The sequence below is a fragment of the Rhodnius prolixus genome, unplaced genomic scaffold (assembly GCF_049639745.1).
Source record: "Rhodnius prolixus isolate KJV_2025 unplaced genomic scaffold, Rpr scaffold_8, whole genome shotgun sequence".
NCBI lineage: Eukaryota > Metazoa > Arthropoda > Insecta > Hemiptera > Reduviidae > Rhodnius > Rhodnius prolixus.
In genome coordinates, this window is record NW_027411593.1 from 25,922,331 (window position 1) to 26,469,585 (window position 547,255).

Below are 547,255 nucleotides of genomic sequence, written 5' to 3' on the forward strand. Positions count from 1 at the left end.
AAATATACATTTATAGAAATGTATCAACCTAGTAAAAATAATTATTGCGAACATTTCATGTCGATATCGAAGTTTTATCAGTGCACACAATACTGTGCAATACCTGTACCTATTTCAAAAACTCTTTACTTCTTGCAGCCAGTCATTTATAGGTTCAATTGAAAAGAGCGTGCGAAAGATTTACATATTTAATAATAAATGAATCACAGCAATCCCAATCAATCAAGCAATCAATCAAAACCGATGTATCCCAGAACCTGAAGCGAAACCTTACAATTACGACTCTCTAACAGTTGGACATTAGTGAAGTGCAACTGGATATACAAAACTGAAATATATCTGAATTTTTGTGCAACGTCCTGTTACGTATTACTTTAGAGATGCCTAACTGTTGAAGATGGGAACTTATGGAATTTCGCTTCAGGTTCTGGGATAACGTACACGTTTTGATTGATTGAAATTGCTGCTATCTATAAATAGTAAGCTTAATAAAAAAAATTCTAATTTCTTATAAACTCTTCTCAAATCAAGCGATTTTATTGATTTCACTTGTATACAATTCAATTCGATTTTTTAAAACCAACAATTATGAGTTATAATATCATGTAGATGCAGGTATTGCACATTATTGTGGTCACTGATAAACTTCGATATTCACAAGAAATGTTACCAATAAATATTTTTTCATAGTTTTACATTTCAATTGAAATATAAATGCATTTAACCAGAAATCAATGTAAACCTAAGAAAAAATGTCAATCAAAAGATAATGGTTTCAAAATTAACCCACCTCTGGTTGACATGGAGATCACCTCAGTCTCAAAAACAAAACGAAAAAGAAATAAAGAAGCCGGCTCTCCCAAAATCCATGAAATATTAGGTTTAAGCTGTCTTCTTTTTACGAACAAAGTTAACTATTGATGAACCTGATTGGGTGAGCAAAGATCGAAAAAATCAATAAGATGATTTGCTAGCTATGTTTCGGATTTTATTCCATAATTCTTTCTGTTTTCTGTAACTCAACCAACCCGCATAGCCATATATCAGCAATATATTGGTCGAAACGTCGGCAAAAAGACGACTTGTTGTTTTTTTTTTGGACTGATTCTTCGCCAATTAGAATCCTTAATATAATATTTTTACGGTCACTAAAACCAATATAAATTCATATTTATTCCATAATCAGAGATCTTGGATCATCAGGGTATTGAATTGTATAACCTTCTTCACATAACTCACATGCTTGCAATAAATGCATAAGACATCGTTTTTTTTTACATCTGTAAACTCCGATCAAAATCCGGAATCCGGATTCTGGAATCAGAATCCTCTCAAGAGATAAAGGAAATTTCGCTTGTTGGAACACGAACTCTTATTAAGAAACGTTGAGACAAATTAAAAGCAACTACGAAAAGAGTACGAACGCGAAATCAAGTCAGACACCTTATAACTGATTTAAAGCAAATAATACAGGAACTTTTGGGAGTGGAAGTTAAATATATTATGCTCATCTCAAGATATGGAGGAGTATCAGAAACCGGCCAGAATTAAAGAAAATAAGCAAGCTAAGTTGGTAATTCACTCACATACACAACCGCCATTTCGTCAATAAAGCATTTGTGATTAGAAATTATTATGATTCCACTTATCAGTTGGTACTAAGTTAGATTTAAGTATTTCAAATATCAGGAATAATTTATAATTTATTTAGTAACAGGTTCAGTTATAAATTTTGTCTGTTACGAAAGAACACTTTTTGAGGTCGAAGTACGCCGAAAAAGGCTCCGGTTAGGGACCATCCATCAGAAAATTTAACTTTTATAGAAAAAGAGAAAAAAATTGTCAAAATTGTTTTTCAACGTTACGCTTTTTCGTGCCCTTTTTGATGATCAACCCTTATACAACTGCCCTACCGGAGAGTTTTAATATCTAACTATACTGTTGCTTGAATCTTGACAAGCCACATTTTGAGCATCTCTTCGTGAATTCCAGCCTAAAGCACACAATAACATGTACTGGTATCTTTTATACTCTCACAATAGTTGTATGTGCTTAGGTAGTTGCAGTGAATACATCGATTTAGGGAAGTCACTGATGAACTCTATTCATTTGTCTTCATTCCAACTCTCCATTTTATTTTCCAAATGATAATATAAGAAAATTTTATAGTTAAAATATCGGAATTTCTAAAGATTGGACAGAATGATGGAACCGTTAAGAAGTGGACAAATTATTTTGTCCCCATTAGGTAGAGTACCATTGTTCTAAAGAATATAAAGTACAACGATTTCTAATGAACAAAAAATTAGAAGTTTAGATATTGTAAAATTGTTTTGCTTCCCGAAATGAAATTATATTTTAGTATTGTGAAATAGTAATGCTTTATATGCGAGAGTTAAACGCTGTGCTTTGTAAAATTTTACTCTTCGGACTGACCTAGAGCCCAAGGTTCAATTAAAAATGTTAGTAGGAGATCTCCTTTGAAAAAGTCCTGCTTTAATTATGAAAAACAAATTAGCCATCAGCTAAGATGATTGTTGAATTATTATTATTCTAAATGATGTGCTTATTTGTTTTTAAATACGCTTTTTTAATCTTTCTACTGAAATTAGCATAACATAGACTTCACGAGACTCCTTTTAGAAGTATTCAGTTTGGCGAGTAATTAATTATTAAAAATAAATCTTTTTATATTCTAAGGAACTCGCTAAGCCTAAAATACTGCATTACAGAGTCGCCCATAAATGTTCTTCAAACATTGTGTTCCTCTGACAAGATCATATTAATTAAAAAGTAACTTTTTACCTGCAGAGCCTCCAGATGGTGTGATCTTTCTACTAAGACGAATCTCTGTTCGTTCTACTTTTGAAGGACATTGGAGTCCTTCAAAGTTAGTGAACTCTGAGTGTCAACAAAGCATTCGTTTTTCGGCCCAAAATAGATTTGTTTATACCAATTATTTGTTTGATCTCGTTCATCTCTTTCTTTCAACGATTACCCAAAATAACAATGCCTTACTACCCTAGCACGATGCTCGTTTAGACTGATTCATGCTCTCTACGTGTTTCTTTGGAAATATATGCACCTTGTTCATGTAGTTAGCAGTTACAGACCGGGAAATTTGGCGTGAACAATCATGACAACAATAACGACTTGAATAATCATGTGCCCACATCTAATTGGCTACAAAATTTGTTAAGATAGCTCCACTAAAATTCCATAGTCAAAGTCAGGAGCAGAAACTAAAGTTGTTTCAGTGAGGGTATTTGAATGAACTCATTGTATCGTCAGATTAGTAGCCTGAACAGTGCTGAAGAATATCTGACTTGGCCTGTTAATTAAAAATACATCTGATTTGCCTTGCCGAAAATAATAAGCAATCACTTATTTACATTCTTTGATTTTTAAATTTTTAAGATATTTTATTTAAGGCGCGTCAACATCTAAGGTTATTGGCGCCCGGAGCTTTATTTTAGTGCACTGCCGGCCTCCGGACAGTATTCTCTCGTTACAGACAACACTGCCCATCACCGGACTAGGAAGAGAAAAATCTAAGGGCCAGCAGCTGGGTTTGAGCCTGGGATCTCCGTGTTGGAATCCAGATTATCACTTCTCTTTTTTAAGATTTCCTGTTACACGAAACTTAGTCAAAAAAAAAAAAATTTGTTTCCGGTTTCAAGGGGCCTCAAAACTTACATTTTTCGGTGAAAAATGAAATTCGAAAATTAGCCCAAGATCAGAACTTTTCTTTATTAGTGAAAATCAAAAAATAACTATCAGAACATTACCTTGGAAATCGTTACTATTTTAGTTGTTCGCATGAATATCAAGTTTATAAAATGAAAAGTTTATTAAATCAAAATATGAACTTATTTAAAATATTACACATTTGACCCACGTAGTCATAGTTATCAATAAAGTACTAAGCATAAATATCTGAAATAATATATGTCGTGACCATGACTAAATTATCACATTCCTATGTTACAGGATTTTCAGAATAACATGGGAAAAACCGTCACAAACGGAAGTTATTTATAAATAAATTTTCTTAAATAGATAGCGTCACAAAGTTATTTATAATGTAACATGTTTACTATTTATTACACCATTCTATGCGACAAATAGAACAGTATTGCACACTAAGGCGACAGTTATTGCTAATGTACGCCGGAAATAACTGTACCACATTGTGTAAACGTTGCTAACTATTGTCGTCATAATTTTATCAATGGTGATAAAGTTGTCAAATAATTTTTATTCTCTTATCTCATAATTTACACGATAATTTGTGAAAAGGAAATATTTGGATCGCCACCTGTTTTGAAATTGTAATTTTTACTATAAAAACATTAATATACAATTAGTCAACGTAGTCCGCTACCTTGGGTTTTACCATGACAGAAGACTTACATGGAACCCTCATACTCGACTTAAGAGAACAGAACTCAACAGACGCTTCCGACAACTGAAAAGACTACTCGATAACAGATCAAAACTCACTCTGGACAACAAAAGATTTATGTATGTAAGAATATTAAAGCCAGTCTGGGCTTATAGCATCGAACTGTGGGGTTCAACCAAACGCTCAAATCTGCAAAGGATCCAGTCCTTGCAATCTAAATTTCTTTGCTCTATATAAACGCTCCTTTCTACGTCACCAATCAAACAAAGACTTGAACATTCCTTTCACACAAGTAGCAAAAACACGTTACTGAAAATTCCATCTTAACATTCAAACACATCACAATCCACTTGTACAACATCTATCTTCAAGAACATTTCCAGATAACACTTCCAGACGTCTTAAAAGACAGTGGCCTCGCGATCTCCTCTCTGATGAAGAGAGTCAGTAGAATTTAGAATGTTTTTGGAGTGTTACCGCTGGGTAACTTCTCCACTCTGATATGAGTGAATGTTATTTATTGTTATCATTGTTGTTTATAACGCAAAATGCGTTGATTGTAACTAAATAAATGATTAAAAAAAAATGTTTACAAAGATAACGAGTGATGAATTTGTGAGGAAACGGAAATATATCAAAAAAGAGTAATCGATGATGCTCACAGAAATTGATATTTCGATTGTATAATCCCTTGATAGAGGAGGTGACAGATTTCAAAATTTTTGCGGAGCAATTGCAGGGTGAAACTGGGGTTAATTAGCCATAGTAAGGACTGCATTATTTAGCTGAAAAACCAAAATCCACCCAAAATATGGAATAAAAGTTAAGTAATACGCTACGCTTTTCACGAAGCACCAAATTTGTTTATTTACTTACCAAAAAATGCGGATCAAGTTACAGAAAATGATCCATTTACAAAAAAAAAATAAGTAAAATAAACATGTGACAACTGACACTTATGTTGCATAAGTTATGCACAAATTACTCATACAAAAGAAAACAATGTATTTATATACATGCAGGAGTGAAATTTACACAATCAAAATAAATCAGGCTCATTTGCGAATGAAGTCAGATTGCAGTATACGATTAATTGCTGCAAAAGACTGTTTATTTTTAATACATTTTTTTCGCCCTAACTATACCCAAACTGAGAAAATTGACTTCAATCTTAGATTGGAATATCTGAATGATTCGTATGAAGCCTATCTACACAGCTTTCAGTTCGTATGTCCACATAAGTTTGATTATCGTATTTTATTTTAGTCTATACAAACTTCTCGCTAGACTACTTGACTAACGTTCGAAACTTAATCTACATAACTGAAGACTCTCATACCATCTGTTACTGCGACCTATTTGGTCATACGGCATCGAAGATGGGGTTCGACTAAGCGTTTCAACTCACTACGCCTCCAGACATTACAGTCAAAAATATTACGAAAACTTCTTAAACGCTCCGTTCTATGTATCTAACCTCACTATCCACAATGACCTCAAAATCTCTTTCGTTAAAGATCTTGGTAAATCTCGTTTCCTCAAAATTCATTCCTCTGCAGCAGCTCATTCTAACCCTCTCATAGAACACCTATCCTCTTCCATATTACCAGGAGATTGAAGAGAAGATGGCCCCGCGATCTACTCTCCTCATAAGAGCAGTATAGTGCATCTATTCACGTTAATGGAGTGTCGTCACTGGGTGCCTTCTCCTATCTTCATTCACGACATTATATTATATCACATTTGCTTGTTGCAACAAGCAAATTTCAATAACGATTTTTTTAATTCCATAGGTAATTTGTATCATCGTCCAAAAAAGTTTATATACATGTTTGGCACGTTAAATCATTTCAAGTCTTGTACGTGGGTAGGATATTGTAGTACAGAGAAAAATTACACTCATTAAAAACTTGAATAGAAGTTAAAATACATGTGAAAGAATTAAGTTCACACAATGCGGACAGTAATGCCTTTGAAAATCAAAATATATATTAAATAAAAAAAAATAAGTTTTTCAATTATCATAACGAAGTTGCATTCTTCATTCACCGACCTTCTCCGCATGACAGGAAATCCATCTTCATTATTATGGATAGAATGAAAAGGGGCCAGCCCAGAATTACCAAGTGGGTAGATGAGATGCAAATCAGCATCAGTTGCTGTCTATAGGCCTGCTCTTTCATTAAAGTGAAACGTTAAATCGAACCCAGAAATTCTATTAGTTAAATACGCAAAATATTAGTCATAGATTCAAATGAATTTTCTATATTATCAAGCCTCAATTTAAATAATATATGGTGAACTATTTGCACGACGTTTTCCTGCTAGAATTATCCAAGTTCTGACTTGGACCCTACAATATGGAAATTTAGTTCTCATCCCTATCATATCTCCTTAACAAAAACTTACAGTTTAAAATGTTAAGTACAAGGGTTGATTAAACGCCAAAAGGTACACAAATCAGCAAGTACCCATCATTTCATTTATACTTCATTGATATTATTTAAGTAATTTTACATTTTGCATTAACTTTTCCTTCACATTTTTAAAATTTATTAGATATCACAGACCCTTATGCTGGCTGGCCATTTTCATGCATAAAATATTTGTTCAAGACCATAGACTGTAGATTGTTATTTGGGTAGGGCAAACTCCCCTCCTTATGAGGCATGGCATCGAGACTTTTAAAGTACAAATCTATACAAAATTTCGATTCGAATGACACTTCATTCATTAAAATCGATTCACGAAACGATTGCTATACTTCCTCTTAACAAGTGTAAGAGCAGATCGTCGCTTTATTGTTACGTAGGGAAGCCCTAACCCTATCATCCTACCAAATTTTATCAAAATCGGGCCAAGATTTATTGAGAAATTAGTAATAGTAATTTTGGAGGGGGCCTTACATAAAGGGGGCTAACTCCTCCCCCATTCAATGTACAGCGTAGAGACCCCCAAAAGGCACATCTACATAAAATTCCGAATCGAATGACACCTCATTCATGAAAATCGGTTCTCGCGTTTAGGCGCTACTTAGTTTACAAAAAAGGTAACAAGAAGAAGAAGAAGAAGAAGAAGAAGAAGAACAAGAACATTTTTTAAAATGCGGTTATTGCTCATTTTCGGCACCTTTTTTCTCAAAATCTATTATATCCATGTTGTTGCAAAAAAATTACAGGCATAAAGGAGGATTTGCCCTATATTATAAAGAAAATTTGGGAATTTTATCTTTTATAGAAAAAGAGAAAAAAATTGTCAAAGTTGGGTGTTTTTCAACGTTACACTTTTTCGTGCAGTTTTTTACGATCAACCCTTATACAACTGTCCTACCGGACAGTTTTAATTATTATTTAAAAAAAAATAAATAAAATCTAATACCGTAGCTTCACCAGTTTTACATAAAATTAATTTTAACAAAAGCTACCAAACTGTTGTTTACATAGCCAGAAGTACATTTTGACGTGGACGCTCTATTGATTTGTTCTAACACGAATATACGTGCGCTGGTGAGTAATTTCTAGTGCCAATTTAGAGCAAGTTCTGAAATGGTGTAATTAATATAAATAATGGCCGGTTTCTAATCGGGCAATATAGTTTTGGGTACATCTGGGTTGGTTTAGAAACCTTTTTATAATTAATAATAAATAATTCAGGTGCAGCATTTCAAGTACATCCAGATGACCAAAACCCTATACCTTGCTTGCTCCCATGCAACTAAGAGGGAATAACAATGGCGTTGGGGCAACCTTTTACATGAGTTCCACGTCTTTAACTTTGCTTAATCGGCTGTATTTGATAATGCAGTCAGACCTGTTGCTTTTATTCTGTTAATTTATTGATTTTTCAGTAAAATTTGATCTAAGAAAGTTCCTTAGGAAGGATTGAACTAGGCTGTAAAGAAAAATTGTAATTATCTTCGTGTAAACAAAAAAACATTCGCTGCAAGAACGTTTTAAGAACATCTATAGGAAATCCGTTTACATCTAAAGAACATGAATTATAGTTTCTGCTATTTCTCCTTGTTTTACACTATAGTTCATTTTGTGTTAACTTAAGAGTTATCTTATCACAGGCCCCAATTTTTAATTCAAAATAAATAAAACTTCAAGTTTAGAAGTTTAGTGACGAACAATAAGCTTAGGAAGATCAAAACTGTCGTCAAAGAGCTTGGGACTCTTCATCGCGGGATAACCGCAGGGAAGAGGTAATAGTCACTCGCCTAAGGATCGGCCATACCCGGCTAACCCACGGTTACCTGGATAACCCTCTCATATAAAGTTCATGTAATGAACCCTTGACTGTACAACATGTTCTTGTGGAGTGTTTGAAATATGATCAATGTAGACAACGTCACAGTATTCCGGATTCTCTAGAAGAAGCCTTGGCAAATGACCCAAATAGAATAGATTATGTAATAAAGTTCTTAAAAGAAATTAATATATAGAAATGTAAATAAAAAATTTTTAAAATGTATATCCTATCCTCGCAGTACGCTCACTACAGTCCTACCTTCACTCAATAGAACCTTGGTTAGAAAACTGGCGTATAAAAATTAACCCAACTAAGTCTAAATACATAGTTTTCACACTCAAACGTCAAACTCCACCACCTGTCTTCTTACATCATACACCTATCTCACCAGCCGACCATGTGCGGTACCTTGGAATGTACCTAGACAAGAGACTTACCTGGAACCCACATACGAGACTTAAACGTATCGAACTAAACAAACGATACAAACTTCTAGCCAGGCTACTTGACAAACGCTCAAAACTCTCACTACAGAACAAACGACGACTCTATACAGCTCTTCTCACACCAATATGGACTTACGGACTCGGAACTTTACGGAACAGCTAAAAAATCCAATATCAATAGACTGCAAACACTCCAATCCAAAATACTCCGCCGCATAGTAGACGCTCCATTCTACATATGTTAGCAACCAAACAATACATACAGATCTCCAAATTCCACTCATCTCCGAACTTGCCAAAATCCGATATAACAATTTTCATCAAAAACTCTCATTTCATCCCAACCCTTTAGCTGCAAACTTGTCTTCAACTACGCTACCCTCCAATCCTCGAAGACGCCGTTGGCCCCGTGACCAACTGGGTGATTAATGCGGCCATCACTGGATGACCATCATTCACGTTTCACACGTTATTTATTTATACACTTATCGCATTTACTTATTGTACCCTGTAGGTTCAGGTGTGAATTACAATAAACGGATAAATAAAAAAAAAAATGTATATATAACTGTATATACGAGGGTCGTTTGAAAAGTCCGTGCAAAAATAAAAACTACTTAATTTTTTGGGGTAAACCCTTTTTATTTTTCAACATAGTCTCCTTTTAGGCTTATACACTTCGTCCAACGCTGCTCTAGTTTGTTGATCCCTTCCGAGTAATAGGATTTGTCCAAGTCTGTAAAATAGCCATTCGTTTCTGCAATCACCTCCTCGTTTGAATAAAATCTTTTTCCCGCAAGCCATTTCTTCATATTGGGGAACAAATAGTAGTCCGAGGGAGCCAAGTCTGGAGAATAGGGGGGATGTGAAACGAGTTGGAACCCTATTTCCATTAATTTTGCGACCACAACTGCTGAGGTGTTAGCTGGTGCGTTGTCGTGATGGAAAAGGACTTTTTTGTGGGCCAATCGTGGGCGTTTTTCTTGCAGCTCGGTTTTCAAACGGTCCAATAACGATGAATAATATGCACCTGTAATAGTTTTACCCTTTTCCAGATAGTCGATGAGGATTATTCCTTGCGAATCCCAAAAGACAGTCGCCATAATCTTTCCGGCCGAAGGAACGGTCTTCGCCTTTTTTGGCGCAGATTCCCCCTTGGTCTCAGGAGTGTAGTGATGTATCCATGTTTCATCCACAGTGACGAAACGACGCTTAAAGTCCTGCAGATTCTTCTGGAACAGCTGCATACCGTCCTTGCAACACTTCACACGATTTCGTTTTTGGTCAAGCGTGAGCAATCGCGGCACCCATCTTGCGGATAGCTTTGTCATGTCCAAATGTTGATGCAAAATATTATGTACCCGTTCATTCGAAATGCCCACAGCACTAGCAATCTCACGCACCTTCACTCTTCTGTCATCCATCACCATATCATGGATTTTATCAATGATTTCTGGAGTAGTAACCTCAACAGGGCGTCCAGAACGTTCAGCGTCACTTGTGCCCATATGGCCACTCCGAAAATTTTGAAACCACTTATAAACTGTTCTAATCGAAGGTGCAGAGTCACCATAATGTTTATCAAGCTTCTCTTTAGTCTCCTGAGGCGTTTTGCCTTTCATAAAGTAGTGTTTAATCAACACACGAAATTCTTTTTCGTCCATTTTTTGAAAATCACTCGACTTCCTCGATTCAAACGAATGCCAAACACAAAGAAATAGACCGATCTGGCTGAAACTTGGTGTGTGTTCTTCCAAGAGATGCTACTAATTAAACATAACCTCGATACGCGCCAGTGGTGCTATCTCTCTGACTTTGCACGGACTTTTCAAACGACCCTCGTAATTGTATAAAGGTAATTATACAATAAAGGTATAATTTATGGTGTGAATGAATTTTAACTTTAAGTATATAGTTTTAAGACGTGGTTCCATAAGTGTGGTCCTTTAGTAAAAGGTTGTGAAGTTGGCATATGCACTGCCTCAGAACAGCAAAGGGCATAACAACCAATAGGTTCATTGCCTTGAAAAAAAAGAAGCAAAATTAGCAAATTTTTCGAAGTAAAAGGGTATACTGGTTCTAAAATTGTTTTTCAAGTATTAACTGATATAGAATTTCTAATTACATTATCTAATTATCTTTGTTGTTACGACAAATTCAGTCATAAAAGAAGAAATGCCATTTAATTGTAAAGAAAATTTGGGAATTTTATCTTTTATAGAAAAAGAGAAAAAAATTGTCAAAGTTGGGTGTTTTTCAACGTTACGCTTTTTCGTGCAGTTTTTGACGATCAACCCTTATACAATCGTCCTACCGGACTGTCTTAATGTGGGCCTTTGCACATGGAGGCTGGCTGAGGTCCATAATCAATACTGTATACAAACCATGGCCCCAGATCTTTCCGTGATAACTTGCATGATTAAAAATAATAATAATAAAGAGTGAATCGTGATGAATTGGTGCAAGGTTACCAAAGCAGACAGATGAGACACAAACACTATAACAGTTTTTGTGTAATACGTACATTAGGTATCTTGAATTACTTGCTCATAATTAATTATAAAATAAACCCAGAAACCTAAAGAAGAAGAAACAAGATACAAAATAAATGATGCTGGGCACGAGCAATTTTATCAGAAGTTTGGGGTAAGGAGACTATTACAATGTGGCAATACTCGGTATTAGGAGTGAATGGTCATATAACTGGCTAGGAGCTACCCGTAGGAGCTCTAACTTCACTGGGATCAGGAAGTGTTTGCTGTCAAAATAACAAAACAGCCACATTCTAGGATACTACATTAAAACATTAATTATAATCGATCTATTATTATTGCTAATGTTTTTCATGGACTGTTAATGTACGAGTAAATGTCGATGTGATTTGTTGACTTATTCTTCAAATTCTTTTGTGCTTTCGGATTGATATTAAGTTCGGGTAAAGCTCATTCTATTTAAACTACGAACATAAATCAATTATACCAAAAAACTAAACATTGAAACTGTGAACGTTTCTTGAACTGTTTGCCAGAATGCAGAATAGTTTCTCCATTACGTTGTCCTATCCCATAAAAATGGCTGCTTTGTTTCATATTCCACATAATGTTTCAGAGTATAAATTTTCTAGATATTGATACATTTCCTAAACCAAAGATAAAATAAATTAATATTTCTAGTACAGTGGTTTAGAAAATGAAAAAAATCATAGTGCATACAAAAATGCAAGAATATAACCTTAACCCTCAGACGTATTACTAGCCTCCTGTTTATCTAAATCAATCTCCATTTCTTTGCGATTTCTTTGCGCCAACTCTGTGCCAATACGACGGATTTTACATTGACCATTAACTGACGTGGTATCCGTATACAAGACTCAAACGACAGGAACTTAAGAAAATGTTATCACTTCCTAGCCCGACTTGACAGATGTTCAAAACTGAGCCTGACCAACAATTTAAGGATATAAAACGCACTACCGAAACCGATTTTAATATTGATGTAATTTTCGTAAATGGCTCATATAAACAATGCCTTCACAAACTCATCTTGCATATCTTCTTCTTCTTTTTCATGGCTTCAATCATCAGGATTATATCGCCTTTAACCTGTGTGGTCTGTTCTATGTAAAGTAAAGTACTGTGTAAAGCAGTGATGGCGAACCTATGACCCGCGGGTCAGACACTGACCCGCGCAAGCTTTTTCACTGACCCACAATGGCTAGGCAACCATTTGTTTGTTTACGCGGATTTGATTTAGATTTTCTAATTGTGGTGGATAATTTATATTCTATCTGTATTTTTTTTTGTCAATCACGCATTGGACACTAAAGCAATTTAAATGCTATCTATAAACTTTAGTTTGATCATTACAGTTCTAAAACGCAAATGGCGAAAAATGCTTTTGTAGTATTTGAAATAAAGTAAAAGTGTTTACAAAATATCAAATAAAATGTATAATTTTACACATATTTTGTTTGTTAAAAAAATCGACTACCCAAAGCAAATAACCATATTTAGATTTTTCTTCAGATAAAACACACTTTCGTAAGGATGTTATGTTTGTAAAAAGAGACTTCTATAGCACTTGTTTCGTCCCGTTTTACCCGTTAAGCCAACTGAATTTTAAAGCTGTTTAGTTTTGAAAATATTCAGTTTAAAATTTTTAAACTTAACTCTTGTGCAAATGACCCAAGAGCTAGTACTAAAAAAAAAAAAATGAACAAAATTTGACCCTCGTCTCAAAAAGGTTCGCCATCCCTGGTGTAAAGTAATGATTATGTAAAGTAAAGTCATTAAAGATTTCTACTGATCCACTTCTATTTATCAGAGCATGCTGAAACTCCGCATGTGTTTTAAGTCTTTATAGGTTACTTGCCAATTTGCAACTTAGAACTGATAACGGACTTGATTTCACAGGTGCTAAAGTGGTGATAATGGACCCAGTGGAATACAGAGCAGTCAAGTTCCTTTACATGAAAGGCTGCACACTAAAGAAAGACGTTCGATGAGATGAAAGAGGATTATGGTGATGGTGTAGTCAAGAACTGGCATCATCAGTTCAAATGTAGTCTGGGCTCGGGGCAAACTGCTTCCATTCCAGGGCGACCCACACTCTGCTATTGATGAACACATCGTCAATAGCGGAGGTCACCATTTTGGAAAATCGCCCCGCACAACCCAGAACTAAGAGACATGGCCTGCTCACCAAAGGTGTCCGTCCACCTTCTACAAGACAATACACCAGTTCACAATTCACATGTTGCCCAAATGGAAGAAGCATCCTCCATTGGCTTATACCACCCAACCTTGCACCATCGGACTTCCACTTCTTTCAAACAATGAAGTTATTTTTGAAGGGCAAGCATTTGCCAGATGATGAGACTCTGACTTCCAAAATTCACAACGTGGCTTTTAGAGCAATCTGTCGACTTCAAGCGAAGTAACTAGCTTAAAGAGATGAGAGAAGTGTCCCTTGGTGCCACCTATGTAAAGAAGGTCTATTAACTCGGCCAAGTTTCATTGTTCTCAGTCCACAGGATGTGGATCAGGGGCAATCTGTAATGAATGTCTCTCGTATGTCTGTTTGCCGGTTAAATCAAGTTGTTAAGGTTAATAGTTTTGAGGAAATCAAAGATGGTTTCTGTATGACTTAAGTCATCTTACAGAAGTTCGATCACAATGCAGGGCAGCTCTATGAAGTTCTAAGCGAGTCGTTAGAAAGGCAAACTGCAAAAATGTGTCTCCAGGTAAGCATAACACGTTTATCTAATTTATCTAATTTACTATTACTACATCTAATTGTAATATCTGATTTATTTGGAACAATTTTTTTTTATTTATTTATTTATTTGTCTAAAGTAAATGCATACTTATGACAAGGAGTCTTGCTTGAACAGAGATTACATAAAATATTCAAAAAAAAAAAAAAAAAAAAAAACTTACATAAAAAGATTAATATTATATAGCTTATGAAAAATATAATATAAAAGTACAAAGTATTAATTTATGTATATAAAAATAAAAATAATAATATTTATTTAATGGAAATCTTTTAACTTAAATTATTTCTCTCTTTTAGAAATGCAAATTATTACATATGCAGAATAAAACAAAATATAAATAAACAAAATACTTGATGAGAAACTATCCATGATAAATATCCTTAGAGGATTCAGAGAAAGTATCTGAAAAACTAATAAAAATATTATAAAATAAAAAATAAACTATAAAATAAAAATAAAAATAATAATACTAATAAAAAATATATATATAAAAATAAAAATAGTGATAGAATTACCAAAAAAAAAAAAAAAAAAAAAAAAAAAAAAAATTGCCCATCCATTACAAATAAACCTTTCAAAGCCACTATTTATACAATCGACTGTTGGTTTAAACAATCATTTCTCAGTTTTAAACATTCCTTAGTATAAATAAATAAATCCTTAATTTTCTGGAAGGATTCAACCATCAATAGCTTTTCCCATTTCACTTCAGGTGGGAATTGTAAATGATCTCCAATATGTTTGTTAATATATTTGGTTCGTAAATCAGCATACAATCTACAGCATAAATAAAAATGTATTAAGTTATCAGTCTCTCTCATACACAATGGGCAAACATCTGCAGAGTTAAATACATACTTTTTATCTTTTATATAGAATCTGATATATTTCTCTCCCGCCAATCCTAATTGAATAACAAACTGTAAAAATGTTAGATTACATTTAATTTGTAAAATTGGGTTTTTCAAATTGTAATTACATATTACTCTATATAGAGGGTTATATTGAGAATTTATTACCTTCTCTATGTCCCGGCTATGTAAGTGATTATTCATTTTAATTACTAAGTTATTCATTTCACTTTTTATAAGATTAGAATTCTGTGAGTCCCAAATATCCATAGCACCGATAGTATATAGAAAGTTCTTAAGAGAATCAACCCAATTGAAAGGAATATTATTATTATAAGAAAATTCACACAATCTTTTGTAGCAAATATTTGGCAATCGGTTTTCCTCCATTTCCAAGATATGTAGCCACCAGGAGAGAGCCTGCTTAAAGACTTGTACCTGAATATGATTTCTCCCCATTTCCAATCTGACATAATAGTCAGGAGTAGAGCGCGAGAGTAAAAAGAGAGATTTAAAAAAATATAATTGTACCCTCTCAATTTTTTCCACATAATTAAGCGCCCATATCTCGCAACAGTACAACACAATGCTCCTAACAAGGGCATCAAATAGGCGACATCTGCTTTCCCAGGTCTCCGGTTTCCCCATGTAAATCAATTTTCTCACTTGGGGAATAGCCATCATTCCTCTACAGTGCAATGTATCAGCAGCTTTTCTAAACTTGGCTGAAGATGCGAAGGTTACACCTAAATAATTAAAGGAATTTGTCAGTGGCAGTTTACATTTATTGTAACAAAAATCATGCAGATTACCCAGCTTACCTCTGTGAAAGGGGACTACCATAGTTTTAGAGATATTTACTTCCAACAAATTTTCACTACAATACTTCTCCAAAATGTTCAATTTCTTTTGAGCATCCGACCATGACCAGGCTAAAATTACTAAATCGTCCGCATAGAGAAGGAGATTTATCTCTCTATCCGAGCTTATGCTTAAACCCTTCGCACCGTTCCTCTCAAAATATTCAGTAATATCTGAAATGAAGAGCGCAAATAAGAGCGGGCTCAATTTATCCCCTTGGAGAACCCCCTGGCTAACTTTAATTTCATTTGAGGTCCATCCACCAATATCAACCTTAAAGTAAGCCTTCTCATAAAGATCTCGAATACTCCTCATGCACTTACCATCAAATCCAAATGAGTGCAATTTTGCCCACAATTTTGGGTGTGACACAGAGTCAAACGCCCGGCGGAAATCTACAAAAATACAAAAAACTTTTCTCCTTTTTAATCTCAATTGTAGATTAATCGTTGCAGAAAGAGTAAAAATGGCATCTCTACACCCCCTTCCCGGTCGAAACCCCATTTGCTCCTCTGGGAGCAGCATTTGATCTTGTGCCCATTTACTCAGCCTATTGTAAATAATTTGCGTAAATATTTTAACTACGGAGTTAATTAATGAAATACCTCTATAATTGAGGGGATCGGAAGGATCACCTTTCTTGAAGAGCATCTTTAACTTTATCTTTCCCCAACTATTCGGTATACTTTCTTCTTCTAAAATTTTATTAAAAATATTCAACAAATAATGTGTCCATTTTGAAGGCAAGTATTTGAGGGATTCATTTATAATGCTATCACAACCCGGGGCCTTATTGGTTTTGCTCATTTTGATACTTAGCATTAAATCTTCTATTGTTATGGGAGCGTCCAATTCCTGATGTGACACTGTAAAATATTTAATTTCTGGCGAAACTGGAAGAACCTGGATATTTCTTATAAACTTTTCCCATTCTTTAAGAGAAATGTGGTTAATTATTCGACTGGATCCCCTAAGACTTTTAATGGTCTCCCAAAAATCCTTACTATTATTAATATTATTTAATTTAAGCTTTTGAGTTTCAAAATAATTTGTTTTGGAGGAATTTATTATTTTCCTAAAATTTTGTTTAGCTTTAAGAAAATCAGTTAACCTGTCCCCGATAAAGTGAGATTTTTTGGCTTTCTTGTAGCACTCTTTTACTTCTTTATTAGCCCTGTAACAATTCCCATTAAACCAGGGTTTATTTGAAGTTTTTTTCTTAGTGACATCGACAATAGAAGATTTAATAATCCCACTCTTCTCCATACCCATGTTAATTATATTCACAAAGTTCTCATACAATTCATCCGTGGAATCACTGTGAAAATATATAGAAGGAGATTCATTTACAAACCCATGAAATTGGAAAAAATTTGCTTCATTTCTATTAAATTTTGTTAACAAATTATATCTATCACTAACATACAAACTGCTATCAACTACATTATTACCAACATTAATATCCAGATATAAAACTATTAAAAGGTGATCAGAATGGGCAGACACAAATTTAACTTCAAATTCTAAGCAAGCATTAATTAATAAAGAATTTATCCAAATTAAATCTATTACACTACAACCTAACTTACCAATGAATGTGAATCTAGCTGGGAGATCCTTATTAAATCTGCCATTACAAACTATAAAGCCCACATCTTCCATTATTTTTAATAATCTTTCACCTTTTTTATTAAGCACTTTATCATAAGATTCTCTTATTCCACTAAGTTTTGAATTTTCAAACATTACATCCTCATCAAACGAGTTCAAAGAAGAAATCCTACAATTAAAGTCACCGCCTACAATAAATTTTGTATTCATATTATTTAAATAAAGATCGGTAAGCTCTTGTTTAAATAAATCTATAATAGAACTATCGACATTGGGTTTCCAATAAACACTAACTATAATATGTGATTCATGATTAATTTTTACTTTAATAAACATCCACCAGCTAGTTGAACTTAGAACCTCAATGTTTGTAACTACAGATCTCTTTAAAAATATCATTAATCCACCACTTGGTCTACCAATAGATTGCTCTCTAGTGGCCGGTGTTGAAATTACATCAAATATATCCAATGCTTTAGGCAAATAAAATTTCGTAGTTGCGAGCCAAGTTTCACATAAACATAAAATATCTAACTGATTAATCAATTCAAATTCCTCATTATTCATAGAAACAATACTATTATTATAACCATTACAATTCCAATAACCGATTTTTACACTATTTACCAAAAATGCTGGATCCTTTATTCTCTCTTCCCTATTTCCTCTCTTCTTGTGCGCTTTGTTCTGAGGGTCGAAAAAACCGCTGAATAGAGCCAGCTTGTGGTCGAGTTCTTGAAAACACCTTAACTTTCCTCTTTTTTCCAGACTTCAGAATTTGACCACTTCTCACGGATGAATCGGTGTCAATCTCTTCATATTCGGAATGATCATCGCCCGTAAAACATTGTTCAGTAATTTTACTGAGGTCTTCGGTATTGTCAATAATATGAGAAGGAGAATTCTCTTTAACTCTGACAAACAACTTATTATTTCTAAACCATGCATATCGCAAAACGTTATTTCGTACCAATTCTCTTGACATATTATATAACTTCGCATAATGCGGGGACATATTTTCAGTTATGAAAATTTTTTTATTTGGAGAAACATCAGAAAATAGATTTGAATTGAGTACCTCATGTTTCAATTTTTTTAATCTCAAAAATTCAATTTTATCGTGATTCTTCATAAATTTTAGAATAATAGGAGGGGGATTGCTATCGTTTCGTCTGTTCAATCTAAAACATGTAGCTATAAAGTCTTTATTAAGATTAAACTGTATCACTTCACTCAGTTTTGAGATTATATCTAACAAATTTTCATTTTCGGTGACTGGGATATTTAGGATTCTAATACCATTAAAATAAAACAATTGCTGCATCTGATTTATTTTAGAATTTAAATTGGTACATTCACCTTTCAGAGACAAGTTCTCCTTTTTAACTGCCAATATTTCCTTGTTGTTATCAATCAGATTTCTTTTCATTTCTATAATTTGTTGCTTTAAAGTTTCTTCACAATTTGAAACAGCCTTTATGACACTTTTATTTTCGTTTTTAGCCGAACTTACTTCGGATCTTAGACTACTTATATCTGATCCAATACGTGACAATTGAGCTTGAAGATTTGCTAATACATTATTGATACTATCAGAGCCCCCTCCACACCGCTCTACACTACGATCTTCAATACTTCTATCGTATGTACTTTGACTTTGTTGAGCCAATGCATTATTACTAGTTTTTTCCATTTTAAATCAGCTTTACTTTCCTTTTTTTATTCAAAATAAATTATAAGAACTCACTTTTTTATAGTTAAATACTTCCACAATAGATCACCTAACTTTTAGATAGAGAAAAACTATAAAATCTACACTTCAAACTACTTAAAAACCAAATCAAATAGCTCACACAAATAAACGTCCGTTCACTGTGACTGCTCGAGTGGATCCGATGTATCCATGTGCCCCCTCCTTACTGACTTATTTAAAACAAGGATATGATTGAAATTATATATTGAAGCAAACATTAATTTATTTGGAACAATGCGGAAATTATTCAAAATTAAAGTATTGATCCAAAATAGTGGCCTGTAAAGAATGTTCTAAGGCCGATGCAGCTGTGACTAAGATAGCTGCACAATGAGATCAAAGGCATATTATAAACTGCACTCAACTGCAATTACATCTTCCTTTGCTCATATCTATCTATTCAGGTGGTTTTTTTCCAATATTGTTGCTAATATTTACAATAATTTTTTTACGGAGAATTCCGTTAACCCTAATAATTAATCCTTATAATCCAGCATCTTATGATTTAGTATTTTTAGCTTATAACTTAACTAACATCAATGTTTAAAAATATCTTGATGTTCCTTTTAGTAAATAGATTGCAACTAAAATTTGTAAAAAAAAAAAAAATTGGATATGCGAGGTGTGTTCAAAAAGTAACGGGAATTTTTAAATTTCGCGGGTCTAGAGAGTCTGATTGTAAAATTTTTTTTTTTATTATGTTGGTACACATGCCCCTGAAGTACGATAAAATTTTCAGTAATATTCATTGTTTACTTCTTAAGTGGCAGCCGTTAAGGTTAGACGTGTTTTTCGAGCTTGGCGATTTTTGTTTGTTAAAAAAAATGGATCAAAGAATTTGTATTAAATTTTGCGTAAAAAATGAAATAAAGTGTGTGAAATGTTAATAAAGGCATACGGTGAGTCTGCTATGAGTAAAACAAGGATTTACGAGTGGTATAAGCGTTTCCAAGATGGCCGCGAAAACGTTGAAGATGACGAACGACCTGGACGTCCAAGCACATCAACAACCGATGAAAACGTGAAAAAAGTGAAAGAAATGGTTATGAACGATCGCCGAATCACAATCAGAGAAGTCGCTGATGATGTTGCCATATCAATTGGCTCATGCCATGAAATTTTTTCGGATGTTTTGGGTATGAAACGTGTGGCAGCAAAATTTGTTCCAAAATTGTTGAATTTCGAACAAAAACAGCGGAGAATGGAAGTTGCTCAAGAGTCACTCAATGAAGTCGACAACGATGCGGATCTACTGAAACGTGTTATAACAGGTGACGAAACATGGGTTTACGGATATGATGTCGAAACTAAGGCTCAATCGTCCCAGTGGAGGCATTCTGGATCGCCAAGACCGAAAAAGGCTCGACAAGTGCGGTCGAATGTGAAGGTTATGCTCACTGTGTTCTTCGATTTTAATGGCATAGTGCATCATGAATTCTTGCCACAAGGTCAAACAATCAATAAGGAGTACTACCTACAAGTTCAACGCCGTTTGCGTGAAGCAATCCGAAAAAAACGCCCGGATTTGTGGCAAAACAATTCATGGATTTTGCACCACGATAATGCACCTGCTCACACTTCATTGCTTGTTCGTGAATTTTTGGCCAAAAACAAAACTTTAACGATGCCCCAGCCTCCATATTCGCCAGACATGGCTCCATGTGACTTTTTTCTATTTCCAAACATAAAGAGAACATTAAAAGACCGTCGTTTTACAAGCATAGATGACATTAAAAGCGAATCGCTGAAAGAGCTGAAAGCTATCACAAAGATCGAGTTTCAGAAGTGTTTCGAGGATTGGAAAAAGTGCTGGCACAAGTGTATTGTATGCGAAGGGGACTACTTTGAAGGCGACAATATTAATGTAGATGAATAAATAAATATTTTTTTCAAAAAACGAAAATTCCCGTTACTTTTTGAACACACCTCGTATACCTGCCTCGACTCAATCTAAAGTTTTGGAAAATCCTTTAAAAAAATTTAAATCCTTAAAAGACCAAATAACCATTAGCTCTTTCAAATAAAGTTTATTTTTTCAAAAAATTCCTTAAAGCTAAATTATAATAACAAATTTTTTATTAATGCCCGAATGTACAAGATGTAGATAGCGAAATATTAAAAAGGAAGTATTGAGGTGGACCGCAATGAAACACTTTTGCTACCAAATATTTCTTATCAAAGTGTTTTGGTTAATTTGTTCCGTCCATTTTATCTTCCACTGGTTTATTTCTTGAAAAGAGAAATAACTTAAGTTACAAAACAATTCACTACATAATATTTAGAACTTTGACATTATAAGAGTTAAGGTTATGATGTCAAAAGCGCAAAATGATAATGTTATTGAGGAAGAAATAATTCTGAGACAATAGGATTAAAAAAAGGAATAGTTCTGAAAAGAACAGTTGGGAGGATTGCCAGTATCACCGACTGAGTAGAATCTCTTAAGAGCAATGTATGTCCGAAATACGTTTTCAACAACACGTTTTATAGTGCTGTGATTCAGCTCTAAGAAAACGGCTGTTATTTAAAATCAGCGCGTTGGCGCTATAAGTTAGTGATAAGAGAGTAACAAATGATAAGGTAACGAGAGGAGAAGTTACCCAGTGGTAACACTCCAAAACATTAGACTGTTAGTCACTCTCTTCACTTGAGAGGAGATCACGAGGCCACTGTCTTTTAAGACGTCTTGTCGGGTTATCAGGAAGAGTTCTTGAAGAAAGATTTTGAGCTAGAGGATTTATATAAGACTGCAGATTGAAGTGGAATTTTCTGTATCGTGCTTTAGCAACTTGTGGTTCAAAGTATTTTAGATTGAAGAGATTGAATCCTTTGGAGATTGGAGCGTTTGGTTGAATCCCACAGCTCTATTCCATACGCCCAGATGGGTTTTATAAGTTAGCTTTACAATGATAGCATTGGAGCTGAAAAAAGAGCGTGGGTGGGATACTATGTACTTTTGCTTCCCAAGAAGGAGAATAAAGTTCACTTGAAACTTTCAAGTTTACTTTCATCAACCGAAGTACTTTATGGCACCGAATGGCAAGGATGAGAACTATAGAATTTTAATATTGAGTTACACATCATCACAGTTAAGAATATATTCTCCTAGATCATACCTCAAATGAATTATCGTAGCCCCTCATCTCGGGCTAGTTAAAAGTGACAATGCTAGCAGTTTGACTCTGTATCTTGTTTGCACATCAAGGGGAACGTCTAAAGCATCAAGCTATCATTTCCCAATCATACTCTTCTCCATTAAATTTAAAAAATATACTTTACCTGTAAGGTGATAAATTCTTGCAAATATGAAGTCAAACATTGTTTTATTAATTGGCTCTACAAGAATATGTTATTAGGATACTGAGGCGCCACGGTAGCCGAGCGGTTAGAGCCGAGACTTAATATGCTAATATGTATTGTGGTACTGGGTTCGATTCCGGTTTAGGCCTTGAAAGAAATTTACAGTTAAGTATGTTTGCTATTCGCCTCCATCCACGACACCTAATTGGTAGTTGGACGTGAAGCGCGCCTGAAAAAATAGGCATTACTTTACTTTTACTAGGATATTGTCGATGCACTGATTGAAGCATTGACTCGGCCTTAAATTAAGTCTAGAGGGATCTAACTCCAGTGCCTAGAAATTCCACATTTACGATGAAATGCCGGTGTCCAAAACAGCAAATCATAATCGCTCCTTACTAGCTTTTAAATTTCAATGGGCCGCCGTGGTTGAACTACTAATACCATTCTTGGCTACATTAGAGCTTAGCAATCTCATCTATGGATTGCCTGCGACATAGGCCACAAAAATGAACATCTTTAGACGCTATACGACGGTTAATTGTTTACATTAACATCCTTTGTTTTTTAAAGTTACATATGCAATCCACTCTAATGAAGATGAAACCTCAATCTTACACTTGATTTAAGCAGTTATTTATTAAATGACGGTGTACTAGATGCCTTCCACAGATCAGTAACTCCATATCGAAGAACAGAATTTTTCCGTTTCAAATGAGCGTACAGTTCTCGGAAAAAGATACTAGCATCATGGTAAATCGTCTACGAGCCCCCTCTCGAAGACGATTAACCGCATGTAAGGTGTCTTCTGGCAATTCTGGTCAGAAGTTCAATGCTCTATTCTTCCGTAAAATTCTAAACAAAGACTGATTGTTTTTAGACTAAAACGTAATTTGTTTGCTAACCAATGTGATATTCATACCATAAACCTCTATACTTGTCATTTTTCCTCCAATGTAATCATTTACCTCTTCTTTTGTAATCTGTACCTTTACTTTTTCTGAATGTTTTCTTGAGCAGGACACATAATTGAAGTTTGAATAAAACGTGACTCTAATTCAATGTTAGGAAACCAATAATGTTACAGCATCTGATAGATGTTGAAGATACATTTCTGGAGGCAATAAATGTTGAAGAGGTTGTTACTTGGAGGAAGCGGGGCAAGTAATACTTAAAGAACTGCCCTGTTACAGAGCGGTGAGTCACCTGATGTGTCTGTCTACAAGAGGGGCTCATCTCCAGGGCTGCTACACCCCTGTCTTGTTGCCATGGACACCGTCTACTCTCCTCCTTGCATGTAATTCTCTTGCAACACCTAAACTACATTCACTGGATTTTATCTCTTTTTATTACTTTGGTTTTTCCTTAAAGTAAGCGTCTATTTTGAAGAGATTGCTTAACTTTAAATGTCCTCTTGTTCTGCCAGAAGAAGCATCGCGAATGGTTAGATTTGTTAAAATGTGCAGTGCACCATAAACGCTTGTTTATGCTACTAAGCAAGTAAATTTAGTTTCTTAAAGTTTTCTATAATTAATTTTAGAACGTTTCTAAATGTCTGAAATTATAGACTAAAATATGAATGAAATGTTGGGTACTTAGGACAGATTCCAGTAGGGCGGCCTTATAGTCCTACACCACCGCGACCCAATGGATCTATTGTGGCTCCCACTTCTCTAGAGCTCACTCTCCAGACCTGTTCCTTTAATCAGACTCTTAATTCTGGAGAGCGGATCGGGGGTAAAGCCTTGATTTTTTCCTCCCCGAGGAGAGACACCTTTAGCCAGACAAGCCTGATAGAACCTACAAAGGATATCATTTGCCAGGCCCATGAGATGCATGTGCTTTCTGAACCTGCAGTGGGCTAGTTAATAGGTCTACAATTATCCTGATACCGCACGGCCTTAGCGGATTAATTCTGCAGTCAGCCTTGGCGAATAGCCCATAATGAACTTCTGGAGCACTCTGGAGACCTACTCTGCACCCATAGTTTGATAGCCGTCCTCTAAAGGCTCTTGGATACCCCAAAATAGGGCTCCAGACTAATGGTCTCCCGCAGCGCCTTCACGGGCAGCTTCATTTCCCCTATACAGGGTGTCCCAAGCTATATGGATAACGACTTTTTCTCGGAAACTAAGATATCTAGAAAAAAACTAAAAAATACGTGTTCCCTTAGTTTTTTTGTTAGAAATCCAAATTTAGTTTGTAAATTTTTTTCGGTGCTTCCAGAAGCGAGATACAGGCACCAGCTTCATTTTTTCGAACGGTTTTTTTCTGTGAGAGACATTTTACAAGTGAATGAAAACATGATTCTTATAAGAAATGTCAAAATGATAATATTATAACGGTTTTTTGATTGAATAAGAAGAAAAGTACTATTTTATTATAAATTTTACTCCTCATTAATATTACAGATCATGCTCGAACTGGCCTCCACCATTAGAGATGCATAGACATGCTCTTTCCCGCCAATTGTCCCTTACTGCCAAATAAATAGATTCGGCTTTAACCGAGTTACAGGCATCTATTATTCTTTGCTTTAGTTCATCTACAGATGCAATCCCGGCTTGATTCTGATACACCTAGATTTAGAAATGCTTTTAGGTAAGCAGAAATAAGAATAGAAAGAAAAAAGTTATGAATAATCACCTTGTTTTTCAGGAATTCCCAAAGGAAATAGTCCATAGGTGTCAAATCCGGTGAACGAGGTGGCCACTGAATCGCCCCCCGTGTCAATATAACACGCCCATCAAATTTCCTATCGAGATATTTCTTTACATGCCTGATGGTGTTGTATCGACACGGAGCATGATCTGTAATATTAATGAGTAGTAAAATTTATAATAAAATAGTACTTTTCTTCTTATTCAATCGAAAAACCGTTATAATATTATCATTTTGACATTTCTTATAAGAATCATGTTTTCATTCCTAACTTGTAAAATATCGCTCACACAAAAAAACCGTTCAAGTAAATTTTTCTTTAAAAAAAATATAGGAATCAATTTCTGAAATAAAAACCGCACCTCCCCATTTGAAAAAATGAAGTTGGTGCCTGTATCTCGCTTCTGGAAGCACCGAAAAAAATTTACAAATTAAATTTGGATTCCTAACAAAAAACTAAGGGAACACGTATTTTTTAGTTTTTTTCTAGCTATCTTAGTTTCCGAGAAAAAGTCGTTAACCATATAGCTTGGGATACCCTGTATATCCTGAATGACCGTTACCCAAAGAAGAAAAACCTTGTTTAGGTTACTGATTTCCGCCAGGGCATCCAGACAATCCCATACCAGCTTTAAATTAACCTGGTAAAAAGCAATGGCTCTTAGAGGAGCCTGGCTGTCCGAGAAGATTACTATCCTAGAATTAGCTATTCTTCGTCTGACAATCTTGGTAGTACAGAAGCTAAATGCAGCTAGCTCAGCCTGAATGACTGTAGCTGGTTTTCCTAGGCTATCCTAAAAGCTATATTTCGGCTCCGTACACTCCTGCTTCCACACCCTCCTCTGTCTTGAAGTCATCTGTGTTCCATGTTGGGTAATTGCTGATTTGTCGTTTAATCAACCCTTATACTTAACTTTTTAAATTGTAAGTTTTTGTTAAGTTGATCCTATACTTTATATTTGTGCCAAATTTGGAGCCAAAATTTCCACAAATATCTTTCTTTCTGCTGAATCTTTTTATAAAAACTGCTCATCTACACCACTCGCGCTAGATAACAGAGATTCATCTCCAAATTGGCTTAGCCTCGCGACTTTCTCCGAGAATAATCACAGTCTGGATATGCAGCTTCTTATTTTCGAACCCAGTTCCACGATACATCTCTTAGCTTTGCGGGCCTCTACTCTAACTGCTTAGCTATCGTGGCACCTTTTGAGAATACTCATCGGAATCACCGCTTTACTATTTAGATTTTTCAATTTGTTGCAATTTTCTCGGTTATAGCGTCTAAGTTTAAGGAATAACATTAAACATTTTGTCACAGAATAAGTCCTTCTGTGGAAGGGATAGGTTACCTCTTACTCTAAAAGAGTGCTTGTAGTGGAAAAATGGTTCTATCATTTATTTAATATTAACATCGAAGGAATGAGTCACTCAAATTCCAAATTTGAAGGAAAAAAGGGTGAGAAAATTTGGTAATTTTCTGAATTAATTTTTTATTTTCTCAAAAAACCTATCGTACTTAAGTCGGAGGCTTAAATTGCGTCATTGTTTCAGCCCATAAAGTTTGTATTAATGAAGAGATTTACAAATATGAAACCGAATGATTCAAAAATAAAATTAAAAAATTTAGTTTATGACTAAAACAGGTTACATATTGTAAAGTTTTTCCAAAATAACTTTACTTACACAACTAATGCCTGCCACTAGTTATTAAATATGTGGGTTTGATTAAATAATAAAACTCGCTAAAGTTGTAAGTAATAACCTGATTTATTCACACATTAACATTAACTAACATGAACATTTACTAGCAACTAACGCTATTCATTACAGTCACCATTTACAACAGTCACAACAGTTTACTGTTACTTACTCACTACGTCACGCCACAAAACTGTTCCCCGACTGACCACTGGTCCGCACTGCACCGAATTGCACTAGTCTCAGCTACACTAACACCGCTCTACTCATCAACTGACTAATTGCCCAACTAGCTACCACTGAAGCACTCCGCAACACTGACTCTCCAAGACTAACTCATAAACTTGACTAATAACTATAAACTCTAATAACTCCTTAAAACTTGCTTAAAAACTCGATTGAAACTGCTTAACAACTGACTTCTCCAGCGGTGTCGGCCTCCTTTTAACTGCGTGCCTCCCTCCAACTGGAACTGCCCTCCTCCAACTCTCTGAGCATAAGTTTCCACGCCCTCCTGATGTTCATTGGCTGGAGAAAACATACTGCCACCACCTCAGCTGTGAGCCGCCTCCTCCCATTCTCCGTCTCTCTCCAACTCCGTCTGTCTCCCTCTCACCTGTCAATCACAGGCTGGGAAACACATATGCCACCACCCCAACTGAGGCCTTTCTCTTAGCTGGCTTTTACACAGGTCACTAACTCCTTGAACAATCTAGCCCTTTCCTTTCTAGTTCAATAAAGACCGGCCCTTTTGTCTACACAGTGGTGGCCTGTTACCGGCTTTAGTCGCTTAACCCCTAGAACAATCTAGGCCTTTCTTTTCTGCCACAAGTAGATACCGCCCCTTTTGTTTATGCAGTGGCGGCCTGTTACTGACTTTGGTCGTTCAACCTCTAGAACAACCTAGGCCTTTCTTCTCCGCCCAGGTCAACTTCGTTACACTGCCCCCCTCTTAGAACTGTTCGTCCCGAACAGAAGTCTCCTTCGTGACGTGCGGCAGCAATTGGTCCAAGTGCACCACCTTCATCTTGGATCTGGGCGTAGGTTGGATCTCGAACACCAGGTCGTTGAGCAGTGAGACAGTGGTGTAAGATCCTACCCAGCAACCTAGGAGGTTTTCCCTTTTTGCGGACACGTTTAAATGACCACACTTTTTCATCTCTCTGGAAAGTTCTTCCAATGACCCGCCTGTCACACGATATCCTCGTCCGGTCGCTGTCCAGTCTCCTCCTGCCGCGCACCCCTTCACGTACAGCTCTCAACTTACGGCGAAGTTTCGCAGCACAGCTATCCACATCCGACTCTTCCGCTTCCAGGCTGCCAAATAAAACGTCACTGGGTAGTGGAAGCTCCCTACCGAACACAACGCTAGCAGGTGTCCGGCCAGTGGTCTCCTGAACTGCCGATCGGTTCGCCATCGTCATGGGAGGTGTGTACTTAGCCCAGTCCTCCTGTTGATCTTTCCTCAAAGTCATCTGATGGCCTCCTAGAGTCCTGTAGCTTCGCTCCACCATGCCGTCAGAGTGAGGGTGTAGCGGCGTCGTCCTTGTCCTCCTTACGCCGAGGATCTGGTAGACCGTCGATGCTGCAGCCGCCATTGACGCGTCTTGATCTGCTACGACGTGGGTCTCTGCCCACTTACTGAAGTGGTCCATCGCAACCAGTTTAAAGCGCCTTCTTCTTCTGTACTCAGGAGAAGGTCCTGCCATATCGAAAGCTATCCTCTTCAGCGGTAACACCAACTTGTCCTGCCGCAGGGCGCCGTTGGTTCCTCGGCTGGTTCTCTTCATTGCTACCCACTCGGTGCTACGACTACCCCAGTCTACACCGTCCTCGTGGTAGCCTACCAAAGAGAACCGCCGCCTCTGCTTGGCCCTTGCCCTCTTCACTGCAGGATGGATCCCGGTATTACCTCCGTGGATGTCCGATAGCCCTTCTTCCCTTTTCGATCCTGGCAGGAGTACTTTATCTCCCTCTTCTTTCCTCGCTGTCCTCGCTTCAAGGCTCTCTTCCACAACTGGTATAACAAAAGTTCCCTTACCTTGCTCTTTCTCTTCCTGTCCGCTGCAGTTTTCTATGCTTTCTTCTTCCCTTGCAGCTTCCTGAACTTCTACACAGCTACGTCTCCCTTTATCCTGGTCACCTTTTAAGTCTGACCTGCTGTCTGTATCATCCTGGCTGCCTTCGTCTTCTTCTTGGATGTTGTTTGTTTCTGTTACGCCCTCAATTTCTTCTGGCATCTCGTTTACTTCCCTTTTTATTTTCCTTATTATTTCTTCTTTCATCTCAATTTGGCCTTTTCTAATGTTTTTCACTTTTTCTATCATCTCTAACTGGCCCTGCTTCAGGTTTTCATTCATCTCCTTCATCAGTGCTATTAACTCCTCCATGCTGGGCATCTTAGTACTCACGGGCATATAATACTCGTCAGTTCTCTACAACTTTCCGGCAATTCACTCGAACTAATAAAATCAGCACTTACTCGTCTAGCGGTTTTACTATATCCCACTTCTGACACCAATGTAAAGTTTTTCCAAAATAACTTTACTTACACAACTAATGCCTGCCACTAGTTATTAAATATGTGGGTTTGATTAAATAATAAAACTCGCTAAAGTTGTAAGTAATAACCTGATTTATTCACACATTAACATTAACTAACATGAACATTTACTAGCAACTAACGCTATTCATTACAGTCACCATTTACAACAGTCACAACAGTTTACTGTTACTTACTCACTACGTCACGCCACAAAACTGTTCCCCGACTGACCACTGGTCCGCACTGCACCGAATTGCACTAGTCTCAGCTACACTAACACCGCTCTACTCATCAACTGACTAATTGCCCAACTAGCTACCACTGAAGCACTCCGCAACACTGACTCTCCAAGACTAACTCATAAACTTGACTAATAACTATAAACTCTAATAACTCCTTAAAACTTGCTTAAAAACTCGATTGAAACTGCTTAACAACTGACTTCTCCAGCGGTGTCGGCCTCCTTTTAACTGCGTGCCTCCCTCCAACTGGAACTGCCCTCCTCCAACTCTCTGAGCATAAGTTTCCACGCCCTCCTGATGTTCATTGGCTGGAGAAAACATACTGCCACCACCTCAGCTGTGAGCCGCCTCCTCCCATTCTCCGTCTCTCTCCAACTCCGTCTGTCTCCCTCTCACCTGTCAATCACAGGCTGGGAAACACATATGCCACCACCCCAACTGAGGCCTTTCTCTTAGCTGGCTTTTACACAGGTCACTAACTCCTTGAACAATCTAGCCCTTTCCTTTCTAGTTCAATAAAGACCGGCCCTTTTGTCTACACAGTGGTGGCCTGTTACCGGCTTTAGTCGCTTAACCCCTAGAACAATCTAGGCCTTTCTTTTCTGCCACAAGTAGATACCGCCCCTTTTGTTTATGCAGTGGCGGCCTGTTACTGACTTTGGTCGTTCAACCTCTAGAACAACCTAGGCCTTTCTTCTCCGCCCAGGTCAACTTCGTTACAATATCCATTAACAAAGTTAACACACTTCCATTTTAAAATAGTAACGCAAGTAGAAACAAAAAATTAATTAAATAGTCAAAGATAAAAATATATATATAGAATGAATAAATTTAAGAAAACCTTGAAAACTTCACATTTTAAGTGATTAGACATTTTAAGGTGAAAGCAGTTAAACATGAAATGTCATGTAGTATACTAACAATTATTTTGAAGGTAACATTAATGCCTAATAGAGGCTTAGAAGTATAAAGGCCACACTTACATTATCAATTATTATTAATTTCAAATATAATGCAATCATTGTATAAAAATAGTAACTTACTAAAAAAAAATAACGTTTGATTTTAAAGCAAAATTCCATTGCGTTTCACTAGGCCTGTGAACCAATAAATATTCAAATTTTGTTCCCAATTTAATCCAAACATCATAATTCAACTTTCTCTTTATATTAAATTGGTCTATACTATAATCGTCATAGCTTTCCTACACAGAGTTCTCGTCGTCGGAGATTCCAGTTTTCTATGAATTGGGATATTAAGAAGGATAATATACGGTTCTGGTGCAGCTCAGATTCACTTTAGCCCAGCGTTTTCCAAATTGTGGGGCGATGGCAGGAGAGAGAGCGTAGTTTTGATCAAAAATATCTTCTTTTTGGTTGTAAAAACAAGATACAAATTTATTATTGGATGATGTAGTTGCTTCTTAAAGCCGCGAAATAAGCAAGGATGTAATGTGGTAAAGGTATTTGTAAATATTTTTTATTCTATTCGTGTTTATTGCATCCCTGATCGTTTTAGGACTTTCCTCTAGCCTGCAAATAGATGTAGACTAATCAGTTTGGTGAAGATATTTCAACTTCACCTATTTTACTATCGTCTGTGTTACTCCGTATTGTTTTTAGTTCTATTATATTAATTTTTAGTAAATTTTCCCAATATCTGTGATAGCATTTCCGTCATTAAGAATAGTTGCGCATTCAAAGGATCCAGTCCTTGCAGTCTAAAATTCTTTGCTCTACAGTTCACGCTCCTTTCTACGTCACCAATCAAACTATTTACACAGAACTAAACATTCCTTTCGTCATACAAGTTGCTAAAACACGTTCCGACGGAAAATTCCATCTTAACAGACAGGCTCTCATCACAATCAACTGATACAATACCTTTCTTCCAGGACAATTACAGATAACACTCCTAGACAGTGGCCCCGCGATCTCCTCTCTGACGACGAGAGTTCGTAAATAGTAAAATGTTGTCAGAGTATTCCCACAGGGTAACTTTTTCACTCTGAGAGAGTTGTGGACGTAGTATATTGTCCTTGTAGCTTATAATAATCTATCATCATCATAATCTATTCTCTTCTGCCGCCTAGGCCTTTCATAATCTTTTCCATTCACTCCTATCCCTGGCCAGCTCCTTCCCCTTCCACCATTCTACTCCCTTCTCCAACAGGTTCTCTCTCATCTCTTCTTCCCATGTCCTTCGAGGGCAGCCGCGTCGTCTTCTTCCTTCTGTACGTGCTTCGTTTCATTTTCAATTAAGAAAATATACACCAGTTTGCTCGCAGCGAGGTTGAAGTCCTGGGTGGGTCAGAAGCGTTTGATTTGTGAGGAGCAGGCCGGGTTTAGAGAAGGTTACTCCACAGTAGATAATATTTTCATCCTTATAAATTTAATTGAATTGAAGTGGCATGAAGGTGTAAAGAAAATCTACTGCTTTTTTGTTGACTTTAAATCCGCTTTTGAATCCGTCGATAGAAGTGCATTAATGTTTAAACTCGCGCAGTTAGGCGTTTCTACAAAATTTATTTATGCGGTATCCGGCCTCTACACAAACACCAAATTATCGGTTTGGAGTAAACAGGGACGGTCTGCGCCATTTGAAACGTTCTCTGGGGTTCAGCAGGGTTGCAATCTCAGCCCACTCTTATTTATTCTATTTATAAATGACCTTAAGGAAAGCCTACATGGAGGAATGTGGATTAAGGGTTATAGAATAAAGCTGTTATTATTCGCAGACGACATAGTATTATTGGCAGATAGCCCGATGGCTCTGCAAATTATGATGAATAACTTGAAAATTATGTTAAAAGGTGGAACTTGACCGTAAACCTTTCTAAGTCAAACATCATGGTGTTTAGGAAGAGCGGAGGGAGACTTAGTAAAAATGAGTCCTGGTGGTTTGATGGCCAGCTGGTTAAAGTAGTCAATCGTTATAAATATCTAGGGATTATGCTGGCCCCTTCACTGTCTCTCGCTTCGCATTTTTCGGACTGTGCTCGCCATGCCTTGTTGGGTCTTAACACTGTCTGGTCAAATCTATTTTCAAATGATAGCATCCCTCTTTCGGCGAAGTTCGATATTTTCAGATCTGTGTCACGGTCTGTCCTCACTTATGGTTGCCAGGCCTGGGGGTATCAGCATGTGGAAATCATTGAAAAAGTGCAGAGGACATTCATCAAAAAATTATTAAGACTTCCAAAAAATACTCCTGACTATATGATCTACCTAGAGACCAAATGTTTGCCTATCCACGTCTTCACTTTCTCTCTTCATTTTAACTACGTGTTAAAGACCTTAAATTTTGAAGATTTTCGACTTACCAAATTGATAGCTCAGGAAGTAATCCAAAAGAAAATTTTGTGGTTTAATGATTGGATCAATTGGTCTAAGCAAAGAAATTGTGAATTTGGGCAAGTTTTCGTGTCCATAGAGCAATGGAGGAAGGAGCTGAATACCCTGAAAAGTAATCTAACCGTTGGTTATCGGTCGGATTACCGAGATAAAGCTTTGAAAGGGGTATTTCATAATATTTACAAGCAACTTTCCCTGGATGTAGACCATATAAATTTGGGTATGCGTGTCTCCAATATCAGTAATATATTCAAAATAAGAGGAGAACTTATTAATTTAAATTATAAACCTTTCATCCAGGGAAAAGACTACTCCTGCTCTATGTGTAACCTTCGTGAGGACGAGGATGTGTACCATTTCTTAGGTCGCTGTAGGGTTCTTGCGGGAATAAGGAAAAAGTGTTTGGGTGGCCTCACCTTAACGAGAGACGAAATGATAGCATGGTGCAGATTGGGCAGCTCTGACCAGATACCTAAACGAAGCTACACTTTATCGGTCATATTTAGTTGAAAATTTCAATTTTTAATTATACAACCTAAAATAAAAAATGTAAAATAAACAAAAAATGTATTTGTTAATTATTTTTTCTTTTATATAGAATTTATTCACAGTTTTCCTTCTTTGTGAAAATGTAAAGTTTTATTTTCTTAGGTAAACTTTCTTTTTCTTTTTCTTTTCTTATTTGTTGTATTAACAGCACTCCTGACAGACAGCCGTTGCTATGTCAGTACAAATATTTTTATGTAGAGTTCTTTTTTCTTTCTTAAATGAATTGTAAATATTTTCAATAAAAAAAAATAATAATAAATACGTGCTTCGTACACTACCCTAGAAATTCTATTATCTGCCATTCTCAAAACATGACCGAACCATCTGAGTTGATTCCTTTTAATAATCTCTATGGCCGGTTCACAATGTCCAGGTCTCTTCTCACTGTTACATTCCTGATTCTATCTCTCTTCGTTTACCCTAAAATCTTTCTTGAATAGCGCATTTCCATCGCTTGGAGATGGCTCCGATGTCTCTTAGTTAGAGTCCACGATTCACTAGAGTAAGATATAGTCAGAGTATTCCCACAGGGTAACTTTTCCACTCCGAGGAAGTTGTGGACGTAGTATATTATCATTGTTGCTTATAACGCAATAAAATGCGTCGATTCTAACAAAATAAACGGGGAAAAAATGACAGCTCAATAACATTCAGTCATAGCAAAGTGGCTGTCGTCTAAAGACAATCAGATCTTATATCAGCCATAAACTAAGAACGATTACGATAATTGGGCCACTTATATTGGACAGGTCACCAGGAAAGCGTAATGAAAGTGTCCCGGGTAGCAGGAAGCCACGAGAAAGACCTAGGTTGCGGTGGTTTGACCGATACAGCAGATAAATTGTAACGGATTAGGATTAGACAGTGTGGAAGAAGAGCAGGTGACAGGGAATCCTGGCACTCTTACTGAAGAAGGCCAATATCCACTTTAGTCTTTAGAGCCGCAGAAAGAATAATAGAAAGATAAAATTGTCCAGGAAAAAGGAAAAAAAAAAAAGCAGAAAGCAAAATAAAAAGTTCCCTTGACTTCACTTTGATGTGGCAAGAATGATTTAATAATGTAATTCATTAGCTAGCTGTGGCCACACTACCTGTTCTTAATTACCTTCCTCTAAACAAGGTTTAGTCATTAAAAAGTTTGTTAAATGTAATAAATCTGCGCAGCTAATTTGTCACTTAAATAAATAAATGAGAGAAAATTAAATTGAATGCCCTTCACACTTGGCTGGATCGCCCCACCTGTCCGCGTTTATACATTTTAGGCTTTTAATGCTTGGTGTTTTATATACAAATATTATTCCGCACTGGTTATTTTTTAGAAATACTTAGGCAATTAAAGTTGAGGGTCTGCTTAGAAATTTATAGTTATTGAATTTTAAATTTTAGAAAAGGTCATGTAATTTTAGATGATATTAAATCCCAATTCAATTCAAACTATTCATATCTGGACTTAAATGAGCAAAAGATGGAACTGCAACTGAGTAAGTATGGAATAAGTTCACTTTAGGCGTCCAATACCAATTTCTGCAAGCTGTCCTTTATAATTTGGTCACTAACAATTGTTTGGCTACATTTTCGGTCACAAAATTTAATTTCGAAACAAAATCTAAAATTCAACTGATTGCTTTAATATCCTTGTTTAAAGCACGCACTCCTGCAGTCGATAATACTGTAATAATTATTCGCACTACAAGAAAGCGCATTTCTTAATATTTAATTTATTCTCTTCTAGTGTCTTCTGGTCTTCTCAGGCCTTGAGATGGGTATTTTGGAATGTTTTCACAAGTTAATATGTCCAAGCACTTTCTTCAAGCAATTTACCGACAAATTTAATCTTGGACATCTAATGGAAAGTTAAGGAAGAAAGACTGGGACTGGTGTATTCTGCACTGTTCCCTTTAATTCGATATATTAGGGCCCTCGCTAGGGCCAGATGTGACCTTGCTGCAGTCTCGGGAGATGAAACAAGAAGCGAGGAACTCTAAGAATGATTCATGAGGAAAGAGAGAGCCGCTTAAGTAAGGATAAATATTCCTTGGAGCCAATCACTCCTCTAGCTCATTGCTGTCCATTAATATTATGAAGAAAAATCCACCAGGAGGCTTCCAAGTAGGGTATATACCTCTGCAACAACTGAGGTTCTCCAGGAAGCGTGGGTTCATTCCACCCAGTTGTAAGAACGGCTTCCCCAGATTTAAAAGTAAGTAAGCTCTTCAAAGAGGTTTTAGGAAAAAAATGGGAGTCGGTGTTTAATAACAAAATCTCTATGGACCCATGCTTCTTTTCCTGCAAAGCCATACCCCTAATATTCCCCTAAAATCGGCTATAAATTTAAAATTTGGAAGTTTTCTAAAAGATGAAGTAACCAATCCTCGAGTCCGCCCTGGCTTTCTAAGGAAAAACCCAGCGATCAGAGACCTATCAGAAAGAACTCTTAAACTTCTTTCCCCTTCAGAGAAAGAATACTCTCCTTCACCATTGAACATGTATGAAGGCTTTCCCTGGAAGGCCAAATACAGAAATTCAAATCAGAAAGGCGTAAAAGAGAACCTCTTAGTTGACCCAAGATAATTCTCTCATAGCCTTCTTCTATCGGATGTCTGGGACCTCAGAAATGGTTCACTTTATTTCTGTGGGCAAGTCTATTGGATCTTCTGCTAAATTCATCAACAACTTTTGAAGATTCAAGCTTCAATGATCTCAAACTCTGGATATCTTTAGCTATATATCATCGTTATGCCTAGAACAGAAATTAAGAATTTCCAGAATCGGATTGCAATGAGATCTACCAAAAAAGCATAAGATAAAAAAGATGTTTTCTCTTTAAAATTTAAAAAATAAAAATTTTGAATTAAGTTATTTTGATGGAATACTTCTGTGTTGTTCTAACAAAGGACCGCTTTTTCTAATCTGAAATTGACTCTAATAAAAAAAAAAGTCTTAAGCAATATTCATGAATTACAGACTACAGTTGTTGCTTCATCTAAAGACTAAATAAAAATGGTTACATCTGTTCTAACTACAGAACAAGAATGCAATTTACCTTACTGCAACGAATGGATTTAAACATACCTTTACAAAATATTCTTTCTATATTTTAATGATATAACCTTCCAAAACATGTCGACTGCGGAGGTAGCTTCAATTTATAAAAAGTCATTTGTAGGCTTCTTCTCGAATTTTATTTTTTTTAATTAATAATTTTCTTGTTAATTTAAATAATAATTACATTTTTATACATATTTCGGTAATTAATGTCAGTAATAGCACGTTCAACAAGAGGCTTTCAGTAATAACAAGTTAAGTAGTGTATAAAACTAAATGAGAAAGACAGAAAGATGGATACTGAATGTTGCGCCATTAGTTTTTTGCCAGAAAACCAGTTCCTCTTGTAGCTAATATACGAGTACAAGTAGTCAGCAAGCTTACTGTGTAACTAACTACTTTCAAGCAACACGGCTTCTTATTCAACTATCTTAAATCTTTTAAGGTTGCTATAAACACTTTAATTTTCTATATGAAAGTTAGTTTACATCAGCTTTATATTATTATTATTATGTACGCCTTAATTAAAATATTTATTAAAAATAAATATTTATTGTAATAAATAAACTATATCTGATGATTAAGTGTAAACTTGGGTAAACTAATTATCTTTAATTAGTTAATTCAGTTTATTTTAAACAATGTTCTGGTCCAAACTAAACCATTATCTATTCCTAAACTTTGCAAAACCTAAACCGTTATCCTTAAGAATTGAGGAATCCGAAAGAAAATACGATGTTTTCTAGAATTATCTTTCGATAAATTAATTGAAAAATTAGCTAAACATTTGATGATTTTCAAATTTGTTTGCATTTTTTAAGAGAAAGGATATCTTGAGTCCGTGATTGGACAATTCTCGTAAAAGTACCAGGGTGTCTAGTTGAATCTTTTGCATATTAACGCACGACAAATTGGCATCTTACTTTGGAGGACTTAATTGGTAAGTAAGGTTGAATTTTTCGATTAGTCTTGTTGTGAACAGGGTGAATCAACTTCAGATTTGTTCTTATAATTAAATGAACTAGCTCATTGCATTTTAATGTAGCTCTGTTTGTTTTTGGGTTTTTTTGAAGTTTCCCTTTCAACTTTGTGAAGAAACTTCAATTCTGCCTGGAGATAACTAAAATCTGATTCTTTTACTGGCAATGATTCGCTTCTATAAGTGAGACGGATACTGGAACGGTAGACTGCCATTTTCGTTTCTGCGTCTTCTTACTGGGGGACTTTCTTTTGATATCGAAGAACAACTTCCGCCTTCACCAATATCAACCCTAAGAACCTGCTCGATCTCCTTTCCTTGACCACTTAAAGGAAAACAACTAAGATAAAAGGTTTAATTGAAGTGATCTTGAAGGGAAATTTTTAATAATTTCGCGAATCTTTATTTTTTCACAACGATAAACTTCACAATGAGGTGATAAAAGTATGTTTATTCAAAACGAGGGGTATGAAATAATATGTAGAATGATTAAAGACCAGAAAGCGTCAAAGATCTCGGCCGCAAATATGCTTACCATATCCTAACTCGGTGCTACTTTATAGTAACGACGATTTCGGAAGGATGAGACACCTCAATCAAACAACAGAACTCCAATCTTCTGCAAGAAGTGCTTAGTGTACACCTTTTTCTAAAATCATTTTATTGAAACTAATTTGTATTTTATTAATTTATTTAATTTAAGACGCGCTAACATCAGAAGTCATTTAAGCCATGAACTTTTTCCAGTATTCTGCTGGCTCCAGACAATGTTCTCTCTAATTTTTATTAATTAATGTATTATGAGACTAATTTATAGCGAATTAATAGGTGAAGCGTCTCTAAAACTACATTCTACTACTTGGCGGTAGTTTTTAAGCCTAACCGATTTAAAGATAAATGAAGCTATCTTCGATAATAGAATTTTTACATAAACGCAGTGGACAATGTGCAGTTCAAACATACGAAGAAGCTGAGCACACATCTTTCTATCTGCTTATGCTACCATTAAAAGAGAGCCTCAATATATCTTTAAATCCAATGTCGCTTCACAGCCAAGCAGTAGATGAGGTTTTAAAATCATTCCATCTAGAAATCCTACAATTGTTTCGAGTACAGAATGAGTTTAAAATTCACATTGTTCACTGCATTTTATCTACAAAGGGTAACATCGGAGATGGTTACAAAAGATCGTTAAATCGATTTGGATTTACAGGCACGTAGTAGATGCTGTAAATCACTTCTTCAAGCACTTCTTGCAGTGTAAATCAACCCTTATACAACTGTCCTACCGGACAGTTTTAATATACTAAATCTATTAGGAATAATCGCTAACTAAAATAGTTTACAACGTTCTCAGTAGATCCAATTTGGTCTTAGTTTCATTCGTTTCTTAAGCAGGATACTCGCAAGGATGCCTAGTCCCGGAAGAATTGGTTATCAACTACATCATCCAAAGTATTTAATTTGGAAAACTATCCAGGAGTAAAGATTGACCTTTCCTTCGAACGGTTTTGAAGACTTCTTCTGAAGTCAAGGATAAATTACTTTTTAAAATATTTACCAATTAATCTTCTTCTTTCTTTTTTTGTGTCTATCATCTTCCACAAGTACGTGTTACCTTGAAGTTTTAATTACAGTAAAGAATATGGCTAAGGAAAGCTTCCATCAGCTACCAACTCCCAGGGCGGCCCACCCAGAGCTGTGCGATACTGGTTTGTCTACAGGTGTAACTCTACAATTACCACCTCACAAATTGCACAGCTTTCTGCAGTAATTTCTACAGCTATTTCAATTTCTTGTTAATTATTATTTTATTAAGTTATATAACTTCTTAATATACATAAAATGGCCTTCTAAACCTACTGTATACTATTTATTTAGTTAGTTTTAGTGAGTTTAATGACCGTTTTATTTAATGGGCTGGTAAAAACCATGATATTAACTTTTAATTTTACTTTTGCCGACTAAATAACTGGCATCAGCGATTTCTAATACTTTGTTTAATTGTTAACACCTTACTAATACAAATCATACATTTTGCAAAATGTATCTCCAGTAAATTTACGACTCTAAAGAAAATTTGGGCTGCACAATTCAATTCGTCGTTACTCCGAATAAAAAATTTAATTTAGCACTATTTCTGAAAGAAACTGATTTAGGTTAATGCAATTTTTTTTATTTTTTAACTTTCCAATACAGCAACAACTTACTTCAAAACATTATGACCATTTCTGCAAATGGTCGCAGAAGTGTAGTAAACATCCAGAGTTGTAGGTATTTAGAGGACATTTCGGCTAATTTATTGCCTTCTTCAGAGTTAAATTATTTCTTTAGAGAATTTGACATTAAATTACAACATCATAACTAATGTAATTTCAATAACACCATAGTTATAACACAAAAAACACCAATTTTACCTTGAATAAAGCCGTCATGTCAGTATTCTCTTTTTTAAATCTATGATCCCTCCTCAATATCTGGAAAAATTATTATGGTCAATAACAGAGACATCAATAATAATAATAATGATAAAAGGGATTAGCTCGAAAGTTATCATACAAGACTCCCCACGCGGAGGTCCCAGGTTCGAATCCAGCTGATGGCTATTAGTTTTTCTAGTTCTGGGAGCTTCTTACTACAGTACCCTGATAAAACCGGTAGTGCTTTATGGAAGCAAATGCTGGGTTCTGACTCAAGAGAGCCAGACATTCTTGAGAGTAAAGGAAAGTATTGAGAAAGATATATGGTCCTGTAAACGAGAGAAAAGGATGGAGAATCCGCACCAACTTCTTGGAACTGCAAACTCTTTATGGAGAAGCAGACATCGTTCTTAAAAAAGGAAGAAATTGAGTTGGTTGACATGTGGAAAGGATGGTGGGTAACAGAATCACCAAACGTCTTTTATATGGAAGGCCCGAAGGTGTCAGAAGAAGAGGTAGGCTACGCGCTGAGATGGCTTGATGACCTCGAAGGGGATTTAAGGAAAATGAGTGTGCGAAGTTGGCGATTAAAGGCTCTTGATAGAGCTCAGTGGAGAGCCTTGATGGAGGAGGCCTTGGTCCTTTCAGGACTGTAGCGCCGAAGAAGAAGAACAAGGGAGCTTCTTACGGCTTAGTGTCCGATGATGGACACTGTTGTCTGTAACGAGAGAACACTCTCCGGAGGCCAGCAGTGCAATTAAAAAAAAAAACTCAGGGCGCAAATTTACCTCAGATGTTGACGTACCTTAAATTTAAAAAAGGATGATAATAAATACAAAATGCCCGGAATTAAAAAAGGCTCTGTAAGACCTGCAAAGCAGTTTGTAACTATTTGGAATTTGTAAACCCAAAGGGAACTCCAACTGAATCAATTATACTATTCATCGCCCGCCCACAGATGACTGTACTCAACACGATTGTCATTGAGGGGCGTTTCTACGAACGTTGCTTAGTATTCTCATCAAAGTCCAGGCGCCTCACCGTCATTATCTCAACCAAAAAAATTCCCAAAGAAGTGGAGAGTCCATTACACACAAATTTAAAAATAAGCGACCATCCCAATCAAATAAATTGAATTGGAACTTCTTTTTTAATCGATGAATTTTAAAAATCGATGCAGCGCTACCCCCTCTAACAAAGAAGTTAGTATGTAATTGTAAACTTGTTTACTACAATTTCAAAATTACTCACTACGCAGCGCAACAGTCGAAAGTAGAACCTAATGAATGGTTTTCCTGTGTCGATTCCAGCGCCTTTCAGTGAACTTGCCATTAATTAATCAGCGCCCTGCTTCACCCACAGCATCTGTCTTCAACAAACTAGCTCTATCCATCAGAGTTGCCAAGCAACCAAAGCCTCTCTGCTGTAATCGAACAAACAGTTCCTTCCTATTGCATGTCTGCGATTCAGCTTGGGAACCTACGTTATTAATCACGACCACTGATTTAATATAACCAATTTACAACGTAATTTATAGCGCGTGTTTTATTCAATTAAAATGAATTTAAAATTTGAATTTCATTTTTGTTTAAGCGATCTGTTGAACCAAAATTTTTTAGCGCTTTGGCGCTATGAGAAACAATGATAACAGAGTAACAAATGAAGCAAACGAGTGGAGAAGTTACCCAGTGGTAACACTCCAAAAACATCAGACTGTTAGTCACTCTCTTCACTGGAGAGGAGATCACGAGGCCACTGTCTTTTAAGAGTTCTAGAAGAAAGATTTTGAGCTAGAGGATTCGCCTGTGATTGCAGGTTAAAGTGGAGTTTCCTGAATCGTGTTTTGGCAACTTGGTTTACAAAAGAAATGTTAAGATCTGTATATACGGTTAGAAACGTAAAATGGAGCGTTTACTATAAGTTCGAAGTATTTTAGATTGTAGTGATTAAATTCTTTGGAGATTAGTGCATTTGGTTGTACTCACAGCTCTATTCCGTAATAATTAGGTTCAATTATATTTGTAGTTTAGAGAAAATCGTAGAAATCATTTTTTGGGCAAAACGGAAAAAGTTGAAAGTCGATTCTTAAAATTTGGCACTCTCGATTGATCGATTCTATTAAAATCTTGTCATCTGGTTTTAACAGAAGTTTTCACTATCTAAAAAAAGGCTTCTTTTCTCTAGGGTTTTCCACAACTCGTGGTTCCCTTCAGCCATCGCTAGTAAATGCTTTCTTCCAACGGTCCTCTGCCTGTTCCTCTGTCAGACTATATCCCGCCATCATCTCCTTCATCTGATCTCTCCACCCACTTTTGGGTCTTCCTCTCTTCCTCCGGCCATCCACCTCGCTGTCCATCACCACCTTAGGCAATCACTCTGGACCCATCCTCCTCACATGTCCATACCAAGTGAGTGCCTTAGCCTCTCTAATCTCCAGGACGTCTCTCTCCACTCCCATCCTTTCCCTGATATTAACATTCCTCTCTTTGTCGCGCCTCGAACATCCTGCAGTCTCCTCCAAAAATCTAAAAGAAGTACCAAATTTTTCGGCGATTTTCAGAACCAAAATCATTTAGAATTACAGATGAAGTTGTAAAAACCACTTATTGTTAATATACGAAAAACGAATATACGAAACATTCTTAACCAATATTTATTCTTTGAAATTTCAAAATAAAAAAAATGTGTACGATTGCATTACATCCTCTTAGGGTAGGTAGAGAAAAAAAAAAAAAAAATATTTATTTTCAATCTGGCATAAAACTAGACAACTTCCAAAAATATATGCTGATGTTATACAGGTTCATTGGTATTAATGAGACGAAAATTAGACAGCCTTTTATTTAAATTTATTTAAACTATGATAGTTGCCAGTGCATTTTGTTGATTTTCTTACCGAAATAAAAAAGATAAAATCTATTTTATTCTTTATGAAATCAGTACAGCTCATTAAATAAATATGAGCTAGCGATTGTGGTACACAATTTATCTTCCCATTGATCTTCTTTGAATTACAAAATATGTGTAAAACAAAGCTAACATGTGATAAATATACTCCACCTCCACCGTTTGCTAGTCCAAACAGCTCCATACAACTAAGGCGCAAGTAAGAAAAGAACACATGAATTTATAATATTATTATTTACATATACAAATAAAATTTAACAGTTCTGTCAACGATTGTAAACAAGTCAGATTTCATTTAACACATTCACAAATCAAACAAATATGTATGTAATAACTATGCACGAGTATATAGTTATTTCTCTTATTCGTGAAAATATAATACCATTTATCAAAAATATATCGATGAAATCATCACAAAATAGCCTTACAATCTTATCATTAAATTAAGAATAATTTAAACTAATTTCGAATTAAATATTCATTCCTTCAACCATTATACTTAGTTTAAAAAAAGGTTTTATATTATGACTGGTCCAACTGCATCAATTGTTTGAAGTAGGATAATAATTTTAATCGTAGTTTTGTAACAGTAAAGTTCTCTTCAGATCAATTTTGGATTAGTTTACACATGAAACTGTGTGGGTATTAGGACCCCAGTAAAGCTTGATGAATGTTGGAGCAGTAGAGAATATGCCCTACCTTAGGGACATGTCGGCTTTTCTCTCTATTCTAGGGATTAGCCCAAAGAGCCTAGATGGGTTTCCATGCATAGAGGCCAGGGATATGGGCCATACACTGGCTCAAGCGTGTGGTTTATCCCAAAAGCGCCGGCTCGCGCCGTTCCTTGGTATATTTCTTAGAGAGCCTTAGCAGTTACAAATTTTGGAGGGTGAATACTGGGTAGTTGGTTAGCGTCGAATAACTATGATTAGAACGAATTATAAAAGCGTAATTCAATAATAACACTTAGGCGCCATGGTAGCCGAGTGGTTAGAGGCGAGACCTGCGAAGCTAATATGTATTGTGGTACTGGGTTCGATTTCCGGTCTTAGGACTTGGATTTTATTTAATGGTAAATAAGAGAACTTCACAGTAAAGTATGTTTGCTAGTCGCCTCCGTCCACGACACCTAATTGGTAGTTGGATGTTAAGCCCCGCCTAAAAAAATAGGCGATTACTTTTTACTTTTTCTCAATAATAACACTTCTTAAATAGCCATTTCAATATACATACGTCCAATTTGAGAGACTGGCTCGTTTCTGTAAATTTGAATACTCCAGTTTGCAGATGACATTGCTGAATACACTCGAGAAGGGAATCCATAGCAAATAACGTAGAAATAATGGGACAAGCCATCCATGATCTAAATGTCTGGTGCAGAAACTTGGGACAGAAGCTCAGTTAATGTTTAGCAGAAAACATCAACTTTTACTGACACTGTTCAGTTGGGGGGGGGGGCCGTTCAAAGTCTTGCAGTCGACAATAGTAAAGGTCTTAGGATTATTATGTTGATCACAAATTAACTTGGAAACCTCACATTAAGAGAACAATCCAACGAAGGATTGTTGAATTAAAGGTTGCGAAAAAAGCAATTAATATAATTAGATATGTCGCAAATATCACATATGGTACCGATCCAAAAATAGCCCTCCTGCTTTATAGAAAACTTAATTTTATCAAAAATAAACTATCAAATTGCGGAGTACGAGGGTCGTTTGAAAAGTCCGTGCAAGTCAGAGAGATAGCACCACTGGCGCGTATCGAGGTTATGATTAGTTAGTAGCATCTCTTGGAAAAACACACACCAAGTTTCAGCCAGATCGTTCTATTTCTTTGTGTTTGGCATTCGTTTGAATCGAGGAAGTCGAGTGATTTTCAAAAAATGGACGAAAAAGAATTTCGTGTGCTGATTAAACACTACTTTATGAAAGGCAAAACGCCTCAGGAGACTAAAGAGAAGCTTGATAAACATTATGGTGACTCTGCACCTTCGATTAGAACAGTTTATAAGTGGTTTCAAAATTTTCGGAGTGGCCATATAGGCACAAGTGACGCTGAACGTTCTGGACGCCCTGTTGAGGTTACTACTCCAGAAATCATTGATAAAATCCATGATATGGTGATGGATGACAGAAGAGTGAAGGTGCGTGAGATTGCTAGTGCTGTGAGCATCTCGAATGAACGGGTACATAATATTTTGCATCAACATTTGGACATGACAAAGCTATCCGCAAGATGGGTGCCGCGATTGCTCACGCTTGACCAAAAACGAAATCGTGTGAAGTGTTGCAAGGACGGTTTGCAGCTGTTCCAGAAGAATCCGCAGGACTTTAAGCGTCGTTTCGTCACTGTGGATGAAACATGGATACATCACTACACTCCTGAGACCAATGATCAATCTAAACAATGGGTTACCAAGGGGGAATCTGCGCCAAAAAAGGCGAAGACCGTTCCTTCGGCCGGAAAGATTATGGCGACTGTCTTTTGGGATTCGCAAGGAATAATCCTCATCGACTATCTGGAAAAGAGTAAAACTATTACAGGTGCATATTATTCATCGTTATTGGACCGTTTGAAAACCGAGCTGCAAGAAAAACGCCCACGATTGGCCCACAAAAAAAGTCCTTTTCCATCACGACAACGCACCAGCTCACACCTCAGCAGTTGTGGTCGCAAAATTAATGGAAATAGGATTCCAACTCGTTTCACATCCCCCCTATTTTCCAGACTTGGCTCACTCGGACTACTATTTGTTCCCCAATATGAAGAAATGGCTGGCGGGAAAAAGATTTTATTCATACGAGGAGGTGATTGCAGAAACGAATGGCTATTTTTCAGACTTGGACAAATCCTATTATTCGGAAGGGATCAACAAACTAGAGCAGCCTAAAAGGAGACTATGTTGAAAAATAAAAAAGGTTTACCCCAAAAAATTAAGTAGTTTTTATTTTTGCACGGACTAATCAAACGACCCTCGTATTTACGAAAATGCTGACCAGTGTCAGTGAAAATGCATTTGTCTGGGAACTATGAGATCAACATCCACGAATCTTCTGCTTGTGGAGGCTAAAAAATTAAACCTCTGCACGTATGTCAAGAATTATTGTTTGGGAAAGTTTTTAAGCAAGATATTAATTAAGTTTAAACAGATTTCCTTGTTGAGAATCTCAGAGCTCGCGGAAATGGTGCGCTCGCTCAGGTTTTGGTTAAAAAAGAAAACGCCAGTAAGGTGAGGAAATGTTAGGGATTACGGTAAAATTTATAATCTTACCTAGTGGTATTGTACGCGATTCTTCTTCATTATGATGAATTTTGTTAGAAGTATCCGTTTAAATAACGTTCAAAACGAGGTGAAACAGAATAAAGAATTAATTTTAAATCCAATTAAATAACATTATTGATTTTTTAAACTACACTAGTATGAATATAAAATAAATATATAAACCATTATCGTATTATTCGACTTGCGATTGATAATAATATATCGACAAATTGAAATAATAAATTATATTTACGTTGGCTCTGTGTTTATCGCTAGAACAACTAGAGTAAAACGAGAATTGTTGGCAACAAACTATCTTCATACTGAAAACATGTACCTATTTATTTCTCAAGGTCGAATATTTTATACTCTGCATTATATTCTTCTCAATGTTAGTAATTTTCATTTTATTTTTCAACTGAAATTTATGTTTCTTGCTACATCTATTCTTAAAATTACAATTTTATGTTCAAGGCTGAAATGCTGTGTTTAAAATGTGAAGTTAAGTTAAATTTATCTAAACAATAAATGAACATAATGAACTTAAATGCACAATTAAAGAAACTTTTGTAGCATAGTGAACTTAGAACATGATACTCGGCTTTAATTTAACTTTCAAAATTATCACAATATATCTTCAAGAAAGCAATATTCTTGACGAACGAGCTTTCTTACTGGGTAGGTACAACTTCTTTAATTCAAAATGAAAAAATAACCTTGAAAAGAAACTAGATAATTGCAGTTTCTGCGCATGTGTAGGAGGCTCAAAACATATTCAACCTTTGCTTTTAGTTTGCGAATGTTCGAACTTTGTTTCAAACTTTGTCCAGCGTAAATGACGTTTGATATTAAGCTTCATTTGGTGTTGGAAATGTTCAGCAAAAAAAGTTGCTCTTTTTTGAAAAATATTTTGATATGATGTGGTAGAGAACAATGGATGCCCTGAAAAATAAGGAGAATTACAATGGAAACTAGGTAAAAAAAAAAAGTCAAAGGACAAATTTCCTTCAATGTATTTCTTCTAACGCTGGCGTTCCTAAATTTTGTCCAAGACAATTACAATCGTTTACTTCAAAAACCTCGTGCTTCAAAGTATAAACCTCGCGCTTCAAAGTATAAACCTCGTGCTTCAAAGTATAAACCTCGTGCTTCAAAGTATAAACCTCGCGCTTCAAAGTATAAACCTCGTGCTTCAAAGTATAAACCTCGTTTCAAAGTATAAACCTCGTGCTTCAAAGTATTATTTTTTCATTTGTGTTTAAATAAAACTATCACTTTAACTGGATTAACGTATTGGACAAATAATGACTTATTTTCTTAATAAGACCTAACAAACTAAGCAAATGAAACTGCAACTACAAAAACTATAACTACAAATGAAAGACTCAATATTATTTGTAAATTGAATTTGAACACTGACCGCAAACACTTATTGAGTTATTCAGGATTGAAATTAAAGGTTCATTTGTACACTTCTAGTCCTACTGGATATTAGGAACTGATTCATCATTTATTTTAAATAACCCAAATTTGTTCATTAAGCTGCCAACTCAAGATTAGTGGCACTCAGTTTACTGTACGTAGAGAAGATTTCGTATAGAATTGAAGCGAAACATCCCTTTAAATAATAATAATAATCGTCCAAAAATTGTTTGTTTCGTTCCTTCGAAAGAACATTGATCTTATGGAACTATTTTCTGATTGAATCCTGTTGAACTTAGAAAGATTATTGTTTCAGTTTTGAAATCTGATGCAATTCATTATCTCCGCTTACTTATTAAAGTTATTTTATTTAATAGAGCCGATACCGATACCTCTAGTGATTGTAACTTTTTCAAACTATAAATAAAAGATATGAAAGACATTACTCGATATTATTTATTTACTTCTTTCTGTATGTGGTGCAACTTCCTTAGTTTTGCATTTTACTTTATTATTGCTTAGCTTTTAATTTGATCTAAGTAAGGATCTTTACTTTTTTGTTATATATGACCAATCTCCGGCATACGATTTAACCATGCGTAAGCTTTTTTTGAATGTCCCTACTTGCTTCATGTGCAAAATAATAAATTTTAACATTATTTCTTTGTTTGATGCTATTAAGAGCCTTATACGAGGGTCGTTTGAAAAGTCCATGCAAAAATAAAAACTACTTAATTTTTGGGGGTAAACCTTTTTTATTTTACAACATAGTCTCCTTTTAGGCTTATACACTTCGTCCAACGCTGCTCTAGTTTGTTGATCCCTTCCGAATAATAGGATTTGTCCAAGTCTGAAAAATAGCCATTCGTTTCTGCAATCACCTCCTCGTTTGAATAAAATCTTTTTTCCGCCAGCCATTTCTTCATATTGGGGAACAAATAGTAGTCCGAGGGAGCCGAGTCTGGAGAATAGGGGGGATGTGAAACGAGTTGGAACCCTATTTCCATTAATTTTGCGACCACAACTGCTGAGGTGTGAGCTGGTGCGTTGTCGTGATGGAAAAGGACTTTTTTGTGGGCCAATCGTAGGCGTTTTTCTTGCAGCTCGGTTTTCAAACGGTCCAATAACGATGAATAATATGCACCTGTAATAGTTTTACCCTTTTCCAGATAGTCGATGAGGATTATTCCTTGCGAATCCCAAAAGACAGTCGCCATAATCTTTCCGGCCGAAGGAACAGTCTTCGCCTTTATTGGCGCAGATACCCCCTTGGTAACCCATTGTTTAGATTGTTCTTTGGTCTCAGGAGTGTAGTGATGTATCCATGTTTCATCCACAGTGACGAAACGACGCTTAAAGTCCTGCGGATTCTTTTGGAACAGCTGCAAACCGTCCTTGCAACACTTCACACGACTTCGTTTTTGGTCAAGCGTGAGCAATCGCGGCACCCATCTTGCGGATAGCTTTGTCATGTCCAAATGTTGATGCAAAATATTTTGTACCCGTTCATTCGAGATGCCCACAGCACTAGCAATCTCACGCACCTTCACTCTTCTGTCATCCATCACCATATCATGGATTTTATCAATGATTTCTGGAGTAGTAACCTCAACAGGGCGTCCAGAACGTTCAGCGTCACTTGTGCCCATATGACCATTCCGAAAATTTTGAAACCACTTATAAACTGTTCTAATCGAAGATGCAGAGTCACCATAATGTTTATCAAGCTTCTCTTTAGTCTCCTCAGGCGTTTTGCCTTTCATAAAGTAGTGTTTAATCAACACACGAAATTCTTTTTCGTCCATTTTTTGAAAATCACTCGACTTGCTCGATTCAAACGAATGCCAAACAGAAAGAAATAGACCGATCTAGCTGAAACTTGGTGTGTTTTCTTCCAAGAGATGCTACTAACTAAACATAACCTCGATACGCGCCAGTGGTGCTATCTCTCTGACTTTTCAAACGACCCTCGTAAATGTTCGAACGTCGCTTCTACAATTTTCTGATAACTTCTTATGAGTTTCTAAAAACATAGTTCTATAACTTTTGTAGGGCATTCTGTCATGTTGCTGAATAGTGCTGTACTAAGGCGCCATTGTAGCCGAGCGGTTAGAGGCGAGTCTTGCAAAGCTAATATGTATTTTGGTAGTACATACTAGATTCGATTCCTGGTCTTTAGAGTTTATTTAATGTTTTATAAAAAGAATTGGTAGTAAAGTACGTTTACTAGTCACCTTCGTCCATGACATCTGATTCAGTAGTTGTACGTACAAAGCTAGCCTAATAAAATAGGCATTACTTGACATTTAGTGCTGTTTTACAATGAGGATAACGTTAGTAAGAATGAAATTCGTTTAAAATCACATTTAGAAAATAAAAACTGCGAGTTCCAACCTTGAGCATTGTTGTCGGAGAAAATTGTGTGAATTTTTACTTCACATTTCTTTTCATAGTTTTATAGTTTTTTAAATTAATTAATTGGCATGTTTCTTATATATTTTTTCTTAATCCGTGCAAAGAAAAATGGTTTTTCTTATTGGAATACAATAAAAACCTTTGTTAAACTTTTAATATTCCATTTTAATACTATCCGTTTTGTCCTTCCTTATTAAATTAATCTAAATAAAAAATTTGCTAGTGTATAAGACTTAAAACTTTAAATGAATCATAAAATGAACTATTCGCACATGAATTTGGCGCGCATTTGAAGATAAGAAGATTATTAATGCAGTGTTTTACAATTGGCCATTGTATCGAACATGTGGTGAATAGACTATAGAGCTCTCAAACATTATTGGCCTTCATTAATATCGCTTTTATATTATTATTTATATAATCTACTTCTCAATATTTAATGTTATTAGGTTTATCGCTTATTGTTATAAACATATTGAACATTACTTTATCTTTCAAGGTTTTCTTTTATATAATAAAATTTTATTACACTGTATAATCATTTTTAAAAATAAATGTTCCAGATAACAATGATAACTTTATCAAAGTGGCATTTTTATAATACCTTGATATAAAGCTACAGAAAATTAACTAGTAATTTTTATTAAAGCAGTGAACCTTTTTGTGTGGCGCTCGGTACGAAATTTAATTAAAACGTTATTAGTAAATAATTTCTTTATAAGTAAGAATAAGTAAATGATAAACATTTAACTTAAAACGTATTCTTAAGTCTGATTTTACTCTCGTATTCATTCATGTTATACTAAATACAATTCGGCTCGATTACTCATTAAAATCAGCTGCAAATTTTGATTCAGAAGCCTCTGTTTGATGCATTGACACCATGTGCAATGAACATCTTCAGATTAGTCTTTTCTTGAAGTTTATACTCTTGAGTCTGCACAGAACGACTTAGTCAATGTCAAGGAAGATGTAGAAGTCGATAGCTAAGTGACTAGCAAGCTCAGGTCCGAATATACCTTGCAACAGGCTACAGAAATGTATATAATTTGTTGTATAACTCGGGACATACTCAGATAGATCGGTGACGGTCCATTCTACGAGTACGTGACTAACCTTACTCAGAAACGACCTTAACATCCCATTCAATAACTAGCCAAGACGATATATATCACAAGTTCCATTCTGCTCTCTCTAACTGCTATAATTAATCTGCACAGTCTATCTCGTATCCATACGGCCATTCCTAACAATCCACCCCGCCAGTGGGCCTTTGAGACTTCCTTGAGGTGTGAAGATCAACATTATCATCGTCGATGTCCTGTAGAGAGTGCTATCTCTGGGTAGTTTCTTATTTCCAGCTCTTCACGTACCATTTACATCTTCTGTACGCAGGCAATAGATAGTGAATGAGATGAAGGTATTTACTTGTAAACTTCAGGAAAATGAGAGTAATTAGTAGAATAATAGCTCTTAGAGTTATTAGAGAGCGATATTTTACATGTTTACAAAGAATTATAAATCTATATTATTCCATCAATAGATCTTTTGGCCTTCAGTAGGTCTCTGGGATATAGTAGGAAGGGAGTTCTTGAATTAAGGGATTGTAATGAAGAAAAAGGTAGTTGTGAACTTAACTATACCGCGATGTTCCAAATAGGAACGTTGATATCGTTGTGGATAGCCTGATTTGATACGTAAAATAGGAGCATTGATGACTCTGCGCAGAATTTTGGATTGGAGTTTTGAGAGTGCTTGGTAGAGCCCCACACTTCTATTCCGTAGATCCGTAAAGGTTTCAGTACATAGTCGTAGATGAACACTTTATTGTCTAGAGCAGAGATCACCAAACTACGCCCGCGACGCCAGTTTCTTAGGTCCTTCGAGGGTACTTGAATTTGCTTATTTTTTTTAGTAAATAAATAAATATGTTAGTTGTCCTTGGTTTTTCGTCTTTTTCCCAGAGCTTTCGTTCCAAGTATTGTTGCAAATATTGTACAAAATGTAATTTAAATAATTGCTATCCGGCCCACAGTGTAAAAAAGTTTGGTGACCTTTGGTCTATAGTAAGATGGAAACATTTCTGGAGTAATCTTGAAAGTAGTTTGTAACTTAGGTTTAGTTTCTGTTTCTTGAGTTTAATAAGTAGATTCCAAGTGAGTCTTTTGTCAAGATAGAGTCCCCAGTAGTCTGTCTTTATCAAAAGGAAGGATTGTACCATACAAGAACACTAGAGGACAAGTCCAAAAACAACATTTTTGTAATAACCCACTTAAGATTAAAGAATCAAGCTGATTTTTAATATAAAGTAAAGTAATGCCTATTTTTTCAGGCGGGGCTTAACATCCAACTACCAAATTTGGTGTCGTGGACGGAGGCGACTAGCAAACATACTTTACTGTAAATTTCTTTTATTAACCATTAAATAAACCCAACCTAGACTGGGAATCGAACCCAGTACCACAATACATATTAGCTTTGCAGGTTTCGCCTCTAACCGCTCGGCTACCTTGGCGCCTCTATAAAGTTAATATTACCCAAAAGAAATATTTTTAATTTGAAAAATAAGCTCCGTGATGTATATAATTCCGTAGAAGTAATTCATTTCTAACTTAAGGCTGCTTACCTTATAGATTGTAGGTAAAAAAAATAAACCTAAAGTAATCGTTGAACAAAAGTGAGAAAGTATAGTGACGTAACCACCTTAATGAGATGTCCTTGACGTTTCAGAATACCAAATAGACTTGCAATGTTAATTACTGTTAAACAGTTGAAAAAACTAAAATAAAATAAACTAATTTTACGTTGAGAATTTTTTTATTTTATTTTGTTTTTAAATTTACCAAACTAGGCTTACTTACTTACCAGGTTTACTTACTGTCGTAAGTGTTTGGAATTACTTCGTCTAAGTATTAAATATAAAATGTAGGCGTTGCAATTTTGTTAGTTGTTTTTAATCCCAGTGAAGACTCCGGTGGAAATCCCAGTCTAACAAGATGAACAACACTTTCAGTGACACCACAAACCCAAATTCTAGGGCCCCACAATAGGGCCGGCGAAGATATATACTCGTATGTGCCCTAAAACAAAACCTATCCACCCACTTACTTAGTCACACATTATAAGATTTGCATCAGTTCACTGTAATAAAAAAACCTTAGATGTTGACGCGTCTTAAAAAAAATTAATAATTGTCTTTATATTTGCAAAATATTTACATTTATGTTATAGCAAAACCATAAATATTTAAATTATTACCATTACATAGCACTCACCATTACATAGCACTCACCATTACATAGCACTCACCATTACATAGCACTCACCATTACATAGCACTCACCATTACATAGCACTCACCATTACATAGCACTCACCATTACATAGCACTCACCATTACATAGCACTCACCATTACATAGCACTCACCATTACATAGCACTCACCATTACATAGCACTCACCATTAAATATTAATTAAATACTAATACAAGTAAATAAAATCAAAAATGATATTTAAGATTAACCAATTGTTTTTTTTTTTTTGAAAAACCTAAATTTTCTAATTTATTGTTGTATGTAAAATGTAGCAACATCGTGTCTTCGTACCTCCAGAAGAGATGAGTGAAACAACTAGTTTGGGCATAGAAAATAGACTAAAATGTCTAGGTTGAATAGAAGTTAAAGAAATAGAAGATAAAGTAATGATTATTTTCTCAGGCGGGCTTTAACGTCCAAATACCGAAGTAGATGTCCTGGTCGGGGGCGACTAGCAAACGTACTTTGCTATAAATTTCTCATATTAACCAAATAGATAAAATCCAAGGTCTAAGACTGGGAATCAAACCCAATACCACAAATAGATATTACCTTTGTGGGCCTCGCCTCTAACCGCTCGGCTGAATAGATAGTTAATTCAGGACAAATTCATTAATGAAATGCTGAGAATCTATTACACAGTTATTTAGTAGATAATAAAGAACAATTACATCATTAATTGTTTGTCTTCTAGTTTCTAATGAGTGGATATTAGACTTCAAATAGAGTTCCTGTTATGGAACATTGTTGCAGTCAAATCCTGAATAAATACCCACTTTTCCCAATAATCTTTGGAATAAAGTAAGTAAACTAGTAATCGCCTATTTTTTTAGGCAAGGCCTAACGTCCAACTACCAATTAGGTGTCGCGGACGAAGGCGACTAGCAAACATACTTTACTGTAAATTTCTTTTATTAACCATTAAATAAAATCCAAGGCCTAAGATTGGGAATCGAACCCAGTACCACAATACATATAAGCTTTACTGGTCTCGCCTCTAACCGCTCGGCTACCGTGGCGCCTTAATCTTGGGAATATTTCCTCTTATTTTTATAACAATTATGATAAAGAGACCAGTAATATTCTAGAATGGATCAAACAATAGAACTGAAAAGTATAAGTAAAATAGAAAACTTAATGGATCATTTACCAATCATGGATCATGAACCCAAATAATTTAGAGGACTTAATACAAATATTTTCAAAAGGGATTTGAAAGTTAAAAATTTCATACTGATTCTAATATAAATGATTCGTTTAACAAGGGAAGAGAGGTTAAAAGAGATTATGACGCGAAGTGAGTTGAAAAGGTATTAAAAGACTTATTGTGGATCATATAGTCACCAGCAAGGTGATATCCAGATATATTTTGGTAATAGGTGTTCTCTAGAACAATTTGGTATCACTTATGTTTGAATTTTTTTAGTTTTACTTGGGAGGGCCTGCTTAAAACGCGTGAAGACACTGGATATCGAGACATTTTTAGCAAAATCAAATTAATACGTTCATTGAAAAAAGTAAAATAAAGAGACTTTAACGATAAAAATAATAGAAAAATCATTGGATGAAAAAATAAATATCTGCTTTCATTTGCTGATCTTCTGTCTAGAAACTCGCGATTTGATTAAACAAGTTAGTGTGTAATTCACTTTTTGTTTTATTTAAGTAACTAGTGAAAACAAAAACAAAAAATAAAATGAAATCAAGGTAACTTTTTTTAAAAAACAAAATAAAATAAAAAAATTATTAGCTTCGAAACAAGAACTTGTACATTACCAAGGTAAACGACGGCGTTAATTTCAACTAAGAGGCCATCAGACGGGCGCCTTCGAGTATTTCACATTCTTGCCGACAGAGCAGACGGACGGTCGACAAAGAACTGCATAACAATTAGGGAGAACACTTGACACTAGATTCTTTACTGAAAGAAGAATAAGAAAAAGGAAAAAAAATCAAAAATTGACTTTAAAAAGACCTCCCGTGATTCTGCTCACACTTTAAATTGCTCCACGCTTTCTGTAGCGTACTCTATTAGACACGGTTTGATCGTCTTTCTATGAAGCTGCGCTTAACAATCTCCTTTAATATATTTGGAACGGATGAGTTCTTAACGTTGAATATGTACCTCTTGTAATATAATTGGCATCCAATAGCACTGCGGAAGTGCAGCTACAAAATTAAGAAAGATGTTTACTACAAATAACTTTTTTTTTTAACTTTCTTTATTTAATTTACAACTACAAATTGGCAACAAGTAAGTCGTATAACAACATATATAAATAAAAATGGCTTGATAGATTTGAATGAGGGCCATCCAACGATAACCATCATGTATCAGCTAACACAAGATGCCGTTGAAGTGAATGCAAAGGATGCCCTTTTCTATCATGCGATCAGGTGATCGCGAAGCCATTGACGCTTCAGTCTTCGGCGAGGACTTGAGGGAAGAGTAGTTTGGGATAGGTTGTTTATGAGCGGGTTGAAGTGTTGGGAAAGTTTGAAATGAAATTTAGTGTAACGGGATTTGGCTAGGTCAAGAGCAAAAGGGATTTTTAGGTCAGTGTGGATGGTGTGATTGTAGAAAGGAGCGTTAAAGGTGCGTAGGATTTTCGATTGAAGGGATTGGATGCGGTTGAGATTGGAACGCTTTGCAGAACTGTACAGTTCAAGTCCGTATGACCAGGGCTAGTAGAGCTGTGTAGATTTTTCTTTTTGTTGGTAATAAACAATTTGGAGCGTTGTCGAGGAATTTTTTGGTCATTCGGTAACGTAAGTAAAGTTCCTGTCGCTTGAGTCGCGTATGGAGGTTCCAAGTAAGGCGCTTGTCGAGAAAAAGTCCAGGATAACGCACCTTATCAGCCGGATGAATAGGAATATGGTTCAGATAGATTGGCGGGAGTAAGGGTAAAGGTTATGTAATGAGATTTAGATTCGTTAACCTTTATTCTCCATTTGCGAAACCATGGTTCGAGGATATGAAGATGAGACTGGATGGATCGGATTGTGTTCCCTGGATCTGAATTATGGATGGCCGTATCATCGGCATACGAATAAATTGTAGTGTTCGGATGGAGCAGAAGATCAGCCGTATACAGGGTATAGAGGAGTGGAGCGAAAATACTTCCTTGAAGGACTCCTGCTAGGATAGGATAAATGGAGGAGGAGGAAGAGCGTTGGATAACTTGAAAGAAGCGGTCTGATAGGTAGGACTTAAGAATGAGGTAGTAGGAGCTAGGAAGAATAGATTTGAGCTTAGCTAGAAGGCCTTGATACCACACTTTGCCAAATGCCTGGGAGACATCCAGAAAAACTCCTGGGCCAAATAACTAAATTACAAAACATTATTTGATAAATATTAGGGCACGTTGATATCAAACGGAGTAGAGCCTAGAACGAGAATAAGACTTTCTATCTCATCTTCGTTTATTTTAAACGGCGTTCCTTTAGTAGTCTTTAGAACATTCTTGCGGCAAATGCAGAGATACCGATAAAGTTTTGGAATATATGTTGGAAAGATGCCGTTAAAGTTGAAGGTACTATAGTTTGAAATTACTGCAAATCTTCCACACTATTTTTTCTGACCAAAGAATTTTGGAAATTTGATTCCTACAGCAGGAAAAGTAAAAATAAAAATGTACTGATAAACATGTTAAAAAAAAAATCATACAAATACTGGTTAGAATGCTCTTATAAATTCTATGCCGGGCGAGCGCTGAAGAACGTATTAAGAAAACATGATACTTTATCACGGTTACCGTTTTACAACCAACCGAGGGAACATTCCAAAAACTTTACTTGAATGTTCGGTAAGGTGAAATAATGAGGGGTATGGCTTACTGGTAAAGTTACAACAAGCATTCTTACAGACCAGTGGTTCCCCACCTGTGGTCCGGAAGAACTAAAATACGAGGTGTGTTCAAAAAGTAACGGGAATTTTCGTTTTTTGAAAAAAATATTTATTTATTCATCTACATTAATATTGTCGCCTTCAAAGTAGTCCCCTTCGCATACAATACACTTGTGCCAGCGCTTTTTCCAATCCTCGAAACACTTCTGAAACTCGATCTTTGTGATAGCTTTCAGCGATTCGCTTTTAATGTCATCTATGCTTGTAAAACGACGGCCTTTTAATGTTCTCTTTATGTTTGGAAATAGAAAAAAGTCACATGGAGCCATGTCTGGCGAATATGGAGGCTGGGGCATCGTTAAAGTTTTGTTTTTGGCCAAAAATTCACGAACAAGCAATGAAGTGTGAGCAGGTGCATTATCGTGGTGCAAAATCCATGAATTGTTTTGCCACAAATCCGGGCGTTTTTTTCGGATTGCTTCACGCAAACGGCGTTGAACTTGTAGGTAGTACTCCTTATTGATTGTTTGACCTTGTGGCAAGAATTCATGATGCACTATGCCATTAAAATCGAAGAACACAGTGAGCATAACCTTCACATTCGACCGCACTTGTCGAGCCTTTTTCGGTCTTGGCGATCCAGAATGCCTCCACTGGGACGATTGAGCCTTAGTTTCGACATCATATCCGTAAACCCATGTTTCGTCACCTGTTATAACACGTTTCAGTAGATCCTCATCGTTGTCGACTTCATTGAGTGACTCTTGAGCAACTTCCATTCTCCGCTGTTTTTGTTCGAAATTCAACAATTTTGGAACAAATTTTGCTGCCACACGTTTCATACCCAAAACATCCGAAAAAATTTCATGGCATGAGCCAATTGATATGGCAACATCATCAGCGACTTCTCTGATTGTGATTCGGCGATCGTTCATAACCATTTCTTTCACTTTTTTCACGTTTTCATCGGTTGTTGATGTGCTTGGACGTCCAGGTCGTTCGTCATCTTCAACGTTTTCGCGATCATCTTGGAAACGCTTATACCACTCGTAAATCCTTGTTTTACTCATAGCAGACTCACCATATGCCTTTATTAACATTTCACACACTTTATTTCATTTATTACGCAAAATTTAATACAAATTCTTTGATCCATTTTTTTTAACAAACAAAAATCGCCAAGCTCGAAAAACACGTCTAACCTTAACGGCTGCCACTTAAGAAGTAAACAATGAATATTACTGAAAATTTTATCGTACTTCAAGGGCATGTGTACCAACATAATAAAAAAAAAATTTTACAATCAGACTCTCCAGACCCGCGAAATTTAAAAATTCCCGTTACTTTTTGAACACACCTCGTATGGTACGCGAAACACTTAACATTTTTAAAATTTATTTGACATTCAGCAGCGTGTGCGGCGACGGCGCGGTGAGTGGGTCGTCAAGCGAGTATAGAGCGCTTAAAAACAAGTCCAGGAGACGACAAAAAGCAAATGATGATGTGCGTGTCGCTTTGAGCAATCTCATCAATCCCAGGATTACCCATCTTGTTAAGAAAATGCAAGCTCAAAAAACACATTAATATAACTGAAAACATAATCACGTTAATTATAATTTATTTTTAAAATCTAATAGTAGTTATTATTATGGTGATATTGAACCTTGTGGTCCCTGCTAACAACAAAAATATTAAAATGGTCCCTGGTCACAAAAAGGTTGGGAACAACTGTTATAGACAAACGCAATAAGGAGCTACAAAGTTTACTTACCAAGCCTACTCGAGTGAAGATATGAAGAAGTAATGTGGTAGATTCTTCAGACGTCAAATAATCCCTTAACAGCTAACCATTCCCGAAGATGTTAGTACCTCAGTATGTAAGAGCGAGACAAATGAATGGTCCAAGATCTTTTGTGAAGGACTACACCAGATGTGACTTCGAAAACAAGGCACAGAAAAGACGAAACGTCTCCATAAAACAGTTAGGAATTGTAACAACATTCCATTAAGCTGTTATTTAACTGGCTACAATATAACGAAATATTAAAAGTATTTGCCTTGAGTAAAACATACCAAGATGTGATTTTGGCAAGAGGGAGAGATTATCCTTAATTATTGGCTTCCTGCTCTTCCTGGGGTTCTATAGAGCCTAGGTGGTTACATGTTATTGGCAAAGAACCGAAGCCGTTGGTGAAGACGTATTTTGACACCAGCGATCTCTATTAGCCGATTCCTTTCCTTCCTGAGGGTTTCCTACTAACTCTGGGTTGTTACCAGGTATATGCACTTCCTAGCAACCCATTCCAGTTTATTTAAATTCGGTCAGTCTCCTTTAGAAGATCTGAGAAGGGCATTCGATGGAAGAGCTGCCATTAAGGAGTAGACCGTCTGCTTCCTCAACTCTTTTCCTTGAATTTCCCTAGTGAAGATGAATGGCTGTTCATTGTGTGGCATCAGCGGCAAAGACCTGTTTTGGATACCAGCACAGTTATTTTAGCAACCTAAGGCACTCAACCATTCGGTCGCAATGTCAGGCAGCCAACTGAACTTCTACCAAATATTTTTTTTTTCTTTAGCTATTGTGATTCATTTTTACAAGCCCTACCTATCATTTAAATATTCACAAATCACAGCGACTTTATTATGCCCTTTTTGAGATCTAAATCCAATTTTTCCTTTTTGTAATCCAGTTTCCGCGAATCAACCTTCAAGTTAATAGAAAATAGGTGAAAAATCTTTTAATCAATCTACCAACGCGTATCCACGTTCACCAGTAATTCGCTGCAGTGAGAATTGTGAATGATATCATGAAGAATAAAGACGTAACGTCAGAACGTTAAAGCTAATTAGAATGCTAATTGAACGTTGTGACGTCCAAACGTCCCGCCAATAAGAATGCACGATCTTCTGACGTTAAACTAAGTAACTCTCGATTTCCTGGTTCTTTTGAAGGAAGTAATTCTTTGCCGTTCGGATCCAAGATCAAAGAAAGCCAAAGAACTGTTTTGATACTCTGAAACAGAGATAATATTTTATGGACAAGATTTCAAAAGGAAACTCTTCATGATTGGGATTTTCCAAATTACGATTGCGCACTGAATCTAGGTGACCAATTGTCATCACAGCCATTAAGGGCCTTTACTCTGCTCAACTAATCTCTTTCGCTTCTTTCTTTCCTACGCCATTCTTACCCCCCGTTGAACTTCTAACACCCCAGTGTCCTGTTCAACATCGCTCAGCCATCGCAACCAAGGTCTTCCACTTTTCCTTCTCACTACCGAGTGGCTTGTGAACCTGCTGTCTAGTATAAGAGGTGTGGCTATTAAATAACGAGACTATAGTTGTAAAACATTTTATTTTAAATTTATACATATTCAGTTATTATCACATTCAATATACACCCCTCCCCTATCCCTACAACGCTCCATGCGAATTTGCCATTGTTCGAAACAGTGCTGGAAGCCTTTTACTGTGAGCTCCTGCATGACACGTGCCGCTTTTTCTTTCACAGCTTCAATGGTCTGAAATCGTGTTCCTTTTAATGCAGATTTGACTTTCGGGAACAGATAAAAGTCACATGGGGCCAGGTCAGGCGAATAAGGCGGATGGCCTAAAACTGGGATGTTGTACTTGGCTAGAAACGTCTTGACAGGCAATGCAATGTGAGCCGGCGCGATGTCTTGATGGAGAACCCATCCATGACTTGTTCTTCCCCAAATCGGGTCGTTTTTTCCTTACTCTTTCACAGAGTTGAGCAAGCACCTCACTGTAGTAATTTTGATTAATTATAATCGATATTTTCATCCGTTTTTTCATCTGTTGTGGAAGGGCGACCCGGGCGGTTATCATCTCCGACGTCTTGGAAACGCTTGAACCTCTCAAAAACTCTCGCACGTGATAAACATTCATAACCATAAACTTCTTTTAATAAAAGATAAGTTTCAGTAGCGGTTTTACCCAGTTTCATGTGAAATTTCACGACAATTCGTTGCTCTACTACATGTGTAGTATCATGTTTTCGGCAAAACGAAACTAACACCTCTTACACAAACGACGGTTCCAGTCAGACAGATTTCTCTACAAACACGTGAGTCGCTGCAATCGAAAGAGAAGGCTTTACGCTACACAGCTGTCGGTCGTTAGGACTGGGCGCATGCATATGTTAGTTCTTGTGTAGCAGCATCAGTCTCTTTATTTAATAGCCACACCTCGTACTCATCTCCTCCATTTTCTCCAAGTGAACCAACCATCTTAGTCTCCTAAAATAACCTGCATTTTACATAGTTAATAGACTTTGTTGAAAAACCTCATCCTCTATCTATCACCAGCTTTCATCGAACCAATTATCTTTCTCAAATTTTACTTTCCCTGATGCCCAGCAGACGAGCGTTCCTCTTAGATAGCTTCCACATTATTCGCTACCGTTAGCGACAAACGCCTGTTTTAATGATGCTACCAACTTGGCTTTCCTGGACAACTCTTTAAAACGCATTAAGTGCAGCAACACCAGAGGCATTAATTGCCCATTGATATTCTAACTTCTATATCTACATTGACTTCTTGGTAGCAGCTCACTAAAAATTCATGAAAAAATTGGGCTAATTCAAAGTTCTGGTCAGTTAGTTGTATTACTTCTCGGTTGATTTTTCCAGCAGTCATTTATTATTTAGTTTCGACTACAATTAACTATAGCACCAGTTGATTAGCTACCCCTATGAATTCTTCGATTTTAATTTCTGGGCAACTGATTAATTCATTTTCGTTTCTAACCAAACAGTACGATTAAAGATTATTTTTCTTCTGACTTTAATAATAAAACTAACTGAATACAAGATAAATAATGTTCTTATTATTTATTGCTTTGTTTAAAAATAAATTTAAGTATATAATTAAACTTAACGGCTTCGTAGTATGAAATCTAATTATATAGAAACTTGTGTTTATAAAATACTCTTTTGAAATTAATTGTGCGCTCCTTCTAAGGTATAAAGATAATGCGGGCTTACAAGAAATCAAATGTAATAGAACTCTCAACTGATAGGGAACATGAATATTATAATAGAAAAGTAAATTTAACTTACATTTATAAATTGGAGTTATAAATAACAACAATGGAATCCAAACTTGATTATTTTACATAAATTTATGTTTGCAAAGTACTAAATTAAATCCATTTTTTGGCTGTATTTTCTGTCGGAATTGATTGTTTATTAAATAATGAAAATACTTCTAGTATGGAAGCAATAATTTTTTATGTTTTAGTTCTTTAAATAATAAATAATTTATTTTTAACCTTCTTTTTAATAACCAGTTGCGGACTAGGGGATGGCGCTAGTCAAAATAAACGTTTTACCACACTCTAATAATAGACATCGGTTCTTAAAATAGCGACACTGGTTTTAGTCGCATCTTTTAAAACAGTTCTAGTTTGGGGGCTTGGTCTGCTCTCAAAAGTTACCAAATAGCCTGTACTTGTTTTTTGCAATAACTTTTATTACATTATTTATAGATTTTTTCCATTTTTATAAAAAAGAAAGTTTTCCGAATTTGTGCACTTTTCTCAAAGACATCTTCAACGATTTACATTCATTTTAATTAACCAATGAATATTTGTAAAAAAAAAAAATGTGGCTAGTCTAAGTAAAGTAAATAATCGATTTCTGCAGAATGTAACGTGATAAATAGAATTGCTGTGATGTGCAGATAAAATAACTTGAAAAATAATAATGACTTTGTTTGATAGCAATGTTGCCAAATCTATTCATCAGTAATTATAGTTTATTTAATGAAATCTGATCTGAATATTAACATTGAACAGTAATGCATTTAGTTCAATTACTGTTTAGTTTTCTATTCGTGATTTCAAATGTAATGTCATCAAAAACTGTTGACAAGTTAAAATCAACAGAGTATATTCTCAAAATTTCTCTTACACAAGTAACAATGTAAAGTAATGCCAATTTTTCTGGCCGCATTATGACGAATTACCAAATTAGGTACCGCATACGGAGGCAACTAGCAAACATGCTTTACAACAAAGTTCTCACATTAACCATTAAATAAAATCCAATGCCTAGACCGGGAATCGAACCCAGTACCACAATATATATTAGTTTTGCGAGCCTTAACTTATAACCGCTCAGCTACCTTTAGTACTTAAGTTCATTTATTTTATGTGGCATGTTTTATTGCATACGAGGTGTGTTCAAAAAGTAACGGGAATTTTTAAATTTCGCGGGTTTGGAGAGTCTGATTGTAAAATTTTTTTTTTTTATTAAGTTGGTACACATGCCCCTGAAGTACGATAAAATTTTCAGTAACATTCATTGTTTACTTCTTAAGTGGCAGCCGTTAAGGTTAGACGTGTTTTTCGAGCTTGGCGATTTTTGTTTGTTAAAAAAAATGGATCAAAGAATTTGTATTAAATTTTGCGTAAAAAATGAAATAAAGTGTAATAAAGTGTGTGAAATGTTAATAAAGGCATATGGTGAGTCTGCTATGAGTAAAACAAGGATTTACGAGTGGTATAAGCGTTTCCAAGATGGCCGCGAAAACGTTGAAGATGACGAACGACCTGGACGTCCAAGCACATCAACAACCGATGAAAACGTGAAAAAAGTGAAAGAAATGGTTATGAACGATCGCCGAATCACAATCAGAGAAGTCGCTGATGATGTTGCCATATCAATTGGCTCATGCCATGAAATTTTTTCGGATGTTTTGGGTATGAAACGTGTGGCAGCAAAATTTGTTCCAAAATTGTTGAATTTCGAACAAAAACAGCGGAGAATGGAAGTTGCTCAAGAGTCACTCAATGAAGTCGACAACGATGCGGATCTACTGAAACGTGTTATAACAGGTGACGAAACATGGGTTTACGGATATGATGTCGAAACTAAGGTTTAATCGTCCCAGTGGAGGCATTCTGGATCGCCAAGACCGAAAAAGGCTCGACAAGTGCGGTCGAATGTGAAGGTTATGCTCACTGTGTTCTTCGATTTTAATGGCATAGTGCATCATGAATTCTTGCCACAAGGTCAAACAATCAATAAGGAGTACTACCTACAAGTTCAACGCCGTTAGCGTGAAGCAATCCGAAAATAACGCCCGGATTTGTGGCAAAACAATTCATGGATTTTGCACCACGATAATGCACCTGCTCACACTTCATTGCTTGTTCGTGAATTTTTGGCCAAAAACAAAACTTTAACGATGCCCCAGCCTCCATATTCACCAGACATGGCTCCATGTGACTTTTTTCTATTTCCAAACATAAAGAGAACATTAAAAGGCCGTCGTTTTACAAGCATAGATGACATTAAAAGCGAATCGCTGAAAGCTATCACAAAGATCGAGTTTCAGAAGTGTTTCGAGGATTGGTAAAAACGCTGGCACAAGTGTATTGTATGCGAAGGGGACTACTTTGAAGGCGACAATATTAATGTAGATGAATAAATAAATATTTTTTTCAAAAAACGAAAATTCCCGTTACTTTTTGAACACACCTCGTATATGGGTAAAAAATGTGGTAACCAGTTTTTGTCTTATCTTTTATAGAGAAAACATTTGTTTCATTTACTATAACAAGGTTGCAAGGTACTTATTTCCTTAGTTATGTTTATTTGTGAACCTTTAAAATCAATTTGAAAATAATGTTAGAAAGTATTTCCTGAAAAGAATCAAATGGCACAGAAAACAAAAAAATTCAAGAATGTAGAACAATTAACATGGTTTTTTGAATCATTGAACATTGATTATACAAAACATGAGTGGACAATAACGGCCCAAAAAAATCAATAGTTCAAAAAAATAAATTAAATATATACAAACGCAAAGATATCAAGTCCTTGTAAGAACCTTTTCGAACTAACACAGGATCTATCCAGGACACTGGACGTGTCTATTTCGTTTTCTTTTGACAGATAGTGTTGGTGGTATGCATCTGTGATAGTGGCACAAACCAATGCTGCGAACTCCGACGTGTTATTAAAACACAATCTTGGAACGTCCATATAAATATTTTGTTTTGCAAATCAATATTAATTTAATATCTTCTTTAGAAAGATTACAAGTGACTTTTGGATCTGCAAGTGTTTGTATTAATATTTTCAATTTGATTATTTCATTAAAATTGAGAAACTTGTGTCATTTTCTAGCTGAACTATTTATTTTAATTTGTACTGGTTTGTTTTTTAAATTATTTTTCATTTTTAATTTCTAGTTGAAAAGATTTTAAAAGAAATGGAGATAAGAAAAACGATAGATCAAAAGGAACAGAAAGAAAGCTGAGATTGTACGGGCATATCCGTAGGGTGGGCCCAGACAAGTGGCCTGAGAGGATTCGGAGTTGGATCTCCCCAGAAAGAAGTCGAAGAAGAAGACCAGCGCTGTCAGTGGCAGGAGGAGATCGAGGAGGAGATGATGGGGAGGGATTTCAAAGATGGAGATTGGAACAACAGGAAATTATGGAAAGAATAGCTGCCTTGAGGCGAACTCATTGAGGGAAACGTCGTAAAAGTAAGTAGTAGTTCTTTTTTAATTTCATTTTAAATATTCATCTCGCGTCTGGCACCGGGGATTACTTGCTAAACTCAAGAGCATCCTACCAACTACATATTATCTCATCCTCCAATCTTACCTTACTGGATGCTTCTTTAGTGTCGTCTGTGGAAATTCCTACTCTCTTTTCCTAGTTCGTGCAGGTGTTCCCCAGGGAAGTATCCTCGGGCCTCTACACCACATACACTGCTGATATTCCTACTAATCCCCATACCCGGAACCTTGCCTATCGCTGCCTTCAATCTTATATAGAATCTCTTGAGCCTTGGCTAAAGAAATGGAGAATTAAAATTAATGAAAACTAATGTCATTACATTACATTCTCCCTAAGGCGAACTATCCTTCCACCCGTTTACCTAAACCACAATCCTCTTCCCACAACAGATTGTGTAAAGTACCTAGGGTTGGTCATCGACAATCGTCTAAGCTGGAATCCACATACTAAACTCAAACGGAAAGAACTAAACAGACGGTACAAACTTCTCTCTAGACTTCTTGACAAACGATCTAAACTTTCACTAAACAATAAACGACTTATCTACACACTGATACTCAAACCTGTCTGGACTTATGGAATGGAACTTTGGGGCTCAGCCAAGGCTACCAATATCTATAGAATCCAATCCTTCCAGTCAAAAACTCGAATCGCAAATGCTCCTTACTATGTCCTTAACTCTACCTTACACCGACATCTCCTTGTTCTTTATGTTTCAGAAGCTGCAAGATCCCGTTACATTGAATTCCACACATAAATCCACCTCATATTCTAATCCACTTGTATCCCAACTTTCTGCATGGCCTGGAAATACTCCAAGACGGTTGAAGCGCCGGTGGCCACGCGATCTACTCTATGAAGTAAGTGCCAGTAGATGGTAGTGAACTGTTTTTCTTTGGGAGTTCCACCAATGGGTGAATTCTCCCTTCAATTCATGTTTGTATAATGTATCATATTGTATCAGCCTCACTTTTTACAGAAATATACTGCAGTTGTGAAAATAAATAAAGTAAAAATAAATAAATATTCATCTTTATTTGTAAATACTTGTTTTTTTACTTATTTATATTAGCTGTAGTTTACAAGCATGTATTACTGCAGCATGTGGCACATGTACTTTATTATTGTAATAAAAAAGAATCATCCATCTTATGAATTTCCTCCCTTATACCTGTTAAATTTTACTTCTTCTCTTGTAAACTCTATAAAATGTTCAGCTCCCCATCGTAGTTTGGAAGTGGACATCATCCATGTACAGAAGAACGATTTAATAAAATGTGAAAGGCAAAAACGGAGCCAGACCACAGTAAATGCGGATTCTTGTGTATAATTAGAACAAAGCATTAAATGTATAGCTGAAAGAGAAAGAGAAAGAGAAAATTAAATTGAAAAGAGAAAAACGTCAGCGAGAATTGAGCAAGGCACAAGTTGAAAAACAACCGTGTTACGCTCTGGTCTCATGCAATCCCTCTCTTGTGCATACCTTGGTGTTGGTTAGAGTTGGTGGCTCATCGATTGCAAGTGTACAGTCGTGGCTAAAAATAAAACTAGCTAGAAGTGAGGGCGTGTACGCTCACAAACTTGGGCCCCCACCCACGTAAAAAAGAGAGAACTTGAATAATATCAGACTGTACCCTAATGGGATCTTCTACCCACCCGTCCTATCATAGCTGGAGTGCCTTATACAGCAGCAGCCCAACACTAGTACACAGAACACAACAACAACACATACGCACGCACAAACACACACAAACAAACGCCCTACCGCACAACATTTTACACGACAAGCACGAGTGTGTTAGTTAGTAAAGTTAGGTATAAACAAACTGCTGTCTCCCACACGCGTACAAACGCAACCGTATATATACGTATGTACAAAAGGGGAAAGGATCTTTTGTATGGAAATGCTAAGGGCGTGACCATGGGCCACACATACACTAACGCACCAATTTATGATATAAACATACAACACACTGACAAACAAGCACGCACTACCCATCGTTAATGTTTAGAAGTAGGATCACTTCCAGGCTTACATGCGTTAGTCACACAGACTAACGCACAGCGTTTGTGCGTGTTTGTTTGTGAGCGCGCGTGCGTGCGTGCGTATGAGCGGTTTGTAAGAGAAGTAGAACTCATTAGCGTCACAGTCTAAATCTCTACGTGACAGTAAAACGTTTGGATATACTATTAATCATACATAATAAATTTTTAGGGCCTCACATATTTTTTGTTTTCTCCTACCATATTTTCGTTTAAAATTTTATAATGTTTGCACTTTTCTAATGATTAATTATTGATTAATGATTAATTATGATTAATAATTAGTAACGTTTATGTTGTTGTCAACAGAAATAATTTGCAACACTGATGATGTCAGAAATAACTTGTCATTCTTGGTTTACTGGTTCCCTGGATAATTGTCAGCAAGGCGAAGGTTTATAGAAGATGTCCTGGCCTCTGATGGGAAAAATCTCAATCTCAATGACCCTCCATCTTACAGGATTTCCTACCCAGATCGCTGGTTCGGCTTCCTGTCTCTCCACTCCACTTCCCAACAATGATATCGCATTGTAGTCGCCACCACTTCAGGCTCTTGACTGGAAATAATTCTGTACGGATGAGTTTCTCGATATCGCCCAGCCCTTTGATCGCATATGGTACTCAGGATTATTGTGGATGCCGAACAATATACTTTCCTTTATATTCTATTCTTCTTATCTGACCTCCCTTTTTGGATGAGCTTCCTCCACAATTTCTATTTTTCAAATTCTGGTTGGAAAGTGGTTAGGAGAGTCACAACGATGTTTTTTAGCTCCTCTCCTTTTCTGCTACTTTACTGCAGGACACATCCTGAAACGATCCTTTTTACCTATGCGGATGAATTAGTTTCGTAGCTCCAAAATTCAAACTCTGTCTTCCCCTTGGAGCTCTTCAGACCCATATGATGTCCACAGAAGATTAACTAACAAAATGGTTAACTCCAAACTTAAGTTAACACTACGCCGTGCCATTCTATCTAACATCCTCCTCCGTGAGACCATAATACCGATAGAAGACCAAGTGCAACATTTAGGACTGTACTTAGACAAACAACCAAGACGGAACCTCGAAACTACTTGAAAGACGCTGAGTAAGGACAAATTCTCAAGCTTAGAGGCTCCTTCACGAAGCATTTCGACTAGGGTACCGAAGAATTTGTTCTGGAACTCGATGGCACCTGTAGATGCTGTGTTTTGATGAAAGTCCGTCCAGTACACCGACTAACTGACAGCAATGTCACAAGCCAAGAAAGATTTAGACATCTGGAAACCTACAAGCTACACCCTATCATAGAACCCTCCCTGACTCTAGAATTTCTTAGATAACAAATAGTAACCGATAGGTTACTTTTACCAAAAACTAATTTCGTGTTTTCGGTGTGGTGAATTCTGTTCCCCACACTTAATTTATTGCAAACAAGACCAAATAGAAACGTAAAAGTGCTTATTCCTCGTTGAACTTCTACTAGTAGGATTTGCCCTGTGGTCTGCTCACAATCCTGAAGATTTGTAAAAAAGTAAGCTATAATTATTTAGATTAAAAAGAATGTTGTAAACTGTTGGTAAAAGTGCGAATAACTAGTTAATTATTATATATTTCGTGTAATTCTTCCACAAAGTCAGTTTTGAGGATAAAGCTAATTGTGCTAAACAATTCGTATAAAAATAATGAAAAATCCACTAGAAGCCTAATGTTTAATATAAACCTCAGGCTTTTCAGCAGCTAATTTCAAAAAACCTTTATAAAGTGAATCGTATTTTTTATTGCAAGAACACCCACCTCAAATTTCCATTAAAATGAATTCAGGGATGTGGAAGCTATAGCTGTTTCCTAAAAGCCATTTTTTTTTTTTTTTTTGTAATTTTTCGACCAAAACCAAACATTTTGCCCCTGCAGCCCATTCATATCACTTTATTTTACATTTTGGAATAACCAGTCAATCTTGAACAAAATTAAACCAACTACAATCTCCCGTTGTTAGAGCTATGACTAGATCATCACTTTCGCCATTCTTCGAATAAAAGAAAGATTAATATGGCCATTTTATCAATCGAGAAATAGAAACGAAATGATTGATTATGAAACATAATTGATGATTTTTGTATCACTAAAGGCAAGAAATAGGATAAGTACGAGCATTTGATTACCCATTAATTTTTTTATTACATAAGGCGTTTATAAAAATATAATTCATATAATGGTTTTAATAGTTTTCCTTTATTTAAACTTATCTTATTCAATTATGAGTTTTGTGCAATAATAATTAACCTATTTTTCAGACTTGTAATCATATAATGATATATAATTTATATTTATCTGTATGGGCATTATTTACTCTTGTGCACCAGGTGAAATTCCGTCTGAATCCGGCTCTAGGACAAACCTACAGATTTCTTAGTTATCCTGCAAAATCTTTATTCAAAAATTTTAATATTTATTTCTGTGTAGTCTAACTTATTTGGTTCATGTATTTAATTTAAATTTTTATAATTTGAATTATTCATTATTATTGAGAGAATCGGTCCTTTAAATATCTAAAAAACTAAGAATTTATAAATTAGCTATACAAATAATCGCACAGAATTTACCTTTGTTAAATTAAGAACGTCTGTCTATCAAAACTATCTTGCTAATAATTTTGTATAATATATTATTTATTTTTTAAGAAATAAATTACAGAACAATAAATCATTACTAAGATATTTAATTTAAAAAAACTGTATATTTTGCCTAAATAAAGTTGTGAAAATAACACATATTTTACGAGTTAAAGGATTGGATCATTGACAAATTGGTAAATTTCCAAGTTAGTTATATCTAAGTATTTAATACAGCAATCAAAGATTTCTTTGTAGTTTTTTTTTTTTTTTTTTCTTAAATACTAAAAATAACAGACGATTTTAAAGAAGCATCAGTTTAAATAAACTGTACGTTTTGAAATAAAGGAACATCAAAAACAATCAACTACGTGTAATTTTACAAAATAAGTTGGTGATAATATCTGGTACAAAGACAACGCTCGCGGACGCGCCCACTTGGAGTTCGAGCCAAAGAGCTCTTAGACACGGAAGGAGTTCAATTGTGTTCGGTGATGGATTGGGGCTTCTCGCTTTCCCCACCATGGACATTACCTTCCGCATGCGTGGGATGGACCTGGCAATATTTAAAAAAGATAAAACACCACCCGTTGTTTACAGACAAAGACTTCTAGAGCTTTTAAACTTTTATTATGACTTCCAACCGATCTTTACAGACGGCTCGAAGGTAAACGACGGAGTTGGAAGTGCCTTATACACGGAGGGAGTCACCCTCAGTTGGACACTCCCGCATTTTGCGACCGTGTACACGGCTGAGATTTATGCTATTTGCCAGGCCATAGAGTTCATTAAAAGAAATTATTGCACAAAAGCATTAATACTTACCTACTCCTTAAGTGCAATAATGGCTCTCCGGGATAGATTCTCGACAGACCCAATGGTCATGAAGATATACTATTTATTGTCCGAGCTAAGCACACATGGTCGAAGGGTGGTGTTCGCCTGGGTGCCGGGCCACATTGGCGTGTCCGGAAACTAACCATACCATCCTTGTTCGGCCCACTGACTTACAAATATATATGAAAAATATTATAAATAGAAAGTGGCAAAGTCAGTGGGATAATATTGATGAAAAACTTAAAGAATTTAAACCATGTGTGCGAAATGCTAAAGTCGAGAACTACCCGCGGCATGAATCAGTAATTTTAACGAGGCTAAGGATTGGACATACACGTGTGACACATGGGTACCTCCTCATTGCCGAAAGAAGGCCGAGGTGCCCACGATGCCGAGAAAAGCTGACAGTGTCGCACGTGTTGGAAGGGTGTCAGGCACTGCGAACACAGAGAGAAACAGCAGGCCTGCCACATGACCAGCGCGCAATTCTCCAAGAGGGTTCTCCTTATGTAAGGAGGCTATTTGATTTCTTAAAAAAATATAAATTGTTTATTAATAGTTAAAGCAAAACCCAAAGTACTTTTAATTGCCTGAATTTTGGAAAAACGTCAGCTTATGAAAATAAGGGATGGTACCATAGGCGAAACCGCATTCCCCCTCGTCGGCTAGACCGATGATGTAAGAGGGGAGTGCGGTCTGCTTCTGTTTGCCTAAGCTCCACCCTGCCTTGCTGAGCAAGATATGTGTGTGGCAGCCCGATAGGACAATAGGGTACCATCCCAGCTCTAGTGGCCTTTATGTGAGAAAAGAAACTGTGTAGTAGGCGCTAATGGCCACAGACGTCGATGCGCCGGAGAAAAAAAAAAAAAAGTATCTGGAACAAAATTAGAAGTTTCTGTCTAACTGTGATAATTAGTATTATCTAAATTAGATTTTATTCTTCCTTTTGGAGTTGACGGTTTCGTACTATTTTTTTTAAAAAAAGTAAAGTAATCACCTATTTTTTTAGACGGGCTTATAGTCCCACTACCAAAATAGGTGACGTTGTCGGAGGCGGAAACACATACCTCCATTATTAACCTTTTTTTCCAAACAAAGAGTAGCTAAACGCAGGATTCGAACTGGGGATCTACCACTTACAAAGCCACGTTTCATAAACACCAACTTCTGCCTCCTACTTAAACGAGCATCAGAACTTGCTAGGGAGTTAATGGATCCTCATCTTGAGCTTGAACCAGCCCTTTGATTTCTTGAATAAAGTAAACGCCCTTTAACTTCTGGGCTGGGTTTGGGGAAACGGCTAAGGTTCTTTCTCTTATTGCCGTAAGTTTTTCTTAAGTAGGGTTTGTCTTTTGTCATCACAGTTGGTAAAGCATCGAGGATCAGTCAATAACGACCTTAGACGAGAATCAAAGCCAACCAACTTCTTGGTTTCATAATAATTATTTAGTTATAACTAATTGAAAGTACTGATTAGAATTTAACTAAATTGTCAATGATTCAGTTCTTTAACTCATAAAATAGGCCTTTATTTTCACTACTTTATTTAGGCAATATTTACAGCTTGTATTAAAACTTGTATTAATAATTTATTATTTTTATGATAGATTTCTTTAAAAAGAATAATAAATTATGTCCAATTATTAGTAAGATAATTAGTTAGACCTTGTTCAAGTAACCAGCGTAAAACCTACGCCATTTTTCTCAAAAGCCAATGTATCAACTCTTTGTTTTCTAGTTATCCTACTCAATAAAATTCTAATAAAATTACGGACCTATTCTCAAAAAAACCTTGTTTTCTAATTCATAATTATTTGGTTTATTCTTGACACAATTTGTATTTGATGCTTTGACAAGGTTATACGACAAGTTGGTACTTGTTCTGAAGAAGTACGTTATTTTTTTTACGATCTTGGTGTCACCACTGTATTTCACCGTCAGACATTCATCCATCCAACTTTTATTTAAGAGACATTTTGCCAGTTCTGCAGGAAGATGTTCCTCTACAACGTCGGCTAGATATCTATTTTCAACAAGATGGTTGCCCGACACATAATGAGAGAGTGTTCGACGTTACCTAGACAGAAATTTCCATTAAAAGTGCTTAGGGACTCATTGTCCCATCCAATGGCCACCTCGATCCCCGGACTTATCCCAAATGGACTATTTTTTGTGGGGGTACCTAAAAAAATAAAGTGTAAAGTATCCTTAATCACGTGCTTCAGTCGATGATCTGAAAAGTCGAATAACTCTAGCCTGCCTAGATCTTGACTTCGCCACCACAAGTGTTGCTACAGGCAAAGTGTGAGAGTCCTGAGTTTTGGCTTGCCTATCCGTTGGTTGTGCCCAGTTTGAATAGATTCTTTTAAAAAAAATGTAATTTTGACAGTAAACTGTTTGTTTTTCATATTTTAAATTACCATAACTTTTGAAAAACCTAACCGATTTCAAAAAAAATTTTTTTGTTGTTTTTAGGAGCTCAAATACTACAAAAAATATAAAGTTCCATTTGAAAAACAAAAGTTGGATGCTGTATATCGAGATACAAGGGTTTAAAAAAATGGGTCAATCACTGAAAATAGACTAGACTAAAAATGATTAAATACGTGTTTTTTATTTTTTCGAAATTTCCCGCCGTTAAAAAAAAAAGTGGGTGGAGCATATAACTCTGGTCACCCTATATATTATGGTATGTTATGACGTGTATACTCGTTGTGAAAACTATAAAATTGCCATTAACTATAAAAACTCGAAATTTTAATAAAATACAATAAAAATACTATTAAGGTGGGATGTTTCCTTTATCTTACCAATAGAACTGCCAAGTATTTTATACGGAGTGGGTGGTGGGAGTCAGCCAAATGATAAGTGGTTGGTACATGTTTGGTCTCCGCATTAGAGATTGGGAATTACGTAAACGAATAGAAGCTCTCAACCCTTGTGCAATGCCCTTTTTACCTTAGATAGAGGTTCAGGACCTCAGTACGAGCATGATTTCATTTTGCACAGAATTCAAAGCTCTTTTCTTCCTTGTAAAGTGGTGCTAGATTTTGAATGAGCATAGAATGCTCTGTAATCTCAAGCCCCAGAAATTGCAGAAAAAGTGCTTGCAGTGACTATTAGAACGTTGTAAACTTTTGGTTGTTTTGCCCTGCGTTCGACGTGTATACACGTCATTGTCTGATTTTAATTCCGCACACTTTTGGGGGTTTTTAAAACTAAATTCCACGCTTAACTGGTTTGATCCAATTTATTTTACATCATTTTTAATAAAATTTAATAATAATTAAACGAGAGGTTCCAGGCACTAATGGCAATTGATCTAAACAAAGTAATAATAAAAACTTTTACGAAGAAACAATTATGACTTTTATGTTTTAAAGAACTTCATTCATTCGACTTAAATAGCAAGATTAAAAATACTTCGTCCTGGGTTATCATATAATTTTTGCTTTCGTCACGTTAGCAATTATAACGCCACAATTGCTTACGCCACTGTATTTGCCGTTAAATGTTTTTAAATATTTTAATTTGGGTAATTTGTAGTGAAGTAAAAGTAATCTCCTATTTTTACAGACGGGGCTTAACGTCCAACTACCAAATTAGGTGTCGTGGACGGAGACAACTAGCAAACATACTTTACTATAAATCTCTTTTATTAACCATTAAATAAAATCCAAGGGAATCGAACCCAGTACCACAATACATATTAGCTTCGCAGGTCTCGCTCGGCTACCGTGGCGCCTACTTGTAGCAAAGTATGTTTGTTATGCACCACTGCATAGTCGCTCAGTAAGGCGTAAGTTTAAGGCATTTGATAGAACTAGTGCTCAAAAGTTTAATTTACTTTCTTTAAGAGAAGGCCTTGTTATCGAATATAATCATGAAAGCTATGTTCACTCAGGAAGTGCGTGTTACGAAGTTTCGTGAGCAAAAATAAAAATAATAATAATGAAAAATGTAAACAACAAAACTAAAGAGATAGACTATACGAGATTGTAATGAGTTAGACAATCCTAAAACGAACATTTGGCAGCTAAATCTAAAAAAAAGTACGTAGTTACGTAGGATAAAATGTATTCTTGTTTCTATAAACGTTCCGTAACGTAAATCACACTTAACTTCATTTTGATTTTTGAATTTTTGGATTGGTCATAAATAAGTTCATGTCACAGCATCTCATCAGTGATATTTGTAACTATTGGTTCTGGAAAAGTGATACATACTTTTATTTGATCAATGAAAATTGAGGTATTTTGAGTTATAACATCTTTTTATTAAAATTTTATCAATATTTATTTTATTCAACACAAGTATTTGGCGATATAATCTTGTCCATTAAAATTGAATTTTGTCTTAATTATTTTCTAAGAGTCCATTTTGTGAAAATAATAATAAGGTATACAGGGTGACCAGAGTGATATGCTCCACCCACTTTTTTTTTTATTGCAGGCTAGAGTTATTCGACGTTTCAGATCATCGACTGAAGCTATGGGATTAAGGATACTGCACACTTAGATATCTTCCACAAAAAATAGTCCATTGGGGTTAAGTTCAGAGATCGAGGTGGCCAGTGAATGGAACAATGAGTCCTTAAGCACTTTTCATGGAAATTTCTGTCTAGGTACGTAACCATCTTGTTGAAAATACATAACTAGCCGACGTTGTAGAGGAACACCTTCAAGCAAAACTGGCAAAATGTATTTAAAAAAAAAGCTATGATACCTTGCACCAGTTAAGTTCTCTCTGTAGAAGTATGGGGCCGATTAGTTGATTTCCTAAAACTCCACACCAAACGTTTGTAGAAAAAAACAACCTGAACGTCGAATAACTGCCTAGCCTGCCTAGATCTTGACTTTGCCACCATAAATGCTGCTACAAGCCGAGCGTGGGAGTCCAGAGTTTTGTCTTGCCTATCCGTTGATTGTGCCCAGTTTGAACAGATTGTTTAAAAAAAATAACGTAATTTTGACAATAAACTGAAATTTGTTTTTCATATTTTAAATTACCATAACGTTTGAAAAACCTAACCGATTTCAAAAAAAAATTTTTTAGGAGCTCAAATACCATAAAAATATGCAAGAAAAAATTATAACGTTCCATTTGAAAAAACAAAGTTGGATGCTGTATCTCGAGATTCAGGGGTTTAAAAAAATGGGTCAATCACTAAAAATAAACTAGACTAAAAATGATTAAATATGTGTTTTTTATTTTTTTCGAAATTTCCCGCCGTTTAAAAAAAAAAGTGGGTGGAGCATATAACTTTGGTCACCCTGTATTTGTGTAAAAAATATTAAAGTACGAAATTGTGACGTGTTTAGAAAACCATAGAAATTTTTTTTATTTCAATATTTGTTTGTCTGTGACAATATGTTACTTGACATAATTCGGGCTTTAGAAACAGATAAGTTTCGTTCCTTACCGGAGAATATGTCGAACATCCCCACGAAGTGAACAGTTACGTAAACAAAAAATAAACAAAAAAAATCGTTACCACCCAGTTGTGCTATGATTTACAGTTTTTGAGTATCTCACTTACGCAGACAAATTTGTAAAACTATTTTTTATCTAACAGGGATGACCTTAAAATGAATATTTTTAAAGAAAATTAATGCACGATTGCAAAACCTTCCCATATTTAGTAGATTAGATCCAAATAAAAAAGCAAGAAATCAATTAAAAACAGAAGAAAAAAAAATCAGATTCCTTCAAGTGTAAGCAATTAATAGGGAAAGATTTATTAAAGGGAAAGAAAGAGGCAAACCACCCCCAAATAGGGTTAGGAAGAAATAGAAGGGCTTGGAAATGGGCGTAGGGTTATTCAGTCTTGACTGTCGGGGCTTGTATTCCTGGCGTACCCACTCTGCCGTCAGACCCCTATCCGGAGGGCCTGTCCCCTACAGCACCAGTCCAGTGTACCAGGCCGAGTGGGGGCACTAAATATAAACGAGCCTTCACGTGGGCTACTGCCGCCAATCATACCTAAATGATTACTGGGTACTAAAACACTTAAACACTGTTATTAGTTAGAATCTTTTCCTTATTTTTATTGATACGAATAAATTTGCATCACGATGTAGTTTCATGTTTTCCCCTCCAACCACCAAGAATATCACTTATTATACACAGATTGAAATTACAAAAATCAAAATAAAGAAAAATGAAAGCGACTATATCAAGTTAATGATTAACTGTAACAATTATGTCTTAAAGTTGATAGCCCTTTAGCTAGCAAAACCTGCAATTTACAGCGCGCAAGTCTACTAGCGATCTCTAATCTGCGATGGAGATAACGTATCTCAACTGTACTCACGACAGAGTTCATGTGTAACATGTTTTACTCATTTTTCATTAATTTATTAATAATACCAAAGTTTAGAGTTAGTTTCCTGCGAGATCTTCATCAACTCTCTCTAATGTCCAGACATATAACCCTATAACTTCGCTTGATTTCGTGTAGGAACATTTTTAAAAAAATAAACTGACGGCATGAGCACTTAGGCCTACTATGTGTAGTACAACTAAAGTGGAGTTCAATGACGTATTGGCCAACTTCATTTTTTCCACTATTCTTGAGTGACATCACTTAATTTTTTTTTTCTGAAAACATTACTTTTTTGTAATAAAAATGTTATTACTCAGAAAGTTTTAGTCCGAATACGATTCTAATGACACGGTTAGAAAGGCAGATAAATTTTCTAAAAATTGACACCATTTTGAAGCATATGTTATTCTCTAAACAGCCTCAATCTTTATCCGAATGCTGGAAAAGTAATCGAAATTTTTAAGAAAACTCATTAGGCCCTTATGTGATGATTATCAGACCTAGGTGCTGGGCGCTTTTTATAAAAGTTTTCTTGCCTAATGGGCTTTCTAACGGTATATCATTTTCCAAGATTCCTTTTATCTTCGTATGAGAAATTACGTTTGATTTACAAGAAAACGTGTTCAGAAGCACTCAACAGTGTTAGTTATCAAGTTGTTTAATTCATTGAAAACTCTTTTAAATGGACCAGTGGTCAATTTTAAAGTGCAATTTGTAACCTTTGACTTCCTTATTTTAAGACAGTCTATTTTAAAATTGACTACTGGAAAAATCGATCTTTTTTTTTTAAATTGTTACAGTTTTTTTTGGTAATCCAAAATTACTCAATTTAGAAGATACTTTAAACAATATTTAAGTACATCGTAATGATGTTTTTTGATCCGTAGTGTCGCGCATGTTGATTTATTTATTTTTATTTATTTGTTTCTTTGACCAATTTCTTACATTCACCTATAATCAGAAGTTGATAATTCTGCTTGGTGTTGCATCCAAGTCCGAAATCGGTCAGGGATGTGCGTGCTATAATGCCGATTTCAATATTTAAATAATTTGTATTCTAACATTTAGCTTGGGGGTAAAGTTGTTCGCCCGCTCGTGGAGCCCCCTGCTTAATCTAAATGGTCTGCAGTGAACACCAGTCTGAATAGGTCCAGGCCACCAGACTGTCTCAGGAAGTAGGTGATTAACCCGCTTACAAAACTCCTGAAGTGCTCAGGGCAAGTGTAGAGGCCTAAAGGAGCCAAATCTCTTCATTATACTAGGGAACTGTGGGCCAATCATCCACATCTCCGAAATCAAACAGATTACAAGAAACAGAAAAAGGAAAAGCCGGACTCTGTCCGGACTCTCTGAGGACGAAAAGGTAAGGAAAAAGAATCTCCACACCGCAATGTAGATGAAGTAAGTAACATTCTGTTTTATTAGGCATGAAATTATTGAACAAAACCGTGATATTAACTTGGTTTTATGTTATTTACCTTAAAATACAAAGACAACTAATGCTGAATTGTAGAATTCCCATCCCTATCATACATTATAAATATACATTAGTAACTAGCGCAGTTTGGAAACCTTGTTATTTTGTGTAATACCTAGTTACCAAAAACCGGGTCTCTAAACTAATTACTCCATGAAATGAACAAATCGCTTAATATCCCACTACTTTTTCCGTTATTTGTTACTTTACTACAACTTTTGTTACTTCCATTTATATTTGCAATACGTTCCAACTCTTGGAGACAGTTATTAAATCAATTTTATGGAACATCTGCCTACACATATACTCGTATACTGATATTCCCTTGTAACACTTGCCTTTGCTGTATATCTGTTTACTCTATAGCAAAAACCGAATGTTTTTATTTGCAACCAATCAATTAAATGGTTTTTACAAAACAAACAAAATCTTTATTTGCACTGATATGGACAAGTGTTTACTCGTAACAGCCAAACATTAGATCCAAACATCCATAACGTATTACGCCCTCCCTATGTATCTGATCAATATCTCTTTTGTAGGCTCTTTTAAGTAACATAAAATTGAATCAATGAAATGTAATATTTTATTTATTTATTTTTTAATTTATTAAAATTGATTCTAAATATTTGTTTGTTTAAACTTGACTATATGTATTTTATGCGTAAATTATTAAAAAGATCCTGATCGGATCTGGCATTGTGCTTGCTCAGGAAGCTTAATATCATCCTCTTATTCACTTACTTCTTTATCCTTAATCCCCGTCTGTCCAGTAGATATTACTGAGCAGCAAAAGATTCTTCCACCTCTTCCTTCAATCCAACAGAGGCTGGTGAGTCCTCAGAAGTGTATGGAAGGTCCTGTTCTAAGTATTTAGTAACAGTACCGCCTTTCATATCCACCTAAGCAGATACAGTAATCCTGGCCGCTCACAAACATCTAGGTTCAATAAATCTAAAATACAATTTTTCGTTCTTCGAATATGTCTCCAAAAATGGAGATTTAGGCTAATCAAACAGAAATGGGAAATCAACCTGTGCTTATCCATATACTCTTAAAGAATTACCTCTGCAAATGTTGTCCGCTACCTTGGGCTGTACCTGGACAAACGCCTGACTTGGAATTCTCAAAACAGACTGAAACCACGAGAAGAGAATAATCGCTTTAGACTGCTTAAAAGGCGTAGATAACAGATCCGAACTGAAATTGCTAAATAATCGATCAGTTCTTAATTTAATCTTAAATCCAGGCCTAAGCCAAAGGAATAAAATTTCAGGGTCCAGCTTTAATCCACAATCCAAAAATCATTCGTCCCATTGATTATCATTCCATATCTGTTCCCTCCTTACTCTATATCCTGGACGATCTTAAAACTCAATTTATTAACACTGGGAAGGGATAAACTACGCGGTTGTCTTACTGGATTCCAACGCGGAGATCGCAGGTACAAATTCATCTGCTGGTCCTTAGATTTTCTCTTCCGAGGAGCTTCTAACAGCTCATTGTCCGGTGATGAACAATGTTGTCTGTAACGAGAGAACACTGCCCGGAGGCCGGGAGTGCACTGAAAAAAACTCCGGGCGCCAATAACCTCAGATGTTAAAGCGCCCTAAATAAAAAAAAGTTAACTCTGCCATTTCTTCTTCAAACACAAATCTCCAAAAATCTTCAAAACCTCTCCTAGCCAGTCTCCTCTCTGCCCGAACCCTTTCGCCATCTTAAGCCGCAAAACCTCACTATCTCCTTTGAAGAAGTGTCAGCGAGTGACTGAGGGAGCTACCATTTAGTTCTTTCACTTTATTATCATTTTGTTTTTTGAGCAAGTCACCTTTCGGTTATTACACTCTCTTAAAATTGTTGATGAACAATATCGCATGGTAAATTATAATAAAATATATAAGTCGCAATCAGATTAAAGATAAAGGCCTGACTTAACTTATTTATTTGCAGGAACTAATTATATTTACGCAGACCTTGGAACTAATTTAAAGTGATTTTGGAGATTTATCTGGTACTAAGTAAAGCAGATCATTAATTTAAATATTTCGCATTTTCAATCATTCCTGTCCATAATCAATTTTAATGATTTAGTTAATTAAAAAACATATATGTATTCATAATGTAGCAAAGAGTTAGTTAGTCTGTGCGCGTGGATGATATTTTGTGTAGATACGTTAGCTGCTAAGTTTTATATAACCTCGTAACCTTTTCCTCAATGCGTTCGTTCAGTCCTCAGTGAAAGGTAGATGACCTATTTAATGTTGTTCCGCACTCTGCAAAAGGTTTCATGAATTTGCGGTTTTATCTTGCATAATCGTTTTGTTTTTTTTTTCATTTTACTTTGTATATTCTTGTACTAACAAATGTTTACTCATTCACTCAAATAAACATTAGACCCAAACTTGTATAAAGTTATTTTATAAAATAAGAAGTATAAAAATGAAATCATAGCTGGTAAGTCTTTGTTTTACACTTGCTACTAGCTTTTATTTTACCATCATTGTATCGAGAATTGATATCGATCATTCAATCGATAACCAAACTTTTTATTAATTATTACAGTTTAATAAATAAACTGAAAATAGATAAAAATCCAAATTCAATAAGAATTTATGTTCTGGTTTCTTATTTTAGAAGGCAGAAATTGCCAATTAAGAATTAAGTGTAACCTATAGAAGCATCGGTCCGAAAGTGCCGGTAAATTCGATAATTCCCTTCCCATAATTCAATTTATCAGTATTACCAACTATTAAATACGGTTCCATTGAATCTCTAATCCTAAATAACTGATTAGTTTAATAGTTCCACTCCCATAATCCACTTTGCTAACTGCATCGTTCTGTATTATTGTACTTGCAGAATAATTGGCAGCACCAAGGGAGATCTGAACGCAATCTTTCTTTTAAAAAACTTGAAGGAAAACTCTTGAGTTATTTCCGCTTATCTTAAGTTATATTTTTTTCCGTTTATTTCTGAAGGTAATTAAAAAATGCAGTTTATTTTTGGGTTCGTTATTATATAGTTTAACTGAATAATGATTAAAGAGTCTTTATAATTACAACCTTCCCTGGTAAAATGATCATACTAAGCTTCTGAATGGGAAAAGAAAAATACTCTATCCAGAACTGAAGAATCAATAAATGATGAAAGCCTAAATTCTGTTAGAATTAACGATTTAAATTAACACTTTTTTTTTTCTGGTTCCTTACTTCAGGAGGCAGGAAAATGGATCGAGAAAAATTCTCTTCTTGTCAACACGGAGAGAAAAACACCAGTCAATCGAGATTGCTGGAACTGCAGCAAGTTCTTCACTTCTTTTTACACAGGGTGTACCAGTAACTAATGTCCATAGGTTTACTGTGTATAGTACATCTGAAGTGGAGTTCAATGACGTATTGGCCAACTTCATATTTTCCCCTGTACTTGAGTGACGTCACTTTAATTTTTTTTTCTAAAATCATTACTTTTTTTTGCAATAAAAATGTTATTATTCAGAAAGTTTTAGTCCGAATTCGATTCTGATGACACCGTTAGAAAGACAGATAAATTTTTTAAAAATTGACACCATTTTGAAGCATAAGCCATTCTCTAAACAGCCTCAATCTTCCTCCGAATGCTGGAAAAATAAAAGTAATCGAAATATTTAAGAAAACTTATTAGGCCCTTATGTGATCATTATCAGACCTAGGTGCTGGCCGCTTTTAATAAAAGTTTCCTTGACTAATGGGCTTTCATTTTTAGTTTCTACTTATTAAAATAGTTTGGCATCCTTGACGAAAACTCCAAATAGTTGAAAGCAAGCTCTCACTGCGGAAGCCATGCGGGAATTTGTATGCCGGAATGTGAGTTTATAGTTCTTTATACTCACAGAAAATTGTCTAAGTGTTTTCGAAAGATAAGAAATCGAGAACAGTTTATTTGGTCGCTGTCCAGGGGTTTTCCACTCAAGAAGTTGGCGTTTAGAGTAGTCTAGGTCTTGCGCAAAGGGAGTAAAATTTCAAATATAAACCCTTTTTTTTAGTCACTACTTATTAAGTAGTTTGGCATACTTGGCGAACAATCCAAAATTTATAATTATAGCAAAAATGTATTGCACAGTCTAAAATTGAGTACAGTTGACGACGATAATTTATTTTAATTCCCATACAAAGATAAATAAGATCTTTTAAAAATGTTTTGAGATCTGTCTATAGCAATATTTTTACTATTTGAAGAATATTCAGAAGCAAAGAATAGCATTGGAAACAAGGACAAAAAACTTTTCCCTATATCTAAAGCATGACATTCTTTGAAAATAAATGTATTATATATTATTGTACTTTTCATGTTTATTATAAAGTTCTAAGTATTCTTTTACTTCGCAAACTTTTGAATGAAGCAGAGGAGCGTTAGCAGATAATAAAGCCATATGAGGATAACCCTGAAGAATGGAATGTCGAGTGTATACAGCGGTTGGACAAAGAGATGCACAGTGAGCTGAGTGGAAGGTAGTACAAGTAGTAGCGCAAAACATCAGTGTTCATCAGACTGTAGATAATTGAAAAATCCCCTATATGGTCCAGATGAGTGTAAAGATATAGTGTACCACTCCCTCTGTTATGCGCCCAGCATCAAGTAGCGCCCGTATATGTAATTTCCTCGTGAATCAACTTCGACATTTTCTCCGTGTCAGGTAGAGAGTTATGATGGTATAATACTACTTATCAAATTACACACTCCCACTTCTCTGTCAGCAAAAAGTTTTTATTAAAAAGCAATTTAATTGAAAAAGGAAAAAAAAGAAAATAATGTAATTTTTATCTCTCTTTACATTTTTATGTAATTAAAAACTTAGTTACCGACAAACTCAAAGAAATGATGCATCATCTTTTATATCTTTGATTACTGAGAGGCATTTTTCTAAGTAAAATTTATCCTTGGCTCAAAACATATTCACTTGAGGCTTTGTTTAACCTACAGGTCACTACTAGCCGAGTCAAATAAGGATTTAACCTCTTATGTTATATATTTACAGGGTGTTCATTTTATGACTGCTCAAATGCATTTCATGCTTAAACGGTTGATCTGAGCGAAAAATGGTAGAGGAAAAATTTGTTGCCCATCACCTCTAGTTTCAGAATATGTGACTTGATTTTAGATTCCTACCCGCATATGCGGCTGACGCGCGACCAAAAGTGAGGGTTCACAGTTGACCTCCTCAGATACAGAGAACAGTTGATAACCTCCTGGCTAACCTGGCTTGCGAGCCAGAGGAGGCACCTTTGAAGGCACAGTACATGCTTTACAAGTTGAGTAAAGTGCATTATTTGATAAATTTAAGGAATAAGTTTGATCCTTTACATGAAATAGGTATTGATCACTTAATTATGTGGCTGGAGGTTTCCAATTATTTTGGTAATTAAACGCAACTCTCCCAAAATTAGCAAACCTTCTTGTTTGTAACAGATGTAAAATTATTTTTTAGCCGTTTTTTGCAAGCTTGAGAACATCTAAAGCTCTTAGCATTTGATTTTTCCTAGAAAAATCACTCGGAAAACGACTTATTTCCTGATATTAAGAAACATACTAGCTTTACTGCCTTGGCAATATTTTCAGAAGAAAGGGGATGAAAAAATACATAAAATTGACCTATCGCGTGCTCTTCTTTCTCTTTGATAACAAGTTAAAAAATTGAAATATGATTAATAAATACCAGATTTTGAAATGGCCTAGCACCTTCAATTTTAAAGATATCGAATTGCGGTTTCTGGTTTCTTTCATCACTTTTTATACTCTTTAAAAGTGTATAAATGAAAATGGGGGTCAACTGCGAACTCTTACTTTTGGTCGCGCGTCAGCCGCGTATGCGTGCAGAAATCTAAAATCAAGTCACATATTCTGAAACTAGAGGTGACGCGCAACAAATTTTTCCTCTACCATTTTTTGCTCAGATCAACCGTTTAAGCATGAAATGCATTTGAGCCGTCTTAAAATGAACACTCTGTATATTTTGTCCCCTTTGCTCTAAATGACATTTAAAATTATTAAAAAAGTTGTAGAGCAAAAAATTCTCTACAAATTGATCGCATGCAATTTTTCATACAATCAACCGATAGAGCGCGAAGAGTTGCGGTGGCGTAGGCCTTTAAGGTCGCTCTACTAGAATCTATTACACAGCCAACTGTATATTACGTTTTATAAAGGTACAAAAAATATTATAATTATTAGCTGTACCCGACCACGATTTGCTGTGGCTCAGTCTGGTTAAATGGAAATATAGAAAATGTGCATAGTTGTTAACGCTTAAATTAAAATTTTTTCTATCTCCATGAAATCCTCTTTACCTATTCTACTAAAGAGGGGATATAGAAATTAAATTGCGATTACAACACTTCTCCCTAAAAAGGCAAAGAGAACATAAACTAACGAATACGCCACGATTGCAATACCTTCCCTTTCTTACTTCCACAGATCTTCATTTAACGTCTTGTGACTTCGCTGCATAATGCATTATGCTTGCGTAAAATTGAAATGCTTCTTGCTTCTCATTGTATTTGCTACTTCACTGAACCGAGTTAAAAGTAGTAATCACCTGCCTCCATCACTATTAAAAAAGGTTACAAATATTTTTGTAAAAAATGTTCCTATAATTAAGAATTGTTTAATGATTCACGACTTTTTCCCATCAAAAAATTGGCCTCCTCTCCTAAGAGGATGGGGTTATAGGAAATTTAATTGAACCAATCAAAAGTACATTAAATGTTTTCTTACGTTATTTTATCAAAATAACTTTGTGGTCTTAAAAGAGACCATAACATCTAATAATAAGCAAAATGACCTCATTATCTTACTGAAAATAGTAATAATAATAATAATAAAATTAAAAAAAGAGGGAATGGATTAATGTGGTTAGTGTACTGGACTCCCACGCGGAGGTCCCGGGTTCGAATCCAGCTGCTGACCCTTAGATTTTCTCTTCCTAGGAGCTTCTTACAGCTCACTGTCCGGTGATGGACAGTGATGTCTGTAATGAGAGAACACTGTCCGGAGGCCTACAGTGCAATGAAAAACATAACTCCGATCGCCAATAACCTCAGGTATTGATGCGCCATAAATATATACAAAATAATAAAATTGTTGTTCAATAAATAATAATAATAATAAAATTGTTCTTAATTACATTTTTCTTGAAGTTCTAGTTATGCTGGAAAATGTGACCAAAAACACAGCTCCTAGTTGTACCAAATTAAGTTGGTGAACAGAAAAATGTTTAATTTGTTTAGTTTTTGGAGCTCATTTACATAATAATTAGCTATATTAATAATCAATTGTGCTAAGTGTGATGTGTTGGAAGTAATTATGATGAATTTCCTTCAATAGGTCTCACACATATTGAACGTAGTTATTTTCTGCAAATTAGCAACAGGTATCTTGACAGCATCAATGGTAAACCTTAAGAACATGTTTTGCACCCTTTACAATTTCTTTAAGTGAGTCTCGCAGGTTCCATAAGTCAATACAAGACTAACTGCTCTAGATTTTCAGGCTTTATTTCAGAGCTTTACGTCCAACTACCTAATTTGTTGTTGGAGGCGAATGGTAAAGGCAATTTTGCTACAAAGTTCTCATATTAATTACTAGTATAATTGAATAGAGCTACAGCTAAAATTTATTGCATTTCAGATTGCGAGAATGTGGTTTTTGCGAATTAGCCTAAACCCGAAGGAGATGCAGCACTTTTATGGGATAGAAAATACTAAATGTTTTACTTATATGTGTTATTGTGTTTGTTTCTAACTGTTGAGTATTTTAGAGTTATTAAAATCGTATAATCTCAGAAATTTCTAGTTTGTGGCAGGTTGTAAGCAAACTGATATTAATCGTGCGAATAGTTACGATTATAATAGTTACGAGTACTAACTTCTTTTTGTCTTATACCATCCCACATATTCATTTCACATTTACATATTACTAATACAATGTAGTCGTTGCATAAACAATGACATACATGGAAGGCTGTTCTAATGGAATTGATTTATAACCTCCATTCTACGTTCTATCTGTTCTGTGATGCATATCAGTTTTAGTATTTTATAACTAAGTTAAGTTGAAGCAACGTCGCTAAAAGGCAGGGATGTCCTTTTTCACATCAGGATTGTGCAAAAAAAAAAAAAATACCCAAAAGGTAAATTTCAATTCTGCTAAGAAAAAATAGCCAATTACAGCTCACAACGATGGCAGTTACTGATGATTAATTGTGTTTGCGAACAACAGCTGGATTCTCAAAAAAGATTTAATACTACATCGAAAGAGATTAGCTGGGTCTTCTCCTCTTTGCGTGGATTGCGATGAGGAGGAGGATTTCAAACATATAATAATGACATGTCCACGTTATGTAGTAGAAAGGAATCAAATGTTTGACGCCTTTCGCTACGAAGACATAATATTTTCCTCCAACATCTTTGTGCTTGAATCTGTAGCAGAGCTAGCAAAGAAATATGAGTGTATTTAAAAGTTATAGCCAATTGGAATGAATGGAAGAAAATGATTAGAGAAGGGTTACGTGATTTTAATTCAGGTTAAGCTATAAGGGTGGCAGAAATATAGAGTACTGATCTATCCATTAATTGTAAGTTTGTATGTAAATAGTTGTATATAGTAGAGGGATGAATGTGTGAAGCGAATGTACGAGTATTTGTAAGTAAGAATGGAGAGTGAGTGATAATCTAGTGATAAGCACCTAGACGATGCTGGCTGTATGGCGAAAGCCAATTCCAGAAAAAAGGAAAAAAAGAGATTAGCTGGAATCCTGACTTTGCGTCATTTGAAATCTGAAGAGTAGAGATTTCTGAAGAGGAGGAATAGTGATTGCGGTAATGTTACAAATAACAATCTGCAATAAGTGAGTTCAATCAAATATTTAATGTAACACAGTAGGCGCCAAAATGATGATATATTAAGGCTTCAGGATTGTATTTCAACTTTTTGAAAAAGGGTATGGAGATGTTGTAAAGGCAACAAGAGTCAGGATTTGAAAACCCCACCAATACAGCAAGAGCCATCTATCGATAGTCCTACCTCTTTAAGGTGCCCTTTGAATCGACAATGCCTCATGAACAAACTCTTGAAAACGTTCTTAACATAGTCTCTTTTAAAGACATAAAAAGTATAAGAGATATTAATAAGTATTGACAAAATCAAAATCTAATAGATAGCGAGAGAATTAGTTGAGTGCTTAGCATTCTAGATTCCCACGCGGAGATCCCGGCTTCGAATCCAGTAGTTGGCCCTTACATTTTCTTTTCCTAGAAGCTTCTTACAGCTCACTAGCGGTGTCTTACCTATAATGGAAAAAAACACAATCTGGAGACAGGCAGTGCACTGACAAAAGCTATGAGTCCCCGTGTCTTCAGATATTGACGCGCTTGGGTCTTAAGTTAATCAGCAGCTATATTTACCTACTTAGTCCCCTCATCTACCTAGCGGTGTTGATGCTGCTCAGTAATATCTATTGGACATACAGGAATTAAGGTTAAGAACTAAGTGAATAAGAGGATGATATTTAGCTTCCTGAGCAAGCACAATGCCAGATCCGATCAGGATCTTTTTAATAATTTACGCATAAAATACATATAGTCAAGTTTAAACAAACAAATATTTAGAATCAATTTTGATAAATTAAAAAAATAAATAAATAAAATGTTACATTTCATTGATAAAAATTTATACTTTGAAAGTAATTGCAATTTTTTGTTACTTAAAAGAGCCTACAAAAGAGATATTGATCAGATACATAGGGCGTAATACGTTATGGATGTTTGGATCTAATGTTTGGCTGTTACGAGTAAACACTTGTCCATATCAGTGCAAATAAAGATTTTGTTTGTTTTGTAAAAACCATTTAATTGATTGGTTGCAAATAAAAACATTCGGGTTTTTGCTATAGAGTAAACAGATATACAGCAAAGGCAAGTGTTACAAGGGAATATCAGTATACGAGTATATGTGTAGGCAGATGTTCCGTAAAATTGATTTAATAACTGTCTCCAAGAGTTGGAACGTAATGCAAATATAAATGGAAGTAACAAAAGTTGTAGTAAAGTAACAAATAACGGAAAAAGTACTGGGATATTAAGCGATTTGTTCATTTCATGGAGTAATTAGTTTAGAGACCCGGTTTTTGGTAACTAGGTATTACACAAAATAACAAGGTTTCCAAACTGCGCTGGTTACTAATGTATATTTATTATGTCTGATAGGGATGGGAATTCTACAATTCAGCATTAGTTGTCTTTGTATTTTAAGGTAAATAACATAAAACCAAGTTAATATCACGGTTTTGTTCAATAATTTTATGCCTAATAAAACAGAATGTTACTTACTTCATCTACATTGCGGTGTGGAGATTCTTTTTCCTTACCTTTTCGTCCTCAGAGAGTCCGGACAGAGTCCGGCTTTTCCTTTTTCTGTTTCTTGTAATCTGTTTGATTTCGGAGATGTGGATGATTGGCCCACAGTTCCCTAGTATAATGAAGAGATTTGTCTCCTTTAGGCCTCTACACTTGCCCTGAGCACCTTCAGGAGTTTGGTAAGCGGCTAAACACCTACTTCCTGAGACGGTCTGATGGTCTGACCAATCCAGGTTAGTGTTCCCTGTTGATCGTTTAGATTACGCAGGGGGCACCACGAGCGGGCGATCAACTTCACCGCCCCAGCTTGATTTTCCGTCAGGTAAAGTGCAAAGCGCTTCTTCACACATTACATTCAGACATGACGTACAGTAAAGATGAGACTTAAAAAAGTTCAAGACAGGATCTAAATGTTAAGGCAGCTGAAATGGTAATCAAAGAGATATAGCTAAACTGTTTCGGGCCGGAGTTTAAGTTACCCAATGAATGAATTGCAAGGGGTATTGAGGAAGATCTAGGTTGCAGTGGCGTTGCAGGAATGAAGAAAGACGAGGGATCGAAAGCCCATAGATGAGGTTAATAGAATCGAAAAAAATAACTTTTAATAGTTCAAAAAAATCAGTATTTCTTCCGCAGGAATACTACATAGTAATGACAAAAGTTCGAACTATAAATAAAATTATTACAGCTTTTGTTACTTGAATAATTTACTTTATGTATTCCTTAATTGAAGTTATCTTAGATTAATTACAAAATAACAATAGGAAATTGTCTTTGTATCAAGAATTAATTAATTAAAAATGCATTCCATCGCTTGCTAGCAAATTGTTTAATATTCTTAGCGTGCAGAATAAAGTTTAGATTTGCTATAGATCTTCCTATTCTATATTCCTAGCCAATTGCTAATTTATTACGTGCAATGATTGGCAATTTACTTTTATAATTTAGAAAAAAAGTTTTACATTAAATTAAGGTCGTTTTTGTAGGTCTAATATCATCACAAAGCAAGTACGCTTTTTTGCAACAAAAACCGGGATTTTAAAGAAGAAATATCCTTTTACATTGCCAAAAAAAAAAATACCTAATTAATGATTGAAGAGAAAATATTTCTAGTTATTATGAACAATAGAGTGATGCACTATGCGCAGACAAGAGGCGTTAATGAACAATCAGTAATTACAAAGAATATGATTGGCTAAGCGGTTGTCTCTTGCAGAAGTCTCGTATTCCGAATAGAGCTTGCTGCCCTTACAGTTTTTGCAGCCATTACAGTGTGTGGCGATGGGCAGATGGATTTATCCGCAACACGTCCAAAGGCCGGGTTTGGGCTAAAAAGCCACCTGAGGTGTCATGATATAGACTTCGAATGATGTATGTCTGGAAAAAATTATTAATTTTTTCTTCTAAAAATGTTAAATGGCTGTAAATAGGTTTATAAATCTTTAAAATAATGTTTAAAAGAAATTGTTGGAGCCATTTTCGAAAAACTGGTAAAAAAAACTAACTGTAAATGGATTTTCATTTATTCTCAACTTTCATTAATAATAATAATTTCATAAGAATAGAATAAGAATAAGAATAATTTCATTTAAAACTCTCTAAGTGTTATAAAGCACACTCATTTCAACTAGAAGCCATTGCCATCAGATAGAAGAGGGCACGGCTATAGGCGTGGTCGTCGTGAAAGATTCAGTTTCTGATTGGCCAGACCATTCACTCATATTTTCCACATCTATCTCTGCATTCTGATTAGTTGTTTATAATTGAATGGAAAAATATAGTTTAGATTAAATTAATTTTTAGGTATTTGATAAATTATAAATAAATATTTAGCTGAAAGGATGATTGGTAGTTTAATGCTGGATAAGGATCAATCCAAGTAATGGTAACCTTATCGGGATGAACCCGAAATTCTGCAACATAGCTATCTGACCAGAGACCTTGAAACTGATTTTCTCGCATCCCGTAGCTTTTTAGTTCTATCTGGTAGCCACCTTCTATTCACAGACTCTAAAATAAAAAGTCTGGTTTGAGCTCAATCACAGAGAAAAATGTCAAATACAACCATAACCGCCTCAGCAAGGAAACCAATCAGGACTCTGAAAAATGCCCGTGAAAGAAAGCCATTTTCTAACAATCAAAATATTGTATTGCAATATTATTGCATTATTGACTGCATTGGCAACCAGACAAAAAGTATGGAAGATACGATAAACATCTAAAAAAGTACCATGTTACTCTGCTTTCTGAAAATTATTATCAACAAACAATAAAAAGTTTGTTTTAAATATTTAATTAATTAATTATACAGGGGACCAGAGTTATATGCTCCACCCACTTTTTTTTTAACGGCGGGAAATTTAATAATTATTAAATAACACGTATTTAATAATTTTTAGTCTAGTTTATTTTCAGTGATTGACCCATTTTTTTAAACCCTTGTATCTCGAGATACAGCATCCAACTTTTGTTTTTCAAATGGAACGTTATATTTTTTGTTGCATATTTTTGTAGCATTTGAGCTCCTAAAAACAACAAAAATTTTTTAAAATCGGTTAGGTTTTTCAAAAGTTATGGTAATTTAAAATATGAAAAACAAATTTCAGTTTACTGTCAAAATTACGTTATTTTTTTTAAAGAATCTGTTCAAACTGGGCACAATCAACGGATAGGCCAGCCGAAACTCTGGACTCCCACGCTTTTCTTGTAGGCAGCACGTATGTGGCGAAGTCAAGATCTAGGCAGGCTAGAGTTATTCGACTTTTTAGAACATCGACTGAAGCCACGGGATTAAGGATACTTTACACTTTATTTTTTTAGGTATCCCCACAAAATATAGTCCATTTGGGTTAAGTCCGGAGATCGAAGTGGCCATTAGATGGGACAATGAGTCCCTAAGCACTTTTCATGGAAATTTCTGTCCAGGTAACCTCGAACTATTCTCGCATTATGTGTCGGGCAACCATTTTGTTGAAAATACATATCTAGCCGACGTTGTAGATGAACATCTTCTAGCAGAACTGGCAAAATGTCTCTTAAAAAAAAGTTGGATACCTTGCGCACCAGTTAAGTTCTCTCTGTAGAAATATGGGCCGATTAGTTGATTTCCTATAACTCCACACCAAACGTTTGTAGAAAAAACAACCTGATCGTCGAATAACTTTAGCCTGCCAAGATCTTGACTTCGCCACCACAATTGCTGCTAAAAGCAAAGCGTGGGAGTCCAGAGTTTTGGCTTGCCTATCCGTTGATTGTGCCCAGTTTGAACAGATTTTTTAAGAAAAATAACGTAATTTTGACAGTAAACTGAAATTTGTTTTTTAGATTTTAAATTACCATAACTTTTGAATAACCTAACCGATTTCAAAAAAAATTTTTTTGTTGTTTTTAGGAGCTCAAATGCTACAAAAATATGCAACAAAAAATATAACGTTCCATTTGAAAAACAAAAGTTGGATGCTGTATCTCGAGATACAAGGGTTTAAAAAAATGGGTCAATCACTGAAAATAAACTAGACTAAAAATGATTAAATACGTATTTTTTATTTTTTCGAAATTTCCCGCCGTTAAGAAAAAAAGTGGGTGGAGCATATAACTCTGGTCACCCTGTATTTAAATTAATTATCAATTTAAACAATCTTATACTAACTAAATTTAAAACTAACAAATTAAAGTTTCAATCTAGAAAATGTTAATGCCAATAAATTTTAAAATGACGTCACCCAAGGTTGGTTTTCTAATATCAATGAAATGTCACATCTTGTACGATGAAAGCAACAGGTTACACCTCTAGAGCAACAGGTTTGCAAGATTCTCCTGCTACGTCAGAGCCAATCTTCTTTTTTTTATTCAGACAACTTATTTACTTTACGGATAACTTGCTTTTGTAAACCTCTTTCAATGGATCTCATCTAAACTGTTAAAGAAGTACTGGTGTCAGAAATATATAAGACAGAATGGATAGTGGAGCCAATACTGGAGTTTTGCCAGGTTATTTTATCCTATTATAAGGGTGTTTGCTGGTGAAGTTCCCCCAAATTGTAGTGGCCCTTTTATGATGAAGAGGTATCTAAGTCCCGCTGAAGTATAATTATCTGGGGAAGAAAATGAAAGACGTAAGGTAGTCTGTTATTTTCCTTTTGAGGTGTGCAATGAAATAAAACAAAAAAACAAGTGTTATATTATCTAAGACCGTAATTTGAAAACTTGAAGTTACAATCAAATAGTCTAGTGATATGTTGCAAATAATCAGTGAAGTTCCCAATTCTTAGACAGCTCGTAAATATTTATAATAAAATCTAAATCGAATATCGTCAAAAAAAATATAAAAGTAATTTATTAAAGTTTATTAAGATTTCCGTTGATTATAGTTTGACTCGATTTCTGTTAGCACTATTGTGATTGAATCATTAGTAAGTTTTTAATTGATTGGTGCACTTCAAATTATGGCATCTAAATGAAATCATGCTTTATTTAGGCGGTAAATACCTGTCCAACATTCTCCATTCCTCTCAGTGGCGAAAGTCAAGAAGCAGTAAGTATTTAAATTACATTTCTAGGCTGGGATACATGGCTACATGAAGTTAGGCTACTATCGATGGCCTCTTGTTGGACATCCTGTGTTGAGCGAGGCAACGTAACCATAGTAGCAAAAACCTGACCATTATTCTTTAAATCCTAGCAACGTCTCTAAAATACTGGAAACATCTTTTAAGCCCTAGGAATATCTTTTAAACTCTGGAAACGTCATTTAAACCTTGTAGGTCTGCATTGCAATCGAACGAGCAAACCTGTGAAAAAAGAAGGATTTGCATATTAATGATTGTTAATTAATTGTTGCTTTATCTATTTCTGAGAACTGGCGTGATTTAGACTCTAAATTCTCTGCTTTGATGCTCCTTTATTAACACTTTTTTGCTCCTACTTGCTCTTCTACTTTTTACTGGATAACTACAATGCTAAGTTATAAATATAATCACCGGGAATCACTGCAGGATTTCACCTTGTGGAGCGGATTATTTTGGTTGCTAGGCTGAGATGCCTGCAGGGATGCAAAGATATTTGATGAAGTGGCCAAACAACTTCCCACCACTTTTTGATTTAAAAAAAAAATATAAGGCAATAAAAAAAAGAAGATTTATGGAATTAATCAAATATGAAATGAGTTCTAGAATTAAAAAGAATATAAGGTGTTAGCATAATTTAAAAAGTAGCTTAACAACAATAAACTAGTTGGTGGAAAGTACGAACGAGACAAGGAAGTGTTGTTTAGTTAAAGAAAATATAGTATTTCTTGGCATAATAGTTTACGATGATTACAGTAGTTGTAATAATGGAACTAGTTCTGTAATTCATTCTATAACACTTACACTGGAACACGTTTTATTCATTTCTTATTGCCTTCTCCTCTTTCATTCACTTCTTATGTAAGGTCGTTCTCTCCATTAATAAAGATCTCATTCCGTTCTCAGAGCGATCCCTCCTCCTTTTACAATCGTATTACAACCCATTAGCTATTATCTTTCTAATACACTGTCTTTATTGTCTTACATATCTTATTGTGTTCACTCCGGGATTGTGTTTTGTTTCACCAGAGAGTAACGACACAGCATTACTTATCTTGTAGTCCCACGGCTTTTCTATTGAATAAATACAACTATAACTGGGAGAATTTCATACAGATTTATAAAAGTAAGTAGTAAAGTAAAGTAATGCCTATTTTTATAGGCAGACTTTACGTTCAACTACCAAATTAGGTGTCATGGACGGAGGCGACTAGCATGCATACTTCACAATTAAATTCTCATATTAACTATTATCCAGTTAAGTGTGTTCGACGTGTATACTCGTTGTAAAAAATATAAAATTGCCATTAACTATAAAAACGCGAAATTTTAATAAAATACAATAAGAATATTAATTGGCGGGATGTTTCCTTTATCTTACCAATAGAACTGCGGTGGGAATCAGCCAAATGATAAGTGGTTGGTAGATGTTTGGTCTCCGCATTAGAGATTGGGAATTACGCACACAAATAGTATCTCTCAACCCTTGTGCAATGTCGTTTTTACCTTTTAGATAGAGATTCAGACCGAGCATGATTTCATTTTGCACAGAATTCAAAGCTCTTTTCTTCCTTGTAAAAAAGCTCTTGCGTCCCTAGTTAACTAGAGGCAATGCATACGTGAAGCGGTGCAAGATTTTGAAATACACAGAATGCTCTATAATCTCAAGCCCTAGAGATTGTAGAAAAAGTCGCTTGCAGTAACTATTATGACGTTGTAAACTTTTGGTTGTTTTGCCCTGCGTTCGACGTGTTTACACGTCATTGTCTGATTTTGATTCCTCACACTGTGAGGGGTGTTTTTAAAAAGTAAATTCCACGCTTAACTGGTTAAATAAAATCCAAGCCTTAGACTGGGGAATTGAACCCAGTACCACAATACTTCATAGCTTTGTGTGACCTCGCCTATAACCGCTCGGCTACTGTGGCGCCTTACAGTTTTATGGGTGTACCAATCAATTTGCGTCATTTCTTTTATTCTAACCAATCAAGTGAGCATTACATTAATAATTTCCTTTATAAACGCAACTTCCAATTGATTTCCACCATTTGAATTATTTTTAACCAATCAAAGAGCGAATTTCTAATCTATAAACTAAACTGTCATCCAATTTCCACCATTTTAATTATGTCAACTAATCTGGTGAGAATAAGGAATTTAGTAGATTTTTGTTCTTGTTGATTTTTAGGTTTAAAGTTTTAAAGTATGAAATCCTCCATTAGCATCTAACCTAAGTAAAAAAATTAAGCGTTTCGAGATGGTTCACAATATCACCACCTTTTCGGATTCAAAGGACGTAAAAATGGTGTTCAAATATTTTCTCTTATTACAGTAGAATAAGAGAAAATAAATAAGAACAAACACAAATAACGTTGGTCCATTTTTCGCCGAATAATTGTAGAGTCTTCGGAAAACTAGACTATCTTTTCCCAAGAGAGGGTGGAGGGATTGTGTCACAGCGCAGCCTCCTCACCCTCCTCACTCTCAGACGCGCACACGAAGCACACATGCGCACAGCTCGTGTGTGTGTGTGTATGTGTAATAGAAAGAGTGTTGTAGTGTAAGAGACCAAAAGCAATAAGAGGGAATCTTGCCAAGCCCTTAGAGCTGTCATTATATGTTAATAGGAGCCAACCCACGCCACTTCCGTTATTTCATTGTATTCCACTTCCGTTTTGCCTGTCTTACCAGCTGTGCATGAATTTGTCAGCAAAGAGATGTGTCCACTCATTATCGCCGTACATTTCCCCTATTCCCACTCTTTGTAACTTCAAGCTAATTTTAGATAGCTAAATTTTAAAAATATTTAGTTTATTTCCGTTTAAATAAAGTGTGTTACTGCACTAAACTTTAACCATTATTATCGCTAACAGTAAAAGCAGAAATTAATTTAATGAATATTACGCAACAGGAAATAGCAATGCACCAAATGAATTTTTCATTTTTGACCTTCTCTAACTCTATTAAGTATCAGAGAGGGGGGAATTGTTTTCAAAGATTTTTTTATTTTGAGTTGTTATCGAAAATATTCATTTGGAGAATCGAAAAAATTGTATCTCCAAATTGATATCTCACTCTCAATCTTTCTCCCCCACTCGGTACAATTTGGTTACTAGCTTAAGTTCTAACAGAGGGTGCCACCATAAGGTTTTGGTTACCCGAAAGTATCATTTTATGAAACAGATGATTTTATGATTTTTACCGTAATAACATCCTTTTTATTATTATTTTTAACTTAGCGAGCTAATCGTACCTACATCGATCTATAACTTTTGTCTAAAACGGTTATACAGAAACAAAAAAATCGATTAAGGGTAATTCTATGAGAAAGGCGGGTAGGTTTCCCCTTAGAGAAGGGCTCTTCAACCTTTTACACTTTCAGGAACCCTTCGAGCTCATGGTCTTTCTTGAAGGAACCTCATGTTTAAGTAGCAGATAAAATAGTTTATCAAGGCTTTTTTCTACTCAAATTTGCTAAATTATTTTCCTGCCATCCTTATAGCTTAACCGAAAGTAAAATCACGTAATCCTTCTCTAATCATTTTCTTGCATTCATTCTAATCGGCTGTAACTTTTAAATACATTCATATTTCTTTGCTAGCTCTGCTAAAGATTTAAGCGCATAGATTTATTTTATTTATTTTCTAGAATACATTTTATGAATAATTAACTATTAAATTTTATAATAATTAATGCGTCTTGATTGGTATATTTGAAGCACGTGACTTTTACCGAATTTCAAAATTTTATTTTATCTAGAGAATATTTATTTTTTACAATCAACTCTTTTTTTATATCCAATTTGTATTAATATTGTAATTTTTACTTAAATATTATATTAATCTAATATATTAATCTAATATTTTAATAAGGCAGTCCACTTCTCCGTTCTTATATGAAAAATTCCTTGTATAGATGATTTCCATTTCACGTGCGTTTTGGGTGAGCAAATAGTGATCACTTGCGGAACCCCTGTCTATTCCAGGGAACCCTAGGGTTCCGCGGAACTCAGGTTGAAGATCCTTGTTTCAGATGTTTGCTGCCAGTATAATAATTTAAAAAAAAAAGAAGTAACAAATTGAGACTGAATTTCCAAATTTTATAAAAATCAGCTAGCCAAAAGAACCACTCTACGAGGGTCGTTTGAAAAGTCCGTGCAAAAATAAAAACTACTTAATTTTTTGGGGTAAACCTTTTTTATTTTTCAACATAGTCTCCTTTTAGGCTTATACACTTCGTCCAACGCTGCTCTAGTTTGTTGATCCCTTCCGAATAATAGGATTTGTCCAAGTCTGAAAAATAGCCATTCGTTTCTGCAATTACCTCCTCGTTTGAATAAAATCTTTTTCCCGCCAGCCATTTCTTCATATTGGGGAACAAATAGTAGTCCGAGGGAGCCGAGTCTGGAGAATAGGGGGGATGTGAAACGAGTTGGAACCCTATTTCCATTAATTTTGCGACTACAGCTGCTGAGGTGTGAGCTGGTGCGTTGTCGTGATGGAAAAGGACTTTTTTGTGGGCCAATCGTGGGCGTTTTTCTTGCGGCTCGGTTTTCAAACGGTCCAATAACGATGAATAATATGCACCTGTAATAGTTTTACCCTTTTCCAGATAGTCGATGAGGATTATTCCTTGCGAATCCCAAAAGACAGTCGCCATAATCTTTCCGGCCGAAAGAACGGTCTTCGCCTTTTTTGGCGCAGATTCCCCCTTGGTCTCAGGAGTGTAGTGATGTATCCATGTTTCATCCACAGTGACGAAACGACGCTTAAAGTCCTGCGGATTCTTCTGGAACAGCTGCAAACCGTACTTGCAACACTTCACACGATTTCGTTTTTGGTCAAGCGTGAGCAATCGCGGCACCCATCTTGCGGATAGCTTTGTCATGTCCAAATGTTGATGCAAAATATTATGTACCCGTTCATTCGAGATGCCCACAGCACTAGCAATTTCACGCACCTTCACTCTTCTGTCATCCATCACCATATCATGGATTTTATCAATGATTTCTGGAGTAGTAACCTCAACAGGGCGTCCAGAACGTTCAGCGTCACTTCTGCCCATATGGCCGCTCCGAAAATTTTGAAACCACTTATAAACTGTTCTAATCGAAGGTGCAGAGTCACCATAATGTTTATCAAACTTCTCTTTAGTCTCCTGAGGCGTTTTGCCTTTCATAAAGTAGTGTTTAATCAACACACGAAATTCTTTTTCGTCCATTTTTTGAAAATCACTCGACTTCCTCGATTCAAACGAATGCCAAACACAAAGAAATAGACCGATCTGGCTGAAACTTGGTGTGCGTTCTTCCAAGAGATGCTACTAACTAAACATAACCTCGATACGCGCCAGTGGTGCTATCTCTCTGACTTTGCACGGACTTTTCAAACGACCCTCGTACAGAACCAATTTTACCGTCGGCTTCTGCAATTTCTTTAAACTCCCAAAGTAATTACAAACTTATTATTCTACAATTTATAACATGTAACATTTTTTCAGAAAATTTGGGGGAGTTAGATTTCTCGTAAATGGCTCCGACTATTTTATATGAACTTTCTTTCTAGAATACATGCTGATAGATCTATAATTTGATCAGAATAAAATTCCAAAATTTTAATCCGTGCAGAACTCGTGAAAGAAGCTAGATTTTCCTATAACCTATAAGCTATTATTTCAGAATAATGTACAGTTTTAAGTTTCAAAAATTTCGGAATTTTAAAAAATATTCAAGTCAGAAGTTTAAGAATTATAGTAACAAAAAGTCACATCACACTTTTTTAGTTAATGCATAGTAACTTCAAACCACACTATTTTAGTATTCTTTTCTCGTTTCATTTCATTGTAAAGATTGAATGCAATTTCTTAATCAGCTCCAAGTCCTTCTTCATATTTTACGAAATCAAGATCTATGTTTTCAATCTATTTGAAGTCTTCTTCGGAGTTGATCTTATCTATTAGAAGCCAGTTCTACTTTCTTTTACCATATTGGTTTATCTGTTTGATCGTCACAGTAATCTGTTGCCTTCCACTGCAAAAACCTGTATTCCTTGTTCTTCTTCAGCTGATCTTCATTTAGTGATATCTGTTATCATATTATTTATACTATGCATAAACAATTTCTTTAGTATCTGAGAGTAATTTTCTATTTTTCCATTTTACATTTCTAAAAGAACTTGGTATTTTTTCCTCTTAATAATTTTGATCACATTCCAAAAGCTCATTTGTTTCTTTCTTTTTGCATCTATCCTACAGATAATTCCAAAAAACGCCCCAATTTTCCTTTGTAGTTCTCTGTCTATTTAGCTTTATTTCTAAGTCTAACATTGTCTTATTTATTCTTCTGTCTTATGAAGAATAAAGTCCTATGACAGCTTTTTTTTTCACTTATTTGTCCTTCCAATCAGAACTCTTCCATTTGGCGTTTACCATCTTGGTGAGCTTCATATTTCTTTTACAGTATTCAGAATGACTGATACCTTCCCAGATGCTATCTGAATCTGCAAACACATTCAGTTTTGGTATTGTTTCGCAAGAGCTAATTGGCATTTGTTCCTTTTATCTATTGATCTTAGATTCTTTTTTTTACTTTCGAATCATTGAACTCCGCTCCTCTAATTACATTAGTTCCATTATAGTTGGTGGGTTTTGCTCTCGTAAATAAAATAATCTAAAAACATTATTCTCTTATTAAATCGGCGAGGAAAGAAATTTTATTTTTCAGCTTATGGTTATAGGAAAAAATTATCTATTTCGGACCATTTTTAGCAATAGGAGTTTCTACTTCATCATCGCTCCTTGAACATTTCAAAAATCACTTCCAATTCTAGCATTAAAGTCGCTACAGTTTTTTAACTTTCATTTCCCTTTTAGTTCTATAGCTTAATACCGTTCAACATATAAACTTTTCCTTTGCTTTATAAGCATCTTCTATAGATGATTAAATTGGCATCAGCCCAATTTTAGCTGAAAATAGTTCTACATTATTGACTATGATCCTGGATAGTATGCTAGTCTTGTACCTTCAGGGAAGTCCACCAATGCCTTTCTTTGCCCTCGTAACTAAACCCACGCCTCTTTATTCTATCCAATGATTCTTATTCAATCTCATTCACACAAAGGATCTAAAGACCCTTTTTGCCACACTTCCTGTATTCTTAATATTCGCTGAGAGACCAGAGGAAGAGACTAATGGCCAACAATTGTTAAGAAAAACCTTCAGCCTCCTGAAAACGAGAAGTTTATCTTTCTAAAAGCAACAATAGTTAGTACAATAAGCCTGTATTAGATTACATTGAGAATAAGGCCAATCTTATTGGAAGGACTTTGATTTTAAGGACCTGTTTTTGGTGCTCCGTTTGATGCGATCGCGGTATTACGCAGTAATTTTATTTTCCGTGTCATGATTTTTAAGTTTATCCCGTTTTTGCTTCCTTTTACTTTAAAAAGTTAAAAAAGAAGTTTTCATTTTCTATTTTGACTTTTCACGGCAAATATTCGTCTTGAGGACACGTTCTGGGTTCCAAAAAGTGGTATTTTTGTCTGTTTGTATCTATGTGATCCATTTTAACACTAAAATTAAAAGTCGCAGAAAATACAAATTTGATATTTATTTTAAGTGCCAGCAGAGATGCTTACAGGAAGGTTTGGTTCAAAATCGGTCCACCTTTTCACTGATTGTGAAACATTTACTAAATTTTAGTTATTTAGGATTGTTTTAAAAACAGCTCACACAATTTTATTGAAACTTAGTGTGCTAATTGTGCGTATATAGATTAATAACTTATAATTGAAATATTTGTCTGAGATGATTCGCTAAGGCTGGAAACATAGTGGAGCGGCGAGCTAAGCGGCGATGATAGCTGCTTCAGATCAAAGAGTCGCATGCACATAGTGACGAGTTTAGTCGCGTTCTTCTTTCGACGAGACAAGATGGAGAAATTATTTCTATATGAAAATTCTTCCTTGAAAATTTGGTATTTACAGCAGCTTAGAAGCAGGAGCTGCAATGTTCATGATATAAACATGGCTAGACATGAACTTGGTGAATTCCATCACTTGTACTAACAACTTCGGGAGCATCCTGGCAAGTTTTATGCGTATTTTCGAATGTCTATTTCTACATTTAATTTCATACTAACCTGAGTTGAAGGCATGTTAATCAAGAAAAGGACGAATTTCAATGTTAGCCCCATTAATCCTGTCCCATTTCTTACCCAACACAAATCGGTTGTGTTGTAGAAGATCCTTTTGGTCCCACAGAGGTTTCTTTAAAAAAAAAACTACCCAATAAATGCAGCAAGATCCATTTTAACTAGAAAATTGAGGGCGATGAGAGCTAAGAAATCAAACATGTCACAACGCGTTGCTCTACGCACTCTTGGTTAGCGTTGCTCTATCTTCGCTTTGCTCCCACTATTCGCGGTCCCATATGCTAACTTGTGTTTGTTTTCGCCGCTTTGCTCTTCGCTATCGCTTTGCTCGCCGCTCCATTATGTTTCCAGCCTAAAAGAGGCGAGGTTAGACTCCACCAATGAGTCATTACTGTTTCTTTCTTCTAGCTTCACACTCGTATAATATTAATAAGTAAAAAATTTAGAAACTAATTTTTACTAAATGTTGATGAAAACCAGCTAATCGAAACCACTTTGCCTCCTAACCAAATACAATTTTCCGTATTTTAAGAATATCTTGCAGCAAGGGAGAATATCTTGCAGCAAGGGAGAATATCTTGCAGCAAGGGAGAATATCTTGCAGCAAGGGAGAATATCTTGCAGCAAGGGAGAATATCTTGCAGAACGATTTTATTTAAACTTCAATTATGTTTAAAAACAACTTGAAACTACCACTTTTACTGAAAACTTTTTCCCAAAAATTTAATTAAACGTACGATTCCTTTTAAATAAATCACAAATATTCGTATTTTGAAGGTAATTTGTGAGTTGGAACGTAGTGAGAGAATGTCAGTTCGTATCAGATTTGAAAAAAATGAAACATTTTGACGCTGAATCGCACTTATTGCTCGCTTTGTTAATTTTCTCACGGTATCCTTAAGATCATTTTTTGCAGCATTACAATGCTACAGTCCCTAAGACCTTTCAGTGATAATCAGTCATCAACTATTGAGTAATCTGTTTCACTAAGTCTTAGTAGTTAAACGTCCGCCTAATATTTATACTTGTAAAAAAACAGCCTCAAACATCTAAACTGATTCAAATATTATTATAGAATCAGTTTTACAACTTACGTAATTGTTAGAGTCTTCACATAACAGCGATACTAACATTTTTAATGAAAACATTACATGCAACGTATATTGTACATCCTAATTCTTGAATCGTTTTAAAAAAATATGATCTATTTAATGAGTAAGTGAAAGAATTATGCAAAATTAATAACCACATAATTTTATAATAATCACTTCAAGAATGTAGTAGTAATTACCGCGTTACTAAAGAATGATTATCGGTTATAATTACGATATTTAGACTGTTAATTAATCCAAGAGAAATCCAATCTGAACCATCTAACATTAAACCATGTAAAGCTATAGCCCATTTTCTTCGCCATATTGAATTTAGGACTTCCCTGATGAGTCATATCCTTTACAAGAGTTACCGTAACATATAAAACAGTACCCTGTATGTGGACGAACTCTAAAGTGGTTACCAACTGAATTGTTTGTTTTTATAACATTCAACGATATAAAAAACAAACAGAATTACGAGTCCATTTATTATAAATTTATGGACACTACCATACAGTTATTGATTTTTCTAGTTTTGTTTGTTTGTTTGCTTTTTTGGTATTATTATTGTTATTCTCGTTTTCCACAATTTTTGTATGTCTCTTGAGATTACTTCTCTATTGTAATGCTTTCTATTGTTGCCTTGTACAAGCATATCTTTAACATGAATGTTTAATTGACCTAATTTTATTATTTTATGAACCTTTTTTGGCGGAAAAACAGGGACCGCATCCCTTTTAGACACCTTATTACATTATCTTTATTGACATATACAACACATTGGAAAACAAAATGGAATCTTAGCCATCAATCAATGATGAAACTAAATTGGACTGTGTATATATGTATTTATATTTGTATATAAATTTATTAAGCTTTTTCAATTTTGTAAAAAAGAGTTCTTATTTTTGTTTTATATGTATTTAGAACTTTGTTTTATAACTTTTGTTTTTGTATGTTTTATTTACTCTTGTGTTAAAAAAAATTATTTATGCCTTGTTTTTTGTACTGACTAAGCTATGTATAAATCATTTTTGTCAAACTCTTGCTATGAGTCTTTATAAGATAAATAAATACTATACAATTTTATCTTTCCCTTCCTTTTGACACTTCGAACTTTGAACCCCCAGCAGTAAGAAACCTTAAAATGGAAACCAACTTCGTAAAAGCAAATCTACATAAACATTAAAGCGAGTTACATGAACAGGTAGGCTCAAAACAGACAGATGGTATCTTTATAGAATTTGAAGGAAATTGGAGTAGTGGTTTCTAAAACCAGAAGTGGTTTCAGTGAATTTGAAACTGGACATTTCCGCCCAAGATCCATCGAATAATTAAATTCATATCTATTGGAAAAATTGAAATAATAAAGTATGTGCTACAGATGGACAGTCAATAATACTCAGAGAGAATTAATTGACGGATCAAGGACAAATAGCTTTATCCGTTCTACTACGCATAGGTGGCTTCCTGTACCCGCTGATCATGCGCAAACTTAGGTAATATTCGTTGAAACAGTCGATTTCATTTTACATGGTTATTATATCGTGAAATTACCTGGCATCTTACGTCGATGATATTTAAATCAGCAAATTATAAAATTTAAGCTTAAAACATAATTTTAAAACACAGTTTCATTGTCTTTATTTTCGTATTTTTGTTTAAGCAACCGTTTATTATTTTTTCTGATATATTCACCAATGGCAAAAAGGAACTTACCTTAGTAATTTTTTTTAGGTAAAAACAGTATTATTCATTGAAAATAGTTTACTATTCAGTACGCGATTCCGATTTGAAAGAACAACAGCGGACAACAACGAGATTTATTGAAATCCTGATTTAAAAAAGTCGTTTTTTTACACACTATTTTAAGTTCTGTTCGAAAATACGCGATCTTCATGAAGCCTAATACATTATGTCTGGTTTTATCAATAACCTATTTTATACAGACTTAGTTAAATATAGTTTTGGAAGGGATGATGATGCAGTAAAGTTCATGGCGGTGATGATTTCTGCTTGGAGAACAGAGTTCACTATGCGTTCGATTGTATAACTCCCAATGGTGTGCCTTTTTTTGAGGGTTAACTAAAAAAAATTGAAAGTTTGCGATGCCCAATAAATTTATTATTGAACTAGTCTAGATTAGTTAGTTGCTTAACAACATTAGGAGAAGATAATATTTGAAAGTTAGCTGTCTAGTGTTGGCCTTATTGTGACGGACAGTCTTTAAAAGAGAAGTGAGTCGAACACGTGGCTAGCACCGCTGAGATCAGGTGCTGAATAGAGATGCAATCTCCACCCACTCTTCAGATCCGCTCCACTACTCTATCCTTCATCTAGATACTCAGCCTGTCTACTCCCTTGCTGCTCTGTCGCCGTGTACACACCCACTTCATTATGTAAACATAACACATATCCTTTATTTAGAGGTACCTGAATTAGTTAACCATTACATTAATAATGCATTTACATCCAAAAATAGAAGAACAGGGACAATTTTGCTGTTATTGCATTCTCATACTATGCTATTAAGAGAAGTTATTGTATTCATTTCCCAGAAAATATCCATTTTCAGGTTCCCTTAGTTCGAAAACTTGTGATAGTGTCCACCGTAACTAAAAAACAATAGATCGCAGAACTTTCAAATTAGATATTTCACTAAGTTGCCAACAAAGTTGACATATTAAGTTTTTGATCAAAATAGTCCGACACAAATACTACTTTACTGAATAGGCTCCCACGGAAACCATGAGGTTAGAGTCGAGGATCTCGAAGCTAAGATGTACGTATGATGGTACTAGGTAGGATTCTCTGTCTAGGCCTTTGTGTTTTCATTTAATGATTAATATCAGAGATTTACAATAAATTATGTTTGCTAGTTGCCTTCGTCCAGGACATCTAATCGACAGTTGGACGTAAAGTCTTCCTGAAATTCTTCATTCTTTACTTCTATTGTGTTGAACAGTTTTTCAGTTAGTTATTTATTTTTTATTTTTTTCTAAATTAGCTCCGATTTTGTTAACTGATGTACTAATTGATTACAAGTGGTTCTATAACTTTTGTCAAAATCATTTTGTCAGGACGATTCGACTAAGGAATCTTCTCTGAAGAGGATGGAAAGATTTCTTCTGAAGTGATTAGGATTAAATATAACTCAAATCTTTGGAGTTAAAAGAAAATTTGTGGGATTAAACTTTGTGAATTGCAGTTAAGAGAGTGGTGATATTCAGACGTTATTTTATTTTTTTGGTAATTTTCAAAGAAAAAGGAAGCTCATTATGTACTGTTTGGGATTTAATATCATGTTCTGATTGAGATAGCTTTTATATTGTTACGATATAGAATTTAGGTGGTTTTCCTAAACGGTTGCCATTCATTATTGCTCGGATTGGCGTTTACCCAGCATTAATTTACCAATCTCCTCTTTAATATGTCCATTCTAAAGTATCGGAATCCAGTTCTGATTAAAATGCTATCCACCAAATTAACATTACAACATGGTAGACTTAATTTAATTCTTCTGATCTACAAATGAACAAATTTTGTTTTGTCGTTCGTTTTCCCTAAAATCATTCAAAAATCTATCAAATTTTCTTTTTTCCTTAAACTTAAATTAGATAAATTATTAAATATTACATTTGAATAGGTACTTTCATTATAAAATTTGTATTGCACATTAGGATAATTTATCAAATATCTACGAGGGAAAAATTACCAAAAAAATGTCTAAACTATATTTTTCTATGAAATAAATAATTGACCAATCAGAATGCAATGGTAGAGGTGGAATATATGGGCGTTTGTACTGGCCAATCAGATGTTGAAACCTACATGGAAACCACCTCTATAGCCACGCCCACTCTTACCGAAAGGCAATGGCTGCTAGTTTAAATGTACAAGATAATGATTTTTTATGTGTTTGTCTCTGATTTAAGTATCTTTTTGTCTGAGAAATCGAAAGTGAGATGATTTTCTGGGTAGTGGTGTTCTTTTTTTTAGTTTTGTGTTGTAAGAGTGTTGGTACAGTCTTTTTCTTTCAAGTACTGTGATGTTTCGCCTATAATATTTTTTGTGTCATGCTTTGCATTCTATTTTGCAGATTAGATTTGATTGTTGTTATCATTTTCAGTCCGGTCTTTCAGATACAAGAAAAGTTTTCATAATGCGTTTTAATGATTAGTGTGTTGAGTTTTACAGTACTTAATGTTTTTAATTAGTTTGTGACTGTACAATTGGTAAAGAGACGTATTACTTTGGTTATGTTGGTAGGTGTCGTGCGATTGTTTGTTTTTCTTTGTGTGAAGGGATCACATAGTTGATATGTGGAAACTCCAGAATTGACAATAATCTTCTTCGTTCACCTCCCTTTTGAAACAATGAATCATTCACTAAAAACGATGAACACTATTCTACAACCTAACGTACATTGTTGTTGTAAGCATCAGGTGACTCTGACGTATTACTAAATTGTATACTCACTGTATATTTAATTCAGTCTGTTGTATTAATTGAGTAAATAACCTTGGCCCGAGCTGAACCAAGTGAATTTATTTTGGCGGCCAAAATGTATGCAAAGCACACATACAATACTACACAGGTTCAGAGTGGTGGGGGAAAGAACAGCGACTTGGTAATGGGCAAGACAACCTTGTACGTTCAATAGTGGCTCGTGTAAGCTACGCTAAAAGTTAGAAAGAATTAAATAAAATAAAACAAGTTATCATAAAAATGCCAACTTCTTATCTTTCTAAAGTACTCGAACAAGTCGATTGTTGCAAGAGTTCAACAGCCAGCCTCGATGACCTAGTCAAGTGATGTATATGGTATGATTTTTGGTCGATTTAATTCTGCTTTCATTAAACGTCCCCTCTTTAAAATTAATTTTTTTTAATTAAACACTTTCATGCTTGTCACACTTCTTAAGAAAACATCCCGAAAGGGAGCGAAAACTGGAAATCGACTAAATTGGGCGGTCTGTCACGTGCAAACAAGGGCACAATCTTTGTACACCAAAAGGTGCGATAAATAACTTATTCCAATAGAATGTGGTGCGTCACCTTGCGTGCTTTTAAAAGCGCCGAATATATTATTAATGTATTTAAATTGTACAAGAGATAGAAGTTACAATGTAGTTTTTTTTTGTTTCAGCTGACATAAATGAAGACGGTTGCCAAATGGAGGCGCCACGAGTGATAAATCATGGGTTACGCTCTAGGTGTGAACAACGTCAGAGATCATTTAGCCCCGCTAACGAGCACTAATTCCATCACGTGTCTTGTTTAAGCTGGACTTTTATATGGGTTGTTAGGTATTTATTTATAGTAAGAAATATTGCCAATTTCAGTATTAATTTTTTATTTATTTATTGTTTTTAATTAATTTTATTGTAATTATTATCAAAGCGTTTTTTGGAAATTCAAAAATATCATTAAAAATCACAATTATGCCTACTAAGTCAGTCAAGAAGGTGGTAATCATGACTGGAAAACGTAAAGGGACGGACAGCGGATTGGTCTCTACCAGTAGAAGCATGTTGGGCGAACCGGATATGAAGGTAGCTATGAAACTGACTCAGGTAAGCACCAACCAAGAAGGAAGCAAGGTAAGTGATGAACAAATTTACACAAATGTGACGAACAAAAATACAAATGCGTACCATATAAATATGGAATACCAAAGTACAGATTTGGGACCCTTTTACGTTATTGTGGAAAGCACTAATAAGGACAAAAAGGGGCTTTCGAGGGTGCACCCAATGTCAGTTGGAAAATTACTACACCAAAATATCGACGGAATTAAAAAGCTTGGCATAAACAGATTGAGAGTAGAGATGACCAACAGATTATTGAGTTCCGTAATTCTAAAGGAAAAGGGTTTCAAAGTCTACGTACCCAGGATATTTATTGCAGAGAAGGGGTGTAATTAGGGGTGTAGATACGGATCTGAAAGAAGAGGATTATTTTTGTTTGCCAAGCTTTCGATCTAGAAACTGTATTATATATTCACGGCTTGTGCTTATTTAGCAGTTATAATATTTTTTAAATTTGTAACAGCAACGGTTGGTGAGTCTTCTGCCCTGACTGTTTAGGTACTCAATGATGGCTGAAATTGTCAATAATACTTCAATCCTTTTGGACTAATGAATCAGTCATCTCAAGTATGAAGAACAATAATCTATAATATCTCTTTTTGGATTAATTTAAGTACGGATAAGACTAATTTAGCTCCACCTAGATCAGTGCCTTCAATTACAAAATACTGATCAATGTTCTGTTCACCACTTACAATAATTACTCTTGAACTTCCTCGTATCATCCTAGTCCAGTACGCTGATGTAGTGGCTTTGCACAAATCATCATGGAGAATCAAAACTATTACTAGCAAAACTGACAAAATACTGAGGTGCCACGGTAGCCGAGCGGTTAAAGGCGAGATTTGCAAAGCTGATATGTATTGTGGTACTGGGTTCGATTCCCGGTCTTAGGCCTTGTATTTTATTTAATTGTTAATATGAGAAATTTACAGTAAAGTATCTTTGCTAGTCGCCTCCGTCCCCGGCACCTAATTTGGTAGTTAGGTTTAAAGCTGGCCTGAAAATAATAGACATTACATTACTTTACCTCTTTACTTTACTGACAAAATACTGCACTAGATGGAAAATCAAATTAAACCTTAAGAAGCCTAACGCCATATTCTTTAATAAACGCTAAACCTTTCTCAACAGAAAAATAGTTTGATTTCTTGGATCAACTGTTTCATGTTTATCATCTTTTCTCCTGAACCTACACACGTGAAGGACAACGTTGAATCTAAGTAAACTTACCGCAAGACAGGTTAACTCTCAAAAGATAACCGTAGAAAACAAAACTCCTTCTCTACAAAGCGGCCATCAGGCCAACGTTACTCTACGTCGGCTCTACCTGGAGCTTTATCTGTCATTCAGTTTTCAGTCAAGAAACTCCAATATAAATTAAATATAAAACAAATATCTTACAATTAAAACTCCTCAACGTAATAGAATTGATTCCTTAGATATCTTCCATAATCCCAGGATATAAGTGGATCTAAAACCGTCTACTTGAAGGTCTTCTCCAAACTAGATTGTTGTGCTAACCCCGTTCTGCAGCGAATAGCAACTTAAAATCCTTTCATTTCCTAAAAAACACAAAAAAAGTCAACATATCCTTCTTTCTCTAACATTCTGCACTATCTGCAGGATTCTCCCAAATATTTCTACAAATTGCAGTTTCCTGGAGAAGAATTGCTACATTATTTAATAGTTTTTGATTGGTTCCTCTCTCTAAATTTCTTTTTAGATGTACATATAGCCTAGATTATTTGTACATTTTTATGGATTTCGGTTTTTTTCTTCATTAATCTTAAAATACGTTTTGTTACTGATACAAAATGCAATTTGTTCAGCGAAAAATTAGCACAAAACATAAGCGAATATCTACTCTACCACATAACACAGCAAGGATACTGAAAATAAAGTTTCCTTACGGATATCCATGGTAACTGAAATGTACCGACGCTGGAGTGTAATCAATGGATGGATAGCTTCTGCACTTACGCCAACCGAGTCAACAGTCTCATGAATTACAATGGTAATTATAGCATTTATCACAGATTTTACTTATAACATACAATAGATTTCAAAAACCTTTGTGTTATATATTGTCTAATTATATCGTTTTATATCACTGTGTAGAAGTAGTGTTCAGTCGAACTCATCTTTTCGCGGCGCCCCTCCTTTTAAATTTTCGCTCCATGCTTTTCCCGCGTTTTGGTTCCCGCCAAACTTCTGTAGGCTCGCATCTTGTAACCTTCATAGTGTTTTCACTTCTCTTCTTTCCAGGCTACAGAGCATCTCGTTCATCGGCAAGAAGAAGGAGCAACAACCGCCATCCTGTATCCTTTACATTACACTTCTCTTCAGCATCAGTTTTTCTCCATGTTCAAACTGCAGGGTTGTCTCGGTGTCTTTTGTTTGCCCTCTTTATGGCCCTGGCCCTTCAGGCCTTGACCCCAATTGGTGTCCAACCTTGTCGAAATTGTGGGGCTTACGCATTAAGAACACTAGAGATTAACCCTCTCTAAAACTCTCGCGTTTTCCACTTCTGGGTGTAGGCGTCTTCGCGCGCCTACAAGTAGTTTTATTTCTTTTATTTCATACGTTATTTCTTTTACTTTGGGTAGAAGATTAGTTTAGTAAAATAGGCTTTTATTCTTTTAATTATCACTTTTATTTCCTTAAAAGGCGCCACAGTAGTCGAGCGGTTAGAGGCGAGACCTGCGAAGCTAATATGTATTGTGGTACTGGGTTTGATTCCCGGACTTAGGCCTTGGATTTTATTTAATGGTGAATAAAAGAAATTAACGGTAAAGTATGATCTTCCACCTCCGTCCACAACCACTTAATTGGTAGTTGGACGTAAAGCTCGCCTGAAAAAATAGGCGATTACTTTACTTTGCTTTGCTTAAATTTAATCAAATTAAATTTATAATTTTGTTAGTTATTTTATTAGCAATGCAAGAAACAAAATGTCTAAAATGTTATGGTCTCCTCCGGCATTCATTGACTACGCTTCGGTTTTTCACTTTGTTCAGTTCATGAAAATTGTTACTTAATTTATTTTCAGCAATAAATGAATTATGACGTCAAAAAGAAATAGTGATATTGATTAAAAATAATTTAGGTAACTACGCCTCTACTGCTACGTCATTAGTGACCAGTATTTAAACAGTATTTCTTTGAATAATTCAAAATTTATCGACACCCTAGAATTCTTTTGAATAGATAAGTACCATTACCAACCTAATGCTCCTGGTGAACAATATTTCCCGAAAGTATAACTTCTGTTCGTGTAGTAAATAATATGAACAAAAAATAAAACTGAAATTTTCTTTACAATTGTTACGCTTAAGATAGGCTTTGAATCAGATAATGAAAAGTGTCAACTGTGGTGCGATGATGCTGTCAATCTATGCGCACAGATCTATCCACACTCTCTATTGTGGGTGGGGGTGGGGGTCTATTGTCCTTTCATTGAAACCTAGAACCGTACATTATCCTTTCAAGGACATTTCCATTCAACTTATTTATGTGCTTCATTACTTTGTCCCTATACTAAATTCTATTCACGCAATGAAACCACTGATCTAGTTTACTATTTTTGGTATTTAAAAGTATTGCATTAGTAATAGAAACGTCCACCAACGATTTTTCTTTAAACATAATATAATAACTCTTCTCACGCTAGTTTGTAATTTTCATTTGATAGTTTTTCCCAAGAAAATACGAATAAGGCACTTGCGGGGAAGGAACTTTACACTTTCCCCTAAGTTCTATTTCAGTAGAATAAACAGCGAATTTTCCAATAATGTACCTAATGATCTTTATCTTTTTCTGTTCCATTGTTCTGGAATAGATTTCTAACAATTATTATTTATTTTTTTACTTTATTTATTTTCACAACTGCAGCATTTTTCTGCAATAAACATGAGTAACGTGAGGGGACAATTAACCCATTGGTGGAACTCCCAAAGAAAACCAGTTCACTATCGTCCACTAGAACTTACTTCATAGAGAAGATCACGTGGCCACCGGCGCTTCAGCCGTCTTGGAGTATTTCCAGGCAATGCAGAAAGTTGGAGATACTAGTGGATTAGAATGTGAGGTGATTGATGTATGGAATTTGACATAACGGGATCTTGCAGCTTCTGAAACATAAGGAACAAGGAGATTTCGGTGGAAGGTAGAGTTAGAAACAAAGTAAGGAGCATTAGCGATTCGACGGAGTGTTTTTGACTGGAAGGATTGGATTCTTGTAGATATTGGAAGCTTTGGCTGAGCCCCAAAGTTCCATTCCGTAAGTCCAGGCAGGTTTCAGTATCATAGTGTAGATAAGTCGTTTATTGTTTAGTGAGAGAGTTTAGATAGTTTGTCGAGAAGTCTAGAGAGAAGTTTGAATTGTCTGTTTAGTTCTTTCCGTTTCAATCAAATTCCAAAATTTGACGGTATACTAACAATAAGATAAGTTTAAAAGTATTTTATTTATCCATAATACACTGTGTAAAATAGTTTGTTATTTTCAATATAAAATAAAATAATATGTACTACAAAACCATTGTTTATTAAGGGATTAATTACAAGTTAATAATAAGAATACTTTTAATGAGAAATTTGAGCTTGATGTTTTTTGATAATTCCGTTTATATTTGGTGGTATAAATGATAATGCTACTCTCATATCGTCTTCTACATTTAATATTTTTAATTTTTATTGTATGCATTTCTAAAATTTGGCGGCACACTTCAAAACTTTCGCAGCACTTTTACATGCCGCGACACAGTGCTTGAGAATCACTGGTCTAGTATGTGGATTCCAGCTTAGGGTACGTTTACAACGGAGCTGTGAGTATAGATGATAGCAGAGATGATAACTGATAGAGTAAAATATAATCGCTGATTAGTGTGCACAACAGAGCTGTGATACATGCAACATGTCCGAGAATTGAAGAAGAGTTTTTATGTTCACCAGCAACAAAATGGAATATTTTAAAGAAAAAACGCTTTAGAAAATATCATTTACGAGGGTCGTTTGAAAAGTCCGTGCAAAAATAAAAACTACTTAATTTTTTGGGGTAAACCTTTTTTATTTTTCAACATAGTCTCCTTTTAGGCTTATTCACTTCGTCCAACGCTGCTCTAGTTTGTTGATCCCTTCCGAATAATAGGATTTGACCAAGTCTGAAAAATAGCCATTCGTTTCTGCAATCACCTCCTCGTTTGAATAAAATCTTTTTCCCGCCAGCCATTTCTTCATATTGGGGAACAAATAGTAGTCCGAGGGAGCCAAGTCTGGAGAATAGGGGGGATGTGAAACGAGTTGGAACCCTATTTCCATTAATTTTGCGACCACAACTGCTGAGGTGTGAGCTGGTGCGTTGTCGTGATGGAAAAGGACTTTTTTGTGGGCCAATCGTGGGCGTTTTTCTTGCAGCTCGGTTTTTGAATAATATGCACCTGTAATAGTTTTACCCTTTTCCAGATAGTCGATGAGGATTATTCCTTGCGAATCCCAAAAGACAGTCGCCATAATCTTTCCGGCCGAAGGAACGGTCTTCGCCTTTTAGGCGCAGATTCCCCCTTGGTAACCAATTGTTTAGATTGTTCTTTGGTCTCAGGAGTGTAGTGATGTATCCATGTTTCATCCACAGTGACGAAACGACGCTTAAAGTCCTGTGGATTCTTCTGGAACAGATGCAAACCGTCCTTGCAACACTTCACACGATTTCGTTTTTGGTCAAGCGTGAGCAATCGCGGCACCCATCTTGCGAATAGCTTTGTCATGTCCAAATGTTGATGCAAAATATTATGTACCCGTCCATTCGAGATGCCCAGAGCCCTAGCAATCTCACGCACCTTCACTCTTCTGTCATCCATCACCATTTTATCAATGATTTCTGGAGTAGTAACCTCAACAGGGCGTCCAGAACGTTCAGCGTCACTTGTGCCCATATGGCCACTCCGAAAATTTTGAAACCACTTATAAACTGTTCTAATCGAAGGTGCAGAGTCACCATAATGTTTATCAAGCTTCTCTTTAGTCTCCTGAGGCGTTTTGCCTTTCATAAAGTAGTGTTTAATCAATACACGAAATTCTTTTTCGTCCATTTTTTGAAAATCACTCGACTTCCTCGATTCAAACGAATGCCAAACACAAAGAAATAGACCGATCTGGCTGAAACTTGGTGTGTGTTCTTCCAAGAGATGCTACTAACTAAACATAACCTCGATACGCGCCAGTGGTGCTATCTCTCTGACTTTGCACGGACTTTTCAAACGACCCTCGTACATCCCATAAATAAAAAACGAAGTACTTTGAATGAATTTCACTATTTATATAAGGAACTTAGAAATTATCCAGATCGTTTTTTTGAATATGTGAGGATGGGTCCACCCACATTCGACTATATTTTAGAAAAAATAAGGTCAAAATTAAGAAAACTTTGGAAAAATTGTCATGGAAATCCTATAACCATAGAAGAAAAACTGGTGATTACTCTTAGGTTAGTAATGATTTTATCGAAAAAAAAAACCAAATAAATACACATGAAAATAAATGTAAGCACGATTTAAAAAACAAAATATTGTTTAAAAGTAAATGATAAAATAATAACCAAAAATAATGAGTAAAGACAGCACTAAATAATTTTTCGACGTCCATTTTGAAGCTCCGATACTGGAGTTCAGCTAGCAGAAAAATGAAAAATTCAATTCTATCATCTATGCTCGTTTATAGCAGCGCGTATGTGTCACTAGTCGAAGCTTCGTTGTGCACGCTCACATAAGAATGTACTAGGTTATTCTATAAGCGCTGATGCATCACTGCTATCATCTATGTTCACAGCTCCGTAGTGAACGTACCCTTAGACGATTGTCGCTGACCAACCCTAGGTACTAACCACAGTCTGTTGTGAGAAGAGGAGTGCGGTTTAGGTAAACAGGTGGAAGGTTAGTTTCGCCTTAGGGAGAAGGTAATGTAATTACATTTGTTTTCATTTATTTTAACTCTCCATTTCTTTAGCCAAGGTTCAAGAGATTCTCCCTATCGCTCCCTTCAATCCCAACAATTATTTAAAACAAAATACTAACTCAACGGATTTATTTGAGAATATTTTGGCTGTCTTAACAAAAGATGAAATTAAAGAGCATATTTCTGTTGCATTACTAGTAGTAGAAAATTATGGAATCAATGAATATAATCCCCTGGGTCCAAAAATATGGTGTTTTTAAATAACCTATTTGTTCTGCACATCCAGATTCTTTTAAATAATTTAAAATGAACTAGTAAAGTGCATTCAGTAAATAGGTAAATCAACTAAAGATCGAAGAAAATCTAAAAAATTGTTTAAAATCTTAAAAACCAATGAAAATCGTTAAAAGCATTTTTGACTTGATATAATCTATGGCTATTTATTGATTATTCAAAGATTCATTGAACCCGTTTTTCGAATCACACTACCATTAAACCAGGTTTTGATTGAAAACATGGCAATAAGTAATTATTTAGCCGAAACAGAAAGCAAAATACCTACCTACTTATATTTAGTTAATTTTTATAAAATAATAATTTGATACAGAATTTTGTTCAAATGTTTCAAATAAATATCTTTTGTCTATTTATTCAGTTACAGTAGAACGAGAAACAAATATGTCCAAGGTCGAACCAGACAGTGACAGAGTTGAACATCGATCGCTTAGTAGACATGAGGGAGAACTCTTTAACTTGCTACATCATTTAACTTCAAACGCCCACACGTACAATTGACAATCTATCGATTTATTCTTCAAAACTTTCGATACAACATTTTGCATTTATAGAAATTATAAAAAAAACTAAACCTGTTTTTATGATAAGTGTCGCATTAATAGTAAGAATATTAATATTTATGAAGTGCTACTGCTGGCACAAATTAAGAATGGGAACGAACTCGTATTCATGTTCTACATCAATTTTATCGAAAGGTCCTTCGATAGAGTTTCGCGATAGTGGTTACTTAACAATATTCGTGATTTTATACAAAAATAAGCTTTCTACGTCGCACATACTAATAATTTTAAAAACGTATTGCTAACTTTTCTTAACATTCAGTCAGCACATTATTCAGCGGCAGTACTGTCCACTAAAATGGCACGATAGAGGACAGTCTACATGTTTCGCGTTCAGAAGAGGACTTAATCGATTTTATTCCTGAAAATAAAAATATTTAACAAAAAAGTTGTTGAATTATAGATGTGTTACCACATTAAAATAAGTTTAAAAATAGGAAAAATGCAGGCATTTTTCAAGAAGAACATAAACATTGAAAATTCAGTAGTATTTTTATTGAAATTATTTTGTCTCATTCTCGGTAGCTTCTGAGCAAAATATTTGAACTTCCTTCGATTTATCATTTGTGAGATACGATCAACAATATACACAAATCAATTTGTAATAAAAAGCCATTTCTATTTAAAATACACATATTTTCTGTAAGTTTAAACCTTCCAGTACCTTTCAGTAACTCTGATTATGGGCCCTGCAATACATTGTTCTATAACTTCGCTAATTTCCAGTCGAAATACTCCATTCACAAGATATTCCACACGTCTCATACTAAAGTCGTCCAACACTTAGCAATTCCTAACCAGTATCAGTCTCTGATCAATGTTGGTTACGTTCTAGTAGTTACCATAAATCGCGTTGGTTATTATAGTCCTGCACAATATGGTGTGACACGCTTTGCATAAATGATTACAGGAATATATATCAACTGGCACATTTGTTGAATTCTCTACCAGTCTAAGGCCCACCCATTCGAGCAATGCCTGCCAACTAGAGTGAGTTATTGGCCTTTCAAAGTACAGTAACATTCTGGGAAAGTAAAGGTACTAGGTAGGTCAGCAATGGAGTTCTTTTCAAACCAAACTTATTTAATAAATTTGTCCTGCTAATTTATTATTAATTTTGGCACATTTAAACTGAAGATTTGTTTTCTCTTAGTTCGGTTTAAGATCATTGATTCTATAATTCATTCTGAGAAACTGATGATGTACCAGTGGATTGTGATGAGATTAAATGTTAACATGGAATTTTCTGTATCGTGTTTTTGCAACTTGGTGTGATGAAAGGAATGTTTAAGTTTGTTTAAATGGTTTTGATTGGTGACATAGAAAGGAGCGTCAAACTATAGAACGGAGAGTTTTAAATGGACTGGATCCTTCGGAGATTTTAAGCGTTTAGTAGAATCCCTCAGTTCGGTGCCGTTCACCAAGACAGGCCAAAAAAAAATATAACCCTCTGCCCACAAGTGTGGGGTCGGTTACGACCCAGCTCTTACATTTCTGTGAACTACGCACGTGATACCGTTTTGGCGCCAAAATGTACTCAGGTATCCTTTCTCCCAATATTGATAAACACGTTCAGTAGGGAGGTTATGATTATAGTATTCTTTTAACCGAGTTCTAATATCATTTTTACAAAAGTTTGTCTCTTGGGGTCGGATAAGACCCCATCTTGTTTGTAAAGTGCGAACTTTTTTTGATATACAAGTCTTCCAAGACAACTAAATTGTTTTTTAGTCAAATATAATGAGTAAAAAAAATATTTTTATCACTGTGGATGAACTAAGGGAGAAGTTTTTAAGTCAAAAGACTGAATCTGACGGCGAATCTGTGGAAGAAACATGCTCTGAGGAAGAGGGTACGGTTTATCAAATGATGATAATCAGGACGATGTTTTCGATGCAGGAGGTGAGGGACGTAATGTATAGTTGTGATGACGAAGATAGAGAGGAAAGAAATTTTATTTAAGGAAAGAATTTGGAAACTCTATGGTCTGACAAACCTCTTAAATCAAAATTCTCCAAAACTCCTAAAAGAAATATTGTTACACATCTCCCAGGGCCAAAGGGTGAAGCCAGGGAGCTTTTTGGAAGGAGGAGAATTATTCTCGTTGTTTATAACAGACGAAATGATTGGCACCTTAGTCAGCTGTAGAAATAAAGAAATAGAAATGAGATGTCAAGACTATTCAGTGGAATACAGCAACCACAAACTATACCCACAAACTAACATTGATCACTATTAGTTAATATTTACTCATAAGTAATATTAGTACATATGTGTGTGTGTGTGTGTTTATTGATGCTACAATCAGCGCCTTAGCGCTATAAGTAACAGTGATAACAGAGTAACAAATGATAAGGTAACGAGTGGAGAAGTTACCCAGTGGTAACTCTCCAAAACAGATGGTTAGTCACTCTCTTCACTTGGGAGGAGACCACGAGGCCGCTGCCTTTTAAGACGTCTTGTCGGGTTGTCAGGAAGAGTTCTAGAAGAAAGATTTCGGAGCTAGAGGATTTATATGAGATTGCAGGTTGAAGTGGAGTTTTCTGTATCGTGTTTTAGCAATTTCGGTGATAAAAAGAATGTTAAGGTCAGTGTGTATAGTCCAGGTTGGAGACATAAAATGGAGTGTGTACAATAGTTCGAAGTATTTTAGATTGAAGAGATTGAATCCTTTGGTGATTGGAGCGTTTGGTTGAACCTCACAGCTCTATTCCATACGCCCAGATGGGTTTCAAAATAGAAGTATAAATCAGTCTTTTGTTGTCTAGAGAGAGTTTTGATCTATCTTCTAAAAGTCTTTTAAGTAGTCGATAGCGTCTGTTTAGTTCTGCTCTTTTAAGTCTAGTGTGGGAAAGATTTACTTTAAAAAAGCAAAATGAAAAGTAGGCGAAATAAAAAAATGTACAGGGTCGGATCCGATCTCACCCTGTGAAAAAGTGAACGTCGATTTACCTTGTGGGCAGAGGGTTTTAAAGCTAAAAAGTGTTCACATTTACTTGTTCTAGTCAGTTATTCCAGAGTCCTCTAGCTGTAACAAATAATAATAATAATAATATACTGGACTCCCACGCGGAGGTCCCGGGTTCGAATCCAGCAGCTAGCCCTTAGATTTTCTCTTCCTAGGAGCTTCTTACAGCTCACTGTCCGGTGATGGACAGTGTTGTCTGTAGCGAGAGAACACTGTCCGGAGGCCGGCAGTGCACTGGAAAAAGCTCCGGGCGCTAATAACCTCAGCTGTTGATGCGCCAAAAAATAATAATAATAATAATAATAGTAATTTTGGTATTTGTCAGTCATTTGAGATTGTAAGTAGAGTCTGGTCTCGTAAGTTCTGATAGTTTGTAAGTCAATTGAAAAACTGTAAACCTGTAAACAATCCAGAAGTGACCTATACGGCCAAGACCAATATTTTCGAGACTCGAGAATTTAGAATGAGAAATTCAGAAAAATGTCAGTTACAAAAATATCTGGCTCTTGCTATAGATACTACCTTATTCAGAATTAAATGAAAATGAAATAACTATTTTGGTTTGTTGTGGGACAAAGTCGAATAGTGGATGAATTATTTATCGTAACATGAACTTCTAATAGTTACAGTTGACGCACGACATTTCCTGTAGCTGTACTTTACCTTTTGCTGGCTGTTAATTCCCACGATATCCACTAGTGCATAGCCTCTTAGGTAAGTATGTTTAGGATTTTGTCATTCCGTGTCAAGTGACAGTAATTTGTGCTTCATTCATGTAAAATTAGCATTTTGTTTCATGGCTTGTTTGTTACTTCTTGTAAATTAGTAAATTACAATGAGGTTAATAATTTTTGTTTTTACTTATGCTTACTAGACAAGGAAAAATTTCTCAAATTTTCAATTCGAGTTGTAACCAAAAATATGGTGAGGTTATTCTCCAAGATGAGGTCTTTTCTCAGACGGAATAAGTGGTTTATAGAAAATTGTCAGTTCTCAAAAAACGAATAATCACAAAAAAGCTGACACATTATATTTCCACTAAGAATGCTACGAATAGAATAGAAAAGAAATAGAATAAATATTTATTGTAATAAATATATACATAAAATAAATATAGAAGTATAAATGTATTATACATTTCAACCTTCTTAACTAAGTGAAGTAAGAGAAAAGTTAGGTGAGGAGGATTGGAATGCAGGGAAAAAAGGAGGAAAAACCTGCAGCTAGTGTAGAGAGTAGGATATGCTTTAGTCTTCTGTGTCTGTATGTTGTAGAAGAATCGTAGGAGGCTATGTCGCGGCAGAGTGGATTGGGATGGCAGTCTAGGATGGAAAGGAGTTTGAGCAGACGATTTTGGATAAAGGAGTGTACGAGAATAATGGACGCAGTCTTGTAGAGTGAGTCAATTCTAGTGCGTCGTGGAGAGTCTGTTGCGAGTCTGAGAAATTTGTTTTGGGTTATCTGAAGCTTCTTGATGTTGCTACTACAAGTGAGGGCTCCAGGCGGAGCTGACGTAGAGTGACATCGGCCGAAATGACCACTTAGAAAAAGGAGAGCTTTGTTTGTCACAGCCATTTTGGAGTCACGTGAGAGTAGAGGTTATAATAGTCTTGTAGTCCAGTTTGCCTGAGTTCACTTTGTCCTGAACGTGCGTAGTGAAAGTCAGTTTGTAGTGTTTGGTGAAGAGTATAGCGTTTGTCTTGTCGTGGTTAATTTTAATTTTCCATTTGCTGCAGAATTTTGTTAGTCTGTCTATTGCAAGAGAAAGTCTGTTGGTGATGGTGTCCATTCTCCAAGATGACGTGTAAAAGGCCACGTCATCAGCGTAGAAGGCAAGATTGACATGAGGAGGTTTGGGTAGAGGATTTACGTAGGTGATAAACAGGATAGGACCTATGATGGAACCTTGGGGAACGCCTGCTGCGATTGGATAGGGATATGAAAAGGCAGAATTTAGGTGGATGACAAGACTTTCTGTTGGAGAGGTAAGAGTGAAGATAGTTTAATGAGGTATGCAGGGAAAGTGGTATTCAATTAAGTGCATGAAGCTAAAACAGAAAATCATGGAAAGTGAATTTTGTTATTTCTTATGGTGACATCCTAAGATCTGGGATTAAGGACTCCAAGGAATCTTTCTTTTAACTACACCCTGGTTACATGGCATTCTGGTACATCTTTAACTACATTAGAAGACCAGATACATGTTTATTTAGGTAGTCATGTAGGAGAGTTAGATTTAACTTCCCTTTAAGGATTTAATTTAAATTCAAAGATTTACAATTTGAAATTGCGTAATTTCAAATTTCAAATTGTAATTAAGAAAATCCACTTCTTGGCCCAGGGTTCTGTAGATGAGACGAAGCTGTTGTCCGAGTTAAAAGATACGAGGTGTGGCTATTAAATAACGAGACTGATGCTGCTACAGAAGAATTATGCATGCGCCAAATCCTAACGACCGGCAGCTGTGCAGCGTAAAGCCTTCTCTTTCGATTGCAGCGTCTCACGTGTTTGTAGAGAAATCAGTCTGATCGGAACCGTCGTTTGTGTAAGAGGTGTCAGTTTCGTTTTGCCGAAATCATGATACTACACATGTCGCAGAGCAACGAATTGTCGTGAAATTTCAGATGAAACTGGGTAAAACCGCTACTGAAACTTATCTTTTATTAAAGATAAGGTGAATGTTTATCACGTGCGCAAGTTTTTGAGTGGTTCAAGCGTTTCCAAGATGGCCGAGAAGAAGTCGGACATGATGACCGCCCGGGTCGCCCTTCCACGTCCAAAACGGATGAAAATATCGATTATAATTAATCAACATTACTACCGTGAGGTGCTTGCTCAACTCCGTGAAAGAGTAAGGAAAAATCGACCCGATTTGTTGAAGAACAAGTCATGGGTTCTCCATCAAGACAACACGCCGGCTCACACTGCATTGTCTGCCAAGACGTTTCTAGCCAAGTACTAACCAAATATCCCAGTTTTAGGCCATCCGCCTTATTCGCCTGACCTGGCCCCATGTGACTTTTATCTGTTCCCCAAAGTCAAATCTGCATTAAAAGGAACACGATTTCAGTCCATTGAAGCTGTGAAAGAAAAAGCGGCACGCGTCATGCAGGAACTCACAGAAAAAGACTTCCAGCACTGTTTGGAACAATGGTAAATTCGCATGGAGCGTTGTAGGTATAGGGGAGGGGTGTATATTGAAGTTGATAATAACTAAATACGTATAAATTTAAAATAAAATGTCTTACAACAATAGTCTCGTTATTTAATAGCCACATCTCGTAGAATAGCAGTATCTTCAGCGTAAGTGCAGAGCAGTATTAGTTGGTAGGTCAGATGTGTACTCATTATAGAGAAGCGGTCCGAGAATACTACCTTGAGGTACTACAGCCTGTGCTAGAGAGAAGTCGAAAGAGGCAGATCCACAACTTATCTTAAAGAAGCGGTCGGTAAGAAATGATAGTATAATTAAGTAATAAGTTGATTGAAGACCTCTCTTTAGTTACAAAATAATCCTGGGTGCAACACTCGACCAAAAGCCTGAGCCACATCGATAAAAGTATAAAATACGCAGCAGGGCGCGACAATCAATTCAGAACATGTAATGGAGCAATACGTACATACATTTATGAAGCTTTTGGATTAAAGAATTTCAATATCATTATAAAAAATAAAATAAATTTCGCTGGAAGGGCGTACATATTATGAGACGCAAATGGGCCGGCCATTTGGCAAGACAGAGTGAAGCTATTTGGGGCTAAAATATTTTGCTGAATGGAATCGCAGGAGAAGGGAAATGGATTGGCCAGCTCTCGTTACACGGAGGGTCCAGCAGCCAGCTGCTGCAAGCGGTAAGTTCTCTAATGTTACAAGTATCGTTGATGAATGGAATGTACATGTTACTGACAGAATGTGCAAATTGAGCATTTTATCTATAGCCCAGTTACTTTATAAAATGCCTTACTAAATCAGACGGTTTAAGAAATGAGAGTAATTCTAAAACTGTTATTCAAAGTCTACAGCGATAAAGTGATTTATTAAATGATTGATTGCATATTTTTGTAAAACATCCATTCTGTTTAGAAAATAGCAATATTAGTTGAAATAATCTCCACACGAAACAGAACTCTGGGGTTTCCCAAAAACTTTCCACATTTAGAGCAAACCCTTCCATCCAACAAAAGACCTTTGTCACATTGTTAACGCTTTATGTTTTTAATTTAATATTTATCTAAACATCACAGTGTTCCAAAAATAAGCGAATAATAAGATGTATTAACTAGGATTTTAAGAATTTAATTGAATCTCATAAAGTAACCAGGTCATTAGTCAATTAAATCCATCTAAATTGCAAAATGAAGGATATTTTTCATTGTTTTAATTAGTTTTTAATTATAATTTAAGGAAATTAGAACAATTTAATGGCTTAAGATAGTTTTAGGGATTTTTTTCTATAGGCACGACAATATCTGAGTTCAACACGTTCCATCACCGAACATTGAGGTTTAAGAAGCTCCTAGTAAGGGAAAATCTAAGGGCCAGCAGTTGGATTCGAACCCATGAACTCCGCATTGGAATCCAGTATTCTCTAACCACTCAGCTAATCCTCTTTGTTTCATTTTACAGTGGTAACTCATTATTTCTGCGAGGAGAGACATAACCTTCTATGTCAAAGAAAGCTACATAAAAATAGAAAAATTAATAAAACTAATTTGTATTTATTAGATAATAATATCGTGTTTAAAACGATAAAATAAGGAAAACAGTTTTCACTTTCGTCATGAATACAATTGTGTTAGATGTATATTGATGTATCTAGGCGCTAGCTATTCCATTATACATTCCACTGGCCATTAGTCGTAACTCACCTGAGTAAATACGCTACACGTGTCTCCTCTTTTAACAACACTTGTTCTACCAACCATTTATTTTCTCTACAATTATATATTATTTTGTTTTTCTTTTTTTACGAATTAATTAAGCAAGTTTACTACGACCGAATTATTTTTATTTTTACAGTTGTTTTATGAAATGTGACATCATTAATAGAATCTATTTTAGCATTGTGATTCATGGTTAGATCCGTAATGTTGGATAGTATCAGTTATTTCGTCCGTCATAGTATGCCTGTTTTTCTGTTCGTTTTCGGATTTTAATTCATCTTCAGATATTGAATAATCACGTTGTATCCAGATTAGTTGACTAATATAGGGAAGTTTATAGTGATAAAGTGTACTTTTAATCCTTCGATCATCAAGCTATTTCGTATCTCCTTTACTATTGCGGGATAACCTCGACAAACCACAATATTTTAAATTGTCCTCTTTAATTAGACAGTTCCAATAATATACTAAATTCTGAGTTAATTAGAATTAATAGCATTAATATTAAGGCAAATAACAGCTTACAACTATTCCATTGGGTATTTGCGCTCCCCATATAATGTACTATAACTTGATAGACACGTAAACCGAAACATGATGAAGAAATATTTGGCAAAATTGAATGATATTGCCTCCAGACTTGGTGTTAACCTGTATTGTAAGTAAAATAACATTAAAAGTGACATTCTCTTCAAATTTTTATCATTTTGTGCAGTGACTCGCTTCAAGTTTAACATGAAGTTAATCAAACGGGTTCAGAGTCAACAGTGTGTAATTGGAGAGTATATGAAAGCCGGCTTCATTAGTAATAACAACCCCATTAAAGTTACACAAGACTAAAAAGGCAATGGTTTTTTTCGAAAAGTATTTTAGGCAAACTCAGCCTTGAGCCTAAAGCAAAGCTATGCCTTATGTAGAGAATATAGACAGTAAAAGTTTTTAACTTAATTACATTTTAGAAATCCAATTATTGATTCAAGATATTATTCACAGCTTTTTGGTCGTTCCTCCACTGAGAAAGAAGTTACTCTATTTGATTGGCATTGCCTGAAACATGGCAGACACTGGGTCGTCTTATTCCTATGGGAAATCTCCACGCAGGGACAGACCTAATGTAACTAAACTTTAACTTTGTTTCAGCAGTGGAGACGGTGTGGTTGATTCTAGATCAAATGTGTGACTAGAATATAAAGTAGGCAGGACCGAATTCATCCTATAATATTCCTTGTATGGTTTACAAATTGGAATCGCCCAACCAATTGCTATAAATCCAATATTTCTTTGTAAACACCAGGGCCTTTCTTGTTACTTCCATTTAAAGTTAATTTGCAGACAATTGGAACATACTTTAAAGATTGTTTCTTAGTAGCCTGCTTCAGTTTTTAGTTCAATTAAAAGCCTTTATCTTTAGTCAGCATTTTTTCTGTTTAAATTGTTTTTAAACTCTATTCTAATCTCAATATCTGTTTTAAGGACCCCTCAGTCTGACAAAAGTGGATTTGACCAAACAGCTGTGGGTACTTGAGAACATTTAGCTGAAAAACGAAAAATTAGCAAGCTCAAACTTCGTTTGATTTCACCTGGTTAATAGAACTATACGATACTTTATCACTTAATAGAATCATCCAAAACTTGCTTCAGCCTATATGGACCTATGGATTAGAGATGCTGAATTCCGCTAAGCGTTCCAACCTTTACCGAACACCATCCTTACAATCCAAAATCCTTCGAAAAATCACTAGTACTTCTTCTTATACCTCCAATAAAACCCCACCGGACGATCTAGCCATTCCCTTCGTGATAAAATGCTTACCAAGGTTCCCCAACTCGTTTTCCCAATACTCAGACGACTGAAACCCTAGAGGCATCGTGTTCATCTTCTTCTTAACTGGCGCTACAACTCGTGTAAGTCTTGGCCTCCTCAAGACGTGCCCGCCAGGCGTCTCTTTCCTGCGCAGCCGCCCTCCAGTTTAGGAATCTAAACATACGAGTAGATGCAGCATCCTTTGCCACATTATCCTCCCAGCGCAGCTTTGGTCTGCTTACCCTCCTGGATCCTTGAATGTTTTCTTCCAGCACTTTCTTAGGAATCTCATCTTCACTCATCCTAGCTACGTGTCCTGAAGCTTTATTAGTGTTCATCTTTACTAATTCCAATGCCACCAAATGTTACCACTGGGTATCTTCTCCAAATGTTACTCTTGTCATTTCATTATAAGTCCACATTTGCTTGCAAATTTTAAAGTTGCAAATAAATAAAAGGATGAAAAAGGTGAAACCATATTTTTAAAAAAAGCGCTGAAAGCTAAAACATATTTTCATTAAAATGGCCGTTCATGTCGGCCTATTTTCTTCGGATTTGAAATTCCGATTTCCCATTTAATCAGTGATAGTTCTTACAGTACATTAAAACTGATTAATGATAATTTAGAGTGATGTTCAACTACTTCTTCTCAAAAGTCTTTTTAATGGAATATTCTCGGCAATAACATTTTAAATAAAACTTTTAGAATAGAAAACAAAAAACTGAAAAATTCCATAATTAGAGTGGTACCTCTAGTTCTTTGTCACTTTCTCTGGTAACCACTAAGATAAATATCAAGTAGAACTTCTGTACGGCACAGAAATACATACAAATACTGATCATAGAGATGAAATCGTAATAACCACTATTTTATTTTCAGTTCAAACTGCCTTAGGACCCAGTAAACGGAGCTTTTCTTAGTGAACTATGATTTTTGGTGAATATCGAGGTGCGTTCTTAAATAAAAACAACTTTTTTGTTTTATACCAACGTTTCGGTAATTTTTACTACCTTCTTCAGGGTCTGTACAAAAGGAATATTACACTAATATAGAATTATATAAAATTAAATAAATAAAGATTATTTCTAAAATATAAAATTAAATAGATAGATAAATATAATTTGGAAAGACTTACATTATAAAAAAAAGTTTGTGAAGTTCAATGTAGAGCTACGAGTATATCATCACAACTGTTGAGGATTGACGGAAAAGCGGGTTTATATAGAGGTAAGGGAGGGGTGAAAATAGGGCTGGAAAACCTAAGGTATGTGGTGAGTAATTTGTTAATTTACTGTTTGAAGAACGTTATTGTAAAAATTAGAAAGATTGTTCGTGTCTGTCCTAAAGTTGATGGATTTTTGTTGTTTTTTAATGTGTATCATTTCTAATATGTTCCTCTTGCTTCTGTTGGTGTTAGTCGCAAGTATGGAAGTGTTGTCAAAGTCAAATTCGTGTTGTCAAAGTCTAGATGGTGTTTAGTTAGAGCAGATACGGTATCATTAGGTTTTTTAGTTATTACCGAAATTACCGAAACGTTGGTATAAAGCAAATAAGTGGTATTTATTGATGACCGCACCTCGATATTCCTCAAAAATCATCCATCAACAACGGTCGTAATAAACCAAAAACTATGTTGTGAACTATGTTTTGAACTTTGGTTCATTGAAGTGTAGATCTTGAATATTGGTCTAACTCTTCTTAATTCCATTTGATACATACGAGGGTCGTTTGAAAAGTCCGTGCAAAGTCAGAGAGATAGCACTACTGGCGCGTATCGAGGTTATGTTTAGTTAGTAGCATCTCTTGGAAGAACACACACCAAGTTTCAGCCAGATCGGCCTATTTCTTTGTGTTTGGCATTCGTTTGAATCGAGGAAGTCGAGTGATTTTCAAAAAATGGACGAAAAAGAATTTCGTGTGTTGATTAAACACTACTTTATGAAAGGCAAAAAGCCTCAGGAGACTAAAGAGAAGCTTGATAAACATTATGGTGGTGACTCTGCACCTTCGATTAGAACAGTTTATAAGTGGTTTCAAAATTTTCGGAGTGGCCATATGGGCACAAGTGACGCTGAACGTTCTGGACGCCCTGTTGAGGTTACTACACCAGAAATCATTGATAAAATCCATGATATGGTAATGGATGACAGAAGAGTGAAGGTGCGTGAGATTGCTAATGCTGTGGGCAACTCGAATGAACGGGTACATAATATTTTGCATCAACATTTGGACATGACAAAGCTATCCGCAAGATGGGTGCCGCGATTGCTCACGCTTGGCCAAAAACGAAATCGTGTGTAAAGTGTTGCAAGGACGGTTTGCAGCTGTTCCAGAAGAATCCGCAGGACTTTAAGCGTCGTTTCGTCACTGTGGATGAAACATGGATACATCACTACACTCCTGAGACTAAAGAACAATCTAAACAATGGGTTACCAAGGGGAAATCTGCGCCAAAAAAGGCGAAGACCGTTCCTTCGGCCGGAAAGATTATGGCGACTGTCTTTTGGGATTCGCAAGGAATAATCCTCATCGACTATCTGGAAAAGGGTAAAACTATTACAGGTGCATATTATTCATCGTTATTGGACCGTTTGAAAACCGAGCTGCAAGAAAAACGCCCACGATTAGCCCACAAAAAAGTCCTTTTCCATCACGACAACGCACCAGCTTACACCTCAGCAGTTGTGGTCGCAAAATTAATGGAAATAGGGTTCCAACTCGTTTCACATCCCCGCTATTCTCCAGACTTGGCTCCCTCGGACTACTATTTGTTCCCCAATATGAAGAAATGGCTGGCGGGAAAAAGATTTTATTCAAACGAGGAGGTGATTGCAGAAACGAATGGCTATTTTTCAGACTTGGACAAATCCTATTATTCGGAAGGGATCAACAAACTAGAGCAGCGTTGGACGAAGTGTATAAGCCTAAAAGGAGACTATGTTGAAAAATAAAAAAGGTTTACCCCAAAAAATTAAGTAGTTTTTATTTTTGCACGGACTTTTCAAACGACCCTCGTATATGACTTGGATTTCGGCATTTATTTTTATGGACACTTTTTTGGTTAATACCTTAATTAGAGAAAGGTTTTTATATTGGTAAGAACTTTTAGGTAATACATTTCCGATTTATTTTTATATTTTATATGAGATAAGATCAGAATTTTGTTTTCTATCTTATTTTTAAAGTTCAAGGAAGAACACAGCTGCGTGCTGTTGTTTGACGTGAATGAGCAAGGCAAGTTAGTAGTGTTAGTGAACAGAGGGGAGACTTGTGTAATCAAGAGAGCCGGAGAGGATTGTACAAACAAACAGGAGAGAATTGAGTTTGGTTATCTCTTCTCTCTCTCCGAGAGTACTAGATCTAGAGAAATGCGGCAAGCAACTATCTCTTTTAAGTTGATCTCACTAACTCAACTAGCGATTATTTCGATAGTACATTTTTTTTTTCCAGTCTCTCTCCTCTCTAAATAAAAGAGAAGAATGGTGGAGAGAAATGAGAGTATTAGAAGGATACACCAAGAGCATGTTGAGAGTGGCTTGGAGTAAGCAGAGAGGCGATAAATTGTGCGGCCCCCTGTTAGGCAACAAGCACAGAGATAAACTAAACCCTCCCAGTTGAGGTAGCATTGATATGTCCAACCTTACCTCGCACAGATTTGATTTTATACACACCAACCCCATTAGACCTAATTTTTCTGGTCTATTTAATCTTCATTTTAACAAAACAAGAAAATAACAGTAATAATTTGAGCAGTGAAGTAAAAAATGAAGCAAATTATAGATTAGTCGTCAATATTCACGAATTTACATAAGAGGTTAATAAAAAAGGGTGACCAAACGTTAGCGTTTTAAAGGTGCAGCATCAGACTAGGCAGATCATTTTATCCTAGATATATGATAAAAATCAAAACATTAAATATGTAAGCTGAACACTGTAAAAAAAAATAAATTATTGAGTTCTTTTAAGCCAGCGAGACCCTACTGCACATGTTGAACTGATAATCTCAACAATGAATAAAATGTGGTTCGAAGCAAGGAGTAGAGTGCTTGAATTAGCAGTAAAAACTTCAAAAACTGTGAACTTTTTTTTTTTTAATTCAAAGCAATTGTTAAGGTAGGTCTACACGGAGACACTTAGAGCAGCTAGAGCGTCTAGCTAGAGCAAGTGTCGCAATGTGGGCGGTTCCTAGAGCAGTCTCCTAGATCGAGTTGCATCCCCACCACCAATTCCGAGGAGTGTCGGCTTTTGCCTAGAGTACACAGGTGTAGACAGTGACCAGTAATTGTTTGACATTAGTGTCTCCTAGTTTCAACCAGGTGAAACTTTTCCCTAGAGCAATTTGGAATTATTCAAACAAAAATGCCACCACCAGCATCAATTTCGATCCGGCAGTGGACGAAAGAGGAATCAGAGCTTTTCATCTCGGTGCTTGAAGTCCTACCAGATTTGTGGGTTGCGTATGTACAAGGACCACAACTGAAAAGCAGATGTTGTTGCCCAACTCGCAACAGAGTTTACAAATACCCAAATACCAAATACTCAAAACTAATTTGTTCTGTCTAGTTGGAACTATCATTTTGTTGATTGTTTTTGGTGACTGATTCATGAACCCCGTGGGAAGAGAAGAATATTTCCAATTTCTGTCACTATTTCTTTATTTTGCCGAGCTTTCGACTTTGGAACTAGGTTATCTCCAAGGTTGTAGGGACATATTTTACAGTGGAATTTTAGATTGTACCTTAATTTGTATAAAATTAATTATGCTATTGACAATAACAATATTTTTTACCCAATTATATGCAAAAAAAAAAAAAAAATATTGTAATTTGTCAAAAACGTAAGCTCTGGAGGTGAATTAGCCCATAGGCCGAAAGCTCCGCAAAAATAAAAAATATTAATATTTGGTTTAAAAGAAAAAGACCATGAGTATCGGTCTTTTTCTGAGTTAGTTAAAAAATTGCATGTCCATAAAGTTCTTTATTATCAGTACTTCCAGTTCTTTGAAGATTTGTTTAAACCACTGGACTGCCAAAGCGATGCGCAGCATTTTATTTTGGAGAAACTAGCGAATTATTCAGTGTTTACCAGTTTTCGCTAGCACTCATGTTTTTGGGGGCAAACGTAGATTTATTAACCTCTTGCGCTATTTTGGCGTGCAATGTACGTCTTTGATTATTTTCTGCTATAATGAAAAATAACGTGCATCGCACGTCTACTAAATTTTTGTGAGATACTGTACTACTTGCTACATTTTGCTATTTTTCGAGTTGGTAATACTGTACTTGACTCTTAACTAAACACCGTTATTCAAATGTGAAATTAGTGCAATTACACAGAACTGCCTTTTTTATTTAGTCGTACATATTAGATTTATAACGGTATAATAAATTAAAACCTGGTCAGTATAAACTATAGTTTCATTGTTATTTTTAGTAAGTATTATCCTTATTCAGATCCCTAAAATGGATAATGATAGTGAAGGCAGTGATATTATTCGACCACTCTCAAAATGAAAGCGCGGATGAGGAGACTGGTAGTGAATCTAGCGATATTGTTTGTTCATTTCGGGGAAAAATCTAGAATTTCAGACGAAGTAGATGGAACAGTTTGGGTGTGGAAAAATGGACCAAATAATAATCAAGTATGGCATTTCTCGAGAATATCCGGTATAGAGAAATCAACGCTTGAAGTTATGGGACAAAATGTTGCACCGTTACAAGTAGTCAATGCTATATTGAAAGCATATTTTGCTTTTTTTTACCAGTGGGATGGGCACACATTTTTGCTGATTAATTAATAGTGCAAGAGGTTAAAGGTCTCTAGACAAGGGCAGTTAGTTACTGCAGAAGTGTAAACTAATTAGAGGATAGAGCTGTTCGAAACTTTGTTGGATCTGTCTTAATTTCAGTGGGATATGACTTTGTTAAGTCCAATTTCGTGTGGGGTAACTAAAAATTGTTTCTTTTTGGAAACTAGTCCGTTATTTGGTCTTTTCAATTATTGGTTTAAAGCGCAGTTGGCTTCTTTTTGTTTTAAACCAAAATGAGAACAATATATTTATGGTAAGTAAGTCTGTTAATTGGCTTTAAGCTATCTCTCTGCACATCTCGATTAACTCCATAAAAAAAATGGAGAAATGCGATGAAATAATGTAGGTACATTGTTTTTTTAAAATTCCGTTTGAAATATAAATTCAAATAAATTTACCATTATATTTACAATTCTGAATTTGAATTGTATTATTTTAACGATTTACATTAGAGCACGGAGTTAATCAAAATAGCTTCTGAAATAAATTATTTATTATTCAATGGCCAAAAATTGTTTGTCGTTTAATGGTGCTAATCTTTATTATTTGGAAAATTAATCTAACCAACGCTTTGACATTTAAATTTAAGATATTTCAAAAAGTGGAGTTGATCGAGTTGTGCAGTGAACGGTTCCATATACTGTGAAAATCCATTGCCAAATTTGTACTTTATTAGAAATTTATTTTTTATTTTTACAAATTCTTTAAAGAGCAAGTCCTGTGACATCTCTTTTCCATCAACAGCGATCCTACGTATAATGAGACTAAATAACATTTAGTACAATTTTGATGAGTATGGTAAGGGAATCTTTCGCGTTGAAGAAGAGTCGCGGAAAGAGTTACTTCTCATGCAGTAGTTGGTTCCTCACTAAATTGGAATCTAGGTTCGATAAATGGTTTTTCATTGGCGCTCTGAATCTCCAGCGTCCTGGAAAGATGAACTCCATTCTTTAGCAATGTACAGCAACATCGCCTAATTGATTTTTAACTTAAAATAAAACTAAATTATTATTTTTGATAAAAAAAAAATAGCCTCCATCAATCTCATTATGTTTATTACTGTATTATTGTTTCAAGTATATTGATACCGGAAAAAATATAAATTTAAACTTCTACATTAACAAAAAAAATTTTTTGGGGAATGGTTAAAATTTATCGTACATCACTGATTTGTCTTTTTGAACCGAAAATTTTTATTAATTGCTGTTCATATGAGGAAATATTTCTTTGCATTATTTGCATGCAAGGGCCTAATAACCTTTCAAATGCATCCACATCTAGATATGCAGTTTTAACATTTCCAATAGCGTAAACAGATGCAGCTCTAGGTTTGTGCGTTACTAAGGCTAGTTCGCCAAAATAATCACCAGGTTGTAAACGTTTGATTTCTATATCTTCTTCATCTTCATTTAAGATGGTGACCTGTACTTCGCCACTCTCTATGAAGTACATGCCATCGGCTGAATCTCCCTAAAACAATCAACATAAGTTTTAACACCTCCCGAGCAGAATTAGTTAGACCAACCTTCATGAAAGCAATAAAAAATAAACTATTTTTTCTGCGGTTGCTTAGAATGGACCTCTATTATTCAAAATTTTGGGCGAGAAGTTTGTTTTGAAGGAAAATTATGGTTTCAATCATTGTTCAGTTCACCATTGCTTACTTAATCAGTAGTAATCGCCTATTTCTTCAGGCGGGGCTTAACGTCCAACTACCAATTAGGTGTCGTGGACGGAAGTGGAAGCTCATAAACAATTTTTTCCTACAAATAAAAAGTAGCCATACGCGGGATTCGAACTGGGGATCTCCCACTTACAAGGACACGCTCTTGACCACTAGACCAACAAACGCTCCTGTGTACTTAATTAGTAAGTTTTTATTTCTACTTTTTCTTACTCTGCTTTGAGATGTTATTGTAATCGTGCAAATTTTTGATTTCGAGTTTTTAGGGTCCCTGAGTCCGAAAAAATGGCCAAAAATATTTTGTGGTTTCTTTATTTGGGAAATTTAATATACGAGTATATATAAAAAGCTATGACTGAACCAAGAGCTTTTACACTGAAATTTTAAGATATTTCAAAAAGTGGAGTTAATCAATTTGGGTAGTAAATTGCTCTTATGAAGGTTTCCAACTTTTATTATAAACCTTCTTTTCATGAAAATTTGATTAAGAGCACTATGAAGGAATACCTCAGTTTCCTGGTTCCCTGGGTACCGCAGGATTCTGGGGAACGAGTATGCCGATAAGTACGAGGTGTGGCTATTAAATAAAGAGGGTGATGCTGCTACAGAAGAACTATGCATGCGCCAAATCCTAACGACCGACAGCTCTGCAGCGTAAAGCCTTTTCTTTCCATTGCAGCGTCTCACGTGTTTGTAGAAAAATCTGTCTGACCGGAACCGTCGTTTGTGTTTTTGAGTGATTCAAGCGTTTCCAAGATGACCGAGAAGACGTCGGAAATGATGACCGGCTCGGGTCGCCCTTCCACGTCCAAAACGGATGAAAATATAGATTTTAATTAATCAACATTACTACCGTGAGGTGCTTGCTCAACTCCGTGAAAGAGTAAGGAAAAAAAACGACCCGATTTGTGAAAGAACAAGTCATGGGTTCTCCATCAAGACAACGCGCCAGCTCACTCTGCATTGTCTGTCAAGACGTTTCTAGCAAAGTAAAACATCCCAGTTTTAGGCCATCCGCCTCATTCGCCTGACCTGGCCCCGTGTGACTTTTATCTGTTCCCCAAAGTCAAATCTGCATTAAAAGGACCACGATTTCAGTCCTTTGAAGCTGTAAAAGAAAAAGCGGCACTCGTCATGCAGGAGCTCACAGAAAAAGACTTCCAGCACTGTTTGGAACAATGGTAAATTCGCATGGAGCGTTGTAGGTATAGAGGAGGGGTGTATATTGTAGGTGATAATAACTAAATATGTATAAATTTAAAATAAAATTTAAAAAAACGAGTATGTTTTGTTAGTGACAATGATTAGAGCGTTTTTTCTCTGCATCCTACATTGCAGAATGGAGGAAGATCAATGAAGGAACACAGAAATTGGTGAAGATACCACGCCATCATAGTCAGGGCAGGATAACGCTTCGTCTGAATATGATGGCTCTTCTTTATTTTAGAAGGTACCCCCAGATCCACCAGCTAATCCAGATATTTTCAGTCATCAACTTGTGGAAAGTCTAGTGAAACTTCACGCCACTTCCAGAAACTGTCCAAGACTGGTAAATTAAACTTACTAAGTGGATTCAAAGCATCGGAAGACTAAACTACCATATCTCCTAATTTATGTGGCAAAATACTTTCACTAATATGAGGTATTTTATAATCCTCCAGCTTCTCCTCATTGGCTAACCCCCCGAGAAGGGGATCGGGAAGAATTGATGGGCCAGCATTCCTTTTTCGAAATGGAGTCGTCCTTATGCAGTACACTGTATGGCACAACACTATACTACAAATACCAATTAAAACCGCAGGAAGCATAGATTTTGAAATTCGTTAGTACCGCCATGAACTGACGGTTATTTAGCGTAGAAACTTTTTAAACCGAACTAATTTAAAATGCTATTCTTTATTTTTATAATTTATCGATAAATTTTCAGACACGACCCCAACAAATCTTCTTTTTATTTAAACTAGCCATACGATATTGCTCACTTAAAGTTATGGGGTACTTAATTTGATTTTCTTTTTTCAGGACAATTCAATTATGGGTACTTTTTGATCGAAGCTGTGCACCTCTTGCCAATGCCTCGCGCGCCTAATAGTTTGAAAAACGCTCTAAGCAACTACGGTGACTTGAAAATGAAGGTCAAAAGCTGTCACCATTAAAAGTTAAAACTGGTTTTGGGTGAGTTAAACAAAACAAAATTAGCAATACATTACACGGAGTAACAAAACGTCAGAACGGAACTACTCAATCACACTGTTACTGCGTTAGAGCTCCATTGTAAATTCTAACTCAGTTTCAAATTTACCTGCTTAACTATAACTTCACCGTTGCTATATTGCTTTGGCACAAGTGCATCGGCCAGATTCAATCTTTCGTATGGTTTAAGCGACTCCAACATAGGCACTTTTGAAATTAAACTTTCATACATTTTTCTCTTTTTAAACGCTCTCTGCAATACAATTCTTCTAAATGTTTGTCTAGACATTGCCCATAATTTGCCACCAGTAACTGCTATAACAGTGGCTGCTCGTGGTTGGTTATATAAAAGCGCTAGTTCTCCAAAGCTGCCTGCATGATAATAAGTATAGATCTTCTTCTCCTCTCCGTCCACATTTTTGAACACATTGTATATACCGCTTTCAATGACGTAGAAATTATCACCATCATCCCCTTCTCTGATTACCTCTTCACCTTTGCGCACCTCTTTGGAAAATGTAGCATTTATCACATCGTCCCACTGCTCTTGATCCAATGATCTTAAACAATTAAAAAAAAAAACGAACAGTCAGTCATTAGAATTTTTACCTCCTCGTTCCCCAACTTAGTAAGAGAAGATATTCTAATCAAGCAGATTTTCTGTTATAATTTTACATTGAAAATACCCCTTTTTGCTATCCTCTGTGCCCAAAAAAGTGGTTTTTACGACATGGTCTTTATCTATGTTTATCCGTAAGTATCCACCACAACTCAAACACGAAAAATCGAATAAGGTCTCAATTTGATATCTAGCTTAGATGATAGAAGAAGGTTTCACATTAAATTTGGGGCAAAATTGGTTTAACTTTACAAAATCAGTTTTTTAAGGTTTTCCTCAAGAATGGTTGCTACAATTTTGTTTGAACTTAGGGTCCATTTTAGACCTATAACTTTTAACTGACCGGTAGTGCTTTATGGGGGCGAATGCTGGGTTCTGACCAAAGAGAGCCAGACAGCTTTGAGAGTGTGGAAAAAGAAAGTATTGAGGAAAAGATATGGTCCTGTGAACGAGGGAGGAAGATGGAGAATCCACACCAACTTGGAACTGCAAACTCTCTATGGAGAAGCAGACATCGTTCAATGCGTTTAAAAAAAGGAAGATTGAGTCGGTTAGGACATTTGGAAAGGATGGTGGATAATAGAATCCCCAAAAGTCTTTTATATAGAAGGCGCAGAGCCGTCAGAATAAGAGGTAGGCCAAGGCTTAGATGGCTTGGTGACATCGAGAGGGATTTGAGGAAAACAGGTGTGCGAAGTTGGCGATTAAAGGTTCTTGATAGAGCTCAGTGGAAAGCCTTGATTGAGGAGGCCCTGGTCCTTTTAGGACTATAGCGCCGAAGAGGAAGGAAGGAAGGGACTTTTAACTGAAACCTTGTTACATAAAAATTCGTTGAAGAACCTTTTCTAAGAGAAGGATTTAGACATTTCTCTAACCTTCCATTAGAGGTTATTGACTGTTATGCCACTTATAATAATATTAATAAGCAATACAGCAGATGAGATAACAGAAACACTTATCTTATTCTCACTAAATTAACAAATTTTCTCAAATTTTAAAATTTTTATTCTTATTGTCGAGTTAGCTGGCATTATATAATGGAAGAGGCATTATATAATGCCAGCATTCATAAAGGCAAGAAGAATTGAATGGTTGGGCCATTTAGTGCGAATGCCGAACAATGGGATGCCAAAAAAAAACTACTTTTCTCCAAAATGGAGGGTACAAGAGGTAGAGGGCGGCCATGAAGTCGTTGGATGCAGGATGTGGAGGCTGACTTGCGGAAGCTGGGTGTGAGTGATTGGAAGAGGAAGGCGCTGGACAGAGAGAGGTGGTTCGAGGTTGTCAGGGAGGCCAAGGTTCGATCAGAGCTGTAGAGCTATTTAGTAAAGTAAAGTAAAGTATTCTATAATGCCAAATTTCTCAACATTTGTCTTTCTTTATCTGACTTTGGATAATACTCTGGAGCAACATCATTATCCTCTTCTGGATTATATGGTTCAGCAGAAATGGATTTACGTCTCTGTAAGTCTCAGATTTAAGTGATTAGTTCAGTCCTATTGAGGGGGGGGGATAATTGCCAGAAATTGTTCTATTATCTCTCATTTTGTCTTAAAATAAAGCCGCTAACTATCTCTTTGCATCCAGATATGTTTTTTAACTCGACAAAACGCTAAATTTTCAATATTTCCTGATTTATTAAAGGCGAGTGTAAGTAAAAAATTAAATCTCAAAGATGATTCGCAAGAGGTTAAAAGCTGTCTAGACAAATGGAGCAATAATTCTAAAAGGAAAACCACCTCCAAGTTCGTCTAACACTGGTCTAGCTAATAAATTCTATCATAGTTTCAAGATTTCCTGCTTAATTATGATTAAGTATACATTACCTAAAGATAAATATATTCTGGCAAGCATTTCTCAACATTTGTCTTTCTTTATCTGTCTTTGGATAATACTCTGGAGCTACATCTTCGTCTTCTTCTGGATTATATGCTTCAGCAGAAATAGATTTACGTCTCTGTCTAAGATTTCCTTGCGGTGGTAAAGCATCATCTTCTAATGCTGAATCTGATGGAGAATCAATATGGTTGGCGTCTTCAATATCTCTTTCGGCCGATCTTAATCTAAATTAAAAGAATTAGAAGTTACAGTGGGCGACAAACATTCTAATCTTCCTATATATCAGCAGTAACGCCATTGTAACATTACTTGCTGTGTATAGCTGGATTAAGATAAAATGGTGAGAACGTTTAACTCCAGTTTCTTTCTCTTTGTGGGACCGCAGAAGTTTCAGTCGGCAACAGATCAATTGATTAAGTTATGTAATGTTCCTATAGTGAACACACCAGATGGGAAAGATGGAAGACAAAAAAGTTGCCCAACAAATAGGCCGATCTTGTAAAACATTGCTTCCCAAAATAGACGATATCGCTCAGGTAATCTAGACTTTCGACAAAATAAAGGGAGGGCGAAAGCGTAGAAGAGCTATAAAGAAACAAACAAAATGAAATTTGGCTTCAAAATTGGACAAAAAATGAAACTTTGAAGCTTAAAAAAACTATCTAACTTCTAAAGAACTCCTAATCGTAACAGTTTGTCATTTAAGAGTACAACTAAGCATGTTTTTGTGTTAATGAAAGGATTAAATACTTTGTAGCCTTCTCACAGAAGTCAGCTGATTGTCAAACCTTTCCATTTGAATCGATATTAACCTCACTTCATATTGGTGCTGCTACAGTACTTATAAAATAAAAACAAGACGATGCTACGTTTTTTGGGAGACTTTTGTAGTCTTTTAGTAGATTGTCAATACTATTATTGATTTATTACAGCGTTTTCGTACGCTAGTTGCTGATTGGCGGTTCACGAAAAATAATCAATAATGGCGGACACAAAAAATAAAAAGTAAAAAATTAAAGCATAAAAATATCATAGAAACGTTTTTTCTCATAATTCATAAAAATTATTTTAATTATTAATATTATACAGTAAAGTTGTTAATATGTACAGCAGGGGACCCTAAACTTTTTACACAGGGGGCCAGTTCACTGTCCCTCAGACCGTTGGAGGGCCGGACTATAAAACAAACTATTTTAAAGTAAAAAAAACGGGAACAAATAGAATATTTCAAATAAAGAACAAGTAAATTTAAATCACCAAACTGCCCAGTATTTCTGTGGGAACTATGGACCTGCTTTTGGCTAATGAGATGGTCAATGTCCGGTTTGGTTATAGTGCTTTGCCTTTCTTCCTACTTCTACTGTTATTTCACACTGTATTAGTACTGTACATGAGCGACGCAGCGCTTTGCGGCACCACCACAAATAGTGCTCCTCTCACTGACCACCAGTGAAAGAGATGCCCCTTCCGGAAGTGCGGCGGGGGCCAGATAAATGTCCTCAGGGGGCAGCATTTGGCTCGCGGGCCGTAGTCTGGGGACCCCTGATGTACAGTAATAAGTTAGTCTGTCTGAAGATATACGAGAAAATATAATAGCACATTTAACGGGATTAAAATTGTCTTTCATGGAGTATTTTCCAAAACACAAAGGATAATTGGGTTTCAATCCCCTTCTATAAAGAAAATTTAGGAAAAGCTACATCATTATCGATAAAAGATAAAGAAAAGTTAATAGAATTATCATGTGACAGAACTTAAATGATAACTAAGTTAAAATCTGCTTAAAGAGACTGGATTGTAATGAGTAAGCTCTCTCCAAGCAACATTAAATTTAATTGTTACCTACAGGTAGTTGAATGCATAAAAGAAATTAATTTAGAAGATTGAGATAAAACGCTGATTTATAGCATTTCAGCTTTCCTTAAAAATACAGGACAAAACTTATTTTGTGTTTAAATAGTTTGCTTGCTTTCTTTAGTTTGTGTTAACGTATCAGTTATTAACTGATTGCAACAAACTGCCAATTCACACAGCTTACTGATAGATTATCTGTTTATAATCAACTATTATCTTATAAATTAATAAAAATCTAAACAAAAATTGCAAAAACTAAACCTCTGGAAATATTCGGCCGCAAAAGCTACAGGATCTTGTGGTTGTTCCAGCAAAAATGTTACTGTAAATTCTAGCATCATTTGACGAAATTCATTACTGACAGCTATTTTCCCAATGTGTGGACGTTGCATTGTAGTGTTGTTTTCAGATTCCTTGCTGCATATACTAAAAAATTAATATTTATGAAGAGAATAAAATATTGAAAATTAAAATATTAAATCCATAAAATTATTTTTACAGAAAAAGAACTCACATGTTTAATTTTGTTATTTTAAATTAAGAATTGGATAAATGTTCTGCGAAACAACAGCTGACGATTAAATTCATTTTTTATGTAAAAGGTAATCTTTTTTTTTTTTTGTTATTACATATTTCATGAATTTAATAATTATAATTAATTTATAAAATATTATTTTAAATATTTTTTTGGTAATTGTTTAGATAAATTCGATTAAAGTTATTTACTTGATATCATTTTTAGCCATTGTTATTGGCATAAAAAATTGCCTTGTACATTAATCTAGCACTGTCAATTGTTATTTTGTGCAGTTTGCCACTATTTAATACTTAATAAATTAAGCCCTATAAGCCTTCTTCCAATCTTAGGAAAACTCCTTGAGAAACTGCTCCTAAAACGAATTTATCCTCTTCTAGAATCACAGGAAATACTTCCGTCCCATCAATTTGGTTTCCGCCCTCATCACTCTACAGTCCAACAATGTCATCGTGTTGTGGATGTAATCTCAACCTCTCTTGAGAATGGACAGTATTGTCCGGGAGTTTTTCTCGACGTTGCTCAAGCTTTCGATCGCGTCTGGCACCGGGGATTGCTTGCCAAACTCAAGAGCATCCTACCAACTACATATTTTCTCATCCTTCAATCTTACCTTACTGGACGCTTATTTAGTGTCGTCTGTGGAAATTCCTACTCTCCTTGTTACCCAGTTCGAGCAGGTGTTCCCCAGGGAAGTGTCCTTGGGCCTGTACTCTACACCATATACACTGCTGATATTCCTACCAATCCTCGTACCTTCCTTTTTACTTATGCCGATGATACGGCCATCCTCTCTCCTCATGAAGACCCGGTCCTTGCCTACCGCTTCCTCCAATCCCATATAGAATCTCTTGAGCCTTGGCTAAAGAAATGGAGAATTAAAATTAATGAAAATAAATGTAATTACATTACATTCTCCCTAAGGCGAACTATCCTTCCACCCGTTTACCTAAACCTCACTCCTCTTCCCACAACAGATTGTGTTAAGTATCTAGGACTCTTCATGGACAAACGCCTAACCTGAAATCCACATACTAGACTCAAACGGAAAGAACTGAACAGACGATACAAACTTCTCTCTAGACTTCTTGACAAGCGATCTAAACTCTCTCTACAGAATAAACGACTTATCTATACTATGATACTAAAACCTGCCTGGACTTACGGAATGGAACTTTGGGGCTCAGCCAAAGCTTCCAATATCTACAGAATCCAATCCTTCCAGTCAAAAACTCTCCATAGAATCGCTAATGCTCCTTACTTTGTTTCCAATCATACCTTGCACCGAGATTTCCTTGTTCCCTATGTTTCTGAAGCTGTAAGATCCCGATACTTTAAATTCCACACATCAATCACCTCACATCCCAATCCTCTAGTAGCTCAACTTACCACTCTACCAGGAAATCCTCCCAGGCGGTTGAAGCGCAGATGGCCACGCGATCTTCTAAATGAAGTAAGAGCCAATGTACAATAGTGAAGTGTACCACTTTGGGAGTTTCACCAATGGGTGAATTCTCCCCTCATGTATTCATGTATGTATTCTATGTATCATGTTGTATCAGCTTCACTTGATGCAGAATTATTCTGCAGTTGTGAAAATAAATAAATTAAAAAAAAAAAAAAAAAAAATTAAGGAATTTTACTTATGTATCACTTACCTCAAAAAAATTCCTTTTCTGTTATCTAATTATTATCTTCTAGAAGCTATGAGAATTATCGCAGGTAATAGAAGGTTCTAGTCCTTACAGAAAGTGTTGCGCTTTAGAACACTATCGAGAGAAGCCGAAATTCAGGCTTATTTTGCGACCTATTGTGGTGTACGGGAGCGAAAAGTGGGCTCTTACTAAGGAGGATGAACGCTTTCTCAGTGTCTGGGAGAGAAAAAATTTTGAAAAGAATATAGGGCCCCCATTCTGGTGGGGAACAGGTGAAGGATAAGGACCAACAAGGAAGTCAGAGATCTTTATGCTGATCAGGACCTAGTGGGCCTTAACAAACAAGGAAGGATTAGATGGTAAGAGTAACTTGGAACGAATGTGGGGAGGAAAGAATAGCCAAGAAACTATTTCTTGGACATCCAGGAAGGGCTATAAGAAGAGGGAGGCCCCGGGTGAGATGGCACGACAGTGTTGTGCAGGATCTAAGAGATTTGGGAGTAAGAAGATGGAGAACAGCAACCGAAGCGAGGGATGAATGGCACAGCATTATTGAGGCGGCCAAGGTCCTTCGTGGATCCTGTAGTGCCAAGCAAGAAGAACAAATTAGGTTATTTCATCCTAAATCTAGCCCTAATTTTTGTAATTTTCACAACTTTGTAAATTCGTATTTCCTTAAAATTTTTAACTAAATTATCCTGGACATTTTATAGATATTATTTTATAGTTTTATTATTTTTTTGTAAACGATACTAATGATTTTCTTTAAACATTGCGTACACACTACTTATACAGGGTGAACCAGTAAGTATTGTCCATAGGCCTACTGTGTGAAGTACATCTAAAGTGGAGTTCAATGACGTATTGGCCAACTTCATATTTTCCACCATCAAAGTCATCAAATTGGCTAGAGTCCTATGTTCGATGATATACAATAAAATTGATGATTCTTCCCGGAAACAGTCTACCCAGGTAAATTAATCACGCTACGACTCCCAAACAATAGGTAAAGCTAGCAAATGCAGAGGAAGGTAGCATTCAATCTAGGCTGCAAATCTAACGTAACGAGATAAAAGAATATTTTCTGTATTGATTACATTATTACAGTGTAAAATTAGTATTTGATATTTTCTTCTCTTTCGTATATTGTGGACAAAATACTCTAAGACGTGTTTCCCCCTCCCCCTATTTAAGCCTGTCTAAATAATTCAAATATAACCTGACAGAGAAACTCAAGTTAGATAACCACATAGTGACTGGCACTTTTACAACACTGAAATTGCCACATCTTTGTGATCCCCACTATAATTTTACATTTTTTTTTTATTCTTAGACACAACTTGTTTCATCATATAGACAGAAATGTACTTACAACACTCATTTCCAGACAGCAATCTTGGGAAATCTGTTACAGGCTAGCAACCAATTGCAACATTATTTTACTAAATATCATTTTTTATTAATACCATTATCTTTATTATAGTTTTATAGTTATATCTAATGTGGTGATGCCCACATCGTCATGTTTTATTAAGCATGTTTAAGCAATTTCACTGTTTTCTCATTTTCCAAAAATACATAAAACTATAATTACATTAAATGAAAGCAGTGAATTAAAATTAATAATAATAAAAATTCGTATACCTTATCACTTATTTTCCTAGAGAGAACCGATTCTTCCAAATTTTCTCCTATCTTCTTCTTAACTGGCGCTACAACTCGCTTGCGCGAATCTCGGCCTCCTCTATCAAAGTTTGCCAGTTGTCCCGGTCCAATGCTGCCACCATCCAGTTTCGGACACCAAGGAGAGTTCTTGCATCCTTCGAAACACCATCTTTCCATCGCTGCCTCAATCTGCCCACTCGTCGCGTGCCATTTATATTTTCTTCAATTATCTTATATGGTATTTCCTCGGGATTCATTCTGCCTACGTGTACTGCCGAACGAAGCCGTCCAAGCTTCACCAAATTCACCACGTCAACGTCCCTGTACAAACTCCTTAGTTCTGCATTACTTCTCCGTCTCCATGTTTTGCCATCCAAAATGGCTCCATAGATCCTTCGAAGAATTTTTCTTTCGAACCTAACGAGAACAAGCTCGTGATTTTTGGTGGTGACCCAGCACTCTGAGGCGTACGTTAAGACGGGTCAGATAAGGGTCTTATAAAGTAAAAAAGAAGTAAAGTAATCGCCTATTTTTTCAGACATCCAACTACCAATTAGGTGTCGTAGACGGAGGCGACTAGCAAACATACTTTACTGTAAATTTCTTTTATTAATCATTAAATAAAATCCAAGGCCTAAGACCGGGAATCGAACCCAGTACCACAATACATATTAGCTTCGCAGGTCTCGCCTCTAACCTCTCGGCTACCGAGGTGCCCGGGTCTTATAAAGCCTTATCTTAGTCGACCTGGAGAGTAACTGACTTTTAAAATGATGTTGCAAGCCGAAGTATTTCCAGTTAGCCAGCAGTATTCTTCTATTAATTTCACTGTGCACGTTGTTGTCGGAGCTCACCTGCGTGCCTAGATAAATAAAATTATCCACCCACTCGAAGGTGTAATTCTTGGAGGGAGCTGCTCCGCTTTGTTTTTGCTTGATTCACCTCAAGACCTATTTCTGTTGCAGCTCTCTCCAAGTCGATGAACGCATTTTCGACCGCACCTCTTGATCGACCAATCAGATCTACATTGTCAGCATACGCCAACAGCTGAATGGTTCTCTATAGAATGGTGCCATTTGTCTGTATGCCAGACCTTCATACAACCCACTCTCCTATACTTTTTTTCTGTATACCACATCAATTTTAATTCGACCTACAGTAAAATCTGGAATACAAAGCTCATAGAATTATTCTAATTACTGTTAGTTATCATTTTGTTGGTTCAGTTTGTCTTAGCAATAAATGTGTGTGGATTAACGCGCGTTTTAGGATCTACCAGAGTTCATTAACTGTAAAGCGTCATACATGTTTTATGATATGCATATAAAATGAAGTAACATCTATTTTTACTGAGGGCTTAACGTCGAACTACCAATTTAGATGCCGTGAACAGAAGGCGCAAAAGCACGTAGTTCATTATCTTTTTTTTTTCTTTTTCCTCAAAAATAAAAACTTAGTTACGGATTGTAAACGAAGTGGAGATCACAAACCTATTAATCTGTGATCATAACTTCTACCCAAACTCCTCTACTTTGCATCAAAATGTCTTGTTTTTATGAATACATTAACAGAATGAAAGTTAGTTTAATGATGGCTTTTCTCTTTTTTTGATGCGGTAAATAAAAGGTCTTGCAGTTCAAAAGCTTATATAATTACTCGCTCGAAATATATCTTTTTACTCGAATCATTTTTTCTCAAACGGAGACGACCCATTGTCTTAATAATATATCGAGTTATTTTGTCGTTTTTCAAGCAAAGTGATTCAATACTTTAATAACTAAATTAAGATAATTTAAATTTTGAATAAATCACTATAGACACCATGTAACCTCCCTCACTCTTTTAGCAAGCTTAGTGCGACACGATAACTTAAGCGAAGTCGAAATCTCTACACCAAACTTATCAATCTACCTCCGTTGATCGATAAAACAATGAAACAGGTCAGGGTTACAATAAACATACGCTCTACGGCGGATAAAACAAAAAAATATTACCCATCAGTGCAAATCTAACCACATTTTTCAAAAATTTAGTAAGTAATACATTCTCTTTTTTAACAAAACTGGAAAACAGAAGTTCATCAAAAGGCCAACGTTCAGCGCCACAGTATATTATATTTAAGAGTTGTGATGATGTCATCTAATAATGGAGCCCTCTTTCAATGTACGAAAACTAAAGGGTGGAGAAAATGGGCAAATGCAAGCGATTTTAAAATTGCATGCATGACAATGTTTTTTTTAAGTACGACAAATAGCTGCGCTCAAGTTAGCAGCACTGTGCAGGCGTGAGATTTATTGACTTAAATTCAAACTGATAAGTAAAACATTTTTTTTTTGGTTAAGTTTTTTCTTAACTTAGCGCGTTAAGTTGTAAGAATTAGTATGGATTGGTGCTTTATTTTGTAGTATTGATCATTTCTAGTATACTAAAATTAACGCTATAAAAAGTAATAATTGAACAATTACTAGAAAAACCATTCCGAATTCTCATAATGTGAAGAATAAGCATGTTGTCTCGCAGCGCTGTATTAAAATTAATCTTGTTTTTCACTGTATTATAGACACAATAGTATTATATATTATAGACAATATAATATTATAGATATAATAGTATTATATTATGTTATAGATAATATAACTCTAACAATTTCAATTTGTATGGCGCGTAGTCTAGTTCGTCGGCACTAACTGTTTATTTTTAGATAGGAACGTGATTATTAAAATAATGTGTCTGCGATTGTCACAATTATATATCATCAATTTTATTGTTTTAAATTTTGAATACATTAATAACAAATGAACATCAATATCTTTTGATTAAGATAATATACCAAAACAATGACTAATACTATAAGAAATGTATTGCCTTATTCTTTGAGTAAATGTTATTTTTTTTATTTTCTTTTCAAACTGAAACTAAAATCTTAATACGAACAAGACACTTTGTTTGGCAAAGTGGGCGAACAGGCTGTATCCAGCATACATCTGCACCATAGCTGTAGATCAGTGATGACCCTAATTGATAATGTTCAACTAACGGCCACCTACTTAACATGGATCTTGAAGAACCAAAAAAAATCTATCCACTTTCAGTGGGCGTATCTCTTTGAAAAAACCAAATTAATAATAGTAGGGAATCCTAGTTTTGTGGAAAGTAACTGGAAGTGGGAGATAGTATTATGTTTTCAGCATGTTTAATATAAATGCAAAGAGTCCCAGCTCACGTTAATCGTAGAACAAGAATATTTAGAAAGCTGGAGTGAATGCAGTAGTAAAGAGCGTCTGATACGTTAGTAGATTAAATTGGAGTGTGCGCTGAACATGTATTTCACATGAGGCGGCGAGTTGCCGGCTTGAGGTGCACGGTGGCTTGCTGTTTGGGTAGTAGTTCCACTGAAAGTGTCTGTGACACAACATGACTGAAGAAATTACGTTAAGTTTAAATCTCCATGCATTCGACACTTTCATTTAAATCTTGCACTTCATTACTTAACTCAAGTACTTATTTATAATAACGCGTGTTTCAGGTTTTCAGGAACAAAACAGAAAACTGTAGGCTTTGTATTCAAGGGAATTATTGCTACTAAAAGTGTTTGGCATTTCATTTTCAAAATATTATCACATTATATCTCCTTAACAAGTACAGCTACAAAGTGGAAATTCTGCACAATTGTAGCAGTAAATGAGTTCTTTAGTTGAGCATATTCTCGCAGGGATTACACGAACAGGACATGTGATACAGCAGTTTGAAATTAGAAGGAAATGTAAAACCACTAAAGATTATCACTTTATATCTCCTTAACAAGTACAGCTACAAAGTGGAAATTCTGCACAATTGTAGCAGTAAATGACTACTTTAGTTGAGTATGTTCTCGCAGGGATTACAACAACAGGACCTGAGATACAGCAGTTTGAAATTTGAAGGAAACGTAAAACCAGTAAACTTTATCAACTTAAGTATATCTCCTCAATAAATGCAGCTACAAAGCGGGAATTCTGCACAATTGTAGAAGTAAATGAGTTCTTTAGTTGAGCATATTCTCGCGGGGATTACACTAATAGGAGATGATATACAGCAGTTTGAAATTTAAAGGAAATTTAAAACCACTAAACTTTATCACCTTATATTTCCTTAATAAGTACAGCTACAATGCGGGAATTCTGCACAATTGTAGAAGTAAATGAGTTCTTTAGTTGAGCATATTCTCGCGGGGATTACACTAATAGGAGATGATATACAGCAGTTTGAAATTTAAAGGAAATTTAAAACCACTAAACTTTATCACCTTATATTTCCTTAATAAGTACAGCTACAAAGCGGGAATTCTGCACAATTGTAGAAGTAAATGAGTTCTTTAGTTGAGCATATTCTCGCGGGGATTACACTAATAGGAGATGATATACAGCAGTTTGAAATTTAAAGGAAATTTAAAACCACTAAACTTTATCACCTTATATTTCCTTAATAAGTACAGCTACAATGCGGGAATTCTGCACAATTGTAGCTGTAAATTAGTACTATAATTGACCATATTCTCGCGGTGATTGCGCAAACAGGACATAAGATACAGCAGTTTGAATTTTGAAGAAAACGTAAAACCAGTAAACTTTATCTACTTATATCTCCTCAATAAGTACAGCTACAATGCGGGAATTCTGCACAATTGTAGCTGTAAATTAGTACTATAATTGACCATATTCTCGCGGTGATTGCGCAAACAGGACATAAGATACAGCAGTTTGAATTTTGAAGAAAACGTAAAACCAGTAAACTTTATCTACTTATATCTCCTCAATAAGTACAGCTACAAAGCGGGAATTCTGCACAATTGTAGTAGTAAATTAGTACTATAATTGACCATATTCTCGCGGTGATTGCGCAAACAGGACATAAGATACAGCAGTTTGAATTTTGAAGAAAACGTAAAACCAGTAAACTTTATCTACTTATATCTCCTCAATAAGTACAGCTACAAAGCGGGAATTCTGCACAATTGTAGTAGTAAATTAGTACTATAATTGACCATATTCTCGCGGTGATTGCGCAAACAGGACATAAGATACAGCAGTTTGAATTTTGAAGAAAACGTAAAACCAGTAAACTTTATCTACTTATATCTCCTCAATAAATACAGCTACAAAGTGGGAATTCTGCACAATTGTAGAAGTAAATGAGTTCTTTAGTTGAGCATATTCTCGCGGGGATTACACTAATAGGAGATGATATACAGCAGTTTGAAATTTAAAGGAAATTTATAACCACTAAACTTTATCACCTTATATTTCCTTAATAAGTACAGCTACAATGCGGGAATTCTGCACAATTGTAGCAGTAAATTAGTACTATAATTGACCATATTCTCGCGGTGATTGCGCAAACAGGACATAAGATACAGCAGTTTGAATTTTGAAGAAAACGTAAAACTAGTAAACTTTATCAACTTATATCTCCTCAATAAATACAGCTACAAAGCGGGAATTCTGCACAATTGTAGTAGTAAATGACTACTTTAGTTGAGTATATTCTCACAGGGATTACACTCACAGGACCTGAGATACACCAGTTTGAATTTTGAAGAAAACGTAAAACCAGTAAATTTTATCTACTTATATCTCCTCAATAAGTACAGCTACAAAGCGGGAATTCTGCACAATTGTAGTAGTAAATTAGTACTATAATTGACCATATTCTCGCGGTGATTGCGCAAACAGGACATAAGATACAGCAGTTTGAATTTTGAAGAAAACGTAAAACCAGTAAACTTTATCTACCTTATATCTCCTCAATAAATACAGCTACAAAGTGGGAATTCTGCACAATTGTAGAAGTAAATGAGTTCTTTAGTTGAGCATATTCTCGCGGGGATTATACTAATAGGAGATGATATACAGCAGTTTGAAATTTAAAGGAAATTTAAAACCACTAAACTTTATCACCTTATATTTCCTTAATAAGTACAGCTACAATGCGGGAATTCTGCACAATTGTAGCTGTAAATTAGTACTATAATTGACCATATTCTCACAGGGATTACACTAACAGGACCTGAGATACAGCAGTTTGAAATTTGAAGGAAACGTAAAACCACTAAACTTTATCAACTTAAGTATATCTCCCTAATAAATATAGCTACAAAGCGGGAATTCTGCACAATTGTAGCAGTAAATTAGTACTATAATTGACCATATTCTCGCGGTGATTGCGCAAACAGGACATAAGATACAGCAGTTTGAATTTTGAAGAAAACGTAAAACTAGTAAACTTTATCAACTTATATCTCCTCAATAAATACAGCTACAAAGCGGGAATTCTGCACAATTGTAGTAGTAAATGACTACTTTAGTTGAGTATATTCTCACAGGGATTACACTCACAGGACCTGAGATACACCAGTTTGAAATTTGAAGGAAACGTAAAACCATTAAACTTTATCACCTTCTACACGTTCAATTAATAATCTGATGGATGTGGAGATATTGATGTTAAAATTTGTGGTATGTTTGGCTCAATTACAAGTTTATGTTCCCGTATCTCTTAAATTAAAAACTTCTTTAGAGTTAATCGGCTAGCGGTACATGGGAATTGATAAAGTACTTACGTGTTTACATAGGGGTTATTTTTGAAGCATTGAAAGCTTAGGTTCCACAATCTCACTAACTGGTGTGTTTCTTTGTTTGAAATTCGGTATTTTAAGGAGGACTGTAGTATGTTTTTTGTGTTTAGTTAAACTATAGCATTACAGCTGCATCCATTATACTGAAGTAAGTTTCGTTACTGAGTTAAGACAGTTTGGAATCGTGATTCAACCATCTCTATGTACTGGCCTCTGCACTATCTTCCTGACAGTCTCATTAAGCTCTAGCCATAAAATTTCGAACGGAAACTTTTTATAGAAAGATTTCATAACAGATTAATCTTGGTTAATTAATAATGTGTATAAATGTGGTTGGCAAGATTCTCAGTTGGTGTACCTATTTATTTGTATGAGCTTCCGTCGCCCATCCACGACTCTTAATTAATTTTTAGTTGCTAAATTATGAATTAGCAGATAATCAATCTCTATTGATGAATGAAAACCCAAAACCGGTCGGGAATACAAGAAAAAAAATGCTTGCTAGAACAGTTAAACTCAGCGATTTGATCAGTGTTTTTTAAAACTTATTAACGATTCTAACTAGCATGGCGGGCGACGGAAGTGGGCGAGACTAGCCACTTTTTCAAAAATTGTATTAATTCGAACTAGTTTTTAATCTGTTTTGGCCTTAAATGAGAAGGTGACAATAGTTATTTGTTCTTCGACAGTACAGTGGTACAGTACTTTATAGTACAATTACAGTGATTAAAATTACTGTACGTACATTCATGTACTCAAATCTTGAGAGAAAAATGATTTATAATAATTTTTATTTGTTTAAGAACTGTATTATAATTTACAATTTCAGTTGCAAAATCTCCACTCTAAAAAATCTACCTATATCTGGATTAATACTATTAAATATAAAATAAAATACTGAAACAATCTGGCACGAATGTGGACAAGCGAGAGATGAAAAGAATGTTTGGTTTTAGTTAGGGAAGAGCAGTTAGCGATACCAATTTGTATGGAAGTAAAGCGCCTTACACAGGCTGCTGGGATCGGTAATTGTGCTCTAATTGTTGCCCACAAGCGCCGAACACTGCCACCTACGCTCAAACAGCTGACCTTATAGTACGCTCACATTGTTCATTGTATACATTTCCTTTCGACATCTTATAATACACACATTATTCTCATCTATACTTTCCCTAGTAACGTAACAGCTATTAAAGAAGTATAGAATTCAAAAGCAGTTGCAAACCTAATAAATTTCTCTTATTACGAAGAAAAAAAGAAAAATATAAGGCACTCTCAGACAGTTTAGACAGTCAAAAAGCGGGTTTTGATAAATATAACAGCACTTTAAGCCAATTCTAAATTTTTCAACGGAGATAGACCTAATTCATTTCACAATGCGAAAAACCAATGAAAAATTAAAATGTATTGGATAGTTTTGAGCGGATAAAATTGATTTCAGATATAGATAAATGCCATACAGGACAGCAATAAATATAACAACACGGCTAGGTATTATTCATTTCACAAATATTTGTAATATAGACAACAGCCATTTAGGCAAGTATTAAATATAACAAAAGGGATGGACACTAATCAGAACAAGCATTACGAAAAACAAAGGAAAATTTAAGAAATATTGGATGGCTTAATCTACAAAAAGTTGTCTTCAAATAATAACATCTTTTTAGACCTGCCCTAAATATAACTAGGATAAAACTTGTTCATTTCACACAATGCGAAAAACCTAGGAAAAGTTAAGATGTATCTGATAGTTGTGATAGGATAAGATTTTATAGAGATATAGACAACCGCAATTTTAGGCCAGCTCTAAATATGACTCCTTAACAAAAACTTACAGTTTTAAAAGTTAAGTATAAGGGTTGATTAAACGCCAAAAGGTACACAAATCAGCAGTTCCCAACATTTCATTAATACTTCATTGATATAATTTAAGTAATTTTACTGCATTAACTTTTCCTTCACATTTTTTAGAATTTATTAGATGTCACAGACCCTTATGCTGGCCATTTTCGTCTACAAAATATTTACTCAAGTAGCACACCATTTAACTTAGATTGACTGTAATATCTATTTATCTATAATAATCAAACTATTAATCACAGGTGAAAAAGAAAACGTTATAAAAAATATAAAAAAAATAAGAGGCTAAAAAATTCATAAACTTTTTTTACATCAATGATTTTATGCATTTATTTTTATTTTTAAATAAAAATCATTGGTTTAAGTTCATTCTTCGATTAAAGTAATTGTTATTTTATGTTGTAGTCAAACGTTTGTAATAATAAGTAATAAATAATCTGGCTTTATCGCAAATAATATAGTTTTCTTCAATTACATTCTCAATCTAGGTGTTCTTCCCACAATGTTATATATATGTAATATAAAATAAAGAAAATAAAGATATGCATATTTTTAGGACAGCTAATTATTCCAGTATTTTACCATAAGTAAAATTAGGGGGACTAAATTAAATTACAATTGAGAAATGAGTAAATATTGTTGAATAATCTACTTGTTATTAAATGTATGTTATTTGTGCTCACGAATATTTCGGTAAGACGAATTTAAGACTGAAATATTGTTTTGAATCCTCCGTGATTGAAATTTAAAAAGTGGCCGACTCTAACTTTGTTTTTTTCTACTTTAACATGCATGTATATGTGACTACTCAGAATAATTCATCACTCATTTTATCATAATTATAATAAAAAAATATTATGAATGAACTGGCCAGCATAAGGGTCTGTGACATCTAATAAATTCTAAAAAATGTGAAGGAAAAGTTAATGCAGTAAAATTACTTAAATTATATCAATGAAGTATTAATGAAATGTTGGGAACTGCTGATTTGTGTACCTTTTGGCGTTTAATCAACCCTTATACTTAACTTTTAAAACTGTAAGTTTTTGTTAAGGAGATTTTTGTACCTTTTGGATAGATTTTCCTTTTTGTCTATTTGCAAAGTTACGTCTGCTTTACAGATTTTTTAAAATTTGGAATAAGCTATTCTATCATTATAACCTGATAAGGTGTTAAATCGGAACCGTAACTACCACTGGAGAGATCTTTTTAAAGAATGATTATAGTTACGGTCCCCAAACCATCCTCAATAACCATTTTTTTGAGAAAGCGTTTTGAATAAAATAGGAAGGTATTTGTACGTAAATAGCAAAATTAAACTGCGATTTCAGTACTTCCTTTTAAGAGGAGCAAGAAAAATAAACTGCGATTACAGTACTTCTCCCTAAAAGGCAAAGATTTTGAATCGAACGACAATTCATTGATGTAAATCGGTTCACTCATTGATAATTTTAACGATTGCAGTACTTCCTCTTAGTAGGTGTAAGAGCATGATGGCACTTCACAGCCACGTAGAGGAGCTTTAACCACTTTATTTGAGCTAAATTTTATCAAAATCGGACTAAGCTTTGTAGAAATATTGGTAATAATAGTTTTAGAAAGGGCCTTATTTGGGTGGGGCGAACTCCCCTCCTTATGAGGCATAGCGTCGAGACTTTTAAAGTACAAATCTGTACAAAATTTCGATTCGAATGACACTTCATTCATGAAAATCGGTTCACGTGTCGATAATTTGAAACGATTGCTATACTTCCCCTTAACAAGTGTAAGAGCAGATCGTCGCTTTATTGTTAGGTAGGGGAGCCCTAACCCTATCATCCTACCAAATTTTATCAAAATCGGGCCAAGATTTACAGAGTAATTAGTAATAATAATTTTGGAGGGGGCCTTACATAAAGGGGGCTAACTCCTCTCCCATTCGATGTACAGGGCCGAGAACCCCAAAAGGCACATCTACATAAAATTCCGAATCGAATGACACCTCATTCATGAAAATCGGTTCACGCGTTTAGGCGCTACGTTGTTTACAAAAAAGGTAACAAGAAGAAGAAGAAGAAGAAGAAGAAGAAGAAGAAGAACAAGAACAAGAACATTTTTTGAAAAAGCCGTTTTTGCTCATTTTCGGCAACTTTTTTCTCGAAACCTATTAGATCTGGGTGGTTGCAAAAAAATTACAGTTATAAAGGAGGATTTGCCCTATATTATAAAGAAAATTTGGGAATTTTATCTTTTATAGAAAAATAGAAAAAAATTGTCAAAGTTGGGTGTTTTTCAACGTTACACTTTTTCGTGCAGTTTTTGATGGTCAACCCTTATACAACTGTCCTACCGGACAGTTTTAATAACAGGGATAAATATTATACATTTCATCAGTGCAAAGGAATATTTAAAACATATTGGCTAGTTTAGTCAGGAAAAGGTTGTTTTCAAATAAATACAAAAAATATTTAGAACATCAGTGATGTCCTAAACATTATTCGTTTTACACATTGCGAAAAACCAAGGGAAAATTAGGATGTATCCCATTGTTGTGATAGGATAAGATTCATTACAGATATAGACAACTGCTATATAGCACAGCACATAACCAATCATCAGGAGTAAGTACTATTAATTACACACATTGTCAGAGACAAAGAAATATTAAGAATACCTACTAGTTCAGACGAAAAAGATTTTTTTTAAAAATAAAGACAACAAATGTTTAAGATACCTCCAACTCCAAACAAGAATGGACATTATTCATTTTACATTACAAAAAACAAAGGTAAATTAAGAAATATCGGCAAGTTGATACAGAAAAACATAATTTTGAGATAAACACAACTGCTATTAAGACCTGTCCTAAAAGTTACAAGGGGAGACATTAATCGCTTCACACATCACACGCAGGTGGTGACTATGAAGTATTTTGAGAATAAAATAGCATTAATTCATTATTCAATAATAACAAAGTTGTTTTATTTTCTACTTTAATTAAAACATTATAGTCTAGATTAATTTTTGGAATGTTTTGAATTTCGTAAGATTGACGACTAATTTAGAATAGTAGTAACAAGAGCAACGATTAATTTAGGAGTTTGTTGGATACTTTAGTTGCCTCATTTAATAATCACTAGCCTTTGTCGAGATTCTTGTTGGTGACTCACTAGACTTATGTAGAACCATATTGGTGGCACATTAGACCTATATAGAACCACCTAATACTTACATTTAACCATATTAGTGACTCATTCGACCTATGTAGTACCACCTTACGCTCATTTTAACCATACTGGTGACACAATAGACCCGTATAGAACCACCTTAAACTCATATTTAACCACTGCTGGTGGCACACAACAGTTATATAAGTCAACATTACAGCCAAATTTAACCAAGTTATTGACTCACCAGACTTTGACACATTTGGCCTATATAGAACCACCTAATACTTATATTTAACCATGTTAGTGACTCATTAGACCTATGTAGTACCATCTTACGCTCATTTTAACCACATTGGTGACACATTAGACCCTTATAGAACCACCTTACAGTTATACTTAATCATGTTAGTGACAAATTGGACCTATATAGAACCACCTAAAACTTATTATATAGCTTTACCATAAGCTCATATTTAACCATTTTGGTTACACATTAAACCTATTTAGAACCACCATTTATTTATCGTGTAATTGTGTCTTTTAAAGTCTTTCGTAATTATTAATTGCACATAATTTGGGTAATAAAAAATAGAGAAAATAGGTAACAGAAATGATTTCGAGATTGTTATGAAAAATGCATTTTTTACAAATATTAAATAGGTATATCTCTTAGTTACATAAAAGGAATGAAAATTCTGTCCGGCGTCTAAAAACTATGAAATAATATAAATAAAAGTAAATACTTTGAAAGTTCTCTAAATGTTAATACAATAGTTCACCGCGCAATAAATATTGTAATAATAAATTGAAAAAACTAAAATAATTACATTCACAAAAATGGTTATTACTATTATTTCTGCTGCAGCTGTGAAACTCTTAATAGGTGGGAATTTGCTTTTAAAACTACTCGGGTCTCGAAACTTTTATGAGATAGTTTACTACATTTTGGTCATGATAAAAAATATCATGTCGTGAGCGTGACTAAAAATTTTGCCTAAATCTGCTTTAGAACTGAAAGGAGTAATATGCAGCATACGATACCTTATTGCGTGTAAAAAATAATTCCCTATACTTGTTACCTAATTAAAAATTTACTGAGCGGCTACAATAGTGCGCATGTCTCATATAGTTGGAGGTCACCTCCACTGCTTCAGTTCTACAAGAGCACTCGTGGTGTAGGTATAGACTAAATGGGTGTCATGTTATTTTTACTGTAATTAAAAAATTAAAAATTGTTATTGGCAACGATACATTAGTTTGGTGCCTTAGGCGCTAATGACCTTAGCAATTGATGCCCTAAAAAAAAGAAAAAAGTTTATATAATGAGTCACTTTTCTATGTCCAAAAGGATAATAAATATTCTTGTAATTTTTTTTAAAGGATTGAACGAAATAAAACTATCTGAACAACTTGACGCTCGGGCTTTTGCTTTAAAGAAAGAAATCTCACATTGGCTTTCACAAGAATAATAATTGATTTAATAAACACAACAATTTGAAAAACTTGATGCTTGAACTTTTGCTTTAAAGAAAGCTTGGCTTTTACAAGAATTATTGATTTAATAAACACAACAATTTGAAAAACTTGATGCTTGAACTTTTGCTTTAAAGAAAGCTTGGCTTTTACAAGAATAATAATTGATTTAATAAACACAACAATTTGAAAAACTTGATGCTTGGGCTTTTGCTTTAAAGAAAGCTTGGCTTTTACAAGACTAATAATTGATTTAATAAACACAACAATTTGAAAAACTTGATGCTTGGGCTTTTGCTTTAAAGAAAGCTTGGCTTTTACAAGAATAATAATTGATTTAATAAACACAACAATTTGAAAAACTTGATGCTTGGGCTTTTGCTTTAAAGAAAGCTTGGCTTTCACAAGAATAATAATTGATTTAATAAACACAACAATTTGAAAAACTTGATGCTTGGGCTTTTGCTTTAAAGAAAGCTTGGCTTTTACAAGAATAATAATTGATTTAATAAACACAACAATTTGAAAAACTTGATGCTTGGGCTTTTGCTTTAAAGAAAGCTTGGCTTTCACAAGAATAATAATTGATTTAATAAACTCAACAATTTGATAAACTTGATGCTTGGGCTTTTTGCTTTAATAAGAGAAAGCTCTGAATGATCGTGGCAGAGAGAAACTAAAATTAAGGAATAGACGAATTAAAAAGATCAATTAGATTTCGAAAAAAAAAACTTGATTAGAGGTTTGAAAATTTATTTTTCTGAGCCATGAATTGACTTTGTATTGTGATTGTATGAAAGTATATTACCAAAAAATATGTTAGATTTTAGTTATATTTCTTTAGAATACAACTCTGTATTCCAGCGTCTCGAATTATTTTTAGTTTATCATCAGGGCCAGAAAATAAAACGAAAAATAATCGTGATAAAGAAATAAAAATAGTTTGAAACCGCGGCCATAGAGTTGTTTCTGTAATACATTAAAAAATGAATAAAAGAATATATTCTCATAAATTATTTCGTTTTTGCTTGAGAAACGCTTTGAACTTCCTTTAAGTTTGAACAAAAGGAGTAGAAAATAAGTCTTACGAGTGTACAATAAAATAGTCAATAACTTTTAGAAATACAATTTCTTTTTTCCCATCTTACAGGATTTTAAAGAGAAAAGTTGTCGTTAAATAGCAAATTTGGTAGAATTTGTCCCAGTAAGTTGTCCGTAAATTTTAATATTAGGCAAGTTTGCCCAACAGCATGTAGTGCTTATCGTTTTTAAACAGTAATAAGTGCTTGATAAACTTAATTTAAGGCATATTTTGTTATCTATTTTGAAGGTTGAGTTAATATAGGCTACTAAGGCATTTTGCCAGGTGTTATTAAACATACTTGCTTTATATATATTTTGAAAATTTTTGTATTTATAAATAAATGATGGTTTTATAAGAGTATCATTATTTAATAATCTGTAAAAAAAAAAATAGTAATTAGGAAAGTGATTATTCATAATTAAGTCGAATTAAAATTTTAAAAACTAATTAAAGCTTATAATTTATACAGAAGTAAATATCCAGCATAAGCAGTGACCCGCTAGACTTTAAAAAATTGCTCTCTTTTCAAAAGAGTTCTTTATTTGATAAACTGACAGAACCAAAAGATTCTTTTTAAAAAAGCCATATTAACAACTGGCAAAGAACTGTCACGATTTGACATCCCCTCAGTTTAATTCGACTAATTTATTTCTGTAGAAATTATTCAGTAAGATTTTAATCGACTAAATTTAGTTAACTTAATATTTATTATTTGTGTGAACTAACAATATTACAATTTGAGCAGTTTAATTTGTATGTAAGTTAATAATGAATCTCACCTCATTTATTAATTGTTACATAATTGTGATGTTTTTAAAGGTAAGATTGAAGAGTGTAGAGTATGTGATATTTTGATTTTGTTTAACATAGAAAATATTCGTGCATAAATGTTCTCTGAAACGATTGTTATCTTTAAAAAAAAAAAAAAAAAAAAAAATGGGAACATTCAACAAAATATTCAGAGAGGAATCAGCTCCTAAAAATTAGCTTTTAATATTTTAATAAGATTGAGTAGGCTATATTAGGCTTTCCACTTTCCCAGAAAGCAACTATTGTTTTGTTAGCCTCAATGAAACCTCCCCACGCAACGAGGGAATTATGCTTCAACTCTGGTCTACCGCAAGGCCCGTCTAGTGTAGAGAATGTGCAATACTGTTTGCAACCAACCTAACGGAGAGAGGCCAGGCTTTCAATATTTGGTGATGACGTCTGCCCACTCACTACCTCATTATCTCCGCTGCTGTTGCAACCTATATTGATAAAACACTCTATTAATAACCATATAGCGCTCTATTTGTCTGTTTTTCAGCAGCTCAAAACTCAGACTGTATAGTACTAGATGAAAGTAATTTTTCGTAAGATAGTACAGATTGTCGTATGTTTTTACCGCTTACTTACGAATGCGTAAAGTCCTTCTGTGCAATATGAACTTATTTACCACTATGATATCAATTTGTTTATTAATAACACTTTAAAATTAAATTACCTTCCCATATTGTATAATGAACTGTTTGGTTCAATTCAGCTTATTTATGTCAATAGAAATTTACACACAGAGTTGGAGTTTTAATTAATTAATTTTTAGCTATAAAAGCAAAACCTTTGATTAAACTAACCTTTACTGCTTGTTTAAATTATTTTATTGTCATAATTTGAATAATTTTGTTTTGTTAATAAACTCGTTTTCTGAGTTATTAGATTTGTATATATTTTACACCCAACTCGTTTTAAAAAAATACGATAGATACATTGCTTAGAAAACCGAGCAAAAAAGAATCGTGTAAAATGAAAAAACTCTAAACGTTTTCCTTAAAAAACGTGCAAAAAAAGTAATCATGAAATCCATATTACATATTTATAAAACAAAAACAATTTATATAAAAAAAAAAAAAATTAAAATTAGTGTACAGTGAAAATTCAGTCCATAAGTGCATATACAAATTGAAATTAGGAATAAAAATCAATAGCTACTTGGTAACATAGTGTGCACGTTTATTAAGAACTGGATCAAAAATGCTATCATCAGTAGATATGTAATATACTGAACACTTTCAACACTGAATAACGAAATGCTGTGTTCCAAGCTGAAGTAAAACGAGATAAAGAAAAAAATGATAATAAAATTCGGGTATTTCCCCCCCCCAAAACCTCCGGAATTCAAAGTAAACAAGCCATGAAGTCGTGTGATGTCAACAAGATCAAGTCACTAATACATTTGTGGGCATAATTCTTCTGACCACACTGTCAAAATTAGAATTAAAAAAATTATTTGGAGGGGATTCGTGCTAGAACAAAAAATTTTGCGTCAAAAAAGTGTATTTGTTCTTATTGGTGAACCGTATTATTTCAAAATCGGGTAAAAAAGTGTTGGGTGTAGATATATTTTTTAAGGTCATTAGCGCCCAGAGCTTTTTTTTAGTGCATTGCCGACCTGTCATCTGATTGGCCATCTCCGGAGCTCTATGAAGCTCCCTAGAAGGGAGAAAGAGCCAGCAGCAGGTTTTCGAACCAGGGATCCCCGCACGGGAATCTAGAATACCCTAACAACTGAGCTCCTGAAACTAAAGGCTTTACAATTGATGGCCAGCATTATTGTAGCAACGAAATGCTCACTTTATTGATGGTTATTTTTTTTTATTTCAATAACTAATTAAACTGCGCATTTATGCACGTCTTTAGGGAAATGTGAAGTTGCATTCAGCACCCAATAACTGCCTCCTTTCCTAGATTTATTTATTAAAATGTAGTAGTCATCAGTTACGGCGATTTTGAATCAGTTAATGGAGTAGTGCTAGATATTTAAATAATGAATGTAACAAACACATGCCTCTTACGTCATCTTGCATTACCCCTCCGTTAGTTGTTACATTACATCAAATTTTCATAATAATCCATGTTCCATTTGTTCCTAGCTCTCATCTCTGGAGGGTTGTTACTGAATTTGTGGTATACTTGAAACGAAAGGTGTCATTAAGAGGAATTAGTGTCCTAAGCGAGGGAGAATGCAAGAGAGGGAATATAACTACATATAAATTCTGCAGGTTTGAACATGAAACATGGGGAAACAGCGATCAGATCGTTAAGCGCCATTCATTATTCTGTTTTAGTGTAACACACCACCTCATTGTGTTTTATAGGTTATCACATAAGCTTTCAGTTTTCGGCAATGTAATGGACTGTGGTTATTTCATAAATCTAATTACCGAACATAATGGATTATCTACCTTTATTTTATGAAATAAATTATTTATTTAAATTTGTATTATCTTTATTAAGTAAAAAAAGATATTGTTATTGGGCAGATTTTCGATTTAGTGTTACTACAAAATGGTTTGTGCCTATGTACGAGGTGTGTTCAAAAAGTAACGGGAATTTTCGTTTTTTGAAAAAAATATTTATTTATTCATCTACATTAATATTGTCGCCTTCAAAGTAGTCCCCTTCGCATACAATACACTTGTGCCAGCGCTTTTTCCAATCCTCGAAACACTTCTGAAACTCGATCTTTGTGATAGCTTTCAGCTCTTTCAGCGATTCGCTTTTAATGTCATCTATGCTAGTAAAACGACGGCCTTTTAATGTTCTCTTTATGTTTGGAAATAGAAAAAAGTCACATGGGGCCATGTCTGGCGAATATGGAGGCTGGGACATCGTTAAAGTTTTGTTTTTGGCCAAAAATTCACGAACAAGCAATGAAGTGTGAGCAGGTGCATTATCGTGGTACAAAATCCATGAATTGTTTTGCCACAAATCCGGGCGTTTTTTTCGGATTGCTTCACGCAAACGGCGTTGAACTTGTAGGTAGTACTCCTTATTGATTGTTTGACCTTGTGGCAAGAATTCATGATGCACCATGCCATTAAAATCGAAGAACACAGTGAGCATAACCTTCACATTCGACCGCACTTGTCGAGCCTTTTTCGGTCTTGGCGATCCAGAATGCCTCCACTGGGACGATTGAGCCTTAGTTTCGACATCATATCCGTAAACCCATGTTTCGTCACCTGTTATAACACGTTTCAGTAGATCCGCATCGTTGTCGACTTCATTGAGTGACTCTTGAGCATCTTCCATTCTCCGCTGTTTTTGTTCGAAATTCAACAATTTTGGAACAAATTTTGCTGCCACACGTTTCATACCCAAAACATCCGAAAAAATTTCATGGCATGAGCCAATTGATATGGCAACATCATCAGCGACTTCTCTGATTGGGATTCGGCGATCGTTCATAACCATTTCTTTCACTTTTTTCACGTTTTCATCGGTTGTTGATGTGCTTGGACGTCCAGGTCGTTCGTCATCTTCAACGTTTTCGCGGCCATCTTGGAAACGCTTATACCACTCGTAAATCCTTGTTTTACTCATAGCAGACTCACCATATGCCTTTATTAACATTTCACACACTTTATTACACTTTATTTCATTTTTTACGCAAAATTTAATACAAATTCTTTGATCCATTTTTTTTAACAAACAAAAATCGCCAAGCTCGAAAAACACGTCTAACCTTAACGGCTGCCACTTAAGAAGTAAACAATGAATATTACTGAAAATTTTATCGTACTTCAGGGGCATGTGTACCAACATAATAAAAAAAAAATTTTACAATCAGACTCTCCAAACCCGCGAAATTTAAAAATTCCCGTTACTTTTTGAACACACCTCGTATGTCTGTGACAACTCAAAAACGAAATCTCGCCGAAGGTTAAATTTAGATTTTTCGCTTAGATGTCGAAAAAAGGATGCCACAATAAGTTTCTAGGAAAATCGGTCAACGCTATGAACCAATCGAAAAACTTTTCAGTTTTGCTTTTTTAGATTACCTGAATAACAGCTTTCATTATTATCTCTAAACTTGGTGAATTCATTTTATATGTTTAGATTTATAAATTTTATTTTGTAAAATTTGAATTAAAGCGCTTCTAGGACAGAGAGTTGTTTAAGGTTTTCTCTGAAAGGCTGAAGATATATTTCAGTCGTATGTGGCTGAAATATTCTGAGTCTGACAAATATTTTTGATAGAATTTTGAGAATAGCAGTGAAAAAAGGAGTCGTTTGAGTATTGATTAATAATCGAAAAATTAATTAATTTTTTCTTTTCCAAAATAAAATATTTTTTACTTAGTTAAACGATAGTTTCGGAAGTCTAATCAGTTAAGCGATAAACTGGTCTATCTGAAGTATAATTATGACTTTAAAAAACTGTGTGAGTTAAAGAAAAGCCAGTTTAATGATAAGATATTAAATCAGATAAATAATAGCTATAATAGTAAAGAGTTTTGGCAGGCGGTGAGATCTCTTAAGGGTACGAATTACAAATCTCATAGTATATCATTGGATGAATGGACTAAGTATTTTCAAGATCTATATAACCCCACTTTGAGTATGAGTAGAATGCAGTATGCTGCGCCTTTTATACAAAATACAAAATATGATGCGCCATTTACTATGTCAGAGTTGGTAGTGGTACTATCTAGGGCTCGATGTGGAAAAACGCCTGGCCTTGATGGTGTTCCATATGAACATTTTAAAAACGCACCTCTCACTTTTCTAAAATTATTACTAGATGTATTTAATGAAATATTTGATTTTGGTAAAGTTGCATCTAGCTTTAGAAAATCAGTTGTTTTTCCTCTTTTAAAAAAAGGAAACTGTAATGAGGTTTCAAATTACAGAGGAATTTCTTTTAATAATGTTGTTGGCAAAGTATATGCTGGTCTAATTCTAGAAAGGCTAACAGAGTGGGCTAACAACGGTATTCTAAATGAGTTTCAAGCAGGATTCCGGAAAAATTACTCCACTATTGACAATATTTTCACATTGGTTAACCTAGTAAAGCTGAAGCTAAGTGCTAAGAGGCAGAAAATCTACGCCTTTTTTGTTGATTTCGCTGCTGCCTTTGATCCTGTTGACCGATATGCTTTATTTTTTAAACTTAATAATTTGGGTCTGTCCACAAAGATTATCCGATGTGTTGAGGCACTTCTCCCAGATACGGTAGGCTGCGTTTGGGGTCCGGAGGGAAGAGGCTCTGAGTTCAATTTTACTTAGTTAAACGATAGATTAAATATGTGCTGCGGGCTCCGAATGAACAAAACAGATGTTTATATGAATGTTGGAAGAGTTGAAATAAGATTTGTGCGAATCACTGTCTGTCATACGGTTGCCCGTGTAACCGTAGATCGCCAGTTTACATCCCCAGTTAAGCTGCATAAGAGACAATCTGCAAGATACTGATTCATAACATGTTATACAGTAGAAAGCCAGCGTTTAAATTTTTAAAAGCAAGTTGTTGACGACTAGAGTTATCAGTTCTGAGGTTAAAAATAAACTGTTTTTGGACGAAGCAATTTGAGAGAAATACACGTGACTTATCACTATTGTTCATTGTTTTTTATGACTGATTCATTAATCCAGAAGGAACAAAGAATATTGCCAATTTCAGTCATTATTTATTATCTTAAGGATTCAAATAAAAACAACTCGTCTTTTTGCCAACGTTTCGACCAATATATTGTCTTCTTCAGGGCCTGGATAATACAAATACAAAAATACAAACAATTTAGAGAATCAGTAATATAAAAATGAAAATAAATAAATTAAATACAATCAATTTTTTATAATTATTGAAACTTACGTGGCTATGCGGGTTGGTTGAGTTACAGAAAACTAAGAGCCATAACTGGAGATTAAATCGCATTTTCTGGTGGAAAATTAATATCGAAAACCGTTCACGAGTAGATAAAATAGTAAGTTTGATCTTAAATATCTTAACTAATATTAGGGATATCGAAACAGGGTCAACGTCATTTTACACAGTTTCTTATTTAGTTTTCATAATCTTTGTCAAAACCAGTGGTCTTTATGAAAGCTCAGTTTTTTGGTAACTCCGCCAAAAATTTGAAAACTAGACCAAAAAAAACATATAGTTTACTTCGTGGGTTTTTTCGAAATTCTGCTTTCCTAGAAAGTTATTAGCGATTGGTGCGTTTTAAATGGATCACCCTGTATATACAGAAATAGCGGGACTTACACGGGAATTTTGGTAATGACAATAAAGAGATGGGACAGATTCAATAGACTAATTACAATGTTCAATTTAACAAAAGAGTTAATAAAATAGATATTGGGAAATTTCTTTTTAATCACAAACGTTAAAGACAAACAGACAAAAACCAAAAACCCTTATGAACTAAATACGTATGAACCAAATGATCAGAAGTAAATTTAAAAAACAGCAATAATTTTGTACAGAAGTTGGATATCTTTTTATTTTTTAATGATAAAGTTAACTGTGTTGTTCTGTTTTACTATGTGGCACATGTCTATAAAATTTCGTTTGTACTTTTTTTTCCCCTATCGAGTACGGTCACATTCTGGAAGTCAAAATTATTTTTGTTGTCAATGTGGTGTCTAAGGGGCGCGATGAATTGTCGTCTTACAATCATATTGATGCTGGTACAACCTTACCTTAAGATACTGACTTGTCTCCCCTATTATCGGCTACCCAGCGCGAAAAATAAACACCTAAAATACAAGAACTGTAATAATTTGATGTGACTGAAAAATTGTTCTGGATAATTAAGATTTTCTTACAAATTTGTAAACCTTAAAAGTTTTTCTTCACCATTCTGTCCCCTTAAAGTGGGAATATTGCCAGAAGCAAGGCTATTATATTAAGTTATTATAATTAGTTTGAACTTAGCCATTAGAGCGCGTTGGTTTGTAGAAGTTTGTGGAAGCTCAATAACTTATGAGTTTGTTGAACGTGGTTGAGCGGCTATAAATGAGAAGACAAATTCAAATAGTAGACCGGCCACGATAAGGGTTAGTTAAGTTTGTTTTGTACCAACAATGAAGCAAGTTCCAGGGCGAAGGGTTTTGGCTGGGTTGGTTTGAGGGTGTTTAGTTGTGCGAAGGCAAAAGTGGCATAGGCGCCTTATAAAGTATTTGTGAGTGTAATCACAAAGTGAGAGAACAATTTCACAAAACCTAGGGGTCGGTATTCTCGATTGCCTAAAGTGGGTATAGGGTGAGACAGCTCCCCTTTTGAAAGGATTATACAAAGCGAGCCCTCTCTCCAAATTATACGGCCCTTTACTACATGTTTATAATCCCTGTTACATTACTCCTCCTCCACTTCCTACTCTGCCCCCAAAACCGTCGTAAAATTTTCACCATCATCCAATGTAATCACAATCTAATTGATTGATTTACGATGAACGAAATCACAAGAGGCCATGTTTAAATGAACTTGTTGTTTACGTTCCAAACAACGGTGTTAAATTTGAAAGCAGAAATCGTTTGTACTGACTACATCGCTACTAAAGCACTTTCTTCACAATTGTAATGGTCTATTGCCTTTTATTAAATACTTATTTTTCCCTTTCTTTCTTCGGCATAAGTATTTCGTCTGATATCCAATTTTTTTCGACAATCTGGACTTGGAAGCGAATAGTTTAGACGCTAGACGTTTTGTTTCTGTATTGTGTCAGCGCGAAGAACTGGTATGGCTCAGGAATCGGTTCTTTCGAAAAGAAAAATTTATTATCACAATCATTACCTCGTCTACCGCTTACTGCTGTAAGGCTTAAACAAATACCCATCAACCTTTACACCCTCATCAGAATCCTGCCTAATTAAACGGTACTAGAGGAGATGCGTGTACTAGATGTTATGAAGCGTGTTTTTTTAAGTGGGGATCCCCAGTTCGAATCACATAAAGTAGCTACTTTTTATTTGTCAGAAAAAGTGTTAACAGTAAAGTGAGTGCTTCAGCCTCCAACCACATACCTGATTTGGTAAAAAGACGTCAAAATCCATCTGGCGAAATAGAAGATTACTTTACTTTGATTAAACCTATTAGGTAGGAAAGTTGTAAAACACCTAACTTTGACAATTTTTTGCTCTTTTTGAATAAAAGATAAAATTCCCAAATTTTCTTTAAAATATAGGGCAAATCTTCCTTTATAATTGTAATTTTTTCAACATTGCCGATCCAATAGATTTTGAGAAAAAATCTATATAATTTATTTGACACTTAAAGCAGCAAGAATTTGCCTTTTTGTAATTAAGCTGTTTTGAATTCAAGAATCGACGAGGGAAGAAATGGATCCAGAAGCAGCAGATTTATTGTAATAATTTTGTCGCCAAAATATTCACTCGAACAAATGAAGAGGCTATTGGCGCTTAGGACGTCTAGAAGAATTTTTTGGCAAAGAGTGGCGACGGACTATGAGGTTACTGCACAAGCTATTGAGGGATTTCTGGTAGCTGGTTGAGGTTACTGGTCGGTTAGGAAAGGAATATTGTGGTAATTGTGAATGTTCTGATATAATACGTAACAGAGAGCACATATGTTAGTAGATTGTATGCAATGTATAAATGCATACATTTTTCCAGATAAAAAGTGTATTTCAGTCGCACTCTTCTGCAACTCTTGAAAGCAAACTTTCACGCAGAGAACTGAGCATCTGGTATTTTTTGTGGGGAAATGATACTCGCTACACCAACGGTGCACTTTCAAACTGCTGAAAGCTAAATTTTTCTATTTCTTCAGACAGTGGCTGGCTATATGATGTCATCTCCAGGAGTTCGCCGGAGTATGTATCAACATAAAGCGCTCGTACTCTTCGTAAAGCAGAAAGTTCTATCCCCTCATTATGCCCCAGCAAGAATAGTTCGACTCTAGGGCGCCCATTTTGACTGTAAAGGAAGTTTTCTTTCTGTTATTCCTTCTATAGTTTTTTATTTCTTTCACTATATCGGTTACTATCAAATTTTCATCTGTAATGTCCTTTTCGAAGTCATATGGGTCCAATAAAATTTTACAAAGATAAAAGACTTGTTTGATAGTGGTAAGACTTCGGAGTCAAAACCATGTCTTTTTTTTGTCTGACAGCCCCATCTTTTTGGTTATACGACAATGAGATCGGGCAGATCGCTTGGCTCTTTTTGTGAACTTGCTCAATAACTTGCAGTCGGTGCACAACAGGTGACAGAAGTGGTGTGGGAAACCTCTTGCCAAAAGCAGGGTGTTATTGGCCCAAACTGACTTCAACATAATTAAAACAGGTACAATGTATTGGATATTTAGCGAATTTATTATTTTGGATTTTGCCTAAGGAGGCTCCAATAATTTCCTTAAAAATTGAATACGAATTACAGATAGTTAGCCATAACTACGAGGGGGTACCCAAAAAAAACCGGAATTGCGTTGCCGCGCATGGAGCTTATGTAGTACGCATTTCTGACGCTAGACGTGTATAGCGCAATTCCTTGCCAGTTCAGTCCTGCCTGTGTTGTCTGCCTGGCTTGTTCTGTTCATCTGCAGTGATTGTTTTTACCAGCGCTGTTTTGTTCTTTTTTCGTTTTTTATGATGGCAAGTTTAAGTGAACAACGTGCAGCTCTGAAATTTTGTTTTCTACTCGGCAAAAATGCTGCTGAAAGTGTTTTAATGTTGAAAACAGCTTACAAAGATGACGCTATGGGAAAAACTCAAGTATACGAGTGGTTTACTCGGTTTAAAAATGGCAACATGTCGATTGATGACAAACCTCGTTCTGGACGTCCATCAACTGCCCGAATCGACGAAAATGTTGAAAAAATTCGAGAGCTGGTGTTCACAGACCGTCGACAGACAATTGATCAACTGTCAGAGAGTAGTGGGTTATCTTGGAGCTCGGTTCAGCGAATTTTAACGGAAGATTTGGGGATGAAAAGGGTTGCTGCCAAGTTTGTTCCTCGAGTTCTGACTGACAATCAAAAAGAACATCGAGTTGAAACATGTCGTGCTTTGAAACAACAGCTTGAAACTGATCCAGACTTTCTGTCAAAGGTCATTACTGGTGATGAGTCATGGTGCTATGGTTATGACCCAGAAACAAAGCAACAGTCGAGCCAATGGAAGACGTCATCTTCACCCCGACCAAAAAAATGTCGTCAAGTCAAGTCAAACATCAAAACAATGCTGATTTGCTTTTTTGATGCCAAAGGCGTAGTCCATTCAGAGTTTGTCCCCCCAGGTCAGACCGTCAATCAAACCTTGTATTTGGAAGTTTTGAAAAGATTGCGCAATAGTGTTCGCCAAAAAAGACCCGATTTGTGGCAAACCGGAGACTGGTTCTTCCACCACGACAATGCACCTGCACACACAGCCATCTCTGTTACACAGTTTTTGGCTAAAAATGGCATGGTTCCGCTGCCCCACGCACCTTACTCGCCTGACCTGGCTCCATGCGACTTTTTCTTATTTCCACGTATGAAAAAGGGCATGAAAGGTCACCGATTTGACAACATTGAAGAGGTCAAGAAAAAAACGAAGAAGGAGCTGTCAGCCATTTTTAAAGATGACTACAAAAAATGTTTCGAACAGTGGAAGCACCGGTGGGACAAATGTATTAGTTGTAATGGAGAGTATTTTGAAGGGGATAAGGTTGTTCTGCAAAAAATTTGTAAATAAATAGCTTTTAAAAAATAATTCCGGTTTTTTTTGGGTACCCCCTCGTATATGCAGAATAACTGAATTGGATATAGGCCGTTAGGAATGAAATCCTTTTTGGGAGACGAATATTATAAAAAGATGATGCAGTGGCAGGCAATGCAATAGGCCAAAAACAGTTTCTTGTATTGTAACTATATCAGCTCATTATTGCGCCCATTATATCCCCCAGTTTTAGAAACAAATTTTGGGTGCAGTGGGCTCCCCCCTCTTCAGAGAGCTGGAAAAAGATAAAATATCATGCACCTTGTATTTTCCAAAAATCTAGGTAAACCAAGAAATCAAGAAACAGACAATTCAGTGAAGACAACCCTCAATTTGGGCTAAACATTTTCTTTTTCTTTAAACAACTTAGAACTAGCATTAAGGGCATAAAAAGAAAATAACAGTATGCTTTGCTTGCTTTATTAGTTAACCTTTAAAGTTCGTTAAAAAAGAGAAGAAATCTAGGTTAGCAGAAAGGTAACAAAGGGGTTGCTACCAGTTGTCAAACAAGATTAAATATGTCGTAGTTATACCACTGTCACAAATAAGGAGAAAGGACCTAAATAAAAGGGTGTCTATGTTAAATAAAGGGTACAATACTAGTGTATATTACTTGCCCAAGGTACCTAGTCCCAAGAACGGGTATTCTAACCCTCGACATCCGTTCCCAGTTCATAATCTCACCTGGATGTCCTATATACCGATATTTGCACTAAGTTAAATATTTCTCATGTTACTAGCAGCTACGCAATCGTTTAACTAACTATAGATTTCTAGTTTTACTTTATGCTCGTATGTATCGAGGTAATTTTTAGTTATCGAGCAACAAATTTTTGTTTATTTTTACCCATCCTCTTCGAGAAGTTACAGAGAAGAGAGAAAATGGTTGAAGATGATCTGAATCGCTGATGCGGCAGAGAGCCTGAAAAACCAGCCCACGTTCTAGTTCTTAGAACATGATCAGGGGTGGGAAACTCAGGTTTCCCATTAATTTTAAGGCAACAAAGTAAATTCTAAATCTGTCTTTATCTGCAGCTACTTTGAATTAATAAATATTGTTAATAATTATCCATGTTCTTTTAATTCCCCTGGATGTGAGTTTTTTGGCCCTTTAAATAATTATTGTTGTAGGTAGATAAGCCGTATATCTATATTTCAGTACGAGGTGTACTCAGCGAACTATTGATAGATGATAGAAGTAAGTCATGTTATTCTTTCATGATCAATTTTCTTGGCCCAAAAAAACGCAAAAGAGAAATATTGAAATCAAATTATCAGCCATACTGTGCATTTTTATAACAACTTTTTCATACTTACGAACAAATAGTACAACTTATACACTGCAGTTGATAACAAAAATTAAATTGCATTTTAAGTTAGTAAAAAGCTATCTTGAAAAAGTGTCGGAAAATAGAATTTTTTAGGTACCGCATGTACGGAATGCTGCTATCAAAAGTTGGGTCTGGAAATTTATTTTCTTCATGAGCTTGTATCTCGAAAACTTAATATGTGATTTAAAAAATAATATATTTTACTTATCTAACCATACCTCGCTGGAATGCACCTTATACTGAAGCACAGTGTATAAACATAGTATGCATTTCACACCCCTTCTTCCCCCTTAGACTATCCCTATGATCAACAAGTCGATCGCGACACACTTTTAAGATAAAAAGTAGATCTTATATACAGAAAAGTTGGCCATCCCTGCTCTCTCTGATCACTCGACACCACCATGTGGTTAAAAAAAAAGAAATCACTGATTTTCTATTTGAGAAAGATTTAGCAATGTTTCGAAGAAGAATACGGGCTGGGTCAAATAAGGGTTTATCGAAGTTGGGAGTCGTAATTTCCATTAAGAGCAGCGGCAAGGTGTCTGGGATCATTGGACCATCAGTTCACTAAGAATCTAAGATTCACTAAGAATCTAAGATTCACTAAGAATCTAAGATTCACTAAGCATCACTAAGATAGAAACAAAAACCAATAAATGTCCATCTAGAAAAAAAAGAAAATTTGACGGCGATTGCTATAAAACAACAGTCGAGGCCCTCTTTCGTCCATAATAAAATGGAAGAGCTGTATTTTTCATTTTTCTACTTTTTATTACATTCGATGAACGAAAATATTTAGTTTAAATATTATGCTTAATTAAATGAAATGTTAGAAAGAAAATCTAAGGGATTTCTAGTAAATTAGTCAAAATTTGGCCTTTTTTCTGAAACACTTCTCATAAAACTAGCCGATCTAATGTCTATGATTAAGCTCTGGCGAAAGGATAGATTTTAAGAAAAGAAAATAAGGAAATTCTAGTAAAAATAGTGTAATTTACAATTTTTACTATTTTTCTGAACCTCTACATCTAAAACTAGCCGACTTACGGCGTATTATCCAATTCTGGGATAGAAATAAAAAGTTAGAACGAGAAAATAAGGAACTATTAGTGAATCTAGTGAATATTTTGTAATATTTCCCTTTTACTCAGAACATCTACATCGAAAACTAGTAGTTGTAAGATGTATTATCTAACTCAAGAATTGAAAAAGGAGATTAGAATGGGAAACAAAGGTATTTCAAGTTAAACCTAACAAAACATAAGTTGAGAAAAACCTCGCTGAGAAAATTATTACAAATTGTCCACTTTTCCTAGGAGCTTTTTACAACTCATTGACGAGTGACGATGTCTGTGATCAGAGAACACCATCCGGAAACGTGCAGTGCACTCAAAAAAGGCTACGGGCGCTAATTACGTTTAAAATTGACGCGCCTTAGATTAATATAAAAAATGTCTGGCTTGAAAATTCACACTACTATTCTTAAAGCTCAAATTTTGAGATTTCTCAGAGAAGTAGAAGTTTGCGAGAAAACTCAAAGAGGCATTTCAGGGCTGCCAATTTTCATCAAATTTGTAAATTCAGACTCACATTTGATTCTTATTCTCTTTGCTTCATACGGTTTGCTGTCTCGCGACGGTAATAGTAGTCTGTAATGACAGAACACTGTCCGGAGGACGGCAGTGCACTATATATGATCATAGGACTTACTTATTTTATTTATTTAAACTAACAGTATGTACAGAGTAACGTAGAGGTTGATTTCATCCCACATACTGTTTGGTTTGTTATTATCAATGGGTTACATAACAAGCCATGATAAATTACTGTATAAAATCCTGTTTTAAATGGTACGTTGCGTGTGTAGGAAACGAAAGCTATTTCTACGATACACTAAACGCTGTATACAGTTGACAAGAGTGAAGGGAAACGAAGAGGTTTTGTAGTGTTATCAGCGTCAAACAGGAAGTGGACCGAGTCGAGGGTTCTGTACTTGCCGGATGTAGATAATCTATTCAGTTGGCCTATCCAGCGCTTCTCGCCTTCCAGTATTCTATGTGCTCTTAAATAATCTACATCCACGTCATGCACATTATTGCATCATTTCTATTAAATTTATCGTTAGATATTTTTTGCGCAAATTATTAACAATTTAACTAATTAATGGTAGTTCCACAAAACTCTGATTCACTGATTAACTATCCAAACTAAAACTATTTACGTTTATCACGAAATAGTAGAGAAAAACTAATTAGAAGTAGAGAGAAAGATATGAGCATTGGTAATGATTGAAGAAGCGGCTTTTTTTAAGTGGAGCGTGAAGAGGCATGACTGGTAAGGAGTCCCCAGAAGAAGTGGAAGGCAGGCTTTGTTTCGATCTATCGAAGAACAGAACGGAATTAGTATTGGAGAGATTGAAGAACTTAGGAAGGTCTCTTACGATGGTGACGTTATTCCGGACAGACTCAGTATGATGCCACTTATGAGCGGATGTTGAGAGCATCACTATGAGAGCAGTATTTCAAAGATATAACTTAGAAAATAATTCATCAGAATTTAGTTAATTTTCGAGATGACCCAATAATCGAAAATGGGGAATCATAGAGTGGAAAAGAAGTGGAAGTGAGGAATGCTGGTGGATAGACAGGGAAGGATAGACTGTTTGAATATTAGAGCAACATGGTACTTCGGAGATACAAGTTGATCCAATGCAATAGAATTTGGAGCCCTTTGAAAGGCAGTAATCCCATTATTAAACCATATAGTGTTATTCAAAAACAATGAAAATTTTTAAGGAAATAAAATAAGTAATTCCAGACTTATTTACAAAACCATGCTGTCTTCAAAAATAAAATTGCTCGATTAGAGAAAAAACATCACCAGCCTCGAACAGTTACTTGATAAAAGAATGAGTTAAGTTCTAAGTAAAAGTTGAAGGAATCACGCAGACGTTGCTGGAACATGAAGAGATCTTGGTTGAAATACTTGGATATCGGTTGATACTTCAATATCGGCTCTACCCTAATGATTTCCAGATGCACTTTACATTTCCTTCCATAGACCTGCAACATGACTTTTCAAAACTTTCAGTATGAACTAATTTGCTTCAAGGTTTAGGCTGATTAAACTTCTAAATTAAACATAGCCTAAAACAAATGTTATACCGATCGGTTTTAAATACTCGTAGTTAAAGATGATAGTTTTGGTTTTCGACCATTGTTAAATTGATGATTTGGGGGAATATTGACGTGCGGTCAATCAATAAATTCAGTGTAAAGTGTTTGAATTTATTGATTGACCGCATCTTAATATTCCCCAAAATCATAGTTGAAAATATTAACGTTACATGTACCGTTTTTTTATCAACTTCCGATTCATTTTCCATCAGTAATCTTGCGATTGCACTGGAGCTACGTATATCTTGGGAGTACCAATTCTAATAGGGCGCCACGGTAGCCGAGCGGTTAGAGGCGAGACCTGCGAAGCTAATATGTATTGTGGTACTGGGTTCGATTCCCGGTCTTTAGGCCTTGGATTTTATTTAATGGTTACTAAAAGAAATTCACTGTAAAGTATGTTTGCTAGTCGCCTCCGTCCACGACACCTAATTGGTAGATGGACGTTAAGCCTCGCCTAAAAAAATTGGCGATTACTTTACTACTTTTTACTTTTTTTTACTTTACTCTAATAGTCAAACAGTAAAAGAAGCGGTAACTCTCCTAACAGATCTATACTACTCTAGCAAAGTAAAAAAGTAGAGTAAAGTAAAGTAATCGTCTATTTTTTCTCTAATCCCTGTTAGAAGAAATATCGGGAAAAGAACTTAAAAAAGTAGCTTTCCTAACAGCTAAATACTACTCAAGTAAGTCTGAATTAGAATGATTTTTTATGAAGTATTGTTCATTGTTTTTGGTGACTAATTCATTAATCCAAAGAGAAGTACCTTTAAAGTTACCCCCCTCTCTAATGTCGTACATCATTGGCGCTCTGCCATTAGACGTCTCGCAGCCCAATTATATTTTAGCTCTTGAAAAGAGCTCGTCAGTATATGTCACAGTCAAATGGGACAGGGCTTCGAATGCAAAAAAGATGATCTCTTGTCATGGACCCGTCCTCGCAAAACACACAGTTCGGGTTGCCAACCACCCTGATCCTAAATAAGTGTGGCTGCAGGTAACCATCTCCGGTAATCAAGTGAAAACAGGCCACCGCTACGCCCCAAGGCAGGTTATTTAGCAGCACATTGTCCCTCAAGACAGTCCATCGTTTTTGGGTGCAGCACCGACGATCTCTTTTTAGCTTTTGCCCAGCAGATTCGTCTTGTGGTCTCAAAAGGAATGGACTCTTCAGGCTGTGTCATATTTGCTGACAGCTTAGCGAGCCTGTCAGCTTCCTCATTCCCGCTGAGGCCGCAATGGCTGGGGATCCATTGTAAAACCACCTTCCTCTCGATGAGGTGGTTAATTGTTTTAAGACATTGAATTATATCGTAAGAGTCGGTCGCATCCCAAAGTAGTCAGTACCATTATTGCGGCCTGCAAATCGATAAAAAGGACTACATTCTTAATCGTCATATTCACAATGCTTTTTAGGGCTAAAAGGACCTTTAAAGTATAAAAAAATGTAAAAGAAATTGTAACTGTTAATAAGTATGAGGTAAATAATTTTTTTGCAAACTATTTTTTATAGTTTTAATCTATTACAACAAAATAATATGTTCCACATCCCTGAAGCTGACATAGTCCTTATGTCGAAAGATTGGTTATATGTCTGAAATTGGCAATAATCTTTCTGGATTAATAGACTAACAAAATTTCATCCATATTAAATCAACGAATTAAAAGCGAAAAGTAAATTGTTCTACTAATAAAAAAGTAAATTCTAAATTTAATGCATTAGTTTAACAATACGGTAACCACTAAATAGCTGCACATCCGATGTAGATATGAGATTAAAAGAATTAGATAAATAAATAGATATAAAGTATGCAAGATAAATTGAAGATTGAAATCCAAGGAAGAGATGAATGTATGCGAAATGCACGTCTGATCATGCAGTGAATAAATTAATATATTATTCAACTATTAAGTGTTTCTCATCTTGAAGCACAAGTTATTTATTTTTATTTATCAATAATCTAATGTTTTCTGATACAAGTATTTATTACTACAAGTCTTTGCTAGAAATAAAAGTCCTGTTAGTAATTTTTCAAATGAGTAATCGGTATTAATAGTTTTTAAAAGGAAATATAAATTTTGTCAGTGGAGGGTAGTGATTTTTTTATTTAAAAAATATCTCAAAAAACAAAGAGACGCTCTGAGCTCAAACTATATTCTATGATCAAATAACCATTGACCAAAATCCAACAATTGGAAGTGACTCGTATTTATATCTTTTACGTTACACTTTTCAGTAGAAAATAATGTCCACAACGTATAATTTAGTGGTAAAGTGAACATTTAAATTACAATAAATTGGAAAGTAACGGAAGTGAAGTAACTGCGGGTGGCAACTATAGTTGAGGTTTTAGAAAGTAGGAAGATATGACGTCATCACTGCATTCACAACTTTCTTTTATCTCACTGCTGTTATCGTTCGAACGTTTAGAATTTAGACATTATTTCCATTAGAATAGTTGGTTCAGCTTTAAGTCAATTTTCACATCCTTCATCAACTTCATTCAAGTTGATAGACACACTTACATAAAATAGAATCCTGGGCAAAGAAATGGCGGATCAAAATGAACTCACAGAAATGCCACCCGCCACGTTCAATCTCCGGCGGGGCTCCTGTCCACCTGTTCTCTTCAACTGCAATCCTCTTCCTTATACAGATCTGGTGCGCTACCTTGGGGCTCTTTATGGACAAACGACTCACGTGGAACCCTACTCACTAGATTTAAAAAACAAGCAATGACAAAACTTGCGAAACTGCTTTACAGACTTTTTGGACGTCGCTCTAAATTGCCCATAGAACTAAAACGATTACTATACAGTACTATCCTCAAACCTATGTGGACTTACGGGACTAGAGCTGTGGGTTCAGCCAAACCTACAAACATATGGACTGTACAAACATTTCAGTCAAAACTCCTCCGACAGATAGCTGACGCTCCTTTCTACGGTGACTAATCTCACTCCTCACACCGACCTCAAAATTCCCTTCATAGACCAACTCGCTAAGACTAAATACCAAAAGTTCCATACTGCTCTCTCGACTAGCTCTAATCCTCTTGTACTGTCTCTCGCTTCCTCTGACATCCCTAACAATCCTCGCCGACTGAATCGCCAGTGACCCCACGACTTCCTTGAGGCCTGCAGGCCTAAACGCCATTATTCTCCTATCTCTCCTCTCTCCTCCTCGTACTCTCCTCCACACATTCTCCTCTCTCCTATAGAGAGTGCAACCGCTGGGTAGTTTCTCTCCTCCTGCTCTTCCCGCACCAGTTCATCACTCTCTCCATATTTACTTATTGTGTACAATGTATAGATTGTAAATTACAAAATGAATTAAAAAAAAAAGTCAATCTTCAATCTTATTTAAATCAAAACATATCAAAAAATGAACATGATGAAAATGAAAATGATGAATTGGAGGCTACGACTGGTTTTCTGAACCCTATTTGAATAAATCATCACACACAAGTAAATTCATGATTTTTTAAAACTGTCCGCTAGGACAGTTGTATAAGGGTTGATCGTCAAAAACTGCACGAAAAACCGTAACGTTGAAAAACACCCAACTTTGACAATTTTTTTCTCTTTTTCTATAAAAGATAAAATTCCCAAATTTTCTTTAAAATAAAGGGCAAACCTTCCTTTATATATAATATTATTATTACGCTGAAAACTTCTAGTTAAAGAGGGTGAACAAAAATTAAAGAATGGTATAAAAGTGACGCCTATTTTTAAGTGCTTGAATTGGGTGTGGTTTTGGATTTAATGTATTATATATATATTTGTAATACAAGATGGGGAAAGAAGGGCAGGTGGGGGAGACAGATGGATACTTTATAGCCGTGGCAAAGGGTGAACGCCATTGTTAACATCATTTCCCCTCCTAATGTAGGACTAATACTTTGGGATGTAGGTACTTGCCCTCTATTGGGCTGTCGCTCGCCACTCAGACAACAGTCTCAACTTCCCCGTTTAGCTGGGCCACTAAAACCAACTACGCAGTCAACTAGTTAATTACACTATATAATATATTATACCTGCGCAGATTCTTAATCATTCTGCAGCATGCTAAATATGGCTCTTCTAATTAATTGTTAATCCTTATATTATTGAGGAGAATAATGCGGACATTAGGAATTATCGAAATTTACTCATTGCTTCACTGCTCCCTTATAAAATAACTTAAACAAAATAAAATTCAAAATTACTTCAAAATTGGTTTGATTGACTTTAAAAGATTTTTTTAAATTTCTTATTTAAATCGTAAATACGATGTTAAGGCAGAATAAGAAAGCTGGTTAATTTCGTTGAGTTAAAATAAAAGTATAATTTAAATTATTTAAAGATTTATTTGGAAGCTATTTATCTATTTTATATGTTTATTTTGCTTTATTTAAGGTTAAATAAAAAAGAATTTTTCTATTTCTATTTTACAGAAAAGAAATAGGTATGTAAATTAATTGTAAACAATGAAGTTTATCATTTGCCGTCAATGCATCGAAATACAACAAAATAATTCATCATCGGTAGTATGTTACAGCAAAGTAATTTATAAAATTAACCAAAAAATACATTAATAATTCACTGAAATTCCTCCCATAATCAGTCTTCTATACAATAAAGCTGCCTTTAAATATTTAGCTAAGTGGTCCCAATTTTTCCCATTAAGAAAAAGAACGACATCCTCCTGTGCTAACTTTTTCCCTACCAGATATTGCAATCTATAAGGAGCCAGGATAGGGCATATCCCAATAAAGTGGAAAACATCTTCAATCTCAGATAGATTACACAGGGTACACTCTTGCCTAGACTCCGTACCTGTAATTAAAAAGGTCTGTAGTTAAGGTACAACGATTCAGATCTGGCTTGCATGATTAGTTGTGCCTCAGAAAATGTCCTTGTTAACGAAATAAGATTCATGTAAAACGCAAGTGGCTGGATTTAAAAAGATTACTTTTCAAAGGAAATTGGGAAGGCCAGTTTTCCATTCATTTACAAGTTCAATGAGCAGTTCAGTGAGATTAATCTTAAGGAAATCAAACCTTGTGGTGGAGTTTTAATAGTTTTCTGATAATTCCAGAAAAGACCCGCACAACCTATTTCTTTGACAATACGAAGTATGAACTTTCATCGCCTTTTCAGGAAACTTAATATGGCTAGATTGTGCTAGCCATGGAAATATGGCAAGTATGACGAAATCACCTACTTTAAGCACGTGTAGACTAACGGACACGTTGAGCCCTAGCTCAAATTTTGGTACTTTCAGTCGCATTGAGGAAGTTGGAGAGAACCTACCTTGTCAGGTGCACAAATCCGGTTTTTTTAGCTTCAGAGAATAGAAGTCTGCACATAATTCAATGACAACAAGATACCAAATGACTAGAGGCTGAACGAAGCTGGTGTGGTGCTTATAAAAACAGTCAAAAGACTGTAAAAGAAAAATGTTATGAAAGATTGCCGGAGATGCGTGTGCATTACCTCATTTCTACTGTAGTGTAAATATATTTCCTACAGCAATTGCAGCGCTGCAGCGTGCATGCATAGTTAAAAAAAAAAAACCATGCATGTGCACCAAGCCAAAAGCATAATGCAGCTTCATCCCCTCATAGAATTTTTTTGTCTTAAGAATAGGTTCATTTTACTGTATAGAATATTTTGCAAGGCTATAAAGATTGTAGAAGCCTCTGAGATGTCCTGTACATCAGGCTAATGGCGGCAAACGTTTTGAACATAGTGTGTCAAAATTTTTTTAAAAAAAGCTAGTATTACTCCAGGTACCGTGTAACTTCTAGAACATACTTATATGATATTTTTCTAGTCCTAGAAGAAAAAAAGGAGATTTATTTTATATTTATTTATAAATATGAAGTTTTATTAGCTTTTAGTGACTGTAAAAATATTATATTAAGGATTCAAAGGGAAGGGATTAGCTATGAGGTTAGCATACTGGACTCCCACGCGGAGGTCCCGGGTTCGAATCCAGCTGCTGACCCTTAGATTTTCTCTTCCTAGGAGCTTCTTACAGCTCACTGTCCGGTGATGGACAGTGTTGTCTGTAACGAGAGAACACTGTTCGGAGGCCGGCAGTGCACTGAAAAAAGCTCCGGGCGCCAATAACCTTAGATGTTCAAGCGCCTTAAATCATAAAAAAATAAAAATAAAAAAATTAAGGATTCAAATTAGCGAGGATTCGGTCTAAATATTCCTCACTAATTTGAATCCTAAATATTTATTTATAAAATTAGAAAGCCTCTGACCCTATCCTCGCAGTACGCTCACTACAGTCCCACCTTCACTCAATAGAACCTTGGTTAGTAAACTGGCGAATAAAAATTAACCCAACTAAGTCTAAATACATAGTCTTCACACTCAAACGTCAAACTCCACCACCTGTCTTCTTACATCATACACCTATCCCACCAGCCAACCATGTGCGGTACCTTGGAATGTACCTAGATACCCCCATACGAGACTTAAACGTACCAAACTAAACAAACGATACAAACATCTAGCCAGACTATTCGACAAACGCTCAAAACTCTCACTACAGAACAAACGACGACTACAGCTGTATACATACAGCTCTTCTCACACCAATATGGACTTACGGACTCGAACTTTACGGAACAGCTAAAAAAATCCAACATCATAGACTGCAAACACTCCAATCCAAAATACTCCGCCGCATAGTAGACGCTCCATTCTATGTTAGCAACCACACAATACATACAGATCTCCAAATTCCGAACACTCATCTCCGAACTTGCCAAAATTCGATATAAAAATTTTCACCAAAAACTCTCACTTCATCCCAACCTTTTAGCTGCAAACTTGTCTTCAACTACGCTACCCTCCAATCCTCGAAGACGGCTAAGGCGCCGTTGGCCCCGTGGCCAACTGGGTGACTAATGGCGGCCATCACTGGATGACCGTCATTCACGTCTGACACGCTATTGATTTACACCTATCGCATTTACCTATTGTACCCTGTAGGTACAGGTGTAAATCTCATTAAAAGGATAAATAAAAAAAAAATAATAATAATTAGAAAGAATTAAATCTTTTCTTGTTATTGCATTAAATTGGCGAAATCTTTAGTTAAAGGTTTTATTTCGAGTTCTTGAAGCCCACTGAAGCGCTACTGAATTCTTCTGTCAATCAACTTTCGTCAATTGATTTAAATATTATTTAACGACCAAAATAAGTTCTCAAAAAATAGTGGGTAGAGGGAAAAATTGTTAACAAAGTTATGTCTAGATTTGTCTGGGTTCAAACAAAAATGGACTTTAAATGGGCAACTTCACATTTCCTGCTTGAGTACAACTCTTTTCAGATTTTCAGATGTTTTCTTTCAAATTTCTGAAATTTGGACAACGAGGCGACAAATACTTGAGCCTAATTGTTGTCTTTGAAATTCAGCTAATTGCAATCAGTTACTACTACATTAGAATAATTATATTAATTAACTGCATCAGGCTTCTAAATTTAGTAAATGTTTCGCCATACTGATCTAGTAAGTTAATATTAGGTTGTAAAAAAAATTGCAAGAGATCCATTTTATTTTAGATAGTTCGAAGCTGGACTTTTCGAAATGCTTTTTAACTCGAGACAAATACTTATTACATTACGCTCTAATCAATGGTTAACTGTCGTGTTGTCTTAATGGTTGTGGCTGTTAGGGTATTATTGGGTATTAGATTATGTAATTAATCAGCCTGTACGGGTGTTGGTCTAGTGGTCAAGAGGGTGGCTTTGTAAGCGGAAGATCGCCAGATCGAATCCCGCGTATGACTACTTTTTATTTGATACAAAAAAATTGTTTATTGTAAAGTATGTGCTTCCGCCCCCTGTTCACGATGCCTGATTGGTAGTTGGACGTTTAAGCGTTACCTGAAAAAAAAAAAAATAGGCGATTACTTCACTAAATTAATCAGCTTAAACTCTGAAGTTGAGTGCCAAGATAGAAAAAAAAAACGGCTAAAATGAAAAAGTAAAAATTAAATTTGCTGCGATCTCTTTTCTCCTTTACCAAAATAAATGTATTTTATTTTTTTTACCCGTACGTAAATTCAAGGCTAGCCATTCAGAGTCTATGCTCAAGCGATGTTCACAGCTCTAAAGATTCTGCCGCAATGATCAGGCGGTAAATCAGAAACACAACCCACAACCCAGCAGAAACCTAAAGGCGACCTTTACAATAGCTTCGTTGAATCTCGTAAAATGTTCGTCAATATTCGACAACAAAAACTATATATTGTAAAATCAGAAAACATAGTATTCGCTGTATAAAACACATTTAGTCCTATATAATCAGTACAGACAGTAGACTCCCCTAAGCAAGGTTTTTACCCCTCCATAGGAGAAATGTTATGAGAGAGAAAGAGACAGTAGGATGGTTTAACTGAAAGAAGAGAAGAAAGAGAGAGAGAATGTGTGTTAGAGTGTGAAAGAGAAGAGAGAAGTTGGGTAGTACACAATGCTACCGGTTTGTGCCGGAGAAAGAGAGAGCTGCTGTTTCTGTCTGATACTCCAACAACGTGGTACATCACGCTCTATTCTACTGGCGTGGTTTGTTGGCTCACTTCTAACACACATACACACGCGCGTGCGTGCACACACACACACACAGAAATACTCCCCGTTTTTATACAATCACACGGGCGTACACATTTCACTGTGGACAAAAACTGGCACATCTGCACCAAGTGAGATCTGACGGTTGCCTGTTTTTAGACAAATCATTTTACACGGTAGATTCACAAAAAAGAAAAAGAAGAAAGAATGCTAAATTTATTCTGCTTTAAAACACAATTTCAAATTTAGTAATAAAGGCAACGAAAAGATTTGAATAGATTTTGACTGTGTTTAAAGAAATAAGTCATGAAAGAAGTACCATAAATCAACTTTGGCAGGCAATTAGATCAGAAATGTTGATAACATTTTCTAGCTGACATGATAAATACCGCGGTAAAACCTTCTCTTTGTAAAACAAATTAGAGTACATTCTTCACTTTTATTTTTATTCATACAGGCAATCACCTATTAAAAATGAATAAGAATAATTAATAACAGTAGAAAAATGTCACAGACAGTAATAATTATCTGCAGAGAATAATATAATTATAAAATGTAAACAAATAATTATTTATAATAGTGATTTAACTACAAATAAAATCAATTTAAGAAATCACAAATAAAATTCTACGAATTGCTACTTTAATACAGTTTTATTAGTTGATTGGTTTTCATTCATAAGTTGATTTCATTTCTAAACTTGTTTCAATTTGTTACAGAAACTTATCTAAATAAAGAAATTTTACAAAACCACAACACACAACACTGTTCATCACCGGATAATGTGCTGAAGGCAATCGAAGGTCAACAAGCTTGGATTTTATTTCGGGGCCTACGGCTCAATCAATCAATCGCACAACTATCAATCAATCTACAATATTTATGACCAGTATTTCATTAGAAGTTATTGGGGTGAGTTAAAAAAATGCCGTTTCAAGGGTTAAAATGATTTTTTTTTTTTTTCTTACATCAAATATCTTCTAACTTTCGAAGTACAGTCCGTTATGTTCTATGGTTAGTTGCCATCTAGAAGCCAGGCTGTTCGATTCCCTGCCGGTACCGCTCTTTGGGTTTCGACTGGAAAAAGTCTTCTACTCCAGTTTTTACCTCCTCCAATGTCTTTAATGTTTTCGCCCTTAAGAAAGTGAGCCATTGCTCGGCAAAGATAGAAGTCCGAAGGTGCCAAGATCAGGGCTGTAGGCTGGGTGCGGTAGAAGTTCGATGGCATCCATTTCAGCAAGTTATTTTGCTTCCTGTGCAACCGGGCGTTGTCTTGCTGCAGCAAAACATTCTTCCTATTCACCAAAGCCGGGTATTGCCTCTCCTAAAACTTCGTGCATTCGTTGCAGCTGTTTTCAATAAAGCTAAGAATCGACAGAACGTCCTTGGGGAACAAAGTCATAGTGGATGCCGACAGCATTTTCTTCCTTTCAAATTTACATCACCTTGCGACCGGTAGAGCGGGCTGGCCTCGATCTATCCACTGTCCTGACAAGTTAGGATTGCGCCAGTAAATCAACTTTTAAGGAAACGTTCGCCATTTGGAGTTTGAAGGAGCAAACGGCATGTTTCCAGGCGACGTTCGGCTTGCTACAAGATGAGCTCATGTGGAACTTCTCTACATACTCTCTTCTCGTTACTTAATATCTGTAAGTGGCGATTCACACTTGACTGTGACAAACCAAGTTCGGAGGATAGCTGCCGAGTTCTTTATACTGGAATCATCTTCAATAGCGTGTCGTAGAGCCGCGCCTTCCACAACAGACGGTCGCCATGAGCCTGTCTGCCATTCCAAGCTTGTATCGCCACTTACACAAATTTGGCGGACCACCTCCACAAAGTCCGCTCATTAAGGTTAGATTCCTCTTCAACTTCCCGTATCAAACGCGTGGTTTTGGCGACTATAAATTATCTTTCCCAGTAATGTCGCAAAATTACTCGAATTTCATATCACAACGTCATTTTGATTGAAAGAATGCCAAACAATTGCTGAACCTCACAGAGCGACATTATGTTTACAAAAATGATTTAGTGTAGTATTAGGATTAAAAAGATGCCAATAACAACAACATAGGAGTTGACAGAATGAGAAAGAAAGGTCAATCAATAAACATTGACTAATTAAAAACGGTCATTTTTTTTACTCATCCCAAAATATCTAACTAAATTTATTCGTTTTGGTTACTGCCATTTGTAGCCCGTCGCGCAGACACTAGATAAAATTAATACTTATTTATTTTTGCCGGAATTCTTACATTTAATGTTAATAGTCGAATTAAATTATTCAAAAAACCACCGCAGTCTTAATGTAAGCTCCATTAAGCCTCATTAGCCAATTACGCCGATAGAATTACGCAGTGAACTTTCCAGTGAACAATTGAGAGCGGCCGGCGCACTAAAGACTCCTTTAGGTCAACCAGAAAGAAATTTAGTCAAGCTATTCTCTCAAAAATGTGGCCATACATATTTGGCACTTTTTGTGATCTAAAAGAACATTGATGCAAGATTATAAAAGGTATACAATTCGATTAAATTTTTGATTTCAATTAAAGCCAAGATCTCTGCCGTTCATAAATAAATATTGTAATAACTCTATATAAATTGATTTTCATCTTCCACCAGACCATAAATCACACCCTACAGTTACGCTCTAATAAAACCTGAAACCAGGGAAACGCTATTCAGGAATTAACAAACTAATTTTCTAACTGAACACTGGACAGTAACAGATAATTTAAATTTTTCAAAATGATAGTGTGAATAAAGGACTGTCTTATCTTAACGAGAACTCCCGAAGGAAGCCGAAAGGATATCTTGGGCACCCAATAAAATTAGAAAAAAACCAAAGCCTAATTTTTCAGGCGGGGCTTAAAGTTCAACTACCAATTAGTTATCGTAGATGGGGCGGAAGCTCATACTTTACTATAAACTATTTTATTTAACAAATAAAAAGTAGTATACGCGGGAATCGCACTGGCGATCTTCTATTTACAAATCCACTAACACCCGCCCTTAAGCTCATTCATTTCTAACAGTAAATACAAAACATCTGCGCAAGTGCAGTTGGCTACAAAATATTCCAGCCTTTAATACAATTCGTTCGTGCTCCATTATTAGAAGAGTACGTGAATCAAAATGATATTTACCTATGTATGTATAATATGTATATGCAGGGTGATTCATTTAAAACGCACCAATCGCTAATAACTTTTTAGGAAAGCGGAAATCCGGAAAAAACCCATTAGATAAACTATTTCTTTTGGTCTAGTTTTAAAATTTTCCACCCCTGATGCTGTATCTTCATTTTTGGCGGAGTTAAGATCAGAAAACTGATCAAGGTTTCATAAGGACCACTGGTTTTGACAATGATTATGAAAACTACATAAAAAACTGTGACGTTAATCCCGTTTCGATATCCCTAATATTTGTCGAGATATTTAAGATCAAAGTTACAATTCGTGAACGGTTTCCAGTATTAATTTTCCACCAGAAATACACGTTTTGGGAGGTCCTCTGACTGCAAAAAATGTTATTTGTGACGCAATGAACAAAAATAATAATAATTGAAGATTTTAAAGAATGTAGTGTAATGTAATGGTTGTGGGTGAATCAGGATAAATTTGTTTTATCATCAAATAAAAGCAACTACCACATCATGTTAATGTACCCCGTATGCAGGAATTCTTGACCTATGATTACGGTAAGAATATCTTTCCAGGGTGTTGGTCTAGTGGTCAAGAGCGTGGCTTTGTAAGTGGGATATCCCTAGTTCGAATCCCGCGTGTGCATTCGTAATACTTAATACATCATAATACTTTTTTTTAATGAAATGTAGTCATACGCGGGATTCAAACTGGGGATCTTTTTTTGAAAAATCATTTGGTAGACAGCCTTAAAGCATAGAGAGAAGTTTGGGCACTGTATTTCCTGTAACAATCCAATTTCACGAGTACGAGTTAATTCTCCTTATCGGCAGCAAAGGAAAGAAATTATTGATCTACTAAAAGATTACTTAAACTATCAAAAAGCAATAAATTTAATGTATATTGGAGTAGTCTGGAAGTTACTGTGATACTCGGAGGGTGGTAGTTATTACTCGGAGTTCAAGTGGGTGTCATTAGTAGTCTGTTTGAGGGGCGCAGAGCTGTAACAACACCAGGGAGCACTTCACGGCGGTACTCGGAGTCTGCTCCGCTTCACACTTCAAATCTCCTCGGCTGTTAATTATCTTTAATAAACATAAAACACTTTCTCAGATGCCTTTAATTAGTTTATAACACTTTCTGTTCACTCAGAAATGAGTTGGTTACGTCACATTTACTTATAAAGGTATTCATAAATTTTTCTTCACTCACAAAAATTACTGTTCAGGTGCGCGCCCAGAGCGTTATAAATTTTATCCTAGAATAAATCTTTTTTCTAAGTGCGCTCCTAAAATGACGATCAGGCCAAACAAAATTTCGTTGATTTTATCCGTAGTAGGACACGTTATTTATTTTTTCGTACCAGTTCCGGATTTTCATTTATCAAGAGACGGTTGTTTTACATTTAAATCTGCACCTGCTGACCATTTTGAGACAGGAAAAACAATGGAAATCAAAAATTCTTTACTCTAAACTGATAACAAATGAATTCCAAAAAATTAATAATATTATCGGGGAGGATGTTGGTCTAGTGGACAAAAGCGTGGTTTTGTAAGTGGGAGATGCCAGTTCGAATCCCGCATACTGCTACGTTTTATTTGTTAGAAGAAAAATGTTAATAGAAATAATGTATGAGCTTCCGCCCCATCTACGATAACTAATTGGTAGTTGAACTTTAAGCCCCGCCTGAAAAATTAGGCATTTGATTTTTTCTAATTTTATTGGGTGCCAAAGATAGTCTTTCGGCTTCCTTCGGGAGTTATCGTTAAGATAAGACCGTCTTTAATTACACTGTCATTTTGAAAAATTTAAATTCTCTGTTACTGTCCAGTGTTCAGTTAGAAAATTAGTTTGTTAATTCCTGAATAGCGTTTCCCTGCTTTCAGGTTTTATCAGAGAGTAGCTGTAGGGTGTGATTTATGGTCTGGTGGAAGATGAAAATCAATTTTTATCAAATTATTACATTATTTATGAACGGCAGAGATCTTGGCTTTAATTGAAATCAAAAATTTAATCGAATTGTATACCTTTTATAATCTTGCATCAATGTTCTTTTAGATCACAAAAAGTGCCTAATATGTATGGCCACATTTTGGAGAGAATAGCTTGACAAAATTTCCTTTTGAGTACCTAAAGGAGTTTTTAGTCTTTACTTACTTTACTAATATTATCCAGCAGTGATAACCCAACTACACGTTTAATAATGGAACCATATTTTTTAAATTGTAAATCTTAATAATTGAAACGCTAAGTACTTCATTTAAAATTACATAAACAATAAAACGCTAACTGCTAAGTTTGGATGACTACTTATCGCCTACGTTTGATAGTCTAATGGTTTTATTATCATTATTTTAATAGTAATGGTGCAATCCAGCGATTTTAGTTTTAATTACTAAATATTTTGCAAAATAAAAAAAATGAAATTTTATATAAACACTTTTCCGATTGGGCATCCAAACACGAAAAAAACGACTGTAAACTCGATTTTAAAAAGTTCAAATGAGGAAGAAATTAGCTAAGTGATTAGTATTATGGATTCTCAAATGGATTTGAATCCAGCTGCTGAGATTTTATTTTTCTTGAAGCTACTTTGAGCTCCGTGTCCGGAGGCTAGAATGCACTTAGCAGGGCGCCAATGCCCTCAGATATTGACAAGCTTTAAATTTAAAAATATTGTGTCAATTCCAAGCGCATCAGATGAATTGTTTTTTTCTAAACAAATAATAACTTAGTTAAGAAATACAACGAGCGAAGACAGACTCAATTATATCTGTATTTTATATTAAGTAATCTTAAATCTTTAAACTGTGAGGCAATAATTAACAAATTTGTCTTTCAAAACAATTTAAAAATAAGTTTGTTTATTAATTTATACTATCTGTGGGGAGAGCGTAAAATGTTGTAAGAAAATCAACTAAATGTATCAACAACAGTCAGTTTTATTCAATCAGTTACATATAGCTAAATTAGATAAAATTTAAATATTTTAGTTTTTACGCTGATGAATGATGTGATACGCTGTTGTATGCGATACCCATTAAAAAGGGAATAACTAATACTGTCAACTAATTAGTGTTTTAATTAAATACTTAATGAGAGGTTTTTATTTTCTCTTTCAATACTAGTTTATTTTTTCTTTGACGCATTGACTACAATAGTCATTAGCGCCATTTCGACGATAGTCTACGACAGTGGTCGGCAAAGTGCGGCTGCAGAACCGCATGTGGCTCTTTGGCTCTTTAAGTGCGGCTCTGGCACAAATATCCACGGAAGGCGCAATAATATTTTCATTTAAAAAAAAACTTGGTAAGAAAAAAATTACATCTTATTTTGATAAATTAAAATTCTTCTATAAATCGAGAACATGTATAATTTTTTGTTTAAGTTAAAAGATAGATAGGTAATTAAAACTTTATATTGTTGTAAAAATACGTAACGAACATCGAGTTTAATTTTATTAGTTTTCGTAAACGTAAACACAAACCATGTACAAGCTACCGGCTGAGATTGTTCGTATGTTATAGCAGGTTTCAGGAATTTAAAAACAGCAGAGCAACTTTAGCATTTGTCAAAAATCCTCTTAATGCTACGATAACCGAGTTGAAATTTTCTCCTTTTGAAATTGACATTGGTAGCTTTGAAATACAATTGCTGGATTTAAAAAACAAGGAGATATGGCGCTCTAAATTCGAACGTCTTTGTGTTGAATTGGAAACATTGGAGAAGAAAAAATGTGATCTTAGTTCACAACACAAGTGGTCTGCTTTGAATGACCTGAAGAAGGAAGACATGATCATTTTCAACGTTTGGAATAGTATTCCTGACTCTTACGATCAGCTGAAAAAGCTCGCGTTTGCTGTTCTTTCCCTTTTCGGTTCTACATATATATGCGAACAATCTTTTTCAAGCATGAACATTATCAAGGGTAAACTGAGAAGTCGTCTTATTGATGAGAACTTGGAATCATGCCTAAAATTAAAAACAACCACATACAAACCTGACTTACTCAAACTTTCCAAAGAGATGCAAGCACATTGTTCGCATTAATAAATATTTATTAAGTATGATATTTAGTATTATTTAGTGTACTACTTATTTAGTGTAATAAAAGTTTACTAAACAAGCCGATTTGGCTCCCAATTTTTTTTAAATTGTTGTAATTTTCATATTTGGCTCTTTGGCTAATAAGTTTGCCGACCACTAGTCTACGAGATCGTGATGAGTTTTAACTCTACCATTAATGGTGGTATGAATGTGCGAGTAATGCGTTACATTCTAGATCTTGTATTTAGTTGTAATAATTCAATGTGAAAATTAAGTAAGGTATGTTTATCCTTAGTTACTCACTTTATTGAAAAAAAAGAAAATATAAATGGAAAAAAGGTAGCGTAATTTATAAAAGCATCAATCGAACTGTGAAAATAAAATTCTGTATAAAAACTAATTGTCAGTGAATAATTAGTCTGGTGGGTGTTGTCGGCTTTGTTCGAGTAAGATCGACACTGTTCGGTAACTCCCTCATGTAGTTCCATCACTGAGTGGCCCATTTCAATTCTTAACATTTTGTTCAGTAGAAAGTTTATGTACTAGCTAAAAGTTTATTTTTTTTTTTTTTTTTTTTTTGGCGCATCAACAGCTGAGGTCATTAGCGCCCGGAGCTTTTTCCAGTGCACTGCCGGCCTCCGGACAGTGTTCTCTCGTTACAGACAACACTGTCCATCACCGGACAGTGAGCTGTAAGAAGCTCCTAGGAAGAGAAAATCTAAGGGTCAGCTGCTGGATTCGAACCCGGGACCTCCGCGTGGGAGTCCAGTATGCTAACCTCATAGCTAATCCCTTCCCTGCTAAAAGTTTATTGTTAGCAGTTTTAGTTTAAATATTGTTGTACTATAAAACTATTTAACAGTACTCATCAGCGTTTTATTGATAGAACACAACATAGCTTACAACTTGTTAAAGTACTCCTTTAACCTGTACTATTATGTTACAGCTTATAAATAAAACTTATTATGTGTGTTTTTCAGTGTTGATTTTCAACTGTTCGACTGAATTGGACACTAGATGGCCTGTTATTGTCATATTTAATATCATAATACAAGGAGTATTTGAAGCGTCTTTAGTGGGGCTGTTAGACAGGAGTTTCGTCACGTCACCGTGTGATTACTGATATGAGGATTTGTAAAGTGCAATGGGTTAAAGAGAGTTTCACTGGTCAGCTAAAATTGATTGTAATGGTGTAACAAGATGATATGTTTCATTCCTCAGATACAGAGAGCAGTTGATAACCTCCTGGCTTGCGAGCCAGAGGAGGCACCTTTGAAGGCACAGTACATGCTGTACAAGCTGCAAAAAGTGCATTACTTGATAAATTAAGGAATAAGTTTGATCCTTTACATGAAAGATATTGATCACTTAAATATGTGGCAGGAGGTTTCCAATTTTTGTTGGTAATTAAACGCAACTCTTCCAAAATTACCTTATAATAATTATTAAACCTTCTTGTTTGTAATAGATGTAAAATTAATTTTTAGCTTGAGAACATCTAAAGCTCTTAACATTTGTTTTTTCTTAGAAAAATCACTCGGAAAACGACTTATTTCCCGATATTAAGAAAAATACTAGCTTTACTGCCTTGGCAATATTTTTAGTAGAAAGGGGATGAGAAAATACATAAAAATGGCCTATCTCGTGCTCTTCTTTCTCTTTGATAACAAGTTAAAAAAATGAAATATGATTAATAAATACCAGATTTTTGAAATGGCCTAGCACCTTCAATTTTGAAGATATCGAATAGCGGTTTCCGGTTTCTTTCATAACTTTTTATATTCTTTTAAAAACTGTGTACATGAAAATGGGGGGTCAACTACGAACCCTCACTTTTGGTCGCGCGTCAGCCGCGTATGCGGGCAGGAATCTAAAATCAAGTCACATATTCTGAAACTAGAGGTGACGGGCAACAAATTTTCCCTCTACCATTTTTTGCTCAGATTAACCGTTTAAGCATGAAATGCATTTGAGCCGTCTTAAAATGAACACCCTGTATAATAATAATAATTATTATTATTATACAGGGTGTTCATTATTATAATAATTAAAGAAGAATGTTTTGGAGACTTTCCATTTCGCAAGTGACCAGCGATTTTGATTTTCAAAAATCAGTTGACCTTTTTTTGACCTTGAATGTATACCAAGAATGAACGTCTGCGAGCAGCATTCTAAAAAAACAAAATATATATCTTTTTCGCTCTCTTTCTGTTTTTATATATATAAAGTTAGGGGAAACTAAAGAAAGTGGAACCCTTTGTAACGCAGTGTTCTTGACAGGATAACTGGCGGCATGTTTAGTTGTTGTGGATATACGGTGGGGGAAGTAATGTAGTTAGTATTCTTGTAGGGGAACTTAGCTGGAGGTATTCACTCCCAGAAACCAAATGATCCTTACAGAATATTGGATCAGGAACTTTAGGTTCTTTGCTATGTGTAACAGGTACAAATTTGGTGGTCGAAATGCGTTAAACAGCCATAATTGTCCGGTTTTGTAAGGATTGTCGTTTTAAGTATTTTGTCCTTAAAACGCTCTCATAATCTATTTTATAAACTTTTTATTGCTAAATATTTTTATTCGAAACTCTAAGGATACATTCTACTATAAGTTTCGAACTATCATCCAATTTTAAATTCCTAATTGAAGAAGAGCCTGGTGCAAAAAGGAGTTATCTACAGTTTTTTAAAATTTTTAGTAGGGACAAAAAACTAAATATGCTTTAAGATGTATTCCTTATGTTGTGTCTGCTGTAAGGATTAGTTATTATATTGTGATGGGGGTCATTTGGGGCTCGATTTGAACTTTCTAGGGTATTTTTTTAAGCTTGCTATAAGCAAAAGTTATTTTGCAGCTAATTCTTTTTTTGCACCAAAATCATAATTTTCAGTAAAACTTGAGTACATATTAAGTACTTTAGTCAACAGATTTCTTGTTTTTGAGCTTTTAAGTGGCATTTTGTGTCTTGTCGAAGCGAATGTTAGATATATTATTATGCCTGTCAAAAAGAAAAATAATAATAACTACCTAATATAAACATTAAATAAACCTAATATTTTTTTTTTTTTCCAAGGAATGTAAAAGGAAGTTATCTGCAGTAGAAAACTCATTTTTGCTCCAAATTTAACTTAGGTTAGAGAATAAGTAATAATAAACGAGTCTGCATAAAGACTCGTTTATGCACCAAAAGATGTAGAATTGAACATACAATAGGGGGGCGCCACTAAACACATTTTCTGAAAAAAATGTAGATAACTCCTTCTTGCACCAAGCTCTTCAATTAACAGTGTACTTAATATGTTAAACTTTACATTTAGCGAAGTGTTTAAATCTTTTAATAAGATACCCTGCTGAAAGAAATTAGCGACCAAAATAATACTTCTGAATACAAAATTGAAAAAAGTTATCCCACGTTTGACGGCAAGCGACTACTCTATTCACTAACTGCTGGCTTCCGCTTCAGTAACTGCTGCAATGGTAGACGTAGGTTTTGTTTTAGCCAACATTGAGAGAAGATATCCGATATTTAAAATTGGGTAAGGGACAACTTCTGCAAAAGTGAAATTTTAGTGACATTCTTGAAGACGTGAAATACCATTCTTGCAGTTTTAGTTATTTTTTATTTTTGAATGAAATACAAGTGATGCTGGTTAACTCTGTAGTTATACTTTAGATAAAGTATGTTAACTTACAATTATGATTACCTTCGATTGCCTGTTCACGGTAAATACCGCTTTTCTTTGAAGGTTCCCCTTCAGCAGAAGCAACAGAGGATCCCAGTAGCGATGATATTTAAAAATTTTTGTAGGTTGCACCTAAAATACGTTTTCTTTTTTGCGTAGCCAATTTTTTACTAATTAAAACCAGTATTTTCAAAGTAGATCTCTTTCGATACAAAACGAAAACTTTTCTATTGAAATTTAAAGTCCAGAACCACAAAGACCCGCAATAAGAAAATCAGCTAATATTAGAAATGAGAGAGAGAAGTTCATAGGACCAGTAGCGATTCTCCAAACGTAACGTTTAATTACAGACCTCTATCTGCCAAGGAACTGTAGCTGACAACGCCAATCAAGACTTCGAGAAAGTTGGCTGGGAAGAATATGAGATGAGAGCTAATGGATTAATGGGTTAGGATGTTCAGAGAGATGGGAATGAAACTGAAGCGAGATGATACGAACACCTTGATGGATAGTGCAGTTGGATGATGCAGTAAGGGGCATTAATTATTCAGCAAAGGATTTTGAATTGTAATGATTAGAGACGAAAGAAATGCTTAGCTAGTTCCCATATTTGGAGTTAACTCAGTATGGAAAATGATCAGTTAAAATTGTGTCGTCCTTACTTTATAATATTACTTTAAAAAAACACTGGAAAAAGTGAGAATTCCGGCCTAGAACGTCCGAAAAAGTGATTAATAATATAGATATAATGTTTTATATTTTTCAGGCGGGCTTTACGTCCAACTACTAATTAGGTGTCGTGGACGGATGCGACTAAATATAAACTTTGTTAGTTTTAATCGTCTGTCAAGTAGTAGATTTTCTTTGTGCTTTGTTGTATGAGGATTCAACGTCTGACGTTTGTCAATGTGAAGTCCTAGGTAACTGAAATTGTTGGCGCAAGGAAGTGCAGCCTAATTTAGATAAAGTGAAGGACAAGTTGTTAATTTTTTTTAAATTGATTTAAGGCGCGTTAACATCTAAAGTTATTGGCGCCCGGAGCTTTTTTCAGTGCACTGCCGGTTACAGACAACACTGTCCATCACCGGACAGTGAGCTGTAAGAAGCTCCTAGGAAGAGAAAATCTAAGGGTCAGCAGCTGGATTCGAACCCGGGACCTCCGCGTATAGCTAATCCCTTCCCTAGTTGCTAATTTAAGGAAGATAGTTATATTCTTGCATTTTTATGCATTAATTTTGATTCACCATGTTTTCCGTACCATTATTTATTAAAAATTTAGGTGTTGCGCTGCAAAAGTGAGTTGATTCTGTTGCGTCACAATGAGGAGAGAATGAGGTATGGAGAAATTATAATTATAATAAATTAATAAATGAAAAAAAAAACAAACTGAAAAGTACTTTAAAATAATTAATTAAATAATTTTTTTACTGCAAAGAGAATAATAGATTATTATTATAAAAGTCTGTTTTTAAAGGAGTAGGATTTTTGTACATTTCCAGCTTGGCAATGGTAGGGTATCAGAATTAACAGCCAGCTGCAGAAAAAGACTTTTGACATGTAGTTTATAATGAGTTTGGTTAAGTCAGTTTTTAGTCAGCCGTTTTGTAACACTAGATTTGTGAGTAATTCAGTAAGGCAAGAAGAACGAGTAAGAAGGAAGATTGTATGGAAAAGTGTGAAACACATTATAATATTCTATTGTCCCTTTTAAGCAACAGAGAGAGCTAAAGTATGGAGAAATATGATGGTCTTTCTTCAGATGATATATAAAACGGTACGCATGCATTTAAAGTTTTTTGTGGTGTTAGTGTCCTGTTCACCAGTGAGGTCGTTTGCTCCAGAGGGTCTAGAATATTCCCTTGTGTCTGACCAGCTTCCGGGCCACGAAGGAGATAAAGAGGCTCCAATCATTACCTGAGAGTATCTATCAGAGAAATTACACAGCATTTAGAAATTGAAAAATACAATTAAACTAAAACTAATATGGAAAATTAAAATAGAATATTTCAGAATCGAAACATCTAATAAACTTATACTCGTACAGTCATACAGTAAAGTTAGAGTATTCACCCTTCGAAACATTAAAATAATAAATAGGAAGGGGATTAGCTATGTGGTTAGCGCATTGGATTCCCACGCGGAGATCCCGGGTTCAAATCCAGCTGCTAGCCATTAGATTTTTCTCTTCCTAGGAGCTTTTTACTGCTCACTGTCCGGTGTTTAACAGTTCTGTCTGCAACGTGTCCAGAGGCCGGCAGTGCACTGAAAAAAGCTCCGGGCGCCAATAGCCTTGGCTGTTAACGCGCCTTAATTCATAAAATAAAATAAAATTAAAATTAAAATAACAATAGGCAAGACCAATCTATTTTAAAAATATGTAAAATATAACTCACCATCAATAAATTAATACAAAGTTTTGCAATTGAAAAATAGAAGGCATTGAAGTAGAAAAAGGGACTTTAAAGGATTAGGTAGATTTCTGTAAGATCATGAAAAGAGAAAAAAGGGACCGACGTTTTTGAAAAGGACAGCACTTTGTCAAGAACATCAGCTATGCATAAATCATGCCAAGTGGTACTTGTAGCAGTTAATTGAGTAGGAGAATAGGGAGGGAACGAAACAAAGCCCCCACAGCTACAACAAAGGCTACGAATGCAAGAGCTGTCATGGAAGATTTGCAACTGATCAGCATTGAAGTCACCAATTATTGCATTATAATAATAATAATAATAATAATACTTTATTTAATAAATAGAAAATACAAGGGTATAAAAGTACCATACGGCATGGAATTATTGCATTATTAACTTAGTCAGGGAGAAAGTGAATTAAAGTATGTTTAAAATGTAACAGAAAACTATGTATATAGTAAGAATAGTCCTTATTTCATAATATAAGTTCAGAAAACAGCAAAAAAATCGGAATTTCGAGCAAGATCGTACGAAAAATGCTATTGTTAATCTCAAATAACTATTTATTAGAACAATGCTAAATTTTACAGTTAGTGTCGTTCTTATTTCATAATGTAAGTTCAAAATAAAGTGGAAAAAATCGAAATTCCTGACTTAGATCTTACGATAAATGTTATTTTTAATATCAAGTAACCATTTAGTAAAGCAAGGCCAAGGAAGTTAAAATTGTGTCGTCCTTACTTCATAATATTGCTTTAAAAAAAACACTGGTAAAAGTGAGTATTCCGGCCTAGAACATCCGAAAAAGTGATTAATATTATAGATATAATGTTCTATATTTTTCTGGCGAGCTTTACGTCCAACTACTAGGTATCGTGGACGGAGGCGACTAGCAAACATACTTAACAGTAAATTTCTTTAATTAACCATTAAATAAAATCCAAGGCCTAAGACCGGGAATCGAACCCAGTACCACAATACATATTAGCTTCACAGGTCTCGCCTCTAACCGCTCGGCTACCGTGGCGCTTTAATATTTTATATCAATGTTTTATTAAGCAATCGTAGCAGGATGAGGTAGGTCAACAAGAATATGATTCTTATTTTCAAAAAATATGTTCAATCTTTAAAATAAATCATGCCACCTTAAAGCCAAGTCCCACTACTATAAATAACAAAAATTAATCAGATATTCAAGAATAAACAAAAAAAATATCTAATATCCGTTAAACAAAACTGAATAGAAATATAATTTTCAATGCTAATTAGAAATCAAGTCCAAATAATCTATTCAAATCATTAAACACATTTAAATCCCTCATAAACGGACACCAAGAAATTAATTGGAATTAACCAAAACAAAATTACGAAGCGAAATTGAACTAAGTTAAAACTTGTTTTCTCGATATGTGGGTGAAACACTAAAGTGTACGTTGCGTTCCCTGTATAACTACGCAATCCCAAAATTATGAATGGCAGTTACTATGGCAACAGACAGTCAAATAAATAAAAGTTTTTTTTTTTTTTTTTTTTTTTTAATTTATTTGTTAAGTTACACCAGCGCTAGATGCACTATTAGTAACAATGTCAATAGAAATAAAAGTTAACTGCAGAATTTCCAATAATGTCAACAACCAATCATAGTGCACGCAGCTGTTATACTGTTTCACCAGCCTCACAATGAAAATTCAGATTTTCTGCTAATGTTAAGTAAATTTCCTCAATTATCCTTAATGATTAAGTTGTACATTTAATTTTTTTTTTTTTTTTTTTTTTTTTTTTTTTTTATCATTTATTTAGTTACAATCAACGCATACATTTAATTTAAGTTACATTTAATTTTTTTAGTTGATGGTTGAGGAACAATGCAATCTAAGCAAATGCTATAATTGATCGATAGCTAACTATACAGTTACCAAATCTTTCAATTTCCCGTCAATTTCTTCAGAGATATTTTGAGATGACATTGCTAATAGTTGAAACTGTCAAAACGGTTTGCCAATGAACAGGCCCCATTATTTGGTGCGATTGAAAATGGACGTGAATGGTTGAAAGAGATGCTGTTGATTTTGGGCGAAATTATAGCAAATACCCGATTCTAGATTGTCTAGGTTCTGTTTTTTTTTAATATGGTCAGAAGGGTAGCGGGGACAATTGATAATAATTGGGCTTTACAATTGAGATCGCTATTCATAATGGTTGGTGCTGACTGGGTTTGGCTACTGTTCAGTTCAACCTTTCTGTCTTGGTACTGAGAATGAGGAAACATTGTCTGTTACTGGATTTTACATCTTGCTCTTAATTACCATACAATACACTCTACAGGGCTGCACTAGGTAGATCAGAAAGTTATCTTCCATTTACGAGGTGTACGGGGTTATGCCGAAATGTAGGTTTTCGGTTAGCCTAGGAAAACTAGCTACGTTTTTTCAGGCTGAGCTAGTTGCAATTAGGTTGTGTGCTGCCTAGATTGTTGGACGAGGAATAACTAATTCTAAGGATATGATTCTTTCGGACAGCCAGACGACTCTGCGAGCTATCGGTTCATACCAAGTCAATTCAAGGCCTGGTATGGGACTGTCTGGGTGCCCTAAAGAAAATTAGTGACCAAAATAAGGTCTTTCTAGTATGGTTGCCTGGTCCTTCAGGAAATAATGGAAACGAAGCGGCAGAAGTGGCAGTGGCCAGGGAAGGCTCTGTGGGACACTTAGTTGGGCCGGAGCCCTATTTTGGGTTCTCCAAGTGTCTTAAGACTGCGGCCATTAAACTAAGCATGCAGACTAGGACTCAGGTGGCGTAGGCCTTAAGGACCGCCCTATTAGAATCTTATATTCCACTTAAAACTAATTTTTAAAAAAATCAGCTTTATCTACCAAATCAGGGTATCTTCAGATAACTTGTTAAGGTTCCCGATCTCTGGTAGATACTACTCTGATAGATATTATGGCTAGTGAAATCTGTACGTCATAGAGAACCAGAATCGTTTAATCATACTTCATTTGCTTGCCCTCCCTTGAATCATTTAAGATTGATTCACTTACCGATCTATAAATGCTCTGTTAGTTTACGGTTAAGCTTTTCTTCTTCATATTCTAAAACGGAATCATGTTTATAACTATTTCCTGTACACAATGTCCCTAAGGGATCTCATAAATTAATATCTACGTAAATCGTTTTATTGACCCATCCTAAGTATTCATTTTTAGTCTATTTTGATGTAAATATATATTTTTTTTTGTTTTCTTTTTTTGGCATTGGCTTTCGCCATACAGCCAGCATCGTCTAGGTGCATATCACTAGAATATCACTCACTGTCCATTCTTACTTATAAATACATTCGCTTCACACATTTATCCCTCTACTATATACAACTATTTACATAAACCTTACAACTAATGGATAGATCAGTACTCTATATTCCTGCCATCCTTATAGCTTAACCTAAATGAAAATCTCGTAATCCTTCTCTAATCATTTTCTTGCATTCATTCTATAACTTTTAAATACATTCATATTTCATTGCTAGCTCTGCTGTAGATTTAAGCACATAGATGTTGGTGGAGAATATTATGTCTTCGTAGCGAAATGGTGCATCTAAATACCTGTATATGTCGTCAAACATTCGTTTCCTTTCTACTAGATAACGTGGACATATCATTATTACATGTTTGAAATCCTTCTCCTCATTGCAATCTACGCAAAAGAGGAGAGGATTATATTTATTTTCTTAGCATTATCCAAAATTTGTCTTCAGTTTCTTTTTGTTTCTTTATTTATTGAACTTATTTAATAATATTTATTATTTAATTCATACTTATTTTTTAATTTTGTAACGAAAGTAGTTTTATTTAATTATGTAAACTAAATGTGTTATATTTTATTTTTCTGTTGATCTATTGGCATTCTTCGTATTATTTTCATTATTATGAGCTGTATTACTGACCTTACTCCATTAGTAATAAGTAAAGTTTAAACATAAAATCAATTATTATTATTATTATTATTTTTTTTTTTTTTTTTTTTTTTGGCGCATCAACAGCTGAGGTTATTAGCGCCCGGAGCTTTTTCCAGTGCACTGCCGGCCTCCGGACAGTGTTCTCTCGTTACAGACAACACTGTCCATCACCGGACAGTGAGCTGTAAGAAGCTCCTAGGAAGAGAAAATCTAAGGGTCAGCTGCTGGATTCGAACCCGGGACCTCCGCGTGGGAGTCCAGTATGCTAACCTCATAGCTAATCCCTTCCCTTTTATTATTATTATTATAGCTAATGGATAAAATCTATATTTTATCTGTCGCTATCCAGTTCAAAAAGTCGGTACCTTAAAAGAAAAAAAAAAAAATTGCAATTCATTAAAAGTACAAGTTAAAATCAATTTATGATACAAGGATTATTTAAATTAAGATGATTGATTGTATCTAATGAGATACGATTTTTTATTTAAAAAAAAAAACTATTTCGTTCAGAATGGAAATGGTAGAGAATAAAGTAGTAATGCCATAAAAGGCGAGGTCACAGCTAGGTAGTATGGCTGTCAGGTTAATAAAGTCCTTTTATCGATATTCCATGTGCGTGCCACAAGCCGGCTGTCAGGCCCAACTGCTGCAGCGGCCATTATACTACCTGCTCAAGGTCACACTGCCTTCTATATTTGATCTCCTTTATTATTATACTTGTGTTTTCCTCTCAACAGCAGCACTACCAGCTGATATCTGTCCAGGATGCAAGATAAAAAAAAAAAAAGAAGCCGCTCCCCTTTTTCGGACATGGTCTACAAAATGCATGCAACACAAATATTCTATTTTAGAGTGACGTTTTAGAAATTCTGTCTTACTAGAACGTCCATTTTACACCTACCATTTATATTAATGACGTCAGGTTTTAAAGCCATCATCATTTTAATTATTTAATTTTTAAAATCTAACCTACTGTGACGTATTTGGGCTTCTATGAGACTTTTTTCGATAATATAGTTCAGCCTTACTGGGAGTAAGTCCATTACAATTAGGCACGACCAGTGGTCCACCTTGGATATGTCCTGCAGCCAGCCAGTACATCCCCTGCTGTCCTTCCGACACGTTTCCCAGACCCGATACACTCGAACCTAAGAGTAAATCGGTGATATTTTAAAACATTATTATCTTTATGTTCAAAATACAAGCAATTAACCGAAATTTCAGCAGAAGTTGCCAGCAGAAACCCACTCCATTCCTCCTTATCGTTGAGTTCGTTGAATGGTCCGATGTAATCAAAATGCTACTTTCAAACTTAGGATTTTGCCATGTCTTCCACAGTCATCTCTCAGATTCTAGATCGGATTCCTAGCTAGACGCTGCGATTTTACCAAGGTATCCCCTACCTGTTGTAGCTTTTATCAGATTATTTTTTTGTGGTAGAATCTGAGATGAAGGCTAATCCCATTGATCTGTAACTGCGTGAGAAGATCCTGATACAAGGTCTCTGGCCATATAGTAGTGCTGCAGAATTGGCAGTATTTTCCTAATAAGGTTACCATCCTATCGTTGTTTATTACTAGGATGGGTCATTTTCCAGCGTTGCACCTCTTCAACTACATGTTCATTCAATAATATTTGGGAAACGTTTTCATTTAAAGGCAACCCGCAATTTTTTAAACTAATTTTCCGCCGTAGGTAGTTGATAAATTACCAGATTATGCTATGAAAAATTCTCTTTGGAAATATAGAATATATATTCAAATTTAGTCAATCATATTTAATGATTTCAACTTCTCATGACGAACTCCTCCCAATATAGGACTCATCTGAATCGTGGTCACAAAATACAGATCATGAGATGATGATGGTTGGTGCATCAACGTAAAGCAGGTTCAGAACTTTCTCACACTAGACTTAAAAGAATAGAACTAATCAGACGCTATCGACTACTTAAAAGACTCTTAGACGATAGATCAAAACTCTCTCTGGACAACAAAAGACTGATTTATACTTTTATTTTGAAACCCATCTGGGCGTATGGAATAGAGCTGTGGGGTTCAACCAAACGCTCCAAAATCTCCAAAAAATTCAGTCTAAAATACTTCGATCTATAGTAAACGATCCATCTTATGTCTCCAACCTGACTAATACACACTGACCTTAACATTCCTTTTGTCACACAAGTGAAGCTAAAACCCGATACAGAAAACTCCACTTCAGCCTGCAATCTCATATAAATCCTCTAGTTCAAAAGGTTTATTCTAGAACTCTTCCTGAAAACCCGACAAGACGCCTTAAGAGACAGTGGCCTCTTGATCTCCTCTCAAGTGAAGAGAGTGACTAATAGTCTGTTTTGGAGTGTTACCACTGGGTTACACTGTTATCATTGTTACTTTTAGCGCCAACGCGCTGATTGTAGCACAAATAAACCCAGAAAAAAAAGAAGAGCTTCAGAACTAGGGCTTCGAGGAAGGAGACGACCTATTTTACTATTGAAATTCTCGTATTAAACAACAAATAGAATCCTAGGCCAAGAACGGGAATCGAACCTAGTTCCAAAATACAGTCTAGCTTTGCGGATCTCACCTCTAACCGCTCGGCTACCGTGGCTTCTACATTTCTTACAGTAATTCTTAATTACTGCTGCATTTTAATGTAAAAGAGTTTATCGTTTAAATGTAACTGTGGGGTTACGTTTTTGTCTAAGATTATTGAATGGATCTAATTCACGCGGCACGCCCTTTCATCATCACCTGTTTTTGGAAATCTCCTACTCTATCAAACCTTCTACACTCAGTGAATAAAGTTAAGGACAGTTGAATAGAGCATTAAACCGCTATAATAGCAGAAAACAAAATAACCCTAAATAGAGAAAAAAAAATTGCACATTAATATGAAAAATTATATCTGTGCTTTGATTTAATTAAAGAGAAACAATAATTACTGTTTAGGGAAGGGATTAGCTATGCGGTTAGCGTATTGGATTCCCACGCGGAGGTCTTGGGTTCAAATCCAGTTGCTGTCCCTTAGATTTTCTCTTCCTAACAGCTTCTTTCAGCTGTAACGAGCTGTTTACAGCTGTTGTCTGTAACGAGAGAATATACTGTCCGGAGTCCGGCAGTGCACTGAAAAAAGCTCCGGGCGCCAATAACCTTAAATGTTGACGCGCTTTAATTCATAAAAAAAATAGAATAAAATATAATAAAAATAAATAATTGCTGTTTATTTGGCAGAAAGGTAACTCAGAGACAAATTAGATTTTTTTTTTTTTTTACAATTGTATGAATGGTCCCTGAATTGTAGAGTAACAGTAAATATTTGTCAAGAAATTAAGAGATTACAATAAAAACTAATGTTAAAATTTTAACCAAATAAATGACTAAATTTGTAAGGATAGAAGTCGTATTATTTTACGTGCATGGCATTGCACAGCGTGTTTTGGCAAGTGAACGGGGCCGTAGTGTGCGTTTACGTGAGGAGGAAGAAGTGAGAGAGAGGGAGCACGAGATGTGAAAGACAACGAGGGAAATCGGAATGTATGTCAACTAGTGGAGTTCGATCAACTTGCGAGATCGTTGTGCACGGAGTGCGCAGACTCGTTGCAGTCTATATAAAGCTTGGTACCAACATATTTAGCTTCACAGCCGGTTCTATCTTGGCTGCACGCTGCTGGCAGAGTTTTCTAATTTTTTTGTTTAACATAATTTTTTTCAAATTTATTAGAAAAATAGGTTCATTGTTTTTAAAATTGAATTAAGACGTTAAGAGTAAAAGAATTAGTTTTAAGACGTTAAGACTACTACAGAAGACAAGCGGTTTGAAGCAAGGCTCGCAAAGCTAAGATGTAATGTGGAACTAGGAATTCTATTCCGGACTGGACTTAGATTCTATTTTAATGTTATTATAAAAACTCATAGAAAAGAGCATTTGCTGAACATCTCCGTCCAACCACACCTAAACAGCTAGTTGGACATTACGTCCGCCTTAAGGGGAGAACCAAACTGATAAATCTTATTCTGATAAAAAAAATGAACAATCCAAAACCGGTAAAAAATAAAGAAGAACCATTCTTGCTGTAATGGAATCAAATCTCCGAGGTAGACCCTGTGTTTTCGTTTGAAGATATTTGCCCTTTTATCACACTTTTTGTTTTATGCTTCACCAAAAAGAAAATCTCACATCGATCTAAATTCAACAAAAGATAAGGAAAGCATTCAAAACTAATCTATTCTGTAAAATTACACTTCTTTATATGTATAGCAATTCCAGCAATGTATAAAATGATTTAAATTTGACGGATCAGTAAATTTTTTTGATGAGTGAATTAGTTGTGCAGAACATTCAAGTTTTACGAGAATCATCAATTTTTCTGAGACAAAAATTTCAAATCAAAATAATATGCATTTAGATGGGTAAATAGTGTTCGAAGTTTGCTGAAAATCAAACTTAAAAATTAAATAAATAAACAAGTTTTGGAAAATATGTGAATTAATTTCGGCCCAAATTTACTATCGCGATGAAATTATCAAAACGGGGTACCAAATTTGTGCTATCTTTCTTTTGGTTTTTGGGGTATTAAATTTGCGCTCTTACCCAAACTATACTCAATAAATATATTGAAATAAAAACATTTCTCAAGTCAAAAAGAGAAAAGATTGAAAGAAATCTGGCCATAATTGTACTCATTATACGAGGGTCGTTTGAAAAGTCCGTGCAAAAATAAAAACTACTTAATTTTTTGGGGTAAACCTTTTTTATTTTTCAACATAGTCTCCTTTTAGGGTTATACACTTCGTCCAACGCTGCTCTAGTTTGTTGATCCCTTCCGAATAATAGGATTTGTCCAAGTCTGAAAAATAGCCATTCGTTTCTGCAATCACCTCCTCGTTTGAATAAAATCTTTTTCCCGCCAGCCATTTCTTCATATTGGGGAACAAATAGTAGTCCGAGGGAGCCAAGTCTGGAGAATAGGGGGGATGTGAAACGAGTTGGAACCCTATTTCCATTAATTTTGCGGTCACAACTGCTGAGGTGTGAGCTGGTGCGTTGTCGTGATGGAAAAGGACTTTTTTGTGGGCCAATCGTGGGCGTTTTTCTTGCGGCTCGGTTTTCAAACTCCAATAACGATGAATAATATGCACCTGTAATAGTTTTACCCTTTTCCAGATAGTCGATGAGGATTATTCCTTGCGAATCCCAAAAGACAGTCGCCATAATCTTTCCGGCCGAAGGAACGGTCTTCGCCTTTTTTGGCGCAGATTCCCCCTTGGTAACCCATTGTTTAGATTGTTCTTTGGTCTCAGGAGTGTAGTGATGTATCCATGTTTCATCCACAGTGACGAAACGACGCTTAAAGTCCTGCGGATTCTTCTGGAACAGCTGCAAACCGTCCTTGCAACACTTCACACGATTTCGTTTTTGGTCAAGCGTGAGCAATCGCGGCACCCATCTTGCGGATAGCTTTGTCATGTCCAAATGTTGATGCAAAATATTATGTACCCGTTCATTCGAGATGCCCACAGCACTAGCAATCTCACGCACCTTCACTCTTCTGTCATCCATCACCATATCATGGATTTTATCAATGATTTCTAAAGTAGTAACCTCAACAGGGCGTCCAGAACGTTCAGCGTCACTTGTGCCCATATGGCCACTCCGAAAATTTTGAAACCACTTATAAACTGTTCTAATCGAAGGTGCAGAGTCACCATAATGTTTATCAAGCTTCTCTTTAGTCTCCTCAGGCGTTTTGCCTTTCATAAAGTAGTGTTTAATCAACACACGAAATTCTTTTTCGCCCATTTTTTGAAAATCACTCGACTTCCTCGATTCAAACGAATGCCAAACACAAAGAAATAGACCGATCTGGCTGAAACTTGGTGTGTGTTCTTCCAAGAGATGCTACTAAATAACCTCGATTCGCACCAGTGGTGCTATCTCTCTGACTTTGCACGGACTTTTCAAACGACCCTCGTACAATAACTAACTCTTTCTACGATTCTATATCGAATAGTCTATAGATCGAACAACACAATGTTTTTACAAGTGGATGTGAAAACTCTTTTTTTTTTGTTAATTATGGTTATTGTGAAGTAAAAAAGTTTTATAGTTCAGTTTTTTTTACTTATCACTCAAAATTAACTACAATTTCAGAAAAAGAAAAGAAAAAAGTCGTATTTATCCGTCTACAACTTTATCCAGAAGTTTCCTTACTTTGTTCCGTGAAGTCAAACATTTCTGCTGCGGATTCTGAGGTTATGCGTCAAAAATTGGATGATATAACGGGAAATTGGTCAAAAATTCACTGGCGGAATTTTAATGTAAAGGAAGTTTTTATATTTCTGTTAGCTGCCTGCATAATTTTTTTTTTTCTATTACTGCACCTGCGAGAAATGGTTCTAAATGCTTCAAAAATTTAAGGAATTCAGACATTACCTGAAAACAGAAGCCTTTGGAAAAATGATAGATTTATCTATTAAAAAATAAATCCTTGAGAATAATGGTACTCTTAAATGCTCAAGTTAATTACAAAAATTTTGACTTTTTATAATAAAAATAAAGAATCAAATTCATTTTGTATTCTTTTTGCTCAATATTTTTTTTTTTCGTTTATTTATGCTACAATCAGCGCGTTGGCGCTGTAACAGTGATAACCGAGAAACAAATGATAAAGTAGCGTGTGGAGAAGTTACCCAGTGGTAACACTCCCAAATATTAGATGGTTAGTCACTCTCTTCACTGGAGAGGAGATCACGAGGCCACTGTCTTTTAAGGCGTCTTGTCTGGTTGTCAGGAAGAGTTCTAGAAGAAAGATTTTGAGCAAGAGGATTTATATGAGATAGCAGGCTGAAGTGAAGTTTTCTGTATCGTGTTTTAGCAACTTGGGTGACAAAAAGAATGTTAAGGTCAGTGTGTATAGTCCAGGTTGGAGAAATAAAATGGAGCGTTTACGATAGTTCGAAGTATTTTAGATTGTAGCGATTGAATCCTTTGGAGATTGAAGCGTTTGGTTGAACCCCACAGCTCTATTCCATACGTCCCAGATGGATTTCAAAATAGAAGTATAAATCAGTCTATTATTGTCCAGAGAGATTTGCTCAATTTAATAATAATTTTTAATAGATAATGCAAATAAAATTAATAACCAATCGTAACCATTAAAAATGGTGTCTAATTATGCCTAAAAATTTGGTGGTACAATTAAGTAAGACGTTTATTGAATATTTGCAAAAACTTTTAGTCAACAAGTGCAAGACTGACTTGCGCAGATGAGCACAATAAGGGCCAATTCTCTAATAGGGGGTACATCCTGTCTGCTCGAGGCAATCAATTCTTCACTGAATAACAAGTCTTTGAAATCATATTCTTGCATGAGTCTCTACTCCCAACAATTTCGTAAATTAATATTAACATGATACATATAAATTTTTTTAATTTAAGGTGGGTAAACATCAAAGTCCACTGGCTCCCAGAGCTTTTTACAGTTCCTTTGCCATCCTCTGGACAGTGATCTCTCTTTTATAGACATCACCGGACAATGAGCTGTAAGAAGCTCCATGGAAGAGAATATCTAGAGGCCAGCAACTGGATTTGAACCCAGAACCTCCGCATTAGGAATCTAGTACGCTTACCACTAGCCTAATCTACTGAGTAGGCTCCACACGAAACAACCGTCATTTCTCCATACAAAACATTAAAAGAAAATAAAAATGTAATTTACAATATTCGAACGGGGAAGCAAATAAAATCGATTTGCTGATAGAATTTAGTTGAACCCACACATACATTAGGGACTGATGGAAACATGATTGGTTGAAGAAGACCAGTCATCAAATTGGACTGGACTACATAGAAGGAGTTTAGGGTGTAGCACTGGCAATGACTCACAACTTCCAGCTACCCTTATCTCCATTATATTGGTGCAACTACTGGGGGATCAGCAAGGCTTTAGGGTTGACACAGTTGGGGGTATTTAATTTACCCTACATGACCGTAGATTCCCAGTCCTGTAGTCTAAACTTGGTTCCAAGTAATGTATTCAAATAGTTTTAGGGAAGTTATTGATCCCAGGCGATATTAGCAAGCCTAGCCCACTGTCCTTTTTGTTATGGCCGTCTCAAAAAATTTATTATTTTGACCCATTTAAGGAATTAGAATAATTCCACCATAGAAGTTTACAAAATTAATAAAAGTATGCATTACTTTTTCAAAATTTAGTCTTTCAAACTGTAGCACGGTACAATTTTCAACTTCAGCAGTTTCAAAAAATACCGACATAAATCTTTGGAAAACTCGAAGCTAAATTTGTATCGAGAATCTCAATTTTTTGATACTCTGAGTTTCTGCTTAAGAAAAAGATTTTGATAGTTTCAAATTAAGTCGCTCCAAAAATGTACCGTAAAGTCCGTAAATGGTAAGATAGAATTTCGTACGGATAGAACTTTTTTTTGAGAACAATTCTTTTATCTCCACGTTTTCGGGTATCATTGGTGACCATCATGAGATGCTTCTTTACGGATTGGCAGATCTGCATGTTATAACCGCACAGAAATCGGCTGTTGTAGGATTACGGATAAGTTAAATAGAGCAATCATTTCGCCCAACACTACGATAAGCAGCACACATCTTTTTATAAAAGTTACTGGAAGAATATGTTAAATGGCGTTTTATCTGATGCTAGTTTCTGTTTAAAATTTCTTGCCGATTTAGGTGATTTAATGCGATGTTTATTATTCTGTAACTTTAACCAGTTAAGCGTGGAATTTAATTTAAAAAAAAAACCACAGTGTGCGGAATTAAAATCAGACAATGACGTGTATACACCGTCGAACGCAGGGCAAAACAACCAAAAGTTTACAACGTCATAATAGACACTGTAAGCACTCTTTCTGCAATCTCTGAGGCTTGAGTTTACAGAGCATTCTGTGCTCATTAAAAATCTTGCACCGCTTTACGTATGCATTGCTCTAGTTAACTAGAGACGCAAGAGCTTTTACAAGGTAGAAAAGAGCTTTGAATTCTGTGCAAAATGAAATCTCGCTCGAACTGAGGTCTGAACTTCTATCTAAGGTAAAAACGGAATTGCACAAGGGTTGAGAGCTTCTATTTGTGTGCCTAATTCCCAATCTCTAATGCGGAGGCCAAACATGTACCAACCACTTATCATTTGGCTGACTCCTACCACCCACTCCGTATAAAATGTTTAAAATGTTAAGTATAAGGGTTGATTAAACGCCAAAAGGTACACAAATCAGCAAGTACCCAACATTTCATTAATACTTCATTAATATTTAAGTAATTCTACTGCATTAATTTTCATTAATAAGTTATTTTTTAGAATTTATTAGATGTCACAGACCGTTATGCTGGCCATTTTCGTCTACAAAATATATGTTCAATTAGCACTGTAGATTGACTGTAATATCTAGTTATTTATAATAATCAAACTATTAATTACAGTTTAAAAAGAAAACGTTATAAAAAATAAAAAAAAATTATGAGGCTAAAAAATTCAAAACCTTTTTTTAAAAAAAACTTACACCAACATACATCAATGATTTTGTTTATTTTATTTATTTATTTTTATTTTTAAAGAAAAATCGTCGGTTTAAGTTCATTCTTCGATTAAAGTAATTGTCATTTTATGAAGTAGTCAAACGCAAGTCACATATGTGATTTATCATAATTATAACAAAAAAATATTATAAATGAAGTGGCCAGCATAAGGGTCTGTGACATCTAATAAATTCTAAAAAATAACTTATTAATGAAAATTAATGCAGTAGAATTACTTAAATATTAATGAAGTATTAATGAAATGTTGGGTACTTGCTGATTTGTGTACCTTTTGGCGTTTAATCAACCCTTATACTTAACATTTTAAACTGTTTTTGTTAAGGAGATTTTTGTATCTTTTGGATAGATTTTCCTTTTTATCTATTTTACAAAGTTACATATCTGCTTTACAGATTTTTTTAAAATTTGGAATAAGCAATTCTATCATTATTACCTGATAAGGTGTTAAGTCAGAACCGTAACTACCACTGGAGAGATCTTTTTAAAGAATGATTATAGTTGCGGTCCCCCAAACCATCCTCAATAACAATTGTTTTGAAAAAGCGTTTTGAATAACATAGGAAGGTATTTGTACGTAAATAGCAAAATTAAACTGCGATTTCAGTACTTCCTTTTAAGAGGAGTAAGAAAAATAAACTACGATTGCAGTACTTCTCCCTAAAAGGCAAAGAGGCAAAGATTTTTTAATCGAACGACAATTCATTGATTTAAATCGGTTCACTCATTGATAATTTAAACGATTGCAGTACTTACTCTTAGTAGGAGCAAGAGAATCAGCAACGTAGAGGAGCTTTAACCACTTATTCGAGCTGAATTTTATCAAAATCGGACTAAGCGTTATAGAAATATTGGTAATAATAGTTTTAGAAAGGGCCTTATTTGGGTGGGGCAAACTTCCCTCCTTATGAGGCATAGCGTGGAGACTTTTAAAGTGCAAATCTGTACAAAATTTCCATTCGAATGACACTTCATTCATGAAAATCGGTTCACGTTTCGATAACTTGAAACGATTGCTATGGGAAGTGTAAGAGCTGATCGTCGCTTTAATTTTACGTAGGGGAGCCCTAACCCTATCATCCTACCAAATTTTAACAAAATCGGGCCAAGATTTACAGAGTAATTAGTAATAATAATTTTGGAGGGGGCCTTACATAAAGGGAGCTAACTCCTCTCCCATTCGATGTACAGCAACGAGACCCCCAAAAGGCACATCTACATAAAATTCCGAATCGAATGACACCTCATTCATGAAAATCGGTTCGCGCGTTTAGGCGCTACGTTGTTTACAAAAAAGGTAACAAGAAGATGAAGAAGAACAACAACAAGAACATTTTTTGAAAAAGCCGTTTTTGCTCATTTTTGGCAACTTTTTTCTCGAAACCTATTAGATCTGGGTTGTTGCAAAAAAATTACAGCTATAAAGGAGGGTTTGCCCTTTATTTTAAAGAAAATTTGGGAATTTTATCTTTTATAGGAAAAGAGAAAAAAATTGTCAAAGTGCTTTTCAACGTTACGCTTTTTCGTGCAGTTTTTGACGATCAACCCTTTATACAACTGTCCTACCGGACAGTTTTAATACTTGGCAGTTCTGTTGGTAAGTTAAAGGAAACATCCCACCAAATAATATTCTTATTGTATTTTCGTAAAAGTTCGAGTTTTTATAGTTAATGGCAATTTTATATTCTTAAGAACGAGTATACACGTCAAACGCGCTTAACTGGTCATATCCCTCTTTCTCTAAAGTACTATTTGAGTATAGTTTACGGAACTAATACATTTAATATCAAGAAGAATTTAATTTTGTAGCAAAACAAAAAAATAATGTGGAATAAAATGGTTATTCGGAGTTTCTTCAGTTTTTTTTGTTTGCGATCTTGTTGGAAACGATGAAACGATTTTCTTTAAACTGTAAATACGCACTAAACACATGTAGCCCTATCACTTTTATTTAAACAAACTAGAAAAGTAGTTACTAGTAAAGTAGTATAAAGTTTTATAAGGGATGTTAAGTAACAGATAACGTTAGATTTGAGCGGACGAACGACCAAAGTGCGGCCGCTACACCATTAAAATGTCACCACTGATCATCCTACTGATTCGCATTGTACAAATTCGAAACTTATAATATGTTAAAATTGGCCACTGCACTGGGATAACACAGATGTGAAACTAAGTGACAGAATCACGACTAATGAGTGCCTCTTATCGAGAATTACACGCGGAATGAATCAGCGATTTTGACGAAGTGAAGGTTACAGCCACTTGTTTATCTCCTAATCGCCCAAAGAAGATATAGATAGAGATAGATTTTTGATAGATAGAAGAAGATAGATTTGAGCTTCCTTGATGGTGAGATGGGCCGAGAATAATGCAGCTCTTTGAGGAATATCGGATACTGCGATCTCAGACAGAAATGGCAGTTGACTAGCGCGCTATTCTTTTTAAGAAGGGTTTTCAGAAACTAATGGTTTCTTTGATAAAAATATAATTATTCGCAAGTCTTCTTGGGTATTAGATATAAAGTTTTAACAATCCACTTAATGTTTAATTTTATACGAATAATAGACTCAGTAACTAACATTTTAGGTAGCTAATTGAATTATTTAAAGTAGCAAGTCTTGAAATTAAATGGCAGTACAGATTAAAATAAAACAAATATCATTCAAAAAAGTAAAATTTATGAAGATTGGAAAATACTCTTTTAGATATTACATTGTTTAAAAAACTAAAGTAACAAGAACGAGAACCATTTCTGAAATGAGCAAAAACTAGCTCATTTTTGGCAACTATTTCTCTGGAAATCTATTAATCCATGTTGATGCAAAAGAAATTTAGTTACAAAGGAGGTTTTATTCTTTATTTTAAAGAAAATTTGGGAATTTTATCTTTTATAGAAAAAGAGGAGAATTAAAACAATTTCTCTGCTTAGTTACTGTACATTTCACAAGAAATAAAACTGATTTTTTATAATTAATCACATTGCATCACATAATTTACGTGCGTTTCTGTAAATTTCTCAAACGCCCTCAAAGATGAGGAGTTTTCGCATACTTGGAGGCACTGTTGTACACTTTTATGACAATTATAAGAAATTTCTACATTAGAATTGCAAAAGAAATGGTGATGGATTGATTTACACTCTTTTTTTTGTAGTTGCAGTCAGTTGGAGATCTATAAACTTGAATGATATCATAGGATACGAATAATAATCAAATAAAAATGAACGTTAATATTAAAAGTTGCTGAGTAATGGGTAAATTTCTAGTCCGAGAGTAATTCAATATACATTTTCCCGAGCACGTAATTAGCAATATGATGAGTAAAGGAGCTGGCTGCCAAAGTGGAACAGTACTCTATTTATAAGGAGCGAACAGTGTCGGCGAAGTAATCAACTGTAACAAGAACTAGAGGAAGTGCTTAGTGTGGATGTAAGGGCGGGCACCTGCTTTCAAACCACTTCCGGTGACCCCGGCTCACAGTTAGTTAACTTCTCTGCCGACACCAGGCGGCCTACCGCTCTCCAGAACTTCGTGTATACTCCTACCGCCTGTTCGTACTTCTGCCCTATAATCAACTACAGCCTCCACGGCATTCTTTCTATGCTCCTCAACTTTTTTCCATTTATTATATTATCAACATTAGTTGGCACTCGACTATTTTTATTAACAAATATGTACTATTATCGTATGTCCTTTGGATTATTGGTAGAATTAAAAGGAACTGCAATGACTCTATTAGACCTGACCTGATCAACCGTATTCCAATTATATAACATCCATTTACAATGGTTTCTCTTTGGAATCTAAAGCTGAGCCTAGCCAAAATATGTTTTCGAAAATCGAAACACTGTTACATTTTTTTTGCGTTTATATGTGCTACAATCAGCGCGTTGGCGCTATAAGTAACATGGTTTACAAAAACCAATGAAGCAAACGAGTGGAGAAGTTCCCCATAAAAACATTTGAAGGTTAGTCACTCTCTTCACTTGAGAGGAGATCACGAGACCACTGCCTCTTAAGGCGTCTTGTCAGGAAGAGTTCTTGAAAAAAGATTTTGAGCTAGAGGATTTATACGAGATTGCAGACTAAAGTGGAGTTTTCTGAATCGTATTTTAGCAACTTGTGCGATAAAAAAAAAAATGTTAGGTCAGTGAGTATAATCAGGTTGTAGACATAAAATGGAGCCTTGACAATAGTTCGAAGTACGAGGTGTGGCTATTAAATAACGAGACTGATGCTGCTACAGAAGGAACTATGCATGCGCCAAATCCTAACGACCGACAGCTGTGCAGCGTAAAGCCTTCTCTTTCGATTGCAGCGTCTCACGTGCTAGTAGAGAAATCTGTCTGACCGGAACCGTCGTTTGTGTTAGAGGTGTTAGTATCGTTTTGCAGAAAAAATGATACTACACATGTAGTAGAGCAACGAATTTTCGTGAAATTTCACATCAAAACTTGATAAAACCGCTACTGAAACTTATCTTTTATTAAAAGAAGTTTATGGTGATGAATGTTAATCACGTGCGCGAGTTTTTCAGTGATTCAAGCGTTTCCAAGATGGCCGAGAAGACGTCGGAGATGATGACCGCCCGGGTTGCCTTTCCACGTCCAAATGGATGAAAATATCGATTACAATTAATCAACATTGCTACCGTGAGGTGCTTGCTCAACTCCGTGAAAGTGCAAGGAAAAAACGACCCGATTTGTGGAAGAATAAGTCATGGGTTCTCCATCAAGACAACACGCCGGCTTACACTGCATTGTCTGTCAAGACGTTACTACAACAACATTCCAGTATTTGGCCATCCGCCTTATTCGCCTAACATGGCTCCATGTGACTTTTATCTGTTTCCGAAAGTCAAATCTGCATTAAAAGGATCACGATTTCAGTCCGTTGATGCTGTGAAAGAAAAAGCGGCACGCGTCATGCAGGAGCTGACAGAAAAAGACTTCCAGCACTGTTTCGGACAATGGTAAATTCGCATGGAGCGTTGTAGGAATAGGGGAGGGGTGTATATTGAAGGTGATAATAACTAAATATGTATAAATTTAAAATAAAACTTTTTATAGCAATAGTCTCGTTATTTAATAGCCACACCTCGTATTTTAGACTGATGAGATTGAATCCTTTGGAGATTGGAGCGTTTGGTTGAATCCCACAGCACTATTCCATACGCCCAGATGGCTTTTAAAATACTACTATTTTATTTATACAACTATTTTAAAACCCATCTGTTAAAATTATACAAATTTTAAATATTAAACTTTTGTAACTGCTTATACTTAGCATACAGTTCCAGCTAAAAATTAAAAATAATATTAATAATTTTAAATTACCAGCTCTCAAAAACCAAACTAAACATAATCGAGAATTATGCCAATGGGTGGCGCTTTTTGCAGCCTCCAAATTTGAGAAGTGGTCCACTATTCCAGTTGGGATGATCACTGCTGGATCAATTAATGCGAATTCCTTATGAACATTAATGACAAGATTTTTATGATTAAGTTTTTTATGGTTTTTAGTGGCAGAAAAAGATTCAAGATGGGAATTGATTTGATCAGCGAAGATGCGAAGGAAGATCAGCAGAATATAAGTAAATTGTGTATAAAATTGGCCCCAGGATAGTTCTCCGCGGAACTCCTGTTTTCCCAAGAAAATTAGGAAGACACAGGAAGAATAAAGGTGGAAAACAATAGAAGATACACGGACGCAACAATGAGGCATCCTGTAGAGAGGTAAAACGATTGAAAGGTTAGAAAACAATGTTTTGGAATGTAACCAGTGGTACATTAGTGTGTAGAGTTAGGTTGTTGCATTGTACAACACTTAGGCTAGATGACCTTGGGTAATGCATTTATTACAACAATATTTGCACCTTGTTTTGTCATCGCCTTTATACCCGGCAGTCCGAAAACTTGTCCTGGACGCCAAGGTTATTTGCTAGTTCTTTAATGAATCACCTTTCAACGAGTCGGTTACGACATCTGATTTCTGAAGGTGGAAAGTACAAAAAAAAATGGATTCAGCACGTTACTTTCAAAAAAAAAAAAAAAAAAAAAGAAACCGATAAAAACTGACATGGAACCCTCATACTCAAACGAACACCGATGCAGATTTAAAAGACCAAAAGACAACAAATTAGGACTATCGCTGCAGAACCAAATATTTTCTTACAACTCTTCACCAATGTGGACGAACCGAGTCGAAGTATTGAGTTCTGCCGAACGTCCAGCTCCTTCTAAAATTCCTCCTCAAAACGTTCGCTATTATTTATTCATAATTCATAATGACCTTGATACTGTTCCCTAACCGACAGAACCTTAACCGGCTGAAAGGAATAAGGAATTCTATCTTATTTTATCTCCGCAACATAATTCCGTAAAATGTCTTTTCTCTTTTCTGTGCAATTCCTTACAATTCCTTCCAAACATCTTAAATAGCCATGGTTTTCTCGAGTGAATTCTTTATCTTTATAGTTATTAAATGTATTGCACAGAATGTTATCATCTTAGGTGATTCTTGTTGTTTTATAACCAGCTGAAACAATATCAAAAAATCTTTGTCGGTTTAGCACTAGCTGAATAGGAAAATCTTTGACGTTTTAGTTTTCAAATCAATTTTTTCAAAAAAGTTGATAAATCATACCGATGGGCAACAGCTTTCCTTAAGGAGGAAATTTTAATATCTGCCGCAAATAATTGGTCCAAAATTGGACTTTTTCCAATCCCCATGATAAAATTATTCTCTAAGAATAATTGGTAATTCTTGACACAATACTGCCAGTTCCGTATTCACGCCATCCAACCGCTTATCACCTGGCTATTTTAAAGTGTTATAAAAAAAAGAAAGTATTTACATCCGTAATATTTTGTTTCTGAGTTGTAAAATAAAAGTCTAAACAATAACTCGCCTTGGAGCAAAACTAAAGGAACAACCATTTTTTTTAAATATAATATTAATTTTAATGAAATATTCGCATAAAAACTGAACATTTAGCGCAAACACAATCTAGTGTGGCAGTCACTACTACTCACGCAATTCTAACTCGCAAATTTTCTAGAAATTTCGAACAATAGTCATTGATTCAACTCTTACCATTAAACAGTTTTTTAACGAGACAGAAATCAGAAGCCCCAGTTAGTAATTATAAAAAATGGTTAATACCAAATTTATAACTACATCGAAATCTTATTTGATACCAACAAATAGCTTCTTTCCATAAAATATAGTATTTATTAATAATTCGGCCAAAACAGGTGTTACAGAAAGTTCCTTAGCTACTAATTCGAAGTAATGGATCCGAACAATTCATCGTAAACACCGTCCGTTTGAATGGACCAAACATTATTGTGATATATGGTGCACATTGTGTGCACGGTGTGATGTATTATATTGTGCCAGATGCCAGTTCCTATTGCCGTATAATCCGGTACAGGTGATTCTGATTAATGAGGTTTCATTATGCAAATTGATTAAGCAATTAAGAAATCTTTATTTCTCTCAGAGATTACTAATCATATAATCTATTTTTTATTCACTACAATCTATGTATTAGTTTTATATCAGTTTCTAATTAAGTTTTCGCAAAAATAGTCTATTTTTTCGAGATACCCTTATTCAGGAAAGTGAAAAATTAAATTGACTCTCGGGAAATATAAATTATTTGATGTAACATCTGTTTTTTTTTTGTTTTTTTTTATAAAATTATTTTTTAAAAAGCTCACGTGGAACCCACACAAGACAAGCAATGACAAAACGTGCGGAACAGACTTCTTGGACGATGCTCCAAATTACCCATTGAACTCAAACGCTTAATATACAGTACTATCCTCAAACCTATGTGGACTTACGGGACTAGAGCTGTGGGGTTCAGCCAAACCTACAAACATACGTATAGTACAGGACATTTCAATTAAAACTCCTCCGACAGATAGCTGACGCTCCTTTCTACGGTGACTAACCTCACTCATCACTACGACCTCAACATTCCCTTCAAAGACCAACACGCTAAGACTAAATACCAAAAATTCCATACTACTCTTTCGACCAGCTCTAATCCTCTTGTACAGTCTCTCGCCTCCTCTGACATCCCTAATACTCCTCGCCGACTGAATCGCCAATGGCCTCGCGACTTCCTCGCAGTCTGAAGACCTAAACGTCAATCTTGTCCTATAGAGAGTGCTACCGCTGGGTAGTTTCTCTCCTCCTGCTCTTCCCCAGCACCACTTCATCATATTTATCATATTTATTGATTGTATACAATGTATACAGATTGTAAATTACAAAATAATAATAAAAAAAAAAAATTAAAAGTTACATTATTGGACAGAATGTTGAGAAATTTCCCGATGATCTGCGCTGGAAAAATTCAAATGCATGTGTGCAGGCCGGTCGGTGTACTTTCGTATTCGTTCTTGGAAATCTTTTGTATCGAGTTTTCCCGAAAAATGCATGTTTTAAGGTACCTTGTTTTTTTCAAAAAACGTGATTTTTAGAAATTTGTTTCGTAATGCGAACCCTCTACTCAAATATGAAAATTAACAACAAGCTTACACTTTATAATACGATTATGTATTCCCTTGGAACGTTGGAAACTAATTTAGCTATAAAAATCCCTCAAACAGTTGTACTACTGACGGAATAAATATTTCGCACAATATTCTGGAAATTGGTTCTAATTAATTAACACAATTACAGATCTACAACATTGATATACTATTCAATGAAAATGCAATTGAGTGCACTTTTAAGGTTCTAGTTCTACGACACTTGAATGAATTGCAAAAATCTCCTAGATTGAAATAGAGTAAACGGAAGTGATCACTTTTCTGACAATTTTTTTTCAAAACATAAGCTGTACTATTTAAAATTTACTAAATTTGTTGTAATACTAACTACTTGTCAGTTTTGCTAGTAAATTGTTTGATTGATGGAAAGAAGTATCCGTTTTTAGATGCCGTACAAACAAATTAAGATTAATGACTCATGAAAAAAATGTTCGACCTTTTTTTCACTTGTGGCTTGGGAGGCTATTGCGCTTGAAAAAAATTCGACAGCATTTTTTCTGTTCAACTGTCCAGAATTTGGTTACCTTCTCTTTTAAGTGAGAAAGAAACAACTGATTTTGTTAGACTTTACATTGTTGAGTAAAGTCAACTTTTTAAATTTTATTCGCTTATTTGTTAATTAAACTTTAATCAAACGAGTGCTAGCAAGATCTGTAATGAAAGGGATTTTGAGGTCATTATGGATAGTGAGGTTAGAAATACAGAATGGAGCGTTAAGTAGTTTTCGTAATATTTTTGATTGTAAAGTCTGAATGCGTAAAGAGTTGGAACGCTTAGTCGATTCCCATACTTCGATGCCGTTTGACCAAATAGGTCGCAGAAGCAGAAATATTTATTTTTTTATTATTTATTTATTAATGTTTATTAACAGGAATATTTTTACATAGGTGTATATATACAATAATTTAACATTATTATTGCTTTGGATATTATCCGCCAGCAGAGTTGCAAATGCGAAGTTACATTTTAAGAATCAATATAAATATAATAATTAAAAATAATAATAAAAAACAAGAAAAAACACTTATTAAAGAATAAAAACTCTGTTTTTTGATGAATATTAATTATAATTAAATTCTCTAACTAATAGAGATCTATAATATAATGCCTCTTTCAAAAATCCGACTAAGGCAGTCCAGTTTTGGCCGTTCAGAAGGTTTAGCAGCTCATTTTCTGATAAGGAATATTTATTAAAATATCTATATCTATATGGCTTCAATATGGGACAAATAGCGATCAAGTGCTTTACATTTTCTATTTCCCTGCAGTTACAGAGAGAACAAAGCTGACATTCTTCAGGCCTAAATGGTCTATAATTTAAATTTAACAGCTCACACCGAGCCTTCAATATTAGCTTAACCTCATTTAATGGCCAACAATCTATATAACTAGAACGATTATAATCTAACAAGGGGTATAATCCATCAGAAGCAGAAGTATAAGAGTCTATTGTTATGTAGGTTAAGTTTCAAACGTTTGTCCAAGTAGTCTTGCGAGAAGTTTTGTAGCGTTGCGTTAGTTTCTTGTCTTTTCAGTCTAGTATGGGGGGATTCCATGTCAACCGTTTGTCTAGATGCAGTCCAAGGTAGCGTACTTTGTCCACAGTTGGTATAGGAGTTTGGTACAAGATGATAGGAGGTAGGATTTTCCGTCTGAGAGTAAATACTATATATTTTGATTTCGTAACGTTAGTTTTGATTTGACATTTGATAAGCCAGTCCTGTAAGTGGTTGATGTGTGTTTGGAGGATCGGAATGAAGAGATAAGATTGCAGAAGCGTCAGCAAAGGTGGAAAGAATGGTATTTGGATGTTGAGGTATATCTGTTGTATATAAGGAGTAAAGAAGAGGACCTAGGACACTGCCACACAGTTGACTCTGAAATATCGATCTAGTAGGTAGGATTTGAGGATAAGGTATTATCTATGAGGAAGAATCACCCTCAGTTTAAACAGTAATAATTAAAAAGATTCATCATTTGTATTGTAGCCTTGTAGACAAAATAAATATTTAAGCGACGTATTAATCTAACAATTCGGTTTATTTTAGCGAGCAGCATCACAACGTTAACTCAATAGCAATACCAGACGACTATTCGGCGTTGTTTAATGTCTTCTGCATTATTACGAATTTAATATCCACCTTTTTGCCATAAAAATATACTTAGAGTATCCATTTCTAGTATTTTGGAGCGATTTCCAACTTTTCCAAACAAAATGAAAAAGATTAATATTTCAGAATGGAAATATAAAAGACTTGAAGAAATAAGAGAAAATGTCGTTCGATGGTCGGAGCATGAAGACTGAGCGTGTAGAGTTGGCGATGCCCTTGTAGTGTCCCCTGGAGATTGTCGGCGCTGTGTAAGTGAATGAAGAACTGGGTGGCTACAGTGTGTTGGTGTGTTGATGATGAGTCACTGCAGTAACAACACCGCCGGCTCACAATAGCCAGGGATCCTCTACTCAGTGCAGCCGTTCGATAGAGGGGAATTTTGGCTATGTTATTCTCTCCGTCTGTGCGCTACGGCCAACCACATCATCACTTCAACTCATCCCCTCTCGCATCACTACTAGCCTACACCACCACATAAATGAGAACACAACCTTTTATACTACCTAACTCAATAAATAGACTTTTTTTTTTATTTTTTATTTACTACTACCATTTCTAAATAATTTCACAACCAATACATAAAAAGAGATCCTAATACATAAAAGTTTACGTATCATACAGTTATTGAAGCTCAGGAGTCTTAATCCTTTTATGAGCCACAAAGCAATAAAGAGGACACAGGTAAAAGGAACCATAATTTTGGAATTATCACTATTTTTAATTATTTGGCAAAGTCTGTGTTTCTAATTTTTGAAGCGCGAATAAGTAGTCAGCCAAAGGTCGAATCCGCCCATTTTGGGCTTCTTATAGATAAACGAGCGCGGTAGACTAGGAAGCAGGTTCAAATCCTGGCACGTTATTGTCTCTCTCGAAACTTCTACCAAGTTCTTTGAGCAGCGATTCTAGCTTCAAGGACAATTCCAACTTTATCTTCACACAAGCTATTGTACAAACACATTTCATTCTAATAGAACCAAACTGGCAAATGAACGCAGAAATAATATCAGCAAACCACATTCTCTGCATGCTGACAAACTCCAGCGAAGCTACTGCCCTCTAGTACCCTTTAAAACAATCCCTCTTCCAGCCTGTAGACCTGGAGTGCTATAGAGATCGCTTCATAGATAAACGACCGCTGTAGACTAGGCAGCTGGAGGTCTCAGGTTCAAATTCAGGCACATTACCTTTTAGATTTTCTCTTTCTAGGACTTCTAAAGTTGTTGGGGAACGATTGCACTCCTCTTGGACTAGTTCGTCTTTCACGCCCTCTTTAGCGAGACTAATACAGATTAGAACAATGTGGAGATTGTCCATCATTGGACAGTGGAGCTGTAAGAAACACCTAGGAAAGAAAAACTTAAGGGCCAGCTGCCAAATTTGAATCTGGGATTTCCGGGATAGAAATCCAATACACGCTAACCACTTAGCTAATCCCTTCCCTGTTTTATTTTGAATTTTATTTTTATTCCAAAAAACCGTCAATAGCTCTTTTTACAATTTTTGTAACTTTGAAAATACAAGAGAAAATTTGGGGCGGGTATTGGTCTAGTGGTCAAGAGCTTGGCTTTGTAACTGGAAGATCACCAGTTCGAATCTCGCGTATGACTACTTTTTATTTGTTAGAAAAAATTGTTTGTAGTAAAGTATGAGCTTCCGCCACCGTCCACGACACCTAATTGGCAATTGGACGTTAAGCCCCGCCTGAAAAAGTAGGCGATTACTTTACTTTTTACAAGAGAAAAATAATAATGAAATAAAATAAAGCAAACACACAAAATATACATGCAAAATGCAAGAAAATATAGAAGAGAGAGATTTAGAAGCGTCCGCGTACTAATAAATGCTAGGTCAATATAACTGGAATACATTTTGTTTCCCCCGTTATGAATATTTTGAGGGATTGTCCGAACATATGAATATCGTTAACGAACCCTAGATTAGTAAGACCCCACATCCTTTGGAAGGTATTAAATATTCTCTTCTGACTAATGTACGAGGCTACAACCTCCACGGAATGTTTTCACAGTTCGTGAGCCTGGTAACAGATTTCCAGGGTACTAACTTTATATCGGGATGATACCCACCCAACATAAAGACCAAGTAGAATGGCCCTGGAACTACAAGCAATTTTTTTTTACAACTTCTTACAAACAACCTGAAGCCTGCTTGGACTTAACGCGTGCCCCTAAGAATAAATTTAAAGATGGATTATCGTTTCATCGACCCCCAACGTTGCACAGCCACCAGACACACTCCGATCATCCAATAAATACCACATCATATCCTGTGCACTCCATTAAAACAAATAACCAATAACGGCGGACCCTAATCAGATTTAAACCCTATCCTAACAGACAAGCCTTCTCACAAACACTGTGGCCACACTCATACTATAATAAATACATTCTCTACCTACCCTATCCTAACCTATACTTGACCTAAGGAGTAGTTTAGTGGGGTTATACATCGATATGCATTCACCCCTATATAAGAAGAAGTGAACACTAGAGGCCGGCAGTGCAATTAGAACGTTTCGGCCACTAATGATCTTAGATATAGAGGAGCACCAGGTCAAAAGAACAAAAAATCTATTTATCAGTAAATACCATTTAAGAGCAATGCATTTTCTTGCTACTACACAGACTTCGATTAAACTGCGCAGGAAGTAATCCTTCCTGGTTTCTTTAATTAAATGTCTTTCAACATTAGAGTCCTGGATCCTTTACAAAACAGAGCAATTACCCGATACTATTCTCTTGTAGTTGCTGTCAATCAACGTCTACAGCTGAAGAAGTTACCTGGAAAAGAATCTCAAAAAAAAAAGCGAGCCGGCTTTAAACCCAGCATTTACTCAATGATCTGAATCCTTCCACACAAGATGCGTGAGAATATGAGAAAATCTAAAAAAAAAATAATTAAAATCCTTTAGGGAAGGGATTAGCTATGAGGTTAGCATACTGGACTCCCACGCGGAGGTCCCGGGTTCGAATCCAGCAGCTAACCCTTAGATTTTCTCTTCCTAGGAGCTTCTTACAGCTCACTGTCCGGTGATGGACAGTGTTGTCTGTAACGAGAGAACACTGTCCGGAGGCCGGCAGTGCACTGAAAAAAGCTCCGAGCGCTAATAACCTCAGCTGTTGATGCGCCAAAAAAAAAAAAAAAAAAAAAAATCCTTATTTATTATTTTGGCTACACTGATTTTTGACGCGGACCTTACTGTTCTGGACCTTACTATTGGCACTTTGAGCGAAATATCAATTTTAACTTAAAATTTCCTGCAATATTTCGTTTTTTTGAGTTACGGACAGAAAGATACGCATACCATTGAAACCATTTTTGTAAAAATCACTTTTTCGGATTTAGGGGACCTCATAAAGAATACTTTTGGTAGTATTAAGATGCAAAATATGACATTGTACAATATATTCTCTAACTATAGTAAAGTAAAAGAAAGTAATAATAATAAAGTTAATTAATACCAACGAAAGATTTAAAAAAATGAAAAAAACAAAACGATTAAAAAAAAATGAATAAATAACTATGTTAAGGTATTAAAAAAGCAGATTATGAATATCTAAACAAGAAGAACGGTGTTTGTAATTATCTATGGAGATCAAAAAATAAAATGGTAGAGAAGGCGAGGAAACATTTGTAGAGAAGCAGAGCCAGGTGGCATCGCCCCTCTGGTAGGCGGAGGCAATACAGAATAATAACTGGTATTTTTGGGGGCCAACTCCCAGCTACTGGTGGCTGCATTGCCAGATATTACGTAGTATTCAGTAACTGAATATGAAGAGATGTGCGCCTATTCTAGTATAATTGCCTTAACTAGATAGGATACTTCTTTGTCTTCCACTTCCTCTAATTAGGTTAAGGAAGTGTTACGATCTTGCGGAATATTTGAAATTGTGTAATCTAGATGAATATTTTGATTTAGGAAAGACCCTCTAAAGTCCCTCTTTGTGCGCGCGAATATAACTCGAAAACTAAAATTCTCAAGAAACTGTAAAAATATATATTTCGATAGGATTCGATGACCAAGACCTTATTACCTTGGTTACTACCAAGCGATAAAAAATCCGCCAAAACGGAAACACTATTTTATTGAATGAATTTTTCACCTTTTTTAAAAAAAATATTTTCTAAAAAATGGATTTTACGATTTTCAATAAACTTCGAAGTTAGATTTCATGCTAAAAGATCAAAAAAAATTATTCTCAGTTTTTAAAATGATAATTTATTTTTAGACAGTTCCTTGGAATGATTGATGGTTTAAACCAGGGTTCTTCAACCTTTTACACTTTTAGGAACCCTTCGAGCTCATGGTTTTCTTGAAGGAACCTCATGTTTAAGTAGCAGATAAAATAGTTTATCAAAGCTTTATTTCTTCTCAAATTCGCAAAATTATTCTTGTATCTTTATTTAACCTTAATTACAAAACATCTTAATAAGGCAATTGTATAGATGATTTCCATTTTACGTGCGTTTTGGCTGAGCAAATAGTGATCAGTTGAAGACCACTGGTTTAAACTATTCTTTAAATTATCTTTTCATTTTAACGTACAATTTGAATATAAAATTAAAATTTTAGGAAATTACCATAGTAGTTTGAAAGAAATTTGTGGAATAGAACTATAAGGATTTTATTAAGAAATAGTTGAGTTAGAGGTCACCCTCATATGACCAAACTAACTGACAATTTCTTCCTTCACGGACGGCCATCTCACTACAGATACAAGAGGACGGCGAGCCTACAGCTTCAAGAAGACTGAAACCAAAGACCGTATCAAGAACTATGAAGAGCTAAACTGCATTTGGAATATGCATTTTATATGTGTAACCCCTTTTTAATTTAGTAATTAAATAAATTTTAAATCTAAAATTCTAAGAACAATAGTTAACGCTCCCTTCTACGTCTCCAATTATGCTAAACACTCTGATCTAAATATTCCTCTCGTCTCTGAAATAGCCCTGATCTCGATACACAAAACTCCACTCAAATCTACACAGTCATTACAACCATCTGATTCACAACATGTCTACTACAACACTTCCTTCAGACTAAAGCGGCGGTGGAAGCCTAAAGGAGCCTAAATCTAATAGGAAATTAGGTCATTGAAAGCTTAATTGGGTTTCCATTAATTAATTTCTAATTACTGTAATTAACTAACTTTGTAACAGAGTTTATTGGTATAAAACCTGCCAAAAACAGAGTTAAATGGTTTAAAATGTCGTACTATTAGGTGTACTCTTTCCTGTCAATTTGTAAAACTGTAGCAGAGTTCGGCCGTGTCGGACTTTAAATAGTTTACAACTAAAGCGTCTCTTTCCATACTGCAGTAACTTCCGTTGTTTCGTTACCACTAGGGCCGAAAACCGGAAATGACTCAACAAAATTTAATTTCAAGTTTATTATTGTGGACAGTAGCCAGAGAAACCAATTCTTCTTTACTGTATCACAAAATTGGGGTTATCTTTGGTGCAAAGACAATACTACTTTACTGTATACATTAGGATGAATCGCATTTCATTATTAGAAGTTCCTGATGAAGAGCCCTAATGGTTGTCAAAACTTGGGTTTCCAGAGTCTGGAGAAAAGATTTTTACAAATTGATCTGCGCGTTTTTATTAAATTGAGAGCAGTTAACAAGTACCTCAACTCGTTTTTAGTGCTGCACGAGAAACGAGACAAATCTCGGTCTCGGTACCGAGCAACCGAGACCGAGATCGAGACATGATATATATCTCGTCGAGAAATCTCGGTCTCGTCTCGGTTTTTCAAATATTAATTTTTAGCTACAAAATTATAAAATTGTGTTCTTTATTAATAAATAATCCTTACGGGTATTGAATTAATTATTAAAAGATACGATTTTATTATATATGTCCAATATTACTACATCTATTTGACTTCGAATTACATAAGTAAAGTAAGCAAAGTAAAGTAATCGACTATTTTTTCAGGCGGGGTTTTACGTCCAACTACCAATTAGGTGTCGCGGACGAAGGGGACTAGCAAACATACTTTACTGTAAATTTCTCATATTAACCATTAAATAAAATCTAAGGCCTAAGACCGGGAATCGAACCCAGTACCACAATACACATTATCTTCGCAGGTCTCGCACCGCTCGGTTACCGTGGCGGCCCCCTTCGAATTACATAATTTTTACATAAATTCACTAAATTTCACTATTCATATCATTCATTCATTCAATTTCATAAATTTCACTATTAATAATCTAATACTTTGAACTTAGATATTATTTGAATTATATTTTAGAATTTTAGAATTAATGAATTTGAAAAAAAAGACTATCTATGCATCTAAAAAATATTGCCACAAATTTTCGTTTTTAAGATACACTTTGCCCAAGCATTGATACATAAAAGAGCTTTTACTGAGTCAGAAGTTAGAGAAGATCTTCTATTGGTCATCATCATCGCAGCTTGCGAAAATAATCTTTCCGATGGCACTGAAGTTGCACAGACGCCAAAAATATCTTTCGCCATTCTAGACAAATTTTTGAAGGAATTCTTAAGTGTTTTCCACCATTCTAAAATGTCAACGTCTACTGGTGCTTGGTGTAATTTGGTGTAATTATTTCTGTCTTCCATTCTTCGGTGATATTTGCTGATTTTTGAGCAAATAGTGCAAAAATATTGATGCAGTCGTCGTCGTCGTCAAAAGGTGAATCACCAGATTCTTTATCTTCACCAACAGCCATAACTAATGGAGCGGGAAGTTTGTTGGGAGGTGTATTTTTTATTTCACGAATCGACTTGTTATAGCAGGCAGATATGTTATTTGGGTGTTTCATTTGGCGCGTTTTTAACATCTTTTTGAAATTATATAAAGATATATAACAGTAATAGTAATATATGATGCATTGAAGTGTAAGTAATTGTCTTCTTTTACACACATTTTCATTACCAATATATAAATTAAAATAATTATTAAAAAATAATAACATTTTTTGAAAAGATTATTAATAGCAAACCACTTTTAATATTTAAACAAAAATTCAAAAAAACCGAGACCGAGACCGAGATATCTCGACGAGACCGAGACCGAGACCGAGACTTGAGCGACCGAGACCGAGACCGAGATCGAGACTGCATAAAGTCTCGCCTCGTCCCGGTCTCGTGCAGCACTACTCGTTTTCTGTAAACGAACATTCAATATTCAAAAACAAGGAGAAATATTAGCTCAATGAATCCTTTAAATTGCTGCACCAGATAAAGTTAAAGGTTAGCTAATTAAACGAGTCTCTTACTTTTGCTCATTCATACGCTGGCCTTCACCATAAGTACAAACACTATCGCCTCAAAATGAGCAGTAAACATTTTCAACGATTTTTTAGTGAGCATTTTTTAGTTTAATTTTTCAGCTTATAAGTGTTTCAAAAAAAGCGATAGAGTTATCAAACAATAAAAATTGTAAATAAGAACCAGAGAAGTTTCACAATGGTGAAATAAGAAACTACAACTTCAGTTTATGTTTATTTCGAAATTTCTAATTTACCTACATAAATAAAACGAATAGAACCGGAAGTAGAATAAAGAAAGATATTCATGATGCATAAACAGAAGTCTGAGCGTTGCAATAAACAATGAAACATGCCATTATAAAATCGAAAGTTGGTAAAAATATTTGTGTGACAGATATTTATAATCAATTTGGCCCGCCATTATTCAAATATTTTCGATGTTCTTGAGGTTTTCTATCAAAAAAATATAATTAATTTGTTGCATAAAATGAGCAGCCAATTATATAACTTTGTTTACATCCCTGGTAACGGGAATGTTTATGATAGAAAATAATTTTTCAAACTTCAGCGTGTTCTGTTTATTTGTAATACAAAATCTTTTTCAATTTAAGGCGCGTCATTATCTGAAGTTACTGGCGCCAGGGGCTTTTTTTTCCAGCGTAAACTGCCGGCTCTGGACAGTGTTCATTTCGTTAGAGGCAACCCTGTCCATAACCGGACAGTGAGCTGTAAGAAGCTCCTAGTAATCTAAGGGTGAGCAGCTGGATTTGAACTATGGATTGCCACGTTGAAATACGCTAAACATTCAACTAGTCTCCGCCATCTTTATTTATTGTTATTATATTTATTTTGAAGATGCATATATCAGTACAATAAGCAAAAATGATCATCTAGATAATACATACACAACAGCTGCATGACTACCAACCGAGGGAGATGTCGTTAAGCAGTTAGAAGTCTTCGAGGAGGGTTGGAGTATCCTGAAAGAAAGGAAGAACATTAAAGGATTAAAGTGGACAGATTATTTGCCATGGAATTTAGCATAGAAGAATTGGGCTAGAACGGAATGTTTAGATCGTTGTGAATTGGATTGTCGATATGGAGAAGTACAAAAACAGCATTGGCTACGATGTATAGTTATCTTAGGACAAACAAGACTATACTTTCATCCTTTGGACAATCCACGTCAAATACCTAGGCTTACTTGTAGAAATTGACTTTCTCAATCCAGTAACAGGATAGACTAAATTCTGGTAAACTGAGTACGAGGCTATTACCCCAAAGCGACGCTTCAACATAGAAATCAACAGGCCAATGCTAAACTATGCAGGCGCATCAAGAAAACCCGTCACAACTCAGACCCTCCACGACAGACACTATAATCGACTATCCAAAACTGGCTTTCAAAAGAAAACCACTTACAATTCTAGATTACCAATGATAATACTAAGAATGCTGATAACTTTGTGTGATTGCCTTGTTTTTCAAGATCAATTGATTGCACTAGTTAGCGTCTAATGGTTTTTTTTCCTTGTTTTTGGCCACTTGAGCAAATCTGCCATTTAAATTCTTCTTTCGAAGCTTCTTTAGTATTTAGAATATTTACAGAGTTATCCTGTTGCTTTTTTTTATGAACTCAAAGAGCTCTGTGTAAATGCTGCCATCGTCAGATGCCAGAATAGTATTTAGATTGGCAGGTAAAGGACATCCAGTCTCTAGAACAGCCCTCCACCATCGTTCTCTTCCTTTAGAGTTATTAGCACATTCTAGAATTATGTGGTTGGCGTCTTCTATTATTTTAGAAGTACACGAACACTGGTGAGATGTTTCCACACCAATCCTGGCTAGGTGGTGCGGCGAATAATTGTGATTAAACCTCATTCTAATGACTGTGCTAACAAACTTCCTATTGTTGTCATTGTACGAGGAAAACCATGATCTTTTGGGGACACTAGATTGAATGGATGTGTAAATGGCCTTTTCTTGCCTTTGACAATTCGTATATCTGCTGCCATTCTGTATAGCAATCTGCTTTTGCATAATTTTTATTGTCGGAGATTGGTCGGTTACAGCCGTTTGAATGTTTTCGACTGTCCCAAAATGAGTTCCCTTGAGGTGATTTTTCATCTTCGGGAAGAGAAAAAAGTCACAAGGACTCAATTCAGGCGAATGAGGAGGCTGAGGAGCCACAGGAATTTTTTTACTGGCCAAAAACTGGGAGATCGCTTCTTTGGCTTAACGATCCACAATTTCATTTCCTCTGAGACCTGTGTGGCCCTTAAAATAATAATCGGGAAGTTTCTAAGATTAAAACGGGTGCATTATTTCCAGAATTTTGTAGTTTTGGGAGAACACTTTTGCTGTCAGTGAGAATTTTTAAATCAAGGGATTGGTGAATCTATCGAATCTACATATTTTAAACATTGATATCCTGCCAATAATTCGCTGTGAATATGGAAGCGAATTTATTTATTTTGAATTGTAAGGTGATGGCAGCGGAAAGATCAATCATTACACATCCCACAACATCTTGATTCCTATGGTTAGACCAGCTGATAATCGGCTCAGAATTACCGAAAACAAATTATTACACGAATTGAGTTGTGATTGCATAATTTTACCATCATTCAAATGATTGGATCAATCCATTAAATATTACTCATTAACTTCTTACCGCATAATGTGTAGATCTATTTCCCCCTAACAATTATTTATTTTATGCAATGTAATTTTTGTAACAGCTGATAGGGTAGTTTTATAACCTGACACTATTATTATATGATTAGAGGAATTACTGGATGAAGGTATTGTATTGCTTTATTTTTATTGATTTATTTTTTTAAATGATTTAAGGCGCGTCAAAATCTGTGGTTATTGATACCCGGAGCTTTTTTCGATGCACTGCCGGCCTCCGGGCAGTTAGTCACTCGTTAAAAAGAATATTGTCTATCACCGGCAAGTGAGCTGTAAGTAGCTCCTAGGAAAAGAAAATCTAAGATACAACAGCCGAATTCGAACCCGAGATTTCCGCTATCCAATACGCAAACCGTATAGCAAATCCCTTCCCTTATGTTGCTATATAATCGCACCTTATTGGTTGAAATGATTGACTTGGGAAATCTGATTGGCGATTAAGTTTTGACAACTTACCCCACTCTGGGAGCTTTATAGCTATCCATTATCACTGAAATACTTTAAACTGGTTCTCGCTTAACATTCTCCTCTAGCTGCTGGTTGTTTTCCCTGCATACAATCTCTATCACATACGTTCTGAAACAATGCAAGAAGGTTATAATGTTTCTGACATTGGAACTTCTTTCAGTTTTATGTATGAAACGTATACACTTAAAAATAAACTCTATTTTTATCAAGCTCGTTATTGGTATATATTTTGTATTTATTATTATATATTTTATTGCTCATTGCGGAGGCATCTAAGAAAACCTATGTTAATTTAGTGCATTATTAACAAATGAAAATCCATTCTTACTTTCAAGATGCATTTATTGTTTCTTTTTTTGGTGTGTTAACTCTAGAAATCAGTAGCTACAGGAAATGCATCATAAAAACCTCTCTAAAATTAAGAGAAAACAGGATAATATTTCAGACTTTCAAAGTGTTCATTTGGAAACACTTTCCATTAAGAGGAAGCAGGCTAAAAAGAGAACAGTCATTTCAAAAACTGCCATTAGTATTTAAAAGACAATTACTAAATGGCCGCGGGCATTTTGACAAGAGAAATTCAGTCATGCTTTGTAATAAGAGTACTTCTAGTACGGCCATATTCAAGCATTTTTAAAAAGCGACAATGTGAACTATTGTTTGATTCCAGGTAGAACCCCTATTCACACCCACATCAAGCTTAGCCCAGACACATGGACAACGACCTAAGTAAATATTCATTTTTAGTGGCATATTCTTCCCTTATTTGGAATTTTGAGAAATTTGTTTAGTTCTACCTTATTTTATAGAGTTCTTTTTTTAGGTGTTATTCCTTATTGAGGCAAACAATATTGTAAGGTAATATAAGTTTTATGTTATTCTCTAGACAAAAATTATTTTTGGGCGCCCAGAAGTAGAGCTGAAATTATTAAAGACGCGTTTCTATATAATTACATACCCTGCAGGGGCATTCATCACTCAAATGTCCTACTAAACCTTTAATTTAGAGCTTTTTCCCAATGCACCGCCAGACCCCTCTTCGGGAACCCCCCCAAAAAAAGAAAAAGAAATTATATCCCAAAGATGTAGCATCCTTTCTCTCCCCACTCTTTGGCTTTATAAATGTTTAGTTAGAAGAAGTGGGGTTAGTATTATAAGAGTTGTTCCTATTGGTCGGGATCTGTCGCTTTTAGGGGGTTTGTTCGGCTTTTGTCGGACAAAAATTATAGGTGGTGGGGATAGGTTTATTGTATGTGGGAAGGCGCCCGGGTGTGGAAAGCGTACCGTTTTCGTAGTCAGTCGCTATACAGCTGGTTTACTGTCAAGGTGATAGTGAAGAGAATTCTTTTTCTTTATTTTTATTTTTTGGTTAAGTGAACCTCAATTTTTTTTTTCTCTCTGTACAACGTCATTGTTTACTACTATTTGTTATACTGGTTGTGTGAAAAGAGCTATCAGTTGAAATTTGATTTTTATTTATTAAGTGAGGTGGCAACAGTGTTGGTGTGTGAGTCACTTGTGGCTCGGCTATATATATATATATATTTCTTTTTTGTTTACCTAGATAATGTGCGTTTAGTAAGTAATATTTTGAAGTGCTTTTGTGGTATGTGAGACTAGCCGTTACTTATTGAGGATTACGCGCCATTTTTGTTTTTTAAATCTCAACCATTTTAAGAAAAAGAAAAGTCATTGCCTTCAACCCTCCTAATTTTTTATCTTTTAGAAGTTACTTTAAATGACAACAGTTCTCTGAAAAATAAAAAATTACAAGGTAAGATATCTTTATTATTACTACTTTTATTGTATTTAATTATTATTTTGATTACATAAATCATTTTAAAACCATTCCTACAAATATTCCTTCTTACCATATTATTGTTAATATTAACATTTATTTTTTGCCATTATTATCGATAAACTGGAATAAACAAAAAACTAATCGATAAGTTAGGGGGGGGGGAAACGGCAGCTGTTATGTTACAGTCTTTAGTCTGAATTGAGTATGTTTTTGTGCTAGTGTGTGTGTGTGTGTGTTATGTTGCTTGTATTAGGGTCTCCTTTCAAACCGAGGGACCCCACGTGACCTGACGTCCATTTTGAATTTCACACAAGAGAGAATAACGGGCTGTGCAGTCCCCAAGAGTATTGTATTGTATTTTTTTGTTGTTTCTCTTGGTTCGATTATTTTGTTAAAATTTTCTCTTTGCTATTAATCTTTATGATTCATTATTTTATTTTATATTGTAAACAATTAATTCATAGGTAATTGTTTATTGTTCAAAATTTATGTATAGTATTAAAAAAAAAAAAAAAAAATGGAAGTCTATGTTTATGGTTACAATAATGTAAGGTTAAGGTAAGTCAAAGTATGTTATTAAAAATAAAAGAATCAATAAATATGAATTGAAAATAACAATCAATTTAAAAATAAATATTTATATTTGTGTTTTCAAGCCCAAGTTGTGTGTATTAAAGTTTATTAATAAAGTTATAACCTAATTATCCAAATTTAGGCTTTAATATTAATAAAAAGTTGGTTTATCTGATAAAAGAAATATGAAAGTTAGAGCAATAGATTAGAATATTTGTTGAGCTCCTGTCGAACTTTGTTCTCCGGATCTTTAGACATATAAAAGATACTTCTTCGGCTGTTTTTTTTTGTTTATTTACTTCAGCTTACTTGTTCTTTTTTCTTTAAAGGGAAGTAATTCCTTCAACTTTAAAAATAGTCTTCGACAAGAAAGAAAGAAGAAAACAAAGTTCTGTAGGGCCTTTCTTGTTAGAAGGAGAGAGATTACTTGTAGTTTACAAACTAAACCTTCTTTTCCAGCAGCCCTTTTCTTACCTGCTCACTTTTTCAACTATACCCCCACTCTTTCCCACTATTGTTTGTATCCCCCTTATTTTAACTATAGTTTCATACCGACGCGCGTCCCTTACACACACCAAAAGTATTCTATAACCTTTTTTCCCCCCCCCCTTTTCCTGCGCCCCTGTTTCTTGTGTCCTCTAAGTAACCTTGCAGCCCCCTTCTCAATCATTCTCTCTCACTTATTTTTATTTATTAATTCGTTTCTTTTCGGTTAACTTCGGCCAAGTTTATGAGAGAGTTAGGGTTTCGTAGGAGAGAGAAACAAAATGTAACCTCCCTTCTAGTGTTATATTAGTTCAACATCCTTCTTTAGTATAAGTTCTCCATTATATTGCCATATGTTGTACGCAGAGGGTCTTGTTTAGGTTCTTTGTTCACTAGAAATAAGAGGGATGCTGTTCATGGGAATTCTCCACTTTTTTCTAGAATCATTATTTAGAAGAGAATTTAATAGCGTCTTAGGAAATTCTTCAGTTGTATTAATAATATTTTAATTGTTTTCGAACTTAGTGTAGTATAGAGTGAAGCAAAATAAATTTGTTAAACGAAACATTTCGTCAAACATAAACGAGTTATAAAGCGAAAAATTACTGGATAAAATACAAAATAACAAAAAAATAAACCTTATTAAAAAATATTGGGTTGTCCGAAAAATAATGCAGGATTATGGTTTAAAAAAAAAAATTAATGATTTATAACTGTTTTTTATTAATCAAAATAGTCTCCATTACTTTCTATACATTTCTGCCAACGTGTGGGTAACTTTTCCCATACCCTCTGTATAGAATTTGGAATTTTTATAATTTATAAATTCAGAAAACGCATTTTCTAATGTTCTTTGGTCAATAAATTTTTTTTATTCTGGCAAATAGCGGTCCAGTTGTCTAAAAAAAAAAGGTAATCAGTAGGCGAGAGATCCTGTGAGTAGGGCGGGTGTAGCAGAGTCTCATAGCCAAGCTCCAACAATTTTCGGGAAGTCAAATGTGAAATATGGTGGCCGAGCGTTGTCATGCAACAGAATGGGTCCCTTTCGATTGTCTAAAGATGGATTCATTATTGCCAATTTCTAGCGCATTACGTCACTTTGGTTACAGTACGATTCGGTATTGATGGTTTCCCCAGGATTCAAGAAGCTGAAATGAATCAGACCAAATGAAGCCCACCAAACAGTAACCATCACCTTTTTTTTGTTGGTGATTTCGAGGCTTTGGAAAATGTGCTGCTTCTCCTTTGTCAAGCCACCTGTCCAGAGCGTCTGCTGTTGCGGTAGAGGATCCACTTTTCATCGCAGGTCACAATTCTGGACAGCAAAGGATGGCTGTTGTTTCGGCAAAGAAGTGCAGCACAAATTTCATACCGCTGATCTTTTTGACGGTCGTTTAATGTGTGAGGAACCCAACTTTCAAACAATAATATCAAGGAGAACAATTTTTGAAAGAGCTGTTTTGACGCTCATTTTTGGCGTTGTTTTCTGAGATAACTACACTGCGTAGTTTCAAAACAAAAAAATAATAATGTTACTGTTATAAACAAGGATAGTCCTTTATTTAGTACTGTCAGCTAGTTTAATGCGAGATGGTAACGTAAGTGAAGGCGGAATCTTTACACTAAACAGTTTAATGTCCTGATGATTGGGAAAAGTCTGAAAACGGTAAAGGATACAATAAACATGTTTTTTTTTACCACTTTTGAGGAAAACCCTTACTTATCTCTAGATATTATTATTTTTGGTATTTAAGGCGCGTCAGCATCTAAGGTTATTGGCGCCCGTAGCTTTTTCCAGTGCACTTGCCGGCCTCCGTTACAGTGTACTCTCGTTATAGACAACACTGTCCATCACCGGACAGTGAGCTATAAGAAAGCTGCTATGAAGAGAAAAATCTAAGAGCCAGCAGCTGGATTCGAACCCATGATCTCTGCGTTGGAATCCAGTGTTCGCTAACCACTCACCTAATCCCTTCCTTACTTCGTGTGATCATTATTTCTTAGTAAATGTTCTGTTGTCAACAGATTCGCCATAAAGCTAACTAATATTTATCAGTATCTCATTATGCACCTTTACACATAATTACTAAAATAACAGTAAGTATACAGTTGTAAAAGATGATGAAGAGTTTTATTAGAATCTGATTTTGCAGAGTTGTAGTTGGGGTTACCCTGTATTCTGGAATAATTCGTGCTCAGGAATGTTTGAACCACCCAGCGCTGTTACATGATGAATGTGTTCATTGATTAACTGATTGTGTGTGTCGCTCTGCAAGCAAATTAGTTCCAAACTTTAGATAGTGATAACTATTAGTAGTTCACAGGAGAATGAAACACTCAAAATAGTGAAACACTAACTTATAATGTTAAGCGCATTTCTTCAATGAAACAATCTTCACGAATGTTAACAAAATCCTTTAAATAAATAAACAGTAAGAATACAAAAATTCAGATGTAAACATACTTGTCTACCTCCTACCACAATTATTTACGTAGAGAAATTCCCTTGAATGTTAGAATTAGATTAGTTGTAATAAAATTTGAAAAAAATCAGTTTCCCCCAGAACAAGACCATCTTCTCTGAGAGAATTTCAAACACTAATTAGATCTATGTAATAATTAGTCGCTTAAAACCTAATGAAAACGCGAAAAAACCTCTTCATTAAAGTCGCTTTTGCCGATGAACAGATATTACGGATTTTGTTTAAATATTTTAGAATTGAAGTTTTCCCGCAGATTATTAGAACCGTACTGATTTCTGTATCTATATCATACTTTAGATTAGAAATCCGAGTTCATTTACTTCGTTACAAACTCTCATAAATACAATTGTATGAAAAAATTTAAAAATAAATATAATATAATCGTACACGTCCCAAAGTTCAAAACTGACCGCTAGGATAGTTTGGGAAAGGATATAGATGCAAATAGCCTTTAGGTGGTAAATAAAACTGAGACAAGACGAATGAGTTGGGTAAGAAGAGGATGACACTCTCTCTTGTCGGCTGGACCGATAACCTATGAAGGGAAGTGTGGACCTAGGTCGGACTAGCCGGGGCTCCGCCATGCCTCACTGGCTGAGATACTGGTTGGACGCTAATCGGGAAGGGAGAGATGTGCGATCCTAGTCCGAGAAAAGAACATAGTTCTAGAGGCGCTAATGACGGTAGTCGTCGATGCGCCGCCAAAAAATAAAAATAAATAATAATAGACCCGGGTTCGAATCCAGCTGCTGACCCTTAGATTTTCTCTTCTTAGGAGCTTCTTACAGCTCACTGTCCGGTGATGGATAGTGTTGTCTGTAACGAGAGAACACTGTCCGGAGGCCGGCAGTGCACTGAAAAAGCTCCAGGCGCCAATAACCTTAGATGTTGACGCGCCTTAAATCATAATAATAATAATAATAATCGTACACGTATGCAGCACTGTGTATGCAAAATTTAGGAAAAATCTTTTGTGAAAAAAATAAAATTGCTGAAACTGTAAACCTCATAAGTAACGTGGCACTTCTATTAAGGCAATGTCTCTCCAAATTTGCCATTATATTTACAAATTTTATTCGTTTAAATATTTTTCAAGTGCTGATGTTGTACAATACACTATAATAGTACTTTAAAGGCAACCCTCATTCACTTCTCCATGATGTTTCCTAGGCTAATTACCGAAATAAAAGCTACAGTATTTACCTAACGCTAAGTTTAAAGAAATAACGGTTTGTTTTATCTATCTTGTAGGGTGCAAGTTCATGGAATTGCTGGACCGGTTTAAGAGTTACAATCATCATTAGAGGTAGATTTGTCAGTTTAGTGCAGGAGATTTTAACTTCACACCGAGCCAGCAAAAGTAGTGCGAGGAGGTCGCTAAGTTGGAAGGATTAGACTAAGCTGAGAACATATTTTATTTTTATTATTTTTTTTAGTGTGAATAGAACCTGCAAGAACGTTCTAAGAACAACTAAATGAATATCGCTTACAACAAACAAAATTCAAAATAACAAACTTCTTGCTCTTGTTCTAGGCTCAAAGCGTTTGATAGTAGCCTAAGTCGAAATAAAAAAAAATGAACACTTCATTTGAGCACTTCATCTCTTTTGTTTCAGCCATTGAAGGGGATGAAAAATTACCCCCTCACAATTAAGAATAAACCAAAAAGAAAAGAAGTAAGAAATAGTTTTTCATCTCCCCTCTATTTTAGGCTGATAAAGAACGCTGTATTGTCAATAGCATTTTCCCTTGGGCGATCTTTACTGCAGGTGTGCTCAATGAGGGCAAACAGCTCGCTTGCATTCCGCTGGAACTGGCACCTTGCCAACATCACCATCCGTAACCTTGAAATAAACACGTGCCTTCTCATAAAAAATAAAACTTTTTTTTTTTTAAATATTTAATATATGCATCATTAGAATACTCCCATAAATTAGTGCATAGATGGACGTTAATTATCAGATTAATACTCTTTAATCGATTAATTAATTATCAAATTATCAGATTAATGTAGGATTCGTTTGAAAGCATATTCTACAAGAAGATGGATCAGTATATTTTTGTGGCCCATTTTCAACACATCGGTTCGAATCCTAAGTAGATGGTGCCTCAAGAAGCAATGTCCTGTAAGTAGAACAATAATCTTCTTCACCAAGACCAGATCTTTCCTTAAATATCCTCATTCCCGTGACACTTCGCCAGTACAGAGTACGCTTTCATGTTATCTTTTTTTAAAAAAAAGTACCAAATATGTTCTTAAATCTTTTGCGACATTTACGCGTAGGTAATTTCCAAAATGAGTTACACGTGTATTTCTATCAGGAATTTGGAAAAATTGTATTTAGATTTCTCTGTTAAATTTTAATTTTACTGGTAGTTCCTGCACAGTGAAGCGTCACCAAACTTTTTCTCATGATTATTATTTTATAACCGTGATAAAACTATGTTCAGTATTCGAAGAAGTTTCTTAAAAAAGGCTAGCTAAGATTAAAAAATTAAAGATTTGCTCTGCCATGGCCACTGTATATGAATTAGTAATAATAATAATAAGGGAAGGGATTAGCTATGAGGTTAGCATACTGGACTCCCACGCGGAGGTCCCGGGTTCGAATCCAGCTGCTGACCCTTAGATTTTCTCTTCCTAGGAGCTTCTTACAGCTCACTGTCCGGTGATGGACAGTGTTGTCTGTAACGAGAGAACACTGTCCGGAGGCCGGCAGTGCACTGAAAAAAGCTCCGGGCGCTAATAACCTTAGATCTTGACGCGCCTTAAATCATTAAAAAAAAAAAAATAATAATAAACGCTTTATTCACATTACACTATTTTGTATACAATATTTAAAGTTTGAATTAAAGCAAAATAAGGCCTGGCTATTAGCCGTCTGCCAGGAGATATTCGTATTACTCTAGTTCTACAAATTTAGATAATAAAACGTAAATTATTCTTTCTTTATGAAGACTGTTTATAAAGATTACTTATTATTAAAGATTAAGGATCATAATTAAATTGTTGTATTAGAAATGCTGGGTAACGCCAAGCTTCAAGAGTGTATCTGTGAATACTGCGCCAACCGTACTGTCCATTCAAGTGGTTAATAACCTCCCTCCGACTCATGGAGACCTTTCCTAGCCGCCTGACACGGAACTCTCTCAGAACTGGACAAGTTCCCACAAAATGGACCATATCTTCGATATCTCCAGTATTGCAGAGCGCACAAATACACCCTCTCTTCAGATCTACTGACACTATAGTTCAACGATAGCAACTCCCCTCTCAGTTTCATTACAGTACTTATTAAATTTAGGGAGTTACTATCGCTGACATAATGACTTGCACCAAGATCTACTTTTAGATCTTTATACAATGTGTGAAATCTGGAGTTCAAAATTCTGGTGCCTAGCATTCTATGAATTAGTATCTTATAACCAAACGGTTACCTACTTAACAGGCAGTTAAAAATCTTGAAACCGAGAAATTCAATGTCTCTAAAAATAATTTCTGATAAAGGTGGCAGTGCGCCTATAACTAAATTTACAAAAACCAAGAGTAATAGTATTGGCAGGGAAGGGATTAGCTATGCGGTTAGCTTACTGGACTCCCACGCGGAGATCCCAGGTTCGAATCCAGCTGCTGACCCTTAGATTTTCTCTTCCTAGGAGCTTCTTACAGCTCACTGTCCGGCGATGGACAGTGTTGTCTGTATCGATAGAACACTGTCCAGAGGCTGGCAGTGCACTGAAAAAAGCTCCGGGCGTCAATAACCTTAGATGTTGACGCGCCTTAAATCATATAAAAAAAAAAATAAATAGTATTGGTTAAAGAAAAAAATAATAGAACAAAACAGTATCTTCATGCTGAAATAGCTTGCAAAATAAAGGCTATTATTTAATAATTGCTTTAATATTCACCGGTACGGACTTGCCATAAAAGTTTTTGAACTTTAAAAATGGAAACACATAATGCGTCATATGGATTGAGGTCGCTACATCGTAAATCACACTTAACGTGCCATCCACATTCTACGCCCCCTTTGCTTTTAAAAAAAATCTCCCTTTAAATAAAAATGCCAAACAGGTTAGCCCAATAACCATACAAATAAGGCATACATTTATTAAAGTGTCAAAAAAAAAGGGTAAGGTTATAAAGTTCTCTTACTTCTGACAGAAGGTGTTGTTCTGAGTTTGTGATTAGTTTGCGATTAGCGCAACTAAATCCAAAATGTGGTGTGAACATTCGCATGAAGTTTTCTTACTCTCAAGGTTACAATCATGCATATTATACTCGTATTTCATTGTGATATGAATAACTCGTACAGATTTTATATTTAAAAAAGTTTTTAATCGCTTACTTTCATGTTAGCTGGATTAGGCGTATATTTATGAGCATTATTTGTCCTAGAATAATGTTTTGCTTTCATTCATTCATTCTAATAGCTTTGATAAAATATTTTCACGGTCGGAACCATCTTCACAGGCAACTAGCATTGACTTAAAATAAAGGGAACAAAAATAAAATCCATCTACAGTCATAGACAATTAGTGAACTGCATTAAATATCAACTTAATAACTGACCGTTTATTTATTAATTTTTTTGACATATCTTGTACATAACTCCTTAACAAAAACTTACAGTTTAAAAAGTTAAATATAAGGGTTGATTAAACGCCAAAAGGTACACAAATCACAATAACCATTTTTTTGAGAAAGCGTTTTGAATAAAATAGGAAGGTATTTGTACGTAAATAGCAAAATTAAACTGCGATTTCAGTACTTCCTTTTAAGAGGAGCAAGAAAAATAAACTGCGATTACAGTACTTCTCCCTAAAAGGCAAATATTTTGAATCGAACGACAATTCATTGATGTAAATCGGTTCACTCATTGATAATTTTAACGATTGCAGTACTTCCTCTTAGTAGGTGTAAGAGCATGATGGCACTTCACAGCCACGTAGAGGAGCTTTAATCACTTCTTCGTGCTAAATTTTATCAAAATCGGACTAAGCTTTGTAGAAATATCCAATAGTTTTAGAAAGGGCCTTATTTGGGTGGGGCGAACTCCCCTCCTTATGAGGCATAGCGTCGAGACTTTTAAAGTACAAATCTGTACAAAATTTCGATTCGAATGACACTTCATTCATGAAAATCGGTTCACGTGTCGATAATTTGAAACGATTGCTATACTTCCCCTTAACAAGTGTAAGAGCAGATCGTCGCTTTATTGTTAGGTAGGGGAGCCCTAACCCTATCATCCTACCAAATTTTATCAAAATCGGGCCAAGATTTACAGAGTAATTAGTTATAATAATTTTGGAGGGGGCCTTACATAAAGTGGGCTAACTCCTCTCCCATTCGATGTGCAGCGTCGAGACCCCCAAAAGGCACATCTACATAAAATTCCGAATCGAATGACACCTCATTCATGAAAATCGGTTCACGCGTTTAGGCGCTACGTTGTTTACAAAAAAGGTAACAAGAACAACAACAACAACAAGAACAAGAACATTTTTTGAAAAAGCCGTTTTTGCTCATTTTCGGCAACTTTTTTCTCGAAACCTATTAGATCTGGGTGGTTGCAAAAAAATTACAGTTATAAAGGATGGTTTGGAGTAAGATTTAAAGAAAATTTGGGAATTTTATCTTTTATAGAAAAATAGAAAAAAATTGTCAAAGTTGGGTGTTTTTCAACGTTGCACTTTTTCGTGCAGTCAACCCTTAAACCTACCGGACAGTTTTAATCTAGTGATTTAAATTCTCATTTAGATGAAAATAACCACATTCTTATTCATTCAAGCCAATTGCATTTTATTATCCATAAAATTTATAAAATAAATTTTCATGATTACAAATTATGCTGTTATATGATTATTTTAATAAATTAAACTTGCAACTTGAAAAAACAAAAATTTAAAAATTAAAGTATCTGCTGGTGAGGTTATATTCTAATGAAGTTAATCTTGTATTTTATGCTAATGCAAGCTGGCAAGGGCCGTAGGTTTTGGGGCCAGACACTACAACCTTACCCAACACTCTGTCACTTTGTAGTACTTGTTGGCCATAATGAACAAGTCCATCTGAACAGCCAAACCTATTTGCTTGCTTCAACAGTTTTATTGAAACAAACGCATCTACTGTTGCACAATAGTTACACAGTATTTAGATGTCGGCTTTTAAGTAAACTTTATCTATTAAAAGGGCTGGCCCTAAAGGTAGGTAAGGTAAGTTAAGTTGGTAAGCTGCTCCCTTTGTACAAAGTACAACCAAAACTAAATTAACAAAGTCGAATTGTTTTCTTCTGTTTGGTCCAGTTACCAAAGGAAAACCAAAAAAAGGTTTATGGGTTAGGGAAAGCGTTCTCACATCCTGCGCTCTCATACAAAGAAACAAAAAACTTTGTCTAAAATAAAACAGAAAGAATTCCATAAAGAAATATCTAATAAGGCTTGATAAGGAGTGAATCTGTGTTGAACTCCTAACTGGTTGAGAGTTAGGAAATTTGATCTGCTTTATAGAAGGATAAAAGGACAAAAAAAAGAGGGTCTTCCAGATGCTAGCGTAAGGGATAAGTGGTGAGAATGTAGAGGTTAGTTCACTTCTGGAGTATCTGAAGACTGTTTTTCAAACAAAGATCATGCTGATTCTAGAGTTGAAAATAACTAAATGAATAAATTAATGCAGTAAGAATTTTCTCGGATAATCACGCTGCTTTAAAAGTCCTGGATAAGTCAGAAAGTTCTGGAAAACTTGTAAAATGAATTGTAGAAGAAGAGCTAATGAAAAAAGCTGAGAGCTTTTTCTGTGTTTTTTTGCACATTTAGAACTCCAGGAATGACGAGTTATAGGTACCTTTTCTATGTCAGGACTCTAGATTAAATGATGGTATTCTTGTAGTATTTCTTGTCTATATCGACTCATTAAAGGCCTAACCTACAGCTTTCTCATTTTTTGTACAGCTTTATTCTGCATCTGATAGGTTTGCAACTAAGTTCCCGCCGTTTTTTAAAAGTTTATTTTTCAATACAAATTTTCAATAATGTATTCTCCTTTGTTGTTTACGAGGCGCCACGGTAGGCGAGCGGGTTAGAGGCGAGACCTGCGACGCTAATATGTATTGTGGTACTGGGTTCGATTCCCGGTCTTAGGCATTGGATTTTATTTAATGGTTAATAAAAGAAATTTACAGTAAAGTATGTTTGCTAGTCGCCTCCGTCCACGACACCTAATTGGTAGTTGGACGTTAAGCCCCGCCTGAAAAAATAGGCGATTACTTTACTTTACTTTACTTTTTTTTTTGTTGTTTACGACTTCTTAACGTTCAACAAGATTTTCCATACATCGTTCGATAACCAGTTTCGGCTCAATAAATTTATTCATCCAAGCTCTCATTTCTGCTTCAGTATTGAAAGAAACTCCGTGCATAGTATTTGAAAGAGGTGGAAATCCGTTGGTGCCAAATCTGGGAGAGTACAGCGGATGAGGCAGCACTTCCCAGCCATGCATTTCAATGGCTTCCTTAGTGATATTGGCGATATGAGGACGGGCCTCTTGTCGTACAGCAAAAGAACTCCAGGCAGCCGATTATTAGTTCTTTGCTCCTGAATAGCCGTGTTGGGTCGTTGCATCGTTTGGTGTCCATTAAAGCAATTCGTTATGGATAATTCCTTCCCAGTCTCACCATTCGCATGAAGATCTTGTTTTACGCGCGGTGACGCTTGCTTACCGGGGCTAAGCATTCCTTGCGCTGCTTCATTTTAAAGTACACAAGTACAGACACCATTTTTCGTCGCCAGTAACGATTCAGTAAAGAAATCTTAGCTTGCGTCCATGAGTTGAGCGGTGACTACCAAGCAAAAAGAAGGAGTTGTCGAAAATGCTCTTTTTTCTCAACTAATTTTATTTTAATGATCTGAAAATTAACATAAATTAACTCGCACAAAAAAAAAAATAGATTCTGTTAGAACAAAACATCCCTTTGCGAATGATCTAAAACATTTAATGACGTGCGCTGTATTAAAATTTAAAAAACGGCGGGAACTTAGTTGCCAACCTGTGGATAACCGTGCCCAACTTCTTTGCTGACTTCGCGGTGGACCATCTAAATTACGAACGGAAATGAAAAGACTAATAATATACCAATACAGTTATCAAATGTACGTGCACTTGTAGGACTAGAGCTGTGGTATTCAGCCAGGCCGATAAACATACGGAAATTCCAGTCTTAGTTACTTCGATAAGTAGTTGATACCTCCTTTCTACGTCACAAACTTTACAATTTGTAAGCACCTCAACATTCCCAACTTACAAAACAAACTCGCCAAGAAAAACATAAATACAGCTCTCTTTTTTTATATTTATTTTTACTGTTAATCCTTTAATACAGTCCTTCGCTTGCCCTGTCATTCCTGGCAATTCTCTACGTTTCTAAATAAAGAAAAAATTAAACAAAATTTCTACCTCCACTTTCCAAGCGTCCTCTTCTCATCTTAGCTACCGTTTCAATCTCAGTCAACTGCTTCTGTCATTTGATTCCCTGGAAAGACCATATAGATCTAACTTCGGGTACTTCCCACCCACATTCTGTAATGGTGGCTCTGAAATGAACCTCTTTCGAACAGTTCTCTAACTTCTCCGGGTTTTTCTTATCTCTAACAGTCCTTCATCCTTACATTTTTTTTATCTTTTCCCCCATTTAACTAAACCTTATTGACTCTAGTCATCATCCACGTATCAGAGACATAATTTCATTTAATTCATTCTAAAATTACAATTTCCGGAAGTACGAACGAAGCTGTGTAATATTTGGATTTTGTTATCGAAGCGCACTTTATCTGAGTCTAAGAGATATTTTTATTGTAATGATTATTCTATTCTATTAATTCTATCTAACGATTCTAGTATCGATAATTTTACCTCTAATCGAAACAAAATCTGGAATGAACATCCACAAGTCTTTCTCTTACTGCTTTTCTCAAAGTTCTGTGGCTCACAAGTTTCCTTTAAAACTATGAATATACAGCGTAAATTGTTAAACTTAGGATTCAAGATTGGCAAGGAATCGGTCAAATAAAAAAACACAAACTCGTCTTTTTGCCAACGTTTCGACAAATATATACAGTAATATACTGTAACAGTTTTCTGTAACTCAACCAACCCGCATAACCACGCCCTGAAGAGGACAATATATTTGTCGAAACGTTGGCAAAAAGACGAGTGTGTGATTTTTTATTTGACCGATTCCTCGCCAATCTTGAATCCTAAGTTTCTTTAAAACGTTTGATTACATTTATTTATTTATTTAGAAGGAATCCACCCACTTCATTTTTAAAACTTTCCCCTAATGATGTTTTAGGGCAAAATGTTCGATGTAAAAGTTGTATAGATTTATGTGTTTGTAAACGCTATACAAAGTTTGAATCAAATCTTAACAGTCGCCTCTTAGAAAACCCTCGTATTAAAGTACGTGACAATCTATTCGGTAATGTGGCTCGTCCATTCTGCCGTCTGTAAATTTAGAATTTCTGTCCCTAATTTTATTCTTATATAGGTGGCATTGCAGTACAATTAACAGTAGTTGTACTTTTAAGTAAAGGTTTGTCCGATCCTAATCTCTCCGTCGAATTCTCCCCGTAGGCTGTAGCAACTATAGCCACCTGGTCTTACAATAAACAGGTTATCCTTCGAGTCCAATTCTTTCGGCACATCGTTGGATGACCTGTCATTGATTAGAAGGACCTTTAAATGATTTTTGTTTTATTATAAGTTTCCTCTTCTTAATTATCTCGTTTGGTTTTCATTTTAATTAGTTTTTTTTGCATTTCTAATATTTGCTTGTTGCGCCATTGTAATAAGCAGCTGCGAATATTTAACTAGAACGGAAAGAGGAGGAAATGAATTCATTTCATTCATAGCTCCCTGTACCGTAACTTAGACTCATTTTGGGCAGCATAATTCTTTTTTAATGTAACTAACTTCCGACTATTTCAGGCAGCGATGTACCTCTACAGTATTTAAACTTTTGAGATATCCATCTTATCCTGAAGGATCAATTAAATTATTGTTTCTCTCCTTCAGAAACCCTGAGGAATTTATTACACTTACGGTTCTGTTATTTTGTTCAATTTCCAGAAATTTATTGACGTATATTTTCAGGCGGGCTTCACATCCAACTACCAATTAGGTGTCGTGGACGGAGGCGACTAGCAAACATACTTTACTGTAAATTTCTTTTATTAACCATTAAATAAAATCCCAGGACTAGACCGGGAATCGAACCCAGTACCACAATACATATTAGCTTCACAGGTCTCGCCTCTAACCGCTCGGCTACCGTGGCACCTACCTATTATTACAATATTATTATTACTAAAAGATTGTATTTACAAAATGAAATAATCATTTTAAGTAAAATACGAGTAGTATATCTTCCAATTTTTATTTTTTCCTACAATCATTTGAAACATATTTAGAGGAGAAAATGTGTCCCATCTCAATATCATTAGATCAGAAAAACTACGGCTTTATTTTAGAAATATGAAGTTACTTTATTCATAGTGAAGTTATATTATTAAAGCAAAGAAGAGAATTTTCTTATATGTATAGAATAATGTGGCTCACTTTTGTGTGCAAGTTGGGTTACAATCCTGCTACCAAGTTTCACCCATCGCAGGATATGAAGCTAACCCTCCACAATTTTCTCTCTTCGTCTTCCTTTAAAACCAACTCATCCTTCTCCCCCCATTCTCAGAATCCTGGTGTTTCCTCCGCCCTGCCACCATCACTTACTAGCCTATATTGCATTCCTGCACCCTCTTATTAAATCCTCAATTAATCCTTGCAATGTGTACCAAGTTTCCCCTCTTTTTAATAGAGGGGAAGGATGTAACCCACTATTTAGTAATTTGGCTGCAACTCTTTTATTTATATAGTTTTTTTTTACGTTCTTCAAAACTACCCAGCGTTCTGATTTACAAAAGGGTGACTCCAGTATGTAAACAAGGAGATACTTTATGTTGTTCCGTTGTTATATACTAAATGTAGTTGGCAGTGTGTCAGTGGGTAATTTTAACGATTTTCTTTAGCTTGCATATTCTCTCTTATGATCAAATATTTACGATGTTTGTTTTATTTATTTTTTTTTTTTTTCTAATTTCGAGTTGTTGTTTAGTAAACCAATCACTATACTATTCCTCACACTGCTTTACAACTCTGTCCTCAGAACGACGCACTTTCCCACTCTATGGAAATTCTCAATCATCAAAATGATACCCAAACCGACGAAACCCATCACTAGTATTACTTCCTACCGACCAATCTGCTTACTACCACTTCTTTCCAAAATCCTCGAAAAGCTACTTCTTAAATTAAAATACTTTACCCTTTAGTGTCAGAACAAAAAATAATTCCGGATCATCTTGTGGAGACATCACTCAACTTCTCACCAGGAGCTTCGTGTTCTAAGCGCTGTCGCTACCTCCCTCGAGCGAAATCAGTATTGCCCGAGTGTTTTCCTTGACGTCGCTCAGGCGTTCGACATGGTGTGGCATGAGGGACTACTGCTTAAGCTGAGGGAGATTCTTCCTCATACATACTACCTTATCCTCAAATCCTACCTACAAGATCGATATTTCAGAGTCAACTGCGGAGCAGCAGACTCTGATATCCATCTAGCTCGAGCTGGTGTTCCTCAGGGCAGTGTCCTAGGTCCTCTTCGTTACTTCTTATATACAGCAGACATACCTCAACACCCAAATACCATCCTCTCTACCTTTGCTGACGATACTGCTATCTTATTTCCTCATCCCGATCCTCTTATCGCTACACGAACTCTTCAAACGCACATCAACCACTTACAGGACTGGCTTATCAAATGGGGAATCAAAACTAACGTTACGAAATCAAAATAAATAGTATTTACTCTAAGACGAAAAATCCTACCTCCCATCATCTTGAACCAAACTTCTGTACCAACTGTGGACAAAGTACGCTACCTTGGACTGTACCTAGTCAAACGGTTGACATGGAATCCCCATACTAGACTGAAAAGGCAAGAAACTAACCAACGCTACAAACTTGACAAACGATCTAAACTCAACCTACAAAACAAAAGACTCTTATACCTGTTGTTACTACGACTTATTTGGTCATACGGCATCGAAGTATGGGGATCGACTAAGCGTTCCAACTCACTACGCCTCCAGACTTTACAGTCAAAAAAACTACGAAAACTTCTTAACGCTCCGTTCTATGTAGCTAACCTCACTATCCACAATGATCTAAAAAACTCTTTCATTAAAGATCTTGCTGAAATTCGTTTCTTAAAATTTCATCCCTCTACAGCAGCTCATCCTAACCCTCTCATAGAACTCCTATCTTCTTCCTCAATACCAGGTGATCCTCCAAGGAGATTGAAGAGACGATGGCCCCGCGATCTACTTTCATCATAAGATCGGTGTAGTACTATATTCACGATAATGGAGTGACTCTACTGGGGGCCTTCTACGATCCATATTCATGTTATTGTTTTATCTTTAACACATTTACTTGCTGCAACAGTTTTTGCGGTTGTGAATTTCAATACAAGATTTAAAAATATAAATAAATTATTTTAAATTTGCTTATATAATTAGAATCTTAATTCTAATCCAGGGCGCATCTACTTTTTTGGCCATTTGCGCCAGTTAAATATTTTGTATAATCAAAAAATCGTGTGAGTCTCTATCCCAGATTTTTTTGAAATTGACTTTTCGGAAATATTAGAATGTTTTTTCGAAACTATATTAATTCTAGTTAAAAAAAATAATTAACCTATCTATAAACAATTTATTCCTCCGGAAATAAAAATTAATTAGACTTCCCACACGTCACAAACCGGTTAATTTTCTTTCATGTGTTTAGAGCGTTTTACAGTTAATGCCACTTTCCTTATTATAGCATGGCGATTTCCCTAGAGGGGCAACTTGAGACCCTATTTCCCTACTCTTCCTTTAACAAGCCGACACGTGTTTAGATTTTACCAAGTCTGTTTTAGCAATGGGACCGTGGGGCGGTTAAACTTAGAAACAGGATGGTTAATTTCAAATGCGTGACAAAGCCTTAGAGGCATAGCAACACCCTCTTTGGACTGGTGCTTTAGAATAAACTTCTAACAGTTATTATCAAACATATCGTGTGGATTTCTAGATTGTAAAATATACGTTAAAATTTGTTCGAAATTTTATCTTAATTTTTACTTTTTCTTACCCTAAAATAAGAGCAGGTATTGCAATCGTACTGTTTTTCTCTCTCTCTCTCTGTCGTACGTGTGTATCCACTACAATTCAAAATCCAAAAATCGCTAGCAGAAAGTTGAAATCTCCAATAGCATCAGAGACGCAGCCAATGAGAACAACCACTCTTCAGATTTTTTTAAAAAATATTTTCTCAAAAGCAGCTGCAACGATTTTTTTTTTTCTAATCTTTGTGAACCAATTATATGGATGTTATTCGAAACAGTTTTTCAGGAAAATTCAATTAATAGCCTTTGTGAGAGGGATTGGTTGTGAGATTTGGTTAAAAAGCTGTTTTATCCATTGTCTTGCCACAGAAACAGAATATTCACTCTTCTCTTTGAGGCCCCTTTTTAAAAATAATAAAAATTAGCTGTGGAATTAAATGTCCAGATTTGAAGAAGATCGTGCTTCTTAATGAATAATTTTTTTACTTTAAGATTTTGTGAAAGGAGGCTGCCATGATTTTCTTTTAACTTGATGTGCTAATTGTATGAAGTAAAGTAATTGCCGCCCATTTTTTTCAGGCGGGGCTTAACGTCCAACAACCAATTAGGTGCCATGGTCAGAGGCGGAAGCTAATACTTTACTATAAACAATTTTTTTCTAACAAATAAAAAGTAGTCATACGCGAGATTCGAACTGGGGATCTTCCACTCATAAAGCCACGAACTTGACCACTAGACCAACACCCGACCCGTGTTAAGTGTGTCTATATACTTGTATGTAGTTCAGTCACTTTTATTTATAACATTTCTTTCAATAAAATTCGATTAATTAAAAAAGTAAAAATTCTTCTGAACAAGAGGGTTAATAGATTCTCACTAAATTGCCAATTTACTTCTATCTACCCATGTTTCCAGTTATAATGAGGGCTAAATTTGTTGCTAAATTTAGTTTGCAGAAAATACCCCAAACAGAAAGTAACTCTTTACTCAATGAATTGGTCATTTTCTCGTAAATTCTAGAAATTAGGACATATTTTTTTGTAGAAAAAATCATTTTTGGGAAGTTATCTTGGAGGGTTTAAGGTAGGCTTCACTCTAAGATTATAATTTCAGAACTTAGTGAATTCTTTTAGATTAATAACTTTTGTTCAAATAGTTAGCTTAAAAAATAATAATAAAATAAAATCGTTTCGAGCAATCTGAAGATGCATAAGTGATTAAATTTCTTTTTAAATAAAATACGAGTATGCATCAACTTTTTTAAGGTTATCGGCACTAAAAGATTTCTTAGTATACTGCCACCTTCTTAACGGTGTTTTCTTGCTAAACTGAAGAGGCTCCAAAAAAGTAAATATCAAAGGGCAGCGCGTTAGTTTTGAACTCGGTACTTCCGATGAATTATTTCTGTTGCTGTGTACAATTTTAGATAATGTTCGTAAGAATCGAATATCATTTAATAATAAAATTCAGACTTGGAAAGAAATTTATTCGTTAAAAATTTCCATCAATGGTAAGAGAAAGACTTGTGCCTTATAAGTGGGAAAACCCCAGTCCCAAGACATTATTAGTATCCACTAAAATGGACGAATTTAAACAATTAGCTCTTCATGAATCCATGGCCGAAATTACAAGGTTTTAATATAAACATCAGGCATTTTACAATTACGGATAGTAATAACTAATAACGTAATAAATATTAATGAGTAATAACAAGCTCTGACTAAATAAATTCAACGACCATATTTAGAGAAACTGTTTTTATGTCCCTTCACTTCACAAGCGACATGTTCCATTTCAAACTAGAATTGATTCTTTTCCATAATATAACTCCCTCTACATTGGTACATTTGATGTCAGCATTTTTATTTTATCCATGAAACGTTGACATTTGAATATGTTAATATTCTAATCTCATTTCTTTACATTACAATAGAACTTCATCAGCTATTCCATTCTGTTACATCCCTGCTTTTATTGTATAAATCTGTTTTTACTAGAATAGAGGTCACAGAGGAATATGTTTAAAAAATGATATTTATTTTATGTTAGCCTCCATTTTTCACTCTTTACTTTTGTGAACTGTGCTTTTGTACTTTTAAGGTTTTTAAATTTAAAATTCACCTTTTGTTTTTATCAGAACAGTATAAACTGTATAATATACAGTGTCTACGTTAATTAAAATGGCATTAAAGTTTGTTGTGCAGCTTGCACTTACAGAATCACGCACGAATTGCGTTAAAAAGAACAGCGAATTTGCAGTTCTAAAAAGTCTTCCAGAACATCCGGAAACTTCGAATTTTAAATTCAGTTTTGATTACACTTAAAAAAAAGTGTTATTTGCCTGTTTTTTCGTGTCGATCTTAAAATCCAGCTACTAATATTGTTTCCTGGACGGAGCCTAATTTGCTGATCACATTTTATTTCCTCTATTAAGACTCTTTAACAAAAACTTACAGTTTAAAATGTTAAGTATAAGGGTTGATTAAACGACAAAAGGTACACAAATCAGCAAGTACCAAACATTTCATTCATATTTCAGCTTGTAATTTCAGCCATTTAGAAACGTACGAAAAAGCTTATCTGTTTTATTCGAATTCTCAAACAATAATATTGTTGAATTAAGTTTTATTGCATTAAATTTTCATTAATATTTTTTAGAATTTATTAGATGTCGCAGACCCTTATGCTGGCCACTTTTATCTACAAAATATTTGTTCAGTAAAGAATAGCATGCTGTTCAACTTAATTGACTGATATAAAAGGTATCAAACTATTAGTCATTAAATCTAAATTAAATAATTAATGTCAGCAGAAAACATTAGGTGAACTTGAAACAGCACCTACATTTTTTTAACCTACTTTGCAAGAAAATAACCATAAATAACAATTTTCAATTGAACGTTGCAATATTATTATGAAAAACGAGACATTAAGCAAGAAAAATCTTTTATTTTTCATTGTTTTATTCAGAATTAGTAAAAATAAATTAATAAACTTTTATTTTTCATAGAAATAATTAGCAATGAAGAATTGGCCAATCACAGTGAAGAATGAAAGTGTGAAAAGTAGGTTGATTAAAGAGCCAATCAGAAGCGATAACTGTTTATTAAATCACGCTTACATCCCCATGTTTGTCAAACCACGCCCACTTTGATCCATAATAAAATGGAAGATCTGTATTTTTCATTTTTCTACTTTCTAATATTTTCAGTAAACGAAAATATTCAATTAAATGAAATGTTAGAAAGAGAAACTAAGGAATTCTTAGTAAAACTAGCCCTTTGTTCTGAACTACACATAGAATTGTCCATCTAAAGTTATGCTCAAGCTCTGGCAAAAAATATAGATTTTTAAAAGTAGAAAATAATGAAATTCCCTTATTTCCAGAAAAACTAGTGAAATTTACATTTTTTTACCGTTTCAATTCAGTTAATTGAGAAGATTACTTAAGAACTTTATTGAAAAAAGGCCGAGGAATCTATTTTGGTACCATTATATAGGGTTTATTTCCAAAATAATCAAATTTGAAAGATCTATCACAAATAGAAGTAATGACAGCTAAACAACAGTTAGTGAGTAAAGATATTAGTTTAACTTGATTAACTCGGATAATTCAAATGATTGCGAGTAAGCCCTCAATAATATCTGTTTTTCAATACAGATATTCTGAAATTGGATTCTTTCAAGTGAAGCTTGTATAAAGGATATGTGACAGATATCAAGTTGAGCGGAAGTGGTGCAGCCTGAAAGTTACCCTTCCCCCCTCCAAGGCAACAAAACACATTCCTCGTTGCACAGCTTCTCTTGTTGCATTTCCCATGCTCCTTACTATTGATTAACTCGCAACAATCCAATATCAGGTTTTTCTTCCTAGTTTTGTAATCTTACAGCATTTTGTAACTTCATGTTTTGCTAGAAGTTATTCTTTATGGTAGTAAAAGATGAGATTGCAATTGAAAGTTATAATAATAACTTGTATTTTTATTCTTCTGAAAGGAAAACTGCAACAGGTAGCAATAATTAAATTTTAAATTAGAGTATCTAGTGTAACTGATAATATGTCAATTTTTGAATTCGGTTTTTACCGCAAATGAATTCGGAAAATTAAAGAATTAAGGTTCTCTCTCAATCTCTCCCTCCCTCCCTCTCGGAAAATGCGCTGTTGCCTTTTTTCCCCTCCAATAGTTCCGCTACTGAAGGAGAATATATTTTTCACATGCTTCATAAGAAATGGTATATGTTTGGCTTATACAAATTTAAATGTATTCGCGGATTATTTCAATTTAGAATAAAGTTAATTAATAGATAACAGTAATTAACACACGAACTACTTAACAAAAACATTTACACATACGTATAATATGAATAAGAGAAGGGTTTAGCTATGCGGTTAGCGTATTGGATTCCCCGGGTTCGAATACAGCTGCTGGGCCCTTAGATTTTCTCTCCTTAGTAGCTTCTTACTGCTCATTGTCCGTTGATGGACAGTGTTGTCTGTAACAAGAGAACACTGCCCGGAGGCCAGCAGTGCACCGAAGAAAGCTCCGGGCGCCAATAACCTCAAATGTTGACACTCCTTAAATAATTAAATAATAATACGAATACCAGCAAAATCTCCTTTCTCTGAACAATGTTGCAGTAGTGATTGCAGTATGTTCAAAACTATCATTTCAATAAAGATTTATAATTATTTGTATAAGTCTGCCGAAATGAAGTTTTTTGATGTAAAGCGGGCAATAACCAACTTCTTGTTCAGCTTTCATTTTATAATGACGCGCTCTGCGAGTCCATCCGGTTACAGAAGAACAGCAGGTGGTTGGTAGTTGTTTCGTTATATTATAATCATATGAGCGTGGTCCGTCCATTAATAATCTGGAATCTTTTAGATATATGATCTTATGTGATCATGTCCAGATAAAATTTGGATTTCTTTAAAGTACTTCCTTTTTTTTCTTTTTCTTTTTTGCGGGTAGTCTGCATCAGACATTTGGCAGAAACTTCTTTATCAGGGAGGGACTCTTACCATCTCTGATCAGCAGTGCTTCTTTCTTAACAGGATCTGTTTGAGTGAATAGTTACCAAAACATTCTAAGCGGGGAAAAAAAAGATCAATGTATTTGTGTCTGTAATGTATGACGAGAACTGCATTTTTCAGCTGGAAAATCAGCGAGCTTTAAGATAATTCGTTCAGCTACTACTGCCTCAGCTGACAATCAGATGTCTTAAGTCAGCCTCATTTACCGTAGTGGTTTTACTAAAACTTTCTTATTTTATTTTATATTACTTTTTAGATTGAAAGAAAGAGAGAGCATGACTGAAAAAGAGAGTCAGCAAATGCCCTTCTTGAACCTGTTTTGTTTCCAGATATGTCACTCAGTTCTTCTCATTTGCTGCAGCAAATCCATAAGTACTATCTAACGCTCAACTAGAGTAGTCAAAATTTCTGAAGCTAGCTAGTTCGCGCTGGATATATTGAGCGCTTCAGGACAATCTTATTCCTATAAAGGTAAAGATGACCTATTAAGTGACACGAAGATTTTGAGGATGTGGGCCGAAGCTAGTATCTAGATCGTGATGTCAGGGCTGTGCTTAATATCAGTAATTAGGAGAGTAGCCGCACAGAACCATATCGACTAGCCAAACTAGTCGAATAAATTGTCATATCGTTGGATGTTGATGTTGTTCTGAAATTGATCACAAAGAATGTAGGTTTCCATGGCAAATTTTTGAGATAAACTGATCTAGAACATCTAGAGCTATTTTACAACTCAAGTTTTAACTATTGTAAGCACTCTAAGAAAACTAGTTTCTGCCAACCTATTTGAAATAGTTCTATTAATTTTACTGTGTTTATATAAAGTAACCTGTCCTATCTAATTAGAACTGGTTTTTAATGAGAATTGATGATGTCTGTCTTTCTTTTTTCTCTAACAGTTTTTTGCATGAATAATTTTTTTAATTTGAATATAAAATATTACTTCAAATTATTTGTGATAAAGAATTATCATTTTTCATAAAATTAAAAACCATCTGCAACATTTAGGTAGGTACTAAAGATTTCTTCTCTACAATAAATTATGTATTCTGTGTTAACATTTTAGGATCAGCTGTTTAAAACCAGCATATAGTGAGCAGTAAGAAAAAAATAGAATTTGGAGAAAGGAATCATATGTGATGCTGCGAAGATAAATTGAATGGACCGGGTGTGAAAGGTAGAAATGAGAGATTGTATGCATGTATGCATGCGCCTTAGCAGGTGTGTCTATGTATACTGAGATACGCGCAGTCTTTAGGGATAAAAAAAAGATAGAGATATAGTGTTCCAACTATTTTACCCTCATGTTTTCAAACAACGTGGTGACTGGGCGGCCATTTTCAGACAGATGAGTGCATGCAACGAATGCAAGTTCACAATCTTGGAAGGGTGATATATACATATATACGAAAGGGCATTATCTCGATGTGTTGACGATAGAAGTAAAAAGGGGACCAAGGGCTTTGGGTTTCCGGGCAAAGTGAGGGGGTTAACAAAAAATTAAGGGACGGAAATCTATTCTGCCCACCGCTTGGCTAAATTCTAACTGTATAATAAAGATTCTGAAAAATCGTGGAAGAAGGTGATATTATCAGAGTCAAATTGAATATATGCCATTAATCGTGTTTAATTTTTTTGCACGTCAAAGGATATGGAAGCTCGGGTTTTCCCCAATACCAGGTTAGGTAATGCCCATACAAATTAAGCATGGACATCTGGATGAATGAGTAAAACCACCTTGCCACTATTAATTTTATTTTTCTTCAATGGTTGCAAATAATTTTGAAATTCTCTAAACTTAAACTATAAATGCCTCTTCTAAAAGTTACTCCATGTTATTTATTACTTAGAGTAACTATAAGTTTAAAAAAAAAAAATGTTTGGGTACCGCATGAATTAACCGAGGCCAACTTAGCCACTCGCATATTCATTTGCCTCGACCCATATTTAAAGCGGATGGTAACGGGAGAACGTGCGTAAAAGATCATGGAAGCACTGCATTGAGCCGCCGCAAACAAGCTCGAAGGCGGAATTGCATCTGAAGAATATCAAGATCTCCGTATGGTGGGATTACAAAGGTGTCATCTGTTACGGGCTGTTATCATCACGCAAAATTCAATTGATTCAACCGCATACTGCTTGCAGTTAACCAAATTGGACTAAAACGTCCAGAATTGGCAAATTGCATTTGTCTCCCGCCATGACAACGCCAGACCCCATACGTCATTGACCACTCGGAATAAACTGCTGAGATGTTTTGCTTCATCCTCCGTATTCACCGTACCTGGCACCTTCTGATTATCATTTATTCTGATAGTTGCAGAACTCCATGAACGGAAAAACTTTCGATAATGAGAAGACTGTCAAAAAACATTTTTATTGGTTTTTCGACGATAAGCCACAGACGTTCTACGTACGTGGAATAATGAACTTGGTGGAAAGATGGCAAGAAGTTATCAATAAGAATGGTCAATATATAATTGATTTAAAATGTATTCTGTGTATCAAAAAAATTGCTATTTATTCCACTCTCAAAAACCGAACGAACTTATTAAAATACAACCCATTAAAATTTTTTGTTGTAAACTGTCGAATATCTTCCTACTGCAATATTGGAGTAAAAATAGTAAGTACGAAGACTCTACGCTAGCCGAGCGGTTAGAGGCAAAGCCTCCATAGCCAATACTTATCTGGAGTTCTAGGTTCGATTCTCGGTTTGGGCCCTTGCATTTTATCTAATATTTAATAACAGAAATTTGTCTCTAAGTTCTCGTATTTTTTACTAGTCCACGACATCTAATTTGGTAGTTGGATGTAAAATACTCGCCTGAATAATTAGTTATTTTGGATTTAATTGCAGTAAAATGTTTATCAGTTTTACCCATCGTTAAAGTCCTCCATCTCGTTAAAAACAAGAAAGGTGACCCTGCGATCTCCTTGTTTACCTATTCCTGCAATCTACAGCCTGCCAGCGCTGGCTGGTTTCTTTCACCTTGTATATTCGGTTATGATGCTAACTAACTCGATAATAAAACCTACATTATGTGTTTCATATAAACTTAATTGTTAATTTGTGCAGTGTACTATTGCTAATAAATAATAAAGTAATTAGTTGCATTATTGCACTCTTCAACATCTCATTTTTTACGAATTTAGAAACTAGAAATACAAAAAACTACTCCTGTCAAAGGACAACTTAAATTCTTTTTTGCCCTTAATTGATAAGTAGATAAGTTCTTATTTTACAGATTCTCAAAATATTATTAGATGCCAAACATTTTCAGCCAGTAATCTAATAATTTTGACACTTTTCAGCCTTCTTATGCTAATTTCTAAGAACTATTTCTGTTTCAAAAGTAATTGCGATTGAATGATAACATAATTTGATAACACCAACTTTTATCTTATCAATATTTACTTTACCATTCATGTATGAACAATAAATATAAATAATAATTTACTAAGAGTTAATCATATTATTAATAATGCTGGCCACTGTAATAAATTCTGAGCTGATACAAAAAGCTATAAAATTTGCTGAATAACAAAGTACGATACTTTTATTAAACTTTACATTCCCCTTTGTATGACCTAAAAAGGAAATCTAAAAATAATGAAATTCACTTATTGAACTAAACTACATAATTTCATCGATCAAAGTTTTTCTTTTCCATTGCTGAAACCACGACGAGGAAAATAGTGTTCCACGCCTCCAAGTGGTATAATATTTAGAGTCCATTGATCTCAATGTAGGCAGCTGCCTCCGGCTACCATCCTAGAACCGTCCGTGTTACATTTAACCAGTTAAGCGTGGAATTTAGTTTTAAAAAACCTCCCCCACAGTGTGCGGAATTAAAATCAGACAATGACGTGTATACACGTCGAACGCAGGGCAAAACAACCATTAGTTTACAACGTCTTAATAGTCACTGCAAGTGACTTTTTCTGCAATATCTGGGGCTTGAGATTACAGAGCATTCTGTGCATTTCAAAAGTTTGCACCGCTTCACGTTATGCATTGCCTAGTTAACTAGAGAAGCAAGAGCTTTTACAATGAAGGAAAGAGCTTTGAATTCTGTGCAAAATGAAATCATGCTCGTACTGAGTTCTGAATCTCTATCTAAAAGGTAAAAACGGCATTGCACAAGGGTTGAGAACTTCTATGTGTGTGCGTAATTCCCAATCCCTAATGCGGAGACCAAACATGTACCAACCACTTATCATTTGGCTGACTCCCACCGCAGTTCTATTGGTAAGATAAAGGAAACATCCCACCAAATAATATTCTTATTGTATTTTATTAAAATTTCGAGTTTTTATCGTTAATGGCAATTTTATATTTTTCACAACGAGTATACACGTCGAACGCACCGAAATAGAGATACGGTTTGGCGTATATACTCGTCAAACACGCTTAACTGGTTAAAATAATTTTCGAAAAACATTTGCGACATTTCCAAAGTGAGCCAGTACCATCTAGAAAGCTAAAAGAATAAGTTTTTAACATACCATCGGTAGAGACATTCGCTCTTGGTTTTGATAACATCTCGCGATGAATGGACGGATATCCTGACCGTCTACCCTGCCAAAAACCTTGGAGTAGTAAGTACAGGTATAATAAGAAGAACAGATCATTGGTTGGGCGCCCGAGAAAGTCTAGCTCGTTCAGGCCAAGATCATGTTTAGATATATTTTTTTCCAGTAAAGTGTCAAGTTCCAGCAAATAGCTTCTAACTGGAGGAAATGATACATATGTAAAAAGGGGCTGTAAATCAATAATGTGAAATAGAAAGGATTTTAAGATGTAAACAGTCGGTGGGAACAACGCTCCAAGTAAAAGTTAACATTGTAGAAAGGAAGTTCTGGGAGTTGAGAGCGTTGGGTTGGCTAGGGTGGGAGTGGAAGAGCACTGCTAAGGATGCAACTTTACCCATTTGTTCAAACTTTCTTATTCTGTCCCCACTGCTGCCTTGAAACTTGACATTCCAAGAATAGAAACCCTGCGTGTGGCATCTACTCTCTTCTGAACCCAAATAAAAGAAAGATATGTAGCTAAAATTTATTCATATTTTCTTGTTTATCTTGTTGAATTTGTACAAAACTGGAACATAATAATTGCACAAATGCGATTGTTTAAAGTAAGCAAATCGCGCGTTGCTAATCTACTCCAAAATTAGCGTAGAAAAATGATTGCAATAACATTATATAATTGGAGAATTAAAACAACTCACAGAACTATTGGAGAAAGTAATTATTAATAATATTAGCCATGATTCAACTAATAGATACTTTTCAAAATATTAAGTATTTATTTTATGCATTTTTTTGAGTAATTACAATATTTTGATTAGTAACCGTTTATAGCGCTAAGCACTTTAATGCGAATTAAATACTAAAGCCCTACTAGATATGTTTCAGTGAAACATTTATATTCTCTCTTCTTATTGTAAGTATTATAATTTCAATTTTGTTTTTCTCAGTAGATTTAAATTTATTTATTGCACCCACATCTAATAATTACCATAATTGCAATATCAACTTGGGAGCAAAGGGAAGGGATTAGCTAGGCGGTTAGCGTACTGGACTCCCACGCGGAGGTCCCGGGTTCGAATCCAGCTGCTAGCTCCTTAGATTCTCTCTAAGGTGCTTCTTACAGCTCACTGTCCAGTGATGGACAGTGTTGTTTGTAATGAGAGAACAATGTCCGGAGGCTGGCAGTGCACAGAAAACCAATAACCTCAGATGTTGACGAGCTTTAAATCATAAAAAAAAAAAAAAAAACTTGGGAACAAATATCTTAAACTATATTATCATCTGATAAGTGCCATCTAATTAGAAGAAGTACAGATATTATCTCTTTTACAGGCATCTGATTAGTTGAAATGACTAAAATTGAATAATTTAATTAGTGGTTGAATTTGGGAGAAAAATTGTCACTGAAGTAAGCCACCTGATTGGTTGAAATTACATAAATTGTGGTTGAATTTTTTGAGGCAAAATTATCAAAATAGTTGTTGATGAATAGTTTTTGTATAGAAAGAATCTTTTTTGATAAAAAGTATCCAGTTCCTGGATTTTTAAAATTAAATTAATTGGATTTCTGCTCCCTAAGAGTAGTCAAGGAGCTGGCGAGCTCTAGAGTGGGGGGAGCCACAATAGATCCAAAGGGGACGCAGTGACGTGGGCCTTAAGGGCAGCCCTTGAAGAATCTTATTCTTAAATTTAACTATAAATTATTGAAGAGAAGGAAAAAACATAACAGAAATCAGAATTTGACGAATCAAAATAAACACTTAGGTGTCAGTTTTGCTAGTTGAATGTAATGGTCTGAATTTTAAATAATATGTGTTAAGTAGGTTTGATCTTAGATATTTCAAAGCCTTTAATTGATTGTAAGGTGCTCCTAGACATGCTCTAGGTGATAATGACCGTATAAATGCCGTTCATATTATGCTGCGACTGATTTACCGAGAAAAGTCGAGATCTGTGCTAAAATCGCAGAGCGCACTCCTCTTCAGTAAAATTATTACTGTTAATTTCTTTTAGTTGTTGGAATATTAAAATTTCTGCACTAATTAAAGTTGTTCGTCCATTATATTCTTATTTAAAATCTTTCAAAATGAATTATAGGGTCTGCGAGTTAGGCTGTACCCTAAACCTTTATAAACAACAACTTTTTTTCCCAGCTTTAAAGAAAATTTTCAATTAATGCTGTGAAAGTTGCATTTAGTGAAAGTGCCTTTCGCAATGCACTCTACAGCGAAAGGTGTATGAAGTTTCATGCAAATGAATGCACATTACTAGAGGGCAGGTAGATAATAATTCTCTGTAATTATAGGAGGTGATGCTTTGGTATCAACATCAGCAAAGAGATGTTATGATATAGAGATAGCATTAGCATAATTCTGTACATTACACTGTATAATGGTACATTCTTTACATGCCTATCAAACACTAGATCGTCTGTGTACACTTCAATAATTATAATTTGTCTGATTGCTAGTAATTAGTGTGGACATTATACATGGTATATTACGGCCAACACACGCTTGTGCCCTCGGAATATATACAAAGGCGTGAACTGCTGCAATATCATTAATAATTCATGTGGGTTTGATGTGGGGCCCCATACATTGATAGAATCTCTATCGAAGACTTCTTGCTCGCCCGTTCATGTCGAGATTGTTGACACAGTTCTCAATTTTTCTGGCCTCATTCACTTTCATTATTAGTTATTTTTATTTTATATAATTATTTTTATTTAAGGCACGTCAAGGTATGAATGAGGTAATTGGCGCCCGGAGATTTTTTTTTTTCAATGCACTCTTATCAGCGGATAGTGAGCTGCAAGAAGCTCCTAGGAAGAGAGAAAATCTAAGAGCCAGCAGCTGGATTCGAACCCTTGATCTCTGCATGGGAATTCAATACAATAACCAGAGAGCTAATCCTTGCCAAAGGTTGTTTTTTTTAGATCAAGTCAACTAGGAGACTCTCCTCAACATCTCTTTTTGTTTTTTACCGTTTTTATTTATCTTTGAATTTTAAAGAAAATTTGGGAATTTTCTCTATTATAGAAAAAGAGAAAAAAAATGTCAAAGTTGGGTGTTTTTCAACGTTACGCTTTTTCGTTCAGTTTTTGACGATCAACCCTTATACAACTGTCCTACCGGACAGTTTTAATAACATAGTTATTTTTTCTAAATTATTGTTAATATTATTACAATTTTTTTCCCGAAATGCATTTTGAGAACACTCAGGTCTACGGGCTGAAATGAGCGCAAGCTAAGAAACTGCCTTTGAAGTGAACTAAAATCCTATAATTATGATATGAACTACAGCTCATTATTACACGATTAGAGAAAATAGTAATTACTATTATTGTTGTAAAATAGTAATTAATAGGTTATAGATAAACTGTGTTTAGTTTCCTTAAGTCTCTTAACTAAGTCTCTTTCTCCTATCATTTAAGCAATGATATAATAAGTAATAACCTAGACTTGTTAGCTGGATATACACTAAATGTATACTTACCTGTAAACTTCATAAATAATTAAAAGATATCATAAAATGTAAGTTTTATTTTGATAATAAAGAAGTATGAGGAGTGAATAAACTTATACTGTGTTTGAAAGTGTGCTAACTTTAACATTGGTTCCTTGACAATCTAAATGAAACAGGATTCCACTGGTTTAACTGACAGCCCAGGAATTAGGAGGGTTGAAATGAAAGATAATATAAAGCTTTGTTTTCTAAGTGTTTTACTTAGTAAAGTAATCGGAATGATGTGTATACATTTACTGGCTGTATATGTGTGTGTCAAAGCTTTGTCGGAAAGAAATCAAGATAACTCTGTGATTAACTTTAATTGCTGGTTAGTAACATAAAAACAGTTTCTAGAAGAGGGTTGCTCAGTAGTCGGTTTAGTCCTTCAAATTAAACTAGTTCTTTACAAATTCTTAGCCATTCATTTGCTAAAGATGCTAAAAGAATTTTTATTATGAAAAATCTGTATAATTCGATTAAGAGAATCTTTTTTTAATTTAGAGAGGAAGCAGTGCATACGCATGCATTCCCTTTCTAGTTTAGAAGATCTATGAAGCGTTGGGAGTAGAGTGAAAGAAGTCAGCCATTACAGGGTCTCGAATTGGGATGCACTACCACCCAGGAAAACTTAAATACTAGCAAGTTTCCGTCTCATTTAATTTCCATTTTGTTGCTAAAATTTATTTCATCATCTTCCACAGCCATTTGCATCGAGCGTCATGAAGTTTACAATTGTAGGGAGTAGATATATTGTAAGTAAATACAGTGGTACCTCGGTTTTCGAACGACTTGACTTTCGAACAAATCGGTATTCGACCAAGAAATTCGAGAAAATATTGTCCTGAAATCCGAACAAACATTTGGAACTCATTTGGAGCCGAGTTGTTTTTATATTCAACTTTTAGATCTTATTTCTTGTTTAGGTTCATGTTTTTATATAAAATATAAAAATTAGGCCATTAAAACGGCATATTTCTGGGGCTTAGAAACGAAATAAACTACATAGTTTACATTATTTCTTTTGGGATAAATTGTTTCGGTTCTCGACTAAATTGGTTCTCGACCGCACTTCCGGAACGAATCGTGGTCGAAAACCAAGGTACCACTATAATTAAAATTCTTTTAAAGTACAAAAAAAAAATAGTGTGGGATTATTCTAATGCTCTTTTAGTCGAAGACGAATAAACACAGCCCTGATGCAAAATGTGTTATTTACATTTACTGTTCACCACAAGTTTCTATCTAATTTAAATGTTATTTTGGCTATTTAACAAGGCCAAATATAACCAGGACTGCATACAAACAAGTTCTGATGCAGTACAACAAGGAGATAAGGAAGGCCAAGCGAAGAGCCTGGCGGTCTTTCTGTGAGGATATTTTAGACACCCCAGAATGCGCCAGAATACATAGAGTCTTGGCGAAAGAAGGCAGAGAAGGTTTCATGGTTAAGGATGATGGAACCAGGGAGGAAACCCTGGAATTACTTATGAGTACTCATTTTCCGGGGTCCACTCAACCATCAGCCTCGGGGTATGAAGAGGCCTGCTCGGAGGTACCAAAAAGGCCTACACGAGTGGATTGGAAAATTGCGACGCACATCGTTCAACCAAATAGGCTGCGGTGGGCAATCGTATGGTTCCAGCCCTTTAAATCTTCAGGGCCGGATGGAATCTATCTAGCCTTTTTACAAAAGGCAGGGAAGGGGTTGATGCTATTCCTGTGTAGAATTCTCAGAGGCTGTTTGGCCTGGAGGTTCATTCCTGAAGTATGGAAAAACGGTGAAGGTCATGTTTCTTCCTAAAGTTGGGAGATTAGGAGACCAAACACCGCAGTCATTCAGGCCGGCTCTGTCGTCCTTTCTACTCAAAACATTGGAAAGGCTTTTAGACAGATATATCCGGGACGAAATCCTAGGAACTCAACCCCTTAGTGATCGTCAATATGCCTATCAGGCAGGCAAGTATGTGGACCTTGCATTGGATGATTTTAATAGGCTACTTCAAAAGTCCCAAGAAGACAAAAAATTTGCAATGGTCGCGTTTTTAGACATACACAAGGGGCTTTTAACAATGTCTCGGCTATGTCGCTGATTGATGCCCTGTCAAGGAGAGGCCTAGCGCCAACTATCTGTCAGTGAATAGTATCATAGTAATTCTATTGCAGTATATTTCAAGGATTTGTTGACAAAGATGGTTTGCACAATCATTGCACATTCAAATCTGATTATGGTTAATAACGGTCTTATTTAGATTTAGGAATGAACTAGCGAGGATTCGGTCGAAATAAAAAACAACAACTCCTGTGAGTTGGTTGGACTCACATAACCTCGCCCTGAGAAAGAGAGTAAACTTGTCAAAACGTTGGCGTAAGGACTGAGTTGTTTCTTTGACTGAATCCTCGCTAGTTTAATTCTAAATATTATTAGTTTACAGTCACTAAAAGATAATACAAATTCGGTCTTATTTATTTCAATTTTTAGTAATGTAAGTTTTGAATTAGCCAGATTTAAACTGAATAATTACACTTAAGTAAAAAACGGCCAATGTAGATAATCAAGATGAAAGAATATAGTAAAAGCTTCAACACGCAGCAGAGACGAAGTTATAATCTTCAATTTTCCGCGCGCCATAATGCACATTTCGCGAAGTGAAAGAAATTGGAGTTGAATAACGAGACAAGTTTTGAATTAAGCAAATCTCTGAAGCTATGGAGTAGTTACATTAGCTACACTGTAATAAAACGCGTTTAATTTGTAAATTTGCCTATCATAGTTTGCTTAACGTTTCTATGAAATTATAGTTATATTATCAAATGTAGGGAATCGATTATATTATCGAGAAGTTAGATGTGAGTAATTTTGTTATTCGCCTCAATAAGAATATATTTATATTTGTAATAAATCATAATATATCCTGCTGAATAATTAGGCAATAAGAGTAAAATTAATTATGAATATATAGGATTCGTGACCGTAAATTATTAACTTAAGGATTCAAAATTGGCGAGGAATCGGTCCAAATAAAAACAACAACTCGTCTTTTTGCCAACGTTTCGACAAATATATTGTCTTCTTCAGGGCGTGGCTATGCGGGTTGGTTGAGTTACAGAAAACTCAGAGTTTTCTGATTGAGAAGACAATATATTTGTCAAAACGTTGGCAAAAAAGACGAGTTATTGTTTTTATTTGGACCGATTCCTCGCCAATTTCGAATCCTTAAGTAAAATTAAAAATAATAATTTTTAGATTTCTTTTCGTCCTCATCACTTTCGTCCTCGTTATCATTTAACCACTTTGGGTGTAACAATTTTTTATATGTCAGACCTTACGTTTCTAAAGCCACATCTGTCTACCCACCGACGTGGGTATTCTTATTTGTATTCTTAACTTTAAACAGCGTCAACATCTGAGGTTATTGGCGCACGGAGCCTTTCCAGTACAACAATGTTCACCTCGGAACTGCAAAAAGCTTCTAGGAAGAGAAAATTTAAGAGCCAGCATTTGTATTCAAACTCTTAATCTCCGCGTGGAAATCCAGAGCGCTAACCACTGAGTTAATTTCCACCCTCTTACTTATATTATTAAGATTCAGGTATTTCAGCTGATTGATCAGCTAGTTCTGCGCTAGAGCTTAAACCCAATATAATTGGCCATCACCACTTGTTGTCTGTCTAATCAATAGTGTTTCTACCTCTGTCAGTGTAATTCACTCGTAGGAATTTCCTTTTATTTCTGAAGATCAGGTACAAGTTAGTGTTTGCTTCATTAGAAAACTCAAACGAGATATGAAGTCTTAGCTTACTGCAATTTTAAGACCATTTTCTAAAACTTTTATTTTTTGACTGAGAAGGAAATTTGCTGTGATAAACTCGATATCAAAATTTGTACATGTCGCAACAGGAGAAAAAAATAAATAATAATATAAACGGATATTAATCATGGTTATTGAATACAGAGGCACCAGTTACTCGATGATTAGAACCCTAAAATATTTTGTTTCAGAAGAATTACTTTTTTCATTGCCGAAAACTAAGCCTCTCTTTGAAAAAATTCATTTTGAACGGTAGCATCACAAGTGCTGATAATTTTTTTTTCGATAATTTCGTGTCGATTAAACGACCGCATTGCCTGTAATAATGCGCAAAGTTGCGATTGTCTAATAAAAAAAAGAAGGCAATTTAGTTAATTATCTATTTAAAGTTATCGAAGAAAAATTATTGCGCGAATAATTACTTAATTAGATAATTTCACGATCAGTTAAATGATTGGCCTACCTATTAAATTGATAATGTTTACCTAATAGGTACCTTTTAAAATAGAAAATATTTGCTTTATGCATTTTATTTTTTTTTAGTAATTAAATATATACAATTAAATGATAAATAATTTAATTAATATCATTAAATTGCAGCTAGAATGGTATAAATAACTCAATAGTATCAGCTGATTAATAATGATTACTATGACGACGGCATAAAACGCATCTGATTGGTTGAAATAATTAAATGGTGTAAATTGATTGGCTGATGAGTTCGTGACTGAAATTATCATGATTATTGACTTTTTCGTATTAATTAGACGTTAAAGCAAGTTGACCACTCACAGTTTTTCAAGAAATTAATTGCAGCATCCGTATTCTCTTGGAAGAATGGTAATCTCTATAGCAACTGGTAACTCAGTCTCCTTTGTAGATGTAGATACAAAGCTCTGGAAAAAATGAAAAGTTTTTTTTTTTACAACAATTAAAGGAACATCTTGGGAAAATTGCTAAAACATATTGGAAGCAAACGACCCTAATTGGAATATTTACACGTCTGGGGTATGCAGGGGAGAATGAAATGATGGTGTTCCATAAAACATTCCTCTCCATACAAAGAAGAATGCTTTGATTTTTATTTTTTATATTTATTTTAATTGTATATGGAAGGCCCTCCGCTGTTTTACTGCGCACTGACACCTTGGCAGAGAGTGTAAAAGGTAATTCAATTAGGGAAGTAAAATGAAATGTCAACAAAGACAACCTTGTACGGTACTTGTGTTCAATTTCATCCCCTTGTACAAATTAATCGCTCCAATTCTCACTGAAAATACTCTTCTACGTCGGTCTCTTTTTCTTCCTTCCTTTCGCAGCCATCAGTGCAGTAAAAGTATTCTTCTCTTGCAGCTGCAAGAAGCTGCTGTTTGTGAATGGCCAAGTTTACATCGAGTAAACCTATCCTTGGATCTCAGTGTGTACAAGTTCCTCTTTTATCTGTGACTTTTTTCTCAGAAACAGTGATTTTTAGAGGCCCTCAGCGAGCTGTGGCTCACATTTTAGATACCATGCAGCATGATGTTATCTATGTACTGAAATCTAGGCATTTTCAGCTTAAAGAAAAGGCAGAAGACACTTGGAGCTATGTAAAGAGAGTAAGAAGGCTTACAAAGCATAGGAAACACACGGCACAATTATCACCAACGAATAATTTATCTTCAGTGAATCTGTTCATGACGAAGAAGTGGTTACAGTTCATTCAGAACTGAGGCAAGTTTCCGGTAATTGGTACCTCCATCACATACTTGTCCATTCATCACATTTGATTCAGAGTGTCCTGGCCACAAAAAGCACTACAACACACCTTTGCATGGTTAGCCTTACAGGCTCACATAATGTGGCTCCTTAAGATTTCTTAATTTTCCTCTTGCTGAACATACCCAGATTGCAGTTCAGTGAGCACAAATATAGAATACCGTGGACCAGCTATGCACCATCTAGAAAGAGGCGTCCCAGCGCTGATTCTCGCAATGACCAGAACCCGCAGATGGGTGCATGCTTTGGAAGGAAGTGTTCTGATTTCTTTGAACTTTGGATAAGTTATCAGGCGACACGAATAACCGAGGGTTAGAGGCGAGGCCAGTAAAAGATAAGACGTTTTATGGTTACTGCGTTCGATTCTAGGTCTAGGTGTTGGATTTTATTCAATTGGTTGTTGGTAGAAATTTGTAGTAAATTACGTTTTACAGTCGTTTCTGTCCAAGATACCTAATTTGGTAATTGGATGTAAAGCCCGCCTGAGTAAATAGGCTTTACTTTTCTTTAATTTTTAATTAGGATTACATCGTACAAAAAAAGAGTTAAAAAACAAAATAAATTTATTATGTAGCATATTTTTTGAACTCACATCGTACATTTAACTGCTTAATTAAATTTTAACAAAGAGTTCATGATCTTATGATCTCTGTACATACAAATCCGAATTTCGGAAGAGTTCGTCAAAAGAAGTTTTACTGTTATAAAATTACATATTCATTCCGGCTACAGTTTAGCCATTTTAAAAAACGATGTTACGATATTGATAAGTATCTGTATTGTTTTAAGCCGCTCTAAATAGACTTTTATATCAACTCGCAATAAATGAGAATTTAAATCATGAAACTGGGGAACGATATTGTTAAAGTTACCAGTAATTTGTAATATTTATAATACAGTAACCAGTAAGGCTACACCTGCGCACTTAATGGAAGTACATGACTGATAGATTGCACGAGTCAGCAACGTCAGAGCTACCAACCCTAAACTTGAATAGAGACAGAGTGAGAGGGTTGAGCAAGTAAAGGGAGAGGAAGAACTCTTGATGAAAGGCTAAGGTCCTGAAGGTGCGTTCTATATGTACATAAATCAGGCACCTCCTAATGCCAGACTCCTTTGACATTGATTAACTGTTCGATTTCTCACAGGCTTCTTTATCGCCTTACAGGCCCAATACAAATGCTTAAGAGTTGAAAACTATGGCTAAGTTTACTGCACTTATAGGTGCATACTTTGGATATCTTGGTTTAGATATTTTGCGTGGTTTTAGTATTTTTTTTTAATCTTATTAATTATCCCAACTTACGGAGGATCTGGAATCTTATTCTGAGTTCTATCCCTGTAGTTTAAATAACTATGTACGGAATCTTTAGTTCCATTTTATAATTGCTCCTTGATCTAGTGTCAGCCTCTGACATTATGCAAAATCTGTTTTATTTAAATCATCTACATTAAAGAAGTCCACTCTTCAGAATTGATACTATGTTATTACTGTAGACTCATTTACGTATCGGACATTGAGTTTCCTTTAATATTGAACTTCTTCGATACATTCTGACGAAATGACGTAGAACCCTGCAATAGTTAATTTGGCAGGAAAAACAAAAACAAATATGTTGTTCTATCTTACAAAATTTTCTTCCAACTCTGAACGTTTCAGTTGTATTTCATTCTTATGACTTCAAAAAGAATCTACACTCTCTATTTTTGAGTTATGCTATGCGCACACTCCACAGACTGACAAAATGACCAATTACTAAAAGACCTTTTTTTTTTGAAACTCAGGTAACTTCAAAATGGATATGGGTAAGAGAAAGAAACTTAATTGCTCTTCAAGAATCGTATTCATCTTATTTAGATGGGTAAAAATAGAATCAAAATATTAAATATTAATTAGTTTTTAAAATTCGCTTGGTCGATTACTAAAAATATTATATTTGTCAAGAAAGTAAGAAAAAGAAGAAGGGACGTTGGTAATAAAGATTAGATCAAAGAAATTGAGTACTTTTGGTAGGGACACAATTAGAGAGGTCTCCCCTTCAATAAGGAAGCCGTTTTGATTGGATGATATTTGAAGATCTCGCCCATTGAGGAGATTCTACTAACGAGAACAAGATCTTTCTTACTCATCGCTTGTAAAATAAATATTATAACATCGAATTCTTGCCCTTTATTTGTCCTTTTTTTCTCTGTTGTACACACATACACTTACACAGTATATAATATAAATTATTACATTTTTAATTATAATTTCTTTCATAACCAGGAGCTGTCCTTACTCTCCTTCGGCCAAATGGTAACCTTTGTTTACCGTCAGTTATAATGCGAAATTAAAACCTCTGTGATTTCCAGCTTCTAAGTTTACAGTGGTGATCAAATATCAAAATTTGAATTACTAATGAATATTTTTTCCTTTTAAGAACTTTCGTCAAGTTGTCAGAAAATTTCGTAGAAAGAGTTTGAAATAGAGAATTTGCGTGTAACTGCAAATTGAAGTTGAGATTTAGGCGAGCGAATTAGATGATAAAAAGAATATTTAACATATCGTGTGTACTAAGATTAGGGACCTAAAAGTTGCGTTCAATTTTTGATTGAATATCTTAGATTGTAGAGTTGAATTCTTTGGAGTTTATTGCAGTTGGTAGAACTTTATCGTTCAATTCCGTACACCCAGGTGAGCTTTAAAATAGTGGTATCAATTAGTCTTTTTGTTGTCAAGAAATTAGATCTATTGTCTAAGAGTTATTTAATTGATCGAAAGCGTCTGTCAGTTCTGTTCTTTTGAGTCTAGAGTGCGAATTCGATTTAAGTACATCTTAAGGTAGCAGACGGCTTTCACTTCTAGTCATAGACTGTTTTTTTTTTTTTATTATGATTTAAGGCGCGTCAACATCTGAGGTTATTGGCGCCCGGAGCTTTTTTTCTGTGCACTGTCGGCCACCGGACAGTGTTCTCTCGTTACAACACTGTTCATCACCGGACAGTGAGCTGTAAGAAGCTCCTAGGAAGAGAAAATCTAAGGGTCAGCAGCTGGATTCGGACCCGGGACCTCCGCGTGGGAGTCCAGTACGCTAAACGCATAGCTGATCCCTTCCCTCACAGACTGTTAAAATGAATTGTAATTGTAATATGCTTACATTTAAAAATCTGTTATGATTCAGAATAATCAAAATGTACATAAAACCTAGAAGATCCAATAAATATGTTTAGGTTCTCCTAACCGAATGCTTAAAAGGGTGAAGTTCAATTATTTCAACAACATCCTACGATTTATAAAATCCTTTCCTTCAAAAAAAGGGACAAGACCTAAAACAATCTTCATTAAATTAAGGAAAAGTTGCATGAAAAGCTAGATAATGTATTTTAAAGATATGAAAATACTTATACGCCAACATTAGATAGATAAACTAGAGAAATCCTTACATAACCTTACGGAGTGCTTTGTGTTATGAGTATTGATCTAAAATCCTTAGCAGCTGTGACATAGCATTTCGTATCAGTACAGCTCTTCTGCTGTTACCCAACAATCCTAACTCTGTGCTGTGTCTTTCCAAATCGATTCGACTTTTTCATTCTGGTACACCAGTTAAAGAATGGCTTCCCTTTGACCCTTTACTACTGGCACTGTCTCACTTCAACCTTTTACAAACACCGCCGAAATCATATTCTTCTTAACTTTCAAAAAAAGTGGCGGTGATATATAGTTAAAAAGTAAAATAAAATACAAAAAAAAATAGGGAAAAAAATTGTATTGGTTGTTTGAGGAAATAAAAAAAAAAAAGTTCTGAGTGGTTAGTGCAGAAAAGGGCTAGTACGCCCTTGGGAGGCATCACAGCCGACGGAGGTCTGTGCGAGCGAATGAATGGTTTGTACTAGAGGGAATTCAAGCCCTACCCGACATGCGGCAGTGCTATCGACCTCCACAGCCCCTGGGTCCTCTTCATGGCCCACTACCTCCACGTTATACTCTGGTCCGTAGTTGTACAGTCATGTAACACCACCTTTATTTCCTGAATTCTTCGTCCGGCGTATACATTTTTTGCGGTTTTAATTGGAAATAGGTATCTCCAATAAGTTTAAACGCAGAAATCATTTTGTAAACATACCTTTTTTAACTCATACTTTCAAGAAGATGATTTTCGCAGAGTTTTTTTTACTCTTCATTGACTTAATTAATAAACAAGGTTAACTAAATTACTGCCTGCTTTTATAAAACACTTTTAGTATCACTTCTGATCGAATGTAGACGAGAATATATCATCAATAAGGCTGGAACAGTGATATGCAAAGCAAACTTTTGTAAAGCTGCCATTCAAGACCACAAATGAGAGAAATATCTTTGTCTCGCTAGATCGTGGTGTCTGCATCAATAAAAACGTCTCCGGCTAGACCAGTTATGTACGATACTTCCCAAAATTTCTAGAGTATCATAAAGTTTGGAAACGCATTTTTTGAATGAATGAATGAAAATAAATTTATTATTCTGGGATTATGGTCTCCTTAGAATAAATACATGTACAGTTGGAGGCCCTATTGGTTTGGCCTGTATTTTAAATATTTATTAACCAAAAATAAGCGGGTATTTACAAAAATAAGAATTAAAATTAAGGAAATAAATGCCTTCAATGTTTATTTCGGAGGAAGCTGAATAGAAAGGAGATAATTGAACAGAAAGGATTTAAAGATGGAAAAGGTAGGAGCATGGCGGACAGATGATTGTAAGGAGTTCTAGAGAGAGGTAGCGCGAATTAAGAAACATTTGTCAAATGATGAAGTACGGTGCGAGGGAATATAGAGATCAGAGGAACGAGATCTATTATATTGCGAGAATGGATCGAGGATTTGAACTTGAAGAGTTGAAAGTTACAAGATGGTCTTTGAGAATAGATAACTTGGAAACTCATCATTATAGTGCAAAATGCGACAGTCTCTGGGAATGCTGAAAATAAATCTTATGAAGTAGTTCATGAGGCGCTTGTGCTTAGCTTCAAGATCACCAAAAATACCGCGCCATACACTAAGCAACCATAGTGTAAATGGGGCAAAATAAGAGAGGAAACTAGGAGTTGTCGGGTCTTAATTGGTGACGGGGAACTATTAAACTGCTTCAGGATGTGGATGGAGCGGCGAGAGATTTGGGAAACATGGTTTTTCCAGGCTAAGTTTTAGCCAAAAGTGATACCGAGGTTCTTCACAGAGGAACAATATTTTATTGGGATATCATAGAGGAAAAGATTAGGAAGAGGAGCCAATGAAGTAAGGAGTGAGTTGGAGCCAATAACAATTGCTTTGGTCTTCTTGAAGGTTAAACACAGCTTCAAACAGATCCAACGTGGAAAAGGATTGGTAAATCTGAAAATCGTCAGCATAGAGGTGGTACTGAGAATGGGAAATTTTCAAAAATTTTCAGCCATGCTTATTCAAGCTTTCTTTCTTGAAGTAGTCTCTGTTTCGAAGATCATGGTGTTTTATCGAGGTATTCTATGGAGCTAACAGCCAGAGTATTCTCATCCAAAACAAGACGCCTGAACTTTATAGAGTAGTTGACAGCAACTTTAGATTTTGGTTTAGAACACCCACTAACAGACTATACTTCTCACCTCATTTGCACGTATTAAACTAACTCACATTCATGCACTAACAAATGCAAGTCACGCATGGGAAGTTATTTAGGGCATTGCAAATGATTACGTCCTTCTAACGCACCAACGGTTACTTAATTTATTTTTCTCCTGGTCCTTTTGCTTAGCACGCATGTTTCCATGATTTCTGAGGTTTCGAGTCCATCACCTCAAATGATTTATTAGTAATCAAATATCTATAAAAAATGGGTGAGTGGAAATCATACTCTACAATTATTGATAAATCAACTTCTAATGTTTTTGAAATCTAAAATCGCTCAGTAATGAAGGGAAATATGCGTAATGTGGTGGTCAGAATCAACGAAATTTGTTTTTGATTGTATCACCATATTAGCCAATGGTGTGGGCACACATCGTGACCGAAAATCGAGTTCTCAAGACCAAACAAGACTTCAAATTCTCTAGAAACTTAAGAAATAAAAATTGTTCAATCAGAGGGTCTTTTTAAGCTTTTTTTTTTTTACTGTATCTCTTCGTTTCATGTTCGCTCCAATAGACTCTCTTTAGGACTTTCTTTAGGGTTTAAAGAACGTTGTTCGTTATAACTGTAAAGCCTAGACATCTTAAGATGCTTACAATCTAGAAAACCTTATAATTTCTAGTTTTTATGTGGGACATAACCAAACCACCTTCTATATTAACATCAACCTTATTAAGAAAGTTAACAATTATTTATCGGGATATAAATTGAAGTGAGAGAACATTTCAATGCTTTCACCCTTGAGCTTAGTTATTAAAATTAGATTCGAATGGAGGAAGATACAATCTCCAAACAAGAGGTGTACTCCTAGTCGGAATGGAAAATTATGTATCTTTATTTTCCTATATTCCAACCTTTATTCATTTTATTTTCGTAAGCCATTAACTGTAACCCCAGCTTGGAAAACCGCTTCCGTAAACTATGAACAATAACAACTAAGGCTTCTTCTTAAGTGAAAACTCTGAGGACCGTTCTCACGAAGAAGAACAGATCGCTTCTATTTCAACATGTACTTCTTAAAGTCGTTGATCGGTTCTTTAGCTAAACTTTTTTACTTTCTTTTAGATTACTTGGTAATCCGTTTTACGTCTCCTAAAGCCGAATATAATGAGGAAATAAAGGTAATTCACCGTAAGAAGTTACTACAGGTTTAGGGGGCAGCCAGTAAAGGCGAGAAGCTAGTTGCCAATCAACAGGTGTGCCAACGGGTCTTTATAGGTAATTTCAATTTGACGAAAGTGTAGTCAATAGAATGGTAGTGTATATGGGGCACGCTCCATGGAAGTGGTCGGCAAAGACGAAAGAGGCTATCAACTGAAAGTGTGATGAGGTGGTGGCGCTTAAACTTGAGACTCGCTGTGAAAATATTGGAATTTTGCGTAAAAAAAAAGGTGAACATTTAACAGGAAAACGTTTTAAACAAGTTACTATTTCCGCTAAACCAAACTTTGATAGTGCCGAGAGAACAATGGGCATTTCAGCAGGACTTACCCCAATCATTGACCCGCAAAGCTAATATCCATTGTGGTACTGGGTTCGATTCCCGGTCTTGGCCTTGGATTTTATTTTATGGTTAAATGAGAAATAGTAAAGTACGTTTGCTAGTCGCCTCCGTCCACGACACCTAATTTGGTAGTTGGACGTTAAGCCCTGCCTGAAAAAATAGGCGATTACTTTACTTAACACCAATCCTTAAGGCAAAAATCTGTTCAGTTCTGGCAGCAAGTGAATGTTCCAGAATTTACTAGCTGTTTTTGTAAGACCCCAGAATACATTAGCTTCTTTAGAAAGGCCTTGTGCGCGATCCATTATATTTGTTTAGGAAAAACGCTGTAGCCAAAAAAGGAAAGATCTATTGTGGCTCCCTTATGTACCAGTACTCTGCTTCCGATGGCCTTAAACCTCTGGACTACAAAATGTGATCCAAATTTTTGGACCATTTCCTTTAGAGCAGAAATTGTTAATCGTCCTTATGAAAAGACTAAATAAGTCTTGCGGTAATATATTTTGGATTATAATTTATCATTACATTAATAAATAAAAATATATAATTGTTATTTTCGATAAAAAAAAAGAAAGTAGAATTTACAATACAGTGAATAAAACATTCTAGGACAAAATATGCCGTCTACTCGCTATCAGTGCGTCATAATAACATCTGTTACATATCTGTTATCTATTCTCCAGTCTCCAGTCTACTTGATTACATAATACATTTCTAAAAAATATCCATGACTATACTTGTTAGGTGTTAATCTACTTAATTTCTATTTGTTCATCTGTTAATAGTTGAGTATAAATTAATCATAATAATAATAAAAAAGGAGATTTCAGTTCAAGATGACAAGCGAAATTAGGAACAATTCAACAACCAAGGAGCATGCGCGAAGCTGGCTTACAATGAACATTTACATAGATATAATCAGGGTAAAACTAAAGTTTTTTTTACCCCCAGGGATTACAATAAAGCCCAAATAATTGATGCTGCTGTTCTCTGGATGAAAATTTGCTGAAAGTGCTGGGGGAAAAGATTAGAATTATAATTGTAAGATCCTAAAAGAAAAACAATTATTGCCAATTTCAGGCATAATTTTTCTATTATTTTTGGCCAAGTTTTCGACCTAGGTAGTAGATCATCTTATAGACTATAGGATAACAAGAAAGGTTAAGGTATAGGATAAGAATGCAGGGAAAAAGGAAGGGAAAAGCTGCAGCTAGTGAAGAGAGTTAGAGAAGTATGTGATTAATTCTTTTGTGTCTGTAGCGTATAGCTCAGGGGTCCCCAAACTAACGCCTGCGGGCCACATGCGGCCCCCTGAGGACATTTATCCAACTCCCGCCGCACTTTCGGAAGGGGCATTTCCTTCATTAGTGGTCAGTGAGAGGAGGAGCGCTGCGTCGCTCATGTACAGTACTACTTCCAATGACGCGGGATGGACGCGTCAAGGCGCCGAAAACAGTGTAAAATAACAGCCAGAAGTAGGAAGAAAGGCAAAGCACTATAACTAAACCGGACATTGACCATCTCATTAGCCAAAAGCAGGCCCACAATTCCCACAGAAATACTGGGCAGTCTGTTGATTTAAATTTACTTGTTCTTTATTTGAAATATTCTATTTTTCCCGTTTAGTTTTTTGACCTTAAAATAGTTTTATATATATATATATATATATAGTCTGGCCCTCCAACGGTCTAAGAGACAGTGAACCTGGCCCCCTGTGTAAAAAGTTTGGGGACTCCTGGTATAGAAGGATCGTAGATAGGCTATGTCGCAGCAGAGTGGATTAGGATGACAGTCTAGAGATGTAAAGGAGTTTCAGCAGACGATTTTGGATATAGGAGTGAACAGGGGATACTGGACACAGTCTCGTGAAGTGAGTCAGTTTTAGTGCGTTGTGGAGAGTCAGTCGCTAGTCTCAGAAATTTGTTTTGCGTTGTCCTGGAGTTTCTTGATGTTGTTACTACGTTGTCAGGCTCCAGACGAAGCAGGCGTAGAGTAACATCAGTCTAATGACCACTTTGTAGCGGAAGAGTTTGTTGGTCACAATCATTTTGGAGTTACGTGAGAGTAGAGGAAATAGTAGTCCAGTTTGCCTGCGTTTACTTTGTCCTGAACGTGCTTAGTGAAAGTCAGTTTGTTTTGCCTAAAGTTAGACCTAGGTACATAACGTGGGGTAGACCACGGGATCAGAGAATTATTATTTGTCGATTAAAAGAGGGTCTACGTTTGGTGAAGAGTAAACGCATTAGTCTTATCGTGGCTAATTTTAATTCTCCACTTAGTACGGAATTTGGTTAGTCTGTCCGGTAGCAAGAGTAAGTCTGTTGGTGATGGTGTCCATTCTCAAAGATGACGTGTACAAAGCCATTAGCGTACAAGGCAAAGGTTGACGTGAGGAGGTTTGAGGAGAGGGGTTCTATGTAGGTGATGAACAAGATAGGACCTAGGATGGAGCCTTGGGGAACGCCTGCTGCGATTGGATAGGAGTATGAGGAGGTAGAGTTTAGAAAACCATTTTTAGAGGGCAAATTTTCGATTGACCTATTTTGACGAAGAACCTTATTTTGCGTCCTCTGGTGAAACGAATATAAAGTTTCGTTTTTGAATCATACACTTTTACGGGCTATCAGGGAACATTGAAACGGCCATTTCTGGTAAAAAAAAAAAAAAAAACTATAAATAAAAAATGTGACGTTAATTATCTAATAAGAGACTGAACAAAATGTACGTATTAAAAATGATAAATTTATTTAGAGAAACGTACAGCTTATTTTGAAATTTAATTACATGTAATCAGCGTAATAAGTAAAACAAAAACAAAATAAAAAGGCATGGTAATTATTTAGTAGGCAGTGTATTATTGATAGATAATAATGGTGGGTGAATGAGGACTGAATGGTGTCGTTACATGGACTGTACTATCTGTTATGGTAATATTGGGCCATAGTGATCAGTAGCTGCTATTAGGCGCACATTAGGAAGGGAACGAAGGACATAATATATAGTATACCAGTCGAGACGCAACATTACCCCCCCCCCCCACTCGTCCAAACAACTGGACAAACTGTTAACTTTTCCCACTATCACTGACCATACGTACGCATACACTTGATACAACTCGTACAGACGAGCACGCGTTCAACAACGCTATCTTTATCCTCATATTTATCACTGACAGCTCTTAGACCACATATTTATCTCTCTCTTTTTAAACAGTTGGTTTTTTATTCTACTTTTTTTTCAACTCATTTCCAACATTTTGTTGAGTTTCACTTTTATTGTTGAAATACAGATTATAATCTTAAGTGGTCTCGAAATTTGAGAAACCTACTCTTTTTAAGAGTTTTTTTTTTGAGTGGAGTTATGGCGATTACATTATTTCGTGCTTTCATCTGTAGTCAGGGACTGCGTTAAAATAGACTTATCGCCTGTCAAACCGATTATTTGGCTCCTCCAGCTGGATTCTCTTAACATTATTATGAAAATTATCTGGTACAAAGTATACAAATAACATTACGCAGCACAGAAAATCATTACATTTTCGATTTCCCAAACACAAAGATACTTAAATCAGAAACCAACACACAAAAAAGGATAGTGCTAGAAATGATATACATATCTAAGACAGAAAACAGTCTAAATTTCAAAACTGACACCAACAATTTAAACAACATGTACGCAAACTTACTATAAAATACTTGACAATTGGCAACACTGACTTCCACACAACCTAACACATATTACACACAGACCGATCACACTCAGTCCATAACCAGACAAGACAGAAGATAACACCAACCCTGTAATGTAAAAATATTACTTTCTAAACTAGGTAAATAATTTTTGTAAATTTCGTTATTTTATACATTTTCATTTAAATAGAATCATTGTTAACAATCTGTAAATATGTTCCACAGCCCTGAAGATGACCTAGTCCCTAGGTCGAAAGCTCGGCAGAATAAATTTACTCGACTGAAATGGCAATTATTTGTTCATTCTATTGAAAATATGAATCAGTCACGAAAAAGAATGAACAACAATATACAAATAACGCTGATTCTTGTATTTTGAATAAAGTTTTAAAGAAAAAGCCTCTAGCTATCGAGATGGATTACTGTAGAAGGGCAACACGAATGTCAAGGCTCGAAATAGTAAGAAACGGAAAATAAGAAAATTAACGTTTCAAAAAAAAAAAAGTGTGTTACGGAAAATGGAGTAAAAGAAACATAGATGTTACAGACATACAAAAAGAATGGCTGTGGAAATCCTGGTCTTGGAAGCTGCAGGAAGAAGAATTGGCAGACCCTAGGAAAAGTGGATAGATGGAGTCCAAGAAAGCCTCCACAGTTACGCATTGAGAGAATAGATCCAGTTGGACGTAGAAATTAAAAGAACAGAATAGAATAGAAAAAGAGATGGGACGGGACCTACGCCCCACAGCACCGCAGCCACAAGAGGCTTATTGTGCCAGCCCCCTTCTTAGATCTAGTATACGAACCCTGCTCTGCTAAAGAGGTTGAGGACTTTCCCTAGTAGTTCTTCTTGCGCTACTATCTCCTTAGGTCTCAACGTTCCAAAGGTTTCATAGCGCAACCGCTCGATTGCAACGCAATTCGAACAGCAGGTGAGAGGCCCTGACACAATCTGCACAACGGTTCCGACCTGTAATCAGAGTAATCTGATTTCTACCCAAACACAGGGTCTCTTTAGTTCTTTGCTTACATAGCCAAGGCTTGTTTAACCCCAGGACACATCACCCAGTTCTTTTCGTGCTATCTCTAGATCCAATCTCTGAGAGCCGTGAATCGTGCCCCTGGTGATCCCCAGGACAGGCTCCGGGCCGATGAAAGGAGTATTAGCTCCATTCCTAGCCAGAAATTAAAAGAAACTTAATGAAATCGCATCATAAATCATCATTAAACTAACTCATTATAAAATAGTTATTGTGTTGGATGAAATCATTGTTTTAAATAACACAGACATGTTCCATGTTACCTCCCTCACTTAGTCATATTGAAATAGAACGTAGTTGAAGTGGAATTCTCTGCACCAAACTGATTAATCAAACTCTGATCTTGGATTAAAGTCCCCAAACCCATGAGTGATACAAGGACATAAGTGCAATGATAGTTGATATCTGCGAGAGTGGTATAACCTACACGATTACCTTCTCCTAAATTGGTGGAATAAGATTAAGGAAACAGTGGTAATATTTTTAAAAGATGAAACATCAGTCTTCTCACCATTCAAGAGCATATCCCCTGGCTGCTTTAGATGTTTCAGCCACTGTAAACGGTAGCTTCTTTTTGCTACAATTAAATGAAGTCCTGTGTTAACAGTTACCTGAAAATTCGTACTCTCTTTCTTTCGAACATTACCAAATGAAAAAACATCTTGAAGACCAAAATAATAATTGCATACGAGAAATACGTGGCTTTACATTAGTAAAAGGCATTTTTTTAAAAAAAAGACGATCCACATTATGCGAGGTTGTTAAAAAAAGGAGACCATTATAGCCTTGGTAGATCTGTTCAGGTATTTTAATTAGACTAGCAATTGTGTTATCCTTTTACTAGAGAGGGTGGAAATATAACGAAGGCTGGCAAGGTAAGGTTGAAGGACTGAATTGGAGAGCTACACGATAGTGTGCGGACAGCATTTCACCCCTCCTGAAGGAGGACGACGATGTGGCGGTAAGGGTATTATATGCCAGGTTCCTTTATCATGGAAATGAGCAGACGAAAAAGTCAGGGCGGTATATACTACAGCTGGTATTTTTGTCTTCTTTCGTGAAACCTCCAAAGTGTGGTCATAAAACGGCTTTACCTTGTGCCCTACACAAACATGGGATTTCCAAATTGGAATATTTCATATTCATTTCTTTTAAAAAAGCTTTACTGAGCCTTCAGTTGTTTTTTTCATTTTATTTTAATGTGGGACCCCCTTTTTGTGGGCCTGCTTTTACTTTGTCTCACCGTGATTTGTTTAAAAAAAAGAAGGTGTATTCAGTACCATAGCGTGGATTTTTTATGTGGGTAAGATGTAACCAGTGGGAATCTTGTATTTGATAGCTGTAAAAGTTCTCTTAACGAACTACTCCGACTATAGGACCTAAACTATACGAAGATAAGTTCTGTAGAGTTCGTAAAATGTACTCCAAAAGTAACTGAGAACACCCTGTAAATTTTGAAGAGAAGAATCTTTTTATTTTGAATCTTCTATTGAAATTTAGGTACAACTGTAACGATTGTTGCAACAAGCAAATGTGGTACATGATAAAAAAAATATCAAAATATACGAGTGGAGAAGGTACCCAGCAGTGTCACTCCATTATCTTGGACAAATGTATGCTCTTGTGATGAGAGTAGATCGCGAGGCCCATCTCCTCTTCAATCTTCTTGGAGGATCACCTCCAAGTATTGCAGAAGAAGATAGTTTTTCGATTAGAGGGTTAGGATGAGCTGCTGTAGAGGAATGAAATTTGAGAAAACGAGTGTTAGCAAGATCTTTAATGAAAGAGATTTTAAGGTCATTATGGATAGTGGGGTTAGATACATAGAACGGAGCGTTAAGAAGTTTTCGTAGTATTTTTGACTGTAATGTCTGGAGGCGTAGAGAGTTGGAACGCTTAGGATACCCGTACTTCGATGACGTATGACCAAATAGGTCGCAGTAACAGAAGGTATAGGAGTCTTTTGTTTTGTTGGTTGAGTTGAGAAGAATCTAAATAATATTTTTCAATTTCTAGACAGAAATTCGGAGAATTGTTTTTCGTAAGAAATAGCTTTTGAAAATGATGAATATATTTCTCATCATAAAGGGAGATTACGAGCTGATCTTTTGCGTTATTATTATTTTATTTAAAGCCGAGACCTCTGACATGTTCAGTAAGCAACAATTTCCAATTTCCAACTGACCATTTCTTGTATTTGCAAATAAATTAATTTTTACAGCATTAATATAGCAAAAAGCATTGATACCCTTATCCAGGAAATGACGATTAAATTTTCTAATTGGACATTGGATACTTACAGTAATGGAGCATTTAAATTTAATTCAAGTTTTTCTTTATAATTTGATAGTTTTATTAAAGTATGACTCATCTCTCCGACAACTCATGGAGACCCATTTTTATTGTCAAGAAGTAATCACAACTGAAGTAAACAACTGCGCAAGTGTAGTAGGCTAAGAGAAGCGTCAGCCTTGGCTATAATTATTGAATATCTCAGGCTTTGTGTATACCTGGAGCACATAAATCAAACTAATTTTTTTCATTATTAAAGCTGTTTCATATTTACTTGTTGCCAATAGGCAGTTTTAAATTAAATAAAGAGAAATAATTAAAACTGTCCGGTAGAACAGTTGAATAAGGGTTGATCATCAAAAAGGGCACGAAAAAGCGTAACGTTGAAAAATACCCAAATTTGACAATTTTTTTCTCTTTTTCCTTAAAAGATAAATTTCCCAAATTTTCTTTAAAATATAGGGCAAATCCTCCTTTATAACTGTAATTTTTTTTTACAGCAACAAAGATCTCATAGATTTCGAAAAAAAAAAAGTTGCTGAAAATTAGAAAAAAAATGGCATTTTCAGGAAATGTTCTTGTTCTTGGAATTATTGTTCTTGTTGTTGTTCTTCTTCTTGTTACCTTACATATTAAAGCTACATTTATAAGATGAAATATAGTAATGAAAGACTAATAAAAGCAATGTTCTCTTCTTTCGAAATGTATTTTGGGTTAGCTCAGTTTTCGAGACTAAAGCAAAGTTACGCATAATGAAACAATTGCGGAGAAAAGGCCCACTTCAAAAATTGTTGGAAAACGCACATCCGTTGCGTGTCACTTGTCCTTTCCTTTTTTAAGGAAAAGAATTTGTAATCATCTAACGATTTAAACTTGGCAGCTGCTACCTTAATGCTGAAGTACCATCAGTTTGTCGCTGTAAAATAATCTGTGGAACGCCTAAAGTATAAAGGGTCGTGCCTTCCTTCTCTTCACTAAATGTATTACAGTTTACAAATTGAGTTTTTAATTACTATTTTAATAGCATAGCTTACATTCAAAATTATTAAAATTAAAAATTAAAAAAACTAAAGAATATTTTCGCAATAATTGTTTTTAATTATACCTAATTATTCATTAATGATTTTTTTAAATTAATTTTATGTTCTCAGAGCAAAAATCTACTGTTATTTCATATTACCCATATCCTTCCTTTGATAACTCTCATTTCCGGAGATTTTCCATCATATACTTTATTAATTACTCTCTAGTCTGTTATTTCCTTTTAAAGGAAACTTGAAGGGTTTCCTCTCTTATTAAGGGTTTCTTAAAGTTAAAAGGGCATTCTCTATAAAGTTTTCACCCTTAAGATTTCATCCTTTTGTTTTTCTTTGTCTTAAAAGTTTTCTGTTTTTAATTTCCACACTCAGCAAACTTATGAAGTTTACGTGAATAAAGTTAACGAGGTGGTTTTTTGGTCTTTTGATTTGCCTATTTTCTGTTATAAATAAGATATCCTTGTTTGCTCGATGACTATTTTTCTTTGTTAAGTGTTTATAAATGAAGATATTAGATTAGTGAAGGTCGGGTACTAGGCTTAAATTATTCCTTGCCGCTTATTGCAAAGCCTATTTTAGTTGTTAGAAGGGATAGGTGATAATCTCGCTTCATAATGTCCTGATAAACAGTACGATATACGATTGCCTCAAAACATACTTTATTGTCTTGTCCGACATATTCTCCTATTTAAATTCTTACTTTAGATAAATGATCTATTGAAACCGTTCGATGACTCAAAAATAAGGCAAGAGCTAACTCAGAACAAAATATCAATCAAAACACCTTAGTAAGAGGTTGATTTACATATTTAAAGGGAGTTACTTCCTGAAGTCTTGAATTATTATTGATTCAAAGACACTCTTCGGCGGATGTTTGCCTCCGAAATAATTATTTTACATAATCATGCTCTCTAATACGACAACCAATAAGATACATCCTTTTTTTTCAGCAATATCCTCCAGGTCTTTCCAGGATACGCAGACTTTACATTCCTATAACTTCTTAATAGATAATGACTGTGAGCCACTTAGTCCTAAACTAACATTGATGATATCTTTAGAGTTTCGAGCAGTTTTTACTGCCTAAAATTTAGTTTTTTGCCAAAAATAATTACAATTACAGTGTGAATATCAAACTACACTTCCGCAGCCTGTGAGTACAATAGTTTCTAAGCCTTACGGACGCCAATATGCCTTTCCTTAGGGATAAAGTAATACATCATATTTGAAGGGCTCGTAGGAGAGTTAGCAATTTTATGTTCAAATATATGGACGCTTTTTTTTTGTGATTTATCTCTATTTTTAGGTACATAATACATTTTTTTTTTTTAAGGATTTTTCCTCAACCTTGAGGTTTCCTCTGACCAATTTCCCTTCACACATATACCAACAATGTAGTGCACTGTAGGAACCATAGTTACCCTATTCAATCTATACTATTTCTCCAATGCACTCTATCCAGTCATACTCTGTCCAGCCATTAGCTCTCCGATGCCATTTTGCCACCCGTTCCTAGGCATGCCTCTTTTCCGCGTACCTGGCGGGCTCCATTGCATGACAGTCTTCGGCATTCTACTTTCTGGCATCCCTTAACACGTGGCCGAACCATAACAGTTTCTTCTATACCATTTCTTCTGTCACTGTGCTGCGCTTCTCCACTATTTTTCTTATATCCGCATTCCTCTTCCTCTCTCTGCGGGATATTCTCGCGGAACGCCTCCAGAAATCCATTACAGTCGCCTCTATCTTTTCTTTCATTTTCTTGCTGACTGACCATGTTTCTGATGCGTAGAGCAAAGATGCTTTGAACCAACGCTTCATAAATAATCATACATTTAATCCTTCCTTTCTTCCTCTTCGGCGCTACAGTCCTAAAAGGACCAGGGCCACCTCAAACAAGGCTCTCCACTGAGGTCTATCAAGAGCCTTCAGTCTCCACCTTCGCATACCTGCCTTCCTCAAATCCCCCTCGACGTCATCAAGCCATATCCTTCTTGGCCTACCTCTTATTCTGACGCCTACGGGCCTCCCATATAAAAAGCGTTTAGAAACATCGTCAGCATAAGCCATATGTCAGTCTATTAAAAATATGACCCCCTGGGTTTGTTTTTATACATCACACGGCATGTTCGAGAGCCAAGTTGAAAAGTATGGGTGAGAGAGGATCACCTTGTCGAAGCCCATTGTTTATTTCAAACTCTTCCGACAGCGTAATCTGCTATTTGACCTTACACTTTGTCCCTTTCATAGTTATTTTTATAAGAGAAACCAGCTTTCGTGGCGCACCAAAAGTTATCAAAACATTTGTCACCTGTTCTCTGTCTATGCTGTCATAGGCATTTAATATTTAATATAATAGATAATTATACTTAAAATGCACTAATAAGAGTATAAATTTAAAACTGAAGCAAGTAAATTTGGAACATAAGATATAGAATATTTGAGCGGAGAAAGCACCCAGCAGTGTCACTCCAATATCGTGAACACTAATATAAACACTGCTCTCATGATAAAAGTAGATCGCGAGGCCAACTTCTCTTCAATCTCTTTAGGGGATCACCTGGTAAAGCGGTAGAAGATAGGTGTTCGATTAAAGGATTAGGATTAGCTGTCTGTAGAGGAATGAAATTTGAGAAAACGGGTACATTAACGAAAGAAATTTTGAGATCGTTTATAGCTAGTGAGGTTGGTTTCAAAAATGGAGCATTTTGAATTTTTCCAAGTATTTTTGACTGCTGCAATTACAGGTGACAGTTGGAACGTTTAATAGATCCCCATTTTTTATGCACATGTTCATTATTTATTATCTGCATTTATTAACATTCATTTTTCACTGATAACCAGGTTAAAACATATGAGAATTCTTTTTTTTTAAATAAAAAATATGCCCAATTTAATTTTATTTGTCCCTGTTTCGTTAGTTGTACCTGCAACCATCCTGGACAAAAGTAGAGCATTAAGAGAATAATATGACGTAGAGAATGGCTATGATATTGGATATTATCTGCGGTTGGATGGCCGCCCTCCCGAACTAACATCTCGTTCCGTTAATATACTCTTATAGTAACTTTCTCCTTTCTGAACAACTTGTTTCTGTACATTATCCTTCTCATGTTCACCATTTCATTCGCATTTCCTTTTCTTATCCAATTACATTTATTGCAAAAGCCTTACAATTCGTTATCTCTTAAAATATCAGCGTGTTTTTAAATTTTATGCAATCATTTTAAGAAAAGATCTATTCTTTTTCTTCAATCGCTTAATAACTGACCCATTATTTTATCAAATTTAGCGAAGGAATTTTAAATTCTAATCATTGTTTTGCGCATTTTCGTTAAGTTGCTTAGTTATTGAGTTTTTAATTTTACATTATTGCCGGAGTTCCTAAACAAGATTTAGAAAGCATTGGATTAGTGACTTAGTTTAAAGCCAATTAATTGCTATCATTTACTTAGTCTAAGATCTAACAGAATCTTAAATATAAGATAAATACGGATTCATTTTACCAACATAACTATGCAGTATAATTAATTGCTATTTTATATTAAATAATCACTTCGCAGTTACCACTGGAACAGAAACGATTAATATACAACAGCGTACTCAAACCGATCTGGACTCAGGGACTTGAACTGTTGCGGGCTACTAAATATTCAAATTCACCAAAAAAATACAATCCATTCAACCAAAAATACTCCATTAGATTATGATCCTCCATTTTATGTCTCTAACTCCACCCTCCATAAGGACCTCAAGATCTCATACGTAGCTGACGAATCCAAAACTAAATATAGAAAGTTCTTTTGATTCTCTTCCTTTCTATATAAATCCTCTTGTTCAAAATCTTGCCTCAGCACGATTCTAGATCATCCTCTACGTCGACTAAAACGCTGTTAGCCTCGATACCAGCTTCAGTAATTTAAGAAACTCCAGCGAGAGTGTTGCTGGTTGGGCAGCTTCTCTCCTCAAGCTGATCCAGTCATGAAGTCTTCTTTTATCATATTCACTGATTACATTTTATTCTTATTGTAGATTGTCAATAGCAAAGAAATTAAAAAAAAAAAAAATCACTTGGCAAAATTTAAAATTTAATGCAAGGTCGTTAATTAAAATTTTTGGGGCTTTTCTTGAATGTATTATTTTTTTTGGTTCGTCCTGTACAGAAGTGATGGTCCCAAGAATGAATTTGCGCAGTTTTGTTATAGAACTATAAATAAGTTTTGTAGGATTGTACAAATATGAGAGTCTAACTGAATGCTTTTGTAGTATCAACAGAAAAATGAAACCAGACCATTAAGAAGTTCAAAATGTCGGAAAATAGGCTGTAAAAGTATGAAGGGTTAAAGTCAGGTAGGTTTAGAACAATACCAGCTGGCCAACCACCACAATATATGGGGACACAAGTTCTGTGTTCTGCCTTATACTATGCGCAGTGTGAACACCGTTACTCGGCCTGTCATCAAAACCGCTTAGCAATTACATTTACTAATAGTTGTCGCTTTAGTTTACCCCAGTTTAGTTATTGAACAATATCTGTCGTTAATTTAGTTATTTTTAATGCTACTCCTTGTGCTTAACAGCTAGATTAAACTTCGAAAACATAAAATTCAACCATAAAGAACGTTTAAGAAGTTTCAAAATTTCAACAACGCTGTAATCCACAAAATCCAGGCCATTAAAAAATAAAAATAAATAAATACGTGAAATCATTTGATATAAATTATTAAGTGGACATAAAGAATGCAATGTTTGTAGCTGGTCGCCTTGATGATAGTCTAGCTTCGTGAAGACGTCTACATGCAGTTCTGCATGACGTTTATAGTTTACTACTGACGTGTTTGGCTAAATTTTTGAGTTGCATGTATACTCGTTATATTTTTGTCTCATAGTATTTTTTTTGTGTTATGTTTAAAATCGCTCGCCAGTGGCTTCGGTACAACGTGAATCATCTTGTCTTCTTTCTTCTCGTATATGAACTTTCTAAGCCCTTCCATACCATTTTGGCTACCTCAAGAAGTACTAGAATAATGTTCGTGGAAAACATTGTGGTAGCATAAAGCAGATTTTCTTTAATTTAGCAATGCAATTGCCACAGATAAATGCACGCAATGAGCCTATTCAAATTTTTCCCAGAAAGCTGTTTTTTATTTTTTAAATATAGACTACTTGACAAACGTTCGAAACTTAACCTACATAACAAAAGACTCCTGTACCTTCTGCTACTGTGACCTGTTTGGTCGTACGGCATCGAAGTATGGGGATCGACTAAACGTTCCAATTCTCTATGCCTCCAGACTTTACAGTCAAAAATTCTTCGAAAACTTCTTAACGCTCCGTTCTATGTATCTAACCTCACTATCCATAATGACCTCAAAATCCCTTTCATTAAAGATCTTGCTAACACTCGTTTTCTCAACTTTCATACCTCTACAGCAGCTCATCCTAACCCTCTCATAGAACACCTATCTTCTTCCACATTACCAGGTAATCCTCTAAGGAGATTGAAGAGAAGATGGCCTCGTGATCTACTCTTATCTTGAGAGCAGTATATGTTAGCAAAGCCCGTTCGTTAATGGAGTGACACCACTGGGTGCCTTCTCCACTCGTATATTTTCATGTGATTTTCACGTGATCAGGTACCAATCGTTGCAGTTGTAAATTCCAATAAAAGATTTTTAAAAAAATATAGTGAACTTAATTTAATTGAACTTTACTGAAATCGTGGAGCTGAATATAATACCCTTAAAACAATATAGAATGAATCTTTTTAAAAAAAAATATTTTCACCTTATTTTTAATAAAACAGTTATAACCGATTAAATTAGATGTGGTTATGTCTGTCATAGACCTACCATTCTCACAAAAATTGTAACAATATTCAAATCCTACTTATTTCGTCGATTGAGACTTCCACATCAACAGAATCGTAGTATTACATCAATTTTTTCGTATATTGATTGTAACAAATACTTTTGGTATGCTGCAAAATTCGGGGAAGAACTGTGTTTGAGTGAATATACAAGGTGAACCAGTAAGTAACGTCCATAGGCCTAATGTGTGTAGTACATCTAAACTGGACTTCAAAGATGTATTCGCCAACTTCATATTTTCCACTGTTCTTGAGTGACGTCACTTTTAATTTTTTTTTCTAAAAACATTACTTATTTTGTTAAATATTTCAGAGAGATCAGAAGTAAATGTTTAAAGTGCAATTCGTAACCTATTACTTCCTTATTTTAAGACAGTCTACTTTAAAAAATTGACTACTGGTCCATCTAAAAGAGATTTCAATGAATTAAACAAATTGATAAACTAACACTGTTGAGTGCTCGTAAACACGTTTTCTTGTACAACAAACGTAATTTCTCAGACGAAGATAAAAGGAATCCTGGAAAATGATACACCGTTAGAAAGCCCACATTAGACAAGGAATCTTTTATAAAAAGTGGCTAGCGCCTTGGTCTGATAATGATCACATGAGGGCCTAATGAGTTTTCTTAAAAATTTCGATTACTTTTATTTGTCCAACATCCGGAGGAAGATTGAGGCTGTTTGGAGAATAATTTTTGCTTCAAAATGGTGTCAATTTTTAGAAAATTCATCTGTCTTTCTAACCGTGTTATCAGAATCGAATTCGGACAAAAGGTTTCTGAGTAATAACATTTTTATTGCAAAAAAGTAATGATTTTTTAAAAAAAGTAAAGTGACGTCACTCAAGAATAGTGGAAAAAATGAAGTTGGCCAATACGTCATTGAACTCCACATTAGATGTACTACACACAGGAGGCCTATGCACATTACTTACTGGTTCACTCTGTGTAATCATGGTTAATCCAAATAAGGTTATATGAGTTTCAAATAAACCCGATTTTCTTATAGAATTTACGCGATTTTATTAATTGAAATAATAAAAGCTTTCTTTGAGGGAAGGGATTAGCTATGCGGTTAGCGTACTGGACTCCCACGCGGAGATCCCAGGTTCGAATCCAGCAGCTGACCCTTAGATTTTCTCTTCCTAGGAGCTTCTTACAGCTCACTGTCCGGTGATGGAAAGTGTTGTCTGTAACGAGAGAACACTGTCCGGAGGCCGGTAGTGCACTGAAAAAAGCTCCGGGCGCCAATAACCTTAGATGTTGACGCGCCTTAAATCATAAAAAAAAAAAAAATAAATAAATAAAAGCTTTCTTAAAGTTGTTTTATATCCGGAACAGACCATAAATCATTAAAAGTGTTACTTTAATGTCATGGTTAATCCAAATAAGGTTATATGAGTTTCAAATAAACCCTAGGTGATCATCAGTAATTGCAGCTTCATGAAATGCAGTTAACATCAAAAGTTTGTTCGCTTTTTTTTTATTTCTCATAACATTTAAGGTCGTGTCCAGTCCTTTTTTTTATGGCACTGCCGATTTCCAGACAGCGTTTTTTCGTTACAGATAATACTGTCCATTATAGAAAATCTAAGGGTCAGTAGCTGGACTCGTTCTAGCTTGGTATTTCCGCGCTCGAATCCAGCATACGCTGACCTCAGTTCTAATCGCTTTCCTAAAAGTCAGTTGATAGTTTTATTAAATAGATAAATTCTGATACTGACGCCCTTGAATACATTGTTTAGTTGTAATATTAACTTAAAATAAAACCAATTAAATTTATAACAGTACATTATTTAGTTGGCATGAATAGCCTACTAATTATTAAGCAAACACAGTAATTGTGCAAAAAAAACGTTTTTGATAAATTTTTTAGCCACTCACCACTGATAGAAATTTGTGCTTCCTTTAATAGAATTAGTCAATAATGGGGCCATTAGACCCCCAAAAGGCACATCTACATAAAATTCCGAATCGAATGACACCTCATTCATAAAAATCGGTTCTCGCGTTTAGGCGCTACGCAGTTTACAAAAAAGGTAACAACAACAAGAACAACAATTTCTGAAAAAGCCGTTTTTGCTCATTTTCGGCAACTTTTTTCCCGAAACCTATTATATCTGTGTTGTTGCAACAAAAAAAAAATACAGTTATAAAGGAGGATTTTCCCTACAATTTAAAGAAAATTTGGGAATTTTATCTTTTATAGAAAAAGAGAAAAAAATTGTCAAAGTTGGGTGTTTTTCAACGTTACACTTTTTCGTGCACTTTTTGACGATTAAACCCTTATACAACTGTCCTACCGGACAGTTTTAATTTAGCGATTGCAGAAATGAAACCATGCACACTTTCTTTCGACTGAACATCAATTACGACCCTGAATATACAAATAACTACTTCACTAACTGGTCTAATAAACATTATTTACAACATTTTTAATCCAACCAAACCCTAGCTTCACACCCGTTAGATGTATATATAATATGTTGCCCTCTAATATTATTATAGACAATAAATTGCTGAAGTAAGCGAAGTATTAATTTACAAAATTTTGAGACATAATTTAGTTTAAAGGCAATATTCCAGGATAAACGCTGCAGGGACTTTGAGCGCCCCTGCTATATATATAAGAAAATCCCATTCTACATTCAATATAGAGATCGTAACCGGGTTGGGGTGAGAACCCCATAAGTGTTCCCCTCAATACTGGATACCCTCCTTTATCCCTAATATTTTTCCAGGACACTGGAGAGGAAATATATATAATACATACTCTGTAAATGGACAGTTTTTATTTTTTATTAATTTTTTTTATATAAAACTTGCGACATACAAGTAAAGTTTTGTTATAAAGTTTATACTGCCTACTGCATTAAATATACTCTTGAAAATGGTGTCCTCTGGCCGCCATTTGAGAGGGACATTAAAGCAACACTTTCAATGATTTATGACTAGTTCCGGATATAAAACAACTTTACATCTCCTCTTAAGAAAGCTTTTATTATTTCAATTAATAAAATCGCGTAAATTCTATAAGAAAATCGGGTTTATTTGAAACTCATATAACCTTATTTGGATTAACCACAGAGTGAACCAGTAAGTAATGTGCGTAGGCCTGCTATGTGTAGTACATCTAATGTGGAGTTCAGTGACGTATTGGCCAACTTCATTTTTTCCACTATTCTTGAGTGACGTCACTTTACTTTTTTTAAAAAATCATTACTTTTTTTGCAATAAAAATGTTATTACTCAGAAACCTTTTGTCCGAATTCGATTCTAATAACACGGTTAGAAAGACAGATGAATTTTCTAAAAATTGACACCATTTTGAAGCAAAAATTATTCTCCAAACAGCCTCAATCTTCCTCCGGATACTGGACAAATACTGGGTTAATTGATATGCACATTCACTAAGAATACCCAACAAAAAAAAAAATGTGAGCAACAGAAGACTTAGTCGGCGATTTATCCTATTTCTAAGCATCCTACCAACGTTAAATGATAATAAGAAGCGTAGGTGTTGAGGTAAAAACAACTAATTAAATAGAAAATAAAGTAATGCCTATTTTTTTCTGGTGAGCTTTACGAATAACTACCGAATAGTGTCGAGACCGTAGGCGACTAGCAAACGTACCTTTAACTATTGTACAAAGTTCTCATATTAAACATTAAATAAAAATCCAAGGCCTAGACCGGGAAGCGAACCCAATACCAAAACACATATTAGCTTTGCAGACTTCGTCTCTAACCGCTCGGCTACCGTGGCGCCTTAACTTTTAAAGTTTAAAGATCTCATTAAAGTTTTTCAAAGAGAAGGGCTAACGCTGAAAAATTTCTAACTATTCAACATCTTGATGTTCGCTGGTTAAAACAACTTTTAAGTTAGTACTTGACTTTTCTATCACCAAGGCGCGGATAACTTTAAACTTTATATTTATATCTAAACTTCATCCTTATATTCTCGTGCAAAAAAAAATGTAAACAATTTATGTCTTGCTCTTGACCGTTTTATGAACTTTCTTTTTATACTTTTAATTCTACCCCCCACTCTCTGTTTGATTTCTGTCTTGAAAAGGAAGCAGCCTGGATGCTGCTTGAAAGTAACCATAGTAACGTCACGACATTTTTGCCAGAATATCCTCCTCTAAAGCAAAAACCGTCGCTTGTTGCAAAATTTGTACATCATAAATTTTATTTCTGGACGTTAAATAGAGAGAAAATTTTGAATCTAAAAGGATTACATTAATTTTTATTTTTGGAGGAGCATCAGTTATATTTTGTTACTCTCTCTAAAGTATTCTAGAAATGGGATGACTTCTAAAAGAGATTATTCCCTCATCTAACGCCCGTAATTACTCAAGACTTCCTTCTATTTCTGTCCGTCATGTAAGAAGCTTTTAGGCAGAGGAACTGTAAGAACCAGTAGCTGGATTAAAATCCGGGATTTTCGCATGGGAATCCAACCAAGTTAACAATTAAATGAGTTAGATTGATTAGATTGAATAAAAGAGCGCCCGCCCGCCCCTCACCTCATGAGAGATACAGGGGCTTTAAAACAACAAATCCAGCTAAAGATTGCCAGATGCCAATACAATAAACTAATAAAGTAGCAACAGGACACTAGGGAGCATGGCTACTCAATCGCCCAGTGCACTGAATAAACCTAGAAAGTTCGTTAAGATTACCACATGCTACAATCTCCGGCAGAGAAACATTCAACCTTCTGAAGACGAGGAATCTATTTTTAGAATAAACTGGACACACCTCTACAAAGTGCCGCACAGTCTCATTGGACTCACCACAGCCAGCACAAATTGGCGACTGAGTAAGGCCGCATTTGAAAAGATGGTACGCCAAATTCGCATGTCCACTCAACATCTAAACCAACTGGCGGATCCGGGACCTTCTAAAACCAACCATAGCCGTTTTTGACAGGCCAAGAATTTCCTTAGCCTGGCGGCAGTCAGCTCAGGATCTCTACCGTTTCCGATGTTCTTTCAAAATCCACTGCTCCACCTCTGTTCTACAACTTCGATAGGATACAGGGATAATGGACTGAGGAGACATTGTAATCAACGCAGCTCCTTCTTTTACTGTTTTATCAGCAAGTTCGTTACCCGGAATGACTAGGGGACCAAGCAACCGAAACAGTATTCAAAGCCCCCAACAAATTGAGAGCAGCATGACAAGAATTAACCGAAATTTGGTTCTTACTAGGAGAGGCCAGAGCTTTCATTGCAGCCTGGGCTATCCGTGAAGAACCGAGTTAATCCTTTCGCTCCCAAAACATAGTTATTTTTGTGAATGTTAGTGCCCTAAATAGATTGAGAAGTATTCCTTTAATTAATCGATGGACACTTCTGAAATTTGAAAGCTGCAGAATTCGTGGGCACATCTAAACTTAAACTAACTTAACGCTTGTCCCTGAGTAAGACTACAACGAATAGGTTGTACCTTTTTTTGCCCCAAAATAATGCTGTGCATTACCTTAGGAGAACCTTAGTGTATACTGAACCTACAAATCCACAAGGTACTGGAAGTTCATATAATAAAAATGTCTCTAAGAACAGGATAATAAACATTTCTGAAGAACCTACGTACTGCAGCGACTGGACTCCGATTTGAAAATAGTTCGTGGTTGGATGGACATTAAAAGAATAACTGCATGCACATTCAAAACTTAGTACTCCCATTTCGTGTATTATTTTTTTGTTGGCATTGTAGTAAATTTTGTAACCATAGAAACCATAGAATTTTCTCTGTGTTAGTAGCTTTGATTTTTTTTTTTGTTTTTTTATTAAAAAAAAGGAAGAAAAGACCGCTATCTACACGATCATACTAATAAAGATTGTAAACACATAGTTGTTAAAGTCATGCATATGCATGAATATTATTACTCTTTGACTACATATAACACACAACTCAAAACTCATCAAACGGTGCACAGAGCATTCTATAAGGCTGTACATTGACACATATTTCTCCCTTAATTCTAGTTGGTAAAGCCAGCAAACGACACAACATACGGGACAGATAGGATAGTGGAGGCGGCTAGGGGGGTACCGCTCGAGACCAAGTTGTAGAGGGGAATGGAATTGTTGACAGAGTGATGACGTAGTCGAGGCTTTCTCCCTCCCTAACAAGAGTTTTGTCAGGCTGGCGGCTTGGTTGGAGGCCAAAACACTTTTGCCTATTCAGCATGGCAGGCAATTAAGTCAGTTGTGCTTATAAGGCTCTCTTTTCCATTTTTTTTTTTTTTTTGTAGAAAAAACGGTTGTGACTCAATTCTATATCTTGAACAGCTATCCTAGAAGTTTAACTTTGTTCCTGTCTAGTAAATTAATTTCATCAAAGTCCATCATTAAATATATTTCTAAACTGTAGATGTATTTATTTAAACTCTTACTATACGTATAAGAGCTTGCTTTATCCATCTTTTGATCACCAAACTATCGACTAGGATAAACTGTTTTATGTTTTAATGTACAGCGAATAGTTAAAGAAAAAGAACAGTGTTTTGCTCCTTTGATTGGTTGAATTATTAGTATAGATTGAGATGTATAAATCCAAATAATAGCTTTACTGGGGAAGAGATTAGCTAAGTGGTTAATCTTATTCGTGGGTCCCCGGTTCGAATCCAGCTGCTGGCTAATATTTTTTTCCCCATGAGCTTCTTCTTCACTTTTTATGACAAAGACCTTGGCTTAAGGCTAACGCACGCCTTAAGTTTTTCTACTTTCATTTATTTATTGTACCAAATTGTACAATTTGTAAACATCTTAAATTTTAAAAAAATTTAATTTGTGCACGAATAAATCGCATCAACTTTGTATCTTGTACAAAGAGTTTGAACGGAGAATTTACGCTTTCACCAATATATTTCGAAAACATAAAGAATATTGACTCTTTAATACTCAAATTTCGACATTTTTACAACTGTTTCCCTGATATATTGATCCGCATGAAATTCTAAGATAACATATGTGCTTACTTTAAAATATCAAATTCACCAGGAAGGTGAACAACGGTAGTAACCGCCAAATTCTGTAAAAAAGAATTTTTTTTTTTTAAATAGATTCACTCGAAAAATAGAAGAAATTTAAGAGTGTGATACTTTTACCAATACAATAACAGCCTTTAACCCTTCATCGGGCGCAATATGTTTGTAACACAATAAGGCACAACTACTCTGTGAGATTAATGACCCAATAGCTGTTAATTTCATCAAAAATGTTTTGGAAACGTATGGAAAATTTCAGTTTTTCTTTAAAAAAAACTCGTAAAGTGGAACAGAACATTAATGTGAATAGAGAAATCACAGTCATCCCTAATTTTGAGGTAACACCACATAACTCAGAGTAAAACACCGACAGGCCGTTTGGTTAGAAGAAGGTAAAAGAGGAAGCTAATGAGGGCCATGACTCATAATAAGAGATACCTGAGTTGCTATCGATAAGAAAATGCCCTCTTCATCACACATTTTAAATGCGCCCGATGAAGGGTTAATTACTACAACACTCAGACTTCTCTGGATTGGAATCAAGGAAAGCTAATTACTTTAGACTTACACCAATAGGACAGAAAATACAGCGATTTGAAATGTGAAGGAAATGTAAAGCTCCCAAAATTTATCACCTTATAGTATGTCCTTTAAAAATGCAGCTACAAAGCAGGTGTTCTGCATAATTGTAGAGGTAAACGAGTTCTATAATTAACCATATGTTTGCAGAGTTTACACCAACAGGACAGGAGACATATCTATTAGAAATATGAAGGAAATGAAAAATTATCATACTCTGGACGTTGACACTTCAACACAAAACTTTCACAATCATCACCCAACTGAGACGCTTATAGCCACTTGTTAACGTAAAATCACTAACAGTAACGTACAAGACACTGCTACGAGGGTCGTTTGAAAAGTCCGTGCAAAAATAAAAACTACTTAATTTTTTGGGGTAAACCTTTTTTATTTTTCAACATAGTCTCCTTTTAGGCTTATACACTTCGTCCAACGCTGCTTTAGTTTGTTGATCACTTCCGAATAATAGGATTTGTCCAAGTCTGAAAAATAGCCATTCGTTTCTGCAATCACCTCCTCGTTTGAATAAAATCTTTTTCCCGCCAGCCATTTCTTCATATTGGGGAACAAATAGTAGTCCGAGGGAGCCAAGTCTGGAGAATAGGGGGGATGTGAAACGAGTTGGAACCCTATTTCCATTAATTTTGCGACCACAACTGCTGAGGTGTGAGCTGGTGCGTTGTCGTGATGGAAAAGGACTTTTTTGTGGGCCAATCGTGGGCGTTTTTCTTGCAGCTCGGTTTTCAAACGGTCCAATAACGATGAATAATATGCACCTGTAATAGTTTTACCCTTTTCCAGATAGTCGATGAGGATTATTCCTTGCGAATCCCAAAAGACAGTCGCCATAATCTTTCCGGCCGAAGGAACGGTCTTCGCCTTTTTTGGCGCAGATTCCCCCTTGGTAACCCATTGTTTAGATTGTTCTTTGGTCTCAGGAGTGTAGTGATGTATCCATGTTTCATCCACAGTGACGAAACGACGCTTAAAGTCCTGCGGATTCTTCTGGAACAGCTGCAAACCGTCCTTGCAACACTTCACACGATTTCGTTTTTGGTCAAGCGTGAGCAATCGCGGCACCCATCTTGCGGATAGCTTTGTCATGTCCAAATGTTGATGCAAAATATTATGTACCCGCTCATTCGAGATGCCCACAGCACTAGTAATCTCACGCACCTTCACTCTTCTGTCATCCATCACCATATCATGGATTTTATCAATGATTTCTGGACTAGTAACCTCAACAGGGCGTCCAGAACGTTCAGCGTCACTTGTACCCATATGGCCACTCCGAAAATTTTGAAACCACTTATAAACTGTTCTAATCGAAGGTGCAGAGTCACCATAATGTTTATCAAGCTTCTCTTTAGTCTCCTGAGGCGTTTTGCCTTTCATAAAGTAGTGTTTAATCAACACACGAAATTCTTTTTCGTCCATTTTTTGAAAATCACTCGACTTCCTCGATTCAAACGAATGCCAAACACAAAGAAATAGACCGATCTGGCTGAAACTTGGTGTGTGTTCTTCCAAGAGATGCTACTAACTAAACATAACCTCGATACGCGCCAGTGGTGCTATCTCTTTGACTTTGCACGGACTTTTCAAACGACCCTCGTATATGTCCTTTAAAAATGCAGCTACAAAACAGGTGTTCTGCATAATTGTAGAGGTAAACGAGTTCTATAATTTTTTTTTTTTTTGGCGCATCAACAGCTGAGGTCATTAGCGCCCGGAGCTTTTTCCAGTGCACTGCCGGCCTCCGGACAGTGTTCTCTCGTTACAGACAACACTGTCCATCATCGGACAGTGAGCTGTAAGAAGCTCCTAGGAAGAGAAAATCTAAGGGTCAGCTGCTGGATTCGAACCCGGGACCTCCGCGTGGGAGTCCAGTATGCTAACCTCATAGCTAATCCCTTCCCTATAGTTCTATAATTAACCATATGTTTGCAGAGTTTACACCAACAGAAACTTCATATCTATTAGAAATATGAAGGAAATGAAAAATTCTCATACTCTGGACGTTGACACTTCAAACAAAACTTCCACAATCATCACCCAACTGAGACAGTTATAGCCAATTGTTAACGTAAAATCACTAACAGTAACGTACAAGACACTGCTAAACCATATTCTGACATACCCCTGTCAAATTTGGGTTACAGCTAGAATACGACTGACCAAACAGCTAAAGACCATTTCAAATAATAATTCACTGAACGTCTCTTCGTTCACCAGAAACTCACCAATTCATGCAATGGTTTTCGTATTGTACTTTTACAACTATTACACTTGAAAGAAACTATTTAAATTTTGAATTTATGGTCTATTAAAAAGAACAAATCAAAAAGGTTTAGAATACAATTTTTGTGGAAATGAAAATGACAAATTTGAACTCACAGTTGATTAAACAGAAAATATCAACGAATACATTAAGAAAGTTAGAAAACCATTCCGAAAACAATTTTGGAAGAAAAGGATGTTAATGTTGATTAAAAATAATAGATTAAAGAAAACATCAAAAAGGTTTAGATATCAATTCCAAAAAAACATCTTGAGGAAATAGGCTAAATTTGTTGGTTAAAAAGTAAAGATAAAAGAATACATAAAAAAGTTTAAAAATCAATTCAACAACTTTTTGTAGAATTCAAAATTAAAGAATTAACCAACACCGAGCGTAGTCAAGACATTGCAATAATATTAATTTGTTAATACTAAATAAATGATTTAATGTTACATATTTGCATGCAGGAATAATACAAATTTAAAATTATATAGTTGGTAGTAAATTCTTACCTAGATTAAAGAATATAAAAGTCCATCAGCATCTCAGTAGATCACCACTCCAATAGCACTTGACATAATTTAAAATAATTCACAGCACTATTCGTACTAAAACTGTATATTACGCACTATAAATAACTTAATCACAATTTATAAAATAAAATTTCACTTTAACACGAACTAATATTTACTTAAAAAATCAAGTTAATAAAGAGATATCACTTCCGAGTCAAAGATGGCCGCCGGTAACTGGCAAGGTTAATCGGCAGGTAAATTAAGGTTACCTAAGCACAGGGACCAACTTTTTATTTTTTTCCATTTATTTGGCAATCACAATCTACAAAAATGAAATTTAATTATTGACTGTTTATTATTAAAAAATTTAAAGCTTAAAGAAAATTTTTGACGTAACAGTTCATGCCAGATTTTTTTTTATTTGCATTGATTAAATTAAATCTTTGTTAATTCAAAGACAAATGTAAAATAAATCAATAAAATAAAATCCCAAATTAAATGAAAAAGAAAAGTTGGTCACACTGTTTAGATGTTCTTAATTTACCTACCATCTCATCTGCCTGGCCAGTTACCGACGGCCATCTTTTTTAATTTGTTAGTCGTGTATCTTCTTCATTAACGTGAATTTTTAAGTGAATATTAGTGCATGTTAAAGTGAAATTCTATTTTATAAATTGTGTTTAAGATTTACTTAGTTCATGATAAACAGTTTAAGTGCAAATAGTGTTTTGAATTATGTATTTTTACAAGTGTCAAGTGTCAAGTGCCATTGGACTGGTAATCTATTGAGATCTATTGATTTTTATGTTCCTTAAACAAGGTAAGAGTTTATTATCAATTATTCAATTTTATATTACTCGCATACAAATAACATTTAATAATTTATTTATCATTTACAAATTAATATCAAATGCTACGTCTTGACTATGTTCAATGTTGGTTAATTTATTAATTTTGAAACTACCAAATGTTTTGCTATTGAGTCCAAACGTTTTGGTGTATCCTTTAATCTTTTCTTTTTAATTGACTTTAACTTCAGAATTAGCAATTCTTTCATTCCACAAGTTGTTTTATTGGAAATGATTTCTAAACCTTTTTGGTGTATTCTTAATCTTTTCTATTTAACAGACTATAAGTACAAAATAGTGTTCTTGGTTTCACCAAATTGTTTACTAAGCCTTTTTTAATGTATTCTTTTTAATCGACTTTGTGTTCAAAATTAGCATTCATTGTTTTCCCAAGTTGTTTTTTGGATTTGGTTTCTGAACGTTTTTGATGTATAAAAATAATTAATAATTAATTAATATAAGACATGTTATCTATCAAGTGAATCACCTTAATCTTTACAGTAAGAAGTAACCTGTAACAATCATGTAAATCACGGCTAACGTAGTTACTCATTTATATCAGTTTCTTTCAAGTATAAAGATTGTAAAAACACAAGGAGTTTTTTAATATTTAATACAACACCATAACCACTCATGAATTTTTGTGTTTCTGATGAACGAAGAGACGTTCAGTAAAACATGTTTTATAATGTCTTTTGTGATTTTGTTAGTCGTTTACTAGCTGTTATCCAAATTTGACTGGGGAATGTCAAGGTAGGTTTTATAATTTCTAGTATGTTTATGTTTATAAGTGACTATAATTTTCTCAGTTGGGTTATGATTGAATGCAGATTTTTGTTGATGTGTCGAATTACGTCGAGCTAGCACACTCGTTGATCTTTCTGAGATTTCTCAGTTGTTTATAGGGATCTTAGAGCTTCATTTTTTTTAATGTTCTTAGAGGGAAGATTTTTGCTTCCGTTTTTGATAGGTTTAAATTATTTTTTTTAAAAAAAATCAGTTCGTTATAAGATTAGTTGATGTCGGTAAGTCAGTGATGGTTGATGGTTAATGTTTGAGTGGTCGTCTTTTGCTAACGCCATTGTGTCTTAAGTAGCTAAACATCGTTATACTAGGTTTAGGTCTGTCCATAGAGTAGATATTGATGGTTATAGGACTTATTGCTTATATTTGGGGAAGTTGTGAGAACGTAAGCTGGAAAAACTGAATCATACCCAGTTCATTTGTACTGGGAAATAATTGTTAAATTAAATATTGATGAATATGTGATTCTAATCGTTTAACCAATAATGCTTAAAATAATAAAATCCATAACGATGTTTAGCTACTTAAGACACAATGGCATTAGCAAAAGACGACCACTCAAACATTAACCATCAACCATCACTGACTTACCAACTCAAACTAATCTTAATAGTAGAGTACATGCTACTCACTTCTTACATTCATGTTCTTTTTCGTGAGGTATGCTCAGCTGTGTCGGTGTGTTTGGTAGGGAATGACTTTAAAGAGTGTATCAGGGTTATAGGATATTTGGTTTTTCGTATTATTTGGGTAAATATTTTTCTGATTGTTTTTTTCTCTTTCTAAGATGCCCGTAAGTCTTTTTTTTTTATTTCCTCTGTGCAACAGAGTAATTGTGTTTTTGATACTGCCTAGTTGGTGACTGTGTTTGATCAGGTTAGCGTAAGTTGAGTCTATTTTGTTGTATTTGAACGAAGGGGTGTTTTCTTGGTATCAATCTTTGATTTCAACTTCCAACATGTTTTTTAACTTTATTTACTACCTACGTTTCAAAATTGCCCTTTTTTTACCCGTAAATTTCTTTTTAACTTAAAGTGACTAAAGTTATATTACTTTTTTTCTGAATAATCAAAATTATTATTAAACAAACGCTGAATAATGGATCCGTTTTAAAATTTAGTAAAAGAAAGTTCATATTTTAATAAAACAAAAGAATTTCAATAACTGTTTTTAATTACGAGGTGTGTTCAAAAAGTGACGGGAATTTTCGTTTTTTGAAAAAATATTTATTTATTCATCTACATTAATATTGTCGCCTTCAAAGTAGTCCCCTTCGCATACAATACACTTGTGCCAGCGCTTTTTCCAATCCTCGAAACACTTCTGAAACTCGATCTTTGTGTTAGCTTTCAGCTCTTTCAGCGATTCGCTTTTAATGTCATCTATGCTTGTAAAACGACGGCCTTTTAATGTTCTCTTTATGTTTGGAAATAGAAAAAAGTCACATGGAGCCATGTCTGGCGAATATGGAGGCTGGGGGCATCGTTAAAGTTTTGTTTTTGGCCAAAAATTCACGAACAAGCAATGAAGTGTGAGCAGGTGCATTATCGTGGTGCAAAATCCATGAATTGTTTTACCACAAATCCGGGCGTTTTTTTCGGATTGCTTCACGCAAACGGCGTTGAACTTGTAGGTAGTACTCCTTATTGATTGTTTGATCTTGTGGCAAGAATTCATGATGCACTATGCCATTAAAATCGAAGAACACAGTGAGCATAACCTTCACATTCGACCGCACTTGTCGAGCCTTTTTCGGTCTTGGCGATCCAGAATGCCTCCACTGGGACGATTGAGCCTTAGTTTCGACATCATATCCGTAAACCCATGTTTCGTCACCTGTTATAACACGTTTCAGTAGATCCGCATCGTTGTCGACTTCATTGAGTGACTCTTGAGCAACTTCCATTCTCCGCTGTTTTTGTTCGAAATTCAACAATTTTGGAACAAATTTTGCTGCCACACGTTTCATACCCAAAACATCCGAAAAAATTTCATGGCATGAGCCAATTGATATGACAACATCATCAGCGACTTCTCTGATTGTGATTCGGCGATCGTTCATAACCATTTCTTTCACTTTTTTCACGTTTTCATCGGTTGTTGATGTGCTTGGACGTCCAGGTCGTTCGTCATCTTCAACGTTTTCGCGGCCATCTTGGAAACGCTTATACCACTCGTAAATCCTTGTTTTACTCATAGCAGACTCACCATATGCCTTTATTAACATTTCACACACTTTATTTCATTTTTTACGCAAAATTTAATACAAATTCTTTGATCCATTTTTTTTAACAAACAAAAATCGCCAAGCTTGAAAAACACGTCTAACCTTAACGGCTGCCACTTAAGAAGTAAACAATGAATATTACTGAAAATTTTATCGTACTTCAGGGGCATGTGTACCAACATAATAAAAAAAAAAATTTTACAATCAGACTTTCCAAACCCGCGAAATTTAAAAATTCCCGTTACTTTTTGAACACACCTCGTATATTGGTTAATAACAGTAATAATACGTACGTATAATTATGAATATAAGAGATAAATTCTTACAAAAGGAACTTTAAAGACGTTAACTTTTTTATTATTTGAAAAATATAAGCTCACTTAGACATTGACTTTGTCCACGTGTCAAGTTGATTGTGAGACCAATCTGAAAATCACAAAAGCTTAAAAATTAAAATTCAATAACTATCAATCGAAATTCAGGTTCGATCACTCACACGATTCTCAAAGTTCCAATCCTCGGATTCTCTTTATACTTAAAAAGTTTACGGAAATCCCCATTAATAACACAAAATGGAAAATCTGCACGATAACAATGCTTCCTTTCGTCGAGTGGAAGCGAAAAAAAGGCTTGGGAATTAAAAAAAAAAACACGAGCTTTGAATTATTAGACAATTTATATTATTATATAAGCAGAAATCTGGTTGTGGTTTACTTTGTAGTTTGTATTGTGGTTACATAGTTTGTTTGCCTTGTTTCTGATGTAAGTAAAAGTGGCGAACATATTGGGTGGGTTATTGTTATGGCCTTGGTTTTGGGGCAATGTTTGTTTGTACTTAGTAATTAGTAATGTTTGTGCTATAACTTGTTATTTTGTGGCTATTGTGCGAATGATTTTGAGTTCTCGCTTAGTTCGGTGCAAGTTCTATAGTTTTTAATAATCGGTATCAGAGAGCGGCTAGTTTTTTGTTGAATAGGATGGTAGGAACTGTTTTGTATGATGGTGGCAGTGGATGTGAATCTAATACGAGTAACTACATTTACCGTGATACAATATGTTGTTGTATCATACTTTAATGGAATTTGTAGTACTGATACTTAGGCACAGCTAGCCGTGGAGTTGTGATTAATGAAGTAGTTTATATGACTGAGGTGTGAATGGGTGAAATAATAATACGTAGGTTTAATTAAAGTTAAAGGAAGAGAAAATCTAAGGGCCAGCCGCTGGATTCGAACCCGGGATCTCCGCGTTGGAATCCAGTGTTCGCTAACCACTCAGCTAATCCCTCTCTTGATCCCTTTCTTGAAGTATTTGTATTAGTTTCAGTTTTGTATTCGTAGTTAGGGTTTTTCTTAGATAGAAATAGTTTTGTCTCTTTGATGAATGTAATTTTTAACTATGGAATTTCATAGCCGCCATTAAGAACTAGGAGACTTTTGTATCGCCCTCTTTTTATAACTTAGATATCGTTAAGCTTACTTAACCGCCTCCATTTTACCATTAAGTAAAATCGTTTAATCACTTGTAAATAATATTAAATAGTCAGGAAAATTTTGGCAATTTCGAAGGTTCCATGAGGTCCTATTCTGTTAGGGATAGGGCTCCATGTTAGAGGCTCTGTTAGGGATAGTTAGCACTCGTGTTAATCACTTATTTGGGACGAGCACATACACCTGGCTCAAACCCCACAGCAACTGATTCTCTCATTTTACCGCTATATTTTCCTATGATTTATTAGATTAAATATTATTTACATCATTTATATATTTGTATTAATTACACAGACATGTTTATTAAATATCGTAATATGTAGCTAAAATTCTGATATTTATTTTTCTTTTAAATTTATATATCGCAAAAAAATGAAGCTCTGCATTCAAATTTATGCGTTATTTGAGAAATTTTACGAGGAAATCTCTGTTTTTTAAGAATCAAGCAAAGTTATTTACGACTCTATGAAAATCCAGTAAAGGGATGCTGTTTATTTGTCTTCATTATTTATGTTTAATTATTAGTATTATTATTATTAATCTGTTATTGAAATTTACAACTGCAACGATTGTTGCAACAAGCAAATGCGATATAATATAACAATGTCGTAAATGAAGATAGGAGAAGGGCATGCCCACATCACCGGAAATGAGGTAGCCGATAGCCTGGCCAAACGGGCTGGTACTCTGGGAGACTTTGTAAATTATAAACTCCCCTTTACGGATATTAGACCAATCGTTAGGATTAGGATGTTAGATAAATGGCAGAGAGAATATGATTCGATTGATAAAGGAGTTTTCTATAAGAAAAGTAATCCCCTAGTAGGTGTTAAACCTTGGTTTCTTGACCTCAATTTAAATAGAAGAAGCATCAGAATAATTAATAGAATCAGATCAAATCATGGACTCTGTGGTGCATACTTAAATAGAATAGGAAGAGCTAATACTAATGCGGTACACTTGACGATTTGGAGCACATTCTGATGGAATGCAAAAAATATAGTAGCTATAGAGTCAAACTGTTCAGCTCTCTTCAAAAAAAGATAAAAAGTCCATTTAATTATATTAACATTATACAGGAAGTTAGATCCACAAGCGAAGAATTAACAGAATTTATTAATGAGGGATGTATTAAAGTGTAAGCTTAAATGATTTAATAGTGGAAATGATAGTTAAATTTAAATATTGAACATACTGTTCTTGAATCGTTGGCTAATGGCCACAGGCATAGGCCCACAAAAAAAAAAAAAAAAAGGAGAAGGCATCCAGGTAGTGGCATCCAGTAGATCACGAGGCCATCTTCTCTTCAATTTCCTTGGAGGATTACCTGGTAATGTGGAAGAAGATAGGTGTTCTATGAGAGGGTTAGGATTAGCTGCTGTAGAGGAATGAAATATTTGAATTATTAATAAGAAATTTTGGGAGGAATTAATAATAAATAGCAAATGCTTTGACTTTTGTTTTTTTTTGAACTTAAACTTCATATATTAAAAACCAACGGTAATATCGGGTATAAAAAACTGAAATTCTAAAATTTAAAATTCTCAATAAATTCTAAATTCAAAAATAAGGATCCGTTATAGAACCTCTCATGTCTTTCTAGCTCCGCAATTTCAGAAATTAATTTTTTATCAATCAACGTAACCAATGTATTGCAATCATATTAAATTTTAGATTTAGGGTTTCCACAGGAAATAATCGTTTTTTTCCCGTGCGATTTTTCACAACAGAAATGTGTGAAGAAAAACTTAATTGAAAATCGCAGGAGATGGAAAATTTATATTTAGATTGGTCTCTAATATGAGACCTGACTGCAGCATAAAAACTATTAAAATCTCTTAAACGGAAATACTTTACTGAATAAATTATTTTTACTTTAAAAAAAAAAATGGCTTCAACAATTTTATTTAAACTGTACGCAGATTGGACTGTATTTAGACAAACGGTTCTCATGGAATCCCCATACTAGATTGAAAAGACAAGAAACTAACCAACGCTACAAACTTCTCGCCAGACTACTTGACAAACGATCTAAACTCAACCTACATAACAAAAGACAATCTTCTGCTACTGCGACCTATTTGGTCATACGGCATCGAAGTATGGGAATTGACTTAGCGTTCCAACTCACTACGCCTCCCAGACATTACAGTCCAAAAATACTGTGAAAACTTCTTAACGCTCCGTTCTATGTATCTAACCTCACCATCCAAAATGACTTCAAAATCCCTTTCATTACAGATCTTGCTAACACTCGTTTCTTCAAATTTCATTCCTCTACAGCAGCCCATTCTAACCCTCTTATAGTACACCTATCTTCCTCCACATTACCAGGTAATCCTCTAAGGAGATTGAAGAGAAGATGGCCTCGTGATCTACTCTTATCGTGAGAGCAGTATAGTGAGAGCACGTTAATGGCGTGACACCACTGGGTGCCTTGTACTCATGATGGTCTACAACTTTAAAGTGGAACATTTTTCGAGTAAAATTTGATTATGGCACGCCTAAAAAAAGTGCACAGCTGGTAGTATCATTTTCTAATTAGTTTATTTATTTTGATTTAATTATTAAGTCAACAGCGCTTCAAAATGGTATTTAGATAAAGTTCTGTGCGTGTTCTCTCTCCAGATTCTTTTAAAAAATATAACCTTTACTTATACAAAACTCGGCATTAATGTGGCACATCTGAGGGTAACATTGTCCAAGTAAATTGTATGAAGATCGTATTTTCTAGGAAATGAGGGCGAACGAAATATATATGGATAATATAAAAGAAACGAAGGGGGGGAACCCAGGCAGAACGAGCATAAAAACTAATGAAATTGCGTCGGCTTCGCTCCTTCCACGGCAACTTTCAAATGGTTGTACAGAGTACTGCAAGGATGTATCTTTACGAGGTGCTAAAGGAAGTGAAGTGGGGTGTCCACGATTTAAGTAGAAAGGGAGCGTCCCTCCACTTTACTCCAGCAGCAGACCTTGCCACCTTATATGGCTTTGTTGAATGTCCTTCCATGGGCTGGGATTTTTGAACTCAAATCCGCCTCCATCCTTATATAGTATGGATTCCTTACTCTCCACTACTCCGTTAGCTAAATATTACAATTATGTCAAATTCTCGATTTTTCACCAAAGTTTCCCTGAGTCCAAAAATGTGGTTTTCAGAAAATGGTACAAGTGTTTGTGTTAAAGAAATATCTTCGAAACAAACTGAAACTTGGTATTTCAATCAGCTCTCAAACTGTAATTTAGCTCTCAAATTCCTTTTAATATCAATTTACCGAGTGAATTTTCATTTTTTTTTTTTTGAGATTTTTCGCGAAAATGGCTCCTACGATTTCCATTAATTTTTGCACATTGCACTCATGGAGCATGGGTAAGCTAATTTCTACAGTTTTGCCAGTTTCGTGTAATGAATGACTCTATGTTTATACATTATAAAAGAAGAGTAAAATGTGTTACTCAATTTTGAAATTTAAAGAAAATTCCGGAAGTACAACTTTTTCTGATGGATTTACCATTTTTCTGAGATATTCATTTCTAATAGTGTCAATTTTGTGGTAATTATATGTACAGATTTAGAATCTAGATACTGTTGGTAATTGATTAAATATGTTTGGACCTCAAACTGTTTTTTCTTAGTATGAAGTAGTTATCAATTACGTAGTTATTTATTGATCCAAATCCGAAAACTGTGTGCAGGAAAATTTCTTTAAAAAGAAAAAAATCATTCTAAAAATTGGGTTTTCATCGTAAAGCAGGGGTGTCAATTTCTTGTGGCCCTATATTATGAAAATAGAAAATATTTTTATGAAGGAAATGGGGTTTAGGAGAGTTCCAGGAAATAATATATACTCAAATTCCTCGGTTATCCTTTAACTACTGAAGACGAGTGTACTCAGGACCTTTCCTGGGGGGGCTGTGGGTGTGAATAACGGCTGATTCAGTTCCAGCGACGTTTGGAAGCGATAAGTCTGCTAATCTCAGTGGAATTCCAGAATGATTCGTTTTTGATAAAGATGAATTAGAAATTTCCAAAAATATATTCTTATTTAGTTGAGGAATACCCAAAATTGTTTGCTGTATAATTTTTGTGTTATTTTTGGAGTATGTCCTATTGTGAGCAACTATTTCCGCCCATAAAATTAAATAAAACGGCATACAGATCAAGAATGACTGATAAACATCTGTCTACCTTAATGAAGATTGTCTGTTCTCAGTCTCTGAATACAGATATTGGGAAACTAGGAAAAATTTTGTAAATATGTTTGCGGCCCGCGTGAATCTTGCCTATTGCACCAAGTGGCTCGTGGTTTAATTGAGTTTGACACCCCTGCTCTCGGTAATTCTTCAATTTTACTTTATTTCAATTTTTTTTATTTCCCACAAGAACTGAAAAAATTCAGTACAGCAAACATTTTTGGATATTCCTCACCTAAATAAGAATATATTTTAAGAATTTCTACTTCGTCTCTTTAAGTTTCTATGCCCACTTGGATGTAGAGAATTTATTTGCAATCTATATATATAAAAATGAATGTGTGTCTGTTTGTTTGTACTCGATAGATTCAAAAACCATACATCCAATCGCCGTGAAAATTTGGGAAATTATTAGGTATATCCCCGGGTAGGTTTTTGCAATTTTTTTTTAAAATCAGAGTTGGGGCTCTAGGTGCTCCCGAACAAATATCCCAAAAATATCAAAATAACATTTAATTAGTAATATTTGTTAAAAGTGTAACCATGAAAACCATGAAAAACAGTTTTTTGCAATTATTAATACGAGAATAAATTATACCGAAGATGGTGGAAAATCCATTAAACTAAAAGTACTCAACAATACTATTGATGTTGATAATCGTTGGGTAGTACCATATTCTCCATTACTACTAAATACGTATAACGCACACATAAATGTTGGGTACTGCAATTCAGTGAAAGCGATAAAATATATTTGCAAATATGTGAACAAAGGAAGCGATATGGCAGTGTTTGGAGTGGAAAATACAACTGCATCTAACGATGAAGTCACCCAATATCAACTGGGACGCTACATAAGTAGCAATGAGGCTGTATGGCGTATTTTATCATTTTCCATTCATGAGCGATATCCAACGGTTGTTCATTTAGCAGAAAATGGACATCGTGTGTACATCAGAAAATGTACGTGCAAGAGCAATGTCACCACCTCCAACAACATTAACTGAATTTTTCACATTATGTAGAAATGCTACCTTTGCAAGGACACTACTGTACTCTGAAGTAGGGATAATTTTATTGTTAATTTTCATTTCGATGTATTGTATACATTTGGTCATTAATAAATTATGTTTGAGGTATCAAAACTGCCTTTTTGTTAAACACAGCAACGTGTGAACGGGTACAGCTAGTTTCTTATATCTAGTACTTAATCTATTATCTATTTCATCATAATAGCAGTTCTTTTTTTGACAATGAAATCCCTCCAAGACTCCCCTGCGATGATGTGTTTCTTTCAATTCTATCTGAACACTATACTGGATGATACAATTTCTATATAAAGTAACCAAACCAACTTTCAATCTTCACCCTATACCACCAGTCAGCCATAACCAGCGTGAAGTTGGAACTTATCAAATAAAGAAAGCACCAGGGGTGAATTTGATCAAAGAAAACCCTCTCGCTTTAGGAAACTCAACTTCCCTCCACAAATGTCAAGAAGTCCAATCTAATGTTTATATATTTTGGTTTTAATAATTTGGTTTAAAAATAAATAATCACTTCTACTTTTCTTATTGCAATATTCTTCATAATATTCGTAATAAACAAGAAATAATATTATTATTTTTTAGCCATATAATTAATTAGAAGATTATTTTGTTCTTACTATCTCTGGTCAAATAAGATATCTCCATTTTGTTAACCAGGAACAAGATTTGGGGAAAACCAATCAGCCAAAAGTGTTTATTTTTGGTTTATTTATTCAATTTATTTTTGTTTTTTTTTGCGATTTTAACGAAGATGACGTGGCTAATTGTCCTTATTTTTTATTTGTTGATTGCTTATATTTGGAAAAAATAAATTTCCTGTAAATTCCTCTTTATTCAATGGATAGTTCACATTCTCAAAAAGGACTTTTAAGTTATTCTGTATGAGCTTGGAGTACAGGGTAGGATAGGCAACTCTACAAGGTTAGGATTTCAGTGTAATGTACAGTTTTACAAACTATAATGTTGACTCGAAGGAATTATGGGCACGAATATTCGGAGTTTAAAGAATAAAAATGAAATATAGACCCTTTTGTTAACCAATACAGTAGAACTACCGGTATGTTCTGTCCGTTTCTATCACAAGATGTTTCGGCGCGTAAGCTCATGTTTATTTGGCGCATGCGTGGCTCTCTATTTTTATCACTTAATGTATATATACTGACGTAGCAAATTAACTAAAACAAAGTTGATTCACGTAAGTCTTATGTGTGAAGCGATAGTGTACCCATGGCTACTGAGAAAGTTCATTTACGCCATTGTATTTTATACGAATTTCAACTAGGAAGAAATGCTACAGAATCATGTAGAAATTTATTGAAAGTGTTTGGTGAAGGTACAGTTTCTGATAGGACATGCAGAACATGGTTCGAAAAATTCGAAACTGCTGATTGCGAGCTTTCTGAAAAGCCACGTTCGGGGCGACCTTCTATGATCGACGACAATGTTGTTAATACCATGTTGGAGCATGATCCTTTTTTGACAACATCGTAGATCGCAGAAAGGCTTAATTCAGCTCTAGTAAACCATTTCGGACCATATTCGGAAGCTTGGATTGGTGTGGAAATATTCAAGATGGGTGCCACATGAATTTTAGTCAGAAGAATTTGGATGATCGAGTCTTCATATGGACATATCTGCTTGCTCGGAACAAAATCGAGTCCTTCTTGAACCGGATGATAACTGGGGATGAAAAGTGGATTATGCAGTTTCTGTAACTCGACCAACCCGCATAGCCACGCCCTGAAGAAGACAATATATTTGTCAAAACGTTGGCAAAAAGACGAGTTGTTTTTATTTGACCGATTCCTCGCCAATCTTGAATCCTTAGTTTAAGAATTTACAGTCACGAAGCCTATATACTCATTAATAATAATGGCAGTTTTTGTTTTTTTTTTTGGCGCACCAACAGCTGAGGTTATTAGCGCCCGGAGCTTTTTCCAGTGCACTGCCGGCCTCCGGACAGTGTTCTCTCGTTACAGACAACACTGTCCATCACCGGACAGTGAGCTGTAAGAAGCTCCTAGGAAGAGAAAATCTAAGGGTCAGCTGCTGGATTCGAACCCGGGACCTCCGCGTGGGAGTCCAGTATGCTAACCTCATAGCTATTTTTGGCCCAGTAGCGATAAAAATGCCCGCGGATACTTTGCAAGCAATAGCAGTTCATCAATGTCTAGGGAACAAGCTAAAAGTGCTGATAAATTTCGATACTAACCAGGAGCTTGTTCATAAACGTCCCTAATGAGAATATCCATCTCTTATTAATTTGTATTTTACTGTTTTTGAAATAAGATAGAAAATCTAGAAGAAGGAACATGTAAACTGAAGAAGTGCGCCCAAAGAGAAAGTAGATCGAAAAGGGGGGTAAACTTTAGCTGGTAATTAAGCCCAACAATTACAACATCCATCTCGTGGGGTTGGAAGGGATTGCCGGAGGGTCGGATGCCTGGTGGGGGCAGCCTCTCGTTGGGGGCGAGAGATTAATTTTGTAGGTCCTTTTTTTCCCTCATTATTCCGTGTCAAGTTGCGTGTGTGTCGGTGTGTTTTTTGTTCTGAATAATCAATGCTACAGAAATATGTGCTATCTGTTTATATGAAGGAGTTCAAAAACAATTATTAAAATTATCATTTTGAAAAATCTGGACATGACTACTCACTACACTTTATCTTAATAATATTCTCAAGGTTCTAACTCATTTTTATTTGTTTATTTCGTTCATCAACGCCCTTCATTTTTCTAAGGTTTTTTGCTAATGTCGGCGATGATAGACATTCCATTTATCTGTGAAACTTCCAACAAAACCTTGTCCAGCAACATTTCTTAGGGCTGGAAATCGATTCTAAACATCGTCCACTCTCAATTGGTTCTATTCGGTCTACCGGAAAGTTCTGTCCGGTTTTGGAATAAAACAAAATACAAAATTTTCTTACCTTCAATAAACTTTATTAAATTATATAATTGCCATTATTATTAATGATATCTTGCAAGCGTGAGGGCAATTTGTATATCGCATTTTTGAAAAATGTTTTTTATCTTTTGATGCGAAAAATTGAACCAGCAAAAAATTTTGTAAGGACAAAAACAAGTGATTGGCGGAGGGTGCTAAGTCCGGGGAATATAATGGATGCAACAGGATTTCCTAGCCTAGTTCTGTAATTTCTTGACGAGCAGTATGTGGCCTGGCATTATCATGATGCAGTATGATGTTCTTCCTATTGAACATCGCCGGCCTCTTTTCTTGGACTGCTGTCTTTTAATTATCCAGTTGCTGACAATACTTCTCCGAATTGAGCTTTTCGTTCGCTTTTAAAAGCCCATAATGTGTAGGTCCTCGAATGTCCCACCATATACACAAGAATTCTCTTATTCAGAGTCAAATTTAGTTTAGAGGTGGAAGGGCTAGATTTTCCGGGTTCACTTTTCCTTACGATGTTTTCGTAGGTAATCCACTTTTCATCCGGTTCAAGAAGGACTCGATTTTGTTCCGAGCAAGCAGAGATGTGCACATGACGACACGATCATCCAAATTCTTTTGACTTAATTCATGTGGCACCCATCTTGAATATTTCCACAACAATCCTATCTTCCGAATATGGTCCGAAATGGTTTACTAGAGCTGAATTAAGCCTTTCTGCAATCTACGATGTTTTCAGAAAAGGATCATGCTCCAACATGGTCTTAACAACATCGTCGTCGATCAAAGATGGTCGCCCAGAACGTGGCTTTTCAGAAAGCTCACAATCACCAGTTTCGATTTTTTCGAACCATCTTCTGCATGTCTTATCAGAAACTGTACCTTCACCAAACACTTTCAATAAATTTCTTCATGCTTCTGTAGCATTTCTTCCTAGTTGAAATTCGTATAAAATTCAGTGGCGTAAATGAACTTTGTAGTAGCCATGGGTAAACTATCGCTTCACACATAAGACTAACGTGAATCAACTTTGTTTTAGTTAATTTGTTACGTCAGTATTTATACATTAAGTGATAAAAATAGAGAGCCACGCATGCGCCAAATAAACATTGTTTTAGGTGGAAAGCTTAGAATTAAAAAATATTGATTGGAATTGGCAATAATCTATCTTCTTGTTTCGATTCACCAGTTAATTTGTTACGTCAGTATTTATACATTAAGTGATAAAAATAGAGAGCCACGCATGCGCCAAATAAACATTGTTTTAGGTGGAAAGCTTAGAATTAAAAAATATTGATTGGAATTGGCAATAATCTATCTTCTTGTTTCGATTCACCAGTTAATTTGTTACGTCAGTATTTATACATTAAGTGATAAAAATAGAGAGCCACGCATGCGCCAAATAAACATTGTTTTAGGTGGAAAGCTTAGAATTAAAAAATATTGATTGGAATTGGCAATAATCTATCTTCTTGTTTCGATTCACCAGTTAATTTAATACGAAAACATTTTTATGGTGTATAATATTAGCAAAGTATACTTTGATATAGGCATTGATGAACCAAAACTTTGAGCCTCTTAAAACATCGGACAGTCTGATAGAATCACCAGTCAAAGGGTTTCATCGCTTCCTTTTATAACCTATCTTGTCATGTCTACTTCCAAATGCAATTTCTAGTCTTCAGTTTTCTGTTAGTAGAAAAGGGTTGATGGGTTTTCCCACTTTGTCCCCTGCCCTTTTGTGACTAGTGGTTGCTTTAGTGCTGAAGTTAGTAAAAGGTTTGTGGTTTCTGTGTACATTACCAAACTTTATGTGTACGACGATGGAGAAGCAGCCCTCTTGATAGTAATATCATGTGTAAACTTTTCTAACCGCTAATTCATATACTTTTTTTATAGGCTTTACAGAGGGTGAAATTTTATTAACTCTAAATTTGTGCCTTAACTTAAAGGCTATTTTATGAAATTAATATCGACGAAAAGCAAAAGCCGTTAAATAATTTCAAAACTTTGAAGAAGTTTTTAAGCACTTTACCGAAATGCTTTATTAATTTTATTAAATCCTTAAGTGCCTATAACAAAATCTCCTTTTATCATTATATTGTGGAATTGGAGCATCTGTAAAAAAAAGTTAATTTTTAACTTGATAATGCTGTTTGGTAAATGGTCCCGGATTCCTGGATATCTGAACGGAGAGAGCTCACCACAGAAATCGCCTACTGGAGGAGTTCAGCTCCTAACTCAGACTAGAAGCGATAAGAAACGCTGATTTGAGAAGAGAATTAAATAAGAGATTCTTCAGTATATAACACTAAGAAATGAAATACTGTTACTGAATTGGTCCCTAGAAAAGAGGCAAAAAAGGCTGACTTTAAACTGCAATTCGGCAGTTTGGTGCTGAAGAAAAACGTCAGAATGTGGTTTTAATTATTGAAAGAGTTCTACAGAGAGACTTACACATGTAAGGGATAATAAGAGGTTATTATAATTTATGATAATGAGATTCGAGGGATTTGATTATTTAAAAAAATAACACAATAATATAAAAAGATAAAAAATGTAGACGCATTCGGCTGAAAAGACAAGTACTTAACACGCGATTTAAGCTAAAACCGGGACGAGTTGGTCTAGTGGTTAAGAGCTTTGTAAGTGGGAGATCCCCAGTTCGAATCCCGCGTATGACTACTTTTTATTTTTTAGAAAAAATTGTTTATAGTAAAGAATGAGCTTCCGCCTCCGTTGACGACACCTAATTAGTAGATGGACGTTAAACCTCGCCTGAAAATATAGGCGATTACTTTAATGTAAAACCACTCTTGCTTAGAAAACGATCACGATAGTAAGTTCTATGGTACCACGGTAGCCGAGCGGTTAGCGGCGAGACCTGCTAAAATTTGTATTGTGTGGTACTGGGTTCGATTCCCGGTCTAGGACTTGGATTTTATTTTAACGTTTATAATGAGAACTTCACAGTAAAGTATGTTTGTTAATCGCCTCTGTCCTCGACACCTAATTTGGTAGTTGGACGTAAAGCCGGCCTGAAAAAAATAGGCATTACTTTACTTAATTTTTTTATTTTACCCCAATCTTCCTGAAAAACTTATTCTACGTTTAAAATTGTATTTCAATTAGAATTTTGAGAATTGTAATGAGAATGAGTTAATTTCACATATTATTATTATTATTATTTGGTTTAAATATATTCATAATATGCTTCATTTTGGCTCTAGTAGAATGTGTAAATGAATTATTTCCCCAATTTTCTCAAAGTAACTTTTCTGGAATGCAATAACTAGAGACAATTTTATAAAGCGTAATCTGCGTTGGTCTTGTTTTTTAAAGCGTCAGAAGGGCGCCACTCGGCTGGGCTCGGCATAAATGTGAGTTGGGTCGTAGTGAGTTAGGTTTGTGACGGGGATAGAGCCGGGGCATGATGAGGCAGTCAGCGGCAGGGTCTCTGGTCTCTTCAATTAGCTGTGTACACCAGCACTCCGGCCTACGTGCTTTGCATCTGGCCCCAGCTTCTACAGTTCTGTGCTCGCGGTGTCCAGCCACTCATTACTAATCACCTTCCTACTGCACTTCCTACACTCGCTACAAACTAGATTTGCATTCTTACACTCTTTATAGCTACAAGTAATAAAACGGCAGGTGTTACTAGTAAACTTACCTCCTAAACAAGCTTATTCGGATAAATCACTTACTCAGTCTTATTTACATTCAACTTTATTATCTTATTATTAAGGAAATAATAAAAAAAAAGTGTTCATTTCAAGTCTTGTACATTTCTATAACGTAATACCTCTACCAGTAGTGAACATTGCCCGCTACCTTCGGCTTTACTTAGACCGAAGACTTTCTTGGAACCCCCACTCTAGTGAGTTAAAAGATCAGAACTAAACAGACGCTATCGACTACTTAAAAGACTCTTAGACGATAGATCCTTACAGTCTCTTGAAAACAAAAGACTAATTTATACTTCTATTTCAAAAACCCATCTAGGCGTATGGAATAGAGCTGTGGGGTTCAACCAAACGCTCTAGTCTAAGGAATTCAATCTTCAAACAGAATACCGTCTGAACAAATATCGCTTTCTAGCAAGACTAGAATAATACTCTGGTTATCGCACTTGTTTCTTGTTGAATGAAAAGTATAAATGTGTTTCACAGGATTTCTGAAATAAATGAGTTACTATATTCGCGAACTACAATTAAAATATTGAAATGATCTTCTGTTAAATATAAATATTCTGGTGCTTTAAAAGGGGGGAAAAAGTATGATTTCCGTGGAATTAGGAATTTGGGTAAAACGAAAAATCAGAAAACTTAAAGCAGAAATGTGAGTAGCGTTGTCGTTCGTTCGGCCAAGGAAGCGTAAATTAAGTAAGATTGAGAGACATCAAGCTTATATTTTTATTACAAGTATAATCTGTTTTGAAATGAATCTTTAAATTTAATGACGGTATGAATTGGTTTTAGTGACTGTGAAAATATTATATTAAGGATTCAAATTAGCGAGGAATCAGCCCAGAAATAAAAACAACTCTTTTTTTTTGCTAACGTTTCGACAAATATATCGCCTTCTTCAAGGCGTGGCTATGCGGATTGGTTGGGTTACAGAAAACTTTTACAGTTTTATTATAATTTGTCGAAACGTTGGCAAAAAGACGAGTTGTTGTTTTTATTTGGACCGATTCTTCGCTAATTTGAATCCTTAATTTAATGACGGTAATAAAATAACTGTTCTATTGATTCATTTACCAATTAAAATGCAATTTTCAACTTCTTTTTCATTCTTCTCAAATATTCCAATATTTAGTTCTTTACATTTGTGGCATGTTAGTGTTCCGCAAACAGGTAAAATTTGGCTCCCAATTTTAAAAAGATTGAGACGTCTTTTCACTTATGTCCAAAGGTTCCTTTCTGTCATTAGAAGCCCTTTCTATTATAGAGAGAGCTGTTCGCTAAATAAAGTTTTTAGCCTACTCAGTTGATCATAATTTTTTAAAGTTAACTTATTCTCCAAATTCCCAATCCAACTACCATTACGAGAAAATTAACCGACATCTTTCAATACACTAAATATTAACTTTATATTTGATCAAACTTTCTTTTTTTAATATCAATACGTTTGGAAAGAAATAACTACCATATACAGGGTGAGCAGAGTTATATGCTCCACCCACTTTTTTTTTAAACGGCGGGAAATTTCGAAAAAATAAAAAACACGTATTTAATCATTTTTAGTCTAGTTTATTTTCAGTGATTGACCTATTTTTTTAAACCCCTGTCACTCGAGATGGTTTTTCAAATGGAACGTTATATTTTTTGTTGCATATTTTTGTAGTATTTGAGCTCCTAAAAACAACAAAAATTTTTTGAAATCGGTTAGGTTTTTCAAAAGTTATGGTAATTTTAAATATGAAAATCAAATTTCAGTTTACTGTCAAAATTACGTTATTTTTTTAAAAGAATCTATTCAAACTGGGCACAATCAACGGATAGGCAAGCCAAAACTCTGGAATCCCACGCTTTGCTTGTAGCAGCACTTATGGAGGCGAAGTCAAGATCTAGGCAGGCTAGAGTCTATTCGACGTTCAGGTTGTTTTTTCTACAAACGTTTGGTGTGGAGTTTTAGGAAATCAACTAATCGGCCCATACTTCTACAGAGAGAACTTAACTGGTGCAAGGTATCTAACTTTTTTTTCAGAGACATTTTGCCAGTTCTGCTTGAAGATGTTCATCTACAACGTCGGCTAGATATGTATTTTCACCAAGATGGTCGCCCGGCACATAATGCGAGAGTTGTGCGAGGTTACCTGAAAAGTGTTTAGGGACTCATTGTCCCACCCAATGGCCACCTTGATCTCCGGACTATTTTTTGTGGGGATTCCTAAAAAAATAAAGTGTACAGTAACCTTAATCTCGTGGCTTCAGTCGATGATGTGAAACGTCGAATAACTCTAGCCTGCCTAGATCTTGACTTCGCCACCATAAGTGCTGCTACAAGCAAAGCGTGGGATTCCAGAGTTTTGGCTTGCCTATCCGTTGATCGTGCCCAGTTTGAACAGATTCTTAAAAAACAATAACGTAATTTTGACAGTAAACTGAAATTTGTTTTTTATATTTGAAATTACCATAACTTTTGATAAACCTAACCGATTTCAAAAATTTTTTTTTGTTATTTTTAGCAGCTCAAATACTATAAAAATATGCAAAAAAAATATAACGTTCCATTTGAAAAACAAAAGTTGGATGCTGTATCTCGAGATACAGGGGTTTAAAAAATGGGTCGATCACTGAAAATAAACTAGACTAAAAATGATTAAATACGTGTTCTTTATTTTTTCGAAATTTCCCGCCGTTAAAAACAAAAGTGGGTGGAGCATATAACTCCCTGTATACGATATGTAATAATGACAGCTAAATACGATATGTAACTATTACTTTAAAGCAAACTTATTTAGAGATCTATCCAAACCTTTCTAACTTCCCGTGAACTCATCTAGACACAATTCTGCAACTGAACATCATTATTCAAGGCTCGTCTACTTGCTGGCCGATCGATGCGTGAAACATTTGTTAAAGTAGATAAAAGGATTTCAATGTGATATATCTTCATAAATTTTAATGGAGTTATTTTATTTTTCTTTTGAATTAATTCTGAAAGTGATTAATAGATTTTAACAAATTTTAAATTTAATGTTAATGTGGGAGACGTAGTTTTTATAAAATATTTCATTTTTTAATTTTATTTAACTCCAGTATTTCATAGCTGTAATCGCTTGATCGGACAAATCACATTTGGCTGCACGAATTCTAGCTAAATAAACGGTGATTTTTAACCATTATTACAAAAATTTTATCTTTTTTAAAAAAATAACTTTAATTAAATTTACAACGGCAGGCACTCTAGTCCCTGCAACGTGTAAAGTACAAGAGATGGCTGATTGTGACATGAGAGGAATTACCATCGGTGGCTCTTTATTGAACCAGTTCTTGAGCTGCAACTTCGAGTAAATCGCGGGGCCAGCGTCTCTTCAGTGGAAGAGTCAAGGATGAAAGCTGGCCAATGAGAGGGTTAGGATATAAGGAAAGGCGAGAATGAAACTTCTTGCATCGGGCGGAGATTAGGATCTTGAATGAAAGGTACTTTTAGATTGGAGTGTATAGTTCTGTTAGAGACCTAGTATAGAGTATTCTAGTTATAAAGCGGTGGAATTTGTACTATCTGGAGTCGGTAGTTGTTGGAATGCTTTGGCTCAGAACCTCCTTAGTTCTAGTGTGTTAGTCCAAATATAGTATTTTGTTGTTTAGCGTAAATTTTGATTGTCTCTCAAGGGGTAGCTTGTAAGTTGTAGCGTCTTTTTAGTTATTGTCTTTTAAATCGTGTATATGGGTTCCATGTAAAACGTTTATCCATGTATAGTGGGAAGCAACGAACAATATCAGTGCAAGAAAGTGCATTCCGGTTGCAGAAAACAGAAGGACGTGTGGCACATCAGAAGGATATCTTCTGACTCTTTTTAACATTTACATTCATTTTCCTTTCTCGACGCCGTTCTTCCAGAGAGTTTAGATGTTGTTTTTTTATAAGTAAATTGACTGAACGGCGACTGAATATATGGAGAGAGGAAGGCTATGTTATCTGCATATTAACTTAATAAAGTTAATCTAATATAAAGTAAAATTAATTTAAATTACAAAAGACTAGTTTAAAGTAAAGATTTCCTACATCTGATGTAATCCTCAATAATATTACCATTATTCGTGTTCGTGTTTAATGTATTTAAAGGTTTAAAATCGATTACTCTTGTACATAACTAACATATTTAATGAATGATCACCTATCATACGATTTGGCTTGTCCATTTAGATTAGAATTATAGCCAATAGAATTATAGTTTTCATTTCTATCTCAAATCAAAGTTATATAAAGAGAAAAGGCCAGACCTATCAGAAATTTGCTTTGTAGCCTTATTAAACTTAACAACAAACGGAATAACAAATATAGGACAATCCAGCAGCATCAAATTTACCACGATTGATAGTGCAAGTGAGAGAGAACACCAAAGCTTCATCCAAATACTTATCCGTTCTGTTCTGTAATTAAAACAAAAGGTTTATATTTTTTTTTTACCTCAAACCAAAAAAACTTTCAATTAATCCAAAAAATATTTTGTCTTTCTTGAAATTTCGGAAATTTTATCGATCTCATTAATGTTTGATTTTTGTCTTCTTTTTTACAAATAATCATTCAAAATCCACAGCTTTATGAATAAATCCCTTAAACTGGATAAATCCTTTCTAGAAAACTAATTTCCTCTTTTGTGGAATTATTTCCTGTTTAATTTTGGCGGAATGTTTCTATAAGCGGATTAGTATCGATTAGTTACCTAATTCTGTAGCTTCAGAATGTTTAATGAGTCTGCGGTCTGATATAAATTAAGATTTGTCTTTTTTTTGGGGGGGGGAACATTGTTACTGCCTGAATTTTTGTTAATCAGAAATAATTTAGAACTACAGTACAATCTCGATTAACCGGTCCTCGGATAACCGGGATTCGGATTAACCGGGATCATGTTGAGTCATCATAAGAACACTTGGATCGGCGCCGAAACAAAAGTTAATTTTCGGTGGCGACAGGAAAATTTTTTGGTCTTCCGATGTAACATAATTTTAGGCGTGGCAGCAACTCTTTTATACCTGATTTTCTTGAAGGGTCATTATTTTTTTCACGATAAGGACATTCCAACCAGTGAGAAAGTTGTGCTTTTTAAATTAAGTACACTCATCAGAGAGTGGTCGTTTGATTAAAAAAAAGCAAACAACACTTGAAAAGTGTTTTTCAAAAAGTTGAACGGCAAAAAAATGAAAAATTTAAAAAAAAAAGAAAGAAAAGAGAAAAAATAAAAAAAATAAATACAATCGTCTAAATAATTGCCGTCTAAGATAGGAGTTGATACAGTAATGTATTACTATGTAATACTGTGCATTCGGTTTAACCAGGATTTCAGTTTTCCGGGGTGGGTATAGCCGGAGGTCAGCCCGGTTAATCGAGCTTGTACTGTATTAGGAAATTTAAACTGAACTTTTTGCTTGCAGAATGGCTACTACATTAGTGGTTGAATATTTTTATATTTCATCATATATTATTTATTTCAAATTGAATTTTAATTAATTATTATTTTTTTTTTTTTAATCTTTTGTTGTAATTTACCACTGCAACAGTTGTTGCAACAAGCAAATATGGTAAAAGAAAAAAGAAATAGAAGAAAATCTTGAGTGGAGAAGGCACCCAGTGGTGTCACTCCAGTAACGTGTTTTGCTCTCACAATAAGAGAAGATCACGAGGCCATCTTTTCTTCAATCACCTTAGAGGATTACCTGGTAATGTGGCGGAAGATAGGTGTTCTATGAGAGGGTTAGGATGAGCTGCTGTAGAGGAATGAAATTTGAGAAAACGAGTGTTTGCAAGATCTGTAATGAAAGGGATTTTGAGGTCATTATGGATAGTGAGGTTAGATACATAGAACGGAGCGTTAAGAAGTTTTCGAAGTATTTTTGACTGTAATGCCTAGAGGCGTAGTGAGTTGGAACGCTTAGTCGATCCCCATACTTCAATGCCGTATGACCAAATAGGTCGCAGTAAGAGTAGATACAAGAGTCTTTTGTTCTGTAGGTTAAGTTTCGATCGTTTGTCAAGTAGTCTGGCGAGAAGTTTGCTAGCGTTGGTTAGTTTCTTGTCTTTTCAGTCTAGTATGGGGGGATTCCATGTCAACCGTTTGTCTAGGTGCAGTCCAAGGTAGCGTACTTTGTCCACAGTTGGTGCAGGAGTTTGGTTCAAGATGATGGGAGGTAGGATTTTCCGTCTGAGAGTAAATACTATAAACTTTGACTTCGTATCGTTGGTTTGGATTCTCCATTTGAAAAGCCAATTTTAATTTATAAAAACTAAATTTGCAAAAACAACAGCGTGGATATCCGAATTAAAGTAAATATTTTGTGCACTGAATATTCTACGTTTTTATCACTTTTTTTGTTTACATTCCTTTTTCGTAGTAAGATAAAGTAATGGAGTCGCGTCAAATTTTATGGCGAAATTGAATTTTCATTTGAACTACATATTTTGAAGTCGTGACAATTTTTTAGAACACAATTAATGGACAAATTATCTAAAAAAACAATAAGTTTGAATCGTATTTCTACGTTAGTTTCCTGGTTACCAAGGTTTGGTAACTATCAACTTGCAGTGCAACTTTCCTTGAGCAATTTCCTATTTTCCGGCTGTTTTCTCCACCAATAACGCCCTTGATTTTCTTTTAACTTGGTTTACTGTTTCCAAAAAGAATGCCTTAGAAATTATAATCCTATTGCTGTATCTAAATCCCATCTATGAGTATCTATTGGCCATCTTTCTTCGCCATATATTTGTACCTGTACAACATCGCCCAATCATCTTAAACATTGGCGACATCTAAGTTTGGCTTTTCTCAGTCTGCCATTGATCACTTTTCTAGCCAATCTATCAAGGCACATTCGCTTCAAATGGTCATGCCGTCGCAATTTTCTCTTAATTTTTAATAGAGACAATGTGTTAGCCGCATATTCTTGATTCCGAGCGAATTGTAATTGAATCCTACAATTCAAAGAAAATATTAAACATTTTTACTATTTAAATTATCCTTTCGTTTATAATGAAGTTTTTAACAAGAAAAACATTATTTTTTCTTGAAACCAGACACTTCAAAAGTAGAAAATTTTAAGGTTAAATTTATTAACATTATGGATAAAGCAATAAGTAATGTGGCGAAACGTTACTCTCTTTGCTGGTGACTTGATCGTAAGTCTGGAAGTGAGTGAAAATGTCTTCTGTCACTGTACGTCTCCACCAAGTGTTTTTTTTCCCCCCCCGAGGTACTTTAGGAAATCTTAAGGACCTTCAGAGATGATTTGTGGTATCCCTACCACTTCCTCCACTGCAGAATGAGCTCAGCTGGTTGTACCAATCCACTGTCATCATTTATTTTGTTACGAGGGTCGTTTGAAAAGTCCGTGCAAAGTCAGAAAGATAGCACCACTGGCGCGTATCGAGGTTATGTTTAGTTAGTAGCATCTCTTGGAAGTACACACACCAAGTTTCAGCCAGATCGGTCTTGTTCTTTGTGTTTGGCATTCGTTTGAATCGAGGAAGTCGAGTGATTTTCAAAAAATGGACGAAAAAGAATTTCGTGTGTTGATTAAACACTACTTTATGAAAGGCAAAACGCCTCAGGAGACTAAAGAGAAGCTTGATAAACATTATGGTGACTCTGCACCTTCGATTAGAACAGTTTATAAGTGGCTTCAAAATTTTCGGAGTGGCCATATGGGCGCAAGTGACGCTGAACGTTCTGGACGCCCTGTTGAGGTTACTACTCCAGAAATCATTGATAAAATCCATGATATGGTGATGGATGACAGAAGAGTGAAGGTGCGTGAGATTGCTAGTGCTGTGGGCATCTCGAATGAACGGGTACATAATATTTTGCATCAACATTTGGACATGACAAAGCTATCCGCAAGTGAGCGATTGCTCACTCTTGACCAAAAACGAAATCGTGTGAAGTGTTGCAAGGACGGTTTGCAGCTGTTCCAGAAGAATCCGCAGGACTTTAAGCGTCGTTTCGTCACTGTGGATGAAACATGGATACATCACTACACTCTTGAGACCAAAGAACAATCTAAACAATGGGTTACCAAGGGGGAATCTGCGCCAAAAAAGGCGAAGACCGTTCCTTCGGCCGGAAAGATTATGGCTACTGTCTTTTGGGATTCGCAAGGAATAATCCTCATCGACTATCTGGAAAAGGGTAAAACTATTACAGGTGCATATTATTCATCGTTATTGGACCGTTTGAAAACCGAGCTGCAAGAAAAACGCCCACGATTGGCCCAGAAAAAAGTCCTTTTCCATCACGACAACGCACCAGCTCACAACTCAGCATTTGTGGTCGCAAAATTAATGGAAATAGGGTTCCAACTCGTTTCACATCCCCCCTATTCTCCAGACTTGGCTCCCTCGGACTACTATTTGTTCCCCAATACGAAGAAATGGCTGGCGGGAAAAAGATTTTATTCAAACGAGGAGGTGATTGCAGAAACGAATGGCTATTTTTCAGACTTGGACAAATCCTATTATTCGGAAGGGATCAACAAACTAGAGCAGCGTTGGACGAAGTGTATAAGCCTAAAAGGAGACTATGTTGAAAAATAAAAAAGGTTTACCCCAAAAAATTAAGTAGTTATTTTTGCACGCACTTTTCAAACGACCCTCGTATTTAGCTCGTTAATTTCATTTAGTGTAAATTATATTGTTGATGTTTCGGATTAGATATTTGTGTATTAATTAGTTTTATCTAAGCATAGTTTTCTATTTAATCATAATGTTTCCTGCATCACTACTATCGTCATACTTAACAATTATCTGAGAAAGAATCCGTCAGAGTGAACATCAGATTTTTAAAAAATGCAAGAGATAAACTGGCCATTCATGTCTAAGATAGGCGACCAGAAACCACCCTTTCGAATAAGGAAAGCGAATGGCCGTATAAGTGAATGGGTCTTCATAAAGATGCAACATGGTTCATTCATTGATCTGTCCGCCTGTTAAGGGATGGTCTGTTGTAGGATTTAATAGTAATGGCTACAGTAGGTCGTTAACCAAACTGTAGATGCTATTTAAACCAGATACTGTTTCTTATAAACAGATTACAACTCTAGTACATGCTAGAGTTCATAATTTGGTAATAATAAAATATAATATACATAATAATTATTGTTGCAACTTCACCATTGATTGGGACAGTAAGGGCCAAATTTTATGACCGGTTCTTTAATTTTAGGCATGTATCCCTTTTTTTTAATAGATTTATCGAAGAGACTGTACCAAAAATATATATTGCTTAATATGGTACTCCTCATTATTATGGTTTAAAAATATTAAGGTTATGAAACCACGTTTTAACACTAAACCTACCGACATTTATGCATAACTATTCCTACCGTGACCGGACTTTAAAATCACTTAAATTTCTTATTTTAGAGCAAAGATAATAATTAATATTTAACAATGTAAAAGCGTATTTCTTTTGTTTAAAAATAAATCTCGTAGATTTTACTCTTTTTTGCATAATTTTTTATAATTATAGGCTTCTCAATTGCACATTTCCCGCATACCATTTTTATTTGGCTATTTTCCGACCATTTGTTCGTGTACTATTTGTCATGCTTTTGTATTGGTAATACAAATTTTGCCTTAAAATTTCACTTCCGGTAGTTTTTGATACACAATCCATGCATTCATCCCGGGGCTAAGTCTAGGATATTGAAAACTATTTGTTGAGGCCATCTCCGAAATTTTCTACGGTTACATTTCTTCCACGAGCTGTATACATTTCTGCTAATTTCAGTGCGACCAACTCCTCAAGCGGAACTATAGGTTCTCTGCTTTCACGATTTCCCAAAAATGGAAAGCGTTTTATTGCATTAAACGCTAGCCAAGATTTGATACCAAATTTGTCCGGTTTATTTGGCATGTACTGATTAAATTTGCATCTTGACTTTGTTGGGAACATATGTCCTTGGAAGAGATAAATGCTCTTGGTTAGAACAGTTTTGGCTGTTCTCTACGAATTTGTTCCAAAATTTAGAAATCAAAGCAAATTTATCGGTTTGTAAACGATTATTTCTTTGATCCATTCGAATAAACCTCACAATTTCCGTCTACACATTTCTGCTCACAGTGTTTGAGAAGAATGCTCGTCCCTATTTTTTGTTCCATAGAAAAAGGCAATATCGTACATTTTCGGCCTCATGTGCACCACATGCAAACAATAATCCGATAAATGCATTATCAAATTGAGTTTTCGAGAGAATTCTGTTACAAGAAAAATAGTAATAATAATAAAATAAAATATTAAAATAAGTAAATAAAATGAAAATATTCAGCCGGTCAAATGACCTCGCGGTAGTTAAGACGGACTACAATTTTTTCTCAAAAATCAAATATTAGGAAAAGAAGTGAATATTAAAAAAACAATTGAATACATATTTTAGGAAAAGTCGTGAAGCTTAATGGCGGTATGATAACCCTGTAATTAGAAAATTTAAACCAAATTTAAAAAACGGTCATTTGACCGGTCGTGGTAGGTTTAGTGTTAAAAAAGATTATAAATAGAAGGGATAATAATATAAAATGTTTTCATAAATAATTTTTAATTTGGCTAAATAAATAATAATTCAAACCAGAATTGAATCACAGAATTCAAACCTTATATACTGAACTTATACTTTCATGAATTTTTATTACAATGAATACAAAAGTAATGTATGCATATTTATGTAAGGAGACATCTAGCCACTTGTATGCTGTATATTTAGATCGGAGATACAGCATTCAATGGTAAACGACAAATCTAGCTATCTATCTATTTATCGAGTTATGTAACAGTAAATCAAATCGATCAGTCTCTTATGCAGTTTTGTAACCTTAACTAACCTTTGACCTCTATACATTAAACTAGTTCACGTAAATACACTCTGTGGTCTAACTCCTGCTTGATTAGAATCATTAGAAAAAAAGGTTTGGACTTAGAAAACGCTTCCCCCAATTCTTCTTATGAAAACTACCATTGTAATATGCGTTGTAAATTTTATCCTTGGAAAAGATGTACCCTGGTTTCCAAAACTAATTCTGCGCATGATCATTGAGTACATGGAGGTGAGAAGGCTCGAAAGGGATGAAGCAATTTGACCTTGATAACTTTTTGCCAACTATGAAGTAAAGAAATACCAATAGTTGTCTGTACCGCAATAACTTTGGTTTCTCAATTTTTAACTGGATCCTAAGAAATTATTAACCCAATCATTTCAAGAAAAAAAGTTCCTTAAAGGGTTCTAGTAAAGGAAATAAAAGCTGAAGATTTAAAGATACGTGGTTTGGTTGAGATTGGATCTTGCCTGTCCTCGTCTTAGATAAGAATCTGCGTTGTAGATGATGTCAACTGTTAAGATGACAAAGATTTTATGAGGACAAACTCACCTCTAAGTAAGAAGCAGTAAAGTACAGAGAAGTGCTAAAATATTTGCCATTTTAGCACAGAATCTTTTATGAGTAATTTCGTTGCACTTTGGACGGCTTTACGGACTTTAGGGTTATCAAAATGTAAAGAAATTTTCCATTCATCTTCTTGCTTGCCAGTATAAAATATTCAAAGGTATGCACCATCGTTGTCAGGAAATACTGTTACATCCTCCTTTTCTAGCCTGTCCGTCTGGAAAAAGTAACCCTAATAGCATACAGAGAGAGAGATCCTGAGACAGGAGTAGCTGCATGTACCATTAGACAAGATCTCCCCCTTTGCGCTTTGAATCTCATCATCTAAGTGCATTTCTTCCTCTTCTCAGTAGATCCTGGGTCTTGTTGCCCCTTCTCCGGCCTACTTTTCCTTCGTCATTCCTTTTCTTTCTGCTTCCTTCCTTTATGTAGCTTCTTTATTTCACAGCCATTTCCTTTTACTTTTTACTAAATAAACCCTTTATTTCTTCATTAATGAAGGGGGGGAAAAACGCATACAAAAAAAATAATGGAGTAATTTCACATTGCCATTAAGAAAAGTGCTGTTGAAGAAAAATTCGCTAACGAACTTCCTCGGTTAAAAGTCAGCTACTAAGTTCAATCCCCCTATCCCTAATCAAGTAAACTCTTTAACAAAAACTTACAGTTTAAAATGTTAAGTATAAGGGTTGATTAAACGCCAAAAGGTACACAAATCAGCAAGCACCCAACATTTCATTAATTCTTCATTAATATTTAAGTAATTTTACTGCATTAATTTTCATTAATATTTTTTAGAATTTATTAGATGTCACAGACCCTTATGCTGGCCATTTTCGTCTACAAAATATTTGTTCAAGTAGCACTGTAGATTGACTGTAATATCTAGTTATTTATAATAATCAAACTATTAAATACAGGTTAAAAAGAAAAACGTTATAAAAAATAAAAAAAAATTATGAGGCTAAAAAATTCAAAACTTTTTTTTATAAAAAAAAATGTAATATGTAATATAAAGTAAATAAGATATGTATATTTTTAGGACAGCTAATTATTCCAGTATTTTACTATAAGTAAAATTAGGGGGACTAAATTAAATTACAATTGAGAAATCAATAATTGTTGTTGAATAATCTACTTGTTATTAACTGTGTGTTATTTGTGCTCACGAATATTTCGGTAAGACGAATTCAAGACAGTAGCCTACTCTAACTTTGTCTTTTTCTACTTTAACATGCATGTACATATGTGTGATTTATCATAATTATAACAAAAAAATATAAATGAAGTGGCCAGCATAAGGGTCTGTGACATCTAATAAATTCTAAAAAATATTAATGAAAATTAATGCAGTAAAATTACTTAAATATTAATGAAGAATTAATGAAATGTTGGGTGCTTGCTGATTTGTGTACCTTTTGGCGTTTAATCAACCCTTATACTTAACATTTTAAACTGTAAGTTTTTGTTAAAGAGATTTTTGTACCTTTTGGATAGATTTTCCTTTTTGTCTATTTTACAAAGTTACATATCTGCTTTACAGAATTTTTTAAATTTGGAATAAGCAATTCTATCATTATAACCTGATAAGATGGTAAGTCGGAACCGTAACTACCACTAGAGAGATCTTTTTAAAGAATGATTATCGTTAAGGTCCCCCAAACCATCCTCAGTAACAACTTTTTTTGAAAAAGCGTTTTGAATAAAATAGGAAGGTATTTGTGCGTAAATAGCAAAATTAAACTGCGATTTCATTACTTCCTTTTAAGAGGAGTAAGAAAAATAAACTGCGATTGCAGTACTTCTAGGCAAAGAGGCAAAGATTTTTTAATCGAACGACAATTCATTGATTTAAATCGGTTCACTCATTGATAATTTAAACGATTGCAGTACTTCCTCTTAGTAGGTGCAAGAGCATCAGCAATGTAGAGGAGCTTTAACCACTTATTCGAGCTGAATTTTATCAAAATCGGACTAAGCGTTATAGAAATATTGGTAATAATAGTTTTAGAAAGGGCCTTATTTGGGTGGGGCAAACTCCCCTCCTTATGAGGCACGGCGTCGAGACCTTTATAGTGCAAATCTGTACAAAATTTCGATTCGAATGACATTTCATTCATGAAAATCGGTTCACGTGTCGATAATTTGAAACGATTCCTATACTTCCCCTTAACAAGTGTAAGAGCTGATTGCCGCTTTAATGTTACGTAGGGGAGCCCTAACCCTATCATCCTACCAAATTTTATCAAAATCGGGCTAAGATTTACAGAGTAATTAGTAATAATAATTTTGGAGGGGGCCTTACATAAAGGGGGCTAACTCCTCTCACATTCGATGTACAGGATCGAGACCCTCAAAAGGCACATCTACATAAAATTCCGAATCGAATGACACCTCATTCATGAAAATCGGTTCACGCGTTTAGGCGCTACGTTGTTTACAAAAAAGGTAACAAGAAGAAGAAGAACAACAACAACAACAACAACAAGAACAAGAACAAGAACATTTTTTGAAAAAGCCGTTTTTGCTCATTTTCAGCAACTTTTTTCTCGAAACCTATTAGATCTGGGTGGTTGCAAAAAAATTACAGCTATAAAGGAGGGTTTGCCCTATATTTTAAAGAAAATTTGGGAATTTTATCTTTTATAGAAAAAGAGAAAAAAATTGTCAAAGTTGGGTGTTTTTCAACGTTACGCTTTTTCGTGCAGTTTTTGACGATCAACCCTTATACAACTGTCCTACCGGACAGTTTTAATTAGATTTTATGGAACTCTCCTCAGAAAGTTTGTTTTTCACTAGTTTTATTTGGTTATAATTTGATTAACTCAGTCCTAATTTTTAGGAATATTATTGTTTACTAGGATAACGCTCCAAATTGCTTGCGGGTCTCTAGCGAAAGATGTTACAATTAAATCCTGAAACTTATGTGGACTTTTTGAAGTTCCAATCAAAACTACTTCGACAGATATTTGACGCTCCTTTCTACGTCACTAACCTTACTCTTCACAACGACCTCAACATCCCATACGTACAGCTTGATCAGACGAAATATCGCAAGTTGTAATTCTAATTGCTCTAATCCTTTCGTACAGTCTCTTGGCTAATCTGTTATTCCTAAAAATCCACCATGCCGGCTGAATCGTCATCGTCCCCGAGACTTCCTTGAGGTCAGAAGATCATCAACATCGATATCCTATAGAGAAAGATATACTGGTTAGTGAGTAAGTGAAGTAGTAAAGTAATTGCCTATTTATTTAGGCGGGCTTTACTTCCAACTATCAATTAGGTGTCGTGGACGAAGGCGACTAGCAAACATACTTTACTGTAAATTTCTTTTATTAACCATTTAAATAAAATCTAAGGCCTAAGACCGGGAATCGAACCCAGTACCACAATACTTATTAGCTTTGCAGGTCTCGCCTCTAACCGTTCGGCTACCGTGGCGCCTTACTGATTAGTTTTTCTCTTTCTGCTCTTCACTTCCTCATTTACATCACCACCATCATGGTGATAAAAGTTGATTGATCTTCTGAAGGGTAATTAATTCCTAGGAGAAAGATAATTTAGTTTATTTTAATTTATCTGAGAAATAAATACCAAATTTTGGTAAAAAAGGCTTTGCAAGCTACAATTTTATTTGCCCTTGGACTACCGAAAGAAGTAAATGCCCTTAGTTGCAAGTGATCCTTTATACTTATTTTTTCATTTCCTAGGGAAGGCGTTATTATCAATTTCCAAATGTTGTAATGGAAGGAAATGAGGGGGCCCATCTCAGGTCTGCTGATTTCGAATATCTGTCCTAGACAAGTTTAACTGAAACTGAGTTGAGGCGTTTTTCAGCTTGAGTCAATATAAATTACGTAATCCTGATGGGTTTCCTGAAGGTGTCAATTCAGAAGGCCTAGACCTGAATAAGAAGAAAAAATTCTAATTGGAAGTCGATCATGATGATAATCTTTTTAATTATACCGTTAACTATTCTTACATTAAGGGCTAACAATATAGAACTTTACGCTTTAAAAGTAAAGTAATACCTATTTTTTCAGGCGTGCATTACGCCTAAACTATCAAAATTAGGGATTGTGGACGGAAGCAACTGGCTAATTTGCATTAAATTATTCATATAACCAAATAAATAAAATCCAAGGCCTAGACCTGGAATCAAAACCCAGTGCCACAATACATCTCACCTCGGCTACCGTGGTGCATAACTTGCTTAACAGTAACAGTACTGGTCGTGCACTTCATAACGGACCATCTTGGTGATCACTTTTATTTACTGTACTACATCTTAAGTTGTAAATAAATAATATGAGAGAGAGATATCTTAAAGATCTGAACATCTAAACAGTCAGATGGTATGCAACATGTAAACTGTGAACATTATGTTAAGAGCAGTTTATGAGCACAATAAACCATTGACATATATATGATTGGGAGGTGATAACGAGGGGATGGAGAGAGAGATTGAGTCGACAAGAGGAGAGAGATATTGATTGAGTAGAGGAGATCCCCTGCCGCCGCTGTTCGCCCAGACTCTGCAACACTCAGTCACATCACTAGCGAGCTTTATAATGCTAAGAGGGTGAGAGGAGGAGTAGGTGAGGAGGCCTGCATACTGAGTCGCCCCATTGCCAACTACACCAGAGATAAGAAACACAGCAATACCTCGACACTCTATACTCTAGGCTGGTTGGTTGGCTCTGCTCAACTTAAACTCCATTTATTCTATATTCATGTGTTGTACGTACACAAAACACGTGCTGAACTTTAAACTTTCTACTTCATGCACATTTAGTAAATGACTATATCTTATCTGAATTTTGTGCAACAAATAAGTTTTCTGTTATTTTATTCATTTTATTTATCACTAGATTTTCAACATTATTGTTAGGCATTTTTATGTGACTGTAATATAAGAATTTTTGAAGAGAATCGTTAGTTTTATAGATAAAAACTTTATTCGAAAATACATACTCCAAAAGCAGCACTACAAAAATGGCAGACAGATTACAGTAATGGTAATAAAGGGAGATTCTATAAAACTAGCAGATCAGTTACCTAGACAACCATGGTTTAAGGGAACTGTCATTAATAACTAAATGGGTTGTTGCGACAATAAGCAGACTGAGAGCGAACCACGCGGTTTGCGGATCGTATCTACACAGGACCAACAAAAGGTCCTCTCCTCTTTGCGTAGATTGCAATGTGGAGGAGGATTTCGAACATATAATAATGATATGTCCACGTTATGTGGTAGAAAGGAAACGAATGTTTGACGACATATACAGGTATTTAGACGCACCATTTCGCTATGAAGACATAATATTCTCCAGTAACATCTATGTGCTTAAATCTATAGCAGAGCTAGCAATGAAATATGAATGTATTTAAAAGTTATAGCCGATTAGAATGAATGGAAGAAAATGATTAGAGAAGCATTACGTGATTTTAATTTTGGTTAAGCTATAAGGATGGCAGGAATATAGAGTACTGATCCATCCATTAGCTGTAGTTTATGTAAATAGTTGTATATAGTAGAGGGATGAATGTGTGAAGCGAATGTATTTATAATAAGACTGGAGAGTGAGTGATATTCTAGTGATAAGCACCTAGACGATGCTGGCTGTATGGCGAAAGCCAAACCCAAAAAAAAGCCCCCCCTCCAAATACATATAAACTAAGAATACTTTAAGGAAGTACTAATAATGTATTTAGATTACGATGACTTAGAATGGAACAAAGAAATCATTAGCAGGGGAAAAGAATTAAAAAACCCGCTGCTAGAAGTAGGAGTTAGAGAAGGATATGTTTGATTCTTCAATGATCATAGGTAGCTACTTCGCGGCAGAAAGGGTTATGATGACAATCTAAAGTAGAGAGAAGTTACAGCAAACGATTTTGGTTAAAGAAGTGTACAGAAATCATGGGAGCTACCTCATGGTGTGAATAGATTCCCGATGAATCGATTGTCAAGGAGAATCAATCACAACTCTTGGAAAAATTAGTTTTGAGATGTATATCTTGGTTTCTTTCTTGAGAAGTTCCTTGATGTTACTACAAGAGGTCCTGGATTCTAGGCGGAGAAGGTGTAGGGTATTAACATAGGGTAGGATGACCATTTTGTAGGTGTAGAGTCATCTTCTAGTCTCTTGGCAATCAAAGGAACAGTAGTCTACTTAGTTTTGAACTGACTTTGTCCTGAACGTAAGTTTATCGTTGGTTTTCTTTTTTTATTTTAAGAAAACTAAAAATAAAAAATTGTGTGACAAAAATTGTCTGTTTTTTGCCCTTTTCGGTACCAGTACTAGTTTAGATGTGCTCCTAATTATATAAAGGTTTTCACCCTATCCTAAAAACTAAATTGGCGACATTTAACAAAATATAAAAACTAGTATAAGGTAAAACAAGCGCCTGTTGTAACAACAGTTCGCCGATTTGGAGATTCCAGTGGCGCCCACGTTGCGAAGGGTAACCAAGGCAACGTGGTATCCGGTACCAGTCTACACACCAACCCCCAACATAGCCACTGTCAGAGCCAACACAACTCGCTCCACTCCCTTAATTCACTTAGGACCTAATCTCTCTGCCAATTACTTTGCTACTTCTACTTCAAAAACCATTTCCTACAAACTCCTCCTGGGTTGGACTGTCCTTAAATAATTACATACTCAACCAGACAAACGTGCACACATACTCACATACTCACAAATGACATAACTATGGAAGCCAGTTTCCATTCATTAAAAACTACCATACGTTCATTTGTGACTAACGACTCAAATCTACAGGCACTTCGTCTAAGCAAGCTTATCTTTAAAAGTAATTAAACATATGGAAAACAAACTTTATACAACTCTTTTTCCACTAAAATCCACTCTCCAGCTGGTCTGGTACCGCTCCATCCTAAATCCAGCTCCTAAACTCCGTGCTAACCATTTCTCTGCCTTTAAAAATCAAAAATTAATAATTTTAGTTTCCGGATTCAGATACAATATCCTAAGTTCCATAATGCTCCCTCTACTTGCACTAATCTTTTCGTAGACTCTCGCCTTATTGTAGTAGTGTGTGTAAATGGTAGGACTCGGCTACATTTCTACGTTGAAGTAAGTGATGGCATGATTGGATTCCAGATTGGTCATGAAATAAAGTAAGTAAAGTAATTGCCTATTTTTTTCACGCAGGCTTTACGTCCAACTACTGATTAGGTGTATCGGACGGAGACGATTAGCAAACATACTGTACTATAAATTCCTTTTAATAACTATTAAATAAAATTCAAGGCCTGGAATCGAACTCAGTGCCACAATACATATTAGCTTTGCGGGCCTCACCTTTACCCGCTCGGCTACCCATGGTGCCTAAGATTGGTCATAATAAAAGTCAAATTTGTCTTGAATGTCCAGGAGATTTACTACAAAAGACAGTTTAAGTATCTTGAATGTCCCGTCACTCTAGTTAGTAAATGCTTGGATGCAGTTTAATGGGTGAATGTTAAGTGGTTGGTTTGAAGGTTAGAAGAATGGTAATGTCAGAAAAATATTTGGCAAACAAATTAAATTAATTAAGAAGGTATAATAAAGACTTTTCAGTCTTTTTGTTTTTTCTGAATTAGTAAGTGCGTACTTGAGTATAAACAGGAAAAAATTGAAGGAAACATAAAGAGGGGAAAAACAAGAAAAAGGTAATTGACGAAAGGTTTCATTGTTAGTATAAGAAGATGCTGAGATAAAAGGCTAGAAATCTGTGTGGTTTGAAAAAGAAACAAAAGCTTTTAAAGGGAAGGAAAACGTTGCTCTTCTCCTATAGAACTGGCGGGCTCAATTCTAGCCAAGATCTTTATACAGGTAAGAATCTGCTCATAATAGCGCGTCCTAAAGTTTGTACAAACAGGCCCTACAGTATTTGCCCATGAACACTAAGACTCCCAAGGGACTCACTAAACAAGACTGGTCCTTTACCAACTTCCATATCTCATTCTACTTGTACTCTGGCAAATGGTGGTTAGAAATCCCACCCGACCAATGGAATTTTAGAACTCAATTTCTCTCTAGTGTCTCATTCTCTAATCTACTTTAATATTTTCAATTATTCATCAACCACCAAGAGCGACGTAGAATTTACTCAAGCTTAAAATATTGTATTGTTAATATTTACACACTGGTGCATCTAATGTTTGCGGTTGTTGAACAACTGCGTCTTGCAGGATTACGTAATAATTTAGCGGAAGAGAAGTAATTCCTTCCTTAAGTATGGGAGGTAAAGTAAGCTGAAGAATCAGGCTGTCTAGGGATGTCTTGCCACATTATATCATTTAGGAATAATTTAATTTTTTTATTCCAATTAATAGTTTCAGATGTGAAAAGACTTAAATGTTCCTAAAATTATACAATCATTTCTTACCGACCGTTTCTTTAAGATTAATTACGGATCTGCCTCTTCCGACAACTGTCCAGCACGGGCTGGTGTACCTCAGGTAGTATTCTCGGACCGCTTCTCTTTCTGTGTACACATCTGACCTACCAACTGATACTGCTCTGCACTTACCTGACGATACTGCTATTCTATCTTCTAACTCGGACGCCACAACCAACAACTACCTCTTATCTGCAAACTCACTTAAACTAGAACTCTGGGCCAAGAAGTGGAGCGTTAAATTCAGTACTCACTCTTTATCGTAACTGTTGCCCTACTATAAGTCTTAACTCAATTTCTCTACCTTCTGCTAACTTAGTTCGCTACCTTGAGATTGTACATCGACAGGCGACTATCATGGAACCCGCGCACTAAACTAAAAAGACTTGAATTCAACCGACAGAACAAAGTACTGTTGCGACTAATTGGCAGAAAATCAAAGCTATCACTGGAACATAAACGACTAAAACATAACAGCGTGCTCAAACTGTTCTGGACTTGGGGAGTAGAACTTTGGGGTTCCAACCAAACATTCAAATTCACGAAAGATCCAGTTCTTTCAATAAAAAATAATCCATCAGATTACGGATTCTCCATTTTATGTCTTGAACACTTTCCACCATAAGACGTCAAGAACTCATATGTAACAGAAGAATCAAAATCTAAATCTAGAAAATACTGTGACTCAGTTCTTTTCTGCAAGAAATCCTCTTGTTCAAGATCTTGCCTCTACAACGATTCTAGGACATCTTCCATGGCAACTGAAACGCTGTTGGCCACCTGATCAGCTCCAGTAATGTAAGAAACTCCAGCGAGAGTGTTGCCAGTAGGCAGCTTCTCTCATCAAGCTGATTTAGTCAGGCAAACAAATTTTTCAAAAAACTCCTAAAATAAAAGCTAAAAACTCCAAAAAATCTATTTTTTGCCCATCCTCTACTAGACCTTTAGACGCCACGGTAGATTAGAGATGATATCTGCAAAGCTATGGTCTATTGTGGTACTGGGTTCGATTCCCAGTCTAGGCCTTGGCATTTATTTGATGGTTAATAAAAAGAATTCATTGTCAAGTATATTTGCTATTCGCCTCCGTCCGCGGTACCTAATTTGGTATTTGTACATAAAGAAATAAAGACTCCTTTATATCTCGTTTACATTGTACGAGGGGGTACCCAAAAAAAACCGGAATTATTTTTTAAAAGCTATTTATTTACAAATTTTTTACAGAACAACCTTATCCCCTTCAAAATACTCTCCATTACAACTAATACATTTGTCCCATCGGTGCTTCCACTGTTCGAAACATTTTTTGTAGTCATCTTTAGAAATGGCTGACAGCTCCTTCTTCGTTTTTTTCTTGACCTCTTCAATGTTGTCAAATCGGTGACCTTTCATGCCCTTTTTTATGCGTGGAAATAAGAAAAAGTCGCACGGAGCCAGGTCAGGCAAGTAAGGTGCGTGGGGCAGCGGAACCATGCCATTTTTAGCCAAAAACTGTGTAACAGAGATGGCTGTGTGTGCAGGTGCATTGTCGTGGTGGAAGAACCAGTCTCCTGTTTGCCACAAATCGGGTCTTTTTTGGCGAACACTATTGCGCAATCTTTTCAAAACTTCCAAATACAAGGTTTGATTGACGGTCTGACCTGGGGGGACAAACTCTGAATGGACTACGCCTTTGGCATCAAAAAAGCAAATCAGCATTGTTTTGATGTTTGACTTGACTTGACGACATTTTTTTGGTGGGGTGAAGATGACGTCTTCCATTGGCTCGACTGTTGCTTTGTTTCTGGGTCATAACCATAGCACCATGACTCATCACCAGTAATGACCTTTGACAGAAAGTCTGGATCAGTTTCAAGCTGTTGTTTCAAAGCACGACATGTTACAACTCGATGTTCTTTTTCATTGTCAGTCAAAACTCGAGGAACAAACTTGGCAGCAACCCTTTTCATCCCCAAATCTTCCGTTAAAATTCGCTGAACCGAGCTCCAAGATAACCCACTACTCTCTGACAGTTGATCAATTGTCTGTCGACGGTCTGTGAACACCAGCTCTCGAATTTTTTCAACATTTTCGTCGATTCGGGCAGTTGATGGACGTCCAGAACGAGGTTTGTCATCAATCGACATGACGCCATTTTTAAACCGAGTAAACCAATCGTATACTTGAGTTTTTCCCATAGCGTCATCTTTGTAAGCTGTTTTCAACATTAAAACACTTTCAGCAGCATTTTTGCCGAGTAGAAAACAAAATTTCAGAGCTGCACGTTATTCACTTAAACTTGCCATCATAAAAAACGAAAAAAGAACAAAACAGCGCTGGTAAAAACAATCACTGCAGATGAACAGAACAAGCCAGGCAGACAACACAGGCAGGACTGAACTGGCAAGGAATTGCGCTATACACGTCTAGCGGCAGAAATGCGTACTACATAAGCTCCATGCGCGGCAACGCAATTCCGGTTATTTTTGGGTACCCCCTCGTAGGTATTACTTTTTATTTTTATGTCAGAGTAAGTTAAGATTGCATTTATTACTAAATCTTCCCAACCAATTATTAGAAAATATTTTTAATTACAATTTAAAGATATTAGACTTTACACAGTACAGGAAACACTTGATACAAGTCATTGTTGTTTATAATAATATAGAAATACTTTGGGAAATGGCGAGTGGTTGGCGTGTTGAACCGCCATTAGCCGCAGGGCTCTGAAAGTGGCTCCATCACTAAGAACTTATTCTTTACTAACGCTAATGAATTTTAGTATGTATTCACTAAAGCATGCTAACCTTGTTTCATTTTTATTTTATTGGCTGTGAAGATATATTATTAAAACTTTGTTTTTTTGTTTCTTTCTTGAGTCGGCTTTTCATTCCTTTTTGATTATTTAAATGAAACTGTCTGTATTTGGTGTTCTGCTTTGTAACTGTAGATAGATCTAGACATCTTTTAGAATCTTTTACATTCTTCTGCTGGTATTAAGAAGAGAAGTATTATGGCAATACAGAATTTTCGATGTCTAGTTTCCACTGGAGATATCCGTTTGAAGTATAAAATGTCAAATCCAAAATTAGCACTTTTCTGTTACGCTTCTTTTTATTAAAATATTTTTGCTGAAAATCAATCAGTTTACGCTGGCCACTTTTGTGAGTGGAGCTTGCAGTCACTCTCTCTCTAAAATGGCAAACTTGTCGAGTGCTTATTTTATAACTGCTAAAAAAATACAACTTCCAAGATACTGATCTTGGAATGCGGAGAATATTGTTGCCACATTCAAGAAAAAGAGCCTTTACAAGGTAACAAGTACCATTCAAAGATTTTTTTTTCCTACAATGAAGCGATCTGTACACTTGTCGCATATCAAGTTCACCCCACCTTTAAGTAATGAGGTTGTATTGGCAGTTCGTACTTTATGTAAACCACGACTGGCATCAAAATCGTGTTCAGACAGGATTGCAATCAGTCTGAATAGAGTCTCTCTCTCTCCAACCTTGGTTCTTCTTTAGCCCATCACCACCACCCACTCTGACTACTTCTCCCAGCATCATATTTCTTTCTCTCCTTCTAGGTTTCCCCCTCCTAAAATCCCACAACCAATTCACCACCGCATGCATAAATTAAGAAGACTTTTAGTTTATTCAGTTTAGGAAGGGAAAAGCAGTTCGGTAGCTGCTGTTCGGCCACTGATTTTTCTTTCTTCCCCTTTCACAGCTTCGGTTGAAGTCAGCGTGTTGAAGAGAGAACAGTCGAGTTAAGAACATTTTGCACTTGTTACCGTCGATCCATTATCTTTAATAACCCACAATTTAACCTTGGTAGTTACCACAACCAAACGGCTCCGTTAGTTAGTGTAACGGTTTCATTACGATTTCTTAGCTCTCCCTATCTTTATATTCTTTGCCCAATATATAGTTTTATTAATTGAACTAATTTTAGCATTACCTGAAAATGAATATTCAATTCTAATGGGTGGCCAACTTAGATTTGTATTCTTATATCTTTCTGAAAATTTCAGCGGCTAGTTCAAATTTTGTCTTTTACTTTCTTATAGTACAGTAATTAATGAAAAATATAGCGATTTCATCAAAATTCTCAATACCAAATTTACCCCAGAGTCCTCGAAAATGATTTTATTTTCACAAATAGCTCTCTCTGTATGTCTGTTTATTAAAACTCAAAGTGAAAATAAAAAAATACTTTGAAATCTTATATTTTCATTTTTTCTGTAATTTCAACCAGCTTTTGGACAAAATTCATCAACTAAAAGTCTAACTTTATTAAATCGATTTTCAAGTTTGTTGAATTGTTCTCAAATTTTTATTTTCTTCAAAATTGTTATTGAATTGCTCATAAATAGTTCTATAAATTTTAATTAAAACATTTTTCCAGCCCAATTTATTTGAGGGCACTTCTGGAAGGAAGGGAGGTTGGCCATTCCTGTGAAGTGCCATCTCAAAATTTACAGGGTGTTCACTGTAAGACGGCTCAAATGCATTTCATGCTTAAACGGTTAATCTGAGCAAAAAATGGTAGAGGAAAAATTGGTTGCCCGTCACCTCTAGTTTCAGAATATGTGACTTGATTTTAGATTCCTGCCCGCATACGCGCGACCAAAAGTGAGGGTTTGCGGTTGACCCCCATTTTCATGTACACAGTTTTAAAGAGTATAAAAAGTTATGAAAGAAATCGGAAACCGCAATTCGATATCTTCAAAATTAAAGGTGCTAGGCCATTTCAAAATCAGGTAATTTTGAATCAGGTATCAGGTATATCAGATTTATTAATCATATTTCAATTTTTTAACTTGTTATCAAAGAGAAAGAAGAGCAGACGATAGGTCATTTTTATGTATTTTTTCATCCCCTTTCTACTAAAAATATTGGCAAGACAGTAAAGCTAGTATTTTTCTTAATATCGGGAAATAAGTCGTTTTCCGAGTAATTTTTCTAAGAAAAATCAAATGGTAAGAGCTTTAGATGTTCTCAAGCATACACAAAATGGCTAAAAATTAATTTTACATCTGTTACAAACAAGAAGGTTTAATAATTATTTGGTAACTTTGGGAGAGTTGCGTTTAATTACCAAAAAAAATTGGAAACCTCCTGCCACATATTTAAGTGATAATATCTTTCATTCAAAGGTTCAAACTTAATCCTTAAATTAATGCACTTTACGCAACTTGTGCAGTACTGTGCCTTCAAAGGTGGCTCGCAAGCCAGTTTAGCCAGGAGGTTATCAACTGCTCTCTGTATCTGAGGCCGCGTATGCGGGCAGGAATCTAAAATCAAGTCACATATTCTGAAACTACAGGTGACGGGCAACAAATTTTTCCTCTACCATTTTTTGCTCAGATTAACCGTTTAAGCATGAAATGCATTTGTGCCGTCTTAAAATGAACACCCTGCATATGGATTTACAATTTATTAACTATGTTATCGAAATTCCTACTAAATCCATTAATTAAATCGATTAGTTAAATCATCCACCTTATTGAATCGATTTCTTTTAGTTTCGTGCTTTAACTGCTCTTACAATTTTCACCAATTGTTCCTATCGCTCACATGAATGACGAGAGAGATACATTCCCTTATAACTTAAATACGATTACATTTATAGCGTACAACCTGATAAATAAGCACAAACTGTGATCAGAAACTCTTACAAATATTTATATCTATCCAACCTCTCATGGAATACATTAATATCCGAGCACTTACAATACATTTATCTACCAAAAATTGAATTCCTCTATTAATAGTTTTTTATCCTAGCCTGTCACTTACTTCCTGTTTTACAAGGTCTTCTTATCAGTTACTTTACTAACTAGTTTGCTATTTGCTATTTATCTTTCATGCATTTCATTATTTATGTACATTTAACGGAAAAGTAAACTTATACGTTTGCATTTATTTTAAACAAACGATAAATAAGAGCAAGTTTTGGTAAGATATAACTTGTAAGCATAAATATTTCAATATTTCAGTTCAACTTTTACTCAATATCAATTAATAATTATTTAACTTTTTAAAAGTGGTTGATTTTAAGTATTATAAGTGCCTCATGTTTATTTTGCCTAAATACGAGGGTCGTTTGAAAAGTCCGTGCAAAGTCAGAGAGATAGCAACACTGGCGCGTATCGAGGTTATGTTTAGTTAGTAGCATCTCTTGGAAGAGCACACACCAAGTTTCAGCCAGATCGGTCTATTTCTTTGTGTTTGGCATTCGTTTGAATCGAGGAAGTCGAGTGATTTTCAAAAAATGGACGAAAAAGAATTTCGTGTGTTGATTAAACACTACTTTATGAAAGGCAAAACGCCTCAGGAGACTAAAGAGAAGCTTGATAAACATTATGGTGACTCTGCACCTTCGATTAGAACAGTTTATAAGTGGTTTCAAAATTTTCGGAGTGGCCATATGGGCACAAGTGACGCTGAACGTTCTGGACGCCCTGTTGAGGTTACTACTCCAGAAATCATTGATAAAATCCATGATATGGTGATGGATGAGAGAAGAGTGAATGTGCGTGAGATTGCTAGTGCTGTGGGCATCTCGAATGAACGGGTACATAATATTTTGCATCAACATTTGGACATGACAAAGCTATCCGCAAGATGGGTGCCGCGATTGCTCACGCTTGACCAAAAACGAAATCGTGTGAAGTGTTGCAAGGACAGTTTGCAGCTATTCCAGAAGAATCCGCAGGACTTTAAGCGTCGTTTCGTTACTGTGGATGAAACATGGATACATCACTACACTCCTGAGACCAAAGAACAATCTAAACAATGGGTTACCAAGGGGGAATCTGCGCCAAAAAAGGCGAAGACCGTTCCTTCGGCCGGAAAGATTATGGCGACTGTTTTTTGGGATTCGCAAGGAATAATCCTCATCGACTATCTGGAAAAGGGTAAAACTATTACAGGTGCATATTATTCATCGTTATTGGACCGTTTGAAAACCGAGCTACAAGAAAAACGCCCACGATTGGCCCACAAAAAAGTCCTTTTCCATCACGACAACGCACCAGCTCACACCTCGGCAGTTGTGGTCGCAAAATTAATGGAAATAGGGTTCCAACTCGTTTCACATCCCCCCTATTCTCCAGACTTGGCTCCCTCGGACTACTATTTGTTGCCCAATATGAAGAAATGGCTGGCGGGAAAAAGATTTTATTCAAACGAGGAGGTGATTGCAGAAACGAATGGCTATTTTTCAGACTTGGACAAATCCTATTATTCGGAAGGGATCAACAAACTAGAGCAGCGTTGGACGAAGTGTATAAGCCTAAAAGGAGACTATGTTGAAAAATAAAAAAGGTTTACTCCAAAAAATTAAGTAGTTTTTATTTTTGCACGGACTTTTCAAACGACCCTCGTAATTGTCTAGATGTTGGTTTTATTTTTGAGGAATTCACTAAGTTAAGGTTGTTCCGGTTTTTCATTCCCAGTTCGCATTTTGTTTTGTTTTTGTATTACAAAAAAACTGAGTAAAATAGGTTCAATAGAAAGTGATGTTTATTGATTAAAAAACTCCTATGATTAAAATTAATACCAAACATTTCCAATTGAATGACAACTACCTGCTTTAATTTGGGCAAAAATAAGGTAATTATGGTGAAATTTGAAAAATTTAATTTGAATTATCATTTTGGCGAAGCTTTGTGGCTTTAATTGTATCTCTATTCTACTAAAATCCACGTTATCTCATCTTAGAGAATTCAGAATTTTTTTATTCTAGATAGTTTTGCATCATGGCTGCGATGCTGTTATCTCTGATTTGAGCATTTTTGAAGATTTTAAATCGTTGCACTGAAGGCTGAAGATTTGGATTGTTATCTGTTTGCTTTAATAATCTAATTTTGAGATTATACGTTTTCTAATATTTTCATCTTATCTCTCCAATAAGTGATTCAGGTGATTCTTAATTCCTACTTTTATCCTGTGGCAGCCGTGGTGTCTCTTAAGGTAGTATTCTTGGACCGATACTCTTCATCACGTTCATCAGCAATTTCCGTTGATCCTCAGGCTATAAACTTTACTTAGAAGACATTCTCTCTCTTTCTCCTCCACATACTGATCCTGGAGAGTCCGCCTGTCTCTTACAACACTTATTATCTCTTGAGCAAATAAGAAATTAAAGTTCAAATTAAAGTTAATATTTAAAAATACCAAAACTTAACGTTTACAATTAGATGAGCCTGTATGTTACTTCCTTGCACAGGAACAGTCAGATACCTTGGACTTTATATTGACAAACGACTGACTTGGAATCCCTATATTTATCTCAAAAGACCGGAACCCCAAACTCTTTCTACTTGCTTGCACGTCAGATGATGAAAACTGGCATTAAACCAAAAAGGTAATGGCTTATAAGGGACTCATGAATCCGATCTGATATTATGGAATCATCCAAGAATCTAATGTACTTCGCCTCCAATCTTTAAAGCCTAATTTGCGCGTAACAATATGTTCCATTCCCATCTATCTGTTCAACCATATCTTCTAATTCATCGCCTCTGTACTTTATCGCTACCAGAAACAACCATATTCATCGACTGAAGCAACGCAGGCCATTCGATTTCCTCGACGATGGAGATCAGTAAATATACCGCATTTGGGGGGAATCACCACCCTCTTGTGTCATTTAAGACCACACTTCTCACTTGTTCCAGAAGATCTGCTCAAAGAGTTGTTCAATTAAACTCAAAGAAGAATTTCAATTAAATTAATAAAAAAAATATATTCCTTAGTGCTGCACGAGACCGAGACGAGGCGAGACTTTATGCAGTCTCGATCTCGATCTCGGTCTCGGTCGCTCAAATCTCGGTCTCGGTCTCAGTTTTTTTGAATTTTTGTTTAAGTATTAAAAGTGGTTTGCTATTAATAATCTTTTCAAAAAATGTTATTATTTTTTAATAATTATTTTAATTTATATATTGGTAATGAAAATGTGTGTAAAAGAAGACAATTACTTACACTTCAATGCATCATATATTACTATTACTGTTATATATCTTTATATAATTTCAAAAAGATGTTAAAAACGCGCCAAATGAAACACCCAAATAACATATCTGCCTGCTATAACAAGTCGATTCGTGAAATAAAAAATACACCTCCCAACAAACTTCCCGCTCCATTAGTTATGGCTGTTGGTGAAGATAAAGAATCTTGACGACGACGACGACTGCATCAATATTTTTGCACCATTTGCTTAAAAATCAGCAAATATCACCGAAGCATGGAAGACAGAAATAATTAATTATACCAAATTAGACCAAGCACCAGTAGACGTTGACATTTTAGAATGGTGGAAAACACTTGAGAATTCCTTCAAAAATTTGTCTAGAATGGCAAAAGATATTTTTAGTATCTGTGCAACTTCAGTGTCATCGGAAAGATTATTTTCGCAAGCTGCGATGATATGACCAATAGAAGATCTTCTTTAACTTCTGACTCAGTAAAAGCTCTTTTATGTATCAATGCTTAGGCAAAGTGTATCTTAAAAACGAAAATAGTGCGAGACCTGCGAAGCTAATAAGTATTGTGGAACAGTTCGATTCCCGGTCTTAGGCCTTGGATTTTGAATTGAATTTTATAATTTTGTAGTTAAAAATTAATATTTGAAAAACTGAGAGGAGACCGAGATTTCTCGACGAGATATATATCATGTCTCGATCTCGGTCTCGGTCTCGGTTGCTCAAGTCTCGTCTCGGTCTCGGTCTCGGTACTGAGACCGAGATTTGTCTCGTTTCTCGTGCAGCACTAATATTCCTTTATTTTGTGAAGTATTTTTAGGAAGATGGCCATCAGTAGGATGATTTCAGCGTTGTACGAGTATTATTGTTTTAAATAAGAGCAAGATGTGTTACCGGGTATTGTCAATGTGTGTTATCGCTTATATCGATTGAATCCGGTCGATCACAACTTAAATTAAGCTATTAAGAAAAATATAACTGAAGTTCAAAATTTGTTGTTTGGCAGTAACAGTTTCAGCATTTGGTTTAATGTTCTTGGTGCTTTCAGTTTTTTGAAGTCTAGAAAGCTAGATTATTTGTGGCTGAAACATTCCTAATTAATAACACATAAAATGATAACGAATAATGTCTATTTTGGTTTAAAACAATATAACAGTTTTTCTCTGTGTCTCTGTGCACTTGATTGGAAAATATCAGTAATTCTGGATTGAATGTTTTAAAAAAAATACAGAGATTATATAGTTTGTGTTTGATTTCAGGATGGAAGGAGGCAGTCGAGCTAAACTAACCGAGGTGAATCCACATCTTGTATGTGTGCTTTGCCATGGTTACTTTGTAGACGCCACAACTATTGCAGAATGTCTCCATTCGTGTAAGTAAAGAGTTCTTTCTTTTTATTTATAACCTTCTTTTATAGTTGTTGGAACATTATTTACAACTAGGTATTTTTTTTTTTTTAATTTTCTTTAAGTTTAATAATGCATGCGCAAATTCCTTTAAGGCGAAAATAATTACGGTTGAGTAAACTTGCCAACACCGCTAACAAAGCTAAATCGATTATTGCTTTAGCTCTCTGGTAGTAAATCTTTTTTAAAGCACAAATATTTGCTGATTCGTATCGCTGTCCTTGTTGTAATTCTCTAATGATTACTAATAATATTATTATATTAAATCACATTTTATTTTTGAGTTTCACGAGATAGTTTTTATTCTTAATCAGTATTTTTAAGTATACTTAAATAGCGTATGGGCTCTTAATTCTATTCTGTACTCTCCTGTATACTGTCATTATGAATATAAGCGACCCTTATTATACAGGGTGAACCAGTAAGTAATGTCTACAGGCCTACTGTGTGTAGTACATCTGAAGTGGAGTTCAATGACGTATTGGCCAACTTCATATTTTCCACTGTCTTGAGTGATTTCACTTTAAATTTTTTTTTTCTGAAATCATTACTTTTTCGCTATAAAAATGTTATTACTCACAAAGTTTTAGTCCGAATTCGATTCTGATGACACGGTTAGAAAGACAGATAAATTTTCTAAAAATTGACACCATTTTGAAGCATAAGTTATTCTCCAAACAGCCTCAATCTTCCCTCCGAATACTGGAAAAATAAAAGTAATCAAAATTTTTAAGAAAACTCATTAGGCCCTCATGTGATCATGATCAGACCTAGGTGCTGGCACTTTTTATAAAAGTTTCCTTGTTTAATGGGTTTTCAAACGGTATATCATTTTCCAGGATTCCTGTAATCTTCGAATGAGAAATCACGTTTGTTTTACAAGAAACGTGTTCACGAGCACTCAACAGTGTTAGTTTATCAATTTGTTTAATTAATTGAAAACTCTTTTAGATGGACCAGTAGTCAATTTTTAAAGTAGATTATCTTAAAATAAGGAAGTCAAAGGTTACGAATTGCACTTTAAACATTTACTTCTGCTCTCTCTGAAATAAACTGCTCCACAAAAAAAGTGGCGCACTTTGAAAAAAGCGTTTATTTTTTGTTTTATCACATTTTGGGGAAAGATTATTAGTTTTAATTATTTTCATAAATTGTCAGGGAACAATTAATCGAATCAAGGCCCAAAGTTTCTTGTAAATAGAGAAGCAATTCCTCGTTTAATCCCCTTCGGTCTTTTTGTGTAAAGAACAACGAGAACTTTACCTCAACAGTAAATAAATTTATTGACCTCTACAGTTGCGTTTCGACTTTTTTCAAGCTGAAAGCATTGCAAATTCTCAGAAAATGGTGATTACTGCAGAGCAAGTGGCCCGTATTATTGCATTAGTTGAGGATGGACGGAGTCAGCGGTACGCAGCACGAACGTTAGGGTTGCCTGAGACCACCGTCCGTAGAGCCATCCATCGTTACCGGGAGACAGGCTTCTGCACTCGCAGACAAGGTTCGGGTCGACCAAGAGCCACATAAGCACTTGATGACCGATTTATTAGAATTCACACTCTGAGAAATCGTACATCAACTCCTTCTGAAACTGTTCAAACACTGCTTACTGTTCGTGGAGTTTCAGTCAGTGCCGAAACTGTACGAAGAAGGTTCGCTGAAACGAATTTACGCTCTAGGAAGCAAGCCACAGGACCATTGCTCACCGTAGACCATCGGAGAGCCCGTCTAGAGTTCGCTAGGGAACACCGCAACTGGTCTGAGAACGATTGGAGAAAAGTTCTCTTTTCAGACGAGTCCCGTTTTGCTCTCTACGCACCTGATGGGAGGCGACGAGTTTACCGAAGGCCTGGGGAGCGCTACGCTCCGTGCAATATTTCTGGTAGACTACCATTCGGAGGTGGTTCAGTGATGGTGTGGGTTGGGATTTCTTTGGGGGCTTAGACTGAGCTCCACGTGTTCAACAGGGCAATTTTAAATGCAGATTTGTATGTGAGGGAAATTTTGCAGCTATATGTGATACCCTATGCACCATTTATTGGGGAAAATTTTATTTTTATGCAAGATAATGCCCGACCACACACTGCCGCCTGTGTTGTTCAATATCTACAGGATACTGGCATTCGTGTTTTGAGGTGGCCAGCACGCAGCCCGGATTTAAATCCAATTGAACATCTTTGGGATGAGCTGGGTAGGCGATTAAGATGGAGAAATAATCCTCCCAGGAGCTTAGAAGAGTTGCGAGGTGCTCTGGTGGAGATATGGGAGGAATTAACACAAGATTTCGTGAGAAATTTAATAAGGAGTATGCCGAGGAGATTGGATGCAGTAATGCGAGCAATACACGTTACTAAAATTCTTTTTCTCTTTTTTAATCGGAAGAAATACTTTTTTTTTCAAACTCATATTTTGCCGAGAAGTACTTTTTTGTTAAATTAAAGGTTTTCATTACTTTTAGATCATTTTTTATTTTATTTTAGCCCTCCCGTAACTTTATACTTCTTATATTTGCAAACTAAAATAAAATGTAGAACAAAAAAGTTACAGAGAAAAAAAAATAACGCATTTTTAAAGTGCGCCACTTTTTTTGTGGAGCAGTGTATTTAACAAAAAAGTAATGTTTTTAGAAAACAAATTTAATGTGACGTCACTCAAGAACAGTGGAAAATATGAAGTTGGCGAATATGCCATTGAACTCCACTTTAGATGTACTACACACAGTAGGCCTATGGACGTTACTTACTGGTTCACCCTGTATATCTTATAATGGAAATATTAATATATAAAATGTCCGATAATATATCCTCACAACACCTGGTCTTAAGGCACATTTCATGGTCAAGAACAATGTGTGCAGATGCATGTCTTTAATACGAGAGGTTGTATCTTTGTTGCAATAATTAATTTACGTATACTTATATTAATATTTTAATTTTATTTAATAGTAATAGTTAAACTATTGACAGTATAGAATATCTATAGAGCTCTGCGTGCATTCAAAATGTTGCTATAGTAAGCTAATGTTTATCACAAATACTTCCTTAAACTAAAAACTGGACGACATCATATCGTCTTTATTTTCTAAAATAATGATAATTATACAGTGTTATTGATAAAATATTATTTATATTTTAAGAACTACTCAAAAATCATTTTTTACGAAAATACTATTTAGGGCCCTTTGCGGAAATGGTGACTGTTGGCTTCCGTTGACTATAAGAAATTCTTTTTGCTTTATAAAAGCCCTTAAAAACTATAAACCAAGTTTTGGGACTCGTATTTTACTACATTTTTAAAGGTATTTTTTGTTTAATTTTTATTATCGGTGTGAGTTTTATTTTTCTTTAAGTACTTGTAAACGTCTGCGGCCATTAGCGCCAGTAGCTTTTTCTAGTGTATTGACGGCATCCGATAAATGTTACGGACAACACTGTACAATTACCGGACAGTGAACTGTAAGGAACTCCTTGGAAGGGTAAAATCTAATGGCCAACGTTGGAATCCAGTATACGCTTAACACTGAGCTTAGTCCCTTCCCTGACATGATAGTATTTCTTAGACATGAACAAATGATAGTATTGATACATCGCGTTCTTACTTTACAAAATGGAGACAAGCAAGAACTTCTGCAATAGAATTAGCTCGGGTGCCTCCAAAAACTATTTTGAACTCTTCAGAATGATGTTGTCTAAATATCTTGTAGCTTGAACAGAATCCATCATCTCCCACCTAAAACGCTGTTTCAACCTAATCCATTCTCTATATATTTATTTTATTTTATTTGCACACAACTGCAGTATAATTCTGCAACAAGTGAAGCTGATACAACATGATACATAGCATAAATACATGAATACATGAAGGAAGAATTCACCCATTGGTGGAACTCCCAAAGAAAAACAGTTCACTATCGTCCACTGGCACTTACTTCATAGAGTAGATCTCGTGGCCACCGGCGCTTCAGCCGTCTTGGATTATTTCCAGGCAATGCAATAAGTTGGGATACTAACAGGATTAGGATGTGAGGTGATTGATGTGTGGAATTTAATGTAAAGGGATCTTACAGCTTCTGAAACATAAGGAACAAGAAAATCTCGGTGCTAGGTAGAGTTAGGCTGGAAACATAGTGGAGCGGCGGGCAAAGCGGCGATGATAGCTGCTTCAGATCAAAGAGACCGACGAGCAGCGAGCAAAGATTCGCATGCACATAGTGACGAGTTTAGTCGCGTTCTCCTTTTGACAAAACAAGATGGAGGAACTATTTTTATATGAAAATTCTTCGTTGAAACTTTGGTATTTGCAGCAGCTTAGTAGTAGGAGCTGCAGTGTACATGACATAAATAAGTTTAGAAATGAACTTGGTGAATTTCATCACTTGTACCAACAACTTCGGGAGCATCCTGGCAAGTTTCATGCGTATTTTCGAATGTCTATATCAACATTTGATTACATACTAGCCCAGTGTAACCCCATTAATCCTAGCAGTTACTTTAAGGTTAGAAAAAAATAAACAAAACCAAAATAGAAATATATGCAGATAAAAAGAAATTAGTCAATTAAAAAAACACAATAATTTTATTAAATCACTACACCATGATTTGTCGTAAATTAATGTTGTTCATCTGAAAAACTAAAGTAGTACGACGCTACAGAAGAAGGATTGGAGAATTCGTCCTGATCAGAAGTAGTAGGACGTGAAAATGTAATTTAATTTTGCCTAGAATTTAGATGAAAGTTAGCATTAAGGGATTGAGAACCAAATTAAATGTAGCAAAAATTACCTGAATTCTCCATTAACTACTAATTGTTATATAATTTTAACTATTAATTATTAATTGTTAAAAACTATTGTAGCTTCACAAATACTATGGTCCCACAGAGGTTTCTTTAAACAAACTAAACCAATAAATGTATCAATATCCATAACCTTTGAAAAATAACCTTTACAAATTGAGCGCGATAAGAGCAAAGAAATCAGACATGTCATAACGCTTTGCTCTACTCTCTATAGATAGCGTTGCTCTATATGCGCGGTCCCATATGTTTACTTGGGTTTGATTTCGCCGCTTTGCTCTTCGCTATCATCGCCGCTTTGCTCGCCGCTCCACTATGTTTCCAGCCTTAGAGACATAGTAAGGAGCATTAGCGATTCGACGGAGTGTTTTTGACTGGAAGGATTGGATTTTGTAGATATTAGAAGCTTTGGCTGAACCCCAAAGTTCCATTCAGTAAGTCCAGGCAGGTTTCAGTATCATGGTGTAGATAAGTCATTTATTCTATAGTGAGAGTTTAGATCGCTTGTCGAGAAGTCTAGAGAGAAGTTTGAATCCTCTGTTCAGTTCTTTCCGTTTTGAGTTTAGTATGTTGATTCCAGATTAGGCGTTTGTCCATGAACAGTCCTAGGTACTTAACACAATCTGTTGTGTGTCTCTATACATTAAGTTTCTTTACAGAATATCTTTTAAAACACGACCAGTATGTATGGAACAGATATAGCGCTGCATAACCTATTCGACTCCACATGAAATATTCATTATTACCTGGAACATAAATTTCCTAACTCCTTCTTGGTTACACACGGTACATTTTTACCACTGTAGAACTTACTTTGTAGCACAATAATTTTTTTATTTGTAGTCCATAAATCTTTGAGCCCGGAGCTTTTTCAGTGCACTGCCGGGAAATGTTTTCTCATTACAAACTACATGGTGAGCTGTAATTTCCATAAATCGTTTCGTAACTGTAATGTGCAATTCTCTCATCTAAAATTGAATTATAATTTTTATTGGCATTATGACAGATTATTAAAATTACATTTTTATTCTGTTTGTAAGTTCGTATCCTTCTTTTCTTGAAATAATGCCAATCATTCCTTGAAATCCAGTACATTATTTTGTTTTATTTCTCTCTTCTCTGGTCCTCGAAGGACCTTGGCCTCCTCTAACACCTTTCCCCATTCCTCTTTCATAAGGCAACTCTCCTTAATGTCCTTACTCCCAGATTTCTAATATCCTCTTCGACATTATCCAGTTACCTAATCCTTGGTTTTCCTCTTTTTCTCGCCCTTTCTGGGTGTCCATTCATTATCTTCCTGGGAAATCGGAAATCTTCCATCCTCACTAAATGGCCTAGCCATCCCAATCTTCCCCTCCTAATCCATCCCATTAAATCCAGCTCCTGGTACAGCTCTATAATTTCTCTGTTCTTCCTAATTCTGGGTCAAAAATTTTCCTTAGAATCTTTCTCTCCCAGGCATTAAGCAATCTTTCATCCTCCTTGGTTAACACCCACGTTTCACTGGCATACGTAACCACTGGCCTCAATGTGCTTTTATAGACGATCGGCTTTGCCTCCCTTGGTAGTTCTCGAAAACTTAAGGACCTTCTGTAGTGCCCAGAAACACATATAGACTGCCTTTAACCTGCCTTTTATTTCTACGAGTATTTCTTCTCGTACACTCACTTCATTCTTATCGGTTAAAGCGGCCTCCAGATATTCGCAAGATGAAACCCTCTCAAAATGGTACGGTGCGCATATAGGCGCCTCATCACTACCTAGGTTTCTTCGAGAACCCACCATAAACTTCGTCTTCGTCTGGTTTATTTTTAAGCCCAGTTTCTTCGAAGCCGCTTCAAATTCTTGTAAAGAACCCGCCTATTCAATCCCACCCTAGAAAAAGCTAACCGTTACGAAACCTCAATTATTTTATTTTATTAAATACGAGTACTATTCCGTCATTTATTTTTTTCATTCATTTCCTCTACCGAAAGGAAGTTAATGGAGGAAACTTTTTAGGTTTTAATTATTCACAAAAAATAAAATAAAAAACATGATTGTTTATTTGGCAATAGCACTCCAGCAAAGTTCAGTAATTTCAAGCAATTAGAGAGTTTTTAAGAGGTAGGCCGTGTTCATGGAAGCTACAGTATGAAACAAAGGTTAACTACGCTGGTTATGCACTGCCTAAAGAAACTAATTAATTAACCCAGGCTAGCAACATTTCACGACTTTAGCAACACCTTAATAAAATTGTAGTCATTAAACGTAGTAAATTAATTACAAAGTAATTTATCACCCTTTTCACCACTTAATTTGTCAACTTTTTATTGCCTTAGTGTCCCCAAACATGTGTTTCCGCTAAGTCCTTCTCAGATACTTCAAAAAATTAAAAGATTAGGAGTGTTATTTATAGTAGATTGTACATTCTTCCACTGTTGGTAACCTCCCAGTCCAGGGTTACCAAGGAAGAGATGTAACCGGTAGATTATTCCAGAAAGCCTTAACACTTTTCCCCTGCAAGTGAAGTGAAGATCCACCTTCATAACCCGACATTTATCGACTTAGTCTTACTCTGGAGGTGAAGTAAAGTAATCGCCTATTTTTTCAGGCGGGCCTTAACATCCAACTACCAATTAGGTGTTGTAGACGGAGACAGAAGCTCATACTTTACTATAAACAAATTTTTATTATAACATAAAAAAAGTAGTCTTACGCGGGATTTGAACTGGGGTACTCCCACTCACAAAGCCACACTCTTGACCACTAGACCAACACTCGCCCCAACTGGGGAGGTTAAATATACCTCTCAAGTCTTTTTAAGTCGGAAAAAATATTGCAGAGATGGTAGTTTGGAGCCGCGGAGATTTCCTTTTCGTTCTGTGCTGTTCATCCTTCGGCATGAATCGTATGTAGCCTTGGTTTATGTTAGGTAATTGAGCTAGAAATAATTTACTGTGACTCATATTTTGGAAGTTTAAAAGAAAATTTTATGAGCTACAAAATTTAAGAATTGAACTTAGAGAAAGTCGTCTGAAGAAAGATTTACATAATAGTTAGACATAATCGTCCGTGAAGGCGCCACGGTAGCCGAGCGGTTAGAGGCGAGACCAGTAAAGCTAATATGTGTATTGTGGTACTGGGTTCGATTCCCGGTCTTAGGCCTTCGATTTTATTTAATGGTTAATAAAAGAAATTTACAGTAAAGTATGTTTGCTAGTCGCCTCTGTCCACGACACCTAATTGGTAGTTGGACGGAAAGCCCGCCTGAAAAAATAGGCAATTTCTTTACTTACTAGTCGTCAGTGATAACCAATCAGAATTACCGTAGAATTAATAACCTTTCTAATCAGCTTTTAACTAGGTAAGTCCCTGTGCTAACTCATGTTTCAATATTACTAATTCCAATTATCTTAGGTAATTTTGCTTTTTCGACTATTCATTCATTTTAAGCTCGCTAATCCATAAATAGTCATAATTAATAAAGACATATATTTATAAATCGCCAAATATGATAGCGTTATTTATTTTTTAATTATCCTCCGAAGTTCAACGTTTCATCTAGCTGCGAATAGAGAGCATTGTCTCGATCAGCATTGCTCGCTCGAGTATCAGCCATACATAATACGTTACAAACGACTAGATATTATTAAATAGGAACAAGTTGTGATATCTATATTTTCTGAATTTGTAAAACTCGATTAAAATTTAACTTTCATTTTTCGAATAATTGGTTTAGCATGTAGAGTTAGGTTGCGCCTTCTAAATGATGCAAGCTGATTAGCGGTGCATACGGAGGTTGGTTGGCCATTAGTTGGGCTAATGATTCCGCATTGCAGTTGTGCACTTGCATTCCATTTACTGTGAGAGGCATTTTCCATCTCTATTAGTATTTATCACCATTTGAACATCATTTAGGGCTTTTGATGTGTTTACTGCAGGCAGTCTAATAAATTTATGCTTCAATAATTACATTTTGCTGGGTATTTAAAAGAAATAACGTGTTTTAGATTCTCTAGTTTAAAATATGTTTTTAGTTCCTTACAAACCACCTCTTAAAATATTAACTTACTCTGATAAATTCAAAGCTATTAAGTTTCGGTTATATAACTCAATAGTAAAAATTATTATCTAATATTTCACTTGATTTCAAAGGACCAGAGATGATTATGTTTTCGGAAAGTAGTCAAGAAAACAAAAACAGATCGAATAACTAAAAGAATGAAAAGCATGAAATAGCAAAATGTGGAAATATTGATCAGCTTGTAGCGAAGAAGAAGAATTGCTATAAAAAAGGATACACTGGAGCTGTTCAAAAGAATTGAATTGCTAACAACAGCAACACAAAGAGGGGATTAGCTGAGTGGTTAGCGAATACTGGATTCCCACGCGGAGGTCCCGGGTTCAGATCCAGCTGTTGGTCCTTAGATTTTCTCTTCCTAGGAGCTTCTTGTAGCTCACTGTTCGGTAATGTTGACTATAACTACAAAACTTATTTATCAAGAACATTGATATTAAATAGATCATAATCCAATCATGTCAAAATTAACAATTGCAATTGCATAAAAATAAGCACCAATAAGTTGACCATTTTTTAAATTAACCAATAAAACCATTTTTTTGTCCTGGCGAACACTCGACTTCAAAACTTTGACACGATCACATCAGTCTCTCTTTAGATAGTAAGAGAAGGTAATAATGAACAGTAAAATAAACTTCCAAATCTTCTACAAGAACGATAGGATGAAAAAATAATAGTTGGTAGTTTCAGTCATTATAAACTTGATTATGCCTAGCTTCAGGGCTGTGGAACATATTTACAGTGTTAACAGTTATATTACTTGTTAATTATGTTACAATGAATATGTATAATGTACAAAAATATTTACCCAATTTACAAAGTTTACAATGTTTTTACATCATTGGTTGGTGTGCCTTCTGTCTTGTCTGTTCATGGACTTAATGTGATCGGTCTGTGTGTGATATGTGTTTGGTTGTGAGGAAGTCAGTGTTGCCAATTGTCAAGTATTTTGTAGTAGGTTAGCGAATATGTTGTTTAAATTGTTGGTGTCAGTTTTGAAATTTAGACTGTTTTCTGTCTTAGATATGTATATCATTTCTAGCACTTTCCTTTTTTGTGTGTTGGTTTCTGATTTAAGTATCTTTGTGTTTGGGAAATCGAAAGTGTTATGATTTTCTGTGCTATGTAAAGAAAGTGCTGTGGTGTTCTTTTTTAGTTTAGTGTCGTAAGAGTGTTCCTCACAACCTAACACATACCACACACAGACCGATCACATTCAGTCCATGAGCAGACAAGACAGAAGACACACCAACCCTCTAATGATGTAAAACAGTATGTTGTAAATTAGCCCTGAAAATGACCTAGTCTCTAGGTCGAAAGCTCGGGATAATAAAGTTTATCATGACTGAAAATGGCATTAATTTTTCATCCTATTGAAACTATGATTCAGTCACCCAAAAATAATGAACAGTAATTATTATTTGTACGTTTATAGAGTAAAAAGCGCAAGAAATGATATTTGATATAACATCTTCCTCCGTATATACTCGTATATGTACATGCAAGCTTTATCTGCTAACTCGGCTAGCTCAGTCACGAATTCCGTATTTCTTTAATCTTAAATTGATGTTGTGTGTTTCTATTGCAATGCACGCAATAGAATTGATCTAACATTGTTTATTTTCTCGGTTATTAATGTGAATTGACGATTTCAAAAAGCTTATAATAGTATAACCCTTTCATATTTCTAGCATTGGATACACAAAAGAAGTAACTCTTATCAATAAATTGTAAATATGCTGTCTGTTAGAGATTTTACTATCTCATAAAAAAAAAAAATAAATGAAACTATGATTTTGAAGATCTTATTGTTCGAGATGGCTTTTCTTAAAGAAATCTTATTAAAGGTGTAAAAGGATGATGGTATGGCAAGTGGCATTTTCAAATTTTCTCAGCTTCAGTCACACATTCGTGGAACTCCATGAGTATAATTAACATTTGATTTGAGTTCGTTGTTCTGCTTTGTTCCAGTAGGGATTTATTTGTTGGGTAAATGCAGGAATTATCCTTGAGATTGTCCTTAAAATGAAGCGTCCTGACTTTGTTGTTAGTATTTATCCAATGTAATAAGGACTATTTCGTATCATCTGCCTTAATTTCCTTATATTATGCACTTCTTGCAAGCAAATATAGATCATTTCTCTTTCTAAGGTTAGTCTTTCTGCGCATTGGACTGCCTATGAAAATCAGTCACATTTGCCCGTCTTGATTCCCTCAATTATTCTATGAATTATTTACTATAATAAAAAAGTGTATAACATTGAAAATCAATCTTTGATGATTGATTGATTAAAATCCGAAACGTTCCAGATTTAAAAGAATTAGCGTGCCATGAAGGAAGCAAACTGGATTCTCCGTCCGAATAGCTTTGGGCTTTGGATTTCGCGCTTCCATTCTTTAAAATATGGAAATTAATCTATCATTGTAAAGTGGGAGAAGAATTTGAAACTTAAAGGGTAAGTCTCTGCAAAACATGAAACTATGTCACGATACGTCACTTATGGCCGATTTTGGTACCTTTTTGATTCTGGTTCCCTTTCACTACCCTCTGTCTGAGGAAGAATTCAATTGATTAATTTAATTAATTACTCTCATCGCCCATGAAGAAGAATTCGTGAAACTGCAGTCCTTTTAAACAAACTGGAAGATTATTTTGTTGCATCGTTTGATGATAAGTTTCCGTCAGAAGAGTTCTACTAACTGGAATGCTAAATATGCTCTTGGATACATCGGTTTTTACTTACCGATAACAAAAAAACGACTTATTTTTGGATTGAAAAGGTGATTGAACTTTTTCAACGGAATGATTCGAGGTTTCAAACTTTTTTCGTTCTTTCCAAATCGTTTTTTTAATAAAAATTATTTAGTTGAAGTTTAGATTTAATTTTTCGAGTTCATTTTGGATTAAAAATCAGAGCGTTTTAATTAGATTTTTAGTGTTTTTCATTTAATCTTTTGTTAATGGGCAACCAAATGTAGTGATGGATATTTGTGGAAATTAGTTCAGGCAAGATGTATTTTGTAGTTTTGTAAAAGTATTATAAATTAAGGAACTAGTTATTGAAGTTGAAGTACATACTCTTTAATCGAAGTACTACTATTATTTAATATTATAAAAATAATAAAAAATTCAATGAAAAACCATGAGTGTTGTAATTATTATTAGTGTCGATGGAATATTCATGTTAATTTTAAATCTATTTTGATTATTATTAAGGAGTGTAATCTTTTGAAATTATTGCCTTTCGGTGCATTCTATCAATGAACTGTCGATTTCCTAACAATTAAAGACAACACTATCCACTAACTGACACTATCATCATCATTGTGAGCTGTAAGAAGCTCCTAAGAATGGAAAGACTCTGGCAGAATTCAAACCTGGATATCTGGGCTCTAGTCCAGTTCATTAAACTAATAGTTTCTTTAATTCTAATTTAAAAGTTAGATCATATTTAAATAAGTTATAGCATTTAATAATTTGCTCTGTTAACGATTTTTAAATTTTTTATTGCCCTGCGGGATCTCTGCCCTCCTTGTACTTTGTTGTTTGTTCGATTAGAGAGTTTTGTAATTACCTTTTAACATAAAAACCATAAAATACAAGAAAAAAAGTCAATAATTTCTTTTCCCTTAATAAAAAGTTATGTGTTAATTAGTGGTCATTTTATTACCTTTTAATGAGTTTTATTAAACAAGTTGGCAATCCATAAAAAAATTAGGAATATAATAAAAGTGTTTATTTTTCTCATCTGGTATGAAATGTTTGTTTTTAAAGTAGCAGCTTTAGGGAAAAAACCATTCTGTGTGAATTCATGTAAATTTTCCAATGAATAATAAATTTTTCCACCCACTTTTCACAAATACGTAGATACTCACAATACACACGTCCATATATTCAGATTCTTTTTCTAAAAAAAAAAAAAAAATCCATATTACCGTTAAAATATACGTACACAGAGGGAGGACACAATGAATCTTTAGGGTGACTTGGTGATGAACCCACTAGGATATCATTTAGAATGAAGCGAACCATGTGCGTGGGTTATCCTTTATGCTGGGTTATCAGGGTGTAATGGAATTGTCCACGTGTCAAGTGTTGTGTACTTGGTATGGGGTATAACCGCCGTTCTATATATGATGAAGGAAATTGAACATTAACCTATAATTCCAGAATTTAAACAAAAACAAAATAGTCACTCTCATTTTAGGCAACGTATTTACAAGTTTTTAACAGAGCATTTTTCTCCAATTAACGTTATTATTATTATTAATATTATTATTGACAAATCTTATTAATACATTGAAATTGATTGCAGTCCTGAGAAGAAAATCATTGACTAAATATTATTAATTTAGTTAAATAGTTAGTTGATTTGCAAAATATTGGTACACAATCGCTGATACTCTTTCATGATCGCTTGATATCACTAAAAAATGAAGCAAGGCCCAAATTAACCATTATAGGCATTTTACGAGGTCTGTAAATTAAGTAATGAGACTGATTTTTTTAAATTTTTTTATTCAAAAAGAATTACAATTCTATATTGTCACCTTCAAAATAACTTCCTTCTAAAGCCACACAGCGCTGGAGACGTTTCTTCCTCTCCTCATAGCAGTGCTCGAACTCCGATACTGGAATAGCCTTCAGCTGGTCGGTTACAGCCGTTTGAATGTTTTTGGCTGTCCCAAAATGAGTTCCCTTGAGGTGATTTTTCAATTTCGGGAAGAGAAAAAAAAGTCACAAGTACTCAAGTTAGGCTAATAAGGAGGCTATTCCAGTATCGGAGTTCGAGCACTGCTATGAGGAGTGGAAGAAACGTCTCCAGCGCTGTGTGGCTTCAGAAGGAAGTTATTTTGAAGGTGACAATATAGAATTGTAATTCTTTTTGAATAAAAAAATTAGTCTTATTACTTAATTTACAGACCTCGTATTTTTCCTGCCATCGCAAAATAATTGGCTCATTATTATTCTAAATGTTGAGATTGAAGTTCAAATTTCAATCACTAGTGATTGAGGAAGGGGATTAGCTATGTGGTTAGCGAATACTGGATTCCAAAGCGGAGATCCCGGGTTCGAATCCAGCTGCTGACCCTTAGATTTTTCTCTATCTAAGAGGTTCTTACAGCTCACTGTCCGGTGATGGACAGTGTTGTCTGTAACGAGAGAACACTGTTCGGAGGCCGGTAGTGCACCGGAAAAAACTCCGGGCAAAAAAAAAAAAGTCAAACGATTTAATATGTGTATAATTGTATACATCCCAGTTCTGTAATCTAAGGGAAACCACCTTACGTACTGGCCTAACATTATGGGGATCTGACTGATTTTACAAGATAGTCATGAATAGGATGAAAAAATAACTGCCAGTTTCAGTCATGATATATTTTTATTATGCCGAGCTTTCGTCCTAAGGACTAGGTCATCTTCAGGGCTATGGAACATATTTACAGTGTGTTAACAATAATTATATTACAATGAATATGTATAATGTAACGAAATTTACAAAAATATTTACCTAATTGACAATGTACTATTTTACATCATTAGAGGGTTGGTGTGTCTTCTGTCTTGTGTGTGATATGTGTTAGGTTGTGTGGGAGTCAGTGTTGCCAATTGTCTAATATTTTGTAGTACGTTGACGTATATGTTGTTTAAATTGTTGGTGTCAGTTTTGAAATTTAGACTGTTTTCTGTCTTATATATGTCTGTCTTATATCATTTCTATTGGATAGTCATGAATCTTTCTTCAGACATAGCGCCCCCTAAAATTAATCTGATGCAGAAAAGTATTACCTAATTAAAACTTACTTGTACGAGGGTCGTTTGAAAAGTCCGTGCAAAGTCAGAAAGATAGCACCACTGGCGCGTATCGAGGTTATGTTTAGTTAGTAGCATCTCTTGGAAGAACACACACCAAGTTTCAGCCAGATCGGTCTATTTCTTTGTGTTTGGCATTCGTTTGAAACGAGGAAGTCGAGTGATTTTCAAAAAATGGACGAAAAAGAATTTCGTGTGTTGATTAAACACTACTTTATGAAAGGCAAAACGCCTCAGGAGACTAAAGAGAAGCTTGATAAACATTATGGTGACTCTGCACCTTCGATTAGAACAGTTTATAAGTGGTTTCAAAATTTTCGGAGTGGCCATATGGGCACAAGTGACGCTGAACGTTCTGGACGCCCTGTTGAGGTTACTACTCCAGAAATCATTGATAAAATCTATGATATGGCGATGGATGACGAGTGAAGGTGCGTGAGATTGCTAGTGCTGTGGGCATCTCGAATGAACGGGTACATAATATTTTGCATCAACATTTGGACATGACAAAGCTATCCGCAAGATGGGTGCCGTGATTGCTCACGCTTGACCAAAAACGAAATCGTGTGAAGTGTTGCAAGGACGGTTTGCAGCTGTTCCAGAAGAATCCGCAGGACTTTAAGCGTCGTTTCGTCACTGTGGATGAAACATGGATACATCACTATACTCCTGAGACCAAAGAACAATCTAAACAATGGGTTACCAAGGGGGAATCTGCGCCAAAAAAGGCGAAGACCGTTCCTTCGGCCGGAAAGATTATGGCGACTGTCTTTTGGGATTCGCAAGGAATAATCCTCATCGACTATCTGGAAAAGGTTAAAACTATTACAGGGACATATTATTCATCGTTATTGGACCGTTTGAAAACCGAGCTGCAAGAAAAACGCCCACGATTGGCCCACAAAAAAGTCCTTTTCCATCACGACAACGCACCAGCTCACACCTCGGCAGTTGTGGTCGCAAAATTAATGGAAATAGGTTTCCAACTCGTTTCACATCCCCCCCTATTCTCCAGACTTGGCTCCCTCGGACTACTATTTGTTGCCCAATATGAAGAAATGGCTGGCGGGAAAAAGATTTTATTCAAACGAGGAGGTGATTGCAGAAACGAATGGCTATTTTTCAGACTTGGACAAATCCTATTATTCGGAAGGGATCAACAAACTAGAGCAGCGTTGGACGAAGTGTATAAGCCTAAAAGGAGACTATGTTGAAAAATAAAAAAAGGTTTACCCCAAAAAATTAAGTAGTTTTTATTTTTGCACGGACTTTTCAAACGACCCTCGTATAATAGTAGCGACTTATCAACTGCAGCTTTACTTACCACTGCCAGTTACGGAAATAATCTATTGTAGTATAATTTATTGATTCATAAACATCGATACATCATCCAGGAGTCGCATCTACCTTTGATGTTGGATAAAGGTCTGAAACCAGCCAGAAAAACAATCAACTTTTTTCATCTAAGTTCAGAAAATGCCTTCATAATTTGTAATAATCATTTATAATAGTATATTATTATTATTAATTGAAATTGTTGCTGATAATAGTTATTTTTTTGTAGATGGGAAAGCAGTGTATTCAAAATTGCTCAATTGTTTGGGTTGCTTGAAGTTTTATGAAACAAAAGTTAGCTATATTCCTTGCACTTTTTGATTAATCTCTAGCCTCGGATCCCACGAGAGGCCTTTGCCTTCTTTCATTAGTAGTTTGTTGTTAATTAGTAACTACGTCATTAATTAGTAAAAAAAATATTGCGTTTAATGTATCGTTCCGTACAGCCAAAAACAAAAAACCCGCTCTTTTCGTGTTTTGAATTAATTATACAGAATTGAAAATATTGAAACAAACCATACCATTTTTTTTGAAAAATGCTTCTTGATTCCGATTTTTTTATATTTTATTATTATTTTTTTACATATCTGTACCTCGGAGGGAAAAGGCACCATGTCACAAAAAGTAAATTTTACAGGGGAGCCAAATAAAGATATTTTTCCAAATTCATTTTTTGTTCCACTTTTCCGGTTATACTCTTTCCTGTACTTCTCACCATAATTATTACAGTTGGCATGGCCACTTAACCTCCCATATTTTAAAATATTTTACTTTGATCTCCATTGTGAAAAAAATGTATGCCCATGTAGTGCCTTTTACCCTTAAGCAATGAAGTATCATGGTGCTTTTTAAAAATACATAAATCGCTTAATAGTAAACATAGGACATAGTGCTTTACACCTGTAGAAAGAGCAACAAAAAATTTGTAAAATGATGCCAAAATCTGAAAATCGAAAAAAATGGACATGGTGCCTTTTCCCTCCGAGGTACAGATATATTACTAAAACAGGCGCCTCGGTAGCTAAGTGGTTAGAGGCGTTGCTCGATAAGCTAATATGTATTGTGGTGGATATTGGGTTCAATTCCCGGTCTAGGCCTTGGAGTTTATTTAATGGTTAATTAAAGGAATTTATAGGTAAAGTATGTTTGCTGTTTGCCTTCGTTCAGGACACCTAATTTGGTAGTTGGACGTAAAGCTCGCCTGAAAAAATAGGCACTACTTTATAGTATGTAGTAAAACATAATTTACCATTAATTTTTTGCCTTTAAAAATACATATTACAAAACATAAGTAGATAAAATAATGGCAATCTTTGAATGCTCGAAATGATATCAAAATGTTTAGAGACCCGATCATTTAATAAATAATTCATTAGTTATACAAGTTATAGCGCTCTACGAAGTGGGAGAGGAATTAGAATCCGTGCCAAGGTTGGCCGGCCTAGTTCGGACTATATACTCGTACACTCAAGCTATCATGCATTAACCTACTTATATGCATTTCTTTTATTTTTGCACTTATGGACTTTTTTTATTCTCATTATTTTATTACTATGTTAAAATGTCACAATGAATATAAACTTGTAGATACAGGTTAATTTTTTGTTTTAATGTTTTTTCGATTCATCTTTCGTCACTTCTTCATGCAAGGGTTTAATTATTTTTGTTTTCCTTCCACTGTACTAGCTACGACGGTCTTGTCAAGTTTTCTATTTAGATTTTACGCTTTTTTTTTGTTAGGTTTAACGATTTTCGTGAAATCGTTTGCGAAGCACAACAAGGGAAACGTAGCCTTAAATTATATAAGGTCCTAGATCCGTGATGGCAAACCTATGATACGCGTGTCAGAGGTGACACGCGAACTCATTTTGGGCGGCACGCATTGCCAGAGTATAAAAATTATTATTTAGTTTCAAAGAAAATAGCAATTTGTGAAGTGCTTTGAAGAAACTACGGTATTTATTGAGAATAAGGATCTGGCAGACTTTCCTCAGATCAATGATTATAAAGTGGGCCTTTTAATAAGTCTTTTTATTATTATAATTATGGTTGCAAACACATATGTGACGTGGCACCAGAGTTAAGTTAGGGTTTTTCTAAAATTTTGTCACGCCTAGCTCAAAAGGTTTGCTATTATTGGTCTAGATCAGCGTTTCCCAACCTTTTTTGGATCGCGTACCACTTGGTAGTACATCATGCTAAATTGTATCACTTCGTAAAAATAATTGTGTTTCGTGAAATTTGTTATCCCGAGTGTGTTATTTTACTATTATCATCTTTATTTGTAAAGAGATACACCAATGTACATGTTACAAAGAAGTTCCAAGTTCATGTTCTCTTTATAAACTTTGTAAAGAGTAAGATCTTAGTTTTAAAACTTTTAAATAATTTAAAATTGCGTACATATTTTTCTCTTCAAAATTATTAATTAATTTACAAAGTTCTTCTTTAGGATTATTATATCTGTGCCCAAATCATCTAAATTAATTTCTTTTAAGCATTCAACTACCTGTAAGTACCAATTAAATTTAATGTTGCTTCGATAGAGCTTACTCATTACAATCAGTCTCTTTAAGCAGATTTTTACATAGTTATCATTTAAGTTCTGTCACATGAAAATTCTATTAAATTTTTTTAATCTTTTATCGATAATGATGTAGCTTTTCCTAAATTTTCTTTATAGAAGGGGTTTGAAATCCAGTTATCATTTGTGTTTTCGGGTTTTGGAAAATACTCCTTGAAAGACAATTTTAATCCAGTTAAATGTGTTATTATATTTTCTCGTATATCTTGAGGTAGACCAACCTTATTACTGTACATATTAACAACTTTACTGTATAATATTATTAATTAAAATAATGTATTATTGGAAAAAAACGTTTCTCTGGTATTTTTATGATTCAATTTTTAATGTCCGCCATTATAGATTATTTTTCGCGCACCACCAACCAGCAACTCGCGTACCACAGGTTGGGAAACGCTGGTCTAGATAGTACGGATACAGTGGCATGCACTCTGATTACCCCTAATTGCAGTTCACTGATGTGCGCCCTCCCCTGTCGGTCACAGTGCAACGGATAATATGTAAATCTCCCAAAATTACCAAATAATTATTAAACCTTCTTGTTTGAAACAGATGATAATTAATTTTTCCTCTACTATTTTTGCTCAGATTAACTATTTAAGCATGAAATGCATTTGAGCCGTCTTAAAATGAACACCCTTTATATCTGCAACTTTAACGCAAAATATTTTTTTTCAGAAATTCTATTAAGGATATTTCTCAGGTTGGGGTTGATAAATTCCTTCTAAAATAATTAGAATTTAATATAACTCAATCGTTAGGAATTAGAAGAATGATGAGTTAGAACCTTGGGTATATTAGTGAAATAATATCATGTTATGTTCCTACCAGAGTTTTACTTTGCGAACGAGTTCAAAGTAATACTTTTCATCTAAACCAAAATAAGTTAAATGAATAAAAAACAAAATATTCGAAAGTGAATCCCTTTTAAATCTGACTAACTGGCAACAGCTAACCATCACACAGAGAAAAAAAGAGGAAATCCGGTCTGCTTATCCCAAAAGGGAATTATCCCTGGTCAGTCCGCTCACCCTATTAAGAGAGCTGGACAAAAAAAAAAAAAAAAAGTTAGTCTAAAGTTACACGTTAGAGTGTATGGTACAAGACTAAAGGGTGTTGTCAGTAGGGAACATGAGGCAGTCCTCCTCATTACAGGTTTCTTCTGCCTGTGCTACTGGATGGTGGAGGGTACATGTATGTGGGTGTCCGCTGATGTGTATACACAGCAGGAGATGTGGTATGCCAACGGCATCCTACTGTCTTCTTTCTAGTTTTCTTCTGTTATGGAAGTTTAAATGACTGGCTGTGTCAGGGCTAATTACTGCTGTATCAAGACTTGTTCAACCAGGTTTGGAAATTCTCTGTACATTTTGCTTGCCTTGGTTTTTGTACGATTTTAATTTTGTTCTTTTCCACGTGTGCGGTTTTTGGTAAAAAAACGTCTCAGCTACAAAGAATCATTAGAATAAAAATATTATCGAGCAAAATATTCTTGCTGAGCAAGATGTTATGGTGGAAGCCAGAACGTTGCACATGTGACGTACCAGCTCGAGCGGCAATGGAAAAGAAATCATTGAAAATGATTAAGAGGCGCTAATGACCGTACTAGTAGTTGCGCCCTTAAAATAAAATTGAGCAAAATATCTGTTTTGTTTTTGTGTGAAACTAATTATTTCGCTGATTTTCTCCGTCGAAGACTGCATTGTATCATCTCTGACCGGTTTAGTACTTGCATTTTTCGTCAGTGAGGTTAATTAATCCGTTTGTTGCAACTTCAGTTCCACTTCAACCATGTTCCCATTTTACATTGCACTTGCAGGCTGATATGTAACATACGAGGTGTGTTCAAAAAATAACGGGAATTTTCGTTTTTTGAAAAAAATATTTATTTATTCATCTACATTAATATTGTCGTCTTCAAAGTAGTCCCCTTCGCATACAATACACTTGTGCCAGCGCTTTTTCCAATCCTCGAAACACTTCTGAAACTCGATCTTTGTGATAGCTTTCAGCTCTTTCAGCGATTCGCTTTTAATGTCATCTATGCTTGTAAAACGACGGCCTTTTAATGTTCTCTTTATGTTTGGAAATAGAAAAAAGTCACATGGAGCCATGTCTGGCGAATATGGAGGCTGGGGCATCGTTAAAGTTTTGTTTTTGGCCAAAAATTCACGAACAAGCAATGAAGTGTGAGCAGGTGCATTATCGTGGTGCAAAATCCATGAATTGTTTTGCCACAAATCCGGGCGTTTTTTTCGGATTGCTTCACGCAAACGGCGTTGAACTTGTAGGTAGTACTCCTTATTGATTGTTTGACCTTGTGGCAAGAATTCATGATGCACTATGCCATTAAAATCGAAGAACACAGTGAGCATAACCTTCACAATCGACCGCACTTGTCGAGCCTTTTTCGGTCTTGGCGATCCAGAATGCCTCCACTGGGACGATTGAGCCTTAGTTTCGACATCATATCCGTAAACCCATGTTTCGTCACCTGTTATAACACGTTTCAGTAGATCCGCATCGTTGTCGACTTCATTGAGTGACTCTTGAGCAACTTCCATTCTCCGCTGTTTTTGTTCGAAATTCAACAATTTTGGAACAAATTTTGCTGCCACACGTTTCATACCCAAAACATCCGAAAAAATTTCATGGCATGAGCCAATTGATATGGCAACATCATCAGCGACTTCTCTGATTGTGATTCGGCGATCGTTCATAACCATTTCTTTCACTTTTTTCACGTTTTCATCGGTTGTTGATGTGCTTGGACGTCCAGGTCGTTCGTCATCTTCAACGTTTTCGCGGCCATCTTGGAAACGCTTATACCACTCGTAAATCCTTGTTTTACTCATAGCAGACTCACCATATGCCTTTATTAACATTTCACACACTTTATTACACTTTATTTCATTTTTTACGCAAAATTTAATACAAATTCTTTGATCCATTTTTTTTAACAAACAAAAATCGCCAAGCTCGAAAAACACGTCTAACCTTAACGGCTGCCACTTAAGAAGTAAACAATGAATATTACTGAAAATTTTATCGTACTTCAGGGGCATGTTTACCAACATAATAAAAAAAAAAATTTTACAATCAGACTCTCCAAACCCGCGAAATTTAAAAATTCCCGTTACTTTTTGAACACACCTCGTACATCATGGCTTAAATATAGATTATAAAAGAAAAAATTTACTAAACCGTTCAGGGATATAACTTGCGTTTTACGACGAATGAAATGAGCGATATTATCCAACACTATGGATATAACCATATGTTTGCATTAAATATGCTCATACGATTATAATTGAACCGTCTAAGTGGCCGAGTGGTTAGCAGCGTAGCCCGCAAAAGCTAATATAATATGTGGGTGGTGCATGGTTCGATTCCTCGATCTGGGCTTTCGATTATATTTAGTGATTAATGTGAAAACTTTGTAGTAAAGTACGTTTACTAGTCGCCTCCATCTACGTGATCTGATTTGGTAGTGGAACGTAATGTTCGCCTGAAAAAAGTAGGCATTACATTACTTTGCTTTTACGATTATAATTAATAGATTTTCTCTAATAATAATACTACCTTCTCAAATTTCGTTAAAAATGTTTACTGGTTATTCTTTGACAAAATGAAGGATTCAACAAATATTTGGCCGTTTTTACAAATGGGCCTCAACAGGCCAAACACAATTGATTTTTAGGTTGAAAAATTGACCAAAAAAAGGCTTACCCGAAACATCTACTTCTTTTACGTCCCTGAACCCATCTTGATGAAATTTTTAGAGGTGTTTCTACATTAAGAAGAAGTATGAGATACCTATGTTTTTATAGAAATTACTCTGCGGAAGACGAGAACAACATTAAGCTGACGTGAAGTTAGTTTTTCAACGTTTATAGACGAAGTATTGTATTCGGTTCAAACATATTTTTATTTAAAAAATATTCAGATGGTGTTGCCCAAAATATGTATTTAGTAACAATTTTTTATTTGTACTCGAAACCCTTAACGGTTTCGATGTACAAGTCAAATCCATTACATGATCTTATTCTCTGTCGAATTTTTACCTGTATTGTTATGCCTCAGGGTCTGCCTTTCCACCTCTGATGATTGGTTTTTTAAAAAAAGAAAAAGGTTTGTAAATATTCAGGTTAAAAATTAGGTTATGAATAAATAGCTTTTAGTAGTATGAATAATTCACAATATCCTTCAAATTTGGAATTGTGGTGACATTTTTACTCCTTAATGAACATTTATTTTATATTATACTAAGAGCTTTTTACATATTGAAATATATTCCAAAAGAAGTTAGTTCAGTTCTTCAAAGATCATGATACAGTCTTGGTTTTAGTCTTCTTGAAGCTGTAGGTTGGCCAAGGTGGTAATGAAATGCGGATGGCCGTTTGTAAAGGGTGAAGGAAGAAGTTGCCTGTTAGTTTGGTCATGTGAGTGTGAATGGCTTGAATATCAAGTTCTCAGGGTATTTGTGTGTTCTTAAAATAACCATGGAGCGTTCACTGCAAAAAGTCTGTAGCCTTTTATATCAATGTGTCGCTAGCTAGCTGTTACCCATGACTAGGCAAGCGTATGCCTAAAAGTGGTCTAAGAAGTGCCTTGTAGAGCAGTACATTGCCAGAAGTGTTTGAGCGGTATGTTTCTGTTAATTAGTGGGTGTAACTGTTTCAGTCAAGTGCACATGCTTGTTGCAGTTTTGTGTTGATGATATGCACTCTCCAGGTGAGTTGTGCATCAAGGAATTACGCCAAACACTCCTTGATCCCTTTTGTATTCAGGAAATTTCCAGATTGTTGAGTTTTAATAGGCGTAGGTCTTCATTCCGGAACCTACGAAGGGAGTCGAATTATTTTTTGCTTCAGTTTTGAGAAGGATTTAGCTTTAGCCTCCATCTTTGAAACCATTTTGTTGTTACTACGTCTAAAGATGTTAGTAAAGGTTCTCTCTTGGAAATCTCCTTAAACTAATTTGTAAAGCTTTAAATAAAAATTAGAACTGCTTCTACATTGTGCGCTATAAGTGAACGTATATCTATATATATTGTGAAGTAAGTAATTAAAATCGTAAGAGTCAATTTCTAAAGAAAAAATTCTTAAATCTGAAAAATTTATTCTTTTTTTTTCTAAAGGATTATTTAAGTATAATTAACGGCCCCACTACTAAGAAGAAAAATACGAATTAAATACGTAAGTAAATTTCTAAATTCGTAGCAGCAGTGTTATATTACCGAATTAAAACTGTCCGGTAGGACAGTTGTATAAGGATTGATCGTCAAAAACTGCACGAAAAAGCGTAACGCTGAAAAACACCCAACTTTGACAATTTTTTTCTCTTTTTCTATAAAAGATAAAATTCCCAAATTTTCTTTAAAATATAGGGCAAATCCTCCTTTATAACTGTAATTTTTTTACAACAACCTAGATCTAATAGATTTCGAGAAAAAAGATGCTAAAAATGAGCAAAAACGGCTTTTTCAAAAAATGTTGTTGTTGTTGTTGTTGTTGTTCTTCTTCTTCTTCTTCTTCTTCTTCTTCTTCTTGTTACCTTTTTTGTAAACAACGTAGCGCCTAAACGTAAATATTCTGATTTGTAACGATGTTTTCGCTCCGTTTAGTATCCAAGAAATTTACTAAATTAAACTATTGTACTTTTTGAATAAGTCGTGACCGTGTTTCGCACCAAATATCTATTTTTTTTTATTTTTTTTTTTTAATAAATTACTTTCTACGCAAAAAGAATTATGGAGATAAAAACCAGGTTGATTTCCCCATTAATTAATCCCTTGTCTCTTCATCTCATCTCTCCAGACCTAATTAAGACAAATACATCACATTTAGAACAGAGAAAACATTTTTATATTCATGGTTTAAACCACTGAAGGCCCTAATCACATTTTCCAAACATTATAATTCACATAGACTATACAATATTTTAGGGGCAGTCGTTGGTCTAGTGGTCAAGAACGTGGCTTTGTGAGTGGGAGATCCCCGGTTCGAATCCCCCGTATGACTACTTTTTATTTGTTGGAAAAAAATTTGTGTATAGTAAAGTATGAGCTTCCGTCCCCGTCCGCGACACTTAATTGGTAGTTTGGACGTTAAAAGCTCCACCTGAAAAAATAGGCGATTACTTTACAATATTTTATGAAAAAAAACGCAACTCATTTGTGGCAAATGATTGAATTTTTTTATCTCAAATCTGTTTACAGCGATAATTTCTTCGGAACTATTAAGCTTTAAAACGTAACCATGGTAATATTGATTGTTAAACACAGCAATAGTGTTATTATTTCTGAATTATTTATTAATTTGTGAGCAGTTCCCGTAGAGGCCCTAGCCCTAAGTTTTATTACTTCTTTGGAGACGTAATTTTAACTGAATTTTCTGTATTTGTTAAATTATTCATTATTGTTATTATTCATAAAATATTATTTTTTTATGAATTCGAAAATCCAGGTGCCAGGGGAGAAAGCTAATTAGCAGGCGATGATGTTTATGATTTCTGGTAGATTAACTTCGGATATTAAGGACTTTCCTGGGAATTCTATAATCCCTAGAACTATATAGGATTTTGGGTATCTGTAATTCTATTGAGAGGAACCCATTCTCTTCTATCGCCTCCACCATGGTTTTGGGGATCTGACCATTTGGGGAGATAATAATCGATACTACCTTCATACGTTCGAGGTTGTATAGGGTAAAGTAGGGTGAGTTGGCCACCATTTTATTTGGAGTGTTCCTGCAAATTTTTGGTAAGGGCTAGGCTTACTTTATTATTATTTCTGAAAACCTCATACGCTCACAAACATAAGATAAGGAAAACTTTCAGAAAAAATGCTAAGGGAAACATTTTTTTATTCTTACAAAAAAAAAAAATAGCAGTTGACCATCTATCCCCACTGGGTTGGGTGAGTTGGTAACTTGGGAGAGATGGCCACATATTGTAAATGAAATTGCACTAGTAAAACTTAAAAATAACAGAAAAAAATGAATGGCTACTTAATATTTACTTATTCTTCTTCTTTTTAAATGCGCTTTTACCACAATTTTGGCAAGTGCATGCAAAAGAAGAGCAATTTTCGTGGAACCACTTCCGGCATATTATGCATTCCAACCAATCTTTTTTTTCTGGTCTTGTTCTAGCTTTTCCCATATCCTGTACATTCAGTTTCATCGATTTCTAAAATGGCATCACTTTCCACTTCAAATTCGATTCCTGTTTCGTTCTCTTCATCGGAACTTGGGGAAGGTGAGCGTTTTATTTTTCGGACAATCCTTTCTTTCAGAATTGTCTCTTTGGGGATGGTATTTCTTGTTGGTTTGGATTTCTTTGCAACTCTGTTTTTCACAACAGCAATCTGCTCGAGAGAAGTTAATAAAGTGACAACAGACTTGGCTCGTTTTCTTGCAGAGACGACAGTTTGGGTGTGGGGTTAATACGATCTCAAATTTTCTTCAGTATAATTTCCGCGGTTAGTGTTCTGTCTTTTATGCTGAGTTGGCATTTTTCTGCACTGAATTGGAAACTGAGCCAAACTATAACAGAAAAAAAAAGTAAAAATAATTGGCCATCTGTCCCGAATGCTAGAGAGAGATGACCAACATGATAAACATAACTCAACGAGTACTTTTTGACAGTTTTAGAGGTTAGGATTCATTAATGTATACTGTACTTTCCTAATATGTAAAAAACAACACTAAAATTTCGACACATACATTCGCTGCAGCACGCAATATGCAACTATCATAAAATTGTTTGTTGAGACGATAATGTTTTTATTCTCTGAGTTAATTAATAACGCTTTGACGCAGACCAAAATGAACTCACTGTAGTCAGACATGAAGGTTCATCACTGGAGAAGGTCACGCAGCGCCGTCGGACGACATTTCGGTTAAATTGCGGCTGTTGGCCATCTCTACCGATTGACCATCTCACTCGACTTTACCCTAATTGATTTAGCTCCTCGACCAGGTATTTCATAACTCTCAAATCTTGAACAGCCCACGTTTTCATCACTAGAAACCGAAGTACCTATTAATCACTTTTTTGTTTTGTCAGTTATGAGAATATTTGGCTTATCGTGGCGCTCCTTCAAGAGACCTGTGAAGCTAATACGTATTGTGGTACTGCGTTCGATTCCCGGTCGTAGGCCTTGGTTAATAAAAGAAATTTACGTAAAGTATGTTTGCTAGGCGCCTCCGTTCACGATACCTAATTTGGTAGTTGGACGTAAAGCCCGCCTGAAAAAATAGGCAATTACTTTGCTTTACTTTACTCTTCTACCAATCTAGGCGGAACGTTACAAGTAGTTGGCAGAGCTCAAATCTGGAAGCTGTAACTGGGAACAAAGATGTGTCTTTGGAGCCTAATTGTGTAGGATTTCTGTGTCCACCAACCCTCACAACAATTCGAACTGTTCTGTATGAATTGGAGTTATTATTATTATTTATAATTCAACTACCATGAATATCCTTTAGCCGGCAAGGAAATGCTAAGGGCTCAGGGGCGCCAATGACCTCAGTTGTTGACGCGCCTGAAAAAAAAAAGAGAGAGGGAATTTAGTCTATTTATGGTCGGGTATCTCCCGCGTAGATGTCTGCTATTAGTGCGTAGCTAATCTTTCTTCACCATCTTTGTAATTGAGTCAAAGATAAGAAAAATCTAATCTTTGAATACGGTACTTCATCAAGAATTCGTTCATTTTCATTTTATTGGTTGAAAACAGTACTTTGTGGGACTACAAAATTTTCTTACAGTTTATTTTTGGCACCCGAAATTTTATCTGGTCATCTGCAAATGAAAACTGGAGCATTTTTTTTTTATGCACTTCAATCTTCCCGTTTTTTCGCCCATTTTTATTTTTTTTATTTTTTCATTTTTACTTCTTAAAGAGGGTCATTTTCAATTCCGTCTAAAGCCGGTATTACAATACGATAGGCCAAAGTACTAACAACAGACTACAGGTTGTGAATAATGTTGTTACTATGGTTACATCGGATTTTTCTACATCTCCTTCTTGAAGGATTTACTTGGGAATTTAATTTATGTACATCCTTAGTGAATGGTTGTGAAGCTTTCTTCTTCTTTATACAGATATACCCTCAGGGGATATCTGGAATCCCTCCTACCATCTCCATTTATGGAAATGGATCCGTTCTCTGTTTCATATTCACCCTTAATTCTTGTTTTTATTATTATTTAATTTAAGGTGTGTCAAGATCCTGAGACCATTGGCGCCAGGAGATTTTTTTCTTGTTACAGACAACACTGACCGGGACAGTCGGTTTTTTAGGTTTTAAAATTATTCGTTTTAAGGTAGTTTTCGGGGAAAGGTTGGGGTAGGTTGTCTGTAAGGATATATTTATATGTAAAATACTGCTTTACAAACTGTAATGTCAGTGGGTATACAAAATAAGAGCCTAATATTCCGAATTTGAAATATCTTTTTGAATTACAAATTTAAGAGTAATTTGTGTAGTGTTTATGCCCATATTTTTATAGATATTTTCATAATTTCATTTTTGTAATCATTATAATACAAGTAATTAAATATTAGAACTGTTTATAAATGTTATAAGGCCGTGGAAGTGTATCGGCCTTTGGCCGAAGGTAAAAAAACTTGGCTGTATTCCCACAATTTGCGGCAGTAGACATGTCTGCTTTCTTGTGAAGTAACCATAGAATTAACCGTTTTAAATGTGTGTTATTTTTATTTAATGGTTTAAAAAAAGCCTTCTTAATTATTATTATTGCTTTGAGCTACTACAATTTCTAAATTCTAATCTAATTCTCCAAGCTCGGAATTTCAGTTCCTATTTAACATGATACGGTTTCTACTTCTTTCTAGGTAAATTATTCAAATAAATAATACTATTTGGAAAAGACCACTTTTCTAGAAATTATTTTTTTTTTAATTTATATATTTTCTCAACTGCATAATTTCTGCAATAATTGAAGCTGATACAACATGATACATAGTATAAACATGAGTAACGTGAGGGGAGAATTGGTGGAACTCCCAAAGAAAAACAGTTCACTATCGTGCACTAGCACTTACTTCATAGAGTAGATCGCGTAGCCATCTGCGCTTCAGCCGTCTTGGAGTATTTTTTCCAGGCAATGCAGTAAGCTGGGTTACTAGTGAGGTGATTGATGTGTGGAGTTTAATGTAACGGCATCTTACAGCTTCTGAAAGATAAGGAACAAGGCGATCTTGGTTTGACATAAAGTAAGGAAGATTAGCGATTCTACGGAGTGATTTTGACTGGAAGGATTGGATTCTATAGATATTGGAAGCTTTGGTTGAGCTCGAAAGTACCATTCCGCATGTCCAGGCTGGTTTCACAGTATCATGGTGTAGATAAGTCATTTATTCTGTAGTGAGAGTTTAGATCGCTTGTCGTGAAGTCTAGAGAGAAGTTTGAATCGTCTGTTCAGTTCTTTCCGTTTTGAGTCTAGTATGTGGATTCCAGGTTAGGCGTTTGTCCATGAATACGTAGATCGCTTGTCGTGAAGTCTAGAGAGAAGTTTGAATCGTCTGTTCAGTTCTTTCCGTTTTGAGCTAGTATGTGGATTCCAGGTTAGACGTTTGCCCATGAAGAGTCTTAGGTACCTAACAGAATCTGTTTTGGGAAGAGGGGTGAGGTTTAGGTAAACGGGTGGAAGGATAGTTCGCCTTAGGGAGGAAGTGATGTAATTACATTTGCTTTCATTTATTTGGATTCCCAGAAAATAAATCAATAAATAAATAATATAAAATAAATTACCACTTAATAAAGTGGTTCCAGAGGAATTAAGATGGCTACTCTGCAGTCTCTGGACCTCTGATGTTTCTGGTTGTTGTGATTTTTAGTTTTGAGATATTTTTCGTTTCCCATTAAAATTCAATTTCCAAAATTTGGCATGTTTGCAACACTTTTCCTATTTATTTATTTATTTATTAATTTTAATTTCCGTAGAGTTGTATTCCGTACGTCCATATTAGGGCAAGTAGAGCGGTATATAGTGTTTGTTTGTTTGTCAGGGTCAGTTTTGAACGTTAAAAAAATCGAACATCAACCGACTTCATACCTCACAATCTAAAATTCTAAGAACAATAGTTTACGCTCACTTCTACGTCTCCAATCACACAATACACTCTGATCTCAATGTTCCTCTCGTCTCTGAAATAGCCCTGATCTCGTTACACAAAACTCCACTCAAAATTAAACAGTCATTACAACCCTCTGATCCGCAACATGTCTACTACAACACTTCCTTCAAATCCACAGCGCAGACTGAAGCGGCGGTGGCCACTCGATCATCTCAACATATAACGCCGATCTCCTAGGACAGGGGTCGGCAACCTATTTTAAGTAGAGAGCCATTTTTCCTTAAATAATTTTAATAAATCTTAGCAAGAGCCGCAGAGATGATAGAGTAAAAAACCTCTGTAGATCATCTATATTCGCAAATTATTATTTTATGATACTCAATAACATTTAATTGTATTATATATTTATTTTCACATATCGCAAAGTAAATAAACAAATAAATAATAACGAATGAAAAGGCGGCAGTCTTACAAAATAAATCAAGTACTTTATTTTGATATTGTATAATTCTATTCAATTTCGAACCTATCACATTTAAAATTATTTTTGAAAAAATACCTTTAATAAATGGAATTTTCATTCGTTTCAATAAAATTAAAATATACAATATATTTTGGACAGGCTGAAGAGCCACACAATTTGGATAAAAGAGCCGCATGCGGCTCGCGAGCCGCGGGTTGCCGATCCCTGTCCTAGGATGGTTGCTGCGTAAGCTTGCCATTCTGGCGATTTAACGGCTTCCATCACTGGATGGTCGTCGTACACTCCACTCACACCCTTGGCGCACATGCATGTGCGCGTGTATGTATGTACACACATATAGATGCGCGCATGTGTATTTGCGCCATCCCTTATCACTCATCTCTTTTGCCTATTATACCAGGATACAGTTGCAAAATAAATGAACAAATTAAAAAAAAAAATTAATTTTCTCATTGTAGAGAAAAAAAATCAGTGGGCAGTGAGATGGTAAGGAGCTCTTAGCAACAGAAAATCTATGAGGTTAGCAGCTGGATTCGAACCTAGGAGCTCTGCTTTGGAAACTAGAACACGCTAAGTGTATGTGTTGAAAGGATCCTAGAAAATTATAAGCCCAAAAAACTTGGTACTACTTTGGATACCAATATCGCTTCTGTTACTAAGTTTTTGTCCGAAATAGTTCTATCGGAAATACAACTTAACTGTAGCGATGTAGATACGAACTGTAGATACTTTTATTTAAAACTTTTTCTTTGGAAAATAGAATTTTGGGGAAGTTCTTCGGGTAACTCCTTCTAAATCTTCTTTACTATAATTTTCTTTAATTCAAGTAAAAATAATCATTGCCTTTTACGTTTAAAGAGATTCGGATTACTGGAAGATCTCAGTTTTACCCCAATTTTTTTTTATACTCTCTCAAAAAAAAAAAAATTTATATACAATATACATATATAAGTATATATGTATATAACAATTATTCCATAAAATTGAGTTATAACTTGTACAAGTGAATACTTTTCTAGAACAATTATTTAATGACGTTTTGGGGATTAGAATTCGGATTGAAAGAACAAGGATGGTTGAAGGCCTTAGGGTAGGCACTAATTTATCTGAAAAGAATCAATTTCTCTATTGGTTTTAAGAAATTTCGAAAATTTACTTTTGTAATTATCCTAAAATACTGTAAAATGAAGTCGCGTGAGTCCAGCCAGACTTTTTCTTAATTTATTTTTTCAAATTTAGAATTAATAATTAATATTTAGACTAGAAAACAATAAAAGTAGTCTATAAATAATTAAATTATTAATTTAGCTGACATTGTATTATAATTGCCAGTTAATCAAAATAACATCCAATTAATTTCAAATGATTTATATTATTATTAATTAAATAGATCTATCAGATTTGTTTACTACTGGCACATGTTTACATCGAGCTGTGAGCTCAATCTCTTATCGGATATAGTGCCGATTGTTCTTTTTTTTTAGCTCTATTTATTTATTTGCTAACTGTTTATATTCGGTTTACGAGCAGCGAACGTCTTTTACGGATAAATTCTTTGTATGTTTGGTAAAAAAAGTACACCAGTTCCTGTAATGGATCCGTAAATATATTTATTTTTAACCATTTTTGAAGAAAATTAATAGAAAATAGTTCCAGAGTGGTACACTCGAATGAGGCCCTTTGCTTTTCTTATAGAAATATTTTGTTCGTTTCACGTATGTAGCCAGTGTTCACCCAGCATCGTGAAGAAAAATTCGAAAAACTCCTTTATGGAGCTCTTTAGACATGAGGAAATCCTGACTTGTTCCATAGAGATTACTTCCTTCAAAGAACATTTATAACCGTTACAAAAAATAATGGTTAGCCGAACAGAAGCTGCGAAATAGTCCACTCTGACTTAGACGTGCTCTTCCTTCCAGAAGTATCACAATCTCCGATATAAACTTCCAAACAATACCCTTTCCTCTTCATCATAATTCTTTTGCTCTTCGCCTTTCATCCCGAATCTCATTGGTAATCAATCTTCTCTGACTCCGTTATTCCAATGGCCAAGAAACTTACAGAACGTAGCGATAATTTCTGAAAAAATTTTTAGAAGTAGTTAAGCAGACTGGATGTATGAATTGTTTTAACTAGTGAAGTTCAATTTGTAACGTGCTTATGAGGGAACTGTTTACTAATCTCGCCATTGTTGGGATATTTAAGTATATTATTCAGACCAGTTTTCTCATAAACTGCACTAATACCACTGGGAATGTCTCTTATTAACCAATAAAATTAAGTGAGTGAGGAGCTTATGAGGGAACTGTTTACTACTCATGCCATTGTTTGGGTATTTAATATATTATTCAGACCAGTTTTCTCATAAACTTTGCACGAATACTACTGGGAATGGGTCTCTTATTAACTAATAATATTATGAGTGTGAAAAGCTTATGAGGGAACTGTTTACTGCTCATGCCATTGTTTGGATATTTAAGTATATTATTCAGACTAATTTCCTAATAAACTTTGCACTAATACCACTGGAAATGTCTCTTATTAACCAATAAAATTAAGTGTGTGAAGAGCTTATGAGGGAACTGTTTACTACTCATGCCATTGTTGGGATATTTAAGTATATTATTCAGACCAGTTTTCTCATAAACTTTGCACGAATACTACTGGGTATGTGTCTCTTATTAACCGATAATATTAAGAGTGTGAAGAGCTTATGAGGGAACTGTTTACTACTCATGCCATTGTTGGGATATTTAAGTATATTATTCAGACCAGTTTTCTCATAAACTTTGCACGAATACTACTGGGTATGTGTCTCTTATTAACCGATAATATTAAGAGTGTGAAGAGCTTATGAGGGAACTGTTTACTAATCTCGCCATTATATGATCATTACAACTTTAATATGTCCGAGATTCTCATAGATTATGCAAATCTCGTGGAAGTTCTTTTAAAATTAATTAATTAGAAGAGTCAGGTTTTTCCATTTTATTTGTTCTATTTACGATGGCACCCTTTCCAGTGACAAAAGAAATTTCTGAAAGATTGTTTGGAATTTGTTTAGCAGGCACAACGTACCAATGGACGTCTGACGTCGCGTCAATTTTCGACAAATTTTGTTGAAAAAAATTCCTAATATAGTCGTAATAAAAAAAAAGGTGACATATTTGTGGAGTGGAGTGAGTAGCGAGACGAGAGGCCGCACTACTCGACTACTCGACTCAGTGGGGCAACCCGACCACTCACTGAATGAACTCAACAATACTGCCACGTTGCCAAACCTGGCACCCGCGCGCTATCTTCTCTCCTTCCCTTCCCCTCCCCATCTTCACCAAGCCCCCTTCCCCTCTCTTTGTGGCTCTCTTATTTTTATATTCTTGCTCTCTCTCCGTCTATTTATCTTACTTCATTATTCATACCAGTTATTATTACTTGCAATTCAATTTAAATTACCTTGTCATAATAAATTATGACCTTCACCTAGTATAATGTTTTCATCCCCTCCTCCATTGTTCTGTTTGTTTTTTTTAATCGAATCTTTACGAGTTTGTTTCATCCTTTTTTTAATATGTACGCATACCCTTTTTTTCTTAAAAATCCTTTCGTTTCATGAAACAAACTTGTGATAACAAACTCAAATGTTTAACTGTTTTGTTGCTTCTAAATTTTTATGGTTATTTAATTTATGGCTATTTTAACCACTTTAAATTATGCAATTCAAAACAGGGTTTTCGCTCAAAATTCATGGATAATATTCAACTATTTCGTTAATTATTTTCTTCTTCAGTACTTGAATTTTGAACAAGTAAATTTTAAGTTTGTACTAGCCCATTAGGTCCCATACCTTGCTGTACAAGAAGTAAAAGAATTTATGGAGCAAGAAATGGTGCAAAACTTTATGTAGGTACATGATGCAGAACATCTAGTGATGATGAAAGCCGTTAGGTCCCATAAGGGACGCTTACGGGACAATAAACCCTTAAAGTTCAGCATTAAGCGTTAACACTACTGGCTACCTCCGCTTTAGTCAGCGAGGATTGTAAGTGTTCTGGTGGACATGTAGCGAATCAGAACTTTGTAATGACTTTGTAATTAGATGGAGTTTTTTTTTGCAGCGAGATGCTACTATTTCAGAAACTAGAGTAATATTTAGGTCAGAGCGTATTAATGTGATTATAATAATTTACTAGTACACTAGTAATGATGATTACTTGTTTAATTACCGTACTCCAAATCATTTCAGTGTTCATGATCCTGTTAAATACCATTCCAAAACCATGGAAGGCAATGGAGTTGAAATTTATGGCCGTAAGCCATCAATCCATATTTGGATGAACCTAGGATAAGTGTGGTACATTGTGCTTCCAGATTTCCGGTGGTTTAACAATTATTTGTTGTACTAAGAAAAGGGAGATTGTTGGGCAGCAATCAAGGTCCATCAGTGCCTATCATGTTACTTCTAAATTAGTATGGAACTGTATAGTCTCTCACTTATCTTCTCACTGAGATGAGAAGCCGGACGGACAGCTCGGGTAGATTCTAGTGTACCTTTCGTAGTCATGGAACCCTTCTCTGCGTATCTTAGGTCTAGGTTCGAAACAACTCTGAGGAGTAGCGCAATATCACTGGCAATATCATAAGCGAAGGAGTTCATTCTAGGGCCATCGCCAAAATTGACGAGGGTCAGGTAGCTTATAATGGGTTTGCTGACTGGGCACATCTCGCTCAACAAAAATACATATGAACCTGATGGGTTTGATCCAATGGTGGTACATTGCAGACTTTACTTGATCTAGCAAGAGACACCTCTCCAAATGCTCTGCACTTGTGAAGGGTTTGGCAGAAGTTTAGGTGCCTTAAATTGGGCGTAGAAGCGGCATTAAACTATATGGAGGCTGCTCCAAGCAACTTTGGAGCTTGCTAGTAAGCAAACGGCTTGCACATGCGCTTAGAGCCACTGGATCATTTTGAATTAACCAGAAGAATGTTGGAACTGATTCGTTTGGGTCTTAGAGACTGCTGACCGTTTAGCTCCCTCTTTGCGTTATTTATTCTAATTTCTTGAGAATTTTAATAATTGCAATAGTCCTATATTTTGGCAATAAACCCTTTACAACTGTCCTACCGGACTGATTTAATAATTTGTAATAAAATTATTTACCAAAATTGTAAATATGGTAAACAGAACGGTAAGAGAGTTTATAACCAGAGATAATGTTGATTTTAAAACAGTAGATCCGTTAGCCCACATTTTACTTCATACACATTGTGACAGTTTTAACAAGGTAAACATGCATTAATGCTGCATAAATTAAAATCTCTTTTATAGAACAACTCGCATATTGAATTATAACTACTAAAGTGCATCAACGTTGATCCGTTTAAATTTTTATCAATGAATTCGCATCACTTTTTTTCCTTTTTTTTTTTGTGCATTATTGTAGCGAGCTAAATTTTTGAAATTATTAAAATCTGAAATTTGTTTGTACGATATTTAAGTTATCGATTTTGTAATTTTTATTATTTTTTATTTAAGCTTTTTCTACGCTAACAGTTTACTATCAAATCAACAATTTACCAAAATCTTGTTCTTCTTGTGGTCTAAAGAAGATTTTATTGGGGATACACTGAACGTGGACCCGGGGCTTCATTTTCAAAAAGAGACTAGATATTGTTTTTTTTTGGTTTTGTAAGGTGCGCAACATCAAGGGTCCTTTGCACCTAAACTATACTGGAGAATAGACACTAATACTATATTGCCTAATCTACACCTAGTGAATCTAATCGAAATAACCTATTGGTTGCCCTAACTCTTTCCTTTTAACCAAACTAACTAATGTTGGGGTGGAGTACTCGATATTCCTCGCACCCCATTGAGATCTAGCCTAAATTTTAAAATCATCTATTAACACGAAGTTTATATACAGGGTGTATACGGAGGAGTGATCGAAACTTCGGGTGGTGATTCAACAGCTCAAATGCAACAAAAAATATTCTCTTCACTTTGGCCCGATTCTCAATAGTGTCCAAGATATTTGCATTTTTAACTTTTCCGTCGATATTCGCGTTTTTCGCCATAAAAATGGCCGTAACTTTTCTATCCTTTATCCTAAAACAATTCTGTTTATTCCAAACGAAAGAGCAATAAATTTGCTATAAATATATTTAACCCAAAGCCTCAAAACGATTCTTATAACAATGAAATTTTTACTTGAATGTCTAAAAATTTCGTTCTCGATTATTTTTGTTAAAATTTTCAACTGCATTTTTTTCAATGGTTAATGAATCAAGGAATCACATAATTTGAGAAAAAGTTGCGCATTTATTGAGCTTCAAGACCATATTGATTTTTTTGGTTTTTAATAAAACCCTACCCTGGACAGAGGGGTGTAATACAGAAAACTGGGATTTTACGTAACTGACTTTTTACTACTAATTTACTCAAATATCAATTTTTACCATTTTAGTAACTATTTTAGTTTAGGACAATTATTATTTTATAAAACGGAAGTAAAAAATAAAGTAGCAATAAAACACAGAAGTGGAAAAGTACAATAGGCAGGTGCCTAGTTAAAATTACTACAAAAATCGTTCGAACTATGAAACAAGGAAGTGGGAAAGAATTGTGGCAAATTTTTAGTTTCTTGACTACAATTGTTTGTGCAACATATTTTAATGACATAATGGAGTTTTTTTTCCATCAAAGTTAATTAATTAATAATAATTCAAAAATAAAATGGTTAGCTATATTCTTTTTGTTCCTTCTCCAAAAATTGACATTTGAGTAAATTAGTAATGAAAAGTCACTTCGCAAAATCCCAGTTTTCTGCAATTACACCCCTCTGTTCTGGGTAGGGTTTTATTAAAAACCAAAAAAATCAATATGGTCTTGAAGCTCAATAAATGCGCAACTTTTTCTCAAATTATATGATTCCTTGATTCATTAACCATTGAAAAAATGCAGTTAAAAATTTTAATAAAAATAATCGAGAACGAATTTTTTAGACATTCAAGTAAAAATTTCATTGTTATAAGAATCGTTTTGAGGCTCTGTACCAAGCAGATTTATAGGAAATTTAATGCTCTTTCGTTTGGAATAAGCAGAATTGTTGTAGGATAAAGGATAGAAAAGTTACGGCCGTTTTTATGGCGAAAAACGCAAATATCGACGGAAAAGTTAAAAATGAAAATATCTTGGACAGTATTGAGAATCGGGCCAAACTGAAGAGAATATTTTTTGTTGCATTTGAGCTGCTGAATCACCTCCCGAAGTTTCGACCACTCCTCCGTATACACCCTGTATACACTCATACACTCATCCTAATAAGTACATTCGTCCTAATAAGTACATTCACCATATCATGGATTTTATCAATGATTTCTGGAGTAGTAACCTCAACAGGGCTTCCAGAACGTTCAGCGTCACTTGTGCCCATATGGCCTATTTTAATATTTACATTCATGCTAATAATTATATTCATCCTAATAAATACAATCATCCCAAAAAATACATACATCCTAATAAATACATTCATCCTAATAAATACGTTCCTCCAAATAGATATACGAGGGTCGTTTGAAAAGTCCGTGCAAAGTCAGAGAGATAGCACTACTTGCACGTATCGAGGTTATGTTTAGTTAGTAGCATCTCTTGGAAGAACACACACCAAGTTTCAGCCAGATCGGTCTATTTCTTTGTGTTTGGCATTCGTTTGAATCGAGGAAGTCGAGTGATTTTCAAAAAATGGACGAAAAAGAATTTCGTGTGTTGATTAAACACTACTTTATGAAAGGCAAAACGCCTCAGGAGACTAAAGAGAAGCTTGATAAACATTATGGTGACTCTGCACCTTCGATTAGAACAGTTTATAAGTGGTTTAAAAATTTTCGGAGTGGCCATATGGGCACAAGTGACGCTGAACGTTCTGGACGCCCTGTTGAGGTTACTACTCCAGAAATCATTGATAAAATCCATGATATGGTGATGGATGAGAGAAGAGTGAATGTGCGTGAGATTGCTAGTGCTGTGGGCATCTCGAATGAACGGGTACATAATATTTTGCATCAACATTTGGACATGACAAAGCTATCCGCAAGATGGGTGCCGCGATTGCTCACGCTTGACCAAAAACGAAATCGTGTGAAGTGTTGCAAGGACGGTTTGCAGCTGTTCCAGAAGAATCCGCAGGACTTTAAGCGTCGTTTCGTCACTGTGGATGAAACATGGATACATCACTACACTCCTGAGACTAAAGAACAATCTAAACAATGGGTTACCAAGGGGGAATCTGCGCCAAAAAGGCGAAGACCGTTCCTTCGGCCGGAAAGATTATGGCGACTGTCTTTTGGGATTCGCAAGGAATAATCCTCATCGACTATCTGGAAAAGGGTAAAACTATTACAGGTGCATATTATTCATCGTTATTGGACCGTTTGAAAACCGAGCTGCAAGAAAAACGCCCACGATTGGCCCACAAAAAAGTCCTTTTCCATCACGACAACGCACCAGCTCACACCTCAGCAGTTGTGGTCGCAAAATTAATGGAAATAGGGTTCCAACTCGTTTCACATCCCCCCTATTCTCCAGACTTGGCTCCCTCGGACTACTATTTGTTGCCCAATATGAAGAAATGGCTGGCGGGAAAAAGATTTTATTCAAACGAAGAGGTGATTGCAGAAACGAATGGCTATTTTTCAGACTTGGACAAATCCTATTATTCGGAAGGGATCAACAAACTAGAGCAGCGTTGGACGAAGTGTATAAGCCTAAAAGGAGACTATGTTAAAAAATAAAAAAGGTTTACCCCCAAAAATTAAGTAGTTTTTATTTTTGCACGGACTTTTCAAACGACCCTCGTACTCTATATTCCTCTTACTCATTTACGATCCTAAACCTATTTACATTCATACTCGATATTTGTTTAAGTTAGAAAAAAAAATACATTTGACTGGGATATATTTTTTAAAAACATGCACCTTATCAGGTAAAATGAAGAACTGGTTAAAGTAGTTCATAAATTCTCGAAACGATAATAACTGGAACGTTCACGTACTTAACTTAAACTAACATAAACAATCACTCCCTCATCATAGTCTAGGCATCTGGATTCATTCTCATTAAAATCAAAATATACAACTTTAGCTTTTTTCGTTTTGTGAGATATTGGGTAAACATACCCACGGAAATACCACTTAAACTGAGAGTACCCACTTTGAACCACCAGTAAAACAAAAAATCTATTTCTAAAGTTTGTCGTGATCTCGATACTTTTATTCCCCAATAAGAGAAATTTAAAAGTTATAAATAAAAGCACTAATTTAGAAATAAGTAAAAACTAAAATTATTTAAGTTATGGAAATGATTAGCTGTATGGTTAGCGAACTAGATTCACACGTGGAGATTGTGGGTTCGAATCCAGCTGGTGGCCCTTAGATTTTTCACTGACCGTATTGTCTGCAACATGAGAACAATGTCCAGAGAGGCTGCCAGTGCTTTGAAAATGATGGGCAAACTACTGCCCCAGTGAAAGGTTCAATCCGGCACGTCACGTATTTAAAAATAACAATTACAATTCATATATTATTTGTGAGCAGCTTTTTCTCAATAATGAAACTTAGAAAAAGCTGTGTTCAGAAATAGAGTGACGAATGAACCACCTCAGTTCACTCTTAAGAATAACTACGTCCCAATTTGGACCAAATTATGGCGGAACATTTTTACGACGTGGTACAATTTAGTATGATGTACTACCAAGTGGTTCGCGAGCCAAAAAAAGGTTGGGAAACGCTGATTTAGAATATTGCTGCCTCACAATTGCGCAGACATTTCTTGGAAATAAATTTTCTAGTTTTTCTATTAGTTTTTTATTGGTTACTTTTTCCCAGGACTCTGCGAATTTTATGACCTTCTTTCCTTGATTAAATTATTATTTTTTTCTGAGCTCTACTATCGCAAAATAGATACTCCACCTCTTGTACATGTATTTTTGTGTCACATGTTTCATATTCATCAATTTCTTGTAAAAAAGAAGTCTTGTGATTGGTAGTTTTATTTGGAATACTTCATTTGAAGTGGTAAAGGAAGCTTAATTAAAATACGTATATAAAAAAAAGTTTAATTCTCTACATAAATACAATAGCGCCACAATACTTTTATGATGTATTGGTAGTCGGTAAAAAAAGAAACTCAAGAAGAGATAAAGTGAGCGATAATAGGTAATAATTATTCAGTAATCAGTGGATGATGTATAGGAATTGGAGCCTGCTCTAGGCTATCGAGGAGGGGGCAACACCTGTCTGCTCTCTCAACAACCTTCGCCGTGTTATTTACAGCTTCTTATCTGCCATTTATTTCTATTTTTATTTACTACTTATTCTCTATTTACGTAGCTAGTCCACCTTAAAGGCAAAACTGCTAAGTAAGAGCTATGTTCCAGCGTTGATTTTACTCAAATTAATTGCCTATTTGCCAAAACTTTTATTATTAAAAAATAATCCCAGCAAAATCTGTTAAGCAAACAAACTTATTCTCTGTAAATCAAAGAAAACTAACAGTTTGACTATCCTTTTGTGATTATTTATTTCACTTTTAATGAAAAAAATAACTGAATTAGTGTATTGCTAAAAATGATCATTAGCTCATAAGTTTTACTCAGTTATCTCACTTTAAAAATAAAATAATGTAAGCGTTGTTTAAATCGTAAATATGTGGTAAAAGTGAACTCCAATGATGGATAACCCTCAACGTTCGCCTTTCTGAACAATGACGAAGGCTAGCCTTCTTGTAGATCGAAACCTTACGGTTTCTCCTAGCAGTTCATTTAACTGAATGGAGAATTGTAAACTTCGCTATCCTTTCAGTTGTAAGTCATAAATATTCGGGTATCATCCGGTCATAAGCAGAGTGATTTGTTGCATTTAAAACTACAGATACTTATTTTTACTAAAATAGGCAATACTTTTGTAAAAAAAAAAAAGGGAAATACGAAACAAAAACAAAATAAATACTTTAAGGCTTCTTTTTGTTTCGATAAATATTAGGCTCAGCCTTAGATATTAATAAGCAGGTACGCCTCTGGTAGGAAGGAATAAGAAGATGAAGGTTAGTTTGAGGATGTAGAATGTCGAGATCTCTGTGAAAGAGGCTTTGTTTCTGGTAAACCGAAAAAGGTGTTTGGCTCTTTATTGCTTTTAGCTATTGGTAGTACATTATTTGGAGGATCTGTAGCCGTCATTTTGTTACTCTAACTGTTATCGATATTGGGCAAGCAAAGTTATAGCAGAGGTCTGATGATTGTCTTATAGAGCAGTACGATGCAGCAATGTTCCTGTTAATTAGTGGGTACACCTGTTTCAGTCGGGTTTACGCTTGGTTTCTTGATGGTAAACTATCTCCCGGTGTGGACTTAAGTTTAGAGTTACGCCGAGGTAGCCAAGTATTTCTGCTTTCAAGAGATTTCTTGTGAATGTTCATAGAAAGAAAGAATAGTTCTTCATTCTGAACTTTCGCAGAAGCTTCTTGTCTTGAGATGGGTTTAGCTACAGTTTCCATTGTTTTTAAAATTTTTGTTCCATCTGCTGGCTACAAAATGTCTTGTTAGTTGAGGCCATCTTTGTATCGTCAGCGTTGGTGGCTATTTAAGCAAAATATAATTTCTTGTAATCATCTTGGCTAAAATTGAATTACAGTTATTACTTACACAAAATCGAAACTTATATACCATGTACTGTTTTGTAGTTTTAAGTGTGCCAGCTTGCCATAATTTTTAAATTGTACCGTTGTACTTTACGAACAATTGTCTATTAAATAATAGTGTAAAAAGTAATAAGGCCCAAGATAGCTAAAGTAAGCCAATATTTTAAACATGGTACGATTAAAAGTTATAAGCGTATATTGGAACGAGGTTATGGTGACAAGCTGGCCAAAGAGGAACTTCGTTTCTGGGTGAGTTAACCAAGGGAGTAGTTGCCGTCCCGGAGGAGGGTGCGTTAGAAGAAGGGGTAGCGTTCGCCGAGCATGCGCATTATCTAAGCCGAGTTTCGAACGAACACAGCCCTTCTGGGATAGTACAAGCTGACAACAGCTGGGATAGAATTTCTATATTGATCACGTATTTAAGAAGTTTCTCGTTGCTATTGATATTAAGTTGAAAATTTTTCACTGAAATTGATTTCTTTATATAGAAAAATTGCGGAAACCTAAAATTTGATGGTATTAGTGGACGTGACAATGGATTTTTTTTGTCCGTTAAATGGAAGAGTGTTGCTTTAAAGATTCAATTTTTTTTCGTTTTTTTTGGAGATTTTAGACAAAAAAGTGCTACACTTGCGCATAACATGAGAATTATTTGATCGTAAGTGTCCCATCTCCAAAAAAAATCCGCATAAGCGTAATCTTCTACTCGATTCAAGTGTTATCGCAATTTTTTTGGAAATCCTTTTGGATGAAAATTGATTCTAAGGAGATGTTTCTGGAACGCTTCTCTCAAATATCGTTTTATTCGAGCAAGTTTCAAAAAAAAAAACTATAATTATTTTGAAATGAATGTGGCGGATGTGAGTCACCCTAGGTTTTTAATTTTTAACAATTTTCGCTCCTTAGTATTTATTTCATAAATAAAAGTAATCCTTACTTAATTTAACTTTGTAAATTGTTCGTAAAAAAAGAAAACATACTTTAAGTCACAAGATTTTTACACAAACAGGCGCGCTCATTGGTAAGTATGTTACGTATAAAGTAGGGGAAACGCTTATTAGTATGTGATTGGCTGGAAAGCAATTGTGCATCTCGCCTCCTAGACATCGTCCTGTATTGTGCTCAAAGAGAAAGTCGAGGATGTTGGTAATAACAAGAAAAAGGCCGAACGAAATTACACTTCTTTTATAGTGTGATTTGTCTCGACACCTCTTCTTTGATTTTTATTTCTTCACTTTTTCTTTTATGTTCTTTCTATCCTCTATTTATCTCCAGTTTTATCTTTCACTTCACAGCATCTGTGATGATACTTCATTTAATGAATACAAATAATTTCTTTTACAACTTAGTCTGTCAAGCTGTACTGCGGAAAAAGAGGTCAGTTCTTTAGGGCTGACTTTATCAGCGTTATTGTTATAACCCGGCAATTTGCAGCTAAAGCTAGATTAAAATCGACATTCCTAAGAGTGGACACGTTCAAGAAACAGCTATAGTCAAAGTTGAAGACACGTCTGCTCCTATACGTCAATAGGATCTCTAGGATTAATCATTCTAAACTGCTGTACATCACCTCTGAGAATCATTACTTTTAATTGTTTGTATTTATTTTGCAACTGTATGCAGTACAACAAGCAAAAGAGATGAGTGATAAGGGATGGCGCAAATACACTTGCACGTATACATAGGTACATACAAACACGAGCACATCCATGTGCGCCAAGGGCATGATTGGAGTGAACGACGACCATCCAGTGATGGAAGCCGTTAGATCGCCACGTTGGCAAGCTTACAGAGCAACCATCCTAAGAGGTCGGCGTTGTGTTGAGATGATCAAGTGGCCACCGCCGCTTTATTCTACGCTGTGGATTTGAAGGAAGTGTTGTAGTAGACATGTTGTGGATCAGAGGGTTGTAATGACTGTGTAGATTTGTGTGGAGTTTTGTGTATCGAGATCAGGGCTATTTCAGAGACGAGAGGAATATTTAGATCAGAGTGTATTGGAGACGTAGAAGTGAGCGTTAACTATTGTTCTTAGAATTTTAGATTGCAAGGTTTGAAGTCGGTTGATGTTCGATTTTTTGGCGCTTCCGTAGAGTTGTACTCCGTACGTCCATATTGGGGCAAGTAGGGCGGTATAAAGTTCTCTTTTGTTCGTCATTGTCAGTTTTGAACGTTTGTCGAGTAGTCAGAGACGCCATGTAATTTTCCTCACTCAGTTAGCGATTGCAGTGTATAACGGAAACATGGTTAAGTCAAATTCATGACATTAAACTGATGAAACAAACCTCTGATGATGGGGGAAAATCTAAAAACTGGTCAGAAATAGAAAAAAAGAACGTGCTACGAGCGATAATGTCAGCCAGATTTCTTTTACGTATACTGTTATTATTTGACTTAATCGTCAGAACCCGGATGATTTTAAATGTCAGCTTCGCCCTTAGAATAGTCAAATCATTGAATGATGCTAGCTTCAGATGTTCGCCAGTTGTGTAAAAAAAAAAAAGAATCTGTTTGTGTAAAATAATATTATACATTCATAAGCCTCGATTAAGGCTGACTAAGACTAAGACTGATTTATGAAAAAGATTATCACAAACTCAATGTAGCTTTCGCTAAAAAAAAACTTGGTATATTACGGTACAATTACAATTTCTAGACAAAATTAACGATAGACTATTTTCATCGACAGAACTTTTATTAATGAAGATTTCTTTGCCCACAAATTGGGACGAAAAGGTGTCTTTTTGGAACAGATAATGTGCCAAGATGGATATCTCACTAGCATTTTTAGGTTAACTTTTTCCTTTATTTGCAGTCTAATTCCTTTACATTTAGTCAACGCAGTCCGATACCTTGGATTCTACTCGACAGAAGACTTACTTGGAATCAGGGTTCTACCAAACGCTCAAACCTCTAAAGGATGCAGTCCTTGCAATCTTAAATTCTTCGCTCTACAGTAAACGCTCCTTTCTACGTCACCCAATCAAACCATTCACACAGAACTAAACATTCCTTTCGTCTCACCAGCGGCTAAAAACACGTTCTTCCATCTTAACAAACAATCTCTCATCACAATCAACTGGTATAACACCTTTCTTTCAGGACAATTACAGATTACACTCCTAGACACTAGTCTCGCGATCTCCTCTCTGATGACGAGAGTCCATAGATAGTGAAATTTCGTTAGAGTGTTGCCACTAGGTAACTTCTCCTCTCTAATTATGTTGATATTTTATATTATTGTCCTTGTTGCTCATAACACTATAAAATGCGTTGATTGTTACTAAATAAACTATTTTAAAAAAACTTCGTTCTACGTCATTTGAGGGTTTAAAAGGAAAAATAAAAAAGAAATCATTAGGAAGTTTATTTTTACAATTTAGATGGTAAAGTGTAATTTTATAAGTACCATATTGCCAACTTAAGCTAATAAATTATACAAAAATAATTGTAAAATAAAAAATATTAGTATAGAAAGATAATACTATACAATTATGTATTATTATGCCTAAATAAAATTTTTGTTCCATATAGAATAGCTTATTAATGGCAAATTAAAAAGTGTGTGAATAATAAGATCCATTTATTAAATATTACTCATTTAGCTTCTTCGTCAGATGGAGAAAGTGATAAAGTTGCATTGGAGTCGAAAAGCCTAAAATATCAGCGCGGTATTGTTGAATTAATCATTGCTACAGCTCGCCAGAGATTAAATAAATAAAATGATTAAACCTAAATAAATAAGCACGGTAACCTGACATCTCTGATGAATGTAAATAAATAATAGACGCTTCAATGCTTACATAAAAAATAAATAAATAAATAATACAAAACAGAACGGGGTAAACAATAAATTATTGACCAAAAAGGAATGCAAGATGGAAGGTTTTTTTTTTATTGCATAAATTATTATTTTTTGTTTTTTGTTTTTTCAATTGCAACTGTTTACTTGTTTCCGGTGGAGCACAGAAAATCACGTGGGAACTGTTTGGGTGTTTGTATGTCACGCACACTCACTTTGGAGTTGCTCAATTATTTACGTGTTTAAGAATTTCAATATTACATTCACCGCAGTTTCTGTGGGTTTGATTTTTTACAACAATGCTCGAATTTATTTCAGCGACCTGTAAATTTCTCCATTAAAGTGTAGACTTTATTGGTCTTCTAAATCTACCAGTTATTTAACTTGTGGTTTTTTTGAAATTCATAATTTACTTCTTTTTAAATGAATTTATTAGAGTTCTGGATTGTGGTTGAAGAAGAATACCCATTGTTAGGTAGTCGGAATACTGCTTCCTTTCGGCACTACTTACCTGTGTGAGCAATGACACTGATCAAAACGAAACACAGAGGGTGTTACCACTTAGAGTGTGCTTGTCAACTGAGGTTAACGCTCAAATTGAAACACTTTCACGGTCCTTGCAAAGCCAGCCGTCGCATTAACACACTGTTGGTCACTTGGCTAGTAACTGTTAACTAAATTAGTAAAATATGTCATAGCTTTCGGTTCTTCTTTATTGGCTATTTGGTTTTTGGTAACATTAATCTCATTTAGAGGTGCTTTTAATCACTTTCTTTTAGTTACGAATTTACAATTTTACACAAATTAAAGGCACTTCTTGACATCAATAATGACATTAAAATAAAGAATTTCTTTGTACAAGATTCATTGCTGCTGTGTACATGTAGTTAATTGTATTGACAGAGAACGGTATAGACGGGTGAATGATTGGGTTTATTATTAATCTTACAGCCTGCCACGAAAACTTGTATTTTTGTAGGATTGTAATAGTGTTGTTATTACAGCCGTAGTTGAGAGCATAATACGTCATTTTAAAATGAAGTGGGAGCATTTCAGCTCCAGTGTGACGTTTACTGTTTGGTATCTGACTAATGTGCCACGACCAGAAAAAAGGTTGGGAAGCACTGCTTTAGAGGGAACTTTGATAGAACAATTCCCTCTAAATTTTATTTTTCAGATTTAATGTTTCCAATAAAAGATATAGATGTACATTTAATTTAGTGTAAGCACAAACATTAAAGAATATGTCGTTTTTAACGTTTTTTGGCAGCCGCCAAACTGCAAAATTTTTAATTGAAAAAGCACTTACGGCTCATATAATTCATAATTTCGACGGAGAATTTGCTTCTTAAATATGCTACACGACCTAAAACTCTATACTAACCATTTATGGTCTCTATAGTAAAGGTTCTGACGTCACCTTACCTAAAAAATAAAAATATATTTTTCAAAAAACTGTTCAGTTTTACAAGTATGTAATACCGTGAATTAGAACTTGACGGAAAAATTTCCAAAAAATAAAAATAAAATATAAAAGTGTCCATTTTGATGCGGGTAACGAAATTGCTGATGAAACAGCAAAGGAAGGAGCTGCGTTGATAATAATGACTCCTCAGCCCATTATCCCTGTATCCTATCGACATTGTAGAACAGAGGTGGAGCAGTGGATTTTGAAGGAACATCGGAAACGGTCGAGATCCCGAGCTGACTGCCGTCAGGCTAAGGAAATTCTTGGCCTGTCAAAAACGGCTATAGTTGGTTTTAGCAGGTCCCGGATCCAGTTGGTTGAAGCTGTGAAAGAAAAAGCGGCACGCGTCATGCAGGAGCTCACAGAAAAAGACTTCCAGTTGGTTCAGGTGTTGTGAGTGGACATGCGAACTTAGCGTATCATCTTTTCAAAGGCAGCCTTATCCAGTCGCCAAATTGTGCTGGCTGTGGTGTATCCGATGAGACTGTGCTGCACTTTGTAGAGGTGTGTCCAGTTTATTCTAAAACTAGATTCCTCGTCTTCGGTAGGGTAAATGTTTCCCTGCTGGAGATTGTGGTATCTGGTAATCTTAACGAACTTTCTAGGTTTGTTCAGTGCACTGGGCGATTGAGTCGCCATGCTCCCTAGTGTCCTGTTACTACTTTATTAGTTTATTGTAACGGATTTGTTGGTTTTAAAGCATCATTATCTCTCATGAGATGAGTGGTAGGCGGGGAACAATGGACATTTTGGATTGCCGGCGTTCCTTCCCCTTTCTGGTGGAACCGCCCGTCTAAAGCAATCTTGAATCTTGAATCTTGATTGGGCCACCTTACTTCCTCTTTACTTTGGTAGCATCTATACGAAATATCAAACTTTGAAAATCAAAATAATTCAAAAACATTGAAGACACATCAAGAAAATGGTATAATTTTATCCATTTCGGGATGGCACTGGTACACATTAGAATAGTAAATCCAAATTGATGATTTTGATATAATATTAGTCCTCATTTAGAAGTGTTCTTTAGATGAACTAGCAAGAATCCTGTGATGTTCTATCCAGAGTACACTCTTTTTTTATGCTAGGAACTTAAAATAATTCTTTCGTTAAAAAAACAAATCAAATATTTGCTCTTTAAAATAACGCATCTCCTGTAATGGTAGACATGGAGGTGAATTTAGTCTGTGAATTTGAAAGTTGACTATTTCCTCTGTATTACTGGTCTTCTTTTTGAGAAGAAAGGCATTTTAATTCGTATTTTATTCAAGAATGAATCATATTTACTCTGTTCTCGCTTCGTTTAAAAGAAATTATAGATCGGCTAAAAATTAACAAAATGGCGAGTAAAGATCATAAATTATGCCTAAGAGGGCGGATTTTTCTTTATAAATTAATATTGAATTTATTATTCACCGCTAAACCAAACCTTAGTATCATTACAATGTTTACGCGCCATGAATTAATTATGCTTATTATTTTGTTTTAAAAAAATGTATAGCCATCAAATGAATCTCTCCGTGTGATATTATGAAAGAAAAATATACTGTAAAATTTAATGAATCAAAAATAAGACCACCTGGTCTGTTAGAAAGGTTCATTATAAAGTATCATGTTTTACATCGCTTCTTAATAAATGAAAGGTACGCCTACCGATGTAATTATAGACCTTTCAGATCGATCATAGGCAAGGACGCGCGATCTTATCGATTTGTCGCTGTATTTAATTTACATGAGGGATGCTGGGTAAAAAGGATTGCTTCTCCCTTTTCCATATTTCAAAGTTAAGACAGTATCTCACTGATGTTCACTTTTCTATTTATTTTAATTGTCTACCCATCTTGTAAACATTCAAAACTAATCGAACGTTTGCATTATTCGATTGTGGATTAATTTTTGAACGGCAGTTCCTTAATAGATTATTCTTGCTGCTGAAATTTAATTTTATTAATTGCTTCTTTTTAAGTTGAACATACCGCTAGAGCAATTAACATTGTTCAAAGCAGAGTTAAAAATTTCAATGTGCGCTTTCCAATTCTGATCCTAATAAACTTTATTTTCTTTTTTATTGAGCGTAAACAAAATAATGAATTTAAGAAGGAGCCCAGAAATGGGTTACCCCTTTTAAAACTTAATTCTGAAATTACTTTTCAAACGTCTATATTTTAAATGTTCAAAATATTGAGAAGTAGTCTCGTAAAAAAGAATTGAAACTTCAAAATTTCCATTAGACTATGGAGTAGTCTTTTTTTACTTGTGTTTGAACGTATTGTGTGTTAGCGTACCATTAAAAGTGCTAAAGTGCACTTTGAATGCACGGGTAGGGTGTGTGATGCTGTGCATTTTTTTTTTTAAATCTATCTCGTATATTAGCCAAACGCAGCTGCAACTTTTACAGTTTCTGCAGCTACAAAAGTGATGTGATTTTTTTCTCACCGGAAAGAAATTACGAGGTGTGGCTATTAAATAACGAGACTATTGATGTAAAACATTTTATTTTAAATTTATACATATTTAGTTATTATCACCTTCAATATACACCCCTCCCATATCCCTACAACGCTCCATGCGAATTTACCATTGTTCGAAACAATGCTGGAAGTCTTTTTCTGTGAGCTCCTGCATGACGCGTGCCGCTTTTTCTTTCACAGCTTCAATGGACTGAAATCGTGTTCCTTTTAATGCAGATATGACTTTGGGGAACAGATAAAAGTCACTTGGGGCCAGGTCAGGCGAATAAGGCGGATGGCCTAAAACTGGGATGTCTCGTACTTGGCTAGAAACCTCTTGACAGACAATGCAGTGTGAGCCGGCGCGTTGTCTTGATTGAGAACCCATGACTTCTTCTTCCACAAATCGGGTCGTTTTTTTCCTTACTCTTACGGAGTTGAGCAAGCACCTACCGGTAGTAATGTTGATTAATTATAATCGATATTTTCATCCGTTTTGGACGTGCAAGGGCGACCCGGGCGGTCATCTTGGAAACGCTTGAACCACTCAAAAACTTGCGCACGTGATAAACATTCATCGCCATAAACTTCTTTTAATAAAAGATAAGTTTCAGTAGCGGTTTTACCAAGTTTCATGTGAAATTTCACAATTCGTTGCTCTACTACAACTAACACCTCTTACAGAAACGATGGTTCCGGTCAGACAGATTTCTCTACAAACACGTGAGACGCTGCAATCGAAAGAGAAGGCTTTACGCTGCACAGCTGTCGGTCGTTAGGATTTGTTGCATACAATAGTTCTTCTTTAGCAGCATCAGTCTCGTTATTTAATAGCCACTCCTCGTGCAATCTCACTGATTGGCTAGTTGTAACTAGAGCTCTGCCAGTATCGATATCTCTTGGTTTTGTCACTTTAGTAGTAAAACAATTTTTTTTTTAAATAGCACACATTTATTTCAATATTTTATTGCTCACGTATCATAATATTCCACAGATCTTTCAGAAAATGTTTTCCAAAATTACTCTCAGCAACACTGTATTAACTTTACATAATTAGCCTAAAATAAATGCATCAGAATTAAAGCATGATTTCGTTTATGGAAGTCTGAAAAGCAGCACTTCATTACGCTGAAAGCATCTTTATTAATTTTGTCGTCATTACCTTTTGCTGTTTAACCACCTGTTAGAATGTGTTTGATGTAATAATTCTTGCTAAAATAAATTCTACTTACTTCAGTAATTATTTATTTATTGTTTTCGGATTACTCCATTAAAAAATGGATCATCTTGAATAACCATTGCTTCAGACTCACACAATTTTACCTATTTTCACTTCTCTCTAGAAAGGATGTCTTCTTCTAAGAGCCCATTTCGTAGCCACACCTTGCTGACCTCATCTATCCATCTTCAGCTTGGACTTCCCCTTTTCGTTGTGACGTTTTGCTTTCCACTGTAAGACCTGTTCCTACATTCTCTTTTCGTAGCTGCGAACCACTGCAGTCTCTATTTCTCAATTCTCATGTGGTTTTTGTTTTTTTCTCTCTTTATTCCTAATATGTTTCTAATTTTGTATTTTATAACTTTCTTCCGTTTTGACTTTATAACAGAGTGTGGTAAAAATGTCCATTTGGGCAGAAAAGAATGTTACTCTGTAACTGCTTCCTTACGGGTCAACTTCTTTACGTTGCAATAGCTTGGTAGTTTGCTTGAATATACGAGGGTCGTTTGAAAAGTCCGTGCAAAAATAAAAACTACTTAATTTTTTGGGATAAACCTTTTTTATTTTTCAACATAGTCTCCTTTTAGGCAGCTCGGTTTTCAAACGGTCCAATTACGATGAATAATATGCACCTGTAATAGTTTTACCCTTTTCCAGATAGTCGATGAGGATTATTCCTTGCGAATCCCAAAAGACAGTCGCCATAATCTTTCCGGCCGAAGGAACGGTCTTCGCCTTTTTTGGCGCAGATTCCACCTTGGTAACCCATTGTTTAGATTGTTCTTTGGTCTCAGAAGTGTAGTGATGTATCCATGTTTCATTCACAGTGACGAAACGACGCTTAAAGTCCTGCGGATTCTTCTGGAACAGCTGCAAACCGTCCTTGCAACACTTCACACGATTTCGTTTTTGGTCAAGCGTGAGCAATCGCGGCACCCATCTTGGGGATAGCTTTGTCATGTCCAAATGTTGATGCAAGATATTATGTACCCGTTCATTCGAGATGCCCACAGCACTAGCAATCTCACGCACCTTCACTCTTCTGTCATCCATCACTTATTTATCAATGATTTCTGGAGTAGTAACCTCAACAGGGCGTCCAGAACGTTCAGCGTCACTTGTGCCCATATGGCCACTCCGAAAATTTTTAAACCACTTATAAACTGTTCTAATCGAAGGTGCAGAGTCACCATAATGTTTATCAAGCTTCTCTTTAGTCTTCTGAGGCGTTTTGTCTTTCATAAAGTAGTGTTTAATCAACACACGAAATTCTTTTTCGTCCATTTTTTGAAAATCACTCGACTTCCTCGATTCAAACGAATGCCAAACACAAAGAAATAGACCGATCTGGCTGAAACTTGGTGTGTGTTCTTCCAAGAGATGCTACTAACTAAACATAACCTCGATACGCGCCAGTAATGCTATCTCTCTGACTTTGCACGGACTTTTCAAACGACCCTCGTATATTGTACTGGGAAAGAATTGAAGTTTCCGGCAGAATCGAGTTCAGCATGGCTGTTGCTTTCCTAGCTTGTCCAATTTTTGACAAAATTCTAGATAAATACTCGTAATACTAGATCTCGTTCCTCCCTCCGATCTCTATATTCCTTTACATCGTACTTCATCCTTTGACAAATCCTTCTTAATTCGCGATACCTCTCTCTGGAACTCCTTACCATCATCTGTCCGCCATACTCCTGCCCTTTCCATCTTTAAGTCTCTTGTGTTCAGTTATCTCCTTTCTAACCAGCTTTCTCCGAAATAATAATCGAATGTTTTTATTTCCTTCATTTTAATTAACTTTATTCTAAGGCGACAATAACCCAAGGAAAATAAATTCATTTTCTTTCTTCTTTGTTTTTTCAAATATTTGAAATTGAAAGTAACCCGGCTTTGGGTTTTCAACTACAATCAGATTTTGATTAATAAATTTGGTGTAGATAATTTGTCTTCAACTTAGTAATTTGTACAGAAATCGTTAGTAATTCATAACCGAACTAAGTTATCAGAGAAGAAATAGTAAGTGGGTTAGAGTGTTTGTAAGTACGAGGTGTGTTCAAAAAGTAACGGGAATTTTCGTTTTTTGAAAAAAATATTTATTTATTCATCTACATTAATATTGTCGCCTTCAAAGTAGTCCCCTTCGCATACAATACATTTGTGCCAGCGCTTTTTCCAATCCTCGAAACACTTCTGAAACTCGATCTTTGTGATAGCTTTCAGCTCTTTCAGCGATTCGCTTTTAATGTCATCTATGCTTGTAAAACGACGGCCTTTTAATGTTCTCTTTATGTTTGGAAATAGAAAAAAGTCACATGGAGCCATGTCTGGCGAATATGGAGGCTGGGGGCATCGTTAAAGTTTTGTTTTGGGCCAAAAATTCACGAACAAGCAATGAAGTGTGAGCAGGTGCATTATCGTGGTGCAAAATCCATGAATTGTTTTGCCACAAATCCGGGCGTTTTTTTCGGATTGCTTCACGCAAACGGCGTTGAACTTGTAGGTAGTACTCCTTATTGATTGTTTGACCTTGTGGCAAGAATTCATGATGCACTATGCCATTAAAATCGAAGAACACAGTGAGCATAACCTTCACATTCGACCGCACTTGTCGAGCCTTTTTCGGTCTTGGCGATCCAGAATGCCTCCACTGGGACGATTGAGCCTTAGTTTCGACATCATATCCGTAAACCCATGTTTCGTCACCTGTTATAACACGTTTCAGTAGATCCGCATCGTTGTCGACTTCATTGAGTGACTCTTGAGCAACTTCCATTCTCCGCTGTTTTTGTTCGAAATTCAACAATTTTGCTGCCACACGTTTCATACCCAAAACATCCGAAAAAATTTCATGGCATGAGCCAATTGATATGGCAACATCATCAGCGACTTCTCTGATTGTGATTCGGCGATCGTTCATAACCATTTCTTTCACTTTTTTCACGTTTTCATCGGTTGTTGATGTGCTTGGACGTCCAGGTCGTTCGTCATCTTCAACGTTTTCGCGGCCATCTTGGAAACGCTTATACCACTCGTAAATCCTTGTTTTACTCATAGCAGACTCATGCCTTTATTAACATTTCACACACTTTATTTCATTTTTTACGCAAAATTTAATACAAATTCTTTGATCCATTTTTTTTAACAAACAAAAATCGCCAAGCTCGAAAAACACGTCTAACCTTAACGGCTGCCACTTAAGAAGTAAACAATGAATATTACTGAAAATTTTATCGTACTTCAGGGGCATGTGTAACAACATAATAAAAAAAAAAAATTTACAATCAGACTCTCCAAACCCGCGAAATTTTAAAATTCCCGTTACTTTTTGAACACACCTCGTATGTAGTTAGTATTAGTAGCTAATAGTTAAATGCTAAGTAGATAGTGATTGGTACTTAGAAATTGATTGATTAATAACCTCAATATCAAAATAATTTCTATTCGTCAAGTACTTTACTAAAAAATATTAATAATAACGTAAAAAAAAAAGCTTAGAACTTGTAAAAGGAAGAAGTGCATCTAACAAGGTTGTTGGGGCCTCTTTGGACTGCTGGATGAACGGTTGCTCGAAACATGACGACATCATCTACAAATCTCCTACACTAGCTTATGTCCTGACTGCTATGAGTTTATCTCCAATAATCATGGTCGCTCCAATTTTCTAGCCTCTAAAGCGTATTCGTTCATTTTTCTTAATACAAACTTTTACATCGCGTGTTTTGGTCTCGTTATCTAACACTTATTCTTCTTCTTTCATTGGCCATTAACACTGATCTCTCTCTAGATCTCATAATTTACTATTTTAAATTAATTTTCATCCTACTGAAAATGAATGTTTCGGACCACAGTTCTGGAAAATGACCTTTAATAACAAATCATTTGTGATTCATTAATGTGGTAGGTTTAACTATCAACGTTTATGTCATTGTAGGTCATTCTTAACCGTAGATTAATTAATTATTAATGCATAAAGTATCAATGAAAGGTCCTTATTAGTTGTAACTAGTGGTTAATAAGGTATATAAGATAATAATTTCGTCCATATTTCAACAGTAATGATGAAACGTATGGAAGATGTGTTCAGATATTGAGGAAGTGGTTCTTGGAGTGTAATAAACTATGGCCGGGTGCTCGTATTTATTAAGTTTGCCTTGTCAGGAGAGAGTTGGGAAAGAGCCTTGAGCGCTCGGTTTAGGACCAATCCTCGGGAGTCTCTCTGACCCTTTCCTGTCCTACCCTTATTCGAGGGAAATCTCTTTTTTATAGACATTCTTCTCTCCCTAGCCGAGACTCTCACTGGTTCAAGTGCTCCTCCATCTCCTTATATTGCCTTTAAACAACTTTATATCCCCACCACATAAACCCTTCTTACCTAACCTACCAAAAAAAGAAAACAGCCTATAACCTTCTCTCTTACTCTAACCCACTTAGTTTTTCTTCTCTGATAACTTTGTTCGGTTATGAATTCCTAAGGATTTCTGCGCACAATTCCTTTTTGCATTTTTTCATTGTTTTTAACATCTATACATCGTACATTTTTACAGTCTTCTTTCCAGAAAATTACGATTTTTTTCCCCCTTATCTGAATATTAGGCATTTTTATTGAAATGTAATTTTTATAAGATCGCTGTTATAGAGTTATTTGTAATAAACATTCCGATTCGTACCATTTTTTTTTATAATGGATGAACCAGAACATGTTTTTATATTTTTCTGGTGGGAAGAGAGATTACTTGCGATCTAAATTTGTTTCTCACCGAAAACATTTGTTTAATTTCAAAATTAATTTATAGGAAATGATTTTGTGTTTGAACCGTCTGTCGATCGCGTATAAGATGTTAGACTCACCCTACAGTGTATTTAAACTTCAAGAAGACCTCAATAATATCTCAGCATGGGCCACGAACAATAAGCTTACCCTGAATGTAGAAAAGACCAAAGCTATAGTTATTGGCTCCAACCCACTCCTTAAATCATTGGCTCCTCTTCCTAATCTTTTCCTTTACAATACCCCAATAAAATATTGTTCCTCTGTGAAAAACCTTGGTATCACTTTCGATCAAAACCTATCCTGGAAAAACCATGTTTCCCAAATCTCTCGTCGTTCCATCCATATCCTTAAGCAGTTTAATAGTTCCCGTCACCTTTATCCAATTAAGACCCGGCAACTCCTAGTTTCCTCTCATATATTCCCCCATTTCGACTATGGTTGTTTAGTGTATGGCGGTCTTTCTGGTGATATTGAAGCTAAGCTTAAGCGCCTCATGAACTGCTTCATAAGATTTATTTTCAGCATTTCCAGAGACTCTCGCATTTCGCACTGCTACGATGAGTTGAAGTGGCTTTTTCCTGTCTATCGCCGCCAATATCTTTTGGCTTCTTTCCTTTTTCAAGTCATCCAGTCTCAAAGGCCTTCCTATATTTTTCAACTCCTTAAGTTTAAATCCTCCATCCATTCCCGTAACACTAGATCTCGCTCATCTGATCTCTATATTCCCTCTCACCGTACCTCATCCTTTGACAAGTCCTTCCTAATACGTGCTACCTCTCTCTGGAACTCCTTGCCTTCATCGATCCGCCATGCTCCTACCCTATCCATCTTTAAATCCTGTCTATTCAGTTATCTACTTTCTATTCAGCTTCCTCCGAAATTCTAATTGTTTTAATTTATTTCCTTAATTTCTGCTGTTTTATTATTTTATTTTTACTTTCATTTTCACTTATTATATTCTCACTTTTGTAAATACTTATTTATTTATTTAATTTCTGTATAATCACAGGCCAAACTGTTAAGGCCTCTATTTGTTCCTGTATTTATTCTTAGGGGACAATTGTCCCAGAATAATAAATTTCTTTTCTATTTCTATTTCTATTTCTACATGCTGTGAACGGAACAGCAATCAAAAGTAATGGTTGAAAGCCGGTGGCAAAAAAAGATTCACTTCATAATCTTGTAAAGGGTGTAGAACAATAACTGATGAATAAACACTAACTGTAACTCATCAGCACCAAAAACTGGAGGATAAATGACATAATTCTGAGATGAGGCATGTATGTATTGTAAAATTAAAAATAACAAAAAAAATCAACGCGAAGCGCAAGTATTTTGGCTATGATAAAAATTCAAGGAGATTTGAAGTACAAATCTTTTGAAACTAACATCCTGGTTCACCCGATTTAGTACTATGTGATATCCATCTATACTAACTATTATGAATTTTGTGGATGAAAAAGCTGAAAAGTAGAAGCAGTAGATTGATATTTTGCAAATACAGTCGAACCTCGCTTAACGAGCATAATTCGTTCCAGAACCTTACTCGTTAAGCGAAATACTCGTTAAGCGAAACAATTTTTTTCATTTAAATTAAAATAAAAGGGGATAATTGGTTCCATGCAAAAAAAATATTGATAAAATTTTTTTTTATAACATTTATTTCGAAAAAATTATATACATATGTACATATGATGTAATATAATATAAATTACATATATTAATTGAGATAAATATGTACATTCATAATTAATCCTTTTTAATTATAAATTTGTCCAATGTTCCTTGTTTCTGCCGTCGCTTCAAAATGTCTTCAAAATGTGACACAGCATTATCATTAAATAAATTTATAGATCGCATAGCCACAGCCTCATTCGGGTGATAGTTTTCTACGTGTGTTGCAACAGTTTCCCATGCTTTCAACATTTCTCTTATTGCGCTGGAAGATTGTTGTTCCTCTGATATTTTCTCCTCTTTGTCTAATAAATTCTCTTCCACCAATTCTTGTTGTGAAATGTGTTGCAACTCAACAAGTTCCTCTGTGGATAGCTCTTGACTATGATCTGCTACAAGCTCATCAATATCATCTTTATCAACTGTCAATCCCATATCCGTGGCCAAAGACACAATTTCATTATCTAGAGATTCCACAGGTTCGGATTCAATCGCCTCAAAACCAGATTCGACGAGGATTTCAGGCCAGAGCTTCTTCCATGCAGAAATTAGAGTTTTTTTGGTAACCCCGTCCCACGCCTTGTCGATTATCTTGAGGGATGTAACAATATGGAAGTGGTATTTCCAAAATTCTCGCAAAGTAAGGTTTGTCTCTTCAGTCACCTCAAAACAATGTTCGAAGAGACCTTTAGTGTACAGTTTCTTAAAGTTGGAAATTACTTGTTGATCCATAGGCTGAAGTAACGGTGTAGTATTAGGAGGCAGATATTGAATTTTGATAAATTGAAATTCGTCAAGAAGATCATTTTGTAGACTTGGAGGATGAGCGGGAGCATTGTCCAGTACAAGCAACGCATGGAGCGGCAGATTCATCTCCAATAAATATTTTTTCACAGAAGGACCAAACACTTCATTTATCCATTCAACAAAAATGTCACGTGTCACCCAAGCCTTGTTATTGGCTTTCCACATTACATTTAGTTTGTTCTTGTGGATGTTGCATTTCTTAAAGGCTCGTGGAGTTTCCGAATGATACACCAGCAATGGTTTAATTTTCAAGTCACCGCTTGCATTAGCACAAAACAGCAACGTGAGGCGATCTTTCATGGGCTTGTGGCCGGGTAATGCTTTAACACAAATGTCACTATATGGACTTTCCCTATACACCACTCATTCGGTGAAGTTCGGTTTCGACTGTATCAGTGCATTAGATACGTGGAGAATATGAAACGCATATGCGTAAACAGGAATGACTAATCGAAGAATGCGCAGTTTTCGATGAGTCAGCGAAAACTGCGCAGCCAGCGAAATGTCATTAGAAAACTATCGTTATGCGAAACATCGCTCGCTATAAGAATCAATTTGTTTTACTCGTTATGCGAATTACTCGTTAAGCGAGGTGCTCGTTATGCGAGGTTCCACTGTATTCCAGAACTGCAAAAAAATTTGGGTACTTTTCCGTTAGCCGGTCGCAAATGTCGCCAATTGTGAACCAAACGCGAGCCAAGTCAACGGAAAAAAGTCGAAAACGTTCAACTATAAACAAATATTAATTAATAGTAAGCAAAACAAGTTCAACTATAAACAAATATTAATGAATTGTAAAGAAAACAGTTTTACCCAATACTGTTTTTCGCTTGCGCTTGGCTAACGGAAAAGTACCCAAATTTGGAACAGAGATGATCTACAAAAGAGAACCTCTAGAAAAAATAATAATAATTAAATTTTTTAACGAAAAGAAAAATTAATATACTGTTAACTTATTAGAAGGAAATATTTTCATTAAAAATTCTAAGTAAAAATTAATACAAAAAAATTAAATTAGTGAGGAGTTATATTAAAAGCGTTAATGATTTTAAAATTTTCCTTTAAAAATAACCAGTTAAAAAAATGAATTATGTTTCTAGTACTGTCGAGTGTGAAATGTTGGTGAATGAAAAACTAAAGCAAAGCCAGACGTGGTCCTCGGTAGTATAGTGGTCAGTATCCCCGCCTGTCACGCGGGAGACCGGGGTTCGATTCCCCGCCGGGGAGAATTTTTTTTTTCATGTAAAAATTAAATTAATGTTATTTTTTAATGTTTTTTTTATTTCATTATTAAGGTGATTGTAAAATTGATTTTTTTAAAAAAAGGTTAGTTACTCTTCTAGTATAGATAATTTAGTGTAATCGTGAAGATTTTCTATTTTGAGATTTCTGAGAAAATATCTGTTTGTTTTTTTTAAATTGTTTTGGAGACTGTGGCTCACTATTTTTCAATATTAACTATAGTTGTGGATGGAATCTTTGTAGTAAATTATTCTAGGCTTAGAGGGAGACTTAGTTTATAGTTGAAGAGTAGCAGCATTGCTATGATTGCTTTATGTGAACTTAGAGGGCTTGATTAGGGGCTGTGTTGGACTTGCAAGTGAGTGAAAGTGGCTGGAGGTTTCATGATACTTCACAGAGAAGGGAGATGCCCAGTTGGAACTGTCACTAGCGGCCCCTCTGTTACGTCCACCGTGTGTATATACACCCTCTGGCCATCTCTTGTTAGCTAACCATAATAGATAAGCAAATGTTTTACTTAGCCCTAGCCTACATTCTACCAATTCCGTCCATTGTCTGTCTATGACTGAATCTTTTTGAAAATGCATTTTCATTGTTCTCAACATATCTCAGTTTTTGCTGAAGTTTTTGGGTGATTAAACTTCGTAAAACTGATTGTTTCTTATTCATTTACATTAATGTAGCTGAGCAGAACATGTAGTCTTAAACTCTCGCTTGTTCGAACCAAAATTTTGATCGTACCGCGGGTAGAGTTTGTAATCTCCCTGCTAATCTAAGTATTCTGACGATGCTAGACGATACCCAAAATTTAGATTCATCCAATGTGGCGTTATTAACTAATATTTAATTTGCACACTCCATAACTTATCGTTTTAAAAGACATTTTAATTTTATATGTATACTTTTCTTGTTTTATATTTATTTTTCATTGTAAAATTTCCTTCTGAAGGAAGATTTTGGTTAACAATGGGTCCGTCTGGTTTGTTACCTGAAAATTGTTTGAGTTATCACACGGATGGTACCAGAATGAACGGAAGGTCTAGAGCGATCGTCTACTTTGGTATCGAATACCACTTGATGATGCCTCTTAAGAGGTTAGACTATAGATTTTCCAGGGTGAGCTTTATGTTACTCTTCGTTGTGTATCAGATGAACGGACTTGCATCTCCCCGGTAAAAAAAAGGTTTCATGTAATCGGGTAGTTAGGCGGCGTTGAAAGCGCTGAACTCTCGTGATTTCACTTCAAGAAAAAGATGTTAGAATGTTCTAGGGTTTTGGTAGTGCTGGCAGCTGTAAAAAATATTCTTCTGGGTTCATAGATCATATAGGGGATTTTAGGTAACGTGATAGTGGACTGGTTTACCAAAGTTTGGAGCTTTGCTCTCTCTTTCTCATTGGTCCCGAACCAGTTGTTGGCGTGTCGGTTGGCATGTAGAATATGCTGTGTGAACCAAAATGAGAAGATTTTAGTGTCTTTTTTTTAAAGGTGTTCAACATCTAAGGTCCTTCGCACCTGACAAAGCTTCTGAATGACACTACACTGGTCAGTCTCACTACAAAAGAACGCTTAAGCATCTACTGGCCTGAGAATCCACTATCCTTATACCACTACCACATAATAGCCCTTTACAAATGAGGAATAGTTCCCTACATCGCACAAAAGAGAAGATCAAATTATGTAAACTTTGATCAATCTAAAACACTCATTCTAATAAAAGCAGACTCTTGCATATAAATACTTTCATCCAAATAAATACAATCACACTCATTAAATCTATCTAAAATGCATTTTCTCCTTCACTCACTCACAATTTACTAACACTAAATGCAATTTGTGATGGAGTACTTGATATTCCTCGCATCACATTAATAGCCTAATCTAAGATGAAAACTTATTTAATACTTACTTAATTATTTACACAACATTCATATGACCATTGACACTTATATCGGGGGGCCAATCCCGACACAGACCCACTCTCCAGAATACAGTGGCTCCTGAAACATGCGGAGGAGAAAATGAAAATTTATGAGAGTCCAATTTAATGAGAATTAATTCGTGGCCCGTCTAAGATTGACAGTGAAGTAGATGGTTAGTGAAAAAGCTGTAGGATCTTTCTAGAACCTCTCACCTGATAAAGGAGAGAACCTCTAGAAAGTGGAGGCGGTTTATATGCCCAATCCTCTCTACAGAGAGTTGGGGATACGCAGGTGGAGTACCCATCTATCTTAAGACGGACTGTTTGGAGTACGAAGAGGCTAGATTCAGGACGTTAGATCGGTATAGCTCGATGGAGCTTAGGCTGTTACCCTATAAAGATAATTGCTTGGTTCGTTCGGACTTCCTTGAATCTTTAGTGGATTCGATCTGGAACTAGATTTCCATTCTAAACTCGGCCTGTTATTATTTTCTTTAGAATGGCTGTACCTCATAGAGGGGCTTAGTGTATAGGGCATACTGACAAATTGTAATTATAATCCACCTTTACAAAAGTCTGACTATTGATTTTTTAAGATAGTTTTAGCGGAAAAGACTAAGATGAATTCAATGTGTAAATTAGGTTTCAAATTTCTAGAAAATTGGTGGAGCAGAAGTGTTATTTTAGTGCAGTGTTTTGTTCGTATTAAAAAGTAGTTTCAATACAATTTATTTTCTTAAATTGTGATTAAGAACGTCGTCTGAGTGATCGCTTCGGATAAATTTTTAAATAATGTCAAAATTGAGGATAAAATCATCGAGTGTTATTGGATTTAATCATAGATCTTCGTGAAAGTCATCCAGTTTTGAAAACGCAAGCTGCTAATGAAGAATAGAGAAAACCAGAATTTAAACTAAATACTTTAAGCTAAAATATGATACATACAACTGAGCTTAAACTTACTAAAGTTTATGAATAAACATATAAAATCTGTTACCTATAGGTTAGGTTAAATATTTTCAAACACTAAATAACAGCATTAAAGGGAAAGCGAGGTAATATTGTGTATGGGATTTTAACCACATGTAAGACAATTTACTTATGTAAACTTTGTAGATAGTTTGTGTAAACCAGCAAGTTTACTAGAGTCTGTTGCGAGCTCTCTTTAAACGAATTGTAAGTTACTAGAAGTTGGGTGTAACTAAGTTTTCCCACTAAGTTCAAATAAGGTAGAAGAACTTTTAGATAGGTGAGCAATCCAAGGGGTATCAACACGTATTGAAACATTGCCTGCAGAATAGTATAACATAAATATTCTTCTTTTTCTATTAATGAAGCATTAATATGTTACAATTTGTTTATAAATATCGACTTTTACTTTAACGCGAATTTATTTTTCACAACTGCAGCATATTTCTGCAACAAGTGAAGCTGATACTTGATCCAGCATATGACGTGCATGAGTAGTTTGTGGGGAGAATTCACCCTGTAGGGAAACTCTCTAAAGAAGATACACTACACTACTGTGCACTGGCACTTTCTTCATTAAGAAGATCAATTGCCGGCGGCGCTTCAATCATCTCTTGGAAAGATTTTTCTGGCGATGCAGTAAGTTGGGGGTAACTGGAGGGTTAGGATGTGAGCAAACTCAGGCTTATAACTTGGGATTGGCGGATCATACAGTTTCAGAAATATGGGGCTTCAAGTGTACTTTTGTGACAAATTAGCCTTAGCGATTCGACGAGAAGTTTTCAATTCGAAGGATTGGATTCTGAGGATATTGTAAGCCTTGGCTGCCATCAAAGTTTCATTCCATAAGTCCAGAAAGGTTTGATGCACCGTCTTAGCACGAATGTTTCTATTATTTCTGCCATACCAAAACACTCGCATGACAGAAACATAGTGGAAGTCAAAGTCTTTGTTCGAAACTCGAAAATCCAAAATTGGTTATAAAAATGTACATGCTACAGGTTTAATTATCATTATGTAGATAAGATGTTTGTTGTTTAATGTCAGTTTCCAGCGTTTGTCGAGAAGTCTTAAGCGTTGTTTTTGAATCGTCTATTTAGTTCTTTTCGTTTAGATCTAGTTTATGGTTTCCAAGTTAGGCGATTGTCCATGAAGAGTCCTAGGTAATTAACACAATCTGGAGTGGGTGAAGAAGTGTTGTTTCAGTAAAGGAATGGAAGGATTGTTCGCCTTAAGAAGGATAAAATTTAGGAACAATTGTTTTCTTTCATTTTTAATTCTCCACTTCCTTAGCCATAGTTTAAGGCAGCGGCGACAAACTCAATTTAAACACGGGCCAATTGGTGCTACAGGCAAAAGTCACGCTAGCCACATCACATTTAAAAATCTTGTTAAATTTTTATTCTAAAGTGAGGATTCAAGAGTTTGGACATAAAATTGTATTAATAAAACGAAAATTATTCTTTTTTACCCGAAATTTGGCTGGCGATTTCTTCGTACAAGTTTTGTTATATTTGGATTCAAAGACTGAGGACGAAAGAATATATTTTAGAAATGCCTATCTCTTTTTGTCTTTTAAAACCGAATCATTCTGGAATTCCTCTTAGAGTAGCAGACATCTTCTTCTTCTTAGTCAATCCTCGTCTACCTTTCAGTGTCGAGGTGCCTTTACTAAAACCTTCCAGCTATCCCTATCCTCAGTCAAATTTCTCCTTCTTCTCCAATCCAAGTTTTTCCTTCCGAAGTCCTCCCTCACTATCCCTTCCCATGTTGTGCGCGGTCTGCCCCTGCCTCTTTGGCCCTGCCTCTTTGGCCCTGCATCTTAGCCTCATAGCAAAGTCTTGCTATACGGCTTGTGTCCATCCTCATCATGTGTCCGAACCATCTTAGCCTGTGCTCTCTCAGCAGCTCTTCCACCGGCCTGACGTCGAGATTAGACCTTATTGTAAAATTTCTTATTCTATCTCTCCTCGTCTTTCCCTCTATTTTTCGGAGGAAACGCATTTCGGCTGCCTGTACCTGACTGCTGTGTTTGGAAGTTAGAGCCCACGATTCGCTGCCGTAGGTTAATATTGGGAGATAGGTATTTTTAAAAACCGTAGCAGACATATCGCTTTTAAACTGTGTCAGCGTGTTTATACACGGCCGCAGGCCTTTAGCTAAGGCACTGGGCCACGTGTATACTTGTCTTCAGTAGCTAAAGAGTTAACGAGGGAAGAAATTTTGTGTACGGTAGTGCCTTGATGTCCCCTAAGCGCTAATTTCTTCATAACAATTTTTTTTCTATTTTCATTTCATTTCAGAACATTGTGGGCCACAAGAAATTACTTCGACACCTCTAGCTTAAGGGTTACTCCATGATATTAGAGCAAGCGATAGGCAAAGACCACGAGTCTTTGTGAAGGAAATGGCGTACCGTGTTATCGGCTAAGTGATGGGTATCAGGGGAATAATTTGTACACATCTCTTTTCTCACAAAGTTATTGCACAAACAATTGTTCAGGCGTTATTAAGATCTTGAATAAATAATATTTAATTGCTGACAAAAAGTGAAGTACTTAACTGGGTACCTTTAAAAGAGAATGAAATCTCAAATTGCCCACTGATAAAAAGGAAATAAATAAATATTTAGAAGTTATAATCTCATAATATTTACCTTATATTGTTATAACTGTTTTGTTTTTTAAGTTTAATACAAATATTCTATTTGAGAAGAAATTTGATTTATGAAAGATAATTTACAACTTTGTACTGGACATATTAAAAACTTAATATGAAAAGAGATTCTCCAAGTTAGCAAAACTGAGCCCAAGAGAGTTAGTAGAGTATGGTGTTAGAGGGAGCGATCTATCTCCTTGCTTGAACGTGATTCCATTATATCTTTTAACTACCATCGCAGCGTCCTTGCAACTTACTGTCTTCTAAGAACTTTACCTCTTGCCAAACAATCTGCCACAGCTTTCTTAATTGAATTTATTTTTTATTTTTGAGAGAACATTGGATTTTGTATCTTCCGCATTTCTAATGAAAGTCTTACAGTACCAGATTTACACACAATTTGAATCTGGGCCCTCTAGTGATTTCTGTTTTTCAAAAAATAGTTTTGATTTCATAAAGAATAGAGACTTTTTCACTGATGCTCTATTTTCATGTATCATTTTTTTTTATAAATAATTTAAATTACTAATTGATTAATGATTTGATGTTTTTATTGCAGTTTGCCGCAGTTGTATATTCCGCCAGTTGGAACGGAAGAGCATATGTCCGATCTGTGAGGTTCAAGTCCACAATACTAAATTACACCTTAGCCTCAGGTAAACAAATTTTTAATTTTATTTAATGATAGTATAATATATGCTGCCGTGAATGAATATAAAGTCTTAATGTTTTGGAATAATCTATAATAAAACGTTAGCGCAAATTATTCTTTACAATACAATTCTGTATTTTCTAGTCGTGCGGCCAAATTGTAATTCTTACGCATGTTCAAGCGTTCCTACGAGTCTGCTTGTTTGATGTGAAGGAATTTTTTCATTTTGTCTATTATTTAATTTTTAAATTTAACATTTTTAGATATTTCTGTGTTGGTCAGGGTGCCGCCATTTTTTACAGTTATTATTATTATGCAGGAGTTTTTCCTGCAACTCCTGCAACTAGATGGGACCCGTCTGATCATCTCGTAGCACCCCTGACAGGTTTCCCTATAAAGTACATCTTCCACTTTACATTTCTAAAATATTAAACGTACAATAACTAGGTTTCATTAATTTGTATTTCATTATTTTTACGAAAATGTCTGACGATTCATTATCTTTTTTTAGTAATACATTATATACATGTAATGTAACCTCTCTCGTTCAGTCAACAAGTGTAGTACGAGTCGGTAAGTCAATGAAATCCAAAATCCCTACACCAAACTGATCTATCTATCTCTGATAATGGATTAAAGTTCGAAACTGGTCAGGGATACGCAATAAGCTTGTGTAAAATCAAAGATATTATCCAGTACAGCGATCCTAACCACATTTTCAACTCGCCTTATTCTAGCACATGGCAAACAACCCAAACAAACCGTAAACAATCGGTGTAGAATAGAATATATGTTTTTTGTCTAAATTAATATTGTTTTAAATGAATTTACAAACTGAATATAAAGTTTTTTTTTTTTGTTTGTTTGTTGGCTTCCTGTCTGTGCAGATTAGTCAGGGATGTACTAATGTATTATTTAATGGGATGTGTTATGAGTACTATTGTTATTTTTGTTTTAGTTGCTGTTATGTTTTATGTTTTTATTTTTATTTTCAAAGTTTGATTTTGTTTTTGGTAATGAATTGGAAAATAGCCAGATACGTTTCGAATATTGGTTCTGTGAGGATGGTATGTAGGTTGGCAGGAAGTGGACATTTCGCTTTGATGACTGCATTCCACAGTTTGTCCCTATCATCCTGGTGACTATTGCAATCGAGGATCAGGTGGTTGGCGTCTATAATTGTATCAGAAGGGCAAGAGCAAATTTGAGGGACTGAAATTCCTATACGGCTGAGATGGTGGGGCGAGAAGATATGGTTGAAGCGCAGTCGTATCAAAGTAGTAGTGAACTTTCTACGTTCTGCGAAGTCAGAGTACCACGGTTTTTTAGGTATTGTCGGCTGCAGTGAGGTGTAAAATTTACCTTTGGCATATTTTGATTTTTCGTAATCTATAGACCATGCCCTGTAGTAGGAACGTTTAGAGAAGTTCTTTATATCTGAAGGTAACAGTTTCTCGAGCTTTAGATTCTCCAGGCGTATTGCCTCTTTTGCCTTAGAGTCTGCAATTTCATTGCCAGTTATCCCTGAGTGGCCCCTAATCCATATCAATCGAACTGTCTTTCCGCTAAGACCCGCTCTCTTCAGGAGGTGGACAGTTTCGAGCACCGTGAAATCGGCTTTATGCCCGGGGCATTTAAGCTTGTTGAGCACACTCTTGCTATCAGAAAGTATGACAACTGTTTGTGCCTCTGTCGAGGCCACTAGATTTGCGCATTTATTGATGGCAGTGAGTTCAGCCGAAAAGACTGAGGCATGGCGGTGTAACTTATATAGTCTACTGAGGTTGGTTTGCGGGTCATACACTGAACATCCCACCCCTTCAGGGGATTTAGACCCATCAGTGTAGTGTATATACTGAATATAAAGCAGAATATAAAGTAGACAAAGTAAAAAAACCAATTGTTTTAAAAAAAGTAGTTTTGAATTGTAAATTTAAATTATTCTTCACCTACATACACCTATCCCACCAGCCGACCATGTGCGGTACCTTGGAATGTACCTAGACAAGAGTCCTACCTGAAACCCCCATACAAGACTTAAAAACGTACCGAACTAATCAAACGATACAAACTTCTAGCCAGACTACTCGACAAACGCTCAAAACTCTCACTACAGAACAAACGACGACTCTATACAGCTCTTCTCACCACCAATATGGACTTACGGACTCGAACTTTACGGAACAGCTAAAAAAATCCAACATCATAGACTGCAAACACTCCAATCCAAAATACTCCGCCGCATACTTAGTAGACGCTCCATTCTATGTTAGCGTTCCACACAATACATACAGATCTCCAAATTCCGAACACTCATCTCCGAACTTGCCAAAATTCGATATAAAAATTTTCACCAAAAACTCTCACTTCATCCCAACCCTTTAGCTGCAAACTTGTCTTCAACTACGCTACCCTCCAATCCTCGAAGACGGCTGAGACGCCGGGACCAACTGGGTGACTAACACGTCTGACACGTTATTTATTTATAAACTTATCTCATTTACTTTTTGCACCCTGTAGTAACAGGTGTAAATTTCAATAAAAGGATATTAAAAAAAAAAAGTTTTCTTTATAATTGAAATTAAAGGTATCTTTTTAATTGCAGTAATTTATTAAAGCAAAAAAAAAGTGTAGAACTTTAAAAATAACTAATAGAGAAGATAAAGATTGTTTTACGTTACAAGAGATTAATTCAGAACCTATATTTTATCGCACATTCATTTTAATAATCGCTTGTACCTAAGCGGATACTGCGTCATACTTTCACAAAGTTCAATTTTTAAACTTATCGTTTGATTATATTCTACATGGTGAATCAGGAAACCTTAAATGGTTTCTTAATAAAAAAAATTAAGTTAAAATTTAATTATTTCCTAGTAGATAGGTGGCAATTAACATCATCAGAATTAATGTCTTCCTTGAGGTTAAACTAAGGTTCAATACAAAAACATAAATTTGCACACTCATATGACCATTTCGTACTACCGTTCTCGAGATTCTAACTTGAAAAAAAATTTCGTATCTTAAAACTAACATAATCTAGATTAACTGCAAAATTGAAGACATCTTATTTTCCAAAGGCAGTACTGTTCTTTGGAAAGAAGTACACTTCCGTGAGCGGTCAATCGCTGACTTCTGTTCGATATTTAGTGGGTTACTGTCGACCGGTAACTTCCCTTTACTCCTCTTATTAAGGCAGTGATCCTAGCATTACTTCTGCAACTTTGCAGAGAGTCTAAACTGGCCATAATTATCTAGCTTGTTGATATACAAGCTAGTAGACTAACCCATGTTATTATATACCTGTCCCTTATGGAGTATCACCTGCAGGACCAATACGGATAATAATGCAGAATTAGTTTCCAAAGCTGGCAACGAACTCGCCACAATATAAAGAAAATTTAAGACGAAGATGGACAAAGTGGAAAAATGTATTTTCTTCGCTACAGAAAAGTTTTTCGTACCTTTACCAGACTTAGTAACCCTCTTTGCAGAAACATAGTGAACTATGTAGGAAGTACAGACTATTGTAGAACTGTGTAGCTGAGTACAGAAATCGAAGGGTGAGAATCGCACTCAAGTAAAGTGAGTTTACAATGCTGTGGTATTTGTCAACATTATTTCTCTTAACCTAATGGTCTGATTTTTAACCTTTTATTGTAAATAGTTTGGAAGGTTATAAGTGTAAACTGAAACTCTATACATGTAGTATGTACACTGCCGGTCAAAAGTTTAGGACCACCTCAATTTTTTGAGAATATTCGATATATTTTGGAATAAATAACACAAACTAACATTGTTTTTCAACAATGAAGCTTTAATATATGTTAACAGAAGTACACAGTTCAATGTACGAGGGGCACTATTTATATTTTGAGCCTAATAATAAAAAAACAGTAATTTGTCATTGAAAATGACTTCATTGTTTTTCAAAATATTCTCCTTTATGATCTATACTCGAACACTTCTGCATGCGTTCGAACCACTTGTCAAAGCATTTTTTCATTCCGCTTGAGACTCCTGGTTTTTGAATGCATCAACGGCTTCTTCTACCGACGAAAATCGTTGTCCACGTAATTTATTCTTGACGTTCGGAAAATAAAAGAAGTCATTTGGTGCCAAATCAGGACTGAACGGCGGATGACCCATTAATTCGATTTTTTGAGTGCTCAAATAGTCGGTTGTTAGACGAGATGTGTGACAGCTGGCATTGTCTTGATGAAGAATGATCCGACGGCGCTTGTTTGTTTTCCTTATTTCATCGAAGACTTCCGGCAAACAAATGGTTGTGTACCATTCAGAATTGACTGTTCTACGTTCCTCTAAAGCAGTGGTTCTCAACCTTTCTAATGGCGTGACCCCGCAATACAGTTCCTTATGTTGCGGTGACCCCAAACCAAAGAATAATTTTGGTGGCTACTTCATAACTGTAATTTTGCTACAGTTATGATTCGGAATGTAAATACCTGATATGCATTAAGTATTCTCATTGCTACAAATCAAACATAATTTAAACGTAATGATTGATCACAAAAACAATATTTAAATTATATATTGAGAAATATTTATTACTGATTCCAATAAATAACATTAACGGCCAAGAGGGTGTGCGTTCCAGCTGAATAGCGCTGCTGCAGACGGTAGCGCGGCTTCTCAGCGGCTAAAGCCATCGGAAATATGTATTTTTGTATGCCGGGGTCGCGACCGACAGGTTGAGAACCGCTGCTCTAAAGGCACTGTTGCCACATGACCAGTTTTTCCGAAAAAACTGGCGACCATTTGTTTCGAAGTGCTTCGAGTGCGAACAACTTTTGTTGGATTTGGTTCATCTTGAAACACCCATACAGTCGACTGCTGTCTAGTTTCAGGCTCATACACGTATATCCATGATTCGTCGTCACCTGTTACAATCTTATACACGTCTTTTGAAGCACAGCCATTGTACGTACGCTTACCGTAAGTGTAATTAGGGTTTTGAGTGATTAAAACTTATTAATTAATATAAATAACAGGTGGTCTTAAACTTTTGAGCGGCAGTGTATGTTTATATTGTATATATTTTTGAATTATTCAATTTTAATCTAAATTATTATTATTATTGTGTTCTTTTTAAAGGTGCTCAACATCTAAGGTCCTTCGCACCTGACAATGTTGCTCAATGACACTGTACTAGTTCATTCTAATCTAAAACAATCATTCTAATAAAATACACTCATGCATATATCGTAAATACATTCATCCAAATAAATACAATCACATACATTAAATCTAATCGCGATTTGTGATGGAGTACTTGATATTCCTCGCATCACATTAATAACCTAATCTAAGATAAAAACATATTTACATACTTTCAAAATAAAACAAACAAAAAACAAAATAGAACTTCCATTTTGTGAACAAACTACGAGTAAAACCCAGGACATTTTATAAAACTCTCCTTTTTTGGATTCAGTTGAATTCATATTAGATACTGTTATTGAAAATTTAATTAAAAAATTTTGCATGATCGTAATACTACATATAAATAAAAGATTATTTAAATTAGAATTAAATAGCCTTAGGCAGCCTTAAAGATAAGAATCGTTTCGTCGGCAGTTAAGGAAGTTAGAGAACGACACACACGAAATGTGAAAATATCTAAAAACCCGAAGCCATTATCGGCCCTGGCAATTAAAATTTCTACTGAGAATAAGTTCTATATTATATCAATTACATCGTATAATCATTACAATTAGCTGGAAACATTGCATGCTACTAATTTCTTTAAAAAAGGTTAGTATGCAAATTTTTAGAAATTATTTTAAAAACGGAGAATGTTTATAGATTGGCTGAACATCCTCTTAATCATTAGTATTATTAACTACATTTCTCAAAAGTTCGAGAGGCATTTTCATATGTTTTCATTTCTCATTTTAATTTTTAAGTTTAATTTGTTTAAAAACGAAATTGCGTATTTAATGACGAAAACTAATTCCACGGTTTTTGTTAGAAAATGTATTAGAGGGCCATGAAATCGAAAGCCCAGAAAAATAAATAAGTCAATAATTGATGGTTCTATTTTTTTTTAAATCATTTTTCACAATATTTATTTTAATCTCAAGCGGCCTTAAATTTAATTAAAATTTTAAAAAAAGCAAAATTATTTACTGACATTTGGACCAACTTTTATTGCCTTTTTCATGTCTGCATAAAAGAATTGAATCCAAATTGAATACAGCTATTTAAATTTGCAACATAAATTTTGTAGAGCTTCCTTCAACAGAATTTATGATAGTAATTGTTTTTATTTATTTATTTATTACAAATTTATGTATGTAGCAATTTAAGTAGTATTTAAACGCACTTAAGAATGTTTTATAATTGCTTTATACAGGCCTTGAAGAAGTCAATAAATTTGGCGTAACTTTTACAAAAAAATGTGGTAAATAACTTTAACTTTTGGTTTGGTCAAGTTGTTGGGCAGTTTTTAAAAATTTAATACACTGAAATTGTCATCGTTTCTTTTGTTTTCCATTTGTTTGTGAATTTTTTTTGTCTCAAAGAGTATCAAAATCTGAGATTTTGGGCGCTCGGAGTCATATCAGTGTGCTGCTTGCTTCTGGATAATGTTTTCTCGTTAAATTTTTTTTTTTTTTTTTTTTTTTGGCATTGGCTTCCGCCATACAGCCAGCATCGTCTAGGTGCTTATCACTAGAATATCACTCACTCTCCATTCTTACCTACAAATACATTCGCTTCACACATTCATCATTCTACTATATACTGCTATTTACATAAACTACTGCTAATGGATGGAACAGCACTCTGTGCTCCTGCCATCCTTATAGCTTAACCAAAATTAAAATCACGTAATCCTTCTCTAAGCATTTTCTTCCATTCATTCTAATTCGGCTATAGCTTTTAAATACATTCATATTTCATTGCTAGCTCTGCTATCGACTTAAGCACATAAATGTTGGTGGAGAATATAATGTCTTCGTAGCGAAATGGTGCATCTAAATACCTGTATATATCGTCAAACATTCGTTTCCTTTCTACCACATAACGTGGACATATCATTATTACATGTTTGAAATCCTCCTCCTCATTGCAATCTACGCAAAGAGGAGAGGACCTTTTGTTGGTCCTGTGTAGATACGATCCGCACACCGCATGGTTCGCTCTCAGCCTGCTTATTGTCGTAACAACCCATTTATTAGTGACAGTTCCCTTAAACCATGGTTGTCTAGGTAACTGATCTGCCATAGTTTTATAGAATCTACCTTTATCACCATTATTGTAATCTGTCTGCCATTTTTGTAGTGCTGCTTTTGCAATTATACCCTTGATATCGGCGTGTGGTAATTTATAATTAGCCATTTCCCCACTATTGGTGGCTACCTTTGCAAGTGTATCAACAATTTCATTCTCTTTTATACCACAATTACCCCTTACCCACAAAAAATTAATGCAGACTTCCTTCTCTTTAAAAATGGCAATAGTTTCTACAATCTCTGCGATAATGTGATTCATTCCTGTAGACTGGTTGTGTATATGTGATAACTTAAAAAAATTAAGTTAAAATTTAATTATTTCCTAGTAGATAGGTGGCAATTAACATCATCAGAATTAATGTCTTCCTTGAGGTTAAACTAAGGTTCAATACAAAAACATAAATTTTGCACACACATATGACCATTTCGTACTACCGTTTTCGAGATTCTAACTTGAAAAAAAAATTTCGTATCTTAAAACTAACATAATCTAGGTTAACTGCAAAATTGAAGCAATCTTATTTTCCAAAAGCAGAACTGTTCTGCACAGTACTGTCGGCCACGGAGCATGAGCAGTTGTGATCCTAGACAGTGAAATCGAAGGCAATAAACTAGGCTGATTACAGAACATTAAACCAATCCCATTTCACCCAAAATAATTTATAATTAAATAATAATGAACTAAAAAGTTTGTTTGATGGCAAGATTACTAAAGTTTAGGTAGGGATTTGCTCAGTGCAGATTCAAACCCAGAGATCCCGTGTTCGAACCCACTTGCCAGCACTACTTTTTCTCTTCCTAAGGGCTTCGTACATCTCTCAGTCCATTACTGTACTCTGAGAAATACTCTGGACACCAATGAATTCAGATGTTAGATGCGCCTTAAATAATTAAAAATAAATAAATAAAAATATCATTAAAACCTACCCAAGCGGTACCCATAAATTGTAATTAGTGAATGGGGTTCCTAAAAAGGTTTTTCCAATTTCTTTTCATGACAAATTTATATTTTATTTTTTACGGTATATCGCAATCTGAATAGTTAATCTTTACTTAAATAATCGATAGGCTAACGTTTCAACTTATACATTTTCATGAGAGATTTTTCTGTCTAGTGACGAGGCTTATAGTCTCTTCCACGAGGGTGAACCACCCTTTTGTTTACTTAATCTGGAGGGATTTTTTTTAAAGCAACGGTTGGAAAAATTGTTTTATAAAAGGATTGAGTTCAGAGATACGGCTTAAGAATTTTAAGAAAATCACATATTTTCCACATAATTGACGAAAATAAATGCATATTTTAATTAAATATTTGGCATTTTTAAATACATAAAAATCCGTTCCTTACGTGATCACATTACTTATCATCGTATCCATCAGTAGACACAGCAAAGGTTGTTGGAGTACTTTCGACTCCAATTCTAATCATTTTGACCTGCAATTATCTGTGTTTGTTCTTTCTATTTCATTAATACCGATGCACGCTACTGAGACTTATTAATAGACACAGTTTCACACTGTTTCCTAACATTTCTTATGACGTCTACATCTTATTTCGTCTTCTTATTACGTGATAATCTATCCATTTTCTTCGTACCCGATCTGATAAAATTCCGGTATCCAAGACTCCACAGTTCCTTATTCTAGAGTCCTATCACCAGAGTTCTCTTGCACAGCACCTTTCAAACCTAACTGTATCCGATACTTCTTTTAGAGGACTGTAGTGCCAGTAGCCTTTTCTTCACTAAGTCCAACACCATCAAGTGATACCACTGGGCATCTTCTCAAAATGTCACTCATGTTATTTTATACTAGGTTCAAATTAGCTTGTAAATTTTATTGTAGCAATTAAATGTTAAAAAAAGAAGTTTCCATCTTAGGAATTTCCTTTGAAGGTATCTTTCAAGTAAGGATTAAAGGTATCTTTGACCTATCGTAAAAATTGTAGGTAAATACAATGTAAGCAAATCACCGTCAAGTGAAGTGAGAGGAGAAACAATAAGTGATTACCTTTATCTAAGTCAGGCTATCTGGATGAAGTGTTTGTACAAATATTTATACTATATTTTATTCAAAGATGAAGAATCCTTATTAGGATAACTTCCTTATAAAATAAGAAGATATTAAACAAAAAAACACTTGTACTCTAGAATTATTGATAATAAGCACACTGGAAGGACAAAAACAAAACTTAAGCGGTAGCTTGAAAAGTCTGAACGAGAGTGGCATGGAACCAGCAACTGAAAGAAAATTCAATAGCTAAAAGTAAGCTTTTCAGAATGGTTGATAACAACAGAAGCCAATTCAATCTGTCAAAAGACACGAATTCCTTAAAAAGCTGTAGCGGATTGCTTCTGTCCCAAAATTTCAGCTGACTAATCCGAGATAATCGGCAAAAGGAGAAAAATTCTATCTATTATCTGCATACAATGGAGTGGTAAAACTGCAGTGATTTTCTGATAATGTGCATGTCATTGCAACTCTTATATTTTACTCATTGTTTTTTTAATTTACGTAATATTGAGCTCAAGCAAGCAATTAATAAATTTTTTTTAAATTATCAAGAAAATGTATTATGAGCAATTAGAGAAAGAATGTAAACATGTTATGTTGAGAGCTTTCCTTTTCTAATTCGTTAGAAATGAATAGAGTATCGACGAGGAACATCCTGCTATCGCCCAGCCGTCTCTCGTTCTTTAATCATTCCTTCTTTCACCTTTCCCCTCTGAGGAGGATTCGTTTTTTATTAATCTTTCCCTTCATCCTGTTTTCTTTCGTATTTTTTTAAACAACTTCCTTGAATAAGAAAATTTATTGTCAGACAGGAGGTATACTCTTTTGTTTTGCTTCAGAAATTTTGATTGTTTCAGAAATTATTATTTTCTCATTTACGTCAATGTTTTATAGTTCTTCTTTACATGAAAAAGTGATACAATATTATTGTTTCAATAATTTCTCTTTTAAGAAAAGTGGAGATACATTTTATGTAATGTTTTAATTCGACTGTCTATTATTTTGATAAACCCTAATTATATTTATGCTCTACTTTAGTCTTATTTTAATTTCAGGCCGGACAAAACCTTACAAGACATTGTATACAAACTAGTGCCTGGCCTCTTTCATAATGAAATGCAAAGAAGAAGAGATTTTTATAAAAATCATCCATATAGAGGTAAGATTATTAAGAGAAATTATTTATATACAAAAATTGACATTTAATAATTAATACTGCACAACTTTGTTTGGTGGTTACCTGAAATAACGTAGCAACCGCGATAGATCAAAGTCTAATGTGATCAGTACAGTACGAAAGTAAGTAAATAATAAACAAAAACTAGGCGAAAGTTGGGTACAAAATCTTTGAAAAGTTTTAAACAAAATTTTGTAGCAATAATTTTTAGAAAAAGATTCAAAATGACGTGTGTACGTACATACATAATGATTTAGTCAGTTATGTATGTTTTTTGTTCTTCGCGAATGTATGGAGCACTGCATCAGTCACAAACTGTATTTTTTCAATTAAAAAGTATTTTTTTAAAAACAGAATAAAATTTGCTTTTATCAGTTGCATAAAAACTGCATACAATCACGCTTTTCCCTTTAAATAATGTTGAAAAATATTTCGAGTAAGTTCATAAGAACTGATTGTCAACATATCAGATAAAGTTTATACGAGGGTCGTTTGAAAAGTCCGTGCAAAGTCAGAGAGATAGCACTACTGGCGCGTATCGAGGTTATGTTTAGTTAGTAGCATCTCTTGGAAGAACACACACCAAGTTTCAGCCAGATCGGTCTATTTCTTTGTGTTTGGCATTCGTTTGAATCGAGGAAGTCGAGTGATTTTCAAAAAATGGACGAAAAAGAATTTCGTGTGTTGATTAAACACTACTTTATGAAAGGCAAAACGCCTCAGGAGACTAAAGAGAAGCTTGATAAACATTATGGTGACTCTGCACCTTCGATTAGAACAGTTTATAAGTGGTTTCAAAATTTTCGGAGTGGCCATATGGGCACAAGTGACGCTGAACGTTCTGGACGCCCAGTTGAGGTTACTACTCCAGAAATCATTGATAAAATCCATAATATGGTGATGGATGACAGAAGAGTGAAGGTGCGTGAGATTGCTAGTGCTGTGGGCATCTCGAATGAACGGGTACATAATATTTTGCATCAACATTTGGACATAACAAAGCTATCCTCAAGATGGGTGCCGCGATTGCTCACACTTGACCAAAAACGAAATCGTGTGAAGTGTTGCAAGGACGGTTTGCAGCTGTTCCTGAAGAATCCGCTGGACTTTAAGCGTCGTTTCGTCACTGTGGATGAAACATGGATACATCACTACACTCCTGAGACATAAGAACAATCTAAACAATGGGTTACCAAGGGGGAATCTGCGCCAAAAAAGGCGAAGACCATTCCTTCGGCCGGAAAGATTATGGCGACTGTCTTTTGGGATTTTAATCCTCATCGACTATCTAGAAAAGGGTAAAACTATTACAGGTGCATATTATTCATCGTTATTGGACCGTTTGAAAACCGAGCTGCAAGAAAAACGCCCACGATTGGCCCACAAAAAAGTCCTTTTCCATCACGACAACGCACCAGCTCACACCTCAGCAGTTGTGGTCGCAAAATTAATGGAAATTGGGTTCCAACTCGTTTCACATCCCCCCTATTCTCCAGACTTGGCTCCCTCGGACTACTATTTGTTCCCCAATATGAAGAAATGGCTGGCGGGAAAAAGATTTTATTCAAACGAGGAGGTGATTGCAGAAACGAATGGCTATTTTTCAGACTTGGACAAATCCTATTATTCGGAAGGGATCAACAAACTAGAGCAGCGTTGGACGAAGTGTATAAGCCTAAAAGGAGACTATGTTGAAAAATAAAAAAGGTTTACCCCAAAAAATTAAGTAGTTTTTATTTTTGCACGGACTTTTCAAACGACCCTCGTACAAAGAGATTTAATGCGATTTAAAGAGCAAATTTGAGGTTTACATATCACCAAAAAACTGGTACCATACATTTTCGAGTCAAAATTCGGTTTAAGAAAGCCATTCTAGAAGTCCTATCAGCGGTTATACAACGATTTACTGAATCCTACAGTTTCCAACTGTCGCGAGGATTATACTCTAGTCGATACTTAAAACGTATAAACGAGAATCGGATGTGGACAATGGTAAAAGGAAAGTAATCCTAAATCTCATTTCACGACTGACGTTTATAGCTTGTAACATGAACGTTCTGAAGCTATCTTGTATTTCTTATTTTTGTTCTTCGTTTAAAAAAGTTGTTTTCTCACATTTTAAAGATTCTTTAGTTAGAGTGCTGTTACTTTAATATTTCTTTTTGGTGGTATTAAGGAAAGTATTTTAATTCCCAGATCTAATCAGGGGTTAGCGATGAGCACTCGCTCGATTGCAATCGGCAAGGTTTTATCTCAATGTAAAAGCTGCCAATTGGAATCGGACCTAGAGCTTGGGCGTCCAGTATTCTAAAAGGAAGTAATAGCCGTCCAATGAACTAGAATAGTCCACCAATTGTTGCAAACCCAGTCAAACATGATGCAACGCAATAAAATACCCTAAATTCGTCTGTTTCTCTTATCAACTTCGCTTATACTGTGAACAAAAATAACATGAATCGTTGTTAGGTCAAAGATTAATTTAAATCAAATAACAGAGAAGAATAACGCAACGTAACGGAAGTAAAATGCAGCCCGCACTAGAACTACGTCCGTATCGTATTATTATTTTTGGTGAACCTAATCTGGAAGTGAAACCTAACTGAGTCCCTCATTGGAATATCAACTTTGAACTCTTCAATTTTAGCGAGCAACTTAATGAAAACAACATTTCTGCTATCAAGTTTAATTTTTAAATTCTGTAAGCGAAATTGTGAATTAAAAATAAAGTCTTAAGATTTGCTCTCATACGATTGATTCATAAGGCATTGTCCTTTAAAAAAAGACGTTGAAAAACTTGGCAGCTCCAGTTAAATAAGTGTACAATCATTAACATCATGTTTGGCTCCCAAAATCTAGCACGTAATGAGTAAATGTAGAGTTGTTAATGATTCCTGTGTTTATCATTTTAAGTGAGTGCTACTCGTAGTTTAATTTTCATTTAACGCTGCTCTTTCAACTAAATTGAGATAACAACTAACCAAAAAACAAAACAAAAGCAAACACTGTACTTTGCAACTAACTTATTAAAAGTTACATTTTAGTCATCATGTAAAAATTCTGGACGCTACATTACAAAGTATAAATATAAGCGTATTACAGCGAACACATACTACAAAGAGAAGAAAATGTTGAAAATAAACCTCAAAATAAAAACGGGGAAAGCTAACTTTTTAACAGGTAAGGCAGGTATCAAAAAGTTTTGCTACTCTGTTGACGACTGGGAGTTACGAAACATCTCCTCCAGCCTTCTGGGGGAGATGGGTGTGGTTGATGCTGCTGTACTCTTCTAAAGCACACACAAAGTAATCATCTGTAGCAGCGGTTTCCCATAATTCTTTGACTTCCTTCTTCTACGCTTTCTTTATTATTATGATAATTATTTCGTTTTTTTTCTTTTTCTTATTTTTTTCAAGCATTATTGGGAGGAAAGTTTTCCATCTTGTTTGTCCCAAAATCATTTGCATATGTTTCCCATTTGGGATACATTGTTACAGTAAATGTAGACACTTTATATCTACCATTATCATTGCCATTCTTAAATATAAATATCTGAATGTGGCATTTATTTTGATTTATATGTTTATTTTGTTTTATTTTTGTTTTTTCTCCAGATGAACATCTAGAACCGGAATGCCGTGGGGTCGGTCTTGACAGACTTATTTACTCGCCAGATGATCTTATCAGCCTTTCTTTGGAATTTTACGATGAGTGAGTAAAAAAAAAATAACTATTTTATGTAAATGTGTTACATCGGCTCTGATTTACATTTGGACATATTATATTTATGCTTGGTGATTATCGTAAATTCTTTTTTTATGGTCTGTTTCTTTAAATTATCAATTAATTAAACGTGAAATCTTCTCTTTTTTATTCGTTTTTATAATAATTTATAGCCATTGAATTCATAACGTTGTCCAGATTAGCAGAGTTTATGTTGCATGAATAGAATGTTTGTAATGAATTGGCGGGTTTAATGAACAAGATGAATTACAAAGAAGGAATGGTTAAGAGTCTCAGAATGGTTGGTTTATCAATCAGCGTAGTCTTAATTCAATAATCTTTTGGTAAAAGAACCCTACAGCCTCCATTTTCATGCAAAATTGAGACGTAGAATAAAATCAAAGTCATTGCCTCTGGTATTGAAATGTTAATTTACCTGTATAAAAATACATATACACCAGGCATAGTGTGAATGGTACAAGTATAATACAGGATGCGAAAGCTCCTCGGCTTAGCCGACGCGCACCGCAACCGTACGGACACAGGAAGAGGGGAAATCAGCCAGTGCTGACACTCTCGGGAATTTTAGTGACTAGAAAGGTCTAGGATAGGAGATCACGAGTCCATCGTCGTTTTAGACGTCGTGGGTTATCAGGATGGGTTGATGAGCAAAGAGTTTGAGCTGTTGGATTGGGAAGGCAGGATAGGTTTTTGTGGAACTTGAGGAATCGTGAATGGATAGATGCGGTGTCAAAAAGGATATTTAGGTCTTTGTGTAGAATGAGGTTAGTGACATAATAGAGTGCATTTACAATACGGTGGAGGACTTTTGATTGGAAGGATTGGATGCAGGAGATATTGGTGGGTTTAGTTGGAGCCCCACTGCTCTGATTCTTAAGTCCAGATGGATTGAAGTAACGTCTTGTGGAGGGTTAGTTTGTTAGATGTGGTTAGTTTAGATTTAGGTCCCATCATGCGTCTTAGTTGTCCGTACCTTTTGCTTAGTTGTATGTTAGTCTTTTGAGAATCGTGTGGGGATTCCACGTGAGTCTACTGTCCAAGTAGAAACCCAGGTAGCGTACTACGTTCGAGGCAGGGATGGGATTGTTGAGCATGAAAACATTGGGGCATGTTTAACGCCTGATCGTGAAAGTTACGTGTACGCTCTTGCTTTCATTAAAATAATTCATTAAAGTATTGAAATGTAAAATGATTTAATGAACATTCTTAGTTGAACTAATATATTTGATACGCATAGTAGACATTATGAGGAGCGGTCTAGTGGTTAAGAGCGTGGCTTTGTAAGTTGGAGATCCCCAGTTCGAATCCAGCATATTACTACTTTTTATTTGTTAAGAAAAAAAAAAAAAATGTTTACAGTAAAGTATGTGCGTCCATGATACCTAATTGGTAGCTGGACATTAAGCCCCGCCTCAAAAAAAAAGATAGGGCGATAACTCTACTTTACTCTGTAGAGGAAGTGGTGGTAATATGGAACCCTGCTGGTATTTTGGAAACCTACAATATTTTGGGCAGCAAGTGATCCGTGTGTAAACAGTATCCGGCCCAAACTTTAGCTAGATAGCGGTAGTGTGCAAAGCAGGTGGTTGGTTCAGTTGCTACTGTAAGTTCATTTTTAAATTTTCAATTTTGTTTTCCTCGATTCTTGAAAACTTTAAGAAGGCAAGTTCGAACTGTTATTTTATGTTTTGTTATCAAAATAGTGGTAGTTATCCGCACTATATATTGGTTCAAAGGGATGTATTGCAGTGATTTTCATTTGTGAATCAGTTCTTATGTCTCCCAATTTTTTTTTGGTGACAAATCAAATCCAAGACAGCGATGTTTGCAATATGGAACCCCATGGGTGCTAGTGATTTGGAACCCTGATCTACACTCGCAGTAGAAAAATTTCATGGGGTTCCATATTGCAAGCAATAGAAGCAATTCATTTATATTTCTGGGCAAAAATATTCATTGTACCTAAACCCACTCTACGGCGACTTGCTATAAAAATACTAAGGTGTCCCATATCCTGCACCTCCACAAAATCACCACTTTTTCAAAATCTCCACTTTCACTTTTTCCACAAAATTGAAGGTTGCTCATCTGGTGGTTGGAGGAGAAAATTTGAAGACAATAATGCAAAACTAATATATAACGCTAATAATTACCAGAGAAAGCAATACAATTTTTTGGATTGTCTAGCATTGGTAAGCCAAAAACAAAGAAGGCTTCCATATTACCACCACTTCCTCTAGACATTGTGTTTGCAAATAATTCATTAAATTAGAATTTAAAGTTTCATAAATAATAAATAAGCAGTGATTGTGTACAGTAATGTAGGAGATGAACTCCTGCACATGATTATGGCAATCATTACAAGCGGCCACTTTGTCCTGTTGTAGTATGTAATGTCCTCAGTCAGCTCTGTGAATGTAAGAGGGGAACATCTTTACAGCATCCTTTTTTTTCCTTCTCTAACTTTTCTTCTTATTCTGCATTTCTCTTTGTCTTCGTCCCACTCTTTATCGCTAAATGATGTCTTTTTTGTGTCCCACAAACTTCTTCTTTTCTTTGTATATTATTACACTTCAGTCATTTGCTACTATTTAATGCGTCCTTCAGCACTCACTTCTTTAAGTCTTCAACCTGAGTTCATTTTTCTTTTCTCTTTTTCCTACATAAGTAAAAACTGTCTCCAAATAGAATGATATGTTTCTTTGTCCTAACAAAGTTTTATTTGAGAATAAAGTACGAAATTCATTTCTTTAAAATAATTTACACAATAAAAGTTGATCATGATCATGCAGAAAATAATATCTTGCTTGGCACTTTTCTCGTAATTATTGTTAATATTCTTTTCTTTTTTTCTGTTACTTACTCACTTACTTACTCAAGGGCTATAACGGTCCATGAAGGACCCGAGCCTCGGACACTTCAGCTCTCCACCTATCTCTGTAGATAGGAGAGCACTGCAAGAGTGCCGACGTTCTCCATCTCTGCTGACCAAGGGCTTCCAAATCGTCCTGTACGTCGCTCAACCATCCCAGTCGAGGCCTATCCTCGGCCTTTTTCCACCAGGGTGTCCATATAGAGCTTTCCTGGGACCTCTCGTCTCCTCCATTCGGTGCAAATGTCCCAGCCATCGTAGTCCACCAGACTTTATAGTGGCTTCTATATCAGGCTCACCGAACAATTCAACGACTTCTCGATTCGTTTTGATTTTATAGCCATCTTGCGTCCTTACAGGACCTCTTAATCCTTCTTAATACTTTTCGTTCTCACCTGCACAACCTTTGTTCGTCCGCTTTGGTTATTTTTTTTTTATTTTGTAAACCCAGTCAGCAGCTTGGGAATAAACTGAGTACTGCCTATTGGGAGGTAAGCAGGGCTCACTTACTTTACTAATGCGGCGGCGGAAGAACTGCTTGGCGGTCAATGGCGGCATTTTCGGTTTACTTAGATGACTACTGCGAGGGGCTAGATGGTGCTCTAGAGCCGTAGTGAAGGCAGGCCATCTAAGATAGGGGACTCCAAACAAATTCACTGGTCCTCCAGGTAGGGGGTTGGGCGAGGAGATTGACACCCCCTCCCTTTAAAAATCTTTTTCGTTATGGAACAGCCACATATAGTTAGAACCGGACTGTCTCAAATGGTTATGGACTACGGCTATTTTTTTCTGTTACATGTCAAAATTTTGATTTTTATTTCTAACCGGAGTAATTTTTACAAATTGTTCTGTTTATTCATATGTCCGCAAGTTTGTAGTGAGTTAAATCATCATAACTCAAAACGAAAAATCATCACAGTAAATTCAAATTTTGATATCTGCTTAGGACCAATTATTGAACCATACAATAAACTTTTGGTCAAAATTCAGCCAATCAATAAGTCCAACCTTTACTGCTACAATTTTCCATAAAAATTGATCCGTACTCCATTTTTATTAGAAATAGCATAAGTTAATGATAGTAAGTGCAAGATAATATTTAATATTAGGAAATAAGTTTGGTACCGTGTAGATGTTTAGGTTCAGAAACAGTTCTTTAAAAAAAAATCATCTTATATTTCCTCAGATCTTTTAATAAAAAGTGTCTTTTATAAACCAACTTTGAATCAGTTTATTGGTTAAATAGGAATCACTTTTTAAAGTTGCTACTTCCAAAAAAAGCACCCTGAAAATGGCCACCTATTTTGAGGCAGAACTTTAGATTTTTGGACAATAAATTAGGTCGACCTTAAACAGAAAGTACAGAATTAATTTTACTGTAAAATTTCCATTTATAACGTCCAAATTGTGGATTGGATATTATTTTGAGTTATTAAAACTGCATTATGATCCAGGGTTGTTTTATAAAAGAAATAAAATTTTAAAAGAATATTTTTATGAAGGATCGTTTAAACTTTATTAACCATAATAATTTCTAGTAATAAAAAACAAATGACTATATATTAGTTTTAATTAATTTGTTGGTAAAATGGTGGCTGATTTAATTATAGAAAATTCACCTTAACGCTACTGCTATAAGCTCTTAGCCACTCACAGTTGGGAAAGTGGCCAAGGTTTATTACTCTATAAATATTATATATATATAGAAGTAAATAGAGATTAATGTTTAATTTACCTAAACATTCTAGACGTTGTTCGCCCTTCGTTCTGCCTGAGAGCGAACTGTTCGGTCTCTTTTGCTCCCCTGTTGCTATTAAAGGAATTGCCTTTTTGTAAAATTAGTTCTTTAACTTAGCTAGCACAGCATCCTCGCCAATAGTGTTATTTTTTCACTGCTGTATTAAAATTTCCTTAGAACGGTCGACAAATTTTGTTAGCAATAGTAGCTTATTATGCGCTTAATATGTATAAACTTCTGGTTATTGATTTTGCAGGGGATGGTTTATTATGTTTCTAGGCTTGGGTTCGCCGCTGTTATTTGTAAGCAGAGAATATTCGAATAAGGACTCTTCTTAGAGGAGGTTGCTAGTGTAATGTATGGTCCTATCACTTATATAATAATATTAATGAGGATTTTAAAAAAAGAAAAGTAATCGCCTATTTTTTCTGACGGGGCTTAACGTCCAATTACCAATTAGGTGCCGTGGTCACAGGCGGAAGCTCATACTTTACTATAAACAATTATTTTCTGTCAAATAAAAAGTAGTTATATGCGGTATTCGAACTGGGGATCTTACAAAGCCACACTCTTGACCACTAGACCAACACCCGCCCTTTTAAGTAGAATTAAATTAATTGCTAAAATTTCGAAAGAAAATTACTTAGGAAGGATATCATCTTCCAGAATGGATTTTCCATTTGAGATTCTTAAGAAAACCGCTTCAGATTTGTCCTCTATTTTTTCATCTTTGCTATATATTTTCCTCCTTCCCATTGATTCTGGTCTTCTAGTTTGCCCAAATTTTAGCCCTTTCAGTGATTTCACTTTTTTACTTCTTCAGTTTTATTCTTACCACTTTTACTTCTCGTTTCTTCGTTCTCTTCCTTATTAACTCCTTATTTCATTACTACCGTTTGTCCGCACTTTGAGTTTACCTTTCTACTTTATTTCCAACCTAGCTATCATGGTTTCCATTAAATCTTAGTGCTTAACAGACTTCTTACATCCTATTTCTTAAGTGCTGACACTTTTTTTTAGCCATCGTAGTTTGTCTTGCACCGATTTGTTGCGAACGATTAAGATTTGAACAGTGGAAGATTATTGTTTTTCTAACGCTAACAGTGCATTTACTTCGTTCGTCAATTTCCTTGGTCTTACATTTCTTTAAGTGAATCTGAAATTCGCATCCCCGGATTTTTCTGCATCATATTTTGAAAATATATAACTTTCCATTGATGGACATTTGTTTTATTTCCTAAAAATGTAACTCACTAAAAAAATAATACATCATCTGTTACTCTCTGCCATAATTTATACAAATAACGAACACCTTAAGAAATTAAAAAGTAGTAATCGCCTATTTTTTCAGGCGGGGCTTAACGTCCAACTACCATTTAGTAGGTGTCGTGGACGGAGGCGAATAGCGAACGTTCTATTATTTCTCATTTAACCATTAAATAAAATCCAAGGCCAAGACCAGGAATCGATCCCAGTACCACAATGCATATTAGCTTTGCAGGTCTCGCCTCTTAACCAGCACGGCTACCGTGGCGCCTCCTTAAGAAATTATATTTCTATACAGTTCTAAAATAATTAGCCATAATTTTTCTATTAAAACTATTTTAAGGGAACAATGGTGTCTCCTAGACAAGAACCACCCTTGTGTGGTTTACTTAGTGCTGTGTCCTGCACAGGGCTAAGTGGTGAGGAGTAAAATTCAACCTCTCAACCAATTTGAGAGAGAATTTGGCCAGTTATGTATTAATAAACAGAAAGTGTGATTGAATTTTGACAATCACAGGGAATTTTGAAAATGATTTAAAGGTACTCGTATATACTTAGAAAAGCGGATTTAGATATGTAAGATCAATTTATTTGTGAGTCGACTCTGCCTAGCTTGGATAGACGAATCGCAATTTTAATCATTTCGTTTCTGATTATTTTAACCCCCACACTAGACTTAAAAGAACAGAACTAATCAGACGCTATAGACTACTTAAAAGACTCTTAGACGATAGATCGAAACTCTCTCTGGACAAAAAAAGTCTGATTTATACTTCTATTTTGAAACCCATCTGGGCGTATGGAATGGAGCTGTAGGTGTTCAACCAAACGCTCCAATCTCCAATGGACTCAATCGCTACAACCTAAAAAACTTCGAACTATTCTTAACGCTCCATTTTATGTCTCCAACCTGACTATACACACTTACCTTAACATTCCTTTTGTCACACAAGTCGCTGAAACACGGTACAGAAAACTCCACTTCAGCCTGCAATCTCATATAAATCCTCTAGTTCAAAAGCTTTATTTCTAGAACTATTCCTGACAACCCGAAAAGACGCCTTAAGAGACAGTGATATCGTGATCTCCTCTCAAGTGAAGAGAGTGGACTAATAGTCTAATGTTTTGGAGTGTTACCACTGGTTAACTTCTCCACTCGTATGCTTCATTGTTTGTGTTATCACTGTTACTTATAGCGTCAACGCGCTGATTGTAGCAAAAATAAACGCAAAAAATAGTTAATATCGTATCTAATTATTTTGATTATTTAACAATAAAATTCATTTAAAAACAGAAAAAGGGAACCAATTTCACTCCAATTTTAATTTATCCAAATTACAGGAACTGAAAAACTGAATTAGGAAGGGATGTAGACACCTCTCTAATGATTCAATTCAGTTTTATGTATGGTTTTACTATCTGTACAGTGCTGAGAAGCATTAAATATATTTTTGGAAATTCGGATTTTGAACGTAGAATCCTTGGGGATTTTATTAAAAGAAAGTGGATAGAGTTCTCACATTTTATTTCACATATTGTGTCGCTTTTCCTCCTAAGTGGATTTCACCATTTCTATTGTTTAACTCTTAAAAATTAACCGTACAAAAAACCAAATAAAGAAGATTTTAGAATAAAGTGGAGCGTTGGAGTGGAGATTTGACAGGAAACCAGAGAAAGAAGTTGGGTTACCATCCTGTATCCAGGACTGCTACCAGTTGATACGATGTGTGACAGTTTGAGAAGCTCCACTGGTACCACGCTTAGTGGGATGCTGTATCTCCAGCTTGCACGCCTCACTCAATAACCCAATGTTTTTAACTTCTTACTTTTTCTCCACTTTACCCCCTTCTTCTGCTACTGCTTTTATCTCGCTCGCAATATATCTTCACTTCTTTTCTCTAACATCCGTTATTACTTTCTCTTCAGTTCGGATGTTTTTCTTTTTTCCTCCAATCATCCAATCCCATCTCATTAGAATGCCATCGCTCCCTCGCTGCTCGCTTCCTCTCAAATATATATCCGCCGGCTTTCATTACGTTTACACATAACTGCTACTTTCTCATAGATAGGTCGTAATGTGATGAAGTCTTATTTTACTAAATTTAGACTCCGCGTAAGTATCTGTTCTCATGCCTGCCATTAAGAAATGATCTGTTACTCTTATTGGGTAAATCGTAAAAGCTTTCCGTCCAATATTAATGATGCATGCGAGATCTTTTCTATTGTATGAATAACTGGAAGGAAGCCTCTCTTCACGATGTTGGTTAAAAGTATTTGACCCGTTCTAGCCAACTTACCAACGCTTTCCGATTCAAGTGCATTAATTTCTGAACGAAACTACTACCCGGGCATAATTAATCAAGGATTTTAACTAGTACTTTGCATTTCTATCAGCTAAAGGTCGATGTCCACGGTGTTGCAATCCCACGGGTTCCTAGCACTTTCACTGTACAGTAGGGGCGCATAATACTCTTATACTTCATTCACACTATACACCCAAGGACTACCTTCCGGTAGAGATAGCTTCGTCGGCAAAGGGAGTAAACCCTTTAATGGATGGCTCCAGAACAGAGGAAGGCGTGGGAACGGGAGTGTACGGGGGCCTAGCCGGAATGCAGTTTTTCGGTTAGCCTAGGAAAACTAGCTACGGTTTTTCAGGCTGAACTAGTTGCAATTAGGTTCTGTGCTTCCGAGATTGACAGACGAGGAATAATTAATTCTAAGGTAGTAATTTTCTCGGATAGTCAGGCTGCTCTACGAACTATTGGTTCTTACCAGGTTAACTCATGGCTGTTGTGGGACAATCTGGGTGCCCTAACAAAAATTAGTGACGAAAACAAGGTCTTTCTAGTGTGGATACCTGGTTATTCAGGACAAAAGGGATTTATTGGCCAGGGAAGGCTCTACGAGACACTTCCTTGGCTCGGAGCTCTATTTTGTGGTCTCCAAGTGTTTTAAGACTACAGCCGCTAAACTATGGGTGAAGAGTAGGTCTCAAGAGTGGTGGCTTGCCAACACTGGGCAGAGAGACAGGCGAAGGAGTTCATGGGCTATTTGCGAAGGTTGACTGCAGAATTAATCCGTCAAGGCTGTGTGGTTATCAGGATAATTGTAGGCTCAGAAAACATATGCATCGCATGGGCCTGGCGGATTATAGCCTTTGTAGGTTCTGTTAGGAAGAGGAGGAAACGGCACTGCACGTGTTGTGTGAGTCAGAGAGGAGGAGATCCAAAGGGGTCGCAGAGGCGTAGGCCTTGGGTCGCCATACTAAAATTTTATCTTATCTAAACCCTATAAATCCAAGGTCCTCCTGTGTAACGGTGGTTGGACGTAGGGCCGACAAGCCTGTTCTGCAAAACCTTAATAAACCTGAATTGGAAAACTGAGGAGGTTAGGGCTCTTCATGGGTTGTAATCCCAATAAAGAAGATGAAAAAAAGGTCTTTAGTATTTTACAATTTTTGTGAAATTGTATTTGTGTTTGGAGGTAAGATGAACAAATGGGTTGGTTATGGGTTTTGTCAAGCAGTTTACTGAGTCCCTGAAAATCCAATTTTAAACCATGTAAATTGACAAGAACTAATCACTCCAATTGGATTAAGGACATTCCAGTTGTCTTTATCAGTGCTTTTGGTTTTGTGATAACATTTACAGTTAGGTTGTGACTGAAACTGTACAGTGCTCGTTCCCTACATTATCGAAGAGAGTACTTCAAAACGTTTATTTTTACATCTTTCACTTCATTACCTCCCAGCTACTCCCGTATTCCCTTTGCATTCTCATGCTTCAGTTTTCTCTTTCTTACAAGAACACCCTCACCATTCCGTTTTCCTTTTTTCTTTATTATTCCCCTACATATATATATCCTTTAAGAGACCTACATCAATCTTAGGCTAAGCCAATAACAAGTCTTAGGCGAGGCGGTAGCCGTTCAGCTGCAACCACTCTCTTGCTTGTAATATCTGTACAGAGCATGGGGCTAATGCTTCTCAGAGTGAGAGGCCGGTCTTGTCACATATATTGCGTACTTTGTCATTGCTCTTTATTCTGCGATTCTGTCCCGCACATACTTCTATATATAAAATGGACGTTATTAAAATCTACGTTACTTTCTTTTACTGCGTAAATAAAGTATTGAAAACATGTTTATGCTAATTTGTGAGTAGCGTAGCTTCCATACAGGTTCCAAGGCTGAGTCTACCCAAAATATTTTTCGAAAAAATAAAAAATGCAGTTTTGATATAAAAATAAAAAAAAACATTTTGAATTATGCACTCTACTGAACGTTCAATATAAGGCTAGCGCTTTACGCAGCCTTCTGCACTTGCGCAGTTGTCAACTCCAGTTGTGATTAATGCTCGTATTGATGATTCTAAAGCCAATACCTTCGGAGGTTGTAGGCATGATGGAAACGCGTTTTAATCACGTTGTCATTTTGAGCTGAAAAACTTTTTTAAATTTAAATGCTCTGTTATTGTCCATTTTCCAATCATAAGTATCGTTCCTTAATTCCGGTTAATTGAAAATTGAAAATTAGCTCATTAGCTATGAATAATCAAGAATGTGATTATTAATTGAAAATGAAAATTAAACTTTACTAAAATCTCCGAACTTTCTTTGCTTACTTGAAAGATTAAAACCAAAAGACCTAATGCTCGATATAGGGATTCAGACGTCATTTCCTTTACAGTTTAGTAGCACACTAAATTTCCTGAATTCTTTTTGGGAAATTGTAAAATGATTTTTAAATTTCTCCATTAATTTGAAACTTAACTGTTAGAGAAAAAATTGATTTTAATCTTCAATATTGATTTTCATCAGAATATTGATTACTTAATAAATAATAATAACAAAAAAAAATTATATTGCTCCATTAATAGTCCAGACAGTGGCCTGTCAATTCAAATTTTGAAGTATTCAAATGGAGCATTGCGATCAATAAAAGCAGTAGGTCAAATTTAGTTCAATGTTTAAATAAAGACTAAAATTCAAATATGATTTGAAATTATTCTTGTGACTATTTAGGATTTTTTTATCCTCATTTGTCCTTTTAATTAATGAAGAATACGAAATACGTAAATCTTTTTATATCCTTAATGTGCGAAGATTAAAAAGAGAACACGACAATATTTAATTAATTCTATTTTTTTAAAAACAAATCCTTTTCAATATTTAGAATAATGCATTTAAATAAATTGAAAGTAAAGTGGTTTCAGTTGGAATGACTGGGGTCACATGTATAGAGGGGCGACTGGGGTGTTAATTTAGGCAATTAGAGGCCCTGGAGTCAGGCCGCAAGTGCGATAGAGAAACCTTTACTGTACCTTCCACTACCCATCTAACTAACCTTAACTTAGTTTGAGAGCCCACCAAAGTTACTTTACCGTCTAAAGTAAATAAAAATATCTCGAGATTTTTTTCTATTTTTCTTGAGATTTAGTTGCTTCGCAAAAGATTTTTTCCTAAGATTTAACCCAAATAATCGACACCACAAAAAATTAAAACTCTGATTCCTTCTTACAAGGGAACCGAATTATTGGGGATAAAAATGAAGTTAAATCATTTTTTCTCAACTTTCAAGTGTACTTTGTACATAATAATGTCAACACACTTGATGCCCCTATGATGTTGATTATTTTTCATAACTTTTTTTGTTGCTTCTAATAATTTCATAAAAATTTGGAATCGCCGACAATCAGAGACATTTCTACACTTCTGAAGAATTCAACGTCAATTTCATAACATCAGTTTTATGACAAGTTTATTTAACTGAAACAAATTATGATTATGCTAGATTACCCAAATTAGGGTTTTTGCCTGTAATAATTTTTTGAGCGCCTGATTCTTTCTCTTTCTCATACGCACAACCTTCATTTCCGGTTCATAACGGATGTTCTCGATGAAAATTTTACGAGAACTATCTCCTTAGAATGTGATTCATAAAAATTATAGTTCAATAAAAAATATAAATAAAATAAATTAGGAAATCAGAGTAGAGGAAGAAAGAGAGTTCTGGCGCATGACGTCATCAACGTCGGATCCAAACCCCCTGTGGGTTGGGGGAGGGTCAGGTTAATATAAGAAAAAAGTTTTTTAAAATACTCCTAGCTTCGATCCTGCGATCGTTTACTCCAAAGTCAGCAGCTCTAACCACTAGACCATCAGTGTTATTTGTAAAAGTATGTATTATTTAAGTAATCGCTGGAGCCGTTGTTGACAAAATATAAAATCAAAAATTGAATTTACAATAAGCTTGTATGCGCTTGCAAACAAAAATGCAGGCGATTACAGATAAACGTCACAAGTGATTGCCACACAAATTCACTCTAATCGAACGAGCAAGTGAACATGTATTAACTCACTTGGCGTAAATGCAAAATAAAATATTTTTGTATTATTAGATTAGATTAGATAGTAGATGGGACGGGACCTATGCCCCAAGGCACCGCAGCCACAGAAGACTTATTGTGTCAGCCCCTTCTTAGTTCTAGTAGGCGAACTCTCCCCTCCTAAAGAGGTTGACGACTTTCTCTACTAGCTCTTTTTGCGCTACTATCTCCTTCGGCCTCAGCGTCCCAAAGGTTTCATAGCGCAAACGTTCGATTGCAACGCAATCGAACAACAGGTGAGAGGCCATTTCCTCCTCATCCTGACATAATCTGCACAACGGCTCCGAGCTAATAAGCCCCACCTTGCGCAGATGCTTCTTGAACCTACCGTGCCCCGTGAATAGGCCTGTAATCAGAGTAATCTGATTTCTGCCCAAATACAGGGTCTCTTTGGTTCTTTGCTTACACAGCCAAGGCATCATGTTCTTGCTGTGTTTTACCCCAGGACACATCACCCAGTTCTTTTCGTGCTCCCTCTAGATCCTATCTCTGAGAGCCGCACGAACCGAACCCCTGGTGATCCCCAGGACAGGCTCCGGACCGATGAAAGGAATTTTAACTCCATTCCTGGCCAGATGATCAGCTTTTTCATTCCCTTCAATACCCACATGACCCGGCACCCATTCCAACCAAACTTTGTTGTGCCGCGCCAGTAGTTCTAGGACCTTCCTGCATTCTCAAACCAGGGAATAGGTCATTCTGAAGGATACAAGAGCCTTCAGTGCAGCCTGGCTGTCCGAAAAGATACGAATCTCCCTATTTCTAGGTTCCATTTGTATTATTAAATGGAGGTTGTTGATCAATAACAACTTCAGTTTATTAACAAAAGTACCCCAAATAATCTATAGCCTTTTCTTACAAATACCAAAGTTTGGTCGAAAAATGAATGATAAAAACTTGCTTTAAAAAAAAGAGTTCGTTCTATGTTGAGATTTAGTTTAGGTCTGTCACACCAGAGTTTTGGTTAAACTGCATCAACCAGAAGTTCAATCCTACTTGCTTGCTGCTCTTTTTCGTAACAATAAGAGTTTAATTGGTCATTCTTAATTTAAATTTTATTTCTAAATCTTAGTTTTCGTTTAGAGAAGCTGTAAGTAAGAAAATATTTTTTTCGTAATGTGTAGGAAAATGTTTTCTATCTAAATTATACATTTAACTGTACACGACTAGGTATAACGCTCTTTAATGACACCATATTTGCATAGTTGGCAATGTGAAGGGCATTGCAACATACACTTCCGTCTAATTATAGAAGTAACCAAGTTGTATTTTTGTAGTCTCCGCGTTCTTAGTACTTTTTTTTTTTTTTTTTAATTAACCTCAACATTGTATTGTTATTAATAGATAGATCATCAATTTATTTTTTAAAAAATGTCAAATTTAGTTTACAAAAATATCACATTGAACCTATATATGAACCAACTGTCATCAACCATCTTGACTCATACTTGTTCATATCGTCGACACAATCGCGAAATACGGAATGTAAAAAATTAAATTCGTTTTTCATTTTCGCTCTCTAGCGGTTATTTTGGGAATGATGTGGCAAATTTTCCTTCATTTCCTGTACACCCAATAACTTTGTTCGCCAATTAAAATGGAAAAAACAATAACTTAGCAAAGACAACGGATCTTCTGGGGGGTATTTCAGTAATAGAACATGTAGGTCTGATAGAGGATGTAATAACTGTTTTGTTTTTTTAAAGTGGGCTTAACGTCCAACTACCAAATTAGTAGACGTGGACGGAGGCGGATAGCTAACATTACTATAAATTTCTCTTATTAATCATTGAATAAGATCCAAGGCCTACACCGGGAATCGAACACAATAATCCAAGGTTTACACCGGGAATCGAACACAGTAATCCAAGGCCTACACCGGGAATCGGAACACAGTACAACATTTTATCTTAGCTTTACGAGCCTCGCCTCTAACCGTCCGGCTACTGTATTTGCCAAGGGTCTGATAGAGGATAGCCTAGATTCTGTAAGAATGTAGAGGAAATGGCGCTTCTGTGTTTGTACTGGTATCGCTCAGATTACGGCTGTTTGGTAAAGAAAACTCCTCGATAATCTGTCCATGAACTCTTTATACTTAAGGCAATAACTCCATTACTGGGATGGTCCTCTGAGTAGTTGGTACCACACTATACTTTCAGGAACCAAGGTGTAGGCTTAGACTTTTTCGCCAAACCCCACGGAATCTAGAAATCTAAAATCATATGGATGAAAGAACTGTAAATACAAAGTTTCAATACTGTGCACAAACCTAATTGAATCAGGTTGAATTGCTTGTAGTTTGTGTTTTCTAAATACGTAAGAGAGATTACTTTTCTTTTCCAAAACCACATTACCTAACTAAGAGTTAGCCCTGTTACCTAACTAAGAGTTAGCCCAGTTACCTAACTAAGAGTTAGTCAAATTACCTAATAGTTAGCCGTTACCTAACTAAGAGCTATGTTTCTGTCATTGATAATACGACACAACTACAAACTATATTTCTCTTGTATCAATAAGAGAAAATTTAAAATGATAATCGTTACATTAACTTCTTTAAGAGAAATATATTTTATTCAAACATATCTTTTGCATTGTTATTGTAGATTAATGCTGCTATGTTCAAGAGTTTACAAACGCATTGTAAATATTTGACTACACTTGAGTAAAACCTACAACTCAAAACCACCCCTGGCTCGAATTATTAATGGGAATGTTGCCTTACCTTTATGTACAGTGTTCCTCTACATACGCGCTGAAGCACCGTCTCTTTACGTTCTTCCTTCACCTTTTATTGGTAATAATCTTCCATGTTTTAAAACATTGTTAAAATGTTTACTGTTAATGTTGTAGTGAATATTATTTTAACAATTTCAGTTGTTGAAGAATAATAATAATGCAGTTATTGAGCGTATTTCACGCTAGAAAATGGTTTAAATTCACAGATTTGCTGATTAATTCCAAAATATATTGCTTAGATTCCATAAAAATCTCAATTTACAGTATTTGCTGCAAATTTTGATAAGTTCTTGGTGCAAGTTTGGTTAAAAATGCATTTAGTATTCATTCACTTCTATGTACATGTAGAAAAATTATGTTTCATAATAGTTTAAGACCTATCTAAAATTATTTACATAGATAACAGTGCATTCCAGTACGTGACCTTCAAATGTATAAGTGGACATGTAGGCGAAGTGGTCCTCACAGTCAATACGCAGTGAAGTGGGATATATATATATTGAAGCACCTTTGCACGACTATGTTGAACGGTTTATGCAGTCACCTGTTATGGTGTGATCGGAAATGAGTTATACATTATTGATAATTTAACTGTGGATATGTGTTCTAACTCAACTAGGTTACCATAGATCAATAACTATATCTGGTCCAGAAATAGACATACCTCTAACTGCTTTTTCTTTTTACTTAGTTTTTACTGACCAGGAGGTATTGTAAACACCAAATACTGGTTTTTACCACTATTTACTTATTTGTGGCTGTAAAATTTACAATAAGCAAATATGAACCTTGAATAAAATGACATGAAGGACATTTGAAGAAGTGGTATCACTTGATCGACGTTGGAATTAGTGAAAAATGGTCACGAGGCCACTGGGGCTTTAAACGTCTAAAGGGAGTATTAGGTAAAGTTAGGCTTGAAAGCTGTTGTACAAGGATAGGAAAAGAAGTTGTGGTAACTTTAGGAGAGGAGTTTTTATCAGAACGGTTAAGAAGGGAAGGAATTGAAAAAGGCAAGAATCAATTGCAGAACTGTTATCCATCCTGCTGAAATCAAAGAGCTTCTAGGAGGCTACATTATAGTCAATCGGTCCTGCCCAAAAGCCGACCTACAGTAGTGTCCTTAATTGGATTATCCTGTGGAAATGTTTCAGATAAAAGTTTTTAAGCACCATGCGTACTGGGTGAGTACAAACTTAGAAGGAAATCTTTGGATCTATTTCTGAGGAAATCTCATAAAGTGAGAAAACCCCACTAAATAATGTGGCACTTCCATTTGAGATACGATCGCTACAGTACAGTCAGGGGGGAAACGAAATTTACAGTTTCAGCTCCCTGCGGTTATTAGTTTTGGAAATATTGGGATCCACCCAAAGTCCATTTTCCAAAAACTCCTTTTCGGATTGAGGAGAACTGAAAAAGTATAGTATTTCCAATCATAAAGTTGACAGGCCAATAACTTCAAATGGTGACGTGTTCTTAAAAAATAAAAAGCAGTTATGGAATCAATAAAATTAGCTACGTTAAAAAAACAAAAGAAACTAAGAATTAATTGTTTAACTAAAACGAAAATCAGAATCATCTGGGTGTTCCAAAATCCAAATATACTGCTTCAGAGTATTGATTGCTGCATCCAAACTCCGACCGCTAACATTACCACCATGTGTAGGCGGTTCTGAATTAGACGGACACCCTCGCCTCTCTCTCGCTTCTGCTTTCCAACTAGAATACCGACATCATTTAGGTTTCATTTCGTTTTTTGTTTCTAGTAATTGAAAAATTATTTTGTTTTTCTTAATTTATAATATATTTTAAATTAAAATTTGCTCAAAGCATTTTTTTAATTTGTTAAATTTGTAACAACTTTTTGTCTAATTTTGTCATTGGCGTCCAGTTGTAAGACGAAAGTCTACCCAATATAACTCAGTATTTCTGCCATTGTGGCAATGGTCTAATGTATTCGGGAGCATCACTTGTTTTTTTAAGATTGGTGTCAGTGTTATTTCCTTCAAATAATGATGTAGACTTAAATAGTCCACCAATCACACCAATGATGTACAGATGAGCCTAGAAATAGACGTGACTAGTAATCAGACTAAAGGAAGCCACTGCCGAACCTCTGAAAGAAGAAATCCCTGCCGCTGGCCTCTCTCAGTATTGACTGTGGCTTGCTGACAATTTGGTGGTTATTTTCCTACCCCTTTATCGAACAAGTCATGTCCAGTGGAGCAGAAATTTATTCATGGAAATGGTTGAGCTGCACTTTCCTCGTCCTTCGCCAAACTGTCAAATTTTCTCATTGTGTTCTGAATCCACAATTATCAGAAATCCATTGCAGCATTGTTCTCCACCCGGCTGAAATCAGAGTGTTTCTTTCTAAGAGTCTACAACAAGCATAGTCTTCTTTGGCTTTAGATTCGCGCTTATATTGTCTTTTTTTTTTTTAGCCTTCCCGTGTGTTAGCTTCAGGTGTTACAGACTCTGTTGATGGTGTTTACTTGCAATATGTAGATCTAATCCCAGTGAAAAAACATACTTTGAAAAAATTTATACATTAATTGTGATTAATTCTGAATTAAAAGTGCTATTAATTGCTCATTCTTCATCACAACTTATATACTAAAGTAGATATACCCAGGCGCCACGGTAGCCGAGCGGGTTAAGAGGCGAGACCTGCAAAGCTAATATGCACTGTGGTGCTGGGTTCGATTCCTGGTCTTGGCCTTGGATTTTATTTAATGGTTAAATGAGAAATAGTAAAGTAGGTTTGCTATTCGCCTCCGTCCACGACACCTAGTAAATGGTATTTGGACGTTAAGCCCCGCCTGAAAAATTAGGCGATTACTTTACTTTACTTTTACTTTATACCCAAATTTGTGTAAGCCTTAGAAAAAACAATGGCTTTTCACAGCAAATACGACTTCTTCGCAGAACAAAACAAAAAGAATTAGAAAAGGCCGGTTCGGGAAACTAAATTAGAAATGATGTATACGAGTACATTGTGTGAGGCAATCGAAAAGAAGGAGGATGATGTCCAATTAGATACCACGGCCGTGATGATGAGTCCAGTCGTCAATAAAGCATTGTTTACCAGCAACATCATCCTTTCCCCCCTATAAGCCCCATCTTACACGCCCCTTCATACGTTCATATAATTCTGTGAGCTCGCTTCGCTGAAAATTATAAACTTAATCCAACTTTATTAACTTTGGTGTAATAACTAGATCAAGTAATAAGGTCACGCCTTGGTTTCATTAATTATTCTCTCTCTTTTTAATGGATTAGAATTAATTTATAAGATAGTAATTTACAGAATGACTACACTTTAATTTCTGCTAAGTGGTACTTTTATTGAGAATGGGCGAGAGTTTTGTAATTTGTACACCTTTAATTGCTCTAGATTGAAGTAATAAAGTAGATGGTTAATTTAAAGAAAATGCTAGTTCTGTGTATATGGTAGACGACAGAGAGTTTATTGTAAATTTGGGTTTACGAATTTGGTTGTATTATCTGGATTCTGAGATATCTGGTGAATTCTCAGATTGTCAGAGGGATGTATTTTTGAAAGAGAAATATTTTCTTTGTTCAGTGCCCTCAACATCTTGTCCAAGGTACCTATCCAATTTTCCGGACGACTTCTGTTCCAATATTTAAAAGATCAGGACACTTTTCTATCCTTTCTGCTAAGGATTTCCTAATTAGGTGATATAGTAGCCGAGAATTTATCACTGAAATGGAATGTAAATGGTGATAAATGTAAAAACAATACATACTCCGAAATAACAAAAATCAATTATATTCTATTCTTATATCAGCCTACAACAGATTTTATTAAGTGCCTAGGACTCTTCATGGACAAACGCCTAACCTGGAATCCACATACTAGACTCAAACGGAAAGAACTGAACAGACGATTCAAACTTCTCGACAAACGATCTAAACTCTCTCATTACAGAATAAACGACTTATCCACACTATGATACTGAAACCTGCCTGGACTTACTGAATGGAACTTTGGGGCTCAGCCAAAGCTTCCAGTATCTATAGAATCCAATCCTTCCAGTCAAAAACACTCCGTCGAATCGCTAATGCTCCTTACTTTGTATCAAACTCTACCTTGCACCGAGATTTCCTTGTTCCCTATCTTTCAAAAGCAATATGATTCCGTTACATTAAATGACACACATCAATCACCTCACATTCTAATCCACTAGTATCCCAACTTTACTGCATTGCCTGGAAAAATACTCCAAGACGGCTAAAGCGCAGGTGACCACGCGATCTACTCTATGAAGTAAGTGCCACTGGACGATAGTGAACTGTACTTTCTTTGGGAGTTCCACCAATGGGTGAATTCTTTCCTCATGCTATTAATGTATTTATTCTATTATCATGTTGTGATAAGCTTCAATTATTGCATAAATATACTGCAGTTGTGATTATCAGCTTAAATGCACGTAAGTCTCTATAAATTTCTCCTAACCTCACGCAAATTATATATTTTTTCTTTTAAAGCTTACGTACAACATCCTGTGTGATCTAATAACTGTTTAAACTGCTTTAATTCATTTTTAAAACAGACAAGAGCTATACAAAAATTGACAAGTTTATGAACATAGGCAACACATGGATTTCATACTAAAAAATGGGGTATGTTGCGCTCTTATTGTTCCTTGTAGGCTTTATCTTTCAACTGTTACAACAGCAACATATCTTCTAAACGTTAAATGCTTAAAAGTAACAGAGTGGCCATCCCAATGCAGAATAAGTCAAAGAAAAAAAGTATGTAGCCAAATGGCTAAAATTGTAGTGAAGAATCAAGTGACGATAAGCCACCTGGGTCCTATAATTTGATTAGCATAGACTTACCTTAATGTACGCTTTTTCTGTTTGTAGTGTTTGTTTTCACTATCAGTAGATACTTAACAAACTAAACAACAAAAAGACGTACTCTTTTTTATGGTTTTATGGCAGCCATAAAGTAGCGCTAGTTAGAGAGTCTAAAACGCTGAAAGAGAGTGTGTGTTACAGCAATAAAAACTCCATTGTCTTACCCACATAATTCATATTTGTTGATTGAAGTTGCCGCAAAAAAAATAGTGTAACTTGTGAAGTTTATACTTGCCAGGTAGATCTAGATGGCAGTGCAACATACCTTCTTGTACTTTCTTTTACACCTGAACGGCCGGATAAAAGTTCCTTTAATTTCGATGATCTTAATAGAACGATCAGAAAATTGAAACACTTTGATAATAATAAATTATTCATCATTTTACACTCTAAAAATCTATATTCTCGGAGCAGAGGGACATACGGCAATCCTCTCTCCTCATAGTGACCCGGTCCATGCCTGTCGGTCCCATCTAGAATCTCTTGAGCCTTGGCTAAAGAAATGGAGAATTAAAATTATTGAAAGCAAATGTTACATTACCTTAGGCGAACTAACCTTCCTCCTGTTTACCTAAACCTCACTCCTCTTCCCGCAAACAAATTGTGTTAATTACCTAGGGTTGGTCATCGACAATCGTCTAAGCTGGAATCCACGTACTAGACATATCCAGACGTTTCAAACTTCACTCTAGACTTCTGGACAAACAATCGAAAATTTTCATTAAACTACAAAACGACTTAACTTACACCATGATACTCAAACCTGCCTGGGCTTATGGATTGGAACTTTGGGGCACAGCCAAAGCTTCCAATATCTTCAAAATCCAATCCAAAACACTCCGTAGAATCGCTAATGCTCCTTACTTTGTATCGAACTCTTCCTTGCACCGAGATCTCCTTGTTCCCTATGTTTCTAAAGCTGCAAGATCCCGCTATGCCAAGTTCATCGCCTTCATTTCGCCATATCCTTGTTTCCTAATTTATTGCATTATCAGGAAATCCTCCTAGACGGTTGAAGCGCGGGTAGCCACCGTGATCTTCTTAATTTAACAAACAGTATTATTCAATAATAATATTAAATTTAACATTAATTTGTTTAATCTTGGATAATTGCCCTTGTAAGACACTGCTACTTTTTATCATAACAGCATTTTGATTGCATCGTCAACATGCAATTTCCGTTCAAATCTTAACTTTTACAAATTTGAATAGATCTCAGTATTGCTTGTACAAGAAAAATTAAAAAAAATATAGAAAATAATAAGTTTTTGACCGGATTTTAAATCTGATTTTCTCTAATGTTTGACAATATTATATCCGGTAAATGTACCTTGGGACATGCTTGTTGTCGGCTGCATGTGGCCCACAGAGAGCAGTTTGTACACAGCTGTTCGTATGCCAACATGGGATATCATTACTCGTTCTACAAAAAGCACGTATCTGTGGTGAAAGTGCAGTTAGAAAAAAATGTTTTTTTGAACCCAATTGCATAGCTCTGCTCCACTCTGTGCGAGTATAATGGGGTCGATATATTAAAATAATAAACTTATAAAATATGGTTTCCATCAGATAAATATGCGCTGGAATCAATGGTGTAGGAGCCGCGAGGTGTGCATGTGTAAATCCAATATATTATTTATTCTATCATGTGCGTAATATGCGCGCGTATGAGCTGTACAAGCTCGTATGTATGCTAGCTGGCTGGTTTAATCTCCAGTTTAGCTTGAGAATATATTCATTTATCGAAATTTTTCTGCCAATTTTTATTGAATTTCCATAATTTTGGATGCTGACCTTAAAACAAAACAAAAAAGTGGTATATCTTTTTTTTAAAATCTGTTGTTACACCATTTTAGAAAAATCACCTTAAAGATAATTTTATAATTACTATATTTGAAGGAATTCTAAAAAATAATAATAATAATAATTACAATAATAACTGACGCTTAAAAGTATTATTTAAGTAGTAAGTACCAACGATAAGGCTACTGCTGCAGAAAATATATTTAGGTAATAAATTTACAATAAAGAAGATAGACTCAGAAAATGTAATTAATATTTTCTTACTGTCTAGGGTTAATTACTTTTCTGCCTGTTATTATCTAATAAAATATTTTATTATATTTATATTAAAAGCTGTATATATATTAGAAAGTAAGAAAAATAATATCTTATTAATTAATTAGAAAGCATTACTTTAAGTATTTTTTTCAGTCACAATAAGTGAACGATCGAATTTATGTATCCTTGTAAGGAGTCCAATTTGTCCTTCTGGTTGGGTGCCTGAAATAATCAGTTAAAATTTCGATAACTGGCCTTCTTCAGGCTTAATTCCTGTAACTTGTACCATTACTTCCTATTTATATGGTTAGAAACATTTTTGAAGTGAATTTGGGGTAATTAACGAAATGGCTTCTCATTTATCTCAAGTTTTTATTTTAAAAAAATGTTAAAATTTTGTGTAAATATTTTTTCTGAGTTCGAAATTAAATCATTTGCCAGAATTGGGTTAGAGGAAATTTTACTATCATATTTGTTAGAAAATGTTGTCTGTAACGAGGAAACATTTAGAGTGGCTGGCAGTGCACTTGGAAAACAAAAAGCCACGAATTTATCAGTAAAAACGTACTTTTTTTTTTTAATCATTTATTTAGTTACAATCAACTCATTGCGTTATAAGCAACATGGGTAACAATAAGCAACATATCACACATATCAGAGTAGAGAAGTTACCCAGCTGTAACACACCAAAAAACATTCTACATTCTACTGACTCTCTTCATCAGTAAGGAGATCGCGAGGCCACTGTCTTTTAAGACGTCTAGAAATGTTGTCTGGAAGTGTTCTGAAAGATAGATGTTGTACAAGTGGATTGTGATGTGATTAAATGTTAAGATGGAATTTTCTGTAACTTGTGTTGCACGAAAGGAATGTTTAAGTCTGTGTGAATGGTTTGATTGGTGAGGTAGAAAGGAGCGTCCAACTTTTAGATCGTAGAATTTAGGCTGCAAGGTCTGGATTCTTTGGGGGTTTGAGCGTTTGATTGAACTCCACAGTTTGATGCCATAACCCAGACGGGCTTTAATATACTTACATATATAAGTCTTTTGTTGTCCAGAGTGAGTTTTGATCTGTTGTCGAGTAGGCTTTTCAGTTGTCGGAAGCGTCTGTTGAGTTCTGTTCTCTTAAGTCGTGTATGAGGATTCCATGTAAGCGCAAGGTAGCGGACCACGTTGACTGCTGGTAAAGGAATAAGTTTGTAAAAGACAGGAGGAAGAGTGATGCGTCGAAGAGTGAAGGTAATGTTTTGAGATTTTGTTTCGTTCTGATAGCCCATTTTTTGAACCATGTTTCTAGCCAGGTGAGGTGGGATTGAAGGTTTCTGTGAGCTATTAGTGGATCTTGTTAGTAGATAAGATGGCAGAATCATCAGCATAGGTGAGAAGAGTAGTTTGAGGTTGAATAGGTATGTCTGAGGAGTAGATTGTGATCAGAATGGGGCTTAGTATGCTGCCTTGCGGAACTCCAGCGTCAGCATGGCTGAATGGAGAAAGAATAGTTCATACCTTCACTCTAAAATGTCTATCAGTCAAATATGTTTTCAAAATGAGGAAATAGGTGGCTGGAAGGATGCTTTTTAAACTTAGTTTCAGTCTTTGGAGTCGTGTGAAATTCAGAAATGAGCATCTTATAATTATTATATCCTGTTATTAAAACTGTTGTCATATTATCGAAGTCGGTAATAAAAGTGATTTCTGAACATTGCGAGGATAACACACTGTGTACCCCGCTGGATGTCGAGGAAACTACTGGATGGTTGGACGCCACCAAGAGTTGTGGTGCCACCCCCCTAACTTTGTTGGCGTGCTGCAGACGGCAAGTATATGGTTACCATGGTTACTGAAGGACGCTCCCTTAATCCCTCTATCTCTTTCTGTACGGCTCGTCCTTGTTTCCTATTCCATCCCTTACTGTCTGATCAATATTACTCTCTCTTTCTTGCTTCTCCTTTATCTCCCAGCTCTCCTATACGTAACAAGAGGACGCAGATTCTCATCTCTTTCTCAGGTGGTCGCTTTCCACCATCCCAACGCGACCATCTCAATAGCTTTGTTCTTGTTTTTTTGCACTCATCCTTAATCGTTAGTTATTTTATTAATGATAGTCGTTACAACTTCTTATATTACTCATTCGTTGTTATCTTAATTTTTTTTCTATTGACGTGTTTATAGGAATATTACGCTTCCAGAGAAGGATTAAGAAATATAATTTCGCCACAAATTTTTCCTCAAAGATGAGCCAACAAATAAAGCAATTCTCTAACTAAATGAATTCTCTGATATTAACAATCCGTGAAGAAGTTCCTAGATCTCTAGCCGCAAAGTTGGACGGTCAGCTTAACCTATACATAAAGTATCTCAGAACTAGGTGATTGTAAGTGGAACTGGTAGCTCTGGATGTTTGCAAAGCGGCTAATTTTCTGAGTTATCAGCTTGAGGATATTGGCGTCGAAAAGAATAAGATGCCCTAACGAGAAAAGAGTTAAAACCCAATTTATGCTCCTGAATCCTTTCTGTGAAGTGGGTGATGGCTTTGTCCGGGGAGGTCTTAAAGGAGAAGGCCTGCGTACGCTTTAGACCAGGACTTCCTGGGCTGAGTCAGAAGGAGATCTGTCTGCTTAGTTATAAACAGAGCATATCTGAGGCCTACCTTGACCAGAGCAAAAATAAATTCCGTGAGGAATAGGTTTCCTCGTGAAGTCGTCCCATAGGGCACCTGAAGAAACTGGTGTCTGTCTTCTACTTGTTTCACTAAAAGCTGAAACATATCGTCTTAAGATTGATTAACCTCTAACGAAAAAGCAATTAACTAGTTTTGGAAACAAACCATTTTTAGTAAAAAAATTCTCTCTTTTTTTCCCCTCTCACTGTCGCCATTAACGATAGTGGTCACAATTACAGCTTTCCGTTGATGATTCTTTTAGAACAATTACTGCACCTTTTTTTTTTACTACAGTTGCTAGAGGTTTCCACTGATCTAGCCACACCTGAATCAAGAACTTGAAAAGGAAATGGTAACCCATTAAAGTTACACATTACAGATCTCTCGCATGAATGTAACTCCATTCAGAAACTTAGTTAGGTATTGTCAACCTTCCTAATGGAGAAGTGTTCTTCTACATTTACACTTTAGGTAGTTAATGTTCTTTAAGTTAAGTCACATATAACGTTCTATTTATTTTATTTTGTATTTATTGGAAAAAAAGAAAAATTCTTTAGAAATAAACTACTCAAAAGTTGCTAAGGAATTTATAAATAACATCAAATATAATTAACTTGCACAATGTTTTGATGTTTATCTCGTTATTTTGGCATTCAATATTTGTTTATATTAAGGAATTAATGCACTTGTTAGTCGTACAAAGGTTAATTCATTTTGATAAACCGCAAAAACAAACATTGCTAATTTTGTCCTTTAAAATGATTCAGTATTCTAATGCATTTGAAAGTGAATGAACTTTTTTTTTCTTCTCAATTCTAATTTTTTATCATGGAAAGAAGACCTCTAAGTGATGAAAGGGCAAATTTAATTGTCCAGTTCTCAGCTTGAAATTGCTAATGCTTTGAACATTGCGCCAAGTGTTGTTTGCCGAGCATTGCAAAGATACCGCGAGTTTGGAACTGCACAAAGACGCCATGGCGGTGGGAATTTTCGAAGAACCACTGAAAGAGAAGACCGCCTAGTGAGGATGAATGCCCGCAGAAACCCTTTTTTGACCGCCCGACAGTTACAAAATCGTCTTTTTGAATCCTCTGGGACTCAAGTATCTGATCAAACGATTAGAAATCGATTGAGAGAGGTTGGTTTGCGTTCGTATCGCCCAGTTAGAAGGCCCTCTTTGGATACTCGGCACAGAAGAGCAAGATTGGAATGGGTAAACTCTAGGTTGAGGGAGAACTAAAACTGGGAATTTGTATTGTTTAGTGACGAGTCAAGATTCTGTTTATCGAGTGATAGCAGACGTTTACGAGTGTGGAGAAGGCCAAACACTCGTTTTGAGCCACAATTCATCCAACCGGTAACAGCACACCGCGGTGGCGGTGTCATGGTGTGGGGTGGAATTACTCTCAACAATCGTACTGAACTACACATCATTCAGGGCACTTTAAATTGGATCAGATACAGAGATGACATTATTCGGGGGTTTGTCTCAGACTTCCGAGACAATATTGGGCCACAATTTGTTTTTCTCGACAATCAATGCCCGCCCTCACCGCGCCAGATGTGTTCTTGAAGAAACTCGTCGTCTCGGCATTACCCACTTACCACTGCCAGCACTATCACCAGACCTAAACCCAATAGAGCATATTTGGGACAATTTACAGAGACGACTAAATAACCATCAGCCCCAACCCAGGAACACCGGAGAGCTTGCTAACGTTTTAACGTTACTATGGGAAGAAATTCCGCAAGAAGAAATAGCTGCCGTTATTTTGAGTATGGCAAACCGTTGTTCAGCTGTTCAGAGAGTAAGAGGAGGCTACACCAGGTACTGAAAAATTATTAATTGGATTAACAAAATAAAAAATTGTGGAAAAACCAGTGGAGATGTTTTCCACAATTTGTTAGGCGACACTCACGGCTTTTCTTAAATCCTGTTTTATCTTTGTTTTTAAAAATTTTATTTGTTAAAGATAATGTGATATTAAAAGACAAATGAAGCAACTTTTATTTTAAAAAATATATAACTCTTTCTGTCTTTTTTTGATCTTTTTATTGCAATTCCTTAGCAACTTTTGAGTAGTTTATATTCTTTTCCTTAGATCCTGTTGTTCCTTGAGAACTTCAGGGCGTTCGCGAAAAGGGCTGATCTTTTGTTAAATTTTCTTTATACCCTCCCGGGATTAGATCCCTTCTGATACTTTTTCTAACAACCTTTTTTCATGTGCGTTACCTCTTGTTATATTCCTGGTACCTGCGGGTTCTAATCTAGTGCCTCCCTTCTCGAAGACCCCTTTCGGTCATCTTCATAGCTAACTCCAGATCCCAATATCCTGTTTTTTTAATAATGTAAGCTAAACTCGGGTGACCATAGATGATGAAACGCATTTAAATAATAATAATTCTTTGAGTATTTCGCATATTGTTGCCCGAAGAGCAAGATGAAAATACCTTCAAGGTATCCTTTATTCCAACAAATAATAATGAAATGTGAAATTTCATCAAATAAGAATGTAACATTATTAATAATTTTTTTTTAAAAAAATGGTAATTCTGGCATTTTGCCATTGACTGATCACAAAGGCCTTGTATAATAAAATATAAAAAGAAGTCCCAGTTGCATGGTACATACATGTTGGAAACCTAATATTACCTCTTAATAATTTCCTTCTGTCGTGACTATTCGTCTCTGTCATTTGGCCCTTACGTTTCTTTTATGTACGTACATTCCTTTGTAATGTTTGGTACGCACATTTATTATAACGAGGCTATTTTCACAATTTTCAATTAAATATGAATTTGGAAAGCAACAGTTTTAGAGCCCTAGAGTTTTCCATTTCATTTTCTTATGTTTCTTTTTTTTCAATTTTGTCTTATTAGTTGAAGAAGGATAAAGTCATATTTTTTGAAATTGAGCTTTATCGGAAATATGAGTCCAAAAAAAGTGGTTGTTAGGAATCGTTTTTGTGTTTGTGATTTTTTTTTTAAAGCTCTAGTTATTTAAAAGCTGAGAAAACTAAACTATAAAAACGTTGGTTTTTATTACTATTATTCTATCCTTCATCAGCTTCATACAAGTTACAGACACTCTTACGTTAAACAGAATCCTGGGCAAAGAAGTGGATGATAAAAATGAACTCACAGAAATGCCACGTTTACTCTCCAGCGGGGCTCCTGTCCACCTGTCCTCTTCAACTGCAATCCTCTTCCTTGTACAGATCTGGTGCGCTACCTTGGGCTCTACATAGACAAACGACTCACATGGAACCCACACACTAGACTTAAAAGACAAGCAATGACAAAACGTGCGAAACTGCTTTACAGTCTACTTGAGCGACGCTCCAAATTGCCCATAGAACTCAAACGTTTAATAAACTCGTACATTACTATTCTCAAACCTATGTGGACTTACGGACTAGAGCTGTGGGGTTCAGCCAAACCTATAAACATACGGACTGTACAAACATTTCAGTCAAATCTACTCTGACAGATAGCTGACGCTTCTTTCTACGGTGACTAACCTCACTCTTCACCACGACCTTAACATTTTCTTCATAGACCAACTCGCCAAGACTAAATATCAAAAATTCCATACTGCTCTCTCGACTTGCTCTATTCCTCTTATACTGTCTCTCGCTTCTTCTGACATCCCTAACAATACTCACCGACTGAATCGCCAGTGGCCCCGCGACTTCCTCGCAGTCTGAAGACCTAAACGTCATTCTTCTCCTATAGAGAGTGCTACCGCTGGGTGGTTTCTTTCCTCCTGCCTATCACGCATTCATTTATCTTTTATTCTTCCTATTAACTTATTGTATGTATATATCTGTATGTATATACAGATTGTAAATAACGAAATAAATTTTAAAAAAAAACAATAATTATTATTATAAGTGCTTCAAAATCTGAGGAGATACTCAATCTTAAAAATGTTCTTTTTAAATATAGCGTTCTAATCAATACTAGGAGACAAAACGAAGTAAAAAAGCGTTACTCGATTGATGTTAAGGCACTTGATAACGACAACTCTCTGCTAAGAGAGCGATGGTGTTACATTTAAGTAATGTTCCATTCTCAGAGTAGCATCTGTCTACATTCTCTTTTCTCGCCCCATCTGCGACTCTTATATTTGTCTTTGAGATAATTCAGTTTCAGCTATTGCGTTTTAATGTCGAATTACTTTTGTTTGTCTCCGAGTTCTTCATTAGGAAATTTAGAAATATCAAATTTATTTTATTAATTAAGTTTTCTTATTTACTTTCTGTGTTACTGCTGTACAGCTAATTTGCAATGTGGTACTGGGCTCGATTCCCGGTCTTTAGGCCATGGATTTTATTTAATGGTTAAATGAGAAATAGTAAAGTATGTTTGCTAGTCGCCTCCGTCCACGACTCCTAATTGGTAGTTGGACGTTAAGCCCCGCCTGAAAAAATAGGGGATTACTTTACTTTACTTTCTGTGTTACTGACTTTTAATAAACAACTGAGTAGCATTTTAAAATCTTAGACGTACGGAATAGAATTTTGGGGTTCAACAAAACGTTCCAAACTTCAGAGATTAAAATCCTTTCTGCGTTTCCAATTTAACCATCCTCAGAGACCTTAAAATTCATTTCCATCAATGTAGAAGCACGTTCCCTTATACAAAAAATTCCACCATTCCCTGCAATCCTCAGTGGCCTCGCAGTTTCCTCATCATGTGACAAGTGAAATTAACTCAAATAAAGGGAGTGTTACCATTGGGTAGGTTTTCTCCCCTCGAGAAAATTTAAATTTTAACTACGTTTCCGAAGGAGAGGATTAGTTACTTGAATCCAAAGCGAAGATCCTGGGTTCGAATCCAGCTTCTAGCCCTTTATCTCTTTCTAGAAGCTCACTGTTTCCGACACAATCTCAGCCAGTAAGGTTAGTGAGGAGACATAAACCAAGTGGAAGACGAATTCTCCTCAACGACCGTATAAACTAACCTCTGATAGATAAAAGACCAAAAAAGAAAGAAAAAAAAAAGATATGCGAGCTACTACAGATAAAATTAGCGATATTTGGTCAGAAATTTGTTTGCGATTGCGCTATCCTTTCAAGCAGATATTTCCCATCAAATTCTTTTTAAATTCCAAATAAATTACTAAATTTTTTATCAGTTAAAGTTTAAAAGATATAAAACAAGTAATTCTTGTATATTTCCGTAAATATTTTGCATAATTCTGCCGAGGGTTCTACAAATACATAGTTATTTTCATATTAGTTCGTGAAATTTTTAAAATTCTTTAAATTTATTCTAGTTAAGCAATCCACTAGAATTGATTTCGTTGTTATAAACAGTTTTTAAAATTTATTATATCTTGTTTGATCAAATTATTATTCATTTTTAATGCAAATGTATGACGATATTTCAGTTATATTCCATACCAGATATTCTTGTTAAATTTGCATGTTCATTTAATGGTAGTGAGTGTACTCATGTTTAGGGAATACTTTTAGTTTAACACAGTGTTGGTGAAAGACAAAAGAATGGAAAAATATAATTGGAGGTAAGAATAAGAGATGAAAGAAATGTAGGAATTGCCGCTAATGAGACCGTGTACTTCTAAGAGTCGTGTATGTGCGTCCGTTCTAGAACGACCCCGGGGAGTTCTTTCTTCTTCTTCTTCTGCTGCACTAGCAGAGGGTTTCCCGCAGGAGTGGAAGTTTTGTATTTATTAATATATTATTAAATAAATTGCGTACATACAAACTAACTAAATTAATACTATTAAATTCTTGGTGACCAATAAGAAATTTACAGATTTCTACTCAGAAATTCTAAAATTGAGTTTTCTCGAGAAAAAAAAAAAACGAAAAACAAAATTGACTAATACCAATTTCCTCAAAATTGATTCAGAAATTTAGTAATAAATTTTGGTTTGGAATTCTTAACATGTTAGTCGTGTAAGTTTCTTAAATTCTCAAAAAAATTTAAGATAAATTACGTACTTCAGCTTTTATTTTTAATAAAATTAGGAGGCCTGCACAAGAGAGAACACTATTTTACGAATTATTAAGTAAAGTAAAGTAAAGTAATCGCCTATTTTTAAGCGGGGCCTATTTTTAAACTACCAATTTTGACCACAATATAACCACTTTCTTTGTAATTAGTCTGAAAATTAGGAATAGGGAAGGTTTCCCATTTCTTTCTTTCAAAATGAAGTATGTGTAAATTACTATCAATTAGTGGATAATGTATATAATTACTGTAATAATGGCGATTATTAATGAATTTATGGCACTGTACGGAAACGAAAATGTAAATAATAATTTTCTACGTCACAGTAAATTAGATATGAATAAAAATAAAAATAAAAAGCAAGAAAACAAAAAAAAAAATACCGAAACCATTAGCACGGTGTAGTGGGGGGATGTACCGACCTCGGCAGGTGTTTCGTAGCCCGTACTATTGTGGTCCTCGGCGCTGAACAGACCTCGACATGGACATCTGGCTTGTCCCACTTCCACTTGGCACCTCGCTTAACTAGTACATACTTCTCTCTCTTAGCTTCTTACTCACCATCTCTTCCTGCAGCAAGAGCTGGGCTTCCAGAAGTTTCTCTTTATTTAGGATGTCCTCAACTTCTCCTAACGTTGTATATGTAATCAAAAAACTTTATTATTGCATTCGTATTTTCGAATAGTTTATTTAAATGTTGGCATTTTGTTCTCCTCTAGCTTAACTTTGTATTCATCCTTGATCAATCAGTTCTTTTCTCAAACAGAAGAAAGCGAATTTTGCTCTGAAAAAGATAACAAATACTATTTTCTCGTACACCAGTTTTGAGATTGAACATTAACAATTCTTGAATCTGCGAACTGGAAAACATTATTTAATTATAAAAAACATTATTCACTTTGTAATTAAACTGCATTGCCACCTTTAGCCACACCCAATTACTCCTTAGTCCGCACTACTAGGTTACAAAAAGGCATTCAGAGCAGGTTAAGTTAAAATTGAAGATAAGTGGAGAAATATGAACTGAATTTTATAGTCTAAGACAGTTAGTTAGTCTTGAATGGGTTCACCACTAGGGCTAATAAGGCAAAAGATGTTATACCTGGCAGAAGCAAACTAGTCTGCCTCTGGAGCCGCAGGTTTGGACAAGATAGAAAAGTAGGCTTTTGAGAGTGCTACCTCGTTCTTTCTGGCCGAAAAAATTGGAGAAATAAATGCTGTTTAGCGGTTATAGAAGTCACAGGGTGATTGTAAAGAGTTCAGACTAGTTTCGGATAGTTAGGGTGTGCCCTAAGCAAGCTGTATTGTGGAGCTATAAATTGGTGGAAGTACGTGGGATTGTACCCGAGAAGTCTCGATAGCCTTGCTCAGTGAGACTTTTTTCTAGGTAATTGGATTTCCCAGGATTGAAGGGAATTTTCGGCAAGGAGAATATGGATTGGAGAAGAATGAAAGGATGCCTCCAACCTAAGAAGATTATAGAATTAACCATAAAGGGACACCAAGACCATTATTTCCGGAATAGGAACTGCATATATTTCTTTAATTTTAGATTCACTTGTCTCTACTTACCACTGTCTTCATTAAGATATATTGTCTCCCTTATTTCCAGCTCAAAAGGATTTACCGGGGAGAGAATATCCTTTCTCAACTTTGTTTAGCCCTTAATGAAGAAGTACGAATTCATTTTTATTCAAATTTTTCGCTAAACTAGTGTTAAAGAGAAAGATTTCTCAAGTTTACATCCATCATTTTGTGGCCTTCGAGAGATTTCAGAGTTTTATAAAAATCACAAAAATGTTTACGCAAGTGCTTTTACTTTGTGTAGCTTTGTTTTATAGGCTAAAACTTAAATAGGCTAATATTAACAATTTTTAATAGCGCTTACTTACAAAGCGAGAAAAACGCAACAAGATGAGGACATATTATTAACTAAAAGGAAATTCTTTTTAACAAATATTTTCTTTCACAATGATAGACTCCCTATTTTGTCCTATTTTTCATTTCCCTTCCTGAAGCATTTGCAATTTCTTCTTTTCCTGTTATATTACTTTAGCCATTTGTTGAATAGGGACCGAACATATTGCCAGGCCAATTTCCATGCCACTACAGTAACTATTGTTCACTATTACATTCTTACCATCTTTCCTCCAGTATTGACTTCTAAGGCGCTGACTTCTACGTTCCAGGATTGATCTGTGCAGTTTTCGGATGCACATTCTTTTTTTTTTTTTTTTAGTTAATACCTTGTTTAGTAGTTTAATAAGATTTGCCATCCATTGATCCAGATTGGAAATATCCACGAACGCTTTTTTAATTCTTTGATTCATTAAAAGTTTACCGTTATTACTTTAGCGGATTAAGTTTTTATTGAAAATAATGATTTACAGATATATGTTTACGTGAAAATAAAATATGTCAAACGGCATAAAAGCGAAAAACTAAGCTTCGTGTTTGAACTTCTTTTGGATTTCGAATTTCTGCCAAAATAAAAATAAAAAATTTTGTGTTTTAACGTAGAATTTGTTTTAAAGAGACCGGATGTGAATTAAATCAATATGTTCCTAAAGGTGTACATTTCGCTCTAAAAGAGCAATCATATGTCCGCTTCTAAAATGAAATTTACTTTTATATGTGCTACATACAAATACCTTGTCTAATGACAAATAATAGTCTATAAGTGATTACGCAGTGGGCCTGAAGACATGCAAGCATACACTGGCTATCCAGCGATGTCAGACGTTATATTATATATGCCATTATAGCGGGAAAGCTCAACGTTGTCACGCTAGAAAGCTGGTCACTATTATAATACAGTTGGTTGCGAGAAGTATCAGTAGAGAGAGTTGTGGTTGAGAGGGCTTGGAGTATGGATAATGGATGTAAGAGGATAATTGGAAATGGAATTTTGGATAAACGAAGTGAATTTTGAGGTTATCATGAGTGGTTAGAGTCGTAGAAGAAAGAATTGAATAGAGTGGCTGAATTTTGGATTCTAATGATTGTATGAGGTATAGATTAGAAAACATCTGGGTTATTTAGGAGCTAGAAGTGAATAATATAGCTTGTTTTTGGGCAGCCCAATGTCAGTTTCGCATGTTTGCCCAGTAGTTTTCTTGTCAAAAGTTCTAGGTTAGTTATAGTGGTGAACTATGGGGTTTCGAATTTTTGTAAGAATCGGTACTGTGATTGAAATGTGTGGCAGTTAGAGGTTTTCGCTTTAATTTGAGTACTCTAGGTTCGGACTTTTAGGTGATAAAGCTTGATTCTCCACTTACTAAGGCATGCTTCCAAGATATTGAGGATAATCAGGCATTTAATTTTAAACAGTTAATGAAGAAAGAGATTTTTAGTATTGGTTGTAAAGGTTGATGACCTGTTGTATGGATTCGTTTGTTTTCTCTGCACTAAAGGAACAAATTTACGATACAGCATTCTTATCTCTAATAACTGTTAGCTTCTAATGCTAATCTATAAGAACTTTTATTAAGTGGTGCTGTATCTTGATATGATCCGCCTATATTATACAGCCGACTAGGAGTGTACCAGGTAGGATATGGGTGCGCCTTGTTATGGCGTCTGTCTAGAAAAAAATGAAGCAATGCTAGCGGGAGATATTAGGCCCCGGGTACCACTGCATTATGTAGTATATTGGCAGAGTAGAAGCTGACCCAACACAGAATATAGCAGCTGGCGTGCCTTCGGTACTATCAGCTGGCTTCGTCAACCCCCTCATCATGTTTTTGTAACTCCCGCTTTTTCTAAGTTAGAGCTTTTCTTCCAGCCCTCTCTTTATTATTATTTATTCAACTCTTCTCATACGTTAAAAATGAACCATCATACTGCAATGAGAATACTTTTTAGGGTGAGGTGGAGAGGGGAGTAGGTGCATCCTAGCTATATTATTAACTCAATGCATACATATACCTGCTTCTTTCTGAATTACCCTCGTCATCAATTAGCGCAGGTATATGGTAATCTACTCCCTTCTTATTTCATTCCATATGTTCTCTACATTATTTATTGTTCCAAAGCTTACTAAAGCTTCTTGTTACCTAAAAAAAAAGCAGTAATAAGGTTATCCGTTCTTGTTAGATGAGCTTTATACTTAAGTATTAACGACAAAAAATCGTACGTTACATTCTTCTAGCAGCATTGTAAAATTTTCGATGTATATTTGAGCACAACTTGATTTAACACCATACAACAAAAAAATGGAGAAATACCATAAAATAATGTACATTGTTTTTTAAAAAATTATGTTTATGACATAAATTCAAAAAATTTACCATTATCATGTAGCGCCTGCCACTGAATTTGTGATGAATTATTGTAAAGATTAAAATTAGAGCGCGGAATTAATCAATATGAATTCTGAAATAAATTATTTATTATTCAATGGCCGAAAACTTTTTCATCGTTTGAAGGTGCTAATCTTTATTATTTGGGAAATTTATTATAAATATAAAAAGCTATGACTGAACCAAATGTTATGACACAGAAATTTAAGATATTTCAGAAAGTGGAGTTAACCAATTTGTCTGTTAAATTATATTGTAGAGCAGTAGTTCTTAACCGGTGTTCCGCGAATATGGTCCAAGTGTTCCGCGAAATTTCAATTTTAAATGTATTGAAATTTAGAAACTTAGGAAACATACGAAAACAAAAAATCGTTCCTTTTTTTTAAATTTGAATTTAATTTTAAGTTCTTGCTAAATACCGAATTTCAAATTATTTAATGTTAGTGTTCCGCAAGAAAAATATATACATATAATTGTGTTCCGTGTCTATAAAAAGGTTAAGAACCACTGATAAAAAGGGTTGAAAATTTTTTGGGTCATGAAATTCTGTAAAATTATGGCCGTTCTATATCTCCCACTGTGAAGCACGTATTGATATGGAATTTTGTTCTCTTGTACACTTTGTTTTTCTCAATTATAAACTATAGTTATTTTGTGCACAGATCTAAAAAGGTAGAAGATATAAAGGGTTGAAAATTTTTTGGGTCATGAAATTCTGTAAAATTATGGCCGTTCTATATCTCCCACTGTGAAGCACGTATTGATATGGAATTTTGTTCTCTTGTACACTTTGTTTTTCTCAATTATAAACTATAGTTATTTTGTGCACAGATCTAAAAAGGTAGAAGATATAAAGGGTTGAAAATTTTTTGGGTCATGAAATTCTGTAAAATTATGGCAGTTCTATATCTCCCACTGTGAACCACGTATTGATATGGAATTTCGTTCTCTTGTACACTTTGTTTTTCTCAATTATAAACTATAGTTATTTTGTGCACACATCTATAAATGTAGAAGATATAAAGGGTTGAAAATTTTTTGGGTCATGAAATTCTGTAAAATTATGGCCGTTCTATATCTCCCACTGTGAAGCACGTATTGATATGGAATTTTGTTCTCTTGTACACTTTGTTTTTCTCAATTATAAACTATAGTTATTTTGTGCACAGATCTAAAAAGGTAGAAGATATAAAGGGTTGAAAATTTTTTGGGTCATGAAATTCTGTAAAATTATGGCAGTTCTATATCTCCCACTGTGAAACACGTATTGATATGGAATTTCGTTCTCTTGTACACTTTGTTTTTCTCAATTATAAACTATAGTTATTTTGTGCACACATCTATAAATGTAGAAGATATAAAGGGTTGAAAATTTTTTGGGTCATGAAATTCTGTAAAATTATGGCCGTTCTATATCTCCCACTGTGAAGCACGTATTGATATGGAATTTTGTTCTCTTGTACACTTTGTTTTTCTCAATTATAAACTATAGTTATTTTGTGCACACATCTATAAATGTAGAAGATATAAAGGGTTGAAAATTTTTTGGGTCATGAAATTCTGTAAAATTATGGCCGTTCTATATCTCCCACTGTGAAGCACGTATTGATATGGAATTTTGTTCTCTTGTACACTTTGTTTTTCTCAATTATAAACTATAGTTTTTTTGTGCACATATCTATAAATGTAGAAGATATAAAGGGTTGAAAATTTTTTGGGTCATGAAATTCTGTAAAATTATGGCCGTTCTATATCTCCCACTGTGAAACACGTATTGATATGGAATTTTGTTCTCTTGTACACTTTGTTTTTCTCAATTATAAACTATAGTTATTTTGTGCACACATCTATAAATGTAGAAGATATAAAGGGTTGAAAATTTTTTGGGTCATGAAATTCTGTAAAATTATGGCCGTTCTATATCTCCCACTGTGAAGCACGTATTGATATGAAATTTTGTTCACTTATACACTTTGTTTTTCTCAATTATAAACTATAGTTATTTTGTGCACACATCTATAAATGTAGAAGATATAAAGGGTTGAAAATTTTTTTGGTCATGAAATTCTGTAAAATTATGGCCGTTCTATATCTCCCACTGTGAAGCACGTATTGCTATGGAATTTTGTTCTCTTGTACACTTTGTTTTTCTCAATTATAAACTATAGTTTTTTTGTGCACATATCTATAAATGTAGAAGATATAAAGGGTTGAAAATTTTTTGGGTCATGAAATTCTGTAAAATTATGGCCGTTCTATATCTCCCACTGTGAAGCACGTATTGATATGGAATTTCGTTCTCTTGTACACTTTGTTTTTCTCAATTATAAACTATAGTTATTTTGTGAACAGATCTATAAATGTGGAAAATATAAAGGGTTGAAAATTTTTTGGGTCATGTAATTCTGTAAAATTATGGCCGTTCTATATCTCCCACTGTGAAGCACGTATTGATATGAAATTTTGTTCTCTTGTGCACTTTGTTTTTCTCAATTATAAACTATAGTTATTTTGTGCACAGATCTATAATTTTAGAAGATATAAAGCAGTGGTTCTTAACCGGTGTTCCGCGAATATGGTCCAAGTGTTCCGCGAAATTTCAATTTTAAATTTATTGAAGTTTAGAAACTTAGGAAAGATACGAAAACAAAAAATTGTTCTTTTTTTTTAATTTGATTTTAATTTTAAGTTCTTGCTAAATACCGAATTTCAAATTATTTAATGTTAGTGTTCTGCGAGATAAATATATACATATAATTGTGTTCCGCGTCTATGAAAAGGTTAAGAACCATTGTTGTAGAGGTTAAAAGGTTATCTTGCAGAAAATTCGTTCATTTTGTTGGGCAGTCCGTATGAAGTCCTAAGTGAGTAGTTAAGTTTGGCAGTTTGTCAAAATATGTTTAATGACTAGAGTGACTAGTGTTTTAAATTCAGAGCCATATGCACTTACGGATGTAACAAGAACTTTGGATTAGTTAAAATATAACACGCATTCACAACTTTTCTATCTCAGTCATTAGCTGCGCTGTATATTACAATTTTTTTCATTTCTGGGTTTTCCATCTTAAGATGAATGCAGATAGATGTCTAGGTGCATAATAACGAGTTATAATTTTAATTTTGACAAAACGGTTTACAAATTTTGTTGTAAAATTTCTAGCTGGAGAAAATAAATAATTAATTGGATACTTGCGCAACCTTAAATCATCAAAATTCTTATTTTTCTTTCTTGTCTAACGAAAATAACATTAAACTTTTAAATAAAATAAAAATAAATAAAATAGATACTGCGTTAGCGAGACACAATAGTGTTGAAGATAGACCTTGTTGCCCCGGCTGATGTTGTTGGATTTAGCCCTGCCTGCCAAATTAGGAGAGCTCTGTTGAAGCCCCTCTGGCTGCCATACACTGAGACCTTAACTCCCTCCGCTTTACGATCGATACCTTGCTGGCTTCACTAGAAACTTTCTACTTTTACAAACTTTTTTTTATATTTTACTTCCTACGTTTTATAGTTCGCAGAAGAGGTTTTTTTTCTTTCAAATAAAAAGAACGAAGATTGTTTTGTATTTTATATTGGGAATAATTTTTTAAAACTATAAAATTAGAAGAAGAAGAAGGAGTCTGATCAACTCGCCTCAAAATGTTTTACACTTATTTTACAAAAAAAAAATCTTTTAACTTTTCAATAATTAAATTAATTCCACCTGAGCTCCTTCAATTGTACAGTTTGGCTAGGTGTTTGCTGTTATTTAAAATTAAAATTGTAATGAATTATAGTCAGAGAAATTGTTTGAGTACTTCTTAGTTTTAGTTTATTTCGCTTGAATAAATTATTTGATCGTATCAGACAGAATCTGTTAAAAACTTAACCAATCTATCCGTAGAGATGAGATCGTTATCAAGAATTTGTGGCGTCCATTTCTAAAATGAACCCCATCCAAAAGATAATTTTTGGGAGGAAGGAATTAAGAAAAACTGTGTACTCATTATTTTTATAGTTCGCAGAAGAGGTTTTTTTTCAAAAATTTATCCCATGATAAAATTCTTTAATATCTCAGGAATATGTTAAAGTTCGATTACAGTAATAATTAATTATATTAATTAATTCTAATAAGACCTCTTTTTTGGATAAAGATGCTTTTGGATCAGTACGGTGGACTAGAACCGTTTTGGTACTACAATCATAAGGATATGTAAACATTTTCCTAGAATGAATATTATTTGGAAATAGACATTTTTGTTGCTGTTTCAGATCTAGAGAAATGTTTCAGATCTAGGAGGATATAATGTAGTTTGCAAAAATGTGCAGAACCTTCAAATGCTCTTTTTCAAAGGATCTGGGATCGCTTCTGTTCCTGTTAAATTTAGTCAGATGAAGTAGAGAACAATTTTCTGAATCTTAGTGATAACAATACAACAATTTCGAGAAAATTTGGAACAATGATCCTTTTAGAATTAGAACTTTTATTTACTGTAAATATTCTTGGAATAAGATTTGATACTTTTCACAAATTTTACACAGTAAGGTCATTTATAACAGTCTGGAAGGTTAAATTAACGTCTAGAGATTTATAAAGTCTAGAGATAGAGTCGGTGAAACAATTAACTTGCTCTTCGTAACTCGGTCATCAACGACTTAACCATAATCTAATGGATCTTTTAAGCTTAGGATATTCGAATGTTGGAAAGACGTTTGTGGTTTATACCGTGGGGTCAACAGGGCACGATGTTAGCGTTTGAACAGTAATCTAAGAAAAGCAATGGTAATCTACCCTACCTTGAGGTATGAACGCAATGCTGAGTACCAACAACCCATGAACGTACGCTTCGAAAACTATAGGTTAATGATACTATATGATATCTCCTATTAAGAAAAAATGCCAATAGCGGTTGGAGCAAAGGAAGTTCCAGATGCAGGGTTCTTTGGTTTTGGTCGAGAGCTACTATTCTAAAGATGACGTCGGATTTCTTTAGTAAGGTGGGCCATTGATCAGAACTTGTTCAGTATTGAGAAGGTTATAATTAAGATCTCACTGAGCCACCATGTTATTAGCCACCATGTGTTCAGCTAATTAAAGAATCCATCTTAGCAGCTGCACTGATACCTATAATGTGACAACTTTGTCTACACTACTACACTGGAGCATTTTATTGTCTCAATTTAAACTTATTGTTTGTGTGTTTACGTTTAATAAATCCCTGGGTTTAGAATAGGCCCCGCTCCCTTCCAGGAAGTCGTCAGAGGCGACTAAAGGAATAGACCGAAAGGAATGTCGAAAACATCTCTGATGGTGGGCACCAGCGTTATCAGTATAGGCATGAGGCCGAAGACAGTAATTGTCGGAGGAACCGATGTCATCAAGCTAAAAGGCAGAGCTGGAGACCAGCGGGTGCAGCTGTTGAACTTCTTGGAGGTGGATGGAACTCCAAAGCTAACTCATCTAGGGGTTCCGGCAACCGAATAACAGTTTAGAACTCTTTGTCCTAGGGTATATAGGGACCAACCACCCGTCTGAAGTTTGAATGATTCAGAGAAACAAAAGAGACCTCAATAGTGGACGAAATACTGGTAATAGGACCCGGCTTTGGCAGGGATTTACGAATGGCAACATGGTATATTAAACCCTGACAGAATAAGAGATATTGGAAGAGATGAGAAGATATAAGAAGAAGTTTGTGATACGTCATACCGACTGATCATGCGCTGTGCCTTTTGCAATTCAACCAAGTTGAGCAGTCTTTCTTACTGTGAATTTAGGCTCTCTCCTTGCCCGGATAATTCTAATGATGTTTATTATAATCAGAGAGGTACTCAATTTAGAGCTGTATTAAAGCTTACAGTGGTGGAACAGGCAGGTCCCAAGAAGGCAGGTAGAAGATAGACTAGCCTGAAGCAACAGTTAATCCTAAGCTAAATGTACAGTTAGTAAAACAAAATTAGAATAGAAAATCGACATGAGATCGAACTAATATTTTAATTTTCAAAAACATAATTGCTTTCCAAGTTAGCCTCCTGATGAGTGATTTCCTTTTTGTCATGTATTTCGAAACGATGATATAATAGGCTTAACTAGTAAGGCAATTATTTACAGTATCCACGTTAAAATGCATAATCCAAGCTAGCAGTTAGAATTGGTACGTTAGTATAAAGGCTAGTTGGTGGTTATACGAAGTGGGCTGCCAAACACTGTCAAACACGGGCCGACCAGCTGTTCGGTAGTGGGATAGATGCAGAGTGTGGTGCCACGTGGTGGGGATACTGTGAGAGATGACGTCATGGTCTGGCGCCACATCCTGTCTTGACCTCGCTAACTTACCTTCAAAAGCCCTTGTACAAACCTATCCTTTATCTACTATCTCACTCTTTAAGTCTACGCTTCTTTTTGTTCTAGCTGGTGCTCTAAGAAAACAATTTTTATAAAATTTAGAGACAAATTTTAGATTCTCTTTCTAAGAGAAAGTATTGCGATGGAGTTAAATCTTCAAAATTCGTTTCTGGTAGGAAGTACAATGCAGAAGTCCACTCCTATGTAATAACAACCATCTTCGTATGTACCAAAAAAATACTAAGTTGGTTGCGCTAAAAGAAATGTATTTCTTGTCAATCACACAAAGCGCTTCCGCAAGATTGTAATATTTACCATAAAGTGTTCACAAACTTAAGGACCATTTTCAAAATATTCCATTTTGGGCCCAAAGGAACCCTAAACAATTATTTTTCGGTTAACGGAATTTCGGAACTTGTCATATCTAAAGTGTTTTAGGTTTCATTTGTTCTCGCCACGATCTTCTTTCATGTAATTCATTAGATAAAAGTTTATATTTAAAAAGGGTTAATCTAAAAAAAGAATGGGAGGTATTATAATTTAAAATTCAATAGATGATCACCAAACGATCTGTATTTTTATTGTACATATTTGCATTTATTTCAAATTTGGAACTCATAATGTTTATTTTTATTTCTTTGTTGCAGAGAACGCGAACGAGAAGAGTGGTCTAATAATAATACCAGCCCCAGTCAGAACTCGAATTCGACGACGGTAAGTTACTATTTATAGAATCTTTTTGTTCGTGATGTTAAAATTTTTTTTTAAGATAAATATGGACTTATTCTCTATTTCAGGAAACCAATAATAATGGTACCAAGAGGTACCTGCAGTGTCCTGCTGGATTTAAAATGGCTCATCTTAAAAAATTTATCCGACAGAAGTATGGTCTCTCTCCAACATGTAGTGTAAGTAATTTTTCATTTTACTACTTGATTTCTATCGACTAAATAGAAATGGACAGAACGCTGAGAGAATGAAAAAATTGGGGATATGAAAGTTATCTCAGACTAACAATGAAAAAATAAGGGTGTTCATCTTGCGCTTGTCATACTGGAAAAGAGAGGTAAAAAAGTACGAATGAACAATTGAAACCTCATAGTAACGTGGACGGAGGCGACTAGAGGTAGTCCGTCCTCAGTAACGTGGTTGTTTTGTTTGGCTCTTGCCAGTGTTCATTTTTTTCCCCAAATTTTGTAGTAAAGCATCTCCTTACGAATCTATCCGAATATTCTTATCACTTCTTTTCATCTACAACCAACTTCTGCATTCTCCCATATACATTCTAAGCTTGAGCTAAAAAAGACAGTCTTCTTGTGGACGTAGTGTTTTTCAAACTTCTAACGTTTAAAAAATGTCTGAGAAATTATTAAACGTTAAATAAAAATTATGCTAACCAAATAATTTTTGTCAAATTTGCCGAAATAGTGGCAAATAAAAGGAAATCTAAAGGAAGTTATTAAATCGATATCTAACATAATCCAAAAACATCGATTTTAAAGAAATTGTCTAGCATTGATTTTTTTTTTTTAAGAATTATGAGACAATGAGAATTATGAGACTTCTTTTATGGGTTTCATTCACCTCCACTGTGACCGCTCTCCATTCCTCTCAAGACCCCAGCGTATGACGGTTTTGTATATCGATGGGAGAGTGGATTTTCAAAATTTTTAAGCAAATAAATGGATTTCTAGCATTGCGTTTACACGCTAAATTTGTATTAGCATTGGCAATTGCACGTAATAATCCACAGGACTGAAATCATCAACCAGTGACCCTGATAGAATTAATTTTCGTTATTTTTCCAGAATTTTCTTGAATTTATACAATTTAAGGTTGTATAAAAATTGACTAAAAGCAAATATTGGCCTCTTAGGCAAGTGATTTCTTTTCAGGCTTTATGACTTCATATGATATCAAATGTGAATAACATTTTTCCCCAAAATATATACATCACCTTCCATTATTGATTACCCTGGCTTCATGAAAAGAGCAGGAATATATTAAGACTAAAGCTCGATCGGGGTATTTTGCTATTGAAACATTCATGAGAGCGTAGAAAGATGGAAAAAAAAAGACACAAAATAAAGAAAAACTAACGGAGTTGAGAAAGGCATCCATAATATAAGTTCTACTCCACATCGTTTTAGAAAAATATCTTTAAGAACTCAGTGAAGCTTGGTAGCCGGTGTTGGATGAAATCTCTACAGATATTCCACATTTCTAGCTTGATATTCTTTACACTTTATATTTTAGTATAATTTATATTGCATTTTTTTCTTCTTATTTTTAATTTCTCTTAAATTTGGGAATTTATCAGATTAATTTTTTTTTAAAATCTTTTATTGAAATTCACAACTGCAACTATTGTTGCAACAAGCAAATATTATAGGGTAAAGTCGGGTGAGATGGCCACCATTTTATTTGGAGGGTGCCTGCAAAATTTTGGTTAGGGCTAGGCTTACTTTATTATTATTTTTGGAAACCTCATACGCTCACAAACATAAGATAAGGAAAAAAATTCAGAAAAAATGCTAAGGGAAACATTTTTTTTATTCTTACAAAAAAAAAGTAGCAATTGGCCATCTATCCCCACTGGGTTGGGTGAGTTGGCCAATGTAACTTGGGAGAGATGGCCACATATTGTAAATGAAATTGCACTAGTAAAACGTAAAAATAACAGAAAGAAATGAATGGTTACTTAATATTTACTTGTTATTAAATGCGCTTTTACTACAATTTTGGCAAGCGTATGCACAAGAAGAGCAATTTTCGTGGAACCACTTCCGGCTTATTATGCATTCCAACCAATCTTTTTTTTCTGGTCTTGTTGTAGCTTTCCCCATATCCTGTACATTCAGTTTCATCGATTTCTAAAATGGCATCACTTTCCTCTTCAAATTCGATTCCTGTTTCGTGCTCTTCATCGGAACTTGGGGGAAGATGAGCGTTTTCTTTTTCGGACAATCCTTTCTTTCAGAATTGTCTCTTTGGGGATGGTATTTCTTGTTGGTTTGGATTTCTTTGCAACTCTGTTTTTCACAACAGCAATGTGCTCGAAAGAACTTAATAAAGTGACAACACACTTGGCTCGTTTTCTTGTTTAGAGACGACAGTTTGGGTGTGGGGTTAATACGATCTCAAATTTTCTTCAGTATAATTTCCGCGGTTAGTGTTCTGTCTTTTATGCTGAGTTGGCAATTTTCTGCACTGAATTGGAAACTGAGCCAAACTATAACAGAAAAAAAGTAAAAATAATTGGCCATCTATCCCTACTGTTTGATGGCCATCTGTCCCGAATGCTAGGGAAAGATGTCCATCATGATAAACATAACACAACGCATAATTTTCTCCATCTTCCATCAATCTCCTTGGAGGATCACCTGGTATTGAGGAAGAAGATAGATGTTCTATTAGAGGGTTAGGATGAACTGTTTGTAGAGGAATGAAATTTGATAATACGAGTTTTAACAAGATCTTTAACGGAGAGGATTTTGAGATCAGTATGGGATGGTGAGGTTAGAAATATAGAATGGAGCGTTAAGTAGTTTTCGTGATATTTTTGATTGTATTGTGTAGATGCGTAGAGGGTTGGAACGTTTAGTCGATCTTTATACTTCGATGCCGTTTTTTTTTAAAAATTATGTTTTTTATATCATCTAATTAATTTGAAGTCTCTGAAATAGTAACAATAATAATAATCCGATGATATGGACAGTGTCAATAACACTGTCCGGAATTCGGTAGTACAAGGAAAAAGGCTCCGGACGCCACTGACCGCAGATGTTGATGCGCCTTAAATTTAAATTAAAAAAAATCTAGTTAAAAAACATACGAGTTAAAACACGACATGTACATGAGTTTATCTTACTCGTACTATAGTTTTTCAGTACTACTTTTTTTGCCAGCAAAAATCTTTCGGAAAATCCGTATTACTCCCCTCTGTTTTATTGGATTAAACTTTACCATCCATAATGACCTTAAATCCTAATTTGTCAATTAATTTGCCAATGATCTCGTTTCCTAAAAAAAAATCATTCCTCCTACAGCAGGCCATTCTTCTTTAATTGAACATCTATCCACTTCCACAATATTAGGTTATGCTCCAAATAATTTGAATAGAAGACGAGGCCTCTTATCATGAAGGCTGTGTATTATGTGATTCAGGTTAATGATGCTACAAAACTGGGCACATTCTCCAATTATCCCGTTATTATTGTGTTAAACGCATAATTCCAATTTTAGAATCCCATAGAATTATCCCTAATCACCAATTTGGTTTCCGATCCCAACACTCCACTATACAACAATGTTTCCGAGTAGTGGACAAAATATCCTCTGCTTTAGAAAAAAAAGATTTCTGTCTAGGTGCCTTCCTGGACGTAGCACAGGCTTTTGACAGGGTGTGGCACCCAGGACTGTTGTACAAGCTGAAGCAGTTCCTTCCCACTCCTTATTACCAAATCCTTCAATCCTATTTGACAGGTCGCTACTTCAAGGTTAGATGTGGCATTGAATTCTCTGATGCTAAGCACATCCAAGCCGGCGTCCCGCAGTCCTATATCTAGTGTACACTGCTGATATCCCCACGCACCCACATACCTTAATTACAACCTACGCAGACGATACCGCAATATTATCCTCAAATCCCAATCCATCTGAAGCCTCCACATATATCCAAGAACACCTTGATCTCATTTCCTCTTGGTGCAAAAAATGGAAAATGAGACTGAACGAAGACAAATGCCAACAGATAACATTCACCTTACGTAGACAAACTTGCCCCCCACCACTCATACACAACAGAGAAATACCGACCTCCACACAAGTACGCTACCTAGGACTGTATTTAGACAGTCGACTTACATGGAACCCGCACAATGGACTGAAAAGACAAGAACTCAATAGACGATACGGACAACTACGAAGACTGCTAGGGCGGAGATCAGCCATGAACGTACATAACAAACTGACTCTATACAAGACACTACTAAGACCCCCTCTGGACCTACGGAGCTGAACTGTGGGGCTCTGCGAAACCTTCCATCATCCAAAGAATCCAATCCTTTCAATCTAAAGTCCTTCGGCATATCGTCAACGCTCCTTATTATGTATCCAATTTAACCCTCCACACAGACCTCAATATCCCTTTTGTCAATGACCTAATCCATTCTCGCTTCCTTAATTTCCATAATAGCCTAACCATACATCCTAATCCCACAGCACAAGCCTTATCCACAACAACCCATCCCGACAGTCCTCCACGACGCCTGAAACGACGTTGGCCCCGTGACCTTTTACCTATTTCCTAAACTTCCTTCCAACCCCTAGAGAGTTCCAGCATTGGCTGGCCCCTCTCACCATGCCTTCCCGATTGTGGCGCTGGATCCTCGGGTTCAGCCTACAATCTGTGCCTAACAAATTGATGAACACATTTACTTGATGTATGTTATATGTATACAGGTTGTAAATAAATAAATATATACAATAAAAAAAAAAAAATTATTGTGTTACGGTATTATTATCTTGTACCATATTTTCTTTTATTGGCAACAAGTTTTGCTGTTACAAATTTCAGTACAAGATTAAAATAAATATTTATAAATAAATGAAAATAGCCATTTTAGTAAAAAGGAAATATTTAAAATGAAAAGAATATTTGTAATTCTATTTAAGTGTTACTAACGGTTTGCAAAAGTTTATTTGCTTCAATTTGCATACTATCTATTAGTATTAATGAATGCTACAGCTTATGCACTGTCATTTTTGTTGCATTTTTTTGTTTTTTATTTCATTTCGTACAATATTTACATCTTTATGCAAGCTGGAACTGGTACCGTGTATACATATACTGTAAATAATGTTATATAACGGGCAAGCAGACAGGAAATAAGGCTCTCAGTAATGCGGGTGTAACTTCCTCCATTGGGACCCAATTAATATTAACAAGCGTTACAAACTCCACCTCTAGTCGTGTGGTAGCACACCGGCCAGTGCCCCCTATATCGTGCGCTCGCTCTAGCTCCCCACATGCGTACCAACCTTAAATAAGATTTATAATGTTTGTTTGTTTTTGTTTTTTTAGCGACCAACACCTTCATCATTTTGTTAATCTATTACTTTTTTTAAACTGCTTTTTTTTAAAAAAAAAAATTACTTTCTCAAAATATTAGGGGAAATAATATTTTAATACACTGTTCTCAAGAGATGGTAATAGTATTTTATTTTTAATTTAAGGCGCGTCAACATTTGGGGTCGTTGGCGCCCGGAGCTTTGTTTTCAGGGCACTGCTGGCCTCCGGTTCTTATTACCACACTTCCCATCACTGGGAAACTGGATTAAACCTGGAATTTCCGCATGGGAATATCCGATAAGCTAACCACAGAGCGATCCTTCCGCTAATGTTTGTTAATAATTCAAACTCCTACTCCCCTCCAGTTCAAGATCCTTTCTTCCGTTCCGTGACTGTGTTAATGTTACAAAGAGATAGCAGCACTAGGTTTTAGAGTTTTGGTTTTTAGTTTAGGATCTTGAGCTTTTTGGGCTAACATGGTTAGGAGGCGATGACCAAAAATCTATGATACATTGGAATACTGGGTTTAATTCCAAGCCTTTAGATCTGGATGTTATTAATGTGTTCATATCAGAAATTTCAGCAAAGTATGTTTACCAATCGCCTCGACTACGCCATTAAGAAAAGTTGATTGTTACTTAGGGCTATATACCTGAAGGATCTCACTCCTTCAGTAATTGGTCCCGGAACTTGACCGGCACTAGTCTGAGCGAGCGGCTCTTCTCAACTTAATCCATATCAACTCTTTATTGATTGCGTTACAATGCCTAATATGAGGTGTGGCTATTAAATAACGAATGCGATGCTGCTACAGAAGAACTGTGCATGCGCCAAATCCTAACGACCGACAGCTGTGCAGCGTAAAGCCTTCTCTTTCGACTGCAGCGTCTCACGTGTTTGTAGAGAAATCTGCCTGACCGGAACCGTCGTTTGTATAAGAAGTGTTAGTTTTGTTCCCCAAAGTCAAATCTGCATTAAAAGAAACACGATTTCAGTCCGTGGAAGCTGTGATAGAAAAAGCGGCACGCGTCATGCAGGAGCTCACAGAAAAAGACTTCCAGTACTTTTTCGAACAATGGTAAATTCGCATGGAGCGTTGTAGGGATAGGGGAGGGGTGTAAATTGAAGGTGATAATAACTAAATATGTATAAATTTAAAATAAAATGTTTTACAGCAATAGTCTTGTTATTTAATAGCCACACCTCGTAGTTTGGGGCTTGACCTATGGACTTAAAGATCATAAGCAAAAACGATTGGTGGGTAATCCTAGCATCTAGTAAGATGAGGCTTCTCATGCAGATGATCGGCACAATTAGCCTCTTTTAGCTAAAGTGGCTATGGGATAACAGGTTCTGCCTCTTACTCTAATTTAATCTGCACAAAGGCTTAATTTATTCGTAGGCTTAAATACTAAATTGGATATCTGAGTGAACACATTTTCAGTAAGCTGGCGTTGAACTGTAGGCTATCCACGGACAAATTTATGTTCCCAACCTTCTGCATCGCATCATGGGTATATACCACCTCAACGTGTAACCCAGGCTAATAAAACGAACAACTCGTGCATTGTCATCGCGAACATTCATAGTATTCTCCTTTAGATATGCAAGTGAAACCACACTAATTCAATGGTTGCAGTGGTTTTGGCATATAGCCGCTCACTATGCAAGTCTATGCGGAATCTAGTCTCTATTAGGTCATTTAAGGCAAGCTTTTTATGAATTCCTGACCATTAAAGCCGTTCAGAATAAACGGTAAATCTCTTTTAAGTCGAATAGTGTCTGTCGATCTGTCGAACCGAACTCTCGCAATATATAAGTAATATATCTGTACCTCGGAGGGAAAAGGCACCACGTCACAAAAAGTAAATTTTACAGGGGAGCCAAATAAAGATATTTTTCCAAATTCATTTTTTGTTCCACTTTTCCGGTTATACTCTTTCCTGTACTTCTCACCATAATTATTATAGTTGGTATGGCCACTTTAACTCCCATATTTTAAAATATTTTACTTTCATCTCCATTGTGAAAAAATTTATGCCCATGTAGTGCCTTTTAGCCTTGAGTAATGAAGTATCATAGTGCTTTTTAAAAATACATAAATCGCTTAATAGTAAAAATAGGGCATAGTGCTTTGCACCTGTAGAAAGAGCAACAAAAAATTTGTAAAATGATGCCAAAATCTGAAAATCGAAAAAAATGGACATGGTGCCTTTTCCCTCCGAGGTACAGATATATTTCTACTTTACTCTTTCTTTCTCAAAAAGTACCATGAGGGCTTTCTAAAAATTATCTCGAAGATTTCAAGTTATATGGTTATATTAATTTCTTTCAATTTATATTTTACTATAGATATGAATAGAGCCTTCCACATCATGGAAGTACTTCTAGTGTTCACTGATTTCGTGAGCAGATAATGCTAAGCAATCGGGACTGTACTTACACGTTACTGAGCACGCTTTGCTTTAATTGAATCGTTATTCTTTATATTATAATTATTTATCCTGCTTCTCTTTTGATGCAAAATCTCTTATTGCATTTATTGCACTCCCCGAGTAAATATTTTGATTTTTAATTAAGTTAAAGTTCAATTTAAAAAAATCTGGCAAGAGCACTCACAAAACTACTAACTGGTGTTGATCGGTTGCTAGGAAACGAAGCTAATCTTTACAACACTGTACCAAAAAACAAGTCTTATTATCTTTTAAATTATTAGTATTAAAAATCATTAGTCTTTTTAATAATTAAAAACGAAGTTTTGGGACTTGGATATTTATTTTTCTCAGTTATTTTCATTTAATAATAAAATTACTGTGAAGTTAAATTAATAATTAGTTATTTTCTTTTTTTACAGATTGAGATCATGTATCGCCGGGAATCCCTACCGGATTCGTATTCCCTCATGGACATTGCTTACATCTACACTTGGAAAAGAGTAAGTGAAATGATGAGCTAGCTAATGTTTGAAATTAATTTATTATTAAGTGTGATAAGTTTGATTAAGAAAATTTATTGTTAGCTAACAATAGGGTTGCATTCAAAGGAAAGTAAACATATTTGTCTAGCGAATGGCGTTCACTCAAATCCACTACAACATAAAAGCTCTTTTGTATAGCCCCTTAAAGTGTCGGCGTTTGTTTCTTAGATGTAAACTGTAGAATGCTGTAGTCATGTATGAGTTTGAGTGAACGATGGAAGGGAAGCCTAGAGTTGCCTGTGGGTTCGGTAAACCCCAAGCTAAACAATTCCTACCTCTTCTGATGGCCAGAGTTACCATTATAAGGCAAAGTGTTCATGGTAACTCCAAATGGTTTTCAAATTTTCTGTACCATCGCTGTCGTCTCCTTTCTTGTTCGAACTGCCACAGCCCAATACAATTTTTTGAACAGCCTAATTTTATAAATACTGAATATTGTGGGGGAATTATGTACAATAATTTACTTGATCAATATTCTATGTTTTGAAAAATATGGTATTCTACAATTTGCTCTTACCATAATTGCTTTTAAAATTTCATTTATTTAGAACATATCTAACTCTTATTCGCTTTATAAGGATAAAAGTTTTATTCACGCTATTTTTCAAACTATTCTTTAGAAGGATGTATCCTTCTAACTCTTCTAGGATGAATCTTCCAACTGGTCTCTTTGACTATTTTGTAAACGTACATATTTGGGTGAAACATAATTAAAGAAACAAGAATGGTGAACAAACTTATTGTTTAATAAAGTAAAAAATAGAGAAGCAAAAGAAAATATCTACAGCTAAAATTGTAAACAAAAAACTAGTTTAAAATGCTCTTTCAATTAGTATTTTTTACCATTTTATGTAGCACCATCTTCTCAACCTTTTGCTGCATGTTTCCACCATCATCACAACCCGTTCTTGATGTCATCCTGTTGCTCCAACGGAGTACCTAGTCGAACGCTTCTCTCCCGGTTTCTCGGAGTCTACTCTGAGCTTCACCTAGCCAATTTGTTAATTGTACTCACTTGTGTCTTATAATTATCATCTAATATATTACAAATTTAAGAAATCGGCTAATCTTGAAGTCTATCTTGATGGAATAGATTTTACAGCATTTTAAGGGTTTTCTCTAAACGACTGCTCTTTTAAACTCAATGATTAAATGATGATTATAAACAAAAAAATCTACAACTTATATTGGAAACCTTTTTACCAGAAAATTTGATTAATGGTAATTTTGAATAGTACCTCTGATCCAGAGGTTCTCAAACTTATTTCCTGTACCGCTAACTTAAAGAATAAATTATTTTTTAGCGCCCCCTAAAATTTTTAACTTTACCACATCTTATATAAAGGAATGTATATAAAGTTGCAATGTTGGTTGTACAACCGTTACAGAGTGGGTAAATGAACTCATATACTTATATCTACACAAAATAAATGAAATATGTACCACATCTTAAAAATCACAATCGCAATCACTATTTTTATTTAATTATAGCGTGTTATATGAGTCTTATCTTGTTTCTATGTTCAAACTTACATTTTAAATGAGGCTGTTCTAATAAGACCAGTAAATCGTAACTTTATAAATAATATTTAGAAAAACATATCTAATGTGATGGATGAATCTGATGTTTTTCAACAAGTTTGGTTAATATCAGGCTCGAATTTACTCAAACAAAAAACAGCCGTTAGTCACCGCGTTCGTTAACAAGCAAACGATTTCTCTTTCTAGTTAGCAGCGTTGCCACACTACTAACTCCACGTTCACACAAATACGGCGATGGAAATGCTATCAAGAATCGTTGAACAATCGACTATAATTTTGGGTACCAATTGCGGGATTGGTTTTTGTACCCAAAACAACAACAAAACCTCTTTTCTCAAAGAATAATTAGCTTTCTAGAAAATGACTCATTAGTTTATTATTAGTATTGGTTTAAGCTTAGAGTACATTTAAGTATATTGTACGGTTTTACGGTTATATTGTACGGTTGATGAGAATCAAGTATGAGTTTAAAGGTTTTTGTGATTCTTGGTAATCGTAAGAGAGACTATTGTGATTGGCCACATGAGTTTATTATTTTTTAATGGCTCGTCTAAAACTATTCATTTCATCTGTTTCAGAATGGTCCAATGAGATTCTACTACAGAATGCCAGAAATTATCCATCAACAAATTATGAAACCTCTTCAAGGATCGGTAAGTGAAGAATCAAAAGAACCCAAAGTAAAAGTAGAAGAAGAGGCCAATAGTAAAGAAGAGCTGGTCAAGAAAGAAGCAGATGCAAAGACAAGTAACGATGTAACCAATGGAATAGTAAAATCTAATGAAACGACCAAAGATAGTGAAAAAGCTGCAGTTAACGATACGAATGAGCAAGATCGGAAAGCTGTTAACAAAACTCCTTTACAAATTAACGGACATGTTAATTCAGTGGAATCGAAATCTGTTAAAGATAATCCAGTCAGGGCAGTTACTTTGCAAACTCCAACTACAGTTAGTGCGACGAAAGTACATAACAAAGAGGTTACTTTAAGCATAAGTAATGGCGACAGTTTCACCATAACTACCACAGTATCACAACCAACCAGCCACGCGAAAACACTTGGTTACGTTAATTCACCAATGCAAAAAGATACTCAGAAAGCATTATCTGGTCATAAAACTAAAAATAATAAATTAGCCATCACATCGGAGCATAAACCAAAAGAGAATGGTATGCTGACTGGTGTCAATAATAATAATAATAGAATGCCTATTTATAATCGAGCACAAATGTCAAGGAAGTTGCCTATAGTTCCGGGCGGGGTGATGAGCAAAACTGGACCGACGTTAGATCAAAGATTACAACAGCTTTATAGAAATAGACAGCCAACTTTGAAACAGCAACAACCTTCAACATTGGCACAACAACAGCAACAGTTAATGCCATCAACTGTGCAACAACAAAAGACAATACATCAAAGTTCCAACCAGGTAATGGTAAACATTAGCAATGGAGGTAGTTTAACCATCAGTACCCAACCATTATCTCAGACGCCAAGCTTACCGACAACCAGTACATCGTCTGCAGTGCAAAATGTTACATATACCACTGCACATCCTGTAGCATCACAACTAACCACCCAGATTTCTGCCATTACTGCGGCTAAATCGCCGAACGCAATCACCACAGCACCACTCAATCAGTCTGCACACAGTATGGGAGTACCGGCCGTCACCAACATCACGCACAGTCTACCAACAATGCATCAACCAATCATGCATCCAATAACATCAAATCAATCATTAACTCAGGCTCCATCAAACAACACCATTCCAGCAATGATGAAAGGAGCACAGCCACCCCAGCAACAGCATGCTTTGCATAAAAATCTTACAGCCCAAAGATTAAACGGCAATGGAATCGTCATGACTCCAGAAAATAAATTACGTGAAAATGGAATCCATCAGAGTAATACCAACAATAGAATGCCCGTGTTCAACAATAAACCGTACATGCCTAAAAAGGGTTCAAAAGTACAAGGTACTATGATGAACAAAACTATAACGACATTGGACCATCGACTTCAGCAGCTGTACAAAAGCAACAGTCGGCAGTCACCAAATAACAAGTTACCTCAACAACAGCACCATCTTCAACAACAGTCCCAACCTCAACAAGAACAACCACAACTGCAAAGTTCTTCTTCGCCAGTAAACGCAAGCCCGCCAAAACAGGAATCCCGATTGGCCAGTTGGTTAAATACAAGATTTCCACCACAGAACAAAACTGCTCCGCAAATAACCACAAATAGTCCAAAAGTGGAAGAGAAAAAAGAGGAAAAGAAAGAATCGGATGTGGCAAAAGTTGGTAAGGAAATGTCAATGTTAAAGAAAAAATTAGACGAATTGAGAAGAACACAAGAAGGCTGCGAAATAACGCAGGAAAATCCAAACCCCGAAGAAGCTAAGAAACGCAGAGTTTTAACGCCGGATGTATCTATTGAATTTATGCGCGCTTCTGACATGAAGAAAGTTGACAATGTAAATAAAGTGAAAGAGAAGCCAACTGGTGCAAAAAGACCAGTGCCGGCTTTGAAATGGATACAGGACGCAAATCTGCCAAAGCGAAAATGTCCAGACGAGGATAAATCATCTGCTAAAAAAGTGAAAACACAGACAAACACTGCAACGACTACAACAACAGCAGCACCAGTGCCCACTGAATCAACTACAGCAACTGCAACAACTCCTGCAGCAACCACAACCACGACTGCAGCAACAACACCTATTATCTCATCAACAATAACAACTAACGAAGTAGAGGCAACAACAGTCACTACAACTACTCCAACATCACTGCCAGCAACTACAACAACGACTACGGCAACGATTAGCGCACGTAAGGAAGAAGAATCTGCGCTTGATCTTAGCGGTGCTAAAACAACAACTGGCCTTGTTGACTTTGCGCAAAGAGTGCCGCCATTGCTTAAACAAGCCCCTCCACAATTACAGTGGATGATCAATCGTCCAGCATTTATGCCGCGATCATCGTAGATCATTTGGATGCCAAAATGTTTCGCTTAGTCAGTTAGAAATATAACCGCCGTATACGATACACGAATTTAGTCAAAAAAAATGTTTGACATTTTACTTTCAGACTGAAAAAAATTGTGATTAAAGTAATTCTTATAAACAAGGAAGAACGTTTTTAAAATAATAACAGATATTTGGCCAACTGCACCGAAATAAAAAATATTAAAAGTATCTTAACTTTACTTTAAAATTGAAAAATAATAATTTAGATATTTTATGAAATAGATATTAGTTAGTATCTATTTATTATCAAAAGAAAGTTATTACTTTATAATTAATTTTAATTTTTTAAGTTTAAATGATCGTGTTCAAATGATTGGTTGATTTCGGCCACAATTTGCATTTTTGGATTCAGATCCTTGCATCTCTTTTCTGCAGCTCAATGAAAAACAGGTTACGCCCGATTTTTTCTCGTCTAATTAAAATAGAAAAATGACTGAGGCCTTTTTAGATCAGAACCATCTACTAGACCATGAGAGACTGAGGGCGCTTTAATCTATTTAAACCCTACTTTCTACAGGCGGCTCCCTAAGTAAGTCTTGCTGGTAGCAAGACAGATATTGGTACTATATCTCTGTTGACCAGATCGATACGGAGCTTTTTAAGATGCTTTCTCAATTCTCTCTGCCGCTGTTACTTAGCGAACAGTGACCATGGATTAAATGATGGTGAAAATTAATTTGGTGTAGTATGTTTAAACAGTCATTGTTTTTTGTTATATTGTCTGCTAAAAACTATTGCTACTCTGTACTATTATCAATAACTATGGCTTCTGTTATACTGGTTTGCCAATAACCGTGGCTTTTCTAATGTCCACCAAAACTGTGGCTTCAATTTCTGCCAATAACTATGGCTTCTGTTTTATTGTTTACCTAATAACTGAGGCTTTTGTTTCACTGTCCACCAATAACTGTGGTTTCAATTAATTTCTCTGCCAATAACCGTACCTCTGTTATATTATTTGCTAAAATAACCAAGGCTTTGGTAATACTATCTACCAATAACTGTAGCTTCTGTTATATTATCTGCTAATAACCATAGCTTTGATTATACTATCTACCATTAACTGTAGCTTCTGTTATATTGTTTACCCAATAACTGAGACTTTTGTTTTATTACTACCCATCAATAACTGTGGCTTCATATACTTTCCCTGCCAATAACCGTACCCTCTGTTATATTATTTACTAATAACCATGGCTTTGGTTATACTATCTACCAATAACTATAGCGTCTGTTATATTATTTGCTAATAACCATAGCTTTGGTTATACTATCTACCAATAACTATAGCGTCTGTTATATTATTTGCTAATAACCATAGCTTTGGTTATACTATCTACCAATAACTATAGCGTCTGTTATATTATTTGCTAATAACCATAGCTTTGGTTATACTATCTACCAATAACTATAGCGTCTGATATATTATTTGCTAATAACCGTAGCTTTGGTTATACTATCTACCAATAACTATAGCGTCTGATATATTATTTGCTAATAACCATAGCTTTAGTTATACTATCTACCAATAACTATGGTTTTTGTTATTCTTTCCATCAGTAACCTCAATTAATATGGTTCTGTGGTTCATTCCATGACTGTAACCTCCATTTGGTAGTTCATTGCAGTCTAAATGCAGACAACAGATACAGCAGCCATCTACTTCGCTTTGTCTTAAACTCTCTAGACTAAACGAAAAATGAATTATTTGTTGTTTACTTCGGAGTTAAGACTTTTAAAAATCTCTCTCTAAAAAACCCACTTTTTTAAGTTTTGGTAGTTTTAAGATTGAAATACTTAAAAATAATTTCTTTTTTTTTTGTTAATTTTGAAAATTCATCAGATTTTCTTTTCGGAAGTTATTTTGGTCTAGTTGTAACAGTAAAAAGTGGGAAATATCTTTCTTGCTGAAATCGATACGAGGAATCATCCCAAAGACTCAAATTGTGGCTATTAGTTTGTGAATAGGTTCTCTTATACTCGCAGTTCTTTTTAATTTTAGAAACTAATGACTAATTAACTCCTTTGTTATTATTTGTAAAAAAAAAAAGAGTAGAATATAAGGACTTCCATGTAAATACTGTTATCCCAATACGTCTTCTTTTTACCTCCTGTCTCTCTCTCTGTTTTTGTTTCGCTATCCCTATTGTAAAATAATTTTAATTTATTTTGATGTTACTATTATTTGGCAGTTTGTTTGAGGCAAGTCGGATTACAAGGTATTTATTAATACAAAAACTTTTGTATTTACGATCAGGATTAAAAAGTATAAAAATTTTTTTGTTAACAATTTAAAATAAAATAAAGAACTGATTTTTTAGTTTAAATATCAATGAGGAAGTGCCTAATTTGGTTATGAAAGGTCTTCCTTAATTTTTTATATGTAAATATAGGCAATATCTATTGAAATGTCTGTTTTATATTTTGTGTACTATATTGTATATTTAGTATAGTTTTTCCAATACAGGACTTATATAAAATAAATTATTGTATCTTTATTTCAGACACTTCTAATCCTTGGATTAAATATAAATGACAACTCCATTCCATTCTTCAATTGGGCACACCTTTCGATAACCGAGATTAGGTTACTATCTTTGGGATGGACTAGAAGAAAGAAATAGGGCATCAGTCTCGGTTTTTGGATAGGATTGCTTTGCGTTTTGTTGCGTTCATATAAACCAATGGGTCGTAACTTTTTGCAATCTGTGGCCGCTCTAATAACTTTGAAAGCATTATTTTCTGAACAATTGAACGGTGATTCTTCTCTATTTAAATAAATAAATACTTCAAAAGTACATTTTTTAAAATAAAACCAAATAAAAATTTGTCATAAAATCTGTCATACGAGACGTGTTATTTAAGTAAATATATTCAATCGTAATCTTAAGATTTCGAATCAATGTAAAGCTCTGTTAAGACTCTAAAGTAAAATGAAATTTTCACCTTTCATACAATTATCCGGATTTCTGAGGCGAAAAGTGGAAAATACTTAAAAGAGTAATTCAAGAAATTCACAAGAAAAATAATTCTGTTCTTAGTTTTGAAGAGCTAGACATACATAATGGTACTGCATAAACGTGGTGTTAGAAATTGTACACCGGTCTCAAAGAAGTTGTCACTTCATTTGGAAACAAAGGTGAGAGAAGATGTTCTACGATCAGAAAATAATAATTTTCTTCAAATACTGAATCAAGCCTGCAGTGATCATCAGTCATCAGGGGGGATGATCCGTGATGTACGTGATGCACGTGGCGAGTTTGCTGAGTAAGTACCGTTTTGAAATAAAAGAAAAACAACTATACTTTTCTTAACAATTTTGGTTTTACATGAAAGTCAGGTACCTTAATCTACTTTTCTACATAATTGCCACTAATATTAAGGCACATCATATCTTACAATCGGCTTTTGAATCCCATCCTTGTAGAAGTCTGCCGTCTGATTTGACAACCTAACTAACAACTGAGATGCATCTTCAAATGCAGAAACAGATGGTAGTCACTAGGCGGTAGATAGGTATTGTTTGGGAGGGTCAACTTTCTGCACCATATTTTCAGTTCCATCATGAACATCCTTCGCGGCCATCTTTAAAAAGCTGTAACCCACTTCCGGTATCGTTACCATTCCACTGCCCATTATGTTTTCTTCATAAACTTCCAACAGATCTCACGATGAATTTCAGCCGCTTTCACATCTTTAGCTCTAAGTAAACGATTCACAGTTAACGGGATTCTCAATCGGCGGGAGCATTTTAAATACTCACAAACAAACGTAAACACAATCAGATGTTACCGTAATAAACTTCTTTCCGTATTACCCTGTCAAAATAACGACAACCTTGGGTACGTCAGCCCATTAAACGCAAGTATTTAGCTTACATCCTGAACTTGGTTTCAGATTAAACAAGTAAATTTTAAATTTGATGGAACCTAACAATAATTATGTTTATCAGTAAATGTTCTGTTAAATCTTTTCTTTTTCTTTTTTTTAATAACTTGTCAATAACCGCGAGACGTCAATCAAACTTATCATCAATCTAAAAGCCACTGAGGAGAGAATACGAAGTCGAGGTGTTGGAAAGTTAGGTCGCCAGAGGCACTCTATTGTCTAGAAATTCTTCTTAGAGTTCTAGTGCACTTCCAAGTACTGATCTCCTAATTAAGAATTCAAAGATTTAAAACAATAACCAGTCATTAGCGATTAACGTAGAACACTTCTTAGCACAGACTTTTGGTAGCCAAACTAATTTAATGGTTAATCCAATAAATGGGATAATAAATAAGTTTTCTGAAATTGAGCTTTATGAATTTCACATCTATGATTTATAGTAATTCGTTTGAGACTATAATTACAGTTAGAGCTGGGTCTTTGTCTTTTGTTACAGCAGCAGAAATAGAACCTCAAGAAATAAGTAACTAAGATTCTAATCAAACAATAGGAATAGATTAAATAATCTGGTACACTTACAACCAATATGTAATGTGAATTTGACATTTGAGTTCGTTCAGTTATTCGTCGATTTACTCATGAATTACGAGCAAAGATCTCATTAACAAAAACTTACAGTTTAAAAAGTTAAGTACAAGGGTTGATAAAACGGTAAAAGGTACACAAATCAGCAACTACCTAACATTTCATTAATTCTTCATTGATAACATTTGAATAATTTTACAAAAATTTGCAATTTATACCAGTTATAGAGCTAACTTTTCTCCACAATCCAGTAAAGGATTCATTAAAATCTGAACAATACGAAAAGAGATATAGAGGTTTGAAATTTGTTGAGTTTAAAAATCACCAAAGTTTTATCTTCTTTATCTCAATACCTATATTATCACTAAAACATTTCGATTTATACCAGTAATAGAGCTAACTTTTCTCTACAATTCGGCAAAGAATTTATTGAAATCTGAACAATATGAAGAGAGATATAAAGGATTCAAATTTGATCGACTTCAAAATCCAGTTCTAGTTTAACCAAAATTAAACCTTCTACATCTTATGACCTATTGCTAACAAAAAGTTGCAATTTATACCAGTTATAGAGCTAACTTTTCTCTACAATTCTGTAAAGAATTCATTGAAATCTGAACAATATGAAGAGAGATATAAAGGATTGAAATTTGATCGACTTCAAAATCCAGTTCTAGTTTAACCAAAATTAAACCTTCTACATCTTATTACCTATTGCTAATAAAAAGTTGCAATTTATACCAGTTATAGAGCTAACTTTTCTCCACAATCCAGTAAAGGATTCATTAAAATCGGAACAATACGAAAAGAGATATAGAGGTTTGAAATTTGTTGAGCTTAAAAATCACCAAAGTTTTATCTTCTTTATCTCAATACCTATATTATCACTAAAACATTTCGATTTATACCAATAATAGAGCTAACTTTTCTCTACAATTCGGCAAAGAATTTATTGAAATCTGAACAATTTGAAGAGAGATATAAAGGATTGAAATTTGATCGACTTCAAAATCCAGTTCTAGTTTAACCAAAATTAAACCTTCTACATCTTATGACCTATTGCTAACAAAAAGTTGCAATTTATACCAGTTATAGAGCTAACTTTTCTCTACAATTCTGTAAAGAATTCATTGAAATCTGAACAATACGAAAAGAGATATAGAGGTTTGAAATTTGTTGAGCTTAAAAATCACGAAAGTTTTATCTTCTTTATCTCATTACCTATATTATCACTAAAACATTTCGATTTATACCAGTAATAGAGCTAACTTTTCTCTACAATTCGGCAAAGAATTTATTGAAATCTGAACAATATGAAGAGAGATATAAAGGATTGAAATTTGATCGACTTCAAAATCCAGTTCTAGTTTAACCAAAATTAAACCTTCTACATCTTATGACCTATTGCTAACAAAAAGTTGCAATTTATACCAGTTATAGAGCTAACTTTTCTCTACAATTCTGTAAAGAATTCATTGAAATCTGAACAATATGAAGAGAGATATAAAGGATTGAAATTTGATCGACTTCAAAATCCAGTTCTAGTTTAACCAAAATTAAACCTTCTACATCTTATTACCTATTGCTAATAAAAAGTTGCAATTTATACCAGTTATAGAGCTAACTTTTCTCCACAATCCTGTAAAGGATTCATTAAAATCGGAACAATACGAAAAGAGATATAGAGGTTTGAAATTTGTTGAGCTTAAAAATCACCAAAGTTTTATCTTCTTTATCTCAATACCTATATTATCACTAAAACATTTCGATTTATACCAATAATAGAGCTAACTTTTCTCTACAATTCGGCAAAGAATTTATTGAAATCTGAACAATTTGAAGAGAGATATAAAGGATTGAAATTTGATCGACTTCAAAATCCAGTTCTAGTTTAACCAAAATTAAACCTTCTACATCTTATGACCTATTGCTAACAAAAAGTTGCAATTTATACCAGTTATAGAGCTAACTTTTCTCTACAATTCTGTAAAGAATTCATTAAAATCGGAACAATACGAAAAGAGATATAGAGGTTTGAAATTTGTTGAGCTTAAAAATCACCAAAGTTTTATCTTCTTTATCTCAATACCTATATTATCACTAAAACATTTCGATTTATACCAATAATAGAGCTAACTTTTCTCTACAATTCGGCAAAGAATTTATTGAAATCTGAACAATATGAAGAGAGATATAAAGGATTGAAATTTGATCGACTTCAAAATCCAGTTCTAGTTTAACCAAAATTAAACCTTCTACATCTTATGACCTATTGCTAACAAAAAGTTGCAATTTATACCAGTTATAGAGCTAACTTTTCTCTACAATTCTGTAAAGAATTCATTGAAATCTGAACAATATGAAGAGAGATATAAAGGATTGAAATTTGATCGACTTCAAAATCCAGTTCTAGTTTAACCAAAATTAAACCTTCTACATCTTATTACCTATTGCTAATAAAAAGTTGCAATTTATACCAGTTATAGAGCTAACTTTTCTCCACAATCCAGTAAAGGATTCATTAAAATCGGAACAATACGAAAAGAGATATAGAGGTTTGAAATTTGTTGAGCTTAAAAATCACCAAAGTTATATCTTCTTTATCTCAATACCTATATTATCACTAAAACATTTCGATTTATACCAATAATAGAGCTAACTTTTCTCTACAATTCGGCAAAGAATTTATTGAAATCTGAACAATTTGAAGAGAGATATAAAGGATTGAAATTTGATCGACTTCAAAATCCAGTTCTAGTTTAACCAAAATTAAACCTTCTACATCTTATGACCTATTGCTAACAAAAAGTTGCAATTTATACCAGTTATAGAGCTAACTTTTCTCTACAATTCTGTAAAGAATTCATTGAAATCTGAACAATACGAAAAGAGATATAGAGGTTTGAAATTTGTTGAGCTTAAAAATCACCAAAGTTTTATCTTCTTTATCTCATTACCTATATTATCACTAAAACATTTCGATTTATACCAGTAATAGAGCTAACTTTTCTCTACAATTCGGCAAAGAATTTATTGAAATCTGAACAATATGAAGAGAGATATAAAGGATTGAAATTTGATCGACTTCAAAATCCAGTTCTAGTTTAACCAAAATTAAACCTTCTACATCTTATGACCTATTGCTAACAAAAAGTTGCAATTTATACCAGTTATAGAGCTAACTTTTCTCTACAATTCTGTAAAGAATTCATTGAAATCTGAACAATATGAAGAGAGATATAAAGGATTGAAATTTGATCGACTTCAAAATCCAGTTCTAGTTTAACCAAAATTAAACCTTCTACATCTTATTACCTATTGCTAATAAAAAGTTGCAATTTATACCAGTTATAGAGCTAACTTTTCTCCACAATCCAGTAAAGGATTCATTAAAATCGGAACAATACGAAAAGAGATATAGAGGTTTGAAATTTGTTGAGCTTAAAAATCACCAAAGTTTTATCTTCTTTATCTCAATACCTATATTATCACTAAAACATTTCGATTTATACCAATAATAGAGCTAACTTTTCTCTACAATTCGGCAAAGAATTTATTGAAATCTGAACAATTTGAAGAGAGATATAAAGGATTGAAATTTGATCGACTTCAAAATCCAGTTCTAGTTTAACCAAAATTAAACCTTCTACATCTTATGACCTATTGCTAACAAAAAGTTGCAATTTATACCAGTTATAGAGCTAACTTTTCTCTACAATTCTGTAAAGAATTCATTGAAATCTGAACAATATGAAGAGAGATATAAAGGATTGAAATTTGATCGACTTCAAAATCCAGTTCTAGTTTAACCAAAATTAAACCTTCTACATCTTATTACCTATTGCTAATAAAAAGTTGCAATTTATACCAGTTATAGAGCTAACTTTTCTCCACAATCCAGTAAAGGATTCATTAAAATCGGAACAATACGAAAAGAGATATAGAGGTTTGAAATTTGTTGAGCTTAAAAATCACCAAAGTTTTATCTTCTTTATCTCAATACCTATATTATCACTAAAACATTTCGATTTATACCAATAATAGAGCTAACTTTTCTCTACAATTCGGCAAAGAATTTATTGAAATCTGAACAATATGAAGAGAGATATAAAGGATTGAAATTTGATCGACTTCAAAATCCAGTTCTAGTTTAACCAAAATTAAACCTTCTACATCTTATGACCTATTGCTAACAAAAAGTTGCAATTTATACCAGTTATAGAGCTAACTTTTCTCTACAATTCTGTAAAGAATTCATTGAAATCTGAACAATACGAAAAGAGATATAGAGGTTTGAAATTTGTTGAGCTTAAAAATCACCAAAGTTTTATCTTCTTTATCTCATTACCTATATTATCACTAAAACATTTCGATTTATACCAGTAATAGAGCTAACTTTTCTCTACAATTCGGCAAAGAATTTATTGAAATCTGAACAATATGAAGAGAGATATAAAGGATTGAAATTTGATCGACTTCAAAATCCAGTTCTAGTTTAACCAAAATTAAACCTTCTACATCTTATGACCTATTGCTAACAAAAAGTTGCAATTTATACCAGTTATAGAGCTAACTTTTCTCTACAATTCTGTAAAGAATTCATTGAAATCTGAACAATATGAAGAGAGATATAAAGGATTGAAATTTGATCGACTTCAAAATCCAGTTCTAGTTTAACCAAAATTAAACCTTCTACATCTTATTACCTATTGCTAATAAAAAGTTGCAATTTATACCAGTTATAGAGCTAACTTTTCTCCACAATCCAGTAAAGGATTCATTAAAATCGGAACAATACGAAAAGAGATATAGAGGTTTGAAATTTGTTGAGCTTAAAAATCACCAAAGTTTTATCTTCTTTATCTCAATACCTATATTATCACTAAAACATTTCGATTTATACCAATAATAGAGCTAACTTTTCTCTACAATTCGGCAAAGAATTTATTGAAATCTGAACAATTTGAAGAGAGATATAAAGGATTGAAATTTGATCGACTTCAAAATCCAGTTCTAGTTTAACCAAAATTAAACCTTCTACATCTTATGACCTATTGCTAACAAAAAGTTGCAATTTATACCAGTTATAGAGCTAACTTTTCTCTACAATTCTGTAAAGAATTCATTGAAATCTGAACGATACGAAAAGAGATATAGAGGTTTGAAATTTGTTGAGCTTAAAAATCACGAAAGTTTTATCTTCTTTATCTCATTACCTATATTATCACTAAAACATTTCGATTTATACCAGTAATAGAGCTAACTTTTCTCTACAATTCGGCAAAGAATTTATTGAAATCTGAACAATATGAAGAGAGATATAAAGGATTGAAATTTGATCGACTTCAAAATCCAGTTCTAGTTTAACCAAAATTAAACCTTCTACATCTTATGACCTATTGCTAACAAAAAGTTGCAATTTATACCAGTTATAGAGCTAACTTTTCTCTACAATTCTGTAAAGAATTCATTGAAATCTGAACAATATGAAGAGAGATATAAAGGATTGAAATTTGATCGACTTCAAAATCCAGTTCTAGTTTAACCAAAATTAAACCTTCTACATCTTATTACCTATTGCTAATAAAAAGTTGCAATTTATACCAGTTATAGAGCTAACTTTTCTCCACAATCCTGTAAAGGATTCATTAAAATCGGAACAATACGAAAAGAGATATAGAGGTTTGAAATTTGTTGAGCTTAAAAATCACCAAAGTTTTATCTTCTTTATCTCAATACCTATATTATCACTAAAACATTTCGATTTATACCAATAATAGAGCTAACTTTTCTCTACAATTCGGCAAAGAATTTATTGAAATCTGAACAATTTGAAGAGAGATATAAAGGATTGAAATTTGATCGACTTCAAAATCCAGTTCTAGTTTAACCAAAATTAAACCTTCTACATCTTATGACCTATTGCTAACAAAAAGTTGCAATTTATACCAGTTATAGAGCTAACTTTTCTCTACAATTCTGTAAAGAATTCATTGAAATCTGAACAATATGAAGAGAGATATAAAGGATTGAAATTTGATCGACTTCAAAATCCAGTTCTAGTTTAACCAAAATTAAACCTTCTACATCTTATTACCTATTGCTAATAAAAAGTTGCAATTTATACCAGTTATAGAGCTAACTTTTCTCCACAATCCAGTAAAGGATTCATTAAAATCGGAACAATACGAAAAGAGATATAGAGGTTTGAAATTTGTTGAGCTTAAAAATCACCAAAGTTTTATCTTCTTTATCTCAATACCTATATTATCACTAAAACATTTCGATTTATACCAATAATAGAGCTAACTTTTCTCTACAATTCGGCAAAGAATTTATTGAAATCTGAACAATTTGAAGAGAGATATAAAGGATTGAAATTTGATCGACTTCAAAATCCAGTTCTAGTTTAACCAAAATTAAACCTTCTACATCTTATGACCTATTGCTAACAAAAAGTTGCAATTTATACCAGTTATAGAGCTAACTTTTCTCTACAATTCTGTAAAGAATTCATTGAAATCTGAACAATACGAAAAGAGATATAGAGGTTTGAAATTTGTTGAGCTTAAAAATCACGAAAGTTTTATCTTCTTTATCTCATTACCTATATTATCACTAAAACATTTCGTTTTATACCAGTAATAGAGCTAACTTTTCTCTACAATTCGGCAAAGAATTTATTGAAATCTGAACAATATGAAGAGAGATATAAAGGATTGAAATTTGATCGACTTCAAAATCCAGTTCTAGTTTAACCAAAATTAAACCTTCTACATCTTATTACCTATTGCTAATAAAAAGTTGCAATTTATACCAGTTATAGAGCTAACTTTTCTCTACAATTCTGTAAAGAATTCATTGAAATCTGAACAATATGAAGAGAGATATAAAGGATTGAAATTTGATCGACTTCAAAATCCAGTTCTAGTTTAACCAAAATTAAACCTTCTACATCTTATTACCTATTGCTAATAAAAAGTTGCAATTTATACCAGTTATAGAGCTAACTTTTCTCCACAATCCAGTAAAGGATTCATTAAAATCGGAACAATACGAAAAGAGATATAGAGGTTTGAAATTTGTTGAGCTTAAAAATCACCAAAGTTTTATCTTCTTTATCTCAATACCTATATTATCACTAAAACATTTCGATTTATACCAATAATAGAGCTAACTTTTCTCTACAATTCGGCAAAGAATTTATTGAAATCTGAACAATATGAAGAGAGATATAAAGGATTGAAATTTGATCGACTTCAAAATCCAGTTCTAGTTTAACCAAAATTAAACCTTCTACATCTTATGACCTATTGCTAACAAAAAGTTGCAATTTATACCAGTTATAGAGCTAACTTTTCTCTACAATTCTGTAAAGAATTCATTGAAATCTGAACAATACGAAAAGAGATATAGATGTTTGAAATTTGTTGAGCTTAAAAATCACGAAAGTTTTATCTTCTTTATCTCATTACCTATATTATCACTAAAACATTTCGATTTATACCAGTAATAGAGCTAACTTTTCTCTACAATTCGGCAAAGAATTTATTGAAATCTGAACAATATGAAGAGAGATATAAAGGATTGAAATTTGATCGACTTCAAAATCCAGTTCTAGTTTAACCAAAATTAAACCTTCTACATCTTATGACCTATTGCTAACAAAAAGTTGCAATTTATACCAGTTATAGAGCTAACTTTTCTCTACAATTCTGTAAAGAATTCATTGAAATCTGAACAATATGAAGAGAGATATAAAGGATTGAAATTTGATCGACTTCAAAATCCAGTTCTAGTTTAACCAAAATTAAACCTTCTACATCTTATTACCTATTGCTAATAAAAAGTTGCAATTTATACCAGTTATAGAGCTAACTTTTCTCCACAATCCAGTAAAGGATTCATTAAAATCGGAACAATACGAAAAGAGATATAGAGGTTTGAAATTTGTTGAGCTTAAAAATCACCAAAGTTTTATCTTCTTTATCTCAATACCTATATTATCACTAAAACATTTCGATTTATACCAATAATAGAGCTAACTTTTCTCTACAATTCGGCAAAGAATTTATTGAAATCTGAACAATTTGAAGAGAGATATAAAGGATTGAAATTTGATCGACTTCAAAATCCAGTTCTAGTTTAACCAAAATTAAACCTTCTACATCTTATGACCTATTGCTAACAAAAAGTTGCAATTTATACCAGTTATAGAGCTAACTTTTCTCTACAATTCTGTAAAGAATTCATTGAAATCTGAACAATACGAAAAGAGATATAGAGGTTTGAAATTTGTTGAGCTTAAAAATCACGAAAGTTTTATCTTCTTTATCTCATTACCTATATTATCACTAAAACATTTCGATTTATACCAGTAATAGAGCTAACTTTTCTCTACAATTCGGCAAAGAATTTATTGAAATCTGAACAATATGAAGAGAGATATAAAGGATTGAAATTTGATCGACTTCAAAATCCAGTTCTAGTTTAACCAAAATTAAACCTTCTACATCTTATGACCTATTGCTAACAAAAAGTTGCAATTTATACCAGTTATAGAGCTAACTTTTCTCTACAATTCTGTAAAGAATTCATTGAAATCTGAACAATATGAAGAGAGATATAAAGGATTGAAATTTGATCGACTTCAAAATCCAGTTCTAGTTTAACCAAAATTAAACCTTCTACATCTTATTACCTATTGCTAATAAAAAGTTGCAATTTATACCAGTTATAGAGCTAACTTTTCTCCACAATCCTGTAAAGGATTCATTAAAATCGGAACAATACGAAAAGAGATATAGAGGTTTGAAATTTGTTGAGCTTAAAAATCACCAAAGTTTTATCTTCTTTATCTCAATACCTATATTATCACTAAAACATTTCGATTTATACCAATAATAGAGCTAACTTTTCTCTACAATTCGGCAAAGAATTTATTGAAATCTGAACAATTTGAAGAGAGATATAAAGGATTGAAATTTGATCGACTTCAAAATCCAGTTCTAGTTTAACCAAAATTAAACCTTCTACATCTTATGACCTATTGCTAACAAAAAGTTGCAATTTATACCAGTTATAGAGCTAACTTTTCTCTACAATTCTGTAAAGAATTCATTAAAATCGGAACAATACGAAAAGAGATATAGAGGTTTGAAATTTGTTGAGCTTAAAAATCACCAAAGTTTTATCTTCTTTATCTCAATACCTATATTATCACTAAAACATTTCGATTTATACCAATAATAGAGCTAACTTTTCTCTACAATTCGGCAAAGAATTTATTGAAATCTGAACAATATGAAGAGAGATATAAAGGATTGAAATTTGATCGACTTCAAAATCCAGTTCTAGTTTAACCAAAATTAAACCTTCTACATCTTATGACCTATTGCTAACAAAAAGTTGCAATTTATACCAGTTATAGAGCTAACTTTTCTCTACAATTCTGTAAAGAATTCATTGAAATCTGAACAATACGAAAAGAGATATAGAGGTTTGAAATTTGTTGAGCTTAAAAATCACCAAAGTTTTATCTTCTTTATCTCATTACCTATATTATCACTAAAACATTTCGATTTATACCAGTAATAGAGCTAACTTTTCTCTACAATTCGGCAAAGAATTTATTGAAATCTGAACAATATGAAGAGAGATATAAAGGATTGAAATTTGATCGACTTCAAAATCCAGTTCTAGTTTAACCAAAATTAAACCTTCTACATCTTATGACCTATTGCTAACAAAAAGTTGCAATTTATACCAGTTATAGAGCTAACTTTTCTCTACAATTCTGTAAAGAATTCATTGAAATCTGAACAATATGAAGAGAGATATAAAGGATTGAAATTTGATCGACTTCAAAATCCAGTTCTAGTTTAACCAAAATTAAACCTTCTACATCTTATTACCTATTGCTAATAAAAAGTTGCAATTTATACCAGTTATAGAGCTAACTTTTCTCCACAATCCAGTAAAGGATTCATTAAAATCGGAACAATACGAAAAGAGATATAGAGGTTTGAAATTTGTTGAGCTTAAAAATCACCAAAGTTATATCTTCTTTATCTCAATACCTATATTATCACTAAAACATTTCGATTTATACCAATAATAGAGCTAACTTTTCTCTACAATTCGGCAAAGAATTTATTGAAATCTGAACAATTTGAAGAGAGATATAAAGGATTGAAATTTGATCGACTTCAAAATCCAGTTCTAGTTTAACCAAAATTAAACCTTCTACATCTTATGACCTATTGCTAACAAAAAGTTGCAATTTATACCAGTTATAGAGCTAACTTTTCTCTACAATTCTGTAAAGAATTCATTGAAATCTGAACAATACGAAAAGAGATATAGAGGTTTGAAATTTGTTGAGCTTAAAAATCACCAAAGTTTTATCTTCTTTATCTCATTACCTATATTATCACTAAAACATTTCGATTTATACCAGTAATAGAGCTAACTTTTCTCTACAATTCGGCAAAGAATTTATTGAAATCTGAACAATATGAAGAGAGATATAAAGGATTGAAATTTGATCGACTTCAAAATCCAGTTCTAGTTTAACCAAAATTAAACCTTCTACATCTTATGACCTATTGCTAACAAAAAGTTGCAATTTATACCAGTTATAGAGCTAACTTTTCTCTACAATTCTGTAAAGAATTCATTGAAATCTGAACAATATGAAGAGAGATATAAAGGATTGAAATTTGATCGACTTCAAAATCCAGTTCTAGTTTAACCAAAATTAAACCTTCTACATCTTATTACCTATTGCTAATAAAAAGTTGCAATTTATACCAGTTATAGAGCTAACTTTTCTCCACAATCCTGTAAAGGATTCATTAAAATCGGAACAATACGAAAAGAGATATAGAGGTTTGAAATTTGTTGAGCTTAAAAATCACCAAAGTTTTATCTTCTTTATCTCAATACCTATATTATCACTAAAACATTTCGATTTATACCAATAATAGAGCTAACTTTTCTCTACAATTCGGCAAAGAATTTATTGAAATCTGAACAATATGAAGAGAGATATAAAGGATTGAAATTTGATCGACTTCAAAATCCAGTTCTAGTTTAACCAAAATTAAACCTTCTACATCTTATGACCTATTGCTAACAAAAAGTTGCAATTTATACCAGTTATAGAGCTAACTTTTCTCTACAATTCTGTAAAGAATTCATTGAAATCTGAACAATATGAAGAGAGATATAAAGGATTGAAATTTGATCGACTTCAAAATCCAGTTCTAGTTTAACCAAAATTAAACCTTCTACATCTTATTACCTATTGCTAATAAAAAGTTGCAATTTATACCAGTTATAGAGCTAACTTTTCTCCACAATCCAGTAAAGGATTCATTAAAATCGGAACAATACGAAAAGAGATATAGAGGTTTGAAATTTGTTGAGCTTAAAAATCACCAAAGTTATATCTTCTTTATCTCAATACCTATATTATCACTAAAACATTTCGATTTATACCAATAATAGAGCTAACTTTTCTCTACAATTCGGCAAAGAATTTATTGAAATCTGAACAATTTGAAGAGAGATATAAAGGATTGAAATTTGATCGACTTCAAAATCCAGTTCTAGTTTAACCAAAATTAAACCTTCTACATCTTATGACCTATTGCTAACAAAAAGTTGCAATTTATACCAGTTATAGAGCTAACTTTTCTCTACAATTCTGTAAAGAATTCATTGAAATCTGAACAATACGAAAAGAGATATAGAGGTTTGAAATTTGTTGAGCTTAAAAATCACGAAAGTTTTATCTTCTTTATCTCATTACCTATATTATCACTAAAACATTTCGATTTATACCAGTAATAGAGCTAACTTTTCTCTACAATTCGGCAAAGAATTTATTGAAATCTGAACAATATGAAGAGAGATATAAAGGATTGAAATTTGATCGACTTCAAAATCCAGTTCTAGTTTAACCAAAATTAAACCTTCTACATCTTATGACCTATTGCTAACAAAAAGTTGCAATTTATACCAGTTATAGAGCTAACTTTTCTCTACAATTCTGTAAAGAATTCATTGAAATCTGAACAATATGAAGAGAGATATAAAGGATTGAAATTTGATCGACTTCAAAATCCAGTTCTAGTTTAACCAAAATTAAACCTTCTACATCTTATTACCTATTGCTAATAAAAAGTTGCAATTTATACCAGTTATAGAGCTAACTTTTCTCCACAATCCTGTAAAGGATTCATTAAAATCGGAACAATACGAAAAGAGATATAGAGGTTTGAAATTTGTTGAGCTTAAAAATCACCAAAGTTTTATCTTCTTTATCTCAATACCTATATTATCACTAAAACATTTCGATTTATACCAATAATAGAGCTAACTTTTCTCTACAATTCGGCAAAGAATTTATTGAAATCTGAACAATTTGAAGAGAGATATAAAGGATTGAAATTTGATCGACTTCAAAATCCAGTTCTAGTTTAACCAAAATTAAACCTTCTACATCTTATGACCTATTGCTAACAAAAAGTTGCAATTTATACCAGTTATAGAGCTAACTTTTCTCTACAATTCTGTAAAGAATTCATTAAAATCGGAACAATACGAAAAGAGATATAGAGGTTTGAAATTTGTTGAGCTTAAAAATCACCAAAGTTTTATCTTCTTTATCTCAATACCTATATTATCACTAAAACATTTCGATTTATACCAATAATAGAGCTAACTTTTCTCTACAATTCGGCAAAGAATTTATTGAAATCTGAACAATATGAAGAGAGATATAAAGGATTGAAATTTGATCGACTTCAAAATCCAGTTCTAGTTTAACCAAAATTAAACCTTCTACATCTTATGACCTATTGCTAACAAAAAGTTGCAATTTATACCAGTTATAGAGCTAACTTTTCTCTACAATTCTGTAAAGAATTCATTGAAATCTGAACAATACGAAAAGAGATATAGAGGTTTGAAATTTGTTGAGCTTAAAAATCACGAAAGTTTTATCTTCTTTATCTCATTACCTATATTATCACTAAAACATTTCGTTTTATACCAGTAATAGAGCTAACTTTTCTCTACAATTCGGCAAAGAATTTATTGAAATCTGAACAATATGAAGAGAGATATAAAGGATTGAAATTTGATCGACTTCAAAATCCAGTTCTAGTTTAACCAAAATTAAACCTTCTACATCTTATGACCTATTGCTAACAAAAAGTTGCAATTTATACCAGTTATAGAGCTAACTTTTCTCTACAATTCTGTAAAGAATTCATTGAAATCTGAACAATACGAAAAGAGATATAGAGGTTTGAAATTTGTTGAGCTTAAAAATCACCAAAGTTTTATCTTCTTTATCTCATTACCTATATTATCACTAAAACATTTCGATTTATACCAGTAATAGAGCTAACTTTTCTCTACAATTCGGCAAAGAATTTATTGAAATCTGAACAATATGAAGAGAGATATAAAGGATTGAAATTTGATCGACTTCAAAATCCAGTTCTAGTTTAACCAAAATTAAACCTTCTACATCTTATGACCTATTGCTAACAAAAAGTTGCAATTTATACCAGTTATAGAGCTAACTTTTCTCTACAATTCTGTAAAGAATTCATTGAAATCTGAACAATATGAAGAGAGATATAAAGGATTGAAATTTGATCGACTTCAAAATCCAGTTCTAGTTTAACCAAAATTAAACCTTCTACATCTTATTACCTATTGCTAATAAAAAGTTGCAATTTATACCAGTTATAGAGCTAACTTTTCTCCACAATCCAGTAAAGGATTCATTAAAATCGGAACAATACGAAAAGAGATATAGAGGTTTGAAATTTGTTGAGCTTAAAAATCACCAAAGTTATATCTTCTTTATCTCAATACCTATATTATCACTAAAACATTTCGATTTATACCAATAATAGAGCTAACTTTTCTCTACAATTCGGCAAAGAATTTATTGAAATCTGAACAATTTGAAGAGAGATATAAAGGATTGAAATTTGATCGACTTCAAAATCCAGTTCTAGTTTAACCAAAATTAAACCTTCTACATCTTATGACCTATTGCTAACAAAAAGTTGCAATTTATACCAGTTATAGAGCTAACTTTTCTCTACAATTCTGTAAAGAATTCATTGAAATCTGAACAATACGAAAAGAGATATAGAGGTTTGAAATTTGTTGAGCTTAAAAATCACCAAAGTTTTATCTTCTTTATCTCATTACCTATATTATCACTAAAACATTTCGATTTATACCAGTAATAGAGCTAACTTTTCTCTACAATTCGGCAAAGAATTTATTGAAATCTGAACAATATGAAGAGAGATATAAAGGATTGAAATTTGATCGACTTCAAAATCCAGTTCTAGTTTAACCAAAATTAAACCTTCTACATCTTATGACCTATTGCTAACAAAAAGTTGCAATTTATACCAGTTATAGAGCTAACTTTTCTCTACAATTCTGTAAAGAATTCATTGAAATCTGAACAATATGAAGAGAGATATAAAGGATTGAAATTTGATCGACTTCAAAATCCAGTTCTAGTTTAACCAAAATTAAACCTTCTACATCTTATTACCTATTGCTAATAAAAAGTTGCAATTTATACCAGTTATAGAGCTAACTTTTCTCCACAATCCTGTAAAGGATTCATTAAAATCGGAACAATACGAAAAGAGATATAGAGGTTTGAAATTTGTTGAGCTTAAAAATCACCAAAGTTTTATCTTCTTTATCTCAATACCTATATTATCACTAAAACATTTCGATTTATACCAATAATAGAGCTAACTTTTCTCTACAATTCGGCAAAGAATTTATTGAAATCTGAACAATATGAAGAGAGATATAAAGGATTGAAATTTGATCGACTTCAAAATCCAGTTCTAGTTTAACCAAAATTAAACCTTCTACATCTTATGACCTATTGCTAACAAAAAGTTGCAATTTATACCAGTTATAGAGCTAACTTTTCTCTACAATTCTGTAAAGAATTCATTGAAATCTGAACAATATGAAGAGAGATATAAAGGATTGAAATTTGATCGACTTCAAAATCCAGTTCTAGTTTAACCAAAATTAAACCTTCTACATCTTATTACCTATTGCTAATAAAAAGTTGCAATTTATACCAGTTATAGAGCTAACTTTTCTCCACAATCCTGTAAAGGATTCATTAAAATCGGAACAATACGAAAAGAGATATAGAGGTTTGAAATTTGTTGAGCTTAAAAATCACCAAAGTTTTATCTTCTTTATCTCAATACCTATATTATCACTAAAACATTTCGATTTATACCAATAATAGAGCTAACTTTTCTCTACAATTCGGCAAAGAATTTATTGAAATCTGAACAATATGAAGAGAGATATAAAGGATTGAAATTTGATCGACTTCAAAATCCAGTTCTAGTTTAACCAAAATTAAACCTTCTACATCTTATGACCTATTGCTAACAAAAAGTTGCAATTTATACCAGTTATAGAGCTAACTTTTCTCTACAATTCTGTAAAGAATTCATTGAAATCTGAACAATATGAAGAGAGATATAAAGGATTGAAATTTGATCGACTTCAAAATCCAGTTCTAGTTTAACCAAAATTAAACCTTCTACATCTTATTACCTATTGCTAATAAAAAGTTGCAATTTATACCAGTTATAGAGCTAACTTTTCTCCACAATCCAGTAAAGGATTCATTAAAATCGGAACAATACGAAAAGAGATATAGAGGTTTGAAATTTGTTGAGCTTAAAAATCACCAAAGTTATATCTTCTTTATCTCAATACCTATATTATCACTAAAACATTTCGATTTATACCAATAATAGAGCTAACTTTTCTCTACAATTCGGCAAAGAATTTATTGAAATCTGAACAATTTGAAGAGAGATATAAAGGATTGAAATTTGATCGACTTCAAAATCCAGTTCTAGTTTAACCAAAATTAAACCTTCTACATCTTATGACCTATTGCTAACAAAAAGTTGCAATTTATACCAGTTATAGAGCTAACTTTTCTCTACAATTCTGTAAAGAATTCATTGAAATCTGAACAATACGAAAAGAGATATAGAGGTTTGAAATTTGTTGAGCTTAAAAATCACGAAAGTTTTATCTTCTTTATCTCATTACCTATATTATCACTAAAACATTTCGATTTATACCAGTAATAGAGCTAACTTTTCTCTACAATTCGGCAAAGAATTTATTGAAATCTGAACAATATGAAGAGAGATATAAAGGATTGAAATTTGATCGACTTCAAAATCCAGTTCTAGTTTAACCAAAATTAAACCTTCTACATCTTATGACCTATTGCTAACAAAAAGTTGCAATTTATACCAGTTATAGAGCTAACTTTTCTCTACAATTCTGTAAAGAATTCATTGAAATCTGAACAATATGAAGAGAGATATAAAGGATTGAAATTTGATCGACTTCAAAATCCAGTTCTAGTTTAACCAAAATTAAACCTTCTACATCTTATTACCTATTGCTAATAAAAAGTTGCAATTTATACCAGTTATAGAGCTAACTTTTCTCCACAATCCTGTAAAGGATTCATTAAAATCGGAACAATACGAAAAGAGATATAGAGGTTTGAAATTTGTTGAGCTTAAAAATCACCAAAGTTTTATCTTCTTTATCTCAATACCTATATTATCACTAAAACATTTCGATTTATACCAATAATAGAGCTAACTTTTCTCTACAATTCGGCAAAGAATTTATTGAAATCTGAACAATTTGAAGAGAGATATAAAGGATTGAAATTTGATCGACTTCAAAATCCAGTTCTAGTTTAACCAAAATTAAACCTTCTACATCTTATGACCTATTGCTAACAAAAAGTTGCAATTTATACCAGTTATAGAGCTAACTTTTCTCTACAATTCTGTAAAGAATTCATTAAAATCGGAACAATACGAAAAGAGATATAGAGGTTTGAAATTTGTTGAGCTTAAAAATCACCAAAGTTTTATCTTCTTTATCTCAATACCTATATTATCACTAAAACATTTCGATTTATACCAATAATAGAGCTAACTTTTCTCTACAATTCGGCAAAGAATTTATTGAAATCTGAACAATATGAAGAGAGATATAAAGGATTGAAATTTGATCGACTTCAAAATCCAGTTCTAGTTTAACCAAAATTAAACCTTCTACATCTTATGACCTATTGCTAACAAAAAGTTGCAATTTATACCAGTTATAGAGCTAACTTTTCTCTACAATTCTGTAAAGAATTCATTGAAATCTGAACAATACGAAAAGAGATATAGAGGTTTGAAATTTGTTGAGCTTAAAAATCACCAAAGTTTTATCTTCTTTATCTCATTACCTATATTATCACTAAAACATTTCGATTTATACCAGTAATAGAGCTAACTTTTCTCTACAATTCGGCAAAGAATTTATTGAAATCTGAACAATATGAAGAGAGATATAAAGGATTGAAATTTGATCGACTTCAAAATCCAGTTCTAGTTTAACCAAAATTAAACCTTCTACATCTTATGACCTATTGCTAACAAAAAGTTGCAATTTATACCAGTTATAGAGCTAACTTTTCTCTACAATTCTGTAAAGAATTCATTGAAATCTGAACAATATGAAGAGAGATATAAAGGATTGAAATTTGATCGACTTCAAAATCCAGTTCTAGTTTAACCAAAATTAAACCTTCTACATCTTATTACCTATTGCTAATAAAAAGTTGCAATTTATACCAGTTATAGAGCTAACTTTTCTCCACAATCCAGTAAAGGATTCATTAAAATCGGAACAATACGAAAAGAGATATAGAGGTTTGAAATTTGTTGAGCTTAAAAATCACCAAAGTTATATCTTCTTTATCTCAATACCTATATTATCACTAAAACATTTCGATTTATACCAATAATAGAGCTAACTTTTCTCTACAATTCGGCAAAGAATTTATTGAAATCTGAACAATTTGAAGAGAGATATAAAGGATTGAAATTTGATCGACTTCAAAATCCAGTTCTAGTTTAACCAAAATTAAACCTTCTACATCTTATGACCTATTGCTAACAAAAAGTTGCAATTTATACCAGTTATAGAGCTAACTTTTCTCTACAATTCTGTAAAGAATTCATTGAAATCTGAACAATACGAAAAGAGATATAGAGGTTTGAAATTTGTTGAGCTTAAAAATCACCAAAGTTTTATAATCTTTATCTCATTACCTATATTATCACTAAAACATTTCGATTTATACCAGTAATAGAGCTAACTTTTCTCTACAATTCGGCAAAGAATTTATTGAAATCTGAACAATATGAAGAGAGATATAAAGGATTGAAATTTGATCGACTTCAAAATCCAGTTCTAGTTTAACCAAAATTAAACCTTCTACATCTTATGGCCTATTGCTAACAAAAAGTTGCAATTTATACCAGTTATAGAGCTAACTTTTCTCTACAATTCTGTAAAGAATTCATTGAAATCTGAACAATATGAAGAGAGATATAAAGGATTGAAATTTGATCGACTTCAAAATCCAGTTCTAGTTTAACCAAAATTAAACCTTCTACATCTTATTACCTATTGCTAATAAAAAGTTGCAATTTATACCAGTTATAGAGCTAACTTTTCTCCACAATCCAGTAAAGGATTCATTAAAATCGGAACAATACGAAAAGAGATATAGAGGTTTGAAATTTGTTGAGCTTAAAAATCACCAAAGTTTTATCTTCTTTATCTCAATACCTATATTATCACTAAAACATTTCGATTTATACCAATAATAGAGCTAACTTTTCTCTACAATTCGGCAAAGAATTTATTGAAATCTGAACAATTTGAAGAGAGATATAAAGGATTGAAATTTGATCGACTTCAAAATCCAGTTCTAGTTTAACCAAAATTAAACCTTCTACATCTTATGACCTATTGCTAACAAAAAGTTGCAATTTATACCAGTTATAGAGCTAACTTTTCTCTACAATTCTGTAAAGAATTCATTGAAATCTGAACAATATGAAGAGAGATATAAAGGATTGAAATTTGATCGACTTCAAAATCCAGTTCTAGTTTAACCAAAATTAAACCTTCTACATCTTATTACCTATTGCTAATAAAAAGTTGCAATTTATACCAGTTATAGAGCTAACTTTTCTCCACAATCCAGTAAAGGATTCATTAAAATCGGAACAATACGAAAAGAGATATAGAGGTTTGAAATTTGTTGAGCTTAAAAATCACCAAAGTTTTATCTTCTTTATCTCAATACCTATATTATCACTAAAACATTTCGATTTATACCAATAATAGAGCTAACTTTTCTCTACAATTCGGCAAAGAATTTATTGAAATCTGAACAATATGAAGAGAGATATAAAGGATTGAAATTTGATCGACTTCAAAATCCAGTTCTAGTTTAACCAAAATTAAACCTTCTACATCTTATGACCTATTGCTAACAAAAAGTTGCAATTTATACCAGTTATAGAGCTAACTTTTCTCTACAATTCTGTAAAGAATTCATTGAAATCTGAACAATACGAAAAGAGATATAGAGGTTTGAAATTTGTTGAGCTTAAAAATCACCAAAGTTTTATCTTCTTTATCTCATTACCTATATTATCACTAAAACATTTCGATTTATACCAGTAATAGAGCTAACTTTTCTCTACAATTCGGCAAAGAATTTATTGAAATCTGAACAATATGAAGAGAGATATAAAGGATTGAAATTTGATCGACTTCAAAATCCAGTTCTAGTTTAACCAAAATTAAACCTTCTACATCTTATGACCTATTGCTAACAAAAAGTTGCAATTTATACCAGTTATAGAGCTAACTTTTCTCTACAATTCTGTAAAGAATTCATTGAAATCTGAACAATATGAAGAGAGATATAAAGGATTGAAATTTGATCGACTTCAAAATCCAGTTCTAGTTTAACCAAAATTAAACCTTCTACATCTTATTACCTATTGCTAATAAAAAGTTGCAATTTATACCAGTTATAGAGCTAACTTTTCTCCACAATCCAGTAAAGGATTCATTAAAATCGGAACAATACGAAAAGAGATATAGAGGTTTGAAATTTGTTGAGCTTAAAAATCACCAAAGTTTTATCTTCTTTATCTCAATACCTATATTATCACTAAAACATTTCGATTTATACCAATAATAGAGCTAACTTTTCTCTACAATTCGGCAAAGAATTTATTGAAATCTGAACAATTTGAAGAGAGATATAAAGGATTGAAATTTGATCGACTTCAAAATCCAGTTCTAGTTTAACCAAAATTAAACCTTCTACATCTTATGACCTATTGCTAACAAAAAGTTGCAATTTATACCAGTTATAGAGCTAACTTTTCTCTACAATTCTGTAAAGAATTCATTGAAATCTGAACAATACGAAAAGAGATATAGAGGTTTGAAATTTGTTGAGCTTAAAAATCACGAAAGTTTTATCTTCTTTATCTCATTACCTATATTATCACTAAAACATTTCGTTTTATACCAGTAATAGAGCTAACTTTTCTCTACAATTCGGCAAAGAATTTATTGAAATCTGAACAATATGAAGAGAGATATAAAGGATTGAAATTTGATCGACTTCAAAATCCAGTTCTAGTTTAACCAAAATTAAACCTTCTACATCTTATTACCTATTGCTAATAAAAAGTTGCAATTTATACCAGTTATAGAGCTAACTTTTCTCTACAATTCTGTAAAGAATTCATTGAAATCTGAACAATATGAAGAGAGATATAAAGGATTGAAATTTGATCGACTTCAAAATCCAGTTCTAGTTTAACCAAAATTAAACCTTCTACATCTTATTACCTATTGCTAATAAAAAGTTGCAATTTATACCAGTTATAGAGCTAACTTTTCTCCACAATCCAGTAAAGGATTCATTAAAATCGGAACAATACGAAAAGAGATATAGAGGTTTGAAATTTGTTGAGCTTAAAAATCACCAAAGTTTTATCTTCTTTATCTCAATACCTATATTATCACTAAAACATTTCGATTTATACCAATAATAGAGCTAACTTTTCTCTACAATTCGGCAAAGAATTTATTGAAATCTGAACAATTTGAAGAGAGATATAAAGGATTGAAATTTGATCGACTTCAAAATCCAGTTCTAGTTTAACCAAAATTAAACCTTCTACATCTTATGACCTATTGCTAACAAAAAGTTGCAATTTATACCAGTTATAGAGCTAACTTTTCTCTACAATTCTGTAAAGAATTCATTGAAATCTGAACAATACGAAAAGAGATATAGAGGTTTGAAATTTGTTGAGCTTAAAAATCACCAAAGTTTTATCTTCTTTATCTCATTACCTATATTATCACTAAAACATTTCGATTTATACCAGTAATAGAGCTAACTTTTCTCTACAATTCGGCAAAGAATTTATTGAAATCTGAACAATATGAAGAGAGATATAAAGGATTGAAATTTGATCGACTTCAAAATCCAGTTCTAGTTTAACCAAAATTAAACCTTCTACATCTTATGACCTATTGCTAACAAAAAGTTGCAATTTATACCAGTTATAGAGCTAACTTTTCTCTACAATTCTGTAAAGAATTCATTGAAATCTGAACAATATGAAGAGAGATATAAAGGATTGAAATTTGATCGACTTCAAAATCCAGTTCTAGTTTAACCAAAATTAAACCTTCTACATCTTATTACCTATTGCTAATAAAAAGTTGCAATTTATACCAGTTATAGAGCTAACTTTTCTCCACAATCCAGTAAAGGATTCATTAAAATCGGAACAATACGAAAAGAGATATAGAGGTTTGAAATTTGTTGAGCTTAAAAATCACCAAAGTTTTATCTTCTTTATCTCAATACCTATATTATCACTAAAACATTTCGATTTATACCAATAATAGAGCTAACTTTTCTCTACAATTCGGCAAAGAATTTATTGAAATCTGAACAATTTGAAGAGAGATATAAAGGATTGAAATTTGATCGACTTCAAAATCCAGTTCTAGTTTAACCAAAATTAAACCTTCTACATCTTATGACCTATTGCTAACAAAAAGTTGCAATTTATACCAGTTATAGAGCTAACTTTTCTCTACAATTCTGTAAAGAATTCATTGAAATCTGAACAATATGAAGAGAGATATAAAGGATTGAAATTTGATCGACTTCAAAATCCAGTTCTAGTTTAACCAAAATTAAACCTTCTACATCTTATTACCTATTGCTAATAAAAAGTTGCAATTTATACCAGTTATAGAGCTAACTTTTCTCCACAATCCAGTAAAGGATTCATTAAAATCGGAACAATACGAAAAGAGATATAGAGGTTTGAAATTTGTTGAGCTTAAAAATCACCAAAGTTTTATCTTCTTTATCTCAATACCTATATTATCACTAAAACATTTCGATTTATACCAATAATAGAGCTAACTTTTCTCTACAATTCGGCAAAGAATTTATTGAAATCTGAACAATATGAAGAGAGATATAAAGGATTGAAATTTGATCGACTTCAAAATCCAGTTCTAGTTTAACCAAAATTAAACCTTCTACATCTTATGACCTATTGCTAACAAAAAGTTGCAATTTATACCAGTTATAGAGCTAACTTTTCTCTACAATTCTGTAAAGAATTCATTGAAATCTGAACAATACGAAAAGAGATATAGAGGTTTGAAATTTGTTGAGCTTAAAAATCACCAAAGTTTTATCTTCTTTATCTCATTACCTATATTATCACTAAAACATTTCGATTTATACCAGTAATAGAGCTAACTTTTCTCTACAATTCGGCAAAGAATTTATTGAAATCTGAACAATATGAAGAGAGATATAAAGGATTGAAATTTGATCGACTTCAAAATCCAGTTCTAGTTTAACCAAAATTAAACCTTCTACATCTTATGACCTATTGCTAACAAAAAGTTGCAATTTATACCAGTTATAGAGCTAACTTTTCTCTACAATTCTGTAAAGAATTCATTGAAATCTGAACAATATGAAGAGAGATATAAAGGATTGAAATTTGATCGACTTCAAAATCCAGTTCTAGTTTAACCAAAATTAAACCTTCTACATCTTATTACCTATTGCTAATAAAAAGTTGCAATTTATACCATTTATAGAGCTAACTTTTCTCCACAATCCAGTAAAGGATTCATTAAAATCGGAACAATACGAAAAGAGATATAGAGGTTTGAAATTTGTTGAGCTTAAAAATCACCAAAGTTTTATCTTCTTTATCTCAATACCTATATTATCACTAAAACATTTCGATTTATACCAATAATAGAGCTAACTTTTCTCTACAATTCGGCAAAGAATTTATTGAAATCTGAACAATTTGAAGAGAGATATAAAGGATTGAAATTTGATCGACTTCAAAATCCAGTTCTAGTTTAACCAAAATTAAACCTTCTACATCTTATGACCTATTGCTAACAAAAAGTTGCAATTTATACCAGTTATAGAGCTAACTTTTCTCTACAATTCTGTAAAGAATTCATTGAAATCTGAACAATACGAAAAGAGATATAGAGGTTTGAAATTTGTTGAGCTTAAAAATCACGAAAGTTTTATCTTCTTTATCTCATTACCTATATTATCACTAAAACATTTCGATTTATACCAGTAATAGAGCTAACTTTTCTCTACAATTCGGCAAAGAATTTATTGAAATCTGAACAATATGAAGAGAGATATAAAGGATTGAAATTTGATCGACTTCAAAATCCAGTTCTAGTTTAACCAAAATTAAACCTTCTACATCTTATGACCTATTGCTAACAAAAAGTTGCAATTTATACCAGTTATAGAGCTAACTTTTCTCTACAATTCTGTAAAGAATTCATTGAAATCTGAACAATATGAAGAGAGATATAAAGGATTGAAATTTGATCGACTTCAAAATCCAGTTCTAGTTTAACCAAAATTAAACCTTCTACATCTTATTACCTATTGCTAATAAAAAGTTGCAATTTATACCAGTTATAGAGCTAACTTTTCTCCACAATCCTGTAAAGGATTCATTAAAATCGGAACAATACGAAAAGAGATATAGAGGTTTGAAATTTGTTGAGCTTAAAAATCACCAAAGTTTTATCTTCTTTATCTCAATACCTATATTATCACTAAAACATTTCGATTTATACCAATAATAGAGCTAACTTTTCTCTACAATTCGGCAAAGAATTTATTGAAATCTGAACAATTTGAAGAGAGATATAAAGGATTGAAATTTGATCGACTTCAAAATCCAGTTCTAGTTTAACCAAAATTAAACCTTCTACATCTTATGACCTATTGCTAACAAAAAGTTGCAATTTATACCAGTTATAGAGCTAACTTTTCTCTACAATTCTGTAAAGAATTCATTGAAATCTGAACAATATGAAGAGAGATATAAAGGATTGAAATTTGATCGACTTCAAAATCCAGTTCTAGTTTAACCAAAATTAAACCTTCTACATCTTATTACCTATTGCTAATAAAAAGTTGCAATTTATACCAGTTATAGAGCTAACTTTTCTCCACAATCCAGTAAAGGATTCATTAAAATCGGAACAATACGAAAAGAGATATAGAGGTTTGAAATTTGTTGAGCTTAAAAATCACCAAAGTTTTATCTTCTTTATCTCAATACCTATATTATCACTAAAACATTTCGATTTATACCAATAATAGAGCTAACTTTTCTCTACAATTCGGCAAAGAATTTATTGAAATCTGAACAATATGAAGAGAGATATAAAGGATTGAAATTTGATCGACTTCAAAATCCAGTTCTAGTTTAACCAAAATTAAACCTTCTACATCTTATGACCTATTGCTAACAAAAAGTTGCAATTTATACCAGTTATAGAGCTAACTTTTCTCTACAATTCTGTAAAGAATTCATTGAAATCTGAACAATACGAAAAGAGATATAGAGGTTTGAAATTTGTTGAGCTTAAAAATCACCAAAGTTTTATCTTCTTTATCTCATTACCTATATTATCACTAAAACATTTCGATTTATACCAGTAATAGAGCTAACTTTTCTCTACAATTCGGCAAAGAATTTATTGAAATCTGAACAATATGAAGAGAGATATAAAGGATTGAAATTTGATCGACTTCAAAATCCAGTTCTAGTTTAACCAAAATTAAACCTTCTACATCTTATGACCTATTGCTAACAAAAAGTTGCAATTTATACCAGTTATAGAGCTAACTTTTCTCTACAATTCTGTAAAGAATTCATTGAAATCTGAACAATATGAAGAGAGATATAAAGGATTGAAATTTGATCGACTTCAAAATCCAGTTCTAGTTTAACCAAAATTAAACCTTCTACATCTTATTACCTATTGCTAATAAAAAGTTGCAATTTATACCAGTTATAGAGCTAACTTTTCTCCACAATCCAGTAAAGGATTCATTAAAATCGGAACAATACGAAAAGAGATATAGAGGTTTGAAATTTGTTGAGCTTAAAAATCACCAAAGTTTTATCTTCTTTATCTCAATACCTATATTATCACTAAAACATTTCGATTTATACCAATAATAGAGCTAACTTTTCTCTACAATTCGGCAAAGAATTTATTGAAATCTGAACAATTTGAAGAGAGATATAAAGGATTGAAATTTGATCGACTTCAAAATCCAGTTCTAGTTTAACCAAAATTAAACCTTCTACATCTTATGACCTATTGCTAACAAAAAGTTGCAATTTATACCAGTTATAGAGCTAACTTTTCTCTACAATTCTGTAAAGAATTCATTGAAATCTGAACAATACGAAAAGAGATATAGAGGTTTGAAATTTGTTGAGCTTAAAAATCACGAAAGTTTTATCTTCTTTATCTCATTACCTATATTATCACTAAAACATTTCGTTTTATACCAGTAATAGAGCTAACTTTTCTCTACAATTCGGCAAAGAATTTATTGAAATCTGAACAATATGAAGAGAGATATAAAGGATTGAAATTTGATCGACTTCAAAATCCAGTTCTAGTTTAACCAAAATTAAACCTTCTACATCTTATTACCTATTGCTAATAAAAAGTTGCAATTTATACCAGTTATAGAGCTAACTTTTCTCTACAATTCTGTAAAGAATTCATTGAAATCTGAACAATAGGAAGAGAGAGATATAAAGGATTGAAATTTGAGCGAATTTTAAAACCTCGAAAATTTAACTTTTTTACGTTTTTTTTTTTTTTACAGCGCAGAATTTGGCACTAAGTATTGAAAAAATAGCACTACGAAATAGTTATTTATTTAACAAGTGTGGAAAGTAGTACTTTTCCTCACGCGAGGCAGGGTTTGCACGCACGAGCGAGCGAAGCGATGCGAGTGCAAGTGCGAATTGCCGAGTGTGAGGAAAATACTTTACACTCGAGTTAAATATTATATTTTTTCTGCAACCATTAGATTTATTAACTAAAAAAATTAAAAATTTCATTTTTACAGTCTACAAAAAGTAATTTATTTATTATAAACATTTATTGTTATATTACAATTATTTACATTACTTACGTATTTACATTACTTATTACATTTTCTGCTGTTTCTTTTATTGATGGAGGAGTGTTTTCTAAACAGGCATCACCAGAATCCATTTTAAATTTCTATAAGGTAACACTATAACCTTTTTAACTGTTATAATTAAAAATATCTAATTATTTATTAAAGTATTATTTTTATTTCTATATTCCTTTCAGTTTTTATTTTATTTTTTAATATTCGTTTTTTAATTATTTAAATAAAATAAATTTAAATAAGCTTATTAGAGTTTTACAGAAAATATTTATGTTAATAACAAAACTTCTTATATCAAGGAAGCACAATAAAGTTTTTCCACTCACTTGTGCGGAAAGTGACACTAATGGGAATTTCCCCCCACTAGTGTGGGAAGTTGGGCATTACACAGCTGATTTTAATTGAGTAATGAGAACTTCCCTACATGGTTGCAGATAAAAGTAATTCTCGTGTCACATTAGTTGGAAAAAAAATTTCGTCTCTTCTTAAAAATATTAGCAATATTTTACTTTGAATAAAAAAAAAGCAAGTTTGTTAAAAATATTTTTTGTAAGTCCAGCCTCCGTACCTATTAAAAAGCTAAGATCTGAAAAAAACTCTCTGGATAGAATACAGGTTGAATTACGTAACTTTATAATTATTTATTATTAGCTGAATAGGAATTTGTTAACAGCTTCTAAAATGAATACTAATAATCTTTAGTGAAATAAATAAATATTACTGGCAGGATTTCGAAGAAGTAAAATAATAATATTTATTAGTTTTTGATTTGGAATCTATTTGAGTCGGTTGCAGTAAATGTACTGAAGTGGAACACCCAAGGTACGTGACGGAAATAATAATTCTATTCATCCGCGCACAATGGGTAGGTGTTCAAATCTGAATAACAGATGGGATATATCTACCATTTGCAAGAATTCTCTTTTATATTCTATATTTTATATTTTGAAAATTTGTACAGCTAATTTGTACTTTTTTAAATTAATTTAAAAGAGAAAAAAAATAACAATTTATTCATCTACGTACTAAACTAAACTTACAATTTCCTGTGGTGTTCCTGGCTACCTGTTTCCTTTAAAAATCTATTCACTTCCTTGAACAGACTGTGTGCAAACTTGGGCTGTTCAAAGACAGATGACCATCATGGAACCCATACAATTAATTTAAAAGAAAAAACAAGCCAAACCTCTTTGCGACAACATGGACAAAAATCTAAACTACAGATGGAACTCATAAGACTACAACTCTGTAATGAAACCTATGTGGACCTGCGGACAAGAACTCTTAAGTCGCAACTAAAAAGACAAACATACGGACAATACAGATATTTCAATCTAAAATACTATGACAAATAGTTGATGCTATAAATCATGGATAAAATACTACGTCATGAACCTGTCAGTACGCACCTATGTCGACATTCCTTTCGTAAAGCAATATCATCCTACTCTTTCTAATTGTCCTATAATCCTTTCGCCCAGTCTCTCGCCTCTTCTATCATTCCAATAATCCTTTACGCCGATTCAGCAAAATGTTTAGCCCGTCGAGAGTGCTGCCAATGGGTAATTTTAGTCTTCCTGCTGTTCGCGTCTAACTGATTCCACTAAATAATAATAATAATAATAATAATAATATCCAGCTGCTGACCCTTAGATTTTCTCTTCCTAGGAGTTCATTACAGCTCACTGTCCAGTGATGGACAGTGTTGTCTGTAACGAGAGACACTGTCCGGAGGCCGGCAGTGCACTGGAAAAAGCTTCGGGCGCCAATAACCTTAGATGTTGACGCGCCTTAAATCATAAAAAAAAATAATAATAATAATTTAGCCATCCATTTTAAACGTGGTATGAAACTTCAGAATTCATTTATTGAAATTGAATCTGTTGAACAGTATGTTTCGGAAATCCGCCTCTTGATGTGAGTCCAATTTTTTGAATTTCTGGAGAGCGCATTGCGGAAAGAGAAAGCAAGAGGAACCAGGGAATTAATTATATCTGAGTACCAGCTCCCCACACTACCAAGAATGAGGTGTTTTTTTTTATAAGTTACTTTTCGAGGCATGAACGACTCAGAAAACACCTGAAGCGTCTGGGTCTTGAACGTAATGGCTCCTGCAGGATTCTATGGCCGAGATAGAGAAATCTTCAATACAAATCCACCTGACTTCGATACCAAGAAAGATTTTGGTACCTGGCAAGAATAAAATTCAAATATAAAGTGTGAGATATTTATTATTTTTCCCCCGTTTTAGAGTTGTTTTATTTCCCCATAAAAGCAAAGGTGAAATCAAATCTACAGGATTGATTGCGCATGTGCAATTTACAGAATGACGACGGAGAGAGAATTCAATGACTCAATAAATGCCCCCAGTAAACTCTCAGATTGTAATTACCCTAACATAGTAGTCATTATTGTGATCTGCTTGAGCTACTCGCAGAATTGTTAAAGATTTCATTTCCACCCTTCATCAAATAGTTTCACAAAGTTGAAACAATGCTGCCTAGTTTTCAACAAATTATTCCGCAAGAACGATCTCTTTACTACAATCGATACTGACCACATACGTATGGTGCATAGTAATGTAAGAAGTGTGCAGTTTTCAATATGGATGGGATCCAATCTATATACAAATACGATACCTCAGGGAAATTTCAACCCTTAATATATCATCTGCTAGTCAATATTTGTTTTGCACTCGAATACCTTACTCTTCTTAAAGAACTGCAAGGATTTTTTCTGGCCAACCTGATCTGCCTATACTTTCCTGATAGAACCACAGGATATTTATTTATGTAACGCAAAAAGACGTAAACATATTTAATCGTCATTTGAAGATTTCGATTTCATACAATTGAGAAAAGGCATAGCCTTCGGAACGCTGGAAAAAGACATTTTCACCTTTCATATAATTATGCAGATTTCTGAGGCGAAAAGTGGGCACTACTTAAGAGAGTAATTCAAGAAATCCATAAGAAAACTATTTCTGTTCTTAGCTTTGAAGAGCTAGACAGAAATGCATACACAATGGTACTGCACAAACATGGTGAGAGATCGTACACTGGTCTCAAAGAAGTAGTCACTTCATTTGGAATCAAAGGTCATAGAAGATGTTCTACGATCATAAATTAATAATTTTCTTCAAATACCTACTGAATCAAGCCTGCAAAGATCATCAGTCATCAGGAGTGATGATCCGTGATGTACGTGATGTACGAGGCGAGTTTGTTCAGTAAGTACCGTTTTGAAATAAAAGAAAAACAACTATACTTTTCTTAACAATTTTATTTTTACATGAAAGCCTGTTCCTTAATCTGCTTTTCTAATTACATAATTGCCATCATATTAAGGCACTTATCGTGTCTTACTACCAGCTGTTGAATCCTATCCACACAAAAGTCTGACGCCTGATTTGACAAGCACAGAAATGCATACAGACAGTCTACAACACGATCATTTTGAACTCATTATCGTCGTCGTGGAGACACTGACCACTTAGATGCATCATCAAATACAAAAACAGGTTGTAATCACCAGTAAATCGTAAAGCGTCTTTTCTCTTTCACTTTTTCGCCAACTTTTTGCACCAAATCTTCAGAAATGACTGAACGTCTGCTAATCACATTATGAAAATTCATGCGGCCATCTTTAAAAGCTCTAACACATTTCTAGTAACATTCCACTGCTCGTAATGTTTTCTCCATGAATTTTAGCCGCTTTCACATCTTTATCACTAAGAAAACTAATCACAGCGCGTATTCACGTAGTCACCGGGATTCTCAATCAGCGGAGGCAATTTTAAATAGACACAAACAAATGTAATCACGGTCGAATGTTTCCGTAATAGCGTCTTGTTTCTTCCTGACTGTTGTAGGTGCCAAATGTCAAATGAACTTATTTAGAAAAACACCCCTCGTATTTGGATAGAGTTGTATATACTACAACAAAATGATGTGGGCAATGATTACAATCTCAGTGTAATTGCCTCCAGAGACCAGGTGGTACGATTTGGCTATATTAGAGAGACCATTTGAAAAGAAACTATGGGACTTCAGTTAGTGTGCAGAAGGGATAGGTCGTAGATGGGATGTCATTCACCCATTTCTAGAGATGGAACAGCATCTGAAGACATGACATCGGAGGACATAACCTATTAAGTTTGGAGCAAATTTCAAAAGTGTAGTTTGAATAGCGAATAGTTCTTTCTTAAAAGCAATCTGAATAAAAGACAACGATGTAAATTGGCTTATTTAATACAAGCCTCTTAAAAAGACAAAAAAATTACATACCTTTCATAGAATTGATTTAAATAGGTAAAACAAAGTAAGAAACCTTGGGAAACCGAAGAATTACTAAATTTGTTGAAGCAATGAACGTTTATCGTGGATTAAAGAGAAATAGAGTGTAGAATTTTTGGATAAACTGAACAAAATATACTTTATGTAATTTTAAATAGATGACGTCGCCTAACCTTGTTTGGAATTCATCATCACGCCACGAACAGTACCAAATCCATGTCAACAAGAAATGGAGCAGAACTGTCAAACGCAGATTAGTACCATCCATTATTTAATTATCATTTTATTCATTCATCGATTAGATCTTTTTAAAAATTCAAGATATCAGGAACAAAGTCTTTTTTAACAACTACTTATTTTCTTTTAAGTTTATTCAGATTTTTTTGGGGCCCAAAATATCTTCTTTTTGCCTTTACTTCTACCTTCCGCTACAATCCTTGCTTTGATATCTTTTTTAACCTCATTAATATTACTGATAATCTCTTCTGACAACTTAGCTGAACTGCCTGAAACGATTAACACTTTCATTATTGGTGAATAATGAATTATTCTTCTAGTGAATTATGAATTATGAGCTTCTAATAGCTTGTATTTTTGTTTGGATTCTTTTTTTGTAAATTCCAAAACTTTAACTTCATTGTCGAATTCTTCAGCATTCCTGCTGAATTGATGAAGTACATCCTGTTTATAAGCCAAATTCTGACTTAATCTATTAATTATTTGTTACGATTAGGTCATCCGTAGCTCTTATTCTCATCTAAATTCTATATTTTCTAAACTCTAAGCTGAATAAAAGATTAACAGATCTTCTTGCCTTAAACCCCTTAGAAATTAGAAAAGATTGTTGGACATTGTGCCCGGCGTTTTCACACAGCATTGTGTTCCTTTATGGTAATTTTTGGGAAAATAGATTCATTCAACACCAAAGTTGTAATTAAAATTAAAAATTAAAGGTACTGTAGTGTTGAGGTGCTTTCCTTTAATTGTTGTTTGGATTCTGCCATATTAATTTATGTTTTAATATTATTTCTGCGAAAAATAATTTTAGTAAATTACCGCATTTAATTAATTATAATGAACATTTTTTTCCTGTGGTTTACTCGCTAACACGAGAGTATACAGAAGTTTGTGGTTAATGATCGCGGCAATTATGTAACAATGTTTTAAAGAAAAAAAAAAAATCAAATAAAAATCCCGTTACAATTTAGTAATTAATTTAACATTCCCTCGTAGCTCTAACCTCACGGGATCATCTCCTGCTTGCGTGTAAAGAGAATGCCGCATATACTAGATTCCATTGTGCCTGTAATACAAGCATGAAGCCTTGGTATCTCTGGAATTGGAGACGTCTCCCAAGGGATGTGGAGGGTAAACTAGGCGTCCCTTAAATGCCTTCATTTCCTTAGTTACCCGTCTGCATTATGAGCCCTTCTTACTCCTGTCCACAAATTCTAGTCTTGTAATAATAAAATTGAGCTGCACAAGTTACTTAATTAATTTTCTAAAAAGCTCTACAGTATAAATTTTTTTTTAAAGTTCCTATCAAACAAATTTTTGGTTCAACAAATAAGTTGAGTTGAAACGCCCAATTTACCCAATTTTTCAGATTACGCAGTAGGCCCCCCCAAAACCGAAAAAAATGTTTTGTTTTTTTCGAAATTATCCTGTTTGGTGTTTACGTTATACAGCTGGCAACACTGAATTTATACATAGTGAGAGACCATACCTAGCGCGTGTTCAAACGGTGATCTCCCGCGTAATAAAGGTAGAGCTATTTTCATTGTAAATTCATTTTGCTACTCATTCTTTTTACTTTTATCGTGTATTTGTAATCTTCTTTGGATAAGTACAAGGTAGATAAATGCACATTGAATGTTAAATCTATATTATAAGTGTAGGGATTGAAATATAAAAATATATTGTCGTATTTAGTTTTAAAGGGAACATATGATTAAAAATTTCGAGGACCATATGTTTCCAGATTGTTGTATTATTCTAAAATATGAGTAATAAAAAGTTTCTAACAAATTCTTGATTACGTATTTACTATATTGGCGACGAGGATGGGAGGTGAAATAATTTTAGAAGGGGGCATACTTATGTGGAACGGGAGAATAATAGTTCCCCAGACACTCAGAGGGAAAACGCTAGCGACTCTCCATGAAGGGCACCCAGGTGTGATAGCGATGAAGTCGATAGCGCGTTATTATGTTTGGTGGCTGGCCTGCGATGGAAAAAGATATAGAGCAGTATGTGGCCAAATGTCAAGGTTGCCAAGAGAACAGGTCAAACGTGCCTGAAGTACCACTTTACTCATGGAACATACCAGACTATCCATGGGAGAGGATTCACCTGGATTTCGCTGGGCCGTTCCAAGGTAACTACTGGATGGTGGGAGTGGATGCTTACTCCAAGTGGCCAGAAATAGCCATAATGAGAAAGATAACCACGGAAGCGACAATAAATAGACTCCGAGAATGGTTCTCCAGGTACGGGGTACCAAAAAAATTAGTGACTGATAATGGACCTCAATTTAGGTCCGGAGAGTTCAAGAATTTTTGTGATAGAAACGCGATAAAACACATCAGAACCACTCCATATCACCCAAAATCTAATGGATTAGTGGAGCGATTCATTAGAACCTTTAAACAACGATATCTGGCGGGGAAGGACGAAGGAGGCAGCCCTCAAGAAAAGGTAGCAAGGTTGTTGCTGAGCTATCGGAACACACCTCACAGAACTACTCATAAATCACCGGCTGAGTTATTTTTGAAAAGAAGACTCCCTACTGTGTTGGATAGGTTGAAGCCAGATCCTAAGGAAGAAATGGAAAAGGAGATCTGGAAACAAAAAAGATACCACGATCTAAGTATCCAAAAAAGGGAATTTATAGAGGGGCAAGAGGTTTGGATAAAGAATGAATTAGGGAAAGGATGGAAACCGGGTATGATTAACTGCAGGACTGGAGAGTTATCATATCTAGTCATGTCAGAAGGTGAACTTAAGAGAAAGCATGCGGACCAATTAAGGGCAAGGATAGGTGCTACTGCACCAGAAAAGGAAGAGAAGGAAGAGATGAGCTGAAGATGGAGAGGTAGATAGCTAAGTAAAGCGGGGAGAAATGTAGGGATTGAAATATAAAAATATATTGTCGTATTTAGTTTTAAAGGAAACATATGATTAAAAATTTCGAGGACCATATGTTTCCAGATTGTTGTATTATTCTAAAATATGAGTAATAAAAAGTTTCTAACAAATTCTTGATTACGTATTTACTATAATAAGTATATCTATCAGTACATTATTTGCCTCATGGATTTTGTAGTAGCTTAATTCAGCATTATTTTGGGGTCCACATGAAGCAGATATAACGTTGTATCTTAAGTCGTACTCCCATGTATTTCCTAAGTCGTACCTGTGGTACGATTTAAGCATCCGTACATTATATTAGCATGTTTTTTTACAGATCTACCCACGCTTCAATGAGAAATTGCGCACTCGCACTGCATCAACTAAAGAATTAACTGCTTCTCTCGAAATTATGAATGAACTCGAAAATAATGAGAAAAAAAAGCAAGACATACATCAGAAAAGCATGTAAAAGTGAAAGCGTGAATATTAAAAACTAGTTTTGCAAAGTATGCTTTAGAGAACCGTGAAGAAAGCATGATTCAATGTTTGAAATGCAAGTTTTGTGTACATGATATATGTGCTGGTGTTTCCAAAAGAACTAATGAATACTTTTGTATTAATTGCAAATAAATGTATTTTTTTTAAATATTTATAAGCACTAAACCTACTTAATGGGCGTAATTTTAGCTTACGGTACGACTTAAGATCCAGGTTTCCTAAGTCGTACCGATTTGACTTTTTTACTATTTGATGTTTTAAAGAAAATGTAAACAAGTATTGTTTTAAGTTTTTTTTGTAAATATACTTAATGTATACCGCTGATCCCAATAAAAATTATACCCTATGTGTTTACGAACAAATTGTTCTGTTTTGGACCAATTTTTCCTAGGGGCTACGTCTTAAGCAACCTTCCTCTACTATCGTACTATCTAATAAAAACAGAAAACGCAGAAAGTACAAATTTGTTATTCCGGTTAGATGTTAACAAAGGACATCGCAATAAGGTTTTTTAGTTCACTATATTCGATTAAGGGCTCTTTTAAGAGGAGAGATCAGACCTGCCTCTAATGCGCCATTTCTGTTATTTGTACTGTCTTGCCGCTTGTATTATATTAATATATATTAAAACAAATTTGGGATTAACTTCTCCAAGTTAAAGAATATCTGACTATTAATTGATGGAGCGATTCACATAATACAGATTTTTAAAAAACCGGCCTCTCTTTTTTGACAGCGTCTTTTCGAGGAAACGGAACTATAAAATATCCAGTTAAATTTAAAAAAAGGCAAAAATTTCAAGTCTGTAAGAAATTAAAATAAGACCAAATTTTACTCAGCGATTCTTTACAATTTATTTTGCATAGATAAAGGTCGTTTCACAATGGTAATCTCGTACAACTTAGAGCACAACAGTAAGTGCATAGAGAATGTTCGTTAAATGCAAGTAACGTGCGGTAAGTGGTGCGGCTTTTCGATCGAGTTATTTTTTTCTTTCACGTGATCTGATTAATTTGAAGTTCTTTTATTTAAATTCTAACCAAAGCAAACACTGAATTTCGCATTTTCACAATTAGGCGGTTGTTTAATGAGTCTAGGTTTGTACATTATTTTTTTATTATTATTATTTTATGGGAAAGATTAAATTTTCAGCTCCATCGAAGCGGAATTCAACCTTGTAAAAACAGCTTAATGAGTTTAATTCAGTTAAAAAATTTTCTAAAAATTTTATTTATGCAAATAACCGCTCAATAACAAAGCCAAAGATAATAATCATGAATTTCAAATAAACTTAAATTGAACATTTTGATGTAATTTACTAAAACTAAATTCATCAGATAAGAGACAAACATTAATATGTACTACGTTAGATGCATTTCACGTAGCGTTTAATGCAAGCTGTTGCATATTCATTGGTTCTAGTTTGCATGTTATCATCAAGTACTTACCCTCCAGTCCTTCCAAATATAGAGAGTATCAATTATAGTGGTTCTCTATAGTTCTCGTGTAATTTTTACGTAATTATCATTGTAGAGAACAATTTTATTACTCCAATTTTCATAGCCCAGAGTCGGCACATCTGAAATTTAGAATTTGTGATACACTTTTAAACAGTCTTGAAGGGCACAGATATCTCAGTCTTGGAATGCAATTAAACTTTTTTAGAAATTTTTGTGGCTAAAACCTCTCAGTTAATGATAACTTTAAAAGAGAATAATTTGTAACATGAAGTAAACTGAGAATTACTGTCGAAAAATTTATGAGACGGTTTCGTACTGATTAGATCTATCCTGAAGTACGGATCTAAAGCGTGGACTATTTCTGATGGTATGTGCAGAATCTCCTTTCTTTTAAAGCAAATGTAACGAGGGAAATATGTCATAGAATCAGAAATAAGAGGAGATTGTAGTACAAAGAAAAGATGATTGGGACGTGAAAATTAGGTGGTTATTTATTGATATAGTGGAAGAAAAATCTATAAACAAAATTGAATAATTACAATCAATAAATCCTTATAGCTAGCAACAAGGATAATGCTCAAATATACATTTACTTCTCAATTCTTCCGCAGCTTTTACGGCTTTTGAGCCAAATCCGGCGAAGAAAGAGCAGAAATCTCAACATCTGGAGGACTCAGAACCCTAAAGTATGGGGCATGTCCTTTTTAACCTCTTCAACTGACACTCCCACCCGAATCTTTATGAACTAAAGATGTCAAAATGGCTGTACACAACTAGCCAAGAAAAAAAATTCCGGGTAGGAAATGAACTCTTGACCAGTTAACTGTTTATGACGAAGATATTCGTCATGAAAAAAGTGTAAAATTTTGTGTTATGACGAGTATATTCGTAATGCGTTTTCAGAAGTCCATCGGCAGTTAATTTTGCAATTTTATAGTTAAAACTAAAATATATTCGTAAACTGCAAGAAGTTTGGCATATTTTGAGGCCATCTCGAAATAAAAAGAACTAATAGAAGATATAGTATGAATTAGTCTTCGTAAATGTATCCTTGTCTTTTATTAGTCATCACTGAATCAATAACGAATTCATATATTGTGCTAGGCTAGACTATGCAGTAAGTGGCGCGCCTGGTAATAAAAAACGGGATGAGGATCCTTTTGTTCACTATTTACCTGTATTCAAGAGGCGGAGCTTTTGGGTCATGTGCGAGGATCGAGATTTAGCGATCATCCAAATTGCATCGCGGGCTACTAAGGTAGATAGTTCCCTGAATAATTATTTGTATTTTATCATCTGGTCAGGGATTTATTTGCATAAATACCAGTCTGTAATGTTGCGATCTACTCGAGATAATTGCAGCAGTGTGCATTCTTTGTAATTTGGTATTTATGCAAGGAGAGTATTGAGTAAGCTGTTTACATAGTAGCTCGAGATTTTTCCAAGATTTATGATGGTTCTTTGTCGGATTTGCTTATAACACTTTATTATTTGAATGCGTATTTGAGATTATAAGGTGATTTAGAATATATTTTTGTCCGATCGAAGAAAGTAAGTCAGTGTGTTACCAGATCAACAACAATAGTATATTCGAATGCACCGAAATTTATTTTTGATGTTTTTGGTTCCTATTTATGTTAATATAAATAAATGAACAAATGTACATGAAATAAATAACGAAAACAAAATATAAAAGTCATTTCATTGCAACCCAATTTCATATCAAACCTTGCCAACCTTCGGGAAAGTGCTCCTAATCCGCCTGTAAACCATTCCATATTATATCCTTTTGGATTCGGAAATTGTCTCTCTACTAACTAGCCTTACCGTTTATTAGATATCATCGTCTTTCTCTGAGCTGAAGCAAATATTGTTCTGGAGGTCACTCAGGTAAAACCCAAGAAAACAGTTCATTCTCCTTCAAACCCCCTTCAGCTTGCTACCGCTACTTGTGGAAAAAGAAATCTTCGAAAAGCAAATTTTTATCCAGAAGCCAAACTCCCTAGTAACTCCGCCACCACCAATTTGACTTCCACAACGATCACTCCCAACAGGCACAATGAGCTGTCGAGACTGCCCAGCGGCTTTCCTTAACATTTCTTAAGCGTTTTAGCCGGGTCAAGCGTCTAGGGTTGCTGCGAAAACTTAAAGGCATCCTACCTTCTACCTGCTACCTAATACTCAAATCATATCTTGCTGATTACTTCTTTATAGTGGTCCAAGAGACTTCCTTTTCGAAATCAATCAACGCACATACTCTATGTATATTTTTTACTAGATGTACTAGCTATATAATTGTAATATTCTTAAAATAAGGTAGAAGAAAAAAAAAACGGAGCGTTAACTTTAAAAGAAATTAAATTTTGAGTGCTGTTAAACACCAATTAAGCAGTGAATTTGATGTTGAACCAAAAGCCAGTATAAGTAGCAATGAAAGTGACCTTTCTTTAGCTCATAATTTCAGAAAGTCATATCAGTATACGAGGGTCGTTTGAAAAGTCCGTGCAAAAATAAAAACTACTTAATTTTTTGGGGTAAACCTTTTTTATTTTTCAACATAGTCTCCTTTTAGGCTTATACACTTCGTCCAACGCTGCTCTAGTTTGTTGATCCCTTCCGAATAATAGGATTTGTCCAAGTCTGAAAAATAGCCATTCGTTTCTGCAATCACCTCCTCGTTTGAATAAAATCTTTTTCCCGCCAGCCATTTCTTCATATTGGGGAACAAATAGTAGTCCGAGGGAGCCAAGTCTGGGGAATAGGGGGGATGTGAAACGAGTTGGAACCCTATTTCCATTAATTTTGCGACCACAACTGCTGAGGTGTGAGCTGGTGCGTTGTCGTGATGGAAAAGGACTTTTTTGTGGGCCAATCGTGGGCGTTTTTCTTGCAGTTCGGTTTTCAAACAGTCCAATAACGATGAATAATATGCACCTGTAATAGTTTTACCCTTTTCCAGATAGTCGATGAGGATTATTCCTTGCGAATCCCAAAAGACAGTAGCCATAATCTTTCCGGCCGAAGGAACGGTCTTCGCCTTTTTTGGCGCAGATTCCCCCTTGGTAACCCATTGTTTAGATTGTTCTTTGGTCTCAGCAGTGTAGTGATGTATCCATGTTTCATCCACAGTGACGAAATGACGCTTAAAGTCCTGCGGATTCTTCTGGAACAGCTGCAAACCGTCCTTGCAACACTTCACACGATTTCGTTTTTGGTCAAGCGTGAGCAATCGCGGCACCCATCTTGCGGATAGCTTTGTCATGTCCAAATGTTGATGCAAAATATTATGTACCCGTTCATTCGAGATGCCCACAGCACTAGCAATCTCACGCACCTTCACTCTTCTGTCATCCATCACCATATCATGGATTTTATCAATGATTTCTGGAGTAGTAACCTCAACAGGGCGTCCAGAACGTTCAGCGTCACTTGTGCCCATATGGCCGCTCTGAAAATTTTGAAACCACTTATAAACTATTCTAATCGAAGGTGCAGAGTCACCATAATGTTTATCAAGCTTCTCTTTAGTCTCCTGAGGCGTTTTGCCTTTCATAAATTAGTGTTTAATCAACACACGAAATTCTTTTTCGTCCATTTTTTGAAAATCACTCGACTTCCTCGATTCAAACGAATGCCAAACACAAAGAAATAGACCGATCTGGCTGAAACTTGGTGTGCGTTCTTCCAAGAGATGCTACTAACTAAACATAACCTCGATACGCGCCAGTGGTGCTATCTCTCTGACTTTGCACGGACTTTTCAAACGACCCTCGTATTTATATTATTTTATACTTCCTTTAATTCAGAAATAATTATCTTTCGTATTTTACAAAATCTGAAAAATTGAATCATAAATTTGTTTAATATATTTAATAATTCGATTCTCTTTTACAAGCAATTGACCAAACATAACAAGCTTACATAAATATCATAAATTGCTACGATAATATAATTTGATGTACAAAGGCGAGAGATGTGGGGGCTATGATGTTGGTTTGTGTAGTTAATTGAATGGGTAACCATTTCAATATAACCACAACGGTTTGTCTGTCTCTATATGTATGTTTATAGGAGTCGCACACGATTGGTTTTCATTCATATGACGGGTTCCCCTTTGAATATACCTATGCGTTTCTCTCTTCACACACTAAAACAACCCATTTATGCATGCATATATGGTATATATATGTGCTTGTACAGCTTTTGATAAGCACGGCAAATTCTAACCACCACCATCTCTGGTATATGTTTTCCCACTTTCATTGCCATCGTATTGTATAAATCAGATACAAACATTGTAAGCTTTCTTCACGTTAGGAAAATGGTAATCAAATTACATTTTCCATGGCACACAGATGACTTTTCCTAATTAACTTGTCAATTAACCCTTAACCTTCTAATGGCAGCAATTATTATGCTTAATATAATCTTTACGGATGTTTCTCTTTTTTCTAAATATAATTTTTGGGATCTTTTCATTTTATTTTTTTCTTTTGCTAGTAACTTTTGGTTTAGAAATCAAAGCCCTGATATGAAGACTCACATTCATAAGATTGTAGACCAACCTTTTTTCTTCTTACTGCTAATATTTGATTCCTATTTAATTCATACAAAAACTATATACAGTGGAACCTCGCATAACGAGCACCTCGCTTAACGAGTAATTCGCATAACGAGTAATTCGCATAACGAGTAAAACAAATTGATTCTTATAGCGAGCGATGTTTCGCATAACGATAGTTTTCTAATGACATTTCGCTGACTGCGCAGTTTTCGCTGACTCATCGAAAACTGCGCATTCTTCGATTAGTCATTCCTGTTTACGCATATGCGTTTCATATTCTCCACGTATCTAATGCACTGATACAGTCGAAACCGAACTTCACCGAATGAGTGGTGTATAGGGAAAGTCCATATAGTGACATTTGTGTTTAAATATTGTAACGAAGTTGACCTGGGCAGTGAAGAAAGGCTTAGATTGCTTGTACTGGACAATGCTCCCGCTCATCCTCCAAGTCTACAAAATGATCTTCTTGACGAATTTCAATTTATCAAAATTCAATATCTGCCTCCTAATACTACACCGTTAATTCAGCCTATGGATCAACAAGTAATTTCCAACTTTAAGAAACTGTACACTAAAGGTCTCTTCGAACATTGTTTTGAGGTGACTGAAGAGACAAACCTTACTTTGCGAGAATTTTGGAAATACCACTTCCATATTGTTACATCCCTCAAGATAATCGACAAGGCGTTAATTATTTATGTACATATTTATCTCAATTAATATATGTAATTTATATTATATTACATCATATGTACATATGTATATAATTTTTTCGAAATAAATGTTATAAAAAAAAATTTTATCAATATTTTTTTTGCATGGAACCAATTATCCCCTTTTATTTTAATTTAAATGAAAAAAATTGTTTCGCTTAACGAGTAAGGTTCTGGAACGAATTATGCTCGTTAAGCGAGGTTCGACTGTAGTTTTTAACCGTACATTACACTAAAATGTAATCTTACTCGAAAGCCTATCCCTCCTCACTTTGAGAACTACCTTAAAACGAAGTTTTTCTAGAAAATTGGTAAAAGTTAAGATTATAGAGCTATAAACTATCCGGTAGGACAGTTGTTTAATAAGGGGTGCTCGTCAAAAACTGCACGAAAAAGCGTAGCTTTTACAGAAATCCTAACCACCTCACTCTACCAGAAGCCTCTTTTTTGAACATTCCTAGCGGTTAGTCCTAGGTTAGGGCCACGGTAGCCGAGCGGTTGGAGGTGAGTTCAGTGCGGCTAATATGTATTGTGGTACTGTGTTCGATTCCCGGTCTTAGGCCTTGGATTTTATTTAAATGGTTAATAAAAGAAATGTACAGTAAAGTACGAGGTTTGCTAGTCGCCTCCGTCCTCGACACCTAATTGGTAGTTGGATGTAAAGCCCCGCCGGAAAAAACAGGCAATTACTTTACTTTTACTTTAGATCAATGTTACAGATCCACAGCTGCAATTGATATCCCAGATTTTAAAAGAAAAAAAATTGATTAAATCATTTTTGAAAAATCTTTATTGAAGTGGTAATCCAGGTTAACTGAGGAACATCAAAAATAACCTTCCAAAAAAGCCTTTTATCTAACATATTCATCTTCACCTCTCCAATGAGTATTTCTGTGTTAATCAAGGAGGCGAATGTTCGTCCATTTTTCTTGTGGAAGCCAAGTGTCTCTCAAGGTAGCATTATTGAGCTGATCCTCTTCAACACATTCAGTGACGTCATGCCCACTCATTGCCACTTAAGAAGCGTCAAAGTCATCCTCAAAAGACTAGAACTCCAAAAAAGAATCTATTACTAGACAGATGATCAAATCTGATACAATAAGATATAATAATGACATACTCCTAAAACCAATCTGAACTTAACGACTCGATCTAGGACGTCAGCCGCCAAGTTTTTCACAATATAAAATCGTCGCTGAATTCAAAAATTCATCGCTGAATAACCAATACTCCGAACTATGCCTCTAATAAAGACGTTTATAATGTCCTGAAAGTGCCTTCGTCAAGTAACTCATCTCATCATGCTATTAAAAATTCCATTCTCTTCTCTCTGGACATCCGTATCCCCTAATTCATCATCACCTCTCTTCTTCATCCATTCTGGACTATTTTTTCGACGACTGAAGTGGTACTGGCCACGCGACTTCCTCGGAGTTCAGTAAAAAATTTCTTAATTAGGAAAGTCATTCTCCATCTCAGAGTGACATTCCTCCATCTCAGAGTGACATTCCTCCATCTCATGTCACTCTTGTTGACACTATTTGTTACAAATGATCTGCTCTTGCAGTGGTAAACAAATAAATAAATAATAATGATAAAAAGTTCATTTTAGGTGAATGTTTGGCCCAACTTTCCAATCAACGTTTTTCTTTTTTTGTAAAGAATAAAATGAAAAAACAACACAAATTGCGGTAAAAAAAGTGTGAAGCTGAGGCACAGCTGGTCGCGTTCATCGGCAATCAACATACAAACACCTGCTCTTCTGCCGCTTCACTTCCCGACCGATCTTCTTTGTAAAAAAGCTAAGTTAAATTTGTCAACTAATTAAAAAATTCTAGAACAAAAGTAAAAATTGAAAACTAATTCTTATAATTTCTATAAAAAAAAAAAAAATTGACTTTAGATTCGAGTACTTTAAATTCGAGTACAATTTAGTAATAATTATTTTACTGTTCAATTTATGAATCATGCTTTTTTAAGAGTCCTGTGTAAATCTAAAGATACGTTAAATGCTAAATGTACAGAAGTACTTCAAAATTTGAAGACAATCAAATTCCATCGGTTTCCACCTTATTCAAATACATTTAATAGGAAATCTTTCATTTTTTGAATCATTAAAGGTTGCTCACTGTCATTATTCAGAAGAGTCTAGGTAAGAGCCTGTATTTAAAGGGATGATGCCAAATTCCGGTCCTAATGAGGTAATAATCTCTATGGAATCAATTTCAACTTAATTTTTAGACATTTACTTACAATAATAATTAAAGATTACTATTGTCTACTTCAAGGTGAAGACGGAAGTTGGAATCAAAAGCAGAAAGAGAAACAGTGGCTAACAGTTCAGGTGGCTGCCAAAAGGATTGCTGAACAGGATATTAACGATATTCGGAACTGGCAGGTTCAGGGATTTTCCCTGATTGATATGAGAAGATACGATAAAGGGATTGACAAGTTACGTAGTTATGGGGGGCAGTTTTAGGTTAAAATAAGAGTTGGGATATTTTTTGAATGGGATGGAAGCTAATATGTGGTTAGAGGGTAAATTTTCAGCTAAGCAGGGTCCCTTTTTGAATAATAATAAACGATGTAATTTGTGGGAATACTTACCTATTTCTTTTAAATTGAAAAGAACGTAAAATCTAAATAAGAGCACAATGACGGCAATAATTAAGGCGCCACGATAGCCGAGCGGTTAGAGGCGAGACCTGCGAAGCTAATATGTATTGTGGTGCAGGGTTCGATTCCCGGTCTTAGGCCTTGGATTTTGTTTAATGGTTAATAAAAGAAGTTTACAGTAAAGTATGTTTGCTAGTCGCCACCGTCCACGATACCTAATTGGTAGTTGGACGTTAAGCCCCGCCTGAAGAAATAGGCGATTACTTTACTAATGACAATAATTATATTATAAAAGGGATTAACAATGAGGTTCAGCGAAAGTATCTGGTTTAAGTCCTTTTGTGTTCACTTTCACTGGCTGGTGTTAAACAGGGTTGTCTGTCAAGAAAGAACACTGTTCGAATGACAGCAGTGCACTGAGAGAGTGCAAAATAACCATTAAGATGAAGATCAATAAGCGATAAGCTTCACAAATGTTTGTCCTATAACAACCTTAAGTCAAGGAGTAGAATTGGAGTGTTTGCTCCAAAAATATAACTCAATCTATGACCGTGAAAGTACAATTAACGAGGCAGAAGCTGCTAATGGAGCTGTACAGTAAGGCAGGAGTAATTCTAGAAAAAGATTTTTTTGAAAGATTGGGATTTCCCAAAGTAGTGCCCAAGTAATATCAGGTTGAGGACTTATAACCAGCAGATAATGATGGAGAAATTAAAACAGAGATCTGAGGCTAACGGAAAAGTGAAGTTTTAAATTATTAATCGCTAATATTGAAACTAGAACACTTTTAGGCAGATATTTAGACTGGATTATTTCTTTCAGCGTACTGATCAACTACTGGCTTACTGAGCCTCAAAAAAAATAAGCCAATGGAACGAGACAAGGAGATAGTTACGCCGTAATCAGGGAGCGATTCAGTCGGGGTTGATATTTATAGAAAAGACAGAGGGGTGCGGTAAGGTAGTTGTATTTCAGGTGGAGATGTGTGATATAGTTTACCAAATTAAAGAATTAATGTCACGTAAGATGATCATATGTTTAAGTCAGCGCTTACCAACCTAAAAATAATCAATAATGGGGGCATAAAAAATTTAAAAAAATGAAAACATCAAAATATCTTAGAAATGTTTTTTCCAATAATACATAAAAATTGTTTTCATTAATAACATAATATAGTATAGTATAATATAACAGTGAAGTTGTTAATAATATGAACAGTAATAAGGTTGATCTGTCTCAAGATACAGGAGAAAATATAATAGCACATTTAACAGGATTAAATTGTCTTTCATGGAGTAAGTTCCAAAACCCGAAAACACAAATGATAATTGGATTCCTAACCCCTTCTATAAAGAAAATTTAGGTAACGCTACTTCATTATCAATAAAAGATAAAGAAAATTTTATAGAATTATCATGTGACAAAGCTTGAATGATAACTATGTAAAAATCTGCTTAAAGAGAGTGATTACAATGAGTAAGCTCTATCCAAGCAACATTAAATTTAATTGGTACTTACAGGTAGTTGAATGCTTAAAAGAAATTAATTTAGAAGATTTGGGCACAAATATAATAATCCTAAAGAAGAACTTTGTAAATTAATTAATAATTTTGAAGAGAAAAATATGTGCGCAATTTTTAATTATTTAAAAAAAGTTTTAAAACTAAGATCTTACACTTTACAAAGTTTATAAAGTGAACATGAACTTGGAACTCCTTTGTAATAGATATGTACATTGTATCTCTATACAAATAAAGATGATAATAACAAATTTCACGAAATACAATCATTTTTACGAAGTGGTACAATTTAGCATGATGTACTTACTACCAACTGATATGCGAGCCAAAAAAAAGGTTGGGAAACGCTGGTTTAAGTTATTGCTAAGAAAACTGAGATATTAAAGAATAGAGAAATACCAGTTTAAAATCATTTTAATGTATTTCATTCTATGTTGGTACAATTATTTCAGCTTCTTTGCTAATATCTTCTGAGTGTAAAATATTTTTTAAGTCACTACAATATTTAAGGACAAAGTTATGAAAATCCTTTATGAGAAATAGAGGCTGTGCCACCCTCCTCGCCAACAGTTGAGAATATTTACATTCACAAAGATACAAGGATTTCAGAAAGTTCTAAAACTCAACTGGAATTAGAAGTTCGGAAGTCTGTTTCATTAATTAACGGCCCACCCTTTGCTCTCTGTTTAGCTTTGGTACAGTTTCCTCTTTGCCTTGTCTTCATCTTCCATCCATTTCACCCGTCCCAAGAAGTGAGTCTTACCAAAATGTTGTCTTCTATAAGTCCAACCCTATCTCATCCGATCCCCAGCACAACAGTTGCAACCATTGCTCAATTATTTCCCCTTAGGAAGTAGGGATTATGGTATATACTCCTCAATCATATCAACACGACAAACGATATAAATACCGTATTATATAAGTCAGAATGGTAAGTCTTAATAAGAAATTTATATTCACATTTATTTTAATTCTAACTTCGTGATATTAACAGCTGAAGAGTTAAGACTGGGCCGGATAGCGTCTTTATATTTATACTGAAATATTGATGTTTTTATAGATGGCACGTACAGACGAACAGTAAGGGTGCCTGCTGGAATACGAGGATAACAGAAACAGCTGAATTGGTATTTTCAAAACTTCGAAAAACCCTACCCTCTAAGTTCAATTATTGCCTATGTTTTTTCTTTTCTTTTTTTTAATTTATTTAGTAATTTACAATCTGTATAAATATATACAATAAGTAAATAGGAGGTGAATGAGATGAACTGGAGCGGGAAGAGCAGGAGGAGAGAAGCTACCCAGCGGTAGCACTCTCTAGATGAGATAGGGGAATGTGAAGAGGAGAATATGAGTGGGAGAGAGTAGAGATAGAAGAATAATGACGTTTAGTTCTTCAGACAGTAAGGAAGTCGCGGGGCCATTGGCGATTCAGTCGTCGAGGAGTATTGTTAGGGATGTCAGAGGAGGCAAGAGACAGTGCACTCCTGGATACATCACTACACTCCTGAGACCAAAGAACAATCTAAACAATGGGTTACCAAGGGGGAATCTGCGCCAAAAAAAAGGCGAAGACCGTTCCTTCGGCCGGAAAGATTATGGCGACTGTCTTTTGGGATTCGCAAGGAATAATCCTCATCGACTATCTGGAAAAGGGTAAAACTATTACAGGTGCATATTATTCATCGTTATTGGACCGTTTGAAAACCGAGCTGCAAGAAAAACGCCCACGATTGGCCCACAAAAAAAGTCCTTTTCCATCACGACAACGCACCAGCTCACACCTCAGCAGTTGTGGTCGCAAAATTAATGGAAATAGGGTTCCAACTCGTTTCACATCCCCCCTATTCTCCAGACTTGGCTCCCTCGGACTACTATTTGTTCCCCAATATGAAGAAATGGCTGGCGGGAAAAAGATTTTATTCAAACGAGGAGGTGATTGCAGAAACGAATGGCTATTTTTCAGACTTGGACAAATCCTATTATTCGGAAGGGATCAACAAACTAGAGCAGCGTTGGACGAAGTGTATAAGCCTAAAAGGAGACTATGTTGAAAAATAAAAAAGGTTTACCCCAAAAAATTAAGTAGTTTTTATTTTTGTACGGACTTTTCAAACGACCCTCGTATGTGGGTTCCACTTGAGTCGTTTGTCTATGTAGAGCCCAGGCTAGCGCACCAGATCTGTACAAGGAAGAGGATTGCTGTTGAAGAGGACAGGTGGACAGGAGCCTCGCCGGTATTGCCTATGTTAAATATTAATCTATTAAATCTATTTAGCTGCAAAAAATAAAAATAAAATAAATACAATTTTACAAGAGGATGTGCTCGTTATTTTAAAGAAAATTTTTATAGAAAAATAAGAAAAATTGTTTAAAGTTGAGTGGAATGAAATTACCTATGCCTGGTTAGTCGCCTAAATCCCCTTATATGAGGACTGATCTTTTCTACGGAGTAGGCGATGGTTCTCTTCAGGCTGAGTTGAAGATCGATTAAGGGAAACTCTGCAGAGGGTCGCTCTAGTCCAGCCTTGTTGCCGCTGCTCTGAGACAGATGAAACTTCTGTCTTGGTTATTATAAGAGGAACAGATCTAAGGCGTGTCTCAACAGAGTAAAGACAAATTCCTCAAGCTGAACGGCTTACTCACGGGGTATCGATTTAGAGGATTCGTGAAGAAGCTGGGTACGGAATGCAATGTCACTCGTACGGTCAGTTGGAAAATGGAGGAAATTCAAAGACATCTTTTAACTAACTGCACTGCTACTAACCCAGAAAGATACAAACTCCTGGGAAGCCGTTGGATGCTGGAGGACACATCCTTCCAAAATCAATCATGAATCCTCAAATATCATGGACTGGAGGTGGTGCTATAGGGACTGGCTTGGCACAAGGAGCGGTACTAAAGAATTTAAAGGTCGCAGTGAATTGTGACGACCCCCCCAAAAAAATTCAGTTTCAAAGATTGAAACGCCGAATGGATGTAAATCCGAAACTGGTCCGGAATACAAGCATTCTGCGGTGGATACAACCTGTGATACTTAGTTTTATGTTGTACAAAACGATCTCGTTTACTTGTTCCTACTATAAGTAGACGAATATTTAATTAATAATTTAAATTAAATATTATTAAAATAGCGAACATTACTGAGCAGGCTAATCTTTTAGACATTTTCGAATTTAATTAAAAGTAAAATCATGAAATCAAACCAAAATCAAGGGATTAATTTTACAGACAACCGCTGGGCTTTTACCACACTTCAATTGGCTCCTCAGCCACATTGAGCCCGGCTTATATGCATAGCAGAACAAAGGACACAGCATTGTGATGGAAGCCAATCTAACTTTCCCTCCGGCAACATCTGCATGCTCTTGTGCTTGTCTTTTTGACACCCCTGAACATCATTTGACCTGTATCATTGCTTTTAATCAACGTAAGTTACAAACAATGCATTCAGTGTCTACGTTAAAGTAGTTCATTTTATTTTTTTTAAACTTTACTTATTGCTTTTGTACGTAGAAAATATTGCAAAATATTTAAAGAACTTATTCCAACTTTAATAAATTTAAATAAATTAAAGTTAATTATCTTTTAAATCATAATATTACAAAGTTAATTACTTAAACTTACAATAGAGTTTTCTATGTATTAACACTTAGCTGATGTTCTTATTACTTTCTTTGGTAGCATCGGATGAATGGAATTTACATAGGCGTCTGAAACAAACAGCAAAGAGGGTTGTAAATACCGAATATTTAACGCCAAATTAACTGCATCTTGGTATGTTGTGCAAAAAGTCCAAGTTCCACGGGTAGAGATATGGAAAACTGTGAATAAGTAGATGTAGAATTATAGTAAGATAAGATGTAAGAACGATAAACTATTGAAACACAAGTACCCTAAATTAGGCTTAAAGTTAAGGTTAAAGTTAAACTAAATACTAGTGCCGAGTTAAATGAGAGAGAAATAAATGAGAGGATTTGCGGTGAAGAAGAACAGTTTTAAGAAGAGGTCGCGTCAAGTGGTTGATAGAGTGGAAGGGTTCGAGAACTGGAAGGAATGGCTAAGGATGAGGAGGGCATGTTTTGTTAGTGCAGGACAGTTAGTGTTTTTGGTTTAAAAATGTACAGTTTGAGCTGCAGGAGTCTCTTTCTTTTGAGTTTGTTTCAGGATTGTTGCAGGATGTGTGCACTAGAGTTTTGTATGTCAACAGGGTTCCTTGAGTATCGTAAAGAGTTTGTTAAGTTTGCTGGAGGAATGGAAACCAGATCGAAGGTTTGCAAGGAAGGGTACAATTAATTTTATACTTAGAGAGAGTCGGAACATGTGAAAGAGCAGAAAATAAGGGAAACAGATTTGAAAGGGGAGGTATTTATAGGGTTCTCTCCAGGAGGTGATTGGGTTAATCTTCCAAACCTCATAATCAAACCTCATACTTGAAATTTTTTGTAAATTAAAAAGTCCAGAGAAAAATGGTCCCTCACCTTCTCTTCAATTTGAAATTTAATCCTTTTAAAAGAGTAAAGTAACGCCTCTATTTTCACGCGGACTTTACGTCCAACTGCTGATTTGGAGCCGTGGACGGAGTCGGATAACAAATGAAAAAAAGAATCAAATTATGCAATAAAAATTTTTCTCAATTAATATATAGACAACTTTTCTTGCTTAATGTTTTATCTTTTTATTAATAATAATAATGTTGGAGTAAACAGAAAATTGGGAATAGTGGTTATTTTCTTGCGAAATAGAGCAAGTTTTATGTTCACCTATTGTTCTCCGCCATTTTGTATGTTTCTTTGCCTAGCTGTTATTTAACGATTTTTAAGGACTTAATGACTAACAGTTTGATACCTTCTAATGCAAGTTAAATGGTGTGTTACTCTTCTCTTGAGCAAATATTTTGAAAAAGGCCAGCATAAGGGTTATAAATACGCTAGCGAAATTACATCTGTTGATGTAAGGGGTCAATCGTTTATAGCTAATCAAATTTTTAAATTACCTACGTCTCTATTGCAGTAACAATTTAGAGAATTTACTATGGATAAAATATTTCTGGGTCATGACCAAAATTTAGGTTTGAGTCAAGAGAGGAGTATTTTGTAGGAGTTCATCTTTATTATTTCACAGATTTTGACAACTATAGTTGAGCGTTAAATGTGTTATCAATAGCTGGTATGCTACAAACCATATTGATGATATCAAAATGGTGGAAAACATTATCTGATTGGGTGAAATAATTAATCATCATGGGTGGTTGTAGTATTCTTAAATTTCTTTTTAAGTTGTTCTTTAATATTATTCAGCAATCTAAAATTTTAGAATTTATCCCCTGTCTAGTTTTAGAACAAAGACATATTTCACCAAGTGATAAGCCCCACTGTTAGTCAAAAAAAAACTCTGAAATAACGAACTGAATATCACATTATTAGCTTATTAAGTTCATAACCTTATAATTTTGTACATACTTATAAAACTATTATAGATATAGACAATAACAGATAAATATAACTTACAGACAAAGAAATATACGTATGTTATAACAAACATTTCGTGCGAGCTCATATCGTGCTGAACAGGTCCTTCAGATCTGGGGTGATGTTTGTGTAAATGTATATTATTTACAGGTATATGAACAAATACATATATTTTTTAAACAAAAGTTTCTGTTATATTTTTGCATCAAGGAATCTGTTATAAAGTACGGTAAATATTTCTATTAGATTTTAATTAAAAATAAATTTTGCTATAACTTAAATTGTAATTAGTTGTTGATCAAGATTTAGGCAAAAATATTGCTCACAACGGTCATCACTTATAATAAGCCTTATGAATAATAATAAAATTGAAATATTTAGAGTGTAACTATTGCATTAATGATATGCTATAGTTGCATACTTAGAGTTTTAGATCATGTTTCCTCTTAAAAGCAGTTTGTAGCCGCTTCTTTAGGGGTCTTAGCGCTCCCTACCCTAGGATATCCGAAACTAATGCTACAATTGCTAAGAGCATCCTCCGAATCCAGGTTTTAGCGGTTGCTAAAAATAGGGACGACTGGCGGCAACGTCTTGAGGAGGACAAGACTCACAAAACTGGGTTGTAGCGCCTTGAAAGAAGAAGAAGAAGAAGAACAAGAAGAATGTTACAAACACTTACACAGACCCCATTTCTCGTACTAAACTTTTTACAATAACTTCTGCAGCTGTCTTCAGTATATCGCTTCTTGGCTTCAGTTCACCACCCACACATTCACTGCAGATCACAGTTTTTAATCAATGAATCTAAGGAGTCAATTAAGCATTTTGGGATGATGTGTATCTTGCTTCATTCGCTGATTCAATCAGTGAAATTTTCTGTATAGATTTTTTTTATATAAGAAAGCTGGAGTCGTTCATGTCTTTTTTTTTAATATTGATTATTTTAATCCTGCCGAAGGGTTTTCCAAGGGCAAGAAATCCTAGTAGTCCCACTAGATCTCTCAGATTCACTTTCCACAATAACGCAATAGCACAAAAGAGTAAAGGCCTAATAATTGAAACTGTTACTAGTCCTAAATAGAAACTTCTCACTGGATGTGGCCAATATAATATTATTGGTTAGACATATTTAAATTTAATAAAATACAAGATGATGGTTAGACCTGCATAGGCTTATGCAACTCCCATATTTCAGTAAACATTCGAAACTAATTGAATGTAACTTGCAAAGGTTGCAAGAAAAGTTCTTAAGGTTTGCTATTGATGCACTAAGATAGACGTCAATTGCTAAAAATTACAGGCGTACAATATGTGAGAGACTTATTGCAGGAAATTTGTCTCAATTTCTGTCAAAATGCCACACACTTAGCATAAATCCGCTAATTCTTAATGTATAGCTAATTATGGGAGTAAATGAGCCCCAAAATCATAAAACCTCAAACCTCTCTTTCTATAAAAGTGGCCTACAAAGGAAGTCTATGTATAAAAAGGCTTATATTGACATTGTCATAAAGTCTAAACGTAATTTGTATTTGAAAAATTGAAATTGGTATCTATTAAACTCGTCAGTAAGGACTATGATCCAGTTTTAATCAATTATTTATAATCGTTATCTGATAATTTAAAATAGACAAATTGGAATTCGGAAAGTTAACAAGCTGTAGGAGAAAGATGCTGGCTGATTACCGACAGTTTCATTTAAATAACTCTAACTCTGGAGTCTTTTTTCAAATGGTGTTCTCTTAACATTTTTTCCAGGTATCCGACTGCTTAAAAAGCTCTAACTGTTCTCTCTTCTGGACATTGTTGACTGGAAATTAACATTACAATAACATTACAGACCGAACATTTCTTGGAATAATATATATATATAATAAAGAAAGTTATCCCAAAGGCATTTTACTAACAAGGTTTGTTGTGCATACATATCGGTAGGGACTGTTCATTTCCATTCTGTGTATAGTGTAAGGGGCAAGGAGGTAAGATGATCTGTACGGATAGATAAGAGAAAACAGCATCCAACTGTAGTAGGCCTGGGCCATTCTGTTCGTCAATATTCTCTGCTTACATCTCTAAAGATTATTTTGCTATGTAATACAGCCAACAACTGGCCAGTTCTCACGCACCGGCCCGCCATGGAAATTACTTACTATTCCCCTCCAACTGGCCCATTGTCGACCCTTAGCCTCTCCCCAGACCTCTTTGATCATCAGTGCATATTTAGTTGGGGAAAAAAGTTTAGATTTTATATCACTGCCCTCAAGAGATCGTCTTGAGAGGGTTTCAAATTTGCGTAACTGAGTTTTTAACGAAAAAATACTTACTATTCATAATTTAGTTCCTCTAAGAACTAAGAAGGTATTAAAACTTTATTTGGCGAACAGCTTCTTTTTGCAACATCTTTAGGAGCATGAACGAATGCTGGAAGCAGTATCCAGTGGATTAGGCTGGAATCATAGTGGAGCGGCGAGCAAAGCGGCGAAAACAAACACAAGTTAACATATGAGCAACGCGTTGTGACATGTTTGATTTCTTCGCTCTCATTGCGCTCAATTTTCAAGGTTAAAATGGATATTGCTGCATTTATTGGTGTAGTTTTCTTTAAAAAATAAACCTCTGTGAGACCAAAAGGATCTTCTACATCACAATCGATTTGTGTTGGATAAGGAATGGGACAGGATTAATGGGGCTAACATTGAAATTCGTCCTTTTCTTGATTAGCATGCCTTCAACTCTGGTTAGTATGCAATTAAATGTAGAAATAGACATTCGAAAATACGCATTAAACTTGCCAGGATGCTCCCGAAGTTGTTGGTGCTAGTGATGGAATTCACCATGTTCATGTCTAGTCCTGTTTATATCACGAACACTACATCTCCTACTTCTAACCTGCTGTAAATACCGATTTTAGTCAATATCAAATTTCGTATAGAAATAATTCCTCCATCATGTCTCGTCGAAAGGAGAACGCGACTAAACTCGTCACTATGTGTATGCCAATTTTTATTCAATATTCAATATGACTTTTTAATCAATATTCCTACCAGCTACTTTTAACATCAGTCTCGAGACCGAGACCGAGACGAGACTTGAGCAACCGAGACCGAGACCGAGATCGAACATGATATATATCTCGTCGAGAAATCTCGGTCTCGTCTCGGTTTTTCAAATATTAATTTTTAGCTACAAAATTATAAAATTGTGTTCTTTATTAATAAATAATCATTACGGGTATTGAATTAATTATTAAAAGATACGATTTTATTATATATGTTCAATATTACTACATCTATTTGACTTCGAATTACATAAGTAAAGTAAGCAAAGTAAAGTAATCGCCTATTTTTTCAGGCGGGGCTTTACGTCCAACTACCAATTAGGTGTCGCGGACGGAGGCGACTAGCAAACATAAATTTCTTTTATTAACCATTAAATAAAATCCAAGGCCTAAGACCGGGAATCGAACCCAGTACCACAATACACATTAGCTTCGCAGGTCTCGCACCGCTCGGCTACCGTGGCGGCCCCCTTCGAATTACATAATTTTTACGTAAATTCACTAAATTTCACTATTCATATCATTCATTCATTCAATTTCATAAATTTCACTATTAATAATCTAATACTTTGAACTTTGATATTATTTGAATTATATTTTAGAATTTTGGAATTAGTGAATTTGAAAAAAAAGACTATCTATGCACCTAAAAAATATTGCCACAAATTTTCGTTTTTAAGATACACTTTGCCCATGCATTGATACATAAAAGAGCTTTTACTGAGTCAGAAGTTAGAGAAGATCTTCTATTGGTCATTATCATCGCAGCTTGCGAAAATAATCTTTCCGATGGCACTGAAGTTGCACAGATACTAAAAATATCTTTCGCCATTCTAGACAAATTTTGGAAGGAATTCTCCATTCTAAAATGTCAACGTCTACTGGTGCTTGGTCTAATTTGGTGTAATTAATTATTTCTGTCTTCCATACTTCGGTGATATTTGCTGATTTTTGAGCAAATGGTGCAAAAATATTGATGCAGTTGTCGTCGTCGTCAAAAGGTGAATCATCAGATTCTTTATCTTCACCAACAGCCATAACTAATGGAGCGGGAAGTTTGTTGGGAGGTGTATTTTTTATTTCACGAATCGACTTGTTATAGCAGGCAGATATGTTATTTGGGTCTTTCATTTGGCGCGTTTTTAACATCTTTTTGAAATTATATAAAGATATATAACAGTAATAGTAATATATGATGCATTGAAGTGTAAGTAGTTGTCTTCTTTTACACACATTTTCATTACCAATATATAAATTAAAATAATTATTAGAAAATAATAACATTTTTTGAAAAGATTATTAATAGCAAACCGCTTTTAATACTTAAACAAAAATTCAAAAAACCGAGACCGAGATATCTCGACGAGACCGAGACCGAGATATCTCGACGAGACCGAGACCGAGATATCTCGACGAGACCGAAATATCTCGACGAGACCGAGACTTGAGCGACCGAGACCGAGACCGAGATCGAGACTGCATAAAGTCTCGCCTCGTCTTGGTCTCGTGCAGCACTAGAAATGTTAAAAATGTATTAAGTGTAGTAGTATAAATAGCTACTGTGTTGGTTTCTCTTTGAAATGTCGTCCATTTTTCCAAAATGGTGCTTCGGAATGTGGTGAGAAAAAGACTTGAGCAATTAGTCGGTACCTGATCAGAGGAAATTAGAGAACGAATAGCTCAAGAACGGTAACTCGAAAACGTTAACGTTATTTTAGTTTATGATTTTTCAACAGTTATGATTATATTTAGCTTTAAACTCTACAAATTTTACAATACTCTGAAGAAGGTAATAATATTTACCGAAACGTTAGAAATTTGTTTGTGAATTTGTTGACCGCACCCCAATATTCCCCAAAATCATCAATTAACAACGGTCGAAAACCAAAACTATCGGTATTTTAGTTACCATGATCTCAACGACTAACCATTAGATTTTACCTTTATTTGAAATCTTCTTCTTGGAAAGGGTTTTAGAGAACAAATTTAAAATATAGTTAGAAGCAGTTAAACTATCAGACAAAATAAGTAGGAATTAGTGACTCTTTATAGTTCACTGTCCTGTAGAGGACCTAGTGTTATAACGAGGGAGCATTGTCTGGAGATCGGAAGTGCACTGATATAAGGCTACTGGCTTATTGACTTCAGAATTTGTTGTGCCTTTAATTGAAAAAAAAAATAAATCAATGCATCAAAACTTCGTATTACTTAGCCTAAAAACTAATAAAGCCTAGATCTAAGCACTTCATGCGAATGCGGATGGGTTATAAAGACCTTTAGTTAAAAATGTCGGTAGTTATTTATTCATCTCTTTTTAATAAAAACCATTCAGTACAAACAGTTTTGCTTTTGAAAAATAATCTAAAGCAAGAATTTAAAGATTTTGGGGCAAAGCAAAGCCTACAGGAAATCTGTACAGTTTGGTGGATATAGGTCAGGGTTTAATTGATTTTACGATAATAATTAAGTGTAATTATTTATCTTATATACTAGTAATTATATGTGTATTAATTATCTAACTACACAATTTGGAACATCTACATTTAATTATATTAAATTCACTATTTTCGACATTTCATCACTCAGTTAAATGAAAGTCCAAATGTTTGAAACATGAAATAATATTTTAATTTCTATTTTACTTGCGTGCAATCAGATTTTTTTTTTTTAATTTAAATAATTGAAAGTCTAAATCAAATGTGAAAACTGTCACGATTTATTTTTATATTAACATTTACCAAGAAAATGGAGGAATTACTTCAAAATTGAAATTTTTCGGAAGGTGACGTAACATTTGGAAAGTTTTGAATGGTCGTCTAACTTCAACGGAAGTCTTGCTAAATAGAGTGATTTCACAATCTTGCTCAGTGTAAAATCAAGTCCAATAATTTTTTTTTATATAATTTAAAGCGCTTCTGAGGCCCCTGGAACTGTTTTTAGAGCACTGTCAGCCTTCCGACTTCTCGTTGCAGATAATACAGTTCATCACTGGTCAGTAAGCAGCTCCTAGGTAGAGAAAATGCAGCTGAATTCGAACTCAGAATCACGGTGCTGGAATCCAGTTTTTTAAACACTTCGCTAATCTCTTCCCTCAAAATAAATTGTTTTTGCCACCAACCAGTAAACAAAAATTGTAATTAAAAATGTCGTTTATAGCTTATAAAAAGAAAAATCTCTGACGTATTAGACAACTCGATCAATTTCACCTTAAGAAGACAATAGATGTCGCCGCTTGAGCCTTTTCATAGCTGACATTGACACAAAATCACTCCAGTTGGGCCATATTGCCTGCGATAGACATGTAGCCATTGTAACCTTGTGGATGTCCAAACTTCAGGAATAATAGTATGCTGTGTGAGGTTATGGGCATATTGTGGCCCCCTCAAAAAATTAAATCTGGTTTTAACACGCCTTAGAATTACTTTTACCTCGATGTATACAATTTTATTTTATTTTTTTATATCTTGATGCAAAACACATATTTTACTTCAATATTATACATTAAGATGGTTACTAGCTGTTGATGGTACTACTGTAGTACATCGCCGGAGTCGAAGCCGAAGCATAATTTCTCTCAGAACATTACAAAAATCCGAATTCTCCCACTAAAAGATACATGTAAAATGTTACCGCATATGGTCCAGTAACGTTTTACCAGCGGTAATCTCAAAATATTACAATACGAAATTGTATTTATAACCTATTATGCCTAAGAGTGTAGCTTAATAATTTATTTAAATTAATTATTTTCTTCTGTTTTATTTTTATTTTGGCTTCCTGATTTTTCTCGTTTTGAAATATACAACTATATAACTTGCACAATCAGTAAATCTGGTGATACTGCATCACCGTCAAATACCACATGAAGGAGTAGCCATTCAATGATGCCTCTTCCTTAGAACTGTCTACTGAAAAGATCTCGAGATCACTAGTGGTTCAACCGACCACCAGGATTTTCTGGGTTGTGAGAGGAGATAAAGTGCATGATAAGAGAATTTGTACGGGGTGATAATGAATTAAGGAATATTTTAGTAACGGAAAAGAACTAGGTATTTGATTTAGGCAACATTCAGGTCAGTCGGTACGACTATTCGTAGAATTCTGGACAGGAGAATCTGAATTCTTTTGTAATTGGTGCGCTTGTTTGATTCCTCAGCTTGCTTCCGTAAATCCAGATAGACAGTATTAAGGTTTTGTGTAACACTATTTTGTTATCTATTGATAGTTCGGATCGTCCTTCCAGTAGTCTTAAGAAAAGTTTATATCATCTATTTTTTTTTAATTTTTAGTCTATTAGGTGGTTTTCAGGTCAGTCCTTTGTCTATCTATATTCTCAAGTACTTAACGCTGTAGATGATAGGATAAGGTATTATTGTTAAAGGTTGTAGGAGACATGTCCCGCGACCAAAGTAACGTTGGAGCTTTTTCCTTCGTTGACTTTTAATTTCGATCTACTCGTCACTGCTACAATTCAGATTATTGCTGGCACTAATGTGCAATAATGTCAGACTTTTGTTTATCTTATATTAGTTCCATCATTTCTTCAACTACCTACTAATATTTTGTTGCGATGAAGGAGGTATTTCTTAATAGGACTTCTTTGTGAAGAAGAAGTGTCAATTCGTTTTGAGTGAATATTGAAAATCTCTCCTAAAAAATCGTTATGAGAATGAGGATGATACGAAAAGAAGATAAAGAGTTAACTAGGGATTACAATGATGTATAACGGTAGCCGAGCGGTTAGAGATTTATAAAGCTAATATGTATTGTGGTACTGGGTTCGATTCCCGATCTACGCCTAGGATTTTATTTAATGGTTAATAAAAAGAAATTTACAGTAAAGTATGTTTTGCTAGTCGCCTCCGTCCACAACACCTTAGTTGGACGTAAAGCTGGCCTGAAAAAATAGGCAATTACTATTCCTTACTTTACTTTTTATTGCTGTTACATGTGACAGTTAAAGGATACAAAATTATTTATTTATAAATAAAAATAAATTTGTAATACAGTTTTTACCCAAAACACTTTTTTATGTCTTTTGTTAATTCTTTATTCATTTATGTTAAAATGTACTCTATAAAATTCGGTTCAATTCCTCTTTATAATCAGCTAAAAACTGGTAAAATTAATTATGAGTCTTTCCAATTGATGCATTAGTAAAATGCACTGTGCATTAAGCTTTTATAATTTCGTTTGTACTCCCTTAAACAGCGATGTATGAATTGTGTGGAAGACAAACCAGTATTCATTCAATGAATAAATGTCTCTTCAAATTTAGTAATTTTTCCTTTGTAAAAAAACTTCTAGCCGGACTACTCGACAAACGTTCAAAACTCTCACTACAGAACAAACGACGACTCTATACAGCTCTTCTCACACCAATATGGACTTACGGACTCGAACTTTACGGAACAGCTAAAAAATCCAACATCAATAGACTACAAACACTCCAATCCAAAATACTCCGCCGCATAGTAGACGCTCCATTCTATGTTAGCAACCACACAATACAAACAGATCTCCAAATTCCACTCACCTCCGAACTTACCAAAATTCGATATAAACATTTTCACCAAAAACTCTCACTTCATCCCAACCCTTTAGCTGCAAACTTATCTTGAACTACGCTACCCTCCAATCCTCGAAGACGGCTGAGGCGCCGTTGGCCCCGTGACCAACTGGGTGACTAATGGCGGCCATCACTGGATGACCGTCATTCACGCCTGCCACGCTATTCATATACACTTCTGCATTTGAGAGTTCAGGTAACGGTGATAACTAGACATGCTACGATAGCTGGACACCTGAATGCCATCTTGAGCGAAACCAATTTACATCAGTACGTGATTGTGAATTGTACTTGGAACATTGTCCTAGCTACCTAGAGTTCAGGTATAGGAATTTCGGTATTGATAAAATGTTCTAGGGTAAAAGTCAATGGTACTTTAGGTAATGTATTGAGACAATCTGATCGGGGAACTTTCAAGTTCTTTAGGATTTTTGGGAGAAGAAAGATTGGGGGGTAAGTGGCTGGAGTCTCAGTGTCCCAGGCTTTCGCGACCATAACAACAATAACAAATAATTCTGAAGCTTTCCTGAAAATTGGTCAGTCACTAAAAAGTCACTAAATTCTTCTATATATTGTACAATTCCATCTTTTTTAAAATAATGTAATTAATTGCCATTACAAATTATTCAAATTTATTGAATAAAATTGGAATGTTAATTAATATCTTTAGTTCTAACAACAAAAAACATAGAATTGCAACCCACGGCCTTATAATGAGGGTCAGAAATATATATATAAGAGCTCGCCTCCCCGGCCTCTCTTGCCGGCTCCATTCTCAAACAGTTATTACAGTGTTTGGTCATCCATAAAGGGAAGACTACGAACAGCAGGAGGGTGAAGGGCAGGATTGATGCTTAAGCAGGAAGAAAAGAGGGGAAGCAGCAGAGGCCAACACCAATTTCCTGTTCTCATGTGTAACAAACAATCGATATAATATGCTTTCTTGCTGATTCTTAACATTTTCTAAAAAATAATCGATTTTATTAAATAACATATAAACAAGTCTTTATAAAAATCAAACTAATTTATTGTTATCACTTGAACGCTTGAATAATCAACATAAACGATTTCAATACGTATTGGAGGTTAGTTAGTGCAAGAATAAATTCAAATAAAACTCGGATCGGTTCTCTAAGAATTATTTAATATCTGGCTTGAAATTTACTAGCCATTGAACCCTACGTATTTCAACTCTATTGACGTATGTTGTGAGTCGAAGGTGAATCTTCTTAGCATCTAAGAGATGCTGCATCTGCTCTGTCAGTAAACATCCCATTTATCCATGTTTAGCCTAGAAGTTAGCCTTTTCAGCATGGCTGGAACTATGGAAAAACAAAAAATTAATATTAAACCGGTTTTATTGTTACCCAGATAAAATATTCAAGAACGCTACTGAGACCTATTTAGTCATACGGCATCGAAGTATGGGGATCGATTAAACTTTGAAACTCTCTACGCTTCCAGACAGTACAGTCAAAAATACTACGAAAACTACTTAACGCTCCATTCTATATTTCTAACCTCAACATCCATAATGATCTCAAAATCCCTTGCCCAAAAGATCTTGCTAAAACTTGTTTTCTCAAATTTCATTCCTCTACCGCAGCTCATCCTAATCCTCTAATTCAGCGGTTCCCAATCTTTTTTCATTAGTGTACCGCTTTACCTGATTTTTTCCTTAGTGTATACTCCTTACATATGTATA

The 547,255-nt window shown here is 34.9% G+C and overlaps 2 protein-coding genes and 1 non-coding gene across 5 annotated transcripts; 2 read left to right on the plus strand and 1 right to left on the minus strand.

Moving 5' to 3' along the window:
* Positions 1 to 133,351: 133,351 nt before the first annotated feature.
* Positions 133,352 to 141,129, minus strand: LOC141451051 (cAMP-dependent protein kinase type II regulatory subunit-like). Of its 2 annotated transcripts, XM_074122071.1 has the most exons (5): positions 141,017 to 141,129; positions 140,764 to 140,928; positions 138,636 to 138,872; positions 136,300 to 136,750; positions 133,352 to 133,783 (listed from the first exon to the last, which is right to left on the minus strand). In XM_074122071.1, exons 2-5 carry the CDS (start codon positions 140,892 to 140,894, stop codon positions 133,466 to 133,468), a joined length of 1,137 nt encoding a protein of 378 aa, XP_073978172.1. In that variant the 5' UTR covers positions 140,895 to 140,928; positions 141,017 to 141,129; the 3' UTR covers positions 133,352 to 133,465. The 2 variants fall into 2 exon arrangements, with proteins under 2 accessions (XP_073978172.1, XP_073978173.1); XM_074122072.1 differs by lacking the exon at positions 141,017 to 141,129 and having other exon boundaries at positions 140,764 to 141,001.
* A 91,231-nt stretch (positions 141,130 to 232,360) lies between these two features.
* On the plus strand, positions 232,361 to 481,764 carry LOC141451052 (uncharacterized). Of its 2 annotated transcripts, none has more exons than XM_074122073.1 (9): positions 232,361 to 232,806; positions 346,932 to 347,044; positions 412,494 to 412,590; positions 422,911 to 423,014; positions 426,644 to 426,740; positions 468,645 to 468,711; positions 468,795 to 468,905; positions 476,925 to 477,005; positions 479,168 to 481,764. In XM_074122073.1, exons 2-9 carry the CDS (start codon positions 346,933 to 346,935, stop codon positions 481,580 to 481,582), a joined length of 3,084 nt encoding a protein of 1,027 aa, XP_073978174.1. In that variant the 5' UTR covers positions 232,361 to 232,806; position 346,932; the 3' UTR covers positions 481,583 to 481,764. The 2 variants fall into 2 exon arrangements, with proteins under 2 accessions (XP_073978174.1, XP_073978175.1); XM_074122074.1 differs by lacking the exon at positions 232,361 to 232,806 and adding an exon at positions 300,344 to 300,483.
* TRNAD-GUC (transfer RNA aspartic acid (anticodon GUC)) lies at positions 406,302 to 406,373 on the plus strand. Its single transcript has one exon. It is a non-coding gene; the product is annotated as a tRNA-Asp (tRNA).
* Positions 481,765 to 547,255: the final 65,491 nt, after the last annotated feature.

What these genes read in the sequence shown, in the direction of transcription:
- LOC141451051 (XM_074122071.1), bottom strand. Translation starts at nt 140,894, where the DNA reads ATGCAACGTCCACACATTGGGAAAATAGCTGTCAGTAATGAATTTCGT. An exon ending in GCGGCCGAATATTTCCAGAG is followed by an intron (nt 138,873 to 140,763) that starts GTTTAGTTTTTG and finishes CTTTTAATTTAG; the next exon opens with ATTAAGATCGGCCGAAAGAG. An exon ending in GTGAAGTTATAGTTAAGCAG is followed by an intron (nt 133,784 to 136,299) that starts GTAAATTTGAAA and finishes TGATTGTTTTAG; the next exon opens with GGAGATTCAGCCGATGGCAT.
- LOC141451052 (XM_074122073.1), top strand. Translation starts at nt 346,933, where the DNA reads ATGGAAGGAGGCAGTCGAGCTAAACTAACCGAGGTGAATCCACATCTT. An exon ending in TCTTTGGAATTTTACGATGA is followed by an intron (nt 426,741 to 468,644) that starts GTGAGTAAAAAA and finishes TCTTTGTTGCAG; the next exon opens with AGAACGCGAACGAGAAGAGT. An exon ending in GTCTCTCTCCAACATGTAGT is followed by an intron (nt 468,906 to 476,924) that starts GTAAGTAATTTT and finishes CTTTTTTTACAG; the next exon opens with ATTGAGATCATGTATCGCCG.